The sequence below is a fragment of the Geotrypetes seraphini genome, chromosome 7 (assembly GCF_902459505.1).
Source record: "Geotrypetes seraphini chromosome 7, aGeoSer1.1, whole genome shotgun sequence".
Classification (NCBI taxonomy): Eukaryota; Metazoa; Chordata; class Amphibia; order Gymnophiona; family Dermophiidae; genus Geotrypetes; species Geotrypetes seraphini.
In genome coordinates this window covers 35681642-36258357 of record NC_047090.1, presented here as the reverse complement: position 1 = coordinate 36258357, position 576716 = coordinate 35681642, and the positions used below count along the sequence as shown (strand labels likewise).

General features: G+C 42.9%; 3 protein-coding genes across 8 annotated transcripts; 1 reads left to right on the top strand and 2 right to left on the bottom strand.

Annotated features, from left to right (window-relative positions):
• Positions 1 to 123591: 123591 nt before the first annotated feature.
• On the bottom strand, positions 123592 to 255962 carry SLC6A15 (solute carrier family 6 member 15). 2 transcript variants are annotated; one of them, XM_033951661.1, is made up of 12 exons: positions 255867 to 255962; positions 185159 to 185660; positions 173373 to 173530; positions 169304 to 169430; positions 162238 to 162419; positions 145276 to 145386; positions 143874 to 144115; positions 143586 to 143778; positions 140674 to 140866; positions 132637 to 132796; positions 129580 to 129742; positions 123592 to 126210 (listed from the first exon to the last, which is right to left on the bottom strand). In XM_033951661.1, the coding sequence occupies exons 2-12, from the start codon at positions 185445 to 185447 to the stop codon at positions 125833 to 125835; spliced, it is 2196 nt and encodes a 731-aa protein (XP_033807552.1). In that variant the 5' UTR covers positions 185448 to 185660; positions 255867 to 255962; the 3' UTR covers positions 123592 to 125832. The 2 variants fall into 2 exon arrangements, with proteins under 2 accessions (XP_033807552.1, XP_033807551.1); XM_033951660.1 differs by lacking the exon at positions 255867 to 255962 and adding an exon at positions 200454 to 200575.
• Positions 240938 to 283211, bottom strand: TSPAN19 (tetraspanin 19). Of its 2 annotated transcripts, XM_033951662.1 has the most exons (7): positions 282759 to 283211; positions 278861 to 278967; positions 278708 to 278780; positions 275437 to 275570; positions 269518 to 269592; positions 247513 to 247596; positions 240938 to 241255 (listed from the first exon to the last, which is right to left on the bottom strand). In XM_033951662.1, the coding sequence occupies exons 2-7, from the start codon at positions 278924 to 278926 to the stop codon at positions 241181 to 241183; spliced, it is 507 nt and encodes a 168-aa protein (XP_033807553.1). In that variant the 5' UTR covers positions 278927 to 278967; positions 282759 to 283211; the 3' UTR covers positions 240938 to 241180. The 2 variants fall into 2 exon arrangements, 1 of the variants encoding a protein (XP_033807553.1); XR_004540104.1 differs by lacking the exons at positions 240938 to 241255; positions 247513 to 247596; positions 269518 to 269592; positions 275437 to 275570 and adding an exon at positions 261877 to 262005.
• A 14-nt stretch (positions 283212 to 283225) lies between these two features.
• LRRIQ1 (leucine rich repeats and IQ motif containing 1) lies at positions 283226 to 572639 on the top strand. 4 transcript variants are annotated; one of them, XM_033951656.1, is made up of 26 exons: positions 283226 to 283369; positions 293983 to 294097; positions 295122 to 295216; positions 303910 to 304030; positions 308314 to 308531; positions 332142 to 332216; positions 336316 to 337605; positions 370691 to 370843; positions 373652 to 373802; positions 375496 to 375689; positions 379178 to 379305; positions 381880 to 381953; positions 388850 to 388940; positions 421688 to 421864; positions 447102 to 447566; positions 454823 to 454964; positions 467825 to 467944; positions 486246 to 486335; positions 486983 to 487116; positions 489299 to 489394; positions 491608 to 491696; positions 501301 to 501402; positions 547891 to 548023; positions 551911 to 551971; positions 565472 to 565589; positions 572082 to 572639. In XM_033951656.1, the coding sequence occupies exons 1-26, from the start codon at positions 283259 to 283261 to the stop codon at positions 572213 to 572215; spliced, it is 4677 nt and encodes a 1558-aa protein (XP_033807547.1). In that variant the 5' UTR covers positions 283226 to 283258; the 3' UTR covers positions 572216 to 572639. The 4 variants fall into 4 exon arrangements, with proteins under 4 accessions (XP_033807547.1, XP_033807549.1, XP_033807548.1 ...); XM_033951658.1 differs by lacking the exons at positions 303910 to 304030; positions 308314 to 308531; XM_033951657.1 differs by lacking the exons at positions 551911 to 551971; positions 565472 to 565589 and having other exon boundaries at positions 572082 to 572202.
• Positions 572640 to 576716: the final 4077 nt, after the last annotated feature.

Here is a 576716-nt window from a genome sequence, read left to right as displayed (position 1 = left end):
CATTTAACATATTGATATATATCACAGTAATGATGTATTTTATTATCTCTCATGTAATTTACAAACTTAAAAATGGGAGGTGAAAGGGCCTCGTAAGTGGAATAGCCTAGGGCCTCTTTTCATCTAAATCCGGCCCTGACTATATGGTCTAGCCCCTAAATACATAACTGACCTTTTCTCCTTCTCAGCCAACAGACATAAGAGAAGTTCACATTTGAACTTCGTCTCCCCTCCAGTTAGACGATGTAAACTCAAAAGACACCATCAACACCTTTTCTCACAACAGGCAGCATTATGGGGTAAAGATCAAGAACAATAACTTACGCCTACTACTTATGGGGAATTCAGGAAACGCCTAAAAACATATCTGTTCCTGAAATATCTAGGCAGCTGACCCGTACAACTCTCTCTCCTCAATAACTGATCCCTTGAGCTGTTAATCACTAGCTTCCACCCTGTTAAGCTCAATCCATTTGTACCATCTTTTAATCTTTGTAAACCGCATAGAACTTCACGGTCCTGCGGTATATAAACTGTTATTATTATTAATTGTTTAACATGCCAATCGATGCCAATAACTGGCCAGTAAAAAGCAATTATCAGCACTGATTAGAATTTGCACACACACAACTTTTCTAAGCATACTCTACGAAGTGGTGTGTGTAAATTCTAATGTGTGGATCAAAAAAAGGGGGTGTGGCCAGGGGAGGAGCATGTGCGGGTCATAGGAGTTCCTAAAAGTAACATACTGTTATATAATACTAGTCTTATAGCCCATTACATTAACGGGTGCTAGAATATATGTGTGTGTGTCTGTGTTTGTTTCTTTCTTTCTCTCTCTTCTTAGGCGCTTTCTGTATTTCTGTCTTTATTTTTCCTTGGCTGTCCACCCATTCTCCCTTCCTTTTACCTTCCCTGTGTCCACCACCACCCCTTCACTGCTCCCCTTATCCAGCAGCAGCCCTTCTCCTTTTTTTTAATCTCCCCCCTGTCCAGCAGCACCTCTTTCCTTTCCCCTTGTCCAGCAGTAGGCCTCCCTTTCTTTTTCTTCCCTCCCTCCCCCCTCCCCCGTCTCTTCCCCTGTCTATCAGCACCTCTTTCCTGTCCCCCTATCCAGCAGTAGGCCTCCAATTTGGCTTTTTATTTTTTTCTCTCTGACTGGTTGTACCTCCATGTGCTACTATTGTGAGTTGCTGTACTTTCATATGATACCCTTCCGGTAGCATGGTTCCCCCTATTAATCCCTATAATTCTTGTGTTACATTGCATATTCTTATAACTCTCCGCATATCTCATTGGAGTAGGGCTTTCTTATTATTTCTTTGCATGCAACTCACTTGCGATTTGCATGACGGCTTTGCTTGAATGAACTTTGGTACACCAATTATTTTGTAGCTTTTCCACACCCTGCTGGTACCCCGGTTGTTCTGGCATACCACAGTAACTCGTCCAGGCCTCCCTTCCCTTTTCTTCCCCTCCCCCCCCCCCCGGTCTGTTCCCCTGTCCAGCAGCATCTGGTCTGTTCCCCTGTCCCCTTCCCTCGCATCTGGCCTCTGCTGACAGCTGCCGACAGCCGCTGCGGCCTGCAGCCGCCAAGAGCTACCGCGGCTGACAGCCTCCGCCTAATCGCGCATGCGCACTCCTACCTGCGGGGCCCTACAGCGCACGGAAAATGGAACACACAGGTGGGAGTGCGCATGTGCGCTTAGGCTTTTATTATATTAGATGTCCGATCCATGCAGAATTTACACTGGGTTTTAGTTGGTGTCAATGGTCACGCCTACATTTAAGTCAGGAGGATGGCTACTACTTGTATTCTATAAACTCAACCTAACTTTAGGCATGGTTTATAGAATACTGCAAAGTGCATTTTTTTTCCATGCTGATTTTTTCAGTGCCATACATCCATTCGCACTTTAGAAATTCGTAGTTATGGAGAAAATCATAATATGTGAGGAGTTGAGGCACCAAGAGAGCTCGGAAACTTTTGAAAAACTCATTGGTAAAGCCATCCGGACCTGGGGCTTTCCCAGTGGGTAAGGAGGATATAGCAGTTTCAATCTCGGACGTGGTGATGGGAGCGTCCAGTTCTGTTTTAATAGATTCCGATACAATTGGGTGTGTTAAGGAGGCAAGAAAAGAGTCCATGTCCGATTCAGGGGCAGAGAGCTCAGATTGGTATAGAGCAGTATAAAATTTTTCAAATTGGGAAGAAATCAGAGATCTGGTTTTAGCTAATTGTCCTGATGAGTCTTGAACAGCTGAGATGCGCAAGCGTTTTGACTTAGTTTTAAGATACCTAGCTAAAGGGCGACCCATAAGATTATCTCCCATATAGTGACCGGTTTACAGATTGGATAGAAACACTGTACAGACAACCCACAGCCCGTATTCTGATTAACAATTCTCTCTCCAACAAATTCCCCCTTCATAGAGGCACCCGTCAGGGCTGTCCCCTATCACCATTGTTATTCGACTTAGCGTTGGAACCTCTCCTGTCAGCTATCCGACAATGTCCCCTAATTAAAGGTATCCCCACGTCCAGTCGAGACATTAAATTAGCAGCTTATGCTGACGATGTCCTTCTTTTCCTCAGAGATCCCCTTGCCTCCTTGCCCCATCTTATTAATATTATCTCTCAATACTCTCAACTATCTGGATATTCTGTTAATTGGGAGAAATCAGAGATCTTTCCTCTCAATGACCATATCTCCTCCTCAGATCTGGCTCAATTTCCTTTTTCATGGTCACAGGGAGCTGTGAAATATTTGGGGGTCCTAATTCATAAAGATCCAGTACATGCCCAAGAACTTAACATTTCCAAAATCAAAACATTAGTTTCAAACACTACGACTCGTTGGTCACCACTTTATTTGTCATGGTGGGGTAGAATAGCTTCTATTAAAATGACTCTAGCCCCGCAAATTAATTATACCCTTTCTATGCTTCCCCTCCTATGCCGGAAAACATTTTTTCACTGGCTTAATATGAAACTCTCTGAATTTATCTGGAACAAGAAACAACCCCGTATTGCTCTTGCCAAACTGAAGGCCTCTAGGATTAATGGCGGATTAAATCTACCAGATTTTTACTATTACTATATCGCATCTCTAGCTAAATATGGAGCTCATTGGATTGTTGATTCTAACCCTCAGGATCAACCAATATGGTTCGAAATGGAATGCTTTTTATGTGCACCATTGCACGTTTCCTGCTTTCTTACAGTGTCAATACCTAGACATTTGAGAAAGTATTCTTTGCTGAGTGCAACGCAATACGCTTTTCATCTTCTAGACACAATGGCTGAGATCTCTATTAGTGAAAGCCCACTCATGTCCCTTTGGAATAACTCTAAAATTCAGAAGAAAGGTAGATCCCTCTCATGGAAGAGGTGGCAGCGGGCGGGAGTTGAGTTTGCTCATCAATTGGTCTCCTCCACCTCATTCATTCCTTTTGATATTTTTTGTTCTACATACTCACTCCCACCCTGTATACATCCCCAATGGCTTATGCTTACTGGAATACTGTCTAAAGTGCATATGCGTCTTGACTTTATGACCTCTATCCACAGTGTTCGTCACTGGTCTACTCTGGCCTTAATGAAAGGTAGAGCGATATCTCTTTTCTATAGTATTCTAAGGGATCACTCTTTTACCTTTTCACCTCAATCAATGAACCATTGGGACTCGATTCTGCAGACTGCACTTTCTGACATAGATTGGGAACTTTTCTGGTCTTCCACAAATCGTCCTCTCCTATCTTCCAGAGTATCGCAATCAATGTTCTTCGTTATGTGGAATGCAGTATGGACCCCATTTCGTATGTGGAAAGCGAAACTAAAACAAGATTCTACCTGCTGGAACTGTTTAAAAGAATCTGGAACTCTTGATCACATGTTTTTTCATTGCACTATGGTTCACTCCTTCTGGATTCGTATTTGGGACACTATAAAATCTATAACTAAATGCTCAGAAGAGATTTCCTTGGACATTGTAATTCTTCGTTCTCAACACCCTTGTTTTGCACAAACAAACTGCCCACCTAAGCTCATTGATGCCATGTTTGTAACTGTTCTTATGCATATTCTAAAAAATTGGAAATCATCCTCGCTACTTGACTACACCTTTTGGTGGAACTCTCTAAGCATGTATCACAAATTTGAATCTTATGCATATGAGAAGAACATGATTTCTCGAATCTCCACGAACATGGTGAAAAAAAATCACCTTGGTCATTCTTAGATTCATATGTTCATTCTACCCCATAGACACTTCTGCCTCTTTATCTATTTATCTATCTCTCTCCTTATCTTTATTTCTCTCTCTCGCTCTCCTTTTCTTTTATTCACTCTTCTTGCTTCTCTGCCTTTCCTATATTTTCTATTAGCAGTTGCACATACCTTGCATTCTTTTATTAATCTGGTTGTATGCTAATGACTGTAGACATGGTCTTATTTTATACCAATGTTTCTTATTCAGATTTTATGTGTGTGAACTGCTATCTGTATATTTCTTAAAATTTTCAATAAAAAATTATTGAACTAAAAAAAAAAAAAGAAAGAAATTCGTAGTTGTATATCTTGCATAAATAAATGATGGAATATTTTTCTTCAGACTTGGGCACACAGAGGCAAATAAGTGAAGTATAAAAGTTCAAATGGCCTCCAGACTATACTGAGGTACTGTTCGTAAAGACAATTAATGAGGATGACTCGATAGGGCCGTGTTTCAGCAAGGGAGCCTACGAGGAGCCTAACTTTAGGCACCCTTTATAGAATCAGCCCCTAAATGACAAGCCCAAAGTCAAATGGTGTGCACAAGGAAGAGTTTGAGCCATGCTCTAACCACTAGGCCAGTCCTCTTCTTCCTACCTGCTTTAGCAGAGAACATGGGAATAGTCTTACTCGGTCAGACCAATGGTCCATCAAGCCCAGTAGCCTGTTCTCACGGTGGCCAATCCAGGTCACTAGTACCTGGCCAAAACCCAAACAATAACAGAATCTCAAAGAATAACAGGATTCCATAATCCCAGAGAGTAACAAGATTCTAGAACCCCCATGCTACCGATCCAGGGCAAGCAGTGGCTTCCCCATGTCTTTCTCAATAACAGACTATGGACTTTTCCTCCAGGAACTTGTCCAAACCCTTCTTAAAACCTACAACGCTATCTGCTCATACCACAACCTCTGGTAATGTGTTCCAGAGCTTAACTATTCTCTGAGTGAAAAAAAATTTCCTCCTATTGGTTTTAAAAGTTTTTCCCTGTAGTTTCATCGAGTGTCCCCCTAGTCTTTGTAATTTTTGACGGCGTGAAAAACCCCGTTCTACTCCACTCAGGTTTTGTAGACTTTAATCATATCTCCCCCTCAGCCGTCTCTTCCAAGCTTCTCTCCTGTTATGGGAATAATTTTACAAAGCACTTTCCATATGTAAAGCTTTTGTATGTCTGAAAAATGTTTCATATACTATCAAATGCACATTTATACCTACATGAGCTGATAAGGTGATATGTGCTTAAACCTGTGTTTCAAGTTTATTGAAGCTTGATATACCGCTTAAAAACTTCATAAGCGGTTCACATAATACAAAGCTAAAAGCAATCTAAAACAGGGAGGTTAGACATGAACAATTAAAATATGATACACTAGTGTTTAAGCCCGTTACATTAACGGGGTCCTAGAATATATGACTGGCTGTCTGTCTTTATTTATGTCTCTCTCCCTGCTCCTGTCTCTTTCTTCCTTTCTTTCTGTCTCTCTCCCTCCTGCAATTTTTCCCTAGCCTCCTTTGTCTGTCTGTATTTTTTTCTGTCTCTCCCCTCCCCCCCCCACTTTCCTTTGCAGAAGCAGCAGTGATATTTCCCTTCCCCTCCAAATCCCTGTGTAGTAGTAGCAGCATTTCCCACCACCACCACCCCATTCCCTTCTCTTCCCCCCCTCCCCCACTTTCCTTTGCAGAAGCAGCAGCGGTATTTCCCTTCCCCTCCAGGTCCCTGCTGAAGCAGTAGAAGCATTTTCCCCCACACCCCATTCCCTTCTCTTACCGTGAGCTGCCCTGCTCCGTTCGGCCCCTCCCACTTCCTTTCCAGCGTGCTGGCCTGCTGTGGCTGAAGGTTTTTTTTTCGGCGGCTCTTCTCACGATCCCCGTGGTGGCAGTTCCTCCTGTTCAAAGCGGCCTGCTGAGGTTCGCGGCCGGCTGTAACGAACCTCGCAGGCCGCTCTCCAACTTGGTAGCATGTTCCCTCAGACGCGATTACGTCAGAGGGAACGTGCTACCATGTGGAGAGCGGCCTGCGAGGTTCGTTACAGCCGGCCGCGAACCTCAGCAGGCCGCTTTGAACAGGAGCGGTAACGTTTTTTGCGGGAAGGGGGGAGTCTAGTAAGTACACAGGGCCGGACGCAAGAGGAGCCGCCACCGCGAAAAACCCCAGCGAGACCGCGAGTGTGGGGCCGTTGCAAAGAGCTGACTTCTGCAGCGCCGTAGTCAATTTTGTTTTGAATGTGTGAGCAAGCAGTGAGTTTTTTTTTCCTGCAGGAGTGTATGAGCGGTAGTGGTTGTTGCGGGAGAGGAGGGGGTAGTTGGAATTTGTCAGCTTCGCGTGGGGCCGTAGTAAGCGCGGGGCATGCTGCAGTCTTGGCGGCCACGGACATACGGATCACGGAAGCACGCCGATAAGACTGCGCATGCGTCGCCTACGGTTTTATTATATAGATACAATGAGGGAGGCTGCTTTGGATACAAAAAGTAGACGGTCGGAGTTTACATTGTTTCATAAAATAAAAAACGTGAACCATATGTAGGCAGACTCGGGGAATCAAGTTCAACAGAGAAGGCGTGGACATGTGAATACATGCACCTTTTATAAAATACATGAGTACATGCACATAATGATGTCTTCTTTGGAGATTGTGTACACCATGTATTTATTCAATTTTCTAAATTGGGGAGATCAGAACGGTTTACTTGTACTTATTCAGGTGCTCAAGCATTTTTTCCTGTCTGTCCCGGTGGGCTCACAGTCTATCTAATGTACCTGGACAATGGGGGGATTAAGCGACTTGCCCAGTCTCGCAAGGAGCAGCATGGATTTGAACCCACAACATCAGGGTGCTGAGGTTGTAGCTTTAAACGCTGCACCACTCTAGAAATCGAAGTATAGTAAAAGTGAGCCAAGTAAAGGGCAATCAAGCCATTATGACATCATTGATGAGGCTGACTCTTAGGCATTATGATGTCACAATACCAGCTCTGGTTATCAGAGACTGAAACTTTTCACACTATTTATTTAGTCAATTTTCTACTCTGTTCTCCCATGGGAGCTCAAAATAGTTTAATTTATTCAGCTACTCAAGCATTTTTCTTTGTCTCTCCTGGCGGTCTCACAATCTATCTAATATACCTGGGGCAATGGGGGATCAAGTGACTTGCCCAGAGTCACAAGGAGCAGTGTGGATTTGAACCCCCAACTTCAGGGTGCTGAGACTGTAGCTCTAAACCAGGGGTGCCCAAAAGGTCAATCACGATTGACTGGTAGATCGCGAAGGCAACATGAGTCGATCGCTTTGCCTTTGCGTTCTACATGCTTCCCGACTCAGAAGCACCAAGCCAACCAACTTCCCCCACCTGACATCAATTCTGACATCGGAGAGGAAGTTCCGGGCCTGCCAATCGCTGCCTGGCTGGCCCGGAACTTCCTCTCCAATTTCAGAAATGATGTTGGGGAGAGGAAATCTGATCGGCCGGACGCTTCTGTTTGGGGAAACAGGGAGAGCTTGGGGTGGCGGTGGTTTGGAGGCCTGTTCTCCGATGGCGGTGGCAGTGGCTTGGGAGCAGGCAGGAAGAGAGAAAGAAAGAAGGGAAAAGAAAGAAAGAAAGGGTGGACAGGAAGACAGAAAGAAAGGGGGCATGGAGAGAGGAAGATAGAAAGAAAGGGGGGCAGGGAGATAGGAAAAAAGAAAGGGGAGGGGGCAGGGACAGAGGAAGAAAAAGTTGGCAGAGGGAATGAGATCTGGAAGCATACAGCAGGCTGAAAGAAGGGAAGAAATATTGGATGCACAGTCAGAAGAATAAAGTGCAACTAGAGATTCATGAAATCACCAGACAACAAAGGTAGGAAAAGGGATTTTATTTTCAATTTAGTGATCAAAATGTGTCCGTTTTGAGAATTTATATCTGCTGTCTATATTTTGCACTATGGCCCCCTTTTACTAAACCGAGATCTTGTTTTTTAGCGCAGGGAGCCTATGAGCATCGAGAGCAGTGCAGGGCATTCAGCGTAGCTCCCTGCGCTAAAAAAATGCTATCATGGTTTAGTAAAAAGGGAGGGGGTATATTTGTCTATTTTTGTATAGTTGTTCCTGAGGTGACATTGTATAAAGTCATCTGCCTTGACCTCTTTGAAAACCCGCACCTGGAGTACTGTGTCCAATATTGGTCACCGTACCTTAAGAAGGACATGGCGATACTTGAGAGGGTTCAGAGAAGAGCGACAAAAATGATTAAAGGTATGGAAAACCTTTTGTACGCAGACAGGGTGGAAAGGCTGGGGCTCTTCTCCCTGGAGAAGCGGAGACTCAGGGGAGACATGATAGAGACTTTCAAGATCTTGAAAGGCATAGAGAAGGTAGATAGGGACAGATTCTTCAGCCTATTGGGAACCACAAGAACAAGGGGGCACTCAGAAAAGCTGAAAGGGGACAGGTTTAGAACCAATGCTAGGAAATTATTTTTCACCCAGAGGGTGGTGGGCACCTGGAATGCGCTTCCGGAAGATGTGATAGGACAGAGTGTTTCAAAGAAGGATTGGATAAATTCCTGAAGGACACGGGGATTGAAGGATACAGATAGAGGTAGGGATAGGATTATGAAAGGGTATAGATAGAAGGATAAAGGGGATTAAAGGGTTTTAGACAAGGATCACCATACAGGTCATGGACCTGATGGGCCGCCGCGGGAGCGGACTGCTGGGCGAGATGGACCTCTGGTCTGACCCAGCAGAGGCAACTTCTTATGTTCTTATAATTAACATTCTCTGTATAGTGTGCTTTCTATTTTTTAAAAATTTTATTGTTGGTAGATCATTTTGACTTGGTCATTTTAAAAGTAGCTTTCAAGCCCAAAAAGTGTGGGCACCCCTGCTCTAAACCCTGCGCCACGCTCCGACACAGCATGGCAGAAGAAAGCATGGCAAAAATTGTCTGACAGAGATGGCAAAACGTAGTTAACAAAGCATGGTAAAACATAATATAACAAAACACGGTATGGTGAGATATAGTATGGCGAGCATAATACGGCAAAACATAGCACGGCAAACCTGGTATTACAAAGCATGGATAACATAGTATGACATGATTTGGCAAAAATGGTAAGGCAAGCGTGCATGACGCAACATAGCATGGAACATGAAACGGCAAACGTGGCCAATGTGGCATGAGAGATTGTAGCATGGCAAACATAGTATGGTAAATATGGCAGATAGTAGGACAAAGATGGCGAACATTATGACAGAGTGTGGAAGAACATTTTACGAGAAAACATGGCATGGTCAGTCATAGCAAAACAAGGAGAGTTCACCGAATGGTTCCACCGTGAGGAGACAACCAAAACCAAAATGGAACTGTGGAAGTGATTACCTCAATAACCAGTTTATTATAAAAAGTTAAAAGTCTTCCCAAGTGAAAGCGATGCATATACTTAAAACATCCACATAATACACAGTATAAAGTCTGTGGCACAGACCCAACATGGAACGTGTTTCTAGATTCTCACTGTGTTGGCTGCGTTCTGACTTCATCACACAGTATTTTGGATGCATTTTAGCATTTCTAGCTCTTGTGGCTCAGCCGGAACGGACCCCAGAAGAAGGTTGTATGATACCAAAACACGGACCGTGTGGGGCCCGCGCCACAGACTTTATGCTGTGTATTATTTGGATGTGTCAAGTATGGTCAGTCATAGGACAAAGCACGTGCCTGGGACTTGAGACAGTGGAAGGTTGAGGATTGTTCTACCATAAGAACATAAGAATAGCTTGTTCTCACAGTGGCCAATCCAGGTCCCTAGTACCTGGCCAAAACCCAAAGAGTAACAGCATTCCAGACTCCCAAAGAGTAGCAACATTCCAGACTCCCAAAGAGTAACTAAAGATTCTAGAACCTCAAAGAGTATCAAGATTCCATGCAGAATCTCAAAGAATAGCAAGATTCTTGAACCCCAAACAGCAACAATCCATGCTGCCGATCCAGGGCAAGCAGTGGCTTCCCCCATGTCTTTCTAGGTTTAGCCCTAATAGTGTACTGGGCTGAAAACATGGGGAAAACTGGGTTTGACTCCCACTGCAGCTCCTTGAGACTCTGGACAAGTCACTTAACCCTCTACTGTCCCAGTACAAAATGAGTACCCTATTTAATATATAAACCACTTTGTAACCACAAAAAAAGCGGAATATCAAGTCCCATCCCCTTTCTCTTAAAGGCAAAGAGGTGCTTTGCTATCAAACAATTCCCTAGGAGGGCAATTTTTATAGAAGCTCATTCGTGTGAAAATAGTGGTACTTACATGTGTACATAGCAGACACATGTAAAACCCAAGCTCGGCATTTAGACATGTATATGCTATCTGCTTTTATTTTCAAAGGGGGCATAGATTGTGTGATATATGGGCAAAATTAGGGCAGGACTGAATTATTTATGTGTATCACCCAACTCAGAAGGAGAATATAATATGTGTGCTTGTACCGTAACACCTCAACTTCCAAAACGCCTTTGACAAGGTACCCCATGAATGCCTACTTCGAAAACTAAAGAACCATGGGATGGAAAGAGACGTATACAGATGGATCAGGAATTGGTTGGCGGGCAGAAAGCAGAGACTAGGAGTGAAGGGCCACTACTCGGACTGGAGGAAGGTCATGAGTGGTGTTCCGCAGGGGTCGGTGCTTGGACCGCTGCTATTCAATGTATTTATAAATGATCTAGATTTACAGTGGTTCCCAAAACTGTCCTGGAGGAACACCAGGCCAATTGGGTTTTCAGGCTAGCCCTAATGAATATGCATGAAGCAAATTTGCATGCCTATCACTTCCATCATATGCAAATCTCTCTCATGCATATTCATTAGGGCTAGCCTGAAAACCCGATTGGCCTGGTGTTCCTCCAGGACAGGGTTGGGAATCACTGATCTAGAAACGAGGACGAAGAGCGAAGTAATAAAATTTGCAGATGACACCAAGCTATTCAATGGGGCTAGGACTAAGAGAACTGCGAAGATTTACAAAGGGACCTAAACAAACTAGGGGAGTGAGCGACGAGATGGCAGATGAAGTTCAATGTAGAGAAATGCAAAAGTCTTACACGTAGGAAACAGAAACCCGAGGTACAGCTGCACAATTGGAGGGCTGTTATTGAGTGAGAGTTCCCAAGAAAGGGACTTGGGGGTAATAGTGGACATGATAATGAAGCCATCGGCACAATGCGCAGCTGCTGCTAAGAAAGCAAATAGAATGCTAGGAATAATCAAGAAGGGTATTACAAGCAGAAGGAAAGAAGTTATCCTGCCATTGTATCGGGCGATGGTGCGCCTGCATCTGGAGTACTGCGTCCAATATTGGTCGCCGTACCTAAAGAAGGATATGGCGATACTCGAGAGGGTTCAGAAGAGAGCGACGCGTTTGATAAAAGGTATGAAAAACCTTTCATACGCTGAAAGATTAGAGAGACTGGGACTTTTTCCGCTGGAGAAGCGGAGACTTAGAGGGGATATGATAGAGACTTATAAGATCACGAAGGGCATAGAGAAAGTGGAGAGGGAATAGATTCTTCAAACTTTCGACAACTACAAGAACGAGAGGGCATTCCGAAAAATTAAAAGGAGACAGATTCAGAACCAATGCTAGGAAATTATTCTTTACCCAACGGGTGGTGAACACCTGGAACACGTTTCCAGAGGGAGTGATAGGACAGGGTATGGTATTGGAGTTCAAGAAGGGACTGGACAATTTTCTGAAGGAAAAGGGGATAAGAGGGTATAGATAGAGGGCTAGTATACAGGTCCTGGACCTGAAGGGCCGCCGTGTGAACGGACGGTATTGGATTTCAAGAAAGGATTGGACAATTTTCTGAAGGAAAAGGGAATAGAAGGGTATAGATAGAGGGCTAGTATACAGGTCCTAGACCTGATGGGTCGCCGCATGAGCGGACTGCTGGGCATGATGGACCTATGGTGTGACCCAGCAGAGGCATGGCTTATGTTCTTATATACACTTCCTTTTAGTCATGTACGTATTGTAGGAAGGTGCCCTTGGAGCAGGAGAGAAGGTTACACTTACCTTCTTTCCATACCAGCACCCAGTAGTCAAACTGAACATCCTCACTCCCACATCAGATCCTCCACCCTGATCAGTCCCTCTCCTGGAACAAGACAATCCACAATTAGATTCCTTTTAGCATCAGACCCCACTCCCCAGTGTCAGAATGCCCTCGGCTAGAAAATGACATAGGGACAAATTTTTCCCCGTCCCCATGGGAACTCATTTTCCCGTTCCATCCCAGCAAGTTATTTTCCCATCCCTGCCCGATTCCTGCGAGCTCCGTCCTCATCTGCACAAGCCTCAAACACTTTAAAATCCTAGGTAGCAACATTCTAGAGCTCAGACTGTGATGTCATAATGCCTCATTCCACCAATGCCTAAGCTCCGACCTCATCTGCACAAGCCTCAAACACTTTAAAATCATAAGTGCGGTGAAGGCAGAGCTTACAGAAATTGGAACAGGGATAGTGATGGGGACGGGACGAGTTAAAATTTGTCCGCGTGTCTTTCTCTACCCTCAGCATTAAATCCCCCCTAATCAGAGCAGCCGCTATTTGTCAGACCTTTGAAATAGTCCATTATTAACCTTATTTTTAAAAAGGGAGGCATATGGGAATAAGAAGGTTATCGAAACATAGAAACATGGCGGCAGATAAAGGCCAAATGGCCCATCTAGTCTGCCCATCCTCAGTAACCATTATCTCTTTCTCTCTCTGAGAGATATCGCGTGCCTATCACAGGCCCTCTTAAATTCAGACAGGACCATTCGAGTCTTTATTTGTCATCATCTACTATGTTACTATGTTACAGTCTCTGATTCCACCACCTCTATAGAAACATGATGGCAGATAAAGGCCAAATGGCCCAGCTAGTCTGCCCATCCTCCAAGCGCATATAACCTCTGTGTCCTCTGCTATACAGATAAGTGCTTTTGATCTATGGAGAGATCTTATTCAGAAAGGCCTTGATTCTATAAAGGATGTCTAGCTCTTAGACGCCAATCCACATGGTTGTCAATTAATTGCTAGACACTGTTTATAGTTCGGATCCACCTTTTCTAAACATCCTAAAACTGGCCAGTGACCAACTATTGCAGAAGAAGGAAATGTTACATCCTAGTTAATCAGGTTTTCTCAAATTGCCATGGGGCAGAGACTATTTTTTTATTCATAATCAATTTTGTGTAGTTGGCGTTGGATTCAGGCCAGGACTCTGTTGATTCTTGAATCTTTCTACCGTCTTTGATGCTGTCCGTTGTTAGAATAACTAATCATATTAAAGATAGGAGACCCAGTTAAGGACTGGATTTGAATTCCTGGATAAGCTCGCTGATTGCTCAGGCTCATTCTTACCCTATATTTAGGAAATTCTTAAAAATTCATTTATTTGATAAACAAGAATGTTGATTTTTTTATTATAAGTTTTTTAAAAAAATTTGTTTTATTAGGTTGTGCTTGTAATCTTTTCCTCTAACTAGGTTGTATGTAATTGAGATATTAATAGCTGTATGTTTGAAATTGTATTTTAACCCTGATGTATAAATTTGCTCATAGAAGTGTATATGCGATTGTATTTATTAACTGAAATGTTTTTTAATTACACTGTTGTGAACCACCTAGAACAGGGGTAGGGAACTCCGGTCCTCGAGAGCCGTTTTCCAGTCGGGTTTTCAGGATTTCCCCAATGAATATGCATTGAAAGCAGTGCATGCACATAGATCTTATGCATATTTATTGGGGGAATCCTGAAAACCTGACTGAAATATGGCTCTTGAAGACCGGAGTTCCCTACCCCTGGCCTAGAACTACTGGCAGGGCGGTATACAAGAAATAAATTATTATTAATATTATTTTTAGCAGACAGATCCCAAAGTGGCTTTTTGGGCAGGCACATGATCTGAGTCGTTTGAATCAGTGCATGGGGGTGTCATAAAGATCAATATCATCTCTTTTATTTTAGTTTAATGTCTGTCTTAGCCTCTTTGTTTCCATTATGAACAGTATCCACTGCATGCTGTGTTTATGCTGACAATACGGAGTTATGTTTGGCAATTAACTTTGAACGCCATCCCTCTATTTTGTGGCTTGAAAAAAAAAAAAAAAAGAATGTTTTACAGGCCTAGCTAGCTGGTGAGAGATCAATCGACTGAAATTAAATCCTGAAAAAAAAAAAAATAAGGAACTGTTGTGAATTAGTTGGCCCCAAAAGAGTGTAACTGTTTTTCCAGTGCTGTGTAATTTGGGATATTTGCTGGATTCAGTATTATCCCTGGGCGCCCATATTTCAGTCTGCAGCTGTAAAGGAAATGTCACGGGTTGCCTCCAGTGGCAGCATTTGTATAAGTGTGTCATGCACTGGTTACCAGTTGCCTAGGCTGTTGCAATACTCTTTATCATGACTTCAGAAATGCCAGTTATAAAAATTACAGCTGTCTCAAAATACATCAACTGCACTATTAACTGTGAAAAAGACACGTCATCATGCAACTCTGCTTTCCAGACAACCGCATTTGTTGCCAGTGGAGTAACATATATATATTTTTGTTCAGGATTTAGGGTCCTGTGTCATCAAAAATCACAATACCTTTATGAGTTGCTCACCTCATGCGGCCTTGGTAAGGAGCTTCGATCTTTCAGGCTTTCCAACCTGGACATCTCGGTTCCAATTTCTACGTCCTTTCTAAAAATGCCACTCCATGAGAAGTGGCCTAGTTGTTAAAGCTGCTGCCTCAGGACCCTGAGATTGTGGGATCAAATCACAGCACTGCCACTTGTGACCTTGGCCAAGTAACTTAATCATCCGTTGCCCCGGATACAAAATAAATGCCTGCGTATATGTAAACCACTTTGAATGTGTAACCACAAAAAGGTAGTATACAAGTCACTTTCCCTAATAAGTCGTATCCCCTTTTCTACTCCTTCATAAGTTCCTTCACATTGAACACTTGAGAAACGTAAGAAAGAAAGAGGTCACAGCTTTGCTGGGTCAGTGGTCTCTGGAAAGAGTATGGATGAGCCATAGGGTTTCACAGGGACTCTATTATTATTTTTATTTTCCCTTTATGTAAACTAATACTACTACTGATTCTCTTTTTCCTTTTATTTAAGTGAATTTAAGATCAAACTTGTCCAAACACTCATTTTCTCAGTGGTCGGTTACGGATGCGAAAGCTGGACACTATGGGGGTAATAATAAAAAAAAAAAAGTCTAAAAAGTGTCCTAAGTGGCTACTTGGACGATCAAAAACCTGATCGTCCAAGTACCCATAACCAAAGCTGGTTTTTAGACGTATCTAAAATCAGCTTAGGCCTTTCCCCTGCCACTAAACACACAGAGAGAAAAGAGGTGTGTTTAGAGGAGGGGAAAGGGCGGGCAGTGGGCGGGAGGTGGGCCGACCTACACCTAGGTGTACAACAGGTATAACCAAAACAGTTAAAGGTTGCCTAGTCAGCACTTAGACCTTTTTGACTTAGACAAAATAAAACCAGGTCTAAGGAGTTCCGCAAGGGTCGGTGCTGGGACCGCTCTTGTTCAATATCTACATAAATGATCTAGAGGCGGGAACTAAGTGTGAAGTCATTAAATTTGCAGATGACACCAAACTATACAGCAGGGCTCAAACCAAGGAAGACTGCGAGGATCTCCAAAAGGATCTAACGCAGCTGGAAAAGTGGGCCGAAAAGTGGCAGATGAGCTTCAACGTGGGGAAATGCAAGGTCATGCACGAGGGGAAAAAGAACCCGATGTTCACATACAAAATGGGGGGAACATCACTAGGGGTCAGTAACCTGGAGAGAGACCTGAGAGTGATGGTAGACGCAACACTGAAGGCATCGGCGCAATGCACCACAGCCTCTAGGAAAGCAAACAGAATGCTGGGTATCATTAAGAAGGGTATTACGACCAGGACGAAGGAAGTCATCATGCCGCTGTATCGTGCAATGGTACGGCCGCATCTGGAGTACTGTGTCCAGTACTGGTCGCCGTACCTCAAGAAAGACATGGCGGTACTTGAGGGAGTACAAAGAAGAGCAACTAAACTGATAAAGGGAATGGAAAATCTCCCATATACCGACAGATTGAAGCAGTTGGGACTTTTCTCACTGGAAAAGCGGAGACATGATAGAAACCTTCAAGATCCTGAAGGGCATAGAAAAAGTAGACAGGGGCAGATTTTTCAAATTAAGGGGCGCCACAAGTACAAGGGGGCACTCGGAGAAATTGAAAGGGGACAGGTTTAGAACAAACGCTAGGAAGTTCTTTTTCACTCAGAGGGTGGTGGATGCATGGAACGCGCTTCCAGAGGCTGTTGTAGACAAGAAAACATTAAATGGTTTCAAAGAAGGTTTGGATAGATTCCTAGAAGAAAAAGGGATTGGGGGGTATAGATAGGTATAGACCATTGCTCAGGCAATGGGCCTGATGGGCCGCCGCGGGTGCGGACCGCTGAGCAGGATGGACCTATGGTCTGCCTCAGCGGAGGCAACTTCTTATGTTCTTATGTTCTTATATTGAAGGGAATTGACTTAATAAAGAAAGAAAGAGAGATTGTTCACCCTCTCCAAGGTGAAGAGAATGAGAAGGCACTCGCTAAAGTTAGAAGGGAAAAGATTCCATACAAACATAAGGAAGTTCTTCTTCACTCAGAGTGGAAGAAACCTGGAACGCCCTTCTGGAGGCTGTTATAGAGGAAAGCACCCTGCAGGGATTCAAGACAAGGTTGGATAAGTTCCTACTGGAACAGAACATAGCAAATAAGGCTAGACTCAAATAGGGCACTGGTCTTTGACATAATGGCCGCTGTGTGAGCGGACTGCTGGGCACGATGGACCACTGGTCTGACCCAGCAGTGGCAAATCTTATGTTCTTATGAAGTGCCGAAAAAGGGACCGCTGAGCTGATGGCCGCTGGCGCCATCAGTTCAGCGGCCCGGCAACCTAACTATCACGGCAGAACAGATGCCTCCTCTCCCCTACTGCGATGCCATCACTCCTCTACCCGAACTGCCGCAACCCTCAGCAGTTCCGGTAGAGGAGTGATGGCATCGTGGTAGGGGAGATGAGGCATCTCTCCTGCCGCGATGCATCACTCCCCCCCCACACACACACAAAATCGGGGCAAGAGGAAGCCCAAACCCTCTTGCCCCGCGGCAGCCGCGACCCCCCCCCCCCCCAACAACCTCGGGGCAAGAGGGAGCCCAAGCCCTCTTGCCCCACCGATCGTGCTCCCCCCCAACTCAATCAGGCCAGGAGGGAGCCCAAACCCTCCTGGCCCTGGCGACCTCCCCCCCCCGCCGCTACTCGATTGGGCCAGGAGGGAGCCCAAGCCCTCCTGGCCCCGGTGACCCCCTACCCCCACCCCCCACTACATTACGGGCAGGAGGAATCCCAGGCCCTCCTGTCCTCGACGAACCCCCCTCCCCCCAATGTCTGCCCCCCAGGACCCCCGATCGCCTCCCCCAGCTGACCCGCGACCCCTGGCCGACCCCATGATCCCCTTACCCCCACCCCCTTCCCCGTACCTTTTTAACGTTGGCTGGACAGACGGGTGCCAAATCCGTCCGTCCGGCAGGCAGCCCACAGCAGAATGGGGCTGGATTGGCCCAGCCGTCCCAAAGCCACGCCTACTGGTGGGGCCTAAGGTGCCTGGGCCAATCAGAATAGGCCCGGGAGCCTTAGGCCCCTTCTGTGGGCAGGGCCTTAGGCACATGGGCCCAACCCAACCCTTTTTTCCTTAAATATGAATTTTAAAAGTACTGCCCAAGAATCTGGAAAATCTGAACTGACCCAGTCCTCGCACAGTCTAGATTGTCGGGCTAGTACTGCATTGTTGAGCATGAAATTCGCTTTTGCTATCGTATTTTGTCAAACTTCAGAAATCCATCCAAATATTTGTGATCAAAATAGTAAATGTTACTAATAGCATTTGAAAACTTTTTGGATGTGTTTTAACTGAGAATTTGTAGGACTCTCCACTATGAGGTGGTCAATGGTTGTTGAAGGAAATTAAGAACATCTGTAGCTGTACATTGTTAAGAAAAGAATTATGTTTTGCTGGCATCAAATGTTCTATTACTTCCTGAAAAAAAAAAGAACTGTAGAAATTAGAATAAAAAGCATAACTCATTCCAATTGTATACTTCCTTGCCTCAAGTTAGATTCTAATATGTCAACATCTCATGACTACAGACATAGGCGTGCTGACCAAAAGTATATCAATGCCTGCAAAACCACTAACGTCTCACAATTGCCAGTGCTCATAAAACAAAATATATTTCTGTTCTAATTGGAGACACTAGGAAATTTTTTTCCTGGTAATAACCAGACAAATGAATGGTATTTGATCTTTAATATGCTATTCAGTTTGTTGATTCTCCTAAAAATAGCGTTTTGTGTTGTATTCTCGCTATAAATGTTCAAGTTAGCATTGACACAATATGGATAGGAATATGAGATATCAACACAGACTATGACAACAAATAAAGGCCACAATGTCCATCTAATGACTCCAATTTCTTTTCCTGCTGTATAAACCAAAGACTCTATTTGAACTCCAACTTCATATTTATCTTCCTGCAACTAAGCATCCTTTGCTTTCATGTTTGGCTTTCTTGAATCATGGTCACGTTTCTTTATTTCTCTAACCACTGAGAGATGATTGCATGTATCCACCATCCTTTCTCAATTGCTTATCCCTTTCCACACTCATATCATAACCATACCTTGATCTTCTCTTCTAGAAGATTCATGTATAGCCCTTGAACTATATTCATATTTTGAGGTATCTGTCCCCTCTCCTACTTTCCTAGAGTATACATTTTTAGAACCTCAAGTCTTTATGCAAGCATGTCTAGTGCAAGAATAGTAGGTGGCTTAGGTGAACCTTATCTCCCCCCTCAACTAAAAATATGCATTTGAATTTGTGTGACTGTAGTTAACTTCCTATGTCTCTAGAAGCTGCCTAATCTCTGCCTAATCTTGCCTTTCAGGGTGTGCCCAATGGTGTCCAATACCCATGGTGAAGCTTCAGTCATGTACCTCTCCCCAGCTTCACTTCTACGTCCATGGGCAGCTGAAGTCTATATTCCTCCTGGTCCAGTGTTTCCTTTTCCTCTCTCAACTCCCCAGGTGGCCAACAACCCCTTTCCCCTTCCTTTCTGGCCTAGGTCCAGCATTTCCCCTTCCATTTCCTACATCTCCCCATATCTAGCATCTCATTTCTTGTTCCTTCCCCAGTCTCCATTATTCCCTCTAACCTGAGTGGGAGTCCTGAATCAACAGTCCAGCTAGTGGGTTCTGTTTCATTGTCACCCATTTTCAAGGATGAGGGACAAGCAAGTTCTGCAGGACTCCGTTGCTCTCACCGGTTGTCCACTTCATTTTTGATCCCACAATCATCCCTTCCCATTCCACAATCTTTACATTATATTGGCCCAGCAATATCCAGTTCTCACATCAACACAGTTATTACTATAAAAACTAATAGGAGCCAGGGCCCCGGGATTGTGGGGTGAGGGAGGTTTGCCATGGAGACTCTCAGCAGTGTTACTGTCTGGGCTCTATCCAAATTGTGCCAGGATCGTACAGGATTGGAGCATGGGAGGAGCAAGAAATTATCCAGTTAGCGGTGAATTGAGTTCACAGAAAAAAAATGCTGTCCTGACTTTATCCAGATATTATAATAGTTTGTGAACTTCCCCACAAACTGGATAGCAGTAACATTCACTACTCTATCCAGATAGGTCCATCAAGCCCAGTAGCCAATTCTCATGGTGGCCAATCCAGGTCACTAGTACCTGGCCAAAATCCAAAGAGTAGCAATATGCCATGCTACCAATCCAGGGCAAACAGTGGCTTCCCCATATCTTTCTCAATAAAAGACTATGGACTTTTCCTCCAGGAAATTGTCCAAACTTTTCTTAAAACCAGCTACGCTATCCACTCTTACCACAACCTCTGGCAATATGTTCCAGAACTTAACTATTCTGTGAATGAAAAAAAATTTCCTCCTGTGCCAATCAACCCTTCCCCAACCAGTGACCCATCGTGGTCCTCAAATGTTCCCCAACAAATGTACATCTCCGAAGATGTAAATGGATGCATTAACTCCATGGTTTAGAAACTGCAAATGCATATTACAACTCGGCCTTGTTCAGGACAAACTTTGACCCTGAAAATGCTCTTGTATGGCATGGAAATAAAAGTGGAATATAACTAGGTTTAACTTTATCAATTCAATTGCACTGATAGATCACTTATGAAAGAAGGCGAAACCTCAGACCATATTGCTGCGTCACATAACAGCCAATGGCCGTTTAACAAATGCAATACGGTTTCAATCAATGGTCCGCCTCCGTCCCTTTGATATAAATGCAAGAATTCATTAATTGCTTTAATTGCCATTTTTGTATAGAAAAAATTGCTATCTTGTATAGAATTGCCATTTTGCATAGAATTTTTATATGATCTTACACAACTTTATTATTAATTTTTGACAATCGTATTAAGTTTATTCATCATAATGAAAACCACAAATCTTTATATCAATTATAGCACTTAATGAATTATTGCATTTATATCACAGGGACGGAGGCGGACCAATGATTGAAACTGTAATATTGCATTTGTTAAATGGCCATTGGCTGTTATGAGATGCAGCAATTGGTCTGAGGTTTCACCTTCTTTCATAAGTGATCTGTCAGTGCAATTGAATGGATAAATTTAAAGCTAGTTTTGTTCCACTTTTCTGCAGTATTTGACTATTTGATTGTGGAATTATTGTTTTTTATGTTTTGTTATGGAAATAAAAACACAATCCCTTATTCTGAGTCAACTTGATTATTGTAACATTGCCTACTTGGCAATCCCCCAGATATATATGCGGCGATTACAACTGGTTCAAAATACAGAGGTTAGACTACTTTGTGGATTGAAGAAGTTTGATTATGTGACACCTTCCTATCGACTTTTACACTGGCTACCAATGGAGGCACTTGTGAAATTCAAGTTTGGTTGTTTTTGCTTCAAGGTACTTTATGGATTAGCCCCTAAATACATAACAGACCTTTTCTCTTTCTCAACCAACAGACACAAGCGAAGCTCACACCTGAACTTCGTTTCTCCAACGGTTAAAGATTGTAAATTTAAAAGTCATCATCAACATCTTCTTGCACATCAAGCAGCGTTATGGGGTAAAGACCTTGAACAATTGCTTGTGCCTACTACCTATGGAGAATTCAGGAAACGTCTGAAAACACATCTATTCCTGAAATACTTAGGAGACCAACCCATTCAATCTTAGTCCTTAACAACCGAGCGCAAGAATCACCTGTCGCTAAATCTGTACTTTGTTTGTTCATTCAATCTGTTACTCTGTTTATTCACTCAATCTGTAACATTTCTAAGCATTGTAAACCGCATAGAACTTCACGGTCCTGCGGTATATAAACTGTTATTATTATTATTATCTTGTCATCAATTTCATAAAATGTTTTCTTTGTGTTTAGAGCCATGGCATGCAGTCAGGGCCTTCAGGGGCTTCGTCCCACCCCTTGAAGGCTCTGAGGACACTGCTATGAATTTGATTGGTTGAGCAGGCAACAGGCAGATGCTGTTCAGCCAATCAAATTCAGATCAGTACTGTCAGGGCCTTCAGGACGGTTTGGAGAATCCCCAGCAGAAGAGCTGGTTTACTTTTTGTTTGATGCAGTTTGACTGCTTGAGCAGGCTGAATCCCCTGAAAGCCACTTGTTTAGAGCATGCTTTACACACAGAAAATGCTTTGCAAAGCTCTCCCAATGTGGCTATGGTAGTGAATCTGCATTTCTGAATGTGCACATTAGCCGTAACACAGATTAATAGATGGATTCACAATAAAATTAATTTCATATTCTATTGCTCTGTTGATATCTGGGGTTTTATTTTCCTAACAGGCTACAGATTGCTTTCAGTGAATTCTACGTAAACAGAGGGCAGCTATTTTGCTCAATGGGCTGTTCCTTTATACTTGCTATTTACCTCATTACTGAGCCTTCAGCAGGCTTGACCAAAATTTAATCTGAAAAGAAAATAAAACTTTTATGACCAGTGGTTCATGAAATGGATTGTACAAGGATTCTCAGGGTTTTTTTCCACACTTGTCTGAATCAGCAAGAAGCGGTCAAACCTAATGAAATACTGGGCATTTGTTATTCGGTGATAGTTAACAAAAATGAAGCATTCTTTGTAGAGTTAATCCTTTAAAATGAAATCATCGACATAGGGTAGACAGGGGAAATCAAATTTCACAATGAAATTCATGTGTCTAAAAACATGTTGGGTTTTTTTTCTGTGCTAATTCGGGGCCTGATTCTATAGCATGATGCCAAAAAATGTTACTGTTTTAAATCTAGTTTAAACCAAAAAAACTCTGTGGAGTGACGATGTTCCCAAATGGACTTTATTTGAAAGTGTCAAAGTTCCAAAGGTACACTGAAATCATCCACATAAAAGTAAATCATCTACATAAGAACCTTAAAGGACCTAGTCCGCTAGGGATACAGGACCCAACACGGTCCGCGTTTCGACAAAAAGTCTTCTTCAGGGGTCCTATAAAGGTGAGTACGTGCGAAACAATTGTGTGGTGAGCCAGAAGTGAGACACTGCTTGCATTTGCAATGGAAAAAAGGTAAAACATAGGTGCTTATTTTCTTGTATACAATATGCACCTGGAACCAGCCACTTTTCTGCAAATACCATCGCACATATTCATAGCTGCTCCAAAGCTTTTTTTTTTCTAGTAAAAATAGTACTGGTACATGCAGCACAGATCAAACTCTGCCCTCCCTCACAACTAGGGTTACCAGATTTTCCTGAAGGAAAATCCAGACCCGCTCCCTTTCGCCTGTGTCAGCCCCCAGATGGCATCCGCACATGTGCGGACGTGACACCATGTCACGTGCACTCACATGTGTCGTCGCCATGTTGCATCAGCGCATGCGAGGACGCCCCTTACCAAGGTGATTTTGATGGGAAGCTTTTCAAAATCCGGACAGACCCTGAGACATGTCCTCGAAAAGGAGGACATGTCCGTTGAAATCTGGACTGATGGTAACCCTACCCACAGCTACTCTTTGCTCATACCCTGTAGGCCTTTCCCAGGCCCATCTTTAAAGCCTTCTTTCAGGTAGAAGCAATCCCCACTCACTCTTGGCTATGCTGGCTCCAGTCTCAAAATGGCTGCAGCAGGAAGTATTGGAAATCCATATGATTGGGAATCCAGGATGGACAAGAGTAGGGCTACCAGATGTCAGGATTTACCCGGACATGTCCTCTTTTAGAGGACTGTCCAGGTGTCCGGTCAAAACCCAGCAGTTTGTCCGGGTTTTGAAAAGCTCTGAGCTTGGGGCTGCGTCTGGAGGGTCTCTGGGGCAGGGCTGTGGGCGGAACAGAGTGGAGGGGCCACACAAGAAAAAAATCTGGCAACCCTAGGCAAGAGTGAGTGGGGATGGCTTCTACATTGAAGAGGCCATTACTTCTTTTTCATTTATTGGTCCAATAATACTCCTCCTTTTTCACGTTAATCAACATGTCTCTAATGAAACTGAAAGGCAATGCCGGGCTCTATGACAGCTTTGGGTATTATGGACAGGATTCTCAACACAGCGCCGGAATCAGCCGACACCTAAAAAATGGTTCCGTAACTAAAGCTGGACATTGGCGCGCAGACAATAGTGCACAGGATGTATGCAAGCTGCCGGTCTCACCACTTTAAACTGGTAACATTACCGCTGTGAGGGGGATATGGGGTGGGGGAGCCCCGCAGTAAATGTAGAAGTCCTTGCGCTCCTATTGCGGGGGTAGGGGTTTGGAGGGGTGAACCCCCATGTACACTGAAAACTTCGGTTTTCCGTTCCGTTTTTGGAGTTCGGGAGTTTTTCAGTGTAGTAGGGGGGGGATTCACAAACACCCACACCCCTCCAACGGGAGCGCGAGGACTCATACATGTAGTGGGGGTCCCTCCCCCCACACCCCTCACAGCGCTGTTACGGGTTTAAAGCGGCAGGACCGGCGGTGCGCTTATGTCCTGCACGTGATTGGTGGTGCGTCTTTGTCGGAGCGTGTTTGTTCTGCGCTCAATTGATGGGTCACCTAAAAAATTGGTGCAGTCACACAACACTCACTTTAAGAATTGCGGGTTTTACAGGCCTACATTTCCGGCACCTATTTTTGACGTAGAATCACGCTTAGCGGTGTTGAATGTCAACCCCACCCATAACCACGTCTCTTTTGACGTTCAGCGCTGGTAAACATCTGTGTAGATGCAATTCAGGCACTATTTTTTAAGGCACCTAGCGGTGCCTACTTTTTTTCTTCATTAGTTTTTCATTGTTTTTTTAATTGAGTGGACAATTAACTTAACTTAGGTGTTGTTTGGGCACCTACAGGCATCTTCTGAACAGTGCCATTTTGAGAATTCATGCCTATGAGCATTCTTAACAAAGCAGGCAGCAAGTCTGAAGAGTAGCTTAGTGGTTAGTGCATGGGATCCAGGTTCAAATCCTACTTCAGCTTTTTCAATATTTTTTTTTTTTTAATCGTGAGCTTTCCAGAAATAGAAAAATATCTACTGTATCTAAAAATATGTCACCTGCAAGCCTAAAGGCTGTAAAAGTGGTATATAGTCAGGTAGAAATTGCAATATAGGAAAAATCAATATTTTAAGTCCCATAAATTTCTTAAGTCTATTTTTGAAGAAAAGCCTAAGCAACCAGTTTTTATCTGGTGCTAAGGCTACTGTAATCAACAGTGTCGCTGGAGAAACCATTTCTATATCAGAACGCTCCAATATTGCGGTAACATCTAACGGTTGCTGGTCCTTTTCTTGTAAACGCTGCTGTTCCTCTCTTTTAATAGGTAGATAATAAGCCTGCGTAAGAGGTGGCAACATATCTTCAGAAATTTCCAATATTTCCATCATGTATCGTTTCACTATGTCTCTCGGTGATATTGTTGCAATCCTCGGAAAGTTAATTAATCTGAGGTTATTATTTCTAGAAGAATTTTCTAAGGATTCCAGCTTCCTTCTCAAATTAGTATTATCTTTTATTAGTGTTTCTCTAATTTGTTTAGAAACTTTTAACTCCTGATGAATATTTTCTATGGAGCTTTTAGACTCATCAAATTCAACTTTTAAATTCCCCATTGTAACCTCTTGAACTTTAAGTCTTTCTTCCAACTGACTCAGTTGGGGTTTCACAGATTTTGCCAAATCTGCCACCAGATCCCAAAGAGAATCCAGGGTTACCTCTCTGGGTTTTTCAATGTGAAATGTATTAGTAAAATGAGAAGTCTCACCAGTTGAAGTTGATATTCTTTCTTGAACAGCATTTCTCTGATTCCAAACCCCTTCAGTTGTTGAACTCTCAGACTCTTCCAAACTCTCCTGAAAAGAAGAGTTAGTCTCCAGTCTCCCCTCTCTGATATCTGTGGCCTTCGGGGGAGAGCACTGCTCATGCTCCAACAGCACTTCCTCTCGTGGGGAGCTGGTTACCTGAGGCGGAGGGGGAGGTACTCTGGCGTCGGGGCTTAATGTTGTTTCTAAGCCCAAGGAGTTAGCGTCCGTTCCGCTCCGGCGCAACTCCAGCGGGACTGCCTTCTTCTTGACAGACTCCATCCTTTTTATATCTTTTTGAAGGTTCGGTCTACAGAATTGTACACAATATTCTAAATGAGGTTTCACCAGAGTCTTATACAGGGATATCAATACCTCCTTTTTTTTACTGGTCATACCTCTCCCTATGCACCTTAGCATCATTCTAGCTTTCGCAGTGACTTTTTCAACCTGTATGGCCACCTTAAGATCATCACATGTAATCACACCCAAGTCCCGCTGTTCTGTCGTGCACTTAGGTTCTTCACTCCCTAAACTGCCCAACTTCTCTATGCCTTTGTCCTCTCCCGCATGGACTACTGCAACGCGCTGTTCAATGTCTCACAGCAAAGAATATAAAGTGTCTCCAATGTGTTCTGTCTCTGCCTAAAGGGCCTATTTTCTTTTATATAACAACTTAGTTTGTTTAAATTACTTTAATCATCCGCTTTCCATGACTTGGATCCATATAGTGGACTAGAGTTGAAGTTAAGCTATAATGATTTTTCTTGTAAAAAGTCTGGGAGTAGAAATGTTTATATTAGTACTTTATTGGCTTATCTTTATTTTTCTGTACAAGTGATACTTGAATTGTAAATTGAAAATATAAATAAATAAATAAAAAAAAAAAAAAAAAAAAAAAAAAAAAAGAAATTGCAATATATAGGTACAATTACAAAGGCCCTCTTTTTGCTAAGCCACAGTAGAGGTTTCTACCGTGGCCCAGGGTGCTAAATGCTTATAGAATTCTATAAGCATCAGAGCAGCATTGGAGTATTTAGCTTAGTAAAAGGGAGGGGTAGAAATAAAAGAATTAAATTGGGATTTGAATCTGAGTCCCTTAATTCACATTCCACTGCATTAACCACTGGGCTGCCAATAACCGTGTGGCCATTTTCAAAGAAACCTGCGCACAGATGTCCATATCTCTTGTTCCCCCCTTCATAATTTGGATGTTCTAGTTTATAAAAAGAATGCTTGTGCTGGATAATTCCAGAGTGTAGACATCTATTTCACGTATTTTCGAACAGAAAATTTTGACCTATTTCCTATTCAAAAATACCTGCGGGATGGGCATCCCTTTGGGACGTTCTGACATGGTATCCTTTTGAAAATGCCCCTCCATGCCACTCAACGGGTGTTAATCCCCTGTAAGAACCATAATTCATGACCTGTATTCTAAATTGAAAATAGAGGTCCAGATGGGGAAAAAAAATCACAAGTCACCAAGCTTCATGATTGTGATACGAGATCATGGAATACGAATGTTGAATGCAGTCTATCCATAACCATCGTTAACATGGATATCCATCGTGTATAAATCAGATGATCTCAACATGTGTTTCCAATTTAAATTAAGAATGTCCTCTTCTATACTGTAAAAGCAAAGTAATGCTAGACAAACTGGCAGCAGACCTACATAAGCAATGATTTAGAATCACAAAATAAGTGATTCACATGACTTGGCATTACCAACACTTATACATTCTTCCATCTAATTTTTAATATGGAAGTCTCCAAAGAGGTGAAAAATGTATACTGAAACAAAATGTGTATCTGTTTACTGTATGGTTTGTACTGGAATTAAAGCTATATACAGACAAATATACATTGTGAGGGGGTGCTGAAAAGTTCTCAGCCCCAACCAAGATGAGAATGTTGTGGATATGGTTCAATCAATGATCGGAAAGAATGTTAAAACACAGAATAAAAACAGTCATTGAGGCTTGGCTATTGTATAAGTTCATATGGTTGTTTGAAATCTGACATGAACAAATATTTCGAGTTTATAGAAGCAAAGCTTTGGAATGATCTTCCAACTGCACTAAGAAAACTTTCTTATTATATCTTTAGAAAAACTGTTTCAAACTATTTTATTTTTAATGATTATTAAATGAATAATTTTGTACGGACACAATATTTTTTAAATTGTTGTTATCCACCTACAATCTACTGTGAGAATAGTGTGGAATATAAATAAATAAGAATAGAATAGAATTTTGTTTCTGCAAATTGGCACTTAACGAAATAAGATAACACTCTTTTCAGCTACAGTGGCAAAATAACGCTCAGAATTTAGGATGTTGGTTAGTTGGGCTGAGAACTTTTCAACACCCCATCATAATAGTAGCATAACTACAACAGGGATTTTTTAAATTTGTCTTTCAGTTGTGTAACCCCCCTCCCCTCTACATTATCTGATAAGTAAGTAAAATTCTCAACATTTAATCCCCATTTTTAAGCATTAGAAATAAATAAAAAAAAAAAAATACTAAAATAAGTAATGCATGCTGTTATCATCAACACTGGCAAATGGTGGGTATTTGGTGGGCGTAACAACATTTATGAAACTGAGTCAACAGCTGTGCAGTATCACACATAGAAAAGAGCTGTCAGCAGCAGTGGAGCCTTCCCAGTATTTTGGATTTCATTCATTTTGGAAATATAACGATCATGTGGAAAAGAAGTAAAATATAATGTAAATTAGTCCTCCCAAATCTGTGTTGAAACTTGATTTCCAAAGTGTAAAATGGCAGCTCTGCAGACGGCTTGTTTCTAGAGCTAACCCCATGACGTACAGGGAACAAGGTCTTTGGCAAAGGACGACAGTATGTCACATATTTTAAAGAGGCTGCAGAATCCTCTGTCTAGAGGCTTCCCCTGAAATATAGCTTGCTTTTGTTATCATGTTTATGTAGTTATAATGAGCTTATCTAATTAAATATGAAGAGCCGCTAAAAAGTTCTCAGCCCAACCAAGAGAGGAGCCATGAAGCTTACAAGTTATTCCATACTTTTCTTGACACTTTTCGTTTCAGTGGTAAGAAACGAAACAAAAAGTGTCAATAAAAGTGAGGAATAACTTGTAAGTTTCATGGCTCCACGTCATTCTCTTCTTGGTTGGGCTGAGAACTTTTCAGCAGCCCCTTGTATTGTGATGTCATAATGTCTCATTCCACCAATGCCTAAGAGCCAATTTCATCGGTGATGTCAGAATGGCTTGGTTTCCCTATACTTGTGCCCATTTACTAGGTGCATTTGCTTCACTGAAACGAAAAGTATGGAATAACTTGTAAGTTTCATGACTCCACATCATTCTCTTCTTGGTTGGGCTGAGAACCTTTTAGGGGCCCCTTGTAATGTATTGACAATATATTGCAGATATCCATTCCAGCTTAAAATATTCTGTCTCCCTAAAGACTCTCTGACTATAAACAGTGCTTAATATCTAGGCACCAAGGAGTACAAGTGTCAATCAGAAGTTAGGTGCCATTAAAGAACCACGCTTAGTGGTGCCTAAAGTGCTCTCAGGCATGGTAGGCATTGAAACCTTAGGCGCTTTCAATTCATGCCAGCATCTTCTTGGCCTAAATGAGAGTGCCTAAGTCAAAACACACCCATAATCCACCCCTAAATGCAAAACACAGCCATGATCCAGCCCGTAACCATGCCTACTTCCTTGTGGGTGCCTTAGAGTAGACGCCTACCCCAAAGTGTTAGGCACCTACCATCTAATTAATTGTAATTTAATTGCAATTTTCGATTTAAAGGCAACAATTAACGCTAAATAATTAAGTTAGCCATGACAATAGAATTAGGGCATATATGTGTGTGTGTGTGGTGGCATAGTAAGGGGGGTGGGCGCAGTCTTCCTTGGTGTGCCGGCACTCCTCTCCACCCCCCTCTCTTCCCATTCATCCCCCTGCTGCACATGTGCAACTACGCCCATTCCTTGTAACTTTTTAACTGCGGCCCGAGCAGCGATGAACTTGCTGCCCTCGTCGGCTTCGGTGCTTTCCCCGACGTCGCTTCCGGGAGGAGGTAACATCAGAGCTCCAAAGCCAACGCGAGCAGCAAGTTTGTCGCTGTTTGCGCTAAAATTTAAAAGGTATGGGGAAGGGACGCAGGTGTGCATGCATGGGGGGGCGGGGAAGAGCGCAGGAGAGGGGCGTCACCAGCCTGGGCACCATTCACCCATGCTACACCACTGGGAGGATCTTCCCTAAGGGCCACTAAAACTCACTCCTTGGCAACAAAATCTCCTCTGTAGACCAGCCAACAGCAATCCTATTACATTTATCCAAAGTTCAAATCCCCCAATCTCCCAGCTACTATTCAGAACACAAGTAGTAACTCCACCCTAATTCTTAATTCCCATCCCATTCCCCTAAAACATATGTAGTAGTCATCACAGGCCATAGCTACTCCCCTCTCAGCTCCCTTCCATGCCAAGATTCGGGTCCTCCTTTTCCTCAGTTTCCCTTACCACTTACAAGAAATTTTCAATAGACCTCCTAGGCTGCCACCACTTCCTATACTTTGATCCATAAGTACAACCTTGCAATTCCTTTACGGCCATTTTAACACCCTCCCTCCAGACTTAGAGGTCTGCACCTGAACGGGGATCGCAGGAATCCCCCCTAACCCATGGGACTCCCACGGGGACTCCCCCTGTAACCCACGGGACTCCCACAGGGATGGAAGGCTTTGGAAGCAGGGTTCGTTCATATAATATAATGGACACGTCAGCCTTAGTAAAAGAGGGGGTTTATAAGTTAATTACCTGAACAGAAAACAAAAAAAGGGTTCCACCAAAGAGATTCCACAAGGAAAACAGCAGCGCAAACACAAAAGAAACTGTGGAATTGATGAACCTGTCAGAAGTAATTGCTGATTTATGGGGACAGGCGGGGATGGAGGTAATTCCTTGTGGGGACGGGTGGGATTTCTGTCCCCACGCAACTCTCTACTCCAGGCCCCAACTGACTCTGCAGCAAATCCCTCCACTGGAAGAAAAGAGCATAGACCTCTCCTGATACTATAGGTTGTCTCTAAAGAGTGCTTCCTACAGGCACTTCCAAAATTGGGCTTCATAGGTAACAAGGTGATAAAGGGGATGGAACTCCTCTCGTATGAGGAAAGACGAAAGAGGTTAGGGCTCTTCAGGTTGGAAAACAGACGGCTGAGGGGAGATATGATTGAGGTCTACAAAATCCTGAGTGGAGTAAAACGAGTACAAGTGGATCGATTTTTCACTCTGTCAAAAATTACAAAGACCAGGGGACACTCGATGAAGTTGCAGGGAAATACTTTTAAAACCAATAAGAGGAAATATTTTTTCACGCAGAGAATAGCAAAGCTCTGGAACGTATTGCCAGAGGTTGTGGAAAGAGCAGACAGCGTAGCATGTTTTAAGAAGGGTTTGGAAATTTCCTAGAGATTTTAGTCTTGTAGGACAGAAACTTAGAACATTTAAAAGCAAGCTGGAATTTTATTTCTTACAGAGCAGAATTAATGATAAAATCAGGTTTGTTAAGCAATAAAGGCAGTTACAATTTGAGATTTTTAAACAAGGAAAATATGCCACAAGATAAAATATTGCTGAAGCAGAATGATTAATTTAGTTGGGCTCAAAAGTTGCTCACAATGACGCAGGCCTTTGCTGGAAGAACAGTCCTTTAGTAGTAGAGGAGACCGCATGGTAGAGCTGGGCACATGGCCTGTTGATTGTATTAATGGATAATTAACCGTAATGACTAGTAATGAACTTCCAGATTCAATTTAAAGATTAGTCACAGCGCCAGAGCCACCTACAATACCGCAAATTGACACTGTTGATCGAGGCCGAACAAGTATGAAAAAATACCACAAAGTATACAATATTTTTTCAGTATTAAATAAAGTTGTGAATAATATTAATATTAACATAATATGGAGTATCAATATATTTTGAACACAATTTTAATTACCGTAATGCATTTGAAATCTATCAACACCCCTTGGGGTTGTTTTTTCAGATTCTCATTGGGAAATTAGTCCAACTGGCTCATTTCCACACAATTCTTCGGGCCGGATGAGGCCCACGGGCCGTACTTTGGAGACCCCTGATATACACGATTGATTGCATTGGTTGATCTGCCGTAGTATTTCTCTTTCTCGCCTATGGTTTTCCGTAACTCATATCGGTCTTGCTGTCACGGAATCCACAGATTGCACATTGAAATTGCTCTCTGCACAAAACACAGCTGCCTAACAAATGTCCACTGGTCTTGTTTCCATCGAGCATCTGCTACATCTCAGTCCAGAAACTTCGCTGTATTGCAGAAATATAGCAGCTGCTTTAGGAATATATCAATCGTTCTACAAGGAGAAGGAATTAAAGAACTTAGACCTGCTTGCCTCACTTATTATCTAATTTAAACACACATGACCTATTGCCATTATTGTTCTGGCCATGCCAGCTGGTTCCGATTATTTTTTTAAAAAGTTGTTCTCCGTGCATAATATGTAAAGATTTAGTTTTGTTCATCTATGTGAATGGCATACATTGGCTTCTAAGTGATACACATTTACAGTTCATAAAGCCAAGGACACCCTAACTTTAAATATATTCACGAACCTATAACCCACCATGCCTGTTAATGACATAATGTGAAACCAGCTGGCCTAGGGCTATGTTCCAGACAATACAGTAATTCAATTATCACAGTAATGTACTATATGCTTCCAGGAAGATTAAAATCCAGCAAGGTCAATATTCAGCAGCTTAGCAAGAGCATAACGTTGTACAGATATTTTCTCCATATAATTGTCTGAGAATTCACGGCTAGGCTATAGGTTCAAGCCATCTAAAGTTATTATTGTAGCATGGTAGCCATGTTAGTTCACTTTTAAAGGTAATAAATAGAAATAAAATAAAACAAACAAACAAAAAAAAGTTGATACTTTTTATTTGGCCTAAAAATCTATCTTTTATTAGCTTTTGAAGGCAATTTCTTCTTGCGCAGATCAAAGTATCAGAATATATAATTGGAACATAAAAGCATTCTAGTGACATTCTCATGGGCAAAGGTAGGGGTGGGAAGGGGAGATGAGAAATGGATGGGTGATCAGAGGGTGGGTGTTATATTTACTTATAATTCACCTTTATACAAAACGGATTACAACAGTACATTCATAATTAAAACAATAACTTAACATTCATAATGCCACATACATCACAGTAAAACACCATCATTATATTTTATATTGATTATATCTTTTTAGATTATAAATGCTATAAGAAATAATGGTGGTCTTTTACTAAGGTGCACAAGCTGATTTAGCGTGCTAAATGCTAACGCATCCATAGAATATAATGGGTGTGTTAGCATTTAGCGTGTGCTAAATCGTTAGCGTGCCTTAATAAAAGACCCCCAATATGTGCAATGTATTGTATGATGACATGTGTATGTTTTGTATGGAAACCGCTAGAAATTGTAAAAATAAATACACAACATAAAAGTTTTCTTTATAATTCCCTGAGAGAATCATTAAATCCAGTCTTTCTGACATGTACCTCAATGTACATATTTCATCTGACAAAACAGAAAACATTTTAAAAGTTTCTTGACTGTCGGAGAGGCATTGGGAGGTTGTTCCATTCTGTTGGTCCTGCACATGAAAATGGGCTTTTCCTTACACTGTCCAAATGGAGTTGCTTTTGTGTTGGAACAACCAATCCTGACTGCCGTTGACTGCAAAGATCTCATTGGTACATAGAGTTTCAAGCAAGCCTGTAAATATTGTGGCGATTGTTTATGCAAGCTCAAGTAGACCATCAATATCAGTTTATACTTCAACCGATATTCCATAGTCAACCAATACATGGAAACATGATCAAATTTACTAATCCCACATAGAACATGTATTATTGAATTTTGTGCTACTTGTAAAGTAATCATATTCGATGATGATAATCCCCAAAACACAATACTACAATAATCCAAACCTCCTAATACAACAGACTGAACGATTTGTTTAAAATCACTTCTAGACAAATACAACTAAAGTTTTGACCAACATTCATAATTTAAAGTACATCTTCCTAATAACATACTGTAAATGCTTTTGGAAAGATAACTGAGAATCTAATATTACCTGTAAATAATGCTGCATTGAGGTATTTAAGATGTCAGTTACGTCAGTAGATTCAATGTCAAAATCCCTAGAGACCAATATTATTTTTGCCTTTGAAACATTTGCGACAATCTAATTGTGGTTATCCATTCCTTAATTTCATTCATGATAGCATTCAACCTCTGTACTGCCAGAGTTAGGGTTACCAGACGTCCAGATTTCCCCAGGGGTCCGGACGACTTTTTAAAACCCTGTACTTTGGCCAGGTATTGAAAATAAATTGCGTTGGGAGGGGGCATCTGGGCATGCGTGGATGCAACGCAGTGATGTCATGTGCACACGCATGTGACGTCATCTTGCCACATGCACAAATGCCTTCCTTCCCAACGAATAGGCAGCTTGGGCGGAGCTGGGGTGTATTGGGGTGGGATGGGTAGAACTGGGCGGGCCTGGGGGGGCGAGTCTAAAGGTCTGGATTTTACCAATGTAAAATCTGGTAACCCTAGCCAGAGTTAATGATCCTGTTATTGGGAATAAAAACTGTATGTCTTCAGCATACAAATCTATAGAAACATAGAAGATGACGGCAGAAAAGGGCTACAGCCTATCAAGTCTGCCCACTCTGCTTACCCACCCCCTGTCTATGCCCTAATGACCCAATTTCCTTATCTTGACCCTCGTAGGGATCCCACATGGGTATCCCATTTATTCTTAAAGTCTGGCACGCTGTCTGCCTCGATCACCTGCACTGGAAGCTTGTTCCAATGATCAACCACTCTCTCTGTGAAGAAATACTTTCTGGTGTCTGCAGCAGCCACTCTCTCCTCCTCTCCCTATTGGCTAAGGCTCTTAACATTTGCATCTCCTCTTCCTATAGGCTAAGGCTCTTTACACCTGCATTGTGATGTCATAGAACTTTCTGATTATAGAAACATAGAAACATGATGGCAGATAAAGGCCAAATGACCCATCATAGAAACATAGAAACATAGAAGATGACGGCAGAAAAGGGCTCCAGCCCATCAAGTCTGCCCACTCTGCTTACCCACCCCCTGTCTATGCCCTAATGACCCAATTTCCTTATCTTGACCCTCGTAGAGATCCCACATGGGTATCCCATTTATTCTTAAAGTCTGGCACGCTGTCTGCCTCGATCACCTGCACTGGAAGCTTGTTCCAATGATCAACCACTCTCTCTGTGAAGAAATACTTTCTGGTGTCGCCATGAAATTTTCCGCCCCTGAGTTTGAGCGGGTGCCCTCTTGTGGCCGAGGGTCCCTTGAGAAAGAAAATATCATCTTTCACTTCGACACGTCCCGTGAGGTACTTAAATGTTTCGATCATGTCTCCTCTCTCCCTACGTTCCTCGAGAGTGTAGAGCTGCAATTTGTTCAGTCTCTCTTCGTACGAGAGACCCTTGAGCCCCGAGACATAAAGGTAGAAGATACAAATTGAACAAGACTGCAGACAATGTGGCATCTTGAGGCACCCCAGAACTCATTTCCCAACACTTTGATAATTTCCCCTTGCCAAGACCTCTTGCATCCTTCCTGTCAAAAATGACTCAAACCATGGAAAAACTGTTCCTTTAAGACCACAGTCAGAAAGTTTAATTTATTTCATTTTAACCTCCAAAGTTCTTAAATTTCCAGATTGTTTTAACATTTCATTTTAGTATTCTCACTATAAAATCACTGTTGCAATGTGCTCTCCCACAGAGGTGTCATCCTAGTTAGCTTTGTGGTGTTTAATGTGGTGCCTGTGTAAGTCCATTCTTGTCTTTAGCATCTGGTCTCATCTGGCCTGACTCTCCAACATAGCATCATAGCATTGTATTGGATGTTGGAGTTACCCATTTGGAGAGTAACAAACATCACTCTCCAAATGGGTAACTCTCTAGCAGCAGACAAGTCCTCCAAAGTTCTGGGCCGTATTTTGAACTCCACGCTATCAATGGAGCCACAAACCTTCAACCTCTGGAAGAAAACCTTCTTCTCTATAAAACGGCCGAGACTCATCAGACCATACTTTCACCAACACCACTTTGCTCTGCTCGTGCAGATGTTGATCCTGTCCCAGCTAGATTACTGTAACTCCATCTACATTGGTATCAACATCATCCTTATCCATAAAATCCAGCTAATACAAAACACAGCCATTAGTCTCAAATTGAAAAAAAATGCAACTCAATCTCTAGTTACCTCAAACTGGCTACCCATCTCATGTCGAATAAAATTCAAAAATAACCTGCATTAGACACCATTACGGAAACTCTGCTGTACCACTGATTCACCTATTCTTCTCGGCATGGTCCGCTTCACGCAGAAATCCCAACATGATACAACTGATCCTCCCCACAAAAAAAATCTCAAACACAAATGCAAATTTCACTCAATGTTCACATTCTTGAGTGTGAAAACTTGAAATGACCTCACAATAACCATCAGAACAGAACCAAACCACACCACATTTCGTAAGAAACTAAAGATCTTTCTCTTTGATTCCATATGTTCTACCAACAACTAAGTCCAACATTCGTCGATGCTGAACTCTTCATTCTGTTTCAACCCAGGAGCCAACTACTCAGCATATACCAGTTAATGACTGTAACAGACTCCAGCCACCTCATGTCAACTCTTTGTATCACTCCTCCTCTAATGTACCCCTTGCGGCTCCTCCTCGCTATTCCATTCTTCCTCCTGGAATGGCAGTTTATACCTCATGGTGTCAATAAAAATGTGGAATAACGTGTACGTTTCATGGCTCTGCATCATTCTCTTCTTGGTTGGGATGAGAACTTTTCAGCAGCCCCTCGTATTGTGATGTCATAATGCCTCATTCCACCAATGCCTAAGAGCCAACCTCATCGGTGATGTCACAATGGCTTGGTTTCCCTATACTTGGGCCCATTTGCTAGATGCATTTGCCTCATTGAAACAAAAGTGTCAAGAGAAGTGTGGAATGATTTGTAAGTTTCATGGCTCCATATCATTCTCTGCCTGGTTGGGCTGAGAACCTTTCAGCAGCCCCTCGTAATAGGTGCTGGCACTGTTTGCAGCTTGGTATATTGCAGGGATGTGTGCCATTCTCTGCTTTCTGAGCTTCTATTGGGAGTTTGCTTTTCACTAGTTTTTACATCAGTTTAGTGGCTGTCATAAGGACAGCACTGGTGGAGCTGGAAAAATCTCTTAACAGCTGGATCTGGACTGGCCCTGCTGCCCCTCCCCCCTTAGTTTACCCCTTTATAATACTAATTTGATTGTCAGAATTAATTATTGACCAGGCAGACACATTCTCGATGGGTGTAAAACCAGGCTGCAGCTTTATTGAGCAGAAACAACACAACATTGATAACCCCCCTTCCCCCCAAGCTACAACAAGAAACTACAGATTTTGATCCAAACCCACCTGGGCCCGCCCCTGACAGCTAGGGCCCGAGGTTGGCATGGACCTTCATGCCATTTTGGGTCTACTGACCCTCAAGATCTGATATAGCTTATCGTCCAATGAGCGTATAAATTATAACCCCCTCTGCTAGGGTGGGTGGGCAGGCAGCAATCTGCCTCCGATGAAACGGGAAAAACACCTGTGCCCACAGAAGCTCTTCTCCCAGCCAGCCCACCTCCCAAAATTACCTTGTCCTATTCTGCTCCTCACCTTCGGCGGGAAAGACAGATTTTAAAGTTGGTCCCTTTCATCTCCTGCCTGCCCCCCCCCCTACACAGCTTTTATCTTTGGACCTGCATCCTTCCCCCCTTTGTCCTCCCTAGACTTCCTGTCTCCTTCGTGATGGGTGATCAAATCACGGGTCATCCAGCCCAACGTTAAACGCGCCCATTGAGACTAACTCTCGGGTTTCCCCTTTCAGTAATTTATCCTCTTGGAGCAGTGGCTGTGGATCTTTTTTAAATTATTCTCAGCTATTCCAGCTCTGGATTGTATGTCACTACAATGAGGACTCTATGGGTTTTTATTTTCTTTCTACCACAACGGGTTTTCCCTGGATGTTTTAAGGGAAGAAGAAAAGGTTTTGGAGATTATTTAGAGTTTGTCGCCTTTTTTGTTAGAAGGATTCGGCCAGGATGCTGAGGTTTTCATTTCTGTCTCTTGGGTCAGAGCAGACGCCGTGGTATCGTGCGATGTGGCTGTGTTTAATGGACTGTTTTTTGGGGACGTGACGATTGGAAGCTGGAGTTGAGGATGGAGCAGGTTTCAGTCGGTGTAAATCTGTGCCAGCGGCATAGCGGGCGTGAGGCGCCCCTCCTCCCTTCTTATCCGCCCCCCACCCGCTCCGTCCCTGCCTCCTCCTGCCGTGCGCACGCCCCTCCCCTTCCCCCATACCTCTTTAACTTTCCCAGCGCAAGCAGCAACCCCAACCTGCTCGCGCCAGCATCGGCTCTTCCTCTAACGTCGCATCCCAGGCGCAGGTCCAGGAAGCGACATCGGAGGAAGAGCCACTGCGCCAGGAACATTAAAGAGGTACAGGGGAAGGGAAGGGGATTGCGCACGCCTGGTAGTGAGGGGCAGGGAAGGAGCGGGTGGGATGGAGAGAAGGACGGGTGCCGACGCTCCCATCAAGACGGCGCCAGGGGTGGGCCACCTCCCCGTACTACGCCACTGATCCTTGTACCCAGTGTTTGGCGCATAAATTGGTTCTAAGCGCCCAGCTTGGAGCGCCGTTTATAGACTAGTGCTCGGTAAAATTTTTGGGGCGCTGTTTTTTTTTTTTCACCGTCATTTACTAAATGAGTCCTTTCTGCTAAAGTTTTAAGAACATGTTTTCTGTTGGGAACTTGTAACTACCATTGTGCGAATTCTCAGAAGACTAGCATGCTTTAACAGGCCGCAACTTAACATATGCATGCTCACGCTTCCTTCCCAGCTCCTACGCAAATGCACAATCCCAAGATACAATGGCAAACCAGGGCTGTAGCTTTTTTCCAGCACGTAAGGCTCCTTTAACCAACACATGTTAAGCAGTTAAGGTACGATTTAACGTGCTGTTAACCTTGCTAATTCCCTGCGTTAACTGACAAAAAAGGACAATGGCAGGGAATGAGTGAGGATTAGGTGGGGACTGTGCCTTTCACCCTACCGTTACGCATTAACTCTTAATGCAACAAGAAATGCAGGGCGATTAACAGCACCTTCAGAATGCACCACCTTGATGTTCCCTTTTGCACTCAAAATCCATGGCCCCTCGACCTTAGATTCAAATCTTCTTTGGAGAAATTCAAATCTAAACTCAAAACTTTTTTATTGAAAGACACTTTTAGCACTTGACATTGAACGTTCCACCCTAGTGTGATTTTCCCATTTCCTTTACTCTTTTAAAATTTATCATCTCGATGCAATTGTGTTTCCCACCCTCCCCCTTTTCCTCCCGGTTTCCTTTTCCTCCCGGTGTTAGTCTCATTTAGTCTGTCTATTCTCCCTTTATGTTTAATTAGAGCTGTTTTATTTTTTATATTAGTAATCTTATTGTAAACCGTTCAGATATTTGTGATAGACGGTATATCAAGTAACTAATAAACCTGAGACTGTAAAAGTCTTGCACAAGGTAAATTGCAGCCAAAAAGTTTCCAGCTTTCTTTATCATCCTAATGATGTCATCTTCCTTGTACAAATGTCATTACCTTGTTAAAGCCGAGTCGTACAAAATTGTACAGCTAGTCCCACAGCATGCCTCTGACATCCAGCCTACAAGCTCACACCCCAAAAGTAGCCAAAACAAGATCAATATCCATCCAAGTGAGACTGCTACAGTTTTGCGAGTACAGAACGAGTGTCCGTCCATCCAAATGTTATCTCCTGGATTCACAGATGCTGCAAAGGGAGCTATCGATATAATAGATCATGCAATTTCAGCATTTATAATCTGTCTTTTCAATCAAATACAAAAAGACCCACATTCAGAAAAGGAGCATTTATGCCACAAATTAAATAACACATACACTAATTCACGTCACGTTGAAGCATATTTGAAAACCAGCATCCCAATTACTGTTCTACCGCTGTGGTATATCTCTGTGATGCACAAGTAAAATAAAAAGAATGGAAGATCTCCCAACGTAAAGTCCAATCAGGTGCAAAAAATAGAAAAGGAGCAGGAAGATGCCTCCACTCTGGGAATACAAACACCATAAGAGCAGGAGAATAGCCTTACTGGGTCAGACCAGTGGTCTTTCTAGCCCAGAATCCTATCTTCAAGGAGGCCAATCAAAGTCACACGTACCTGGCAAAACCCAAATAGTAGCAGCATTCCATGCCACTGATCCAGGGCAAACAGCGGCTTCCCTCATGTCTGTCTCAACAGTAGACTATGGACTTTTCCTCCAGGAACTTGTCTAAATCTTTTTTTAAAAAACAGCTACATTAACTGCTCTTACTATATCCTCTGACAATGCATTCCAGAGCTTAACTATTCTCTGAATGAAAAAATATTTCCTTTTATTGGTTTTAAAAGTATTTACTCTGCAACTTCATCGAGTGTCCCCTAGTCTGTGTAAATCTTGATGCATTAAAAAAATCAATCCACTTGTACCCATTCTACACCACTCAGGGTATGTAGACTTCGATCATATCTCTTCTCAGCTGTCTCTTTTCCAAGCTGAAGAGCCCTAACCTCTTTAGTCTTTCCTCATATGGGAGGAGTTCCATCCCCTTTATCATCTTGGTCACTCTTCTTTGAACCTTTTCTAGTGCAGCTATATCTTTTTTGAGATAAAAAGTCCAGAACTGAACACAATACTCAAGGTGAGGTCGCACCATTGAGCAAAAGAGAGGCATTATAACATTCTTAGTCTTGTTTACCATCCCTTTTCTAAAAATTCCTAGTATCTTGTTTGTTTTCTTGGCCGCTGCCGCACATTGGGCGGAAGGTTTCAGCGTATTGTCCATGATAACACCCAGATCTTTATCTTGAGCAATGATCCCCCCCCCCCCACACACACACACAAGGAGGACTCTTGCATCCAGTAACTATGATTTGGATTATTTTTAATTACAAGTATCGTAGGACTCAGCACAGGCAGTGTTTCAGTGACTAGGCGCCTTCATCACCACTCAGAACAAGAAGTAAATTCTGGTACTGTGGTTTGAACTTGATTAGATGCTGCAAGAAAAAGCTCTAACCCACTCCAGTCGAAAAAAGCCAGCAAAAAAATATGTACATGACCCCTGATAAAGGCGCCCTAGTCACCGAAACACTAGTTGTGTTGGGTACTTAAGAATAAAGTTGACCATATTCCGAGTGAAAGCGTTTCTCTGTCCCTTTTATTTTTTTTGCGCCTGTGAAGAAAGAAGAATCAATCTGGAATGAAAGGGTAGTAAACAACTTTGTATCAAACCCTACAATATTTGGACTGCTGCAAACTGGAACGTCATTAGAAGTGAACAATCTGCAAGAGTAAGCCAAAATACGCACCTTGACCTATAGCCAAGAAAATCTAATACATAAGACTCTGGGCATAAGTTCATATTGTGATGTACTCTATATCGGTGGTTACCTAGCATATGTGACACCCGGGGCCCATCATTTTTAGCACCCCCCCCCCATCTGTACGAAAAACATGATTTTTAGTAACAAGCCACATGTCGCACGTGAGTACCTAGGAAAAGGCAGCATCTTACATACTGCAGTGAGCAGTACAACATCAATATACCCATTGTAAAACTAAACAAGCCAGACCAGCACAGATCAATCCTACACCGTCAATCCTAACAGAAAACCATGTCTTTCGAACACACAGAACACAGAAAACACCTTCGCCTAGTATGGAATATGTCATCACAAACTAACCCCTCCCCCTTTTACAAAACTGTAGTGTGAATTTTAGCCACGGTGGTAACAGCTCTGACGCTTATAGAATTCTGAGCATCAGAGCTGCTACCACCACGGCTGGCGCTAAAAAACGCTCCACAGTTTGGTAAAAGGGGGGATAAAATAGAAATACATAGACAAAGGTTAAATTGAACCAGCAAGAAGCTGGACTCTGCATAAAATGCAACACCACAGAAACAGTGACATATGTCTCCTAAAGCAATAAATAAATAGAAAACTTTTGTCCTACCTTTGTCTTCTCTGGATTCTGCTTTCCTCATCTTCTTGTTACTGTCTTCCTTCCATCCACTGTCTGCCATCTCTCTGCCCCTCCCTATATAGCGTCTTCTCTCCTTCTATGCCCCTTCCAGAAACTGTATGCCTCCCCCTTCCATCTCTCCTCTAGACCCCCCCTTTGGTCTGGCATCCATCATCTTCCCTCTGTTCCCTCATGGTCTGGCATCTTTCTCCTTTCATCTCTCTTTCCCTATCCTTGTGGTTTTTAGCATCTCTCTCTTCTCATTTCCTCCGCTCAGATCTGATATCTCTGTCTCCTTCCCCATTCTCTGGCATCTCTCTCTCTCCTCTCTCTCTTCCCTTTCCTTCTCTGGTCTTCCTTCTTTATTTTCTGCCTCCGTTTAAATTAAATTCTTTCTTACTATGCAGTCCTCAGTGTCCTTCTTTTCACTTTCCTTTTTTTCACTAAGTCTACCCACAGCATGCCACCCCTTTCCTTCACCCCTCCACTATCTCACTAACTCTATCTTCTTCCCCCAACCAGCATATGTCTTTTTTCTTTATCCCTCCTTCCATCCAGTATCTGTTCTCTTTCTCCACTTCCATTCAGCATTTGCTCTCACTTCTCCCCACTTCCATCATCTGACCTCTTCTCTCTCCCCTTTCATCATCTGCCCCCTTCTCTCAATCTCTCCATCCACCACAGGCCCATCTTTCTCCCTTCCTCACCTTTCCGATTTGGCAACAAGATCTGCAATGCCCCCCTCCCCCCCCCCAGACAATAGGCCCGGTCCGACAAACCTCCCTGCCTATGGCCGGCGATGTCTAAACTGCCTTCTTGCAGCAGCCGGAGCATTGTAGTTGTATATGGCTACCGTAAAAGTCGTCTCTGATGCAACTTCCAGTTGTGTCAGAGATGACCTTTACAGCAGCCACACGCAGCTTCAACGCTTTAGCTCAGGGGTGCCCACACTTTTTGGGTTTGCGAGCTACTTTTAAAATGACCAAGTCAAAATGATCTACAAACAATATAATTTTAAAAAAACACAAAACACACTGTACGCTGAGAAAATGTTAATTATCATTCCTATTCTGGGGTTTTTTCAAAGAGGTCAAGGCAGATGACTCTATGCACTATCACCTCAGTAACAACCATACAAAAATAGACAAATATACCCCCTCCCTTTTTACTAAACCACAATAGCAGTTTTTAGCACAGGGAGCTTTGCTGAATGCCCCGCGCTGCTCTGGACACTCATAGGCTCCCTGCGCTAAAAACCGCTATTGCGGTTTAGTAAAAGGGGGCCATAGTGCAAAATATAGACAGCAGATATAAATTCAGACACATTTTGATCACTAAATTGAAAATAAAATAATTTTTCCTACCTTGTCTGGTGATTTCATGAGTCTCTGATTGTACTTTCTTATTCTGACTGTGCATCCAATCTTTCTTCCCTTCTTTCAGCCTGTATGCTTCCTCTCCTCCAAACCTCATTCCCTCCCCCAACTTTTTCTTCCTCTCTCCCTGCCCTTTCTTTCTCCCTGCCTCCCTTTCTTTCTTTCTCTCTTCATGCCCCCTTTCTTTTTTTCTGTTTCCCTTCTGTCTCCCTGCCTGCCCCCTTTCTTTCTCCCTGCCCTCAACCAAGCTGCTGCTGCTACCACCATCGGGGAACAGGCCCCAAAGCCGCCGCGGCAGCTGCCCCATGCTCTCTCTGCTACCCAGCGTCGGGCCGATGGAGAAGAAGTTCCGTCCAGCCAGGCAGCGATTGGCTGGCCCGAACTTCCTCTCCGACGGCAACCTTAGGGGGGTGCACAGCCGGCCAGGTCCGGAAAATGGTCGATCGCCAAGGCAAAGTGCGTCTATCAAGGAGCCCGGGACTTTGCCTTGGCGATGGACCATTTTCTGGACCTGGCCGGCTGTGCACCCCCCTAAGACTGCACTCGGGGCGGATCTCCCACCCTTGGTATGCCACTGCTCTATATATGCCCTTGTCTTGCCGATCCACCTTAGATTGCCATATCTGCAGACATACTTTGGGATACATACCCACTAGGGTTGTCCAGATTACATAAAGCTCAGTTTTTCTTAAAATTTGCTGTTGTTTTTGCTTAATGGAGCAAATTTCTTGGTACTATAGCTATAATTTTTATGTTTTCACACTCAGCAATGATACATTAATAAAAAGACATTTTATTCAACAACAAAAAAAATTTAGCAGTATTTTATTAAATGAATTATCCATATCTGTACTTTATGGTGGAAAATAACAGAAATTTAGCATACTTAACTAATAGTTAAACATGTACACTTTGGTGTAATTATCTACCAATGGTGTTCCAAACACTCAAGCATTATGGGCCAGATTCTATAAATGGCACCGTAATTGGTGGCTGCTTAAAAATTGGCCATTGATCATGTATGAATCATGCAATGGCGCTGTTAAAGAATTTTGGCTTTCCTCCAAGGTAGGCACTGGAAATGTAGGACAGAATGTAAAGGCCTAGATTTCTGGTGCCTACCTTTGATGAGAATCACTTTTATGGAGGCGCCTTAGAACACCCAAGGTCATTTCCGACGTTAACCATGCCTACTTTGACCTTAGGTGTTCAAAGGCGCCTCTGTAAATGCAATGAAGGTATCGCTTTTCTAGACGCCATTTTTCAAAACAATTTTAAAATCATTTTTAAATGGCTTTTTGCCATTTAAGGCCCTCTTTTACCAAGCTGCAATAGAGGGTTCTAACACGGCCCTTTGCACTAAATGCTCCAATTAGAGAATGACACGGGGACAAATTTTTCCCTGTCCCCGCAGGAATTCAATTTTCCTGTCCCATACCCGCAAGTTTTGTTGCTGTCCCTGTCCCTGCCCCATTCCTGTAAGCTCTGCCTTAACCGCACAAGCCTTGAACACTTATAATTTTAAAGGGTTTGAGGCTTGTACAGATGAGGACGGAGCTTAGGCATTGGCGGAGTGAGGCATTATGACATCACAATCTGAGCTCTTGAATGTTGCTACTTATGATTTTAAAGTGTGAGGCTTTTGCAGATGAGGACGGAGCTTAGGCATTGGTGAAATGAGGCATTATGACATCACAATATGAGCTCTAGAATGTTGCTACTTATGATTATAAAGTGTTTGAGGCTTGTGCAGTTGAGAACAGAGCTTGCACGAATGGGGCATGGACAGGAATAGAACTCACTGGGGTGGGAAAATAAGTTCCTGCGGGGACAGGGAAAAATTTGTCCCTGTGTCATTCTCTAGCTCCAGTGCTCTTAGGAATTCTTTGAGCATCGGCGCAGCATTGGATTATTTAGCGCTCCGGGTCAAACCTCTACTGACAGACTCCCATGCTCTACCTCCCACTTCTCCCCAGAATTGAGACAGTCTGACTGGTATAAGCTGATGAGCAGTATAGGAGTTTCTCCTATTGCACTTTTTATTTTAGAAGTGACTTGGGTTGATATCACAGTCTTATCTGGTCTAATTGATTTGCTTCTATGGCTATTTATCTTAAGTAGGATTTAAAGATAAATAACTGCAAGCACCATGCTGGTACAATGGAAGAAAGAGTTGCAAACCTGAAGCAAAGTAATATTTCTCTTTTGAAAGGAAACCTTTTTCTTTAGAATAAATTGGAAAGTTCAGAAAATGAGGTTAGGCAATGAAACTCTCCACCTGACAAATATTCCTTAAGTGACATTGTTTTCCCCTTTGGGAATGTTAAAAAATATATGTCCAAGATGTGCAGAAAATTCCTGAGGGTGCAATTTCTGTGGGGATTAAAGATTATTATTCTCCTCTTTAAAATTAAAAAAGGAAGACCACAAGAGATATTTTGCTGAAGGAAAAGAGTTTTTGATGTACATGGAGGATAAAGGGGATGGGACTTGTATATTACTTTCACAGTGTGTGGTTTACATATTTCAGAAAGGTACTTATTTTGTGCCTAGGGCAATGAAGTGTTAAGTGACTTGCCCAGAATCACAAGGAGCTGCAGTGGGAATCAAACTCAGAACTTCAGGGTGCTGAGACAGCTGCTTTAACTACTAGGCCGCTCCTCCACTCCCAGTGACCTATGATGTCACAGCTTGATTGTAAAGGGTAAAGGACTGCTTTTTCTGTGTGGTTACAATCGAAGTCCAAAGTTTTATGCACTACAGCTTCAAAGGATACCAAATCATCAAAGATAAACAAGTCTTCACTTGCATGCAGACGTCCATGAAGGTTTCTACCTGGCATTTCTTTAGGTCTTGCATCTTATCCTCTCCACTCTGCTTAGTCCACTAGTGAGGAAACAGGAACTGATGTCAGCAAAGGCAGGATGCAGCAGAGTGAAGCCAGAAAGGCTGGCACAGACATTGTGTATGATTGGCTGCTGCTGCCAGCAACAGTTTGGAAATAAAGCATGAAGAGTCAGAGAGGAAGGGAGTTGCTTGGCTGGGGGGGGGGGGGGAGGAGAAAAACAGATGCAAGATCTGGGGGGAGGGAGGTGAAGCAGCCACTACTGAGGTGCTTTGGGGGCCTTATTAGCCAATGGACTGCTATGCTGTTGTTTTGACCCTGTCTTCCGTCAATAGATTCCAGAGCTTAATTATATACTGTGCAAAAATATTCCTTTCCCAATTTATTTTAAATCTGTTTATGGTTAGTTTCCTGGATGTCCCTTTTTTAATTTTTTTGCTGCTGTTTGAAAGGTTAAACAACTGTTTGCTATTTAATCATTCCACCCTACTCATGATTCTATAAACATGCATTATATTCCCTCTCATAAGAACATAAGAATAGCCTTACTGGGTCAAACCAATGGTCCATCAAGCCCAGTAGCCTGTTCTCATGGTGTCCAATCCAGGTCACTAGTACCTGGCCAAAACCCAAGGCGTAGCAATATTCCAGAATCCCAAAGAGTAACAAAAGATTCCAGAACCTCAAAGAGTAGCAACATTCCATGTTACCGATCCAGGGCAAGCAGTGGCTTCCCCCATGTCTCTCTCAATAACAGACTATGGACTTTTCCTCTAGGAACTTGTCCAAACCTTTCTTAAAACCAGCTACGCTATCCGCTCTTACCATATCCTCTGGTAACGCGTTCCAGAGCTTAACTATTCTGTGAGTGAAAAAGTATTTCCTCTTATTGGTTTTAAAAGTATTCCCCTGTAACTTCATCGAGTCTTTTTAATTTTTGACAGAGTGAAATCTCGATCCACTTATACCCGTTCTACTCCACTCAGGATTTTGTAGACTTCAATCATATCTCCCCTCAGCCCTCTCTTTTCCAAGCTGAAGAGCCCTAACCGTCTTTCTTCATATGAGAGGAGTTCCATCCCCTTTTATCATCTTGGTCACTCTTTGAACATTTTCAAGTGCCGCTATATCTTTCTTGAGATAAGGAGACCAGAACTGAATGCGGTACTCCAAATGAGGTCGCACCATGGAGCCATATAGGAGCATTATAACATTCTTAGTCTTTTTTAACCATCCCGTTTTTAATAATTCCTATGTTTTTAATTCCCAGGTTTTAATAATTTCCAGATTGAAGAAGCCTAGCCTGTCTTGCCTTTCTTTGTCACCCTTTTCAGAACCTAGTTCTGCTATAGGGTGGCACCTTGGCCCTTTGTAGAGTCATAACGACTTGATCGGTTTTGCTCTCCATTCTTTTTTCTGGAATGATCCTTAGCACTAGGGTTACCGTATGGCTTCAGAGAAAGGAGGACAGATTGAGACATCCAAGCTTTACTTCTATTGCTTTCAATAAAAGCAGAACCCAGGTGTCTCTATCTATCCTGCTTACTTCCATTGCTTTCAGTGGAAGTAACACCCGGGTGTCTCAATCCATCCTCTTTTTTTCTGGAGCCATATGATAACCCTAATTAGCGCCCTTCTCGGCAGCTACACTCAGAGCAGGATTAAAATCTAGGCAAACTAGGCCCAAATGAGACCTAGTTACTAATAAATGGAGTTAACACAGTTTAATGGTAGCATACATGGATAATGTCTTCCCTTAATTGTGGCCCAAGTTAATAACTACACCCTTTAGGGGGGAAGTTAACCATGTAGGCTACTTTAAGATGTGTTAACCCCAGTAACTGATAATTAGATCTTACTGTATAAAACGAGACGTGTGGTGCAGTGGTTAAAGCTACAGCCTCAGCACCCTGAGGTTATGGGTTCAGATCCAATGCTACTCCTTGTGACCCTGGGCAAATCACTTAACCCCCCCCCCCCCATTGCCCCAGGTAAATTAGATTGATTGTGAGGACAGACAGGGATGGACCTTTGGTCTACTCAGTGGCGTAATATGGATGAGCGGCGCCCGTGGCAGTGGTGCCCCTCGGCCACCCTTTTCCCGTTCCCCTTGCCGCACGCGCAGCCCCTTCCCATTCCTCGTGCCTTTTTAACGTCTCTGGCATGGGCAGCACGCCCATGTTGGTGTCTGCTTGCCCTTTGACATCACTGGCTAGGTGCGGGTCCCAGAAGTGACGTCAGAGAGTGCGCCGATGTCGATGCGAGCAGCATCCTCACGCCGGGGAAGTAAAAAAAGGGAAAGGCAAGGGGCCCATGCACGCGGCACAGAGAGGCGTGGGGGGGGGGGGGTGAAGGAGAGGAGAGGTGTTGCGCCCATAGCAAGACGACGCCCGGGGCGAATCGCCCTTCCCTTACTATGCCACTGGGTCTGATCCAGTTCTGCTGTTCCTCTGTTCGTTTTTATCTAAGGCGTCATTCCATCTCTGTAATTTCAGAGCATTAAAGCAAACAGACAAAAGCGTTTCTCTTTCAGAATTGTCAAACTGCCTTGTAGGTTTTTCAGAAGTTATTTACTCTTATTCTTCTTGATCCTTAAAACTGGTTCATAGCCTTTATTTTAGTTGAATATCTTACACAGCAGACAGCAATATTATTTTTTTCCCCCCCTCTTGATGGTGCAGAAATAGACAGAGATTTATTCGATCTTTAAAACAGAAGGCATACAATGCTCTGATTGTGTGGAAATGAAATTAGATTTTATTTTATGGTTGACGCCTTTGTTACATTAAAAAGTAAATTGCTTTTACTGAGCTTTCATTTTAAAGGTAGAACAAGGAATAATATCATCCATTCTCCTGACGAACAAAATGAAGCTGATCTTCAAAATTGCCGAACTTGTTTTCAAGGCCTTAATACTATGTTGCTTGCAATGTACCCATTCATTGACTGTTTTGCGTTTCTCCTCCCCTTCCCTTCCATTTGTCTTTCACTCTCCCTCTATTGTCCTATTCTTTTCCAGGAAGTCTTATTTATTCCGATGTATTAACGTTGCCACATAAGGAGAAGCAATTTTGGAAAGGAAATGGAAAGTCTACAGAAGCTTTTGCACATAAAAAGAAAAAAAGAAGGATGTAAATCTCAGCTTTCTTTCAACAGGAATATTTAAGAGATGAGGCAAGGGTACCGAGCGTGTTGATGGCTTCTTATTTATTTCTATTTGGAAGCTCATAGATCATCAGTCGGTATACAGAACCAACTGCTTAGTGAATTTATTCTTACAGATTATTTATTTATTTAAAACTTTTTTTTATTCAATTTTCTATACTGTTCTCCCTTGGGAGCTCAGAACGGTTTACATGAATTTATTCAGGTACTGGAGTATTTTTTCCCTGTCTGTCCCGGCGGGCTCACAATTTATCTACTGTACTTGGGGCAATGGGGGGATTAAGTGACTTGCCCAGGGTCACAAGGAGCAGCGTGGGTTTGAACCCACAATCTCAAGGTGCTGAGGCTGTAGCTTTAACCACTGCATCACACTCTCAATTAAAACATACAACATAAAAACACACCATAACTTAAAATCTACATAATTACCGTATTTTCGCGGATATAACGCGCACCGTTGTAAAACGCGCACAGGGGTATAGCGCGCATAAATCACGAAGATATGTAAAAAAACTTTTCTATACCGCGCTCAGGCATATAACGCGCATGCTGCCCGACTCTCCTCTGGCCACCCCGACTCTCCTTTCGCTCTTCCCGACTCTCCTCTGGCCACCCCGACTCTCCTTTCGCCCTCCCCGACTCTCCTCTGGTTGCCCCGACTCACCCTGACTTTCGGTGCACTGCCCCGCCTCTCCGTGCGCTGTCCCGACTCTCGTTCACCTGCCCTGACTTTCCGTGCACTGCCCCGCCTCTCCGTGCGCTGTCCCGACTCTCGTTCACCTGCCCTGACTTTCCGTGCACTGCCCCGCCTCTCCGTGCGCTGTCCCGACTCTCGTTCACCTGCCTTGACTTTCGGTGCACTGCCCCGCCTCTCCGTGCCTGTCCCCCTTGAAGTCCTGTCCCCCCTTGAAGGTCTGCCTGTCCCCCCTTGAAGGTCTGCCTGTCCCCCCTTGAAGTCCTGTCCCCCTTGAAGGTCTGCCTGTCCCCCTTGAAGATCTGCCTGTCCCCCCTTGAAGTCCTGTCCCCATCCTGAAAGCCTGATGCCCCCCCTCGACGTCCGATTCTTCTCCCCCCTCGGCAGGACCACTCGCACCCCCACCCCGAAGGACCGCAGACTCCCCGACAATATTGGGCCAGGAGGGAGCCCAAACCCTCCTGGCCACGGCGACCCCCTAACCCCACCCCGCACTACATTACGGGCAGGAGGGATCCCAGGCCCTCCTGCCCTCGACGCAAACCCCCCCCCCCCCCAGCCGACCCGCGACCCCCCCTGGCCGACCCCCACGACCCCCCCCACCCCCCTTCCCCGTACCTTTGGAAGTTGGCCGGACAGACGGGAGCCAAACCCGCCTGTCCGGCAGGCAGCCAACGAAGGGATGAGGCCGGATTGGCCCATCCGTCCTAAAGCTCCGCCTACTGGTGGGGCCTAAGGCGCGTGGGCCAATCAGAATAGGCCCTGGAGCCTTAGGTCCCACCTGGGGGCGCGGCCTGAGGCACATGGGCCAAACCCGAGCATGTGTCTCAGGCCGCGCCCCCAGGTGGGACCTAAGGCTCCAGGGCCTATTCTGATTGGCCCACGCGACTTAGGCCCCACCAGTAGGCGGAGCTTTAGGACGGATGGGCCAATCCGGCCTCATTCCTTCGTTGGCTGCCTGCCGGACAGGCGGGTTTGGCTCCCGTCTGTCCGGCCAACTTCCAAAGGTACGGGGAAGGGGGGTGGGGGGGTCGTGGGGGTCGGCCAGGGGGGTCGCGGGTCGGCTGGGGGGGAGGGGGGTTTGCGTCGAGGGCAGGAGGGCCTGGGATCCCTCCTGCCCGTAATGTAGTGCGGGGTGGGGTTAGGGGGTCGCCGTGGCCAGGAGGGTTTGGGCTCCCTCCTGGCCCGATATTGTTGGGGAGTCGGCGGTCCTTCGGGGTGAGGGTGCGAGTGGTCCTGCCGGGGGGGGGATGGATCGGACGTCGGGGAGTCGGCCGGGCAAGAGGGCTTGGGCTCCCTCTTGCTCCGATCGTGGATGCGGGTGCGGGTGGGAGCGCGTGCGAGCGGTCGTTCGGGGTGGGGGTGCGAGCGGTCCTGCTGGGGGGGTGAATCGGGCGTCGGGCGGGGTGGGAACTGTTTAAAAACTTTTGTATACCGCGCTCAGGCATATAACGCGCGAGGGGTATGCGCGGTACGTAAAAACCACGTATAACGCGCGCGTTATATCCGCGAAAATACGGTAAACAATTTCTTCTCTTCAAAAGTCAACAAATAAATCGCAAGAGTACAATAGCAAACATGCCCACCCCCCTCTTTTTACAAAAACCTCGATAGCGGTTTTTAGCGCAGGCCTTAAACAACCTGGGCCAATCAGAGCCTCAGGCCCCTCCCAGGATGCACCGGGGAGGAAAAGGACCATTTTGAAGAGGCAGGCCAGCTGGCCAGAGGGAGTAGGCATCCCTCTGGTCAACCAACTAATTCAAGGTAAGGGGGGAAGGGTTGGAGGCAGGGAGGGATTGTGTTGTGGTGGGAGAGAATGGGCATCTCTCCTGATGCTGGGGGGGGGGTGTTGCTTGGTGGCGGGAAAGAGTGGGTATCTCTCCTGCTGCAGGGGGTTTGATTGTGGCGGGGGAGAATTGGCATCTCTCCTGCTCCTGGGGGAAGGGATTGCTTGGCGGCAGGAGAGAGTGGCATCTCTCCCGCTGCCAGGGTTTTAAACAGTGATGGTACTTTATTGACAACCCATGGACCAGTCGCTGATTTTGTTGCCAAAAGTCGACGCCGCTCTTAGAAAACAGCTCGGCGATTTTAAAGATTCCCCCGGAGTGCTCATTTTAATGTTGAAGAGCATGGCAGTGTCGGAGACTGCTAGAAAGCTCACTAAAGACAGAGATAAGCTGTTTTGCTAATCCGCCGCTAAAATGCGTGCAGGCTAAACAGTCGGAATCCATTTTAGCGACTGCGTTAAAAGTTTTGAGAATCTGGCCCTGAGAGGATTGTTCTCTGCGGGGCTGAGGTAAGTCACTAATATATTGAACTTGCGGACTGCGGCATTCCCTATCGGGCCATAGCTGGACTGCGCTTACCCTGTGTTTGGGGTGGGGGGCAGCTGTGAGCCAAGAACGACAAGGGTCATAACGCAGAACTCTTCCCGACACCTGTGAGGTAAACGGGCTCATGCTGAATTGCAAATAAACTTTCTGCTTGTGTTCAACTGCGCCCCAGCTGTGTGCATGCCGACCCCTCCCTAATATCCTCTGCAGCCTGTCACTTGCCCCTATTAGGGCTCTGACATTTAGGAGCACCTTATCTAGGCCTTAAATACCTGCGCATAAGTTAGTCAACCAGGGGTGTAGTGAGGGTGAGAGGCGCCCAGGCGGTGGTGCCCTTCCCAGGGCCCTCATCTCTGCCCCCATTCCTTCCTCGATCCCCCTTTCCCCCATACCTCTAGTTATTCACTGCTGCCGAGCAACCAAAACTTCAACGTGCTCCTCGGGACCCCGTCAGCTCTCCTTCTGATGTCACTTCCTATGCAGGGCACCAGGAAGTGATATCAGCAGGAGAGACAACGAGGAGCACATTGAAGTTGTTAGAGGTACGGGGGAAGGGAGTGGGTGCGTGCAAGTGGTAAGGGGAGGAGTGGGAAGAGGAGGAGAGATGCGGACCGCCCCTCCCCCCTTACTACACCACTGCGCCCAACAGCACCTAACTCAAAAACATGCCCACAATTCAACCCCCTAACCACGCCTACTTTTAAATATGCGCTTGGCAGTAGGAACCTTTATGGAAGATGGGGGATTAAACCTATAGTGCAGTGTCACTCAAACTTTCTTGAGCCGCGGCACACTAAAGGTAGCAGCCGTGGCTCGAGGCACCCCGGAAGTGCGCAAGAGGTTGCCGTGATGATGTCATGTGCATGGGTGACATCATCGCGTTGATGGCCGCGCATGCACAAAGGCCCTCCAGAAGGGCTCCGAGATGCCAGTGGAGGGGGATGCTAGCAGGGAAGAGGGCCGAAGAGGAGAGGCGCGTCTTGCAGGCAGTCAGCTGGTGCCGGTGCCTCTCCTTCTCCCCAGTGTGCCACGGCACACCTGAAATCTCAGAAGGCACACAATTTGAGATAGCCATACTGCCATAGCGGATGGTACAGCTATATTTGTAGAGCCAACTCTTCGAAATGATCGGGGGTGCTACACTCAGCACAAGTGCATGCTCCCTGGTCCCAGTATCAAAGTTTGTCCTCTTTCTTTCTTGATAAATTATAGTTCTATCCTTCTTCCCTTTTTTGTTCCTGTTTGTTTTGGTATTGTTTTTAAATGTTTTAAATAATGATTATTGTTTTAAAGGATGTAAAGTTACCCCATATATGTTTTTTAACATAATGTTCACCGCCTAGAAGGCCGATTGGGCGGTTTATAAAATTTTTGAATAAACTTGAAACTTGAATTAGGCGTGTTCAGACATGCACTGCACCTACTTTTCACTATAGGATGCAGTTTTAAAATGACTCCTAATTATTTCAGCTCAACTGAGGCAAAATTTGCATATATTCACCTTCTCTGACAGATAGTAACGATGTGCCCACTTTATATCCATGAACAGCAAATGGGTTATAGTAAAAAACCTTGAAGCAATGTAGGATTGACGGCAACGTTTAGCCGTGCTTCCTGCAAAGGCTAGTCCTTCCTTTTCACTCTGCCTTATGCTGTACACGTTTCATATCTGACAGTTCATTAGACAACTTACAGTTGACAGTATAGGACCCATAATCCTATGAGGCCTAACTACACGTTATAAGAAATGAATGGCCCTTTATTAGGTACAGTCTTTTTTCCCAGGCTGTATTCTTCTTCTGTGGATCAGGAAGACTTTTCTTTGCTAAATACAATCTTCCCATGTCCAAAGCCTATACCTATTATTGTAGGATGACTTGAGTGCCCTCTAGAGGACAACTGTTCAATGTGGTAGACTTCGTATTTTGTTTTTTGTGTGTTTGTTTAATTATTGTATTGCGCGTGCAAAACATGGGTACAATTTTTTTTTTAAATTTTTTGCATGCATCTGTGCTGAACAGGAAACGCACTCAGGTACAGTGGAACAAATCGATTTCTGCCCCTCCTCAAGTTTTCTATTTGTTAAATTTATGTGTCCAAAAACTTGATTAGATCATGGCCCCCATGTTCTGCTAAATGTAACATAAGAATATCCTTATTGGGTCAGACCAATGACTCATCTAGCCCAGTAGCCCGTCCTCACGGTGGCCAATTCAGGTCACTAGTACCTGGCAAAACCCCAAAAAGTAGCAACATTCCATGTTACTGACTCCAGTAGCCTTTCCTCACGGGATGTAAATACAGTTATCATGACCTTGACTTCTAAATAAACAAAACTGTTTAGCTCTTTTCTTATACTATGTTTGCTTATACCATGTTTCCCCGAAAATAAGCCCTACCATGATTTTCAGGGTAAGTCTTAATATAAGCCCTACCCTCAAAATTAGCCCTAGTCCTTGGACTTGCCGGCAGCAGCACTTCCCCCTTGCTACCCCATCTCCCTGCCTCCACCCCTGCCACGCAGCCGAACCCCTGCTGACTCTCCCATCTTTCCATCTCTCCCCGTCCGAACCCCGCTGACCCTCCGACCACGAGACTTACTTCCTCCCTCCACAGAGCAGCGTCGGCAGAACTCTAAACAGATTTCTCTCACCGGGACATTCCCTTTGCTGCATCACTGATGTCATCAGCAACGCAGCGCATGAAGGGCCCCGGCGGGAGAAGGCCACGAATCAGCCTGTTTAGAGTGCTGCTGACGCTACTTTGTGGCAAGAAGAATGTAGTTCTCAGGCTCGGATGGGAGGACGAGATGGAAGGATGGGATGGTCAGCGGGGGTTCGGCTGCATGGCAGGGGGGGCGGCTGCTCAAGGATTCTGCTGCACGGAAGGGAAGGATAGATGTTGGGCAAAGGATCTGCTGCACAAGGGATGGGAGGGAGGGATAGAAAAATGCTGCAGAGGGAAGGCACAGGGGGATGGGTGAGAAAGGAAAGAGGAAGAATTGGGGTGGAGGAAAGGGAGGGAGAGAAGATCATTGTAGATGAAAAAAATAAGACCAACCCTGAAATTAAGACCTAGTGCATTTTTGGGGCCCAAAATTAATATAAGACACTCTTATTTTCAGGGGAACACAGTATTTTTGGCATGAGTTACATCAGCCATAGAACTGATGTAAATGCACACACCTAGATTTTTGAAGAACATATGTAAATCAAAATATTCTATACTGTAGATGTGTAATTGTGTGCAGTGTCCAAATTCTGCCCAAGTGAATGCCCACTTGCAAAGTGCACATCATGAAAGGTCGACTTGTAGCATAGCATGCATCCAGAAAATATTAACATAGAGAGGCATTTTTTGCTTGCACTTGCCTGAAATTCAGTGTTTTGTTTCTTTTAAAAAAATAATATATAACTAAAGCAGAACTTTACAGAACATGAAGTGTTAGCTGGATTTTGCTTGCATAACTTTGGAATCTATGCAGGTAGGCTTATTATCTCAAAATTTATTCTTGCATCATGGTTAAGGTGACCATACGTCCCGTTTTGAACGTTTTCGGATCCCCTGTCCCGTTGTCCCCACACACAGCTTCGGGACGCCCAAAATGTCCCGTTTTCAGAGACAGCGTCCGGAAGCTGTGCGCGGGGACAACGGGACAGGCGATCGCTTCCTGTCCCTCCCCTGCCGCACCAAAAAAAAAAAAAAAAAAAGCCTCCCTCCAGGCCCGATTTAGGTAATAAGAACATAAGAACATAAGCAGTGCCTCCGCCGGGTCAGACCAAAGGTCCATCCTGCCCGGCAGTCCGCTCCCGCGGCGGCCCAAACAGGTCACAACCTGTCTGAATCACCAGAAGGGGCTCCCTTGCCACCTTGGTTTCTCATTGAAGTCCTATCTTCTCATCGAAGTCCTAACCCTCCGGTCTTGCACATGCACGACCTGGTTGGGTTTCTATACTTATTACCTGGTAAGCTTTCTATACTTGTGTTACATCCCAGCTCCTCCCTCAGTATCCCACCACCGCTGCTCCTCTGCTGCCACTACTCGAACCCGGAAGCCTTCTATTCGACGTCAATTCTGACGTTGGAGAGGACATTCCGGGCCAGCCAATTGCTGCCTGGCTGGCCCAGAACGTCCTCTCCGATGTCAGAATTGACGTCAGAAAGAAGGTTTCCGGGTTCCAGCAGTTTGCAGCAGAGGAGCTGCGGTGGTGGACCTAAATCGGGCCTGGAGGGAGGCTTTTGTTTTCCGCGGTGGGGGGGGGAGGAGGTAGGCAGGCAAGCAGGCTGGCTGGCTGGCTCTGGGGGAGGGAGGTAGGTAGGCAGGTTTTGGGGGAGGTAGGCAGGCAAGATGGCTGGCTGTCTCTAGGGGAGGGAGGGAGGTAGGCAGGCTTTGGGGGAGGCAGGCAGGCTGGCTAGCTCTGGGGGATGGAGGTAGGTAGGCAGGCTTTGGGGGAGGTAGGCAGGCAAGTTGGCTGGCTGTCTCTAGGGGAGGGAGGGAGGTAGGCAGGCTTTGGGGGAGGCAGGCAGGCTGGCTAGCTCTGGGGGATGGAGGTAGGTAGGCAGGCTTTGGGGGAGGTAGGCAGGCAGGCAGGCTCTGGGGGAGGCAGTTAGGCTGGCTGGCTCTGGGGGAGGTAGGCAGGCCAACTGGCTGATTTTGGGGGAGACAGGCAGGCTGGCTCTGGGGGAGACAGGAAGGCTGGCTCTGGGGTAGGTAGACAGGCAGGCTGGTTTTGGGGAGGTAAGCCGGCAGGCTTTTTGGGAGGGGGTGGGACAAAGGCTGGAAGCAGTGAGGGGACATAGGAAGGAGAGAAAACGGCAGAGAAGGGGGGGTTGTAAGTAGAAGAAAGACTAGAGATAAAGGCCTGGACCAAAGGGGAAAGACAGGAGGCAGAAGCAGGACTTTGGGAGGTGCAGACAGAGGGGGAGAGCCCCTGAGGAAGAGCAGAGAGAGGCAAGATCATAACAGAGGAGGGAGAGAGAGAAAGGGAGACCTGGAACTGAGACTGGATCTGGAGGCACTAAGGACATAGGAAGGAGGCACTGGGGGCACTAAGGACATAGGAAGGAGGGAGGGAATAGAAAGGGACAATTGTTGGACCTGAGTGCAGAAAGAAATGAAAGATAGGATGCACAGTCAGAAGGAAACGCAACCAGAGACTCATGAAATCACCAGACAGCAAAGATAGGAAAAATGATTTTATTTTCAATTTAGTGATAAAAATCTGTCAGTTTTGAGAATTTATATCTGCTGTCTATATTTTGTACTATATTTGTCTATTTTTCTATAGTTACTGAGGTGACATCGTTGAAAACCCCCCAAATATAAATAATTAGCATTTTCTCTGCGTATAGGATGCTTTGTGTTTTTTAAAAAAATTTTATGGTTACCACTATGAAATAATAAGATATTGTGTGTACATGAAAAATGAATGGAAGAAATTGGGGGTGGGGCTAGGGCTGGATTGGGGGTGGAGCTAGGGCGGAATTGGGGGTGGGACTGAATATTAATAGATGTCCCGTTTTGATGAAAAAAATAAATGGTCACGTTAATCATGGGTAATAAGTAATGGTCCTAGGTGATCAGGGGATCTCCCACTTTAGGCTCAGGCCTATCCAGGAGCAGCAAACCCTTGCTGAAGCTGGTATAGATCCTCAAGCTCCACCAGCTGAAGACATCCTCTAAAGGCATTCAGAAACTCCTCCCTGTGGAGCTCAGCAATTGGGGGCAGCAATCCCGAGCCTCTGATGCCAGCACTCTGCCTATGCTCAGCTTTTGTTCATGCTTTGTTCATCTGCAAGAAATGGCCATGTGCAAGTTGCTGGTGCGGATGGTTCAGGACATCTAATTCTAAATTGAGACATTTTGCTGAAAACATCTCAAACCAATGTCTAGCGCCCAACCATAATCCAACCAGAAAAATGTGTAAAAGTCTCTAGTTCTATTATGGTTTTGAGCTAGACTTTTTCAGGCTCAACACGTCCATCTGTAAGTACCGTTTTCAAACAAACAAAAAAAAGGTCCCAGGAAAAACATAGAAAAACAAACCCATAGGGAGGTCTGTGCAGCAGCATTCCTTGTAAACTGGCCCTCAGACAGCCCAGCGGTGCAGAGGGGCAGCCTAGTGGTCAGTGTCATGAACTTCACATAAACGTACCCAGGTACCTATTATTCATTTTTTATTTATTTGCTGTCTTTTTGAAGGAATTCACTCAAGGCAATAAATCAAACCTAAGCAACAGACCCGGGAATCTCAAATTGTGTGCCGTGAGATGCCGGGGAGGAGGAGAGGCGGCGGTGCAGGGTAACCGCCTACAGGGTGTGTCTCTCATGGCGAGAGGCCAACAAAATCCGGTGGCGGCAAGAGGCATGTCCTGTAGGTAGTCGGCTTAGCACCGGCTCCTCTCCATTTCTCTTTGCCTCTTTCCTTCCAGCACCTCTCACTGGCGGCTCAGGCCCCCATCTGGAGGGCCTTCAAGCATGCGTGTGACATCATTGCGCTGACAACCGCACACTTCCAGATGCCCTCGAGCTGCGGCCACCAAGTATAGTGTGCTGCGGCTTCGCAAACTTTACGAGACACTGCAAGAGACAGTTACAGCAATAAAAATATTAAAATAATAATACAAAGTATGACATAGCGTGCTACATTACAATGTCAACACAATACGCAATGCAGTCAAACCTCGGTTTGCGAGTGTTTTGCCAGACGAGCAAAACATTCTCGCAAAACTTGTCTCGCAAACCGAGTGTTGACTCGATTTGCGAGGAACCCCCCCCCCCCCCCGAGAACCGGCATTGCTCCCCCCTGCTCTAACCGGCACCCCCCGCCTGAACAACTTCAAGTTGTTCAGGCGGAGGGTGCCAGTTCGCACAGAGGGGGGGGGGGAGCAGCGCTGCTGGCCTCGGGGGGGGGGGGAGGGAACGTATCAAAGCGAGTTTCCATTATTTCCTATGTGGAAACTCGCTTTGATATATGAGTATTTTGGTTTACGAGCATGCTTCTGGAACGAATTATGCTTGTAAACCAAGGTTCCACTGTATAACATTTTAATAGACATCACAGTGTGTAAGCAAAGATGGAACATATACATAGATAAGAGAGTGACAGGAGTAGAAAATAAGGGGTCTAATTTAAAGGAAGTTGCACATGAGATTAGAAAGGTGCTTGAATATTATCTTAGCTAGGATAGGAGTGGATAGGGTTACTAGATTTTCCTTTTGGAAAATCTGGACCCCCCCTAGGCCCGCCCAGTTCCACCCAGCCCTGCCCCCAATCCCGTCCTAGCCCTTCTCTAGCCCCACCTCCCTGCTGCCTGCTTCTGCCTGATGGCGATTTGATAGAAGCTTTTCAAAACCCGGGCAAAGTGCCAGGACTTGTCTGGGGAAACCCGGATGACTGGTAACCTTAGGAGTAAACATGTCCTGCTATGGTATATGCAGCTGGTGTCACACTCCTTGTGTGTGTATGTGACTACTATAGGAGCCAACTTTTTAAAATGATTTAAGGGTGCTAAACCCCATAGAAATTACCCATCCCTTGACACACTCAAGCAGTTTTCTCAATATCGAGGGTGCTCATGCAGCCCCAGGGCTGGCTCCGGTGGAGACTAGAAAGAGGCTTCTTCCATTAAAGGCTCGGGTGAAGAGCCAAGCCCTTAAGCCGCTTCCTGAAGCAGAGACAGCCTTGTGTTAAGCCAGTGTCTTTCAAACCTTTTTAAGTCCAGCATACTAAACGGAGTAAGTGTTCTTCAGGGCACGTTATGGGCTCCTTATACGAAGCCGCGTTAGCGCGTGTGACTTTTAATCGCGCGCTAACCCCCGCGCTAGCTGAAAAACAACCGCCTGCTCAAGAGGAGGCGGTAGCGGCTAGCGCGGCCGGCAGTTTAGCGTGCGCTATTACGCGCGTTAAACCGCTAACGCGCCTTCGTAAAAGGAGCCCTCCCTAAAACTCCTCCATCTATCCCCCCTAGAAACAATTTACACTTATGCTGATGACATCCTCGTCCTCCTCGAGACCGACCCAAACCTTACCAACCTCTCGGAGAACATATCCTCCTGTATAACGAACCTCCAATCCTGGGCCCATACTGTGCAAATGAAACTGAATGAGTCCAAAACTAAACTACTTTGGCTCGGCCCAAAACTAGACCAACTACCCACCTACATCCCACTGTCCTCTGGCTCCACTCTGCAGTTTGAGTTCTCAAGCAATGTTTTGGGCATCATCATTGATTCTAATTTGTCCTTCAACGACCACCTCAATTCCTTGGCAAAAAAAATACTTTTTCAGCCTTCACATGCTGAGGAAAGTAAGATCCTGTTTCCATCAAAAACACTTTACCGTCCTTGTCCAATCCATCATCCTTTCCAGACTGGACTATTGCAACTCAATCTACCTAAGCCTTACCAAGAAAAAACCTTCATAGACTTCAGCGGATTCAGAATGCCGCGGCTAAGCTTATCTTCGCAAAAAGTAAATTTGACCATGTCTCACCGCTCCTGTCCAAGCTTCACTGGCTTCCAATAAACGCCAGGGTCCACTTTAAATGCGCCTGTCTAACTTTCAAAATCCTTCACGGCATCCTCCCTCCCTTTATCCCACTTTCTTGGAACTCCTCAAATCCTAATACCACCAGACCCACCCACAATCTAAAACTATCCTTCCCTTCATCAAAAGGCATCTCCTGTGCAGGAAAACTAGGGACCTCCCTCCCCTTCAGAATCGCTGAGCTCTGGAACAACCTTACCTCCCCTCTTCGGAACCTGAGCTCTCTCCAACTCTTCCGCAAACATCTGAAAACCTGGCTATTCTCAAAAATGTAATACTTACTCCTTCTCTGGCTTACTAAGCCCTCCATATATTCTTCTCACTTTATTCTTTAACCTTCATTGGAGTTCCTTTCTCTCCCAACTCTTGTAAACCGTGCCGAGCTCTACGATTGTGGAGAGGATGCGGTATACAAACCTAAGGTTTAGGTTAGTTTAGCCCTATAAAATTGCAAAATCCAACCAAAATTTAAATTTGAAAGTTATTTATTTAATTTTTTTTAAGCTTTGTGTGGGTAATAGTAACAGCAGTGAAACTAAGGGATACTTTTATTAAGGTGCGCTAACCGATTTAGCGCGTGCTAAGGCAACCATTATTTCCCTATGGGCATCTTAGCATTTAGGGCGTGCTAACTCGGTTAGCGCACCTTAATAAAAGGACCCCTAAAGTAGATAAAATAGAATTGCTAATCAACGGGATGGATGTGCTTGTTTTGGAGTGCAAATGAACTTGAAACGCGGCTCAATAGTCGACGAGCAAATACACTTTTCATCATCCACCATCTGCAGTCATTCTTCTTTTTTTTTTTTTTCCAGTTTAATTTCTGTCCGAGCTGAACATCCAAGTTCGCAAAGATAAGAAGAACCAAACGGTAACAACGGCTCGATTGCTTTGTTGCTCAAGTTAGGATAACTATTGCGTAAAAATCAGAATCAAATTGCTCGCCAATAGTTTTCAAGTACCAGTCACGTCAAAGAATGATATTCATTTGGGCGGTTTTATCCTTCCACGCACAAACGCGCATACCATCGACAGACTCCTGCGTACACGATGCCCATACCATCCTTATGAAAGGGAGTTTTTAAAAATAAAGTAAAATTCTGGAATCTCTCGTGACACATCCGCAAATCTCTTCGGGGAGCACTATTTTGCCGTGGCGCGCAGTTTGAGAGACACTATGTTCAGTAAAGCCTTTCAGGGAGTGCGTTCCCCATTGCTGTAGCACGGGAAGTCGAGAATGATTTTAAGAGGGTTAAAAAAAACATGCTAAGCAGCGGCATAGGGACAGAGTTTTTAAATAAATAAAGCCAGCCAAAGACCACTTGTTAAACCATAAGCAATGCGAAAACACTACAGTTTCTAAGTAAATAAACTATGCAGAGTAAGAGAAGCTTCAGGATGCTTACATTGCTTCAACAGCTCCTACGGTCCTTGATATACAAAGTTCTCAGCACATCATTTATCTATGATAATAAACTGTCTGCGGCAGGTCTTTCTTTTTTATTGCCAGAGAGTTTAAACACTCATCACTCTCGCATGTGCCAGCATTTATTCTAGAAACAGCAATTGAGATGTAGACGTCAGCTGCGGTTTCCGCTGGGATGCACATATAGAAAACCATATGGTGATAGTGCTTTGAACGGAGACGGGCCAGGACTGCATGATTCAGAAAACCCAAAGCTCTGACCCCATCGTCTGTGGGTGGGGTTTATCAGACCTCAGTCATAAGATCAACAAAGTTATCGAGGCTTGTCACTCAGCCTGATTTTGAGAAAACTAATGGATTGTATATATTGCTTTTAAGAAGCTTGCATTTTATAAGTTGAAAGGTTTTTTTGTGGGTTTTTTTTAAGTCTCCCGAGCTGATCCAAGGAACATGATTTAGAAATAACTCTTTTGAGAATTTGGACCGGGTATAATGACAGACTGCTTGCAATTGTCTAAAATTCAATTACGGTAGTGTTTTGTTTCTTGTTTAAAAATAATTTATAACATAAGAACATAAGAAATGCCTCCGCTGGGTCAGACCCGAGGTCCATCGCGCCCATCAGTCCGCTCACGCGGCGGCCCAACAGGTCCAGGACCTGTGCAGTAAATTTCTATCTATACCCCTCTATCCCCTTTTCCAGCAGGAATTTGTCCAAACCTTTCTTAAACCCCAGTACTGTACTCTGCCCTATAACTTCCTCTGGAATTGTATTCCAGGTGTCCACCACACGTTGTGTAAAGAAGAACTTCCTAGCATTAGTTTTGAATTTGCCTCCTTTCAACTTTTCCGAATGCCCTCTTGTTTTTTTATTTTCTGAAAGTTTGAAGAATCTGTCCCTCTCTACTCTCTCTATGCCCTTCATGATCTTGTAAGTCTCTATCATATCCCCTCTTAATCTTCTCTTTTCTAGGGAAAAGAATCCCAGTTTTTCCAGTCTCTCAGCATATGAAAGGCTTTCCATCCCCTTTATAAATAAAGCAAAACGATACAGAACATGAAGTGTTAGCTGGATTTTGCTCACATAACTTTGGAATCTATGCAGGTTGGCGGATTATCTCAAAATTTACTCTTGCTTCATGGGTAATAAGCAATGGCATAGCTATGCGTAGTCCCAGGTTATCAGGGGTTAAGAACATAAGAATAGCTTTACTGTGTCAGACCAATGGTCCATCAAGCCCAGCAGCCTGTTCTCATAGTGGCCAATCTAGGTCACTAGTACCTGGCCCAAACCCAAAGAGTAGCAACATTCCATTCAGAATCCTAAAAAAATAGCAAGATTCTGGAACCCCAAAGAGTAGCAACATTCCATGCTACCGTTCCAGAGCAAGCAGAGGCTTCCCCCCATGTCTTTCTCAATAACAGACTATGGACTTTTCCTCCAGGAACTTGGCCAAACCTTTCTTAAAACCAGCTACGCTATCCGCTTTTACCACAACCTCTGGCAATGCGTTCCAGAGCTCAACTATTCTCCCAGTGAAAAAATATTTCCTCCTATTGGTTTTTCTCCCACTTTAGGCTCAGGCCTACACAGGAGCAGTGAGCAGGGGAGCTCAGAATGGTTTACATGAATTTATTCAGATACTCAAGCATTTTTCCCTGTCCTAGTAAGCTTGCAATCTATCTAATGCACCTGAAGCAATGGGGGGATTACAGGAGCAGTGCGGGGTTTGAACCCACAACCTCAGGGTGCTGATGCTGTAGCGTTAACCACTGCATCACACTCTCTTCACTACGAATGTCACTTTATTCTGAGGCTTTTTCTCCACCTGCTACCGTTGCAGATAGATTGTTATTCGCTTTCTCTGTGGTTTTAATCTTTTTCAACAGTAAAGTAGAGTTAATGGTTTTTTATTAGCCATGCACTAATTGCAACATTAGTGCACAGACATTAATTCAAAAAAATGAAAAATCAACCATTTTACCGCTGCGGTAAAAGCAGCCTTAGGGTGCAAGAAAAACCCACGTGAGGAGGCGCTAAGAACACCTTTTCACCGCAGCCTAGTAAAAGGACCACATTTTTTCCACTATCCTGAATGAATTTTTTTTTAAATTCCTCAACGTATTCCCATCTAAAAAAAAAATAAAGACTAACCCCCTCTTTTACTAAGGTGCACTAACTGATTAGCGCACGCTAAATGCTAATGCGTCCATAAACTAACATGCACGCGTTAGCATTTAGCGCGCTAATCGGTTAGCGCACCTTTAGTAAAAGAGGGCCTAAGAGCATCTTGAGGTACCCCATGAGTTCCTGGAGTTTCTCTAGAAATGCTATCAGGGCAGTAAAACAGCCTGATCTTAATTATGGTTAATTCCCTTGGGCTTTCCTCTTTTTTTCTCTTTTTATTTTAAAGAATTACCTTGTAGCATGCCAACATCTGCAGAGAGTGCAAAAATATGAGGATGGAACATCTCTAGCAGAATTCAATTCACCGTGGCTTTTAATAATTCCAAAGATGTTTTTTTTTTTTTTTTCCATAATTGCCCGATTAGGGAGACATTTTTTTGATGATGATTTATGAGTGATCTAATTTTCCAAGTCTCTAGTTCTACATCAAAACAGTGGCGTAATTAAGATTTTATGTTAACGCTAGTATTAATGTACACATTAATTTACATGCTTCAATTTATTTTGCGTCCATTGGTAAAGTCCATGGGTAGTTTTTTTTTTTTGCTTTTTTTTTCCCCAGGGACTTTGCGCCAGTTTTCAAGGAGAAAATACATGAAAACTTTTTTTTTTTTTTAATTTACTGAGATTTTCTATTACCTGTGGATCTTTACACCTGCTTTTTCTGCAGATACTTTGTTCATCAAAATTAGTGCACGTAGATCTGAAAATTGTCCATTTTGTCTCGAGGCAGCTAAAAGTATTTTTTTTTTTTTACTAAAGCCACAGCAGACTCTCTGCATAGTCTGCCCCAGAAGTAGGCAATGGAGAGGGTGCATGGAGATGCTGCAGTCCACATGCACACAGCCATCGGATCCGCTGGCCCCACCCTCTCTGATGTCAGCTTCCTGTTCCTGGATGGTCACATGCATGCAGACCATGGATCCGTGACCACCTCACACACCCCTCCATTATCTGGAGGAGGAGGTGCTGTGGCCTGAGGAGGTGGATGCTCCGTCCAGGTGGTCACCAAGCTAGGTACGCCACTGGAGGGGAGTGCCATCAGCTCTTATATCTGCCCTTTAATTGAGCACTTTGCACACATTCTTTTATCATATTTCTTACATGAGTAATTGAATGGCATATCCTGTACGCTTATTTAGTTCAGGTTATTTTTCATTTCATATGGGATTGTATTAATTATACTCCTAAAATTAAATTGATCATCATTTTATTAACAAACAAGTAATAAACATTAACTGTTTCACTAAACCAAGCTGCGACACCCTAAAGGAAGTGGCCGCAGCTCGAGACACCTGGAAGTGTGCAGGCTTCGCCGTGATGACATCACATGCATGCATGATGTCATCACACCAACGTCCACGCTTGTGTGAAGGCCCACCAGACGGGCCCTGAGACGCCGATAGGGGGTGCCAGCAGGGAAGAGGGCCAGAAAGAAGGTGAGGCGCTGGCATCGGCAGATTGCCTACAGGATGTGCCTCTCGTCGCAAAAGGCACATCCTGTTGGCAGACAGCTGGCGCCTCTCCTCCTCCCCAGTGTGCCATGGCACACCTGAAATCTCAGGAGGCACACAGTTTGTGATATACTGCACTAAACCAAGCACACAATCAGCTTGAGAGTAAGTATATTTAACTCGTAACATCCTTCAAAGTAGTCTCCTGTTCCCAGTGCTGTAAATAACTATTCCGTATAAACCAACAATAACTAGGTTGATATATCAATATTCTAAGAGACTTAATCGAAATACCTCAGCCCCACCACTCCACCGCAATAATAATTTCTAAAGCGGGAGATTTACGTGGTGCTTCATCATTGGTAAATCGTCTCAAATCGCCGTGATTGTATTCATTTAAATATTTTTTATTTTAGTTTTTCACTTTAATTATTTACTTATCAATAAATAAAAACTAAATAAAAACTAAAATAAAAAATATTTAAATGAATACAATCACGGCGATTTGAGACGATTTACCAATGATGAAGCACCACGTAAATCTCCCGCTTTAGAAATTATTATTGCGGTGGAGTGGTGGGGCTGAGGTATTTCGATTAAGTCTCTTAGAATATTGATATATCAACCTAGTTATTGTTGGTTTATACGATCTAGCTGAGTGGGTTGGTTATACAACTACATAAATTACTGGTTCTAGATTAAAGCTTATAGTAAATAACTATTCAACACTATGAGCTGTAGCATGTAATATTATTCAATACCACTAGGAGCACATAATAAATTTTTTTTTTTTGTAAATCTTTATTGATTTTAAAACTTTGATAGTGCAATACACATGGTAAATCATAAAACAAACTATACAAAAACACACTATTAACTATACAATTATTAAAATTAAACAATCATTTTCTCCCCTTCTTATTCTAGTTGTTAAAACAATAATACATATGATATGATTTTAATATTATAATGAAATAATTTAACTCCTTAAAATACATTTCCCACCCCCACCCTCCCTTGATGTGCAAGGAATCTAATGAAAAAAAGAAAGAAAGAAACATGACCCTAATTATAATGCAATAAAATTAGTCAGTGGACTCCATACATCATTAAAGGACTTATTAGTCCCCCAACGTTCCGCCATCATCCTTTCATACAAACAGTAACCCACCAAAAAGTAAAATTAGTCCTATCATGGTTTTTCCAATTATGAGTAATCACTTGAACCCCTATTCCTGTCAAGATCAAAAAAAGACGACTTTTATACTTATCAAAAGTAGGTTTAACATGAAGTAGCATACCACATATTATCGCCTCATATTACAAGGGGATAGATGATTCAAGAATGAGATTAATTTGTCCCCATATTGACTTCCAGAAGCCAAGTATCAATGGACAAAAATATAACAAATAATAAATAAATTGATATGCTCTTCTAAATATGATCACCATAAATCAGCATATGTCCATTTCTTTAAAAAAATAAAACTTTTTTAAGGAATATATATATAATAATAGATTGATTATATAGTGAAGAATGCTCAGTGCCCTTTATCTCCTGCAAATATGGTGCCACCAAGAGAACTGACTTGGGACCATCATAATGCTCTTCCGTCCCATCTACAGCAGAGGTTCCCAACCTTGTCCTGGAGGACCACCTAGCCATTCAGGTTTTCAGGATAGCCCTAATGAATATGCATGGAGCAGATTTGCACGCCTGGCACCTCCATTATATGCAGATCTCTCTCATGCATATTCATTAGGGCTATCCTGAAAACCTGACTGGCTTGATGATCCTCCAGGACAGAGTTGGGAACCACTGATCTAGAGTGTTGATTACCACAACGGTTACTTCTGTAGTCAATATTATATCACCGCTACCTTACTTAAATGATGGGAAAAAAAGTTGTAGCACTTATCTTGTATTGAAGTAAACGGTCCTGTTGATACAGTATAACTACTGAGCGGCCCAGCAGGGAATATCTATCTTTTTTCTCTTTTTCCTTTTCTTATACTTCAAAAGTGCTTCTTGCTCATCGTATGTGCTTAACTTGACTGCTCCTCAACTTAGACCCAAGTTTCACCCAAAAGAGCTTCCTCAGGAGGAGATTATACTATAAAGAATAAAATGTGAAATATAACATAACATAAAAACTCACTTGTATATCGCAAATATCATTAAGTTCTATGCGGTTCACAGACATTAGTAATACAAATGAATAAACAACCAATATCTAACTTCCGAAAGATTCTGTAAAAATATGCATCTTTAAGGCATGTCAAAATTGTTGATACGAGTTTGAAAGTGTGAATATGTGAGTCAGATCGCCTGAAAGGACAGCAATTGTTCCTGGAATTTCTAAAATTTACATCCCTTTACAGAAGGAAGCAAAAATAATGAATGAGATTTTCTAGAATGTTTAGAATTTGTAATAATGAAAGATTCCATGAAATACTCTGGAATTAAACCAGTTAAATACCTTAAAACAAATACAGCTGAAAAATTTAATCCGTGCCTCAACCAGTGCAATCGATGATAGAAATCGGTGACATGGTCATACTTCTTTAAATCAAAAATTAGTCTAACTGCTGCATTCTGAATTTTAAAATACAATAAAACCGAACTTTGAAGCAAGATGTTCCAATTAAACTTTTTATCGAGGGCTGCCCGACACCTTCCCATCACCTGTAAAATTGTACTCTTAACTGTACCTTACAACAAGCAAAATTCCATTTTTAACTTTTCAAGTCGGCTACAAAGCCAAAGCAGGAACCTACAGGAAACCTGCACCAGGGAGCTTTCTTCAAGACTTCTTACTAACCTAGTACCGTAAGTAGTCTTGAAGACAATTAATACTAGTCTAATAAGTAGGTAAATTAGGGCAATCCCTTTTCTTCAAATTCACTGAGCTTTGGAATAACCTCCCTGCCCCGCTGCGGAACCTAGGCCCATTCCAATTATTCCGAAAGCATCTGAAAACCTGGCTTTTCTCCAAAACGTAAAGCTATCTATTTAAAATATAAAGCTAGCTATCCTCTTCATAACCTCTAATTTCTTATTATGTCCTTCCCTCATTTATTGAATTACCTGTAAACCGTGTAAAGCTCTATCTGTATGGAGATGATGCGGTATACTTAAGGTTTAGTTTAGTTTCTCTTCCTCTCTCTCTTTTTTCTCTCTCTCCTTTTTTTTCTTTCTCTCCTTTTTTTCTCTCTTTCTCATTAAAAGGCGTAATATATGCAGGTAAATTAGTGAAATCCCTTTTCTTCAAATTCACTGAGATTTGGAATAACCTTCCTGCCCCGCTGTGGAACCTATGCTCATTCCAATTATTCCGAAAGCATCTGAAAACCTGGCTTTTCTCCAAAACGTAAAGCTATCTATTTAAAATGTAAAGCTAGCTATCCTCTTCATAACCTCTAGTTTCTTATTATGTCCTTCCCTCATTTATTGAATTACCTGTAAACCATGCTGAGCTCTATCTTTATGGAGATGATGCGGTATACAAACTTAAGGTTTAGTTTAGTTTAGTCTTGAAGAAAATTCATGATTTTTGCTTCTCCCTAACCAGAGACTCCTGCACTCATCTTTCATCTGGTGGCAACATTAAGAAGTACACGTCACACACTTTCAAACGTATAGATTAGATCTCCAGCGCTGGCGCATTTTCGAGAGAATAAAAATAGTCGCCATGGCTTATGAAACAACCATCGGCAGGGTTACCAGATTTTCCTGAAGGAAAATCCGGACCCATGGCCACGCCCCCACCCCCCTTAACCTGTTTGTGCGTTGGGATGGCATCCACATGTGCGCATGATGTCACCGCATTGCCTCCGCACGTTTGTGGATGCTGTCCCGATGTCGGTAGCTTTTCAAAACCTGGACACAGTGCCTGGTTTCAAAAAGTCGTCTGGACCCCCGGACATATCCTCAAAAGGAGGACATGTCCAGGGTAATCCTAACCTTCAGTACATTCAGTTTTCTGCAATCTGAGCTCCAAAACGCACATTGCCAGTACCTGAAGCAGTTTCTCGTAGTAACATCCTTCAGTGGAGTAGTTCATTATCGGCTCAAGTGAACTCATGCCATTGCAGCCAATAACATTTGTGGCGTTCTACCGGTGCCCTTTCCCAGTTTTAAAATACCACATCTGTGAGCAAAGCTTCCAAATTGTTATGGAGGATGTGAGAAATCCATCCATAATTTTTTTTAAAACAACTCAATAAAAAATTAGCACTGCACCTAACCTAATATTACATTCTGCAACTGAACGAGACTTTTTCATCCCCTCCCCCTTTGATCCCATCTCACCTTGCATTACCCCAGAAAGGTCAACCTACAGACTGGCTGGTGGGCTCATTTGCACAGTAATGAAGTCTGTCTAGCGGCCTGAAAAGATTGATTGAGAGCGAGGCATTGCCCGATGCCACTGCTTATATGTGACTAACATACCTGTGTGTTAGATTCTTCCTTTTCTTCACTTAAAAATAACAAGGGCAGCATTCAAAGGGTTTACGCTCCTACTGTGAGAGTTAACCACTTCAGTCGGCCCATTTGGAAACTTAGCAGGGATTTCTGGCATGAAAGGCCCATCACATAATTTTTATCCATCTCAAAAAGAGAAAAAATACTAAAGGGTTCTTTTACTAAGACGGGAAGCATAAACGTGTCCTTACTGCAGCTTAAAATCCCTTATTGTGGGGTGCGCTCAGGTGTGTCCCACAGTAAGTTAGCACTGGTGAGGGTCGGGAGGTGGGGGGGGGAAAGTAAGTATGTTTTGAACTTACCCCTCCCCCTTTTTACAAAACCATGGAAGCGGCTTTTAGTGCAGCCCGGCATGCTGAATATTTGGCGCTGCTCCCGACGCTCATAGTAACTTTATGAGCATCAGGAGCAGTGCAGAGCATTTAGCGTGCCGGCAAGCACTAAAAACCGCTTTTCGCGGTTTTGTAAAAGGGAAGGTTAATCAGTTAACTTACCCCCTCTTTTACTAAGGTGCGCTAACCGATTAGTGCTTGCTAAACGCTAATGTTTGCATGTTAGTCTATGGACATGTTAGCGTTTAGCGCGTGCTAATTCGGTGAGCGTGCGCTAATCGGTTAGCGCACCTTAATAAAAGAGGGGGTTAGTTACATTGCCACGCACTAACGTGTGGTGAGCACATGAGCCCATCCTACATAATGGGTGGAGGTAGGTGCTCACAAACTAATTGCCTCATGCTAATGGGCAAATTAGTGCATGGCCATTAATAGAAAAAAAGAAAAAAAAAATACCAATTTTGCCCATGCAGACTTTACAGAGACTGGCCTTAGTAAGCAGATGCCAAAGCCACCTCTTACCACAGTTTTGTAAAAGAGCCCCCAAGTGTATTATAATAATAATAACTTTATTTTTTATAAACCGTAGTACCTCAAACAGTTCAAAGCGGTTTACAGCAAAAAAGAGACTGCATTCAAACAGTGATATTTCAAGAGGTATTCAGAAATACACCAGCGAGGTCATAGAATAGTTTTAACTGAGCTTCTAAACTTTACATTCCACTGGAATGTGCAGCCCGGATGGGGATTACTGCGTCACATTCTTGCCCGAAATGCAATCAGGCTCATGCATCTTTGAGTCACATGTTTTGGGCCTGCCCCGCAATCTAACAGTTTTGGAGACATCTGGGCCTATATACCACATCGCTTTGGGGACGGCGATGGCTCCCGCAACTGAGGGCGTTATTTGGATTTTATAATATAGCCTCGCCCAAACCCAGGGGAATGTCAGCATTTATCTCCAGAGCCCTTTTGATGGGAAAAAAGCCATCCTCACCAACTGACTCTCCCGTGATCCCCCGTCATATGCACAATGGAGATCCCTAATGATAGTGCACGCAACACTGGAGAGACGCATGGTGGGAGACTTGACTCTTGGCCCGGGTCACAAATTTTGTCAGGTGTGGGAGCACTTCTGGCAGGACCTCACACCGCGTGCTCACAGTAGACTTTTTAATCTTTAAGATTTTATTCCCACTCTCAGCTGTTAGACTGGCCATGGATTCTTGGGGAGGGGAGGGGAGGGGGGATGGGAGGGGAACTGATTATATTGTTGAAAATGTTATTTCCTGAATGGTACTACTGTTTGTATTTGCTTCTTATTGCTGGAATAATAAAAATCATTTAAACATAACTGAGCTTCTAAAAGTTTGAAAGGAGAAAGCATTTAAGATAAGTTCGCTTAAACATTCATTCCATTTACCAGCTTGAAATTATAGGGTCTTACCTAGGAACCTTGGTGACGGGACAAAAGCGAGCCGGACAAAGCCGCGCTGACATTTGAGCCCAGACAATTGTGCGCAAGACTCCAGCGCGCCGCTGTATAAGTTAATTTTAAAGTGCTCCAAACCCCCCCCACACACACACACACACATTTTAATTAATACTGTTCGTGCTGCCGTTGGGGGGGGTGCAACCCCCCACATTATGCAGAAAACTTAACTTTTTCCTAAAAAATCAGGAAAAAATTAGGTTTCCTCTATAATGGGTGTTCCAACGGCAGCGCGAACACTATTAAGTAAACTAGGGGGGTTCCCCCTCACACACCTTATCGGAGCTCTTTAAAATTAACTTTTCTGACGGCACGCTGGAGTCTTGCTGGAGTCTTGGGCTCAAATGTCGGCGCGGCTTTGTCCCTCACGCGAATGACTGTGAACCAGGAACCTCTTATAGATGCAGCCCTTCGGGGTTGGGAAGAAAACAAGTAAGCTCTACGTGTACAGCTGGTAGCGCCAGAGAGATCTGAATGGTATAGGAGATAGTTTGGAGCAGAACCAGTCAAAGTTTTAAAGCATAGACAGGCAAACTTGAAAATATTCTGGCTTCCACAGATAACCAATGTAATTTTTTATAACAGGGACTTACGTGATACGATTTTTTTTTCAGGCCAAAAATTAGATGGACTGTCGCATTCTGAATGGTGCTTAGTCTCCTGGTAGTTCTTTTAAAGTATCCCAAGTATATAATATTACAGTAATATAAGATACTTAGGATTAGAGACTGATATTTGGTTTTCCTCAATGGAAATTATTGACTTGTCCGCTCTCTTCATATCAGAAGAATGTTCAAATCAAAGGCAGTAAAGCTCCCCAATATATTTTCAAGACCTCTTTCATCGGTTCATAGTCTAAAGCGCGCGAGGACAACCGAGCGCAGACAACTGAGCGCAGGACTTCATCGCGCTGAAGAAAAACCATATTTTAAAGGTCCCCGACAGGGGGTGTTGGTGGGGAAACTCCCCCCCCCCCACTTTACTTAATAGAGATTGTGATGGCGTTGTGGGGGGTTTGGGGGGTTGTAACCCCCCTCATTATACTGGAAACTGAACTTTTTCCCTGTTTATTAGGGAAAAAGTTAAGTTTTTAGTATAATATGGGGGGTTACACCCCCCACCCCCCCACCCCCAACATGGCAGCTTGAGGCAGTGCAATCCCTATTAAGTAGAGTGGGGGGGTTCCCCCCCCACACACCCCCATCAGAGCCCTTTAAAATACGGGTTTTCTTCGGCGCGATTAAGCCCTGCGCTCAGTTGTCCGCGCTCGGTTGTCGGCGCGCCTTTGTGCTCGTGCGCTTTTGACCTGTCACCCTTTCATCTGTTATTTAGTTTCCGTTCATATAAGTTGAAATAAAATCCCTTCAAAAGTGGGTGGAAATAAGGGTGCATCTTATGGAGCGAATATACCCAGCCGCAGAGAGAATTACACCCTCCCAGGTCCCTGGGCCCTGCCCCCATGCGCCGTGGCTTTGCTGGTGTCTGGTTGATTGAGTGAGGAGGCCAAGATGGTGGACGGGATGGTGGTGCTGAGCCCTCGCTGCTGACCTCCCATCCATGAAGAGCTCAGAGGAGAGCGCAGGAACCGCCACAGCTGCAACCTCCGGCCTCTACCAATAAGTTCTGGGGCAGCGGACTGGGACCGCCGCTGTCCCGCTGCTCAGGAGGAGGCGGAGCCTGAGGACAAAGAGCTGCCGGCACCTGCAACTGAGACAGCCCCCAGCCTAGCAGCACACTAACGCCAAAGCCCCCAAAGACGACTCGGGCTCTGTCTGCAGCAGCTATACACATCAACTTTTAAAGTGGATCATTGTCATTTTTCCCAAGGTAGGGGCAGCATTTGTTTTAACTTAATTTTCAGTGTTTTTAGATTCAGTTCTCGGCTGGTCTTTGTATTGCCCCAGTTTGTCATTTCTTGCTGTGCTATATATTTTTTTTTTGTGGCTATAAATCTGGTTTATTCATCTGTTGTCTGGTTTTTAACAGGTTTCATATTTTGAGGTAGGGCAGCATTTGTTTTAACTTAATTTTCAGTGTTTTTCGTTTTTCGTTTATCCTCGGCTGATCTTTGTATTGCTCTGGTTTGTCATTTCTTGCTGTGCTATATTTACTTTTTTGTGGTTATAAATCTGGTTTTTTTTATATTGTAAACTGAATTGCAGGTAATTGCAGGATGCAGAGCCTGGCAAGGAGTGTGGAGTTGGGGCGCAGAGCCTGGCAGGGAGTGAGGGGGCCTGGGTGCAAAGCCTGGTATATATTAGTACACAATTTGGTTCAGAATGTTTTTTTCTTGTTTTCCTCCTCTAAATCTAGGGTGCGTCTTATGGTCAGGTGCGGAAAAATACAGTATATCTTATTTTATTAAGTCTGGAAGGGAATAGCCCATTGGACTGGAAACTAGGGTTCAAATCTCACCTCCCAATGATTTTCTTGTGCCTTGGACCAATTATTTTCTCCCCGGATTCTATGTATGGTGCTTTGAGTTGCACATGCAAATTTGGGCATGCATCCAATTTGCACACACAACATAATTAATAAGCTGATCAGCACCAATAATTAGCCATTAACAAGCGATTATCAGCACTAATTGCCCCTAATTAGAATTCATGTGCACACATTTTTTGGCGTATTCTACTGTATAACTCTAGTGCATGGAACCAAACAGGGGATCAGGCCATGGGAGGGGCATTCTGAAAATTTACGTGCACTTATAGAACACACCCTACATTAGTCACGGATATTTACACCAGGTTTTAGTTGGTGTAAATGGTCAGACCTAAATTTAGTCACGGGTTCCAGCACAACATGCTATTCTATAAACCACCTTTGACTTTAGGCGCAGTTTATAGCATAATGCTAAGTGTGTGTGGAGGGGGGGGGTGTCCACTTTGACTTTTTGGGCACCATATATAGAATTTCCCCCTTTGAGGATAATGTTGGCCTCCCAGTAGGACTGATGGAGAAGAAGACAATATTGGAATACCTGAAAATGAGGGATGAGCAAAGGTGATCTTTTGAGGGAGAAGATGACATTTAAAGCTGGATTTAACTTTGGGTGCGCTAAATGAAAAATACTAATGCATGCTCTATGGAGACATTAGCATTTAGCGTGCACGGCATTGTAGCGTGCGCTAAGCGTGTTCTAAAACCGCTAGCTCACCTTAGTAAAAGGAGCCCTTAGGGTTTGTACTAGAACCCTAATTTTCTAAATTCCAATTATTATTTTCCTTTTTTTTCTGTATTTCTGGAGCAAGATAATTCTTGTGTATTATGTTAAAAGCAATAAAATGAAAATGAAAAATCAAAACAAAAGCAAACCAAATATCTCTGTGAATTTTAGGCTTCTCTTTGTTTTCTTATTGCTTTCATGGGACCTGCCAGAACAGTTGACCTATCTATGATGGTATCTAATAGTTAGCCAAAGATCAAAACCGGAAGAAGAGATTGGCATACTTGTTGGCTCAATAAGAAAAGAAATGTGGATGGAAAAAAATGTAAGTATATTGAAGGATCTTCATCATCTTTTCTTAATAAACACCAGAGGAGAAGAATCATGAAAAGAGGCCCCTATGGCAAATGTGGGTAATAATTAAGTCCAGAACAATCATATATTTTCAGAATGCTGACTTTTGACCTCAGTAACCAAAAACATTTTGTGTTGAACAGCAGTTGGCTTTCCCTAGCCACTATATCATAAAGTATATGATATTATGAAGACATTTTTAAAAGTATGCAATATCAGTGAGGATTTTAGTTATATCTGCAAAAAAAAAAAGCCCAACCCATGCAACCTGCTTATAATATTTCTTTGCTATCTGTTCTGAAGCAATGAAAGAAAAGGCCCGTCCTTAACTCCATGGAACTCGGTCATCCATCTTTCTTTGGAATGTGCTCCATTGATCACACTCATATGATCTCTCTTATTCTGCAGTTGAGGTTTCCAGTTTCATGTAGGAAAATTTGTGTTAAAAATGTGAACAAAATTTTATATACACAAAACCGTACATAAAGGACACAGTATTACTCAAAAGGGTCCAGAGAAGAGCGACTAAAATAGTTAAGGGGCTGGAGGAGTTGCCATACAGTGAGAGATTAGAGAAACTGGGCTTCTTCTCCCTTGAAAAGAGGAGACTGAGAGGGGACATGATTGAAACGTTCAAAACACTGAAGGGAATAGACTTAGTAGATAAAGACAGACTGTTCACCCTCTCCAAGGTAGGGAGAACGAGAGGGCACTCTCTCTAAAGTTGAAAGGGGATAGATCCCATACAAACGTAAGGAAATTCTTCTTCACCCAGAGAGTGGTAGAAAACTGGAACGCTCTTCGGAGGCTGTTATAGGGAAAAACACCCTCCAGGGTTTCAAGACAAAGTTGGACAAGTTCCTGCTAAACTGGAATGTACGCAGGTGAGGCTGGACTCATTTAGAGCACTGGTCTTTGACCTGAGGGCTGCCGCGTGAGCGGACTGCTGGGCAAGATGGACCACTGGTCTGACCCAGCAGCGGCAAATCTTATGTTCTTATGTAAAACCTCTGCATTAATGAGCATAAAGGTGGTTTACACGCATACAATTTTTTAGAATGGGGCATGACCGTGCATCTGGAATTTTTGGACACAAAAATCATATTCACTGCTCAGGCATTATAGGGATATTCAGCCATCCACCTCAGTATTATAACTTTTGGTGGCAGAGATCCTCATTACTCCCAACCTGGCTAGTTTTCATATTCTATTGTTTTCTTTTTTACTCTTATACTTTTTTCAACTATATTTTTCTCTTGTTTTCTTATTCAATTCAATAAATAAATAATCATTTCATAATACATATGTTTTCCAGCAACATTAGTTGATATGAAGCGGGACTTAGCTTTGAATTTGTAGTTGTTCTTATCCCCTTGCCGATGTGTTTCGCAAATACTTCATCAGGACGGGAAATCTACAAAAAAGCATTAAACGATGTAACTTTAACTCCCTTTTTAAATTAATGAATTCGGGACTGCAATCTACATTTATATATAATTTTTAATTTGTATTAATTTTTTTATTTTATTTGTTAATTTGGTTGTATTAGGGTATTATGTATTAGATTTGTTAATTTTTTTCCTTTGTTCTTTCTTTCCTATTTAAATGGAGTTCTTTTATAAGTTAGATAGAGTTATATTGTAAAACCGCTTTGATCCTTTTTGGCTGTATATGCGGTATATAAAGTTTTTATTATTTAATATTTATTGAGTTTTTCAATATAATCAAGCATAAAACTTGTACAGAAAGGAAATTCAGCATGAAATTAATACAATTGAAAAGATATATAAAAGAATATCAAATATAAGCATAAATTTCTACTCAAGTCCTCAATCAGATCCAAGAGGGGTAATAGGCGAATCAAAGTAATTATATTTAAACCAAGCAATAACTAGTTGAATGAGATTAAAGCACCCTTTCTTAAACTAAGCACTTTCTTTCTCCAGAGATGCAGTTGAGAGAAAGGTTGTCAGTTGAGATGGCTCAAAGAAAACATATTTATGAGAATGATAATTAATAACACATTTACATGGATGTCGCAAGTAAAAGGTCGCCCCCAGAGATATAACACCAGGTTTCCTTAACAAAAATTCTCGTCTCCTTCTCTGTGTATCCCTAGCCAAATCTGGGAACATCTGAATTTTACAACCTAAAAATTCTTTGTGTTTATTTTTAAAGAAGAGTCTCAGCAACCAGTTTTTATCTGGTGCGAGAGCTACTGTCAAAAGTAAAGTGGCTGGGGTCACCAATTCTCTATCAGACATTTCCAAAATATTAGATATGTTCATTAAGTCAGGTCCCGTTTTCTGTTGTTGTTGGTCTTGAGTTTTATTTGGAAGGTAATAGACCTGCGTAAATGGTGGTAACAACTCTTCAGAAAGTTCCAATACTTCCGTCATATAACGTTTCAACATTTCCCTTGGGGCTATCATAGAAGCCCTAGGGAAATTTATCAGTCTGAGATTATTATTACGAGAGAAATTTTCCATTGCCTCCATCTTCCTTCTTAGGTTAGTATTGTCTTTAATTAATGTCTCAGTAATTTGTTGGGAGACTTTTAATTCTTGACAGACATTCTGTACTGAAGTTTTTGAGTCCTCAAGTCCAGTCTTTAAATTTTTTATCTCAATTTCATGGTTATTAAGTTTCTTTTCTAATTGTTGTAGTTGTGGGTTTATAGATCTTGCCAAATTGGCCACAAGATCCCACAGAGAATCTAATGTAACCTCAATTTGAAAAGGTTGTAAAGGTTGTAATTTTAATTTGGTTAGCTCACCCTCTGGCAGCGTGTCTCCTACGGCAGTCTGTCGAATTCTCTCATCCCCCACTGCTTCCTCCTCAGTCTCCTCGCTCAGACTCCTCTGCACCGGCAGGGAGTCCTGCCACACAGTTCCCCTGTTGTTCTCCTTAGCCTCCGGGAGGAGGTGAACTCCGACCTCAGGAAGTACCTCCTCTCGCGGGGAACTGGTTGACTGAGGGCGTGGGGGAGGTGCTCTTACTTCGGGGCTCAACGATGTCTCCGGCCCCATGGAGAGCGACACAGATGCGCCTCCACCATGCGTCTCCCGCGGGGAACTCCCCGAAGCTGTCGGCGTGCCCTGCATTCTCCTCATCAGTTCCTCGATGTTTCCGAAGACGGCCGTTCTGGAGCGCTGCGAGGCTCCAGCAGCGCTGCGTCCCCTCCTCTTCGGCATTATAAACCAGGTAAATAATTGCAGTAGACAAAGATATTTTAAGGAGCTTCAGGGAGAGTGAAGCTCAAACAACTCCTCGTGCGGCCATCTTGGATCTATATAAAGTTTTAATACCCTAACTTTTAATGTAAATCGTTTAGAAATTACTTATAAGCATTTTATCAAATTTTTAATAAAACTTGGAACTTGGAAGATTCCAGAATCCCAAAGAGTAGCAACATTCCATGCTACTGATCCCAGGGCAAGCAGACTACGAACTTTTATTCCAAGAACGTCCAAACCTTTTTTTTTTTTTTTAAACCCATCTATGTTAACCACTGTTACCACATCCTCTTGCAAATGTGTTCCAGAGCTTAACCATTCTTTGAGTGAAAAAAAACCATTTCCTCCTATTTGGTTTTTAAAGTATTTCCCTGCAACTTTATTGAGTGTCCCTTAGGGCCTTGTTTACAAAGCCGCGCTACCGGCTGCTGCGTGGTAACGGCCCCAAAGCCCGTAGAGATTTAAAGGGCTGTGGGGCTGTTGCTACGCGGCTTTGTAAAACAGGCTGTTAGTCTTTGTGATTTTTGGTGGAGCAAAAAAAAAAATCGATTCACATGTACCCATTCTGCACTACACAGGATTTTTAGGACTTCGGTCCTATCTCCCTGCATCCTTCTCTTTTCCAAGCTGAAGAGCCCTAACCTTTTTAGTTTTTCCTCATATGGGAGGAGTTCATCCCCTTTATCATCTTGGTCGCTCTTCTTTGAACCTTTTCTAGTGCCGCTGTACTCAATACACAATACTCAAGGTGAGATCGCACCATTGAGCGAAAGAGAGGCATTATAACATTCTTAGTTTTGTTTACCATCCCTTCTCTAAAAATTCCTAGCATCTTGTTTGTTTTCCTGGCTGCTGCACTACACTACACAGGATTTTTAGGACTTCGGTCCTATCTCCCTGCATCCTTCTCTTTTCCAAACTGAAGAGCCCTAACCTCTTTAGTCTTTCCTCATATGAGAGGAGTTCCATCCCCTTTAGTAACAGGGCTCCAGAGTAATTTTAGGGGAGACATATTTATGCAGATATATTGGCACATAAAATAACCCTCTTAGAACTTGAACCCCTGAATGAAGTCCAGACCCAGCAGGCCAAGGCCTTTATCTACAAGCAAAAGAAGCACTTGTAACAAAACCCGATGGGACACGTTTATTATAAATTTCCATCGAGAGCTGCAGGTTGTCACTTCCATTTCCAGTTTAGCCTTTTGAACTCCTGCTTCCCAGTTCTTGCACTTGCCTTTCGTAGACCCAAGCTTTACTTTTATCAGTTTTGAAATGATTGGTAAATGTAATACCTCGCTTTTAGCCACTAATCTTAGCTTAATGAAAAATTCATTCCTCCTCTCTCTAGATTCCAGGTCCAACATAATGGCAAAGGATTCATCTTGGCCGCTTATTATTATTCATCCAGATTCCACTTCCTCTGCTTATTTCAGATACCAACGCAATGAATCATTCAGCAAATGTCACGCATAGACTGCAGTCATAATTCTTCCTGGATTTGCTATTTCTCCCTTGTGTTATCTTGATCTTCTGAGTGACAGTATCACTTTCAGGGTGACTAAGTTAATTTCCTGCTATTTTTTCAGAATGATTGAAATTTAGCAGCGTGTACCGGCTGATACTCTAATAATACTTTGAAAGTAGAGAGCAAATGAAGACTGACACTGGAGCACTTCCAATTCAAGCTACTAAAACTTTTAACAATTTGCAGATATGGCATATTGGATTTGCAACAGTTTAACGATACTGGTGCAGAGCGTGAACTCTTTGATGAAATATAATTGCAATAGCAACCAGGAGGTCACCTCTGTCAGATAACACTTTGGAAAAACTGACCACTGCACCGATGATTTTATGGCGAGGTCGGGCTACTGGGCTAGATGGACCATTGGTCTGACCCAGTTAAGGCTATTCGTACGTAACGTTAGACCTTTGAAATTAACATGATGAAATATTTTGATATCTACCAGACAGGAGTTAACAAAGACTTTGGCTTCCTTTCACACTACAAAGCGAAGTTACTTACCTGTAACGGGAGTTCTCCGTGGACAGCAGGATAAGTCAGCCACACTTTTGGTGACGTCATCTACGTCCCCAATTCGGATTTGCTCTCCCAGAGCTCAGGTGAGGCTTTGGGAGCCTCATCTGAGCATGTGCAGGTAGCCCTATATATACCTGTGCTGACCCTCACTAATCCAGTTTTTAGTTCATCCGCCCTCCCAACGGCCGGATCACAGCTCTCCACAAAAAAAAAAAAAAGAAAGAAAGAAAGAAGAAGAAGACAAAGAAACCAGAAGAAAAGGGCAATGGAAGCAGAAAAACCACTGCAAAACCGGGATTCAAGAAGTGCCCGACCTGCAAAAGGAAAATGAGCTCCACGGACCCCCACGAGCTGTGTGTCCGATGCCTAGGAGAGGCTCACCTCATGGCTGCCTGCCCTCAGTGCCTCAAGATGTCCCCGAGAGCCCGCAAAAATCGCCTGCACACGCTTCAGAATCTGGGGGAAGACAAGCAGAAGGGGAAAAAATCCCCACCAGCAGCAGGGAAGACACCATCGGCACACCCAACGCCGGAAAAGCCCCCCGGGGAGCCCTTTGCTTTGTCACCTCTCTGTCTCCTACTTGCTTGCCCATCCCTCTCTCTCCCTGTGAAACTATCACTGAAATATATACTGATATTTGTCAACACTTGTTAATTTCTAATCTGAAGAAGGAATTACCTTCAAAAGTTAATCATAAAATGCATTATTAGTCTAATAAAAAAGGTATTACCTTAGTTCCTTTGTTTAAATTTCTAAATATTACCTATCCTATATAATAAAATGGTAAGCGCGCATGTGCACTCTTACCCCATGTTCCCTGATCCCTGATCTGTCGGGCTGTGGGCGATAGAATGCACATGCGTGCTAAGGCGCATGAAAGGCGGTGTGGAGCGGCGGCTGTTGGGAAGAGGGCTTCGAGGCGAGGCGGCTGTCAGCACTTGCAGGCCACGGCGGCTGTCGGCACCTGCAGGCCGAGGCGGCTGTCGGCGGAGGGCAGACACGAAAGGAGGTAATTAACATTTTTAGGATTAGGGCTGAGCATGTGGGAAACCGGCTTTATGGGTTTTTAAAGGTATTTGAGTGGTATGTGAAGAATGAGGGTGGGAGTTCACTTTTTCTCACTGGCAACTGCATTGCATCCAGTTTCAGGCAATATTATTGATCTGTTGTTTACCTTCTGCCTGTCCTAGGGAAATGCGCAAGCATGTTCCTGTGGAGCACGGTACTGGGGTTGAAAGCAGCCTTTTGACACAGCAGAGCACAAGGTGTCGCTGAAGATAGACAGCAGAGAAAGAAAAAGGAAGGGAGGCCTACTGCTGGACAGGGGGAGCAGGAAAGAGGTGCTGCTGGACAGGGGGGGAGGTAAAACAAAGGAGAAGGGCTGCTGCTGGATAAGGGGAGCAGTAAAGGGGTGGTGGTGGACACAGGGGAGGTAAAAGGAAGGGAGAATGGACAGGAGTAGCAGGCAAGGAGTGGTGGTGAACAGCCAAGGAAAAAGAAAGACAGAAAGAAATACAGAAAGTGGCTAAGGAGAGAGAGAAAGAAAGAAAGAAAGACAGACGCACACACATATATTCTAGCACCTGTTAATGTAATGGGCTATAAGACTAGTAATGAAATAAAAATAAAAGGTTAACTGGCAGTGGGTCCTATTTGCTAAAGTGCGTTAAACAGGTTAACGCACAAATCGAATTCCTATGAGCGTTGAAACTGATACCACCATGGCCAGTGCTAAAAACCACAATACGGTTTTGTAAAAGAGGGGTTTAATTTGTAAAATACCCTTAATAGGCTCAGTAATTGCTTTTAAAAAAAATTAAATTGGGTGATAGGCGCCAATCTGATTCTATTAAAGATAGACGCTTATCGCATGGTGCTTAGCGGCACCTAACGCCTAAGTGGGGCAGAGTGCGAGTTAGACGCCGCTAAACGTGATTCTCCAAAAACTTAGGCACCTGACATGTAGGCCTTTAAAACCCTCGCCTACATGTCATGTGCCTAAGGGCTCCTTTTATCAAGGTGCGGTAGGGGTTTAACGCGCGGAATACCGCACGTTAAACCGCCGGCCGCGCTAGTCGCTAATGCCTCCATTGACGAGGCATTAGTTTTTTGGCTTGCCGCGGGGGTTAGCGTGTGATGAAATGTCCGACGCGCTAACCCCGCTAGCGCACCTTGATAAAAGGAGCCCTAAGTTTTTCTTAGGCGCCGCTAGCCGCGATTCCATAAATGGCGCCTGAGTGTGTTTGGCACGTGGCCGGCGTCATTTTTGTAGTCGCTAGCCCATTTAGGCACCATTTATAGAATTAGCCCCCGAGTTTCTGGGATGGGAAATTTAAAAGTGAAGATTTGTCTGATTAGCTCCAGAAGTTAACCGTAGAAATCTTTTGAATCCTGATTCTAATACGTCAAAATTATTTTAGGATCAACTAATTATTATTTGAAACTACTGGTGCTTTCCGGAGCGGAGAAAAAGAATTTTAAAAATTCTGCTGAGTCATAGAAAGTCATTTTGATCGGTTTGGCTCTGTAGTAAAAGGCCATTGCGAAACCATTATTTTGGGGTTTAAGAAATGTTTCAAATGAATGAAAGTAACTATTATTTAAAACACAAAGAAAATAGAAATTTTTCTTTCTGTTTATTTGTGTTTGATACAAAAGAATATCAAACATGACTTGATCATAAGGAGCCACTTCTAAAGTGGTAAAGATATATTGTAATTATACGACAAAACCATGCTTTTTCATTTAAATGCCATTTTCTAGAACATGTTGTGAAATGACAACAGGTTATTTGAGGTCAAGGTTTCAAATAAGTGTGGTGAAATAACGTGGCAATCGCAGCAGCAACAAAAAGAGAATAATATTGAAAACACGCATCCATCTGTTTGAGATAAAAGAATGAGTCGTGAGTTCTAAACCGATGCAATGTGCTTTTGCTTAGCCTTGAAACGACGCGTACACCACAGCAGCAGAATAGATTCAACTGGACGGTGATGCTGACTAAACCAGGAGCCAGTTTTCAAACAAGAATTTTAGAACATAAGAAACGCCTTCACCGGATCAGACCGAGGTCCATCTAGTCCGGTGATCCGCACACCCGGAGGCCCATTTAGGTGCTCCTTTTTGGAGACCCAGATTCTCAAAAGTTTAATGCTGTCGTTAAACTGTTTCCCGACGGTTTAGCCTGCATGCATTTTAGCGGCGGATTATCAAAACGGTCTCTGACACTGACATGCACATGGGCTGTTCAACATTTTTAAAAAATCTTTATTCATTTTTAAATCTTATAAGTGTGACATCAAATAATAACATTTTAACTTAAATACACTTAATATTCTTCAATAATTCAACATAAAACTTATCTCCCCTTCCCCCCCATTCCATTACAGTTTTTAAAACATATAAACTCATATATTAATAAAGACCAAAAACTATCCCTCCCCCATCCTTGGACATATACTATTAAAGGGAAGAAAAAAAAATCCCATTTACTCAATACAATCATTTGTTACTCATTACAATACTTTGTTAATGGTTCCCAAACATCTTGAAATTTTTTTATATACCCATGTTGTGTTGCAATTATCCTTTCCATTTTATATATATGACACAAAGAATTCCACCAGAAATTATAATTTAATTTTTTCCAACTCTTCCAATTACTTGTAATCTGTTGTATGGCAACCCCTGTCATAATAAGTAAAAGCTTATTATTGTTCGAAGGTATTTGGCTCTTAGCCCTCATTGACATGCCAAATAGTACAGTATCATACGACAATGCCACCGGATTTTCTAATAAACAATTTATTTGGCCCCGTATTGATTTCCAAAAAGCCAAAATGAATGGACAATAGAATAGTAAATGATCTAAAGTCCCTGCTTTAAGATGACAATGCCAACATCTATTAGACTTAGAGCTATCCAACTTTTGTAACCAAACTGGGGTCCAGAATGCTTTATGTAATAGAAAAAAACAAGTTTGTCTCATAGATGCAGACAGGCTCTTCATCATTAAAATGAGCACTCCGGTGGAATCTTTAAAATCGTGGAGCCATTCTCCAAGAGCGGCGTCGGCTTTTGGTGACAAAATTTGGTGCCGGTACAGTGACAGCACTGTTTATAACCCCTTCATGGCGGTGTCGGACACTGCTAGAAAAGCCATTTTGATAAGTGACCCCCCCCTCCCCGCAGCAGGAGAGATGCCCACTCTCTCCTGCTGCCAAGTGAAACACACCCCCAGCAGCGGGAAAGATGCCCATTCTCTCCCATTGCCAAGCAATACCTTCCCCCCCCCCCCCCAGCAAGAGGGTGTCAGGTCAAAAGTGCGCCGGGACAAAGGCGCGCCCAGACAATTGAGCATAGCGCAGAGGCACACGCCGCTCAAAATTACTGTTTTTAGGGCTCTGACGGGGGTGTGTGTGGGGGGAACTCCCCCACTTTACTTAATAGACATTGCACTGCGTTGTGGGGGCATTGTGCGGGGTGTGGGGGTTTGTAACCCCCCACATTTTACTGAAAACTTAACTTTTTCCCTGTTTTTAGGGAAAAAGTTAAGTTTACAGTAAAATGTGGAGGGTTACAACCCCCCATAACGCCGGCGCGATGTCTAAAGTAAAGTGGGGGGGTTCCCCAACAAAACCCCCCGTCAGAGCCCCTAAAAACTGTAATTTTCTTCGGCGCACACCTCCGTCTTGCACTCAGTTGTCGGCGCGCGCCTTTGTCTTTCACGCCGTTGTCTATGAACCCAGCAAGAGAGATGCTCACTCTCTCCTGCTGCTGTTTATTTGTTTTAAATTGTAAACCTCTTAAATTTTGCCTTCTGGTTTTATATTTGCGGTATATTAAATAAATTGAACTTGAAGGAGCAGCCTGGATTTGAACCCAGAACCTCAGGGTGCTGAGGCTACAGCTCTAACCACTGCCCCACATATGAATGGTGGTCGCTTTTAAGGTGGCCACCAAGAATGGCACCATTTAGAGAATCCAGGACCAAAATCTGATGCAATGTGTACAAAATACCCTCAAGAAGCAGACTAGTCCAAGATGAAAATGTATGATTTATTAACAGCAAAAATCCGAAGTGGCCACGTTTTGCCCTCAGGCTGCATCAAGGTAAGGGCAGCAGGGGAAATATGACACACTTCCAAACCACAAAGCAAATCAATATGTCTTCCTTCAGACTGGCAGCAATTCTTGCACACAATGGAAAATAGTAAAAACTCATTATTTTCCTTTGTGTAAATGGTCATAGCTAAATTTTGGTGCAGTTTGAGGGGCGTAAGTACTATTAAGAACAGAAGAATAGCCATATTGGGTCAGACCAGTGGTCCATCTAGCCCAGTAGCCCATCTTCACGGTGAAACCCAAATAATAGCAACATTCCATGCAGAATCCCAAAGAACAGCAAGATTCCAGAATCCCAAAGAGTATCAAGATTCTGGAATCCCAAATAGTAGCAACATTCCATGCTACTGATCCCAGGGCAAGCAATGGCTTCCCCCATGTCTATCTCAATAGCAGACAAAAGGAACTTATTCAAACCTTTAAAAAAAAACCCAGCTACGTTAGTCTTTCTTTAAGTGCAGTTTATAAAATGGCGCTTTTATTTTAGCGCTGATTTATCAGGTGCCATATATAGAATTTCCCTCCAAATGGTTTCAATGAATTCAGCATTCAGCCATACAACTATCATTTACCGCATAACTTTTCTTTACAACTGTTGTGTAAGTTCTGGTCCCCGATGTTATTTTCCTAAGTTCACTTTCAAAATATTCAATATTTTGTGTCACAAATATGCATTTATGCCATCCTGATGTATTACTAAAATCAAATGGAAAAGAAATTTGCTTCTGGTAATATTGATGGTCATAAAAGCGGAACACTAGCCTGTCATGAAAATAATAAATAGGGCTAACATTTTAATTGTAACTTGATGATTAGATTTTCGTCTTCATAAGTGTCTTCCAGGTGAGGCTGAATAATGACTGATGGCTACAATTGTTGAATGGAATTCTACAGAGTTCTCATTAAATGTCTGTAAATTGCTTACAACTGTTTTCTTCTCGTTGGGATGTATATGGTTTGTTCTCTCTACCTTGGAGAGAGTGAACAACCTGTCTTTATCTACTAAGTCTATTTCCTTCATTATCGTAAATGTTTCGATCATGTCCCCTCTGATTCCTTTTTTCAAGGGAGAAGAGGCCCAGTTTCTTTAATCTCTCACTGTATGGCAACTCCTCCAGCCCCTTAACCATTTCAGTCACTCTTCTCTGGACCCTTTTGAGTAGTACTGTGTTCTTCATGTATGGCAACCAGTGCTGGACACAGTACTCCAGGTGAGGGTGTACCATGATAACCTTCTCCAATCTGTTTGTGATCCCCTTCTTAATCATTCCTAGCATTCTGTTCACCTTTTCACTGCCAGCGCACATTGTGCAGATGGCTTCATTGATTTGTCGACCAGTACTCCCAAGACTCTTTCCTGGGGAGTCTCTCCAAGTACTGCACTGGACATCATGTGTTCATGTTGTGGCCGGGCCAGACCCCCAAGTAGGTGGGAAACCCCAGCTCGGATCACAGGTAAGATTTTTAGGAGCGCCTTTTATAGGGTTGGTCAAAGGAAAACCCGGACACTGGACTTTTCACCAAACTTCACCGGGCTTATTAAAGTAATCAAAACTTCACTGAAATGAATACTTGTCTCCAGCTTAGTCCTTAATCTGGCCGTATATTGTACACAAGTCCAGGGCACGCTGGGTGCATCTCTGCCCAAGACCGACAAGCTTTGTCAACACATTGGTATCATAAAAACAAACCAAAATGCTTCTGCAGTTTCTTCACTGCTTCTGAATTGTCCCCTCTTAGGGCTAAGGGCTTCTCCTAGCCAGAGTTGGCTTGTTACTTTACAGCTGAGCACAACAGGTGTCAGCAAGCTTTCCACTATACTTTCAGTAGAAAAAAAAACGTTTTTTGGCTTTTATTATTTTCCTCTTTCTCTCCTAGTCCCTCCCTTTGAAGGACGTTCACAACCTGAACCCAGGTTGTGCGGGCAAACCTCCCTTATGCTAAAGGTCTTAATCGCCCACCCGAACATGCCTCTGACATCCAGAATTTTACTTCAAAGGGCACTTAAGAGAACTGAGGTTCAAGGAATTATTTTGGCATTACTTAATTAGGCACTGCTGCCATGCCTTTTCTAGCTCAAGACTCCATGTCCATGTCTTCCTCAAACATGTATTCTCCAGAGCCTTCCTCACTGAGCATTTCCCAGGCTGGCTCCAGGGGATTAGGGCTCTCTATGAAGTCCTGCACTTCTGCTGGTTCTTCCCATCCCCCTCTCTGAATACCTGCCAGCCCTCTCCAATCATTTTCCCCTTCAGGAACACCCTCTAGCTCCTCACCCCAAAACGTGCTAGGAAAGTTATGGTACTTCCCTGGAGGTAATCTCTCTCCCCTGGTGGGCTCGTGTCCTGAAAGCTTTCTTGGCTGGCTGGTGGAAGAAGGGAGATAGCAGCTATCTTGGTTTGCTGCTGGGCTCCTACAATCAGGAACAGGTGAGCCTCCTCCTCCTCCCTGATTACTCTGCCTTCTGCCTATTTGCGGTTTGCCTGGTTGCAAGGCACGGTGACCAGCTCCACCCCCTTCTACCTGGATTCCTCTAACCTGGGGAAAGGAGTAATAGGGACTGGCTTGTGATTTCAGTGCCCTCCCTGCCAGAATCCTGGGCTGACTCCACTCCTGCTTTTCCGCCATGTTATTTGGTTGTGCTACCCTGCTGCTTTTACCAGGAGAAATAGGCTTTATTTTAGAGCTTACAGCCTTAAGGGCAGTATTTCTGACTGGACCCACAGTCTTTTTACTTGTGACAGGGGCTTCCCTGTCACAATGTATAAGATTTTTGTAACCGACTTCATTTGCCATGTTGCGGCCCATTTCTCAAGTGTGTTTGTCATGTTGCAGGTCTTCGCAATCCTCCTGCATCTTCACTACTCCCAAGCCTCTTCAAAAATCCCAGAGAGGGTGGAAGCCAGCAGGCCTTGAGCATGCGCAGATGTTCAAGGCCCTTCACCAGCCCAGCACAGAGTGTTGGCATCAGCTTTTGAAGCTACGGGACTGTAAGTGCAATGTTGGTCTGGTGCACAGGGGAGTGGGTAGTAGAGGATATGAGTGCTGGTCATTGGGGAGGGGAAGGAAGAGATTACAATGGTCAACAGTGGATTAATTTCTTAGCAAAAACATAGTAACATAGTAGATGATGGCAGATAAAGACCCGAATGGTCCATCCAGTCTGCCCAACCTGATTCAATTTAAATTTTTTTTATTTTTTCTTCTTAGCTATTTCTGGGAAAGAATCCAAAGCTTTACCCGGTACTGTGCTTGGGTTCCAACTGCCGAAATCTCTGTTAAGACTTACTCCAGCCCATCTATACCCTCCCAGCCATTGAAGCCCTCCCCAGCCAATCCTCCACCAAATGGCCATATACAGACACAAACCGTTCAAGTCTGCCCAGTACTGGCCTTAGTTCAATATTTAATCTTATTTTTTGATTCTAGACTCTTTGTGTTCATCCCATGCTTCTTTGAACTCAGTCACAGTTTTACTCTCCACCACCTCTCTTGGGAGCGCATTCCAGGCATCCACCACCCTCTCCGTAAAGTAGAATTTCCTAACATTGTTCTTGAATCTACCACCCCTCAACCTCAAATTACGTCCTCTGGTTTTACCATTTTCCTTTCTCTGAAAAAGATTTTGTTCTACGTTAATACCCTTCAAGTATTTGAACGTCTGAATCATATCTCCCCTGTCTCTCCTTTCCTCTAGGGTATACATATTCAGGGCTTCCAGTCTCTCCTCATACGTCTTCTGGCGCAAGCCTCCTATCATTTTCGTCGCCCTCCTCTGGACCGCCTCAAGTCTTCTTACGTCCTTCGCCAGATACGGTCTCCAAAATTGAACACAATATTCCAAGTGGGGCCTTACCAATGACTGTACAGGGGCATCAACACCTTCTTCCTTCTACTGACTACGCCTCTCTTTATACAGCCCAGCATCCTTCTGGCAGCAGCCACTGCCTTGTCACACTGTTTTTTCACCTTTAGATCTTCGGACACTATCACCCCAAGGTCCCTCTTCCCGTCCGTGCATATCAGCTTCTCTCCTCCCAGCATATATGGTTCCTTCCTATTATTAATCCCCAAATGCTTTACTCTGCATTTCTTTGCATTGAATTTTAGTTGCCAGACATTAGACCATTCCTCTAACTTTTGCAGATCCTCTTTCATCTTTTCCACTCCCTCTTCGGTATCTACTCTGTTACAAATCTTGGTATCATCTGCAAAAAGGCACACTTTTCCTTCTATCCCTTCAGCAATGTCACTCACAAACATATTGAACAGGATTGGCCCTAGCACTGATCCCTGAGGGACTCCACTACTCACCTTTCCTTCCTTCGAACGACTTCCATTAACCACCACCCTTTGACGTCTGTCCGACAGCCAGTTTCTGACCCAGTTCACCACTTTGGGTCCTAACTTCAGCCCTTCAAGTTTGTTCAACAGCCTCCTATGAGGAACTGTATCAAAGGCTTTGCTGAAATCCAAGTAAATTACATCTAGCATATGTCCTCGATCCAACTCTCTGGTCACCCAATCAAAAAATTCAATCAGGTTCGTTTGGCACGATTTACCTTTTGTAAAGCCATGTTGCCTCGGATCCTGTAACCCATTAGATTCAAGGAAGTACACAATCCTTTCTTTCAGCAAAACTTCCATTATTTTTCCAACAACTGAAGTGAGGCTCACCGGCCTGTAGTTTCCTGCTTCATCCCTGTGACCACTTTTATGAATAGGGACCACATCCGCTCTCCTCCAATCCCCAGGAATCACTCCCGTCTCCAGAGATTTGTTGAACAAGTCTTTAATAGGACTCGCCAGAACCTCTCTGAGCTCCCTTAGTATCCTGGGATGGATCCCGTCTGGTTCCATCGCTTTGTCCACCTTCAGTTTTTCAAGTTGCTCATAAACACCCTCCTCCGTGAACGGCGCAGAATCTACTCCATTTTCCCGTGTAACTTTGCTAGACAATCTCGGTCCTTCTCCAGGATTTTCTTCTGTAAAACGATAATGGAAACATAAGAACATAAGAAGCGCCATCTCCGGATCAGACCTTCGGTCCATCAAGTCCGGCGATCCGCACACGCGGAGGCCCCGCCAGGTATACACCTGGTTTATTTTATAGCCACCATATCTTTATATGCCTTTCTCAAGGAGATATGCATCTAGTTTGCTTTTGAAGCCTGGGACTGTCGATTCCGCAATAATCTCCCCTGGGAGAGTATTCCAGATGTCCACCACTCTCTGTGTGAAGCAGAACTTCCTGACATTAGTCCTGAACTTGTCCCCCCTTAGCTTCATTTCATGTCCTCTTGTCCGTGTCAAATTGGACAATGTAAATAATCTTCTCTGCTCTATTTTGTCGATTCCTTTCAGTATTTTGAAAGTCTCGATCATATCCCCCCGCAGTCTCCTTTTCTCAAGGGAGAACAATCCCAGTGTTTTAAGTCGATCCTCATATACCAGTTTCTCCATACCCTTCACTAGTTTAGTTGCTCATCTCTGCACCCTCTCCAGCAGTTTTATATCCTTCTTTAGGTAGGGAGACCAATGTTGGACGCAGTATTCCAAGTGAGGTCTGACCATTGCCCTATAAAGCGGCATTATTACTTTCTCCGATCTACTCGAGATTCCTTTCTTTATCATGCCCAACATTCTATTTGCCTTCTTTGCCGCTGCCGCGCATTGTGCCGACGGCTTCAGGGTCCTATCTATCAGTACACCCAGGTCTCTTTCTTGTTCACTTTTTCCCAGAGTTGCACCTGTCATTTTGTACTCGTATTCCTTATTCTTACTGCCTAAATGCATTACCTTGCATTTCTCCACGTTGAACCTCATTTGCCATTTCTCCGCCCATTTTTCTAACCGACACAAATCGCTCTGGAGTTCCTCACTATCCTCCTGCGATCTGATTGCCCGGCAGAGTTTTGTGTCGTCTGCAAACTTGATGATCTCACTGGATGTTCCGTTTTCCAAGTCATTGATATAAATATTAAAAAGGATCGGCCCAAGTACCGAGCCCTGGGGTACACCACTAGTCACTTTCTCCCAGTCAGAGAACTTCCCATTTATGCCCACTCTCTGCTTTCGGTTTTCCAGCCATTTGCCTATCCATCTTTGTATATCTCCCTCTATGCCATGGCTTTGTAGTTTCCTGAGAAGTCTTTCGTGTGGAACTTTGTCGAACGCTTTCTGGAAATCCAAGTATATTATGTCCACCGGCTTTCCACTATCAATTTGCTCGTTCACGGTCTCAAAGAATTGGAGTAAATTCGTCAAACACAATTTCCCTTTCCTGAATCCATGTTGACTGGGTTTCATCAAGTCGTGTGTGTCCAAGTGCTGAACTATGCTATCCTTGATCAGTGATTCAATCATCTTGCCGGGGACAGACGTAAGACAATAGCACAGGAGGGCAGGATGTAAGAAAGAATGGAATTATGGGAATTCCTGAAGTTAAATCTGTGTTTGCATATGAAAAGTAATTCACATATTAAGATAAATGAGATATGGGATTTCTGCTTCTTATGAGGAAATAACAAGCTCACGGTGCATGAAAATGAAAAGGTCATTATTAAAACTATTATGGAAATCATAGAATAAGATGAAGATGACGGCAGAAAAGGGCCACAGCCCATCAAGTCTGCCCACTCTGCTTACCCACCCCCTGTCTATGCCCTAATGACCCAATTTCCTTATCTTGACCTTCGTAGGGATCCCACATGGGTATCCCATTTATTCTTAAAGTCTGGCATGCTGTCTGCCTCGATCACCTGCACTGGAAGCTTGTTCCAATGATCAACCACTCTCTCTGTGAAGAAATACTTTCTGGTGTCGCCATGAAATTTTCCGCCCCTGAGTTTGAGCGGGTGCCCTCTTGTGGCCGAGGGTCCCTTGAGAAAGAAAATATCATCTTCCACTTCGACACGTCCCGTGAGGTACTTAAATGTTTCGATCATGTCTCCTCTCTCCCTACGTTCCTCGAGAGTGTAGAGCTGCAATTTGTTCAGTCTCTCTTCGTACGAGAGACCCTTGAGCCCCATCCGCTGAACCGATTCAATTCTGCGCACATCTTTACTGTAATGTGGCCTCCAGAATTGCACACAGTACTCCAGATGAGGTCTCACCATGGCCCTGTACAACGGCATTATGACTTCAGGCTTTCGGCTGACGAAACTTCTATTGACAGATTGGATGGCATGTTGGTAAAAATAGTTTGCAGGCATTCCACATGGAAGAAAGCTCACAAACATTTTTTTTTTAATGTTTAATCATATTTATTGAAATATTTTCTCATATTACATCAATGATAATATTCATATCACAATTTAAAATAATTAATTAATAATTTAAATAGTGCTCAGACCCACAACCTTAGTGTTCTAGTGTAAAGACACAAAACACCAGTTGCCATCAGACCATCATGGCGCTATTAATGTCTGTACCACCATATAACAATCCAAAATCCATTTACTATAGAACTGTGAGTCTCACGTTGGTCCCTGGGAAGATGGTTGAGGCGCTGATCAAGGATAGCATAACCCGGCACTTAGACACACACGACCTGATGAGAGACAGCCAGCATGGATTCAGGAAGAGGAAGTCGAACCTACTCCAATTTTTGGAGACAGTCAACAGACAAATTGATAGCGGAGAACCGGTGGAAATTCCAGAAAGCGTTTGACAAGGTTCCACATGTAAGACTCCTCATGAAACTGCAAGGCCATGGAATAGAAAGAGATATACTAAAATGGATAGGCAAATGGCTGGAGAACAGAAGGCAGAGAGTGGGCATAAATGGGAAATTCTCAGACTTGGAGACTGTGACTAGCAATGTGCCCCAGGGCTCGGTACTTGGGCCCATCTTATTTAATATCTTCATAAATGACCTGGAGGATGGAACATCCAGTGAGATCATCAAGTTTGCAGATGACACAAAGCTATGCTGGGCAATCAAATCGCAGAAGGACAGTGAGGAACTCCAGAGCGACTTGAGCCGATTGGAAAATTGGGCAGATAAATGGCAGATGAAGTTTAATGTGGATAAATGCAAAGTCATGCACTTAGGCAGAAAAAATAAGGAACACAAGTACAGTATGTCAGGTGCAACTCTGGGAAAAACCGAACAGGAAAGGGACCTGGGCATATTAATCGATAGGACCCTGAAGCCGTCGGCGCAATGCGCAGCGGTAGCGAATAAAGCGAATAGAATGCTTGGCATGATAAAGAAGGGAATCACGAGTAGATCGGAGAAAGTAATAATGCTGCTTTATAGAGCGATGGTCAGACCACACTTGGAATACTGCATCCAACACTGGTCTCCATACCTAAAGAAGGATTTAAAAATACTCGAGAGGGTGCAGAGACGAGCAACGAAGCTAATAAAGGGCATGGAGAACTTGGAATATGAGGAACGACTTAAGAGACTGGGATTGTTCTCCCTTGGGAAGAGGAGACTGCGAGGGGATATGATCGAGACTTTCAAAATACTGAAAGGAATCGACCAAATAGAGCAGGATAAAAAACTATTTACAATGTCCAATGTGACAAGGACAAGAGGACATGGACTAAAGCTAAGGGGGGACAGGTTCAGGACAGATATCAGGAAGTTCTGCTTCACGCAACGAGTGGTGGAAACCTGAAATGCTCTCCCAGAAGAGGTAATTGCGGAATACACCGTTCTAGGGTTTAAGGGTAAGTTAGATGTACATCTCCTTAAGAGTGGCTTAAGGTGACATAGGTAAGGGTAAGCTAGATGTGCATCTCTTATGAGAAGCTTAGAGTGATATGGGGACTAATACTATGCCAGGGTACACATGGCGGGGCCTCCGCGTGTGCGGATCGCCGGACTTGATGGACCTAGGATCTGTTCCGGTGATGGCACTTCTTATGTTCTTATATAAAATAAACTTATCTTTGTGGTGGTTACTGCTTCTCCGATGGTCATTTAATAAGCAGCTGGTTTCATAAAGTGCTTGTATATGTGCTAATAAATAATAACTTCTGGAAGTCAAAAATTACAAATATCTTCCCTTCTACTCGAGTTTTCCTTGTGCTTCCTCAGGAAGGGATTATCTAGAAACAGCCTCCAAAGAAGGACCCATCCGACCTGCTCCATCGGAACAGCCTATTAACTGGAGAAGCAGTAACCACCACAAAGATAAGTTTATTTTATAGTAAATGGATGTTGGATTGTTATATGGTGGTACAGACATTAATAGTGCCATGATGGTCTGATGGCAACTGGTATTGTGTGTTTTTACACTAGAACACTAAAGTTGTGGGTCTGAGCACTATTTAAATTATTAATTAATTCTTTTAAATTGTGATATGAACATTGTCATTTATGTTATTATCACAATTGAAAAAAAAATATATCCCTATATTTATTTATTTAACATCATATTACATAAACATAATTAAGATATGGATTCCAAAGCTATTAATACACTGTCAAAATCAAATAAACCAATTAAGGTGAATATCCATCTAGCCCCCAACTTGAAGGAAGACAACTCTATAGTTCAGACAACAGGAAATCAAAAAAATAGGTAGTGGAAGAGGGAAAACTTTCCCCCTTTCACAGCCTATATAGATACATATAGCGCTACTCATATATGAATCCCCATTGAGAATAGCAAATAAGTCAGGTTTCTTTCTCTTTAAGAAATAATTCTAATTGAAGTGGGTCCCAAAAAACATAATCTTTATCTTGAATGTGTAATAAACATTTGCAGGGAAATTTTAAGAAAAATATAGCACCAATTTCAAGAACCTTAGGTCGTAAAGCCAAAAAGGCTTTCCTCCAATGTTGACTAGACTTTGCCACATTAAGACCTTATCTCCGCAAACATTTTTAAATCTCCATGATTAATCGGCTAGTAACATTAATTTGAAGGATTCCTTTCAATATTGCTTCCTTTCAGTTAGGAAGAGAGTATGGCGCAGTGGTTAGAGCTACAGCCTCAGCACCCACAAATAGTGGGTTCAAACCCGACACTCTTCCATGTGACACTGGGTAAGCCACTTAATCCCCAATTGCCCCAGGTACATTAGATAGATTGTGAGCCCACTGGGACAGACAGGGAAAATGCTTGAAGAACCTGTATGCAAACCGCTTTGAGTGTGGTTGTAAAACTACAAAAAGGCGGAATACAAGTCCCAATCCCTTTCCCTGATGTCATAATGTTTCATTCCACCAATGCCAAAGAGTCAACCTCCTCAGTGACATCACAATGGCTTCACTGTTCTATACTTGGCTCACTCCTGACATTATATCAGAGGAGAGTGTGGCGCAGTGGTTAGAGCTACAGCCTCAGCACCCACAAATAGTGGGTTCAAACCCGACACTGCTTCTTGTGACCCTGGGCAAATCACTTAATCCCCCCATTAGCCCAGGTACATTCAATATAGAGAATGACAGGGGAACAAATTTTCCCCAACCCCACAAGTTTTGTCACTATTCCTGTCCCTGCCCCATTCCTCTAAGCTCTGCCTTAACTGCACAAGCCTTGAACACATATGATTTTAAAGTGTTTGAGGCTTCTGCAGATGAGGACGGAGCTTAGGCATTGGTGGAATGAGGCATTATGACATCACAATCTGAGCTCTAGAATGTTGCTACTTATGATTTTAAAGGGTTTGAGGCTTGTGCAGATGAGGACGGAGCTTAGGCATTGGTGGAATGAGGCATTATGACATCACAATCTGAGCTCTAGAATGTTGCTACTTAGGATTTTAAAGCGTTTGAGGCTTGTGCAGATGAGGACGGAGCTTGCAGGGATGGGACAGGGACAGGAAAAGAACTCGCATGGATGGGAAAAATTTTGTCCCCCTGTCATTCTCTAATTCAATAGACTGTGTCCACTGGGCAGATAGGGAAAAATGCTCAAGTACCTGTACGTAAAGTGCTTTGAGTGTAACATAGTAGATGACAGCAGATAAAGACCCGAATGGTCCATCCAGTCTGCCCAACCTGATTCAATTTAAATTTTTTAATTTTTTTCTTAGCTCTTTCTGGGCAAGAATCCAAAGCTCTACCCGTGTAGTTGTAAAAAGTACAAAAAGGCAGTTTACAAATCCCAATGCCTTCATGTAAAAGTTTGAAATTTAATGGGTTAGTTATCAAGCTGTGTTAGATCATAACCAGTGGCATAGTAAGAGGGGTGTGTGTTTGGGGGGGGTGCGGCCCCCCCAGGCATGGTCTTCCTAAGGGCACGGCAATACCCCTCCTCCTCTCCACTCCCCCTGCTCCTTCACCCGCCTGCTCAGTCGCTCCCCGCTCCTCGTCTTGCCACATTCGCCCCTCACCTTTTCCCGTCCTTTTTTGGTGTTCCTTCTGATGTCACTTTCGGGATCCCACGCCTAGGAAGCAACGTCAAAGGGAGCCGACACTGATGTGGGCGGCACGCTGTTCACGCCGGAGATGTTGAAAAGGTATGGTGAAAGGGAAGGGGGCGCGTGTGCAGTAGGGGGAGTGGGGCGGGGGAGCGGCATCACCGCCCCTGCTGCTGCTTACCCACGCTAAGCCACTGGGCATAATAAATATTAGGATCCTTTTACCAAGGTGTGGTAAACGCTAATGTGTCCATTATATTCTATAATTAAATTCACCAACTGCAGGCCCTGCAGGAACAGGCCACCCGAGAACAGTGCTATGTCTCAGAACTAGCTTTAAATATTGCTTCCTCCCTTCCTGTGAACAGGAGCCCTTACAGGGCTTCCACTAGATTAGCGAGGGTGGGAGGCGCAAGAGTTGGTGGCGACCCCCTCGCCCTCTTCCCCCCCCCTCCCTCCCCCTGCCTCACACGTGTCTCTTCCCTTCCCACGTACCTGTTTAGCTTCCCCAGCACGAGCAACATCTCTAACTTGCTGCCCGTGCTGCCGTCGGCTCTCCCTCTGACGGCACTTCCTAGTCACAGGACCCAGGAGTAACGTCAGTGGGGAGTGCCGAGGCCGGTGCGAGCAGCAGGTTGGAGCTGCTGCTGACGCCAGAAAAGTTCTAGAGCAGGGCTGCCCAAGTCCGGTCCTCGAGATCTACTGGCAGGCCAGGTTTTCAGGATATCCACAGTGAATATTCATGAGAGAGATTTGCCTGCACTGCCTTCTTCGTATGCAAATCTCTCTCATGCATATTCATTGTGGATATCCTGAAAACCTGGCCTGCCAGTAGATCTCGAGGACCGGACTTGGGCAGCCCTGTTCTAGAGGGATGGTGGGAGATTGTGAAGGCATGCGTATGGCTTGGAAAGAGTGGGAAGGTGTGTGTGTTTGGGTGGGGGGGGGGGGTGGCACCTCCACCAAGACGGCACCCGGGGCGATTCTCCAATCTGCCCCTTACTGTGCCACTGTTTGCTTTCACAATAATTTGCTGAGTGAGTGTGGCCTGTCTTACCTGGCACCACAGCCCACCCTCACTCACTGCAGCAAAGTTCATATATGAAGTTATAGGAGAGTAGATCGATAATTCATAATATAAGATAACCCATTAAGATCACCTTTCAGTGGTATGGGAAAATCCTCAGAGATGCCACCAATATACCCAACACTTTCATAGTATTTTGGCTTTATGCATCAAGTCCTCATTGGGTCCAATGTTCAATAATATTTATATTAAGTTGAATCTACCATATAAATTCTTAAGATGTTTAGGTACTTAGCTTAATATAAGTGGCCAGGTTCACAGGGACTAACAACCTTTTGTTTATAGGGATAATAGCCTTGAAGAAACCCCCAGGGTGAAACATGGGCTTGTTAGTCCCTGTGAACCTGACCACTTCTATTAAGCTAAGTACCTAAACATCTTAAGAATTTATATGGTAGATTCAACTTAATATAGGGGAAAATGCTGGAATATCTGAATGTAAAACCACTTAAGCTATACGTTGTATATAAGTGGCTAAAAATAAATAAAACACCCCCACTGCTGTGCAAATTAATCCTGAAACAGCATTTGCTAACAGAATGGTATGACTTGGCTATTGCAAATGAAAATTTATCTCCTACTATCCTTGGTATGGACGTAGAATGAAAAACAAATTAGCCAGGTTTGCAGCATTAAAATGGCCGCAGGCTACCCCAGCGTTAAAATTCCCCTCCACACAGAGCAATCAAATTCCCATGCAACAATATCGCTCCCTCCAGGGCTCAAAGCACAGCCCGGGTTCAGGGAGAGATACAAGAATGAAAGAGAGGAGAAGGGTTAGAAGTGCCAGGAACCTGTCACCAAGTTGACTAATGGTTGCTACTGTTTGAACTGATTTAATTAACTATTCCAGCAAAAGCACTGCTGTAACTTCAGCAGGAGCTTAGTGCCAATTAATTTGTGCTAACAGAGGAGTGCCGGCAGATTGCTTTAAATTAACATTCTTCCGAGGATCCTGAAAAGCAGTCATAGACTATAGAAATTGTTGAGTTTCTTTTCCAGAGGTTGTTCAGTGTCTATTGCACGAAGCCACCGTGAAGCTGCCTGAAATCAGACATTTTGTACGTATGCCCTGTGGCCCATATTCTAAAATCTGCGCCTTCACTTAGGCGTCGGTAAGCGCTCGAGTTAAATCCAAAATGTTTTTTAAAAGCTGACTTAAGAGGGATTACTAGGCGCCTACCAGCACATTTTAAAAAACGGCCCCAGAATCACATGTTTTAGCGCCGAACGCCACTGTAGGCGTGGCCAACGCCAGAAATTGCGTCAGGTGCCATTAGGTGCCTCCTGAGGCACAATTCCCGTAAAACGTAGGCCGTGGAAACTCTGGCCTACATTTCCAGTGTCTGATTTTGCCGGAGGCGTAATTCTCTAGACCAGTGGTTCTCAACCCTGTCCTGGAGGACCACAAGGCCAATCGGGTTTTCAGGCTAGCCCTAATGAACATGCATGGAGCAGATTTGCATGCCTGTCACTTCCATTATATGCAAATCTCTCTCATGCATATTCATTAGGGCTAGCCTGAAAACCCGATTGGCCTGGTGGTCCTCCAGGACAGGGTTGGGGAACCACTGCTCTAGACGGTGCGTGATTGACTCACAGTTAGCGGCCGCTTTTAAGGTGGTCACCAGTAATGGCGCTGTTTAGAGAATCCGGGCCAATGTTTCTACCTGTATAATTAAGGATTTATTTATTTTATTTTTATTCAATTTTCTCTACCATTCTCCCAGGGAAGCTCAGAACGATTTACATGAACTTATTCAGGTACTCAAGCATTTTTCCCTTTCTGTCCCGATAGGCTCGCAATCTATCTAACGTACCTGGGGCATTGGGGGGATTATGTGACTTGCCCAGGGTCACAAGGAGCAGCGTGGGTTTGAACCCACAACTTCAATATGCTGAGGCTGTAGCTTTAACTACTGCACCACACTCTCTCCAAAAACAGAAGTGCTCCATCAATGCAGAAAACTTAACAATTTAAGGAGTCCTTTTACTAAGCTGTATTAAGCACTAATATATCTCTATAATAAAACCCTAAGCCACGCATGCGCACTTCTACTTGCGTGTTCCGTATGTCCGTGGCCTGAAGAAGTACGCATGTGCGACTACAACTGCCCCACACTCGCGGCCCTGTTTGCATTCCAGTGGCAGCAACTGAGTGGTGGAGAGCAGCCCCGCTCTGCCCGTTGACCCTCCACAAACCTCCCGGCTCCAGCGGCGTAGGCAGCACTATAAACACGCTACTTTGCGCCCTTCTACTGCCGATTTCCTCTGCCGTGTCTCTGACATCATCGGAGACAGACATGGGAGAGGAAATTGCTATTGCTGACTCTGAGGATTTGTTTACATATGTTTGCGCGTGTTTATTTTCTTTTACAAACTTATGTATGTAATATCATGTAAACCGTTTAGGCCTTAGATGGTATAGAAATTTTTTTAATAAATAATTTTTTTTTAATTTTAAATAAATACATTACCACGCACTAACTGGTTAGCACATGGTTAATGTGGGACCCCTCACTTCCTCCTAAAATAGCAGCGGCAAGCGTTTCCATGGCAATTTTATAAAAAGGCTACGTGCTAATGGTAACTTTAGTGCATGGCCATGAATGAAAATAACAGGAAAATAAGCCTTTATGCTGGTTGCAATAAAAACGGGCCTTAGCACGCTGGAAAGACACGCATAAGGGCACGCTAAGGCCAGTTCTTACTGCAGCTCTGAAAAAGGATCCCTCAGACTGTAATAAATGAAAACAATATTAATATCGATAATGAAAAGAAACCAAACTAAATTCACACAAGTACTTTATAAACATGAAAGGAACCAGGCTGTTTCAAGTGTATTAGGTGTTTATATACTGCCTATCTAGATTATCTAAGTGGTTTTACAATCAGGTACTCAAGCATTTTCCCTATCTGTCCCGATGGACTCACAATCTATCTAATATACATGGGGCTTTGGAGGACTGAGTGACTTGCCCAGGGTCACAGGGAGCAGTGTGGGGTTTGAACAACCACATGCCTCCTGTATCTTATGAGAGTATAGTTATCCTTGATAAGGTTTCTGTAATTTTTAAGCATCAACAATCGAGTACATTTTGCAAACAAGCAATAAGGCTTATTGTCAAGGTAATCGGATATCTAAAACACCCACACATTTTTATATCAAAGGGGAGGAGCTGAGGGTCCTGCTGGCAGACAGAAATGACATCAAGTGACAGCAGGGAAAAGGAAGCAAAAACAGTAAGGGGTAGGGGATACCAGCAGTGGCGTACCTAGGGTATGTGGCACCCGGGGCCCATCATTTTTTGACACCCCCCCCCCCCCCTCATGTAAAATTTTTTTTTTTTTTTTTTTGCAATAACCATGAAATGGAATAAATGGTCAGAATAGAAACAGGCAGTGAAAATTTTCTTTTTTTTTTTTTTTTTTTTTTCCAAAGTATTTTTATTGAGAATGGCAAAAGGTCCAGACAAGCAACCATGGTCTGTACAGAAACTTATACATTATCAAAAAGAACACAGAATGAGAGTAACAGCAACAACAAGCATGAACAAGCCTCTCCCAAGAGAAAATTGCCAATGAGAGGCATAGCAATACACAACAAAAGGCCAAAACTTGGGGCAAGCAAACAAATCCCACCCCAGAACCCACAAGAATAATAAGCCGGACTAGACCCTCAGCCATATTTTATAATGAAAAAAACCCCCACAAGCAACAACACCCAGACCGCTCACCAGACACACCAATCCGCACAACAAGCACCCAAGAAACACCCAGCCACCACCCAGACAAAACTACCAGACACACCTACCCCACCAAGCCCAGACCCAACCCCCCCTCCCCAGAGAGTGCAAGCGCAAAGTGGACCGTGAAAAGGGCAGCTGCAGAAGTGGAAAGCCCCAGATAAGTAGGTTAGCTAAAGAAAGCCCACAGATAGAAGAAATCAGGATAACAGAAGTTCCAACAAATGCTCCCACAGAAAATTTTCTTTTATTGAACCTCATTTATGTAACCATTATTCCAAACATAACATAACATAAATTATGTCTGAATTGTCATGACATCAGAAGTACATATGGAGTAGTTGCAGGTGATGCTTGGGACAGTTCTGATTATGTTAGTTTGGTTTTATGTGTTTTTTTAATAGAAGGGTTTTTATTTCTTTTTTTAAGGTTTTGTAGTTTGTGGTCGAGGTCAATAGGTTGTAGAGTTGGGGGTCAAGTGTTGCAGCTCGAATGGCTAGGAGGTTGTCGAACAGTTTTTTTCTTTTGACGTTTTTGGTTGGAGGGTGTGTGAATGGTGCGTGAGTTCTCCTATGTCTGTTTGAAGTGGATTGAATTATTTAGCTGAAGAAATTAGTTACCCCCCCCCCATTCCACACACATTAATTCTCTTCCATTTTTGTTCCCATTATAAAAAAACACTGATAAGTTCCCAGGAAAAAAATACATTAAAATAAGAAGTGAAAACAAAGGCCCCTACAGATGAGAACATAACATAAGAATAGCCTAACTGGGTCACACCAATGGTCCATCATGCCCAGTAGCCCATTCTCATGGTAGCCAATAGTGCTGCCCGATTCAGAGAAAAATATTTCATTCGATCCGATTCACCCTGTTGAATCGATTTTTCGATTAGATTCACTGTTAATGACACCGCTTTTTAAGTTTAAACAAAGTATAACAATAAATTTCACAACAACAATAAATTTCACAAAGTACTTAAAAAAAAAAAAATCACATTTTTCCATTAAAGCAGTTCTGGAGACATTTGCTTGAACAGTCTTTTTTCCCAGTCCATAAGCAAGCAATATGAAAAAGATTTCCTTAATTATCTACTCAAACATTTTTGCTATTTACTTTCATTGTACCTATACTATTATTCAGTAGAAAAAATGGACTTAACTGTGCAGGAAATGAATCTCCTCATACACCCACCATATAGTGCAAAAATGTGCAAAGGTCTGTTTTTTTCTTTCGATCACTACATAGCCTAATGCCACACAAGCAGCGCTGTTACAAACATATTCTGAAGGTCAATGCTAAGGTTGACAAAGTTTCCTTCCTTGGACCAGAAGGAGATACTGACAAACCACTGGAAGAGATTCTAAAACAACTACCCAGAAATAACACCCAAAGACCCACTCAGTGTGTGAACCAGTTGAGTGGAGTGGACTAACTGGGGGTGGAAATGGGCCCAGAGTTTGCTCAGCAGAATTTCCCAGACTACCTCTTCCTCTCAACACACTGACATGCTACCACCACCACCAACACTAGGAACACCTCACCGAGTATGCCAGTAATGCTTATAAACTTTATAAAACACATTATTATATTTTCTTATAAAGCATATATTTTAACTGAACTCAGCCTTGCCATTCACAAAAATAGAAAAGTTCCCATTTCAAGCTGTCTCATGTACACTTTTCAAATCTAACATATTGTAATCACAAAACAGAAAATAAAATTATTTTTTCTACCTTTTGTTCTCTGATCAATATTCAAATCTTGTTGGTCCCAGGCTCTTGTTGTCTTGCTTGCCAGGGTCTCCTTTCTCCGTGCTAACCATCCGTCTGCCATCTCTGTTCTCCCCTTCCGTTTCCCTTCCCTCTCCCGGAGATCTGGCATCTTTCCTTTTTTTTGTCTCCATCCACAGATTCACCTTTTCTCAACTCCCCACCACCCCAGGATCCACCATCTCTCCCTTTCTGTTCCCAACTATCCTCCTATCCAGTATCTCTATCCCCCCTCCACACCATCCCCTGTTTCCAAGTTCTCTCCCTTTCTGTTCCTTCCCTCCCTAAATCCCATTATGCACCATCTCTCTCCCACTCCTCTGTTTTTAGACCCATTATTTCTAACCCCCAAAGTCTGGCATATGCATGTATCTTTGAACCCCCCCTTCCCTCTCTCCCTCTGTGTACTTTTACACCAGGACCCCCCTCCCCCGAAGGTCTGTCCCCCCTCCGAAGGGCTACACCCCACCCCTGAAGACCTGCACCCCCCGAAGGACTTTACCTCCCACCCGAAGGTCTGTCCCCCTCTGAAGGCCTAAACCCCACCCCTGAAGGACTGCACCCCCCCCCCCCGAAGGCCTGCACTCCCTTGAAGGTCTGCACCCCCCCGAAGGCCTGTCCCCCCCCTTGAAGGCCTGTCCCACCCCCTTGTAGGCCTGTCCCCCCTTTAAGGCCTGCCTGCCTGCCTTTCCCCCCCTTGAAGGCCTGTCTCCCCCTTGAAGGCCTGCACCCCCCTTGAAGGCCTGCACCCCCCTTGAAGGCCTGTCCCCCCCCTTGTAGGCCTGTCCCCCCCCTTGTAGGCCTGTCCCCCCCCCTTGTAGGCCTGTCCCCCCCTTGAAGGCCTGCCTGCCTTTCCCCCCTTGAAGGCCTGCACCCCCTTGAAGGTCTGCACCCCCCCAAAGGCCTACACCCCCCCCGAAGGTCTGCACCCCCCTGAAGGCCTGCCTGCCCCCCTTGAAGGCCTGCACCCCTTGAATGTCTGCACCCCCCCCCCCCGAAGGCCTGTCCCCCCTTGAAGGCCTGCCTGCCTGCCTGTCACCCCCTCCCCCTTGAAAGCCTGCTTGCCTGCCCGCCCGCCCCACCCTGAAGGCCTGATGCCCCGACCCACCCCGAAGGACCGCTCGCCCCCCTGGCCTCCCCGCACCACCTATGAACAGCCGCAGCAGGATCGCGAAGTCAGCGTCGGGTACCAGCCCTAAGGGGGTGTTCCCGGCCTTGCCGTTCAGTCCCCCGCCACCCCCGAAGGACCGCTCGCCCCCCTGGCCTCCCCGCACCACCTATGAACAGCCGCAGCAGGAACGCGAAGTCAGCGTCAGCGATCCCTGCTGCTTCCTGCGCCACGGTCCCGCCCCTCCTCTGACGTCAGAGGAGGGGCGGGATCGCGTCGTAGGAAGCAGCGCAGGGATGCTGACGCTGACTTCGCGATCCTGCTGCGGCTGTTCATAGGTGGTGCGGGGAGGCCAGGGGGGCGAGCGGTCCTTCGGGGGTGGCGGGGGACTGAACGGCAAGGCCGGGAACACCCCCTTAGGGCTGGTACCCGGGGCGGCCCGCCCCCCCCCGCCCCCCCCTAGGTACGCCACTGGATACCAGATGTCCGGATTAACCCGGAAATGCCCTCTTTTTAGAGAGCATGTTCGGATGGCTTTTCAAAACCCGGCACTTTGTCCAGGTTTTGAAAAGCTTCTTTGATTGGAGGATAGCCAGGATGTGATCCAGAGTAGGTCCACTATGGTAATAACAAGCATGAGTGAGATAGATAAAATGTTAATAATGAAACTTTACTTTAAAAATAGATTGACAAAATTTTGTAGAGACTTGATTAGAATTTTTCCCGACGTCTCGAGAGCTACGCGATCCGCCGCCCCCCCTCCCCCCCCCCCGACGCAATTGGGCACCCCACCACCACGATCCGGCACCCCTCTGACTCTTCTTACAACAACAATAAAAGACATCAGCTATACCACTCCAAAAACATCTGTTCACACCATTCAAGGACCACGCTTCCCTCCCCGGTCCAACATGTCTCCCCCTCTCTCTCAAAGCCGCTTGCCCACCTCCCATCCTCCTCCTCCCGTCAAACTAATACCTGAGATCGCCCTCCACCAGCCCTGCAACTTTCCTTCTCCAGCGCACCATCCCCTCAGATTCACTGTCTCTCCATCGGATACGTCCAGCCTTGTCGGAAACAGGAAGTTGTGTCAGAGAAGGCAGGCTGAAGGAGATTTGGAAGACTTTTGCGCCAGAAGAGAGCAGGACCCTGGAGAAAGGAAGCAGCGGGATTTGTAGCGGGGATCTGAAAGACAAGGTGGAAACAGAGCATAACACGGGAACGGGGATTTGCTGGAATTGAAGTAACTGGGAGGGTACAAGCCTCTCGGTGATTAACTACCTACCTGGGGTCCTTCAAGACGTCTAAATACCGCCTCGAGGCATAAAAGCACTCTGGGCCAACTTGCTTTGCGGGTAAGAAGCGGCGGGGAGGTGCCCAATCATGTCGGGGGGGTGGGGTGCCGGATCGCAGGGGGGCCTTCGGGGGGAGCAATGCTGGTTCTCGGTGGGGGGGGGGGGGAACGCATCAAAGCGAGTTTCCATTATTTCCTATAGGGAAACTCACTTTGATAAACGAGCATTTTGGATTACGAGCATGCTCCTGGAACGGATTATGCTCGTAATCCAAGGTACCACTGTATATCATTTTGAAAAGCTTCCTGTCAAAATCGCGTCGGGAAGGGGCATCTGCACATGCGCGGCAACGTCGCACACGCGTGTGCATGACATCATTGTGTTGCATCAGTGCATGCGTGGATGCCATCTGGGGGCTGAATGGGGCATGAAATAGGCAGGACACGGCGGGGCCATGAGTCCAGATTTTCCTTCAGGAAAATCTGATAACCTTAAATGAAGCAGAGTTTTGAAACATATCAGCACATCTGGATCTTTGGGAATCTCTACTGTTTGTGTGTTTGGTACTGACTCATGGAGGTGATTCTCCTGTTTCCTATGTCAGCTAACCAGCGGTGCCATTTACAGAATTTTGGATCTTAGAGCTTTTTCGGGAATTCCCCCATTAATGACTCAGGATAAACAACACAATTTTGGGTTATTTCCATACAGCAGTCCTGAATATACTAATTGTACTAATTTACAAGCTTGTGCCACCATTTAAACTGCTTGCTGTCCCTGTTGAAAACTGATCCCTATGTGGCCATAAAAAAATATATATTAAACGTTGCTGTTGATGACCAACTGAAATATGTATTTATCTCCTCCATATCTGACTATATATAAAGCAATCTTCCTGGTGAAAATTATAAAAGGCAATTCTTTCCAAAGCAAGCTCTCTATGTGGTTTATTTTCCATGAAATGTCTGTGTTTTAAAGATGGATTTATTTACTCCAGTTGAAACATCACTTGTCCACTTGTAGTGCAAGATACAAGTCTTCAACACACTGGCACCATCTAGTGACAGCAAAGCAGAATTGCACCCATAGCAGTATACTTGGCATTTTCCTTTTCATCACCAAATAAAGATTATAGGGCTTAAAAAAAAAAAAAAGTAATCCGAGAGCCGGCATTAACCAGCACTCGGATATCCTAATTGCTAGGATGTCCAGTGCCGATTTTCAAAGTCGATTTTCTGGATGTCTTGCTAGGCTTCTTAGCCACCATGCATCCAAAGTTCAAGAGGTCATATTGGAGGTGTGTTATGGGTGGGATTTGGGTGTGTTTAACACTTGGATTTCTTGCGGCAATAAACAAACATTTCACAAAACGTCCAGGACACGATTTAGACATCCAGAGCTGGACCTGTTGTAAAAGCGTCTAAGTGCCATAAAGGTACCTAATCTGACCAGATGATCGCTGGATGCATGAAGATATGACACCCTCAACACTCCCCCAGTGGTCACTGAACCCTATCACCCCCCAAAGATCTGAATAAAACAGTACATACTTAAGAACATAAGAATTGCCATACTGGGACAGACAGAAGGTCCATCAAGCCCAGTATTCTGTTTCCAACAGTGGCCTATCCAGGTCCCAAATACCTAGTTAGATCCCAAATAGTAAAACAGATTTTATGCTGCTTAAGCAGTGGATTTCCCCAAGCCATCTCAATAATGGCCTATGGACTTTTCTTTTAGGAAATTATCCAAACCTTTTTTAAACCCCATTAAGCTAATTGATTTCACCAAGTTCTCTAGCAACAAATTCCAGAGTTTAATTACACATGTGAAGAAATATTTTCTCCAGTTTGTTTTAAATCTACTACTTGGTAGCTTTATCGCACACACCCCTAGTCCTAGTATTTTTGGAAAGAGTAAACAAAAAATTCACATCTATCCTTTCCACTCCACTCATTATTTTATAGATCTTTCATATTACCCTTGAACCATCTCTTTTCCAAGCTGAAGAGCTCCAGCCACTTTAGCCTTTCTTCATAGGGAAATCATCCCATCCCTTTTATTGTTTTCGTCGCCCTTCTCTGTACCTTTTCCAATTCCGCTATATCTTTTTTGAGATACGGCGACCAGAACTGCACGCAGTGTTCAAGGTGTGGCTGTACCATAGAGCGATACAAGGGCATTATGACAGTTTCATCTTTGTTTTCCATTCCTTTCCTAATTCCTGCCTCTAGAACAGCAGTATCTGGTATGGGGAAGCTGGAGATTGTGAATGTCTACTTGTAACCTGTTCTGAGCTTCTGGGAGAACGGAATAGGAATTGAAATAAATAATTAAATAAATAGAGCAGCAAGCAGGTGTGTAGACTTGCCTGTTGGGTAGTGAAGTGAACCATTGAGAGAGGGACCCAGGCCCATATCCCATTCTATCCAATACATTTATGGTGGAAAGTGTGAGCCCATCAAAATCCTACTATGCTGCTATATAGGTGCCACCTGGAGCCATAAGCAGTGTTCTCCCCAGACATTTTTTCCAGCCGGGTGGCATGAAAAAGTAGCCGGGTGGGGCGCAATGGGAAAATTTGGTGGTGGGGAAAATTAAGCCCCTCTTTTACTAAGGTGCGCTAACATTTTTAGCACACGCAAACTCCTGCGCTACACGGGAAAACTAATGCCAGCTCAATGCTGGCATTAGCGTCTAGCGCGTGTGGTAATTCTGTGTGCGCTAAGCACATGCTAAAACTATTTTCGCAACTTAGTAAAAGAAGCCCTAAATGTGTACTATTTTTATTAGTTAATTATTATTATTTTCCAATGCTCTATACGACTTCCTTTTTTAAGGTTTGACACTTGTGCCAGAATATTTTTACTTAATTTAAGAAGCATCCAATGCTAGAAGGGAATAATTAGATATTTGCCCTCTTTCAAATGGTATAGAGCAGGGATCTCAAAGTCCCTCCTTGAGGGCCACAATCCAGTTGGGTTTTCAGGATTTCCCCAATGAATATGCATTGAAAGCAGTGCATGCACATAGATCTCATGCATATTCATTGGGGAAATCCTGAAAACCCGACTGGATTGCAGCCCTCAAGGAGGGACTTTGAGACCCCTGGTATAGAGGTTTAAAAAATGGAAAGGCGTTAATGAAGTCATTAGGTTCAATTTAGCCATTTATTTCTGCATGAATTTAAACAACTAAAAAAAAAAGATAAATATAGCTCATCCAGTCATACAAGAATGGCTCTACAGCAGGAGAGCCAACACTTTTTGGGCTTGCGAGCTACTTTTAAAATAACCAAGTCAAAATGATCTACCAACAATAAAATTTTAAAAAACACAAAGCACACTGTACGCAGAGAAAATGTTAATTATCATTTATATTCCGCGAGTTTTCAAAGAGGTCAAGGCAGATGACTTTATGTAATGTCACCTCAGGAACAACTGTACAAAAATAAACAAATATACCCCCTCCCTTTTTACTAAACCACAATAGCGGTTTTTAGCGCAGGGAGATGTGTTGAATGCCCTGCACTGCTCTCGATGCTCATAGGCTCCCTGCGCTAAAAACCGCTATTGCGGTTTAGTATAAGTGGGCCATAGTGCAAAATATAGACAGCAGATATAAATTCTCAAAATGGACACATTTTGATCACTAAATTGAAAATAAAATCATTTTTCCTATCTTTTTGTCTGGTGATTTCATAAGTCTCTGGTTGCACTTCCTTCTTCTGACTGTAAATCCAATATTTATTTATTTCTGCCACTTCCCTTTTCTTTCTGTCTCTCTTTCTCTCTCCCCCCTGACTACCTGTTTCTCTTTCCCCCTGCCCCCTCTTTATTTCTGCCTTTCTTTCTCTCTCCCCCTGCCCCCTCTTTATTTCTGCCTTTCTTTCTCTGTCCCCCTGTCCCCCCCAAGCCATCATGCCGATTTATCCGCTTCCCCCATTCTTTCCCTACCCCCTAAGCCACCACGCCGATTTCTCCCTGCTGCTTCCCTGAGCTAGGCCAGGCATGTACAAGTGCCGGACTCACAAGACTTTACCTCTGACGTCAATTCTAACGTTGGAGAGGAAGTTCCAGGCCAGCCAGGCAGCGATTGGCTGGCCCAGAACTACCTCACTGACGTCAGAATTGACGTCAGAGGTGAAGTCTTGTGAGTCTGGCGCCTGGCCTGGCTCGGAGAGGCAGGAAGAAAAAGATTGCAAAGGCAAAGCAATCGACTCACATTGCCTTTGTGATCTACTGGTTGATCGCGATCGACCATTTGGGCACCCCTGCTGTTATGGTATCCTGTCCTGACCTGAGGAAAGGGGTTTAGTCCCAAAAAAACTGCCTTATTTCAATTTCCTATTTATAAACTTTAATTAATACAGTTACATACTTGATTCTACGTAAAGCAACAACAACAAAAAATTTTTCTACCTTTTGTTGTTTCTGCTTTAATTATCTTCTCTTCAGCGTTTATCCTCGCTCCCTTCCATGCAACATCTGTCCTCTCTTTACCCCTTCCACCCAGCCTCTGCCCTCTCTCTCTCTACCCCTTCCATCTACTGTCCACCCTCTCTCTGCCCCTTGCATTCTCTGTCCACCCTCTCTGCCCTTTCCATCCAGTGTCCTCCCTTTTTCTGTTGTATATGGCATCTTCCCTCTTTCTATGTCCCTTCAATAAACTGTATATCCTGTGCCCTTTCTCTCCTTTGTACATGATTCATTTCAGTTTCACCCCTCCCCTATGCTCTGGCATCTCTCTCTTCTCCTTTCCTTCCTTTCTTACCACTCCACCCCATGGTCTGGCATCTCTATCTCCTTCCCTTCTCTTCCCCATGCCCTAGCATCTCCCTCCTCCCCCATATGCGCTGACATCCAAGTTTCCAAGTTTTCCAAGTTTATTAAATAGTTTGATTTATCGCCTATTCAAAATTCTAGGCGATGTACAAATTGTTCTAAAATTTAGGTAACATATAATTTAGACATACAATAATTTGGGTAAAAAAGTAAACTTATTTAAACAGATATCAGTACATTTAGGTGAGATATTTATACGTATAACAATAAAACAAAAGGGAAGTTATTTAATGTTACATTCATTGTTAAATTCAATAATTCAAGGGAAGTACATTAGGAAGGGAGACACTGACGATTAACGAAGAAAATTAGATTGGCAATGCAGAAGATTTTAATCATTAAAAGCATCTGTAAATAGAAAACTTTTAATTTGGTCTTAAATTTGTCTAAGTTTTTTTCTTGTCTTAAATAGAGTGGGAGATCATTCCAGGACTGAGGGGCTGTTATAGAAAAGATTGTATTGCGCCTTGTGTTAATAACTTTTAATGAAGGGATAGCTAATAGATGTTGATCTTGTGATCTGAGAGATCTAGAGGTAGTATAAGGTATTAAGACTCTAAAAATAAAGGCAGGAGTTTTGAATTCTAAAGCTTTAAAGGTAAGTAAGCATTGTTTATATATAATGCGGTGTGCTACTGGAAGCCAGTGTGCCTTCTTGAGTAATGGTGAAACATGATCAAATTTTTTGGCTTTATAAATAATTTTAATGGAGGCGTTCTGAATTATTTGTAAACGCCTAAGCTCTTTTTGTGGCAATCCTATAAATAAGGCATTACAGTAATCAATTTTAGAGATTAAAAGAGAATGAAGTAAGATGTTCAAAGATTGTGCACATAAAAATTTTGATACAGATCGGATCTGGCGGAGTCTGTAAAAAGTAGATTTAACCACTTGGCCTATGTGATCGTGGAAAGATAATTTATTATCAAATATTACTCCTAGAATCCTAATATTTTTGGCCATCTGCAGGGAAATGCCTTTAATAGAGATAGGAAAGAAAAGTGTTTCACAATCTTTCCATGGAAAGAGCATAACGTTGGTTTTCTGAATATTTAAAGCTAGTTTATTAGTTTCGAGCCAATAATGAATTTGATCCAGTTTATTATTTATTACTGCTATTTCTTGAGGATTTTTGGTGTTGATTGGATGTAATAGTTGTATATCGTCTGCGTAGGCAAATACTGTAAATCCAATGGATTGACACAATGTCATCAGAGGGGCTAGGAAAATATTAAATAAGATAGGCGAAAGTATTGATCCTTGGGGGATTCCATAAGGCAATGAATAACTATTTGAGGTGGCATCGTTAAAAGAGACATTCGATGAACGGTTATCGAGGTAAGACTGGAACCAAAGCAGAACTTGATCAGTTAAACCGATTGATTGAAGCCTATTTATTAAAAGACTGTGATCAATAGTGTCAAAGGCAGACGATAGATCAAGAGAAATCAAAATTACGGATGTATGGTGATCTAAATGATATAATATAGATGTTGTCATACCAATTAGAGAGTGTTCTGTAGAATGATTTTGTCTGAATCCTGTTTGATTTGGATGCAATACATTGGTTTTTTCAATGTATTCAGATATTTGGTTAAAAATGATTTTTTCAGTTATTTTAGCTAAGTACGGAATATTAGCAATTGGCCTATAATTAGTTTTTATATCGGAACCTATTTTTTGATCTTTAAGAACTGGGCGTATAGTAGATTTTTTCCAGGCTGGTGGTACTTGACTTTGTTGTAGACTAATGTTGATTAAAGTATGTATGTAGGGACCAAATATTGAAAAGTATTTCTTGAGGATAGTAGGGGAAATTGATTCATTGAATGTTCCTTTATGATTGATGGTTTTAATAACCATTTCTAATTCTTTAAGACTGGGAATGTTAAAATGAGAGCATTTTGAAGTAAGTGATGAATTAGATTCATGCTCTGATGTAATTGCAGATTGTTGTTGTAATGTGAAATTATTTCTGATTTTTTTAATTTTATCAACGAAACTGTCTGCTAATTCTTGTGCGGTTGGAAGAGGTTTAATGTCATGTGAAAGGTTTTTGGATTGCTGATTAATTGATTTTAAAATATTATATAGTACGGTAGTATTCTTGGCCTGGATAATTTGCTTTGAGTAATATTTCGATTTTGCATGAATTATTTTTTCTTTGTAGTATGTTGCATGGTCTTTAAATTTTGAAAAATTTGAATGATTTTTGTCTTTTCTCCATTTTCGTTCCAACGAACGAAGTTGTTTTTTAATTAGGTCTAGTTCTGAATTAAACCATGGATTAATTTTCTGACGTGATGAGATATATTTTGTTTGAGTTGAGGCTAGTTTATCAATTAGGAGCTGGGTAGCATTCTGCCATTTATGTAAAAGGTCTTCTATAGTGGTTGATTCTAAATCTCCAAAATCTAGGCAAAGATTTGATGAGATGGATTCGACTGATAGTTTCCTAAAGTCTTTAAATTGTCTAATTTGGGAAATTTTATTTGGTTTCGATGGTACTGCTGTGAAAGTTATTGATATTAGATAGTGATCAGACCAGGGTACTGTCTGTGAGGAATGGAATTGAAAGTGAGATTTATTTGATGAAGATGTAGAAGTTAAGATCATATCGATTGTATGACCAGCTATATGTGTTGGAACTGAAAATAGTGGAGATAAATCTAACAATCTAAGATGAGAAAAAATGTCTTTAGTATAGTTATTGTTTAAATCCTCGAAATGAATATTAAAATCTCCTAAGACCAGGGGATTGGAGGTAGATGACCCAAAATCAAAAAGCAGTGATTGTAAATAGAATAAATTATTACTATTGACTGGTGGTGGGAGATAGATTAGAAAAATATCTAATTTAGGTTTAGTCCTTAGAGAAAATTGAAGAAATTCAATTGGGGTGTTTATGGGGGATGAATCTAATCTTATCACTAATGAGTCTTGAAAAATAACTGCTAAACCTCCTTCCCGTTTCTGAAGGCGATGATTAAAGATGAAGGAAAAACCTGGGGGGCAAGCGTAAGAAAGGTAAGCTTCCTCCCCCTCAGTGAGCCAAGTTTCTACCAAACATAGTATTTTATAAGATGATTGTGTAATAAGATCTTTCACCAAATGATGTTTGCTTTTTAATGAGCGTACATTTATTAACCCTATTTTTATTTGATCTGATTTTGCATGGTTTATAGTTTCAATTTTTATTAAATTTGAATCCTGGGAAGGCAGTGAAGTATTATTAGTGAACGTTGAGTAATAGGATTTGGGAGGTCTGTGACCAAATTTAACTGGAATTTCGTAAGATAACTTATCCATTTTGGGGTGGACGGAGAAGGAACTCGGAAAAGAACTACTTGGTGTGATTAAAAAGAAAATTGAAAGTATATTAATTATTAAAAAGGAAAGTAAATATACTTTTAATATGAATTTACCTAATATAGATAAGTAGTTTGGTATATATTTATTTGGTCGCGCACAAAGGAGCACAATAAGGAGCAGGACCTGCTCCTTAGGTGCACTCCTTTGGCGCGCACCAAAGGCGCGCGCCTTTGCGGCGTGCGTCGCAAGACAGCTGTGTTTAAATGCCATGTACCGGGGTTTGAAAGGGGCGGAGTCCACAACGTGCCGCCGCTGTGCGGCGGCAAAGGTCAGATGACAGACTGTAAAAGAGGTAAAATTAAAGTAAAACAAATGAAAACTTAAAAGCAAACGTTAAAACTTTTAAACAGTTATATAAAACAAAGTGCCACGTGCAGATATCCTAAGGTGCAGATATCCTAAGATATCTCTCCCCCCCCCCATGGTCTGGTAGCTCCTTTCCTTTCCCTCCCTCCCATGGTCTTGGCATCTCATGCCTCTCCTCTCCCTTCCCTAATCTTCCTTCTCCCCTCTCTCTCCCCAATTAGGTGCTGCTGCAGCAGCACTTCTCATCCCCCTCCCCCTCCCCAATTGGGTGCTGCTGCAGCACTTCTCTTCCCCTCCCCCCTCCCCAATTGGGTGCTGCTGCAGCACTTTTCTTCCCCTCCCCAATTGGGTGCAGCAGCAGCTTTTCTCTTCCCCCCCCAATTGGGTGCACCAGCTTTTCTCTTCCCCCTCCCCCCCAAAAAAAATTGGGTCAGCAGCAACATTTCTCTTCCCTTCCCCCCCAAATGGATGCAGCAGCAGAATATTTTTCTTCCCCCTCCCCTCCCCTATTCGGTGCAGCAACAGCATTTCTCTTCCCATCCTTCCCAGCTCACAAACCCGGTAGTCGCTAGGCAAGTTGTAAGCTTCCCTCCATCGCTGACCTATCTTTCATAGATCAGCGATGGAGGGAAGCTTACAACTTGCTGCTTTTACTTGCTTCGGGCCTTCCTCTTTGCCGGGTCCTGCCTACTTTCTGTTTCCGTGAAGGCAGAACCCGGCAGCGAGGAAGGCCCGAAGCAAGTAAAAGCAGTAAGTTGTAAGCTTCCCTCCGGGGCTCTGTGTGCTGCTGGCTTCCCTTCTCTCCGAAACCGTGGGGGGGGGAGGGAAGAGAAGGGAAGCCGGCATGCACACAGAGCCCCGGAGGGAAGCTTACAACTTACTGCTTTTACTTGCTTCGGGCCTTCCTCGCTGCCGGGTCCTGTCTTCACAGAAACAGAAATTAGGTAGGACCCAGCAACAGGAAGGCCCGAAGCAAGTAAAAGCATGCTGGCAAAAAAAAAAAAAAAAAAGGCAGGCGTCAAACAAAATTTTCGGCGGCGAGTCAGCCCGGGAAAGAGCATCGGTGGCAGCAGCAGCAGGATTAGCTGGGCGGTCATCTAAATCAGCCGGGCGCAGCGCCCGGCTGAAAGGCCCTGGGGAGAACACTGCATAAGGGCTATTGGAATAGTAGATTGGTGGGTATAGTGGATTTGGGGGGAGTTTTGGAGGGCTCACCATACATAATAAGGGGGTTATGGTGAAATGTGTACCTGATATCCTTTATGTGAAGTTCACAACAGTGCCCTCTTAAGTGCCCCACTGCTCTGCTGGTATGGCTGTGTGGCCAGTGTAGTGCCCCACCCCCATGCCCAAATGACTTGGGTTTGGACGTTTTGACCTTGGATGTTTTTGTGGTCAAAAAGGCCTAAAAAGTTAGACGTCCTAAGCTTGGACAGCCAAGACATCCCCCCCCTTTTACTAAACCACAATAGCAGTTATTAGCGCAGGGAGTCATGCTGAAGGCTCCGCGTTGCTCCCAACGCTCATAGGAACCCTATGAGCATCGGGAGCAGCGCATTCAGCATGGCTCTCTGCACAAATAACTGCTATCGTGGTTTAATAATAGGGGGGGTTAAGTTAGTAATTTTCACACAAAAAAAGATGGACGTCTAGTGGTTTTTAAAATGGACATTTCTCTGCACCAACTTTTGGTCATCTTGCAGGAAACGTCCAAAGTTGGACTTAGATGTTCTATCTAAAATGGCCCTCTTTGCATTTACAGTACAAGACCGAACATACTTTTTTTCCCTTTCCTAAAACAGGCATAATTGATATTTTTAGGAATAATGCATTCTTATGCAACTTGAATTTGAATAACAAGAGAAATCAAAGCAGAGAAGGTGAAAGTGAGATTTTGCTCACCTCAGCACCGTTAATGCACAAATGAATTACTAAATGCTAGAATAAATAGATGAAGGCCCCTTATTTGCACAAGTGTCAGCCACTTTACTGCTCTTAAAAGAGAGTTCAGCATAGCCCAAGTAATCAGAAGCATCTAAGTCTTCAAAATTCACTGAAACCTAAGCACCCATAAAATTCTGCACTAAGCACCACTGTTCATGCTAAGCTGAGCGGACGTCCTCCAACTTCATTGCTACCAATAAGGGGTGATATTTCAACAATGTATTTGCAATTATTGGAGACAGGCGGGTTCCCTGGAGTCCTATAGAGCATGCCTATTCCTCACAATTGAAAATGTAGGGGTGTTCATGTGGATCCAAGATGGCCGCCGCTATCTGTTTGCTGTGAGGACGCCGCCGATAGTCTCCTTTACCTGTGGGAAGAATGCTGAAAAGAAGGGGCAGAAGTGTCTGTGGAGCCTCCCGACGCTCGGTAACCCTGTTGCCTGCTGTGGATGACATCTTTCGGTGCCTTCTGAGCGAGCAGGATTCGTCGGGAAGTCGCCCGCTGGGAGCCCCGGCAGAGAGTAGTGCTGCGGGGTCTACCCAAGGGCTCGATGTCACGCTGAGCCCCGACGTAAGGACGCCTCCTCTTCAGCCACTGCCGCTGGGAGCCAGCTCACCACGAGAAGAGTGCACACCCGAAGAGGAAGTGTTCTCTCCTCGAGAGGCCAGTTTGTTGGAGGGCTCACTACAAGGAACAGCCCAGAGTGATTCTTCCCTCTGGAAAGAACCAATGACTGGGACAACATTGGCTAAAGAAGTCCAGGACCTCATAGAGGTAAATCAATCGATTGAACAACCATTAATGGCACAAGTAACTTTTATTTTTCCTGGAACAACCTTACCTCCCCTCTTCTAAACCTGAGTGCTCTTCAACCCTTCCATAAACATCTGAAAACCTGGCTCTTCTCCAAAACCTAACACTCCCCCTTCTTCTGACATCCTAGCCCTCTAACTTTCTTCTCCCCTCTGATCTTCATCTAGCCCTTCCATGGAGTTCCTTTCTCATTACAATTCCTGTAAACCGTGCCGAGCTCCACAACTATGGAGATGGTGCGGTATACAAACCCAAGGTTTAGTTTAGTTTAGTTTAGTCTAAGCCCCCTGAAGTCACTTTAGACTCTCTCTGGGATTTAGTCTCTAATTTAGGAAATTCCCTTAATCCGCAAATAAAAAATTTGGACCAAGAAATAAAAAACCAGAAAGAAGAAATTAAGTCTTTAAAGCAAGACATTGTACTGTTGAAGTCCGATATTCAAGAAGAAAATAAGGATCTTACAATAATTAAAGGTAATCAAGATTTACTTGTCAAAGACAATTTAATTATGAAAAGAAAATTAGAAGTTCTTGAAAATAAGACTTGGGCTAATAACTTGCGCTTAATTAATTTTCCAAAAATTTCATCAATTTCTCCACAAGAAATGATAAAACGCTACTTTCTGGAGATTCTAACAATACCTGAGAATTCTTTACCACCTCTTACAAGGGTATATTATTTACCTACAAGAAATCAGGATCCTCAAAAGAAAGAAGATGAAGGAAAATCTCAGGAAGTTCCCTTGGATGTTTCTACCTTATTGGAACAATCAGACAGAGAAGTGGCTACTCCAGCCACCCTCTTACTGACTGCAACTTTGGCTCCAGATAGAGACTGGATCCTTAAACTTTTCTTTAAAAATAGATCTAAGGACTTCCTGGGTTTCCATATTCAGATATTTCCCGATGTCTCGAGGGAGACTCAGAAGAGAAGAAGGGAATTTCTAATGTTGAAACCAGGCGTGACTCAGATAGGAGCTTTTTTCTTTCTTAGATTTCCATGTAAATGTGTCATTAGATACCGTTCTTTTAAATATGTGTTTGTAGAACCTGCTCACTTGATTACTTTCCTCTCTCTGAAGCATCTTGAGTGTGGAATACCATCTGTATCCAAGTGATAAATAGCTCTGCCTCTGCTTCAACAACAGATTAAGTGAATTTCTTGTAAAGTTATTCTTTAAACTTAACCAGTGGCGTACCAAGGGGGGGGGCGGGGGGGGTGCGCCCCGGGTGCCAGCCCTAAGGGGGTGCTCCCGGCCTTGCCGTTCAGTCCCCCCCACCCCCGAAGGACCGCTCGTCCCACTGACCTTCCTGCACCACCTGTGAAGCAGCCCGCAGCAGGATCGCGAAGTCAGCGTCAGCGATCCCTGCGCTGCTTAGGCGCTGCTTCCTGCGCCGCGATTCCGCCCCTCCTCTGACGTCAGAGGAGGGGCGGGACCGTGGCGCAGGAAGCAGCGCAGGGATCGCTGACGCTGACTTCGCGATCCTGCTGCGGCTGCTTCACAGGTGGTGCAGGAAGGTCAGTGGGGCGAGCGGTACTTCGGGGGTGGGGGGGACTGAACGGCAAGGCCGGGAGCACCCCCTTAGGGCTGGCACCCGGGGCGCACCGCCCCCCCCCACCCCCCCTTGGTACGCCACTGGTTAAGTTTAAAGAATAACTTTACAAGAAATTCACTTAATCTGTTGTTGAAGCAGAGGCAGAGCTATTTATCACTTGGATACAGATGGTATTCCACACTCAAGATGCTTCAGAGAGAGGAAAGTAATCAAGTGAGCAGGTTCTACAAACACATATTTAAAAGAACGGTATCTAATGACACATTTACATGGAAATGTAACCCTAACCCTAACCCTAACCCTGCCTAACTTATGGGTGCCAGACTTACACCTGGTGAAATCTGGTATAAATGCCCATGCCCAAGTTAGGCGCGGTTAGGCAGTATTCTGTAATTCTGTGTGCAACTTTTCAGAATGCCCCCAAGTCCATGGCCACACCCCTTCTGAGATATGCACCATGGGAGCTAGAACAGCACACATCCAGATGCATGCACAAATTTTAATGAGAACCAATTAATATCAATGTTTGATTATTAGCACCGAATTATTGATGGTTCAGAGCTCATTATCCAATTTATTTGCAAATGCATCACAGAAGCATGCCCAAATTTGGGCAAGCAATTTTAGGCACTGTACAGTATATCGAATCTGGAGGTAAGCTTCTACCATATAGACCAGATTCAAGCTAGAGTGACTAGACTGGATTCATGTTGTCCAAAGAAGCAGAGAGGAAAACCCCAAATTCTGCTGATAAGCCAGAAATTCCTGTTCAGGACAAAAGGATTTTCTGCTGGAGCAGTGAAAATTCTCTTCTGCAATCGCCCCGTTCTATGTGGTTTACAAAACAGAAGCTAGAACAGAACCAGGAAATACAGGCAAAGGTCAAGAAAACCAAGTTAACTTTAACAAGTATTAAAGTGTATGGTAGTACCTTTTAGTAAATCCAAGGCTTACACCTAGAGCAGTGCCTCAAAGAGATTCTGGGTGTGTCACCAGAGATTCCAGAATTTTACTTTATTTTTCATTCCCTTCATACGTATACCCTAGAATAGATGACATGTGTCGCGTACGCAAGTGTCTGTCAATGCTATGAGTATTTTGTGTGCGTAAGGATACAACTGCCCAGACAAGCATCATTCTTTGACGTGATTAGTCCTTGAAAACTAACGGCAAGTAAATTTTTTTTTTTTTCTTTAAAGCAGTAGCTATCCTATCCTAACTTGAGCAACAAAGCAATCAAGGCTTTGTTAACCGTTTGGATCTTCTGATCTTTGCGAACTTGGATTTTCAGCTATGACGGAAATTAAACTGGAAAAAAAAAAAAGAGAGAGAATGATTGCAGATAGTGCTTGTCGATTGTCGAGCCGAGTTTTGAGTTAATTTGGTCAAAAACAAGCACAGTCTTGGCATTAATTAAATTCTGTTCTCTCTACTTTAGTTTCACCGCTTTTACAATTCCTCAGACATAGCTTTAAAAACTTGAAATAATTCTCAAATTTAAATTTTTTTTTGTTGGTTTTGCAATTTTATAATTTCAGTTATAATGTGCCAGAAAAAAACATTTGCTCCGTTTAGTGTGCTAGAGCTACAAATGTTTGAGACACACGGACCTAGAGGGACAGATTTGCTAAACCAGAGGCCTCAATCAGGGTTGGAGGCAAGTTAAATCGGGTAACCCTAGGGGGAAGATTTCTACAAATTTACAGGGCAATAGTTTGTCTCATGGGATTGTTGCCCCTTACACTTAGTAGGGGAGAGAAAAGACTGGTGGACTGGGGCATTATTGGCTACACAAAGAGATCCTTTTACTGAGGTGCGCTAGCGGTTTTAGAGCTACAATGCCGCGTGCGCTAGACGCTAATGCCTCCATAGAGCTTGTGTTAGTGTGTTTCGTTTAGCGCGGAGCCCAAAGTGTTTTAGCAAGTTGCTGAAAACAAGTAGAAGTTCAAATGCTGCCTCAATGGAAGGAGCGGTTGGACTACATAGCGAGGAAGGAGCGATTGACTGATATTAGGGTGACGGGACAAAAGCGCGGGAGACATCGGCGTGCTGATATCGGAGCGCAGACAATTTGGCGCAAGACACTAGCGCGCCGCGGAAAAACTTACTTTTAAAGAACTCTGACTGTGGGGTGGGGGGCAACCCCCCACACTTTACTTCATACTCTTCACGCTGCTGTTGGGAGGGGTGTGGGGTGCAACCCCCCACATTACAGAGAAAACTGAACTTTTTCCTAAAAAATCAGAAAAAGTTCAGTTTTCTCTATAATGTGGTGGGTTGCACCCCTCATCCCCCACCCCAACAGCAGCACGAAGAGTATGAAGAAAACTGGGGGGTTCCCCACTGATACCCCGCGTCGGAGCTCTTTTAAAAGTAAGGTTTCCTGCAGCGCGCTGGTGTCTTGCGCCAAATTGTCTGCGTTCCAATGTCGGCGCGCTGATGTCTCGCGCGCGAATGACTATGAACCGATATTAGACATCAGAGACATAATCAAGAAGTGGAAAAATGGGCCAAGTTAGACGGGTATTGGAAAAGAGATATGGAGAAGCGGAGGGGGGAAGTGGATCATGAGAGGAGGAAATATTGTTTGCAATTTCAATGATAGTATTTTGTTAAAGAAAAACCTTCAATAAAGATACACATTTGAAAAAAAGAAAAGAAAATAGTTTCCATTGCAGTTGGGGTTACCAGATTTTACTTTAGTAAAATCCAGACTCCTAGACCCGCCCCCCAGGCCCGCCCTGTTGCATCCATCCCTACCCCGTTACACCCCAGCCCCACCCCCAATCCTACACAAGCCCCATTCCCCGGTGCCTGCTCTCATCGGGCAGGAGGACATCCAGGCGTGCGTGGATGCCTTCCTGCCCGACGCGATTTCAAGGAAGCTTTTCAAAACCCGGACCAAGTGCCGGTTTGGAAAAGCCGTCCAGAGCCCTGGACGTGTCCTTGAAAAGGAGGAAATGTCCAGGGAAATCCAGATGCCTGGTAACCCTAATTGCAGTATAATAATGCAGGCCAGTGGTATCAGCGCATGTTAGTAAATCTAGCTGTAACTGTAGACGCTTTTCAGCTATACGTCCTGTAGCCTCTCTTCAGTAAAGTAGCATGGTTTTTCAAAAGTGAAGGAAATCAGGCACATAAAATAAAATACATATTCACTTTTTTATTTATACATTCGGATTAAAGACATTATGAGTCTTAACCATTTATTTAAAAAAAAAAATTTGCTGGCTTTTACAAAGTCATGGTAGAGGTTTCTACCGCAGGCCGGCGAGGTAAGCGGTCCGACGCCAGTAGATTTCCTAAGAGCATCGAAGCATTTACCTTGCTGGCCCGCGGTAGAAACCTCCACCGTGGCTTTGTAAAAAAAAGGGGGCCATTCTTATTGCCTAAAATAGAAGCAGAAAAAAAAAGGTCAAGTTTAGGAAATTCTATCTTGTTTCAAGTTTTGAAATCAGTGCATACTAAATTCATCTATTTACAGTGCAAATATTTTACATAAATATTCTACATTAGAGAATGATACGGTGACAAAATTCATCACCGTTCCCGTGGATAACCGCGGGAAATAATCCCATGTCATTTTCTAGTGTCTATTTCAATCTCAGTCCTTCTACACCAGCATTCTTCAAAGCAAAGCTTGCGGGTCAGAGGTTGTGGCCATTCATACTCTGATTCTTATGGGAGCCAAGGATAATGAAGCCATTGTGACATCACTGATGTGATTGGCTCTTAGGCACTGGTGGAATGAGGCATTATGACATCACAATATCTGCTCAGGATACCAGAGACTGTCATTCTGTAGTGTCTGTTTCAACCTCAGTCCTTCTACACCAGCATTCTTCAAAGCAAAGCTTGCGGGGCAGTGGTTGTGGCCATTCATACTCTGATTCTTCCCTTTTTCCTTAAAGATTGACATGAAGATGGTTTCCCGCAGTTATCCACGGGGACGGGAACGGTAATGAATTTTGTCACCGTGTCATTCTCTATTCTACATGTAACCGTGATCACGATACAGATCAAGAGAGTCTTGGGCAACACAGCATAGAAAAAGAAATACTGAATCTGCATTTTCACCCTGAAAATCCAATTTGTCACTTTAGGGCCCTTGGGCTAAGCTGTGTTAGATGCTAACACGCGCCTAATGCAACTTAAAACGGTGTACCATGGGTAGCTCTCTGGCTTCCTGCGGTTAAGCGTCAAATGTGCACAGGCTAACTGCGCATTAATATTTTCAATATTTCTTGGAGGTGTGTGTTGGGGGGTAGAGAATGGGTGTTTCTGCACTAAGCAGATAGGGGGGAATTCGTCAATGGGTGATAAGTGATTTAGCACGCGCTACTTGCATTAGCATGCGCTAAACACGATCATTATATTCCTATGGGCATCTTAACGTTTTGTGTGCGCTAATGTGGTTAGAGCACGCTTGATTTCTTAGCGCCTGTTGTGTCCCTCCTTAGTTTGATTACATTACTGTGCTCTAACTGGTTAACACAGGACGAGCATGTGAACCCTAACCACCTCAAAAATGGGTGGCAGTGTGGAAACACTAGCACATGGCTGATAGTACAAAAAAAAATAGAAAAAGGCCATGTCCAGTTGTGGTGAAAATGGCTTTAGTGAGCAGAAAACCCTACACAAAAGCACGATAAGGAATGGCTAAAGCGGCTAGATATGATAGAGGTCTATTTTTTCCGAAGCTTAGTAAAAGGATACCCTTTGTTCCACAAAACACTTGGCTAAAACCAAAAGAAGGACTGCAGAGAAGATGTACAGGATTCAGGAATGTTACAGAAGTCTAGAAAACGTTGCTTTCCGAAGGATGATTCTCATTGGTTAGAAACCGACACGGTCCGTGTTTCGAATGACACTTCTTCCTCAGGGGTCCAAGATGTTCAGTGTTTCACAAACCAAGAACCTTATGGGGTTATATAGTTGGACATAACATTCTTTCGTTTCCTCTTTAGCATTTCTTTATACTCCTTCTCGTGCTCTTCATTCTGTGGATGTGGACCCCTTTGACAAAGCCGCAGTAGTGATTCCTGGTGTGCCAAATGCAATGGAACCTTTTTAAAACCAATGAGAACCATCCTTTGGGAAAGCGGCGTTTTACCGACTTCAATAAAATTCATGAATCCTGTACATCATCCTCAGTCCTTCTTTTGATTTTGTTGCATGGCCTTCACTGCAGACCTGTTGGATTCTTCTTTGTTTTGTCTTCACAAAACACATAGTCGCCATTTTCAGAATCCAGAATGGCCTTGGAACGGTCTAGTATTTCATCAACATGTTGGTTGTTTTTTTATCAATAGATATATTGGTTATTTGTAATATTTTATATGTGTGTGTGTGTGTGTGTGTATGTGTCAATAATTTGTAAACTCCTGAGGCAGGCCCTTTGGGCTGAAACATGTGTGTGTCATGTCACCTGTGTTTCTGGAGATCTCCACTGTTTGCCTGTAGCCATGGTTAAGCCTGGCAGGCAAGTGCCCACCCAACTGTAGCCTGTATCTTCAGTGTAACTGGTAGGGATCTCCAAGTCCCATCAGCTAAAGACTTCCTCTGCCAGAAGCTCCGGGTCTTGTCAACATGAGGGAAGTTTCCATCTGCCAACATCTGTTCATGCACATGATTTGAATATTCTCAGGGATACAAGTGTCAGCAGATGGAAGGCCGCCATTTACTTCCCCTGTGTCACATGACCTGGGGGGTGGGGTTCTGATGTCTTTGGTTGAAAGTCTTTGGTTGATGGAGCTTGGAGATCCCTATGAGCTAAGGTATTTTCAACACTAGTGGAGGGGGATGGAGAAGAAATGCACAGATCTACCCAGTCTACTCCTGGACCCACCCAGAAATTCACCTCGGGCTACACTACTAGTATAGACACAGATTGGCAAAAAGCCATAGTGAATTGGGTATCAGAAGAAAATGCTACATAATTAGGATACCTGAGAGGGCTTGATTTCTCAAGGTTATTCCTCTACAAGTTTAGAATGCACAAAGACCTTTGAATAAATTTGGTTGAAATGTTCATGTATACCCCTCAACATGAGGCCATAGCAATCTGCAAGTCTTATATTGTTTTTTTTTATATAGATTAAGAAAAAAACTGGAGTTATTGTGGAAATAGGATTCAGACCGCCAGTCAGAATACATAAATCTCTGTTCCTTGATAGACCCAACTTGGATCTGAACTTTCTCTCAATATGTAAGTGTACCCAACCCAACTAGAACTGGAAAGCAATAACTTAATTGATCATGAGATTGAAAGAAAACCAGAAAAAAGGGCATGCCATTAAATCGTATTGTTCAAAGTGCATTGCCGACACTTTCTAATAAAGAATTCTATCGGTTTTTTAATTGTTAAGAGTCTCTGGCTCCAGAGTAACACTGATCACACGCCAGACAATGTTGTTAATTGTTACCATTATCATAGTCAGTATTCAGCACTATGGACATAGGAGTTAGTTTTGCATTGTAGCTATAAGTCTGATTCGGGCATGTCTGCCATATCTGCCATGAGATATCCGATGCCATAGCGGCCGTTGGGAGCAGTATCCACTCTCAAATCTGGGGATTCAGTCTGTTTGCGGTAAATGTTGGTTCCAAGATTAGGAGAAGGCAGCTCACTGGAAATCTTCCCATGAATCAGGCTGGCATCATCTCCCTCTAAATTGGACGTTTCCTTGATGATGCGACCTCTCTTGTAGGACACAGAGGCCAAGCTTCCAGAGCCATCTTCCATGAGGTTACACAAGCGGACCACAAAGACGATGGGGACAGGCAATATTGCTAAGATGATTAAAGATATACAGACAATGATTCCCCACACAGGATAGCTCTGGAACTGTTCTGTTGCCTGTGAAACGAAGGAAAAGCATTGTCAATTTATATGTAGTCTAGAAACACCAGGGGCCTAATTCTATATATATGTCACCTAAAAAAACCCAGGGGAGAGTGTGGCGCAGTGGTTAAAGCTACAGCTGTAGCAAACTGCTCCTTGTGACCCTGGGCAAGTCACTTAATCCCCCCCATTGCCCCAGGGACATTAGATAGATTGTGAGTCCACCAGGACAGACAGGGAAAAATGCTTGAGTATCTGAATACATCCATGTAAACTGTTCTGAGTTCCCCTGAGAGAACAGAGTAGAAAATTGACTAAATAATAGTGTGAAACATTTCTGCCTCTAATAGGCAGAGCTGGGATTGTGACATCATAATGCCTCAATCCACCAATGCCAAAGAGCCAACCTCATCAGTGATGTCACAATGGCTTGATTGTCCTATACTTGGCTCACTTTCATTACATTTTGATTTCTAGAGTGGTGCAGTGGTTAAACCCACACTGCTCCTTGTGACCCTGGGCAAGTCACTTACGGCCTCTTTTACAAAGCCGCATGGCAACAGCCCCAAAGCCCTTTAAATCTCTATGGGCTTCGGGGCCGCTAGCGCAGCTTTGTAAAAGAGGCCGTTAATCCACCCAATGCCCCAGGTACATTAGACAGATTGTGAGCCCACCAGGACAGATGGAAAAATGCTAAAGTACCTGAATAAATTCATGAAAACTATTTTGAGCTCCCTGGAGAGAACAGTATAGAAAATTGAATGAAATAAATAAATTAGTGTGACGCTAAGCGTGATCTATAAAATTTAGAAGCCCATTATAGAATCATGCTTAAGCGTTGCTAGGCCTACTAACTTTAGGTGCACCCTATTAATTCCAGGGTTTTCTTGACTTAAATACCTGCGCTTAAGTTAGGCACCTAGAGAAAAATTCTATAAAAGGCACCTAAAATTGGGTGCCCAACTTACCCCCGCTTTTACAAACGCATAGCGCAGGTTTTAGTGCTGGCAGCAGCGGTAACTGCTCCAACGCTCATAGGAATTCTATGAGCGTCAGAGCAGTTTGCGCCGACGCCAGCGCTAAAACCCCACGCTATGAGTTCGTAAAAGGGGGGGGTTAATTAGTAAATTGTCTTCAATAATGAGCTTTAACAAGCTTGTAATTGTAAAGAAAAATTCTAACTGGGAGATAAGCGTCCATCTTCTTAGGCGCAATTCTACAAAAGATAGGCGTCTATCACATGGCGCCGATTGATGCCTAACACCAAAGTAGGCGTGTCTAGGAGTTGAGAAAGACTTGGGTGCCGCTAGGCGCGATTCTCTAAAGCAGTGGTTCCCAACCCTGTCCTGGCGTACCACCAGGCCAATCGGGTTTTCAGGCTAGCCCTAATGAATATGCATGAGATAAATTTGCATATAGTGGAAGTGACAGGCATGCAAATCTGCTCCATGCATATTCATTAGGGGGCCTATAATGTAGGCCTTTAAAACTCTGGTCTACGTTACAGGCGCCCAAGTTTTAAGTTAGGCGCCGCTCAGCACGATTCTGTAATGGGCGTCTAAGTGTGATTGACATGCAGTGGGTGTCTGTTTTTTTTTTAGGCGCCCATTACAGAATCTGGCCCCTAATGGCACCTACCGCGTGATTCTGTAAGTGACGCCCTAAGGTAGGCGGCGGTAGATGCCCTACCGCTGCCTAACTTAATTGGTTTAAATGGCGCGGTATTTCATCATGCCATTAAAAACCAATTAAAATCTCATTACAAAAAGTAGACATCACAATCACGTCTACGCAAATCACCGAATGTCAAAGTAGGCATGGTTAGGGGCAGAGAAGACCTTAAGCACCGTTAGAAATGATTCTGAAAAGAATTTAGACGTCTTCACAGCGTAGGCCAGTAAAACCCCGTCTGTCCTGGATGCTGTTTTGCTAAGGGCATGGCAGCTCTCCTCTCCCCCCGCTCTTCTCTTTGCTGCGCGCCCCCCCTCCCACTTGCCTTCTCCCACACCTTTTTTTTACTTCCCCGGTGGCGCGAGGTTGCTGCCCGCGTCGGCGCTCTCTCTGACCTCACTTCCGGGACCTGCGCCTAGAAAGTGGCGTCAAAGGGCGAGCCGACACCAAAGTGGGCACGCTGCTCACGCTGAAGAAACTAAAAAGGGAAGGGGGCAGGGAAGTGGAGGGGAGTTGCACCACTGCCCCGGGCGCTGCTCACCCGTACTAGGACACTGATATCAAGTGCTTAATGAAAATAAACGCTTGTAGGAGTCTTTTTTTTTCCTTCTTGCGGCAAACAAAAATATCTCCCCTCAATCCTACACAGTAGAGGGGCAGAGGCGGCCCTGAAGAAACTCAAAAGCTAAATTATTAAGGTGAATGGGAAAAGTCCTCAGCCTCGCAGCTCGCAACGGGGAATCCAGCTGCCACATTTGCAAACCCAACAGGGTACTAATTACCCGTGAAACCTCCCAGGACTGAACCCATGTGCTAAACAGCCAAGTGCCCAAAAGTAACGTGCCAGATTAATAAGTTAAAGTGAAATCATTAAAGATCAGGCCGCCTCTGCCACTGCGTGCCTTTCTTCACAATTTTGCTGGGACGTTATTACAATCTGAGCGAGCAGAGACAGCAGTGCAGGAGTTCCTGACGAAGGGGTTTTTTGGGACCTTTGAAACGGAGCCCCGTCGGACATTGCAAGCACGCAGATTTATGTGGCACGCTCTTCATTCATTCGGGGAGAGATAAGTACTACGCGGGGTTTTTTTTCCATCTATAGTGATTTTATTTTTTTTGTAGGCACGTGTGGTCGCTGTGTGCCCTCACGTAGTGGGACAGAGGCGGCCTGAACTTTAATGATTTCACTTTAACTTATCTGGCACGTTACTTTTGGGCACTTGACTGTTTATTTAGCACAGTGGTTCCCAACCCTGTCCTGGAGGAACACCAGCCAGTCGGATTTTCAGGATAGCCCTAATGAATATGTATGGGGCAGATTTGCATGCCTGTCACCTCCATTATATGCAAATCTCTCTCTTGCATATTCATTAGGGCTATCCCGAAAACCTGACTGGCTGTGGGAACCACTGGTTTAGAACACGGGTTGAGTCCTGGGAGGTTTCACGGGTAATTAATACCCTGTTGGGTTTGCAAGTGTGGCAGCTGGATTCCCCATTGCGAGCTGTGAGACTGAGGACTTTTCCCATTCACCTTAATAATTTAGCTTTTGAGCTTCTTCAGGGCCGCCTCTGCCCCTCTACTGTGTAGGATTGAGGGGAGATATTTTGTTTGCACTTACTTCTGTACTTTTTTTTTTTTGGTGGGGTGGGGGGATCGTTTAAAAATCCTTTGTTATCCAAGGGTGCATGTTTATAAAATGAAATGGCTCACCCTTTCCTCTATCCATACACTGTACCCCGGTGGACTGAATCCCATTTGGATAATGCTTGAAATAAGGAGCAACAGCAGAAACAAAGGAGAAATGTACTTCCACATGTAAAAATAGTATCTGTAAGGAGTAAAGCCAAGCATATCCTTTAATTCCTCCATAAATCTGAAATGAAAAAGAGAGAATAAGGAACGTGTCTCAGTTACAGGTTTCTATTGCTGAAAAACGAAAAAAAAAGTTAAATTATCCCTTCACGCAGCAAACGCATTACAGAGACCAAATAACAAAAACCAAGAAAGCGGCCCTGGTCACTCAAAGCTTTTCTGGGAACTGTGGGTGGGAGTGTGTGGTGCAGTGGTTAGAGCTACAGCCTTGGCACCCTGATGTTGTGGATTCAAACCTTGTGACCCTGGGATAGTCACTTAATCCCCCTCCCCTCACCATTGCCCCAGGTACATTAGAAAGATTGTGAGCCCGCTGGGACAGACAGGAAAAATGCTTGAGTACCTGAATAAATTCATGTAGACCATTCTGAGCTCCCCTGGAGAACAGTATAGAAATTGAATAGATAGTCTGAAAAGTTTCTGGTAACCAGAGCTGATATTGTGATGCCACAATGACTCATTCCACCAATAAGAGCCAACCTTATCAGTGATGTCACAATGGCTTGATTGTCCTTTTACCTGGCTCACTTCTAATACATTTTGATTCTAGAGTGGTGCAGTGGTTAAAGCTACAGCCTTAGCACCCTGGGGTTGTGGGTTTGATTCCCACATTGCTACTTGTGACCCTGGTCAAGTCACTTATTCCCCATTGCCCCAGATACATTAAATAGAGTGGGAGCCCACCGGGACAGTTAGGGAATAATGTTTGAGTACCTGAATAATTTGAAATCTGCATAGAATTGTAGGATATGCGGAATATAAATTATTAAGAAAAAAAACAAAAACCTGTCACGGAGAAGCTCCCAGGGTCGATCTTCATGTCAAGCTTCCCATTTCCCACATCGGCTGAGCCTGGGAGTGTTTTCATAGCTGAGGGGTTATACAGTGTGGGGCTCAAAATCAAAACATCCAGATGTCCAAAAGCCTGCCTAAATCGGCACTTGAAGTTCCTAATCAAAAGGATGCACAAGTGCTAATTTTCAAAACCAACTTTCTGTACATCTAGCAGGGCTTCTAAGTCATTGTGCATCCAGAGCTCAAAGGGGTGTGTTGGAAGGAATGTTATGGGAGGCATCTGGGCGGGCTCCGGGCAGGATTAGACTTAGACATCCTGCAGGGATAATCAAATGTTTTGGCAGACATCCTGGATGAAACTTATAGGTTTTGGGTTAGACCTGTTTTAAAAGGGTATAAGTGTTAAAAAGGTAAACAAAGTGACCAGTTAACCACTGCAGAGAAAAAGCAAAGACTCCACACACACTTTCCCAGTGTTCACTGACCCCCCCCTCACACCCCCACAAAGATCAAAATACAATAGTATATACCTGTTTATAGAACAGCACCTGATACAGGAAAGCCTAGTAGACCTACACACAGGTGTCTTAAGCAGCCTGGTGGGAGGGCTAGTGAGCCATAGAGAGGAGTAGCAAGTCCCATAAGCCACTCTAACCACTACATTTATGGTGGAAAGTGTGAATCCACCAGAACCCCCCCAAAACCCTACTCCACTTCTATATAGGTGGAGTAGCAGCCATAAGGGCTATTGGGGTGGTAAACATGTGGGTATAGTGGTTTTGGGGGGTGTTTTAGGGGGCTCACCATAACCTATAAAGGGTTTCTGTGTGATTTGTTTATCTGGCACCCTTTATGTAAAGTTCACAGCAGTGCCCCCTAGGGGTGTTTCACTGCCCTGTTGGGGTGTTTGTGTGGCCAGTCCATTAAGATACTGGTCCCAAATCAAACGGGCTTGATTTGGATGTTTTAAACATGGGCATTTTTGCATTCGAAAATGTCTCAAAAAGTTAGACATCCTAAGGACCAAGACGTCCAAATAGGTAATTTCCCCCCCCCCCCCCAAAAAAAAAAATTTGGACGTCTAGCAGTTTCGAAAATGGACGTTTCCCCACCCCAACTTTTGGACGACGTGCGGGAAGCGTCCAAAGTTAGACTTAGTAGTACTATCGAAAATGTCCCTCCACGTATCATGAGTGTGCGTGCATGTGTGTGGGTGCGTCAGAGGCATAGTCGGACCTCCATTTGGGGGGGAACCCAGGGGTGAACTGAAAGCCAACGCATTTCCTCCTCCATCCCCCCTCTCTTTGCTGGTGGGTTTGACAAAACCCCATCAACCAAAGAAATTCACTGCCTGAGCCGTTCCCCCCTCCTCCTCATGCTGCTGCAGTAAAGAGAAAGTGGGTGGCATGCCTCCAACTATTGGCGCCAGGACTCCTTGAGCATGCTTATTTCTTTATGTCTGCAATGCAAGAAGGAGGAGAGTTGCTCAGGAAGCGAGTCTCTTTGATTGGCAGAGCTCTGGCTTCTCTGACAGCCATTTAATAAACACTGCAGATTTGGAGGGGAGTCCAAGCCCAAAGTGGGCGAGGGCAGGCCCACAAGGCTAGGGTTACCAGATTTTACTTTAGTAAAATCCGGACCCGCCCCCAGGCCCGCCCAGTTCCACCCATCCCTGCCACTTTATGCCCCGGACCCACCCTAGCCCTGCCCCACCCCTTCCCCCACTCCCTCCCTCGCTTCCTGCTCTCGTCGGGCAGGAGGGCATCCGTGCATGCGCATGCCGAGTTTTGAAAAGTCGTCCAGACCACCGGACATGTCCTCGAAAAGGAGGACATGTCCAGGGAAATCCGGACATTTGGCAACCCTACCCAAGGCCTCCCCTGTAGCTATGCTACTAGTATGTGTTATGCATGTGAATGCGTGTGTTTATGCATCTAGAGTCTGTCCAGATGGTTTATCTTGGAATGAGCTCAGATGAAATCCAAGCATACCAAATGAGGACATATAATCTTTGGGCCCGCTTTTCTCTCATCTCTGATTGACGGTGCATCTTCTCTACCAATTAATGCTTCAAAGGTCAAAATCTTTGTTATTGCTTACTTGTCCAAACCATAGATCCAGGCAACCGCAATATTCTCTAGAATCACCACTATAAGCAGGGGGAGCGTCGCAGAATAGTCATCAAACATTGTGACAAAGTAGTTCCCGGAACGTTGTACAAAAATTAAGCCTACACTGAATGCAAGAAGACAGCATCCAACTGCAAAAAAACAAACAAACAAAGAAACGGAGAAATAGCAATCAATGAAGGGAAAAAAAATATCTTAAATTCTCACTATTAAAATAGTTTTACAAAATAATATACTGACATTTATACTAAGCATTTTTCCCCAAAGACAAAAGTGTGCCACAGTGGTTAGAGCTACAGCCTCAGCACCCTGAGGTTGTGGGTTCAAATCCCACACTGCTGCTTGTAACCCCGGGCAAGTCACTTAATCCCCCATTGCCCCAGGTACATTAGATAGAATGTAAATCACTTAGGTTATAAGTGGTATATAAATACTAAATAAATAAATTTCAGTGACCATTTATTTTTTTCCTCAAAACGAGACAGGACCACCACCCCCTCCCCCCGAACCCATTAAATATAGTGCAAAATATAGACAGCAGATATAAATTCTCAAAACTGACACATTTTGCTCACTAAATTGAAAATAAAATCATTTTTCCTGTCTGTCTGGTGATTTCATGAGTCTCTGGTTGTACTTCCTACTGACTGTGCATCCTTTCTTTCTTTGTCTTTCTTTCTCTCTCCCTGCCCCCCTTTCTTTCTTTCTGTCTTTCTTTCTCTCTCTCTCCCTACCCCTACCCCTTTTCGGTCTTTCTTTCTTTCTCTCTCCCACCACCCACTCCCACTTCCTTCTCACTGTGCATCCTTCTTTCTATCTTTCTTTCTCTCTCCCTGCTCCCCCTTTCATTCTCTCTCTCCTTGCCCCCCTTTCTCCTTGCCCCCTATTCTCTCTCCCTTGCCCCCCTTTCTTTCTTTCTTTCTCTCCTGGCCTCCCCTCCAAGCCGCTACATATTTCTCAAAGCCACCGCCAAACTAACAGATCATATTCGTGCAACGACTGCATAAGCCTTCCTCCCGACGTCAATTCTGACATCAGAGAAGAAGTTCCGGGTTAGCCAGCAGAACTTCCTCTCCGACGTCAGAAATGACGTCTGGGGCAGGGAGGGAGGAGGCTTGTGCAGTTGCTGCACAAAGATGATCTGTTAGTGCTGCGATGGCTTGGAGAAATATGTGTCGTCGGCGGCTTGGGCACAGCTTTGGGATGCTCTTTCTGAAAACGGGACATTTCAGTGTCCTGAAGCTGTGCATGGGGACAACAGGACAGGCAAGCTAAAAACGGGACGGTTCCATTTAAAACAGGACGTATGGTCAGATTATGTATAACTGATTAAGAAATCTATTAAAATAACACTGGAAATTTGGATATGTTCAGTGGTGTAGTAAGGGAGAGGCAGGGGGGGAGGGGTGTGGACTGCCCAGGGCCCTGTCTTTGCAGGGGGTACCAGCAACTTTCCTCCTCTCTGCCCACCATGTACCTCTTTAAATGCTCACCAGCACAAGCATCATCTTTCCACTTGCGGCTCGTGCCAGCCTCAGCTCCCTTCTGATGTCACTTCCAGGTTGCAGGACCAGGACACGACGTCAGAAGGAGCTGAGGCCGGCGCAATTGCATATCAGGCTGCTAGTCGGGATTCTGAACTGCGTATTTTGTTTGCTTCGATTTCACATGTGCATTTCCGAAAACTATTAAAGACATCTTTTTTAGTAAAATTCTTAGGAAAGTAAAGAAGATATTTCTCTTGTGTTTCACCGCATCGATCTGGAAGGTATTGCGGTCTAGAAATGTATTTTAGTGTAATGTAAAGCAGCAGGTGGAAGATGCTGCTTATGCTGGTGACCATTTTAAGAGAAGGAGAAGCGCTGGGGTCCCCCGCAAAGACAGGGCCCGGAGCAGTCCACAACCCCACCTCCCCGATCACTAAACATATCCAAATTTCCAGTATTCTTTTAATAGATGTCTTAATCAGTCATACACATCAGCATTTCAAGAGGCACATGGAGGATGGCGGATGTTACCGCCCCAGGCGCCAACCTCCCTCACTACGCAACTGGGTATGTTTACATTTTTCAGTAAGCTGTCACAAATTTTCCTGTTTTATTTCATTTCATTCATAAAAAGGAGCAAAAGGAAAACAATTAAATTTTGCCTGTTGTCGTCTACAGCCCAACCCTCCACTATGGCCCCCCTCTAAAAAAAAAACAAACCCCCCCAAAAAACACCATTTCAACTCTGTCCTCTAGATCATCTTCCCATCACCACTCCCCACACCTTTCAACACCCTCTTGGCTCATCCATAGCCGACACTCGGGCTTGCAGCAGGTAGCTGGGAGGGCTGAGCCGAGCACGTGGGAACCAGAGAGAGACCAGAGCAGAGAGGAGAAATATCGGGGAGTGCAGGGAGAGACCGGAGCAGAGAGGAGGAGTACAGGGGAGTGCTGAGAGAGACCGGAGAGGAGAGGAGGAGTACCGGGGAGTGCAGAGAGAGATCGGAGGAGTGCAGAGACTGCTAGGACAAGGAGAAGAGAGGGGCTAAGGCGAAACGGGCAGAGCAGAGCCCAGGGGAAGAGGCGAGAGATAGCTCCGCCTACCCCCGAAGTCATCAGCCGATCCCTCTCATAAAAGGGGAGGAGCCAACAGCGGGGATCTCACTGGAGCCGACACTCGGGCTTGCAGCAGGTAGCTGGGAGGGCTGAGCCAAGCACGTGGGAACCAGAGAGAGACCAGAGCAGAGAGGAGAAATATCGGGGAGTGCAGGGAGAGACCGGAGCAGAGAGGAGGAGTACAGGGGAGTGCTGAGAGAGACCGGAGAGGAGAGGAGGAGTACCGGGGAGTGCTGAGAGAGACCGGAGAGGAGAGGAGGCGTACCGGGGAGTGCTGAGAGAGACCGGAGAGGAGAGGAGGAGTACTGGGGAGTGCAGAGAGAGATCGGAGGAGTGCAGAGAAAGATCGGAGGAGTGCAGAGACTGCTAGGACAAGGAGAAGAGAGGGGCTAAGGCGAAACGGGCAGAGCAGAGCCCAGGGGAAGAGGTGAGAGATAGCTCCGCCTACCCCCGACGTCATCAGCCGATCCCTCCCATAAAAGGGGAGGAGCCAATGGCACGCAGCCGTTCGGCGAGCGGCAAAGGCGCTCACCTTAGCGAGAGCGCCTTTGCGAAGGAGCCTTGAGAAGGAGTCCAGGCAGCCCAGCAACAGCAAAAATCTAACTAAGCAGGAGCACACCAGGACTTCACGAGAGCGATGGAGGACCCAGGACCCCAGAGGTACTTTCCGGTATACTGCACAGAGTGCAATATGTACGACTACCTCCCCTTAGGAAGGCGGGAATACATATGCAGTCGGTGTCAGGAACTGGAAAGCCTGAGGACGGAGGTCGACAGATTGAGGGTCAGGGTCCAGGAACTGGAGGGACTGGAGGGACTGCGCACCACAGAGGAGACGAGCTGGTCAACCAAGGACACAGACGGAGCAGGCCCCATTGTGGACCAGGTGAGGGACCTCGAGAGATTCATCGAGGAGGCCTATAGGAAGGTGGAGGAACGGGACCAGCAGCTGCACAGACGGATGTCGGCAGACGAGACCCAGGATCCACAAGGCGACACCGGGGAAGGACCTAGCGGAGGAACCACGCAAGAGGAAGGGACCGTGACTCACCGGGACCCCGAGGGAGAGACACCGCACTACACCAAGGACACGGACCTGATACAGAGGAGGTTGCTGAGGAAAGGGAAGTCTGCTATTGTGGTGGGAGACTCGATCTTGAGAGAGAGCGAGATAGTCACGTAGCTGGAGGAAGGGAGGACCGGCTAGTGACTTGTCTCCCAGGGGCCAAGACACGAGACATCATTGATAGAATCGAGAGGATCCTGGACGGAGCAGAGACAGAGGAGACTGCGGTGATAATCCACGTCGGAACAAATGATGTGAGCCGGAGGAACTTCAGCATGGCCACACTGACTGATCAGTTCAGGGTCCTGGGACGAAAGCTGAAGCGGAGTACCCGGAAGATAGCATTATCAGAGATCCTGCCTGTACCGAGAGCAGATGCAAAGAGGCAGGCAGACCTCCAGGCTGTGAATGCATGGTTGAGGAGATGGTGCCAGGAGGAGGGCTTCCACTTTGTGAGGAACTGGACGTCCTTCTGGGGAAAGAGCAAGCTCTACCGGCGGGACGGCCTGCACCTAAGCACAGCGGGAACTAGACTACTGGCAGCCAATGTGAGGAAGGAGATCGAGAGGACTTTAAACTGAGGAGAGGGGGAAAGCCGACAGCTGATCTGATGTTGACGCTTCGGACAACAGTATCCAGAACAGATGCTGAACGGGCTGACTGCAAGGAGGAAGTAGAGGGACCGGTGGATCTTATGATCAGACAGCGTGGGAAACATCAGGTAAAGGGAGCTTGCTGGGAGGAGACTAAGGGGCATGGAGACACAGGGGGATTGGGTGGCACGAGGGCGAAAGCTGAGGGCAATATAGGGGTGCCACAAGGCGAGGGGGATCAAACAGAGGCTCAAGGGATGATAGCCCAGGAGGGGGCCGGTAGGGCTAGAAAACCCAGAGGAAAAGCGGGGAGGTGGGGTGGCGGGAATGTGGGGAAGCCGAAAGCTACGAGGGTAAAGGCTGAGGGCAAAGCGGAAGCACAGGGAACAGGAGAACTGCCCAAAATTCAAGGGGAGGCGGCCCAGCTAAATGCAGAGGTGGAGGAAAACCAACGGGACCTGCGGTGCTTATACGCAAATGCAAGAAGCCTCATGGCCAAGATGGGTGAACTAGAAGTCGTGGCCAAGGGGGAGGACCTGGATATCATTGGAATTACAGAAACCTGGTGGACAGAGGAAAATCAATGGGATGTGGCGCTGCCGGGGTACAAGCTCTACAGGAGGGACAGGACCCACAAGAAGGGGGGAGGCATAGCACTATATATAAAGGACTCTATCTACTCGGTCGGGATGGATATGGCAATGAAGGCAGAGGGGCTGGAATCGCTATGGGTCAAATTGCCGGGAAACAAGGGTGCAGGCATAAAACTGGGGCTGTACTATCGCCCACCTGGTACGCCAGAAGGAGTCGGACACGACTTGGAAGCTGAACTGAGACAGGAATGCAGGACTGGAAGTGTAACAGTGATGGGGGACTTCAACTACCCGGGGATAGACTGGAGTACAGGTCACTCCAACTGCACTAGGGAAACAGGATTTGTAGAAACCGTGAGAGACTGCTTCATGGAGCAACTAGTTAGGAAACCGACGCGAGGGGGTGCTACTCTTGACCTCATCCTTAACGGATTAGGGGGGCCTGCAAGAGGGGTAAAAGTGGGAGGACCACTAGGCAACAGTGACCACAACGCGATCAGATTCACATTAGAAAGGGGGACACCCATAGTAAAGAGGACCGCAACAACTGCGCTCAACTTCAGGAAAGGAAACTATGTTGCTATGAGGGAAATGGTGGGGAGGAAGCTCAGAAACATCTTTAGGATGGAGACTGTAGGAAGCGCCTGGACCCTATTCAGGGACACCCTGCAGGAAGCACAAAGAATGTACGTCCTCAGTTTCAGGAAAGGCTGCAAGAACAAGCGGTCAAAGGACCCGGTTTGGATGTCAACTGAAGTAAAAAGGGCAATAAATGACAAAAAAGTATCCTTCCGGAGATGGAAAAAGGACCCAACGGAAGAAAATCACCAGGCGCACAGGAAATGCCAAAAGGAATGCCACCGAGAGGTTAGAAAAGCAAAAGGGGAATACGAAGAGGGGCTGGCCAGGGAGGCGAAAAACTTCAAGGCATTCTTCAGTTACGTAAAGGGGAAGCGACCAGCGAGAGAGGAGGTGGGGCCGTTGGACGATGGGGATAGGAAGGGAGTGACTAAAGAGGATAAAGAGGTAGCTGAGAGGTTGAACACGTTCTTCTCGTCGGTTTTCACGAGAGAAGACACATCTAATATACCGGACTCAGAGGAGCTCATGAGTAGGGAACAGGCCGAAAAATTGGAACACATAGAGGTAAGTAAGGAGGATGTCCTCAAACAGATAGACAGGTTAAAATGCGGCAAATCACCGGGCCCGGACGGGATCCACCCAAGGGTTCTGAAGGAACTAAGACAAGAAATAGCGGGCACAATCCAGCATGTTTGCAACCTATCCTTGAAAACTGGAGAGGTACCAGAGGACTGGAAATTGGCGAATGTCACACCTATCTTCAAGAAGGGATCGAGGGGTGACCCCGGGAACTACAGGTCGGTGAGCCTGACTTCAATTATAGGGAAGATGGTGGAAGCTATGATCAAGGACGGCATTTGCGAGCACATCGAGAGAAATGGCCTACTGAGAACAAGCCAGTACGGATTCTGTAAGGGAAGGTCGTGCCTAACGAACCTTCTGTACTTCTTTGAGGGAATAAGCAGTCGGGTGGACAATGGGGAACCCATAGACATCATTTACCTCGATTTTCAAAAGGCTTTCGACAAGGTGCAACATGAAAGGCTGCTTATGAAGCTGTGGAACCACGGGGTGGGAGGGGATGTGCACAGATGGATCAAGCACTGGTTGTCGGGTAGACTGCAGAGGGTCGGAGTAAAGGGCCAATATTCTGACTGGCGGGGAGTCACGAGCGGTGTGCCACAGGTATCGGTGCTGGGGCCTTTACTCTTCAACATATTTATCAATGACCTGGAAAAGGAGGCAAAGTGCGAGGTTATAAAATTTGCAGACAATACCAAACTGTGCGGCAGAGTTAGGTCCAGGGAGGAGTGTGAGGACCTGCAAAGGGACCTGGACAAGCTGGAAGACTGGGCAAACAAATGGCAAATGCGCTTTAACGTGGAAAAATGCAAGGTCATGCATATAGGGAAAAAGAACCCGTTGTTCAACTACAAATTGGGGGGGGGGCATTGTTGGGAGACAGCAGACTTGAAAGAGACTTGGGTGTGCTGGTGGATGCATCACTGAAGCCATCTGCTCAGTGCGCAGCAGCCTCGAAAAAAGCCAACAGGATGCTGGGCATCATAAAGAGGGGCATAACAACCAGGACGCGGGAAGTCATCATGCCATTGTATCGAGCGATGGTGCGTCCGCATCTGGAATACTGCGTTCAATATTGGTCGCCGTACCTCACGAAGGACATGGCGGTACTTGAGAGAGTCCAAAGGAGAGCAACGAAACTGGTAAGAGGGCTGGAACACTGCCCATACGCCGAGAGGTTGGATAGGCTGGGGCTCTTCTCTCTAGAAAAAAAGGAGGCTCAGGGGAGATATGATAGAGACCTTCAAGATCATGAGGGGCATGGAGAGGGTGGATAGGGACAGATTCTTCAGACTGAAGAGGACAACAGGTACGAGGGGGCATTCGGAGAAACTGAAGGGAGATAGGTTCAAAACAAATGCAAGGAAGTTTTTTTTCACCCAAAGGGTCGTGGACACTTGGAATGCGCTACCAGAGGAAGTGATCAGGCAGAGTACGGTACAGGGATTGGACGGATTCCTGAGGGATAAAGGGATCGTGGGATACCGAGAGAGGTGCTGGGATGTAATACAAATATAGAAAGCAAACCAGGTAATAAGTATAGAAACCCAACCAGGTCATGAATGTGCAAGACTGGAGGGTTAGGACTTCGATGGGAAGATAAGACTTCAATGGGAAACCAAGGTGGCAAGGGGGCCCCTTCTGGTGAGTCAGACAGGTCGTGACCTGTTTGGGCCGCCGCGAGAGCGGACTGCTGGGCAGGATGGACCTATGGTCTGACCCGGCGGAGGCACTGCTTATGTTCTTATGTTCTTAAATGGGACAGGGGTGATCCCCAGTACTTCTGGTCCTCTCCTGTGGTTTCCAAAATGGTGCCATCTTAAAATCAGCTTGACTGGTCAAGAGCAAGCTGTCGAACTTTGACTCAAATATTCAATGCTGGTGGCCAGATTCGCCCTGGCATTGAATATTTGGGATTGCCATGGCCAGCAGGAAGTAGCTGGGCTGCCTCCCATGGGCCGAATATCAGGCCCAAATGATTTTACTCACTTGTAAGCAACTCTTTCCGAACTTTGAAAGTGTCGACAAGTGGTGTGATGATTCCTTCAATGGTTCCAAACATACTGCCAAGGCCCAAGTTTACCAGCATAAGGAAGAACATGACCGACCAGAAAGGAGACGCTGGGAAGTGTGTCATCGCTTCTGTAAAGGCAATAAAAGCCAAACCAGTTCCCTGTACTGACTGCCAACAAAAAAAGAGAATGACAACATAAGAATGAGTCAAATTTTATTTGGTCCAATGCAAAGGAAACTGTCTAAAAATAAGAATACTCTTATACCAGAGGATTCTATGAATACATATTTCACAAGTTTGAAATGGTATCTTTCTATTTTTGCTTACATTTTCTGTGCGTATATATGTATGGGTTGACATCCAGGCAGGGTTGTTAACGGTTGTTTTAAACACCAATAACAGTGGCAGAACCCCCCTTCCCCCCCCCCGGAATAGTCAATGTCAACATTTCAATAGTGGCTGGTGCTGAGGGGCAGCCAGGGCTGGTGTCATCTATACAGCAGTGGCGTAGCCAGTTTGGGCTCAGGCCTACCTAAAATTTCATCTCTTACAGTATAACTGGCGGGGTTTCCCAAGCCCCGTCGGCCGAACACCTTCTCCCTGCTTAAGGAATTGACATATCGGCAGCTGCCGGCACTGTCCCGGAGCCGCCACTGTTCCTAGATGCAAGTGACTCCCTCCCTCATGCATGCTCAATTTTCATAGAGGAGTGAAACTTAGAATATGTGCACGGAGGTTGGTGGCTAGCGGCAGAGACTCTAGGACAGTGTCAATGGCCGCCCAACATGTCAATTTTTTGGGCGGGAGGAGGTCTTTGGCTAGCATGGCTTGGAATTCCCCCCTCAGCCATATAGGTGCCACCTGCAGCCATAAGGGGGCACCAGGGAGCAAAAATTAAACTTGAATTTGCTTTAGGTGGGGGGAATGGGGGGGGGACAGAGATGGAATTTTGGCTCAGCCACTTTGATCACAGGCTCACCCTAAATCAGTTGCCTGGCTATATTACTGCTGTATAGCAATTACGTATATTCATAAATTTAGACAGCCCTCTGTGCTGGTCTTTTATTTTTAACTTCTTTATTAATTTTCAAAACAAGAACAAAGTGCATTAAATTTTACATACAGTTATTAGAATACAGCACTTACAGTCGATCAATAACAATACAAAATATATTTCCCCCCTCCCCCCCAGATGCATGTGAACCTCCTTTTAGAAATCAAAGGCTGTTCTAACTTTAGGGCACTTTTAATAAAGTTGAATAAAATCTGGACTTAAGCCCAAATTGAACACCAATCCTGCTTTGAATAACGTATAGCCATTTGGCGTTCTGGCTACAGAAGAATCATAATGCCACGTATTATGAGTGCAGGTGTTGCGCAACTCAAGGAGGCGGGGAAAACTTCTTAATTAGCACATTAAGGGGCAGATTCCGTAAAGGACGTCTAAAAATTAAGCGTCATTTAGACGTCCAGGGGGCAGAATGCTGAGCACGAGGCGATTCTGCAAAAGACGTCTAAACAATATAGACACGCTTAGATTCGCTCAGCCTCACTAAGCACGATTCTCTATAGTGCGTCTATAACGTAGTTGTGATGAAATGGGAATGTAATATCCGAGGTCTCTTTTTCTACACTTTTTTTGGGTGGTGTTTCAAGTTTCAAGTTTATTAGGATTTGATATACCGCTTATCAAGGTTATCTAAGCGGTTTTTACAATCAGGTACTCAAGCAGCCTTGTCATAGGGGTTTATACTGTTTAAGAATTTTGCTTAGTTTTCTGATTTATTATACAGTATAGTTCTTACGGATTTCTAGCTGAAAAGAACCACCTCATTATATCATACAACACATGCTGTACTGTCTGTTCTTGATTTCCCACATGACTGAGAAAAAAAACATTTAAAATATAATTTCTGGCATCCATACCATACCGCTGCAACTCCTAGTGACCCTGGGCTTACCCCTTCATGGCACCAGGTGCATAACTTAATATTGTGAGCCCATTAGAAACAGAAAAAAGTACCTGCATATACAATATATGTAAACCGCCTTGATTGTACCCACAGAAAAGCAGTATGGGTCGGATATTATAAATGGCACCTAACTGCTAGGCATGAGTGTCAATCAACCACTAGCCACCATTTGTAGAATCGTACCTAGTGGCGCTTAACTTGACTTAGGAATGGTAAGCGTCATAATCTTAGGCGCTGGCATATTAGGCCAGGGTTTTCTTGACCTAATTTACCGGCGCTTAAGGCAATCTTCTCCCAAACTCTTCCCTTAACCATGCCTACTTTCAGGTAGGTGCCTCAGTGTAGACCTAATCATGGCGCCTACCCATAATGTTTTTTTAATTGTTTTTCCTTGGTGTAGACCCCTTCATGGCATCTACCAATAGAGATGCCTAGCTAAAAATTTTTTTAATAATTTTGATTTTTAATGGTGCTGTTCAATTAACAGAACCTAGTACCGGGCAGAGCTTTAGATTCTTGCCCAGAAATAGCTAAGGAAAAGAAGAACCCCCCCCCAAACAAATTTTTAGATTGAATCAGGTTGGGCAGACTAGATGGAGCATTTGGGTCTTTATCTGCTGTCATCTACTATGTTAATATGTTATTTAAACCAATTTAAATTAAGTTAGGCACCTATCTTAGTAGGCATCCCAATCTAGGTGCTTACCGGTAGGCGCCATTATGAATCGAGGCCTATATCAAATCCATGATCCTAAATGGTGTAATTGTCTATGGCCCCGAGTTCTTGGGGAAAATATTCTTTTCACAATCTGAATTATGCATTCTAACCTCAACTTCACTGTAAACATCACACCACTTAAAACCTACTAAGGAAGATATTTCCATAGAATCTCTCAAGAAAACGCCAGCCTTACCTTGTTGAGTTCATCCTCCGTTAGGCAAGGTGCAAGACCAAGAGCAGCGAACTCTTCTTCTTCCACTTTCTTAATGATATCATAAACCAAATGATAGTCCTTGGCGGTAATGGCTGAAAAATTGATATGATGAGGAATCATATCACGACTGAGGTTGCCAGCTTTTAAAAGATGCACGATCTTTGCGGAATTTCTGCAAAGAGTAATCAAAACGGCTTTAGACCCTTTTGCAGGGAATTCCTGCTGGAATATAACGACACATGAAAGAAGGAAAGAAATGATTCATACTGGATAATGCAATTCTGATTTATAACATTTGCCTTGAAGCCCAAAACAGCAAACACCACCAATGTTGCAAGTATGGAGGTGAAGAAATTGATGAAGGACACCAGGACAGCATCGAAATGGCAGTTGTTGTCTCTTTTGTTGTAGCTGGAAAAAGCGATGACTCCTCCAAAGCCAAGACCAAGGGCAAAGAACACCTGAGTAGCAGCTTCTCTCCATACTTTGGGCTCCAGCATTATTTCGAGCTGTTAATAGTTAAAAAACAACACACTGTTGGTCACAAAATATCCACAAACCTATATCAACATATCAACGTTGTAAATGGAAGCAAAAATATCCAACCAGTCTTCTCAGTTGAAATCCATCCAGTTATGGTAGATGAACATGTAACTTTCTCTTTGCAACCCAGTTCCCCTCTCCCCCATGTCCTTTCCCTGCTCCCCTTGAACCTTGCACATCTTTCTAAACAGTGGCCTCTATCACTTCTGTTAGTAGATTGTTTCAAGACTTCCACCTTCAAGCTTTGCTTCTTCTATTTTACGGAAGAAATTCTATGAGGGGCTGCTGAAAAGTTCTCAACCCAACCAAAAAGAGAATGATGTGGAGCCATGAAATTTACAAGTTATTCCACACTTTTCTTGACAGTTTTCGTTTCATTGCATATCCACGTCATTCTCTTCTTGGCTGGGCTGAGAACTTTTCAGCGACCCCTTCTATGGTGATGTCATAATGCCTGAATTCACCAATGCCTAAGAGCCAACCTCATCGGTGATGTCACAATGGCTTGATTTCCCTATACTTGTGCCCATTTGCTAGATGCATTTGCCTCCTTTTGAAACAAAAAAGTGTGGAATAACTTGTAAGTTTCATGGCTCCACACCATTCTCTTCTTGGTTGGGCTGAGAACGTTTCAGGTGCCCCTCGTTTAGCAATTTAATTCTTATTTTAGAAGTTCTAGTCACAATTTATGTATGTAAATATCTGCATTTACATATGCAAAACCCAATTTTAGAGAGCCAGCATAAAATCGACGTGTTTTATCCACTTCAGAAAGGAAAGGCACACATATGCCCCTATATATCAATGTTGAGATTTGCAGCTGCACGTTTGCATATATAGGTTTGTAAAATGTGCTAGTCTGGGTCAGCTCTTAACGAGTAGGATTAATGGTGTTCTCCTTATTCCTGGTGCATATTTCCTTTTCCAGTTTGAAAATAAACATTGAGGCCTCTGTCGCTAATTAGCTTCAGATATCTGCATAGGTTTGCAAAATTGTGAGCACACAATTATAATCTGGTACCAAATTTGTTTGAGTTTAGCTAAATAATCTTCCTCTAAGAGGGAGAGTTACATCGGTCTTACTTATACGTCATAACTCTGGTTTCAAAAAGAACGTAGTACCTACCTTAGGGGTAAACATGTGACGAATCCCATCCAGTGCGCCGTTTAGCAGCAGTCCTCTAACAAGAAAGCAGATAAGTACCACATACGGGAATAGCGAACTAAAATACATTATCTGCAATAGGACAGGAAAGAAAATCAACGTTAGACCAGTTTAGTTTACACTTGTTTACTGTAGATCATTCTGAATCCTCATTTGTGTAATAAATTCTGCATTCGAGTTCTGTACAGAACAAAATGACAAGAATTTATGTTGTAAAATTAAATAAATTACGACTGAGTCAATGAAGGAAGGTAAAAAAATAATCTGTGGCAGCTTTATATCATGTTTATTTTTGAAGATTTTAGATAGCTTGGATCTAGGTTTAAAGCCTATCTTTTTTTTTTTTCCTTTTTACTTAAAAATGTTTATTTTGTGTAAGGTATTGTTATATAGTAGACTAGTATTTTAGCCCGTTACATTAACGGGTGCTAGAATATATGTCTGTCTGTCTTTCCTTATTTCTGTCTCTCTCTCCCTCTCGCTGTCTTTCTTTCTGTCTGTCTCTCTCCCTGGCCCCCTTTGTCTGTCTGTCTTTCTTTGTCTCTCCCTGCCCCTGTGTCTTTCTTCTTTTCTTTCTGTCTCCCTTCCTCCCACTGTCTGTCTGTCTTTCTTTCTATCTATCTATCTGTCTGTCTCTCTCCCTGCCTCCTATGCAGCAGCATTTCTCTCCCCCCACTTCCCTGTGCAGTAGCCACAGCAGCATTCCCTCCCCCTCCATTTCCCTCCCCCCACACTATTTCCCTGTGCAGCAGCAGCGTTTCCCCTACCCCACCTTTTCCCTTCCTGCAGTCTGGCCGGCTCCCTTAGTCCCTTTCCGCCCCCCCCCCCTTCCCTTCCCGCGGTCCCGACAAACCTGTGACTTCAGCAGCGTCTGCAGCACTCTACACACACTGCTTCGGGGCCTTCTACTGCCCTGATTTGCTCTGCCACGTCTCTGATGATGCGGCTACGGACCTACATCTCACAGATCAGGGAAAATGGAACACGCAAGTAGGAGTGCGCATGTGCGGCTAGGGTTTTATTTTATAGGACTAGTCTTTAAGCCCGTTACATTAACGGGTGCTAGAATAGATGTGTCTGTCTGTCTGTGTTTCTTTATGTCTCTCTCCTTGGCCGCTGTCTGTATCCTTCTGTCTCCCCCTCCCCCCCCCCACGAGCAAAGCTGTCTGCTCCCAGCACCCACCTCCCCCCCAAATGTCTCTCCATGGCCCTCTCTGTCTTCCCCCCCCCCAGAGCAAAGCTGTCTGTCCCTAGCACACCTCCCCCCAAAGCAGCCCCCTCTCCCTGTCTCTCCATGGCCCCTTCTATCTTCCCTCCCAGAGCAAAGCTGTTTGCCTCAAGCACACCCCTCCCCCCAAAGCAGCCCCCTTTTCCTTTTCCACTGACTCTCTCTCTGGCCCCCTTTCTCTGTCTGTCTTTCTGGCCCTTTCCCTGCCCCTGTGTCTTTCTTTCTTTATGTCTCCCTCCCTCCTGCTGTCTGTCTGTCATTTTTCCCCATTTCCCTGTGCAGCAGCATTTCCATCCCACTTCCCTATGTAGCAGCAACAGCATTTCCCTCCTATCTCCCCCCCCTTTCCTGTGCGGAAACAGTAGCAGCATTTTCCCCCATCCCCCTTTCCCTTCTCTTACCTTCTCTTCCCTGCTCCGTTCGGCCCCTCCCCCTTCTTTTAGTGCCTTGTCCTGCTGGATCTGGCCTGCTCCTGACCCTCCCACCGCCGACAAACTTCGGGGCTCCAGCGGCATAGGCAGCACTTTAAACACGCTGCTCTTCGGCCTTCTACTGCCGATTTCCTCTGCCACGTCTGTCTCCGATGATGTCATCAGAGACGCGGCAGAGGAAATCGGCAGTAGAAGGGCGAAGCAGCATGTTTATAGTGCTGCCTATGCCGCTGGAGCCGGGAGGTTTGTGGAGGGCCGCTGGAGCCACCTATGCCGCTGGAGCCAGGTTTGGAGTCGCGCGCCTCCAGCCCCCGCATGCGCCCTGAGGTTTGCCACAGAAGCACACCTCAGGGCGCCAGCGCTCACGATTTTTCAAGAGCACATGTGCGCTCTAGCATTTTATTAAAGGATATACGAGGGGGTGCTGAAAAGTTCTCAACCCCACCAACCAACTCCCTAAATTCTGAGCATTATTTTGCCACTGTAGCTGAAAAGAGTGTTATCTTATTTTGTTAAGAGCTAATTTGCAGAAATGAAATGCTATGTTTTGACATTGTTTCAGATCTTTGATTGAATCATATCCATGTCATTCTCTTCTTGGTTGGGCTGAGAACTTTTCAGCATCCCCTGAAGACTTTCAGTCTCTGGTAACCAAAGCTGAGATTGTGATGTCATAATGCCTCATTCTACCAATAAGAGCTAATCTCATCAGTGATGTCACAATGGCTTCATTGTCCTATACTTGGTTCATTTTTATTACATACTAGTGTTTAAGCCCATTACATTAACGGGTGCTAGAATAGATTAGTCTTATCCAGTATGGCTATTCTTCTTATGTCTTACCCCCTCTATTCAGGCTCCCATTTCCCCTTTTACCTTCCCTATTTCCACCAACTTAAAAATCTGTCTCCTTTCTCTGTCCTTCACCTCCATAGAACTCCCTCTTCATTCCCCCTTCACTTATTCTTCCAGCTCCTATCTTCAGCCCCTTTCTCTCACATGCCCCCTTCTCCCATCTCCTCCTCTTTTCATCCCCAGCTCCCTTCTCTCACACATTCCTTTATAGCCCCCAAACCCAACCCCCTTCTCATACCTACTCTTCCAGCCCTCAGTTCTAGGCCCAGTCTCCTTATCACACCTGTCTTCCTTTTCAGCCCCTTCTCTCACAACTCACCTTTTGCAGTCCCAAGCTCCAGCCCTCTTCTCCGAACTGTCTTCTTTTAACAGCCTCCTACATCAGGTCTCTTTACCCAAGAGCCCCCCTTTAAAGCCTCTTTCCCTCACATGTCCCCTTTTTACAGCCCCAGCTCCAAACCCCTTTTTAGCCCCCCCAGCCCCCTTCTCACATCTTTTCTCTTTCAGCCTCCAGGCCCAGCCCCCTTTTCTCACATACAGTATGTCCCTTTGCATCCTCCTTCTCACACATATCCCCTTTTCTGCCCCGTTCTCTTACACATCCCCATTGTCAGCTTCTGCGGCGGCAGCTGCTGCTGACCACCAGCCATAACTCCATTACAAAAGATCCTCAGACGGTTGGGAGTGATCTCCCCCTCCCCCTTTTCCGGGCATCCGATCTTGCTCCAGGGGAGTTTACTTGGGATGGGGGGTCACAGCCGCAGGCATCGGGAGGAGTTTTTGTTGTTGCTTGGGGGGAGGGGCGGTTCGGGAAATTGGGGGTGCCGCTGGTCTGTTACATGTAGGTGTCGTCCGGCTCCCCTGGAGCTGGTTACTGTTTCATCCGAAGGTGAACGCCAGTCCCAACTCTGAGCGATCCTCCGGCCAAACTGATTCCCCGCTTGACCTCCCTTACCCGGGTTGCATTAGCCAGCGCTAATGTGCGCGAGCGGCTCTAGCACCGGCTTCTCCACTCAGACCCTGAGCATGCGCCGCACTCCGCCCCTTAATTACCCAGAAGTACCGGGCTTCACTCGCCTGCTCAGAGGGCGGGAGGGGGGGAGTGGCTGCCGTGGTGATCTGGCCGACTCCCTGGTGACAGGAGCCGCAGCGGCATCTTTAAAGTGAAAAAATAACTCTGGCAAGGGAGCCGGCAACTGGCAGTTCAAGTTGGAGCTTTGGTCTGGCCTGCTCCCTGCTTGCCTTGCCATATTGTATTTTTTTAGTTGAAAGACGCGGCGGTGGCTCCTCTCATGATCCCCACCTGCGTCGGAAGTCCGATGCAGGCGGGGATCGTGAGAGGAGCCACCGCTGCGTCTTTCAACTAAAAAATACAATACAGCAGGGAGCATGCCAGACTGGAAAACAGCAAGGAGCAGCAGAGAGCATGCCAGACCGAAAAAGAGCAGGGAGCAGGCCAGACCGAAAAACAGAACCCTAAGCCGCGCATGCGCACTCCTACCTGCGGGTCGCTACAGCTCACGGAAAACCGGCGCATGCGTGGCCTAGCGTTTTATTATATTAGATGAGGAGGTGCTGAAAAGTTCTGAGCATTATTTTGCCTCTGTAGCTGAAAAGAGTGTTATCTTATTTTGTTAAGGGCCAATTTGCAGAAATGAAATGCTATGTTTTGACATTGTTTCAGATCTTTGATTGAACCGTATCCATGTCATTCTCTTCTTGGTTGGGCTGAGAACTTATCAGCACCCCCTCGTATTATCCCAAATGTTCTGAGATGAATGCTGTGTCAGACTAAAATATTTTCATTTGTATTAAGTATAAATACCAGGGCTCACATGAAGCGAATTAGATGCTTACTTTCTGGCATTTAACTGTATGCTAGCGCTTTTGTTCCTACACTTTAGAACTCTGACTATAGTCCAACAGTTCACTGATTTTAATCATTTCATTCAGACCTGCTATTTGGTGCATGGGACCCAACAAAGGAGGATTTGAGGCATGAAAATACCATTTAAGCAAAGGATGTACATGGAACAAACAAAGATTGAATGACTTTCGGAGTCTTTCTGCTTAAGAGCGGCCCCTAGTGGTTAGAACTACAGCCTCAGCACCCTGAGGATGTGGGTTCAAGCCCTGCGCTGCTCCTTGTGACCTTGGGCAAGTCACTCAATCCTCCCTTGCCCTGGGTATGTTAGATAGATTGTGAGCCCACCAGAACAGACAGGGAAAAATGCTTGAGTACCTGAATAAATTCATGTAAACCATTCTGAGCTCCCCTGGGAGAACAGTATAGAAAAATAAATTGTGTGAAAAGTTTCAGCCTCTGATAACCAGAGCTGGTATTGTGACATCATAATGCCTCTTTCCACCAATGCCTAAGAGCCAACCTCATCAGTGATGTCACAATGGCTTATTATGATATACTTGGCTTACTTTTGCTACATTTTGATTTCTAGAGTGGTACAGTGGTTAGAGCTACAGTCTTAGCACCCTGAGGATGTGGGTTCAAATCCTGTGCTGCCCCTTGTGACCCTGGGCAAGTCATTCTATCCTCCATTGCCCCAGGTACGTTATATAGATTATGAGCCCACCAGGACAGTTAGGGACAAAATGACTGAGGGCTAGATTCTCAAAACTTTAACGCCGTTGCTAAATTGTTTTCCGGCAGTTTAACCTGCACGCATTTTAGCAGCGGGTTATCAAAACGGATTATCTCTGTCTTTAACGAGGTTTCTAGCAGTCTCCAAAAATGGCATGCAAAAGGGCTCTTTAACATTGAACAGTCCTCCAGTGGATTCTTAAAAATTGCGAAGGCATTTTTGAAGAGCGGCGTCAGCTTTTGGTGACAAAAAGCAGTGAGTGATCCGAGGGTGCTGTTACAGTGCCAGCACTTGTGTTTTGACTGTGGCTAATGGAAAACAAAATGTGTATCTAATATATTTTAAAGTGGAGGGTAGTAAAATCACGCTTCTTTTGAATTTTGGGGAGAGACAGGCATGTTTCATGCGCGCTTGTTAAAAGCCAATGTTTCCTCTTTAGCGCTTGTATGATACCCGTCTTGTATGTTTCTGGCTGTGGGTCTTGATTAAATTTTACATAAAAAAACAAATTACAAGATTTACCTGAATTATATTAGTTTTTTGGGAGAGAAAGGCATATTTTTTGTGCGATTGATAAAAGTCTCTCCTGCTGCCAGCGGGAGAGTGTGTTATTTTTTTTTAAATGGTGTTTTTTCTGCGCATGTATCCTTCAGCGATGGGCACATGCAAATGTAGGAAATCTTTTAAGAATGTCTCAGGTTTTTATAGGTCGTCGTACCTTAAGAAGGATATGGCGATACTCGAGAGGGTTCAGAAAAGAGTGACATGATTGATAAAGGGTATGGAAAACCTTTCATATGCTGAAAGATTAGAGAAACTGAGGCTCTTTTCCCTAGAAAAGTGGAGACTTAGAGGGGACATGATAGAGACTTACAAGATCATGAAGGACGTAGAGAAAGTGGAGAGGGACAGATTCTTCAAATTTTCGAAAACTACAAAAACGAGAGGGCATTCAGAAAAGTTAAGAGGGGACAGATTCAGAACCAATGCTAGGAAGTTCTTCTTTAACCTGGAATGCGCTTCCAGAGGGTGTGATAGGACAGAGTACGGTATTGGGGTTCAAGAAGGGATTAGACAATTTTCTGAAGGAAAAGGGGATAGAAGGGTATAGATAGAGGGTTACTATACAGGTCCTGGACCTGATGGGCTGCCGCGTGAGCGGACTGCTGGGCATGATGGACCCCTGGTCTGACCCAGCAGAGGCACTGCTTATGTTCTTATGTATCAAAACAGCTGCGTTAGCAGACCGTCGCTTTTTCATGCGGGTTTCTGGGAATCCTGGCCCGAGTATCTAAACATAAACCACTTAGACAATTACACTTCTCCCTCGGTATTTCCGGGGGGATAGGGGCAGAGCTGGACTGCGAAGTGTGAAAAACTGCAAATAACTTCTCATCCGGCTCTGACCCACCCCTGCCTTCCTCCCGGCATCACAGCCTTACCTGGTGGTCTAGCGGGCTTTCAAGGCAGGAATGAACTTCCTACGCTCCTGCCCTGTGCAGATCGCCTATAGGAAATGAATGCCGTGAATTCCCATAGTCTCTCGAGACTACGACGAGAGCTCATGGCAGCCATTTCCTATTGGCGATCTACACAGGGCAGGAGCGTAGGAAGATCGCTCCTGTCCCGAAAGCCCGCTAGACCACCAGGTAAGGAGTAATCTGTGAAATGCTGAAGGCGGGAAGGTCCTAAACTATGCTTTCCCCCCAAAAAAAAATCATGGATAATCGAAACCACGAACCCTGAAACCGCGAATAGGGAGGGGGAAGTGTAATAGATGGTATATAAATAACCAAAATAAAGGTATGTTCTCATGTCCCATCATCAGGATTGCTTTGCTGTTTCTTGACCTAAACATGGGGCTGAGGACCACATGTCTTATAAACTGTGTATCCTAGTGGGGGGAGGGGAAGGGACAGCAGCCCCTCACTGCCTGACCTGCAAGGTTTTTATCAACTTCATGCCGAAAAAAAGTCCAAACTGTTGTGTGTTTTTTTTCTTTAAAATTTATCTTGATTTAGTGAAATCCTCCAAATTAAAAATGCACCTGGAAAAAGACATAATAGTGGTAACTCTGAAAGGAAAAGAACAAAAAAATGAATCTGTACTCAAAGACCTGTTTACAATCCACCCTTTATCTTTAAGGCTAGGGTTGGACTTCTCTTGACAACCCCTTGTGGCCTTGGACAAGTCACTTAACCTTTCACTCTCTCAGGTAAAACTTAGATTTAAGCTCTCTGGAGACAAGAAAATATCTATTGTCCTTGGATTGCCACCGGAAAGACATGAACTAAATAAATAAGAGTCATTTGAATAAGTTGCTTTGGCTGATGGTCCAATAACAGCTATGCAGGAAAACTGAGTAAAATTCACCAACCTGCTTCTCCTGTTTTGTACTGTATCATTAACAAACATAGTCCAAAGGAGAGAAGGAATACCAGTCAAGTATGAAGGGTGAAACTATCTGGTTTACACCGTTTCAGATAACATCTCAATCCATGTTTCATAGACTATGGGGGGGAGGGGGGGAGAGAAGTAATCTGTACAGATCAGCAGTTACAGCCTTAGTCACCTTACTGGGCAGACTAGATGGGTATTTATCTGTCAATATTTACTATGTTGCTATGATAATTTTCCTGCATAGCTGTCATTGGGTTATTTCATTGCTTATGCTCTGGATAAACAGAATAAAATCTGTTTTACTACTTGGGATCTAGCTAGGTACTTAGAACCTGGGTTGGCCACTGTTGGAAACAGGATACTGGGCTTGATGGACCTTCAGTCTGTCCCAGTACATCAATTCTTATGTTCTTATGTGAGCCAAGTATAGGACAATCAAGCCATTGCGATTGTGTAGCGCACATCTCGGATAGCTTGCAAAGGGAGCGGCATTAAAATATACGGTCCGCGTGCGCATGCTAACCGCAAATATAAACATCCCGGAAATATAAACGGTTGCGCTTAGTTTTATTATTATTATACCCTCGCTTTTCTTGCGATTGTGTAGCGCGCATCTCGGATAGCTTGCAAAGGGAGCGACATTAAAATATACGGTCACATTAAAATATATGGTCCGCGCGCGTTAACCGAAAATATAAACATACCTGTAAATAAAGAACTGTGGACGCACGTTCACTCTCACGGAGGCGAGAAAAATCCGCGCTAGACAAATATTCGTTATAGATGAAGTACTAGTAAAACCAGATCTTCACCTATAACGGACACGGTCAGGCAGCGAAAGGAAGGCGGCCTGTTCGGAGGACATATATAATGAAGAAATGTAACCATAGTTACGAAAATGCATTCACGTGACATATTGAAAACGCAAAGAGTCAAGGGAACCATATTGAAAACGCGTTGACGTGATCACGTGTTAACATGCTGGACGTGCGCGTGTCCTTCATTCGTCAGGCGCCATCTAGGGGCACGCTGAATTGTCATTGCGCTCAGTTATGTTTGCGCTTAATTGTCTCGCGCTCAGTTGTCGTTGTGCTCAATTGTCTTGTGCGGAGATATTCTTGCGCTGAATTGTGTTGCGCGCAATTGTGTTTGTGCGGTACTGTCTTAGCGCTGAGTTGTCCGCGCGTTTTTGTGTGTGCACGATTGTCTTGCGCAATTTTGACCTGTCACCCAACCTCACTGATGAGTTTGGCTCTTAGACATTGGTGGAATGAAGCATTTTGACATCATAACCCAGCTCTGGAATGTTGCTACTATTTAGGTTTCTGCCAGGTACTTGGCACCTGGGTTGGCCACTGTTGGAAACAGGAGAGTGGGCTTGATGTACCTTCGGTCTGTCCCAGTATGGCAATTCTTATGTTCTTACGTTGTTATAATGTGATTGTGCTTAGAGAGGAAGTTTTAACAATAGAGAAAACTCTAGATAGCTGTGACTGAAAGTTTGTTTGCTGTGGTCCTAGCTGGGGCAAGTTCTGAGTTACCTAGAACATAGGTGTCGGAACGGGAGAGGCCACAAGGGCCATGGCCTCCCCAAAAATTAGCGGTTGACGGTTGGTGCCCGCCCTCCCACCTGTTTCCTGGTGTTCTACTTTATATCTTCGGGGCAGCTGCCGCAAAGCGTCAACGAGCAGGCCTGCCCCAGAATCCTTCACTCTACTTCTGGGGGGTAGGCCTGCTCGTTGACGCTGCATGGCGGCTGGCCCGAAGATTTAAAGTGCAGTTCTGGGAGGAAGTAGGAGGTGGAGTCGGGAATTGGTGATAGGCCATGCCACACCCATGACCTAGAAGACCAAAGAAAGGAGGACCTGCTGAGTGAACAGTCTGGCAGAATACATCAAACAACAAAAAGATTTGTGTAATTTTTAAAAAAATATTGTTAAAGCTTCATCTTTTTTGTAAGATGAAGTATGATGACTGATCCTTTTCTATGACTTGGTAATTCTGATGTTTTTTTTTTTTACATGTTTGTTTTGTTATTTTTTTGTGTATGTTTGGCTGTAATCTGCTTTGTTCAAAGGCGGAATATCAATAATAAATTCTAAACTATGACTTCTCATAAAAATATTTGTCCATATTGCTTTGTGGAATTTTAGTAATGTCTTGTACCTTATTAGTGTAAGTAGCTGTGCCTTATGAATTTGCCTGCGAAGTAATGGAAGAATGTCTACTGATTACACGGTGTATGCAGAAACTAAATGCTCACAGTGCGAATCAAAACCGAGGAATTCTAATCTCTTTGGAAACACTAATCTTTTGATTTGTCTGGAAAGTGAGGCCCTTGCAGTGACGGGGAAACCAAAATAATACAGCGATGTACATTTCCTATTGTGTTTTCTGTGACACTCAGAACTGAAACACTGGATAAGAGACTTGAAAAAGTCACTCTAAAAAGCAATAAAATCATAACCGGATAGCGTAGCTGGTTTTAAGTAAGGTTTGGACAAATTCCTGGAGGAAAAGTCCATAGTCTGTTATTAAGACATGGGGGAAGCCTCTGCTTGCCCTGGATCGGTAGCATGGAATGTTGCTACTCTTTGGAATTCTAGAATATTGTTATTCTTTGGGATTCCGGAATGTTGCTATTCCTTGGGATTCTGTATGGAATGTTGCTACTCCTTGGGTTTTGGCCAGGTACTAGGGACCTGGATTGGCCACTGTGAGAATGGGCTACTGGGCTCGATGGACTATTGCTCTGACCCAGTAATGCTATTCTTATGTTCTTATAGTCTGTTATTGAGAAAGACATGGGGGAAGCCATTGCTTGCCCTTGATCAGTAGCATGGAATGTTGCTACTCTCTGGGATTCTAGAATCTTGCTACCCTTTGGAGATTCCGTATGGAATGTTGCTACTTTTTGGGGTTCCGGAATCTTGCTTATTATTCTGAGACAATGGAATGTTGCTACTCCTTGGGTTTTGGCCAGGTACTAGGGACCTGGATTGGTCACCGTGAGAACAGGCTACTGGGCTTGAAGGCCCATTGGTCTGACCCAGTAAGGCTATTCTTACGTTCTTATGCCAAAAATGCACAAGTGCTTGATTGAAGTTCCAATTTTTCATTTGTAGTTAGACCAAGTAGGACCCCCAAAGAAGGCTGTTTGACTGAAACATGGACTGTGTCAGGTCTACCCTATACGGGTCTACACCCTACACTGATTGTGGCTAGTGTTTCCTCATTATTTACACCATTTGGATTTTAGCTCCTTTATTGGGATTTTATCACATATATCAAGAACATTGACTCTAGAGTTTTCGCTCTTTGTTTGTTTTTCCCTTTTACCCTTGGAATCACTGGGTGCTTCTTCATTATTGTCTCCTCAGTGTAGCCATTAACAAGTCCTTTCATCAACTGTCTCTTTGTTTGTTTTTTAAATAAATATTTTAGATATTTCTTTTAAAAAGAAAGTACCGTGTGTTGACTGTCCACTTGAATATGTAGAAATAATGGTCATTAAAGAAGCTGATACCTTTTTATTGGACTAATTCAATAGATCTGAGATGAACTTTTGAGTAGAGACACGGGGGACAAATTTTCCTTGTCTCCATGGGATCTCTCTATCCACGTCCCGTCGCTGTGAGCTCTGTCTCTGTCCCTGCCCCATTCCTGCAAGCTCTGTCCTCATCTGTACAAACCTCAAACGCTTAAAATCATAAGTGTTCGAGGCTTGTGCGGTAAAGTCAGAGCTTACAGGAATGGGGAAGCTACAGGGACAGTGACAAAACTCATGGGGATGGGACGGGGAAAATTGAGTTCCTGCGGGGACATGTAAAATGTGTCCCCATATCATTCTCTACACTGCACCACTCTAGAAATCAAAATAGTAAACGTGAGCTAAAGGACAATCAAGCCATTGTGACATCACTGATGAGGCTAGCTCTTAGGCATTGGTGGAATGAGGCATTATGATGTCACAATACCAGCTCTGCTTATCAGAGGCTGAAACTTTTCACACTATTTATTTATTCAATTTTATATACTGTTCTCCCAAGCAGAGAATGACACGGAGACACATTTTTCCCCGTCCCCGCGGGTACTCATTTTCTCTCCCTGGCAAGTTATTTTCCTGTCTCTGCCCCATTCCCGCAAGCTCTGTCCTCATCTGCACAAACCACAAACACTTAAAATCATGAGTGTATGAAGCTTATGTGGTTAAGGCTGAGCTTGCAGGAATGGGACAGAGACGGGGATATTGAGGTCCCGCGGGGATGGGGACAAATTTGTGCTGGTGTCATGGTGTCATCTTTTGAGTGCCTGCCTAAATCAGAACAGAGATGATGCTAGGGCTGAAGGTTTGACTGGATGTTGGTTAGTCTTTGATGTCTGCCTCTGTGGATGGTAGAATTTGGGCCTTAAATTATGATAGCTAGTGGTTCTTCCCCCCCCTCTTTCTTCTCTTATAATGGCATTCCTTTCTGATTTTTTTATTATTATTATTATTATGCCTACAGGAAAGGTAGTATATTATTAATAAGAATAAATTATAACTCATAAACTCTAGAACAAAGTCATCAGGTTGCTTGAATATACCATTACATTTCAGTAATAAGATGGAAGCATCTCTATTAAACTCTTATTCCTTCCATCCCGTTTACTGAACTATAATGCTAATGTAACCGGCAACCTGCTCCTTCCCACGCTCCTCCTACTGTGTGTGCAACCCCTTCTTCCGCACCTCTTTAACATTCCCAGTGTGAGCAGCAATCCCCAACCTGCTGGTCGTGCCAACGTCGGCTCTTCCTGGACTGATGTCACTTCCTAAGGGTGGGTCCAGGAAGTGATGTCAGAGGAAAAGCCAACACTGGCATGAGCACTGGGAACATTAAAGAGGCACTGGGGAGGGGAAGAGGTATGCGCATCTGGTAGTGGGGGGATGGGGAAAGAGCGGGGGAATGAAGAGTAAGATGGGTGCTGGCATCCCCATCAAGACCCCCCCCCCCACACACACACACACACTTACTACGCCACTGACTGTTAAACTCTGGCCTACATTTCTGGCACCTGTGATCGACACATGACTAACGCCACTTCTAGAATCAGCACCTTAATATCTTGCACTTAACTGTAAAGAATGGAACGTGCCTTGACAGGAAATGGTTCCACTTATGGCGTGAACACATATAAAAGTCTGAAAGATAAATCATTAATTGACCGCCATGCTCCATTTTAGATCAGTGTGTCGCAAATTGTGCGCTGCACCACACTGAGATTCCAGGCAGGCCGCCAGGGATTGAGTCACTTCCTGCGCTGGCACCTCTCCTCCTCCCCCGACATGAACCTTTGCCTCGTTTTCCCTGATCTCCTGGGCTGTGTCTGGAGGGCCACCAGGCACATGCTGACGTCAACATGATGTGGGATCATTTGTTCCGTTTGTAGGACACTGGTTTGGACATTAATGCTGATCCAATAGCATGTCTATTGGTGGGAACACAAAAGCAGCTTTTTATCTGACAGATAAGACTGATTATGAGGCCGTCAAGGGAAAATTGAATAGCCTTTTCTGTGAGTAAATAGTGATCAGTCTAGATAAACCAGCTGTCTTCTTTCAAAGTCCAATAACATTGATTAACTATTCTTTGAGTGTAACTACAAGGGTGGTATACAATGATAAAAAGAACTACAACAAATATACAATTACGCCCTAACATTTGCGTGCACGGACAAATGTGTGCACTGAATAGGAGGTGACCCAACAATTAGGATTCTATTTTGTCTTTTTGAGGGGGGTTGTGGGACCGCCCACCACTATACTCAAAACATTCACTTCCTATCTAGTGTTAGGGTTAGGTTTTAATCATGATTATGGCAACCCTTTTAGTGGATATCTGGAAGGCCCTGATTTGCTCAGACTCCTCAGGCCCTGTCCCTTGGGAGGGGCTTGAGGCACCTCAAGCCCCTCCCAAGGGATGGGACCTGAGGAGTCTGAGCAAATCAGGGCCTTCCAGATGGTACACTGGTAAATCCAACGGGCCGCAATTCTCGTGCGCACAATTGTTGGGGCGCATTTGTCGGTGTACCCAAATATACACATCAAAAATAATTAACAGGCAGGACAAAAAATGAAAACTCACAATAGAAAGACCAAGCAAAGAAAAGCGTCCAGACCTCCAACCTCAAAGAGCAGATCCTAGGCATCTGTTTAATTAGGAAAGACTAAACTAAAACCCAAAAATAAAATATTTGAAGAGAACATTTGAATTTTAAAACTGAGACTTTCAATCTAAATTCTTCTAGTGTGCTCCAGAGAAGGGCTAGACAGGCAAAAGAAGTCTTCTGTTTCAGCTCTAATTTAATGCAGATTAGAAGGTTCTCCTGAAGGAACTTAAACAGCTAATAGATACCCACCTCCTTTTATAAAAGCGTAGTGTGTTGTTGTTTTTTTTTGCGTCGGCCGCAGTGATAACAGCTCTGACGCTCTGTTTATAGAAATTCAAATGACCAAACATGGCCCAGAACACTCTTAATACCAGCCACCCCCAACCATGCTTTAAACTAGAAATTCCTTCTGCTTATAAAGAGCCACTTTCTAAAGCTTAGGAAAAGAATGTCCTCCAGTGAATTAAAACAAGAGTCACAATTTATAATCTGTATATGCCAGTTTCATGACGTGCTTTTAACAGGGTGGGGTTCATAAGAACCAATCAAAATAGATTTAATTGCAAACACATATAGTACATCTAGTCCAATCCATTTAGTGTACCCCAAGGGTCACCGTTGTCCCCAATGCTGTTCAACTTGGGTAATACCCTAGACCAGGGATGTCAAAGTCCCTCCTCGAGGGCCACAATCCAGTCGGATTTTCAGGATTTCCCCAATGAATATGCATGAGATCTATTTGCATGCACTGCTTTCATGGTATGCTAATAGATCTCATGCATATTCATTGGGGAAATCCTGAAAACCCAACTGGATTGCGGCCCTCGAGGAGGGACTTTGACACCCCTGCCCTAGACAAACTAGGTATAACCTCATATAGTATGCCGAGATATCAACCTCCTTGCACCTATCAACCATTCTACTACCACCACCACAACAAAATTGCAAGAGATCTTTGAAATAATCGAAGACTAGATGATATCCCACAGGTTAAAGCCGAACACAGAAAAAAAAAACCTAGGATCTTACTGTTGGAAAAAGATAAACCAACCTCCATAACCAATATAGAGGTAAACTTAGCTATCTACTGATGCCTTTTTCTAAACTTACTAGGGGTGATAATAGGCAGATGCTGTACTTTGTACTTTGTACTTTGTACAGATCAACAAAGTTGCCCAGAAATCCTTCATTTCTAACGCGAAACTTGAGAAGTGTCTGGAAATTTTTCGAAAGGGTGCAATTCCGTCTCCTCGTTCAGTCCCTAGTTTTGGGAGTGTTAGATTACTATAACATCTTATATTTATCATGTCCCATGATAATGATAAAACAGATACAGACCATCGAAAACACAGCACTCGATCCTTAATCTGAGCAAACATGACCATATTCCTTTGCCTACCTAGAGACACACTGGCTCCCCCATGTAGACACAAATTCTATTCAGATTTTATTGTCTATTATTTGAATCCTGAATGGTCTTGCTCCAACTTACCTGAATGAACGTTTCGTTCTGGTTTTATTAAAATTTGATAAAAATGCTTACAAAATAATTTCAAAGCGATTTACAGCAGAATTAAAATAATCTTTGAGACATAAAACAAAAGACATTACTCATAACGTACTTGGGGTGGATAGAGGGGAGAACTACAATTTAGGTAGGAAAGCACAAAAAAAAAACCCAACAGGAAGGGGTCAACAATTATCTAGAAGTAGTTGCTGTTTAAAATTTACATGGACCATGAGAGATAAGAGTGACTGGGCTACCTAAGTATTCATCTTTCAAAAGGTGTACAGATAACATTTAAGCGAACCCTTGAATTTCTCAAAGGTGGATTCTTCTCTAAGGTAAAGTGGTAAATGATTCCAGATTTGAGGAGCGGTGATCGAGAAAATTTCCGTACGTCTTGTGTTTATTACCTTTAAAGAAGGGATGGATAAAAGGTGCTTATTTGTGGATCTGAGAGTCCTCAGAATTGAGTATGGAATTATGAGCTTGTCCAGAAAGGCTGGTAATTTGGATTGTTGAAATTGAAAGATTAGGAGGGCTAGTTTATAGGTAATTCTGTGAGGGATTGGTAACCAGTGAGCATTTTTGAGTAGTGGTGTGATATACTGTAGTCGAATTTCCTTGAGTTTGTAATAATTCTTATTGCAGTATTTTGAATTATCTGTAGACATCTTATTTCTTTTTGTGATATGCCTTTATATAAAGAATTGCAATAGTCGAGTTTTGAGAATACAAGGGAATGAATTAGAACGTTTATGAGCAGCTGGCTTAAGAACTTTTGAGAGAGACCTTATCATCCATAGTTTAAAGAAACAATTTTTTACAACTGAACTGATTTGATCATGGTAGGTAAGTTTTTGATCTATCACTACCCCTGAAAAACATGACTAGATTAAGGAGAGACTGAAAAGAAAGCCCAGAAAGGTCTCGATGTCGAGGGAAGCACAGTACAACGAAGAAGTCGTGAGGATGTCAATGATTCAGACACGGGTGTAAAGTTCAAAGTTTGCTTTATTAGTGGTAGCACTGCAAAGACGACCCTGACAGTGTTTTGGCATCTATGCCTTTGTCAAGAGCCTACTGAGCCATAACAAATTAAAAACAATAATATTAATATGAAACGCATAATATAAACTGATATCACATCAAACACAAAATAAATAAATTAAATTAAATAGCAAAGACAGATGGAACAGTACATGCGAATTTTAGTGTAAAACAAGATATAAAAAAAAAACACGTTAGATATTTACATCAAATAAAATGCTATTAAAGGTACACAAGTATCAGTGTCGAGTCTTTCACAGTGTTACCACTAATAAAGTGAACTTTGAACTTTACACCCATGGCTGAATTATTGACATCTCAACCTCATGACTTCTCTGTTGTGCTAGATTAAGGAGAGTCCAGAACTCATTTACTTACCCTTCAATTAAGAACATAAAATGAAAGAGAATGTTGGAGAGTCTATTGTCATTTAAATTGGACCCAGAAATTACTAGAATTCTAACTGCAGTTATCAGATTATAGGACTTTCTGAAAGGAAATAAAGACCTTGCTATTCAGGACATATGTCAGGAAGTGTTAATGCTTCTCCATAATATGTATTAATATGTGACATCGCTGGAAATGGCCAGTTTATCTCTTATCGTAATCCACCTAGAACTGCAAGGTTAAAGCAGAATAGAAGTCAATAGATGTAATGTAATATAAAATATAATACAGTAATTAATTAAACACTGTACTTACCTTTCCTGAAGACTGAATGCCTTTAATCATAGCCAGACAGATAATAATCCAGGCAGCAAGTAAGCAAAGAGTCATTTTCCAGTTCAGACCTCCACCGTCTGAGATGGAGCTGGAGATATCCAATGCTTCCCTGTACCAGTAATAAGTGGTGGCTGAGCTCTTCTCACATTCAGGCTCCACAACTGAAACAAAATCGATAAATGAAGGGTGGACACTGCACCTCGAGCGAGACTCTGAATAATGGACAGCATGCCATAGAAGGTGGCCCACGCCTAAGCTCTATCATTGGAGGCCAATGCGGTATCACCAGAAAACCAAATTTCCTGTCATCTATCTCAACACCTGCTGAAATTGTTCTAGAAATAGATTGGGTTGTAATTAGGCTATCTACTACATGAATATCAATTTACTTTTTTCTGTACATTTTTGAGTTATGGGGCTCATTTTCATAAAAGATAGATGTCTAAAAAACAGCATAAATCAGTACTTGGATGTCTTACTAGTCAAAACTTCCAAGTGGGCATTCTCGAAACGGACATTCTAAACGTCTTTCTGGTTATTTTCTCTCTGGTGCGTCTAAATGTTAAGCGGGCGTGTTGGATGGGCTTAGGTTGGGCTTAGGCCTTGGATGTTCTGCAAGGATAATCAAACTTTTAACAAAATGTCTGAGGCACCATTTAGATGTTTAGGGCTAGACCTGTTTTAAAAACAAATAAGGATCAAAAAGCCCAAACTGATCAGGATTAAGGCATGACCTCCCTTTACTTCCCACCACCCAAATATGTGAAAAAATAAACAGTACTTTCCAGCTTGTCTTACAGATTCACATGGCTCTTATGCATCTCCACAGCAGAGCAGAGGGGCACTCTAAGGGTTACTACAGTGAATGTCACATTAAAAGTCCCAGGTCAGTTGTCACTATACCTTGCTTATATTGTATGGTATGCCCTCCATAACCTACTGTACTTACATAAAGGTGACATCTGCAGGCATAAGGGCTATTCTTGTGGTGTACAGGTGGGTACAGTAAATTTTGGGTAGGGTTTGGAGGACTCACCAGAGTCACCATATAATATAAGCAGGTTATAGTGATGCGTACTTTGGACTTTTAATGTGACACTCACTACAATAGCTCTTAAGAGTGCCCCTCTGCTGTGCTCAGCTGTCTGTGAACAGTTTGCTAAGAATGATGGCTGCCTGGACGTCCAAAAAGCTTGCTTTAGTGTGTTTTTCATGTGGATGTGTATATTCGAGAATGACCAAAAAAGTTAGACATACTACGGGCCAAAATGTCTAGATAAGTCATTAAAAAAAAAAAAAGAGATGTCTTGTAGTTTTGAAAATGAACATTTTCTCAACTGGATTTCTGGATGTCTTTCTCAAAATGTCCAAACTCAGACTTAGGGCTCCTTTTACTAAGCTGCGCTAGCGTTTTTAGCACGCGCTAACCCCGCGCTACACAAAAAATACTAACGCCAGCTCTATGGAGGCCTTGGCGTGTAGCAAGCGCTAAAACCGCTAGCGCAGCTTAGTAAAAAGAGCTCTTAGACATCCTATTGAAAATGGTCCTCCATCTTTTCATCTATGAAAAATGGTTTCTCAATTTCCTGAACATTTTTCATGTTCTTGTATTTTCCAGTTGCTTAGCTGTGCTCTTTATAACTATATGCAAATTAGCAGCTAAGTAAAGGGTTTTGTAAATGCATTTCCACCAATAAGAGCCAACCTCATTAATGATGTCACAATAGCTTGATTGTAAAGGGTAAAGGAATGCTTTTTCTGTGTGGTTACAATCAAAGTGGTTTACATATTTCAGACATGTACTTATTTTGTGCCTGGGGCAATGACGTGTGAAGTGACTTGCCCAGAGTCACAAGGAGCTGCAGTGAGAATTGAACTCGCAACCTCAGGGTGCCGAGGCAGCTGCTCTAACCACTAGGCCACTCCTCCACTTCCAGTGACCTATGTTGCTAACTTCCCCCTAAACTTAGTGTGAAGAGTTTGTCTCTGGTAACCAGAGCTGAGATTGTGATGTCGTAATGCATCATTCCACCAATAAGAGCCAACCTCATTAATGATGTCACAATAGCTTGTTTGTAAAGGACTGCTTTTACTGTGTGGTTACAATCAAAGTGGTTTACATATTTCAGACAGGTACTTATTTTGTGCCTGGGGCAATGACGTGTTAAGTGACTTGCCCAGAGTCACAAGGAGCTGCAGTGGGAATTGAACTCGCAACTGCAGGGTGCTCAGCAACTCCTCTGCATAAAGGCATTCCTAGGGTGTCTTTTGGGTGGAGTGGGAGAAGAGTTGTGATGTCTGAATATGTTGGGAGGAATTCTATAAATGGCACTCAAAAACCAGAGCCGGAAAAAATTGGCGCTGAACACTATTACATAGTGTGCTTTGGATGAGATCACTTTATAGACTAGCACTTGGGCTCTAATTCTACAAACGGAAGCCTAACATTTAAGTGCCGTGAAGCGCAGGTGTCATTCATAAGTAAGGTGCTGATTTATAGAATTGCGCCTAAACTAGTCTTAAGCACCAGTAGGCGTTGAAACCTTAGGCGCACTCTATATCAGGGTTTTCTTGGCCTAAATGAGTGCACCTAAGTTAGACAAGACACACCCAAGAACCGCCCACAATATATTTGTATATTTTTAATTGTACACCACTGAATACTTATGTCAACTGCAGTAAATCATGAATATTAAATCCAATCCAATCCACTCCTAACCACGCCTGCTTTCTGGTAGGCACCTTGGGAGTAGACGTCTACTTTGAAGTGGTAGACATCTACCAAGTTAGGTGCTTACCATATAATTCATTGTGATTTTAATGGCAATTTTCAATTAACAGCGCCAATTAAGGCTCTTAAAATAATTACGGGCTCCTTTTACAAAGCTGCGGCAGAGGTTTCTTTCACGGGCTAATGAGGTAAATGCTCCGACACTCTTAAGAATTCTATGTGAATCGGAGTATTTACCTCACCGGCCTTCAATAGAAACCTCTAATGCAGCTTTGTAAAAGCCTGCGTAAGTTAGGCACCTAGATTGGCTAAGCATGCCGATCTAGGCACCTAATTTTAAGCGCCTTTTGTAGAATCAGAGCATTAGAGCCAATTCTTGCGCCCAGAGTTTAGCACTTGAATTTAAGCCAGCTGAAGCCTGGTAGAAAGACTGGTACCCAACTCAAGGCATTTTGTCACATAAATGGCGTTATTCTATAGCACCGCCCGCAAAGATTTGGAACGCCCCTTACCTGCCCATGCCCCCCTCTGATCTTTTGAAACTTGACCGCAGAGCCCCTCAAGGCTCTTTAATATCCCTAAAGCAAACAACTGGGAAAAGTTATATCAAACGGATCGTTCCAAACGTTGACAACCACAAAAAACAAAAGGGAACAAGCCTGAAGAAGTATTTAATACCTTATTTAACTCAGATGGTGCTCAGAATCCACATTTTTCAGTATTTTCTTGACTCCACTTTTAACTCTCATACATACTATCAGTCTCAATTCATATGTATAAGAGGATGACATTCAAATTGTCACTACTCTGGAACAAGAAATCATCCTGTCTAAAGAAAAACTTAGTACAGTGGTAGATTGGTTTTCTAAGGCTAAATTAAAACACAGGGCCTTTTACTCTTTCGTACAGGTTCCCATTCTCACCGCCTTCCTATTACTACGAGGATTTCCAGTATGTGTTGTTTCATCCTTAAAAATACTGGATGTTATTTTTGACTCTAAACTTACCTCTCACTCAAAAAGCTTGAACATTGTTCAATGTTGTTTCTATAAACCAGAAATGATTTTGTTCAATACATGCTGATGTTTGTAACTGGTTCATAAAATGGCTATAAAATTTATAACCGTTCCAAAAAATTTGATCATGCAACTCCTGTGATAAACACAAGGATTCTCATTAACCAGTGGATCACTTTTAAAACCTTTGTTCTAGTCCACAAAATCCTTTACTGAGGAAATCTTTTATACCTTTTCCATTATCTCATTCCCTCCACTCCTTCCAGAGCTTCACAATCCAGTTCCTTGTCATCCCCTTGTTTCAACAAATATGCTTTGATCCCATCAGATCCAAGACCTTTAATATTATTGTTCCAGCTTTATGGAATGCACTTCCCACACACCTCTTCTTTTTTATATGATTTGTTGCAATATTCATGGTATGATAATATTTTAATCATTGATTGCTTTTGTATTCTCCTGTAGATTTTACAGCTTCTTTGGATGTAAATTGCCTTGAACCTTTTTTGGTATAGTGTGATTAATAAACTGTGTATTTGATTAGATTAGAACAGTCTCTCCAAAATTTCTAGACTCATCTCAAAGCTCTCTTATCCCCTCTCACATCTTTTCAGTATATAAATGGAGTTCTCTGCCCCTTATCTCCTCTCCCTTCCCACTCTTTCTTCCTTCTTTTTTAATCTCTTATTTTAAATACTTTAATATGATTTAAACTGCCTTGATAGAACCCCTTCTCTAGGGCAGTAGGTCAAATTTTAATGAACCTGAAACAGTAGTAAATTTGTCCATTGGGACTGGCACATTATGAGGGACTGCTTCAGACAGACGGACAGCTGAGCAGAGCAGAGGGTACTGCAGTGAACATTACATAAAAAGTCCCAGGTACACATGCCACTATAATCTGCTTATTTTGTATCGTGAGTCCTCTAAAACCCACTAAAAACCTACTATACCTACATAAAAAAATGACACCTGCCGACATAAGAGCTACTGTATAGGTGGGTACAGTAAGTTTTGGGTGGATTTTGGAGGGCTAACCATACAATATAAGCGGGTTACAGTGACATGTGTACCTGGGACTTTTTGAGTTCCAAAAATTTTATTGAAAAATTTTCCATTACAAAATATCCAGCCAGGAGAACATATCTATCAAGACATTTCTTATATAATTATTAGCATAAGCAAGGGATACAAATGTATCCTAACCGGTGACGGGACTAAAGCGCACCAGACAATCGTACATGGACAAAGGAGCACAGGATGTCAGCGCGCCGGATTAAAAGTTTAATTTAAAGCACTCCGAGGGAGTGTGGGGGAGAACCCCCACACTTTACTTAGAAGTGTTGGTGCTGCCGTTGGAGGGGGGAACCCCCCTCCCCTACTTACAGAGGAAACTGTAATTTTTCCCTAAAACATGGGAAAATTACACTTTCGTCTGTAATGCCCTCAAACCCCACAACGGCAGCGCCAACACTTCTAAGTAAAGTGTGGGGGAGGGGTTCCCCCCACACCCCCTCGGATTACTTTAAATTTAACTTTTAATCCGGCGCGCTGACATCCTGCGCGCATTTTTCTGAGCTCCTCTGTCTGCGCGCAATTGTCCCAAGCGCTTTCAACTATATACCATCCTAACCAAACCCCAACCCACACTTTCCCCACATACATACAGAGAGGGCAGAATCCATACATACCAATCCATACACACTTAGTCACTCATGACATTCAAACCTTGTTACTCTCTACATACGAGTACTTTTGAATGGGCAACCATAGTTTATCAAATTTTGCTTTTTTTTTTTTTTTTACCCCTTTTTTCCATAATGGTTGCTTCATACTTTCCAAATACACATACTGAGTTCCACCAGAATTGAAAGGATAATGAGGATGAACCTTTCCATGTTTTCAAAATAGACTGAATGGCCACAGCTATTAATATAGCTAATAACCTTCTATTGTTCTTACTCATCTACAGAAGTGTCAAAAAGATTAAATATCACTCCTGTATATGTTAAGAATACATTCGTGTGTAACCTGGGACTTTTTAATGTGACGTTCACTGCAGTACCCCCAAGAGTGCCCCTCTGCTCTGCTGTACTGCGCTCAGCTGTGCTCAGCTGCCTGTGGCCAGTTTGCTAAGAATGCTGGCTGCTCGGACGTCCCAGTAGCTTGTTTTTGTGCGTTTTTCATTTGGACATTTTTGTATTTGAAAATGGAGAAAACATAGATCATTAAAAAAATAAATAAATAAATAAAAGATAGACGTCTTGCTGTTTTGAAAATGGACACTTTTCTCTATTAGATTTCTGGATGTCTTTCCCAAAATGTCCAAACTCAGACTTAGGCGTCCTATTGAGAATGCCCCTCCACCTCTAGCGCTGGCAAAAGTGTTAGCCTAAATACAGGCACTCTGTAGCAGAACTGCCCTCCACGTGCAGAACTACTGCATTCACAAGCAATGTCATTGCTTCCCGTGTCACTACTAGCGTGCACTACAGCTCAACAGGTGTCCGTTGAAGAATAGTGTACCTATAGGGCACAATTCTAGAAATTTGGTATCCTAAATATGTACAATAATTACAATAAAAACACGATAATACAAATCATACATAATTGTTGTTTAAATATTAAGAAATACAGTGCATAAAAGATCTGATTAATGACCTACTGCAAAAGCGTTTTTTGCAGTACATATGCAATGTTGTACCATACAAAGGAAAGCCAGGGAATGGAGGGAATACCTCTACGAAATATCAAACAAACCAACAAAAGTAGAGATGGAAGAGATGTATCAACTGGGACTTTATTGCAAAAAACGAACAACTGACTCAACACGGCCAGTGTTTTGGCACTTAAGTGCCTTCCTCAGGAGTCAAACTGTGGCTTTGTTTATGTTGTTTTGACAGATGATACCTCTGGTAATGGTGCAAAAATCCCAAACACTGGAATATCAATTTCTTACAACACAACAATTCAAGTGTTCTCTGAGGAAGGCACTTAAATGCCGAAACACTGGCCATGTTGAGTCAGTTGTTCGCTTTTTGTAATAAAGTCCCAGTTGATACATCTCTTCCATCTGTACTTTCATTGGTTTTATATCTTACAAAGGTTCATCCCAGCTGAGATTTTTCTTGAATCATATTGAAAATAGACAACATCCACTTACATAAACCAACATTCTACCATTTGGCCTTTATCTGCCAACGTAACGAGGGACTACACCTAGGTTTTCAAGCTGACTTTCTGCAGGAATGTTTTATCTTTCACTTCCAGAAGTTAAATTTCAATAAACATGTCTTACAGGTATGAGAAGCATTTTTTGCCAGAGGACACTGATCCCATGGAAGGGGGTGCTGGAATGACTGGGAGAAATAAAATAAACTCCATCCAATGATGACATTGTAGTAGAGAGCCACAAAGAAGCACACCTGTAAGACAAAACAGAAGAAAATAGATACAGGGCAGGATATCTGGTGAGCCATTCTCAAACCTGAGTCATTTAAGGGGGAAATTCTAGAAATGGTGCTGAAAAATGGTCACCGAAAAAAATAAGTGCTAAGGGCACGATTCTATAAATGGGTGCTGACTAGTGCAGCACTAAGGGTGATTCTATAAAAAGTTAGAATCACAGTTAGTGCCACCCAGTGGCATAGCAAGGGTGGGAGGCGCCCGGGGCAGTGGCACTCCTCCGCGCCCTCTCCTACACCTCCCCCTGGCTCCATCCACGCCTCCACGCCATACTCGAGCCCTCCCTTCCCACCCCCATACCTCTTTACATCTTCGCCAGTGCAAACAGCTTCTCCGGCTTGCTGTTTGCACTGGCATTGGCTTTCCCTCTGATGTCACTTCCTTGCCCCGTGACCTGGAAGTGATTTCAGAGGGAGCCAGGCCAGCGCTAGCAGCAGGCTAGAGTAGTTGAGGTATGGAGGGGAGCAAGGAAGGGATGGCGCGAGTGTGGGTGGAGAGGTGCCAGTGCCCCCACCATGACGACGCCAAAGGCAATCCGTTCCTCCACACACACACACTACACCACTGGCACCACCTAAGCGGGCTTAGGCATCGCTAGACGTCCTAACTTTAGGTCACCCTCTTTATGCCTAAATACTGTCACCTAAGTCCAAAACAGGCCCCTACATCTAAAACATGCCAACATTCCACCCCCTAATCATGCCTACTTTGAGGTAAGCACCTTAGACTAGGTGTCTACTTCAAAGTGGTAGGTGCCTACCAAGTTAGCTGCCTACCATCCAATTAAATGCAAAGTGCTAATTGTCAATTATTGGTGCTGATTAAGTCTATTTAGCAATTAAGTTAGACGTCAACATTAGCTAGGCGCGCCAATATAGGCAGACTTCATAGAATCAGGGCCTAAATGCTATCGTGTATGCCCTTTTTAGAATAGCACACAGGGTTGATTCCCGGCCTAACTTTCGTCACCAGATTTACTCCTGCGGAAACCTAATGTAAATGCTGGCGTCAAGTTAGGTGCGCAGAGGCAATATTCTATAACTGCCCCTGTAACATTTTGGAACACCAATGTCCACACCCCGTTTTGAGTTACATGCTAGTAGAGTTGGGCGCCATGCCTTACATAATATCAAACAGCCAGGTGCGCACGCAAATTGTAATGAGTGCCAATGAACTTCAATAGCTGGTTGTCAGTACCCAATTATTGATAAGGGCTCATTACTCAATGAATTTACATACACATCCAGAGTGCACATATCTGGACCCCATATATACAGTAGATTCCAGGGGTTAGAGGGTAATTCTATATATATATACAATAGAATGCCCTGCCATTTTGTTACAGGACTTAACTAAGTAGAAACCTGACAGCCTAAGTTAACTGCTTAAATCGGACTAGAAATAGCAAAACTGTGGAACTCACTTCCCATCGTAATCCGCACATACACTGTTTTTCAAAAATCTAAAAACATCATTTTTTAAAGAAATCCCTACCAGGGGTCCAAAGAGACTCACACTAATAATACAAGTTAGAAAATGACACGGGGACAAATTTTTCCCCGTTCCAGTGGGAACTCATTTTCCCGTCCCATCCTAGTGAGTTCTTTTCCTGTCCCTGCCCCATTCCTGCAAGCTCTGTCCTCATCTGAACAAGCCTCAAACACTTTAAAATCATAAGTAGCAACATTCTAGAGCTCAGATTGTGATGTCATAATGCCTCATTCCACCAATGCCTAAGCTCCGACCTCATCTGCACAAGCCTCAAACACTTTAAAATCATAAGTGTTCGAGGCTTGTGCAGTTAAGGCAGAGCTTACAGGAATGGGGCAGGGACAGCGACAAAGCTTGCAGGAACGGGATGAGGAAATTGAGTTCCTGCGGGGACGGGGAAAAATTTGTCCCCATGTCATTCTCTAATACAAGTCACCTGAAACAAAGACAATGCTAATGATTTTTGATATATTACCTTTGGGCTGTATGTATAATTTGAAAGCAATCTGAAGGGGACAGCAAATACGAGGGGGCATTCTGAGAAACTGAAGGGAGACAGGTTCAAAACAAATGCAAGGAAGTTTTTTTTCACCCAAAGGGTCGTGGACACTTGGAATGCGCTACCGGAGGAAGTGATCAGGCAGAGTACGGTACAGGGATTCAAGCAGGGATTGGATGGATTCCTGAGGGATAGAGGGATCGTGGGGTACTGAGTAAACCAACCTGGTCGTGCATGTGCAAGACCGGAGGGCTAGGACTTCGATAGGAGGGCAGAACTTAAATGGGAAACCAAGGTGGCAGGGGAGCCCCTTCTGATGATTCAGACAGGCCTTGACCTGTTTTTGGCCACCGCGGGAGCGGACTGCTGGGCAGGATGGACCTGTGGTCTGACCCGGCAGAGGCACTGCTTATGTTCTTATGTTCTTATGATCTTTATATAGCATGTCTAATTCTTTGTAACATGCTTAACTCTATTTTTAATTCTGTGTAACAACATGCTGCTTATAACCCACTAAGATCTCTAATGAGGATTCGGTGGGATAGAAGACTACATACGGTATAACAATTGAAATAGCAGTCCTATGTTTAACTGGTCTGAATTTTGGCTTAACCGGTTAAGTTTTTAGCGGCCACAAACCCCCCATTTATTCACTGGAAATGGCCTTGCACTGAATATCTGGGTTTAAAGCCCTGCCTGCCACTGGCTCACTATCAGGGGGAAAGATGCTAAAATATCGTCCTTCTGCAAAATCCCAACAGAGCCTAATGAACTGTATTAAGATACAGTAAGTGCACAGAAGCTGAAAAGGAAAAGAAAGGAGACATTTTAGATAGCACTTAAATTAATCGTTTTAATAAATCTACGTGACATGAAAGTACAGCAGATAAACTCTACGCACAGCTTCAAACTGTGGTCGGGAACATTTTAATGGTGAGTAATATACAAGAATACCTAACTTTAAAATGACTCATCGTATCTCTTTAAATAATGGATGAGAAGAGCTTGTTAGAACCTTAGAGGTCAATGTATCAACCCACAGGGTTTCCCATAGGTGAGTAACTTTGTTTCTGTGCAAATTTTCTACCTAATGTAAAATGGTGTGGTAGCCATATTAGTCTACTTTTAAAGGCAATATATACTAGCTAATTAAAGAAACAGGGTAGAAAACTTGAACATGAACTGGAGGTCTTGAAAGTCTCTTGGGATGTAGGTATCTTCTGGTTCATAAATCCTTTTTTCACTGATTTATATGTTAATGAACTTCTGTGCATGAAATTGCACTAAGTAGCTTTCACTGGCTGCCAGTGTTGTTTCGATTTACTGTGCGTTTAAGATCCTGGAGGTTGCCTTTCAGGTGTTGCTTACCAATTTTCTAAAGTTTGCTTGCTATATTATCAGGTAGTATAACCTCTTCTATTGATGTGCACTCTGTCTGTTAAAAGAAATCCAAAGGATGGATGCATACAGAACTTTTTTCATTCAACAGACAGTTAAGCTCTGAAGCTCTTGGCTGGACTCAGGATATGGTAAAAGCAGTTAGTATAGCTAGGTTTAAAAAAAACCCAACAGTCTAGATAAATTCCTGGAGGGAAAAAAAATCCATAAACTGTTATTAATGCAGAACTGGAGAAAGCCCTTACTTATTTCTGGGGGTACATAGCATGGAATCTCACTTTCTGGACCTGGTACTTGTGGCCTGATTGATCACCGTTGGAAGCAGGATGCCAGACTAGATGGACCTTTGGTCTGATCCAGTGTGGCAATTCTTATGTTCAGGTCCCGATTTATGGAAATATGCAGAAATAAATAGGTGTTACTACCCTAATAAATCTTAAGACCATATTTGTAAGCCTAGGCTCATGAAACAAGCTTGTTCCTTTTCACGTTAATGACTAAATTATCAACTTACGATGCAACTTGCAAATCCAATCCCTCCCATCTTAGGACTGATGAAATTCCATACACCAATACTGCCTCTTCGAATCCTCTGACCCACACAGAGCTCTAGGAAAAAGAGTGGAATTCCTATCACCAGCAGCAGGATCAAATATGGCACCAGATATGCACCTAGGAAAGAGCAAGATGAGATATATTTATGTATAGAAGCGGTCTACAGAAGAAAAATCTTCATATCATCTGGCAGCCCAAGTTGCACAATTCTGTAGTATTTCCAATCTGTAAGCAATTTAATATTTGATATTTAAACTTCTTTTAATGTTTATAAAGCAATTTATGGTAAGCTCTTTCACAAAATCTTCCAATTAAAGGAAAATGCCTAATGGTTCATAAAAAGAAGGGAGATTAGAGTTTTACAACTATTTAATGATCCATAAGGATAAATAATTTAAATTTTTAATTGCACACGCGTTCCATAGATGCCGCTCCCTTTATCCCAGTGGCAATAAAGTGAAAGAATACAATACTGTTTTAATGACTGTAATATGTATTATTTTCTTCTATTATGATAGACAGGGACAGATTTAATCCTGGATAAAATACAAGAAAAAAAATGCACAAAAAGCTTCTAAATCTGCATAATTCCAAAGCCGCACAATTTTTGCCCAAGAATTTTATTCTTTTTAACCCTTTAATTGGCAGATGGTGAAACGGCTGCTTTAAGTAACTTGATGTTGAACGAGAGCACCAGTGCCAAGTAAATAGGCATTTCGAGACGCAAATCTCCCATAAGAGCCATAGAAGATACACGTTGCTTCTGAGCAACCATGCCAAATAAAGGGTTAACTTGAAAGAAGAATTCAACAAGGATAGCTGTGCAAGAAAAATGTTTATTTCTAGTTGTTGCTTATATTAACATGAAAAAAATGCAAAAGTAAGGGTCAAACACAAAGGCCCCCAACCAATGGAAATCACAAAACTTTATTCCATCCAAACTTGAGTAAATAAGTCCCATTATAAATGCACAAGCTCAGTAAATACTGTATGTATAAGGGGCTGCTGAAAAGCTGTCAGCCCGACCAAGAACGTAGATATGGTTCAATCGATGATCTGAAACAATGTCAAAACATAGAATTTTGTTTTTGCAAATTGTTGCTTGACGAAATAAGATATCACTCTTTTCAGCTACAGTGGCAAAATAACGCTCAGAATTTGGGAAGCTGGTTGGTGGGGCTGAGAACTTTTCAGCACCCCCCTCGTTTATAATAAAAGTAAGCCAAGTATAGAGCAATCAAGGCATTGTGACATCACTGATGAGGTTGGCTCTTATTGGTGGAATGAGGCATTATGACATCACAGTATCAGCTCTGGTTACCAGAGATTGAAACTTCATACTACCAGAGGGTGCTGAAAAGTTCTCAGCCCAACCAAGAGAATGACGTAGATATGGTTCAATCAATGATCGAGGCAGACAGCGTGCCAGACTTTAAGAATAAATGGGATACCCATGTGGGATCCCTACGAGGGTCAAGATAAGGAAATTGGGTCATTAGGGCATAGACAGGGGGTGGGTAAGCAGAGTGGGCAGACTTGATGGGCTGTAGCCCTTTTCTGCCATCATCTTCTATGTTTCTAATGTCAAAAACATAGAATTTTGCAAATTGGCACTTAACGAAATAAGATATCACTCTTTTTAGCTAAACGTCACATGTTGCTTTACAGAATACAATCTGAGCACACTCAAGTTCACCATCAGCATTTACACTTGGTTTTACCAGGTGTAAGTCCAGTGCCTAAAAGTTTGGCGTGGGACTGGCACTAAGCACATTCTATAAAGAGTGTGCACATTCTGTAGACTCGTGCTTAGCGCCAATGTTTTCGGGCACTAGATTTCGAGTGCAATTTACTGAATCTAGCCCTTTGCGAATAGCGTGCACGCCTTCTGCATCATTGTAGTATGTTTTGCTTTAGCTTATCGGCATTATTAGGGAATTTGCACACGGTTCCAAAAGCGTGTACCCTATTTACTAATTAAGATACTGCAAAATTAAAATTCCTGTAAATGACATGAAACAAAATGATAATAACTTGGCTCCCCACTCTGCTGCATTCAGTCTTCTTGCTGGCGAGATCAGCAGACGTTTCTAGATTTGGCTAACGTATAACCCGTTAAGTGTAATACTTAGCAATTAACTGGCTATGAGTTAGAAACATAGAAACATAGAAGATGATGGCAGATAAGGGCTACAGCCCATCAAGTCTGCCCACTCTGCTTACCCACCCCCTGTCTATGTCCTAATGACCCAATTTCCTTATCTTGACCCTCGTAGGGATCCCACATGGGTATCCCATTTATTCTTAAAGTCTGGCACGCTGTCTGCCTCGATCACCTGCACTGGAAGCTTGTTCCAATGATCAACCACTCTCTCTGTGAAGAAATACTTTCTGGTGTCGCCATGAAATTTTCCGCCCCTGAGTTTGAGCGGGTGCCCTCTTGTGGCCGAGGGTCCCTTGAGAAAGAAAATATCATCTTCCACTTCGACACGTCCTGTGAGGTACTTAAATGTTTCGATCATGTCTCCCCTCTCCCTACGTTCCTCGAGAGTGTAGAGCTGCAATTTGTTCAGTCTCTCTTCGTACGAGAGACCCTTGAGCCCCGAGATCATCCTGGTAGCTGTCCACTGAACCGATTCAATTCTGCACACATCTTTCCTGTAATGTGGCCTCCAGAATTGCACACAGTACTCCAGATGAGGTCTCACCATGGCCTTGTACAACGGCATTATGACTTCAGGCTTTCGGCTGACGAAACTTCTATTGATACAACCCAATATCTGCCTTGCCTTAGATGAAGCCTTCTCCACTTGATTGGCAGTTTTCATGTCTGCACTGATGATTACTCCTAAATCTCATTCTGCTGAAGTCCTAGTTAAAGTATCTCCATTCAAGAAGTATGTCCTGCATGGATTTCCGCTTCCGAGGTGCATGACCTTACATTTCTTAGCATTGAAGCCTAGCTGCCAGGTTGAGGACCAACTTTCCAATGTAAGCAGGTCCTACGCCATATAATTCCTGTAAACTGCATTCACTTACTATATTACATAGTTTGGCGTCATCGGCGAATAGTGTTATTTTACCTTGAAGCCCTTGAGTCAGATCCCCTATGAATATGTTGAAAAGGAGTGGACCCAGGACCGAGCCCTGCGGCACTCCACTGGTCACCTCCGATGTTTTAGAGAGGTACCATTAACCACCACCCTCTGAAGTCTGCCACTCAGCCAATCATTGACCCATGCAGTTAGTGTCTCTCCTAACCCCATCGATTCCTGATCTTTATGCAGTCTTACTTATGTGATAAGTCTGGCTGGTTAAGTTCTGAATATCAGCACTTAAGTGGTCAAGCGCCAACTCCACACCCGGAACACCTCAAAAAGCCAGTTTTCAGTTCAGCACTAACCAGTTAAATGCTGCTGAAAGGGACCAGCTAGCCCTGAACAAGCATATTAACCAGCCAGAAGCTGTTTCTGGCCAGTTAAATTGCTCTGAATAGCGCCACCCTACTGTATGCAAATGGAATTATTCTGGAATAAATTCAATGTACACTGACGCCAGTGAGGTATTTCTATATGGAACCGCCTAGGTGACAAGAAGTTTAAATACCTATGTGGCATACAAACGCATGAGGCAAATCTCTTTCAAACTCCAGAGTGAGACGACATAGGATGACGTTGAGATGATACGCTCAGGAGTAATCTAAGGAAATGCTTTTTTACAGAAAGGGTGGTAGATGTGTGGAATAGTCTCACGGTAGAGATGGTGGAGACAAAGACTGTGTCTGAATTCAAGAAAGCATGAGACAGGTATGTAGGGTCTCTTAAGGAGGGGAGGAGATGGTGGATGCTGCAGATGGGCAGACTGAATGGGCCGTTTGGCCGTTATCTACTATCAAGTTTCTATGTTTCTATAACCATAAAGCTATATGACTTCATAATGCTGATAAAAAGAGTCTTAGCCTATAGGGAGAGGAGATGCAAATGTTAAGAGCCTTAGTCAATAGGGAGAAGAGGAGACAGTGGATGCTCTGGATGGGTCATTTGGCCTTTATCTGCCATCAAGTTTCTATGTTTCTAAAACCATAAAGCTCTATGACCTCACAATGCAGGTATAAAGAGTCTTAGCCAATAGGAAGAGGAGGAGATAATGGTTACTGCGGATGGGCAGACTGGATGGTCATTTGGCCTTTATCTACCATCATGTTTCTACATAATTTCAAAGAACAAAAAACTCCCAAGCCCCAAGGCGAAAACTGTGATCAGGGGTAGAGACCGCCCACAAAGAGAATGGAGGAACTGAAGTGTTCCACTAAAGATAACCTAAGAAAATATAACTTAGAATTATGTAGAGAGCCCTCAGTCACACAGCCACCTCCGAACGGAGGCAACGGCTGTCACTGGCTTACACCAAAAGGTGTCAACTGTGAAACATCCTTGGGCTCTCAGTGAATTTAGTGCAAAATAACACAAAAAGTGCTTAAAGTGCTTACTTAATCTTCACTCGTAGTGAGTAGTCTCTACCCCTGATCCAGGGGGGCTAACAGAAAACAAGTGTCCAAATTCGACCAGCAAGTTCAAAAGAAGATACTTAGCTTCTTCAAAAAGGCGATCAGCGTATCACCACACGTCCTACGGGACTCCGTTTCGGGGGAGTACTCCCCCTTCCTCAGGAACAGCTGACGCTAGGCAGGAGCCGGTCAATCTTACGGCTGCTGCGTGAAAGCAAGAGAAGAAAATGGCGCTTGACCAGAACAGATGCCTCCGATTTGAACCAGCAGACTAAGAGGCGTGACCCAGGTAAATGGTCACATGGTATTGCCCAGGTGCAACACCAATGCAGATTGGTATCATACAACCAGACAGATCCTTAACTCAATAGAAACAAAAACAAAAAGGAAAAAAAATTGTATTGATTGATTGGCAAAAGAAGTTTGTGAAAAACCGAAGCAAACTCAAAATGTATGATGCCACTCTATGTAATCGTTATGTCCTGCAGGGGTAAGTGTTTGGAGCTCGTAAATCCAAAATTGTTCCCTTCTTTGTAACAACGCTAATTTGTCCCCTTGGTAGTCCGGGAAGATCTGCTCGATAACAGTCCATTTTAAATCTTGAAACGTGTGATTAAATTGTAAACAATGAGGCACCATCGGGGAAGTCATAGATTGGGTATTAATCCGGCTGCGATGCTCTATGAGGCGAGTTCTAATGGTCCTTTGCGTGCGCCCCACATAGCCCATCCAACATGGACATATAATGATATATATGACCCACTTAGATGTACATGAAGTGTTCGATTTGTGAACATATTGTTTGTGTGTCACAGGATGTTCCCAATCCATGCCTTCAATTGTAAGGGCACATATGTCGCAGCTATTACTGCATTTGGTATGGTGACCTCCCTGATGGCTTTGCACACGTGTTGAAGAATATTTTGATCGGACCACCCGGTCTGCAATGTTTTTAGGGCGTGCATAAGCGATGCACGGGAAATCCCGAAACTCAGGGTGTAACTGTAAGACATGCCAATGAGTCCTGATGCTCCGAGCCACCTCAGAAGCTTGGTCAGAGAATGTTAATACACAGATCGTTTTAGTGTCTTCGTCTGGAGGGGCTTGAGAGAGCAACAGGGCTCTATTGGCATACAAGGCCCTGTTGTAAGCCTGGGAAAGAACTCTGTGAGGGTACCCCCGCTCTCTGAAGCGGGCGTACAGTACTCGTGCCTGCCTACGGAACTCGTCCAAATCAGTACAGAGTCTGCGAATACGCAGGAATTGACTGATGGGTAAAGATTTCTTCAATTTAGTGGGATGACAACTCGTGAAGTCCAGATAGTTGTTTACTTCAACGGGTTTTCTATACAAGGTGGTGACGAGTATATTGTCATTTTTTTGGACCCAAACATCCAAAAAAGAGATTTTCTTATAATCAAAAAACATGGTAAATCTGAGGTTAGGGTCTAAGGTGTTCAACCATTCCAAAAAATTACTTAATAATTCCTGGGGACCCGTCCAGACGCAAAACACGTCATCTATAAATCTAAGCCATGTTTTGATATACCGATACCAGGGCGCTGGGTACAAAAATTGTTCCTCAAAGGCGGTAACGTACAGGTTCGCGATGCTCGGGGCCGCTGCAGTGCCCATGGCGACTCCATGGGTCTGAAGAAAAAATGTATTGTCAAATTGAAAATAATTATGATAGAGAACCAGTTCAGCCAACTGTATGAGTAAATCAGCTCTGATGCGTTCGTGTTGAACCTCCTGCATAAACAGTCTCGATATCAATTCAAAAGCAGCAGATTGAGGGATATTTGAATATAAGGCTTCCAGATCCAGAGTCACTAAAATGTCCGAGTCTTTTACACTTCAGTTCCTCCATTCTCTTTGTGGGCGGTCTCTACCCCTGATCACAGTTTTCGCCTTGGGGCTTGGGAGTTTTTTGTTCTTTGAGTGTTGCAGCTCCCATCTTCTCGGGTTTTTCCAGCTTCAGTTGATCTACATAATTTCATGCATATTCTCCCTTGTTGGGTTTAAGGGTTGGAGGGGTATCCCATCTGATCTTCAGGCTGTGTCAATGTTCCAGGATTTTCCTGGGTTTTGTAGTTTATAATGTTTGTTTCCAGTTGGCCACTTTTGACCGTAGTTTTTAGTATAATACGATATTGAGCAGAAATGACTGGTAGCAGGAGTTCCCGCGCCCTCTCTTTCTTTTCTTCTGTTTCCTGTTATCATAGGTCTACATGGCTTTTCTACTAACTGAGCAACACAGGAAGCTCCCGGGCAGGTAGCCCAAAGAAGAGGGATCATCTTTTAGTTGCCACAGAATTTTGATACAAGACAAACCTAGTGTGGTTCATTTTGTAGTCCACCTTTCAAGCTTGACTGCATCATTGTAGTACGTTTTGCGGAAAGGGATTGGGACTTGTATACCGCCTTTTTGTAGTTTTACAACCACACTCAAAGCGGTTTACATACAAATACTTCAAGCATTTTCCCTATCTGTCCTGGTGGGCTCTAATGTACCTGGGGTAGTGGAGGATTAGGTGACTTACCCAGGGACACAAGGAGCAGTGCAGGATTTGAACCCACAACCTTAGTGTTGAGGCTGTAGCTCTAACCACTGCACCACACTCTCCTCCAATACAATATCAGGAGTGAGCCAAGTATAGAACAATGAAGCCATTGTGACATCAGTGCAGAGGTTGGCTCTTAGGCATTGGTGGAATGAGGCATTATGACATCACAAATATGAGCTCTGGAATGTTGCTACTATTTGAGTTTCTACCAGGATTATGACATCAGGGAAAGGGATTGGGACTTGTATACCACCTTTTTGTTGTTTTACAACCACACTCAAAGCGGTTTACACACAGGTACTTCAAGCATTTCCCCTGTCTGTCCCAGTGGGCTCACAATCTATCTAATGTACCTGGGCCAGTGGAGAATTAAGTGTCTTGACCAGTATCACATGGAGCAGCATGGGGTTTGAACCCACAACCTCAGTGTGCCACACATTTTAGATTTGACTATTGACATCTATCTTACAGTTCTGTCGATTTTGCTTCCCTGGTGGGTAGAATTCTTCAGGAGATATATGGATTTGCAGTACTTAGGAGTTTTCTATGTATTGGCTGCAAGTTGTCAGGCCAATATGACTAACCACTCCGCTAGCTTTTATTTAATATTATGTAGCCTGTCACAGTCACCAAGGAAACATTTGAATTCAATTTATTCTTGTTTAAGTAAAAGACTTTTTTTTTCTAATTGCCAACACATCATAATTTATAGTCACATCTTCTGACAAGATGCTATTGTCAAAATCATGGTTCTATCCTATTTAGAAGAAAATATAATAACAGGCAATGTTTCAATTAATTCTTATTATTTTATTTAGAATTTTGAATGCTTCTACTAGGGGCAGTGAGTGGGGCGGCAAGCAGGAGAGTTGGGGCAGAGAACGGGGCAGCCAGCAAGAGTCGGGGCAGAGAGAGCAGGGCGGCAGGCAGGAGAATCGCAGCAGAGAGCAGGATATGCTTTACTGAAGTCGGCAGAGAGAGCGGAGCGGCAAGCAGGAGAATCGGGGCAGAGAGCAGTGCGGGCAGCATTGGGCAGAGAGCGGGGCGGCCAGCATAAAAGAGTCGGGGCAGGGCGAGCAAGAGAGTTGGGGCAGAGAGCAGGGTTTTTGCTCAAGCAACTGATCACTTGTTTTTGGATCGGCCAGTCCAGTCGGTGTGCCTTCTTTAGTTTAGTGAATCGTGTCCTTCCAACTTTGCATACTGTTTCCCCTCATTTGCATGTGTGGATCAGAGGATGATCAGCACAGAGGTTAGTGAATCGGGTCAGAGGAAAATCGGGTCGTTACACGATCGTAAACATGATCGGTGGGCTTAGTGAATCTAGCCCTTAGCCATTCCTTAGGGCTGTGTGCTGAAGTGCAGAGGTTTTCAGGATATCTAGAATGAATCTACATGAAACTGATTTGCATGCAAATGTATCTCATGAATATTCAATGCTTATAATTCTATTGGCTGGATTTAAGCTCAGTGCAGTACACAAATCATATGCAAATAATGTACACATAAAAATGTGTGCAAACACATGAGAGTTTGCTGATCGCTATGGAAACATGCATACATTGGGCATGCAGAAACTGTGCCTGGCCCTGAAAGCACATGCATATGAAGGGGTGCTGAAAATTTCCCAGCCCAACCAACCAACTTCCTAAATTCTGAGTGTTATTTTGCCACTGTAGCTGAAAAGAGTGTCATCTTACTTCGTTAAGTGATAATTTGCAGAAATGAAATTGTATGTTTTTTGCATTGTTTTAGATCATTGATTGAACCATATCCATGTCATTCTCTTCTTGGCTTGGCTGAGAACTTTTCAGCACCCCCTCATAGTATGAAGAGTTTCAGTCTCTGATAACCAGAGCTGAGACTGTGATGTCATAATGCCTCATTCCACCAATAAGAGACAACCTCATCAGCGATGTCACAATGGCTTGATTGTCCTATACTTGGCTCTCTTTTATTACATACGAGGAGATGCTGAAAAGTTCTCAACCCAACCAACCAACTCCCTAAATTCTGGGCGTTACTTTGCCACTGTAGCTGAAAAGAGTGTTATCTTATCTCATTAAGTGCCAATTTTGCAGAAACATTGGCCCTCTTTTACTAAGGTGTGTTAACCAATTAGCATGTGCTAAACGCTAATGCGTGCATGTTAGTCTATGGACGCGTTAGCGTGAGCTAATTGGTTAGCGCACCTTAGTAAAAGAGGGGGATTGTTTCATATAATTGATTGAACCATATCCACGTCATTCTTTTCCCAGTTGAACTGAGAACTTTTCAGCACCCCTTCATAGGAGATTTGCATATTGAAATATATGTTCTACATATCAGCAGTATCATAAAATTCTGTAGTTGAATGTATTGGCCATCATTTCACAGTTGTGATACCTCCCTTTTAAGTGTGCATTCGGTCACACGTTCACCTTAGCCTCTCACCCTACTGTTTCTTTTTATTATTATTCATTGACTCATTAAAACAGGAAAAAAAAAAGTTGTGGGTACTTCACGAATGCAAAAAAATTGCAAAGAAACTGCTGTGAAACTCTAATTAATGCTAGCTGCGATACAACAAACATTTTGCCCCATGAACCATGCACTAAAACCACAGGAATAATAAAGCACGCACTCAGTTTTCAGTTGTTCTGCACACTTTTCTGGCAGCCAGGTTTAATAGATAATACTTTAATTGCCATTGGATTTAAATGAGCAGTGCACTTCTGTGCTAAACTCCCTCCTGCATAAGGTAGCCATCCTGGAATGTAGCTCTGTACTAAGCTTCCCACACTTTTATTACTTACTAGTCTTTAAGCCTGTTACATTAACGAATGCTAGAATAGATGTGTCTGTCTGTCTTTCTTTCTGTCTCTCTCTCTCCTTGGCCGCTGTCTGTATGTCTGTCTTTCTGTCTCCCTCTGTTGCTCTCTGTGTGTGTCTGTCTTTCTGTCTCTCTCTCCTTGGCCGCTGTCTGTCTTTCTTTCTGTCTCTCTCTCTCCTTGGCCGCTGTCTGTCTGTCTTTCTGTCTGTCTGTCTTTCTGTCTGTCTGTCCCTCTGTCGCTCTCTGTGTGTATGTGTCTTTCTGTCTCTCTCTCCTTGACCACTGTCTGTCTTTCTGTGTCTCTCCTTGACCACTGTCTGTCTGTCTTTCTCCCTCTGTTGCTCTCTGTGTGTGTGTGTCTCTCTCTCTCTCTCTCTCCTTGGCTGCTGTCTTTCTGTCTCTCTCTCTCTCCTTGGCTGCTGTCTGTGTGCCTGTCTTGTCTTTCTGTCTCTTTCTCTCTCTCCTTGGCTGCTGTCTGTGTGTCTGTCTGCCTTTTTGTCTCTTTCTCTCTCCTTAGCTGCTGTCCTTCTGTCTCTTTCTTTCTTCTTGGCCGCTGTCTGTGTGTCTGTCTGTCTCTTTCCCTCCCTCCCATTCCCTGCCTGCACCGCGCTCTCCTTCCTTTAACCGCCCCCCACCCCCTCTCTGCAGCTGCTCCACCAGCCTCCAGCCCCATGGCAGCGAATAAATAAATCCTCATCCTCGACCCGCCCAACGAACTAAAATTCAGAGGTAAGGGGTGTTGGTTTGCCGCCAGGCAGGCAGAAAGCGCAGCTCCTGTGAGCTGCAATGGTGCTCTGAGCCAGAGGGGAGAGTGGAGGCAGAGGAGAAGGCTGTGCGACCAGGGAGCGGCAGTGCTTGTGGCCTTCCCTCCCCTAGCTCCGTAGCTCGGTCACCACCCCCTCCTTCTCTCCGTGATGTCAGCTCCGAACGTGTGCACGCACTGCACCCTTTAACATTCTGCCAGCCACGGAGCTACGGATCACGCAGGTAGGAGTGCACATGTGCGATTAGGATTTTATTATTAGTGATAAGTAAAAAAGCAGGGGAAAAAGTTTGAAAAAAAAAAATGAAAATGAAAAATCAATGCCAGACAAATATAGAGAGGGAAGAAGACAGAAGAAAAGAGGAACAGAATAAGAGAAATAGGTGAAGATAATTTTTTTAATGTGAGAATTGCTATCTTTACATAAAGCGTAACTATGGGGTCCCTTTACTAAGGCGCGTTGGCCATTTTAGCTCACTCTAAATGCTAACGTACATAGTCTATAATGGACGTGTTAGCGTTTAGTGCGCACTAAAACGGCTAGCGCACCTTAGTAAAAGGACCCCTATATCTTTAAAAGTGTTTTTTGCATAGGGAACTTTAAATAATGTTTAAAACCATATATATATATATATATATATATATATATATATATATATATATATATAGGGTTTCAAAGAGGGACTAGATAAATTCCTGAAGGATAAGGGGATTGAAGGTTACAGATAGAGGAGAAAGAAAGGGTATAGATAAAAAAGAAAAGGGGTTTGAAGGATATAAAGGATTAGGGGAGAAGAGGTTCTAGACAAAAGATTACTTTACAGGTCATGGACCTGATGGGCTGCCATGGGAGCAGACCACTGGGCGCAATGGACCTGTGGTCTGACCCAGCGGAGGCAAATTCTTATGTTCTTATATCATCACTCTTATATAAACGAATCTGAAATCAAGGAGTTTGCCAAGCTTTGTTCATGACAATTGTTATTCAGAAGAATATGAAAACTTCTCTTTACTCTCCAGAGGATGAAAAAAAATGGAGCAAATAAAATAATTCATTTTTAGAAATATAAGCAAAAAAAAAAAAAAAGGTTTTTCCTACCTCCACCATTTTTCTGACACATGTACGGAAATCGCCACACATTCCCTAGTCCGACAGAAAATCCAACTTGAGCCAGGATATATTGCAGTTTGCTGTTCCAAGCGGGTCGTTCATCCTCTATATCAGACCCTTCTTCAATATCTCCGTCTTTGTCTGACTGGTCATCAACAATCAACTCACTCTTCTTAAATGCTTCATCGCCGGAATCCTCATTGGAAAGGAGGTCTTTGACTGAGTCAATGACGTCATCATCCAGCTCTCTTTTTACTGCCTTGCTGTTTTTAGGCATTTGAAATAGTTAAAAAGAGGAGTTGGGGAAATTCTAGTCCAGGCAGAATGACACTTCTTAAATCAATTTTTTTTCTAATAAATCACATAAATTGAGAAATATTTACTGTTATAGAACTCCAATGGAAAAACTAGGTTGGGTAATAGCTGGGCGTAGATGGGTGGAATGCCGGAATTCATCCGTGTCCTTAAATGATCATTGTAACAGATTCACCTGGAAAATAAAATAAATGGTTTAAGATAATGATATTTAAATAGCGTGGTGGGGCATTTTCAGAAAACTGTCCAAGCCTCCCCCCCCCCCCCCGAATAAAGTGAAAAGGGTTTTGAAAAGCCGTCTGGCCTCCTGGACATGTCCAGGGAAATCTGAACACCTGGTAACTCAAGATGCTAGTGCTGGCTAGTATTTACAGTCGCATATGGTAAAATCCAAGCGAACTGCGATGCTTACTGCAGCATTTCTTAAGCCTGTCCTGGGAGACCCCCAGCTAGTTGGGTTTTCAAGATATCTCTAATGAATATGCACGAAGCAGATTTGCATATAATAGAGGTGACAGCCATTTAAATCTGCCTCGTGCATATTCATTAGGGATATCTTGAAAACCCAACTGGCTGGGGGACCCTCGGGACAGATTTAAGAACCACTGACTTTCTTCAGGGGAGTGTGTGGCACAGTGATAAGCTCTTCAGCCTCAAAACCCTGAGGTTGTGGGTTCAAGTCCCACACCACTCCTTGTGACCCTGGGCAAGTCACTTAATCCCTCATTGCCCCAGGTGCATTAGATAGAGCACAAACCCACCAGGATAGATAGGGAATGAATGAATGATATATAAATATTAAGAATAAATAAACATGCCCCATAGTTACTCAAATGCCTGAAGGAAATAATGCATGATTTTTGCCAAATGCATTAAATGGCAAAATGTTGTTAACTTATCTTAATGCATGTTGCTTAACTACATTATACTGTAAGAATGAGAAGTCATGCAAACAATGTCATTATCATGCAAATCAAATGATAAAGCTTGCATTCAAATTTGTAAGCTGCTCTTTTCATGGAAAAAAAATGCCAGCTTTTCCAAGACAACACCAAAAAAAAAAAAGAGAGAAAATTTCCTCAAGCAAGCAAATTCATTCCAAAAAGTGAAAGAAAGTTCATATAATACAGTGTGTGTGTTACAAAAACAAGGAAAAGGACCTCGAACGCCCAAACTTCACCCTCCAACGAATGTCTTACTGGGGTATGAATTTTTTATCAACGGTCCAAAAACCTTGTTCATTTTTAAAATTTATTGATTCCAAAAATCTATGTAAATATTTTTACCCCAAAACTTAAAACCATTTCCACATATTCATGAAAAAAGACCAAAAAAAAAGCCCTTAACTTTTGAAGTCCAACGGTGGCTCAACCGTTTCACAAATTCATTGCTTCATCAGGGACAAATTAAGTGAATGATTGTAATGTGCAGGTTTCCAATTGACATTAACACTCTTCGATGATTTAAAGCATCCTTAGGGAGCAGGATCCTACGTGCTTCATTCACACTGTGTTATATAAGCTTTCAGTTCCACCTGCATGATTCGTATCTTTTTCTACCTTGCAAATGCAACCTTTCCCACCCTTTTACAAAAGCGCTAAAAACCACGCTAAGCTTTTGTAAAAGGTGTGGGGGGGGGAGGGATTATTTGGCTGAAGATCTCCCTAATGCTTTCTCTTATTATATGCTGTATTTATTAATACTGTGATTTGGATTTAACTCATAGCTTTTCATTAGCAGCTCAAGGCAAACTACATTTGGGTACAGCAGCTATTCCCCTGTCCCCAAAGGGCTCACAGTATAAGGGTAGGTTTACTAATGTTCTAACACACATTAAATAATGAAAGCCCTGTTAATCTCAATGACAGATGAGGCCTATTTAAATGCACTGCACTCAAATTAACCCAGACTAACTCAAGAGAGTAAATGAAGCACAGAGTCTGTACCTGAGACAATAGAAAATGGGGCGGGACTGTGGTGTAATGGGGCGGGGATGAGTGGAGGCCTGTGCAGATGAGGACGGAGCTTAGGCATTGGTGAAATGAGGCATTATGACATCACAGTCTGAGCTCTACAATGTTGCTACTTAGGATTTTAAAGTGTTTGAGGCTTGTGCGGATGAGGACGGAGCTTAGGCATTGGTGGAATGAGGCATTATGACATCACAGTCTGAGCTCTAGAATGTTGCTACTTAGGATTTTAAAGTGTTTGAGGCTTGTGTGGATGAGGACAGAGCTTGCAGGAATGGGGCAGAGACAGGAAAAGAAGTCGCCGGGACAGGAAAATAAGTTCATTCTCTAGTCCCAAGGACTGGATTAAGAATAATTCTGGCTCTGGGGGGCCTGACATTCAGCTGGTGGCAGTCAACGTCTTGCTGACTGCTGCTGGCATTATCCCTGGAAATTCAATGCCAAGCCAGGTCTGGGCTCCAGCTTGAATTCCGGATATATAATAATAATAATAACTTTATTTTTGTATACCGCAATACCAAAAGCAGTTCAGAGCAGTTTACAGAGGAAGAGACTGTATACAGACAGTGATGTTACAAAAAAGACTTTTGAATTACATTAGCAAGCCAAGAGTACTCAGGATTTATCCGGAAGCATTTCAAAGATACAAGAAAACAGGAAAGGAGTCAGAGAAATTTATCAAAGAGATAGGTTTTAATTGATTTCCTGAAGGTTTGGTAGGAGGGTGCATTTGAAATGAAGTTGGTTAACCATTTATTCCATTTGCCTGCTTGTAATGACAATGATCTATCAAGGAATCTCTTGTAGATACAGCCCTTCAAGGATGGAAAAGCAAACAGGTAGGCACTACGTGTGCAAGTGGTGCCTGGAAATTCAAAATGGTGTGACAGGTAGACTGGGGATGAACCTGTTGTGGTTTTGAAGCAGAGGCAGGCAAACTTGAAAATGACCCTTGCTTCCACTGGCAGCCAGTGTCGTTTTTTGTAATATGGGCTTACACGAGCCGATTTTTTGAGACCATAAATGAGATGGACGGCAGCATTCTGAATGAATCACAATCGTTTGATGGTTTTCTTAAAGGATCCCAAGAATATAATATTGCAGTAATCTAAGATGCTTAATATCAGAGATTGAACCAGCAATCGAAAAGAGAGGAAGTCAAAAAAGTGTTTAATGGTACGGAGTTTCCATAAGGTGGAAAAATATTTTTTCACCTGAGCATTAGTGTATCTGTCCAGGATGACTCCAAGGATTTTGATAGTAGAATTAATTGGGTAATCTAACCCATTTAATCTCGAGGAGGTATTCATGATCTTGTAATTAGGACTTGCCAAGAAAATCTTGGGATTTTCTGGGTTCAGTTTTAATTTAAATTGCGTAGGCCATTGTTCTACCCTAGTGAAGACAGATAAGATGAGTTGTTCTGACTCTTGCGTCAGTGGGTTATGGGAATGATAACTATAATGTCATCTGCATATATATACGATTTCAATTTTAAGTCAAAAGGTTCCTTCACTGTGAACCTGGTAGATGCGTTTTTTTAAGAAGCCTGTAAACCAATTTAGTACCTGTCCAGAAATGCCAATAGAATCGAGGCATGAATGTCATGGTCAACAAGGTCAAAGGCAGAATGTCATGGTCAACAAGGTCAAAGGCAGAATGCCATGGTTAACAAGGTCAAAGGCACTGCTCAAATCAAACTGAAGTACCTGTGCACTTTTTCCCTGGGAAAACAGATGGAAAAGGTAATCAGTCAGCGAAGCTAAGACTGTTTCCGTACTGTAATTTGTGCGAAAACCAGATTGAGAGTCGTGTAGAATGTTGAACTTCTCTAAATATTTCATGAGAACAATGTTAACCAGTCCTTCCATTAGTTTAAGAAAAAGTGGTATGTTGGCAATAGGTCTATATACAGGTGGCGAAAACATAGCCAGTAAAGCGTGATATTCAGTTCCCCCCCCCCCCCACACACCTTTTAAACTGATGTACTATGCCATGTTATTGTCTTATAACTTGACCTCAAAAGATTTATATATTTTTAATGATTGTTTTATTCAACTATGTAAACTGCTGAGAAACCTTTTCTGGCCATTGAACAGTATGTCACGTTTTAATAAAGATAAGATATGGTGAACTGCCTAAAGATAGCACTGACTTTTATGTGGTCCTATTTATGCAGTTACCCTAGTAGAGGCATGAGGTGAGGACTTTCAGGGGATTCAGTGAATCCCCAGCTCTGCAGCCCTGCTTTTTTTGTTGTTGTTTATTTTTTGCTTCATGCAGTTTGATTTGTTAAGTAGGCAGCCTGGTCAACCAGTCAAACTGCATCAAACAAAAAGTAAACCAATAAAAAATTTTAAAAAACAGGGCTCTTGGGCTTGAGATTCCCCGAATCCCCCTGAAGGCCCTGACAATACAGATCTGAATTTGATTGGCTGAGCAGCAGAAGCCTGTTGTCTGCTCAACCAATAGAATTCAGAGCAGTGCCCTCAAGGCCTTTAAGGGGTGGGGTGAATCCCCTGAAGGCCCTGACCGCACATCACTGTACCCTAGCCAGTTAAGTGCCAAACATCAGTACTTAACCAGCTAAGAGCTGACTCCACCCTGGAAATGCCCCCCAAATAGCTGGTTTTGTCTTGGGCATGAACCAGACACTTTTTTTTAATTTTTTTTTAATTTATAGATTTATTCATTTATTTATTTTATTTTATTTTTATTCAATTTTTAAACTACAGATGTGCACAATAATTAATACACTTACATAGAATATTAAAATTAAAGCACATTAAGCTTATAAAAATTTATAAAAAAAAAAAGAAAATTATTTCTCCCCACTCTTCCACTTATTAATCAATAAATACCTTCAAGACCAATCAAAACATACCCCCTAAACCAATTCCAAAACGTACCCCCTCCCCCACCCTCCCGCCTTGGATATGTATGTTTAGAGGGACATCTAAAGAGATCAATCCTTACAGTATTTAGGTAATGCACCTGGGAAAGAGAAACCCGCGTAGAACTTATGTACTAAATGGTGAAACCTTGGTTAGGACCACAGCGGAACGCGATCTAGGAGTGATCATTAGCGAGGACATGAAGGTTGCCAATCAAGTGGAGAAGGTTTCCTCCAGAGCAAGACAAATGATGGGGTGTATCCGCAGAGGTTTCGTCAGCAGGAGACCTGAAGTTATGATGCCGTTGTACAGAGCCATGGTGAGGCCTCACTTAGAGTACTGCGTTCAGTTTTGGAGACCTCACTACCGAAAGGACGTGCTGAGAATCGAGTCGGTACAGCGAACAGCCACCAGGATGGTCTTGGGGCTCAAGGATCTCACGTATGAAGAAAGACTAGAGAAATTGCGGATGTACTCACTTGAGGAAAGAAGGGAACGGGGAGATATGATTGAAACGTATAAGTATATCACGGGGCACATCGAGTCAGAAGATGATATATTCCGGCTCATGGGACCCTCAACCACCAGAGGGCATCCGCTAAAAATCAGGGGAGGGAAGTTTCATGGCGACTTCAGGAAGTATTTCTTCACCGAGAGAGTTGTGGATCATTGGAACAGACTCCCACTCCAGGTGATAAAGGCCAGCAGCGTGACGGATTTTAAGAGAAAATGGGATACTCACGTGGGATCTTTAAGGGAGTAAACTCAGGGGGGAGGATACTTGGAATGGGCAGACTTGGTGGGCTATAGCCCTTTTCTGCCGCTTTTTCTATGTTTCTATGTTTCTATTTAGTTAATGGTTCCCAAATATCCATAAATTTCTTGTAATTTGCCTGCTGAATGGCCATGAACTGCTCCATTTTAAAAATATAACAGAGGGATTCACACCAGAATGTATAATTTAATCTATCCCAATTTTTTTAAATAAGCTGCATGGCATAATTTATTCATTTATTATATCATATAACAAATACAGGTAGTAAAAAATTCAAACATAAAGTAGTCACCCATCATTTTAATGAACCAGACACTTTTAGTGGTATTAACTAGTTATATGCTGGTGAATATTCCAGTTAGCCGCAGACAGGTAATTAAAACAGTTAGGAGCCTCCCCTGGCCATTTAAAGCATTTTAATTATGCCTCCACTTATGGTGTGTCCCCCCCCCCCCCCCATATGTGCTTCCGAGCACTATTTCCTATTAACTAAGTGGGAGTCCTTCACCTACAGTCCTGCCAGTGGGGGGTGCTGTTTCACTATCACATTGTCAATATTGAGAAACAGGCAAGCTCTGCAGGACTTTAGGGAACTTGCCTGCCCCAGGCAAATGAAAACGCAATATCAAAGTAGCAACCCCCCCCCCCTCTCACACACACACACACACACACACACATGCTGTAATTGGAGGACTCCCACTCAGCTTAGAGGGAACAATGCTTCCCAGACATCAAGGCCCCCTTTTATCAAGCTGCGTAAGGTTTTTTAAAATCACAGACCACTGCGGTGAAAGCTCCGATACTCAAAGAATTCCTATGAACGTCGGAGTTTTTACCACAGCAGTCTAGAACAAAATATCCTTATGCAGCTTGATAAAAGGGGGCCCAAATTTGTTCCAGGGGCTTCGGCTCCTATACTATAAACAGCCTAAATCAGCTTTAAGCAGGTTTTCTTTCTGCTTTTTTAAAATGTTTCCTCTTTTGATTAATATTTGTAATCACCACTAGAATGCGGCAGCTGCAAACATGAAAAGCAAAACAATCGTTTGAAATTATTTTTTTTTTCCTCCCGGACTGCCACATAATTGATTACAAACTCCTCAGTAATGCTGTTGCTTTGAAAAGCCAGAAGATAATAATGTTGCCTCTGTTTGTGACAAATTGTACACGACAACAGATTGAAAAACTCATTTCAACCTTTTTTTCCCCTCATTACAAATGTAGCAGGATGTTACAATCCAGTGGCAGAAGAAATATTCTGGGTCCCTGCTGCAGAGCAGATGCCAGTCAAATTAATGAAGGGGGTGATCTATTCTAAGGTAGTAACCCGACAACGATGGATCTTCAAATATTAGGGAAGTTTAAAGCCCAGAGTCGTGGGGAGCAGCTGAGGTTTTCCTCTCCTAGAGAGGTATTCAATAGGGAGGAGGAAGTGGTCTTCCTGTTCCAGAGATGTTTAATAAGAAGCAAAAATACAGTGTGGTGTGTTGTGATGGGTTTCCCACCCTAGGCAGGGCTGGCTCAACTCATGGACCAGATGAGCACTGGCTCAGAGTGCCCAGAGATAAAATGTCAAAATTTTGGTCCAGCATTTCTCCTTCTATCCCCCCCCCCCCAGTGATCCAATCTCACCTTTACTCTCAGCCCTCCCCCTTTCTATCTTAACACCATAGAGGGTACCAGTAGGACCAACAATCCACACACCCTGACTTTGCTCAGCCCAGTTCCTGCCTGTTCTTGCAAATTCCTGTTTCTTTTCTTTTTTTTCTTTTGGGGGGGGGGGGGGTGCACAGCAGAGGGAATGTTCCACAATGAGTGCAGGCAGAGCATGTGGATCATTCCTGCTCCTGGTGCCCCCTAGAGTGTGAAGGCAGTTGGGGGGGATTGAGAGAGAAGAGGTGATATTGGATCATGGGTGGTGGAAGAAGGAGGGAGTGGAGAGTTACTTAATCATGGGTGGAGGAAAGGAAAGGATGGACGGATACAGGACTGCAAGTGGATGGGGGACAATGCAGTGGGCAAGGGTGCATTGAAGAAAAAGTTGGTTCAGGGCACTACAGTCCCTTGAGCTGGCCGTAACACTGGGGCTCATCGGGGCCTTGACCTACCCTAGAAGCTAAGGGGAAGGTAAAGGGGCAGACCAGACATGTGTCCTGTCATCCATGGAATACCTGGTGGGGCAGGAACCAGGGGCAGAGGACCCCCTCTTCTGGCCGGAGCACCCTCTTCTCCTGGTCACTGGGCTGCGGCCCACTTGTGTGTGGCCATTGGCTCTGCTGGTCTCCCGCCCTGGATCAGACGTTGATATCAGAAGGAGCAGGGGCTGTCGGAGTGAACCACAGCCCCTTGATTGCACCAACACCCCCCCACCCCCTGCACGCAGGGCAGACTGCCCCCACCTTGCCCTTGGTACACTACTGCTGTCTCCTAAGGAAAGAATAGAGGGGTTGCTGCAAAACAGGTGAACCTCGGGTACAGTGGCCTTGAGGAGCAAAAGGAAATATGATCCGGGCAATCTTGTCCTAACCTCCAGGAGAAGTGAGGAGAATGAAGCTGCAACATGTTTCATATAGGGAGATACAGCCCCAAAAGTCCATTTCCATGGTGTTTGTGGGAATTTTTGGTTTTGTTCAGGGTTTCAGGGGGGGGGTTGTTGTTTTTCTTTTCAGAAAGAGAGCAATTCTCTAATCCTGCTGGAGTAACCAGCAGGTTACTGTGTTTGGGTAGATCCATCCTTAGTAACCGTGAAACTTGCTGGTAATAGGAATTCCATGTTGTCGGTTCGGGGCCTGGTTCTATGGAATGTCTTGTCAGTTTCTATACGTCAATTGACCATGCGTTGTCAATTTAGAAAAGCAGTCAAAACTGTATTACTTGCACGTGCTTTTGGCACAAGCAGCAGAGGAATATGAGATTCTATCTTTTAGTGTTAGGCTATGGTTGGCACCAGCTTTGAACCATCTTTTGGAAGATGTAATTTTAAGATTATGTAAAGTTCAGATGTTTTATGCGTTTTGCCATTGTACTTTATTGTTTGTTAATTGCTGTTTGTGTATGTTCACATTGGTCCCCACCTCGACTTGTAGATAGGAGGGTTACAAATAATTTGAAATAAATAAATAGATATGCAAATGAGAATGTTGAGTTCCTCTGGCCCCCAAACCTGCATCTCTTTTTCTGCTGCACGGAAGGTGTGCGTAGAGCAGGGGTCTCAAAGTCCCTCCTCGAGGGCCACAATCCAGTCGGGTTTTCAGGATTTCCCCAATGAATATGCATGAGATCTATGTGCATGCACTGCTTTCAATGCATATTCATTGGGGAAATCCTGAAAACCCGACTGGATTGCGGCCCTCGAGGAGGACTTTGAGATCCCTGGCGTAGAGTTAAAAGAGGGCACACCCTTTCTTGATAGTGTGCACATGCGTGCAAGTGTTCACTTGTGCACAATGATTCACACATCTGTGCATTCTCGAGAAAGAAAGTGTCCTTTTGGCTAACAGTGTGCACTCTTTTGGAAAAGTGTGCATTATTAACACACACACAAAAATGCCCCCCCCCCCATCTTTTCCTCTTATTTCATGAAAAACTGCATGAAAAGACATGGGATATATCGTTTCAAGCAAATGCACACCCTTATTTCCATGTCTGAATTGGAGAAAGGATTGGAACCCAAAAGCCACGTGTATACTTGCTGACAGCCTACGTGATAAGAGGAGGGACCCAAACCCTGGGAAAATCCTACTCGCCTGGTCCAAAGAGGCTGAGCAGGCAAGGAGCAAAGAATGCTGAATCCCAGAGAACAGAGAAGGGATTCTTTTTCTTTTTTTTTCTTAAGCACTAAAATCACCTCATGGCCTGCAAAGGGAGAGAGAGAGGAGCCAAAAAAGTGGAGACCAGGGTACATAGATCCTACGAGGTTCATAATTGAAACGGAAATACGTCTAAAAACCCGCCTAAATCGCTACTTGGACGACCTAAAAGACAGGTCATCCAAGTGCCGATAATCGAAATGGGTTTTAGATATGTCTAAAAGCAGCTTAGGTTTTATCACTACCGCTGTGGACCCAGAGTGAAAAGGGGGCATTTCTCGAGGAGTGGTTATGGCGGGAGGTAGGCGCGATGTGGGCCAACCTAGACTTAGTCATCCTACAGCAATAATCGAAAGTTTAACGAGACTGCCTAGAGCAGAGATCTCAAAGTCCCTCCTCGAGGGCCGCAATCCAGTCGGGTTTTCAGGATTTCCCCAATGAATATGCATTGGAAGCAGTGCATGCACATAGATCTCATGCATATTCATTGGGGAAATCCTGAAAACCCGACTGGATTGCGGCCCTCGAGGAGGGACTTTGAGACCCCTGGCCTAGAGGGAACTTATACTTTGTGACTTAGGCGATCTAAAAACAGGTCTAAGTGCCCAGAAGTTATCCAAAGTGACCAGATAACCACTGCAGGGACAAAGCACAGACCACCAGTGATCACTGATCTAGAGAGTTGCGCGGGGACAGAAATCCCACCCGTCCCCGCGAGGAATCCCTCCATCCCCGCGAGGAATCCCCTCCGTCCCCGCCATCCCTATAAACTTCAGAATGTTTTTAACATTCCATCATGCTGTGTGCCACTTTACATGTTCTATAAACAAAGGAACATCTGTGATTTTCAAATACTGCTGTGTGACCTTGAGTAAGAATACCAACTCATTGCTGTTGCATTAAACAAGCTATTAGGTTTAAATTTCTTGATACACCGCCATTACTGAAAACATGTCAAAGCCAAGCACAATCAATCTATCTTTGGTTACCACTATGTGCCATTCTAAATGCTTTCTCATTTAAACCTTGCTTGTAAAGCTCTCACCTCCAAAATAGGAGTGTTTGGTGGAATTTTTCTTTTAGATGGGACCTGCCGAAAAAGTGTATTTCTGCAGGCAGGTGTTACACCATGCTGGGAAAAGCAAGTGGTTACAAATGTAACATTGCGCCTTGTAGTTGTTGCTGCTGCTGTAGGGGTACCAAGCCGTCGCTGCGAAGAATTCTCACCAGGGGCCCGTACCACAGTTTTCCGCCATTTCACATTGCTAGCACCGGACATGGTAAAATACTAGAAAAGGCCACAGCAGCACAACTGCCACACCCGCACCACTCCGCCAGCCGCGAGGCTCATCTTTTATTTCCTGCCTGCACTGCCGCAGCACATAGGTGACGGAAGTCTTCCCTGATGTCAGCGCTGACGTCGGAGGGAGGGCTTAAGCAAAACCCTCCCTCCGACGTCAGCGCTGACATCGGGGAGGACTTCCGGTGGGCTATGTCTGCTAGGGCAGGTAAGAAAAGAAGACGAGCTCGCGGCTCGAGATGCAACAAACCCCGCAGGATCCCTGCAACCCTAGGGGGTGTCCCCATGGGATCCCCGCAATCCGAAGGGGGAATCCGCAGGATCCCCGCGGGTCCCGCGGGATTCCCGTCGTCCCCGTTCCCGTGCAGCTCTCTACACTGATCCCCCCTCTCCCTCCCCCCCATCATACAAATAGGAATAAAAATGTACATACCTGCCTCCAGAACATCAGCACCTGGCATAGGAAAGCCTAGTAGAGCTGCATAGAGGTGGCTTAAGTGGTCTGGGGGTGGGCTAGTGAATCATAGAGAGGAGGACCCAGGCCCAGAAGCCACTCTAACCACTGCATTCATGGTGAAAAATGTGCACCCCCCCAACCCTACTGTACTGCCATATAGGTGGCACCTGCAGTCATAAGGGCTATTGAGGTGGTAGGCAGGTGGGTATAGTAGGTTTTTTTTGGGGGGGGCTCACCATGACCTGCAAGGGAGTTGTGGTGAGAAGTTTATATGGCACCCTTTTTGTGAAGTTCACAGCAGTGCCCTGTAAGGTGCCCCATACTCTGTTGCCATGGCTGGGTGGCCAGTCCATCACTTTGCTGACCCCTCCCACATCCAAAAGGTCTTTTTCTAAGCGTTTTGGACTTGGATGATTTTTTTTGGTATATAGATAGACAACTTAGCGGTCTGGAAAATCAAATGGCTGGATGTAGACGTAGACAATTCCTGGAAAAAAATATATATTTTGGATGTATTTTTTGAGAATGGACTTTAGACACTGCCGACTTTGGACAACTAGCACCTTAGGCCCATAATGGACTTAGACTTTTTTTTTTATTATGCCGTTCCACGGGTTCTTCAAAAAGTTTCCGCACTTTCATATTTTTGTGCTCAACCAAAAACATTCTTTTCTGACGGCATTAACAAGTTAGTAGGACGCTGGGAAAAAAGTATTGCAAAACAGGGTGATTAAGTGGTAAAGAGATATAATTTGCTTTTGAGATATTTAATAAATAGTTTATAAAAAAAAGATAAGTGTGGAAACTTTTTGAAGATCCCTCGTACTAGTCAGATCTAAGAGCAGTAAGAGAGAAATGGGACTGCTGAGGTCCTGAGTTGATAGAAAGGAGCAGAGAAGGTTCAAAACCTGGCAACCAATCAAGGAGTCCATGAGATACAGGGGACTAGAAGAGAGAACACATCTCGGAGGAGACTAAGGGGTCCTTTTTATTAAGGCGTGCTAACCGATTTAGTGCGCTCTATAGGCTAAGGCACCCATAAATTATAATGGATGCCTTTGCATATAGCACGCGCTAAATCGGTTAGCACGCCTTAATAAAAGGACCCCTAAGATCCGTAAATGTGTTGACTATCTTTGCTACCTTTTGTAGTTACAGCAATGCCTTGGTTTGCGAGCATAATTTGTCCCAGAAGCATGTTCGTAATCCACAGCGTTCGTATAATCCAAGCACATTTCCCCATAGGAAATAATGGAACCTCGGACGATTCGTTCCACATTACAAAAATGTTAATAGAAAATGTATTGCAAGACCTCACCCGTTTCGAACAGTCACTATACTGCGGGCGAATTGGGCGGGATGCTTTTATTACGTTCAGCCGCACTCAGCGCGAGATGTGCGCGCTTGAACTGCGGGTTCATGTGTTAACGCTCAGACGCGATCAGTGATGCAACGCACATATATTGTGCGCGTTTGACGTGACCCACGTATATGCGCTTGTACTGCAAGATGACGCTCGTTCATCGAGTTAAAATTACGGTATATATTGTCGTGTGTCACATGTCGTGTGTGTCACATGTCACAGGTCATGTGTGTCGCATGTCACATGTTATGAGTGTTGCATGTCATGTGACATGTGGGTTGCATGTCATTTCATATATGTCACATGTCGTGTCACATGTTGTGTGTGTCAAATGACGCATGTCATGTATGTCGCATGTTATGTGTCGCATGTCGTATGTGTCGCATGTTGTGTGTCACATGTCATATCTCATGTGTGTCTCATGTAGCATATCATGTGTGTCACATGTCATGAGTCATGTTATGTGTGTCGCATGTCATGTGTCGCATATTATGTGTTACATGTCATATCTCGTGTGTGTCGCATGTCGCATGTCACATGTGTTGCATGTCGCATGTCACATGTCATTTGTGTTACATGTCACATCTCGCATGTTGCATCACATGTGTGTCACGTGTCACATGTCATTTGTGTCGCATGTCACATGTGTGTTGCATGTCGTGTTTGTTGTGTGTGTTGTGTAAGTGTGTTGTGTGTGTTGCGTGTTGTGTGTGTGTGTAGTGTGTGTGTTGCATGTATATGTGTTGAGAAGATGAAATACATGGGAATTTTTATCACCCATCTTAGCTTGCCTTATTCATGCTCTCAGAGTGAACTTTCTGTTCCTGCACAGAAACCATATTCCAAATTTATAGCGAGCCATCAGGGGACCCGTAACTGGGGGGAAGAATTTTGAGGAGACTGTACATTTAAGCCACAATTGCCCACTAACAAAGTTGTGTACTGCCTCTGGGACCACTCTCAGCCCCACTGAATCAGGGCACTGGTTACACAAAGAAGGCAAGAAAATGCTTAGTGATGTGATGCATCAAATCACCAGGCAATATTAGCCAGTGTAAATGTGTGATTCAAGTGTTATGCGACCTTGGTTTGGAAAAAAAAAAAAAAATCAAAACAACCCATACAGCTTACATTCTCTCTCTCACCCCTCTATTCAGTGGATTTTAAAACAGAAAAGCACAAATAAGGAGCAGATGGAGGGACTTCTGTTTGCTACTCCGGTGACAGCTAAAGACTTTATTCCAGGGGAAGAAAAATAAAAAGGGGGAGGGGGAGGGGGGCCGGCACTAGCTCTGACGGGCGGCTCTACTGGCACCTTCGGTGCAGCAGAAAAAAGAGATGCAGGTTTGGGGGCTAGTGGAACTCAACGTTCTCATTTGCATATCTACCCAAACACAGTGACGTCAGCGGTTGCAGTAACCTGCTGGTTACTCCAGCAGGATTTAGAGAAGGGGAGGGGGGAAGAATAGAGAAACATCAGCCCAGTATCACTCCTCTGATACACACACACACATATATGCATGCTTCTGTAAACTCCCAAACCATGATCGTTATTCTATCCATGAGTCATTTAGGAGAGACATCAAATTTAGGATGGGAGAGGAAGCGCCATGGAGCCTGAGGATGTTCCTGCTTTCATCCTCTTTGATCTACCATCCTTGCAGCGATTATCCTTAAGAGCAGCTTCCAGCTTAGGAGCCTGGAACTAGGACGGCTGCCTAAATATATCTTCGGATTAAGCCTGGGCAGCTGCCCACGCCGCCCAGTGCCAGTCTGTTGTTTTTTTTTCTTTCCAGTTCTGAATGGGATAGCTCAGTGCAGGCTTCAAACAATAACGGAGCTGCTCCTAAGCAAAATGGCAGGGGCGATCGCGCTTCCTTCCAACGTCTCTAGACCCGATCTGTGTTTTTTCCACAATTCCGAGGGGAAAGAGCTCCATCGGCCCTTCCCCGACACTGCGTTTGGGCTTTCTGAAAGCCCCCTAGTCGGCAATCCGAGATGAGACGGAGCACAGGAAATCAGAGACAGGGAGACAAAAGCCCTTCTGCAGAGCATCCCTATCCAATTTTAAGGCAGCTTTAAGCCAGGCTCTAGGCTGAGTTTAATTTTTAGGCGTGTCCTGCGCGCCACTCGCCTGATGCATCTCCCCCTACTCTTCTTCCTCACACACTGGAAAGCAATACAGAAGCACTCCCGGCTCAAGCCACCTTGTAAGGCTTTCCCTAGAGACAAATCAGCCGGCATGGTAGAAAACGCGACCTGGGTATCTCCCAGTTCTTTCTTTAAAACGGTTTAGCAATTAAAGCCGAACGCCAGCTCAAGATGAAAAAAAAAAAAAAGCACTAGAAACCCAGGCGTCTTCACGTTTGCCATCTTCACAACAAACCCTGCCCTCCTTACCTTCCCCATGCAGTCCTGTTTTCACGGAATCATCTTTTCTTTCAGACCAGAAGTGAAGAATCGGGGAGGGGGGGGGGGATTAGCAGATCCAGCGGTTGTATTTTTTTCCCCCCCCTTTAAGTCACATGAAGGACAGAGTGTGTGTAGTCTGTGTGATGATGGCTCTGCACATGGGATCCTGCTTCCCTCTGCAGCTGCAGCTTAAGGAGGCAGGAGGAGGGTTGGGCGGGGGACGGACTGGCCTCTCCCTGATGCAGAACCACCCTGCCAGCTTTGGGCCTGCAGCATCCTCTGCCACAGGAGTAGGGTGCTCTGGGTCTCCTTTTACCGCACATAGAACCTCCCCCCCCACCCCCCCAAGTTAAGTGTGCCAGTTTCATCGCCTTCTAAGATTTATATATATATATATATATAAATGAAAAAGCAAAGTCAAGGAGATCGGCTTTTGATTTCTGCCTACCTCATCCCTTGTCACTGGCTCTCATCCCATGGATGCAATTACTCAGTTAATATCCTTAAGCTGCAAGTTCTGATGGACATATGAACAAACATCTTCCAGAGATGTCACAAGCCTGCGGACTGCTGTTGCTGCTCAAATTACAGCAGGAAAAGAAAAAAATAAATAAAAGTTGAACATGCGTCAATTAACGCCATCGCCAAACTGTTTTCTGGCGGTTTAGCCTGCACGCATTTTAGCGGTGGATTATCTCCGTCTTTAGCGAGGTTTCTAGCAGCCTCCGACGATGGCATGCAAATGGGCTCTTTAACATGGAAATGAGCCCTCCGGTGGATCCTTCAAAATCGTCGAGTCGTTTTCAAAGAGTGGCGGCGGCTTTTGGCGACAAAAAGCAGTGACCGGTCTGGGGGGAGGGGTGCCGTTACAATGCCAGCACGTGTGTTTTGATTGTGGCTAATGAAAATCAAAGAGGTCCTTTTATCAAGTTGCGGTAGGGGTTTAATGCGCGTAATACCGCGCGCTAAACCGCCTGCTGCGCTAGCCGCTAACGCCTGCATTGAGCAGGCGTTAGTTTTTTAGATGGTTGCGGGGGTTAGCGCGTGATGAAATGTCCGACGCGCTAATCCCGCTAGCGTGGCTTGTTAAAAGGAGCCCAAAATGTATATCTATATATTCTTAGTGCAGGGTAGTAAAATCACGCTTCTTTTAAGTTTTGGGGAGAGACAGGCATGTTTCCTGTGCGCTTGTTAAAAACCAACATTTTTTCTTGAGCGCATGTATGATATCCTTGACTTGTGTGTTTCTGGCTGTGGGTCTTGATTAAATTTTGCATTATATGTCAAAAATAATTGGAAGATCATTGCGCTGTTCTCCTTCTTTCTTTATTTTGGATTTGCCAGAGGCTGTTGGACATTTACCTAAAGGAAATAGGGCGTTGTGTAGGAAAATGAGTCTCTTGACTAGAAAATGTATATTACAATATTGGACGATCCCCGATCCTCCGAGGTTTTGGCATTGGCGAAACCAATTACATCAGCTGGCCATTTGGGAAGCTAGAGATGCTGGAATTATACGAAAGCGAAAGATGTTATTTATACAAATATGGGGTTCTTATTTGCAAGACTTACATCCTAAGGGCCGAAGTGTGATTTTAAGTTGGATCTCTTAATTGGGCTTTTACTTAGTTAAATGAAGAGAGTATCATTGGGTAGAGAGTACTATAGGGAGGGGTGGGAGTGAAGAGGGATGGTAAAGGTTCAAACACATAGTGGGGGTTTATTGAAATTGGAATTTGTCTTTTATTATGTATATTATATTATAATAGTTGATCCTTTATTGATGTGCTTTGATGTATTTGTTGTATTTGATGATGTTTGCATCAATAAAAATTGTTTGAATCTAAATTTTGCATTAAACACAAATTACAAGATTTACCTGAATTATAGTAGTTTGTTTTTTTTAGAGAAAGGCGTGTTTTATGCGCGATTGATAAAAGTTGACGCTTCTCCCCTCCCGTTTGTTCAATCGTTCTTGTATGCCTATGATTGACACATCGCTTACGGCTTATATGGCACCACTGATGCTTTACGGCAGGGAAGATTCACAAAGCACGCCGGGATTTGTCCTGCAATTCCAGAATTCAAATGCCAAAGGTTTAGAATTGTTTCTGAGCTGCTCGTATTTTGTGTTAAAATATGAGTGGTGCTGATTGCATTGTGTTGCTTTCCAGGGACATTCACACCTCTTTCCTTGTATATTCTACGCATGTGCCGGTCACTAGCACCAGAGACTCGAAGCATGTAAATTTAGCAAATCTTCTCTGCTGACATCATTTGCATGTGCAATTTTTGAAGAATGTATCATAAGAATATAAGAATAGCCTTACTGGGTCAAACCAATGGTCCATCAAGCCCAGTAGCTCGTTCTCACGATGGCCAATCCAGGTCACCAGTACCTGGTCAAAACCCAAGGTGTAGAAAACATTCCAAGCTACCAATACATGGCAAGCCGTGGCTTCCCCCTTGCCTTTCTCAATAACAGACTATGGACTTTTCCTCCAAGAACTTGTCCAAACCTTTCTTAAAACCAGCTACGATATCCACTCTTACCACATCCTTTGGCAATGTGTTCCAGAGCTTAACTATTCTCTGAGTGAAAAAAAATTTCCTCCTATTGGTTTTAAAAGTATTTCCGTCTAACTTCATCGAGTGTTTCCTAGTCTTTGTAATTTTTGACGGAACGAAAAATCAATCCACTTGTACCTGTTCTTCTTTACTCAGGATTTTGTAGACTTCAATCATATCTTGCTTTTTCAAATTTGCTACCAAAACGGCTGCATTAGCAGTCCCGCCACTTTTTAATGTGGTTTTCTGAGAATATTGTCCAGGGTCTCCACAGAAGTAACACCTGTGAGTGTCTGCCAGGGTTCTTACTATAGAAAAACAGAACCCCAAACTGCAAGTTTATTTACTTCAAAAATGTATATTCTGTTCTATAATACACTTCTAAGCATACAGTTTTATATATATAATCAAATCCAACACTCAAAAACCTGTACAATATAAAATAATATGACATAAAATTAACATAATAAAATTAATGCATATAACAAAATCATAATACTGTGCAACAGAGGTTTGGGAGCATGAATTGTAGTGGGTGTTTTATAGTGATTTGGGGGTCACTGAATTAAAAAACTGACCTTAATTTTTTGATTATAACCCTCTAATTTTTGGATTTTCTCTATATTTTCTAATGCTTGGAGTAAATGTTCTAACAATCTCTGAAATATTAAAACAGTTTGCCTCAAATTAGATTTTTAAGCTAAAGTGAGAAAAGTGCACGGATAGCATTGAAGTATGTAATCGAGAGCTTTCTGGGGAATAGGAAGGCACCAGACTATGTCCAAATGGTGGAGACGATGCTTAAAGCATTCTGTAATCTCAAATGCAACATGTCACTAAAACTTCATTTTCTCCACTCGCATCTGGATTTTTTTCTCCAATAATCTGACGTCAGAGAAAGGGCGGGACCGCTGGAAGAGGAAGCAGCGCAGCAGGGCTCAGAGAAGGGGCGGGACCGCCAGCAGAGGAAACAGCTGGGCTCGCTGGCATCCGGAAACAAGGTAGACAGCTTCTCCATGGGGGAGGAGGGGAGGCTGTGGGGGTGCGAGCGGTCCTTCAGGGTGGGGGTGCGAGCGGTCCTGCGGGGGGGTGAATCGGGGGGGGGCATCAGGCTTTCAGGGTAGGGACAGGACTTCAAGGGGGCAAGGAGAGTTGGGGCGGGCGAAAAGAGAGTCGGGGTCTCCAGAGGAGAGTCGGGGCGGGCGAAAGGAGAGTCGGGCAGCATGCGCGGTATACGGGTGTGCGCGGTATATAAAAATTTCTGTACATAAATTTGTGTTTTCCGCGTGCTATACCCGTGTGCGCGTTTTACACGGGTGCGCGTTATCTACGTGAAAATACGGTAATTCGAGTTGCTCCTAATCTCGTTTATAAACACACTTCAACAGCAAAACGATTGTAGAAAATAATGTTTATAGGAATTCTTAAATCGGCACAAGGCATTACATTATGACTTCTCATGCTATAAATATTTGTGATTTGCTCAAACTATATGTGATAGGAGAAAACTGAGGCTATTTTCATACACAGGAGGTCAAATTCCATAAAGTAAACCTCATTTTCTTCATGCCCCAGAAAAAAAGTTAAAATTTGTTGCGCAGTGAATCATACCCAGCAGCGCATCAATATAAAATTATTGTCTCTCGCCAATAATTCTGCTAGAAATAGCTGCAACATAGCCAGTCCATCACACACGTATCAAATTTAAAAGCCTCTCAAAACAAAACAATTTTCAATATGGTCCTAAATGCTTTTAAATCTTTGATAGCATATATCCTGCACCCCAAAGAAATCATGCAAACCCCCATGCATGATTTAACTGGGGAACATGAAACCAGAAAAAAAAATGCATACCAGAGATCAATCAACAACCACTAAATATTTTCCTTCCATCATTAAAGAGAAAGACCCCTTCTGTAATTTCCTCTGTAGGACCAGCAAACAGGTGGGGCTCCTGGGGAATGGGAGGGGGGGAGGAGATGCAGGGCCATGTGATAGGCTCATTGTGGGGCCTCATTTACATAAGTCAGTAGGGGATGAAAAGAAAAGCTGATAAGTGGGGCCATGTTTAACAACCACTTAAAGGGACCAGCCCTACCACCAAACATGGCATCGTTGCAAGACTGACCAGCCCAGGCAATTCATTGAAACATAGAAAACATAGAATATGATGGCAGAAAAGGACTGTAGCCCATCAAGTCTGCCCACGCTAATAACCCACCCCCAGACTTCATCCGGCTAGAGATCCCACATACATATCCCATTTCTTTTTGAAATCGAGCACGCTGCTGGCGTTAATCACCTGCAATGGAAGTTCATTCCAATGATCGACTACCCTTTCGGTGAAGAAATACTTCCTGGCGTCGCCATGAAATTGCCCACCTTTGATTTTCAGCGGATGACCTCTTGTGGTTGAAGGTCCTTTAAGAAAGAAGATATCGTCTTCCATCTCGATGCGGCCCGTGATATATTTAAAAGTCTCAATCATGTCCCCCCTCTCTCTACGCTCCTCGAGCGAGTATAGTTGCAGTTTATTCAGTCTTTCCTCATATGGGAGGTTCTTGAGTCCCGAGACCATCCTGGTGGTCATTCGCTGAACCGACTCGATTCTCCGCACATCTTTTTGATAATGTGGTCTCCAGAATTGAACACAATATTCAAATTCCATTGAGACCTGAGAAACAGGTATCTCTGGTGCCGATGGTTGCCTCCCCCACCCCTCACCCCCTTGAGACCTCTGCATTTGGCGGGAACCTAGGGTGGAACACCCCCTCCTGCAGGCAGTGGAAAGGTACATGAATTGGTCAAGGTCCAGGTCCTCAATCCAGAACCCACGCACAATAAAGGCCACCAACTTGACATAGCAGCTTTCACACCTCATAACCTACACTCCCCAAATATTCACATCACCAATGGTACATGGCATCCCTCTCTATGGTCAGACCACCATAAATACACCTTCACTATCAACTGGCCTCAAAATAACACAAAATCTATGCCCCCAAAAACAACCTTCAAATCTAGACAGAAAATTAAACCAGCCACATTCTGGGACAAAGTGGACCCAGCACTTCACCCCATAGACCCTTCAGACTTCGCAAAACACTGGCGCTCCCTAAGCGAAACAACCTTGAATGAGCTAGCCCCAGAAAAAACCAAACACAGAACCTGCAGACCATCAGACAAGTGGTTCGACTCAGAACTACACCTACTAAAAAGGCATTGCAGACAACTTGAAAGATCTTGGAGAAAAAAGAGAAATGACCAAACCAAATCCGCTTGGAGAACCCAAATCAAACTATATAACAACAAACTTAAGGAAAAGCGCAAAACATACTACACTAAACTAATTGGCACAAGCAACCCCAACACAAAAACACTCTTCAACTTAGTAAAAAAACTTACAGACACAAACCCATACCTTGCCACTCAAGGCAACAAAACTCCAACAGCTTCCCAACTAGCTGACCACTTCAAACTCAAGATCATCAAAATCAGAACCACCTTCAACAACTCAACTACCATACTCAACGAGTTAATAACTACCCCCACAACAGAAGAAGCCATAACAGCAGACAGAACATGGACCACCTTCCCAACTCTACAATGGCCTGAACTGAACCGACTATATAAAAAATACAGCCACACCTCATGCGACTTGAACAACTGCCCATCGTATCTACTCACAAATGCCTCCCCTAAATTCAAAACCAGCCTCATGCAGTGGATACAAAGCACTCTCATAGAAGGCCAATTCCCACAAGATCTAGGAGAGATCATAATCACACCCATACTGAAAGACCAAAAAGGTCCTGTAGACACACCTACCAACTACAGACCGATCGCTTCGATCCCACTCTATGTCAAGCTGATTGAAGGACTTGTGGCTCAATACCTCTCTAACTACCTAGCAGACCACAATATACTTCACTCATCCCAATCAGGATTTAGATCTTACCACAGCACGGAAACTCTACTAGCAACACTACTGGACATAGCCCGACAACACCTCAGTAAAGGTCACAGGATCCTAATTATCCAACTAGACCTTTCCGCAGCCTTTGATCTAGTTGATCATACCATACTACTCCAGATACTTGATGCAATAGGGATCTCAGGGGTGGTGTACAACTGGTTCCAAGGATACCTTAAAACAAGAACTTACAGAGTTAAGATAAACGATACGAAATCCAACACATGGTCTAATCCATGTGGAGTCCCTCAGGGTTCTCTACTTTCACCCATTCTATTCAACCTCTACATCTCTTCCCTTGGTACCACTCTAGACAACCTAAATGTAACATCCTTCAGTTACGCAGACGACATAACTATCCTCCTCCCCTTCGAAACCCAAGACAACACCGCTACTAGACACTTGGAAACAATACTGGACGAAGTAGAAAAATGGATGACAAACCACAAATTAAAACTAAACTCGGACAAAACCAAATTCTTAATGCTTGAAACGGACAAAATCCCATCCATAACAGACCTGGAAATCAAAACTACCAAATACCCAATCCAGACCTCCCTTAAAATCCTGGGAGTGCTGATAGATAGATGCTGCACTATGCAGACTCAAATCAACAAAACTACCCAAAAAGCATTCTTCACAATGCGCAACTTACGAAAAATAAGGAAATTCTTCAACAAAGAACACTACAGGATCATTGTTCAATCCCTGGTACTAGGACTTGTGGACTACTGCAATATCCTATATCTACCATGTCCTACAAAAATGATCAAAAAACTACAGACCATTCAGAACACGGCTCTCAGACTAATCTATTCCCTCGGAAAATATGACCACATAACTAACGCCTACCTAGACTCACATTGGCTACCGATTAGAGCCAGAATCCAATCAAACTATACTGTCTAATCTTCAAAGTACTCAACGGTACAGCACCTGCCTATCTAATCGATCGCCTACACCGTAACCTTCCACCCAGAATAAGAAGAACACTGACACCATTCTCATACCCACCACTCAACGGCACTCATCGTAAAAAGCTTTACGATAACCTCATAGCAACGCATGCAGCAAAACTCGAACCCTCCATAACCAGATTGTTAACCTCAACATCTGACTTCAAAGCATTCCGCAAAGAACTCAAAACGCTACTTTTCAAAAAGCATATTCAAAACACCTAATCTCCTCTTCCACATACACCGACCAGGTTACCCACTCCCTGACACCATATCCTCAACCGACCAATTAAAAAAAAATAAAAAAAACCTAATTCATCCTATCGATTCATATTACCTACCAACGCCTGGAAAAAGATTTGATATGTAATGTAATATAACTGCTTCATCCAATGTTACCAAATCTATACTCATTCTGTAACTATGTCTTACCCTAAATGTCACGTACCCTCCTGGAAATGTCCAGCTTCTTATGTAATCCGCTTTGAACCGCAAGGTACAAGCGGAATAGAAATCACTAATGTAATGTAATGTAATGTAATGTTGCGAGCTGTCCATGCTTGGCCGTTGACTCTGCTGGTCCCCCACCCTGGAACAGGAAGTTGACACCAGAGGGGGCATCCCATGACTGCTCCAGCACCCCCCTCCCCCCCGAGTTCCCTGTACCTGGGCGAATTGCCCCCCTGCTCCACCCTTGGTATGTCACTGTTGAAAAGATTTGTGTAGTTTTGACGTACTGAGATCTTGGGCTTTAAAAATACATACCAGCCAATATTCAGACCATGGTCGGTGCCAACCACAGGTTGTTGGGGTTTTTTTAGGGGCGAGGGGGTATTAAAAAGCTAACTAAGTCAATATTCAGTGTTGGTCGGTTAAGTTTATAGTGGCCAAAAATAAAACTGCTATTTATGCTGCTTGATTTGACTTCTAACTTGGCTAGTCAGCACTGAAAATTGCCGGTTATCATGCAATATGGCCAGTTAACTTTTAGCCGCTAACCGGGAATATTTAGCAGAAATAACTGTTTATTTTGGCTGAATATTTGCATTTAACCAGTTAAGTGCTATTTACCCAGTCAGCGCTGTTTGTGGCTGGTTAAATAGTGCCGAATATCGACCAGAGACAATCTTTGTTTATCCTCATGAAATTGCTGTGAAGACAATTACCAGAACCAAAATGGAAAGTTTAGGCTGTCAGTTTTCTCCCCATAATCAGCTGTATTTGACCCTGAATGTCCAAAGTTAACCGCACATGTACAATTCACTTAGCCCAGCGAGTAGCTCCTGAATATAGGACTCTTGGAGGGACTTTTTCGGTATGACGTTAAATTCCGAATTTAGATGTTTTGTGGAAGATGCGCAAAAATCCAGCAGTGAACATGACCATTTTCGAAACAGAAGTAGGGGCATTTTCAAAACACAAAAACATCCAAAACTCGGCACTTGGACGTTTTTCTGTGCAAAATCAAACCAAAGAACTTAGACGTTTTGGGGGATGTTCGCCCTCCAAAACGTCAAACTCATAAAGGGGCATGTTAGAGGTGAGTTTTGGGTGGGATTTAAGCAGGCTATGGGCAGGGTTAGACTTGAACATTTTGTGGCGATAATCAAACCTTGTGCAGAACATTTTAGACGGAATTTAAATGTTCCAAGCTAGGCATGTTTTAGAAGTGTCTACGTGTCAAAAAGGTACCCAAATCAACCATATAACCACTGGAGAGATTAAGTAATGATCCCCCCCCCCCCACTCAACTAGTGGTCACTAACCCACTCCCATCTCCTACCCAAAATATGAATAAAACAGTACCTATCTGTCTCTAGAACAGCAACACCTGGTATGGGAATGGCATCACACAGGTATCTTACGTAGCCTCGTGGGTGGGCTAATGTGCCATAGAGAGCAGGAGCCAAACCCATAAGACACTCTAACCACTACATTTATGGTAGAAAGTGTGAGGCCAGAGAAACACCTAAATTGAAAACATCCAAATCTAGATCATTTAGACGTGGGAGGGACTAGCGTTGTAATGGACTGGCCACATAGACATCCCAATAGAGCAGTGGGGCACCTTAGATGGCACCCCCCAAAACCTACTATACCCACCTGTCTCCCACTCCAATAGCCCTTATGGCTGCAGGTGGCACTCATACGGTAGTATAGTAGGTTTTGGGGGCGCTTTGGAGGGATCACCATACGTTAGAAGGGGATTATGGTGAGATATATATTTGGCACCCTTTATGTGAAGTTCACAGCAGTGTCATCTAAGGCTATAACAACTGAAGTTTTCATTCAGACAGGTAAGCACTCTTTCATTTACATCTTTGAGGGTTGGGAGGGGCCCAGTGACCAATGGGAGAGGGGGGGTTGTCATGCCTTCATTCCTCCAGCAGTCATCTGGTCAGTTTGGGTACCTTTTGGCACGTATTCATTGTCAAAAGAGATCTATCCCCAAACTGTGCTCTGAATATTTTCTAAAATGTTCGATTATTGCAGAACACATCTAATCATTAGCCTGCCCTAGTCCCGCCAATCCACTCTTCTAACATGCCTCCTTGAGATTTAGATGCACTGCGGACGAACAACATAGAAAACTGTATATAAGATAACATTTTGAAAATAGTGTCTTGGAAGGGTTTGGCAAGACACACATCCGTCTACTCCTTTTATGCTACATTTTGGGCATTTTTCTTTTTTGAAAATGAGCCCCAAATTCTAATTAATCTTAGCATCTGTTGATATCCTTTGTGCTTTTAAAATGTGAGCATCATTCTGAACATAGTGACTATGCAAAGTGATCGGGCCTCATAGTCAGATTTTCCAGAAACCTTATCTGTTGTGCTGCATTGTCAACAAATCACTGCTTACATAGTGGTTGAAAAAAAGGCAAGGTCATATTCTCGCTATAGGGAAATAAGATAATGATGGAGCATTTTTCTGTTTCCTAAGGAAACCAATAGAATGATGCTTTGAGCAATGAGCCTGTGTAAAAAAGAAAGGCTAGAAGTCAACAAATGGAAGGAAATGAAATCTCTATCCTCTCTTAAAAATCAGCATAACGCAGTTAAGCTAAATGGCCGTCCCGAACCACAGGATATAGTTTTCAGATGGTAGTTTTGTTTCATAAAACCAAATTGTCCAATATTCAAAATGATTTAGCCGGCCGCTAACCGGTTAAATCACCTTCGCTGGGTTTTACTAAACGGCGTTAGAGGTTTTTAGTGCAGGCCAGCGAGGTAAATGTTCCGATGCTCATAGGAATTCTACGAGCCTTGGAGCACTGACCTCGCCTGCCTGCGCTAAAAAAACTCTTAGTGCCGTTTAGTAAAAGGAGCCCTTGGTCAGAGCTAGCCACTAATATTCAGCGGTACTCTCAGACCTTATCTGGTGGTCTAGCGGTCTTTTGGGGCAGGAGTGATCTTCCTGCGCTCCTGCCCCGTGCAGATCACTCATCTAAAATGGCTTCCATGAGTTCCCGTCGTAGTCTCAAGAGACTATGGGAACTCACGGCAGCTATTTTGGATGAGTGATCTGCACAGGGCAGGAGCATAGGAAGATCGCTCCTGCCCCATAAGACCGCTAGACCACCAGGTAAGGTCTGGGGGGGGGAGGGGGAAGAGGGAGGCGGGAATGGGTCAGAGTCAACCCAAAAGTTATTTGCAAATTTTCAATATTCACAGGCTGGCTCTGCCCCTAACCCCCGTGAATATTGAGGGAGGAGTGTAATTCTAATCATTTCAAATCTAACCTTAAAACCTTTCTCTTTAAGGATGCATTTGAGATTTAGATAAAAGGGTTCATTGTGTCTTCCTTTGCCATTTATTTTAAGAATTGTAACCCTTCCCAATTTCCTCTTGTTCCATGTCTTGCCAACTGAATTTTTGGGTCTATATGTCCTGCCCCCTGTTTTTAATTATTCTCTTTTTATTTTTTTCTTTTATGTTGTAAACCGCTTTGGTATTCAGAGCGTTATATCAAGCTATAATAAACTTGAAACTTGATATTCAGCACTTAAGCAGTCAGGGTTAGCACATAAGTGGGATTTGCATAAATGTCCCTCCTTTCTTCCCCCCTCTTTTACTGACGCATAGTGCGGATTTTAATGCCGGCAGCGGTGGTAACTGCTCCGGCACTCATAGAATTCCTATGAGTGTCGGAGCAGTTACCGCCACTGCTGGCGCTAAAACCCACGCTGTGCATTAGTAAAAGAAGGGGTTTATGTAGTAACCCATGGCCGCTTATGTGATGCCTCTCGGCTTAAGTGGCTAAGTGTTAGCTAATTTAACAATAACTGGATATTCAAAGCGGAATATCACCATTGGCAGTATGGAAAACGCTTGCTACTAGCAGCTGAATATTGACCCCCAAATTGAAGAACATAAGAAGTGCCGTTGCTGGGTCAGACCAATGGTCCATCATGCCCAGCAGTCCGCTCACGTGGCGGCCCTTTTGATCAAAGACTAGCGCCCTAACTGAGATTAGCCCTACCAGTGTACATCCTTATTCAGTAGGAACTTGTCTAATCCCTGGAGGGTGTTTTCCCCATGACCGACTCTGGAAGAGCGTTCCAGTTTTCTACCACTCTCTGGGTGAAGAAGAACTTCCTTACGTTCGTCCGGAATCTATCCCCTTTCAACTTTAGAGAGTGCCCTCTCGTTCTCCCTACCTTGGAGAGGGTGAACAACCTGTCCTTATCTACTAAGTCTATCCCCTTCAGTAACTTGAATGTTTCGATCATGTCCCCTCTCAATCTCCTCTTGGAGAAGAGGCCCAGTTTCTCTAATCTTTCGCTGTACGGCAGCTCCTCCAACCCCTTAACCATCTTAGTCACTCTTCTCTGGACCCTCTCGAGTAGTACCGTGTCCTTCTTCATGTACGGCGATCAGTGTGTGTCCTTCTTCATGTACGGCGACCAGTACGACAGTGGTCTCCAACATTTTTTGTGTATAGAGCCACAATGTGAATATGAGAAAGCTCTGAAGGTCTGCCAAAAAACTTTCAAGCTTGCACATCATTGAAAATTCAATGCACTCATCTGTGTTTTGACAAAACTTTGGTGTGGATTCTACAGTTCTTTGAACGCAAGTATTTATGGTTTCTCTAGCTTTGTCATACCACTGCAGTACACTTGCATCTAAATATGAATCCTGACCTTTTGACCCTATATACTTATGGCAGAGGCATCCAGGTCCTACTTTTCCCCCATTGATGGGGATTTTGAACAGGTGCTAGGGCGTTTGCAGAGGGTGATGACAGAGATTAAAAACCTGGATGGATTGCAATAGGTTAAAATGAAGTGTCCAAAAAACAAAGGTGATGTGTTTTGTGAAGATGTTAGGGAATGCTTTTCCTGATACATTTAAACTGTTGGGAACCTCTGTTGTGGTCTCCGAGGAGATAAAGTATTTGGGGGTGTTGGTGGATTCCTGCCTGACTTTTAAGGGGCACGTGTGTGCGATGGTCCAGAAAGTATTCTTTAAATTACGCATGCTGAACAACTTACACCCGTATTTGTCAGACGCCAAGTTCAGAACTGTTTTGCAGAGGACATGTCCAGGTTTTCCCGGATGTCTGCTAACCCTAATCTTATACAGCTTCAGGAAAACATAGAAAACAGCTTTGTACTAAAATGTGGAGCTAGCAACTGAAACTAAACACAGAAAACCGCCTTATGACCTCCAAGATTTCTCTTTTTTTAAAAATTTTTTTAAAAGTCTGCCATAAATCTAATCTAATCTTCTATTTGTGTGTTGCTCATACCTATACAGGCTCAAGGCGCCTGTAAAGAGAGGTAAGATGGGAGAGAAAGAGGAGTGAGAGAGAGGAGGTGGATAGGTAAGAGGGAGAGGAAAGGGAGAGAAAAAGAGGGGAGAGATGAGGAAGGGAGAGAAGAGAGGGTAAAGGAGATTAAGCATCGAACAGATGGGTTTTCAGTTTTCTTCGGAAGATGATGTGGCAAGGTTCAGTTCTGGTCTTTTCTGTAAGGCCATTCCAAGATTGGTGAAAATCTAGTAACTTTATTTTGATTTTATATGAAATAGAAAAACTTAAAATATTTTCTTGGTTACTGACTGTACACCAACTTGGGTACAAATTATGTATTCCTTGTTCTTGGCACTGCACCCTTTCTTCTTGGCTAGCATTCAACATTAACAAGAAGCCATATGGTGGGGCTTAGATTCTTTAAACATTTTTTATTCTGAATTTTATCTAAAAGAACCACAGTGCTTGTTGGACAGTTGCAAATCTACTGCTGCATTTCATATTCTTCTTGCGTTTCTTTTACATGGAGAAGTATTCTACAGGCCTCCGTTTTCTTAAGGGTTTCTCTCACTGTGTTTTTGAAAATATGATCCACTTTACTTTACAGTGAGCTGCTTGCCACTGTCGAGCGAAAGACGTATGGCTCTATTTCCTCTTTCCAAATTCATACCGTGTTTCCCCGAAAATAAGACAGTGTGTTATATTCATTTGGGCCCAAAAAAGGCACTAGGTCTTATTTTCGGGTAGGGCTTATTTTTTTCATGTACATGATCATCTCTCCCTTCCTCTCCTTCACCCCAATTCTTCATTTTTGCTTTCCCCCACATGTGCAACTTCTTTCCTCCCCTCTCACCCATCCGCTTGTGCCATCCCTCCTATCCCCCTGTGTAGCAGAACCCTTTGCCCAGCTTCCATCCTTAGGGCAGGATTAACCAATAGGCCAAATAGGCACGTGCCTAGGGCCCGAAATGGTTAGAGGAGCCCGATGAAGGAGGGCATCAACATTGTTTTTTCCAAACGGCTATGAGCCCCTCCAGCATCGATCAGCAACGCGGGCCCCCCCCCCCCCCCCCCGATTGGCAACACGGGCCCTACCCCAATCGGCAATGCAATGCAGCCCCCCCCCCCATCGATGGAAAGTAAGACAGGCAAGCAACGCGGGTAAGAAAGGCAACAGGAACTGTAATTGTGCAAGCGAGAGACTACGGGAACTCACGGCAGTCATTTCCAATTGGCAATCTGCACGGGGCAGGAGTGTAGGAAGATCGCTCCTGCCCTGAAAACCTGCTAGACCACCAGGTAAGGCTGGGATGCCGGGGGAAGGCGGGAGGGAGGCGGGGGTGGGTCAGAGCTGAATGAGAAGATATTTGCGGTTTTTCTCCATTCGCGGTCTGGCTCTGCCCCTATCCCCCACGAATACCGAGGGAGATGTGTAGTGGATCTAATTAATAGGATCAAATATTTACGTATTTATTGATTTGGTTGGTTGGTTGGTTGGCTGGCTGATTATTTACTTTAGGGCCCTTTTACTAAGCTGTGGTGAGCGCTAGTGCATCCTTACCATAGCTTGAAATGTTGCACCATGGGAAGTGATCAGACATCTTGCAGTAACTACACTGAGGTAGTAAAGGGGTGGGGGGCGGTCTGCCCTGTCCCCTCCTTCTCAAACTCTCTGCCATGGGAACACGCCCCTTCCCTTTCCTCGTACTGTTTTAATTTTTCCTGCACGAGCAGCATTACGAACTTGCTGCCCGTGTCAGTGTCACCTCTCTCTGATGTCACTTCCGGGCCCTGGGCCTAGGAAGTGATGTCAGTGGGATGGTCGACATGATGCGAGCAGCAAGTTCGTACTGTTGCTCTTGCCTGGAAAATTAAAAAGGTACAAGGGAAGGGGGGCAAGCGCGTGGTAGGGGGGGTCGGGAAGGAGCGGTGGGCGAAGATTGTAGAATCATGCCTTGTGGCACCTAACTCAACTTAAGCGCTGGTAGGCTTCATAATGTTGGGTGGCGGTATATTAAGCCATGGTTTTCTTGGCCTAATTTACCTGTGCCTAACAATGATGCCTACCAGAGCCTAAAGCAGTCCATGCTGAAACTCCGCCCTTATCTCCGCCTACTTTCAGGTAGGTGCCTAGTGAGTTAGGCGCCTACCCGAAAATCGATATTTTAAATTTATTTTTTAAATTTATTTTAAATTGTTTATTAATCAGTTTTTAATGGCGCTTTCAATGATCAGTGCCATTTAACCAATTTAAAAAAATTAATGCTGGGGTTCACTAAATGCCGCTAGAGGTTTCTACCAATGGCTGATGAATTAAATGCTCCATCGCTCATAGAATTCCTCACCAGCCCGTGGTAGAAATTTCTACTGCCGTTTAGTAAAAGAAGCCCTAAGATAGGCACCTAACTTAGTAGGCAAGCCAATTGAGGCACCAGATACCATTTATACGGTACAATCAGGGCCTTACTGCCTACAAAATACAGGTGGGGGTACCATGTTTCCCCCCAAATATGACAGTGTCTTATATTAATTTTGGGTCTAAAAAATGCACTAGGGCTTACTTTTGGGAATGTCTTATTTTTTCATGTAAAACAATCATCTCTCCCTTCCTCTCCTCCACCCCAATTCTTCCTCTTTCCTCCCCCCCCCCCGTGCAGCATCTTTCCTCCCCTCTCACCCCTCCCTTTGTGCAGCATCTTTCTGTCCCTCCCTCCCATCTCCCTGTGCAGCAGAACCCCACCGACCCTCCCACTGTGAGACTGACATACCTCCGCGGCCTCCTAAAGCAGTAGGAGCTGAATCGACGAATCAGATTTTTTTTTCAGCAAATCAGGCAGCATTAGTGTCAAGGATGGAGTCAGGGAGTGTCAGGGACATTTGGGGGGGGGGAGGAGCTTCAGAGGTCAATCGTAACTAGGGCTTATTTTCGGGATAGGGCTTCTTTTCAGAGAAACAGAGTAGATAATTTAGTGCATAGCCATCAAGACAAAAAAAAAATGGAAAATTGACCATTTTATTGCTGCAGTAAAAATGACCTTAGCATATGGAAAAAACCTGGGCAACGGCACGCTACGGCCACTTTTTACCACAGCTTAGATAAAGAACCCCTTATTTATTTATTGTGATTCATTAACCGCCTTTATGAATAAATTCTCTCAAAGCGGTGTATATAGGGTTACCAGAAGTCCAGATTTCCCCAGAAAAGCCTCCTCAAATCGTGTCGAGCAGGTAGGAAGTCCGCGCATGCCCGGATGCCACGTGATGACATCACATGCGGCATCCGCGCATGTGCAGACTTCCTCCTGCCTGACAAGAATAGGCAGCAGGGGGCGGGACTGGGGGCGGGATTAAGGGAGGGGATGAGCGGAACTGGGCAGGCCTGGGGGGGGTGGGTCTAGTGGTCCGGATTTTCTGATTGGAAAATCTGGCAACCCTTGTGGGAAGAATTTTTGATGACTCTATTTTATGAAACAACTGTATTGGTATGATTCTTCCTAACTGGTTTCCTGTAACAGGGAACCAGACAAACCCCCTTGCAGCGAGGGTTCTGATGAACCAAATTCAGCCACTCCATTTTATGTTTATTTTCTTAAGTCATTGCATGTTTTGGTTTCCTGATGCGATCTGAGCAAGACCTACAGACTCCTCGTTCATCGGCAGAAAGGGGCATAATATGCACACCGTGAGGTGAGCATCCGAAAGCCTGCCAGTCTAATGCATAATTCATGCCAATTGTTTCATTTTACAAGGGCCTATTCTAAATTTAGCCTGCAGGTACTTTTTCAAAGGGGAGACTATTGAATTGCAGATAGCATAGTTTCCAGGGGAAACAATACACCAGTTTCATGCTCAGTGTAGATTATTTTACATTAAAAAATATGTTAATGTTGCAGAAATATAATCTTCCCTTTTACAAAGCCGCGTTAGGCTTTCATTCATATCACCGGCCGTGGCCTACATTACATTACTTATCAGACAGGACCGTAATTTCCCCCGCCCCCCTTTTTGTGTTTCCCTTTTATTGTCTTTCTCTCCTACCGAATATTGTATTTCTTCCCCCGCCCCTCCTTGTCCATGTTTGTCTGTCCTTGTCATCGTGATATCCCAAGTAATTTTATATTTTAGCCTTTTAATTATGTACACCGCTTAGACAATATACACTCCCCCCTTGGTAATAGCGGTTTCATTAACCGCCGTTTCGCTTATTCGCTGTTTTTCATTCTCCGGCTCCACCCCCCCCAATTTACGCCACAGGAAATCGCTGCTCCCGGCGTTGAACAGAGGAAATCGCTTCTCCCGGTGTTGTACGGAGAAAATCGCTGCTCCCGGAGCAAATCAGGTTAGGTTATTCGCGGTTTTTATGTTCAAATGATTTTTATTATTTCAACAATAAACAAACGAATACAGTGAGCAACTTTTCCAGGAAATAACAGAGCAAATACACACCCTCCCCCCTCCCTTCCCATCCCACCCCACCCCAAGAGTCCAGTGCTAAAACAAAGATTGAGAGATGGAGGTAAACCTATTGATTCAAGAGTCTACTGCGAGCATGCGGTGTGAGGTCCTGCCAGAAACATTCCCAGGTCTGGCAGAATCTACGACCTGGCCCATGATCCAAGTCTCCCACCAGTCTCCGCTCCAGCGTAGCGTGCATTATCATCAAGACTCTCCATTGGGCATAGGAAGGGGGATCTCGGGCCAGTTAGTGAGAATTGAAGTCCAAAATTCTCCAAAACTGTTGAATTTTGGACTTGCCCCAAAATTCAACAGTTTTGGAGACATCTAGGACATTATAGGACGATGCTTTGGGGGAGGCGTTGGCTCCCGCAACCGAGAGCATTATTTGGGTACTATAATATAGCCACGCCTAAACCCAAAGGAATGTCAGCTTTTATTACTAGAGTGCTCCTGATGGGGAAGAAAGCAATTACATTACATTACATTAATGACTTCTATTCCGCTTGTACCTTGCAGTTCTAAGTGGATTACATCAAGAAGATAACTGGTCATTTCCAGGAAGAGGAATACAATTAAAGGCGTTAGGTCTAAATCAAGTATTAAAGGGAGGATACTAAGAGGGGGAGAGAGGGGAAAAGAGAGGGGGTTAGGAAATTAGGATGAATTTCTTGAATAGTATGGTTATGATTTCTGACCTCAAAGCTTTTCGAAAAGAAATCAAAACCATACTATTCAAGAAATTCATCCTAATTTCCTAACCCCCTCTCTTTTCCCCTCTCTCCCCCTCTTAGTATCCTCCCTTTAATACTTGATTTAGACCTAATGCCTTTAATTGTATTCCTCTTCCTGAAAACGTCCAGCTATCGTTTTGATGTATTAGGCCCAACGTCTTTAATTGTATTCCTCTTCCTGGAAATGACCAGTTATCTTCTTGATGTAATCCGCTTAGAACTGCAAGGTACAAGCGGAATAGAAGTCATTAATGTAATGTAATGTAATGTAATTGCTTTCTTCCCCATCAGGAGCACTCTAGTAATAAAAGCTGACATTCCTTTGGGTTTAGGCGTGGCTATATTATAGTACCCAAATAATGCTCTCGGTTGCGGGAGCCAACGCCTCCCCCAAAGCATCGTACTATAATGTCCTAGATGTCTCCAAAACTGTTGAATTTTGGGGCAAGTCCAAAGCATATGCCCCAATGAAGCGTGAGCGTGAGCACATTTTATTCGCGGTTTTTAAAAATCTTTTTTTAGGGGTTTGTTACCGAAAAACCGGCGAATAGCATTCGAAAAGTTATTCGCGGTTTTTCAGTATTCGCTGCTATGCTTTTCCCCTATCATCGCGATAAAAAAGTCTAACGCGGCTTCGTAAAAGGGGGGGTGGAGGGGGTAGAGATCCATTTTCAAATGGACCGATCAATTTACCAGTGGCCAGTGGCGGTAATGCCCTTCCCCCCCACCACGCGCGCACCCCCTTCCCGTTCCCCATACCTTTTTAAGTTCTCCGGCGTGAGCAGCATGCCCACATTGGTATCGGCTCACCCTTTGACATCATTTCCTTGGTGCGGGTGCCGAAAGTGACGTCAGAGAGAGGCCGAAGCCAACGCGGGCAGCAACTTTACGCCGGAGAAGTAAAAAAAAGGCAAGGGGTGTGCACGTGGCAAGCAGAGGAGCGGGGGGTGTAGAGAAGAGGAGCGGGTGCTGTGCCACCCAGCACCCCACTTACTATACTACTGATCTGGGCAGCCAGATTCCACTATAACATGCTAGTGCAACCTGGTATTTGGGAGCTTAAAATTTCACAGCCCGATACTTAAAACTATTTAACTGGCCATGAACAGCTCCTCAACTAGCTATCTGACAATATTCTGCAGGAGACAGCCAGTTACCTCCCGCTGAGTATTGCCGGATAGCACTTAGGGGAAAATTTCTGCAAATGGTGTCAAAAACCTTCTAGTAATTCCATCGCTTAGTATAATAAATACAAGGCATAGATACGATCTTTGCGGTTACAGCATCCAGAATATGGAACTCCTTACCATCTTTTATTAAGAAAGAAAAATCACTAAGTAAATTTAAAGGACTGTTAAAATGATGGTTGTACAAGAATGCTTTAGAGACCTAATCATCGGAGTCTCTTTTGATCCTATTCATTGCTTAAACTCACATGTCCTCTGTCTCAAGACTATGACGGGAACTCCCCACAGACATTTCCTATTGGCGATCAACACGGGGCAGGAGCGTAGGAAGATCGCTCCTGCCCCGAAAGCCCGCTAGACCACCAGGTAAGGCCGGGACACCGGGGGGAAGGCTAAACTATGGTGGTTTTTTCTTTTTTTTCCCCCTCCCCCAAAAATCACGAATATGTGAAATTGCAATTGCCGAAACCGCGAATGGGGAGGGGGAAGTGTACTATGCTTATTGTAGTTCTCCCTACTTCCCTTATGTATTGGCATGTCATGTTCGTGTGTGTCGGTTGTAGCTAATAATTAAGACCCTGTTTTTAATTGTAAATTGCTTTGAATTAATGATATTGTGATACATCAAAATTTTAATAAAACTTAAAAAGATAGGCGCCTATAATATAATATATTGCCACCCATGTTTTAATTATATGTTTAATTGTATTGTACATCGCCTAGTAATTTAAAATAGGCGATTCATTAAGTATAAATAAACTTGAAACTTGAACTTGATCAGTGGTATAGTAATGGGGGTCCGATAAATGGTCTGCCCGGGTGCCACCTTGGTTAGGGTGCAGGTACCTGTCCTCCACTCAGCCCTCCCCCCTGCTCCTTCCCCAGCCCCCCCCATTGCAATACATGCACGCTGCTTCCCTTCCTCCGTACCTCTGTAACGTTCCTGGCATGAGCAGCAACCCCCGAGCAGCTCTTGCGCCAGTGTCAGCTCTTTCTCTGATATCACTTCCTGGACCCGCGCCTATAATGTGGACATCTTTCTCTTGTTGATTATGCTTAGGCGCCATTTACAGAATCACACCTAGTGGTAGGCCAGGGTTTTAAAGGCCTACATTATAGGCAGCTAAGTCTAGTGTTACCAGATGTTCGGATTTACTCAGATATGTCTGGTAACCCTAGACTTAGCTGCCTATAATGTAGGCCTTTAAAACCCTGGCCTATATTACATGTGCCTTAGCTTTACGTGAGGCGCCGCTAGGTGTGATTTTGTAAACAGCGCCTAAGTGTGATCGACAAGTGATAGGTGTCCACATTATAGGCGCGGGTCCAGGAAGTGATGTCAGAGGAAGAGCTGACACTGGCGCGAGAGCAGCTCGGGGGTTGCTGCTCACGCCAGGAACGTTACAGAGGTACGGGGGAAGGGAAGCAGCGTGCATGCATTGCAGTGGGGGGGCCGGGGAAGGAGGGGGGGCTGAGTGGAGGACAGGTACCTGCACCCTCACCAAGGTGGCACCCGGGCAGACCATCTCCCGGACCCCCATTACTATGCCACTGACTACATTGAAAGTATATTTATTGCACAAAACGTGCTACGATGGAAGCAATAGACTGTGCCAAGCCTAGCAGAATTTACTGCATCAGCCCTCTGTACGGTTTTGCTGTTTAGCCCACTCCTATTATCCTCTCTGGACCAAGTCCACCAGAGAGGGGCGATCTAGAAACCAAAGGTAGCACAAAGCTTGACACACTTTGCTGAAAGGCGCTGAGATGTCATTTCTAAAGCTATATCTCAAATGTCAACCCTGTGCCAGCCCAGACGTTTGTATGGAATTTCTGCCACAAATTTACTGCTCTAAATGTATGCAGTGATCCAAGCCTGCTGGGGCTCAGCTTCTATCTTACTTCAGGGACCCATAAAGTAAAAGAACATTTGGAATTAATTGTACAATAGAAGGCCACAACAGGAACAAATCCATAAAGTAACTGGCAGGTGGTCACTCTAGGTTTTATGGCAAGGAAGCTTGGCTTCTCAAAAGAACATGAGGACACGGGTCATGGGGAAATTAGCATTTTCAAGCAATCTTGTATTAGAGAAAAGAATAAATAGAAAAAGGAATTGGGAAAGAATTACGCTACTGTAGATATTTTAATAACTACATTTATATTCTTTGAGATAGTAACCAGTTGATGGTATATAAGGTATAACGATGAAAACCAGGAGATGCAAAATCTTGTAACAAGTTGGTGAAAGACCAAAACATAAGAACATAAACAGTGCCTCTGCTGGGTCAGACCAGAGGTCCATCTTGCCCAGCAGTCTGCTCACGCGGCGGCCCATCAGGTCCAGGACCTGTATAATGATCCTCTATCTATACCCTTCTATCCCTTTTTTCTTCAGGAATTCATCCAATCCCTTCTTGAACCCCGATACCGTACCCTGTTCTATCACACCCTCTGGAAGCGCATTCCAGGCATCCACCACCCTTTGGGTGAAGAAGAACTTCCTAGCATTGGTTCTGAATCTGTCCCCTCTTAATTTTTCCGAATGCCCTCTCATTCTTGTACTTTTCGAAGGTTTGAAGAACATGTTCCTCTCCACTTTATGCCCTTCATGATCTTGTAAGTCTCTATCATGTCCCATCTAAGCCTCCATTTTTCCAGGGAAAATAGCCCCAGTTTCTCTAATCTTTCATCATACGAAAGGTTTTCCATACCTTTTATCAGTCGCGTAGCTCTTTTCTGAACCCTCTCGAGAATCGCCATATCCTTCTTAATGTACGGCGACCAATATTGGACGCAGTACTCCAGATGCGGGTGCACCATCATCCGGTACAATGGCAGGATGACCTCTTTCGATCTGGTTGTAATGCCTTTCTTGATAATACCTAGCATTCTATTCACCTTCTTAGAGGCCGCTGTGCACTGTGCCGATGGCTTCATTGTGTTGTCCACTATTACCCCCAAGTCCTTTTCTTGGGTACTTTCACCCATTCCCAGCCCTCCCATTGTATAACTGTACTTCGGGTTTCTGTTCCCTACATGCAAGACTTTACATTTCTCTACATTAAACTTCATCTGCCATCTCATCGCCCACTCTTCTAGCTTGATTAGGTTTTGGGCAGACGACGTCGGAAGATCGGATGGTACAGAGCAGAAGAAGATGGGCAGAAAAGGGTTTTAGCTTCATTCTACATTAACTGAACTAAAGTTTACTTTCTTCTCTGACTGGAATAATATTTTATTTTGATTCCTTCTGAGTTTATTACATCTGTTAATTTGTGATTTGGATCCATATGATAACTTTAACCTCCAGGAAAAGTCTTGACAAATATGATGTTGTGATTCTAGGGACAATGCAGAAATCTACATTGGTCCTTCAGTCTGCTTACCTAGTAATTAAGGAGTAAACCTGATGTTAGCTGTGGTCCTGTACAATCAGTCCCTCTACTGCAGGTTTCAGAGTACTTGATTACTCTGCTAATTAGAAACATAGAAACATGATGGCAGATAAAGGCCAAATGGCCCATCCAGTCTGCCCATCCGCAGTAACCATTATATCTCTTCCTCTCTCTAAGAGATCCCTTGTGCCTATCCCAGGCCCTCTTGAATTCAGATACAGTCTCTGTTTCCACCACCTCTTCTGGGAGACTGTTCCACGCATCCACCACCCTTTCTGTAAAAAAGTATTTCCTTAGATTACTCCGGAGCCTATCACTTCTTAATTTCATCCTATGACCTCTCATTCCAGAGCTTCCTTTCAATTGAGACTCGACTCATGCGCATTTACATCACGTAGGTATTTAAACATCTCTATCATATTAAGCAACAGAACTCATGCACAAACTATCCAATACAGGGATCAACTGCAAGAAGCTGTGTTAGGGAGTGTTAAATGAGAAATTTTTAGACTATGACCTACAGAAATTCTCCCTCCCCCCATCCTCCTGGAGACAGATTGGTCCTAATGAATTTCCAGCCTTATACCTGCCAGAATTTAAAATTCAAATTTGTGAACAATGGACATTCATGCCTATGAGGGGGTAAGGGAGTCCTCCCTCATCAGTGCTGCATGTATAACACTGGACAGCAGGGGGAGCTAGTCCAAGAGTAAGTGGACTCCAGGATTCAGGAGGCACATTGGGGGAGTGATGCAATCCTGCTGAAGCAGGGGGGCAGGGCTCAGCCAGGAAGAAGGATAGATGCCCTAGTAGGGAGCTAATCATAGGAAGTCCTAGAAGGAGAGGTCTCAAAAGAAGAGGTCCCAGGGAAGAGACTTCCACAGAGAAACCTTTCCTAGTTGTGGGCTGGAAAGGAATGGAAAGTGAGAGTAGGTTTCCAGAGAGAGACAGCTGAGAAGAGGTTTCCAGAGAGAGACTGAGACTGCTATATGGATTGAAGACCTGGATGTTAAAGGCAGGGTTACCAGATCTCATCTTTGAAAAAAAAGAGGATACCTGGCCCCACCCCACTCTGCTCCCAGCACTTCCTGCTCTGCCACAGACCCTCCCCCACACAAATCTCATGTCTCCTTCCACAAGCTCGGGGACACGCCTGGAGGGCCTCTGCGTATGCATGTGACATCATCATGTCGATGTCTGCACATATGCAGAGGTCCTCCAGACGCGGTCCCAAGTTCGAGGCCTTCCAAAACTTGGACAAAGTGCCGGGTTTTGGAAACCCCTCCAAACACCCGTGCAGTCCTCTAAAAAGAGAACACATCCAGGATTTCCTGGACATCTGGTAACCCTAGTTAAAGGTGTTGGTGAAGGTAAGCCAACCTCATAATTTGAATATATTGTGCAACTTAGTTTTGGGATTGAATAAAGTCCTTTGATAAATGAAGACTAAAAGGTGGAACTGAATTAATAATGCTCTAAGAATTAAGCAGTTGTTTTGCCTTCCTTGAGCCTGTAAGGAAACAGGTTCAGATCTGGAGAAGAATAAAAGTTGATTTTTTTGCACCTTTTAAAGTGTTTTGTATGACTGTCTGGATGAATGTACACAGAGTTCCAGGAAAACCCGAACTGGACTCTGTTCCAACGCCTCAGTGTTCTTCCTTTCTTCATGAGGAAATTACCCGCCTCAAACCCCAGCCAATCAGGTTTGAGAATCCACTATATATAAAGACAAATTGCAGATCTCACATGCTGAAGAAAGCCACAGCATGATGGCTGAAACATCGGTTCTACTTACTCAGATGTGGGAAGACCCCCGACAACTGCAACAATCTCTACTGACCAATATTTGGCTTCAGTGGTCGATGTTTCTTTTTAAACAGCGCCCACAACAGACAAAATAAATCCAGATATCATGTTGACATTGTAATGGAGCACAATGGAAAAAAGTCAGAAATTACTGATATAAGCCATCACAAACTCTAAGGCTCAAGCAACAAACCATTAAATGAACCTATTTTGCTGGGGTTTTGAATTCTGATCTATTTTTTCAGTGCATAGTCATAATGGGAGGACAGGCTTTTCTTGCGCTTACTATAGAGATGAACTGTCTGCTAAAAGACACGAGTATTGTGACTGATTAATCCTGTAGAGAGCCTGGCTTCTTTGTTTGGCAGACACATTGGCACTGTCTGCTTTCTGCTTCCTATCCTTGTTTCATTTTGACACTGGCTTTGCAAAGTAGTTGGAGACAGTGTATATCATGAGACGGCATTCTTCACTGTTCATGTCCCCATGCAGTGGGGTTGAGCCAGATAGTATAATCAGACATCCTGTATTGCATCCATGCAGCTCACAAAAAATGCAGACCTTGAATAAAATCTATCAAGTGTGAGTTCTATGTTATTGCAACAGCTGGCTTTGAAGACTGATTACGAGGGGCCGTGAAACGTCCTCAGCCCAACCAAGAAGAGAATGACGTGGAGCCATGAAATGTACAAGTTATTCCACACTTTTCTTGATACTTTTTTGTTTCATTTCATATCATTTGAAATTGAAAGCTACGTCCAATGATATCAAATGATGAGCTGTGTGGCAACAGGGTTGGTTTTGTATATGATTTGTATTGTGCTGGAATCATGTTTGTCATATCTTTGTTTTATGAACATTCAAATGCCTCTTACTGACCTACAAATACATTCACTCAGCTGCCGCTCACTATCTCTCTTTGCTTATCTTCCCCTGTGTCCCCCCCTCCGTGAGCTCCGCTCAGCTGCTAAGTCCCTCCTATTGTGCCCTTCTCTTCAACAGCCAACTCCAGACTCTTTCCCTTCTGCCTTGCTGCGCTGTATGGTTGGAACAAGCTTCCTGAATCCCTAAGGTGGGCTCTGTCTCTGGCAGTGTTCAAGGCTGAGTTAAAAGCCCACCTCTTTGAGAGTGCTTTTGACACCTAACTCCTCTCACCTTGGGTTCTGCATCCCCAACCCTATATGTCTGTCCAAGTTAGACTGTAAGCTCTTCTGAGCAGGACCCATCTATAAATGCAAAAAACTATAACTCCGCAAGTCTAATTATTCAAAAAATTAAAATAAAAAACAACAAGCTCAATTGTGAATTAAATTTATGAAGTGCTCAGTCACCAACCAAACAGTGTCATATAAAATGCCAGCGATGGTTATAAAGAGGGACCATCATAGCACTCTGAGAGTCCCTCTTACTGTCCTTCGTGAGACAAATAAACAATAAATTACTTGTATGCTTATGGTTATCGTTACTTATCTGTTTTTAATGAAGTCACTTATGGGGGCAGAAGCTTAGCATGATGTTAAATAATAATCACTAAAATCCAATTCAAGTGCTGTGAATACTCTAAAACCCCATGTTCACTGAACTACTGGCCTCCCTTCGACTCGAGTTTCGCTCGAAGCGTCGTCAGGAAGGGGGCATAATGCGGCCAGAGAGTTCGCTGAAACTCGGTGGGGGGGAACATCAGCAGATGTTCCCCCCACCGAGTTATCAAAATTGTTTCATGTCATGCTATGCCTGCTGTATGGGGGGGGTACAGAAATGTTATCAGCCCAACCAAGAAGGGAATGACGCGGAGCCATGAAACTCACAAGTTACTCCATAAATTCATCCCTAGGTTTAACACAATTGGCACATCATGTCTGAAGTTCCTTCCAAAAAATACACTGACGTCTGGTCAGTGAAATACTGCTCTGCTGCTGCAGTTTCCTCCGAATCACTTGAAAATGGTTGCCCTTTCAAACTCTTTTTAAGATTTGGAAACAGAAAATAGATGGGAGCGCTAAAACCCCAACTGTGTCAAAACATCCATCGTTTTGCCAGCCTTGGGAGCAGGTGCATGGTCTTGCAAAGAGAGAACTCCTTTAATCGGCACAGTAGTATTCTGCATTAACTGGTCCCTTGGAAAATGGTCAGTCATTATAACATCTTCCTGATCCCAAAACCCTGTGGCCATGATTGTAGGGAATGGGATTTGATATACCACCTTTCTGTAGTTACAATCAAAGCAGTTTATATATTACAGTAGACTCTCGGTTAACCGGCACATATGGAGATTGATAGATGCCGGATAAATGTAGTTTCTGGTTGCTTGAGAGTTACTATAAAAACGGGCCTAACTAATACTATACCCTGTACTATGCCATACCATAAACTGTTCCAGACAAACTAGTGGACATATGGTAGGCAAAGCGTGGGCATACTCAGGTGTGGCGCACCAAGTTTACACTTAAATTTCCACCAGAAATTGATTTTATTTTCATTTAAAGTATTACATACAGTATTTCTTTGATTATTTTTTGCTGGTTGCTTGAGAGTTCTGATTGCTTGAGTTCTCACTTTGGAGAATTTGAGTGCCACCTTTGAATGGACTGTTGTTTTATCTCAGGATCATAGTGGTGCAACCATGTTTTATCAACAGGATCTAGGAGTTCCAAAAGGTTGGCACCAGCTCACTTAAAATGCTGCAAAATCAACTTGGAAGTGTCCACTTGAAATCACTTCTCATCAGCATTCACATATTTGGGCACCCACTCGGCTGACAGCTTCTGTATACAGAGCTGCTCGTGGATTATACACCCAGCACGTTCCCTGGATATCTCTAGTGTCTCAGCAATTGTTTTATCTGATATTCGCCAATATGCCCAAATTAGGTTTATGGACATGGTCAACAATTTCAGGAGTTGACACCATTTGAGGCCTCCCAGACCTTGCTGCATCTTCGGTCTCAAAATCTCCATGCTGGAAGCTTGCACACCACTTCTTCACTGTGGAGTATGATGGGCATTTGCCCCTCAATGTTTGCATCATACATTCATGGATTTCCTTTGGAGTTTTCTTCTGCAGGAATCGGAACTTCATGACGACTTAGAGTTCCATGCCTGAAAATTCCACACTTTTCGATGACACGGTTCAATCAATGACCAATATTGCAGTGCCTCTGTTGGGTCAGATCAGGGGTCCATCGTGCCCAGCAGTTCGCTCACGCAGCGGCCCATCAGGTCCAGGACCTGTATAGTAATCCTCTATCTATACCCTTCTATCCCCTTTTCCTTCAGGAAATTATCTAATCCCTTCTTGAACCCCAATACCATACTCTGTCCTATCACACCCTCTGGAAGCGCATTCCAGGTGTCCACCACTCTCTGGGTGAAGAAGAACTTCCTAGCATTGGTTCTGAATCTGTCCCCTCTTAATTTTTCCAAATGGCCTCTCGTTCTTGTAGTTTTCAAAAGTGTGAAGAATCTGTCCCTCTCCATTTTCTCTATGCCCTTCATGATCTTGTAAGTCTCTATCATGCCCCCTCTAAGCCTCCGCTTCTCCAGGGAAAAGAGCCCCAGTTTCTCAAATCTTTCAGCGTATGAAAGGTTTTCCATACAATGTCAAAACGTAGCATTACGATTCTGCAAATCGGCACTTTGCAAAATAAAATAACATTCTTCAAGCTACAGTGGCAAAATAATGTTCAGAATTTAGGAAGTTGGTTGGGCTGAGAACTTTTCAGGGTGGTTAATACATCCAAATAAATAATAATAAATGAAGCATTTTCCCCATATTGTTTCCACAGGAAAAAAAAATATCAATTAGATTAGATTTTATCTTAGACATGAGGGATATATTTATCAATGTATTTTAGCACAGGTTCTATTTTATGCAATGAGACAAGGCTCCTTTTCCTAAGTTGCGGTAGCGGTTTTAGCGCGCGCTAGACGCTAACGCCACCATTGAGCTGGTATTAGTTTTTACGAATAGCGCAGGGGGCAGTGTGCGGTAATCAGCGTGTGCTACAAATGCTAGCGCACCTTAGTAAAAGGAGCCCTTAGGGGTCCTTTTATTTAAAAAAATATTAAGCACTTGGGGGGATTATGAAGCTGTATTAGGGTTTTATTTATTATTTATTTTAAAATTTATATAACATAAAAACTATGTTATATAAATTATATAACATAGTTATATAAAAAAATTATATATTAAAAATACTAAAACATCTATCGACAGAACAAACACAATAAAACATTAACTGACAGTATCATTATTAAAACCTTTTTTCAAATTCATCCAACAAGATGGAAAGACTAAAAACCCCATAAAAACATTTACAGGACGGTAAGGCTTCAGAAGCAAATAGCATTAACACATGAAGGCATTAACAACTAATTGCGTTTTCAACATTTTCTTAAAATTCAGTCTCCCATCACGTCATGTTATTTGGCCCTAACGCAGCCCCATGCTTGCAAACCAAGGTTTTACTGTATAGCAAGTTCCATTGCCAAAAATTAGATAGATAAAAGCAACTAGTTAAGAAGCCATTTTTAAAAACATTTTAAAGACCGTTCTACATTATCAGAGTTTTAAGCACAATTGCAGTTTTAATTTTAATGGGGACAGAGGAGTACCCTAACGGCTAAAGCAGCATGTTGGGAGCCAGAAGTACCAGGCTCAAACCCCACAGCAGCCTCCCATGGCCCTAGACAGGCCACCCAACCCCTGCCCTGGGATGGCCAGGAACAGCACTGGCAATCCACCCCACCCTTGGCCTGCCATAGAAATCATCACGTCCACAGCAGCCCCCTACTTGTGTGCAGGGAGAACCATTCATTCTACACGGTAAATGCAAGCCTGAGAAGATGAGGGGTGTTCTTATGGGAGCCCTTTCCTGAGATGGTTAACTGCCAGACTTCCACTGAGGAACAAAGCTAATTAAGACCACCCAATTTAGCCTTTCATCTGCGTCTAAAGTGACCAACTTCAGCTCGTGAGAAGTCACTAATTCACTACATCACCATTCACTGTTTTTCCTGAGGAACAATTGCTATAGTACAAGGATCAGATTTGTCCAGTTCATTTTGATAAAATATGTTAAAGTCAGAACGGGGCATTTTGCTTTATTATAATAACTGCTGGAAAGAATGTACAAATCAGCCATGGCATCCCAACAAATTATGTATACAATGATGAAGAATTTCTCTGCATGTTGCAACTTGTTCAAAGCAGAATGGGGTCAAGTGCAAATAAAGCCCATGGTTTTATGGGATTGTATGGGTTGTAATGTGTGAATGACAATTAAGTATCTGAGTTTTGGTTTAATTTTTTCACAAAGATCAATTAATGAAACATTATGGCCAATTATTCACAATCACTTCCCAGCATTTGCACTGCAGATAGACGCCCTGTGTGGCGAAGATGTATAGAGGAATGTAGAGTATGCATAAGAATGGGGCAGCAGTATCTGGCAGTATGGCTTATGCATATCTTTGGTGTGTAAGGGAGAGGGGGGGTCTAAGAGAGAGAGGAATGGTGTTACGAGTACAGAGGTGTGAAATATGTTTGATTGAGTACAGGGAGATATGTGAGGCATAGTCATAACAATAAGTCATAACAGTAATCTGTGTCTGTATATGGCCGTTTGGTGGGGGATGGGCTGGGGAGGGCTTCAGTGGCTGGGAGGGTATAGATGGGCTGGAGTAGGTTTTAACGGAGATTTCAGCCCAAGCACAGTACTGGGAAGAGCTTTGGATTCTTGCCCAGAATATCTAAGAAAAAAAATAAAAAAATTTAAATTGAATCAGGTTGGGCAGACTGGATGGTCCATTCGGGTCTTTATCTGCTGTCATCTACTATGTTAATCTGAGGGGGGGGGCAGTGGTTAGAGTTTCAGCCTCAGCACTCTGAGGTTGTGGGTTCAAACCCACACTGCTCCTTGTAACCCTGGGCAAGTCACTTAATTCCCCTATTGACCCAGGTATATTAGATAGAGTATGAGCCCATCAGGACAAAGAAAAATGCTTAAGTACCTAAATAAATTCATGTAAACCACTCTGAGCTTCCCTGGGGGAACAGCATAGAAAATTGAATAAATAAATATGATATGGAGCCATGGAACTTACAAGTTATTCCAAACCTTTTGTTTCAATGAGGCAAATTCATTTAGTAAATGGGCCCAACTATTGGGAAACCAAGCCATTGTGACATCACCGATGAAGTTGGCTCTTAGGCATTGGTGGAATGAGGCATTATGACATCACAATACAAGGGCTGCTGGAAAGTTCTCAGCCCAACCAAGAAGAGAATGGGGAGAGTGTGGAACAGTGGTTAAAGCTACACCTCAGCACCCTGAGATTGTGGGTTCAAACCCACACTGCTCCCTGTGACCCTGGGTAAGTCACTTAAACCCCCCATTGCCCCAGGTACATTAGACAGAATGTGAGCAGGACAGATAGGGAAAAATGATTGAGTACTTACCCTATAAGTGGTATATAAATACTGAAAATAAATAAATAAAAACAAAATGGGCTCATGGCACAATAGACTGCTTTGGTGTGCTTGTGTCAGGGGAATTATGTATTAGGGATGTCATTGGGGAGTGTGGTGAGGTAAGTTGCGTGGGGACAGAACAAGAGTACAGGAATTCTTCGAACCCTCCAACCTAAGATCAGCTACTGGTGAGGGTATAATATTGAAATTATAAGCAAACTAGTATTTTAACCCGTTACATTAACGGGCGCTAGTAGATATATACTGATCAAATCATTTCCTCTAAAGAGGCAATTTTAGCAGTTTTGAACCGGTGGACCATAAGCTATTCCCTATTGGATGAAGATGGAAACCCGCCAGGGCGCCTGGCTGCAACTGTCCCAGTCCACCTTAAAAGCCGCTTTCACCCACCTTGGCGGCGATGACTCCCACCCGCATGCCCAGAGGTTGGCGCGCACAAGCCCCAACGGTTCCCTTCGGCCGCGCTCATGCCTCCTCCTCCTCATCGACATGGCGGGCCCGCCGCCACCTCCCCCTCTGGCCCCAGTGCCAACCCCCCACTACCAGGAAAGGATCCTAGATACCATCGACTTGCTGCGCTCGCGCAAGGCGCGGCCCAACCTGGAGTGCATCTGAACTTTGTCTGGCTGGATCCGGCAAGCCCGCTGCGAGACAGAGAGATGAGTGGTAAGCGCGCATGCGCACTCTGCAGGCCACGAAACTACAGATCAGGCAAAACGGTGGTAAGAGTGCGCATGCGCGCTTAGCGTTTTATTATAGTAGATGTTAAAGAACATAAGAACATAAGAACTTGCCACCACTGGGTCAGACCAGAGGTCCATCACGCCCAGCGGTCCGCCCCCGCGGCGGCCCATCAGGTCTGTGACCTGTGAAGTGGTTCCTGACCATTTCTGTAACCTACCTCTACATCTATCTGTACCCCTCAATCCCCTCATCCTTTAGGAACCTATCTAAACCTTCCTTGAAACCCTGTAGTTTGCTCTGGCCTATCACAACCTCCGGAAGCGCGTTCCATGTGTCCACCACCCTCTGGGAAAAAAGAACTTCCTTGCATTTGTTCTAAACCTGTCCCCTCTCAATTTCTCTGAGTGACCCCTTGTACTTGTGGTTCCCCACAGTCTGAAGAATCTGTCCCTGTCCTCCTTCTCTATGCCCCTCAGGATTTTGAAGGTTTCTATCATGTCTCCTCTAAGTCTCCCCTTTTCCAGGGAGAATAGCCCCAGCATTTTCAACCTGTCAGCGTATGAAAAGTTTTCCATACCATTTACCAGTTTAGTTGCTCTCCTCTGGACCCCCTCAAGTACTGCCCTGTCCTTCTTGAGGTACGGCGACCAGAAGGACATGGCAATACTTGAGGGGGTCCAGAGGAGAGCAACTAAACTGAATGCTAAGTGGAGCATTTAACACACTGGCCTGTGGTAGAAACCTCTACCACCATTTAGTAAAACACAGCGTTAGTTTTCTTCTGGAGGCTGTTATAGGGGAAAACACCCTCCAGTTAGACAAGTTCCTGTTGAACCGGTGCATATGCAGGTGGGGCTGGTCTCAAGACACTGGTCTTTGACCTGGAGGCCACCGCGAGAGCAGACTGTTGGGCACAATGGACCACTGGTCTGACCCAGCAGCGGCAAATTCTTATTTTCTTATGAATATGTTATAAACTAGTTGTTTAGCCCGTTACATTAACGGGTGCTAGCAGCCCTTCTCCATTACTTTTACCTCCTCCCTGTCCAGCAGCACCCCCACCCATTCCCTGCTCCCCCTATATAGCAGTAGCCCTTCTCCTTTTATCTCCCCCTGTTCAGCATCACCCCCCTCCATTTCCCGCTCCCCATATCCAGAAGTAGCTCTTCTCCTTTACTTCCTGCTCCCCCCCTGTCCAGCAGTAGCCCTTCTCCCTTACTTGTATGTTCCCCACTGTCCATTAGGAACCCTTCTCCCTTATCTGTAAACCATGCAGCCTTACATTTTAGAAGTCCCCCACCCCATTCTGCCCAGCTCCCTTGCCAAATTTCAAAACTGCAGGCAGTGGCTGCTCCTCACCCGATCCCCGCTTACAGTGGCCCCGCACTCGCGGTCTGGTTGGCTCCCTTGTTGGAGCTTTTCACGGTGTTGTCTCCGGAGACAACACCGTGAAAAGCTCCAACAAGGGAGCCAATCAGACCGCGAGTGTGGGGCCACTGTAAGCGGGAATCGGGTGAGGAGCGGCCACTGCCTGCAGTTTTGAAATTTGGCTCCCATGAAAATGTTGTGTTGCTGTTCGGGGCCATGGCGGCGGCTTCTCTCCAGAGGTGCACCGGCGTCGGAAGCCTTGTCTCTGACGTTGTGACGTCGGAGGGGTTTCCGATGCTGGTGCGGCTCTTTGGGGGGCTGCCGCCTTGGGGGAGGCTTTGGATGCGAGGCCGGATGCAGGAGGAGCAGCCACCATGGGGGGCTTTGGTGAGAGAGCCAGCCAGACGCATGGATCGAGCAGCCCGGGCCCCGACCACCCTCAGAGGTGTCCTCCGAGCCCCGAGAAGAGACGCAGCGGGGCGACTTGTCCGGTCAGTAGAAGGGGCGGATTGACATCCTACTCGGGCCGCCGCGGCCGACATCCAACTCCAGGCCAGACCGTAAGCCGCACATGCGCACTTCCTATGTGTCGCTACAGATCACGGAAAACCGGCGCACACATAGGAAGTGCGCATGCGCGGCCTAGCGTTTTATTATATTAGATATATTGCCATCTGGAAAGAAGAATATATAATGTCTTTAGCGCTGGAACAATCCATAACAATAAACCTTTATGGGTAATTATTTTCTCTGCTTGAACTTACATCTCTTTTCTTCTTTTCTCAGACAGAACTATGCGAGCCATTTTCCCTAACAATCCCCCTCTTTTACAAAGGTGCGCTAAGCGTTTTAGCGCGCGCTGAATCGGCTACCACACCTTAGTAAAAGGACCCGAATATGAGGGGCAGCTGAAAAGTTCTCGGGCCAACCAACAAAGTTGGGGCAGTCTCCACAGAGGGCTATACGCTAGAACGAAAAAAGTGGACAATCACTGGAATTAGTACTGATCATTTTATAACACTGTTGGCTAAGCTGTCTAGCCTTTGAACTTACGCCAGCTTCAACAAAAGATTAAAGCACTGGAAGATCAAAAGCAACGCTTGTTGTTAATTAGAGTAGTGCAGTAGAGAAAAGAGTCTAGGGTACCACACAAAAAAAGTCAAAACCAGAGTGTGCAGTGTTTGTGCTCGAAGGCTACTTTTAAGGAAGAATGTCAAGTAATGAGTTTACAAGCAGGGAATCTGTGTCCTACGGTTCATAAAACTGTGTCTCGGATTTCCAACACTTACCCCCTCATGCAGCCTGTCTGTGAAACATGTCGGGTCTTTGCCGTGGGCTAAGCCTATTTTTTGCGCACTCGGGATATAGGGCATTTTCAATTATTTCTTTTTAAGGTTCTGTGCTATTGTTGACACTAGCATCCTTTACCTGAAAAATATTGACGGGGCTGCACTTACTGCCTTCTATGTAGGGGCTCCCATGTTATGCATGCAAGGTAATCAGAATGCCTTGACACACTCCCTTCAGAAAATTAATACAATTAAATATATACCACGTGCTTAGCACACACAAACAAGTCACTTTTCCAGTTTTAATGTGATTTAAGGAAGCATTTTCACACACACTAATAATCAGTGGTGTCTGTTGGGGAAGGCAACCCCCACCTTGTATCTTGCATAACATAAGAACATAAGCAATGCCTCCGCTGGGTCAGACCTGAGGTCCATCATGCCCAGCAGTCCGCTCACGCAGCGGTCCAACATGTCCAGGACCTGTGCAGTAATCCTCTATCTATACCCCTCTATCCTCTTTTCCAGCAGGAAATTGTCCAATTCTTTCTTGAACCCCAGTATCGTACTCTGCCCTATTACGCCCTCTGGAAGCACATTCCAGGTATCCACCACCCTCTGGGTGAAGAAGAACTTCCTAGCATTGGTTTTGAATCTGTCCTCTTTTGGGAGGGCGGGGCTTGGAAGCGCATGACAGCGGTTGGGTGAACAGTGAGCTCCGTCCCGATAGATCTTTTAATAGATTATATAGGTTAAAAAAATTGATTTTTCTTGTTGGATACAGAAGAGTTGATTTAACCTATGGCGTCTGGAAAGAATAATAAGGCTGATTCAGCTTTCGCGGTACCGGCAAGTGCCAAAAGAGCTAAACTCGAGCCTTCGACCCCTTCGAAAAACCAAACAGTGAAGGAAAGTATTGAAAATAATGAAATCCTCCGTGAGCTCAGAGCAATTAGAGAAATTTTTTCTGATAACTCTAAAAACATTAAGGAGGTTAAAGATGAGATCGCTATTCTTAACAGAAAAATGGAACTGGTTGAGAATAAAATAGTAAATCTAAATGATAGAATGCTGACAGTTGAAACGGATTTATTTAAACTGAAGCCGGTACAGAAAAAGATGGAAGTACTTACGCAAATGCTGGAGGATTGTAGTAATAGGGAGAGGGCTTCCGGAAGGGGCAGAAAAAAATAATATCACTTCCTTTTTGGAGAACCTTCTCCCTAAAATCCTCCCTCTAAACATGAAATATCCTATTGACATCGAAAGAGCTCACAGGATACCAGCCAGGAGGAGTGATACTCAAAAGGGACCTCGTCCAATAATATTCCAGCTCTTAAGACATCAGTAAGTATTGGATATTGTTCGGCTGGCTAAAGAAAATAAGAATTTAAAGTTTCAGGACTCTCATATACACTTTGTGCCGGATTTTGCTCCTGCCACTGCAGCTAAGAGGAAAAAATTTCTGGACATGAGACCTCAGCTAAGAAGTCTTGGAGCAAAATATGGGCTGATTTATCCGGCGTTGATGAGAGTGACTTTTAAGAACAAAACAATGAATTTTAAGGAACCAGAAGAATTGCAGGATTTTTTGCAGAAGCAAGAGGAACATATGATTACATAAATGACATGTACTTTGATGTTTCTTCTTTCAGGAGTCATGTTTTAATTTTGAATTTCTTAAGAATGTGCATATCTTTGTGATATCTAATTGGAGTTTGAAATACAGTTATTATTTACAGTTTACTGGCTCAGAAAAGAAATGGTTTCATATTTGGAATGTTATCCTTTTATGGGGTTATGGAATCGTTACCATGATGATAGTTTTTGAAACTAATGCAGTTTTGATGAGTATTCTCATATTACTTATATAATATTTTGCTTTTCTGTTACAGATTTTTCTTTGTATATTTTTGCTTAATTTGATTTGCCTAAGATATTTTCTTTATTTATTCATTCAGGAGTATAGGAATGACAAAAGATTTTTGATATGAGATACTTTATTATAATTACACTGGTTGGGAATCTAAGTATAATTTTTGTCTTTGATTTTCATTTATAGATTATTAATTTAAGGGGGTTGGGTGGGTTATTTGGGATTTTGGGAAAGGGATCATTTGGTTATATATTCTTATGTAACTTATGGTTATAGATTATTTGTTTTGGATTGGTTCTATGGGGGGAATTTTCTCTACCTGATTATTTATGTGTGTTTTCAAGTTTACACATTTAATGATTTTTTGGGGGGATGGGTGGGGGAAAGGGGGGATTTGGAGGGTTAACAAGGGTTTGTGTTCAATCTCAAGTGTTTCAGTTTAAGAAGGGGATGTCTGCTTATATGATTCAATATTTTTTCTGTTGTTTGTATTCCAATATTATTATTTATATTTATCATGATGGCTTTTAAAGTTTTTTCACTTAATGTAAATGGTCTAAATCACCAGATCAAAAGGAAAAAAAAATATTAGCCTATATGAAAAAGCAGAATGCTGATGTTTATTATATTATAAGAGCCCTAGCCACTTTAGCCTTTCCTCATTGGAAAGTCATCCCATCCCTTTTTATCATTTTTGTCACCCTTCTTTGTACCTATTCTAATTCCGCTATAACTTTTTTGAGATACGGAGACCAGAACTGCACAGTATTCAAGGTGTGGTCATACCATAGAGCAATACAAGGGCATTATAACATTTTCATCTTTATTTTCAGTTCTTTTCCTGATAATTCCTATTTGCTTTCTTAGCACATTGAGCTGAGGGTTTCAATGTATCCTCAACAATGACACCTAGATCCTTTTCCTGGGCAGTGACTCCTAACACAGAACCCAGTATCGCACAGCTATAGTTCAGGTTCCTCTTTTCCAAACGCATCACTTTGCACTTGCTCACATTAAATGTCATCTGCCATTTTGACACCCACTCTTCCAGTCTCACAAGGTCCTCTTGCAATTTTTCACAATTCTCTTGCAATTTTAATCCCTAAAATGTCCAAGTGCCAATTTTTGAAGCTATTTTTTTTTAGATGTATTGCAGGGCATTCACCTTCTAGGACAGTGTTTCTCAACATGCGGTACACATATCCTTATGGGTACATGAACCGCTTGTTAGGGGTACGCAACACCACAAATATTGCCTGCCTGTCCACCTCTGCCTAAGCCACCTCTGCAGATTCCTCCTTCCTGGCCGTCCCCTTTCGTCAAAGCCAACCCAACCCCAGCCCTCACTCTTCACAGCTGGATCTGACCTCTTCCCAGTTCCTAATGTCCCCACCTACCAGCTCCCCGTTGCTGAATTTTAAAAACTTTGGACAGCCAATGGCGCAATGAAACCAGCTCTCACCATCTGCCTGCGTGCCCTGGAAGTGTTCTTTCTGCAGCCTACGCAGAATGCTGCAGAAAAACACTTCCGGGGCACTGGCAGATGAAGGAAGGCAGGCTTCGTTCCTGATCCCCCCACCTACCAGCTGCAGAATGAATACTTCCCAAGCAGGCAGGCAGATTGCAGAAGGCTGGCTTTGTTGCACCTCTGACTACCCAAAGATTTCAAAATTTAGTGGCGGGAAGCTGATATGTGGGGGAATCAGGAACTGGGGAGAGGTCGGATCCAGCTGAAAGGAATGGGGACTGATAAGGGAAGGACAGATGCTGCACGGGGTGGGGTGGGAAGGACAGATGCTGCATGGGCTGGGGGCTAGGAAGGGAGGGAAAGAGAGATGTTTTTGGTGGGTAAGGGAACAGGAAAAGAGAAATGTTGGATATAGGTGTGGAGTGAGAGGGAAATACATGGTGCACATGGGGAAAAGAAGAAAGAGGACAATTGGGCATAGAGAGAGAAAGTTGCATGGGGGAGAGAAGGATGATGGAGAAATGTTGGATATGGTGATGGAGAGGAAACAGAGGGATAGATTGAAGGGGATGCAAGGGGGAGGGATATGCAAGGGGGAGAAATGTTGGACATAGTGATGGAAGGAGAAATGGGCATAGGGCTGGTGAGCAGTGGTGAAAAATGCTGCACATGCTTCAAGAGATGAGAGAGGGAGAAATGTTGAATGTGGCAGTAGAGGGGGTGGGATAGATGTCTGGATCTCTCAAGACAGATGGACAGTGAGAGAGAGAGAGGGAGAGATGTTGCCAATAGGGGTGGAGGAGAGAGGAAGAAAAGTTGGACTCATTGAGGGACAGAGAGATATGTTGGTTGGGGAATGGAATGAGGTCTGGAGGAGATGAAGCATGCAGGAGGCAGAAAGAAAGAAATATTGGATGCACAGTCAGAAGGAAGTGTAACCAGAGACTCATGAAATCACCAGACAACAAAGGTAGGAAAAATGATTTTATTTTCAATGTAGAGATCAAAATGGGTCCGTTTTGAGAATTTATAGATATAAATTCTCAAAACGGACCCATTATTTTGAACTATTTGTCTATTTTTCTATAGTTGTTACTGAGATGACATTGCATATTTTAAAGTCATCTGCCTTGATCTCTTTGAAACCCCCCTTCCCCACAAATATAAATAATTAGGACTTTCTCTGCGTATTGTGTGCTTTGGTTTTTTTTAAGTTTATGGTTACCATTATGTATTAATAAGATTATATTGTGTGCATATGAAAAATGGATGGAAGAAATTGCATTACAATTAGTACTATTATTATAAGGGTGGGGTCTGGGGCGGACATTTGGTGGGGGTACTCTGTTGATATTTGTTAGACTTAGGGAGTACTTGGTTTGAAGTAGTTGAGAAACACTGATCTAGAATGTCTAAATATTAAAGGGACATGTAAGAGGTGTGGTTTGGGTGGGCTTAGCACTTGCCCATCTTGCAGGGATAATCAAAGCTTTTTCAAGACATCCAAGGCATCATTTAGATGTTCCAAGTTAGACCTGTTTTAAAAGTGAATAAGGGACAAAAAGGTACCCAAACTGACCCCCTTCCTATCCCCAAAAGATGTAAATGAAACAGTCATACCTGTGTCTCTAGAACAGCAGCACCTGGTATGGGAAAACCTAGTAGAGAAGTACACAGGTGTCTTAAGTAGCCTGGTGGGTGGGCCAGTGATCCATAGAGATGAGGACACTGGCCCATATCCCACTACATTTATGGTGGAAAGTGTGGATCCACAAAAACCATTCAAAACCTACTGTACTGCCATATAGGTACCACCTGCAGCCATAAGGGCTGGTAGACAGGTGGGGGGTATAGTAGGGGTGGTAGACAGGTGGGTAAAAAGGTTTTAGGGGAGTTTTGGGGGGCTTACCATACACTAAAAGGGGGTTCTGGTGAAATAAGTAACTGGCATCCTTTATGTGAAGTTCACAGCAGTGCTCTCTAAGGTGCCGCACTGCGCTTTTGGGACATCTGTGTGGCCAGTCCACTAAGATGCTGGCCCCTCCCACATCCAAATAGGCTTGATTTGGACATTTTGAACATGGACGTTTTTGTCTTCAAAAATGACCAAAACAGTTAGATGTCCTAAGGGCCAAGATGTCCAAACAGGTCATTAAAAAAACATTTTTGGAAGTCTAGCGAATTCAAAAATGGATGTTTTACCTCCCCAATATTTGGACGTCTTGCGGGATATGTCCAAAGCCGGACTTAGATGCACTATCAAAAATGCCCCTCCACCTGTATAAATTCTGAAGGTACAAGAATAATGAAGTTATATCTGGTGGATAAGTAATTATGAAAATTAGTCACAAATTTCCAAGCAAGTTTTCATGTGGAACATTTGAAAAAAGCCTTACGTTTATTTATTTATTTTTATTTATATCCCCTTTGTCAGATATAAAAAGATATCTTTTCAGGAAATGTGGTTGAAATAAACACATATTCTTATCTCATTTTAAGATATAGCTTTATCTATCTATCTATCCCCCTCTTTTACAAAGTCCGATAGTGCAGTAACTGCATCAGAGTCCACAGGGATTTAAAGAGCTTTGGGCCTTTTGCCGCACAGCAGCCTCTAGCAAAAAATTGGGGGCACATATATTCTATCCTAAAATATTCATTTGTTAACTTACAAAATGGTTCATTTTTTTATAAAACGTATTTATGTGGCTATAAAAACTGTAGTCTTCTTCTTTACAATTTTCAACAGGAACACGGTAATTAGAAGCAGAGCAATCTACAAAAAAAATTTGAGTTATTTAAAATTCATGCATTGATTCTATTTTTTAAACTATTTGTTCAATTATTTATGTGTACTTACGAAGGGCTGCCGAAAAGTTCTCAGCCCAACCAAGAAGAGAATGATGTGGAGCCATGAAACTTACAAGTTATTCCACACTTTTCTTGACATTTTTCATTTCATATCATTGAAATCAAAAGTGTCAAGAGACCAGCGTCCGCTCTTCCTCTGATGTCACTTCCTAGATGCAGGTCCAGGAAGTAACATCAGAGGAAGAGCCAACCCTGGTGCAACAGCAGGTTGGGGGTTGTTGTTCACGCCAGGAAAGTTACGGGGGAAGGGAACAGCGCGCACATGCGGCAGTGGAGGGGGGGGAGGAGCAGGGAGGTAGAGAGGACGGGTGCATGTGCCCTCACCAAGACGGTGCCCAGGGCAGGCCACCCCCCCTTGTACTATGCCACTGAGTTTAAGTACTGATACTTCAACACATAGCTGGCCACAACTTTTTTTTTTCCTTTTGTTGGCATCTATAAGAAAAAGGGAGACTCTGAAAATTAATCTTGCATGTCAAAAACCAGATGGGGAAATGTTTAGAGAAATACACATGAAGATTTTTGGCTTGCCCCAAAAAAGTCCAAGCCATGCCCTCTTGAATTCTCCCCATATAAATAGTAGCTTTCTGAAATTGGCCATTAATTTGTGCCTGTTATTTACAATTATAAATAAATGCACCTGAAATTTTTTTTAAATTAAAGTCCCAAGTGTATGACTATGAAATATTAATGAAAACATGAATTACAACTCCTAAAACAAACATCTTGTGCTGGTCATTATCGAGTTAAGAACTTACCCCCTCTTCTATGAAACTGCGCTAGCAGTTTCTAGTGCAGAGAGCTGAACTGAATGGCCCGTGCTGTTCCCGACGCTCATAGAAACTCTATAAGCATCGGGAGCAGCGCGAGCCATTCAGCGCGGCTCCCCATGCTAGACTCTGCTAGCGCAGTTTCATAGAAGAGGCTCTTAATCTTTCTATCAACTTTGCTTTAGGGGATGATGACGGATTTTACCCATTCTTGCCAAAATTAGCTGAGGATCATCTGTGCACTGCAGTTTTCAAGTCTTGTCACAGATTTTCTGTTGGATTCAGATCTGGCCTTTGGGCCACACTCAAAGATACTTATTTCTGCTTCTTGAGCCAGTCCATTGTTTCTTTTCACTTTGTACTGAAAAGTTTTTCTCTAGGATCTGCCTGTATGTTGAACTAAACTACAATGGAAAGAGGCAAATGAGATGTCGGATATGCAACCAATCAGTTACTTTATTGTACAAATAATATAAACTAAAAACAAAGTCTATATCCTAATGTCCACCTTGGATATAAAGTCACATAAAGAGATCCAAAACCTGTGATGTGAAAGTAGGCCAATTCTAGGAATGCCTAGAATGTCCCAACTAAGATCCCAGTTTCGGCATCCGTAGATGCCTTCATCAGGGGATGAATGGACACTAAACAGAAATAAAAACATAACTTAAAAATATTTATATATATAATAACAACAATCATATTCAAAAAGTATTTAAACAAAAGCATGTAATTACTGAAAAAATATTAAAATGGACTGAACATCATCCAACATGCATAATGGATGCAAATTTTACAAATGGATGCAAATATTAAAAACGGAAATAAAAAAAGACATATATTTGCATCCATTTGTAATATTTGCATCCATTATGCATGCTGGATGACGTTCAGTCCATTTCACATCACAGGTTTTGGATCTCTTTATGTGACTTTATATCCAAGATGGACATTAGGATATAGACTTTGGGCTCCTTTTACTAAGCTGTGATAGGGTTTTAACGCGTGCAGAATTGCCGCGTGTGCTAAACCCACGCTATGCGGCTAGAACTAACGCCAGCTCTGGTAGGGGAGACTGGATACTCTAAAAATGATGGTGGTACCCAAAATTACTTACATCTTCAACATGTTTCCCCTTATGCTTCCCCTTTCTCTTTACAAACAACTCGAAAGCCTCATGCTCCGCTTTCTCTGGAACGGTAAGCCACATCGCATCTCTCTCCAAAAACTAAAGGCTCCTAAACAATCCGGAGGGGTCAACTTCCCAGACCTTCGCTATTACCATACAGCTTTCATCCTGAGACAAGGTGCAATGTGGCTTTCCTCCCCGAATACCTCCGACATTCCCAACTGGCTCTCCCTAGAAATGGCACTTCTACACCCCTACCTACTTTTGAGAACCTTGGGCTCCACTCTTCTTCAACAATTCCCTCATAACCCCATCATACTGACCACTCATAAAATTCTCATTGAGCTTGACAAAAAACTAGACATCCCTTGGTGTAAATCTGCCTATTGCCCCATATGGCATAACCGCCAATTTCTAATAGATAAAAAAACCTGTTGTATGGCCTACATGGTTCACCAAACACATCTGGTGTATAGAATCCATTTGTCATTCTGACGGCTCCTGGCTAACCTTTGAAGAGCTCATGACAACCTTTTCTCTTGCAGAGTCACAATTTTACAAATGGTTACAACTACGCTCCTCCATAAAGAAATCAGGTTTCCACACCTCTGTCTCCGACTCTATCCCCACGCTGTTTACCTTTTCCAACCAATATCTAGATATTGGCCACACTGCTTCCCACTTTTATAAACTCCTTATATCCCACTCTCCTAATCCTACCCTTCCTCTTTTAAAATCCTGGGAACTGGATCTTGAACAAACCATTTCTGAAGACGACTGGTCACGTATCTTCCGATCTACCTTTCACACTTCCAGATCAGCATCTTTTCTCCAAAGCATGTTCTTTCTTTTGCATAGAGCCCAATGGACTCCAATCAAATCTCACCACATAAATCCCTCCTATTCCAAGAACTGTTGGACCTGTCATAAAGAAGTAGGTTCTTTACAACATCTTCTCTTTTCCTGCTCTGCGATACGTTCTTTTGGAATGATGTTTGGGAAACCATTTGTTCCGTTTTCCACATTAACATTGCTCTCACCTATCAAATGCTTTTACTGAAGTCTTCTGCCCTGAGATCCTTGCTTACCGAAGATGACGCCTATCTGATGGACTTTTTGCTCTCCCTAGCTCTTAAGGTCCTACTTAGTTCTTGGAAAGACCTTACTCAGGTCTCCCACTCCCAATGGTGGAACTTAGTTTGCCTTACTTATCGCACTGAAGCTTACTTGGCTAAATCCACATATAGATTCCCTCGATTTAAATCCAGATGGAACTCATTGAGGCTATTCCTTCATATATCTACTCTTTGATTTCTCTGACCCCCTTTTCACGTTGCTTTTATCTCCTCTCCCCTTTGTTTTCAATTGATTCATGCTGTTAAATTGCCTTTTTTCTCTACTAATTGTAGGATTATGGGTTATACAAATGTTATCTATATCATTCATAGTGTCACAGCTACTTTACCGTGTTGCTAGTTTACTTATATCTATATTTATGCAACTTGTATAACTCTAGTTCTTTTCTCATCCTTCTGTATGTATACCTTATTTCAAAAAATTTTTTCAATAAAAAAACCTTGACTAAAAAAAAAAAAAAAAAAAAAGAACTAACGCCAGCTCAATGCTGGCGTTAGCGTCTAGCGGGTGTGGCAATTTAGCGCGTGCTAAGTGCGCGCTAAAACTGCTATTGCAGCTTAGTAAAAGGAACCCTTTGTTTTTAGTTTTTATTATTTGTGCAATAAAGTAACTGATTGGTTGCATATCCGACATCTCATTTGCCTCTTTCCATTGTACTTTTGTGCTATTTTTGAGGCAAAATCATTATTTCCCTTTTTTGTTTGCTTGTATGTTGAACTAAACATCTTTTTCTACAATACTTCATAAGCTTCCCTGTCTCTACAATATGCTACCACCATCATGCCTTATTGTATGGACAGGGTGATAATTTTGTTTTATGCTACATATGTCGCTTATCATTGAAACCAAAAAGCTCCACTTGATCTCCTCCCACATTGAATGCAGTATCCCCTAAATGCTGACAATTCTGAGTGGTGCTTTGAGCTGCAAGCTAGATTGTGGTGTTAGGGGGGGAGAGATAGAGTGGGCGAGTGTGGCACAGTGGTTAAAGCGACAGCCTCAGCACACTGTCCCTTGTGACCCTGGACAAGTTACTTAATCCTCCTACTGCCCCAGGCACAATTATGAGCCCATCAGGATAGACAGGGAGAAATGTTCAAGTACCTAAATAAATTGTGCGAAGTTTCAGCCTCTGATAACCAGAGCTGGTATTGTGACATCATAATGCCTCATTCCACCAATGCTTAAGAGCCAACCTCATCAGTGATGTCACAATGGCTCACTTTCACTACATTTTGATTTCTAGAGTGGTGCAGTGGTTAAAGCTATGGTCTCAGCACCCTGAGGTTATGGGTTCAAATTCACACTGCTCCTTAATCTCCCCCATTGCCCCAAGTACATTAGACAGATCGTGAACCCACCAGGACAGACAGGGAAAAATGACTTGAGTACCTGTATAAATTCATGTAAGCTTTTCTGAGCTCCCCTGGGAGAATGGTATAGAAAATTGATTAAATAAAAAAATTCCTGTAACGAGACACTAGAAGATTTATGCCAGCTGAAACTTGGTGTAAATCCAGGCACACAAATTAGGCATGGATCACTCAGATTCCATAACACTGTCCACATTTTTGGAGAATGCGCACCCCTGTCCCTCCCATGGCCATGTCCACTTTTGGTGCCAATTAATGTTAATAAGTATTAGTGTCCAATTACTGTTGTTAATTGGCATAAGAACATAAGAAGTGCCTCTGCTGGGTCAGACCAGAGGTCTATCGTGCCCAGCAGTCCGCTTGCACGGTGGCCCAACAGGTCCAGGACCTGTGTAGTAGTCCTCTATCTATACCCCTCTATCCCCTTTTCCTTCAGAAATTTGTCCAATCCCTTCTTGAACCCTAATACTGTACTCTGTCCTATCACGCCCTCTGGAAGCTCATTCCAGGTGTCCATCACCTGCTGGGTGAAGAAAAACTTCCTAGCATTGGTTCTGAATCTGTCCCCTTTCAGCTTTTCTGAATGCCCTCTCGTTCTTGTAGTTTTCGAAAGTTTGAAGAATCTGCCCCTCTCTACTTTCTCTATGCCCTTCATGATCTTGTAAGTCTCTATCATATCTCCTCTAATTCTCCTCTTCTCCAGGGAAAAGAGCCCCCGTTTCTCCAGTCTCTCAGTGTATGAAAGGTTTTCCATACCCTTTATCAAACGTGTCGCTCTCCTCTGAACCCTCTCGAGTATTGCCATATCCTTCTTAAGTATTGGACGCAGTACTCCAGATGCGGACGCACCATCGCCTGATACAATGGCAGGATAACTTCTTTTGTTCTGGTTGTAATACCCTTCTTGATTATACCCAGCATTCTATTCGCTCTCTTAGCGGACGCTGTGCACTGTGCCGACGGCTTCATTTTCTTGTCCACTATTACCCCCAAGTCCCATTCTTGGGAACTCTCAATCAATAACATCCCTCCCATCGTATAGCTGTACCTCGGGTTTCTGCTTCTCACATGCAATATTTTACATTTCTCTACACTGAACTTCATCTGCCATCTCGTTGCCCATTCCCTAGCTTGTAATTCTTCGCAGTCCTCTTTAGTCTGAGCAGCACTAAATAATTTGGTGTCGTCTGCAAATTTTATTATTTCGCACTTCGTCCCTGTTTCTATATCATTTATAAATGTTAATCAATTAGGTTGTGTGCACATCTCTGGATTATGCCCAAATCTGGGCACCCTTTATAGAATACAGGGGTTTATGAATCATTTATTAAGTGTGATATGCATTTTTTATGGGCATGTTATATTGTTTATGGCAATCATAGAGATTTATGGCAATCATAGAGATTTAAAGGGTTTCGGGGCTGTTGCCACGCGGCAGCTGCTAGCATGGCTTTGTAAAACAAGCCCATATTGTTTTGTTTTATACTGGAGGGGTTTTGTTTTGTGTTTTTATCTTAAGATTATGCTTTTATTTCCTGTAATCCGCTTAAGTATAAGCAGAATATATACTTTTTAAATACAGCAAATACTGTAAATATAACAGGCATAGTTTTAAGTAAGGTCTAGATTTTTATGATATTAACAAAATAAATCATTCTTTTTCTCTTCTTTGGTGCTCTGTGAGTGAACTGAAGTAAAGCACAGCAGAAATAAAATACTGAACCCCTCCCTCCATGATAACAAAAGTTTATACCTCCAGTATAAGTAGTCCAAATTCTATACTGACCAAAACGTTCATGTTTACGAAGAACCAGATTGTAAATGCATTTTTACAACCCTGTGGCAATATAAAGAACATGGAGAAAAAGCAGCATTACTTATGGTTCAAAATTCCATACAGAATTTATCAAATTTATCGAAGAAAAAGGACCACTTAAGCTAAATAATTAATTTATGGAGCATTTATGGTTGGACAGACTGGATGGACCACTCGGGTCTTTATCTGCCGTCATTTACTATGTTACTAAGGGGTCCTTTTATGTTATGTTATTTATTTCTTATATACCGCTAAATCCGTTAAGTTCTAAGCGGTTTACAGAGAAATATACATTAAATATACAATAAAGGATACAATAAAATAAGATAAATAAATAAAGAATGGGTACTTTGAAATTCCCTTACTGTCCCAAAGGCTCACAATCTAACTAAAGTACCAAGGACAAATAAATTAGCAAGTAGTAGATAGGAAAATAAAGATAGCGGAGGCGCGCTAGCTGTTTTAGCGTACACTAAACGCTAACGCGTCCATATACTATAATGGACGTGTTAGCATTTAGAGAACCTTAGTAAAAGGACCCCTATGTTACTTGCTAAAATATCACAGGTTACGTAATGCATGTGCACAGATGATGCATGTGACACATTCACATGAACGCATGTGCAGTGACAAATCTGTGCATGTGTACAGATTTGTCACAAAAGAAAAAAAGAAAAGATGGAACTTGTAGTTTCTGAATAATCCAGAAAATGTTTATTTAAAAAAAGTAAAAATATTTAGAAAGATGATGGCAAATAAAGGTCAAATGGCCCATCTAGTCTGCCCATCTGCAGTAACCATTATCTCCTCCTCTCCCTAAGGCTCTTAACATTTGCATCTCCTCTTCCTATAGGCTAAGGCTCTGTGCACCTGCATTGTGAGGTCATAGAGCTGCCCATCTACAGTAACCATTATCTCTTTCTCTCTCTGAGAGATCCCATGTGCCTATCCCAGGCCCTCATGAATTCAGACACAGTCTCTGTTTCCACAACCTCTTCCGAGAGACTGTTCCACGCATCTACCACCCTGTCCGTAAAAAAAGTATTTCCTCAGATTCTCAGTTATCTCAAAAAGAGCTTCCTCCAAATGGAGGGATAAATACCTTATGGTTAAAACAAGTCTAATTGGAATTATCTGGTCAGTAAGAGATTTTGCAGCGTATAATGACATATATGTCTGACCTTGTGGGTACACACTTGCAGGAGACTCCGGCCCAGTTGGTGTTGGATTTACCGGCGGCCTTTGGCTGCATGGCAGTGGGGGGGAGGGGGGGGGGGGAGGACTGTCTTTTATGTAGGAAGATGTGCCTGTTGGCTAGAAAATGCATATTGCAGACCTGCATACTGCAATTATATCAACTGGCACTCCGGGAGGCATTTGATTCCAGGGGGACTCCAAAGAGGAAGCTCCAGTTTGAAAATATGGGATACCTATATTCAAGCTTTGCATCCACATCTTAAGTTAGTTCTCCAACATTGGTCCAGTAGTGCTACAGAGGCCCAGACAGAGTAGGTGGAGAGGTGGGAGGCGGGGGAGATAAGCGGGAAGGGAGGGGGGGATAGGGCAGTGTTAGGGTAATTCTGTTACCGAGTACAGTATAATTGATATAATTGATGGAGGGGGCGGGTGAAGTTTAAGTTTGATTGCTTTTGCTTCAAGACTCTGTTTGGTTTATCTCCCAAATATATAATTGAGCTCTTTTCTTTTGCAACCAATAAACATAGGAGAAATTTGCATTTGAATTTTGTTTTTCCGCCTGTTAGAGGCCGTAAATTTAAAAAACATCATCAGTATCTTCTGTCATATCAAGCAGCATTATGGGATAAGGATCTGGAACACCTGATTATGCTTTCTGATTCCTATGTGGAATTTAGGAGACATTTAAAGACATATTTGTTCATGAAACACTTAGGGCTCCTTTTACTAAACTGCGCGCGCTAACCCCGCGCTAAAAACTAACGCCAGCTCAATGGAGGCGTTAGCATCTAGCGCGCGAGGCAATTTACCAAGCGCTAAGTGCGCGCTAAAACCGCTAGCGCAGCTTAGTAAAAGGAGCCCTTAGGCAGATAACTGGCAAGGATATTGCAATGAACCATCTAGATCATTATAGTATTATTTCTAATTACTGTATTTGGTTATCTAACTTTTTCTCTTAATTGTAATTTTTTAAAAATTTTTGTAAACCGCATAGAACTTTACACACCTGCGGTATATAAATTGATTATTATTATGATATTTAGCTGCACCAAGATTATTGGAATCGTGGAGGGGCATAATAAAAAAAAACGTCTAAGTCCCCTTTTGGCCTAAGTCCTTAAACGTTCAAAGCAGAAGCAGGGAAAATGTCCATAATCAAAACAAACGTCCAAAAGGAGTTTTGTTTTGATTATGGCCTGCCTCTACTAAACGCCCAGATCACTACTACGTCTACAAGTACACCCCCACAACGTCTACACTTTTTGCCCATAATGAACCAAAAAAACGCCTAAGCCAAACGTCCAACACAAGGGTTTTTAGGCGAAGGAGGAGCCAGTTCTGCGCCTAAACGCTGGATTCTGTAACCGGTGTCTATCAAAAACAACACCGGTTACAGAATCGCCCCCCCCCCCCCACAACATAGAAACATAGAACATGATGGCAGAAAAGGGCCACGGCCCATCTAGTCTGCCCACACTAATGGCCCACCCCCTAACTACCTCCATGAAGAAATCCCACATGCCAATCCCATCTTTTCTTAAAATCTGGCACGCTGCTTGCCTCAATTACCTGTTGTGGAAGATTATTCCAGCGATCAACCACCCTTTCGGTGAAGAAATATTTTCTGGTGTCGCCGTGAAATTTCCCACCTCTGATTTTCAACGGATGCCCTCTTGTTGCCATGGGTCCTTTAAGGAAAAAGAGATCCTCTTCCACCTTGATACGGCCTGTGACATATTTGAACGTCTCGATCATGTCTCCCCTCTCTCTGTGTTCCTCGAGTGAGTACAGCTGCAACTTACCCAGTCGTTCCTCATACGGGAGATCCTTGAGTCCTGAGACCATCCTGGTGGCCATTCGCTGAACCGACTCAACTCTCCGCACATTTTTTTGATAATGCGGCCTCCAGAATTGTACACAGTATTCCAGATGGGATCTCACCATGGATCTGTACAACGGCATTATGACATCGGGCTTACAGCTGATGAAACTTCTACGGATACAGCCCATGATTTGTCTAGCCCTGGATGAAGCTTTCTCCACTTGATTGGCAGTCTTCATGTCTTCGCTAATGATCACCCCCAAGTCACGTTCTGCTACAGTCCTTGCTAGGATCTCACCTTTTAGGGTGTAAGTCCTGCATGGATTTTTGCCACCAAGGTGCACGGCCTTGCATTTTTTGGCATTGAAACTTAGTTGCCAAGTCTTTGACCAATGCTCCAGAAGGAGTAGGTCCTGCGTCATACTGTTGGGCATTGAGCTTTTGTCAGGCACTGTGCTTTCATCTGTTGTGTGGTTGCCTACCATGTTGCATAGTTTGGCGTCATCGGCGAATAATGTAATTTTACCTCGAAGCCCCTCAGCCAAGTCTCTTACGAAGATGTTAAATAGGATCGGGCCCAAGACTGAGCCCTGCGGCACTCCGCTGATCACCTCCGTTGTATCGGAGAGGGTACCGTTTACCACTACCCTCTGAAGTCTACCTCTAAGCCAGTCCCTAACCCTTGCGGTTAATGTTTCACCCAGTCCCATCGAACCCATCTTGCTCGATAACCTGCGATGTGGGACGCTATCAAACGCTTTGCTGAAGTCCAAGTACACGACGTCCAGGGACTCCCCTATATCCAGCTTTCTTGTTACCCAGTCAAAGAAGCTGATCAGATTTGATTGGCAGGACCTTCCCTTCGTAAAACCATGTTGATGGGGATCTCGTAGATTCTCCTCGTTCAGGATTGTATCCAATTGGCGTTTGATTAGTGTTTCCATAAGTTTACTCACCATCGATGTGAGACTCATCGGTCTATAATTCTCAGCCTCCGTCCTGCATCCCTTTTTGTGGAGTGGAATGACGTTAGCCATTTTCCAATCCAACGGGACTCTTCCTGTACTTAGGGAAAGATTGAAGAGCGTGGATAACGGTTCCGCCAGGACGTCACTCAACTCCTTGAGCACCCTGGGGTGTAGTTTGTCCGATCCCATAGCTTTGTTCACCATGAGTCTTGATAGCTCCTCGTAGACACTGCTGGGCGTAAACTCGAAATTTCAAAACAGGTCTTCCGAGTTTTCCCTCGTCGGCAGCTGAGGGCCGGATCCTGGTGCCTCGCAAGTGAAGACCGAGCAGAAGTATTCATTTAAAAGTTTGGCTTTGTCGGAGTCCGATTCTACATAGTTCCCGTCGGGTTTCCTAAGGCGTACTATCCCAACTGTGTTTCTTTTTCTGTCACTAATATACCGGAAGAAGGATTTATCGCCCTTCTTGATGTTCTTCGCAAGGTTCTCCTCCATTCGGAGTTTGGCCTCCCTGACTGCCATTTTGACCATTTTTGACTTGGCCAGATAGTCTTCCTTGGATTCTCGCTTCCCTGATTGTTTGTAGATGATGAATGCTCTTTTCTTCTTTTTTATGAGGTCTGAGATCTCCGCAGAGAACCACTGTGGTCTATTGTTTCTTCGCCGTTTACTTACTGATTTGACGTAGCGGTTAGTTGCTTCGTGTAAGGTTGATTTCAGAGTTGACCACATTACCTCTACATTATCTGTTTCGGCATGGTTTTGCAGTGCCCGATGGACGAAATCTCCCATGCTTTCGAAGTTTGTGCCCTTAAAGTTGAGGACCTTGGTTGATGTGCTTGACTTAGTGAAACCTTTCCTGAGGTTGAACCATATCATGTTGGTCACTGGAGGCCAACGTATCGCCTACCGAGACCTCTGTGACACTTTCTCCGTTGGTGAGTATTAGGTCTAGTATCGCCCGATCCCTAGTGGGCTCTAATACCATTTGTCTGAGTCTGGCTCCCTTTATAGAGGTTAATAGCTTCCTGCTGCCGCTGGTCGTAGTGGAAAGATTGTTCCAATCCACATCAGGCATATTGAAGTCTCCTAACAATACTGTGTCTCCACGCAAAGTGATATTCTCAATGTCTTCTACTAATTCTATATCCATGTCCTCCTGTTGTCTTGGAGGTCTGTATACTACACTAAGATAGAGGCATTTGTCCTTCCCCCTAGCCAAATTCACCAAGAGGGATTCCCCGGTATACTTGACATCTGCGATTTTGGTAACTTTGATGTCCTCTTTAGTGTATAGTGCTACCCCTCCTCCCATTTTGCCCTCTCTGTCCCGCCGAAGTAAGTTGTATCCCGGTATAGCCATATCCCACCCACGGGAGTCCGTGAACCAAGTCTCGAATATCGCCACCACATCTAGGTCGGCGTTCCTCATTTCCATCTCTAATTCCAGAATCTTATTGCCCAAACTGTGGGCATTAACGTACATAGCCCTCCATACCTTATGTTTGCTATGTCCCTGTGTAGATATTCCTGCTTGAGCTAATTGGACTCCTATAATACTGTTTGCAATGTGTGTACTTACCTCCGACTCAGAAATGCAGTGTGTACTTACCTCGGACTCAGAAATGGATTGGCAACTTACCTCGCCAAGTTGGTTACTTGCGCCAGCATGTGAGTGGGTATCCTTCCCCAACTTACCTAGTTTAAAGCCCTATGAAGTAGGCGGGCTAGTCGGTGTCCAAAGACGTTCTTTCCCCTTCTGGTCAGGTGAAGTCCGTCAGGTCCCTGTAGTCCTTGCAGCGCCTCTCCATGGTTCAGGAATCCGAAGTTCATCTCCCTGCACCATCCGTGCAGCCAGTCTTTGTCCTCTGGATACGATCCTCCCTGGCTCTCCCCTTGCCTCTCACTGGGAGGATCGAGGAGAAGACCACCTGCGCTTCCATCCTCCTCAGCTTCTCACCCAGGACTCCAAAGTCTACAGATATGTTCTCCATGGTGTTCCTGGCAGTGTCGATCGTTCCAACGTGGATGAGAAGCATGGGGAAGTGGTCATGGGGCTTGATAAGTCTGTCTAGGCAGGCGGTTACATCTCGGATCCTGGCTCCTGGCAGACAGCAAACCTCTCTTGATTGCATATCTGGTCTGCAAATTGGTCCCTCGGTGCCCCTCAGCAGGGAATCCCCAATGACTACCACTCTGCACTTCTTTGGGGGGAGCTGATCTGTTGTCTCCAGAACCGGAATTGTCTGGTGGACAACTTCCTGTACCTCATTGGCAGGTTCCTCCTGTAACAGCTGGAATCTGTTCCTCAAGGTGATTAGTGGGGTCGATGTTAAACTGCTCTGTGAACGAGAGAAAGAGACAGAAGAAGAGGAAGAGGAAGGTCTTCTACGTTTGCCGTTCTATGATCCAGGCAGGAGGGTGCCCAAGCCCTCTTGCCCGGTCGAACCGCGACCCCCCCGATGACATCAGGGCAAGAGGGAGCCCAAGCCCTCTTGCCCCGTCGAACCGCGACCCCCCGATGACATTGGGGCAAGAGGGAGCTCAAGCCCTCTTGCCGCAGCGATCATGCCCCCCCCACCCGCCGAGTACGAGCAGGCCAGGAGAGAGCCCAAGCCCTCCTGGCCCCGGCGACCTCCCCTCCGACACGAACGGGCCAGGAGAGAGCCCAAGCTCTCCTGGCCACGGCGACCCCCCCCGACTGGATTGGGCCAGGAGGGAGCCCAAGCCCTCCTGGCCCCAGTGACCCCCTACCCCCCACCCCCCACTACAATATGGGCAGAAGGGATCCCAGGCCCTCCTGCCCTCGACACAACCCCCCCGTCCCCCCCAGAACCCCCGATCGCCCCTCCAACCCGCAACCCCCCCGGCCGATCCCACAACCCCTATTCTGATTGGCCCAGGCGCCTTAGGCCCCACCTGTGGACGGGATTTCAGACGGCAGGGCCAATCCGGCCCCATTCTGGAGCTGGCTGGCCGGCCAACATTAAAGATACAGGGAAGGGGGGTGGGGGTGGGGGCGTCGGCCGGGGGGGTCACGGGTTGGTGGTCGTTGGGGGGTTTTGTTGAGGGCAGGAGGGCCTGGGATCCCTCCTGCCCGTATTGTAGTGGGGGGTGGGGGGTCACCGGGGCCAGGAGGGCTTGGGCTCCCTCCTGGCCCAATCCAGTCGGGGGGGGGGGGATCACCGGGGCCAGGAGAGCTTGGGCTCTCTCCTGGCCCATGCGTGTCAGAGGGGGGGTTGCCGGGGCCAGGAGGGCTTGGGCTCTCTCCTGGCCCGTTCCCTCTTGCCCCGATGTTGTGTGTGTGGGTAGGGGGGTGATGTATCACGGCAGGAGAGATGCCTCATCTCCCCTACCGCGATGCCATCACTCCTCTACCCAAACTGCCGTGACCCGCAGCAGGAGAGACTGGGCATCTCTCCTGCCGCGGGTCGCGGCAGTTCGGGTAGAGGAGTGATGGCATCGCGGTAGGGTGTCACCAACACTCCTCAGCGCAGAGCTATCATGTGACAAACACTGGGATTCTGGCGTGTCCCCTTTAACCAGGGGTATCTTCAGGACTTTTTTGGTTGGCACTAGGCGACTGCCTAGGCTGGGGAGAGAAAGGTAAGTATGACCTCCTAAAACACCACCACTCAGAGAAAATGCTCCAAGGCAAAAATAAGGTGTTTATTCTGACCTTAGCGGTCCAAACAGTGTAATACAAAGCACAGACACTGTAGTATTTCATCCAAAAATAAAGTCAAAGGAAAATGAGAAAATACAAAAGTCAAAAATCCCTATATGGGTTTGTTTTGTCAAGGATCTTGTACTTTGTTTCAATCCTGTATTTTCAATGATATCCCAAACATGCTTTACATTTCTTCTCAGCAATATTTGTCAGAGGCTTGAAACAGATACTTTCAGCAGTCAGGCAAAGTTCAGAACAAAACCTTGCTACAGGCAATATCATATATGTTATCAGGCAGTAAGCCTCAGCACAGCACAGCTTTGCAAACACCTCATCGTTTCTTCAGCTATCTCATGGTAGGCAAAAACAGCTGTGGGAGATTAGCTAATTAGCTTCCAAGGAACGGTAGCCACAGCAGGATTTCCACAATTCAAAAATAAACTCATTCATTACACTCTCAGGCTCTCTAGCCCAAACTTTACTTTAAGTAAATCCAGTGGCAGCATTCAGGTAAGTATTGTACTTAAACCAAAAATAATATAGCCTAAAACACATAGAAATTCTTCAGGCTTTTTCTCACACAGAAAGAAAGCATGAGAGAAAAAAAAACACCAACTGTTTCCCAGTTACTCACTCTCTCTCTTTCTCATTCAATGTCCATAGATTCTGCCTGGCTTTCTCTCACAGGACCAGTGGTTTGTACCTCCTTGCTTTCCACACCATTAGGAAACTGGAAGTTTGAGGAGGGGAGGATTTCTTCCACCTCCTGCATGGGCCAATCTGGAACTTCTGGCTCTGCTGCCTGGCTCCACGGCTCCTGCCCTGCCTTGGGCTGTGGGAGTGACTCACCCTGGTCACTCACTCCTCCCCCTGCTGCTTGCATCAGTCTGCTCTTAAGCAGCTCAGAGCCAATCCCCTTCAGCCTGTAGCGGGGGATTGGCTTTGGTTCCAAAGCAGCCTTTCTCTGCCTGGGTTTACTTGGTGCAGCTAAATTCCTTTTAGCTTCTCTAGCTGCCCTATAGTCTGCCTGCCTCTGTCCCATACCACTATTATTCTGAATATAGGGGCAAGAGGGGTCAGCCTCAAGTTGACCGCCAGAATCAACCTGGTCAGCTCTTCTGCACCGGATCTTACCAAGGGCAAAACTAGAGCTGGTGTTGGGTTTGTCACAAGGGGAGATGAGGCATCTCTCCTGCCGCGATGCTTGCGATGGAGGGGTAAGCAGGTTGCTGGGGCCGCTGAGCTGATTGCAGCAGCCACAATCAGCTCAGCGGCCCCTTTTTCGGCACTTAGACCTGGTTTGACTTCATCTAAGTCAAAAAGGTATAAGTGCCGACTAGGCAACCTGCCTACGGTTTTGGTTATACCTGTTGTACGCTTAGGTGTAGGTCGGCCCACCTCCCGCCCACTGCCCGCCCTTTCCCCTCCTCTAAACACGCCTCTTTTCTCTCTGTGCGTTTAGAGGCAGGGGAAAGGCCTAAGCTGTTTTTAGATATGTTGAAAACCCAGCTTTGGTTATGGGTACTTTGACAATCAGGCTTTTTGATCGTCCAAGTAGCCATTTAGGACACTTTTTAGATGGGTTTTTTTTTTTTTATTATGAACCCCATATTGTATAGCCGGAGTTAAGTTTTTGACCCGGTATCTTGTACTTTGTTCTGTAACTTTTAACCATTGTGGAACTATTTTTCCTATATATGGTTACTGTTGGTGGTGGGGGGGGGGAATGTAATATTATGAGGTAACTAAGTTGAATAAGATGGTTTTGTACTGTTTTCATGGAAAATCAATAAAATTGTTTCAACATAAAACAAGTTGTCTAAGAACATAAGAATAGCCTTACAGGACCAGACTAATGGTCCATCTAGCCCAGCAGCCTGTCCTCATGGTGGCCAATCCAGGTCACTAAGAGTCTGCTGTGTTGCTTGCACAAATAGCAGAATATCGGGTCTAACAAAGTTTCAATTTGTTCAGGCTTAATATACCGCGCATTGTGAAAACATTTGGGCAGCTTATAATAAATCACAGGTACTTACCGTAACAGGTGTTATCCAGGGACAGCAGGCAGATATTCTCACGTATGGGTGACGTCGCTGCCTGCTTGTCCTGGGATAATATTAATAGAGGAGGAAGGAAGAGATGAAGACAGGAAAGGAAGGCGGGAAAAGAAAGTTGGGAAGTAGAGGAACTACAAAAATGAATAGGAAAGTTGGAGGGGGAAGGGATGGTAATATGTGTCTGCACAAATTGCTCTAACTGAAAAGTTGCAAGAAAAGCCCCCTAAAAGGAATACTGTAAATGCATAAAAGACACAATGATATGGACTGGGTGTGCCCTAGGACATTACAGGCAATATGATTCCCTAGCCTCCACCCTAGGGCCCTCTTTTACTAAGGTGTGCTAACCGATTAGCGCGCGCCAAACACTAATGCGTGCATGTTAGTCTATGGACACGTTAGCATTTAGCTAATCGGTTAGCGCACCTTAGTAAAACAGGGGGTAAATAACATAACAAAGAAAAATGGGGAGGCCCGATGATCCACAGTGAAAACAATCCACCGATGAAAACAAAAACTGTGGATACAGATGTTCTGGAGATAATTTATTAAACACTGACATATAAAACCATGAAAATTCAATTAAAAAAGTACAATGTTAAAAAATACAGTGGTAAAAATCCAACCGGACCCTACACGGTCCGTGTTTCGGCGAACACGCCTTCCTCAGGGGTCCAATGGTTTGCAACCTCACATATAAAGAATTGGACTGAAAACAGTCTATTGCCTTTAAACATGTGAGCAAAGAACACCGCAGACAAGCTGAAGTAGCAAAAAAATGCCCATCTGCAGTAACCATTATCTCTCTCCTTATTGGCTGAGGCTCTTAACATTTCCATCTCCTCTTCCTATAGGCTAAGGCTCTTTACACCTGCATTGTCAGATCATAGGGCTTTATGGTTATAGAAACATTCTAACTAGAGCACAGGTGTCAAAGTCGGTCCTCGAGGGCCGGAATCCAGTCGGGTTTTCAGGATTTCCCCAATGAATATGCATGAGATCTATGTGCATGCACTGCTTTCAATGCATATTCATTGGGGAAATCCTGAAAACCCGACTGGATTACGGCCCTCTAGGAGGGACTTTGACACCCCTGAACTAGAGAATGACACAGTGACAAAATTCATCACTGTTCCCGTCCCCGCGGATAACCGCAGGAAACCATCTTCATGTCATTCTTTAAGGAGAGAGGGAAGAATCAGAGTTTAATTGGGCACAACCATTGACCCGCAACCTTTGCTTTGAAGAATGCTGGTGTAGAAGGACTGAGGTTGAAATAGACATTAGAAAATGACATGGGATTATTTCCCATGGTTATCTGCGGGGACGGGAACGGTGATGAATTTTGTCACCGTGTCATTCTCTAATTCTAACATGATGGAGATAAAGGCCAAATGGCTCATCTAGTCTGCCCAACAAAGAAAAATGGGGAGACCCAATGATCCACAGTGAAAACAATCCACCGATGAAAACAAAAACTGTGGATACAGATGTTCTGGAGATAATTTATTAAACACTGACATATAAAATCATGAAAATTCCTTAGCATTTTTTTGCTACTTCAGCTTGTCTGCGGTGTTCTTTGCTCACATGTTTAAAGACAAGACTGTTTTCAGTCCAATTCTTTATATGTGAGGTTGCAAACCATTGGACCCCTGAGGAAGGCGTGTTTGCCGAAACACGGACCATGTAGTGTCTGGTTGGATTTTTATCACAGCATTTTTTATCATTGTACTTTTTAAATTGAATTTTCATGGTTTTATATGTCAGTCTTTAATAAATTATCTCCAGAACATCTGTATCCACAGTTTTTGTTTTCATCGGTAAATAACATAATACAACCTCAAATTTAAATTTTTGAAATGAGGAACACCCTCAATGTGAGTTTGAAAGCTCTAAAGAGCAGCTCTAATGCTTAAAAAAGCAGTGCCGGCAAACACCGGGCAGAAAATACTACTCCCGCCAGCCACACACCATCATCTGGGTGCTCCTGTGTGCTCTAAAGTGCAAATTCAGTGCAAACAATGTGCAATAAGTAAGTAAATATTGGTGGAAAGGCAGGAAATCAAATGTCCTGTAATGCCCCGAACGCCTCAGCCCACTGACCCAAAGACAGACAGTATAAAAGTCAATCACTTGTCCCTCCAGGTACTTAGCTGACTGTAAATGCTGTAATCAAATGGTATCAAAGGAAGCCCAAGTCCTTTTCCATCAAAGGCAGAAATTAAAATGCAATCCTATTTCAATGCGGCTCAACCCAGCAGGGATTCTGGGCCATAGTCCCTTCCTCAGGAAGCGAGCAGGCAAACACCACTGTAGGTCAGAGTAATTCTGGGCAGCAGGTACACCACAGAAAGTATGTGCAGTGGAATCTGTAGTTTCCTTCTCCTGACCTACCCTATTCCAGAATCACTCTTTTGACTTGCATGGCACTTTTAACAACAGATGGGGTAGGAGCATTTTCACTAGGGAGATTTACAGAGATAATTCCTGCTTATCTATGTGAAATCTTTGAATAATTCCCCTCATTATTTTTAAATTAGAGTTCTTTAGTTTTTTTTCCAAATCTGTTCTTTTTGACCCATTCATAGTTTGTGGGGTATATATTTATTGTTTACTGAGAGCTTCTATGCCGCTACTAATGACTGGGGAGTCGATTCAGAGCGCTTTACATGAGCTTCAGTAATGGTGATACAATGCATGAGCTATGATTTATGAACTTTTATAATGTATGTACTGTATATATAGGTATTTTAATTTTTACTTTATTCGATCTTTCCATCATGGAGTTCAACATTTAAATACAAATGTTCTGAACAGTCATACTATTTCCTTGTGGAAAAAGGTCACCAACACAATAAATCATTCACGGTCTGACCTCATTACCAATTTCTTTTGAGAATGCAGTGCCAACTAATTAGTTGCAGATTCTACTAAACTCCTTTATTTTAAATGGCACTCTCAAATCCTACTTGATTTCTTACGGACTATAAATTAATCCAGCTACATATGTGTTTTAGTGGTTGTTCTGTTACATGTATGTGCCTGATTTCAAGAGAGCCTGGGATAGTCACGTGGGATCTCTTAGAGAGAGGAAGAAATAATGGTTACTGTGGATGGGCAGACTGGATGGGCCATTTGGCCTTTATCTGCCATTGTGTTGCTCTGTTTCTATAACATCACAATGCAGATGTAAGGAGCCTTAGCTAATAGGGAGAGGAGGAGATAGTGGATGCTGCAGATGAGAAGAATGGATGGGCCATTTGGCCTTTATTTGCCATTGTGCTTCTATGTTTCTATAACCATAAAGCTCTATAACATCACAATGCAGGTGTAAAGAGCCTTAGCCAATAGGGAGAGGAAATGCAAATGTTAAGAGCCTTAGCCAATAGGGAGAGGAGGAGATAGTGGATGCTGCAGGTGAGAAGACTGGATGGGCCATTTGGCCTTTATCTGCCATTGTGTTTCTCTGTTTCTATAACATCACAATGCAGGTGTAAGGAGCCTTAGCCAATAGGGAGAGGAGGAGATGGTGGATGCTGCAGATGAGAAGAATGGATGGGCCATTTGGTCTTTATCTGCCATTGTGCTTCTATGTTTCTATAACCATAAAGCTCTATAACATCACAATGCAAATGTTAAGAGCCTTAGCCAATAGGGAGAGGAGGAGATAGTGGATGCTGCAGGTGAGAAGACTGGATGGGCCATTTGGCCTTTATCTGCCATTGTGTTTCTCTGTTTCTATAACATCACTATGCAGGTGTAAGGAGCCTTAGCCAATAGGGCAAGAAGGACACAGTGGATGTTGTGGTTGATCATTTGATCTTTATCTGCCATCATGTTTCTATTTACACTGACTTTGCAGGATACTAGAGAAGCCAGACAGATAAATTAGTACAAGGAGAAAATGAATGATTAACAAAATGTGCAATGCTTTAATACAGGTATGGACAATCACAATCCTCGAGGGCCAAAACCCAATCAGATTTTCAAGATTTCCACAATGAATATGCACGAGATTGATTTGCATGTACTACCTCCATTGTATGCAAACAGATCTCATGTATATTCATTGTGGAAATTAAAAAACCCAACTGAGTTATGGCCCTTGAGGTTTGTGGTTGCCCAGCTCCGCTCTAAAGATAAGGATGTCCATTGCCAAAGACTTTACAGTCTAAGACCCTTTTTTACAAAGCTGCACAGCTGAGTGCTGGGCGGCAAATGCTCCAACGCTCATTCAATTCCTATGGGCATTGGAGCATTAACCATGCTGGCCCATGCTGCTGGCTTTAGTAAAAGAGGGGGCAACTGGGAAGAAAAGAAATCAAGAAATATGTATAAGAACTAGGATAGCTTCAAAAAATAGTGCAGTGTTGAAATACAGAGGCATTGGTGGGCTTTATAGAGGAATGATAATATTTCTGGGAATTACAGGTTGTAAAAAGTGCCGACATACCTAAAAATTACTCTTGCTCCATTCAGAATGAATTATTTATATAGAGCCACTATAAGTGATGGACTCGAGCAACCAGATTGACCGCAACTACATTTTTATTTAATCTTGTAGCTTACCTTAATATTTATCTCATTTAGTGATGGCTCACAGAACCATTTTTTTAAAGAAGTATTGGTACATGAACATGGCATCTTCTGGCTTTCTGCAACATATGCATTCATTTCCCAGTCACTTGAATTGCTTATTCCACAGCAATAATTCTAGGAAAAACAAAAATCCTCAGCTCGTTCATCTTGCTATTGGCCCAAAATATAATACACAGAACACTATAATTTTCAGGCTGACCAAAATAAACCATAGAATTGCTGAAAGGACCAAGGGTCACCAACCATGTAATAGTTGTGGTTAACATAATAGCATTACCTCAAAATAGACAGTATTTATTGCACTGTGTTTACAATATATTGAAATAAGTACATAAGGCCAATCCAAGTCACTAGTACCTGGCAAAAACCCAAATAGTTGCAACATTCCAGAACTCCAAAAACTATCAAGATTCCATGTAGAATCCCAAAGAATAACAAGATTTTGGAATCCCAAAGAGTAAGAAGATTCCATGCTACCAATCCAGGGAAAGTAGTGGCTTCCCCCATGGCTGTCTCAATAACAGACTATGGACTTTTCCTCCAGGAAATTGTCCAAACCTTTCATAAAACCAGAAGAAAATTCTGAAAGCCCAGGTGGTCAGATAATTCAATTTTGAGCAGATATTTAATGCAAGTCCAATCAGTGTTGAGTTTTTTTCCATACTGTGTTACATCTGTGGCGTAAGAAATTTAATACATATTCTAGTAAGATTTCTTGCAATTTACTGTTTCTTAAATATTAATATGTCAGGTAGTGATTCTATAATGAGTATAGAAGCATTTGCTAAGGCAGATTTTTGCATAGTATGTGGAGAGAAAAATTCATGTCCAAGATGAGACGAAGGAGATTCCTAGAGCCTTTTACAAGATGCTCTGCCGAATGTAACATAGTAAATGACTTGTGGCATATGTATGAAAATATTGCACATGAATGACTAAAAGTGAAATATAATTGTACGGAGTTTTTTTTACAAACCTGTGATGATGCAAGCGGCTTAGGGCACTTGTGTAGTCCCGGCTGCTCGCAATTGAGGCTTGTTTTTCTCCGTTTTTTTCTGTATTTATGATTTGTTTCACATAAGTTTGTGTTACATCCATTTATCGGCTTTTTTCTATGTGGTATGAATGAATGAGACCCTTCTACTAAATCTACGGTAATTTACAATATGTTTTGAATCTTATTATTATTATTTTATATGATTGTATCCCTTGATACATTTAGTTGTTTCCAACATAGTAAATGATGGCAGATAAAAAGACCGGTGTAGTCCATCCAGCCTGCCCAACAGTCACATTCATTCTTAAGCCAACAAACCAGCAATTATTCATTTTACTTGCTAAGTTTCAGTACAAGATGTCTACCCCCCCCCTCCCCAAGATAGGTAAGATCTGTACTCGGTCAATTTGAAAGTGGTATAAAATAATTATAATTGCTCTTGATCCTTTTTGCCGCACCGTAGAGGTCTATCCGGCATCAGCTACACTGCCCCATGGCTGGTTGCTGAAACAACTAACTCCAGCCCACTCCCCCCAAATCCGTCTTGCGATATACAGGACACAGACCACAGAAGTCTGTCCAACATCATCTTCCTTTCCCGCTGCTAGGCTTCCATTTAATCACCACTCCTGCACATCATAAATGAAGATATCGTTTTTGACCTGTCGAATTTTGTGTCAAAACTCTCCTCTTTCTATTTAGGGATCCTTTGTGTTTATCCCCTGCATATTTGAACTCTGACACTATTTTTGCCTCCACCACTTCCAGAGGGAGGGCATCTCAGGCATCTACCACCTTCCCCATGAAAAAGTATTTCCTGACATTACTCCTAAGTCTAGGACCCCGCCAGCCTCTTATGTCCTCTAGTTTGATTGCTTCTCCATCTCTGAAATAGATTTGTTTGTATCATATCTCCTCTATCTTTTTTTACTTCCAGATATTCCAGACATATGCAGATATTCAAGCCTCTTCTCACAAGGAGCAGCTTGAGTTTGAACCCACAACCTCAGGTTGCTGAGGCTGTAGCTTTAACCACTAATCTAATCTTCTAATTGTGCGTTGCGCATACCTATGCAGGCTCAAGGCGACCTACAGAAAGAAGGTAGAAAAAAAGAGAAGGGCGGTGTCAGGGAGAAAGGGGAACTTAAAGGACGGTAACTGACTTGCAGGGAGAGTGTTTGAGAGATTCATGTAGATTCAGGTATCAAAGAGAAGAGAAGAGTTTTCAGTTTCTTCCGGAATAAGGTGTAGCTAGTTTCTTTTTTTTTAAATTCTTTATTCAGCTTTAAGTCTTGCAACAAGTGTACAAAATTCAATCAAATAATTTGTACAAATCACTTGACATTCTAACAGTTATTGTCAAATGCATATAAAAAAGACCCCTCCCCCACCCATCCCATTCATCAGGAATAAACCCATTAAATCACATAACATACCTCCCCATCCCCACATTAAATATAGTCCTATGTAAATAAAAGGTGTCTAATCATTAGAATATGCAATCAAATCTTTTTGAAACTATTATAATTTCCTTGCTGTATAGCTAGTTTCTAATTCTGATTGTTTCTGGGAGGTTGTTCCAAGTTTTTACGCCCAGGAAGGTTAGCATAGAATGAAAAATACGCCTGTATTGGAGATTTTTTTTGTAGTTGGGAGAGTTAGTTGTATTCTGTTAAGGATTCTACTAGAGGTAGACCATGCCATTGAGAAGAGTTGGATAAGGGGGGCTGCTGAATTTCCATGCAGTATGTGATGTATGTTGCATGATATTTTGAAGATACCTTCCTTAGTCCTTCTGTAAAAGGCTGCCTAAAACAAGCACTTTTAGAAGACCTACAGGTGCCCATCAGCAGCTGTAAATCCTGACGTTCGTAAATTAAGGCATGGGCTTGCACTCCCTTTGCCCTGCCCGAGTCCCATCCCCTTGATATCTGCATAAAGTGCAGCTTGACATATGTACACATTAGCTTTTAAAACATTTATCCCCTTTCAACTCTAGAGAGTGTCCTCTCGTTCTCCCTACCTTGGAGAGGGTGCCAATGTCCCGCCCATGCCCCTCTCATGGCCACACCACCTTTTGTGTTTTCCATAAGACATTTTGAGTCTTCAGTGTAATTGATTAGGGGTCCTATTACTAAGGAGCGCTAGCCATTTTAGCGCACACCAAATATTAGCACGCACTAAACACTAACATGTCCATTATATTCTATGGATGCATTAGCATTTAGCGCACTCTAATATTTAATGCGTGCTAAATCAGCTAGCACGCCTTAGTAAAAGAGGGGGGTTAGTGTATAGGCAGAAGCATACACAAATCCAAATTTGTGCCAATCAACTCCAATTAACATTAAGGTTGGCAGCACCTAATTGACTAGTTTGCACATAACTGACATGTGTAAATACCGGTTTCTGTATATGTAGCACCTCTCCCGGGCGTCCTATACAGAATCAGGGCCTTAAAGCATTTGCTACATATACAGAAACCGGTATTTACACATGTCAGTTATGAATAGGGCTTCTAAAATAACCACCATAATTCTATTATCCATGGATTTTCAGGCTGTATATGAGTAGTTTCCAGCTAAAATATTATCACCGAGAACATGCTTTCATATCATAATCTCCCTGACAATAAATTATATTCAATTTTGAAAATCATTCTTACAGAGGACTGTACAATATTCAGAAGTTCCCAGGAATGCTTTTTTTCTTCATAAAGACTGTAATCCCCATACTCAAAGATAAGTAGCTCAAAGTTTGATATCATTTTGTTCATGATCTGTAAATAATAAATCTTATTTAAATAAATACTGTTGTGTTACAATAGTTCTAATCACAACACAAAACTCATCTGCATTTGTCTTTTTAAGTATTTTTAAATAGACTTTGCTTTAGGGGTCCTTTTATCAAGCCGCGCTAGCGGGGTTAGCGCGTTGGACATTTCATCAGGCGCTAACCCCCGTGGCAGGCTAAAAAACTAACGCCTGCTCAATGCAGGCATTAGCGGCTAGCGCGGCAGGCAGTTTAACGCGTGTTAAACCCCTATCGCAGCTTGATAAAAGGACCCCTTAATTATCAATGGTATTGATATTAAGAAAAAAACCCAACAAAGAAAAATGGGGAGACCCAATGATCCACAGTGAAAACAATCCACCGATGAAAACAAAAACAAAAACTGTGGATACAGATGTTCTGGAGATAATTTATTAAAGACTGACATATAAAACCATGAAAATTCAATTTTAAAGTACAATGATAAAAAATACAGTGATAAAAATCCAACCAGACACTACACGGTCCGTGTTTCGGCAAACACGCCTTCCTCAGGGGTCCAATGTTTTGCAACCTCACATATAAAGAATTGGACTGAAAACAGTCTATTGTCTTTAAACATGTGAACAAAGAACACCGCAGACAAGCTGAAGTAGCAAAAAAATGCTAAGGAATTTTCATGGTTTTATATGTCAGTGTTTAATAAATTATCTCCAGAACATCTGTAACCAGTTTTTGTTTTTGTTTTCATCAGTGGATTGTTTTCACTGTGGATCATTGGGTCTCCCCATTTTTCTTTGTTGGGCAGACTAGATGAGCCATTTGGCCTTTATCTGCCATCATGTTACAATGTTTCTATAACCATAAAGCCCTATGATCTCACAATGCAGGTGTAAAGAGCCTTAGCTTATAGGAAGAGGAGATGCAAATGTTAAGAGCCTCAGCCAATAAGGAGAGAGATAATGGTTAATGCAGATGGGCATTTTTTGCTACTTCAGCTTGTCTGTGGTGTTCTTTGCTCACATGTTTAAAGACAATAGACTGTTTTCAGTCCAATTCTTTATATGTGAGGTTGCAAACCATTGGACCCCTGAGGAAGGCGTGTTCGTCGAAACACGGACCGTGTAGGGTCCGGTTGGATTTTTATCACAGTATTTTTTATCATTGTACTTTTTAAATTGAATTTTCATAGTTTTATATGTCAGTGTTTAATAAATTATCTCCAGAACATCCACAGTTTTTGTTTTCATTAAGAAAAAACCTACATCCACATGCCCAGATGAGGTCCTAAATATATGTCTATCTTTTGGTAATATAAGGAATATTTAAAGCTTTTTCATAGTATTTCTGAAAACAGAATTGCTTGCCTAACTGATATTCTCTGAGGAGAGCAGAATATAAGTCCTCATAGATGGGTGAGATCAATGCAATTGATAAAGTAACTAGATTCTATAACGCTATAGAACTATCTATAATATCCTAGTATGCATATATTGATTCCTATATCATCTTCATCACATGAGACCACATTAGTTCTAAACCAAGCTTGAAAACGTGTGGCGCTAAACACCCAAAGTCAGCAGTGGGAAAATGGCCATTTTCGAAAAATACATTTAAAATATTTTGGGGGGGAAAATCATCTATCTGGACATCCAGGCCATTGGGTCGCCCAGACCGCCAGGATATCTATCTTTATGCCACATTTTTGACCAAAAATTTGTCCAAGTCTCAAATGCCCAGAACAAGACCATTTGGACATGGGAGGGGCCAATCTTATAATGGACAGGCCACCCAGACATGGCAACAGAGCAGAGGGGCACCTTATGGGGCACTGTTGTAAACTTCACATAAAGGATGCCACACAAACATCTCACCAGTACTCCCTTATAGGTTATGGTGAGCCCCCCCAAACATCCACAAAAACCACTATACCCACTTGCCTACAACTCCAATAGCCCTTATGGCTGCAGGTGGCACCTATATGGCAGTAGAATAGAGTTTAGGGTTTTTTTGATGGGCTCTCATTTTCTACCATAAATGTAACAGTTAGTTTGGTTTATGGGACTTGCTACTCTTCTCTATGGTTCACTAGCCCACACTTCAGGCTATTTAAGGCACTTGTGTGCAGCTCTACTAGGCTTTCATATACCAGGTACTGATGTTCTGGAGACAGGTATGTACTTTTTTATTCTGATCTTTCTGGGGGTGTGAGGGGGTTAGTGAACACTGGGGGAGTGTGTGTGGGGTCTTTACTTTGTCTCTGCAGTGGTTATCTGGTCACTTTGAATACCTTTTTGGAACTTATACATCATCTAACTCAGAACGTCCAAGTTTCGTTCAGGATGTCTAGTAAAACATTTGATTATCCCTGCAGCACCCACAGTCACCTACTTTCCAAAATCTTCCCCCCTCCCTCAGCTGTTATCCCTTTTTCTAAAGTGGCACCCCATACTGATGTTCCTTTCCAATATAAGCTCCCCCAGAGTTGTCTCTAACCTGTAAGTCTCCCTTTAGAAGTGACCCCCACCCAGAAATGACCTCATATGCCAAGTCTCCTCCCCATCTGGATCTGATCTCCAAAACTTAAGGCCCTTCTCTTGGCATGTCCCTCCATCCAATGGAAGTCCTCCCACCCACAGATAGTTGTTATTTCCCAGGCCTACCTGGACCTTTCTTTGGTGTCTCTTTGGTTCTGGGTAGGAACAATCTACTGTCATTTTTGCCAGCGCCAATTCTAAAATGGCATTGGTGAGGTCTAGCTTAGTCTCATAGTTTTACCACCAGGGATCAGATTTCCATATCAGTTTGGGGCTTAGCCTAAGAGTTCACTTTGAGTGTATGGTCACCCACTTCAGGGTGGGGGAGCAACTCTAAGGGAGGGTCACTGAACTGGGGAGGGGCAGTAACAGCTAGGTAAATTTATTTGGAAGGGAAGTATGTGACTGGGGAGAGAGTATTCAGAGGGCATCTTACATTCACTATGGTGGCCCCTTTAAGATGCGACCTGAGAGCATCATACCACTGAAACCACACACCATGTTATAGGATTTTCATAGTAATGACCAGCTTTATAAACATGCATTTGTATATTTTGCATCTCATTACTATGTACCATGGGGTAACCTACAAATCACTGTGCTAAGGCAATTAATGCAAAGTAGTACCCAACACAGTTTGATAACTACCCTCCTTACATTCTTTTCAAAAATATCTTTTCGCTTATGCCAACTTTGTAAGTGACCCTTTAAGTATGCAAGCCATAATTTTATACCATAAAGGTACTTTCATCATGCACTTCTCCCTCCGTATTCGCTGTGATAGGGGATTAACAGAACCGCAAATACAAAAAAACCGCGAATAACTTTTTCATATGTTATTCGCTGTTTTCTATTAAAAACCATCGTGAATATAGTTAAACCATGAATAACATGGTGGGAGACCTGGCATGTTCCTGAAGGAGAGGCAAAACATGGTGAAGAAAGTGCTGGGAATCAACGATTTTCTCTGTAAACGCTTGGAATCAGCAATTTCTCTATGCAAGCTGATGTCATTTGGGGGAAGGAGCCAGCAAACTAAAAACCGTGAATAATCAAAACCGCGATTGCTGAAACCGTGATTACGGAGGGAGAAGTGTAATCTTATTATGCAGGCCTCTTTGTTGCACATGCATCAATACCTGGCCCCATGCATAAATTGCTCAAAATCCTCCCATTGAAAATACAGGCAAAATGTTCATTATTATATAGAAAAACAAATGTTTGCACCAGAGCAGAACTTTGGTTCATCTTCCTCTTATATATTTAATACACCAGCAGATACAAAATAATATGAAAAATAAAATACACTATTTTACATACGTTATTTTTTTGTAAGAGTATTAGAATAATCATTGAAAACTGCAAGATGGCCATCTGAGCAATTATTACAATGTACTAGAAAAAAAAAAGACAAGCAAAGGCAAGAGATTACAGATCAGGCAAGTTTGTTTGAAAACGTTGCTATATAACTTACACTATTATAAAGGAATATCAAGTTGCTTATCTGAAACAGGTGCTATCTTAAAAGAATAACTCAAGAGTCACAGACATAGTATGTGTGGTTACGCACGAGCATTGTGGCCGCTTTGCAGCTTTGAACAGTTCTTGTTCAGCAAAGACATACAGGGAGTAATTCTCAAAAGGTCACCCAAAGCTGGACACTGGAATGATATGCACTAAGGCCTGGATTAAGGCATGCACTAAGTGTGACCCACATTGTGCATGCAACATAATTAACCAGAAATAGTACAGTACTTGACAATTAACACCTAATAACTGATGCTAATAGGCACTCACGCTCAAATTCTATAAACGGCACTTTAACTTAGCTGCCGGTAGGCGCCCTACCAATGCCTAAGTATAAAACACCATTTAAAAGACCTTTTAAAACAAGTTTCAGGGCGCCTACCGGTGCCTAAAAAAATGGCGCCAGAATCGCACCGACATAGACGCTTTACAGAGCCTAATGCCACTGTAGGCATTGCTAACGTCGGAAGTAGCGTTAGGTGCTGTAAAATGCACAATTCATGTCACAGGTAGGTGCCAGAAATGTAGGCCTTGAAAACCCTGGCCTAAATTTCTGGTGCCTACCTTTGCCGGAGGTGCAATTCTCTAAACGGCACTGTTGTGTGATTGACACGCGATCGGTGGCTGCTTTTAAGGCAGCTGCTGACAACAGCACCGTTTAGAGCAGTGTTTTTCAACCGCTGTTCCGCGGCACACTAGTGTGCCTCGAGATGTTGCCTGGTGTGCCGTACGGTCAGGGCCGCCATCAGGGCAGTACCACCAGTCTAGGGAGAGGGGCGGTCCGCCCCACTTGGACAGGAGAGAGCTGGACGGGGGACCCTCGGAGTTCAATACATCTCGAGCCGCGAGACTCGTCTTCTGTTCCTGCCTGCCCTGCAGCTAACATATAGCCGATCGCAAGCGTTCCCCGATGTCAGCGCTGACGTCGGAGGGAGGGCTTAAGCAATGCCTGCCCTCCGACGTCAGCGCTGACATCGGAGAATACTTCCGTTCGGCTATTTGTGTGCGGCAGGGCGGACAGGAAGCAGAAGACAAGCCTCGCGGCTTGAGCTTCGTTTTGCTGAGAAAGTTGCAAAGATGGGCTGGGAGGCAAACACGGAACACAAAAGGGGGGAGGGAGTGCGTTTTGGACACAAGGCATGAACTTGGGAGAGAGGAAGGGAGGGAAAGAGATGCTGAGGTGGGGGAGGGAATGGGTTTTTGGACACAGAAGGCATGGACTTGGGAGAGAGGAAGGGGGGAAAGAGATGCTGAGGTGGGGGAGGGAATGCGTTTTTGGACACAGAAGAAATGGACTTGGGAGAGAGGAAGGGAGGGAAAGAGATGCTGAGGTGGGGGAGGGAATGCGTTTTTGGACACAGAAGAAATGGACTTGGGAGAGAGGAAGGGAGGGAGAGAGGAAGGGAGGGAAAGAGATGCTGAGGTGGGGGAGGGAATGCGTTTTTGGACACAGAAGAAATGGACTTGGGAGAGAGGAAGGGAGGGAAAGAGATGCTGAGGTGGGGGAGGGAATGCGTTTTTGGACACAGAAGAAATGGACTTGGGAGAGAGGAAGGGAGGGAAAGAGATGCTGAGGTGGGGGAGGGAATGAGTGTTTGGACACAGAAGGCATGGACTTTGGAGAGAGGAAGGGAGGGAAAGAGATGGTTGTGTACACGGGGAATAGAAGAAAGGAGAATTTTTGGTCATAGGGAGGGAGTGAGGTACAGATAGTGGCATACCAGGGTGGGGGGGGCGGTCTGCCCCACCCCGGGTTTACGTCCCAAGGGGGTGCACAGCTGGCCACCCTCCATGTTGTCCCTAGGCCGGCAAACTGCGGCTCTTTAGCCACTTGAGTGCCACCGCCGCCAACGGTGTTGTTGGCGGTGGCAGCATTATAAAATACTTTCTTTGTGTTTATTTGATTCCTATTCAAGAGAATTACTTTATATATAGTCAATATAGGCACAGAGTTAAATTTTTTAACATTTTCTAATGGTGGTGTGCCTCGTGATTTTTTTCATGAAACAAGTGTGCCTTTGCCCAAAAAAGGTTGAAAAACACTGGTTTAGAGAACCTAGGCCTTATTAGAAGTTACATGCAACATGTTACATGTATCAGCACATAATAACAAACTATTATTAATCTTGACTGGGGTTGCTATTCAGCATATCACCAATAACTGGAAAAATTATACTAATCTTAATTATACATTTTGGTGGAATTCGGTATGCCATATTTTTAAAATGGAAAAAGCAATTGCAATACAGAAAGGGAACTATAATAATTTTATAAAGATCTGGGGGCCATTGCAATGATATTGTAAGGAGTAAACATCATTTTCCTTGGATGAATATATGTACACATTGGGGGGTGGGAGGGAGTTTTTCTGGAAATTTCACTATATTATGTGTTTATATTATATTCATGATATAATTGATTATAATATTTGAAAGAAGGTGGGTGGGACGGGATATAATTTTTATGTTTGTAGAATTATATGAGAATTACAAGTGTTATTGTTGTTACTAATGATATATTCCTGTACGTTTGCTGTAAGTTTTCAAAATGAATAAAGAATATTAAAAAAAAAGAAGTTACATGCAACTTTCTAAGTGTATTCTATAAAGTGGTGGATGTCACTTCTACTGCGTGATTCTCGAAAGGAGGCATGGCCAGGGGAGGATCATGGGCATTCTTAAAAGTTATTTGCCCAGTTATAGAATACACCCAATCTGCGCACAACTTAGATGCAGATATTTAAGCCTGGTTTTCATTGGCCTAAATGGGTGTGCTTACGTGGTAGTTAAGCACAAGGGCACTAAGTGTGATTCTATAAACTGTGCAGAACTTCAGAGGCGTTTATGGGATCGCGCTAAGCACTGTCCTTTTCGGTGCCAAGTTTTTAGGTATCATATACAGAATATGGCCCCAAATGTAAATTCTATATTGGCAGTTGCATGTTTTCTTTGCCATTAGAGAATACTAGCGTTAAGTCTGATGTTACACATCTAAATTCTAGCAGGTGTAAGTCCTCGTCAGTGGCCCCGTGCGCCATCTTGGTCGGGGCGCCAGCACCTCTCCGTTCCCCCACGCCATGCTCACGACCTCCTTTCCCTGCCCCTCTTATTTCTTTAAATTTTCACTAGTGCAAGCAACTACTCTGGCCAGCTGTCTGCACCAGTCTGGCTCCTTCTGAAGTCGCTTCCGGGTCATGAGGTCAGGAAGTGACATCAGAGGAACAGCCAATGCCAGCGTGAGCAGTAGGCTGGAGAAGCTGCTCGCACTAGCACAGGGGTGGGAAGGGAGGGCACAAGTGTGGCATGCAGGGCACAGAAAAAGCAGGGGTGCGAGAGGAGTACATGGGGGGGCACTGCCCCAGGCCTTGTGCCCGTATTTGGGCATGGGAATCCAAGCTAAGTGCTATTCTATAAAGGTTCTGTGTATACAGTTATAGGAAGACACATGATAGAGTTATTGTCATTAGTTTGCACCAGATTAAAAATCTCTTCCATTTGAAAACATATGTTCAGTTGGTGGAAGACTTCCTAGCAGCTATCAGGTTACTTGGATGGGCTATTGAACACAGAAGCCCTGATTCTACAGTATAAATGACGGATAAAGGCCAAATGACCTATCCACTCTGCTCATCCGCAGCATCCACTATCTTCTCCTCTCCCTATTGGCTAAGGCTCTTACCATTTGCATCTCTTCTTCCTATAGGCTAAGATGTTATAGAAACATAGTAACATGATGGCAGATAAAGGCCAAATAGCCCATCTAGTCTGCCTATACACAGTAACCATTATCTCTTCCTTTCTCTAAGAGATCCCATGTGCCTACCCAGGCTTTCTTAAATTCAGACAGTCTCTGTCTCCACCACCTTTTCCGGGAGTCTGTTCCATGCATCTACCACCCTTTCTGTATAAAAGTATTTTCTTAGATTACTCCTGAGCCTATCACCTCTTAACTTCATCCTATGCCTTCTCATTCCAGAACTTCCTTTCAAAGATGCTATTTTGTTCAGTTGTCTATCAACAGTTAAGTGTCTTTTATAGAATCATGCCTAGCAAAGCCAAACTCGACTTAGGCACCAGTAGACATCATAATGTTAGGCACCAGTATATTAGATCAGGGTTTTCCTGGCTTAATTTACCAGTGCCTAACACAGATACAAACGCCTAAGTCATTCCATGCCCATTCTTCGCTCCTAACCATGCCTATTTTTCTGGTAGGCACCAGTAGGTGCCTCGATATAAGCATCGCAAAGGGCCTCGCTGATTTCCTCTTGGAACTTACATTAATTGTTTTTTAATTGGCTTTTAATGGTGTTTTCAGTTACCATGAAAATTAACAAATTTTGAGTTCTGCGTGGAACCCAGCTAGGTGCTGCCAATCTAGCAATGCCTAGCCAAGGCGCCATTTACAGAATCAGGGTCGGAGAGTATAAATCTGAGATTTCTCAATCTCCAGTCTCTGAGAGCAAGAGACTTCAGGTCTTGGTGAAGAAGGTGGTCCTCCTGTTAAGATACTAATGATGGGAGGTGAATCAGCTTATGAAGAGATAGAAAAGCCAGTTTGTAGAGAAGTCAGTTCTGTTGAGACCAATAGGGCACTATAAGAATCTTGATGCTTTGGTTTTGATGGAACTCCCGGCATGAGAGAAATTGTATAAATACATTATAAAGGAACAAGCAAGTTTGTGGAATTACCAAGGCATTCAGAGCTACATGTAAGAGAGAAGGAAGAATAAACAAAAGGAAAGAAGCTTTGCATTTTCTTCACTGGCAAAAAAAAGGCTAATGTGAGAAAATTTGGATCCAAGAACCATTTGTGAAAACATCAGACTTTTCTTTGTTAGCTAATTGCTTCTATGAGCCCCTACATGAAAGTAGGCTGTGTCTCGATGCAATTGCTTTAAGCGAAGTCTCAGATTCTAGCTGCTTCACAGCAAAGGCACAGAGGTCCATATTCTATAAACTGTGCCTTAAGTTAAGTGTCGGTAGGCGCCCTACCAGCACTTAACTTAATAGGTAAAGTCATTTAAAAGCGAATTAAAAATCCTTTAAATACAAAAATGTAGGCGCCTACCAGCACTGAGAAAAACGGTGCCTTCATCGAGTCTACAGAGGTACCTTAGAATGCCTAAGGTCATTTCTGGCGTTAACCACGCCTACTTCGACCTTAGGTGTTCTAATGTGCTTCCATAGATGTGATTCTCATCAAAGGTAGGTGCCGGAAATCTAGGCCTTTAGAACCCTGGCCTACCTTTGACAAAAGCCACAATTCTGTAAATGGCACCATTGCATGACTGATATGCGATCGGCAACCGTTTTTTAGACAGCCACTGATCATGGCGCTGTTTACAGAATCCGTTCCAGAAAGCCTGTGCTTGTTGATTTGTACACACAAAAAATTGCTCTGAGTGATAAGTGGTTGATATGAGGAGTTGTCTGAGCATACATGTGGGTGGAGCCTGGGCAGGACTCACACTATAGAGTACTAGCTAGGCTCCATGACTGGTGTAAGCGGTCACGCCTAAATACCACACATAAATATTACCTGTTATGCTAATAGTCTATAAAGGAAAGTTGATGCCTTCTTTCATTTATAGAATAAGCTCCTACCAGGTGCTCTCTAGGCCACAGAATTGCTCTCTTAATGATGACCACAGGGTTTATGATGAATTCAGTCTAGCATACTCAAAACTGATAAACAGGACACCAAACTTACTAGAATAAGTAAACATCTGGATTCCTTTATGATACCGAGGTATCCCACGGCAAAAGGTACAATAATGAAAACTCCAGTGCACAGCAAAGTGTAAGCTATATCCATCATTATGTTATTTTGGGGGTCTGCATACACTAAAACAAAATGGCAAAAGATTCAGAATAAACGTTCTGTTGTGAGACTAAGAGACACGTCTACTAAGCTGCTTAAAGAAGCTAAAGTGGGTTTTGCCATGTGTTAACTATTAGTACTAGTATTATTGGTTAAATCAATGTTTTTCAATTTATTATATGTGAGATATGTTTGTTTTATAATATTTGTGGAAAGGATGGGTGGGAAAGGGACTTAATTTATATATTGAAGATGATATTAGAAAAGAATTTCAAGTGATGTATATGTTTCAATTGATGTATTGTACACTTGATGTAAGATGAAAAAATGAATAAAGAATTGGAAAAAAAAACCCTATTAGTACGACCATGTGCTAATGGCTAGTGCATGTTAAAACAGCCAGAGTGGTAAAAATCCTGTGTTAGCTGATTGACACTCGTAGGGGTGGAGAGTAGGTGTGACGGGGCAGAATAGAGAAGTGATCATTAGTGACATCTAGCGCATGGGTCCTAGCCGAGCACTAGCTGTCATGAATGCCTATAGCACGGAGGAAGTAGGTAGGTGCAGCAGAGCTATTGGCAGTTCAATAGCACAGCTGCCTAGGCCTGATCCTCTGTGACTCCCCCATCCACCCTTCCCACAATCAAGATCTACCCAACCCGATCTCCTTCCAAAAGTCAAGCCCTCCTCATTTTCCTTCCAAAAAGCAAGTTCCCTCCCCTGATGCCCTTTCTCAAAGTCAAGTTTCCCCTCCTGATCCCCTTTCCAAAAATCTAGACCCCCCCGACTGGAACAGTACAAAAACAACATAGTCTCTGTGTATAAAGCAGTATAATATGTGCCTTAAAAAATTGTTCTCACAAACCATGTATATATTGCAACAACACATTATTTTTAAACAGATTCCAGAATTTTGTAGTTGGTGGGCAGAGATTTAAAGTGATTATAGTCCCTCAAAAATCAATGATCTTGAATTTGTATCGCATGCTAAACCTACTCAATAAATGTAGTTTTGGGGATTTTTAGTCTAGTTTTCCAAATGACACTCAAGGTAGCTTAATTCATAAAAAGGAATCAGTCACATTAAATTCCTTACGTCAAAGAGCTTAGTAGAAGTGGACACTTTTTTCGAGATTGCTTTTAACTCCTAGCCCCCACTTGCCTGAGAAACTCCCTGACCCCCTACTTTTTCTGTTTGATTAGATTGTAAGCTCTACTGATAAGGGACTGCGTCTTGAATGTTTTAATGCACAGCGCTGCATACGACTAGCAGTGCTACAGAAATGATTGGTAATAGAGTGGTAGTAATGTCAGCAGCTGCCATTTTGAACTTGAAATCGACTGAACTAAGCAGACGGGTACTGCTCCTGCGAGGCCCCACTATCCCACCATGGATGGCCGCCGTGGGATTTCTTAGGAGTTCCAAGAAATAGAGTCAGGTAGGGATCGGGTGGTGGGTTTAGATTGGGGGGAGGGGGAGTTCCCAGGTTGGGGTGTCTGAACTTCTGGAAAGGGATCAGGAAGGAAGACCTGCTTTTTTGGAAGGGGATCAATGGGGGAGGGGGCTTGACTTTTGAAAGGGGATCTGGAGGGGGTTCTAGACTTAGAAGGGGACAAAGGTTGCTTGACTGTCAGGGGGAGGGGGAGGGGAATTGGCTATTTGTCCCGCTACAGCATGGAGTTTCTACTTGCCAGCATTGACTACTTTAACTAATAAAGCAACACAGAGAAGATAGTCGGCTTGTCCCCATTAGGAACACAATATAGAACACGATACAGGTATAATGTGTGCAAATAAGTAGGATTTAATATGAATATAGTACACAATAGTAGTATTATATGTGTATATACGTAAGATGATTGACTATGGTATAAATGTGTCTGTATTGAAAACCATCTCAAAAAATGCTAACTCTGTATTGTAACACATTTAGAGAAGCTCATGTATTGTAACACCATTACAGAAGCTCATGTAAACCACTCTGAATTGATTCCCCAGTCATTAGTAGCAGTTTAGAAGCTTTCAATAAACATAAACTGTGTTTAGCACTCTGGCTTGGCACTTACTGTACCTTAACATTCATAATTAGGATCAGTACGTGCACAAACTTATCACATTTTCGTAAACACACTTCTTTATGCTTTTAAACTTTATAGCATACTAATCTTGTAAAAACGGAATTTCAACTTTTTCCTTCATTCACGATATTTTCAGGTTTTAAAAATAAATCTATTAATAAGACCGGAAAATGGGCTCTATCTGCTCTGTTTTATCTGTCCCTAAAATGAGATTTAAGAGCAATCCACTTAAGCTTCAAATACCACCTTAATTGTGCTTGCAATGCAAATGGAAAGTATTTGAATCCCACTTGAGGGATAAAATAAAGGAAAACTACAGTGCAAGGTCACCCTGATTTTAGTAGCTTGTTAAAAAATTCAGAGGAAATCTTTAACTGAATTCAATATGAATCTGATATTGAAAACACAGTTTCACAAAGAGGCTATAAGTAGCTCACTATCTGACAATAACCCCCTCCTTTACTAATGCGTGGAGCGGGTTTTAGCACCGGCAGCAACCGCTCTGACGCTCATAGAATTCCTATGAGCGTCGGAGCAGTTACTGCCGCTGCTGGCGTTAAAACCCGCGCTACGCGTTAGTAAAAAAGGGGGTTACTTTAAGTTATAGTTCAATAAAAATATTTGCTTTTTTAAATCTAATACACCCCCTCTTTTACTAAGGTGCGCTAACTGATTAGCACGCGCTAATTGAATTAGTGCGCAATAAACGCTAACGTGTCCTTAGACTAACATGCACACGTTAGCATTTAGCACGCACTAATCGGTTAGCGCACCTTAGTAAAAGACGGCCTAAGTGTATTACTGACAGCTGTTGTAAATATATGAAAATAAACTATCTGAAACAACTGTTACTGAAATAATCTAATATATATACATGTATATATCTAGCATGAAGAACTGTTAAATACACCGATGCACTTCTCTTTAAAATAAGGAAATATCTGACAACAATTGTTTGTCTTGTATTATCTGAATATTCAGTTTATGTCACATTTTAAACATGCACTGCCACCTACTGAATAAACTATATATTTGAAAATTTTTGCAGTCCTGCATATCAAAAACATATAAAGTTGCTCACCTAAAGCAGTGAAAAAACTGTTCTTGTCATATAAAATCCACATGCCAAATCCCATTTGTAAGAAACCTATGATCTGGAAGAAGGAAAATAACCCGTTTGTGGCCAAAAGATTACACAGTGTCATCCGTCTACAAATCAAGTATTGGTTCTTACCAGGAAAAGGCCATTGAGGATGCAAAAAAAGTAGGCCAGTACAGAGAGTTGATCCTTCATGTTCATTTTGTTTACAGTTGCTTTCCAGTATTAACTCTTAATGGTTTCTGAAAATGTGATTAAGAAAATGATCATTTATTGAAAACAAAAATATAATCAATTCTCGAAAATGAATTATGGACCTGTGAACAAAATGAAAATTCTCGATCATTAAAATGAAGAATACTCCATATATCAACTAAATCACATGACTGTATTAAATTATCTAACCCTAATGATTTCATAATTCTACTTGGCCTTTTATCAATAATTGGATCCATTACAGCATTGAAATCTCCAGCCACCACTAAATTAGTAGCAGCCAGTGGTAGTAACAACTGTTGAATATTTTTTAAAAACTCCATTTGATTCGAATTCGAATACTTTTTGGTGGAATTCAGTATGCCATATTTATAAAATGGAAAGGGTGCTTGCTATACAACACGGTAATTATAATAAGTTTAAAAAGATTTGGGGGCCATTGATTATTTATTCTAATAATCAGACATCTTAAACACCTCAGTATTGGAAAAGATAGAGGGAGGGTGGGAGTATGAATGATAAGAATTGATAATTGTTAATTATTAGTATATGGGAGGGAGGGGTGGGATTCTTTTATATTTATGTATTGGAAGATTACAAATAAGATTATCAAGTGATTAATTAATATATTTCTGATGGATTATTGTACACTTGTTGTAATTTTTGAAAATGAATAAAGATTTATTAAAAAAAAAAAGTAAATGATCATTAGGTCAATTTGTTGAAAATCATAACGCACAGCTATAGTAGATAGATTGGGCCAAGAGAGAGTCTGATTCTTCGTAGACTATGATATCTTTTATTGGACTTTCTGTTAATGGGGACCCTGGTGTAAAAGTTCAGGTTCTAGATATTAGGATGACTACATTGATCTAAGACAAAGTATCATATGCAACAAGACACCTCTCTGATCCTCTCAATTGTTTTCTTGTTTAAAGTTGCATAGTAACCAGGGCGGCCATGACTGAGAAGGGGTCAACAATGCCCTTATGTGGACATACACTCAATGAAGACCCCTAAAAGAAAAAAAAATAAGTGAAATAAATGCATTTATTAACAATATCGTAAACAACCGTCTCTCCCAAGCTGTACTCATATGTTTAACCCAGCCCCAGTTCTACCTCCAAGTGCCATGTGGAGGTACATGAGGAGATATGGAGAGAGGAATTGTCCTATTAGAGACAGCTTTCCTTCCAGACCAACTGTCCAACCATGAGCAAACAAAGCCATGATCCTTTGTGGAGGAAGTTATGGTGATAGGCCAATTTTCAAAGGGTTTGAAGGTGACTTGAGAAATCAGGCTCCTAAACTGGCCTCTTTGAAAATGAACTAGGGATCCTGGTTCCTAAGTGGAGGAGTCTTTAAAAAGTTGTGCATGGGTCTCCCTGGGAAGAGCTGCCAGATGTGAGATGGTCTGCTAGATCAAAGAGGAGTGGTAATGGATCATTTGTAGGGCTCTGATTCTAAACTGAGTACTGAAAGGTTGGAAGGCTTTTTCTCTGACCACATCAAGGATCCTTTGATCATAGGCAGAATTAGGGCAGGGGACAAAGTTACAGTACATGTTTAGCATTGATTCCCAGCACTATGCACATAACCTGGGAGGCTACAGAGTCAATTTCAGAAGGTTTTCCACCATTTACATGTATAAGTAGCAATTTTAAAGAACTGCTATTTAATGACTAGACCGTTGGTATGCACATATGGTTAGGGTATAAGCTTCAAGATAGATATATACATATTTATAGATATTTAGAGTGGTGATACACATATTGCTTACTTTTCCTAATCCAAAAAACTGTCACTATAAGAAGATTTTTGAAAGAACTTTAGCCTTTCAAGCAGGTAAATTGCAATCTTGGTTAGGCGATATGATCTGTCAAGCTGTATCCTATTGTTCTTTTAGGAAACTAGTTAAAACCTATCTGTTTAACAAATTTATTACTTGATTGATGATGATGCTACTGTATTTGTGCTTTTTATTCATTTGTATCTTATCACTGATTGTCCAGTTCTCTTATTTGTTAACTGCCTAGAACTTTTTTGGGTGTTGGTGGTATAGAAAAATTAAGTTGTTGTTATTATTATTATATTTTTCCAACCATATCTCTCAGGTGGTATCGTCCTCATTCTCCTACCTGCGACAACTCCAAAAAATAAGGAACTACTTTCCCGAGTCTGACTTTACCCAACTACTCTATGCCCTCGTACTCTCATGCATGGACTACTGCAACGCGCTATTCATCGGACTCAAAGCAAAGAACATACGTCTCTTTGCAGATACCAAAATGTGCAATAGAGTAGACATCCAAGATAGTGTGAATAACATGAAGAAAGACCTAGCAAAGCTTGAAGAATGGTCTGAAATTCAGCAGCTAAAATTTAATGCTAAGAAATGCAAAGTCATGCATTTGGGCTGCAAAAAAACCAAAGGAACAGTACAGTTTAGACTTTAGAGGGTGAAGAACTTATGTGCATGACAGAAGAGCAGGACTTGAGTGTGATTGTATGTGATGATCTTAAGGTATCCAAACAGGTTGAAACAGCAATGGCAAAAGCTAGAAAGATGCTTGAGTGCATAGGCAGAGTAGGAAAAAGGAGGTATTGATGCCCCTGTATAAAACTTTGGTGAGACCTCATTTAGAATATTGTGAACAATTCTGGAGGCCACACCTTCAAAAAGAAATAAAAAGGATGGAGTCGATCCAGAGGAAGGCTACTAAAATGGTGTGTAGTCTTTGTTATAAGTCATATGGGGACAGATGTATATTTCAATCTTTCCTCTTACACTGCATGCAGAATCTAGTTCCTTGGGATTTACTGTTTTTTTCTTTACATATTTCTATTTCTTATTCTATATTTGGTGAAGGTGTGTTTAAGTTAAGTGTATGTTTGATGTATAGTATTCTACAATACATCAAACATCCGGGCACCCAGCAGTCCTCTAAAATTAGGACATCTCCGGGTTTTCCTGGATGTCTGGTAACCCTACACTCGGGCATCCTATGGTAACTGACAAATTGGCGTGTCTTAAAAATTTTCTTTTATCTTTCTTGGTACGGGGTGGAGAGTGGGCGTGCCAGTGTTAATCAGCACAGCTACATTTCCACACTACGTATTTCATTCGTTTTCTATCCCGCTCTCCCCAACGAGCTCAGAACGAGTAATAGGTTAATAGGATTACTACGTGAGCCCTTACCATCAACAAAATAAGTACATCAGTAAGTGCTCACACAGTAATTTTTGAAAATAGCAATGCGTGAATGCTAGGGTTACCAGATTTTTCTGAAGGACCCATGCCCCCAGGCCCGCCCACTTCACACCCCATCCCCCCCCTTAACCTGTTTGTGCACCTGGATGGCATCCGCGCATGTGTGAATGCATCTGCGCATTTGCGTCCGGTCAGAAGCTTTTCCAAACCCAAAGTGTTGGGTTTTGAAAACTGTTCCCTCTAAGCTGAGCAGGAGTCCTCCACCCACAGTCTCACCAATAGAGGGTGCTGTTTTACTGTCACATTTTTCAATTGTGAGGGACAGGCAAGTTCTGCAGGACTCCAGGGAGCATACCTGTCCTTAGCGACTGAAAATATTCCACCCCCTAGTGGTAGCAATGCAGCTGGAGGACACCTGCTCAGCTTAGAGGGAACAGTTGGTAACCCTAGTGAATGCCAACATTAGTGTATGGCCATTCTTAAAAAAAAAAGGAAAATCAGCAACTTTAATGCTGGGATAAAAATGGATTTTGTTTTTTTGTGCAATGAGGCCATATTTTCCATTAAGATTAATAAAAGGCCTCGTTCATTGGGTGACCTTCTCACCTGAGTTTTCTCGGTAGATCTCGAGGGCTTTCAGAAAGGAGAAATGGGGCTCTGAATTATTAGTTTGGAAGGTTAATAGTTTACTGTAACTTATTGTCCAACTGATCTAAATATTTGGAGCAGCCTGCAATATTTAAAACCTGTGTTTGTTTGCTTTTTTAAAAAATATCCTATCTCATTCCCAACAAGTCTTCAGCAATCCGCTTAAATGGCCAGCCCGCGCTCACTTAACCATGCGCTTCCCCCCAACCCCAAACAAACCACCATAAATTGAATTTGCCAGCGACCGAACAACGGCTTTACGCGCCCACATCAAAGATGGCGTCGGAGGCGTCGGCTTCCCAGCGCCCTATGGAGCATCCCATTCATTCTCCCCGTCCACGCTTCATGCTATAAAAGAGGCACGCACGCACACGCGCGTTTCTGCACATGCTCAGGAAGAAGCCCTTTTGAGACTTCAGGCTGTTGCCAGCCTAACCCAACCCGGCGGCTGACTCGCTATGGAGGGCGATCTGGCTCTTGAAGAAGAGATTGAACTGGAGTTAAGCAAAGTGATCGTGAAAGGGGAGGATACGGAGAGCGAGGAGGAGGGCTGGAGCGCTGCCGAGGCGGTAAGGCAAAGCGCTAGCCAGGGGGAGGCAGAGCGGCGGCGCGCGCGTGTGTTGACGGTTGCTAGGTTACCTCAAATGACGGAACGCGCTTTGCCACTTCCTGGGTAAGGGGCTCGTTTTTGCAGATGCTGCTGCTCCTGAGAGTTTAAAGGGAAACTTGCTCTTTGGTGGGGGGAAAATATGCACAGTTCAAATTCTAATGTCAAGAGTTCTTTTGCAGAAATGTCTGAGAATGAGCTCAAACCGTATTTGACTTTTTGGCCGGTAGTGTAGCAAGGGTGAGAGGCGCTTGGGGCGTGGCATCCCTCCTCCGCTCTTTCCCCATCCCCCCGGCCGCGTGCCCCCCTTCCCCCCTTAATTTTTTTTTTCTGGCGCGAGTAGCTTCACCAACTCGGCTCTTCCTCTGATGTCACTTCCTAGGCGCGGGGCCCAGAAGTGATGTCAGATGGAGAGCCAGTGCGAGCACAGGTTGAAGTTGCTGCTCTGGGGGCGAACAGTTAAAGATGGTTGGGGGGGTGGGGGAAGTGAAGTCCCGCGTGCAGCCAGGGGAGGGGGGGTGTTGGCGCCCCCACCAAGATGCCACCTGGGGTGGACCTCCCCCCCCACACCTTATTATGCCACTTTTTTGGCATTGTTCTGCCTCACTTATTACATCTATGCTTTTTATTTTCCCAAAGATACACAAAATAGGGACAACATTTGATAAATTAGATCCCTCTATTTACTAATTGTATTATTACTGAAAAGCTGTACTAGAGGTTTTTCAGTTCAAAAACGTATATATGAATAAACTCTTTAATTTCTTTGTATCAGAGTCTCTTATCGATTTATATGCATATGTGGAGGGGCATAATCGAAAGAAACATCTAAGTCAGTTTTCGCCTAAGTCGACTATGGCGGTATAGAAGAATAAAGTTTATTATTATTATAAGTCGTCCAAAGTCAAGCACAGTTTAGGACACATTTTCAAAAAATGTACCCAAAATATTTTTTTTCCTGAAAATCGTCTAAGTATACGTCCAGCCGTCTGATCGTCCAAGCTGCTAAATCGTCCCTCTTTATGCCACATTTTCATTCAAATATTCATCCAAGTCAAAAACGCCTAGAATAAGCCCTGTTTGGCGTGGAAGGGGTCAGCAAAGTGATGGACTGGACACCCAGACATGGCACTGCTTTGAACTTCACAAAAAGGGTGCCCCATAAACATCTCTGTTATAGGTCATTGTGAGCCCCCCCAAAACACCCTATACCCACCTGTCTACAACCTCAATAGCCCTTATGGCTGCAGGAGCCACTTATATGGCAGTACAAAAGGGTTTTGGGGTTTTTTAGGGAGTGCACATGTTTCACCATGAATGCAGTGATTACAGTGGCTTATGGGCCTGGGTCCTCCTCTCCATAGGTCCCTAACCCACCCCCAAAATGACTTAAGCCGCCTCTTTGCAGCTCTACTAGGCTTTCCTATGGCTGCCAGGTGCTGATGTTCTGGAGGCAGATATTTAAAGTTGTGATTATGATTTTTATGTGTGTGTGTGGGAGGGGGGGGGAGGGTCTGTACTATGTGTTTGCAGTGTTTATCTGGTCACTTTATATAGGTTTTTGAGACTTAGACCATGTTTTAAATGGCCTAAGTCACGACGTCCAAGTTCCGTCTAGGTTGTGTTGTAAAACTTTCGGTTATACATTCAGTACGACTAAGTCTAGCACAGACTATGTCCCGCCCAAATCCCGCCCTCCACACTCCTGAAATGCCCCGTTTAGCTATGGTCATTCAGCGGCACTGGGAAGGCCTAGGTCGTTTGTAAACGCATCCAAAACCCATTTCGATTATCGTCTTTCGTTTATGATTGTCCAAGTGCCGACTTAGGCCGGTTTTTGGACGTTTTTCTCTTTCGATTATGAGACCCATAGAGTACATACACACCCACACATATACAGAATTTCTGAAGTTCTGCTTTTGCCCCTGCCATCAGTAGTGAGTTAGAATGGCAAGGGGGAGGCAGGTACCCTGGGAGTCCTGCAGGACTTGCTCTGTGTGATTGACTTTGCAATATTACTATAGGTAGGACATTCAGCAGCAGATTGAGGCAAACATTAAGGAGAATATTATTTTGTGCAGAGAAGTTTATGTTTATTAAAATTTGATATCCCCCAAATCTTACAACAGTTCTCAGCGGTTTTACATAACAATAAAATTCAATAAAAACGAAAGAAAGGAACAGTCCTTAAAGCAAATGCATTCATACAAGAGAATAAGAATAACATACAAACAATTGCAACCTGATGTAAAATTCTCAGTTAGTGAATATGGTCCATGGGAAAGGAGTCGGACCCAAAAGCTAGTTGAAAAAACTAGCCCCCTCTTTTACAAAACTGCACTAGCAGTTTCTAGCGCGGGAAGCTGCACTGAATGGCCTGCGCTGCTCCCGACGCTCATAGAGTTCCTGTGAGTGTTGGGAGCAGTGCGGCTCCCCGCACTAGAAACAGCGCAGTTTCGTAAAAGAGGGGGGTAGGTCTTTAGCAAAGTCTTAAAGGCCTTGAAGTTTGTTTCAGACCAAATACTATTTGGAAGTTGTTTCTAGATACTGGGTGCCAGATTAAAAAAAAAAAAAAAAGCCTTATGATGAGTAAACGCCCATCTGGTTTTGCCAGCAGTCTCAAGAACTAATCTATTATCTTGCCATGATCTTAATGTACGTCCTGGAGTATAAGGAATAGTCAATGAGTTCAGATAACTGGGTTCCATGGCTTTGAGTAAGTACTAATATTTTAAATTGAATCCTAAAACTAACCAGTGAGAATATATATATATAAAAAAAGGGGTTACGTGGTCAATTTTGCTCTTAAACCCTAGTAACTTAATGGCAGTATTCTGCAATGCTTGAAGCCAGCTGATATTACATTTTGTGAGTCCGGCATAAACGATGTTACAGTAATCAAGTTTTGACATGAAAAATGCATGAATCAGAGTATGAAAAGATCTAACTGCTCATAAAGATCTAAGGGGTCCTTTTACTGAGGCATGCTAAATGCTAAGGCGCCCCTAGAATATAATGGGCACCTTAGCATTTAGGGTGCGCTAAACCTTTAGTGCGCACTATGGTCCTCTTTTACAAAGGCTCGCTAAGTGTTTTAGAGCGGATTTAGCGCACGCTAAATCAATGCGTGCTCTAACCGCTAACACGTCCATAGGATAACATGCACACGTTAGCGTTTAGCACGTGCTAAAAAGCTTAGCGCACCTTTGTAAGAGAGGGGGTAAATCGGTTAGCGCACCTTAGTAAAAGGACCCCTTAATGCATAAAAAACATTTTTTTTACAACATTTGAAAGGTGGAACCTCTTAATAAGAACATAAGAATTGCCGCTGCTGGGTCAGACCAGTGGTCCATCGTGCCCAGCAGTCCACTTCCGCAGCGGCCCTTAGGTCAAAGACCAGTGCCCTAATTGAGTCTAGCCTTACCTGCGTACGTTCTGGTTCAGCAGGAACTTGTCTAACTTTGGGCTAGATTCACTAAGCAAATCGATCATTATAGGCCAATCAGGGACTTCTTAGACTCCTCCCTAAGGAAGTCCCTGATTGGCTGAGGTGTCCCAGGCCCTTCCAAAGGGAGGAGCCTGAGGCACATCAGCCAATCAGAGCCTTAGGCCTCTCCCCATGCATCAGGAGCACCCCTCCTGCTCCAGAAGATGGGAGCCTGGAAGGAGCAGGAGGGACCGGGCACCCCTCCTGCTCCCAACTATTTTAAAGGTACCGGAGTGGATGGGCCGGGCCCGACTGCCTGGGCTGACCAGGGGTGGGCTGGGGGTGGGAGGACTAGGAGCAGGAGGGACTGAGCACCCCTCCTGCTCCCAACTTGTTGGTGCTGCGAGGGCCGTGCCAGGAGGGGGTGAGGGAGAGATCGGAGCAGAGCAGGCATTCGAGATCGGGGCATGGGGGTGGGGTGTCGGGCAGATTTCTCTTGCCTGCTCCCAGACTCCTGTTCTCTGCTGCCGTTTTCCGCAGTGCAGATCTGCTTTAAAACCACGGGCTTGCACTGCAGGGAACGGCGGTAGAGAGCAGGAGAGTCCAGGAGCAGGCAAGAGAGATCTGGGCAGAGCAGGGCAGGCAGGAGAGATTGAGGATGGGCCTTGACAGCAGTGACAGGAGGCTGCTTCTGTCACTACTGTCAGGGTGTGCGCATGAGCGGGGATCGCTCTGGCCGTGGGTAGGGGGCGTGTTAACGATCGTCCCCATTTGCATGCAGGCCTTTACTGAATTTGTCGGCCGGCATGCAAACGGAAACGGATCGCACACAGTTTGGAGGTTTAGGGAATCTAGGCCTTTGTCTTGAATCCCTGGAGGGTGTTTTCCCCTATAACAGCCTCTGGGGCATAAAAACATTTTTTTACAACATTTGAAACATGAGGTATGAAGCAACAGTCACACCTTAAATTTATTGACTAGGGGAATGTAGTACTGTATCTGGAGCAGGTAGATGTCCTGTAAGCCAGCATGTATAACCTTTATTATCCCAGGACAAGCAGGCAGCATATTCTTGACTGATGGGTGACGGCACCGACAATTTTAGAGTGATTGCACTCTAAGTACTCGGAAAGTTCTAGCAGGCCGCACCGCGCACGTGCGAGTGCCTTCCTGCCCGACGGAGGCGCGCGGTCCCCAGTTTCTTAGTTTCCGCGGAGCTAAGAAGTCGCACTTTTCAACGGCTGTTGAAAAGATTTTTTCCTGACGCCTTCCCGCTCGTGAAATCTGTTAGGAAATTGTATTTCCTTTTTTTCTTTTATTATTTTCTTATTAAAAAAAAAAAAATTATTACTTTCTTTTTTCTTTACTTTAGTCGGTTTTGCCCCGGCGGGGCCTGCTGCCACCATCGAGGCCTCGGCCTTCGATTTGGCAGAAGCCGTTTTTACTTTCATGCCCCCCCAGCCAGGGTTTAAGAAGTGCCAGCGGTGTGCACGGCCTATCTCTCTTACGGACCCGCACAACTGGTGCTTACAGTGCCTAGGTCCAGAGCATCAGGCTTCCACCTGCACCCGCTGTGCCACTTTGAAAAAACGTACATTAAAAAACTGACAAATCCAGCAACGGTTGCTTTTCGGTGCCGATATGTCTGACCCGGCGGCATCGACACCGGCATCGGCCCCAACTCAGTCGGCACCCACTTCGTCGACGCCGCGTGACACAGCGCCGGTGTCGCAACACCCAGGTAAGCCGGCTAAGAAGCCATCCCCGCTGGAGCGTCCTCCGGTCTCGATAGCAGCGAGCCCAGTCCTGCCGACCGCGAGGCGCCCGCGGAAGTGCTCCGCCCCAATTGAGGTGAGTCCCTCGACCTCGGGCTCGTCATCCTCGGGACGTCGAGCGGCACCGCAGGTACCGCAGAAGAAAAAGGCGGTACCGGTGCCTTCTCTGGATGAGCGCATTGCAGCCGTCCTGCAGGTGCAGCTAAAGGAGCAGTTACAACAGCTCCTTCCTGCTCTCTTGACACCGAGCCTTCCAGTCTCGGTCCGGTGTGAGCCACCGGTACCGGCAGTGGAGCAGCCTCTTTTGTCTGCATCCACTTTGTCGTTACCGGTCCACTCCGCTTCATCGGTCTCGATGCCAGTCCTCGCACCGGAACCGAGAGCGCAACACCAGGCTGTTCAGACTTCGGTACCCATGCAGCCTGTAACATCTCCCGGTACCGTGTCTATGAGGTCAGGTAAGTCGGCACGCAAATCCCGACACCTGGAACCCTTCACTCCGGAGTCTCGAGACCGTAGCTCCCATATTAGGGACCCTGATCTGGGGGTGACTCCGAAGAGCCTTTTCTTTCTGAGGGTGAGTGTTCCTCGGATGAGGATGATCCTGCTGCCCCTGATCCATCCTCCAAACAAGATTCTACATCTTTCACTTCCTTCCTGAAAGATATGTGTGAATCTCTGTCTATTCCTTTGGAGGCTGAGTCTAAAAAATCCAAAGCCTTCCTTGATGCATTGGATTTTGACCAGCCTCCAAAGGAATTTCTCAAACTACCCCTCCATGATATCTTGAGGGAAACCTTTTATAAAAACCTGGAAACTCCTTTGACCATCCCAGTAGCTCCTCGTAAATTGGATTCTTTATACAAAGTGATTCCTATCCCTGGATTTGATAAGCCGCAGCTTCCACATGAATCCCTTCTTGTGGAATCTACGCTCAAAAAGTCTGCCGGAGCTAGTGTATACGCTTCTGTCCCTCCTGGCAGGGAAGGTAAAGCCATGGACAAGTTTGGTAAATGGTTATACCAGAATGCAATGCTAGCTAACAGATCTGGTAATTATGCTTTCCATTTTTCTTTCTATCTTAAGCATCTTCTTACCACCATGGCTTCCTTTGAAAAGTACCTTCCTGAACGAAAACGACAGGCTTTTCACCACTGCTCAACATCTCTCTTCCAACTCCGTAAGTTTATGGTTCGCTCAATATATGGCACATTCGAACTTACTACCAGAGCAACGGCCTGTGGCTATGCGCCGCCTTGCTTGGCTCAGAGTGTCGGAGCTTGATGTCAACCATCAAGATCGGTTGGCCAATGCACCATGCCTGGGGGATGAACTCTTTGGGGAATCCATGGACTCTACCACCCAAAAGCTCTCCGCCCATGAGACTAGATGGGATACTCTGCTAAAAACAAAAAAGAAGACTCCACCAGCGCGGCCTTTCAGACAGCAGTCGGCCTTTCAACGCCGTTATGTGGCTCGTCCCTTGCCATCAGCTGCCCAACAACCTAGGCGCCAACGTCAGCAACAACGACAGACCCCTAGGCCACCACAGCAGCAACCTGCGAAGCCACCTCCACAGCAAAAGTCCACACAGCCCTTTTGACTTAGTTCTCCAGGGCATAGCCAGCTACCTACCATCTGCCCACCTACCTCAACCTATAGGTGGCCGTCTTACTTCTTTCCTCAGCCGTTGGGAGATCATCACCTCGGATCAATGGGTCCTCAACATCATCCGCCACGGCTACTCTCTCAACTTTCAGACACTTCCTGCCCTAAGTCTGCCAAGAGAGTCTGCTTTGAACACTCCTCAGTCTTCCCTCCTTCTTCAGGAGGTTCAATCCCTCCTCCTTCTGAACGCCATAGAGGAAGTTCCTCTAGATCAAAAGGGGCAGGGATTCTACTCCCGTTACTTTCTAGTCCCCAAAAAAACAGGAGATCTCAGACCCATTTTAGATCTTCGCGATCTCAACAAATGCTTGGTCAAAGAAAAATTCAGGATGCTTTCTCTGGCCACTCTCTACCCTCTTCTCAATCAAGGCGACTGGCTATGCTCCCTCGATCTCAAAGAGGCATACCCTCACATACCGGTAAATTTGTCCTCCAGACAGTACCTCCGCTTCATGATCAATCATTGTCATTACCAATACAAGGTGCTGCCCTTCAGTCTTGCCTCCTCTCCAAGAGTGTTCACCAAATGTCTGATTGTGGTGGCTGCCTTTCTACGCTCTCACCACCTTCAGGTCTTTCCTTACCTGGACGATTGGTTAATCAAGGCCAATTCTTCTCAGACAGTACTCCTGGCCACCAACCAAACCATCCTGTTTCTACAACTTCTGGGGTTCGAGATCAATCTACCCAAATCTCATCTCATCCCCACTCAGAAACTTCAATTCATTGGAGCGGTGCTGGACACAGTCCTCATGAGAGCATTCCTGCCGTCCAACCGTCTCCAAACTCTTCAATCTCTATGTCAGCAGCTACTTCTGCAAAGTTCCATCTCTGCCAAGCAAATGATGATACTCTTGGGTCACATGGCCTCCACAGTTCATGTCACACCCTTCGCACATCTTCACCTGCGCACTCCTCAATGGACCCTAGCTACCCAGTGGTCCCAAGCGACGGATCCGTGCTCATGACAACCTACCCCAGCTTTAGAAAACTACTCAAAACACACCTCTTCCAAAGCCACGACACTTAATGGCCCCCCCTCCCCCTCTATCTCGCCCCTCCTCCCCCCCCGACCCACCTTTTCCTTCTCCCCAATTTTATCTTCTCCCCTGCCTGCATCCCTGCTCCTTTCAACACCTAACTCCACGCAACTCTGTTCAACTATTACTTAACTGCATGTAACTATGTTTAATTTATGTGAACCGCACGTAACGATGCACGTAACTATACTTAATTTATGTAAATCTGTTCAACTCTTAACTGCATGTAATCCATGTTTAACCTATGTGAACCGCCTAGAACTCTCTGGGTATGGCGGTATACAAGAATAAAGTTATTATTATTATTATTATATCTGTGACATCATCTCTTCGTCAGTCTCTACAATGGTGGTTAATATCCTCAAATCTCTCCAGAGGTCTTCTGTTCCATCTACCTCCTCATCAACTTGTCATCACCACCGACGCCTCCCCTTATGCCTGGGGAGCTCATTTGAACGAATTCCAAACTCAAGGTCTTTGGACAGCCCAGGAAATGAAGCATCACATCAATTTCCTGGAACTCAGAGCGATGTTTTATGCCCTCAAGGCCTTCCAACATCTTCTCTTTCTTCAGGTCCTCCTGCTGTGCACAGACAATCAAGTTGCGATGTACTACATCAACAAGCAGGGTGGGACAGGCTCTCGCCTCTTGTGCCAGGAAGCCCAGAAGATTTGGGCTTGGGCCACAGATCACCAACTATTCCTGAAAGCTATCTACATTCAGGGGGAACAGAATTCCTTAGCGGACAAGCTCAGCAGAATTCTCCAGCCTCATGAGTGGACACTCGATCCTTTAACTCTACAGTCCATCTTCGCTCGATGGGGCACTCCTCAGATAGACCTCTTTGCAGCTCCTCACAATCACCAGCTGCCCCTCTTCTGCTCCAGACTCTACTCTCCTCACCGTCTGGCAGCGGATGCTTTTCTCCTGGATTGGTCCAATCTGTTCCTGTATGCTTTCCCTCCGCTACCTCTTATGTTGCGAACCTTGTTCAAGCTCAAGAGGGAACAAGCCACCATGATTCTCATCGCTCCACGGTGGCCCAGGCAACATTGGTTCTCCCTTCTACTTCAACTCAGTTCCAGGGAGCCTATTCTTCTTCCATTGTTTCCTTCTCTACTTACACAGCATCAGGAGACCCTTCTGCATCCCAACCTCCAGTCTCTACACCTGACAGCTTGGTATCTCTCGGGCTGACTTCGAGTGATACTCTGTTGTCTCAGCCCGTTCGTTCTATTCTGGATGCCTCCAGGAAACCTGCCACTCTGCAATGTTACTATCAGAAGTGGACACGATTTTCTTCCTGGTGTCTTCTTCATCATCATAATCCTACGTCCCTGGCAGTGGAGACCTTGTTGGATTACCTTCTTTCTTTGTCTGACTCTGGTCTCAAGTCTACTTCCATCAGAGTCCACCTCAGTGCTATTGCTGCTTTTCATGAGCCAGTTCATGGGAAACTTCTCTCAGCTCATCCTTTGGTTTCCAGATTCATGCGGGGTCTTTTCAATGTGAAACCACCTCTTAGGGCTCCTCCTGTAGTCTGGGATCTCAATGTGGTTCTCTCCGCCTTAATGAAGCCTCCGTTTGAACCTTTGGCTACAGCTCCTTTCAAGTTCCTTACTTGGAAAGTGCTCTTCCTTATTGCTCTTACCTCTGCCAGGAGGGTCAGTGAGCTACATGCACTAGTTGCGGATCCACCTTTTACAGTCTTTCATCATGATAAGGTGGTTCTGCGTACACATCCAAAGTTTCTCCCTAAGGTTGTCTCTGAATTCCATCTCAACCAATCCATTGTTCTGCCTGTCTTCTTTCTGAAACCTCACTCTCATTCTGGAGAACAGGCTCTGCATACTTTGGACTGTAAGCGGGCTCTAGCTTACTATTTAGAGCGTATTAAGCCCCACAGATCATCTCCCCAACTCTTTCTATCCTTTGATCCGAATAAATTGGGGCGTCCTGTTTCTAAACGTACATTGTCTAATTGGCTGGCAGCGTGCATTTCATTCTGTTATGCTCAGACCGGACTATCACTGGAAGGTTCTGTCACGGCCCATAAAGTTCGAGCTATGGCAGCTTCTGTAGCTTTCCTCCGTTCCACTCCTATTGAGGAAATCTGCAAGGCTGCTACTTGGTCCTCAGTTCATACTTTTACATCTCATTATTGTCTGGATGAATTCTCCAGACGGGATGGACACTTCGGCCAATCTGTTTTGCAAAATTTGTTTTCCTAATGGCCAACCTTCCCACCATCCCTCTTTTTGTTAGCTTGGAGGTCACCCATCAGTCAAGAATATGCTGCCTGCTTGTCCTGCTTACCGTAACAGGTGTTATCCAGGGACAGCAGGCAGATATTCTTGCGTCCCACCCACCTCCCCGGGTTGGCTTCTTAGCTGACTTATCCTAACTGGGGACCGTGTGCCTCCGTCGGGCGGGAAGGCACTTGCGCGTGTGCGGTGCGGCCTGCTAGAACTTTCCAAGTTCTTAGAGTGCAATCACTCTAAAATTGTCCGTACCGGGGCTCCGTCGGTGCCGTCACCCATCAGTCAAGAATATCTGCCTGCTGTCCCTGGATAACACCTGTTACGGTAAGTAACTGTGCTTTAAAGTGTTTGTAGTTTGGAATACATTCGTGATATACTGTGCTTGACTTCCTGTGATTTTTAGGTTCCAGATGAGTTACCTGAATCCATTCTCTGCTGTTTGCAATTTATAAAAAGCAGAACTGAACATGTGGAAAAGTTTATTGTGCAAGACTTGGATGATTCAGAAACCTGGTTAAGTAAGAGCTATAGATAAACATATATAGAATTGTATTCCACTTTGTTTGTTTGTTTACAAAGATATAATCTATAAATCACTCTCACCATTGAAGATTATTGCAGTTGGTCTTTCACTGCTCATATATTTTATGGTAGTTTAGGATGGCTGACAACAAATTAGGAATCCATATTTATATATCTTATATCGTAGAGGTTATCAGCAGAAATGATATGTATGTTTACAAACTGTCAAAGCTTTTCAGTTGTGTCCATAGACGGTAATACCTTACATACTCGAGTGATTTTGAAAATTAAAATAGATCAACAAAACATTAAAACCCTCAAAACATAAAGACCATGCGTATCTCTTATCTAGTATTGAGAAAACAATGAACAAATCTAACTGAAAAAACAACCAAATTAAAGCTGAAACTAAGACAGTATTAAATGTCTTAACTGAATTTATTGAATAAATCTAACTGCACCTTTATCGTAAATAGTGCGAGAAAAATTGAAATATGTGAAATGACATGGTGAATCTTCAAAAACGATCCCCCGTTTAAAATCAAACTGTTATGGACCATGCTTTAGTTTAAAGGACGTTTTATGGGTACAGACATGTGGAAGGAAGAAATAACATTTTTGAAACATAAATTTTAAAACCAACTAGAAAACTGAGAATATACCCATGAAATGAGTAGATTGTCCCTAGTATTGAGTAGTGCAGTGTGTGGTTTTTTGGGGTTTTTTTCCCATCCTTCTCATTTCAGTGATTTACTTATTGGGAAAGGGAATTCTGATAGACTCTCTTGTTAATTTCAATGCATTCGTGAAGATCTAAGGCCCTCTTTTACTAAGGTGCGTTAACTGATTAGTGCACGCTAATCGATTTAGTGCATGCATGAACGCGTTAAGCATTTAGCGTGTGCTAATTCGATTAGTGCACCTTAGTAAAAGAGGGGGTAAATGTCTCTAATTTGAGTAAGATTGAGGAGGATGGATCCAGAACATCTAGTTCTTTTTTTTTTTTTTCCTCTTACTCAGATAATAGCTATGGCAAAGATTCTTACCGCAGAACAGATTCGCTGGATAACCTGGCAGCAGAAAATAATGAAGATCCAGAAATATTCAAGAAGAGGGTATGCTAAATTTGTTAGTATGTAATTGAACACTGAAATTTTGTTCAGGCTTAAAACTATTTTCCTACATTGCTTCATGAAAGTGACAGTTCAAAAATGAAAACCACATAGAGCTAGATTCACATGATGCAATGGGGCGGGGGCCTAAAGCCCGCATTCTTATCGGAGGAGGACTTTGCGATTCCTCCTGTTCCCACCGCTGTAGGCCTACGGAGCAGGAAGGACTGAGTACCCCTCCTGCTTCCAACTTTTAGGTAAGGGGGAGTGTCTGGTCGGGGGTGCGCCATGCCGTGGGGCATGCTGTGTCCTGTGCCGGTCGGGGGGGGGGGTGTGCCGTGCCGGTTGGCTGTGCGTGTGCAGGGCCGGGTGCACATATTGGGGGGGGGGGTGTTCGGCATGGGGAGGCTGCTTTTTTTTTTTTTCCTTTTTTTATGTATAGGCCTGACATTTTGCAGCCTATTAAAAAAAAAAATCCGGCAGAGCCCTGACAGCAGTGGCAGGAGGCTGCTTCTCCTGTCACTACTGTCAGGGCTCTCCCCGACTCAATCCGATCCGTGCAGTCAGTTGGGGGTGTGCCTCCGATCACCCCCATTTGCATGAAGATGGTTGGTGAATCGGTCTGCCTGCTTCCAATTGTATACGGTTCGGACACATATCGGAAGGTTAGTGAATCTAGCTCATAGTGATTGTAACAGAAAACACCTCCATTCCATATTAAGTATGCTGTTCCCTTAGGTTCTGTTGGTGTGATACTTCTTTTGTTGATGTAATTAAGGTCTATTCAGTAATACTTTGCTTGCATGGAAAGCTTTGTGTATAAGCTGGAAATAAGAGATGTATGCAGGAAAACCTTACCTTGCATGTTGCAGAAGTCAGGAAAAAATGTTAAGTTTGATTAGGAAAAATTTGCAAGTTGATCTTGCAGATGAAGGAACATCTTATGCAGATGAGGAACTTATAAGCATTGTTTAAGGTTTTGATATACTGCCATTCAATGGGAATAATCAAAGCAATATTCTTAACCTTACTAAACAGAGCTATTTAATATCTGTTAACTCCAAGTCTTAACTTACTAACACAAGCATGTTACTTAATGAAGACAATCTAAATAGCATGAGCATGATAAACTGAGCATGCTCGTGATGAGACTTAATTAACCGTAAACAGCCTGAAAAAGTAAGGCTTTGGACAAATGATCCCATTATGACTTTACCCAGCAGCCCTGGAAAATGAGTGTATTTGACCACACTTATGTTTACCAAAGCAAAATGCAGCTAAGGTATACTACTTCTAGAGCAGGCGTGTCCATCCTTTTTCTTTTAGGGACCACATTTTATACTTTGTAATATTCGCAGGGCAAAAGTACATGCATGTGCGCAGTTGTCCTCTCTTTCACATAGGATTGTGGGATGCTGTGGTTAATACATTTTTAAATAAAAAAATTCCTGCTTCCTTGGCTGTAGATGGGCTGGAGTAGGTTTTAACAGAGATTTCGGCAGTAGGAACCCAAGCACAGTACCGGGTAGAGCTTTGGATTCTTGCCCAGAAATAGCTAAGAAGAAAAAATTAAATTTAAATTGAATCAAGTTGGGCAGACTGGATGGACCATTCGGGTCTTTATCTGTCGTCATCTACTATGTTACTATGTTATATATTCATGTATTGCACTTTTGAAGTATCAAAAATTAATAAAGAATTATAAAAAAAAAAAAAAAGACTTGAAACAATGAGACCAACCCAAACTTCCAGCATCCTGCAGCTGAAGCTTGCAGACAGCTGAGTCATGGGGAGGGAAGCAGGAGCTTCTGAGGGCCAGATACAAGCTCTTGGTGGGCCAGGTTTTGGCCTGCGAGCCATAGGTTGGACAAGCTTGTTGTAGAGGGAAGACACATAGACCAGACAGATACGCACACACATCTTCTCAAACAAAACTGACACCTTATAGAGACTTTTTAAAATATTATTCTGAAAAAAAAATCACTTATCTTGTGACATGCATATATGGTATCACTAATGGTGGTCAGTGTTTTCTTAGAGAAGCTGTTTGTTGGCCAGAGCCCTTGATATAGCTTTTTTGCAAAATGGCCACTGTCGGGTCTGGCTGAATATTTGATTTGCCTATATCTTTCTATGGAGTGGATATAGCAGCAATAGAATTTTCTTTCCGCCTGTGATTGACTGTCCCTGGCAACTATGAGGATAAGTACCTGACTGTATATTTACTATTATTGAAGAAAGTGAGAAGAGTTGATATATACAGTGGTACCTCGGTTTACGAGTGCACTGGTTTGCGAGTGTTTTGCAAGATGAGCAAAACATTCGCAAAATCGGCGCCTCGGAAACCGAGCATGGCTCGATTTACAAGTGCCCCCCCCCCCCGTGATCCGGCGCCCCCCCCCCCCCCCGACGCGATACGACACCCCCCTGCCACGATTGGGCACCCCCCCGGCAAGATTGGGCACTCTCCCGCTGCTTCTTACCGTCATCTGGGCCTGGGCACCGGAACCGGCATGTCCTGTGCGTTGGTGCCGGTGCCCGAAGATCGGCCTCCTTTTCTTGCTGGGCCTTGAGCATCTGCGCATGCTCAAGGCCTACGAGTTCATGTTCTCTCTAATGGCCGGACTGCAGCCCTCCTCTGTCGGCTCTCCCCTGCTGGAATGGGGGAGGAGCGAAGACAGTGTCGAATATGGAGTGAGAAGTGTATATACCTACTTAAAGAATTGTCCTTTAATAGTCTGAAATCTCACAGTTTTCTTCTAATAATATATTGCTTTTATCCCAGGACAAACAGGCAGGTATTCTCACTAGTGGGTGATGTCATCTGACAGAGCCCCGATGTGGACGTCTCACAAGCATACTTGCTTGTAGAAACTTTAGAAGTTTTAGAAACTTTAGAAGTTTCGAGTCGCCCACACCGCGCATGCGCGAGTGCCTTTCCGCCCGATGTACCTGGCTTGTCTCCTCAGTTCTTCGTTTTCCGTTGAGCCGAGAAGTCCGTCTTCAACTCTCTGCGCAAAGTTTCTTCACTTGTGCCTTCTGAGTCCGCGGTTTTGGGTTCTTTTACTCATTATCGTTGATTCGCGTTGCGTTTTCTTGTTTTAAAAAAAAAAAAAAAATTTCTTCCGACAATTCGACCGGGCAGGCCACGTGGCCGCGGCCCCACGGCTTCGATCTTGCGGCGGAGCTTTTTCGGCCTATGTCCCGGCCGGTCACCGGTTTTAAAAAGTGTGTCAAGTGCCAGCACGGGATTTCATTGACGGACCCTCATCGACGCTGTCTCCAGTGTCTCGGGCCTCAACATTTCCCGAAATTGTGCCAGCCTTGCTCCACACTTACTGCACGTGCTTTCAAGCATCGTTGCATCTTGTGGGAGTCACTGTTCAGCATGGAGGTGTCACCGGAGCCTTCCTTCTTGCAGAGCGCCGCGCCTTCGACTTCCGCTTCGACTGCATCGGCGTCGAGTCTTCTCAAGCCTGCCTCGTTCGTGCCAGCTTCGACTCCGACGCCTGCTGCGGTGCCTTCCACTGTCTCCTCAGGTCAGGCCCCGCAGCCTCCTATTCCTCCAGTGGTGCTCAAGGTGCCCAAGGCTTCTAAGCCCAAGCCCCTTGGTGGCCGAGACCGCGAAGTCCGTGCAGGATGTCCCTTTGATGCGGATCCCTTTTTGCCGGCTTCGTTCCATGCCATGATGGAGAAGCAATTCGTCGAGCTCTTTACTAAGATTGGGCCGAAGCTTCTCTCCCAAATCCAGCCTGGGCACGCGGAGGCCTCCCGCGAGGTCGAGCTGCCTCTAGTGCCTCCTCGACGTACACTCTCTTTGCTGGGAGCCGAGTCTCGGCGAGTGTCTGGTCTGGCTTCGAGGCATGCATCGCAAGGAGCAGAGTCTTTGCCCATGCCGCTTCTGGAACTGATCCCTTCGATGCATGGAGCTGAGTCTTCGCCTCTCCCTCCGTTGGAGCTGATCCCCTCCGTACATAGAGCGGGTCCTTTACCCCGATGCCGAGCCTCGATCCATGGCCTGTGCCTCGTGGTGCTCCTTCTCAGCCTCCTCTGCTTCGATCCACTGCCTCCAGCCCCATCTACTCGCTGGACGCCTCGTCTGGACATCGTTCGCCTCAATGTTCGAGACCTGCTTCTAGACACAGCTCTGGTCGTCACTCGAGGCATTCATCGAGGCATGACTCGCCTCGTTGTAAGCAGCCCTTCAGGGAATATTCTCCACCAGCTTACTCACCTCCTCCTATGCCGGAGTTCGAGGACACCATGGGGTCGTTTTTTCCCTGTCGATCTCCGGCCTCTGCTGATCAGGACACTTCGACTTCATCGAGTCCTTCTCGGGGCCCGGCGCTGGCTGACCAGCTGTCTTTCTCTTCTTTCCTTCGTCAGATGGCGGAGGATCTCGACATCACCCTGGACTCGGGTTCCAAGTTTTCTAAGGAGTACTTGGAGATGATGCATCTTCCCCAGCCTCCGGCGGAGTCCCTCCGTTTGCCTCTGCATAAACTGCTGGACCAGACATTCATGCGCTGTCTCAAGACGCCTTACTCCATCCCCGCTGTTCCAGGGAAGTTGGATGCCCGGTACCACATGGTGCATCACAAAGGCTTCGACGGTGCCCAGCTCTCGCACCAGTCTCTCTTGGTGGAATCTTCCTTGAAGTGGTCTCATCCCTCACAGGTCTATGCCTCTGTTTCACCTGGCCGGGAGGGTAGGACCATGGACAGGTTTGGCAGGCACATCTATCAGAACTCGATGGCCTCGAGTCCTGAATTATAGTTTTTATTTTGCTACCTACTTTGAGTTCTTCCCCTCTGTTCTCAGGAAGTTTCTGCCATACCTGGACTCCCAGGCTCGCTTCGAGTACCAGGAAGTCCTGGCCTCGTTGTCCCAGCTTCGTATGCAGATGATGCAATCTTCCTACGACGCCTTTGAACTCGCTGCGAGAGCTGCTGCTTGTTCGGTGGCCATGTGGCGCCTGGCATGGTTTCGGACAATTGATATGGACCCGAATCTCCAGGACAGGCTTGCGAACGTTCCATGTGCGGGTGCAGACCTCTTTGATGAATCCATCGAGGCGGCGACTAAAAAGCTGTCGGAGCATGAGAAGTCGTTTCAATTTATTCTCCGCCCGAAGCCCAAGCCCGCTCCTGCTCGTACATTGCGCCCGCCTTTGATCTATCAGCGGCGCTACCCACCTAAGCAGGCTCCTACAATCCGTCTGCCTGTGAAGAGGCAGCATCAGCAGAAGCCCCAACAAAAGCCTCAACCTTCTGCTGTCCCCAAGGCTCCCCAGCCTTTTTGACTGTCTCGTAGGGAGCATAACTTCCGTCGTTCTGCCCTCCCCTGTTTTTCCCATCGGAGGTCGTCTCCATTATTTTTATCATCGATGGGTGACTATACCACCGACCTCTGGGTCCTTTCCATCGTTCGGGAGGGATACTCTCTTCAGTTCCATCAGGTTCCTCCAGAACATCCTCCAAGAGAGTATCCTTCCAACTTAACCCAGACCGCCCTTCTTCTTCAAGAAGTTCAGGCTTTGCTCCGGCTTTGTGCCGTCGAGCCGGTCCCTTTGGACCAACAGAACAAGGGTTTTTACTCCTGGTACTTCCTTGTTCTGAAGAAGACGGGCGATCTGCGTTCTATTTTGGACCTCAGGGTGCTCAACAAGTTTCTGGTCAAGGAGAAGTTTCACATGTTGATCCTGGCTTCTCGCTATCCCCTCCTCGAGCAGAATGACTGGTTATGCTCTCTGGATCTCATATTCCCATCCATCCGGCCTCCCGTCAATTCCTCAGATTTCGGGTGGGACATCTTCATCTTCAATACCGAATGCTTCCTTTCGGCCTGGCTTCGTCTCCCAGAGTCTTCATCAAGTGCCTGGTGGTGGTGGCCGCAGCACTCAGGAACCATGGTCTCCAGGTGTTTCCCTACCTTGACGATTGGCTCATCAAGGATTCCACAGCTCAGGGAGTCGTCCAGGCGACCCACCGGACGATTTGCTTCTTGCAGAGTCTGGGGTTCGAGATCAACTTCCCAAAATCCCATCTGCAACCTACCCAGACTCTTCCCTTCATAGGAGCTGTTCTGGATACCATTCGACTCACAGCGTTCCTGCCTCCGCAGTGCCTGGAAACTCTTCTTCGTCTTTGTCATTCAGTATCTTCTCGCCCGTCCATCTCAGTGAGACATATGATGGTTCTTCTGGGCCATATGGCCTCTACCTTACACGTGACTCCTTTTGCCAGACTTCACCTCAGGATTCCTCAGTGGACACTGGCTACTCAATGGACGCAGGTGTCCGACCCTCTGACTCGTCACATCCAGGTCACTCCTGCTCTGACACAGTCTCTTCGCTGGTGGATGCTCTCTTCCAATCTCTCCAGAGGTTTGCTGTTTCACACGCCTCCCTATCAGAAGGTTCTCACAATCGACTCCTCGACCTATGCTTGGGGGGCTCATCTGGATGGTCTCTGCACTCAAGGCTTTTAGACCAGTGCGGACCGCCTGTGTCAAATCAATCTACTGGAACTCAGGGCGATCTTCAATGCTCTCACTGATTTTCAGCATCTCCTTCACGACTTGGTGGTTCTCATTCGCACGGACAACCAGGTCGCCATGTATTATGTCAACAAACAAGGGGGCACGGGCTCGGCCTCCCTCTGTCAGGAAGTTCTGAAAGTTTGGGATTGGGCGGTTCGCCACAACACCTTCCTCAAAGCTGTCTACATTCAGGGGGTGGGCAATGCCTTGGCAGACAACTTGAGTCGTCTTCTCCAGCCTCACGAATGGACTCTCCCTTCCTTGCCCCTTCATCACATCTTCTCTCTGTGGGGGATGCCTCAGATAGACCTCTTTGCAGCCCACCACAACTTCAAGCTGCCTCAATTTTGCTCCAGGATTTACACTCCTCACCGCCTCGAGGCAGATGCTTTTCTTCTGGACTGGAGGAATCTCTTTCTGTATGTATTTCCTCCGTTCCCATTGATTCAAAGGACTCTAGTCAAGCTCAAGTCCGATCATGCCACCATGATTCTGATCGCTCCTCGGTGGCCCAGGCAACCTTGGTTCTCTCTTCTACTTCAACTCAGCAGCAGGGAGCCCTTCCTTCTACCTGTGTTTCCATCGCTGCTTACTCAGCATCAGGGATCGCTACTTCATCCCAACCTGCAGTCTCTACACCTGACAGCTTGGTTCCTCTCAACATGACTCCCCTTCAGTTTGCACAAGCTGTGCAGGACGTTTTGGAAGCTTCCCGGAAGCCTGCTAGTAGACAATGCTATTCCCAAAAATGGACTAGATTTTCCACTTGGTGTGTTTCCTGTCATAAGGAGCCTCAACATGCCTCCTTGTCCTCAGTCTTGGACTATCTATTGCACCTGTCTCATTCTGGCCTCAAGTCTACATCGATCCGAGTCCATCTGAGTGCAATTGCTGCTTTCCATCAGCCTCTTCAAGGGAAACCTCTTTCTGCTCATCCTGTGGTTTCCAAATTTATGAAATGACTTTTCCATGTCAATCCTCCCCTCAAACCGCCTTCTGTGGTTTGGGACCTCAGTGTTGTTCTTTCTCAGGTTATGAAGCCTCTATTTGAGCCTCTTAACAAAGCTCCTCTGAAGTACCTCACTTGGAAAGTGGTGTTTCTCATTGGCCTCACTTCTGGTCGTCGAATGAGTGAGCTTCAAGCGTTGGTTGCGGACCCAACTTTCACAGTTTTCCACCAGGTGGTCCTTCGCACTCATCCTAAATTCCTCCCCAAGGTGGTCTCGGAATTTCATCTGAATCAATCCATTGTTCTTCCAGTGTTCTTTCCAAAGCCTCATTCTCATCCTGGAGAATCAGCTCTTCATACTCTGGACTGTAAACGTGCTTTGGCTTTCTACCTGGAGCGCACCAAGCCACACAGAACTGCTCCTCAACTTTTCATCTCCTTTGACCAGAACAAGTTGGGGCGACCTATCTCTAAGTGGACCATCTCCAACTGGATGGCGGCTTGTATCTCTTTCTGCTATGCCCAGGCTGGATTATCCCTTTACCGTAAAGTCACAGCCCATAAGGTCAGAGCAATGGCAGCCTCTGTAGCCTTCCTCAGATCGACACCGATTGAGGAGCTTTGTAAGGCTGCTACTTGGTCCTCAGTTCATACCTTCACTTCTTACTATTGTCTAGATACTTTCTCCAGATGGGATGGACAGTTTGGCCAAACAGTATTGCAAAATTTGTTCTCCTAAGTTGCCAACGCTCCCACCATCCCATTGTGGTTAGCTTGGAGGTCACCCACTAGTGAGAATACCTGCCTGCTTGTCCTGGGATAAAGCAATGTTACTTACCATAACAGTTGTTATCCAGGGACAGCAGGCAGCTATTCTCACGTCCCACCCACCTCCCCTGGATTGGCTTCTCTGCTAGCTATCTGAACTGAGGAGACACGCCCGGTACATCGGGCGGGAAGGCACTCGCGCATGCGCGGTGTGGGCGACTCGAAACTTCTAAAGTTTCTACAAGCAAGTATGCTTGTGAGACGTCAGCATCGGGGCTCTGTCGGATGACATCACCCACTAGTGAGAATAGCTGCCTGCTGTCCCTGGATAACAACTGATATGGTAAGTAACATTGCTATATTGTCTCATTCAGAGAGATATGAAACAGGAATTTAATAATTTTATGACCACCTTCTCATCCTAAATTTATATGAATAGATATTGGCAGAAATAGAACAAGATGACAAAGATCAAGCAATAGATTTTGCTTCTGATGGTGATGTTAAGAACTTCCAGCCTGACGATCCTATCAGGGCAGTATTTGAACAGAATTTATCAGGTATGGGTAATTGTTTGATAAGTTTTTAAAGAAGTTGTCAGCCTTATTTAATCCTTAGGCATAGTACCCTATATACACGAATATAAATCAAGATTTTTGGGCCCAAAAAATTGCTCAAAATGGGGGTCTTGGTTTATATTCAGATCCACCTTAAATCCTGGTGGTCCAGTGGTGGGTGAACCAAGCTGGGATGGAAGTGATCACTCTCTCTCCCGAGGTGAAGTGTCTGATATTGTCCCAGCTGTAGAATTACCGCATGCCCCTTCCTTCCTTCCCTCACTTCCTGCTTTAGAATCACAATGCGCCCCCTCCCTCCTTCCCTCGGAAAAGTAGTGTAGGACTTGCCCCCCCTCCCCCCACCTACCTTAGTCACTTGTGGTCCAACGGGGTGAATTGGAGCAGGAGTGATGCCGCACAGTCTCGCTGAAAAAATGGATGCTACAAGTTCCTACGGAAATTCACGAAACTGCTTCAAGTCTCATGAATTTCCATGGGAACTTGTGGCAGCCATTTTATCAGCGAGACTGCATGGGCAGGAGTGTAAGAGGATGTCTCCTACCCCGACTCACCCTGCTGAGCCACGAATGATTAAGGTAGGCCTGGGGGGGAGGTCTACACTGCTTCTCTGAGGGAAGGAGGGAGGGGGAGCTTGGTGATTCTACAACAGGAAAGGAAGGGGCAAGCAGTGATACTACAGCTGGGACAGGACCTGACACCTCACCTCAGAGGAGGGAGGGATCGCTCCTGTCCTGGTTTGGCTTACCACACCACTGGATTACCAGGATTTAAGGTGGACCATAATTAGAAGAAGGAAGGAAGAAAACATCCCCTCCTCAAGATAGGACCATCCTGACCCAGTTGAGACTGCAGAGGTTCACCATGTCCTCCACCTGCTGGAGATTGAGAAATACTGGTTCTCTAATAGATGGCTCAAGGTAGTTAAAAGCTCACTCAGGAATTGGGAATTCTGTTTCTACCTGCTGGTAGGAATGCATTACCCATAAGTTTTCTGGGCCTCACTAGAAGGATACCTTTGCTTGTTACAGTGGTCGAGTGGAGTGACATTTTAGAAAGGATATCCAACTCAGAATATGAGCGGCCAAGTCAGAAAGACACAAATGGATGTCCATCTCGCAAGCATTTTAGAACAGAATATAGCCTGATCTAAAGTATATGTGGGATGGATAGCCATATACTGGAGACATCCAGCATTAACATCTATTTTACAAACTGAAATGTCCAAATTATGAACAGGGAAAACAAAGGACATATTCATCTTGTGGCAACATAGGAATGGCCATCATATAAAACAGCCACACAGATGTATACACAGAGCAGAGAGTAATCAGGGGATCCAGGTTCAAATTCCACATCAACTGTTTTTGTATTTTTTTTTTTTTTAATTGTGAGCCCTCCAGAGATAGAAAAATTTGAAGTTTCATAATTTGAGCTACCCCAGCAACAGTGGTCCTCTTTTAAAGTCTGCCTCACTGAATACCATTTGCCAAGCAGCTACACCAGGGGTGCCCACACTTTTTGGGCTTGTGAGCTACTTTTAAAATGACCAAGTCAAAATGATAGTCTTCCACTTCAGGTTATTGAGGCCAGCAGCGTGCCAGATTTTAAGGCCAGATGGGACAGACATGTGGGATCTATCCACAAAGATAGATAGGGAGGGTCATTGGAGTGGGCAGACTTGATGGGCCGTGGCCCTTATCTGCTGTCTATTTCTATGTTTCTATGTTTACCAACAATAAAATTTTTTTAAAAAAACACAAAGCACACTGTACGCTGAGAAAATGTTAATTATCATTCCTATTCCGGGGTTTTTTCAAAGAGCTCAAGGCAGATGACTCTATGCACTGTCACCTCAGTAACAACCATACAAAAATAGACAAATATACCCCCCACCCTTTTTACTAAACCACAATAGCAGTTTTTAGCGCAGGGAGCTGCACTGAATGCCCAGCGCTGCTCTCAACACTCATAGGCTCCCTGCGCTAAAAACCGCTATTGCGGTTTAGTAATAGGGGGCCATATTGCAAAATATAGACAGCAGATATAAATTCAGACACATTTTGATCACTAAATTTAAAATAAAATAATTTTTCCTACCTTGTTGTCTGGTGTTCATGAGTCTCTGGTTGCACTTTCTTCTTCTGACTGTGCATCCAATCTTTCTTCCCTTCTTTCAGCCTGTATGCTTCCTCTCCTCCAGACCTCGTTCCCTCCCCCAACTTTTTCTTAACTCTCTCCCTTCCCTTTCTTTCTCCCTGCCGCCCTTTCTTTTTTTCTCTCTTCATGCCCCCTTTCTTTTTTCTGTTTCCCTTCTTTCCTTCTGTCTCCCTGCCCTCCCCCAAACCACTGCCGCTAGGCAGGCACAGGGCAGGCAGGCAGGCCTAGTGACAGGCAGGCCCCATACCCCTCTCGTACCCTAAACCATCCCCCATGCCCCCAGTACCTTAAATCATCTCCCTACGTACCCCCAGTACCTTTTTTAATCATACCCCCTGTACTTTTTAAAATCCCTCCTTCCCTCCCTAGACGGCTTACCTGGTATTTTAAACATCTCCCCACCCTCAGTACCTTTTAAAATCCCTCCCTCCCTAGATGGCTATCCTGATATTTTAAACATCCCCTCACCCCCCGGTACCTTGATGCAATCCTGGCGGTCCAGCACTGCATCAGCAGCCTTCCCTGCTGGACAGCCACCCAAGTCCCCATCTGCCGCGGCGGTAATAGGCAGGTGTGAGCCCTGAGCGCGCCTGCCTGGTCTTGTGCTGCCCGAATGGTGTCAGCTCGGCTGGCTCCCCCTCTTCCTTGCCTCCTCCTCTGATCTCGACTCACCCCCAGACTCATCAACGCCGTATGTAACACTGCTATTTGTAACACCGCTGTACGTAACCTACAGCAAATGTAACTACTCTGTATATGTATCCTAGCTGCAAAAATAACTTCAATTTATCGTCTAAAATATAAATGTAACATTACTGAAAATGTAACTTCGCTGTAAATGTACAGTCTCTTCATCTGTTAACCGCATAGAACTTCCATGGTGATGCGGTATACAAGAATAAAGTTATTATTATTATTCTGCGCCGGAAGTAAAATCCAGACGCGAGTCCGGAGCGTGTCTGTCTGGTCCCGCACTGCTGCTCGAATGGTGCAGTCAACTCCTGCGAGTCTCACGAGAACCAACAGCACCATTTGGGCGGCGGCACAGGACCAGGCAGGTGCGAGCCACGAGCGCGGACTGGGAGAAAGGAAGGGCAGGAGGACCTGGACCTGACCGGCTGTGCACCCGGGGCGGATCGCCCCCCATTGGTATGCCACCGACGTTCACCCCGCCCTGCCAGCACTCTGATTGGCTGGCGTTCTTCAAGAGGCAGGCCAGTCAGGAGGGGAAAAAAGAGAAGGGGAAAAGAGAACCCGCTCTGCGATCGACTGGGGTCGCCTGAGCGAGCGACCTGTCGATCGCGATCGACGTATTGGGCACCCCTGAGCTACACAATCTTCTCTTCATACTTTCATTGAAACATTATTGTTTTCACCAGGATTCAGCACAGGGCAGTGCTTTGGTCAAGTGATGCTGGCCAATCTGTCCTGATCTGACAACTCTTGCAAATTAACTATAGGGGCTGGTTTCATGGACAGTATGCAATTGGAGGAGCCTGACTGCATGTCAGCAGAAAGAACAATTCTTCTCACTTGCAACAGATGTTTTCATAGATTGCAGGATTGATAAGACACACCTCCTTCCTACCTCTCTGAGATTGCTTGGTTGGCTTCATCGGCTTCAACATGGTGACTTCACCTTGTTCTGTAAGATCATCTGTCTAAGGAGAACTACCATTACAGGTACCATTACTTCTATTTCAACTTGCTCCATGCAACCTCGTTGGATCTCCCTCTGATGTCACTTCTATGCGTGGCACCCGGAAGTGACATCAGCGGGAGAGCCGACATGGTTGCAAGGAGCTCGTTGAATTTCTTGCTCGCGGCAGTGAACAACTAGAGGTGTGGGAGAAGGGAAGAAGAGCGTGTGGTGAGGGGAGGAGTGGGAAGAGGTGGGGAGGCGGAGGAGGAGGGGTGCTAACGCCCCCCACCAAAATGGTGCCTGGGGCAGACTAAACCACTGGTTCTGTCCCAGTGCCATAAGATGACCTCACCCACTTGTGTGCTTTAGCAGTCCTGCCATCTATGGAAAACATGCGTGCAACGTTGCCTTGTGCGAGTAATGCTCAAAATGTGTAAAAGTCTTTCGTTGGTTAAATTTCCTTTAGAAAGAGGCAGTGTTCCCTTGAACTTGGATTATTTGGAATTAGAAGAATTATGTCTACATCAGCTTCAGTTATGGGAGAAGAAACAAAAGAAGTTGGATGATGAGGAAATATCTAAGCTCAAAATCGAGCAGGGCAAGCAGGAAAAAGAAGAGGAAAAGAGACAACTTTGGCACACAGAATTTGAGAGTGAAAAGAAGAGGCTAGAACTCACTCATTTGGTATAACAAAAATGCACAATATTGAAAAGTATATCTTTAAGAATTGCTTATCCTTCTGTTTTAGTCAGTTTTTTTTTTGTTCATTACTTTTTCCTTTTTCTTTAGTCTTTTTTTTTTTTAATTCTGGAAGCCAGCTTGCCTCCCCTCCCACCCCGGAGAATTAGTAGTGTTATGTAAAATAGTATCCACCTTATTTTCTTCTGCTTATTACTTATGGATCTGCTTATTACTTATGGAAAATGTGAAAACTCATCAGTATGTGGCAAGCTATTGACTAACTATTTGAGGTTTTATTTTAAATTCACAGCTTTGTGGATTTTTAAAGAAGAGGGTTTTGTTTTTTTTGGTTGTTTTTTTTTAAATAATTTTTTCAACAGCTGATAGGATTGTACTGAATGCTTAGGGGCAGATTTTCAGTGGAATTTAACTGCTTAACTAGAGATTAGGAGTCTAGATCCTTTGAGGGAAAATATCCCTTCTCTCTTACTTGTGCTACTGAAAGATTTGATGACCTTCGCCTAGGCACTCAAGCCTAGCATTTCTATAGGAGGCATAAATAGGGTTGCCTTGATTTTATAAGAATTTTCAGCTGTGAGTCTAACCATGTTCCTAAACCTAGGTAGCCAAAATTGGGTTATTTTAAATTAGCTGTTCAGTGCTTTCACAGATCTATCCTGAAGCTGCCTTTGAAACTACTGCTGGTATGTCTGCTTTGTGGACTTATTTGCTGAGCTAATAACATGCTAAATTATACAAAGCAAAGCTCATTTACAGTAATTGAGATCACATTAATGCATACAGTTGCATTAATACCCTGCATTAATACCCGTGTTAACTCAAAATTGTAACCACCCTCTAGTCTCTATTTATAGAATTTATTTACTGCCTTTCTGAAATAATATATAGAAATAAAACAAAAGGAACAAAGATGATAAACTTTTTTTATTGGACTAACTTGGGGGTCCTTTTACTAAGGTGCCCTAGTCGTTTTAGCCCGTGCTGAATGCTAACGCATCCATAGACTTTAATGGATGCCTTAACGTTTAGTGCACGCTAAAACAGCCTTATTAATAAGGACCCCTTCGTGCATTGTTTGATTAGCTTTCAAAAGTAACCCTTCAGAAAATACAGTACATGTATAAAGTGATTAGTACATAGGTGTTCCTGGAAGTATAGTTTTGGTATAGTTGTGATATACATATGTTATTTTATAAAATACCTGTTTACACAATTAGAGTGTACACAACCTCAGCGGTGGTGTAAGTGCTTGTTGAGCGTGTGGCGTGGTGGTTGGAGCTACAGCCTCGGCACCCTGGGGTTGTGGATTCAAACCCCAAACTGTTCTTTTTTTTTAATTGAAATTTATTAATGTATCCAAACAAGTATACAGGATATGGGAATTTACACAAAAAATATAGAAATATTATTTCTTAATACAACTTAAATCAGTCATAGAAAATCAGAAATCCCATCAAGCCCACATCATTGAGGAGAAAGAATTACATTACATAATAACATAAAATTTAGTAATCAATAAGGGATAACACCCTTAATTTTATAGAGGCATTTAACTATTTAAACTCCTATTTTCATTGAAATTATCATAACCAAGAAAGGAAAATTCTACCCCAACTTACAAAAAGGGGGGTTACTAAGAATGAGAGGAGCCCGATCCTGCAGGGGAGCGCGAGGCAGTCCGCCCCTCCCCCGAAACCAGCGGGGTCTCCTTGAATTTAGAGCCCCACACCAGCGATCTGCCTTGCCTGCACTTTAAACAGCAGGAAGGCAGGAAAAAGCAGAGAGGAGCCCGATCCTGCAGGGGAGCGCGAGGCAGTCCGCCCCTCCCCCGAAACCAGCGGGGTCTCCTTGAATTTAGAGCCCCACACCAGCGATCTGCCTTGCCTGCACTTTAAACAGCAGGAAGGCAGGAAAAAGCAGAGAGGAGCCCGATCCTGCAGGGGAGCGCGAGGCAGTCCGCCCCTCCCCCGAAACCAGCGGGGTCTCCTTGAATTTAGAGCCCCACACCAGCGATCTGCCTTGCCTGCACTTTAAACAGCAGGAAGGCAGGAAAAAGCAGAGAGGAGCCCGATCCTGCAGGGGAGCGCGAGGCAGTCCGCCCCTCCCCCGAAACCAGCGGGGTCTCCTTGAATTTAGAGCTATTTATTTTTATTTTTATTTATTTTTTACTTTTTTACTTTCTTGATTTAGCTTCGGGAACTCCAGCAGCGGGAGCCAGCCCACCCCGCCAGAGAAGGAGAGCATCGAACCTGCAAACAGGCCACTCAAGCCCCGATCCACTCCACAAACAAAATGGAAAATTACATATACAAAACCACACTTGCCATCCTAATACTTTCACTACTCATTTCCAACTGGCAAACCACAGGATATCACCTATCACCCATCCCAATTCTGACAACAACCTATAGACAACCACATCCGCCCAGAAAAATCCACACCACGAGAACCCTAACATCCTGCCCACTGACCAGCCAAGACCACATTCCTACCACCTGGGGAAAAAGACCTCCACCAAAGCACAAGACTACTACTCAAAAACAACTCACTCCACCAAAAAATATCCTCTACCTTAATTGCAATCCTAATTCCAACACAAAATATACCTCATTAACCTGTGCCTACATGAATATAAGATCAATTAGCCCAAAAGCAAACCTAATTAAAGACTGGCTGACTGAAGAACAACTAAGCTGTCTCTTCCTAGCCGAAACCTGGCTAACATCCAATTCGGACCCTTGCATAACCGAATTCTGCCCCAAAGGGTATAAATTAGAGCTGGTTTGTCGAGAAAACAAACGAGGGGGAGGACTAGCTATCCTAGTACAAAACAACCTCAACCTAAAAGTTCTACACAAACACTCAACCCCTCACTTAGACCTTCTTGCATGCCAACTCTCCGACAATACACTCACAGACACCTTGAACTGTCTATTATGCTACATCACTCCAGGAAAATGGAACACTTCAAAACTTGAACTCGAAGAATTCATATTCCAGAACTCCCTAACCTCCACATACAATCTGCTCCTAGGAGACATCAATCTCCACCTCGAGGACCACACATCCAAACAAGTAGACGATATACTTTCATACCTCGACGCCCTATCCTACCAGATCCTCAATCCTGAACCCACGCACGAAAAAGGCCACCAACTTGATATAGCAGCATTCACGTCTCATAACATCCACACCCCAAAAATTCATATCAACAATGGTACCTGGCATCCCTCTCTTTGGTCAGACCACTACAAATACACTTTCACCATCAACTGGCCTCAAAATAACACAAAACCCAAACCACAAAAAACAACCTTCAAATCCAGACAGAAAATTGAGCCTGCCACATTCTGGGATAAAGTGGACCCTATAATCGCCCCCATCGACCCAACTGACTTCGTAAATCACTGGCGCATCCTAAGTGAAACAACCTTGAACGAGCTAGCCCCTGAAAAAACCAAACATAGAACCTGCAGATCCTCAGACAAGTGGTTCGACTCCGAACTCCTCCTACAAAAAAGGCTTTGCAGACAACTTGAAAGATCTTGGAGAAAAAAGAAAAATGATCAAACCAAATCCGCTTGGAGAACCCAAATCAAACTATACAACATCAAACTTAAAGAAAAACGCAAAACATACTATTCTAAACTAATTGGCACAAACACCTCTGATACAAAAACACTCTTCAACTTAGTAAAAAAACTTACGGACACAAACCCATTCCTTGCCACCCAAGGCAATAAACCACCAACAGCTTCTCAACTAGCAGACCACTTCAAACACAAGATCACTACAATCAGAAATACCTTCAACAACTCAACCACCAAACTCTACGAGATAACAACCCCCACAACGGAAGAAGCCATACCTGCAGACAGAACATGGACCACATTCCCAACCCTACAATGGTCTGATTTGAACCGACTATACAAAAAATACAGCCACACCTCATGCGACATGAACTACTGCCCATCGTATTTGCTTACAAATGCCTCCCTTAAATTCAAAACCAACCTCATGCAATGGATTCAAAGCACTCTCACAGAAGGTCAATTCCCACAAGATCTTGGAGAGATCATAATCACACCCCTACTGAAAGATCAAAAAGGTCCTATAGACGCTCCCACCAACTACAGACCTATCGCTTCGATCCCATTATATGTCAAACTGATTGAAGGACTAGTGACTCAATACCTCACCAACTACCTATTTGAACATAATATACTTCACTCCTCTCAATCAGGATTCAGATCCCACCACAGCACGGAAACACTACTAGCAACACTACTAGACATAGCCCGACAACACCTCAGTAAAGGACACAGGATTCTAATCATCCAACTAGATCTTTCCGCCGCCTTCGATCTAGTCGATCACACCATATTACTCCAGATACTTGATGCAATCGGGATCTCAGGGGTGGTTTACAATTGGTTCCAAGGATTCCTTAAAACAAGAACGTACAGAGTTAAGACAAACAACACGAAATCTAACCCATGGTCAAATCCATGCGGAGTCCCGCAGGGGTCACCACTGTCGCCCATTCTATTCAATCTCTTCATCTCCTCCCTCGGCACCACTTTAGACGACCTAGGTGTAACATCATTCAGCTACGCAGATGACATAACTATTCTCCTCCCCTTTGAAACCAAAGACCACACCTCAACAGGACACCTGGAAATAATTCTGGACGAAGTAGAAAAATGGATGACAAACCACAAACTGAAACTAAACTCGGACAAAACCAAATTCCTAATGCTTGAAACGGACAAAAACCCATCCATAACAGACCTAGAAATTAAAGCAACCAAATACCCAATCCAGACCTCACTCAGAATCTTGGGAGTGCTGATAGACAGATGCTGCACTATGCAGACCCAAATCAACAAAACTACCCAAAAAGCATTCTTCACAATGCGCAACTTAAGAAAAATAAGGAAATTCTTTGACAAAGAACACTACAGGATAATTGTACAATCCCTGGTACTAGGTCTCGTGGACTATTGCAATATCCTTTATCTACCATGCCCCACAAACATGATCAAAAAACTTCAAACTGTTCAGAACACAGCCCTTAGACTAATTTACTCACTCGGAAAATTTGACCACATCACCAATGCCTACCTAGACTCACACTGGCTACCGATTCGAGCCAGAATTCAATTCAAACTATACTGTCTACTCTTCAAAGTAATTAACGGTACTGCACCCACCTACCTAGATGACCGCTTAAACCGTAACCTTCCAACCAGAACAAGAAGAACACTGACATCATTCACATACCCACCACTCAAGGGTACACACCGCAAAAAGCTTTACGATAGCCTCCTGGCAACACATGCTGCAAAACTCGAACCCTCCATCACCAGATTGTTAACCACAACATCAGACCTCAAGACATTCCGTAAAGAAATCAAAACACTGCTGTTCAAAAAGCATATACAATCTACCTAACCTCCCTCACCCCATCCCCCAAGAAACCAAAACACTGCCGTCCAAAACATCTTCCGATGTTACTAAGTCTTTACTATCATTCTGTCATTAAGTCTCTATCCTCAAACTGTATTCTCTATTGTCATGTACCATCCTGGAAATGTCCAGTTCTCTTCTTATGTAATCCGCTTTGAACCGCAAGGTACAAGCGGAATAAAAATCACTAATGTAATGTAATGTAATGTAATGTTCAAGAAAATACTCTTAATTGAATAGGATCAAAAAATCCGTAATCCTTATCATGAAAGTTATCAAACACTTACACACTGCTCCTCCATAGCCCCGGGTACGTTGGATGGTTTGTGAACCCACCAGGACAGATAAGGAAAATGCTTGAGTACCTGATTGTAAAACCGCTTAGATAACCTTGATAGGCGGTATATAAAACACCTAATAAACTTGAAACTTAAATATGTAAATTATCTGTACAGTGTTTATAAGTTTAACGGCCTCTGTTATAAAGCCGCGCCGAAGCCCATAGAGATTTAAAGGGCTTCGGGGCTGTTGCCGCACGGCTTTGTGAAAGAGGCCGTAATATTCAGTTACTGCTCTCACTTTTCCTTCCCTTTGCATTGGTACCATCTGTATAGCTTTTGTCTAGTTATGGATAACAGACTGATATAGTGTGGCCCGGATTCTCTATAGGGTGCCGAATCGGCAGCTGCCTAAAAAGCGACTGCCAATTGCGTGTCAAATCAATCATACGATGACGCCCTATAGAGAATTGTGCCTCCGGGAAAGATAGGTGCCAGAAATGTAGGCCCAGAAAACCCTGGCCTTCCTTTCCATCACCTATCTATGCCATAAATCGTGTCTACGTAGGCCCATTATGATGCCTAACGCCACTTCTGGCGTTAGCCATGCCCATAGTGGCGTTAAGCACCGTAAAGCGTCTATGTTGGCACAATTCTGGCGCCTTTTATTTAGGCGCTGGTAGGTGCTTTTATCTTTACTGTTTTTCACCATTTTTAAACTGCATTTCTCAATTTACCTAGGTGCTGGGAAGGTGCAAATCAGCGCCGTTTATAGAATATCCCCCTATGGGGGCGTGGCTTAGCGCGAGCACGGATGGAGGTGTGATCCTGAAGCTCCTCACCATCCAGGCAATGAAATAAAGAAAAAATTATTTTTCCTTCAAAATAATAATATAAAAATATATATACGGAAAGCTGAATAAAAGATACAAAACAAAATCCTAAACTGCGGTATTTGAAGAAGGGTATGTGCAGACAGGAGACGGAAAAGCGGAGAGCCGTTTGAGCTGACGGTTACATAGAATTGAATACAGCGCTGAAGTATATGTTTATATTCTGATCAGATATAACAAAGAAGCTGAGGGGAATCGGGAAAGTAGTCTGTGTTTTCGGAGGTTTGGAGAGACTTGAAAGCAGTGCTGAGACGGAGAGACGAACGTAAACTGAAAAAAAAAAAAGCTGAAGGGAGTCGGTAAGCAGAGAGCTGTCAGTGTCGGCGATTTTAAGAGACTATGAGATATATGTTAGATTGAGAAAAAGTAAAGAATGGATATGTTCTGACAAAATATAACTAAAGAAAAAAAAAAAAGCCGAATTGCTATATTTAAAGCGGGATTTGTGCTGATGAAAGTCGGGAAGACATAGAACCGTTTGTGCTGGCGGTTTATTGAAGTTTGAATGCAACGCTGTAACCGCGTGGTATATGTGATTGAACAGTTTGGCGAAATAGAAAAAAAGAGGAGAAAAGTTTATTTTCTGAACAATATATACTGAAACAGAAAAAAAGGAAGCTGTTAAAAGTCAGGAAAGTTGAGAACTGTCTGTATTTCAACTGATTCGAGAGACTTTGCAGCAGTACTGATGCTGATGAATGTGAAAGACCAGATTGAGATCTGATCAAATATAACCAAAAAAAAAAAAAAATATAACCTGAATTGCGGCAGTTGAAGTGAGATAAGTGCAGACAAGAAACGGGAAGGCAGAGAACCATTTGTGATTTTGGCGGTTTCATTGAAATTGAATGCAGCGTTGAAACCGCGAAGTACAAGTGAAAGATCAATATTGACTGGAAAAATTATAAAAAAGGAATTTGTGTTCTGACCAGTTATATTGGAAAAAAAAAGATTATTCTTTGATAAAAAAGGGGATTAAAAAAAAAAAATTGAGAGAGAGGAGGACTTGCATTTTCTCTTAGAAATTGGGTGCTGAAGCACTGAAGACAAATAAATATCAGCTTACTAATAAAAAACAAATACTGAAATGAATATCAATTTCCTCTGACAAAGCTGCGATTGGGCTTGTGAGAGAGGAGACAGAAAAAAAGGTTCAACGGAACTTTAAAAAACTGAAATAGCAAGATATTGAGGAATTTGAGAGACGCTGAGAAAAAACAGAAGAAAATTGCTTAAAGTTGGTCAAAATAGAAAAAATAACTCTAAAAAAGTGTTGCTCTCCTTAATCAGAGCTGCGATTGGGCTTGTAAGAGGAGAGAAAAAAAAAAAAAAAAAGAGTTCCCCTACATCATTGAAAAAGTGAAAGTGAGAAAAGAATTTTCAAACTAATATTGGTAAAGGAAAAAGAAAAGAGCTTAAAAAGAAAAATTTCTAATTCAAAGAGATAACAAAATCTTGGAAGAAAAGAGATTAAAAACCTAAGAATACCAAATCTAAAAGATTTAAATACAAGAAATAATAATAACCAAGGAAAAGAGAACAATAACATGGCAAGTACCAGACAAAACAAAAATGAGACAGGTACATCTGCAAAAAGACAGAAACAAGAACAAATAACACCAAGCAAGATACCACTTCCTATCGAAGAATCAGACACATTAAGCAAAGCTGAAGTCATGGAAGAATTAAAACAAATCAAACAAATGCTGAAAGAAACTATTACTAATATGTCTGAAATGAAAGAAGAAATTTTAAATATACATAGACAAATGGAAGTTAACAACAAAAGAACAACTGAACTAGAATCAAAAATGGAAATTATAGAATGTGAATCAAAAAGATGTAAAAACGACAACCTGGAATTAAATAAATTAAAAGATCAACTGGAGGATTACGAGAATAGAGGAAGAAGAAAGAACATCAAACTCTTTGGAATACAAGAAAATTTAGAGGGAAAAAATACTATCCTTTTCCTTGAAAATTTAATTCCAAAAATTCTACAATTAGACTTGAAACAAACAATTGAAATTGAAAGGGCGCATAGAATCCCAATAAAAAATTTAGAAAATAAAAACAGACCAAGACCAATCATTTTCAAAATGTTGAGATACCAACAAGCACTAGAGATACTAAATGCTGCAAAAAAAGATAAAAACTTAAATTATAAAGGATCAAGATTATGGTTTTTACCAGATTTCGCCAAAAACACAGCAACTAAAAGGAAAAGACTACTAGATATGAGACCTCTACTCAAAGAAAAAGGATTTAAATATGGTCTATACTATCCAGCGAAAATGAGAGTGTCATCTGGAGACAAGTCTTTATATTTTGAGGATCCCGAAAAACTAAAAGAGTTTCTTTCTAAACCAGAACCTATGATATATTAACAAAATATATTAAAAAGGTTTTGAAGACTCTATGAAAAATTAGGAAATACAACATATCGAAATATTTGAAGAAATGGAGGAAAACAACACAAAGAAAAGACAATAATAATTATATGAAAGAAAGAACAGAATATATGAAAATTATTAAATAATACACTGCATATAAGTTTAAAATAATTATATGTTGAAATCATAATACTAAGGAAATACAAATTAACATATTGTTAAATGGAAAATGATACATTAATAAAATGTTATGGAAAATGATTAAATAAATATAAAAGATCAATATAGATAGATAGAAGGGAAATTTATTTAAACAATTGAATATTGATTGCCTGGAATGGGGAGAATGTTAGGATTATAGTTCCAATGTGTATCCTTAAGCAGCCAATGTATTGGGTGGGAAAGGGAGGGATAAGAAGAATATTTATTAGAATAATTAAGGGAGATACATTAGGGTTAAATATGTGTGTCATGAAGAAAATTTTTTGGTTATTAAATATGAAAGAGGAGAGGAGGAATAAGATAATGAAAAGTATTAAAATATATAATGTCTTTTAAAATATATTCTATTAATGTCAATGGCCTGAATCACGTAATTAAAAGGGAAAAAATATTAACATATTTAAAAAAACAAAATGCAGATATTTATTGTCTGCAAGAGACCCATCTTAATATGAAGGAATCACAGAAATTATCAGGTGGATGGATAAAAGAATGTTTTTTTGCTCCAGCAGTGGGTAAAAAAGCAGGGGTTGCAATCCTTATAAATAAAAAATGTATGGCCAATATAAAGGTAAAAAATTCAGATCCACATGGAAGATGGATACATATCGATATAGGTATGGGAAATGATACCCTGACGTTATTTAATATATATGCCCCTAATTCGAATCAATCAGAATTTTTCAAAAAGCTACAAAATATGTTATTACCACTGGCTGCCTCTAATTTAGTGGTGGCTGGAGATTTTAATGCTGTAATGGATCCATTATTGGATAAAAAACCAGGTAAAAATATTAAATCTTTAGGTCTAGATAATTTAGTTCGATCATGTGATTTGAAAGATATATGGCGTATTCTTCATTTTAATGATCAGGAGTATTCATTTTGTTCACAGGTTCATAAATCATTTTCAAGAATAGATTATATTTTTGTTTCAACAAATAAAGTGCAACAAGTGAGTAAAGCCTCCATTGATCCTATTATCATTTCGGATCATGCAGGAATATGGATAGAATTACAATTAGATCAATTAGAAAATAATAGACCTCTTTGGAGATTTGATAATGCATTGCTTGTAGATGACAAATTTTTGGAAAATTTTAAAACACAAATTAATGAATTTTTTCAAATAAATTTAGTGGAAGATACATCTATAGAGAATGTATGGGATGCATTTAAAGCAACTATGAGGGGTAATATCATATCATATTCAGCTTTTATTAGGAAACAAATTAAAAAACAACATATAGAATTAGAAAAAGAAATAAAAATATTAGAAGCTAAATTGATAAGCAAATGGGAATATGAAGTTTTGCAAACTCTTTTGAAAGTAAAAGGTAAATATAATGAATTAACTTCAAAAATGATAAGAAAAGATTTGTTTTCCAAACAAACGATGTATTATGGAAATTCTAATAAGGCGGGAAAATTATTAGCAAATTATCTTAAGGCAAAAAAAAGGAGAACTAATATTAATGGAATAAAAGATGATAATGGTATAATAACAAATCAAACAAATATAATATTAAAACAATTTTTAAATTTTTATAAGGATCTATATTCCTCCGAACCTTATTTGGAGAAACAAAAAGATGGAAAAAAATTTTTAGATTTAATAAATGGACCTAAGATTCCTGATCATATAAAACGAAGTTTAGAAGAACCTATATCATTAAAAGAATTAGAAACAGCATTGAGATCTCTTAAAGTTGGATCCGCTCCAGGTGGTGATGGTTACACAGTAGAATTTTATAAAACATTTCAAAATATCCTCTCCCCACATTTATTAAAATTATATCAGACACAACTTATAAAAGGTAATATAAAAGGTACTATGGCTGAATCAATAATAATTGTTTTACCTAAGCCAAATAAAGATCCTACTTTGGTTTCGAACTACAGGCCTATATCTCTGATAAATGTTGATAATAAACTTTTTGCTAAAATTTTGGCTTTGAGATTAGCCAAAGCTCTCCCACATATTATAGATATGCATCAAACGGGTTTCGTTGCTAAAAGACATTCCTCCAATAACTCTAGACTATTATTTCACATGCTAAACTTGTCAAAAAAAATGGATGAACCGGCATTTACAGTTTCATTAGATGCTGAGAAAGCATTTGATAGGGTAGAATGGAATTTTATGTATCAGGCGTTAGAATGGTTTGGTATAGGTTCTGGATTTATACAAATGGTAAAAACATTGTATAGCTTCCCGATTGCAAGATTAAATATTAATAATAAGATATCTGATGGTTTTCAATTGCAGAGGGGAGTTAGACAAGGTTGTCCTTTGTCTCCTTTGTTATTTGATATTGTATTAGAACCCTTATTGTTAGCAATACAGCAAACGAGGGAGATACAAGGAATTCCATATTCAGATATGGAATATAAAATTTCGGCTTATGCTGATGATATTTTGCTTTATTTGAGAAATCCAGAGTCTACCTTATCTTCTTTATTGGAATTAATTGATAAGTTTGGCAAATTTTCAGGTTATAAAATTAATTGGAATAAATCTGAAATTATACCCTTGAATGTTTACTGTGTAAAAGGATTATTTGATATTTTTCCATTCATATGGAAAGAAGAAGGATTTAAATATCTAGGCATTCAAGTTAAAAAAACAATTGAAGATACGGTAAAAGAAAATGAAAAATATGTATTAAAAAAAGTAACGGAGTTATGTGAACAATGGAACCCATTACATATATCTTGGTGGGGGAGAGTTCAAACTATTAAAATGATGATCTTGCCTGTGGTTTGCTACCAAATGAGTATGATACCTATTTATTTTCAGGGGTCCTTTTATAAGAAGCTTAATAGAATTTTAACAAAATTTCTTTGGCTTGGTAAAACACCTAGAATAGCTTTAGTAACCTTACAAAAATCAATTAAGGAGGGAGGGGTAAATTTTCCAAATTTCTATAGGTACCATCAAGCCTATATTCTACGTCAGGGTATGTATTGGATCCTCCCAGAACTTATAGATAATGCACCAGATTGGTTATATTTGGAATGGCGCCTTATGTTTCCCCTAAATTTAGTACATTTACCAAGTATTAATATACCTAAAAGATACAGAGAAAATAAAATAATAATGGATACTTGGAAAACATTGAGATTTATTGATAAATTAACACCCATCCCAATATATAAATCAACTAATCAATCCATATGGATAAACTCCAAGATCAAAGTAGGCGGAACCCAAATCCTTTGGAAGAACTGGATTATTGCAGGAATTAGATCTCTAGATGATATTATTTCAGAAGGTAAACTGCTGGATTTTTCACAATTGCAACATAGATTTGGTCTTAATAAAACACAAAGTTTTAAATGGTTGCAATTGAAGCAGGCCATTCAGGTTGGGTTCCCTGAATGGAAATCATTAAACAATCAATATAGTTTAAAGTTCTTATGCTTTAAAGCAGACTTCCTGGGACATCAAGCCGCATTGTGGTATAAATTAATATCTGGATATTTGAATAAAAAACCAAAAAATGGTCTAAGAGACATTTGGAGCATTGAGATTGGACATCAAATTAATGCATCTCAATGGCCACTGATTTGGTCTTGGAGAATGGGATGTACAGTGTCAGCATCTATGAGACAAACATGGTTCTTTTTATTACATAGAGCTTTTTGGACCCCTACTCGTTTACAAAAACTAGACAGTTCTAAGTCTAATAGATGCTGGCACTGTAATCTAGAACCAGGGACATTAGATCATTTATTATATTACTGTCCTTATATTAAAATATTTTGGAATTCAATTTGGCCACAAATTAATAAATTAATGGAAAATCATATTGCAATATCATATGATACAATTTTATTTGGAACAATGATGAGAAAAAAAAGTCAAATTTCACCAGAAAATAATAAACTTTTATTAATTATGACAGGGGTTGCCATTCAACATATAACTAACAATTGGAAAAATTACAACAACCTAAACTATACATTTTGGTGGAATACAATATGCCATGTTTTTAAAATGGAAAGAACAATATCAATACAAAAAGGGACATATAATAAATTTATAAAAATATGGGGGCCATTGACAAAATACTGTAATGATTAAATAATAGAATACTTTTTCTTCCTTTCTTCTTTTAGAGATCTTCTTATGACACACATATAGGGGGGGGTAAGGAAAACAATTTAGATATAATATATTATAATATATGATACAAAATGTAACAAATGATTAAGGGATAATAGAAGGGTGGGGGGAGGGAAAATGAATAAAATTTATCCAGAATATATTGCATTAGATATAAATATATTATTGAATAATTATCAATTGTATTCTAATATGTTATATACTTTTATAAAATTTGAAAATATTATATTAAAGTGGTGAAGGGGTGGGGGGAGGGTGAAGGGGAAAATCAAATTCAGATATACATTGTGATAGATATAAAAGTGATAACATACATGTATCAAATATATTTTATTATTATGTACACTTTTTATGAAATTTGAAAATAAAAATATAATGAAAAAAAAAAAAAAAAAAGAATATCCCCCTATGTTTCCCTGCTGTAGCAAATATATAACTCAGGGACCAACTGAATTGGTCAGGCTGTACTAGTATAATGATAGAATTTGAAATGATTTCCACTTTTATTCCTTAGAAACATAGAAACGTGACGGCAGATAAAGGCCAAATGGCCCATCCATTCTGCCCATCCGCAGTAACCATGATCTTTCTCTCTCTGAGAGATCCCATGTGCGTATCCCAGGCCCTTTTGAATTCAGACAGTCTGTTTCCACTACCTCTTCTGGGAGACTTTTCCTCAGATTACTCCAGAGCCTAACACCTCTTAACTTCATCCTTTGTCCTCTCATTGCAGTTTCCTTTCAAATGAAAGAGACTCGACTCGCGCACATTTATATTACGTAGGTATTTAAACATGTCTATCATATCTCCCCTCTCTCGCCTTTTCTCCAAAGTATACAGATTGAGATCTTTAAGTCTGTCCCCATACGCCTTATCATGAAGACCACACACCATTTTAGTAGCCTTCCTCTAGACCAGTGGTCTCAAACTCAAACCCTTTGCGGGGCCACATTTTGGATTTGTAGGTACTTGGAGGGCTGCAGAAAAAATAGTTAATGCCTTATTAAAGAAATGACAATTTTGCATGAGGTAAAACTCTTTATAGTTTATAAAACTTTCCTTTAACAGTTAAAGAAAGATATATAAACTATAAAGAGTTTTACCTCATGCAAAATTGTCATTTCTTTAATAAGACATTAACTATTTTTTCTGCGGCCCTCCAAGTACTCTATTTTTTTCTGCAGTACTCACATTTAAAGTTCAATATCTTTTCTTTCTCAAAACTGGCACATTTCAATCACTAAATTGAAAATAAAATCATTTATCCCAGGACAAGCAGGCAGCATATTCTTAACACATGGGTGACGTCACCGACGGAGCCCTCGGTACGGACCTTTTTAACTAGAAGTTTCTAGTTGGCCGCACCGCGCGTGCGCGAGTGCCTTCCCGCCCGACGGAGGAGTGCGTGGTCCCCAGTTTCTTCATTTCCGCGGAGCGAAGAAGACGCGTGTGTTTTTTCAACGGCCGTTGAAACCACTTTTTTGCCTTCCCGCTCGCGCTTTTTTCCTTAATTTTTCTCTCTTTACCTTCGGGTTTATTTTTCTTTGATTTGCAAAAAAAAAAAAAAAAAAACTTTGCTTTTTCCCTTTTTTCTTTCATTTTTGCCCCGGCGGGGCCTGTTGCCAGTATACAGGCCTCGGGCTTCGATTTTGCGGAGGCTATCTTCCCCTTCATGCCCCCGCAGGTCGGTTTTAAGAAGTGCCAGCGGTGTGCACGCCCGATCTCCATAACTGACCCACACAATTGGTGTTTGCAGTGTCTGGGTCCGGAGCATCGGGCGGACTCCTGCACCCGCTGTGCCACTCTTCAAAAGAGAACTCTTAAAAACCGAAGAATTCAACAAACTCTTCTCTTCGGCACCGAGTCGGCAATGGACTCCTCACCTTCAACGGCGGTACCTCAAAAATCGGCACCGTCGACCTCGACACCGACCGACCCCACATCGGCGTCGCTGGCGCCAGGTAAGCCGGCTAAGAAGCCTTCCTCTTCCCTCGAGCGCCCTCCAGCTACGGTGGCGACACCGTCCCTACCGGCATCGCACCGGTCCCGCAAACGCTCCGCCCCGATCTCGGTGAGTGCCTCGTCATCGGCCTCCTCATCGCCGGGGCGTGGAGCGGCATCCAAGGAACCGAAGAAAAAGAAAGCGGTTCCGATGCCACCCCTAGATGACCGTATCTTGGCCATCTTAAAGGCTCAACTCCAGGAGCAGTTGAAGAAACAACTTGAACAACTGTTGCCCACTATCCTGGCACCGCTCCTTCCGGTACCAGACCGGCCCGAGCCCCGTACCGAGCCCCCGGTGTCCACCCCTTCGGTACCGGTGAACACCTCCATGCCGATCCTTTCGGCCCAACAACTTCATGGCGATCCGGTGGTTCATTCTCAGGCCACATTGGATCCTCCTCGGCACCAGGCGGTACGGCATTCTTCTTGGGACCGAGATCGACGCCGGTCGTCCTCCCCTGGTACCGTTTCGGTGCGCTCTGGAAAGTCTTTGTCCAAGACTCGCCATACCGCGCCCTCCACCCCGGTGTCTCGACATGCACCGGAGGTCAGGGACCCTGACTTATGGGAGGAAACTCCTCTCGGTACCGAGGAGGATCCCTCCTCATCTGATGAGGAACCATCGGCACCCGATGCCACCTCTAAACCAGAGCAGTCCTCATTTTCTAAATTTCTGAGAGAAATGTCTGCTGCCCTGTCCCTTCCTCTGGAATCTGACTCAAAAAAGTCTCAAGCCTTTCTAGAGGCTTTAGACTTTGAGCAACCTCCTAAGGAGTTCCTCAAGCTTCCCGTGCATGACATCCTACGGGAAACGTTCTACAAAAACTTGGAAAATCCCCTCACGGTACCGGGAGCCCCCCGTAAACTGGACAACCTTTACCGTGTCATTCCCATTCCTGGATTCGACAAATCTCAATTGCCCCATGAGTCCCTTCTGGTGGAATCCACCTTAAAAAAGACTCAGGGCTCCAGTGTCTATGCCTCTACCCCTCCTGGCAGAGAAGGTAAGACTATGGACAAGTTTGGCAAGAGGCTTTACCAGAATGCCATGCTTGCCAACAGGGCAAACAACTATTCCTTCCATTTTTCTTTCTATCTGAAACACTTGGTCCAACAACTGTCTGCCCTCCAGAAGTACCTTCCTGAGCGCAAGGTCCCGCTATTCCAACAACACATCTCTGGTCTTCTCCAGATGCGAAAATATATGGTCCGCTCGATATACGACTCCTTCGAGCTCACCTCTCGGGCCTCTGCCATGGCTGTAGCCATGCGTCGCTTAGCCTGGCTCAGAGTCTCCGACCTGGACATCAACCACCAGGATCGTTTGGCCAACGCCCCCTGTCTCGGGGATGAACTCTTTGGAGAGTCCCTGGATTCCACCACCCAGAAACTCTCGGCCCATGAGACCAGGTGGGACACCCTAATCAAGCCGAAAAAGAAGGCTCCGCCTGCTCGACCCTATCGGCCTCAATCATCTTACCAGGTTCTCAGCCAGGCCACTCAATCCGCCTCCCCAACAATCTCGGCGACCCCGTCAACAGCAGCACCATGCCCAGGCTCGATCTCAGGCCACTCAACCCTCCAAGCCTTCTCAGCCTGCTAAACAATCTCAGCCCTTTTGACTCTTCTCTCCAGGGCATAGCCAGTCATCCACCCTCGCTGCCTCTTCCACAGCCTATCGGGGGTCGTCTCACCATTTTCTCAAGCCGTTGGGAAGTCATCACGTCAGACCAGTGGGTCCTCAACATCATTCGCCACGGCTACTCTCTCAACTTCCAGACTCTTCCACCGGACAACCCGTAGAGTCTGCTTCACACTCCTCTCAAACCCCCCTCCTTCTGAGGGAGGTTCAATCCCTCCTCCTTCTCAATGCCATCGAAGAAGTACCTCCAGATCAAAGGGGTCAGGGATTCTACTCCCGCTACTTCCTAGTACCCAAAAAGACGGGAGACCTCCGTCCCATTCTCGATCTCAGGGACCTCAACAAGTGTCTGGTCAGGGAAAAGTTCAGAATGCTCTCCCTTGCCACACTTTACCCTCTACTTTCTCAACACGACTGGCTATGTTCCCTGGACCTCAAAGAGGCCTACACTCACATCTCCATCCATCAGAACTCTCGCCGCTACCTGCGGTTCCAGGTGCTACACCACCACTATCAGTACAAAGTGCTACCGTTTGGCCTCGCTTCCTCCCCCAGAGTCTTCACCAAATGCCTGATAGTGGTGGCGGCCTTCCTCAGGTCTCACAACCTCCAGGTGTTCCCCTACTTGGACGATTGGTTGGTGAAAGCACCCTCATCTCAACTCGTGCTACAAGCTACTCATCACACCATCTCTCTCCTCCACCTCCTGGGGTTCGAGATCAACTACCCCAAGTCGCATCTGCTTCCCACCCAGCGACTTCAATTCATTGGAGCAGTTCTGGACACCACGCTGATGAGGGCCTTTCTCCCCTCCGATCGCCAGCAGACCCTGCTCCACCTCTGCCGTCAGGTACTCAGGCATCCCTCCATTCCTGCCCGACAGATGATGGTCCTCCTGGGTCACATGGCCTCGACGGTGCATGTCCTTCCTCTGGCACGTCTCCACCTTCGTACACCTCAGTGGACTCTCGCCAACCAATGGTCACAGACTACAGATCTTCTTTCTCATCCCATCTCTGTGACATCATCTCTTCAGCAATCTCTCCAATGGTGGTTGAACTCCTCAAATCTTTCCAGGGGTCTTCTTTTTCATCTGCCCCCCCACTCTATGATCATCACCACCGATGCGTCCCCCTACGCATGGGGAGCTCACCTAGGAGATCTACGCACCCAGGGACTTTGGACCCCACAGGAGCGTCGTCATCACATAAATTTCCTGGAACTCAGAGCCATGTTCTACGCCCTCAAGGCTTTCCAACATCTTCTCTGCCCTCAAGTCCTCCTCCTGTGCACAGACAATCAAGTCGCCATGTACTACATAAACAAGCAAGGCGGCACCGGATCTCGCCCCCTTTGCTTGGAGGCTCTGCGCATCTGGACCTGGGCCACGGACCGCAATCTCTTTCTCAGGGCGGTCTATATCCAGGGCGAACAGAACTCTCTGGCCGACAATCTCAGCCGCATCCTTCAACCTCACGAGTGGACGTTGGACCCTCCGACTCTGCTCTCCATCTTTGCTCGATGGGGCACTCCGCAGGTGGACCTCTTTGCAGCACCTCACAACCATCAGCTGCCCCAATTCTGTTCCAGACTCTTCTCTCCGCACCGTCTGGCTCCGGATGCATTCCTGCTCGACTGGAGGGATCGGTTCCTCTATGCCTTCCCTCCACTTCCTCTGATGTTGCGGACCTTGTCCAAACTCCGCAAGGACAACGCCACCATGATTCTCATCGCCCCTCGGTGGCCTCGTCAACACTGGTTCTCCCTCCTGCTTCAACTCAGCTCCAGGGAGCCCATTCCTCTTCCTGTGTTTCCTACTCTGCTTACACAGCAGCATCAGTCTCTACTGCATCCCAATCTGTCTTCCCTCCACCTGACAGCTTGGTTTCTCTCGGGCTGACCTCTCCGGAGAATCTATCTCAACCGGTCCGCCTCATTTTGGACGCCTCCAGGAAACCGGCCACTCTCCAATGTTACCATCAGAAGTGGACCAGATTCTCCTCGTGGTGTCTCCGGCATCATCAGGAACCCACCTCCTTAGCGGTGGAAACTATCTTGGAATATTTGCTCTCACTGTCCAATGCTGGCCTCAAAACCACCTCAATCAGAGTCCACCTCAGTGCCATCACTGCGTTTCATGAGCCTATTCTCGGAAAACCCCTCACGGCTCATCCTCTGGTTTCCAGATTTATGAGAGGGCTCTTCAATATCAAGCCGCCTCTCAAGCCTCCTCCTGTCGTCTGGGACCTGAATGTGGTTCTCTCAGCACTCATGAAGCCTCCGTTTGAGCCTCTTGCCACAACTTCGCTCAGGCTTCTTACCTGGAAGGTGCTTTTCCTAATTGCCATCACCTCTGCCAGGAGGGTTAGCGAACTGCATGCACTGGTTGCCGACCCACCTTTCACTGTTTTTCACCATGACAAGGTTGTTCTGCGTACCCACCCTAAATTCCTTCCCAAGGTGGTCTCAGCTTTTCACCTTAACCAGTCCATTGTGCTACCCGTCTTCTTCCCTAAGCCTCACTCGCATCCTGGGGAACAGGCGTTGCACACACTGGATTGTAAGCGTGCCCTTGCTTACTATCTTGATCGTACCAGAGCTCACCGAACATCCCCTCAGCTATTTGTATCTTTCGATCCCAACCGTTTGGGTCGTCCTGTCTCCAAACGGACACTTTCAAATTGGCTTGCTGCCTGTATTGCCTTCTGTTATGCTCGGGCCGGTCTCTCACTGGAAGGAACTGTCACGGCCCACAGAGTCCGAGCTATGGCTGCTTCTGTAGCTTTCCTCCGTTCCACGCCCATCGAGGAAATCTGCAAGGCGGCCACTTGGTCCTCAGTTCACACGTTCACTACTCACTACTGTCTGGATGCGTTCTCCAGACGGGATGGACACTTCGGCCAATCTGTGTTACAAAATTTATTTTCCTAATGGCCAACCATCCCACCTCCCTCTTTGTTAGCTTGGAGGTCACCCATGTGTTAAGAATATGCTGCCTGCTTGTCCTGGGATAAAGCACAGTTACTTACCGTAACAGGTGTTATCCAGGGACAGCAGGCAGATATTCTTACGTCCCACCCACCTCCCCGGGTTGGCTTCTTAGCTGGCTTATCCTAACTGGGGACCACGCACTCCTCCGTCGGGCGGGAAGGCACTCGCGCACGCGCGGTGCGGCCAACTAGAAACTTCTAGTTAAAAAGGTCCGTACCGAGGGCTCCGTCGGTGACGTCACCCATGTGTTAAGAATATCTGCCTGCTGTCCCTGGATAACACCTGTTACGGTAAGTAACTGTGCTTTTCCTACCTTTGTTTGGTAATTTCATCAGTCTCTGGTTGCACTTTATTCTTCTGACTGTGCATCCAATATTCAGCCTCCTGTATGCTTCCTCTCCTCCAGACCTCATTCCCTCCCCCAACTTTTTCTTTCTTTCTCTGTCTGTCTTTCTCTGATTCCGTGCCCCATTTTTTGCTTTGTTTCTGGTTCCCTGTCCCCCCTCTAACTTTCTTCCTTCTTCCGTGCCCCTTTTCTTGCTTTTTTTTTCTGGCTCCCTGTCCCCACCCCACCTTCTTTCTTTCTTCCTTCCTTCCTTCCTGCCACCGCCACCACGGAATAGGCTGCTGCTGCTGCCGCTAACGGGAACAGGCCATCTCCCTGCTTCTCTTCTGCACGGGGCCGACCAACTCTCGCTGCCCGATGTCAATTCTAACGTCGGAAAGGACGTTCCGGGGAGCCAGGCAGCGATTGGCTAGCCAGAACGTCCTCTCGACGTCAGAATTGACATCAGGCCGCCAGAGTTGGTCGGCCCTGCAGGGAAGAGAACAGTGGACCGCCCCCCCCCCCCATTGGTATGCCACTGGAGCAGCAGCGTGTCTGACCGGCTCGTTCGTTCAAAGCCGCGGGTGGCGGCTCCTTGCGAGATCCGCACCTGCGTCTGAAGCCTCTCTGATGTTGTGACATCAGAGAGGCTTCAGACGCAGGCGCGGATAGCGCAAGGAGCCGCCAACCCGTGGCTTTGAGCGAACAAGCTGGCTGCTGCTCCAAAAGGAAGAGAATGATGGCCTCCAGACCGCGGGCCGCAAATAAAACCTGGAGAGCCACATGTGGCCCGCGGGCCGCGTGTTTGAGACCGCTGCTCTAGACCGACTCCATCCTTTTTATATCGTTTTGAAGGTGCGGCCTCCAGAATTGTACACAATATTCTAAATGAGGTCTCACCAGAGTCTTATTTAGGGGCATCAATACCTCCTTTTTCCTACTGGCCATACCTCTCCCTATGCAACCTAGCATCCTTCTAGCTTTCACCATCACCTTTTCAGCCTGTTTGGCCACCTTAAGATCATCACTTACAATCGCATCCAAGTCCCGCTCTTCCATTGTGCACATTTCTTCACCTCCTAAACTGTACCGTTCCCTCTGGTTTTTGTAACCCAAATGCATGACCTTGCATTTCTTAGCATTAAATTTTAGCTGCCAAATTTCAGACCATTCTTCAAGCTTTGCCAGGTCTTTCCTGTTTAAGTTCGCTTGTCTATGTTATAAATCAATATTTGGTCTGGCTCCCACTTACCTGGTTTCCCACTTCAATCTGGCAAATTATCTTAGGCCCACACGAAGAATTCATCTGTTCACCTATCCGACAATAAAAGCCTGCCACTGCAAAAGATTCTTGGACAGAACTGTTGCCTTCCAGGCAGCCAAATGCAACGACTAGCTTAGTAACGTTTCCGCACACCCTTCATCCTACTTCAATTTTAGAAAACTATTAAAAACAAGTCTGTTCAATCGATTTGTTAACTAAGAATCTACTCACCACTTCTTATTCAATCCTGTAACCCTATAAATCTTTTAGCTTTCATATTCTTTATTATGTAAGATTGTATTATTGACTTTGATTGTAACCTCTTCGCTGATTGTCCAGCGCCTCTTGCTGTAAACTGCCTCAAACTTATATGGCTTTGGCGATATATAAGAATAAAATTATTATTATTATTCATGTTATTCACACTATCCGGCATGTCTACTCTATTGCAGATTTTGTTATCATCCACAAAGAGGCAAATCTTACCCGACAACCCTTCAGCAATATCATTTATAAAAATGTTAAAAGAACAGGCCCCAGAACAGAACCTTAAGGCATATCATTGGAAATATCCCTTTCCTCAGAGCAGTCTCCATTGATCACTACCCTCTGTCGCCTTCCACTCAAACCAGTTCTTGACCCAGCCTGTCACTTTGGGACCCATCCCAAGGGCACTCAGTTTATTTATTAGACATCTGTGTGGAACACTGACAAAGGCTTTGCTAAAATCTAAATACACAACATCTAGTGCACATCTTCTATCCAAATCTCTGGTCACCCAGTCAAAGAAATTGATCAGGTTTGTTTGACAAGACCTACCTCTACTGAATCCATGTTGCCTCAGTCCTGTAATCCACAGGATTCCAGAACCTTGACCATTTAAATGCCTTTCCATTAATTTGCTTACCACAGAAGTCAGACTACCGGCCTGTAATTCCCTACTTCGTCCTTACTTCCACTTTTGTGGAGAGGGGCCACTCCTGACTCTAGAGACTCGTTGAAAAGGTCAGTCAGCGGAGCTACCAGAACCCAGAATTTCTCTAAGTTCCTTCAGCACCTTCGGATGTACACCATCTGGCCCCATCGCTTCCTTTATTTTAGCTCATGATCACAACCCTCTGAAAATCGATCAGGGTCTATTAGTCCTCCATCCCTATTCATGTATGTCTTCGGCGGTCACGCTCCCGGCGTTTCAGCTGTGAACACAGAACAAAAATATTTGTTAAGCAATTTGGCCTTTTCTTTATCAGCTTCTACATATTCCTCCCCTTCACCTTTTGAGTCTCACAATGCCACTTTTGCAGTTCTTCCTATCACTAATATATCTAAAAAAAAATGTCTTTGTCTCCCCGTTTTACCATGTCAGATATTTTTTCTTCCATTTGCATTTTTGCTTTCCTGACTACACAACCAGCCTCTCTTAACTTTTCCAGATATTTTTGCCTGTCTTCCTCTTTCTGCGATCTTTTGTAGTTTATGAAAGCTAACCTCTTATTCCTTACCTTCTCAGCTACAAGGTACTGATCTAGATTTGAGATAAGTCTGAGTTTTTCACTTTGACTGCTTCAAAATTTTCACTGCATCGCACAGAGCTGTATATTTTCCCAAGGGAGGTTTTTTATACCTATGAGGTTTTGCCTGAATACCTTAAGCCACTTTTGTGGCAGTGGGAGGGCCCTGTTTGAGGCCTTTTCCTCCCTTTTTGGGTTTATCTCTAGCCTGTGCGGCAGTTTTGTTCCTTTCTTTGCTTTGTTTCTTTCTTTGCTTTGTTTTGCCTATGTGAACGTGTAAGTTGTTGTATTGGTGGCTTTTCACTTTATCCGTGTTATTCACACTTGTTATATTTAAACGTTAACATGCCTTGAGTGCCTTAATTTTACTAGTCATGACGTAAGTATTTTAGTTTTACATATATGATAGACTTTGTTTGGAACTATTTTGTGACCTCTAAAACACATTAAAATAGGTATTTGTTTTTATAGCAACAACAAGTTTCCTTGGAGGAAGAACTGAAAAAAGAACAAGAAGGTTTTGAAAAAGAATTAAAAGAACACGAGGTAAGACATTTGTGGTGCTGACTTGCTACCTAGCTGCGGTTTTGAAAATAAGATCAGAGTGGCATTTAAAACTTGCTTATTAGCCCAAGGTTGTTTTTAGAAGCCCTATTTCCATTTTGGATTCATAAACCAACATTTAGATTGTGCAGTTAACTATGACCACTCAAATAGCTGTCCTATAGTTATCTGGGTAACTTTGCCTGGCTTCTGCTGAGCAACCAAAGTTTAACCATATGCATGAAAGCTGTCAGCACTGCTTTTTTTTATTGAGTTGAATTTTGTCTCCAGCACAAAATTTTCAGTATGTGTGTGTGTGTGTGTTGGTGGGGAGAGGAGGATTTATCTGGCTAGTTCCAAAAGATAGATGCAAAAACCTTCTCTAGGCAAAAGACATTCTAGTCAAAAGTGGTCCATGGCACCTTCTCAATCCTTCAAACATTCTTTCCTTCCACCCTCATATTCCCAAGCATTTTCTTTTTTCTTGCTCCATTCCACCAGTCATTCTTTTCTCTCCTTCACCTCTCTCTAGGCCAGTGAATCGCAAACTGTGTGCTGTGGCAGATTCCAGGTATGCCCCAACGAGACGCCAGTAAGGAGGAGAGGTACTGGCGTGGGCGAGAGGCAGTAAGGAGGAGAGGTGCCTCGCGGCGAGCAGCCAATGACTCTTCTCCTTGCTGGCATCTCTCCTCTTCTCTTTCAGGATCTCCCACCAAAGTGACGAGTTCAGGGTCACAGCCAGATGGGCCTTTGTGAACATCTGGGTGCTTTCCAACTGCTTCTGTTCCATATAGCTCTTCCTCTCCTTGCTCTCCTCTGTAGGTCTTATTCTTACTATCTTCCTTCCAATGCATGCGTCTACCTCATGTGCCAGCTCGCCCTGTCCTCCCTCCAAATAAAAGTGTTTTTATTTCCTCTTCCTTCATACTCATCCCCTGGCAGCCTAACTCCTCTGTGGTCATTTAGGAGAAACAGATGGTTTCCTAGTCTTTAAATAAGATAAGCACTCAGCACTATTATTGCATAACGTGGACAAAGAAGATGATAAAGTTTTGGAAAAGGTGAAGAAAATGTCTATTAAAAAAAATCAACCTATGATGAAGGTTGGTGAATCATAATGGTTCTAAAAAAAACCCAGCAAAAATTTTGCATTCATTGATTATACAGCATAGCATAAGACAGTATTTTAGATTTTTATACATTAAGATTATGGTGTATATGTTTTGGAGGGACAGCATATCTGCTTCCTCTGCTGTGTAGGGACTCATGATGAGCTATTGCAAGAGGCATCTTGTGCAGTAGAGGACGCTGATGACCTTTTCCTCCTGCCAATCATAAGGCAGTGGTCTCCAATGTGCAGCCCCTGAAATCTTCCATTATGGTCCTTAAACGGTTGGCTGAAATTCTCTTCAAATTCTGTAAATGCATTAATTTCACTTGATACAGTAACTGCAAACAGTCTCTAAAGTACGGTTAACTCGGGTGTCTGATTTATGGAATTTTCTACTGTTGACAATTCAAAAGAAAGTGAGTTTTTAAAATATATCCATTGAATCAATATTAGTGTTAATTTTTAATGTTTTAATACCCGGTCTGAATAAGCAGTTCAAGGCGGTTTAAAAAATTAGTAGCATGTATAAGCTTGAAATCTTTTGGTGACCTTCGGAGCTTTCTCACGTTCACATGAAAAAGGTTGGAGGCCACTGCCTTAAAGGAATACAACAGGGGATGGGTATAAAGGAAGAAAAAATGGTGATGTAATGTAATTTGTAATGTAATGTAATTTATTTCTTATATACCGCTAAACTCCGTTAGGATTCTAAGCGGTTTACAGAAAAATAGACAATAGGGTGCATTAAAATTATAAGTAAAATAGGTACTTAGAAATTCCCTTACTGTCCCGAAGGCTCACAATCTAACTAAAGTACCTGGAAAAATGACAATTAGTAGAGTAATGAAGAAATAAAATAGAGAATAGATGAGAAAAATAAGAAAATAAACATTCTAATAAGATTACAATAATCTAAAGGACTTTGAAAGGTTGAAAAAAGAGGGGAGATAAGAATAGATGCAGAGGGAGAACCGTTGAAGCAATAGAATTCTGGGGAAATTTAAATGAAATTTGAATGATAAAATAAAACAAAATAAGTGGTAAAACAATAAGTGAGATTAAAAAATATATGATAAACTAAAAAGAATTGAAAATAAAATCAAAACAGTCAAAACTGAAGTCCAACTTGAACGGGCCCCCGAGCCAACCGTTGGTCCGATGGCCGGACTGCAGCCCTCCTCCGTCGGCTCTCCCCTGCTGGAATGGCATTGCAGGGGGAGGAGGGCATTGCAGCACTGGTGTATTCTTGTTTATTTATTGATGTCGGTCTCTGTTCATGTATTCAAAAGGATGGAGTCGATTCAGAGGAAGGCTACTAAAATGGTGCATGGTCTTCGTCATAAGGTGTATATGGAAAGACTTAAATCTCAATATGTATACTTTGGAGGAAAAGTGGGAGAGGAGAGATATAAAGATGTTTAAATAACTACGTAATTATACTCTTATACTGAAGTTCCTCCTCACCAGAACTTTAAATATCGGTGCTTAATCTTTTTGAAAATTTTATATACAGTGGTACCTTGGATTACGAGCATAATCCGTTCCAGGAGCATGCTCGTAATCCAAAATGCTCGTATATCAAAGCAAGTTTCCCCATAGGAAGTAAGGGAAACTTGCTTTGATATGTTTCCACCCCCCACCTTCCCCCCCTCCCAAGGCCAGCAGCGCTGCTCTCCTCCCACGAGAACCGGCATTGCTCCCCCCCCGAAGGCCCCCCCGCAAACCGGCACCCCCCCCTGCCATCAGGCACCCCCCCCCGCCGCCATCGTGCACCCCCCCGCCACGACCTGAGGTCCCCCCAACCCACCCGAACCCTCTTCTTACTTTTCTGTAGCCTCCGCAGCGTGAACTCTCAGGCCTTGCACAGGAAGCAGATCTTCAGGCACTGGCACCACGCACAGGACATGCTGGTGTCAGTGTCGCTGCAGAGGCTACAGAAAAGTAAGAAGAGGGTTCGGGTGGGTTGGGGGGACCTCAGGTCGCGGCGCGGGGGTGCCCGATGGCGGCGGTGGGGGGGTGCCGGATCGCGGGGGGGAGGGTGCCAGTTCGCAGGGGGGGGGCTCGCAAATCGAAGTGCGCTCGGTTTCCGAGGCGCCGATTTTGCGAATGTTTTGCTCGTCTTGCAAAACACTCGCAAACCGGTGCACTCGTAAACCGAGGTACCACTGTATATCTTTTGTAACTTTTTTGTGCTTATTTCAATTTAAAGTGCCAGTGCTTACACCTAAAATGTTAGTAATAACTTAGATAACTTAGTTTAAAGTGAGACTTAGCTTGAAAACATTATTGCCTCATTTCCCTCCGATGCATTTCATTCTTCCTCAGGGTCGGGGATGATAAATATGCAAAAATGTTAAAGCATTTAGCTTGCTCCATAGATAGATTCTGCCAAGAGTTAGGGTTAAGGACTGGTGACTAAAGAAATATTTATTTGGTTATTTGAATTTTTTTTTCTGTGCCTCTATATGTTTAAATAACTACGTGACATAAATGTGCATGAGTTGAGTCTTTCATTTGAAAGGAAGTTTTGTAATGAAAGGGCATAGGATGAAGTTAGGTGATAAGCTCCGGAGTAATCTAAGAAAATACTTTCTTACAGAAAGGGTGGTAGATGCATGGAATAGTCTCCTGGAAGAGATGGTGGTGGTGTCTGAATGCAAGAAAGACTGGGATAGGCACTTGGGATCTTTTAGAGAGAGGAAGAGAAAATGGTTACTGCGGATGGACAGACTGGTTGGGCCATTTGGCCTTTATCTGCCATCATGTTTCTATGTTTAATGGTGCAGAGGCAGATCAGGCAGACTAGATAGTTTATATAGATGTATGAAAATAATTTTTTAAACAAATGTGTAACTCACTCTGAAATTTGTACCAGATTTAATTAGTAAAGGCCTAGTATTTGTATAGCTGTCTTAATTATGTGGCTTATCCTGTAGTATTCATATCTTAATAAACATTTCCGTCACAATTTTATTCTTTATTTTCAATAAGGAGCTGATTAAAAGACTGCAGTTAACAATGCAAGAGGAAAGGAAAGTTTTTGAAGAACAGAAGAAAAGAGAAAAGGAAATCTTGGAAGAACAGCAATGGAAAGCAGCAATCAAAATCCAGACAAAACTTAGAGCCTTCATAGTGTTTAGAAAATATGCTCCCATCTTGAAAATGAGGATAGAGGAAATGAAGAAGAAGCGGGAGATGAAGCGTAAACTGGAAAGCGAGAGGAAAGAGATGGAGGAAAAAATTAAACGAAAGCTGGTGGAAAATAAGCAGCGAGCAAAGGAGAAAAAGCTTAAAGATGAGGAGGTGAAAAAGAGAGGGGAAGAGCAAGAAAGGCAGGAATGTCTAAAGCAAGAGATGAGGCATAAGGAGTATGAAAAGAAGAAAGAGGAAGAAAGGGTTCGACTTGAAAGAGAAAAACAACTTAAACTGAATGAACTGAAAAAGCTAAAAGAAATGGAGAGGAATTTACAGGAGGAGTATCGCAACAAGTTCAAAAAAGTATCGGAAAAAAACAACCTCGAGGAAGAAGGCAAAGTTGATGAGGAGCAGAAGCAAATGGAGGAAATAAATGATGAGGATATTCAAAATGAAGGAAAACAATTGGACAGAATCACTCAAGAAATACTTGACATAAAGAATGAAGAAAAGATAGAATTGCCCCAAGCAAGTAATGAAGAGGAAATCAATGTTAATACAGTGAAAAATGAAAAAATGTGCAGCGGTTCACAAGCCACACCTAAAATATATTTGCAAAACATAACCATTAATAGTAAAATCAATGAGAATGTCCTGAAAAGCAGTGAAACAAGCGGCAACCTTGGCACTGATGATCAGATACCAACAAAGGAAGACAGAATACACAACAGTTGTGCTATTGTGGATTTTCAGCCAAACCATCTGGATATTTTGAGAGAGAAAATGCAATCAGTAAAGCAAGAAACTATAGAAGATAAGAGTGAGAATGTAGATCTGCTACTCTTAAGTCAAACAAATGCTGAGTTTCTAATCAATAAAGATCAGGAACCAATTAACAAGAGCTGGGAAAATGCTGATGATGCACGTCAACTTTCTGCAAGGCAACTTGCGTTTCCAGATCACATTGAAACAAAGAGACTGGCTTGGATGAAAAACTGCAATCCGTGGTCTAAAACTTTTAAGGAACACCAAAGGAAGAAAGTGGTTAACCGAAGCAAGCCACGGAAAAGCTCAGCAGCCAGCAGGATGCCTCAAATAAGTGCGGAAATAATTCTTCAGACTGGCCATTGGAAAGCACTTAAACAGGTAACTACTTAAAAACTTGTAGGTACTGTGGGCCTGATTCGGTAAAAGGACGCTGGTATCGGCGGCTGCCTAAGAAGCGGCCGCTGATCGCATGTCAAATCACACACTGGCGTCCCTGTGCAGAATCGAGCCTACACTCCCGGACAGATGCCTGAAATATAGGCCAGCATTTTGAAGGCCTGCATTTCAGGGGTCTGTCTCCCATCTACGGAGACGTGTAACGACACCTAAGCCCACCCAAGGCCACTTATGGGTGAAGCCACACCCATGCCCCCACCTTGGGCACACTTAAGCGTCACTACACGTCCTTGTAGGCGCGCTCCAGAGGCCTACAATGTGGACGTGCTGCCTCTGGGTGTTGTTTTTAACGTGCATCCTGATCAGCTGCCAGAAAGCGGTAGAACATCTTCTGCTGCCTGCCATTGGGGCGCACGTTTTGGAGAATCAGACCCCTGTATATGTATAAGAATGAAATTTAGCTCGGATTCTTAGTTCAATCTTATCTTCCTTTACCTAGCTGATATTGATACTCCTATTGCATTAGCACTAGTTATGACCTATATGAGGTTAGACTAATTATTGCTTTTATTTTGATTTGTAGACTTCATCTACAAAGTAGCAATGGAAGTAAAAATACAGCAGATTCCTACAGTCAGTTGAGTCTTATTCTGTGTATTTATGAGAGATCACCTTCTGGTTTACCACAGTTGGAACCTGCACCTTTTTTAGCAATTTCCAATGTAATTGTCCATCTTCCTTTTCTGATCACATTTGACTGCATAGAAAAAAAGAGTATGAAAGGAAAATGGGGAAAAAATACCGGTACATATTGATAACCTTAGCAATGACAAAGACTTAGAGTGGTGGTTATGCAAACAGTAAGAAGTGAATGATTTAGAAAAGTGCCACTGATCCTGACACTGCAGGCATGCTCAGTTGTCGCACACAAAGTGAGCATGTGCGAGAACTGACTATGCCTGTGCTTCCAACATTGGTGACTCAGCATGCTGCTGCTGACCTCAGCACTTTCTGACAGCAGGTGGCATTCTCTGGATGTTTGCATCTGGCAGGGCGTGGGGATCCACAATAGTTACACCAGTGTTTATATTGCTATCGGGTAGCCCTGAGATGAATATGGATGGACCAAGGCCTGTCTGTGGCTATGCTCCTGGCATTATGTTGTGCCATATGCGAACAACATAACACAATATTCCTTGAAAACTGTGATGATGAAGACTTGATAACCGGCAGGAAGCAGACTGCTTGTCATTATGAGGGTCGCAGCAGTAGCTTTAATCTTTATTATTCTCATGGCTATTGAAAGAGAGGTACTGGCCACCTGTGACCAGATACCTTAGCTGGGTTGAGCCAACACAATCTAAACTAAATTAAACCTTAAGTTTATATACCGCATCCTCTCCACAGAATACACAGAAGACCCAGCATCCACTATCAGCAATGGCACAGGGAAACACACACTCTCAAATATACAGTCACACTCACTCACTCATTAAAGGCATATATATACTACTTTTTTAGCCCGTTACATTAACGGGTGCTAGAATAGATGTGTAGACTTAGGCCTTTCTTTCTTTCTTTTTTTTCTGTCTTTCTTTCTTTCTGTCTTTCTCCCTGCCCCCTGTCTGTCTTTCTTTTTTTTTTTTCTGTTTCTCTCTCTCCCCCTCTCTCTCTCCCCATCTGTCTTCCCTTCCCTGCTTCCCCTGTCCAGCAGTAGCCCTTCTCCCTTACCTGCTCACTGTCCAACATCTGCTAGGCCGGCCCGCCTCGCATTATCGAAGTGGGCTGGCCTAACAAATGCCCCGCGGCTGCTGCTGCTGCTGGTCTGCAGGTGAGAAGGAAGGAGAGGCGTTATCAGAAGTCAGCCGGCATTGGAGATCGGGGCAGGAACGTTGCTGGGGAAACCGCCGCACACGTCGGAAACCGCCGGAGGCACCTACTGCGCATGCAGGAGCATGGAGCCACGGATCATGGTCACGGCCTCATGGAGATTGAAGTGTGTATGCGTGCTAAGGGTTTTATTATAGCAGACACACACAGACACACACACCTGCACTGAGACATCAAAGCTCCAGGTTGAAAGAGACATCTCTTTTCCATTCTACTAGCAGTTCTAAATATGAGCGTGCACTTATCGTGACATAAACATGCCCAGTGTTTATAGAATGTCATACCAGCATGCTTTACAATCTTGCCTCAGATACATCTCTTTTGATGGTAATGCATCCTCCTTTATAGGATTGCACTTAGCGTGATTCCTGCTGTTTGGGAGCTTGGCTGCTCTTCTAGGCATTCGCTTGGTGCCTGTCTTTTATATAGAATTACCTCCTCTATATAAAATTTATACAGTAGAATCTAAGTTAACTGGCACTCTCATTCAACCAGCAAAATAATTGCTAGGGGGAAAAAAAAGTCCCCCAAAACACTAGCGGCAGCAGTCCTGAGCCGCAACCCCTCCTCCTCCCTTAAGCCCTGAAGCACTACAAACAGTGGCAGGCCTTAGCCTTGAACCCCACCTCCCTCCCGACCCAAAGCACCAGCGTGGCAGCAGTCCTGAGCCACAAACCCCCCCTCCCTCAAGCCCCGAAGAAGCAGAAGGCAGTCCTGAGCTGCAAACCCCTTTGATCCCTCCCTTCCTTACCCAAAGCAGCAACCGGTCAGCTGGAGGCAGTGCTCAAAACAGGCTGCTCGCAGCCAGCCCTGGCAGGGCCTTTTCCTCTGATACATCATTCCTCTGTTGCTTTTTTTTTTTTTTTTTTTTTGGGGGGGTGAATTGAGATGTGTTAGATCAACCAGAAAAACAGTTATTCGGCATCCACCAATCCCCATGGGTGCCAGATAACTGAGATTCTACTGTACACGTAAGTTAGGTCAGCAAAACAGCTGACCTTACCTATTCATATGAGAAGTGACAGAGTTGCCATTTTTAAGTATATTTAACGTTGTTGTTTAAAGTGACCAGCCCTTCTGAACATACACGTAAAGTTATACATCGGCACATAACTCATGTGTGGGCTGGCTCTAGATAGGCCATTTCTATAAAATGAGGAAATAGTGCAAGAAAAGAAGTACCATATTCTTTTAATATAAGCCCATGTGATTATAAGAAGCATTTTTTTTTGGGGGGGGAGGGGTTTAGTCTAAGGTGGGATATTAATAGGGGTGTTTGTCCACCTTTTCTCCTGTGATAACACATTTCTTCCCTCCATCCTCCCCCAGATTTCCACTCCATCCCCCTCCCCCAGCTTTCTCTTCTTACCTCTTCCCATCTGGCACAAACACCGATGTTATGGTGCTAGGCTGGTGCGGTGCATGTGTGCATGCTCAAAGCCCTGCACCAGTCCAGCATCACAAACTTGGTGTCACTGTCAGGTGGGAGAAGGGGTAAGAAAAGAAATTCTGTCATTGGAGGGTGGGATTGGGAGACGGGGAGGAGTGGAAGAGAGCAATGCTAGTTACCATGGGGAAGAGTGATGGAAGAGAGAAATTTTCCAGCAATGGCTGAATTCTGGGATGGGTGATTATTAGGTGAAACCAGATTTGAATTTTAGACTTAGTTGAGTTTTTCAGACCTGGCGTAAGGGTGAGGGCAAGCTTTTATTATAGATGTGCTATTATTAGAAAGAAAATGGTATTTACATCAAAGACAGGGTGTGGGAGACTAGAACAAAGGCTGAAACTGTGGGTACTATTAAATTTTAAGTCTTCTGAAAGACAATTCTGCTTATAAAAATAACTCTTGCCATCTAAATTATTGACAGTAGAAGAGAAATGGAATCCAGTTGTAGACCCAGTTCAAGGGGATACACACAAGAATTTGTTTAACTGAGTAATTGGGTCCTGATGAACGGGGGGAGGCAAAGTGCCCCAAGGCCTTGGCTATTTGACTTTGTTTTTCAGCGGAGTGAAATTGAAGGTATTTTGCCAAATGTCCCATCCAATGTGCTCTTTTGAATAAAAAGTTCACCTTTATTGTGGTGAAATCCCCATTTTAAAAGTGCACACAACAAAAGTTAACCATGCAAGAGGAAAGGAAAATTTTTGGAGAAAAGGAAATCTTAGAACAGCAATATAAAGCAGCAACCGAAACTAAACAAAACTCGGGGCTTTCTGAGTGTTTACGCTTCCATCTTGAAAATGAGGATAGAAGAAGTGAAGAAGAGGAAGATACAGCAGAACTGGAAAGAGATGGAAGAAAAATGGACCGAAAGCTGGTAAAGAATCAGCAAAATAAAAAGAGAAATTGCTTAAAGCTGAGGAGGGAAAAAGAGATGGGAAGAGCAAGAAAGGAAAGAAATGTCTAAAGTAGAGAATGACACGGGGCCAATTTTTTCCCTGTCCCCGCAGGAACTCAATTTCCCCATCCCCGTGAGTTTTGTTGCTGTCCCTGCCCCATTCATGCAAGCTCTGCCTTAACTGCACAAGCCTTGAACACGTATGATTTTTAAAGGGTTTGAGGCTTGTGCAGATGAGGACGGAGCTTGCAGGGATGGGGCAGGGACAAGAAAAAATTTGTCCCCCCGTGTCATTCTCTAGTCTAAAGTAAGAAATGAGGTGTATGAATTATGAAAAGGAGAGAGAAGAAATGACAAGACTTGAAAGAGAAAACTTAAGCTGAATGAATAAAAAAAGCAAAAAGAAGAAATGGAGAGGAATTTACAGGAGGAATAGCGCAATGTGTTAAAGGCGTATTGGGAAAAAAGATAACCTCAAGAAAAAGAATGAAGAAGAAGGCAAAGTTGACAAGGAGCAGAAAGTATATGATAGAAAGAAACGAGCAGAGGAAATGGATGTTGAGAATATTCATAGTGAAGGAAAACAGCTAGGTTTCAATATGATGTCCAAATCCAGCTTTAGTTGTTTTGCAAAAAAAGTCCAAAAGTTCAATTCCAAACATGGTCATTTTTGATCCAAGACAATGTCTTATCTTTTTGGTTCAAAAATTGCCCTATATTAGACCATTTTGTACTCGTGTCTTTAAGGGCTATAGAGATGAGTAGCAAGTCCTATAAGCCACTCTAACCACTACATTTATGGTGGAAAATGTGAGTCCTCAAAAAAAAAAAAACCCAAAACCCTACTCTACTGCCATGTAGGTGCCACCTGCAGCCATAAGGGCTATTGGGGTTGTAGACAGGTGGGTATAGTGGGTTTGGGAGGCTCATAAGGGAGTTCTGGTGAGATGTTTTATCTAGCACCCTTTTTGTGAAGTTCACAGCAGTACCCTGTAAGATGCCCCACTGCTGTTTTGCCATGTCTGAAGGGCCAGTCCATTACAAGATTTGCCCCTCCCACGTCCAAATGATCTTGTTCTGGACATTTGGGACTTGGATGAAATTTTGGTCGAAAATGTGGTATAAAGATATGTTCTGGCAGTCTGGGTGACCCAACGGCTTGGATAGACAGTGTTTGGAACGGCTTGGATAGACAGTGTTTGGAAAAAAAAAAAAATTCTAGACATATGGTGATTTGCCTTTTGAAAATGGGCATTTTCTCACTGCTAACTTTGGGCGTCTAGTGCCATATGTCAAAATGGACTTAGGCACATGTTTTAATTATGCCCCTCTTGGTGGTTTGCATTCAGGTACTCAAACATTTTTCCCTTTCTGTCCTGGTGGGCTCACACTCTATCTAATGTACCAGGGTCACAAGGAGCAGCATGGGATTTGAACCTACAGCCTCAGGGTGCTGAGGCTGTAGCTCTAACCACTATGCCACACACTTCCCTGGTGAGCTTCCAGGAATAACAAAAAATGTACTTGACTGTACACCACTACATTAGTTTTTTTGCCTGCTGGGATTACCTATTTGTGGGTTCAGTAGGTATTCTGTGGTTTTTGAGGTGCTCACACTTTCTACCACAAGTTTAGAGTGGGATAAGGGTTTGGGTTCCCTTCTCTATAGTCCACTGCACCGACCACAAGGCTACTCCAGGGGCTTGCTTGCTGCTGTAAGAGGAATGGCCATTATATTTGCAGCTATCATAGAGCCTAGTATGTATTTACTGTCACTTATCTGTTAGGGGGGAGGGATGGGAGTCAGTAACCACTGGGGAATTAAGGGGGGAGTCGTGCTTTTATCCCTCTAGTAGTTATCCTATCAGTTTGGGTACCTTTTTGATACTTAATCATTATTGAAAAAGGACTAACCAAAAACATCCTATTTTTTATGCCCAGGAGGTTATTACAGTGTTATATCAGAAAAACTTCCAAATGATAAGTCTGCCCTAGTCCCATCCAATACACATCTCCAAAACTCCCCTGGGATTTAGATGAACTGCAGAGAAAAAGTTTAAAAAATGAGTTACAAAAAATAGTAAAAGGGGGGGATAATGTATACGTTTGGGGGAAAAAAGGAACTTTTAAGTTTTCTTCTAAATTGTTTATAGCAAGCTTTATACTATACTAGTGTCTGCTGATACATGGTAGATGCTATTGAATTTGAGGCATAGAGTGCTAACCTAGAAAGGGACCCTTTATCGCTTCCCTGCTTAGTACAGGATTTTTATGATCCTCTTAAACCACAGAATGAGACCATCCTTATGCCATGACACACACCAGGCCAACTCACCATTACATTTTCTTAAGTATACAAGGAGGTTAGTAGCAACTTACAGATTTTTCCTTACAAAAAACTTGTCCTATTGCACAAAAAAAGTAAAAAAACCAAAAACCCCCCAAACAGTGGCGTACCAAGGGCGGGGGGGGGGTGGCAGTCCGCCCCGGGTGCATGACCCAAGGGGGTGCACAGCTGGCCACTTACCGGGGAATAGGCTGCCGCCGGGGAAAGGCTGCCATTGCCATCATCAGAAACAAGCCGGCGCTGAGTTCTCCCTCCCTGCTTTTCTTCCCTGCGAGCCAACCAACTCTAGTCATCCAGTGTCAATTCTGACATCGGAGATGACGTTCTGGGCCATCCAATCGCTGCCTGGCTGGCCCAGAACGTCCTCTCCGACGTTAGAATTGATGTCGGGCAGCGAGAGTTGGTTGGCCCGTGGGGAAGAGAAGCAGGGCGAATTCGGCGTCTGCTTGTTTCTGATGGCCAGTGGCAGCCTTTTCTCGGCGGCGGTGGCAGCAGCATGTTTCCCAATGGCAGTGGCATGGGGGAGGGCAGGGAGAAAGAAAGAAAGGGGGGGAGACAGGGAACCAGAAAGAAAGAAAGGGGGCAGGGTGAAAGAAATTGGGAACAGAGAGAGAAAGAAAGGGGGCATGGGGAGAGAAAAAGAAAGAAGGGGGTAGGGTGAAAGAAAGAAAGAAATGGGGCACGGAGAGAGAGAGAGAGAGAAAGAAAGAAGGGGACAGGATGAAACAAAGAAAAAGTTGAGAGAGGGATGAGGTCTGGAGGAGAGGAAGCATACAGGAGGCTGAAAGAAGGGAAGAAATATTGGATGCACAGTCTGAAGAATAAAGTGCAACCAGAGATTGATGAAATTACCAAACAAAGGTAGGAAAAATGATTTTATTTTCAATTTAGTGATCAAAATGTGTCCGTTTTGAGAATTTATATATGCTGTCTATATTTTGCACTATGGCCCCCTTTTTTACTAAACCGCAATAGCAGTTTTTAGTGCAGGGAGTCTATGAGTGTCAAGAGCAGCATGGGGCATTCAGCGCAGCTCCCTGCGCTAAAAAACGCTATCACGGTTTAGTAAAAAGGGAGGGGGTATATTTGTCTTTTTGTATAGTTGTTACTGAGGTGACATTGCATAAAGTCATCTGTCTTGACCTCTTTGAAAACCCGCGGAATATAAATAATTAACATTTTCTCTGCGTACAATGTGCTTTGTGTTTTTAAAATTTTATTGTTGGTAGATCATTTTGACTTGGCCATGAAGGTAAGGGGAAGGGAGGGAGGGGAGCTGCTGAAAGACATCTAGTAATCCTTGCAGGCTTGACTGCAGGGAATTATTTTTGTAAAATCATGTTTTGTTATGTGACTGGCATTATTTAGACTTTAATTTCTATGAATGAATAGAATGAAAATGATATAAAATTACTTGCTTGTTTTTATGTGCATGCACTGAAGGAAAGTGGATAGAGTGGGCTGAGGACGCTGAAGGGAAATGGGGAAGAGAGAGTGGGGAGAAGACGCTGATTTATAAATTGACAATTGTACAGAATATTATTTCTTTTTATACTTTTAATAAGTTCAATATAAAACAATTCAAAGCTTGTGTGGATGGAATCAGGTGGTTTTTGGGGATGAGGACCCAGCTTACAGGGATTAGTCTAATAAAATAGTATTTTCTTATTTCTCATTATTTGTTTTATTTTTATTTGTTAATTTGTAAAGTGGTGATTGTTATGTATCAGTTTTTCCAAATTTATATCTACTGTTTTTATATTTTGCACAGTATTAGAGGACATGTATTACTATTTTTGTGGTGTTGTGGTGTTGCATTGTATGCAGAGTCTGGTTTCTTGGCAGTTCAGTTTAACTTTTGTCTACATATTTCTATTTTTAGTTTGTGATTATTCCATAATGGGCGAGGGTGTATCTGTGTATGAAAGGGACATGGCTTTCTGACTCTGCAGGATCTGGTTTGTTTAGTTTTACAATGTATGTGTTGGTGTTCTAGTGCTCACTGTGGTGTTTAAGATGCTGCCTTTTCCTAGGTACACTCTTGTGCGATATGTAGATTACATTACATTACATTAGGGATTTCTATTTCACCATTACCTTGCAGTTCAAGGCGGATTACAAAAGAATTATCCAAGATGTATTACAACAAGAACTTACAAAAAAAAAAAAAAAATTGGTCATTTTCAAAAAGAGTGAGAAATGGGTAAGGTTATTTGTTTGGGGTAGTTGGCTTTAGTGAGAGGTGGAGTTTGAGACTTGCGGTATTTCTTTTTTCTGAGTTTTCTTGAAGAGTATGGTCTTTATTTCTTTTCTAAAAATCTTGTAGTCGAGTGATGCCGTCAGTAGATTGGCGATTTGGTTGTCTAGTTTGGCTGCTTGAGTGGCCAGGAGATCATCATATAGTTTTTTCCATTTGACCTCCTTAATTGGGGGATATGCGAATGGGGTGTGAGTTTTCCTATGTCTGGTTGCGATGTTGTGGATGAGGCGGTTATTCAGGTAGTTTGGACTGTCTCCGTATAAAGTCTTAAATAGTAGGCAGTAGAATCTAAATTGTATTCTTGCTGGGATCGGAAGCCAGTGCGATTGGAGATATGCTTTTGTAATGTGATCATGTTTCTTTAATGAGTAGATGAGTCTTAGTGCTGTGTTTTGGATAGTTTGTAGTTGTTTTGTTATGGTTGTAGGGCATAGGAGGTAGAGGATATTACAGTAGTCAAGTAGGCCTAGTATTAAGGACTGAACTATGAGCTGGAATTGAGTTTTCTCGAAGAATTTCTGAACTTGTCTTAAGTTTCTCATGACTAAGAATGACTTTTGTATTGTTTTATTGATTTGCGGTTGCATGGTGCAGCATCTGTCGATAGTTATTCCTAGCAGTTTTAGGGTGGTTTGTATGGGGTAGTTGGTTGCGTTGATTTCAATGTTGGTTATGGTTGGTATTTTGTTGTTTTCTAGGAGGATGAATTTCGTTTTATCTGGATTCCATTTCAGTTTGTGATCTTTCATCCAGGTTTCTATTGATTTTAGTGTTTGGTATATTGTGTTCGTCATGGAGAGTTCAGATTGATCGAAGGGTATGAGAATGGTAATGTCATCGGCATAGCTGTAGGAGGTTATGCCTTGTATGTCCAGGTGAGAGCTGAGGGAGGCTGTATAGAGATTGAAGAGTCAGGGATAGAGGGGATCCTTGGGGAACTCCGCAGGGGTTTGACCAAGGTTCAGATTTTTGTTTGTATGATTTTACTCTATAGGTTCTTGATTTAAGGAATCCTTCAAACCATGTGTATACTTTATCTGTGATACCTATTGTGTCCAGGATTTGTAGTAGAATGTTATGGTCCACCAAGTCGAATGCAGTGGTAAGGTCTAGTTGTATGAGCATCATTTTTTTCCTGTGCTGAGATGTTGTCTGGCTGTGTCCAAAAGAGATCCTAGTAGTGTTTCCGTGCTGAAGTTGTTTCTGAAGCCGGATTGTGTGGGATGGAGTATGTTATGGTTTTCTAGGTAATTGGAGAGGAATTTGGCAACTAGTCCTTCTATTATTTTGACGTAGAGTGGAATAGAGGCAATGGGTCTGTAGTTGGCTGTTTGGTCTATCGGTCCTTTGGGGTCTTTGAGGATCGGGGTGATGATGATTTCGCTGAGGTTGGTAGGGTAGTGGCTGTTTGTTAGTGAGATTTGTATCCAGTTTAGAAGAAGAGCGTGGAATTTTGTGCTGGATGTTTTTAGGAGATATGGTGGACAGTTGTTGAGGTCACAGGATGCATGGCTGTAGTTTTTGTAGTATTTGTTGAATTCGGGCCATTGTATGTTGGGGAATTGAGTCCATATTCTATCTGCTGCAGTAGAATCTCTATCTATGGGAGAATTGTGAATTCGTTAGGATGGGTAGAGATGTCATTGAGGGTAGCTCTTGCATTGGTAATTTTATTTTGGAAGTGTTCTGCTAATAGAGTGGCTGAGGGGGGGGGGGTAGTATTGTTAGTGGTCAGGTAGGTTTGGTGTCCGTTAGGGTTTTTAGAATTTGGAATAGTTTTTTGGTGTCTTGGGTTTCAGTGCCTATTAGGTTGGTGTAGTGTGCTTTTCTCTTGTCCTTTAATTGTGATTTGTATTGTTTGTTGAATTTTTTCCAGGCGGATTTTGTATGATCAGAGTTTTTGATTTTCTCCATTTTCTCTCTAGTCGTCTATATTGTCTTTTGAGTTGTAGCAGTTCGGAGTCGAACCATTTATCTGATCTCCTGCTGGGTCTGGATTTGGTTTGCAGTGGGGCTAAATCATCAAGGGTGTTGGAGCAAAGTCTTTCCCAATGTAAGATGAAGTCCTCGGGGTTGTTTTCTAGAATAGTTTCATCTATTTTAGACCAGAATATGGAGGGTTCGATGTGTTTGCGTGAGATGTATGTTACTTTATTGAGTTTTGGTGTAGTTTTTTTTGTTGTTTTTGGTCCAGTTGATGTTAAAAGTGTAGGTGTAGTAGTCTGACCAGATGGATCTGGATCATGTTCCGTTAAATGTATGAATTTCTGTTAAGGATGGTTGGTGGGTCATGAAGGCTGCAATATCAAGTTGGTGGCCTTTTTCATGAGTTGTTTGTGGATTTAGCATTTTGAAGGATAAGGCTTTGAGAAATGAGAGAAAGTTGTCTACTTGTTTGGATGATTGATCATCTAGGTGTAGATTTAGGTCTCCTAGTAGGTTGTAGGTTGCTTTTAGTGAGTTATGGTATATGAAGTCTTCCACTTCGGTTCTTGCTAAAGATCAGTTTCCCGGCGCTATGTAGCAGAGCATGCAGTTTAGTGTGTCTTTTAGTGTGGTGCTTGAGAGTTGGCAAGCTAAAAGGTCCATGTACGGGTTAGATGTTTTCTCAATTATATTAAAGGTTAGATCTTGTTTGATTAAAATTGCTAGGCCTCCGCCTCTTTTTTTTTTTTTTCTCTGCAGACCACTGTAATTTTGTATCCTTGTGGGCAGACTTCAGTTATTCTGGGGTCTGAGTTGGAGGTTAGCCAGGTTTCTGTGAGGAAATGACAGTCCAGGTTTTCTTGTTGTTATCCAGGTTTTTATAAGCTCTGTTTTTGGACCTAGCACTCTGATATTTAAGTAGGCGCATTTGAGTGTGGATATCTCTGTGTGATAGTTGTGGGTTGTGTTTGGATATATAAGTGATTTGGTGTGCCGGTGTGGTTTAGTCTTAGTGTGTGTTGGTCTTCTTCCCCATGCTGTGGTAATGGAGTGTAGAGTGTTAGATTGTAGGTTTGAGTTTCTGTCACTTGATGTTCTCCTATTTTGAGATTTATTTATATCTGTAGCGGGTGTAGGAAGGAGGTTATTTGCTGCTGTCTTCCCGCTGGTTAAAAGAAGGATTAACAGTATGAAGTGCTGGGCTCATGAGGTTAGCTTTCATTTTGAGTTTTTTTTTATTTTTTATTTTTTTTGTTTGGTGGTTGGTGAAAGGTGGTAGAAGGGTCTTTGGTGGTTTGGCTGCTGTTTTTCGGTTGGTTTTACGTTTGGTAGTGTTGTGGGGTGGATCGCTTCTTGGTCGCTACGCAAAGGTGCTATGAGCGTCTTAGACAGCGTGCTGTTAGGCGCTGAATCTTTTATTGGTTCAGCGTAGTCCCTTCGGGTGGGGAGGAGGGGCGGAGTGCGCTCCCACGCTGGCAAGCCTCCCTGCCTGCAACTGGGTCCAGCGATGTCGGCCAAAGTGAGATTCAAATAAAGCAAAAAGAAAGAGACAAACTAAAAACAGGTGCTGGGAGACTCCCTGAGCCTTCCAACTGGCTCAGTGTAGTCCTGTCAGGTGGGGGGAGGGGCGGTGTTACTAAAAATCATATTTTTCATATAGATGGGGGGGTGTCAAAAAATGATGGGTCCCGGGTGTCACATATGCTAGGTATGCCATTGCCCCCAATTAAACATAATCATGGCTGTATAATAGAGAATGACAAGGGGGGAAATTTTTCCCTGTCCCATCCCCGTGAGTTTTGTCCCTCTCCCAATCCTGTAAGCTCTGCCTTAACCACACAAGCCTCGAACATTTATGATTTTAAAGTGTTTGAGGCTTGTGCAGATGAGGACAGAACTTGCAGGAATGGAGCTGGGACAAGAAAAGAACTTGCCGGGATGGGAAAATAAGTTCCCGCGGGGACGGGGAAAAATTTGTCCCCGTTTCATTCTCAACTATATAACCCTGGTACATCTTTGCTGTGATTTAAAATACTGCAGAGCACTAGATTTAATACATTTTTCTATAGTTTACTTGGAAATATTTAGTGATATAATATTACCGCAATTGCTTTGCTTCGTTCCTCATGGACATGGTTGATTGAAGTAAATGGTTTAAGCAAATTTGAAGTGTATTTCTGTAGGATTATTTTTCTTGTTGAAAATCTTTATTCAATCATATTTAGCTCAAGTTTTAATCCAGTTCTATTTAACTCAGATTTTATGTGGTGGGAGAGAATGCTAAATGCTCATTTTTAAGTCTGATATTAATTTAGAAATGTATGGCTTTGGAATTTATTCACAAAGAGGGCAGGAAATTGAATGATTTATGGCTTTGTAATAAGTTCTCTAAAATGCTTATAGCAGTAATTTTTGGAACTTTATGTAGTAGAAACACATGATATACTATTAAGACAGAAGACGTCTTACAAGGGGAATATTGACATTGGTTTGGTGATAGAAAAGAGTGTACTTGTAGTTCTCTGTGTGCATTTTGTTTAGCTACATGACCTGGTAGAACAAAAAATTCTAGTGCAACAGACACTTTATTTTTGAACCTGTGGGTATTCAATCCCTTCTCATGAGAATTCTTGTAGAGAGCCTCATTAGCATTCTTTTGCTCCGCCTCCCATCTCTCTGGGTTGTCTTCCAGTTCCTCAGTTGTCTCTCTATAAACGAGATAGTAGGAGCTCTTTTCTGCTCATGTTTATTTTTCAGTTAAATTAGGGTTTTGTGGGTTTTTTTTTTTTTTTTTTTTTGAGGGGGGGACCATTTGCAAGGCTTTTTGGTGCTGCAGAGAGAATGCAGACTCTGATGTTGAGGGTCTGCTTCCAAGGGATAGATTGCTTTGCAGTGCACTCACTTGGACAGCCTGGATAGTTTCTTGAATATTAGGTGGGAGGATGGGGAAAAATATAATTGTACATTAATGTCTGAAAAGTTTATTGTAATATTATGTATATGAATTAATTTTTGCACAATTGTAGTTTGAAATTTCAATAAAGATATACAAAACTGTGTTTTTGGTGGTGATTATTTCAGCACAAAGAGTGTCGGATCTGCAGGCTTTTTCATTCAGAGATCCCTTCCTTAGAATTTTGGATTCAGGCGTGGTCTTGCACACAGGGATTGAGAAAGAGTGATCAGGTGTTGAAATTGTTGGAGGTTACGAATGAATCTCGACTGTTGGATCATCTTTTTGCACTGGCAGGAGCTGCCCGTAAAGGTCAATCAGCCTCAAAAATGACTATTTCAAGATGGATCTGTATGGCCATTTCTTTCCCTACACTGTAAGTGGAAAGTGTCTACCTATAGCCGTCAAGTTGCACTCTACTAGAAATGTGGCTTCTTCATGGGTGGAATTTTTAGTGGTGTCCCCGGAAGAAATTTGTAGAGCAGCCTCATGGTCTTCTCTCCATAAGTGCACAAAGTTGTTTTTGTTTTTGTTTTTTTTTTTACAGGGTGGATGTGGCTGCCAAAGAGGATTCTGCATCCGCAGGCTCATTTGTCCTGCCCTAAACTCAGGGGACTGTTTTGATATGTTCCACAGGTTCAGGAATGAAGTGTCTTGTCACACTAGAAGGAAAGATTAGGTTCTTACCTCGGTAATCTTCTTTCTAGTAGACAGACACTTTATTCCTGAAACCCGCCCTGACTTTCCTTCTTACTGCCTTGAATGTGCCAGGGAATCCAAACTTCTTGTTTCTTTCCTTTACTCATCCTTGACAAGGATAGAGGATGTGACTGCTATGTTGAAGAATCTAAGGGGTATCTGTAGAATCTCCCACACTCTTAAGTGCAGGTTGCACTCTGGTTGGTGACTTGTTTGTTTTCACCTTGGTTTGTATTGAAAATAACAGTATAGAAATGTTTATAAATAAATTTAAATGACAGAGGAGGTGATATTTTTTTATTCTCTGGGTATACAGTCTAGTCCAGCTAAGTCTTTCATGTTTGTCAGATTTAACAGAGAATACTATTGAGACTAGCATGTTGTTCCAAACTAAGTATGGATTTTAGTACGAGTTCTTATTTATTGAACAAGGAATGAAAAGGAGAGAAGCACTGGTGTGACATGCTGCAGGATAAGGCCATAGCAGAGAGACTAAGGCCCTCAATTTACAAACCCTGTTCTTATTTGATGCATGTATTAACCAGCACTTAAATGTTTATCTTGCATAAACAACTAAGTCCCCTTTCTACAAAGCCATGAAATGCGCTTTCCAAACCCAAATATATGCAGGTCTAGATTAAAATGTTTTTTTCAAACATGGACGTTTCTTCCCATTTGAAAATCCCTGTTGGACCTTTGGACCTTCCTTAGTCCTGCTCCAAACCCGCTCCCTTGCTATTTGGAAGAACTGCAGTATGAAATGTCCATCTTCTAATTTTCCAAAATCATGATTTTATTTTTTTTTTTTTTTGGCAGTTTAACCCTTTAATTAGCAGATGGTGAAATGACTGCTTTAAGTAACTTGATGTTGAATGGGAGCAACAGTGCCAAGTACAGGCATTTGGAGATGCAGATCTCCTATAAGAGCCATAGAGGACACATGTTGCTTCTGAACAACAATTCCAAATAAAGGGTTAAGATGTTCATCTATTTGAAAATGAGCACCATAGTTTGAGTTTATTCGACAATTTGATATACCACTTGGGAGAGAATCTTTCAAAGCTGTTTAAAATAGCCAGAAATTATATATTTCAAGAAAAGAACTGCAATAAAAATATAAGTAAGAACAACCCAAAGTGGAGCTACATAATGCAAAGTTTCGCATTAGAAGTCACCGCCCAAGAAAAGGGGTGCCCTGAAATCCTCTATTTAGTTTGCAGTGGGGGTCAAGAAAGCAAATAAAATGGTAGGAATCATTAGGAAAGGATTGGAGAATAACCCCCAACTCGCTTTTAAAGCACCAGTGCCTGAGAAACTCCTTAACCCCCTACTATCCTGTTTGTTTGATTAGATTGTATACTCTCTACTGAGCAAAGACTGTTTCTTGTATGTTTTAATGTATAGCTCTGCATATTCTAGCTTGCTTTAGCAATAAGTACATTGGAACCTTGGTTTACGAGCATAATTCGTTCCAGAAGCATGCTCATAAACCAAATTGCTCGTATATCAAAGCAAGTTTCCCCATAGGAAGTAAGGGAAACTCACTTTGATTGGTTCCACCTCCTCCCACCCCCACCGAGGCTACCAGCGCTGCTCCATTCCCCCCTCTTGAGACCACCGACGCTGCTCCATACCCCTCCACCGCGATCCTACATCCCCCCCCCCAGCACCGTAATGACATCCCTTTATCCCGACTGGGCACCAGTGCCGTTGCCCGAAGATCCTTCCTCTTCTGGCGCGGCTGGGCGGTGCGTCGGAGATCCTCCCTCTTCTGGGCTGGGCTGGGCTGGACTGGCTTTGAGCATTTGCGCATGTTCAAAGCCTTCTGGTCTCGCTCTCTCCGAGATTCTGAATCTGAAAATCTCGGAGAGAGCGAGACCAGAAGGCTTTGAGCATGCGCAAATACTCAAAGCCAGTCCAGCCCAGGCCGCGCCAGAAGAGGGAGGATCTTCGGGCACCGGTACTGGTGCCCAGTCGGGATAAAGGGATGTCATTACAGTGCTCGGGGGGGGGGGGGGGCAGATGCGAGAGGGAGGATGCCGGATCGCTGGGGGGGGATGCCGGATCGCAGGGGGGGGGGCGCTCGTAGAGTGAGGCAAGCTCGGTTTACGAGGCACCAAGTTTGCAAATGTTTTGCTCGTCTTGCAAAACACTCGCAAACTGGTGCACTCATAAACCAAGGTACCACCGTACTACTATGTTTCCCCAAAAATAAGACCTATCCTGAAAATAAGCCCTACCATGATTTTTAAAGATGCCCCTAATATAAGCCCTACCTCAAAAATAAGGCCTAGTTAAGATTGACCCCCCCGAAGCCCCCCCCCGAATGTCCCCGACATTCCCTTACTCCATCCTTGACACTAGTGCTGCCTAATTTGCCAAAAAGAAAAATCAGACTTGTCAATTTAGCAAGCCCCAACCCCAGTTCTTTAGGGGGCCTCAAAGCAGAGATATGTCAGTGTCATGGTGGGAGGGTCGGTGGGGTTCTGCTGCACAGGGGGATGGGAAGGAGGGAGGGATAGAAATATGCACAAAGGGATGGGTGAGAGGGGAGGAATGATGCTGCACATGGAGGGGGGGGAGAAAGGAAAGAAGAAGAATTGGGGTGGAGGAGAGATGATTGTTGTACAGTGTTCCCCCAGTCATTCGCAGTGCGTGGTCCTAGTCATTCGCGGTATTCTCTGACCAGGACTTCCTGTGCTAAAGTCGGGCTTCACCAATCAGGAGCTGCATGTCAAACAACTCCTGATTGGTGAAGCCTGACTTTAGTGCAAGAAGATGTGGTTGGAGCATACCGCGAGTGATTGCCTTCACTCGATGAAGCTCCAGCTGCCGTATCCTGCCTCCCCAGACAAAAACACCTAAATCAGGCCTCCATGCCCTCCTCCTCCTGCACCTGGCCACGGCCCCTGAAGCCCAGCTGCAGCAGGTAGTTGTTCTGGATCTGCAGCGGCCACTTGTACAGCTCCAGCCGGTGGGCTTTTCCATGTGCAGCTGCACGTAGAGCACGGGCAGGCGGGGGCCTGCAGCGGGTCGCTCTCGGGCACCAGCGGGTAAGCGATGACCGGCGAGTGCTCCAGATCTGAAGGGCAGCCCAGAGTGACAGAATCCAGCCCGTCCAGGATAAAGCTGAAGCGCTCAGAGTCCATGTCTGGGAGCCTCAGGGTGCAGGGCAGCGGCACCAGGCAGGGAGCATTCTCCGGCTCTTTGTCGTCCCGTAGTCGCTGTTTTTTGATATTCGCAGGGGTTCCTGGATTGGAACCTCTGCAAATATCAGGGGAGTTCTATACATGAAAAAAATAAGACATCCCTGTAAGTAAGCCCTAGTGTGTTTTTTGGACCCAAAATTAATATGACACTGTCTTATTTTCGGGGAAACATATGTGATGGAGATCTATTAAATAATGAGTGGAGTTGTGCAGGTAGTCTTGATTTACTTATTTACTTTTTACAAAAAGATAGGGACTATGGGGCTTGCAATGAAGTTACTAAGTAATACATGTCATTGTTAGAAATGGTGATGAAAGCAGTTAGCGTGGTAGGGTTTAAAAAAGTTTTGGGAAAGTTCCTAGAAGAAAAGTCCATAAACCGCCACTGATTGTTCCTGTGATAAGCAGCATGTGATGCATGTGGGAAAGAGGTACCCGAACTAGAACTAGAGGTTCTGTGTTAGGAGTCACTGCCCAGGAAAAGAATCTAGGTATCATTGTTGAGGATACATTGAAACCCTCAGCTCAATGTGTAGTGGCTGCTAAGAAAACAAATAGAATGTTGGGAATTATCAGGAAAGGAAAAGAAAACAAAGATGAACATGCTATAATGCCCTTGTATCGCTCTATGGTATGGCTGCATCTTGAATACTGTGTGCAGTTCTGCTCACCATATCTCAAAAAAGATATAGTGGAATTAGAAAAGGTACAGAGAGGGGTAACAAAAATGATAAAAGGGATGGGACAACTTCCCTATGAGGAAAGGCTAAAGCGGCTAGGGCTCTTCAGCTTGGAGAAAAGACGACTCGGGAGATATCATAGAGGTCTATACCACAGTTCGTCAACCGCCAGTCCGCAGACCGGTGTCGGTCCGCAAAAAAATCTTGCTGGTCCGTGAAGGATTCGGGTCCCCGCCACAACGAAAGGTGCCGGCATCAGCTGACTTGCAACTTCCTGTTGCCGTCGCTGTGCCCGGACTCCTGCCGCATATGCTTCCTGCCTTCTCTCCGCACCTCCAGACCAGCAGCGGCAGCTCTGTGTGCTTTTAACTTCGGCACAGAGCTGCCCCTAAGCAGTAGTTTAGCGTGGTTTCAAGAGGCAGCCTCGGGGCCTTTGCTAGGCCGGCCCGCTTCGATGATGCAATGTGGTCACCGTACATGAAGAAGGACACGATACTACTCGAAAGGGTCCAGAGAAGAGCAACTAAGATGGTTAAGGGGTTGGAGGAGATGCCGTACTGCGAAAGATTAGAGAAACTGGGCCTCTTCTCCCTCGAACAGAGGAGATTAAGAGGGGACATGATCGAAACATTCAAGATACTGAAGGGAATAAATTTAGTAAAGAAAGACACTATTCACCCTCTCCAAGGTAGGAAGAACAAGAGGGCACTCTCTAAAGTTGAAAGGGGATAGATTCCGTACAAACGTAAGGAAGTTCTTCTTCACCCAGAGAGTGGTAGAAAGCTGGAATGCTCTTCTAGAGGCTGTTATAGGGGAAAACACCCTCCAAGGATTCAAGACAGTTAGACAAGTTTCTGCTGAACAAGAACGTGCGCTGGTAGGGCTAGTCTCAGTTACGGTGCTAGTCTTAGACCAGAGGGACGCCGCGTGAGTGGACTGCTGGGCATGATGGACCACTGGTCTGACCCAGCAGTGGCAATTCTTATGTTCTTAGGGCAGACGCTGGATGGAAGAGAGTGAAAAGGCAATGAAAGCAGAAACCAGAGACGACAAAAGGTAGAAAAAAATAATTTTATTTCTATCTTGTGATCCAAATATATCAGATTTGAAAATATGTATCTTGCTAGACATAACTGGGGAGTGCAAAGCCCAGGCAGTGCTTCTTTAGCTTCCAGCTGGCTTAGGGCTCTCTCTGACCAGGGGGCAGTTGCCCTAGTTCCACTCCCCTAACACCATTCCTGTCATGTGTGACTGTGGTATTCTGTTACATGATATTTGTGTAGCATTCTGTAATAATTTGGCTTATTCAGTTTTCTTGATAGTAGAGGGGGTAAATGTGAAAGGGGGGAGACAGTGGTTTTGTTGATCTTTGCCCTGTATTATTTGTATTTATAAAATGACAATTGTATAGAATATTGTTTCTTTTTATACTTTAATAAAATATGTTCAATTTAAAATCATAACTATTTGAGGCTTGTGCGGATGGGATCAGATGGTTTGTGGGACAGAGCTCGCGGGGACGGGCAGCGATGGTTTTTTAAAAAAATTTCAGTCTGAGGGGGCGTGGCTTAGCACGCACACAAAATGGATGTGTGATCACGACGCTCCTCTCAACTAGGCAACGGTTGTTAAAAAAAGTTTTCCCCTTCAAGCCGATTTCGGCGAAAATATCGAAAAGAAGTGCGGGAGCATGGCAAGCACCCGACAAAATAAAAACGAAACTGGTGGGTCGGCGAAAAGGCAGAAGCAGGATCAAATTACCCCGAGTAAGGTTCCGCTTCCTGCTGAAGAGTCAGAGGAGTTAAGCAAAGCCGAAGTTATGGAGGAACTAAGACAAATTAAACAAATGCTGAAAGACTGAGTACTATGGCTGAAATGAAGGAAGAAATACTGAATATCCACAGACAAATGGAAATAACTAATAAAAGAACAACAGAGTTAGAAGCTAAAATGGAGGGTTTAGAATGTGAAGGAAAAAGATGTAAAAATGACAGTTTGGAACTTATTCAATTGAAAAGTCAGCTGGAAGATTATGAAAACCAAGGAAGAAGAAAGAATATAAAACTTTTTGGAATGCAGGAAAATTTGGAAGGGAAAAATGCTATACAGTTCTTAGAAAATCTAATTCCTAAAATACTGCAGTTGGATTTCAAACAGCCTTTGGAAATAGAAAGGGCTCACAGGATTCCAATAAAAAATATGGAAAATCAAGGGAGACCAAGACCATTAATATTCAAGATGTTAAGATACCAGCAAGCAATAGAAATTTTAAATGCTGCCAAGAAAGATAAAAATTTAAATTATAAAGGATCCAAAATATGGTTTTTGCCTGATTTTGCTAAAAATACAGCAAATATTAGGAAGAAATTCCTGGATCTGAGACCTCAATTAAAGGAAAAAGGATATAAATATGGGTTATATTACCCAGCAAAAATGAGGGTATTTTGTGGGGATAAATCTCTGTATTTTGTAGACCCGGAAAAGCTAAAGACCTTTCTTTCAAAATCAGAACCTATGTCATTTTAGCACAATGGATGTTGAAATAAAAAGAAAAATATTAAGACTGGATTGATGATATTGAGCAAAAAAGTTTAATGTAAAGAAATATGAGACTTTGGAATGTTGAAGAAAGAAGAATATGAAATAAAGAACAGGAAATAAAATGGACAAGGGAAAAAGACAATAAAAGAAAATAAAGAAGAAAAAGCAAGAAGGATGGACTGGGAAGTCATGAGACTGAACTTTAAGAGATTGAGGAATGGATGGCAGGAGTAAAGAGTGAACAGAAAAGGATAAAGAACTTGAATATTTAACAAAAGGAGGAAACTGAAGAATGGACAAGATAATATTACAAATGGGAAGAAGAAGAAAGCAGAATGGATAGACTAAAAGGATATTAAATAAAAAGACAATTGGCAGTCAAGAGACTTAAGGGAAGATGGATATAGCTAAGAAATAAATATGAAAGTTAATTTAATAAGTCAGTAAATGTAAAATAAAGAATGAAAAGACAACAAAAAGAAAAATGTAGAATGGATTAATTATAGACGGAAAAATATATGACATTTAGGTACAAGTAAAGTAAAAGAAAATAAATAATATATAAGAAAGATACATAATATAAATTTAATGGTAATTCAAGGTAATGACTAAAAGATCAAATGTAAAATTTGATTTTGTAATTTTATAGTATTAAAATAATTGGATTTTAATTGGAAAAAAGGGAAAAAAAATTAATTATTAAATGAAAAATTTATTTTTCAGAAGGAAATGAAATTATATATATATATATATATATGTATATGATAAAAATTATAAAATTGTAAACAATTAAAAAAAAAAAAGTATATGAAGATATGGATATTTGTTTTTAGATATTAAAAAGAAGATAGGGAATGTTAGATTAGAATGTATGAGATATAGAAAAATGATAATAATTTATTAAATATATGTTTATGATAACAATTTGTTATATGAAGTAAAATATGGGAGAAATGAATTTAAAGATTGGTGAGAAGATAAAGATACATTATTGGAATGTTAGGAGTTAAATATGGGTATGTGACCAAAGATTAACAGATAGTGAAAGTAAAAGATTAAAAAAACAAAACTTTTTTGTATGATTAGAAGAGAGATATACTAAGATACATTGTGGAAGGTTAATGAGTTTGTCTTAAGAAATGATAAAGGGGTTATTAATAAATATTGGTTGCCTAGGGGGGAGGGGGAAGTTGGGGTTGCTGTTCCAATGTGTGTCCTTAAGCAGTCATTATATTGGGGGGGAAAGGGGGGGAAAAAGATGGGCTTTAAAGGTATTACTAGAATGATTAAGGAAAAGATTAATAAGGGGTTGGGTATTTTAGGGATAAAAATGTGTGTTATTGAGAGTAGTTCTTTAGATCTTAACTATGAAAGAAGAGGGGAAGAAGATTATGATGAGAAGTTTAAAATATATTATGTCTTAAGATATTTTCTATTAATGTTAATGGCCTGAATCATGCAATCAAAAGGAAAAAGATATTAGCATTTTTAAAAAAGCAAAATGCGGATGTTTATTGTCTGCAGGAGACTCATCTGAATATAAAGGAATCACAGAAACTAATGGGTGGGTGGGTGAAGGAATGTTTTTTTGCTCCAGCAGTAGGTAAAAAAGCAGGGGTAGCAGTGCTTATAAATAAAAAGTGTATGGCCAACTTTAAGGTAGTAAATTCAGATCCACACGGAAGATGGTTACATATTAATATAAGTATGGGAAATAATACCCTGACGTTGTTCAATATTTATGCCCCTAATTCGAATCAATCAGAATTTTTAAAAAAATTGCAGAATATGTTGTTACCACTGGCTGCTTCTAATTTAGTGGTGGCTGGAGATTTTAATGCTGTAATGGATCCATTATTGGATAAAAAAAACAGGTAAAAATATAAAATCTTTAGGTTTAGATAATTTGGCTCAATCTTGTGATTTGAAAGATATATGGCGTATTCTTCATTTTAATGATCAGGAATTTTCATTTTGTTCACAGGTTCATAAATCATTTTCAAGAATAGATTATATTTTTAATTCATCACATAAGGTGCAACAAGTGATTAAGGCTTCCATAGATCCTATTATTATTTCGGATCATGTGGGAATATGGATAGAATTACAATTAGATCAATTAGAGAATAGAACACCTCTTTGGAGATTTGATAATGCATTGCTTGTGGATGACAAATTTTTGGAAAATTTTAAAACACAAATTAATGATTTTTTTCCAAATAAATTTAGTGGAGGATACATCTATTGAAAATGTATGGGACGCATTTAAAGCGACCATGAGAGGTCATATTATCTTATTCGGCTTTTATTAGGAAACAGATTAAAATGCAGTATATAGAATTAGAAAAAAAAATTAAAATATTAGAAACTAAATTGGTAAGTAAATGGGAACATGAGGTATTGCAAGCTCTTTTGAAAGCAAAAGGTAAATATAATGAATTAGCTTCAAAAATGATAAGAAGAGATTTGTTTTCCAAGCAGACAATGTATTATGGAAACTCTAATAAGGCAGGAAGATTATTAGCAAATTATCTTAAAGCAAAAAAAAGAAGAACTAATATTAATGGGATAAAAGATGATAATGGTATAATAACAAATCAAACGGATATAATTTTAAAACAATTTTAAAAATTTTATAAGGACTTGTATTCTTCCGAGCCTTATTTGGAGAGGGAAAAAGATGGGAAAATTTTTTTAGATTTAATTAATGGACCTAAGGTTCCTGATCATATAAAACGGAGTTTAGATGAACCTATATCATTAAAAGAATTAGAAACAGCATTGAGATCTCTTAGAGTTGGATCCGCTCCAGGTGGTGATGGTTATACAGTAGAATTTTATAAAACATTTCAAAATGTCCTCTCCCCATATTTACTAAAGTTATATCAGACACAACTTATAAAAGGTGATATTACAGGTACTATGGCTGAATCAGTAGTAATTGTTTTGCCTAAGCCAAATAAAGATCCTACTTTGGTTTCGAACTACAGGCCTATATCTTTAATAAATGTGGATAATAAACTTTTGGCGAAAATTTTGGCTTTGAGATTAGCCAAAGCTCTCCTACATATTATAGACACGCATCAGACTGGTTTTGTTGCTAAAAGGCATTCCTCTAATAACTCTAGATTATTGTTTCATATGTTAAATTTATCAAAAAAAATGGATGAACCGGCTTTTACAGTTTCATTGGATGCAGAAAAAGCGTTTGATAGGGTATAATGGAATTTTATGTATCAAGCTTTAGAATGGTTTGGTATAGGTTCTGGATTTATACAAATGGTAAAAACATTGTATAGCTTCCCGATTGCAAGATTAAATATTAATAATAGGTTATCTGAAGGTTTTAAATTGCAGAGGGGAGTTAGACAAGGTTGTCCTTTATCTCCTTTGTTATTTGATGTTGTATTAGAACCCTTATTGTTAGCAATACAACAAGCAAGAGGGATACAGGGTATTCCATATTCTGATATGGAATATAAAATCTCGGCATATGCAGATGATATTTTACTTTATTTGAGAAATCCAGAGTCTACCTTATCTTGTCTATTAGAATTAATTGATATGTTTGGTAAATTTTCAGGTTATAAAATTAACTGGAGTAAGTCGGAAATTATACCCTTAAATGTTCATTGTGTAAAAGGACTATTTGATGATTTTCCGTTCATATGGAAGGAAGAAGAATTTAAATATCTTGGCATTCAAGTTAAAAATACAATTGAAGATACTGTAAAAGAAAATGAAAAATTTGTATTAAAAAGAGTTACGGAGTTGTGTGAGCAATGGAATCCATTACATATTTCTTGGTGGGGGAGAGTTCAAACTATCAAAATGATGATGTTGCCTGTAGTTTGTTACCAAATGAGTATGATACCTATTTATTTTCAGGGGTCCTTTTATAAAAAGCTTAATAGCATTTTAACGAAATTTCTTTGGCTTGGTAAAATACCTAGAATAGCTTTAGTAACTTTGCAAAAATCAATTAAGGAGGGAGGGGTAAATTTTCCAAATTTTTATAGGTACCATCAAGCCTATATTTTACGTCAGGGTATGTATTGGATCCTCCCAGAACTTATAGATAATGCACCGGATTGGTTGTATTTGGAATGGCGCCTTATGTTTCCCCTAAATTTAGTTCATCTTCCAAGTATCAACATGCCTAGAAGATACAGAGAAAATAGGATATTAATGGATACTTGGAAAACGTTGAGGTTTATTAGTAAATTAACACCTATCCCAATAAACAAGTCAACTAATCAGTCTTTATGGATAAACTCCAAGATCAAAATTGGCGGAGCTCAAATCCTTTGGAAGAACTGGATAATTGCAGGCATTCGGTCTCTAAATGATGTTATTTCAGAAGGTAAACTGCTGGAATTTTCACAATTGCAACATAGATTTGGTCTTAGTAAAACACAAAGTTTTAAATGGTTGCAATTGAAGCAGGCCATTCAGGTTGGGTTCCCTGAGAGGAAAACATTGAATAATCAATATAGTTTAGAGTTCTTATGTTTCCAAGCAGACTTCCTAGGGCTTCAAGCCGCATTGTGGTATAAATTAATATCTGGAAATTTGAATAAAAAACCAAAAAATGGTCTAAGAGACATTTGAAGCATTGAGATTAAGCATCAAATTACTGCATCTCAATGGCCACTAATTTGGTCTTGGAGAATGAGATGTACAGTGTCAGCATCTATGAGACAAACTTGGTTCTTTTTATTACATAGAGCATTTTGGACCCCTACACGTTTGCAAAAATTAGATAGTTCTAAGTCCAATAAATGCTGGCACTGTAATCTGGAACCTGGGACATTGGATCATTTACTGTATCATTGTCCATACATTAAAAGTTTTTGGAATACAATTTGGCCACAAATTAATAAATTGATGGAAAATCATGTAGCAATATCATATGATACAGTGTTATTTGGAATGATGATGAGGAAAAAAAGTCAAATTTCACCAGAAAATAACAAGCTTTTATTAGTCATGACAGGGGTTGCCATTCAGCATATAACCAATAACTGGAAGAATCATAGAAACCTTAATTATACATTTTGGTGGAATACAATTTGTCATATATTCAAAATGGAAAGAGCAATAGCAATACAAAGAGGGACATATCCTAAATTTATAAAAATATGGGGGCCATTGACAAAATATTGTAGTGAATGAATAGTAAGATTTCTCTTCTTCTTTTCTTCTTTTCTTCTATTCGATGTCTTCTTTATGGCACATATAGAGGGGGGTAGTGAAAATAATTTTACACAACATTTTATAATATGGTATACAATAGGTATAAAGGGATTGAAAAGTACTTGAAGGGTGGGGGGTGGGGGAGGGGATAAAAATATGTTTAGAATATTATATACTAGATATAAAAGTAATATTGTGTATTCTTTAATTGTAATTCAATATTTTGTACACTTCATGTAAAATATGAAAATGAATAAAGAATTATAAAAAAAAATAAAAAAATTTCAGTCTTAGTAGTTTGCCGGTCCACAAAATAATTATTTTATTTCCACCGGTCCATAGGTGTAAAAAGGTTGAAGAACACTGGTCTATACAATACTGAGTGGAGCGGAAAGGGTAGATGTGAATTGCTTGTTCACTCTTTGCAAAAATACTAGGACTAGGGGGCAACGGATGAAACTACTAAGTAGTAGATTTAAAATAAACTGGAGAAAATATTTCTTCACACACTGTAATTAAACTCTGGAATTTGTTGCCAGAGAACATGGTGGAAGCAGTTAGTTTAGCAAAGTTTAATTTCCTAAAAGAGAAGTCCATAGGCCGTTATTGAAATGGCTTGGGAAAATCCACTGCTTATTCTAGGATAAGTAGCATAGGATCTGTTTTACTACTTGGCATCTAGCTAGGTACTCGGGATATGGGTTGACCACTGTTGAAAACAGGATACTGGGCTTGATTGACATGGTCTGTCCCAGTACGGCAATGCTTATGTATTTACGGATGGTATATCACTAATATGGCACTAGAGGGTGCGTGAGAGGGCATAGGAAACCTCTGCAAGTAAGTGAGCTCAAAGGAATGCTTAGAGTTATAGGCCCTGGGGGTCCTGACCTGACAGGAAATGATCTCCAAGAGGCATACAGTTTGGGAAATATAGTACAGTGGTGCCTCGCATAACGAACGCCTCGCACAGCGAACGCTGCGCACAACGAACTTTGTCTTGCTCCCTACAACGAACTTCGTTTCACACAACGAAGTCGCCCGAGCTGCATCCTTCCGCGCAGGCACTGCGCTTAACTGCCCTCTCTCCGCCTGGCTCCCTCTTGCCCCCCCGACTCCCCGACACGATCGGGGCAAAAAGGAGCCCAAGCCCTCTTGCCCCGCCGATTCCCCGACAATATCGGGCCAGGAGGGAGCCCAAGTCCTCCTGGCCACGGCGACCCCCTAACCCCACCCTGCACTACATTACGGGCAGGAGGGATCCCAGGCCCTCCTGCCCTCGACGCAAACCCCCCCTCCCCCCAACGACCGCCCCCCCCCCCAAGAACCTCCGACCGCCCCCCCAGCCAACCCGCGACCCCCCTGGCCGACCCCCACGACACCCCCAACCCCCTTCCCCGTACCTTTCTGTAGTTGGCCGGACAGACGGGAGCCAAACCCGCCTGTCCGGCAGGCAGCCAACGACGGAATGAGGCCGGATTGGCCCATCCGTCCCAAAGCTCCGCCTACTGGTGGGGCCTAAGGCGCCTGGGCCAATCAGAATAGGCCCGGGAGCCTTAGGTCCCTCCTGGGGGCAGGGCCTGAGGCACATGGGCCCAACCCGACCATGTGCCTCAGGCCCTGCCCCCAGGAGGGACCTAAGGCTCCCGGGCCTATTCTGATTGGCCCAGGCGCCTTAGGCCCCACCAGTAGGCGGAGCTTTGGGACGGATGGGCCAATCCGGCCTCATTCCGTCGTTGGCTGCCTGCCGGACAGGCGGGTTTGGCTCCCGTCTGTCTGGCCAACTACAGAAAGGTACGGGGAAGGGGGTTGGGGGTGTCGTGGGGGTCGGCCAGGGGGGTCGCGGGTCGGCTGGGGGGGCGGTCGGAGGTTCTTGGGGGGGGCTGTCGTTGGGGGGAGGGGGGGTTTGCGTCGAGGACAGGAGGGCCTGGGATCCCTCCTGCCCGTAATGTAGTGCAGGGTGGGGTTAGGGGGTCGCCGTGGCCAGGAGGACTTGGGCTCCCTCCTGGCCCGATATTGTCGGGGAGTTGGGGAATCGGCGGGGCAAGAGGGCTTGGGCTCCCTTTTGCCCCGATCGTGTCGGGGAGTCGGGAGGGCAAGAGGGCTTGAGCTCCCTCTTGCCCCGATCGTGTCGGGGGTGCCAGGGACCACACGGAGTCACCCACCGTACCACCCGATTCGGGTAAGCGCAGGTATCGGTGGGTGGCTTATTTGCGGGGGGGGGTGCCTTATTTTACATTTTTTTCTAAAAAGGGGGGGCTGTCTTATTTGATGGCCCTGCCTTATCATCGGGGAAACACGGTAGAAAAAAAAAAAAAAATGAACAGTTAAGTCCCAGTTTTTGCCGCTGAGACTCTGCCCTCTCTCACTGTAAAATTAGACTCTACTTAGTCTGTCTTTAAATTTAAAAAATGTGTGTTGTTTTAAAAAACAATTATGTTTTTAGATGTATCTAAATAAAAATAGTAACCAAAAATTTATCTTTTTTTATGTCACCTTAGCATATTTTATGCTACAGAACGAATTATTTTGTTTTACATGTATTCTTATGGGAAAACGCGTTTCACACAACGAACGTTTCACATAACAAACTTGCTCCTGGAACGGATTAAGTTCGTTGTGTGAGGCACCACTGTATATCAAATCCAAGACCCTTTAGTAAGAAAGTAGCAAACTCTCGGAGCTCATGTGAAAATTACTTAAGCACTTGGGGCTAGTTAAACAGTTCACTTGTAAAGGAAGAAAAAGCCCAGGCTTCTTACACAGAAGGGAGAGTATCAAGAGAGCTGCAAAGCCACAAGACAGGTAAAGGAGGGCATCACAGAGGTAGGAGATGCTGTCTTAGTTGTCAGACCTTGAAATGAGGTAGGAACATTAATGCGATTAAAGATCTGTCAAAGATTTTGAGGGCGTGGGCAGTGCCGGAATAGTGTTGTGCTGTTTGTGTGATATGTTCGGAAGGCGTAGGGTTACCAGATTATCCCAAAGGAAAATCTGGACCCATGGCCACGCCTCCAGGCCCACCCAGTTTCACCCCATTCTGCCTGTGTCTCGCCCAGTTCTGCTCCGCAGCCCCGCCCCCAGACAGCATCCGCGGATGTGAGACAATGACATCACGCTTACGTGCGCTGGGTTTTGAAAAGTCGTCCAGACCCCCAGACATGTCCTCAAAGGAGGATATGTCCTGGAAAATTTGGACGTTTGGTAACCCTGTGAAAGGGCATCCAGACAAGTTGTGGGAGTAACTATAAGGTTCATAGACAAAATTGCGCAAAACAACGGCACGCAGACAACTGAGCGCAGGGTTGATGGCGCGCCTAAGAAAAGCACTATTTTAAAGGGTTCCGACGGGGGGTGTTGGTGGGGAACCCCCCTATTTTACTTAACAGACATAGCGCTGGCGTTGTGGGGGGTTTGGGGGGTTGTAACCCCCCTCATTATACTTGAAACCGAACTTTTTGCCTGTTTTTTAGGGAAAAAGTTCAGTTTTAAGTATAATGTGGGGGGTTCCATCCCCCCAAACCCCCTACAACGCCAGCGCAATGTCTGTTAAGTAAAGTGGGGGGGTTCCCCGTCGAAGCCCTTTAAAATAGTGGTTTTCTTCGGCGCGCCGTCAACCTTGCGCTCAGTTGTCTGCGCTCAGTTGTCGGCACGCCGTTGTCTCGCGCGATTTAGTCCCATCACCAACTATAATACTATTTGAACATAAAAGTTGCCACACTAGGACAGACCGAAGGTCCATCAAGCCCAGTATCCTGTTTCCAACAATGGCCAACCCAGGTCACAAGTACCTGGTAAGAGCCCAAGGAGTAAAACGGATTTTATGCTGTTTATCCTAGGAATAAGAAATGGATTTCCCCAAGTCCATCTTAATAATGCTTATGGACTTTTCTTTTACGAAATTATCCAAATCTTTTTTTTTTTTTTTTTTTAAACCTGCTAAGCTCGCTGCTTTCTCTACATTCCTGGCAACGAATTCCAGAGTTTAATTACCCATTGAGTGAAGAAATATTTTTTCCAGTTTGTTTTAAATCTACTACTTAGTTGTCTCATTGAATGCCCCCTAGGCCTTGTAATTTTGGAAAGAGTAAACAAGTGATTCACATTTACCCTTTCCATACTACTCAGTATTTTATAGATCTCTATCATATCACCCCTGAGCTGTCTCTTCTCCAGGCTGAAGAGTCTTAGCCGCTTTAACCTTTCCTCATAGGGAAGTAGTCCCATCTCTTTGATCATTTTTGTTGAAATACACCCTGGTTTATGGTGTTGCCCGAGAGCGATATATATGGCCTGGGATTGTAACTTGCCAGGGTACCAGAGGAATTGTTTCTTAATTGGAATAATGTTAAGGTTGAAGGTCTCTGATATATTGACATTCAAGACAAATTGGGGTTTACTATTTAAAATCTGTAGGCTGTATCTAGTTCAGATACACTTTTGATTTGATTTATTTAGAGCAACCCCAGTTCAAATCCTGCTCTGTTTTGTGGTCTTTAGCAAATCCTCTTCCCCCCCCCCCCCCCGGTTGCCTCACGTTCAAAATTTAATTATGAGCCTTCTAGGGATATGGAAGTTTTTTGACAGAATTTTTTCTTTCCAGGCCGCAAACTGAATATGTGGCTAGGAAAACCAATATTAGAGGCCACTTCTTATTTTGATTTTAGGAAAACATTTAAAGACCCGTCTGTTTGACATGTATATCCTAGTACTACAACTGTTTAACTCACTTTTGTTTCTTAACTGATGCATTTCAATTTTAACTGATTCTTAATTGATGTATTCCATTTTAATTTTATTGATTGTATGTATTTTAACTTGTTGTGAACCGCTTTGAACCTTTTCTGGTATAGTGGTATACAAAAATAAATTATTATTATTAGTGTACCTGAATGTAACTCATTTTGAACTATTACTGAAATAGTGTGAGCTAAATCCAAATAAATAAATAAAAAAGTTCACTTACAGAATATTCCAAGGCTTGATTTATATTATCATTCACTGATCTGGTGCCCTTAATTTAAAATAAGCCCTTTAGCAATTTTTTATTGGTTATCCACACTGTGGCAGTATTGCTCCATCAGATAATAGGAGGCCTAGATTTTGGTTGAGAAAATGTTGGATGCTACCAGCCAGCTGCTGTATTAAAGACTTTTTAAAAAAGACTTTGTTATATTGTAAAATGAATACATAATTGTTCACGGACAACAATTCAAGTCATACAAGTATAGGTTGATTACTTGTGATTACTGACCAGCATTACATTCTAAACCCAGGAGCTGAATACTTTTAATAGGGAGGAAAAAAGCCTCATCCTAACGTAACAGCATCTAGCACTCACTTTTGTTTCTTAACTGATGCATTTCAATTTTAACTGATTCTTAATTGATGTATTCCATTTTAATTTTATTGATTGTATGTATTTTAACTTGTTGTGAACCGCTTTGAACCTTTTCTGGTATAGTGGTATACAAAAATAAATTATTATTATTAGTGTACCTGAATGTAACTCATTTTGAACTATTACTGAAATAGTGTGAGCTAAATCCAAATAAATAAATAAAAAAGTTCACTTACAGAATATTCCAAGGCTTGATTTATATTATCATTCACTGATCTGGTGCCCTTAATTTAAAATAAGCCCTTTAGCAATTTTTTATTGGTTATCCACACTGTGGCAGTATTGCTCCATCAGATAATAGGAGGCCTAGATTTTGGTTGAGAAAATGTTGGATGCTACCAGCCAGCTGCTGTATTAAAGACTTTTTAAAAAAGACTTTGTTATATTGTAAAATGAATACATAATTGTTCACGGACAACAATTCAAGTCATACAAGTATAGGTTGATTACTTGTGATTACTGACCAGCATTACATTCTAAACCCAGGAGCTGAATACTTTTAATAGGGAGGAAAAAAGCCTCATCCTAACGTAACAGCATCTAGCACTCACTTTTGTTTCTTAACTGATGCATTTCAATTTTAACTGATTCTTAATTGATGTATTCCATTTTAATTTTATTGATTGTATGTATTTTAACTTGTTGTGAACCGCTTTGAACCTTTTCTGGTATAGTGGTATACAAAAATAAATTATTATTATTAGTGTACCTGAATGTAACTCATTTTGAACTATTACTGAAATAGTGTGAGCTAAATCCAAATAAATAAATAAAAAAGTTCACTTACAGAATATTCCAAGGCTTGATTTATATTATCATTCACTGATCTGGTGCCCTTAATTTAAAATAAGCCCTTTAGCAATTTTTTATTGGTTATCCACACTGTGGCAGTATTGCTCCATCAGATAATAGGAGGCCTAGATTTTGGTTGAGAAAATGTTGGATGCTACCAGCCAGCTGCTGTATTAAAGACTTTTTAAAAAAGACTTTGTTATATTGTAAAATGAATACATAATTGTTCACGGACAACAATTCAAGTCATACAAGTATAGGTTGATTACTTGTGATTACTGACCAGCATTACATTCTAAACCCAGGAGCTGAATACTTTTAATAGGGAGGAAAAAAGCCTCATCCTAACGTAACAGCATCTAGCAAAGTAGAAATCCAAGCTGTTTTTAGTATTATCACTGGCAAAAAAATTTCCTTAACTACAGCCCCAGGTTTAAAAATGCAAACTGCTAATCAGGTGCACAATTAAGGACTTGTCTCAAAATCGGGACTTTTCTTATCCTCAGTGTCTCCGTCATCAGCTTCTTACTCCCAACAAAAGACTTTGTTTCGCTACTTTTTTGCAAAAAAAATTATCATTATCAGGGGAGAAAATTATCATTCTTATGTGCACATCACCATCACTGCCAGCAGTCTTGGGCAGTGGGACACCTTGCTCGCAGACTTAAATACCATACATCCGTTTAGATGACGTTATCTCTGACGTCATATCCTCTTTCTCCCGCAAATTTTATGTTCATCCAGCTCATTATAAAAAGCGTGCCATTCAGTTAATACATGCAATAATTGTTTCTTTTTTTATTCATCTGTTTGACTGAATATCTTAAGGTTACAACAGTTACCCTTGTGGATTTGCCAGGCTGTAGCCTCGCAAATTTATCAGAATGTACAAGACTTCAGTCACTGAGCCTCAGACGATGTGGATTGACTGTACTGGAAGGCCTGGGAAACTGCAATGAGCTAAAGTACATTGATGTGCAGGTAGCTAAAATTTCTTTTTTATACTGATTGTCAAGTTTGGCATTGCAATAAATACAATTTGTTTCAGGATCTAAAAAGAATTTTAAATATTGCTCATTACATATGTATTAAATTCTTTAACAAATTTTGAGTAGCAAAAATAAACCCCTCTTTTACAAAACTAGTGCAGATTTTAGAGACGGCCGCGGTGGTAATAGTTTTGATGCTCGTAGAATTCCTAGGAGCACTGGAGCTGTGGCCGGCTCTAAAAACTGCGCTTTGGTTTTGTAAAAGTGGGGGTTAATTCGTTATCTTAAATCATGGATTCGTTGCAATGAAATTTAGCCCCCCCCCCCTTTTTTTTTTTTTACAAAGCTACGCAGCAAAAGCCCTGAAGCTCTTTAAATCTCTATGTGCTTCGTGATAGTTACCTTAATGGCAGCCCCTAGTGTGTCTTTGTAAAAAGGGGAATTAATTAGATACGCATTAGGCTACATTTTGTAACGTATGACCCTACCAAAAGAGATAGATAGGTTTCCTGATTGAGGCCCTCCTGTACTAAGGTGCGCTAACCGCTAACGCGTGCATGTTAGTGTATGGACATGTTAACGTTTAGCGCGCGCTATTCAGTTAGCGCACTTTAGTAAAAGAGGGGGTAAATGCTTGTCAAACAGAAATATTAAATACTAGTCTTTAAGCCTGTTACATTAACGGGTTCTAGAATATGTCTGTCTGTCTTTCTTTCTGTCTCTCTCCCTCCCGCTGTCTGTCTTTCTATCTGTGTCTCTCCCTGCCCCCTATGCAACAGCATTTCTATACCCCCCACTTCCCTGTGCAGTAGCCAAGCAAAATTTGATAGAATATGGTTGCCAGTTATGATTCGGCCTGGTCAGTCTGGTCACTCCGGTCCACTGTCGCCCATTATCTCTCTTCCCATTCATGGGTACTGTATTTATCTAGCTCCTTCCCTTCAGGCCCGTTATCCTCCTTCCAAATGGCAAAGTCTCCCTTCCCTTCCGTAGCTGCTGTATCACCTCTCTAGCCCCCCCCCCACACGGGCCCGTTATCTCGCCAACTTCCTCTTCCCTCCCGCATCGCTTACATTGTGTCCGTCCACCTGTGCCGGGTGCGAGTCGGTGGCACCCAGCCCGCGCAGAAATAGGAAGTTGCGTCGGCGAAGGCGGGCCCTGATGGGACTGAAGGAAGGCCCTGGGGCCAGCCGAAGGTGTTCATCGATGCGGCCCCCATGGCAAGTCTGGAGGGCAGGAAAGAGCCGGAGCTGTGGCGGCACCGAGCGCGCATGCGCGCGAAAGTGGAACTGGGGTTGGGAGTTGGGGTTGGGGTTGCGGCACGTGATCTTCTTAGCAGCTCTGTTGTCTGTGGTGACGTAGTAAGCGCGCATGCGCACACTTGCAGGCACATCCCGATAGATCAGATCTCAGGGAACACGCGGTGAGAGTGCGCATGCGTGCTTAGCATTTATTATTATAGATTGTGTACTTAGGTTTGAGATGGATTGTATGGGATTTTTAATACATTGTAATATAAAAGATGTTTTTTATGAAAAGAAAAGATTTCCTCTTTTACCGTGCAAAGGTAATTGCCTTGGGGGCATCATTTATTTTGAAATTTCCTGTTAAATGCTGTGTTTCATTTCAAGGGGAAAAAATTTCCATTTTATGAACCAAAGCAATTGCTAGAATTTATTGTAGCTAGAGAAGGGGGAGGGATGACTATTGGTTCAATGGCTATGTCTGCAGTATAACGAACCGACTGAGGTAGAGATCATGCCTTCTAATCTGTCTAATTGAGATTTATAATATTCCGTATTTATTTTTTGTGTTCCTTGTTCTTGGATCTTATTTGTGGACTAAATAGTTTGATTTTTCTTATTTCCTTTAATATGTTTTAACTTGGAATAGTCATTGTGACTTAGGGCTCCTTTTACGCAGCTTTTACGGCTTTATCGCACGCACCTTTTCAGCGCGTGCTAACCCTCGTGCTAGCCGAAAAACTACACCTGCTCAAGAAAAGAACATTAGACCATCTACTGTTTTACTGCCCTAGAATTCTGATATTTTTGGAAATCAATTTGGGGAAAAATTAATAATATTTTAAATTCCGAGATTCCTTTAACTTATGAAATAATAATTTGAGGTACTATTTTGCATATTAAAGATCCCCTAGATAAACATAAAAGATGTCTCTCTTTAATTATGACAAGTGCAGCTATACAACTGATTACATGAAACTGGAAAAATTGGGATCACCTCAACTTTACATTTTGGTGGGCAAGTTTTTTTCTAATATATAAATATGAGAAAATGAATGCTTCCATATTAGGGAATAATGAAAATTTTAAATTAATTTGGGGCCTATTCACGTCCTTTGTAGAATCTCTATAGTTATGGTTTGTCATAAGATAATAGGCACATCCGGGGTGGGGGGAGGGATGGGAGGTAAATAAGGTTGGAAAATGGTTGGAAAAGTTTTGCTGGGTGAGGGGAGGGTATTAATAAGTATGAATTTTTGAGAATTTTAAGTAATGTCTATATTGTAAAATGATTAATTTACTCTATATTTCACTTATTGTATATGTTAAAAAAAATATTACATATGTTATGGTAAGAGTGGGAGGGAAGGAGTTAAATTTTATGTATTACTGTTAAATATGAAAGAAATTCAAGTGATGTACTTAATTTCAATTGTCAATTTATTGATACACTTGTTGTAAAATGTAAAAATGAATAAAGATTAGGGAGAAAAGAAAAGATGATGTTAGAATTGATTAATATGTGGTGGGGTTTTTTTTTTTTGTTTTTTTTTAAGGAAAATAATATCCAGATTGTAAACTGTGAGGATCTGGAAAATCTTTGCATTCTACTATTGGGCAGCAATCAATTGTCATCTATTCGTGGCTTAAGTGGATGCTATAATTTAAGGAATCTGCAGTTATCTTACAATAAAATAACGCGAATTGGTAAGAATTCCATATTTGATGAATGAATTCCACTTTTGATGCATACCTATGGGGAGAGTGTTTCTGATGTCATAGTGGGTGATTATCTGGAATCCAGCGATCACTGGATGTTGGTCTGAAACTTCTTAACTGTTAGTGTAGGTTGCACCCAAGTAGGTGGCTAATGTTATTCTACCTTGTTTTGCATTTAAATGTTTATGCATGTTACTTATAGAGCAGAACAGAGTTATAACTATTATGTAGGGAGTTTCCCCGTGCCCTCCTTTCTGTGTGTTACTTGTTCGTTATCTCTATTGCTTTGGGACAAACTGAGGGGCTACAGCACAGCCCTCTGGGAGGAGAGGTGGAGTCATGCAAGGAGATGATTGGTAGCTTCTGCATGAAAACTCAGTTTCGGGGTGACTACCCATTAGTTCAGGATTTCTGTTCAGGATTGTTTCAGTATTAGACCACAAGTGAAGATGATTCATTCAAAGGTGAGAGTCCTAAACTGTAGGATAGTAGATGATGACGGCAGATAAAGACCCAAATGGTCCATCCAGTCTGTCCAAACTGATTCAATTTAAATTTTTTTAAATTTTTTCTCTATTTCTGGGCAAGAATCCAAAGCTCTACCTGGTACTGTGCTTGGGTTCCAGCTGCCGAAATCTCTGTTAAAACCTACTCCAGCCCATCTACACCCTCCCAGCCACTGAAGCCCTCCCCCAAAAGGCCATATACAAACACAGACCGTGCAAGTCTGCCCAGTACTGGCCTTAGTTCAATATTTAATATTATTTTCTGATTCTAGATCCTCTGTGTTCATCCCACGCTTCTTTGAACTCAATCACCGTCTTCCTCTCCAACACCTCTCTCGGGAGCGCATTCCAGGCATCCACTACCCTCTCCGTAAAGTAGAATTTCTTAACATTGCTCTTGAATCTACCACTCCTCAACCTCAAATTATGTCCTCTGGTTTTACCATTTTTCTACCTAAGAGTCCCTTCTATTAAAAGACATTAAGCACTGAGGCACAGATTCTCTAACCATTGCCAAATTTTTAGACGCTAGTAGACATCCAAGCCCAGTTAACCCCCTCCCAAACACAGTTTAAACAACATTTTTAGTTTCAAGTTTACTTACTGGCACCTAAAGAATCGGCACCAGAATCCGTGCCTCTGTAAATGCTTTAGGCTGTGGGTGCGGCTGATGCCGGAAGTGTTGTAAGGCAGCCAAAACTTCTGGAGGCACAATTCACATCAAAGGTAAGTGCTGGAAATGTAGACCATCCAGTCTACCCAATAAGGTGACCAGAGCCTTGGCCAACAGGTCACCCATGTTGGTTGTGAAGTCGCCACCATGCCAAGAGATTCTTGATACTCTTTTACTGTAACTCATCTTGAGTGTTTTTTTGGTAAGGCATGCAGTCAAAAGGAAATATATGGATACATTTTTGGCGATATCTCTGTGCATGAACAGTGATTGTAAAACTTTGTGGACTGGCACACTTAGGGCTCCTTTTCTGAAGGTGCGTTAGGGCCTTAACGCGCGGAATAGCGCACGCTAGCCGCTACCGCCTCCTCTTGAGCAGGCGGTAGTTTTTCAGCTAGCGCTCGCTAAAAACGCTAGCGCATCTTTGTAAAAGGAGCCCTTATTTTGGAGGTTTTTAGGTCTTTTCCTGTGTTTACAGAATAAAATGTTATATTTTTTTTAGGTGGTTTGGAATCTCTGAAAAGTCTTCAGCAGTTAGTTGTGGATCACAATCAGTTAATAAATACCAAAGGGCTTGAGGCTACACCTACTCTCATGTACCTGGACTGCTCTTATAATCATCTGACGGAAGTGGAAGGCATTAGGAACTGTGGGTTGCTTCAGACTCTAAAGCTACAGGGAAATAACCTGAGTAAGGTGAATACTATCAGGCTACTTTTAAATGAACTGCACAGTAATTTATTTTTTTTTCCCCCCTAAACTGTTTATTCAGTGCAAAAGAAACTTACAAGTCAAAAATGCAAATAACTGGAAATTTTACAAATATAATAGCCAAGGCAAACAAATAGATGGATGTTAAGTGCCATCGACTCATGCTCGAGTCCTAGCAACTTCATAAATTGCGGATCTGAAAATAAATTGGTTTTATGGTAGTCTGGAAAGGTCCTCTAGCATCATCCCCATGGTTGTTTTCAACGTGTTCAGCCATCAAAAAAGCAAACAGACAATGAAAAAGATAAAGGTAGAACCCAGGTCTTGGTTCTTATGACCTGGATTTGGATTTGCAAGATATTATCCCTGTAAAGAACCCCCAAGGCCCCCCCCTTAACTTTATTATTTTATTTATGTAATTTTCAAATAGTTAACCTTAACATAAAGCAAATTAGGTAAAAAAACCAAATCGTAACTATTTAAACCCCAATTCAAGGAAAATTCCTTAACTTTATTCTTAATGCAACATGATATGAAGTAGAACACTCTAGCACTCTAGGAGAAGGAAAATTTTAGACAGACTTAAATTGTACATCAAATCTTAAAAAGAATGATATAATTTATTTGATAAAGGAAGTCTTACAGGATCTGTATATTATTACCTCCATTAATTTCATTTCTGTTGTGCTACTAAGAGGGTTGTTTTAGATTCATGTTTAAATGGCATTTACACATGAATGTTCAAATGTATGTAGTAAGTGGGTCAAAATTTTACACTCGAATTTCCCATTTCATAAAGTATGTGCGCGTGTATGATCTAATATTTCCACATGGGAATTTACAGCTGCTTTCTGGCATGCTTAGGTTCTTTTAAAAAAAAGCGCTCCTTTCAGCCAGACCTATACAAAAGAGATTAAGGGTATTATCCTCTCTTAATCCCCCCTTGTTTATTTTCTATTCCAATTGAAAATAAATAAAGATTGTAACCTCTGTAGTTAATTAGAAGCATTCTCACACATTCAGGTTTGCAAATTGGCTCATAGACATGTGTGCTAGCATTTACACATGTATGTTGCCAAATACTAACTTTCACATGTAGTTGTTGGCTCTCGCAGGTCTAAGTTTCTGTCTTGTCTTATTTATTTTTAGTATTTATATAACACTTAAGGCCTAAGTGATTTACAGTCAGGTATTTTCCCTATCTGTCCTGGTGGGCTCATACTCTGTCTAACGTAACTGGGGCAATGGGGGATTAAGTGACTTGCCCAAGGTCGCATGGGGTAGCGCGGGATTCGAACTCGCAACCTCAGGGTGTTGAGGATGTAGCTCTAATCACTGTGCTACACACTCTTGCTTTTTCCCACGTATAGACTTGTAAAATGACTGCTCCTACTGAAAGTGCTGGTAATTACATGTACATCCCTGCAGATATTTTTAGGAAAAGCTCTACGTTGGCATATCCATGTTTTTTTTAAAGTGCTGCCAGAATTGAGCATGTTTCAACCTGGACATTTATCTATTCTGATCTGTGTAAAATGGGGTTGCACATCTATACAACACAATTAATCTTGTTTTAACAAATGCAAAAGTGGCATGTGTCTGAACCTCCTTTATTTTCCTCTTTGAGTTTTTGCTGTCTGAAGCATTTATGGGACAAGTTTTAGAAGGTTTGCTAAATGCCTTTTGAAAATTGCTTTTTCTCCACCCTCCCCAGGGAGAAGCATGCATGGTGTTCACATCACACCTACCTCTCACCACAGGGAAAAGGAGCATTGGTGATGCGGGATCGCAGTGAGCCAGCCTAAAGTACACATATGGATTTAATTTTGAAATCTGTGCATGTGCTTTACTCTGTGCGCTGTACCACTATAGCACCAGTACATTTTAAACCTTGCAGGTGTATAAACTGAAGGATGACCAAGGAAATTGAAAATGAATCTTTTAATGTACAAGGCTTAAGGATCTATATACTAAAGTGTGTTAACAGTGGCCATCAATGAGTCATCTCAGCTTTTTATGCACTTATTAACAACTAATGTTAATGAGATACCAATAAAGCAAGCATTGTCACAGATAGTATAGGATATGCTCATAAGTACCTGGTATAAATATGGAGGGGCCTTATACAACCTGGGCCAATCAGAGCCTCAGGCCCCTCCCCGGTGCATCTTGGGATGCACCAGGGAAGGGAAGGCCCATTTTAGACGACGCAGGCAGCTGGGAGAAGGGATTCTGTGTCCTTCTGGGTCATATATTTGAGGTAAGGGGGCAGGGGCGGTGGAGACGGGGAGGGGTGTCACTTGCCAGAAGGGGAGAGTGGGCATCTCTCCTGCTGCAGAGGGAGGGGGGGGGGTCAGGTCCTATCACGATGGGAATTTTAGTACAGCAAGAGAGTGTGGGCATCTCTCCCACTGCAGAGGGAGGGAGTCGGGTCGCTGTGGGGATTTTAGGGCAGCTGGGAGAGTGTTGGTATCTCTCCTGCTGCAGGAGGGTCGTGGTGGGGATTTTAGGGCAGCAGGAGAGTGTTGGCATCTTTCCTGCTGTAGGGGGGGGGGTCGCGGCCGGGATTTTAGGGCAGTGGGAGAGTATGGGCATCTCTCCTGCTGCAGGAGGGCCGTGGCGGGGATTCTAGGGCAGTGGGAGAGTGTGGGCATCTCTCCTGCTGCATTGCAGGGGGTGTGGTTGTTGGTTGACAGCGGAAGAGATTGTGCTTTTGTGGGGGGGTTTTCTTGACACACTTTTTCTGTGCATGTGCCCATTGCTAATATCAGTGATGGGCACATGCAAATTTAGCGAATCTTCGCTGCTGTCCGCTGACCTCATTTGCATGCACAATTTTTTGAGAATGTCTTGCTTTTTTAGATTCACTATCAAAATGGCTGCGTTAGCAGACCGTCACTTTTTAACACGGGTTTTTGAGAATCCTGGCCTAAATGGGGTAGGTTAGAGTTCCTGCTGAACCAGAACACATGCAGGTAAAGCTAGTCTCAGTTAGGACACTGGTTTTGATCAGAGGGCTGCCGCGTGAGCGGACTGCTGGGCACAATGGACCACTGGTCTGACCCTGTATCGGCAATTCTTATGTTCTTATGTACATCTTACTGAGACACAGAGATTGTAAATTTCTATATATTTCTTTAATCTGACCTTAATTAAGATTGTTGATCTGTTACTATTGATTTGAGCTAAATAAAACCAATTTTAAATCTCAAGCACCTCTCGTATATACATATAAGCATAACACTGAGAAGATATAAGAGATTCCTTTACAGTGCTCCATCTTCTCACTGCTCCTCTCATTCAGTTGCATCCCAATCAGTTCGCCAGCAGTCCACTCACTGTGCCTCTGCATGGATGGATTTAATTGGTCATTAACTTCTTTCCTGCTTTTTTGTTGAAAATTACCAAAGCAAGACAATTATGTGACTCATTAATATGAAATAGTTAATATTACTGTTGCTATTTATATGCAGCCCCCCAACTTGGAGAATCAGGTTCTGCTTAGAGAGTTGCATCTGGATGATAACAGTGTCTCATCACTGGAAATATTTTCTTCGTGCTGGCTGCCTTTATTACAGGTTCTTTCTATATCTCAAAACAGGTATGTTCCAAAATATTTTGCAGTGAAGCATCATCGCACATTGGCTGAGGCAAGTGCAGGAGAGGGGAGATATAATAGAGACGTTTAAATATCTATGTGATGTAAATTCACATAGTTGAATCATTCATTTGAAAGGAAGCTCTGGAATGAGAGGGCATAGGATGAAGTTAAGAGACTTAGGAGTAATCTAAGGAAATACTTTTTTTACAGAAAGGGTGGTAGATGCATGAAACAGTTTGATGGTACAGATGGTTGAGGCAGAGACAGTGTCTGAATTCAAGAAAGCCTGGGATAGATGGTTGAGGCAGAGACAGTGCCTGAATTCAAGAAAGCCTGGGATAGACATGTGGTATCTTTTTGAGAGAGGAAGAGATAATGGTTACTGCGGATGGGCAGACTGGATGGGCCATTTGGCCTTTATCTGCAATCTTGTTACAATGGTTCTATGGCATCATAATGCAAGTGTAAAGAGCCTTAGCCAATAGGGAGAGGAGGAGATAGTGGATGCTGCAGATGGGTAGACTGAATGGGCCATTTGGCTTTGTCTGTCCTCATGTTTCTACGTTTCTTCTTCTGAAACTTTCCAGAAGAAAACTTATAAAACTAGAAATTTATGATTGGATAACGACAGACTTTAGTTCATTTGATTTACTTATATAGCTAAGGCGGTGTTTAAATTGCAGTGGAGGCATCATATGGGGATTTACAATTTCTACACAATTGATAATTTAAAGAGGGTCTTTCCAATCACTACATATTTCCTATTGGCAGGCTGGCAATCAACTGCTTCTCACAATTTGTGTCTTTCCTGCTACTCAGCCACAGAGGAATTTAAATGTCTCTATCATATCTCCCCTTTCCCGCCTGTCTTTCAAAATAAACATATTGAGATTTTAAGTCTGCCTCAAAAGCTAATTTGACACACAACAAATTAGCCTTGGATATCTTCTTCCTAGCTTGTGAAAAGGATTTCCTATACGCATACCCCTCATGGCGAGAACTCTGCTGAAACTCGGATAACACTGGGGAACATGATTCGCCTTGCCCCTCATTGGCCAAGGCAAGTGTGGTTTTCTCCTCTTCTGGAACTTTCCAGAAGAAGACATAAAATTGGGAAATTCCCTGTCGCTGATTACACAAGCTCAAAGAACTCATTGGCATCGAGTCCCTCACCATCACAGCCCCCTACTGTTTGGAGAAAGACTCCTGACGTGACAGTAGATTTTCCACTCATAAGCAAATTCTATAAAGCCTGCCTAAAGTTAGATACTTAAATTGGTGCACCTAGCTGATGTAGGAGCCTTTCTATAATTTATTTAAAATATTTATATCTCGCAAATCCAACAATGCTAACCCTATGGCTTTTTCAAGGTAGTCCCTTCAGCATTTCACATTCTGCCATCCCAATTACTGCTCTGTTTCAAGATCTCTATTTTTTTTTTTGAAATGGAGCAGTAATCGGGATGGCAGTGTGCGAAATGTTGGAGGGACTACCATGAAAAAGCCGAAGGGTGAAATATGTTGGAAAAGACTTGTCCCCACCTGACACTGTGTAAAAGAACAAATGAGATAAGTGGTTTAAATCAATCTGAACATTTAAGTATTGAAAGAAACGGTGCTAAGTTATTTAAAAAATTGCATGATCAAATGTGCGCAAAACTTTGGGGAGCACGATACATAGCTCATGATAAGCGCATCTGAAGATCTTGTAAAGGGACATTAGAAGTACAGTAAAACCTTGGTTTGCAAGCATAATTCGTTCCAGAAGCATATTTGTAATCCAAAGTACTCGTATATCAAAGCGAATTTCCCCATAGGAAATAATGGAAACTCAGACGATTCGTTCCACAATTCAAAAACTTTAATACATACTTGTATTGCAAGACCTCGCTCATTTAGAACAGTCACTACACTCCTGCAGTGTCAGAGAGAGAAGAACCATCGGCTCAGTTGTGATGTGATGTGTGTATACTGTATGTACTTGTATTGCAATACATTGCTTGTATATCAAGTTAAAATTTCATAAAATGATTTGCTTGTCTTGCAAAACACTTGCAAACCAAGTTACTTGCAATCCAAGGTTTTACTGTATTTGAAAGGATATTACTGTTTTTGTTCCTGTTAAGTATGCATGCACCAGCACTGAATTTAGTTATTTCTCACATAATCTGCTGGTTCCGTCCAGACTCCACCTAAAGACAGCCCTAGTATTAACCGGACAGTACTGCAGCGGTTGGAGGAGATAATTCAGTGACATTACTTGGTTAAGCACTTCTGAATATCCCTTTGGGTCCACTGAGCCTTTCCTGCTTAAACCTCTTTGAATATCTAATCTAATCCAATCTAATCTTCTATTTGTGTGTCGCTCATGCCTATGCAGGCTCAATATCTACTACTTCAGTGTATGTCTGTATCTTATTGCCTTCTTCCTTTGAATGGGTAATGAATTTATAATTACAGCAGCCAATAATGCACTTTCTATTATAACTTCTGCCACTGCATAGTTTTACTTTGCAGTGGTGCAATATGTTGCACTATTTCCCTACCAACGGTGTCATGTGTTTTTACTTTCAGACTGATTCAGCTTGCATCCTTATGTGCATTTGTGTCTCTGGAAAAAGTTGATGTGAGTAACAACTGCTTGTCAGGTGAGGTTTGAGGAAAAAAAAATCTCTGCAGTATGTTGAAACATGTTTGGAGATAGATTTTAAAATGAAAATAGGGCTTTGCCTGGTGACTCAGTGTAGAGCTGTGCAGTGGTGTGCTGAAGAATGCTGGTTTGATTCCTGTGTTGAGTCTTATCCATACTGGATTACTGCAATATTGTTTATTTGGGAGCTCCAAAGAAAATCCTGAGAAAATTGAGAATAGTACAGAATACGGCTGTCCGATTTGATATTTAGGTTGAAGAAAAATGACCATATTAGTCCTTACATTGGCTCCCGGTGGAGGCACGAGTACTATTCTAATTCTCTAGCATCTGTTTTAAGCTGCTTTGGGGATTTGCCCCAACTTACCTTTTATCTCATTTCATGTTATACAGCCCAACAAAGATAACTAGGAATTCCAATCTATTTGCTTATCCAAAAAGTACTGGCTGCAGATACAACATAACATAATATAACATAACTTTATTTTTCTATACCGCCTTAATGAAAAGAATTTTAGGCGGTTTCCACAAAAGAGAAAAACTGGTCAATCTGTGAAATACAAAATAGTAAAAAAAATGAATATAACCTGTTATATTAAAAAGACATTAAAAATTTAAAATTGATAGGATAAGATTAATTATGTTTAAAAAATAAAGATAAAAGCACGGATTAAGAGATGACTTTATCAAATAATATTGTCTTGATTTCTTTTCTAAAAGCGCCATAGGACAACATGGCTCCCACTGATATAGTTACCCAACCAGGATTGTTGTTTGCTTGCTTGAAAAGCAAGCATCCTATCTAAATAAGACCTGAGTTTACAGCCTAAAATCTTCAGGTAAGCAAATAGGTTGCAGTTTTTGGATAGGACTCTTGCATTTCAAGCAAGTAAGCAGCAGTCCTGGTGGGGTAATTGTATTGGTGGAGTTATGCTGTGCATTTCGAAAAGTAATTAAGTCAGAGTTGTTTGATAAATTCATTTCCTTAATGTGGATATTACTGTTAACGTAATTTTACATTGAACATATTTAAGAAACTTGTTGTATTTTAATTATTTTATTGTATTTCGCTGATTGTCCAGCCTTCTTTTTTAATTCTTTATTCATTTTTAACCTTTCATCAAGTGTACAACAATCATAAAAACAACAATTAGTTAATCACTTGAAAATAATAATAATAATAATTTTATTCTTCTATACCGCCACAATCTTACGACTTCTAGGCGGTTTACAATCAAGAGTGCTGGACATTCAGCGAAATACAATAAGTAGATATTCAGAGGAAATACAGAGATCAGAGACCTCAGGAGGCAATAGTATAGAAATACAATTTGCTGAGCGAAAATGTAATAGCTTATCATTATACTATATAAACATTGAAGAAACCCTTACCCTCCCCTCCCTCCAACCCTACTAATAATTCTATTTCATCACTTCATCATTACAAACCCTCCCCCCTCCCTACCTTAAATGGTGTATCCTCAAAAGAAAAATGGTATCTATTCATGACAAAACGATGTCCAACCTTCTTTTGTGTAAACCGCCTAGAAATTGTTTGATTATGGGGGTATAGAAGAATAAAGTTGTGCTATGTTGTGTTCCTTTGTTTGGCTGGAATTGGGGAAGCTGTAAAAGCAGCATTCACATCCTCATCATATTTTTAAGGATGCTTTTAACTGATTTATTTAAATTTTATGGTTTTACAGTAGACTAGGAATACCTCCAAGTGAAAAATTAAGTGGGTAACCTTCCCCAACCTCTTGTTTCATTACCCTATCCCTTTTTATTTATTTTTGAATTGTATTTAATCCTCTTGTTTTTCGCCTCCCTTTTTCAAACGTATTATTTTATTAAAATTAGTACTAATTGTCATATTTTTAAAAATTTTTTTATTTTAACCTAATTTTTAACAAAATGTAAATCGCATTGGATTTGGATTTTGCGATCAAATCAAATATTTTAAATAAAGTTGAAACTTCCTTCACCCTCCTCTCAATTTTCTTTCCCTTTTCCCATGTCCCTTCCCCCACCTCCATCCACTCCTTCCCAGCCCCCTCCTGCCGCGGGCACTCCTTCCCTTCTCCCTGTATCTCTAACATTCACGATGTGAGCAGCAACCCCAATCTGCTGCTCGCGCCGGCGTCGGCTCTTCCTCTGATATCACTTCCTAGGCGCGATTTCCAGGAAATGAAGTCGGAGGAAGAACCGATGCTGGCGCAAACAGCAGGTTGGGGTTGCTGCTCACGCCGTGAACATTAAAAGAGGTTTGAGGGAAGGAAAGGAGCACAAACATTAGGAGTGGGGAGGTAGTGGGGGTGGTGGAGAGGAGGACGAATGCCAGTACCCCATCAAGACAGTGCCCAGGGTGGACCGCCTCCCCCCCTTATGATGCCATTGCCAACACACATTTAAAATATTTGTAAATGCAGAACAGAAACTGAATCCTACAACTTGCTAAAATTTAACACAAAACAATAGGCATTACTGTGTTAAATAAGCAAGAAAAACATATTTTTGAAATTGCATTTCCCGTAATCACACCAGCAGGATGAATTGGTTGGAGAAGGTCCTTTGGGTAGTGTTAATTTAACAGCCTTCCTGGAGGTTTCAACTGATACTATTTTGACTAGATCTACCCTACAAGTCGCCTTCTTAACAAAGCAGATAAGTCAGTACTATTGAGATTGTATTTCATGAGATCATATTTCAAGAGCAAATAGATGGTGTTCTGTGGTAAGACAATTCAGGTATTCCCAGATGTTTTTTATTTATTAAAAAATTTATATACCGCATACAACTATGCGGTTTCCATATCACATACATAAAATCTTGTTTCCCTGCGATTACCACATATAACATAGACATGTCTAAACAACATCTTTAATGGTTCCTGTTATAAACAGGGATAGAGCACAAATTCAATCAATTCAGAAATACAAGCAAGCTTTAAATCATATATTGCTGTCATTAAAAAAAAAAAAAAAAAAAAAAGTTCTAAACTTCTAAAGGGCTACCCAGCTGCAAAGGAAAGTCATTTCGGCTTTAAAAACAGAGTGATAACTAAAGGCGTGACTTTCTTTCTTCTCTTTCCTTGTAAATGTATGGTTACATATCAAGGTAAGCAATATACATTTTAAAAAAATTCTTTTACAGTTGGAGATATTTTTACAAGTGCAAGGTTCTTGAAATACAGTTGCGGATTTGAGTCGGAGTCATAATTAATAGAAGCCCATAAATATAAGGTCTTGTTGGTTTTTCCTGAAATGGAGTAATTACTCTCTTTTTCCTTTTATCTATTGTCTTTGGCCTTGATTTGGATTAATTATGTGGTTTTGTTTCTTTATTATTAGTTTTCTTGATAGCTGTGTTCTAGCAGATAACAAAAATTTGTTTTCTTAAATATCAAAGTCTATAACATTCTTGCAGTCCAATATTTTGATGATTTTCTGGTGGTAGGAATCCCAAGTAGAGGTGTGCATGGGGGCCATAATGTGGTCAAACCAAAAACATCTCAATAAGGTCAGATCCAAGAAGAAAACACATTAATCTTTCAGTCTGAGGAAGGAAAAAACCTCAGAACCCTGTCGGGCTATCTGGCTGGAAAAGGTAATTACTTCATGGGCTTAAAAACACCTCCTCATATTGCAAGTGAACGAACACTCTCAACCAACTGAATTAACATCTTCAAGTTCACATCTTCCAAAACATTGGGGTCCTTTATATTAAGGCTCGCTAAAGATCAGTGCGCGCTAAATGCTGAGGTGTCCATTATATTTTATGGGCATCTTAACATTTAGCGCACATTAAATCAGTTAGTGCACCTTAATAAAAGGACCCCATTATGCTCTGAAACAAAATTATTAAAAGAACTTAAAGCATTTATCTTGATTGTAAAAACTGATCAACTCAATCCCACTGATGATGGCCAATGTTTCGCTAACTCAGATATGGGCAACTCCGGTCCTCGAGAGCCAGAATCCAATCGGGTTTTCAGGATTTCCCCAATGAATATGCATTAAAAGCAGTGCATGCAAATAGATCTTGTGCATATTCATTGGGAAAATCCTGAAAACCCAATTGGATTCTGGCTCTCAAGGACCGAAGTTGCCCATGTCTGTGCTAACTGCTGCATCAGGGAAAAAGAACCGCACTCAACATTGGCCTCAGCTCAGAATACTTGGCAAAGCTTTTTATTGAAAGATTGTTAATGTGTTTTCTTCCTGGATCTTTCCGTATTGAATGGTGAAGTTGGTTTTTGGTTTGATTGCATTATTTGCTTCACAGCTTCTTTGGTGAGTTGGAAATAGACCTAATGTGGTCTCCATCCCCACCACGTCCCCAGTCACTTATTTTTCCATCCCAACCCTATCCCCATCGTATTGCTACTGTCCCTTCACCACCCGTGAAGGCTTTTCATTCTCCCTGTCCCTTTGCACACCGCTAATTTACAGCTCCTGAGGATGGAGTTGTCCTCACCTAAGGGTGACACCTAGTGTCAAAATTCAGAGCCTATGATTGATCATTTCTGGAATAAGCGCCAGTGCTTAGCCCCTGACCAGGACAGCGCCTGTAATAGGTATTTTGATGACATACGGTGACATAAAATAGGGAAAAAGTCCACTGTAAATAAAGGCTCATGCTGCTAGATCTCAGCACCAATGGAAGTAAAACAAACAAACAGGTAAACTGCTAGATCAAAATAAAAAATCTGAGCAAATATTGTAGGAAATTATATGCTTAATTCTATTCTACTATTGTAATAAATTGTTCATAATGATGTAATTGTTGGCTATTAACAGGACATTCAGTTATTGCTTAAATAAGAACATAAGAATTGCCACTGCTGGGTCAGACCAGTGGTCCATCGTACCCAGCAGTCCGCTCATGCGGCGGCCCTCTGATCAAAGACCAGTGCCTTAACTGAGTCTAGCCTTACCTGTGTACATTCTGGTTCAGCAGGAACTTGTCTTTGTTTTGAATCCCTGGAGGGTGTTTCAAGACATTTTTGTTACCAGAAAAAGAATTATGCGATTTGTCAATACATAAACCTATATCTCAATATATATCTCATTTTATAAATTTTGGATGAAATTTGCCACATCCAATGGAATGGGATCAGAGATCCTGAACTAATGGGTAGTTGCCCTAAAACTGCGAGTTTTCCTTGAAGAAGCTGCCCATCATCTTCTGGCATGACCCGCCTCTCCTCCCAGAAGGCGGTGCTGTAGCCCCTCAGTTTTTACTTCTGCAAGTGAGTTGAGAATTTGTCTTCTAATTTGCTTATTTATTGTTGTTTTGTTTCGGGTACTTTTCTTCCCAGATTGCGAGGCTTTTGGCTGCAGAGATTCCCAGTGTTCCTGGGACAGCTCTGACTGCGAGAAGATACAGACTCCTCGGTGAAGAAGTCTGTTGCTAGCAGGCATCTAACAGTACCTACCTAACCCATCCCTCTTTACCAGTTAAGAAGGCTCAGGGCCCATTCCCCTGGGAGCATGGCTTGTTCCAGACTGTGTCTGAATCTTGAGCGCAGGCTGTGTGAGCCCTGGGTGAGACCGGAGGGCTAGAGTGGGGCTGGCTGCCTTTCTCCCCCTGGTTAAGTAGATCGGTGGGTAGTGGGGTCTCAGCCCACCTTGTTAAGGTCCAGCTAGCAGCACAAAGAAGCAAGCAGCTGGAATCCTTGCTTACTTGATGCAGAAGGTCTTCTTTTATTCATAGCTGCACTGGTAGCTTAAGCAGAAAAAAGCATTTCCCAGCACAGCAGGCACATATGAGTACTGGCTATTGCAGGCTAAGGGGAAATTTGGGGGAGTCAAATAATTGCAATTTTGAAGATTTCTGGAGCCAGATTGGGGGTCTCCAAATTTTTGCCCTCCAATTTTTTGGTTTCTTTTTGGCTCTCATATGCTGTTAATGCCAAAATCACTATTGCAGTGGCCATCTTGGATTTCCAAATTTGTTTTAAAAAGCCTCTCTCTCGCTGCCTTAATATACCTTGAAATTTCAGTTCTTCACCACAGATGCATTCCTCAGGCTCTGATGCACTGGATTCATGCCAGATTTGCACTGGATGGCCAGCTGAGGAATGTCCATGTTTCACATGCCATGGGGCACATGAGGGAGGGATATGTGCCTCAGGCTCAGCCTCTTCAGATCCTTGAGTCCTAGGAATATAGATTGGTTGCTCTAGAGAGTTTAGGTCATTTTCAGAAGCAGCAAAAGCCGAATCTGCATCCTCTGCGAAACAGTGCCGCAAGAGGGCACTAGACCCTCAAGGAAGCACAATGAGCACACAAAAGGCTTATGTGGCCCTTCTGTTCATGTCTTTACACCTGATTTTGTAAGCTTGCTGTACAATGCCTATTAGAAATATAAAAGTCAGTTCGCCAGTCCTGTTTGAATTCCCCTTTCAAGCAGGACCACAGAATGCTGAGGCTTCTGAAGTCTAAGAGCCTGTCCAGAGTTGGTATGAAACTTCTTAACTGTTAGTGTAGGTTGCACCCAAGTAGGTGGCTAATCTTATTCTACCTTGTTTTGCATTTAAATGTTTATGCATGTTACTTATAGAGCAGAACAGAGTTATAACTATTATGTAGGGAGTTTCCCCGTGTCCTCCTTTCTGTGTGTTACTTGTTCGTTATCTCTATTGCTTTGGGACAAACTGAGGGGCTACAGCACAGCCCTCTGGGAGGAGAGGTGGAGTCATGCAAGGAGATGATTGGTAGCTTCTGCATGGAAACTCAGTTTCGGGGTGACTACCCATTAGTTCAGGATTTCTGCTCCTGTTTATAGGTAAGAAGATTATTGAGATAAGAGCCTAAATCTTTCTTTCTTATGATATTTTAATGATTAAAAAAATCTGATTTTTACTTTAATATTTATTGCCATCCAACATAGATTTTAAGAATGCTGCCATGTGTCTTAATGGCTGCTGGAGTCTGAACGAATTATCACTGATTGGAAATCCAGTTCTACAAGAAGACTGGCGGTAAGTAATCATTTTGTAAAAGAAAGCCAAAAGTAAGTGTTAATGATATATTTAAATTGATAGAATATGAGATAAACTAAACAAAAACTTAAGTTTATAGACTGGGTCATCTCTGTGGAAATGGAGCTCGACTCAGTTAACAATCATGAACTAATAAAAGCAACAATAATAATGATTAAATAAAAAGAGAAGAAGAAAATAAACTTAAAGGCATAGGGAAGGCAATAAGAGAAATTAATAGGAACAAGAGATTAAATACTTAGAGAATAGTAATGTTTTCAGTGTTCTAGGAATGATTGTAATGAATTTAAGGCCGTCTTTTACAAAGGCGCGCTAAGCGTTTTAGCACGGATTTAGCGCGTGCAAAATAAATTCATTCGTTAACCACTAATCCATCCATAGAATAACATGCATGCATTAGCGTTTAGCATGTGTTTAGCGCATGCTAATATTTAGCACGCGCTAAAAAGCTTAGCGCACCTTTGTAAAATAAAGGGTAAGTCTCTTATAAGTGGAATAGCATTCCAAATTTCCATTAGTTTAAACATATAGGAATTCACCAATTTTCCTTTAAATGTAATTCCCTTAAAAGAAGGGAAGGAAAGTTTTAATCCTTGTGTATTTTGTGAGAATGTAGATCTTTCGGCATTCCAAGTTAATGGAACCAGAGGTATAAAAATACCAAACAAAAGTTTGGGTATTTGAAAGGTATTTACGGTGATAGGTTGCAATAGAAAATCCTATTAAGGTTCAGCAATAGGAAACGGGGGTATTTCATATATGGTACCTAACATTCCTTGCTACTCCAGTGCGGAAAAGCATTCCGACTGGTTTCCTCTAAAACAGGGATCTCAAAGTCCCTCCTTGAGGGCCGCAATCCAGCCAGGTTTTCAGGATTTCCCCAATGAATATGCATTGAAAGCAGTGCATGCACATAGATCTCATGCATATTCATTGGGGAAATCCTGAAAACCCGACTGGATTGCGGCCCTCAAGGAGGGACTTTGAGACCCCTGCTCTAAAACAAAGAGTACAATATAAGGTAACGTCTGTGTTCCACCAAGTTTTGTACAGATTAGCCCCTGTACAACTTTATGGGAGATCTGTCAACCAGGAAGGGTGTTGGGGACAGAGGAGGCATGAAATTGACGGCGACCGGGGAACGAGGCGTGTGTTATGCTGCAATGAAGACTAAAATGTGTTCCTGTACCCAGGAACCTGAGACTTTGTATTGATCGAGTAAATTTTAAGAGATTACTAAAAACACAGCTATTTGTTGATACCTACATGTGATATGTTGGAGGTAGACAATAAAATACCACAGTTAGTAACAATGCAATATGCTATGGGTGGATAGTTAGGAAGAGCAAAAACTGATATTGCCTGTGTATTGTGTGTAAATATCTATCTTATAGTATATATGTTTTTTTGGAACCGCTTAGATTTAGGTGGTATACAAATTTTTAAAATAATAAATATGGATGCAAAGTACCGCACAGGACAGATATAGCAGATCCACATGCATGAAAACACACTTGCCTAACTGTTTCCATGGCGTCTGAAAAGGAAACATAACGATGGGAGGGACATGGGCGGGTTGGGATCATTTCCTTAAGATGTGTGTAATGTTACAGAATACAAATCCACATCCAGCTTGCATGCCAGAATGTTCACCTGATGTAAATCCTTGCGCCCAAAGTTGAGTGCAGATCCCGGCGCTACACACTATCCTTGAATGCCCTTTATAGAATACTCGGTGCCAAATTCTTGAATCCTGCCTGTAGTGTTTAGTGTTGCCAAAATAATCCAGTGATCCTTAAGGACCCTAGTGGTCATTGAATATGTCGTGCAGGGAGACGCGAGTCCCAGTTTGAAGGTTCGATCGGGTTGGCTATGCCCTGAGGCAGCAGATTTGTGAAACCCTGGCAACCGTTGGTGTACCGTTTTCTATCTGAATTTTGCACAGAGCCCATAATATTCCAAGGGTGTTTTTTTAATGCCAAAGAGGTTTTTGTCCGACCATCTTAAGCCACCATTGTGTGGTGGGAGGGTTTGTTTCTGAGGCTTTTTCCTCCCTTGAGTATGATAACCTGTGCTTGCATCGTTGTTGTCTTTTTTTACTTTATTTACCTCCCATGCCCTACAACCATAACAAAACAACTACAAACTATCCAAAACACAGCACTAAGACTCATCTACTCATTAAAGAAACATGATCACATTACAGAAGCATATCTCTAATCGCACTGGCTTCCGATCCCAGCAAGAATACAATTTAAATTCTACTCCCTACTATTTAAGACTTTATACGGAGACAGTCCAAACTACCTGAATAACCGCCTCATCCACAACACAGCAACCAGACATAGGAAAACTCACATCCCATTCTCATACCCCCCAATTAAGGAGGGCAAACGGAAAAGACTCAAGCAGCCAAACTAGACAACCAAATCGCCAATCTATTGACGGCATCCCTTGACTACAAGACTTTTAGAAAAGAAATAAAGACCATACTCTTCAAGAAAACTCTGGAAAAAAAAATACCGCAAATCTCAAACTCCACCTCTCACTAAAGCCAACTACCCCAAACAAATAACCTTACCCATTTCTTACTCTTTTTGAAAATGATCAATTTTTTTTTTTTTAAGTTCTTGTTGTAATACATCTTGGATAATTATTTTGTAATCCGACTTGAACTGCAAGGTAATGGCGGAATAGAAATTCCTAATGTAATGCAATGTAATTGTCCATGTGAAAGTGTTATATGCTATGGTCATTGAGTATCATACAGTGGAAAGGAACTGGAATCTTGAGAGTTTTTTATTTATTTATTTAAAAAATTTATTGATTAAAAAAAATTCGATACAGTCTAATTCCTAGGCGGTTTACAATATATCCACATACATAATAGCTAAAACAGTACAAAGAGGGACAAATCATCAAGAATTTAAATGCACAGTGATTCCTCGAACAGGACAAGTCAGACCCTATAAAAAAGCATTAACAAACAATTGTGTCATGAAGAGTTTTGTAAAAGTTCTCTTATCAGCACAACGGAAGGTCATTGCACAAGTTTCGACATATTTCGGATTAACATTGGCCTTTAACAAAGCAGAATTTTGAGAACGCAGCAGTCTTTTAAGCTGATAAGTAATCATCTTACTCTTAAAATACTCTGGAATTGTACCATGCAAAAACTGATGACAAATCATTGCAGTCTTATACTGTATTCTAAATGCTACTGGCAGCCAGTGCAACTTCTGAAGCCAAGGTAGGTAATATGAGCGTATTTTGATGTTCCTGTAATCAATTTGGCTGCTGCATTTTGCACTATTTACAATTTGAATGATAGGCACCTACCTGATTCTATAAAAGGTAGTCACCTACCGCATGGCGCCCACACATAAATGGGCATATTTGGGGGTGGAGACAAACATAGGCAGTGCGATTCTCTAAAGAATTTAGGTGCCTGCAATTTAGGCCAATAAAATGCTGGCCTACATTGCTGGCGACTAAGATTTTTGATAGGTGCCGTTAGGTGCGATTCTGTAAATGGCGCCTAAGCGTGATTGACCTGTGACTGGCTCTTTTTTTCCAGGCGTCATTAACAGAATCCAGCCCTTCGTGCTTTTCCTGGTTTGTACACTGAAAACTAGGAAGGAGACATTAAAACACTCCAGAAGGCCGGGGCCTCGGTGGTTGCCACATATGTAGTGGTTTCAGTTAATAGATTGTTAAGTAAAGCAATTACTGCAGGTCAATAAGCCACGCACTATAAGTACACAAAAAAGTTTTCCTTGTTCAGTGTGATTTCTTGTCCTTAAGCCTGATCTACAGCATTTATTACCACAAGAGGGCATGTTGGTAGCATGAAACAGGCGATTCACCTCGTCCTATTTTTGTCTTAACCTTTTCCTATCGTGTGTCTCATGGGTGGGATATAACCATACCAGGATACAACCTGATTAGACAAGATAGAGAGGGTAGGTTAGGTGGTGGGGTAGCACTTTATATCAAAGAGAACATTAAGACAACCAGGATCACAGATATCAAGAATACTGGGGAATCCATCTGGGTAAACTTGGCCAGAGGTGGAGAAAAATGCCTGTACCTTGGTGTTGTATACAGACCTCCGAGACAATCGGAGGAAAAGGACGCAGAATTAATTGAAGACATTGAGAATATCACCTTACGGGGGGAGGCTGTTCTATTAGGAGACTTCAACATGCCTGATGTAGACTGGAACACACTATCAGCGACAACTTGTGATAGCTGGAGGATATTAACGTCCATGAAGGGAGTACGGCTCAAACAAATGGTACTAGAGCCCACTAGGGCCCAGGCCATCCTGGACCTGGTACTTACGAATGGGGAAAGCGTCTCGGACGTCTCGGTGGGAGAGACGCTAGCCACTAGTGACCATAACATGGTATGGTTTAACCTTAAGAAGGGCTTCCCTAGATCACAAACAAAAACAAGGGTACTCAATTTCAGAGGCACTGACTTCGCACGCATGGGAGATTTCGTCTACCAGACGCTGCAGGTTCAAAAAGTAACTGATAATGTGGAAGATATGTGGACAACCTTGAAATCGATCCTTCATGAGGCAACTATCCGCTACATAAAATCGGTAACCAAACAACAAAGAAAAAGGAAACCCCAATGGTTCACAGATGAGGTATCATACCTCGTCAAGGAGAAGAAAAGAGCATTTCTATCATACAAACTCATGGGGGAAAAAGAAGCAAACGTTGAATACAAGACAAAGTCTGCAGCGGTCAAAACGGCAGTCAGGGAGGCCAAACTTAGTTTGGAAGAAACTCTAGCGAAGAACATCAAGAAAGGGGACAAATCCTTCTTCAGATACATTAGCGACAGGAAAAAGAACACAAACGGGATAGTGCGCCTTAGAACGCCAGACGGGAATTATGTGGAAACTGACTCTGATAAAGCCAAACTACTGAATGATTACTTCTGTTCAGTCTTTACCTGCGAGGCACCAGGGCACGGGCCTCGGCTGGATGCAAAGCAAGGCATGGATGACCCATTTCAGAAGTTTGAGTTCACACCAGCTGATGTTTACAAAGAACTGTCAAGACTCAAGGTGAACAAAGCCATGGGACAGGACAATCTGCACCCAAGAGTGCTCAGAGAGCTATGCGATGTTTTGGCGGAACCGTTAGCCATGCTCTTCAATCTCTCCCTAAGTACGGGGAGAGTCCCCCTGGACTGGAAAACTGCCAATGTTGTTCCTCTGCACAAAAAGGGTTGCAGAGCGGAGGCTGCGAATTACAGACCAGTAAGTCTCACATCAATAGTGTGTAAACTCATGGAAACTCTACTTATCTACCGTCATCTTTCTATGTTTTCTATGTTTCTATTTGTCCTGACTGAAGGGACATTCCAAAAATGTCGTTGCCATCGTATGTCCCATGGCATGGGACGTACAGTACACGACAGGAACACAAAATATTTGAATTTACAGACTTATGACTTATTTACATTATGTTTACAATAGCCGTAAATGATAATGGTGAATAACACAAAACTTTGCTAAAATAATTACGATTGGAACCAGCGTAATGTAAGATTTATTATGATAGGAAAAGGTTAAGCAGTAGAGAAAGTCAGTGTAAAACAGAAATGGAGAAAAGATCTCAGTTGTGTATGCAATTACCATTTGTAGAATTGGAATTAGCGCGCATCATCCTGGTGCCTAATTTTAGGCAAACTGTAGAGAATTCTCCCATAATGGTTCTATGACACAAGTCTTTTCTCCATTTTTTGATTATACTGTACGTCATTCTTTTTCTGTATACAGTGCTGGGGATATTATATTATAATATTATATTAGAGTGAGTTTTTGAGCATCCATACTTGGGTTTTTTTTTTTTTTTTTTAATGAGTTAATAGACATTATGCCAGATTGTAAAACCCACACTAAGCCAGGATGCCCGGCCTCATCCCAGCTTCCAAAATCAAACAGCTGCACCATCATGCAGAATCCCAATTATCTGCAAACCAAGTGCCAGAAATGATGTAAACTGCAGTTCAGTATCAAACACATGAGGAAGAAGATCTCAAATGCTCAGACCCGTAATGACTTAGGGCTCCTTTTACAAAGGTGCGCTAGCGTTTTTAGTGCATGCACAGGCGCCTGCTCAAGAGGAGGTGGTAGCGGCTAGAACAAGCAGCATTTTAGCGCACGCTAAAACCACTAGCGTGCCTTTGTAAAAGGAGCTGTTAGGGGTCCTTTTACAAAGGCACGGTAGTGGTTTAACGCGCGGAATACCGTGCGTTAAACCGCCTGCCGCGCTAGTACCTAACGCCTCCATTGATGAGGCGTTAGGATTTTAGGCTGCCGCGGGGGTTAGCACATGATGAAATGTCCACGCTAACTCCCTTAGCATGCCTTGATAAAAGGAGCCCTTAGTGTCATGTATGAGGCTCTCAGTTCTGTCATTGGTCAAAAAACCTTGCTGTAATTACAAAATCCTGTAGAACGTAGAACGGGTGCAAGTGGATCGATATTTTACTTTGTCAAAAATTACAAACACTAGAGGACACTCAATGAAGTTACAAGGAAATAACCTTTAAAACCAGTAGGAGGAAATTTTTTTTTTTCACTCAATTCCAAATAGTACAATCTTTATTTGTATACCGCCAATACCTCTAAGAAGTTCCTACTGTTTACAGGAGTAATTATGGTGATACAAATTAAAAACAAGTATTAGAATATTTAGGAATCATTCGTAACAAATTCTTGAAGAAAAAAAATAGGTCTTTAGGTCTCTTTGGAAACTGAAAACTCATCTATTTGACACTTAATCACCTGTATCCTCTCCTCCCTCCTCCCCCCCTCTCCCTCCCCCCTCCTACTCTCCTCTTCTCTTCTCCCACCCCTCCTCCCCCTTCTCTTTCCTCACCCCCCTCTTTAAGTCGCCTTGAGCCTACCTAGGTATGAGCGACGCAAAAATAGAAGATTAGATTAGATTTAAAATTAGATTGCTGGTTAATATCAGTTGGTAATGCTTGCCACAGTTTTGCTGCTTGATATGCCCTTGTGGAGGTAAATGTTCTATTGTATCTAATGTTCCTAATAACTGGATACTGAAAAGTATCATTGTTTCTTAGGTTCAAAGAATAGATTAGATTAGATTAGTTAAACTCTAGAATGCGTTGCCATAGGTTGTGGTAAGAGCAGATAGAGTAGCTGGTTTTAAGAAAGGTTTGGACAATTTCCGGGAGGCAAAGTCCATAGTCTGTTATTGAGACAGATATGGGGGAACCCATTGTTTGCCTTGGATTGGTAGTATGGAAGTTGCTACTCTTTGGGATTCCAGAATCTTGATATTCTTTGGAGTTCTGGAATGTTTCTACTATTTGGGTTTTTGCCAGGTACTAGTGACCTGGATTGGCCACCGTGAGGACAGCTATTGGGCTAGATGGAGCATTGGTCTGGCCCAGTAAAGCTATTCTTATATGCTTATGTTTTTACTAGTATTTTAGCCCGTTACATTAACGGGTGCTAGAATATATGTCTGTCTGTCTTTCTTTATTTCTGTCTCTCTCTCCCTCCCGCTGTCTTTGTTTCTGTCCGTCTCTCTCACTTGCCCCCTTTGTCTGTCTTTCTGTGTCTCTCCCTGCCTCTGTGTCTTTCTTCTTTTCTTTCTGTCTGCCTTCCTCCCGCTGTCTGTCTTTCTTTCCCCCCCACTTCCCTGTGCAGTAGCCACAGCAGCATTCCCTCCCCCTCCATGTCCCTGTGCATCAGTATTTCCCCCCACCCTACTTCCCTGTACAGCAGCATTTCGTTCCCCCCCACTTCCTGTGCAGCAGCAACAGCACCAGCATTCCCTCCACCAACACCACTTCCCTGTGCAGCAGTAGTGTTTCCCTTCCCCCCCCTTTCCCTTCCCGCGGTCCCGACAAACCTGCTGATTTCCAGCAGCGTGTGCAGCACTCTACACACGCTGCTTCGGGGCCTTCTACTGCCCTGATTTACTCTTGCACGTCCCTGATGACATCATCAGAGACACGGCAGAGCAAATCATGGCAGTAGAAGGCCCCGAAGCAGCGTGTGTAGAGTGCTGCACACGCTGCTGGAATCGGCAGGTTTGGAGTTGGGACCGCGAAGAACATAGCGGCTAGAGTGTTTTGTCGGCGCTTCCCTTCCCGCGAGGTGTTGCTGCGTCTCCTCTCGATCCCCGCCAGCGTCGGAAGCCTTCTCAGACGCTGGTGAGAGGAGCCGAATATTGTGGGGAGCAGGGAGTCCAGCACTGGCGGCCAGTCCTGTCGGCGAGTGTAGGTAGGTGCTGGGAAGAAGTAAGGCTGGGGACTCGCGCATGCGCACTCCTACGGCCACAGACCTATGGATCATGGAAGCACGCAGTTAAGAGTGCGCATGCGCGGCTAGGGTTTTATTATATAGGATGTACATTAACTTTTTCTGTTCAATTTCTCACAAAAATGTTGACTGTTTTAATGCTTAAGCCATTTATTGTGAAAGTTAAATTAATGTAAATGAAGAAGTAGACTGGGTCATGACATCTTTTGACAGAAAGATGTTTTATTTTGCTTCTGTCATCCAAACGGGAATCGTGAAACCCAACCCCTGAGAAAAGTCACATTAGTGAAACGGCTGGGCCAACGTCAAGTGCACACTAAGGGCTCCTTTTACTAAGGTGCGCTAGCGTTTTTAGCGCGTGCTAATCCCGCACTACGCGCCAAGATCTAACACCAGCTCTAGCATGCGCGCTTAAACCGCTAGTGCAGCTTAGTAAAATGAGCCCTAAGCGTTTCATCTATTTTAATTTTCACAGTAGATGGCTTCAGCATTAAAATGATCGATATTTTGATGCACAAGCTATAGAATAGTGTCAACTGCGTGCATAATTTAATAATTGCTCTAAAGTGAGTCCAGACTCGCCTGTGTACATCCCAGTTTAGCAGGAACTTGTCCAGCTTAGTCTTGAAAACCTGGAGGGCGTTTTCCCCAACAACAGACTCCGGAAGAACTTCCTTAAACCTTTGTACGGAATCTATCCCCTTTCAGCTTTAGAGATTATCATGCCAATTAAGCCAATTAAAAAAAAAAATTGTAAATCCTATGCGGAAATTGGCTAGGCACCATTTAGAGAATCAGGCCCAAAATCCATCATGCACATCTGCAGTGGGGGAGTGAATGTGGGAGGGGCATGAGGGAGTCAGGGACTTGCCCAGCAGCTAAGCCAGCAGTTGTGCATGCAATTGATGTTTGTGAAATTGGAATTAGTGCGCATCATCCTGATGCTTAACTTTAGGCACACTGTAGAGAATTATCCCCTAGTGGTTCATTTTCTTATTATCATAGGGAAAAGGGAAAAAGCACTGATTTAAAAAAAAGTTATTGAAAACTATATATGATATATTACGGAAATACATTTCCTCAGGTATATATTTCTCACATTTAAAGCCCGATTCAAGTCTTATAAATTCAAAATGAGAGAGAAGATTTGGTGTATTACGCTCTTGCTCCTTCTGGATTTGCTCAGATGCAAGAACATTGTGTTGGTCATGGTGATAACATGAACCATAATGTAAACTATAATTTTATATTTATTGTATGAAAATCCATCTGTTTTGTAGTGCATTTTAATAGTCTCAAATGACCTTTTAATTATGGTTAAGGACCACATGACATTTGCAGTCCATGTTCAAGTTATTTTCGAGAGACTCTGTCGTCTGTGATTTGTAAGCAAGTTTCCACTAATTTATTTGTCACTCTGTAGGCTCACACATTTGGGACAAATCAAAGCTGTTCATGTTGACTTGTTTAGTGTAGACTTACAAATCTAATCTTCTTATGGCCTTGGTTTGCCGCACAAATGAAAACTTTGGCCAAAATAAATAGTTGTTCAGCAAAACATTTCAGCTGAGTATCATGCATTTTGAAATAAATATATGTCGTCAAAGCAATTGCAGACTGAAATGTATCTCATTTTAAAAACATTTTCCATGGTTAATTAGGACTGGTGTCTCTCAGTTCATGAAATTTGCAGAGTGCAATAAAGCAATCAAGCAAAATACTGGTGCCAACGTATTTTGGGATTTTATTCTTGATTTTAAAGTTTTGGTCATGGTTGAAAGCGTAACACTATAACAAAATTCTTATTTATTTTTTGTTCTTTCTTAATTGCCTAAATCACAAAAGTATAGAAAATGGCTATCATTCCCTTCAAACTTTGCTTTTGTGACCAGGACATTGATATTTTGAAATCTACCTTTTTTGCAGAACATTCCAGATTGATTCCAAGCTGAGTAAACTTAGGGGGCCCTTTTGATGTCTAGGCTCAAGCAGTGGAACTTGTTGGATGAAAGTGTGCAAGTCACACATCAGAGAAATCGTCACCAAACTTTTTCCATATTCTTCACCCATCAAGATGGGCTCTGCTTCTGCCAGAATGTGACCAATCTGTTTGAGGCAATTGGAACCACTTGTAACCCGGAAGAATGGCACGTCTTCATTGACAGCTCTTCCAAGAGCATCAAAGCTGTCCTGCTCCACAATGGGAACCAGTACCCGTCTCTTCTACTGGCTCACTCAGTACACCTGAAAGAGGATTACAACAGCATTAAGACTATTAGGTGCCTTGAAGTTTGATGAGTACGGCTGGGAGATCTTTGGAGACTTCAAAATGGTGACATTCTAATGGGTCTCCAAGGCGTTTTTACCAAGTTTTCCTGCTATTTCTGCTTTTGGGACAGCAGGGACAAAAAGGCACACTACTAAAGGAATGATTGGCCACAGTGGACCAAGTTCTTTGTGGGGAGAAACAATGTCAAATGGGAACCACTGGTAGACCTCCAGAAGGTGCTGATACCACCACTGCATATCAAATTGGGCCTAATGAAACAATTTGTCAGAGCTCTAGATAAGGAGCTGACAGTCTTCAAGTACCTTCAAGACTTCTTCCCTAATCTGTCTGAGGCAAAGGTCAAAGCTAGTGTCTTTGTCGGACCACAGGGATTCAAGACAAAGTTAGACAAGTTCCTGCTGAATTGGAACATACACAATGTACATAAGAACATAATAATTACCACTGCTGGGTCAGACCAATGGTCCACCCTGCCCAGCAGTCCGCTCACGCGGCGGCCCCAAGGTCAAGACCAGTGCTCCAAATGAATCCAGTCTCACCAAGTTAGTATGAACTTGTCCAACTTTGTCTTGAAATCCTAGAGGGTGTTTTCCCCTATAACAGACTCTGGAAGAGCGTTCCAGTTTTCCGCCACTCTCTGGGCTAGTCTCAGGGCGCTGGTCTTTGACCAGAGGACCGCAGTGTGAGCGGACTGCTGGGCACGATGGACCACTGGTCTGACCCAGCAGCGGCAATTCTTATGTTCTTACAGATAAAGAAGATTCTGGAGTGCGAGGGATGTCCCAAGAAGCTAACTAGGAAGGAGAAAGCAGCTTGGAACAGATTTGTCACAGTGGTTCAGGGATGTCTGAGCAATCACATAGCCAAAAACTATATGGATTTGGTTGAGAATCTGGTGAAGAATTACAGGAAAATGAACAGTAGGATTTCTCTCAAAGTCCACGTCCTTGATGCTCATCTTGTGACATTAAAGGTGAGCCATGGAGTGTACTCTGAGGAAGAAAGTGGGCGCTTCCAACAGGATATACTGGACTTCGAATGCTGCTACCAAGGACAATATAATAGGAACATGATGGGAGACTACATCTGGGGGCTGATTTATGAAAGAGATTTACAAAATCCGGAAAAACTACTCGTTTCTAAATCTTCTGTTGCCATCTTTCTATATTTGCAATATAAATAGCATGTTAATTGTGATTCATATGTTGCTTTTTATGACTTTGCCAAATTTTCTGTCATATATTCTTGCTTTTAAAATTTGACTCCTGGTTACAAAAGCAAAGTTTTATGAAAATAACATTTTATTTAATTATTTACTTTTCTATATCGTTCTCCCGGAGGAGCTCAGAATGGTATACATGAAATTATTCAGCTACACGGGCATTTTTTTTCTTGTCTATCCCCGGTGGGCTCGCAATCTATCTAAAATATGCCTAGATCAATGGAGGATTAAATGACTTGCCCAGGGTCACAAGGAGCAGCTTGGGTTTGAACCCACAACCTCAAGGTGCTGAGGCTGTAGTTTTAACCATTGTACCACACAGTTTCTATACTTTTTAAGTAATGAGCAATTAGGAAATTCCACTTACTGCCCAGGAACAGAAATCATGTTATTCAGTGAAGTCACATGACATATTGAGGGTAATTTTATAAGGGGTCATCCATTTTAAAACAGCATTTAAGTCATCTACTTGAAGCCTATTTTATAAATTCAAATATAAAATACTAGCTTAAGAGGCAGGCATCAGTGCTAGAGCCAATGTAAATGTTTGTGCCAATATTTGTCAATATATGTACCATATTTTTCGGTCCATAAGACACACTTTTTCCACCCACAAAAAGGGAGTGCATCTTATGGAGCGAAGATAACAACCCCCTCCCCACGGTACCTTTTTAAAACACCACCTGCCCTTCCTTTTAAAACACCCCCACCCTGCAATACCTTTTTAAGCGCCCCCTAAGCCTGGTGGTCCAGCGGTGTATGGGCTGGCAGGAGCGTGCTGTTTGCGCTGCTGCCTGGGCTTGCCCCACTTTCAGAATGGCTGCAGTCAGTTCTCACATGTCCCATGAGAACTGACATTGGGTGCAGAGCCTGGCGGGGAATGAGGGAGGCTGGGTGCACAATTTGGTTCAGAATAGTTTTTTTTTTTTCTTGTTTTCCTTCTCAAAATCTGGGGTGCGTCTTATGGAGCGAAAAATACAATAAGTAACAGAATTTACTTGCACACTCTATCCAGTCTCCACCCCTGTGCAAAGCGTGTGCCAGCATTTCAAAGTCGGTATTTTCTGAGGTCATTTATGTACATATTTGACCACATCCACATGTAAATCACTAATAGCCCTTTTTATCAACTGTACTTTTTAGCACTTACCTTATCGGCCCAAGCTAAGATCTTCTAGTGCAGCTTGTTAAAAAGGAGGGTATAATACCAGAGAGTATGTGCTTTATTGCTCATGCCCCTTATAAAAATTATCCTCATTTTGTGCAAGTATTTTATTTTTATGTCGCCCCCCCTTCCAGATTTTTTTGCTTCCTAAATTAGAAGGACAAGACTGCGCAGTTTCAAAATTTTACCTTGCAAATAAAATCTCTCTCTCAAAATCTACCTCTCGTAATCTGCTTTCCAGTTGGAGTGTGGGGAGAACTTCCTGAAAGTCCCATCATTGCAAATCTTGCAGTGTGCTTGATGGGGATCTAGAACAGTCTCAACAGTGGCACCAGTGCTGTGGAGCAAAATGCCTGTGGCGTTATGCTTGCTGGACCATTTTGGGTCTTTTTGTAAAGTACTAAAAGCTTAGCATTATCTATGTCAGAAGAGTGCAGTGTCCGGCAAACTTTCTCGGGCTGCGTCTCGAGGCACCCGGAAGTGTGCGGATGTCGCCATCGTGTCGATGTCTGCGCATGAGTGAAGGCCCTTCAGACGGGCCCTGAGATGCCTGGGAGGGGGAGTGCCAGCAGGGAAGAGAGCCAGAGAGAAGCGCTGTGACCGGCCGATTGCCTACAGGATGTGCCTCGCCGCAAGAGGCACTTTCTGTAGGCAGTCAGCCAGTGCCGGCACCTCTCTTCCTCCCCAGTGTGCCGTGGCACACCTGAAATCTCAGGAGGCGCACTAGTGTGTCGCCACATAGTTTGCGATACACTGGAATAGTGGATATACTGGAGTGGGGGTGGGAGTTTTCATTTAGGGGCTAAGTTGTGCTAAGAAATGAGATTAGCATGCTCTTACGTAGGTATTCCTTGTACCTTAAGCCTATTTCTTGTATGAGAACCCCTTTATTTCATTGCATTTGTTTCATTTATTGCAATTCGCTAATGTTTGCCTATTTCGGAGGCAGTATGGACTCCTACTTTAACCCAGTGGTAACCAGTTAGCATGCACTAATATGCATGTGCTAACTGGTTACTGTTTCCACGCTCACTCTTTGCCCTTTCTCTACATCTGACACGCTCCCTCGAAAAAATTGACAACAAATAAATATGCGCTTAGGACTTGATTCTCTATAGCGTGCCTTAGTGCGCCTACATTGTAGGCGTGCAGGCACGTGGTTGTCAATGAACTGCTAGGCGTGCGTTGTAGAATCGCGCCTACAGTTTTCTGTAGGCATGTGAAATGTAGGCCAGCAATTTTCAGGCTTACATTTTAGACACCTACCCCGGATGTCCAGGTGGGCATAGTGACTCCTAAGCACACGTAAGGCAACTTCTGGCACAAACCAGGCCTCCGCCTGCCTTACACGTGCTTAGGCATCGCTATGTGCCTTCGTATGCCCGAGGTAGGCATATTAGTAAAGTGTTCCTAATTTTTTTTTTTTTTTTAAACGTGCACTGCCATAGGTGGCAGTAGCGTGCACTATAGAGAATCAAGCCCTTATTGTGCACAAATGCCAAAACTAATGCAGGATGCTTTATTGCATCTGCATTAGACCACGTTTGCTGTGATAGGCATGCGTCGGCACCTTACGCAGTTTAGTCAAAGGGCCCCTTAGTTTTGTATTTTATTATAACTAGGGGTTAGAAATGAGGGAAATTGTTTCTAACCGGGAAATGTTTAAAAGTTTTATTGAGAAATGTGGGGAAGGGAGGAATTTGAATAATGATTTCATTTGTGAAGCACTTTGATTGTTTCATTAATAGGTGCTGAAACTGGTGTCCATGACTAAATTTATTTATTTATACAAGTCGCAAGCTAGTGTATAATGCTTGCAAGTGTCGCATTCTGAATGGCCCGCATTGCTCCAGACGCTCGAAGGAACTTAATGAGTGACAGGTGCAGCGTGGGCCATTCAGTGCGGTCCCCGCGCTAGAAACTGCTATCATAGTTTCGTAAAAGAGGGGGTAAGTCTCTTGGACTATCGCAATATCATTTATCTGGCTTTGCCCAAGAAGAATTTGAAAAGATTGCAGCTCGTCCAGAACATGTTAGTGCGATTGATCTATAATCTGGGAAAAATTTGATCATATGACAGAGTACTATCAAATACTGTACTGGCTCCCATTTGAATCAAGGATACTTTTCAAAATGGCTTGTTCCTGTTATAATATACTTCAACCCAATCTGATTAATGTGAAACACACCAAAAAATACCTAAATAAAGGCAAAAGCCAAAAATGATATTGTCACAATAGCTATCTCTTAGAGACTAAAGGGTGTGGAAGCGGCGAGTAAGCCCGGAGCATTGCCATTAGCACTAGATTGCGCATCTTCACCTATGCCATGAAGAAGCCCCTGTTATCGTGGGAGCGAAACTGGAGATCTTCCGTCGCTGGTTGAGAAGCCGGGTATACAATTACACCCAAGCTAAGTAGTCTACACTAATTAAGATTATAGTTCTAATAAGGACTCATAGTTGAGTGATTACAACATAAGTAATAAAATATATAAAGTAAAAAACCTTTTAATAGAAATCAAGTAGCCCTCAATAGAGATATTTTGGACTGATGATAGCTCGCATACTAGCTAGTAAGCCCCTGACCTAATTAGAAACATAGAAATAGATGGCAGATAAGGGCCACGGCCCATCAAGTCTGCCCACTCTAATGACCCTCCCTATTTATCTTTGCGGATAGATCCCACATGTCTATCCCATCTGGCCTTAAAATCTGGCACGCTGTTGGCCTCAATAACCTGGAGTGGAAGACTATTCCAGCGATCAACCACCCTTTCAGTGAAGAAGAACTTCCTAGTGTCACCGTGCAGTTTCCTGTCCTTGATTTTCCACAGATGTCCCCTTGTTGCCGCGGGACCCTTGAAAAAGAAGATATCTTCCTCCACTTTGATGCGGCCTGTGAGATACTTGAATGTCTCGATCATATCTCCCCTCTCTCTACGTTCCTCGAGTGAGTAGAGCTGCAACTTCCCTAACCGCTCCTCGTATGGGAGCTCCTTGAGTCCCGAGACCATCCTGGTGGCCATTCTCTGGGCCGATTCCAGTCTCAGCACATCCTTGCGGTAATGCGGCCTCCAGAATTGCACACAGTACTCCAGGTGCGGTCTCACCATGGATCTATACAGTGGCATAATGACTTCCGGTTTACGGCTGATGAAACTCCTGCGTATGCAACCTATGATTTGCCTTGCTTTGGATGAAGCTTGCTCCACTTGGTTTGCAGATTTCATGTCTTCCCTGACAATCACCCCTAAGTCTCTTTCTGCTTCAGTTCTTGCCAGGATCTCGCCATTTAAGGTGTAAACCTTGCATGGATTTCGGCTCCCCAGGTGCATGACTTTGCATTTTTTGGCATTGAAACTGAGTTGCCAGGACCTAGACCAGCGCTCCAGTAGAAGTAGGTCATGCATCATATCGTCCACCATTGAATTTTTGTCTGTTGTGCTTTTGCTCACTACATTGCTTAGTTTGGCATCATCGGCGAATAATGTTATTCTACCTCGGAGCCCTTCTGTCAAGTCTCTTATATAGATGTTGAACAAGATTGGGCCCAGGACGGAGCCCTGTGGCACTCCACTTATCACCTCTGACATTTCGGAGGGGGTGCCATTTACCACTAAACTTTGAAGCCTACCTCCAAGCCAGTTCCCAACCCATTTGGTCAATGTGTCGCCCAATCCTAAAGAACTTATCTTGCTCAGCAACCTACGGTGTGGTACGCTGTCAAATGCTTTGCTGAAATCCAGGTAGACGACGTCCAGGGACTCATCAGCATCCAGCTTCCTCGTCACCCAGTCAAAGAAGCTGATCAGGTTGGATTGGCAGGATCTCTCTTTAGTAAATCCATGTTGGCGGGGATCCTGTAGATTCTCCTCATCCATGATCCTATCCAATTGGCGTTTGATTAGGGTTTCCATTAGTTTGCTCACTATTGATGTGAGGCTCACTGGTCTGTAATTGTGAGCACTTGAGATCCATAGTCTCTAACAGATAGCTATTGTGACAATATCATTTTTGGCTTTTGCCTTTATATAGGTATTTTTGGGTTGTTTCTGTTATAAAACATTGTACGGGTTGGTGCCAACTTATCTTTCAAATTCGCAGATAGAAAACAATCTTTGTATAAGAATATCATATTTTTGTTTCCCACAGTGAAAGGTTGTATTTTTTTTTTGCAAATAATTTTTATTGAAAAAGCAGTCAATACAAACAAACTCCAGTCAGGAAACAAAAGAACTGGTACAGCAAAAGAATAGAACAGAGTCATGAACAAATGCTATGCAACAGAGGAAGTGCCCACCGGAGAAAAATACAGAAACAGTCTAGAAGAAAGGGAAAACCTCTCCAAAAACGGGTCCTAGAAGGTGTATCGGAAAATTAAGCTCCGAAATTTAACGAAGACTGCAAGAACATTTTCAGAAAATTATAAACCCCACTTGCATCATTCACCCACCCTTCCTCAGAACATTCCAGCCCATGCAGCACACGAACCACAACATCCATACACCAAGCACACCACAATCGGATATCAAGCACCCTAGCTCGAGAGCAATTGGCTGTGCCAGTAAGGTGAGGGCCCAGAAAATTAACCTCCGAAATATAACGAAGACTGCAAAACATTTTCAGAAAACTATAAACCCCACTTGCATCATTCACCCACCCTTCCTCTCCTCAGAACATTCCAGCCCATGCAACACACACGAACCACAACATCCATACACCAAGCACACCACAATCAGACATCAAGCACCCTAGCTTGAGAGCAATCGGCTGTGCCAGTATGAGGGCCCAGAAGGTAGACCTCCCAAATACGGAAAAACAAAATTAAGGCGAGGCAGCAAATACAATGGAGTCGGCCGCAACATGAAACGCCCTCCACAGTGAAACATAAAGCTTTTTATCGCTACTCGAGGGAGCTGTGTAGGTCTGTAGTTCAAATGTTGCAATCTCCCGAAAGGTTGTACTTATAAGCTTTCAGAGAGTCTTAGCCTACCAAGCGGCATGCTGGAATAAGAGTTTTCAGTAAGTTAGAATCGGGTTCTAGTTCTTATCAGGTGTTTAGAAAGATGTTGAAGACCCATTTATTTGATAAATTTTAATGTGTGTGCTGTATTCACTGTGTATGTACAGTTCCTTGACCCTTGAAAACCACTTAGAACTGAAAGGTATAACGCAGGGGTAGGAAACTCTGATCCTCGAGAGCCGTATTCCAGTCGGGTTTTCAGGATTTCCCCAATGAATATGCATGAGATCTATTTGCATGCACTGCTTTCAATGTATATTCATTGGGGAAATCCTGAAAACCCGACTGGAATATAGCTCTCGAGGACCGGAGTTCCCTACCCCTGGTATAGCGGTATATAAGTTGATTGTTATGTTATGTTTAGGCCACTGAACACCAAAGTAGGCATGGCCAATGCCAGAAGTGGCATTAGGTGGCCTAAGGCGCCTACTTAGGCGTGATTCATATGACATTATGCACCGGAAATGTAGGCCTGGGAAACCCTGGGCTACATTTACAGCACCTGGCTTTCCCATAGGCGCAATTCTGAAACCGCCACTGATGCGTAATTGGCACGTGATCAGCACCAGTTACAGAATCTGGTCCTATATGCATTAACACTGTGTAAGCAGACTCGGGAACGTGTGAATCAATGCTGCCATTTGTTTGATTGAACGACGAATGGTGCTTTGTAAATGAAAGGATTATTTCCAAATCCAACTACCAGTAAGTTTCAAGTTTAATAAATTCTTTGATTAGATCGCAAAATCTCATTTCAATGCGATTTACATCGGATAAAAATCAGATAAAATAATAAAATCCACCTATAACACATATACTGCTAATTGACATTAAAACATTAGGGAAAAGGGCAACTTAAATTACAATATTAAAAAAAATAAAACCAAAAATAAAATCGGGTATAGGTTTAGTACACACAGGATGGGAGATACATACCCACATATTTTAGTAACCTCCTCATCCTACCCTAAAATATAGTAAGACTGATCTATTAAAAAGCGCTTTAAAAAGCCAGCTCTTTAGGAGATTTTTAAATTTGTTCAATAGCTTTTCTTCTCTTAGATTAAGTGGAAGTAAGTTCCTTATTTGGGGGGCTGAAACAGAAAAAATCATGTCTCTCCTCGAGTATATAACTTTTAAAGAAGGGACTGTTAATAGGGCTTTGTCTTCTGATCTTAAAGATTTTAATGGGGAGTATGGTATTAAATATCTTTCTAGAAATGCCGGAGCTTTATTTGAGTATTTTATGAGTAAGTAGAGCTATCTTATAAGTGATTCTATGGATTACTGGTAGCCAGTGTTTTTCCTTTAAAAGTGGTGTTACGTGATCAAATTTTTTCTTTTTCATAATTATTTTTATTGCAGTATTTTGAATGATCTGGATTCTACGTATTTCTTTTAAAGAGGCTCCTTTATATAACTCCATATTAGTTGTATGGAGCTTAGAAGGTTTTAGAAATGAGTCCTTAAAATATAGTGAGAGAGTTCTTAATCTTGCTGTGCAGAAACCCTATCAACGCATATAACATCTAGGATTCTTTTGGGGATCCGATTCAGCTTATCTGTGAGCACAGATTGTGGCAGTTCCTGATTGAGTAGTAGGTACATGGAATATTGCTACACCTTAGGTTTTGGCCAGGTAATAGTGACCTGGATTGGCCACCATGAGAATGGGCTACTGGGCTTGATGGACCATTGGTCTGACCCAGTAAGGCTAGTCTTATGTTCTTATACATCTAAAGATCAAAAGAGAGAGACTGATTGAACTGGCATGTCAGTAGTTGATGTAGATACCTTACCAGTTCAAGCCAGCAGATGCCGCTGTACTCTTCTTAACAGCGCTAAGACACAACCTTGCTTTGACTTTTTTTTTCTGGCATTGGAAATAATGGTGTAATTTAGCTGTATGTATAAGTGTTACACTATGTTAGTTGTGGCACATTAATATTTTCTTCTTCCTTTCCTGCTTTGGCTATAGTTAATTGCAATTTTAAATATAACACAGGAAGTATAATATTATAACTGGTCACATAAATTGATGCAGCCAGAATAAGTAGGAAAAAAATTACAGTTTTATAAAAGAAAAGTGCCCATTTACTTCCCTTAGAAAATTGCTGCTTTTAGGGATATATTTATAAAGGCTTTGCACATATATTTGCCAGTTTCTATGCGTAAAAAATCTTCATATAAAATTGCCCAGCACAAACAAATATGCATGATAACAAAAATACAGTATTAGGGAACCAAGGCCAATGCTGGACAGACTTCTACAGTCTACGTCTCGCAAAAGGCACAAGACGGATGAAGATTTGCAACTCCAGTATTGTAAACCACTTTATCATATGCTCCAAGTGAGGGTGCGGCGGTACAACTCATAGAGAAGGGAAGAACATCTCAAATAGCAATTTAAATATTGTTAGCGATATTTTGATTGTAACATATATTGTCCCAAGACTCCATCATATTTAACTGCTTATATATGATTAGCTAGATGGCAAATTGCCAGCCAGTGTTTAAGCATGAATGACTACAAAATGCACAGAATGGCGCTTGTAGCTCTGGACGGACTGTGCAAATCTTTATCTGTTGTCATTTGCTGTGTTAACAATTCTGGTCATCGTATCTCCAAAAATAGAATTTGCAGCTTTAGAAAAAGGTTCAAAGAAGAGTGACCGAGATGACGATAAAGGGGATGGAGCTCTTCTCTTATGAGCAAAGGCTAAAGAGGTTAGGGATCTTCAGCTTGGAAAAGAGACGGCTGAGGGGGAAAAATGATTGAGGTCTACCGAATCCTGAGTGGTGTAGAACGGGTAAAAGTTTGCAACTCTGGTATAGGCATGCTTATTAGTAGAGTTTGGGTGGAGCATAGTTGGAGTTGTGGTTTCCATGTATAATTTATAAAATACACTCAAACAATTATATTTGCCCAATTCTATAAAGGTGCCTATGTGTCTTCATAAAATAGGCCAAAATTAGGTTGACCTTCAAACCTAGGTGAACTTTTATAAAATTAGATTAGTGCCTGTGCATTTCCATTCTGATTTGATCACAGTGTTTTCATTTCTCTTTGATTTTAGCATTTTGCATTAATAACATTAGTTTTGGACATAATTAGAGCAATACAGTTACTAAACTTATGGTAATTATTCAGTTATGTTGGGCATTAGTTTCTTGTTACGAATGGCAGACCAACGATGTCTCTTTGTGCTTGATAGCACCAGTAATGTGGAGTTTTCCACTTATCCAGTGGCAATTAAGTAATTTATAACTCTGCTTATTGATTGTACTTTACTCCCATTCTTCACATTTTATATATAAAAAAAAGAATTAAAAGAATTATTCATTAGTTCAACTATATTAATAGTGCTGCTGTGTGTTGACGAGTTTTTCTGATATCATGTTTTCCTCCTCTTGGGAATCCACAAATTTCAGAGTGGAGTTTGGGCAGAACTGGGACATAATTATAATTTATATGTGTCTTTAATAAAATAGTGCTGATCAGAAGTATTGAATGTGCTAAGAAAAAGGAAAGTTTAAATTAAATCAGTAATTTAAAGAGAGAGTAAGGTTGGGCATACTGGATGGACCATTCAGGTTTTTATCTGCCGTCATTTACTATATATATATTTACATCTGTTCTCGAGTATGCAAAATGCCTGCATTTTCAATCCAGTGTGAATTCTGTAGGATTTATGCAAGCATTTTATAGAGCATGCAAAAGCAAGGTGCCTTCTTGTTCTATTAAACTAGGTACTCTGTTACAAAATTACCCTAACGAAGAATTATTTTATAACTGGGCGTCTTACTAAAAGCACTATTTAAGACACTGATTTGTAAGTTTTCTTTTCTTTATAAAATGCTTGAAAATACTTGCTTCAATGGCATAGGGATCAATGCAGAAAGCTACCTTGAGCCTATCGACAGTTATTTTGGGTGGTACGTGCATGTTATTGGCAGCACAATGCAGAGAGATTGAGTGCAGGAGTAAACTCATGTGGTACATACGGCCTCAAACTATTTTAAAATAAATGATAATGAGGCCATTTAATGTTCCTCTGCAAAGCACAGAAGCAAACAGTGTTTTTCGCCAGGGCAGCACAGAGTTTGGTTGAGAAGATTTTATCCCCTTATGTGTGATTTAAATACCTTACTTTTTTTTTTCTTTTTCTTCTGCAGCTATCGACTCTCTTATTAGATATGTACGTGGTTCGATATTTATTAGTTTTCTTCTTCCTCTCTTTTAGTAATTTATTTTCTAGTTTATATACTTTGAATTGAATCTACATCGCCAAGCACTGCTTTATAATTTCTCAGATTTTTGTAATACTGATCAATTAAGTTGGGATTAAACAGGAAGTCTATGGTGTAAAAATAGTTTTAGGAAAATTTAGTGAAATTTGTTTATGTAAACAGCTACATAAATGACACAATTGAATTGAGATGTTTTTTGAACTGAGCAGCTTATTTTTTTGTATCCGAAAGTGTTATTCATACCAGCAAAATGCTGAAGGCTGAAAGGGTTAAATATCATTTTAAATCAAAACCCTCCCTTGGACTTTTCAAAGCAGACTTGTTTCTTCATAAAGCAATATTTATTTTAATCAAACCTAATATAAAATGTCACCCTAACAAAGAGACAGTATAATCCCAAATTTTTTGCTCTTGTTGCTAACTAAAATCCTTTAGTGGAAGGGGCTTTTGTGTGACTAAGTACCAAATGGCTTTTTTTTTCCCTGAGCTTCCTGAAGAATTATTTTAATTGTCACCATATTCACGTTCTCTTTCCTTTTTCTTTTAGTGGATTACAAAAATATTCTGCCACTCCATAAATGTAGTTGTGGTTCACTGTTATAGCTCAGGAGTTAAGGTGAATTCTCTAAAGTGGAATGTACTACGGTTTGGTTTCAGTAGCTTTTACTAAAAGAGCTTGCTGGGTCTGAGTAGACGTCTCTCACCAGTTTTTATAGCTTTGTCTTTTGCCTTTCATCTTTTACCCATCTGCAGTAATTCATGGCAACTGTCCAACAGCATTTTCATTGCAGTCCCCTCTCCAGAAACGTTGCGTCTTGCCATTGGCACCCAATAGAATTAGCAGCTTGCCCTATAATATATCTTTGATTTTTGTACTTAAGGCAAAAAGCCTTATTAAAAGTGACTCTTGATCCACTATGTTGTTCTTCATCATAGTGCATTTTGTGCCTATGGAGGGATAGAAAGTGCTTAATACATACAGGTATGGTTATAATGCTTATATATATATATGTATGTATTTATGTATATAATATAATATAAAATGTATATAATGTATATAATATATATATATATATATATATATATATATATATATATTATGTATATAATATATAAGCATTATAACCATACTTGTATGTATTAAACATTTTCTATATACTGTATATTTATTTATTTGCACACACACAAAAGGCTCCTTTTACTAAGATGCGCTAGCGTTTTTAGCGCACATGGGAAATTACTGTGCGCTATACTGCACGCTACGCTTCTAGAATTAACGCCAGCTCAATGTATTAAGGTCTAGCGCGCGTGGCAATGTAGCGCCCGCTATTCCGTGCGTTAAAGCCCTAGCGCACCTTAGTAAAAGGAGCCCATAGTAGGGAATTTTAATGGCTATATATTCACCTAAACGTATTTAGTCAATTTTCTATACTGTTCTCCCAGGGGAGCTCAGAACAGTTTACATTAATTTATTCAGGCACTCGAGCATTTTCCTGTCTGTCCCGGCAGGCTCACAATCTATCTAATATATTTGGGGCAAGGGGGTGGGGATGCTGAGGTTGTAATTTTAACCACTATGCCATACTCTGCCCTGGATGATGGATGAATAAATGCTCATAATTCTCTATGCAAATATTGAGTGAGATACTATTTATTTATTACTTCCACTAAAAATATACAGATAAAGATATACAGTATGGATAACTTAGCTGTATATCTTTGTCTCTGCTATTTCTGTGGTTAAGATATCTAGATAAATTTATTTGCATAGCAGCTGAATATTATGACTGTATGGATAAACTTAGCCCCCACTCTTGGTATAATCCTATCCTCTCCTCAAGATATTTGGATTGGTTTTGATTTATATGGCTACATTTTTCCTTATATTGGTCTGTGTTTGTAGTTTTTTTAAACAAACGCACGAGGCTCACTGTATAAGTTCTTTTCAATATTAACCGGCCTATGTTTCTAAATAAAACCCCAAACATTCGAGTGCTATACCCAATGGGATGACGGAGCAATTAGCTGAGCCTAATTGGCTTCTTTATAGATGTAGCCTAAGTTCAAATCAAACTACAAGACTATAACAAAATGTTTATGAATGCTTTTCTTATGTATATGTAATTTGAGGCACTGGGCAGCTTATTAAGATGTGTCAAAATGGGTTCAGTTGTGTGTGATCTGTATTGCTAATAATTTTTCTGCAAAGGCATTTACGTGGTATCATATGGAAATAACTTTTCTGTGTACTCCATTGGACATGTCTGTGTTTTCTTTTCAGGAATACAATTCCAAATACCATGTAAGACAAAAAGCTGTAAATTTACCTCATTCTGGTTCCTGTTTATTTTGAAGACAGCATTTAGAACATTTACCCTCCTCTTGTACTAAGGTGCCCGAGCCGATATAGCACGCGCTAATCGATTCAGTGTACGCTAACAAGCCCATTATATTCTGTTGACACGTTAGCATTTAGCATGTGCTAATCGTTAGCGCGTGCTAAATCGGTTAGCGCACCTTAAATTTATAACCCCCTCTTTCCCAGAGCGGTGAAGGAGGAAACGCATACAATAAAGAACACTATACTGTGCAAACTAACTACCCAGAAAGGCTTTGCTGCAAATAAAAACTCGGGAAAAGTGCAGATTGGAATCGAGATATCTAGGTCAGGAAGTGTCACTGTCTGCTACTATTTTAGATGAAGGTCTTCTGACACAGAACCTTTTTTTCTTTAAAATACATGCAGGAGAGGACAGGTATGGAGTGACTGAATGCATTTGTCAGCATCTGAAATATCAATAGTCTGCACATGGCAACATTCATCTGAATTGCCAGCACATATACACGTATGTTGATATTTCAGAACACCCTAACAAAGGTAAAGTCAAAAAAAATGACAAAAGCACAGCAAAATATATGGCTGACCGTTGAATTGAACTTTCCTTCTGCCAGACATTCAAAGGGAGAAAAAGACTTCAAGGGTGCTGGACTTTAGAGCATTCTTGTCCAGCCACCCGGTTTTCAGCTATCATTAGTCATAGAAAAAAAATTCCCTTGAAATAAAGCTGCCTCTATAGCTACTTTACATTTTAACAGCAATACGATCTGTTAGTGAATATTTTATAAATAGAGGGGAGATCAACCACTTGTACAATATTCTCTAGAGAAGAGGTACACGTTTGAGCAGTTACGTTGCTTTGTCATTGATAGAGCTATGGAGTCTATGAGGGGTGTGGTGATAAGAGAAAAATTTTTTTACAGATAGAGCAACGCTGGATTCATCGCTTAAACTGCTTACATCCACAAGAGTTAAACCTGACCATTAATTGGCAGTTTTTTTTTTTTTTTTTTTTAACCTGGATAGATTATTCCTGTGTGAATTTTTTCAGTAAAGTAGGCTGGCTGTTTTGAAAGGTGATTTAAAGCAGCTGGCCTTATCTAGTCATTTCCCGGGAGACTGCTTTGTTACATAGCTGCACAAAGGACAATAAAGTTTATTGAAAGTACAACTACGGTAAGTATGTTTATTAAGAATGTTTGTGCACTGCATTTATTAAGACTGTCGAAGAATAAAGTTTATTGAAACTAACATCATCACGCCTGTGCACAACACTCATAAAGAACGCTGAAGCGCCTTTTTTTAAGGCATTGTGCAGGCTAGCGGTGCATATGGAACAAAGTTTTTCATTGGACATTAACGTAAAAATTTGTAAATCTTTTCTCTGGCTAAACAATAAGATAGTACAAATATACAGCCACGTGTTTTTATTGGCTATTTATGAATTTAAACCATATCCTCATAAAATAGCATTTAAACTTTATCAAATACTACACGCTGATTTTGCCCAAAATTTTTGTTAAGCCTTCAGAATGTGCCATCTACCAGCCAATTGATTCCTGGCTTTGATATTTCATGGCAAGTTCATTCTCATCAGACTTGTTTTAATAAAACATTTTCTTTGCTTTGTGCTTGTAAAGTGCAATAAATAATCTTTTCAAATTCTAAAACCTTAATACTTAATATTCAAAGAGATTTGATGATCAAAAATTTTTTTTACTTAGCTTCATATAAAAAAACTTTATTGATCCTAAAGCGTTGGGTAGGGACCTGTCTGCTCCGACATGCGGGATGCAGCAGAGCAATACTGAAGGGGGGATGCAGTGGAGCAATACTGAAGGGGGGACTTCTTGATAAAGCCTTTGGCAAAACATGTCGGAGCTACCCGATGCTTTAGGATCAATAAAGTTTTTTTTGTATGAAGCTAAGTAAAAAAAAATTTTATCATCAAATCTCTTTGAATATTAAGTATTGAGGTTTTAGAATTTGAAAAGATTATTTATTGCACTTTACAAGCACAAAGCAAAGAAAATGTTTTATTAAAACAAGTCTGATGAGGATGAACTTGCCATGAAATATCACAGCCAGGAATCAATTGGCTGGTGGATGGCACATTCTGAAGGTCTTAACAAAAATTTTGGGCAAAATCAGCCTGTAGTAAGTATTTGATAAAGTTTAAATGCTATTTTATGAGGATATGGTTTAAACAATAAGATAAACATGTTAGTTTATGCTAGAATAATCTGGCAGTTCACCATAATCCAGTATTCCGTTGAATTTTACTTTCTGGATCCTTACCTGCAGGGCACGTGAAGCGTCTAAAGACATTCAGTCTACTGCTCCTGAAGAAGCTTTGCTAAGTGAAACGGGGGAGCTCCGTTGAACTGAGGACAGGGTTTTTTGCCCAAGCTAAGTGGTTGATCTCCCCTCTATTTATAAAATATTCACTAGCATCGTATTGCTGTTAAAATGTAAAGTACGTATAGGGGCAGCTTTATTTCAAGGGAGATTTTTTTCTGTGACTAATGATAGCTGAAAACCGGGTGGCTGGACAAGAATGCTCTAAAGTCCAGCACCCTTGAGCCCTTGAAGTCTTTTTCTCCCTTTGAAGGTAGAAATGAGGGTCTGGCAGAAGGGAATTAGCTGGTTACAAAAGTTCAATTCAACGGTCAGACATATATTTTGTTGTGTTTTGGTATTTCAGAACACACATGTACACTTCTCCCTCTGTATTCACGGTTTCAGCAATTGCAGTTTTGATTATTCACGGTTTTTAGTTTGCTGGCTCCTCCTCCCAAATTATGTCAGTTTGCATAGAAAATTGCCGATTCCCGGCACTTTCTTCACCATGTTTTGCCTCTCTTTCAAGAACAGGCCAGGTCTCCCGCCATGTTATTTGCGGTTTCACCATATTACGATGGTTTTTAATAGAAAACAGCTAAAAACATATGAAAAAGTTATTCACGGGTCTGTTAAACCCCTATCACAGCGAATACGGAGGGAGAAGTGTATGTGTGCTGGAGCATACATAATGCATAACAGTCAATTTAGAATCATGTATCTGTTTTACCAAGCTGGCATGGAGCATGATATCAGTTGCCTGTATCGCTTTCCGGGTAGACAAAAACAATGGGGGATTAAAGGAGCAACCATCTAATTCCCTCAGTAGAGCACTGCATACAATGAGCACCTTTATAAACTGTTCATGTTATGCGCATATGGCACATGTGTTGAAACAATTATCTGTTATGCAGAAGATAATATTGATTTTGAGGCTTTGAGCAATGTCATTTGTTATTATTGTTGCTAGTTTAAAAACATACCAACCGATCAGAAAGCTAAGATCTGCAAATATGGCCAAATGGGATATCCCTTCCTTCCATGCAGTGAGGTTGGAGCAATATTGGTCATCTGTTCTTTTATAGTCAGTCCAAAGCTGTGGGATGCATTACCCTTCCTGCACAGAACACTTCAAAATGCGAATGTGTTCAAGAAAGACTTTCCTTCTTCAGCAGGTATATGGAGCAACGTAGGATATTGAGAGACCTTGTTTTAGAATACGAGAAATTTAGCTTGCAGGGCTATGTTTTAACTGTTTTCATTGTGCTTTTTGTGTTGACTAATATGAAATTGCATCAGGGGCTGCGTTCTCTGTATAAGTGAATACTACATATGTATGAATACTAACCCCCTCTTTTACGAAGGTGCGCTAACCGATTAGACTAACATGCACGCATTAGCGTTTAGCGTGTGCTAATTCGATTAGCGCGCGCTAATCGGTTAGCGCACCTTCGTAAAAGAGGGCCTAAGTGAATACTACATATGTATGAATACTAACCCCCTCTTTTACAAAGGTGCGCTAACCGATTAGACTAACATGCACGCATTAGCGTTTAGCGTGTGCTAATTCGATTAGCGCGCGCTAATCGGTTAGCACACCTTTAGTAAAAGAGGGCCTAAGTGAATACTACATATGTGTGTATTTTTGTGATTCACCTAGAAGGTTTGATGGACTTAATAAAAGTATTTTAAATAAATAAATAGACCTCCCTGAGATCAGGCATAAATCCCCCATGTTGATCTCAGAAATGAGGAAAGCACATGCATAGTTTAGCTCTGCCATAGCCCTGTGCAAAACGCACCCAGACCTCGTCCCCTTGCTACATGCACCTATCCACAATTGGCTTTCTGAAATTGGGATTTAAATATGCATGCAATGTACCTGTCTAAAAGCCAGTTTATGCACATCCGAAATGTTGAGAGCATTTCTAGAATAATTGCACAAATGTGTTCAAGTTGTACAGTTCAAATTTTTTTTTCCAAATGGTAACTTCAAAACCTCTGCTTTAAGCGTTGGACGCATTCGCAGTATTTTTGGGAGGTCGGCCTTAATCTAGAGAAAAAGTCACTACCACATGCTAACTGTTTGGCTGTTTTGCATCATGCAGTTAGCTCTATAGCACCTGTTTACCATTAACACACTGCTATTAGTGTGCGATACTTCCCACTTTAAACCGATAACAGTTTAGTGTATAATTCTGGTATCTTTAATTGGTTCATAGATTAAAAACAAACAAACAGCCTGAATACCAGAGCAGTTGTTTGAGTTATAATTAACTTTTTTGACTAGACAAAAGATGAATTAACTTAAATGATTTAAAAGTGTTGAAATATAATAAAGTAAGATTTTTTGGCTCTAATATTGACTGAAAGTTCAGGCGATGATCTCCCATGAACTTTATGTAACCTCTCAATACCGGCAAAAGAATTAGCTATAAAACTTTTCCCTTCAGCTTCCTACTTTCATGTGCAGCCAGCGATAACACCGTCAAATAAAGCACCAAGAAATCACTTTTTACCAATTTAAACCCCAGGATCAGTTTGAGCGCTCGCAGGGGAATAATGTGTTTCATTGCTGCAGTGATTAATAGAGGCTCTTAAGTGACAAAATATTCACCAGGAAGTTTTCACTAAATGAAATATTGATTCAGTCCTTCTCCAGGAGAAACCCAGCTGGAAAAACTGCACTGAGATCACATAACTCCAAGATACTTTTCTTCCAACATTAATCAACTGGATATGACATCTTTTTATTTATTGCTGTTCAACACTCTCTCTTGCAATTCTTTGCAACCCACTAATATCTTTGATTTTGAGCTCGGCTGTTCTCTGAACTGTGCTAAAGAGATGCAGATCCTAATATTGTGAAGAAATTCATGGCCTCTTTTATCAGGCTGCGCTAGAGGTTTTTAGTGCGAGCCGACGCGGTAAATGCTCCAACACTCATAAAATTCCTATGAGCATCCGAGCACTTACTTCACTGGCCAATGCTAAAAACCTCTAGTGCAGCTTGATAAAAGAGGGGGGGGGGCTTGATAAAAGGGGGGTGTTGGTTAACGTAAGCATTGGTTTAATTTACTAATCGGCGTTTGTGATTAACTGCCCCAGTGCACCTGTTTGTTTTTTTTTGGGGGGGGGGGATCCTTTTACTAAGGCGCGCTAACCAATTTAGTGCACGCTAAATGCTAATGTGCCCTTAGAATATAATGGGCGCCTTAGCATTTAATGCATACTAATCTTTAGCGTGTGCGCTAAATTGGTTAGCACGCCTTAGTAAAAGGATCCCTCTGTTAACTAATTAAGGGCTGGCGAGGTAAATGCTCTGATGCTCGTTCAATTCCGGTGAGCATCGGAACATTTACCTCGCCAGCCCATGGTAAAAGTCTCTACCGCTTCTTGATAAAAGGAGCCATAAAATATCTTTAGAGCAGTGATTCTTAACCTTTTTCTGATGAAAGCTATGGACCCCCCCTTCCCTAGAAATATTCACATAAACACAACTTTGCATGCAATAAATATAGTGTACTTTATCGAGACTTGATTGTTTTATATATACATGACATACACAAAAGTATTATTAAACTTTAAACAATAAAAATTTAAAAAACAATAAAAAAAGTATTGTTAAACATCAAAGTAAACAAAAAAAAAACAACTATATGTACTTTACAAAATGTACTTTCTCAAGATTTAATTCTCATATATACATGATATACACAAACCCCCTCGTCTATTAAACTGCATTAGCAGTTTGTAGCGCAGAGAGCCGCGCTGCTCTTGATGCTCATAGGAACTCTGAGTGTCGGGAGTAGTGCGGGCCATTCAGCGCGGCTCACCACACTAAAAACTGCTGCCGCAGTTTCGTAGAAGAGGAGGAAAGTATTATTAAACTTCAAAGTAAACAATTTAAAAAAAGTACTCTTTATGCAAAAAGTAATGGCCACTCGTAATTATGAAAATCCAAAAATATCACTCCTAGACAAAAGCACCACACAAGCCAAGGAAGCTAGATTACTTAAACGAAAGACAAGCCTCAAATGAACGGAGAGGTGGACCCACACTCTTCCACCCAAGCATCATAGGCAAAAAACGTTCGCACATGTTTAAAGTTAGCAGGTGGGAGCAAAAAAATAGCTGAGCAATGATCAATGGTAAAAAACACTGAACACAAACAGGCCAGGCCGACGATCGTTTTGTGGTTGGTAACTACTGCTTCATGGCCTTTGCACCAAATCCAGGCTATCAGTATGCAGATCCTAACTGCTGCTTTCAACCATCATTCTCTGCTATTTTTTAGCTCCCACCTGCTAACTTTAAACCTGTGCAAAAGGTTTTTGCCTATTTTATCTGGGATCATATAAAATAACTACTAGCCGACTAAAAATCATACAAAATACAGCTATTCGTTTGATTTTTAATCTGAAAAAACACAATCATATCAGTGTATTATCAAAAGCTTCACAGGCTACCGTTTGAGTCTACAGTGCTATTTAAATTTGAATGCATTTGTTTAAAAAATTTATCGGCTTAGCGCCGGCTTACCTTGTTTCTCATTTTAGTTTCTTTATTTCTAAGAAAAATATTCATAGATCTGGTTGGTTTTATTTTCCTTCAGCAAATGCATGTCGTTACAAAAAATTTTTGGATAGGACCTTAGCATTCCAAGCAGGATTAATGAATTCATGTTTGAATCTTCTCGTTTCTCCATTTCTTACTTACTATCAGTTTCGAAAAGATTTTAAAACCCACTTATTTTAAACAATATAATATACATTACTGATTTTCATATTATCATTTAGTTATAATGTACTTTTAATCTTTTTATCTATACTTATTTAAGTTTATATTGTGTTTTTTTTTATTCGTTAGCTTTTTAATGCTTGTATTGTTACTTAGAATTTTATAATGTATGATGTTATTATTATATTGTATGCTGAGTACCTATTGTGTAAACCGCTATGAATTGCTGGTTAGGCGGTATATAAAAATAAATTATTATTATTATTATTATGATGATGCCTGGGTTGAAGAGTGTGGATCCACCTCTCCGTTTGTCTGAGGCTTTTCTTTCGCTTAAGTAACAAGCTAGCTTTCTTGGCTTGTGTGTTGCTTTTGTCTTGGAGTGATATTTTTTGATTAACACTTCCCTCCATTCCTCCCTGTTTTTTGCACTCGTAATTATGAACACAGTCCTCTTGTGCAAATTAATACAGATCTACTATGACTACATTTTCTACTGGAAGGATGGGTTTTGATGTTGGGGAATCGGGGGATAGGAGTGATTGTGTTCGGGAACAGTGTGGATATTGGGAAAGGAATCGGAATTGGAGATGGCATTGGGGAAATGATTGGAAGATTTATTTCAGCTGGGGATGGGTCCTGCTGTAGTCAATTCTGTTTATCCTGCACTGCATTACATTCAATGCCTGATAGTACATGTGCTCCTGCTTTATAAGGTACTGTATATACCACAGCTCCTTTGCTGCATTAACTAACAGCCGTGTGTGGTAAATGAAGGGCAGATGCAGGAAATGCCCCCTGCATTTACTGCACCGACTCTGCACTTACTGCACGTTACTGTTTGTGTTAAGTGTGAGGTAAGTGCAAAATGTACGACAGCTTATAGCAAAAGGGCCCCAAGCTTTTGAAAGGTAGAATTTCATTCACTTCCTCCAGGGTTACCGAAAGTTGCAGTTTTAATTTGTTTATAAAGACTAATGTGGTATTTATTTAGTAAAATAATTTTCTTTGTTTCTGCTAATTTTCCTTTTAGTTGTTCTCTATGTGAACTGTTACCCAATTTAAAAATCCTTAATGGTGAAAACTTACGCTCAGAAGAATACTCTAAAGCAAGAATTCAGTATACAGGACCAGTAGATTTCCTGGCGTTCTGTCAAGCTCAGCTTAAAGATCTTGACTTGTTACTCAAAAGACGCGACAGTGAACTCAAGTAGGTATCTTTAAGCATATTAAGTACTGGAGAGAGGACTAATATATATTTCAAACATGAGCTATTTCATCCTAGATTGTAGTATTTTCTATAGGTGAAATTGGTCCTCCTGTGGTGACTGAACACATTATGGGGCTCATAATCGAAAGAGAAAAACATCCAAAAACCGGCCTAAGTCGGCACTTAGACGAACATTTCTCAAAAACGTCCAAATGCCAATAATAAAACTGGGTTTTGGACGTATTTCTAAACGACCTAGGCCTTCATAGTGCCGCTCAATGTCCAAAGCTAAACGGGGCGTTTCAGGAGGCGTGTTGAGGATGGGAGTTGGGCGGGAAGTGGGCCGGCTTAGACTTAGTCGTACAGCATGTATAACCAAAAATTTAACAACAGAGCCTAGATGGAACTTGGACGTTGTGACTTAGACCATGTAAAACATGGTCTAAGTCACAAAAAAACACCTAAACTCACCAGATAAGCACTTCAAACACATAACACAGACCCCCCACATACTACCCCAGTGATCACCAACCCCTCCCCTGCCCCCATAAAAATTTTATTCACAACTTTAAATTTCAGCCTCCAGACCATCATCACCTGGCCGCCTGGCATAGGAAAGCCTAGTCGTCCAGCCCAGAGGCAGCTTAAATCATCTTGAGGGTGGGTTAGGGACCCATAGAGAAGAGGACCCATGCCCATAAGCCTCTAATCACTGCATTGATTCTTAAAGATGTGCACTCCCCTATACACCCCCAAAACCCTTTTTGACTTGCATATAAGTGGCTCCTGAAGCCATAAAGGCTATTGGGGTGGTAGATAAGTGGGTCTAGGGGATTCTGGAGGTGGTTTGGGGGGACTCACCGTCACCTATAAGGGAGCTGTAGTGAGGAGAAGCTATGGCACCCTTTTTGTGAAGTTCATAGCAGTGCCTTGTAAGGTACCCCACTATTTAGGTAGCATGTCTAGGTGTTCAATCCATCACTTTGCAGACCCCTCCCACCTCCAACAGGTTTGTTCTAGGCGTTTTGGACTTGGACGGAAATGTGGTATAAAAAAGATGGACGATTTAGCGGCTTGGACGATCAGATCGGCAGGACGTATAATTAGACAATTTTTGAAAGTAAAAAAAGTTGGACGTCTCTTTCGAAAATGTGTCTTAGGCTCTTTTTAACTTTGGACGACTTGCGAGATGGACGTAAATGGACTTAGACGTCCCTTTCGATTATGCCCCTCCAAGTGTATAGGATAGCTGGGGGTTTTGCAACTATGTAGTATGTGTCACAATTTCCAATGATTGGGATGGTGTGGAGCTAAAGCAAAAGGGGGGACTTTTTCTTGATACTGCCTTATGGCGAAACATGTCGGAATGACAGGTCCCTTCCCAATAACTATTGACAAAGGGAAAACTCCAGAAAATGCAGAAAAAAAGATAAGTTGAAAGATTATTTATTTATTTACTCAAGCACTGAAATATAGAAGCACTAATGCACTAAAGCACTTTATATAAAACATAACGGTCTGATGAGGAGGCTAGTACTGCATAGTATTTGGCCACTCAAACCAATTGGCTAATATTGGCACTTCTGAAGACCGATGAATAAGTAAAAATTATAAATGAATATGTTAGAAAGTACTGTTTGTGGAGAACACGTATGAATACAGCATATCATAGACATATCACTTCTGAGTTTAATCTGGCCATATGGGTAGCATCACTTTTGGCCATTTGTAGAATCATAGCTGTTTTGTAAAACAGGCGCCTTAAATGTAGGCCAGCATTTTAAAGGCGCTGCTCTTGTGCCTCTGTAGGCCAGCATTTAAGGCACTGGTCTTGCGCCTGTGGAGAAGCATAGGGACGCCTATGAACACTTAAGACCACTTCCAGCACTAATCACACTCATGCCTTAGGTGTCTGTAGGCGCCCCTGTGTGCCTCCATAGGCCTGAGACCGGTGCCTTAGAATGACACCTCAATTTTTTTTTTTTACGTGCCTCCTGATTGGCCAGTAAGGCAGCAGTAGGGTGCCTGCTGCCGCCTAACTTCAGCACATCATGTACAGAATTTGGCTGTTAAAGCCTAGTGTCCTGGCCTTGATCCTGCACTCTTAAGGCAGACCTGAGTTATAATTTCCAGAGAGTAATAACCTTAGCACACCAGCATGCACAAAAGTCTTTGTTCTTTTTTTGAAATTTATTTTTTTGAATAAATGTAGTTAATTCACTCACAGCTGATAGAGTCTCGGAAATCGGAAGCTTGTTGCCCTAAGGTGAAGATGAGAATTTTGAAGAGAAAGAGGTTTTATGGCAGAGATTGGAGGGTCACCAGGTAGATTAAAGTAGTTCGAGAGGTGAAATGCTGAGTGGTGCCATATGTATGGTAAAAAGACAAGTTCAGTTCCAGGGGATGTAGAGAAGCCCATGTGCTTCTAAGATAAGGTGAAGTGTGTCTTATCTCTGTCAGGCACAAAGGTCCAAACAGAATGTCCACAAGGGTGGTGAGATGACCAATAGGGGATAGAACCTGACACCAGGTTCCAGAAGAGGTCATAGAAGATAGTCTTTGATTGGAGAGAGAGGTCAAACTCTGCTGACCCATCAGAGCAAAGAGTAGTAGAGGTAATCAGGAGCTAGCAGCAGGTAGACAAAGGAATCAAGCTCAGCTGAGAAAAAAGTCTTCGCAAGAAAAAGGACCACTAGTAGCAAGGCTTATACAGATAAGCAGGCGTGGTTGCAGCATGTAAGAAACTACATTACACACAATTCATTACTCGCATATCATGGCAGGATAATACATGTTAGAACTATATCATAAAAAAAACTTAGACCTTTATCAGTCACATCCAGGATACAAAAAGGTGTTCTGCTTGAGCAGCTGATCATTGGCGGGATTAAGTCATGACTAGTGCTGCCTGAGTTAGTGAAAAATATTTCAATTCGATTCATTTTCAGTTACACAGCTTTTTAAGTTTAAACATTTTATTTGAACAAGGCAATATCAAGGAAATTGGGAAGCACTAACATATTCCCCCTCCCCAGCCCCCCTGCCCAATTTTCAGCTTCCCCAGGCCATCCCCAAAGAAAGGACCCCATGCTTCCCCAGAGCATCCCCAACGAAAGGACCCCATATTCCCCCTCCCCAGCTGTCCCGATTCTCAACTTCCCCAGGCCCAGAGCATCCCCAACGAAAGGACCCCATATTCCCCCTCCCCAGCTGTCCCGATTCTCAACTTCCCCAGGCCCAGAGCATCCCCAAAGAAATAGGCCCCATATTCCTCCTCCCTTGCCCCTTCCCCGCTTCTCAGCTTCCCTAAAGAAAGATCCTCAGCTTCCCCCTAACCCCCCCAGTTCCATGGCCTCAGGAAAAGAAGAGAGCACTGCAGCAGAGAGATCCTTTACTTACGCTGGAAGTTAGATGCGGGGACTCGAGAGGAGAAATGCTTTTGGGAACAAGCCAGCCAAGAGCCAACAACTACAAAAAAATCAACGTGCTTGCAAGTTGCCGTCGCCACCACCACCGTCACGGATCGCACAGGCGCATGCCAACGTCCTTTCTTCTGATGTAACTTCTGGTTTCGCAAAACTGGAAGTTACATTAGATGAAGGACTCCAGCGGCTGTGGCAGAGGGAAAGCCCGAATGCGAGCGGGTCTCAAGGGAGACGACCTTTGAATCGGTGAGTTCAATTTTTTTTGTGCGCATGAATCGATTCGAACCGATTCACCCGAAGTGAATCGATTCGAATCGGGCAGCACTAGTCATAACCCTTTATGAAATCCCCCAGTGGTTGCTGTCCCTTCCCAATCCCTTGAAATTGAAACCCGGCTCTATGACAGCATCAGGTATTATGGGCATTTTTAGCAATGCAGGTCTGAGGAGTAACTTGCCCCCTGTTTTACTAAGGTGCGCTATGCTAAATATATGCGTGCGCTAACTGCTAACACATCCATAGACTAACATGCATTTGTTAGTGTTTAGCGCATGGTTAACATGTGCTAATGCTTAGCGCACCTTTGTAAAAGGAGCCCTTAGTGGTCAGTACAGTGGACTGTAAACTAGAGGTCTACATGGGAACGGGGATCGCGGGAATCCTCCCTAACCCATGGGACTCCCACGGGGATCCCCCTCGGGCCCACGGGGATGGAAGGCTTTAGAAGCCAGGTTCGTCCATATACTATAATGGACACGTCAGCCTTAGTAAAAGAGGGGGTTTATAAGTTAATTACCTGAACAGAAAACAAAAAAAGGGTTCCACCAAAGAGATTCCACAAGGAAAACAGCAGCGCAAAACAAAAGAAACTGTGGAATTGATGATACTGTCAGAAGTAATTGCTACTTTATATGGGGACGGGCAGGGATGGAGGTAATTCCTTGCGGGGACGGAGAGGAGACGGGTGGGATTTCTGTCCCCGTGTAACTCTCTACTGTAAACAGGAGACCCATAGTCAAGTTTCTACTTCAGCTCTCATTTCAAACAGGAAACCCCAAAGTACGAGTATTTCCTATTCAAAAATGGATCTGAGATGGACTTTTTTTTATCCCAGGACAAGCAGGCAGCATATTCTTGACTGATGGGTGACGGCACCGACGGAGCCCCGGTACGGACAATTTTAGAGTGATTGCACTCTAAGAACTTAGAAAGTTCTAGTTAGGCCGCACCGCGCGTGCGCGAGTGCTTTCCCGCCCGATGAAGGCGCGCGGTCCCCAGTTTCTTAGTTTCCGCGGAGCTAAGAAGACGCGTATTTCCAACGGCTGTTGGAAAATTTTTTCTCGCCTTCCCGCTCGCGCGTTTTTTCTTGTCGTGAAGTGTTCACGTTCTTGTTTTCTTTCTTTTCTTAAAAAAATTAAAATATAATTTTTTCCGATTTTTTTCCGGTCGGCCCCGGCGGGGCCTGTTGGCACCATCGAAGCCTCGGGCTTCGATTTTGCTACGGCCGTTTTTCCCTTCATGCCCCCTTCACCGGGTTTTAAGAAGTGTCAGCGGTGTGCACGTCCTATTTCCCTTTCCGACCCACACAAGTGGTGCCTTCAGTGTCTGGGTCTGGACCATAGGGCTGAAACGTGCACCCGCTGCAGTTCTCTCCAAAAGAGAACTCTAAAGAACCGCCAAATTCAACAGCGGATTCTTTTCGGGGCCGCCATGGAAGTTTCCCCGACATCGACACCGACAACTTCCTCCAAATCGGCACCGGTGACTTCGACACTGCAAGATCCATCCTCGGTGTCGCACCCTGTAGGTAAGCCAGCTAAGAAGCCATCCCCTACTGTCCTTGGCCTGCCAGTCGAACAAGCAGTGAGTCAAGTCCTGCAGACTGCGCGCCGGCCCCGCAAACGCTCCGCTCCCATTGAAGTCACTGCCTCTTCATCGGCATCGACTTCGCCTGAGCGTCGAGTTGCACCGCAGGTACCGAGCAAAAAAAAACTGGTACCGGTGCCATCGGGCCCGTCTTTGGATGAGAGAATAGCATCCATCCTTCAGACCCAACTTAAGGAGCAATTATAACACTTGCTCCCGGCTCTCTTAACTCCACACCTTCCAGTGTCGGTACCTACTGAGCCTTCGGTGCCGATGGTCGAACAGCCTATTCTGTCGGCATCGACGTTATCGGCACCGCAAAAATTTGTCTCTATGCCGGTTCTCTCGGCAGAACCAAAGTCTCTTCGATGCACCGCTTACTCAACTTCTGAGCCGGTGCCGTTCTCTGACACCCGTACCGCTGTACAGTCACCCGGTACGGTGTCCATGCGATCAGGTAAGTCGGTGCGCAAGACCAAGCATACCGAGCCTTCTACTCCCCTTTCTCAGGGCCGTCTTTCATCGGTACGGGACCCTGATTTGTGGGATGATTCTGACGACCCTCTCGGTACCGAGGCAGATTATTCTTCAGATGAGGATTATCCATCGGTGCAGGATCCTGCTAGCAAGCCAGAGCACTCGTCCTTCACCAAATTTCTTAAGGAAATGTCAGACACCCTTTCCATCCCTCTAGAGTCTGACTCTAAAAAATCCAAGGCATTTCTTGATGCTTTGGATTTCGACCAGCCTCCTAAAGAATTTTTGAAGTTACCCCTCCATGACATCTTGAGGGAAACTTTTTATAAAAATTTGGAAACCCCTCTAACCGTTCCAGGAGCCCCTAGGAAGCTGGAATCTCTTTATAAAGTGATTCCCATACTAGGGTTTGACAAACCCCAGCTGCCCCATGAATCTCTGCTGGTGGAGTCAACCCTCAAAAAATCGGCAGGCTCTAGTGTGTACGCCTCTGTCCCTCCTGGTAGAGAGGGCAAGGCCATGGATAAATTTGGAAAAAGGCTTTACCAAAATGCAATGTTGGCCAACCGTTCAGGTAATTATGCATTTCACTTCTCTTTTTACCTGAAACATCTGATTCAACAAGCGGCCTCTTTTCAAAAGTATCTTCCTGACCGTAAACTTCCTGCATTTCAGCAATGCACTTCCAGTCTTCTGCAACTCAGGAAGTTTATGGTCCGTTCCATCTATGATACTTTTGAACTTACATCCCGTGCCACGGCTATGTCTGTGGCGATGAGACGATTAGCATGGCTACGAGTCTCAGACCTTGATGTGAACCACCAGGACCACCTTGCCAATGCCCCCTGCCTGGGTGACGAACTGTTTGGAGAGTCTATGGATACCACCACTCAAAAACTCTCTGCCCATGAGACGAGGTGGGATACCTTGTTGAAAAATAAAAAGAAGCCTCCTCCTCCTCGTCCTTTTAGACAACAACCTTCATATCAGAGGCGGTTTTCTGCTCGGCTGGTTCAGCCTCATCCTCCTCAACCTCGGAGGCAACGGAAACAACATCAACAGGCTCGTCAGCAACAGCAGCCTGCTATCAAGCCTGTCACTCAGACTAAGCCGACTCAGCCCTTTTGACTCCCTTCTCCAGGGCATTGCCAGTCTTCCTCCCTCCCGTCCTCTTCCACAGTCCATAGGAGGTCGACTAAACATTTTTCACTCTCAATGGGAAGTAATCACCACCGACCAGTGGGTGCTCTCGATCATAGCCCACGGCTACTCCCTCAATTTTCAGACTCCTCCGCCGTTAGGCCTGCCAAAAGAGTCTGCTTCCAACAAGTCTCAGTCCCTCCTTCTCGCTCAAGAGGTTCAATCCCTCCTTCTTCTCAATGCCATCGAAGAAGTTCCTCCAGATCAGAGAGGTCAGGGATTTTACTCCAGGTACTTTCTAGTTCCCAAAAAGACCGGAGACCTCCGACCTATCTTAGATCTCAGAGATCTCAACAAATTTTTGGTCAAGGAGAAGTTCAAAATGCTCTCTCTTGCCACCCTCTACCCTCTTCTCTCTCAGGACGACTGGCTATGCTCCCTCGATCTCAAAGAGGCTTACACACACTTTCCTATCCATCTGACGTCCAGGCAATTCCTACGATTTCTTATCAACCAACATCATTATCAGTACAAGGTGTTAACCTTCGGTTTGGCCTCCTCTCCCAGGGTGTTCACCAAATGCCTAATTGTGGTAGCGGCCTATCTTCGCTCTCACAACTTTCAAGTCTTCCCTTATCTGGACGACTGGCTGATCAAAGCTCATACACCTCAGGCTGTTCTGCTTGCCACCAATCAGACCATTCACTTCCTTCGCCTGTTGGGGTTCGAAATCAATCTGCCCAAGTCGCACCTCATTCCAACTCAGCGACTTCAGTTCATTGGAGCCATTCTGGACACTGTTCTGATGAGGGCGTTTCTTCCATCAAACCGCCTTCAAACCATCCTTCATCTCTGTCAGCAGGTGTTTCAGCAGACTACCATCTCTGCAAATCACATGATGGTGCTCTTGGGGCACATGGCCTCCACAGTACATGTCACCCCCTTCGCACGTCTCCACCTGCGTACTCCTCAATGGACCCTAGCGACTCAGTGGTCACAAGCGACAGATCCTTGTTCACAACACATATCTGTGACCTCGTCTCTTCGACAGTTGCTTCTTTGGTGGTTGACATCTTCAAATCTTTCCAGAGGTCTACTGTTCCATCTACCTCCTCATCATTTTGTGATCACCACAGACGCATCCCCTTATGCCTGGGGAGCTCACCTGAACGAATTCCAAATTCAGGGGTTTTGGACTGCCCAGGAAAAGAAACACCACATCAATTTCCTGGAACTCCGAGCAATGTTTTATGCCCTCAAGGCTTTTCAACATCTTCTCTCTCCTCAAGTACTTCTCATTTGCACAGACAATCAAGTTGCAATGTACTACATCAACAAACAGGGAGGGATGGGCTCTCGCCTGTTGTGTCAGGAACCCAAAGGATCTGGTCTTGGGCAACAGCTCGTCACTTATTCCTGAAGGCTGTCTACATTCAAGGAGAAAAGAATTCCTTAGCAGACAATCTCAGCAGAATTCTCCAACCTCACGAATGGACTCTCGACCCTTTGACTCTCCAGTCCATTTTCGCTCAATGGGGCACTCCTCAAGTGGACCTTTTTGCAGCTCCTTGCAATCATCAGCTGCCCCTGTTTTGCTCCAGACTCTACTCTCCTCACCGTCTGGCAGCGGATGCATTTCTCCTAGATTGGACCAATCTCTTCCTATATGCATTTCCTCCTCTACCGCTCATGCTGCGGACATTGTTCAAGCTCAGGAGGGAACGAGCCACCATGATTCTCATCGCTCCACGGTGGCCCAGGCAGCATTGGTTCTCCCTTCTACTTCAACTCAGTTCCAGGGAACCCATACTTCTTCCACTGTTTCCTTCTCTGCTTACTCAGCATCAGCAGACACTACTGCATCTCAACTTACAGTCTCTGCACCTGACAGCTTGGTATCTCTCGGGCTGACTTCGGCTTACTCACTCCTTTCCCAACCTGTCCGTTCTATCATTGATGCTTCCAGGAAACCGACCACGCTTCAGTGTTAATCAACAGAAGTGGTCTCGGTTTTCCTCCTGGTGCCTCTGCCATCACCATAATCCCTTGTCTCTGGCAGTGGAAATGGTGTTGGACTATCTTCTTTCCTTGTCTGACTCTGGTCTCAAATCTACTTCCATCAGAGTTCTTCTTAGTGCCATTTCTGCCTTTCATGAGCCAATTCATGGAAAACCCCTCTCGGCTCATCCTTTGGTTTCTAGGTTCATGAGGGGCCTTTTCAATGTGAAACCACCTCTTAAGCCCCCTCCTGTAGTCTGGGATCTCAATGTGGTTCTTTCTGCTTTAATGAAGCCTCCTTTTGAACCTTTGGCCACAGCGCATTTCAAATTTCTTACTTGGAAAGTGGTCTTCCTTATAGCTCTCACTTCTGCCAGGAGGGTCAGTGAGCTGCATGCACTAGTGGCCGATCCACCTTTCACTGTTTTTCACCATGATAAGGTGGTCCTCCGTACACATCCAAAGTTTCTCCCTAAGGTTGTGTCTGACTTTCATCTTAATCAGTCCATTGTCCTACCTGTATTTTTTCCAAAGCCTCATACTCATCCAGGTGAACAGGCTTTGCATACCTTGGACTGTAAACGTGCTCTGGCTTACTATCTTGAACGCACCAAACCTCACAGATCATCTCCTCAACTGTTTTTGTCCTTTGATCCTAACAAGTTGGGTCATCCTGTATCTAAACGCACCCTATCCAATTGGCTTGCTGCTTGCGTTTCATTCTGTTATGCTCAGTCGGGCCTGACACTGGAAGGTTCTGTCACGGGCCACAAGGTTAGAGCTATGGCAGCGTCTGTAGCTTTCCTCCGTTCCACTTCCATTGAGGAAATCTGCAAGGCTGCTACTTGGTCCTCAGTTCATACTTTTACATCTCACTATTGTCTGGATGCATTCTCCAGACGGGATGGACACTTCGAACAATCTGTTTTACAACATTTGTTTTCCTAATGGCCAACCTTCCCTCATCCCTCTTTTTGTTAGCTTGGAGGTCACCCATCAGTCAAGAATATGCTGCCTGCCTGTCCTGGGATAAAGCACAGTTACTTACCGTAACAGGTGTTATCCAGGGACTGCAGGCAGATATTCTTGCGTCCCTCCCACCTCCCCGGGTTGGCTTCTTAGCTGGCTTATCCTAACTGGGGACCGCGCGCCTTCGTCGGGCGGGAAGGCACTCGCGCACGCGCGGTGCGGCCTAACTAGAACTTTCTAAGTTCTTAGAGTGCAATCACTCTAAAATTGTCCGTACCGGGGCTCCGTCGGTGCCGTCACCCATTAGTCAAGAATATCTGCCTGCTGTCCCTGTATAACACCTGTTACGGTAAGTAACTGTGCTTTTTGGTTCTGTGCAGGACATCCCAATTCTGACTTTAGATGTCCTTTTGAAAATGCTGCTCCACATATGCTATCTTAAGTCCATTTTGCAAATACTTTCTTAGCTTCACAAGATGGATATATACATGGGTGGGGCTCCCAATTAAACATGCATAATGCCAGTTTATACTAGTCTCCTAGGTTCTGTTATAGAAGAGGCCCCAATTGTGTGTCCTCAGGGTGCTTAAATGAAGGCATCCTGCGACAGAGAGATTTGGTAAAATATATATTTCATCTTGGCCAAATATGTTTATTCTTCAGCTCTGGAATGTCAGTTCACTTACATACGTTGAACAGTTTTATTGTTTGCTGTGTATTTTATTTCATTATGGCAACATGGAATTAGATAATTGAAAACCAATTCAGATTTTCAGAAGCATTATTTGTCGTAATGCTGAGCTAAGTGGTAGAGCTGTCGAGTTCATCTTGATGTCTGTGCAATATTAGATAAATTGTAATCTGCATTATTTTCCAAAGAGGCTTAAGTAGCCAGTTGGCAAACTGTGGCGCTTCAGATCTATGAGCTCATGTTCTAAATGTATATTACCAACTCATCCTGCCAAATTTCTATGATAAGTCTAATGCTAAAATATATATTAATGTGGGCTTTACCCAAACACGCTTTTTCCCTAAGCAGGTCTTAACCAGCTATTTTGCAGCTAACAGGATAACTAGATTTTCATTTCTCTGACTTTGTTCTATTAGCCCATATAATATATTTTTTGGCTTGCAAGCTTTTTAGGTATTAAATAATATATTGCCAAAGATAAAAATCAGACTGCTTTAAAAGATTTTATTAAGATTGTAAAGCCCTCAGGAAACTTTCTATATTAAATGCTTTGTTGATTTTTATAGAAACAGACTTGCATGAATTCTGTTTGGTGCATAACCAAAATATTCCATTTTACAAATAACTGCAGTGTTCATTTTAACCTTTTTCAGTGTTACAAAACCATCTATGAAGGTGTACTCTCGGGATACTAAAAAAGGAAGGTTGTTTTCTACAGAGAGTAGAGCTTAATAAGAAAATTTTTAAAGCCAGTCCCATGCACAGATCACTGTTTTATAGGCAGAAATGACTTGTAATATTGCCCAGGCCCTTTTTACATGCAGACATCCAGTGCTGAATTTCAGCACTGTTTCACAGAGGCTCTGGCAATTATGGAACCTTCTGTAAAATACATATAAGAATGCCATATAAAGGCGTGCACATGTATTTGCCTGTATATGGAGCGGAAGCATCCGATTTTACACATTGAATATCTGAATCCTATAAACTTGGCACGTGGAGTGTGAGTACTTTCACAACATTCTCTTAGGCTTCTGCAGCTGGCATCATGATTGATGCTGTTTTCTGGGTCTCGCCCCGTCTGGGTTGGAAGAACTGACATTTCAGCCTTCATGCTGTGCCTTTCTTCAGGGTATGCATACTCTGTTTGCCAAGGGTAAAAGTATGTCTACCCTGAAGAAAGCCACAGCATGATGGCTGAAACGTTGGTTCCACTTACCCAGACATGGCAAGACCCAGAAAATAGCAACAATCACTTTCACATATAGTTGTCGCATTTTACAAACCTACGTAATTGAGTTCCACCAGTGAAGTAATGGGTCCAAAAATTTGTATTTTTCTTCATTTTTTTGTAGCGGAATTTAAAAAAAATGAAAAGGAGAAGGAGAATGACTCCCTTAATCTCTCTTGTAAATCCTGGCCAAAGCAAGCACATCTTACATAAGAACATAAGAATCACCATACTGGGACAGACTGAAGGTCCATCAAGCCCAGTATCTTGTTTCCAACAGTGGCCAACCCAGGTCCCAAATAGCTAGAACCCAAGTAGTAAAACAGATTTTATGCTGCTTATCCTAGGAATAAGCAGTGGATTTCCCTAAGCCATCTCAATAATGTTCTATGGACTTTTCTTTTAGGAAATTATCCTAGCCTTTTTTAAACCCTGCTAAGCTAACTGATTTTACCACATTCTCTGGCAACAAATTCCAGAGTTTAATTACACATTATTATGAGAAGAAATATTTTCTCTGGGACAATAAAGGGAACTATTGGTTCCAGCACATATTTGTATATGCTGACCAGCCTGGCTGAATATTAGAACTAGTGTTCATATAGCAAGGTATTTATGCATGCTATACAGCTATAGTATAGTGGCTTCATAGGCTGCTACAAATTGCACCTAAGGGGATCTACTCAGCATCTCTATTTAGGCAACCCATGGTGCAGTCAGCTACAGCCCCTCCAGCATATGTTTAAGTTTATTGACCACTTGATAACCCGCTAATGCAATAGGTCATAGCGACTTACAATTTATACATACATGCAAAGTAAGGAACGCCAGAAACCAAAAGTAAAGATTCCAACCAAACAAGTAACCAATCACACAATATATCTAAAAATGTGCCTGCTAATCTATTCAATCATCCCCAAGGGAACATTTAAAAGCCATTAAAAAAAATGTTTTCAAAAAATTTAAACTTTAAAAATGATTTTTCTGCTCAAATAAAAGGTGGCATCTCGTGTGGCTAAATGCCACTTGTCTCTCTAAGAACTTGGACGCTGACCAAATTTTTCCATAAGAAAAGAGAAATAAAAAAGTAGGCTGATTTTTGAGTGGATTCATAATGGGCAAATTTGGGAGAGGGAAGGACAAGTCTATTAGAGTCAAGTGACCTCAAAGCATGAGATGGGGTATATGGTATCGTAACTGATGCTAGATAAACCGGCTGAGAGAAGAGAAGTGATTTAAATGTTAGACATAAAATTTTAAATTGGCATCTGTACTGACAGGCAGCTAATTTAGGTGAATCCGTAAAGGAGTGACATATAATCATATAGTTTGGCTTTTTCAAAGAAAACAAGCAGCTGAATTCTGAACTGTCTGCAGGCGACGTAAGTTTGCTGATGAAATGCCACAATAAACTATATTACAGTAATCAGTTTTTCAAAGAACAAAGGCATGGCCAAAAGTATGTAATGCCCAAAAATCTAAAGCAGAACTAACTGATCTGATTCACCAAAGCCAATAATCTTTTTTAATTACTTGTGAGATCTGGGAATCAAAAGAACGTGCAGGGTCAAAATGAACTCCCAGATAGTGAAAGGATTTTACAGGATTCAAGTCGGTTTCAAACAAATGAATGTCAATCTTTGGTAATGGCAACAGTCCGCTAACCCAACAAGCAGTCGTTTTAGATGGATTCATAATCATACCATGAGCCTTAAGCCATTTTGAAATTACAAAAGTACAGTGCTGAATCGGTGTTAAGTCTTAAGGTAGATGAATAAACAGGAAAAACCAAAAGAATATCATCGTCATGAATAAATGCCTCAATGTAACTTGAAGAGATTACAGCTTATTCAGAACACGGCTGCCAAATTGATTTTTGGTAAAAATAAATACGATCATGTTACTCCATTGTTGAGGGCATTGCATTGGCTCCCGATGTATTGGAGGGTTCAGTTTAAATGTGCCAATGTTATATTTAAGTGTTTATATGGGATTTTTTCCCCCCATTATTTCCCCTTTCTTTTAACTCTCATCGACCCCTTTCCACTAGGAGTATACATAAATTCAAATTAATATTCCCTTCTATTAGAGGGATTCAAACTTTAGGTAGGTTCTCACAGTCTATGGCATTTACTATGTTGGAAATCTGGAATGATCTCCCTTCAGATATTAGAATTCTTTCTTATAGAAACATAGAAGATGACAGCAGATAAGGGCCATAGCCCATCAGGTCTGCCCACTCTACTGACCCACCCCCAAGTCTACTATCCTAGGGATCCTACTCCTGGTGACAAGTTCCCTTGGCTTAACCCTCTAAGGCAGGGGTGTCCAATGTCGGCCCTCGAGGGCCGCAATCCAGTCGGGTTTTCAGGATTTCCCCAATGAATATGCATGAGATCTATTAGCATACAATGAAAGCAGTGCATGCAAATAGACCTCATGTATATTCATTGGGGAAATCCTGAAAATCCGACTGGACTGCGGCCCTCGAGGACCGACATTGGACACCCCTGCTCTAAGGGATCCCACATGAGCATTCCATTTGCTCTTAAATTCTTGCACGCTGTTTGCCTCGATCACCTGCACCGGGAGCTCGTTCCAAGGATCAACCACTCTCTCGGTGAAGAAATATTTCCTGGTGTCGCCATGAAATTTCCCGCCCCTGAGTTTGAGCAGATGCTCTCTTGTGGCTGAGGGTCCTTTGAGAAAGAGAATCTCTTCTTCCATCTCGATACGGCCGGTAATATACTTAAACGTCTCGATCATGTTTCCTCTCTCCCTACGTTCCTCGAGTGAGTACAGCCGCAAATTTTTCAGCCTTTCCTCGTACGATAGATCCTTGAGCCCCGAGACCATCCTGGTGGCCATCCGTTGCACCGACTCTATTCTCAGCACATCTTTTCGGTAGTGTGGCCTCCAGAATTGCACACAGTATTCCAAATGAGGTCTCACCATGGTTCTGTATAATGGCATTATGACTTCAGGCTTCCGGCTGACGAAACTCCTGCGGATGCAACCTAATAACTGTCTTGCCTTAGATGAAGCCTTCTCCACATGATCAGCAGTTTTCATGTCTGCGCTGATGATCACTCCCAAGTCTCGTTCTGTTGAAATTCTAGCTAAGGTCTCACCATTCAAGGTGTAAGTTCTGCACGGATTTCTGTTGCCGAGGTACATGATCTTGTATTTCTTAGCATTGAAGCCCAGCTGCCAGGTCGAGGACCAAAGCTCCAACAAATGTAGGTCCTGTGTCATACTATCGGGTGAATTGATGTCTCTCACTATATTGCATAGTTTGGCGGCGTCAGCAAATAACGTTATCTTACCTTGAAGCCCCTGAGTTAGGTCCCCTATGAATATGTTGAAAAGGAGTGGGCCCAAGACTGAGCCCTGCGGTACTCCACTGGTCACCTCCGATGTTTTAGAGAGGATGCCGTTAACTACCACCCTCTGAAGTCTGCCACTCAGCCAGTCATTGACCCATGTAGTTAGTGTTTCTCCCTGCCCCATTGATTTCATCTTGCTCAACAGCCTGTGATGCGGGACACTTATCGAAAGCTTTGCTGAAGTCTAGGTATACGACGTCCACGGATTCTCCCAAGTCTAGCTGTTTTGTTACCCAGTCAAAGAAGCTGATGAGATTGGATTGGCAGGACCTACCCTTGGTGAATCCGTGTTGACTGGGATCCCGTAGATTCTCCTCATCCAAGATTGCGTCTAATTTACGTTTGATTAGTGTTTCCATGAGTTTGCATACTATTGATGTGAGACTCACCGGTCTATAGTTTGCAGCCTCTGCCCTGCAACCCTTTTTGTGCAGTGGAACGACATTAGCTGTTTTCCAGTCTATGGGGACTCTCCCCAAACTTAGGGAGAGATTGAAGAGTCCTGATAGCGGTTCTTTGTTGACATGCTTTAGAAAAACTCTGAAAACGTATCTGTTTAAGAAATTCTTAGCCGATAATTGAAAGATAATTGAAAGATGTTTTAAGAAAATTTTAGTTGATAACTGAATGTTGGCATTAGTTGAATTTCCCCTGCCCTATTACTATTATTTAATGTTTCCTTGAGTTAACTTTTCTTTTTTAAAGTCAAACGTTTTATTGAGAAAAGAACACCAAAACATAAACAATAGAAACAATAGAGCAAAGCAGCTATAGTGTTGTACATGCAATCATGGGATAATGAGTGCCATATAGAGTCGCAATAAAGAAAAAAAAGAAAAATAAGAAGATGCATGAGGATACAGATAGAAACAGTGAATGGTAGATATGGATATACGCTATCAAGATGTACAGTTACAGTAATGCATCAAAGGAGACCATATAAGTCCGAGGGTTTTTTGCGACCCTCTGCATTCAGCCAATCGAAGTTCATATTTGTAGCACATGAGGACCATGTTCCACCACTGAGATGTGGGCACTGAAGATTTCTGTTTCTAGTGAAGTAACACAGTTTTGATCGCCAGACCCATGAGTATGTCAAAAAGAGCAGAGTGCTGTCGAGAAAGTGGAGGATCCAGTACGACTGAACGCAGTATGATCTGGCAATAAGACAAGGACGCTGGAGTGGGGAGAATCTGGCTCACTATGTCTCCAATCTCTGACCAAAAAGTTGAGACGAGGGAGCAGTCAAATAGCATGTGCTGAAAAGTACCAAGATGAGTCTCGCACCGCCAACAATTATTGGAGGAGGATGGAGACACACGTTGTTGTTTAATAGGAGTCCAGAGTGATTTATGAAGGACAAAAAACAAAGATTGTCTCAATGAAGCTGAGTGTAGAGGACGGTTGCAAAAGCACCAGACTTGAGTCCATTGCTGTTCAGTTATTACACATTGAAGGTCGTGAGCCCACATTTGTTGAATAGGAAGAAAATCATCTGGACCCGAATTTTGTATAACATCATAAATTTTAGACATCACATGAGGTTTAGTACTCCAAGAAGTCAACAGGACAGATAGAGAAAGTGAACCCCGTTGTAATTTTTCTAATGAGGGCCCATAGGCCGCATGAATACTATGGCATAGCTGAAGATATCTATAGGCCTGATGGGAGGGTATATTATATTTTAGTTGCAGTTGGGCAAAAGTCAAGAAAGCATGATCTATCAAAAGATCTCGGATAAACCATATTCCTCTGTCTATCCATGTAGGCCAATGCACCATACGAGAGCCTATGGTAATGTTTGGGTTACCCCATATAGAGGAGTGGATGGTCATAAAGAGGGGATACTGCATAGTATAGCCTAAACTGAGTATCGCCCGTTGAGTGGCGTGCATCACCTCCCAATCCTTAAAGCAGGGAACAGTCCGGGAATAGCAAGCAGTTGCTAGAGTATAAGGTAATGCTAAATTACTCTCCAATATACCCCAATAAGGCATAGCAGTACTTGTTTGGGGTAAAAACCACTTACTAGCCCCTCTCAATAAGGCTGCGGTGGCATAACGTATATAGTGAGGAAAATTGACCCCACCCTGGCTCCATGGTTTCTTAAGAGTAGATAAAGCAATTCGAGAGGGCTTCCCCTTCCATAAAAATGTGGTTAAAGTTCGATCTATTTGCTTAAATAGCATAGGAGGGAGGGGCAGGGGCAACATCTGGAGAACGTAGAGAATTTGTGGAGTCAACATCATGCGGATGGTTTCTAGTCTGCCCCACCAAGTTAAATAGAGTGGGGACCACTGATTACATAATGTTTGTAATTTGGAAAGTAATAATTTGACATTAAGGGCCACTGTATCTTGCCAGGTGTTACAAAAATGGATCCCCAAATATTTGATGGAGGTGGAGCACCAGGTAAGTCCGAAGGGTGCAACCATAGCTTGTGTACAATAGATGTTCAAGGGTAGGACCTTAGTCTTGTCCCAATTGATGGTATAGCCGACCAAAACTAGTAAGAAGATTGAGAATCACCGGGAGGGTATCTCTAGGATTGGAAACATAAAGAAGCACATCATCTGCAAAAGCAGAAAGACGCACCTCGGTCATACCTACTCGTATACCTGTAATTGTAGGCTCATTATCAAGTTTATGCAATAAAGGTTCCAGGGCCAGATTAAATAGGAGCGGTGACAGAGGGCAACCCTGCCTCGTTCCCCGAGAAAGAGAGAAGTATGGGGATAAATATCCCTCCACATTCAATCTGGCCCTGGGACTGGCATATAAAAGATGCACCATATCAATGAAAGCATCTCCCAACTGATACCACCGTAGTGTGTAAAATAAATATTTCCACTCCACATAGTCAAAGGCTTTTTCTGCATCTAATGACATCACACACGCTGGAGTGGAAATATTGCGGGCTGCCTGCAACACATGACAAAATACTCTCGAATTATCCGCCGTCAGGCGGCCCTTCACAAAACCACATTGAGTAGGATGAATAAGCAATGGGAGAGCCCTAGCTAGTCGTTCTGCAAGAAGTTTCGCATAGATTTTACAATCATAATTGAGTAGGGAAATCGGTCTATAATTTTTTGGAAGTAGGGGATCACGTCCAGGTTTGGGAAAAACTACAATATCCGCTTCAACGAAAGTTCCAGCACTAGTTCCTTTTCCCAAAAAATCAGTATAAAGTCGGAACAAATGGGGGAAGAAGAGACGTCTGAAAGGTTTTATAGAATCCCAAGGGAAGGCCATCTCCTCCCGGAGCTTTGCCAGACTTCAGCCCAGCTATAGCAACTTCAATTTCTGAGACTGTAAGAGGTTTATTCAGATTTTCAATTAGTTGAGGCGGAAGTGTATGGGGGGTCAAACCTTGAAAGAAATCATCAAAATCCTCTTTAGAGGGGTCTATCCCTGATGTATATAAGCGCTCATAGAAGGATTTAAAGTGATCAGCTATGGCATTAGGATCTGTAATGAGAGAGCCTGCAGGTTTAAGGGCCTTAATATGTCCAGCTCTCTTTTTGTGCTTAAGATAATTGGCCAATAGCGTTCCTGCTTTATTACGATGCTCATAATACATAGCCCCTTCATGTAACAATAGGACTCCTGCCCTCTCAGATAGTATGGAGTTGTATTGGAATTTGAGCTTGCGAATCTGCGCCAAGTCTGGCATAGTGGGAGAAATATGATACACCACCTCCAGTGATTTAATTTGATTCTCCAAAGTAATGAGTGCCCGTTTTCGTTCTTTATTCAAGTGGGCTGAGTACGCAATAATTCTACCTCGCAAGTATGCTTTATAAGCGTCCCATATAGTTTGAAAGGCTATCTCCGGGGTATCATTATGTGCAAAATATTCTTCAGTCCAGGTCGCAACCTGTGTGAGAAAATCTTTATTTTCCAGGAGGGCCATATTCAGACGCCAGGTAGGTGTAGGAGAGGATGGTGCAGACAGATTAAAGGAGACTGAGACAGCGGAATGATCAGACAGAGGGCAAGAAAGAATAGAGGATGAGCGTACAGTTTGTAAAAGGGAATGAGACAGAAGAAAGTAATCCAGTCTCATGGCGGAAGCATGGGGTGCAGACCAGAAGGTGTATTCTAGATCCCTAGGGTGAAAGAGACGCCAGACATCAGCCAGTCCATAGGACTGGATGATATGCTTCAATTGCGGAAGTGTAGAAGGGGAACGGTAAGAGGAGTGGGATCTTCGGTCAAGGTGGGCATCCAAGACCAGATTCCAGTCTCCACCCATTACAAAGTAACCAGTGGATATAGATGTTAGTTCTTTAGCTAAGTCTCTAAAGAAATCAGTGTTAGGCATATTTGGGCCATAAAGCGTAAAGAAAGTGTATCTACGAGAGTTTATGTCAAGGATGACTGTGACCCACCTCCCCTGAGAATCATGAGAAGTATGCACTATAGTGTAGTTAAGTTGTTTAGAGAGTAAGATGGCCACCCCTCCCTTAGATGACACTGCAGGTGAGAAAAAACATTGAGAGACCCAATCCCGTTTCAATTTAGCAGATTCAATCGAATTTAGCTTGGTTTCTTGCAGAAAAACTATATGTGCAGAATGATGCTTACAATACAGAAGTGCCCGCTTCCTTTTGATGGGGTGGTTTAAACCTCTAATATTCAAAGATAACACATTACAAAAAGCCATAAAGAGTAGTATACAGAGAAACTGAGTGTCGCTTGTCCACCGCCCATGCTATCCTGATGGCATTCAACCAGTCAGTAACTGCTCTGCTCTGAACGGAAAAAAAAAACAGAAATAAACCCCATTCACACATTCTTGTGGTCCGACACCGTGAGTTCCGGGTCGACATGTGGCCGAGGCGCATCGCCTTTGATAGGGGATGGCGGGTCCTGTTTCTGCCGTTTAGCGCCGGACGTGCCTACAAAGGCAGCCTCAATTTTTCCCTGTTTAGGGGCAGGCATGTTTACCGAAGTAATTAGCGCGATTAAATGCGGTGGTGCACGAGGGGAGTAAAATTAGCGGAGCCGTGGACGAGAGCTCTAGCCCTAAGCCTCCATCTTGTTCGGGCTCTCTAGCGCCCCCCCCCCCTCCCGAGTTAACTTTTCTTAACTGGTTTGAGTCCCTCAGGGGAATGACCCGGTATATAAGACTAACGGCCTCTTTTACAAAGCTGTGTTAATGGCCCCGAAGCCCATAGAGATTTAAAGGGCTTTGGGGCTGTTGCAGCGCGGCAGCTGCTAGCTCGGCTTTGTAAAAGAGGCCCTAAGGATTGGATTGGATTGGAATGTAGCAAGAGGACTGAGAAGTATATTAAACAACAATGGTGACAAGATTGACATCACAATCCAAATCAAAAAGTGAAGAAGAATTAATATGTGAGCAGCAGCTGGGTAATAAGAATCTAACAGGCAGGACTTGTAAGGGATAAGGCCAGCAACGGGAGGAAAATGAAAGGGTTGCTGCTTTTCCCCTGATCACTCACCAGGATTAATGATTGTACAGGATTGATTCTAAATCTCCCTTCCACAAAAAATCTGCAATACAAACGTGTTTTCCACTCCATGCTCACCTTTCTAGGCGTAAAAACTTGGGATGACCTTACTGAAATGACCAGGATGGAACCTACCTACACCATATTCCGGAAGAAACGGAAAAATCATCTATTTGACACTTAATCACCTGTATCCTCTCTGTACCCCCTGCTTCCTTCCTCTTCTCTTCTGTCACCCCTCCTCCCCCTTCTCCTTCCTCACTCCCCTCTTTAAGTCGCCTTGAGCCTACCTAGGTATGAGCGACGCAGAAATAGAAGATTAGATTAGCTCAGTCTTGCAAGCCTTTGTCTTCTATTGCCGCACTGTATGCAGATAGATCTCGTGCATATTCATTGGGTCCTGACTGGGTTTTGACCCTCGAGGGTCTAAAACTATCAGTATAGATTAATATCATTCAGCGTACTTACGGGTGGCATCACCGATTGAATCTGGCATGGATATCAGTGCCCCAGAAACCTTTTCCAGAAGCTTTTGGCACACTCGCCACATATGCGCACCTATTCCTACTTCCTGTTGTCATGTGGAACCTCCTCAGCCTGTTTCTGTGGAGCCAATCGGACCTCTTCATCACCTAATTTGTATTTTTCACCCTTCACTCTGTAAGTTCTGTAGCAAAGTGTGTTCAGATCCTTGATGTCCAGTGCATATCCTATAGCTTTAGTTCAGTTTTAACTTATTCTTGTCCACAATCCCCTTGATTTGTATCATAAGCAAATCCACCTTTTTATTTGATACTACTTCATATAACTTGTGTTTAACATTCTTCAGAGACCTCAGCGATGCATCGGCTCATAATTTCAGTGCCAGTAGGGATTTAAGCATCCAATCGTTACTGGTCTGACACAATTATATTACACGATTTAAATTTCATTTAACTCCCCCCCTTCCATACAAAACTTCATTAGGCTTATTTAACGCTGGTATTAGCTCCGACATTCATAGGAATTCCATGAGCATTGGAGCTAATTCTGCCGCGGCCGGCGATAAACCAAAAGCCTAACACAACTTTGTAAAAGAAAGGGGGGGATTTGAATATCATTATCATTTTTTTTAAATAATCTAAACTAAACCTTAAATAGATATATAAAGTCTTCTTTCACTTATATTATGATGTAGAAAAACCTCAAAAAAATCATACTTTGATTGAGGACATATCAACCTGATCAGAGTATGATTCACTGAAGTTTTTCTACAACATAATTTAAGATAGGTGAGAGAAGGCTTTCTATATGTATATACAATAATAATTAATTCAATTTAAATTGTGTAATATAATTGCACGAGACTGGTAATGACTGGATGACTAAATCCCTACTGGCAGTGAAATTTTGAGCCGATAAGGGTAGCATTGCTGAAGTCTCTGAAGAATGTTAAACACAAGTTATATGAAGTAATATCAAATAAGTTTGGATTTAATTAGGAACACTACTTCTAAATATATTACAGTATTTGAATAGCCTATTGAGTGGATATACCTTTATTATTGGAACATTATTTATTTGTTTCGACTTCTATCCTTTGTCCCCGGAAACTCAGAATGGTTTACAAAGAAAAGACATTCACAGTAAATAGGAGGAGATATATTTTTCACTCGGAGAATAGTTAAGCTCTGGAACACATTGCCAGAGGATGTGGTAAGAGCAGTTAATGTAGCTGGTTTAAAAAAAAGGTTTGGACAAATTCCTGGAGGAAAAGTCCATAGTCTTCTGTTGAGACATACATGGGACGTTAGCATGGAATACTACTACTATTTGGGTTTTTTCCATGTACTTGTGACTTGGCTTGGCCTACATGAAGACGGGATACTGGGCTAGATGTACCATTGGTTTGACTTAGTACGGCTATTCTTATGTTCTTATGACATGACAGGTTGCAAAAGAAGGGCTGCATAGTGGGGAAGATATATAAAGGAGTCTGTCTGCTGGTATCAGTTTTAGCTGAAGAGGAGGGTCTTCACTGCTTTTCGGAAGACCATTAGTGAGTTCAGTGATCTTATCTGTGCAGCAGCTGGTTCCATATTCGTGGGAGAAAGTGACTGTAGGAGCGTTTACGTGCCTTCTGGAGAGATCTTCCTTGGGGATACATAGTCTCTTCGCTTTGGAGCGGAGGAGGCGGTTGGGGGTGTACTGATGCAGTTTGCAAGCAATGTAGGTGGGGGTTGTGTTGTGGAATCTTTTGTAAGCTATTATAAGCTATATATCCCTATAGTATATATTCATCCTCTATAATAATCTACTTAAAGGTCATATGTAGATCTTAAAAATATAAACCCTTGGTGTACCCCATCCCTAATTGAGTACAGACAGTGAGTGTGTTCTCTTAACAACACAAATTGGCATGTGTGTTTTGTTAAAAACAATGTATCCCATTCTAACACGTTCCTGGCAGTATCCAACCAGCCTACCTATTCTTTCAGGATCTAATATTGAAAACTGATGAGATGTTCAATGAAATAACCCAGTTTTCTCGCTTCCCGTATCTATGTGCACTCTATGCATGCTGCTAGCATTGTCTTCGTCCTATACCCTGTTTAAAATCCAGACTGGAATGGATGTAAATGTTCCTGCTCTTCCAAATATTTTTACAGTTGTATACCACAGCTTTTTTCTCTTAATTTACTTAAATAAACTGGATAAAAAGTTCCCACAGTTATCAGAATCTCACCTTAGGGCTTTTCAACAGCCGATTTCTGGTAGCTTGTCTTCCTTCAATGAGGTATTTATATAATAGGGCATAAGAATTGCCATACTGGGACAGACCGAAGGTTCATCAAGGCCAGTATCCTGTTTCCAACGGTGGCCAACCCAGGTCCCAAGTACCTAGCTAGATCCCAAGTAGTAAAACAGATTTTATACTGCTGCTCCTAGAAATAAGCAGTGGATTTCCCCAAGCCATCTCAATAATGGCCTATGGAGTATGGACTTCTCCTTTAGGAAATTATCCAAACCTTTTTTAAACCCTGCTAAGCTAACTGATTTCACTACGTTCTCCAGCGACAAATTCCAGAGTTTATTTTGTGTGAAGAAATATTTTCTCCAGTCTGTTTTAAATCTAAATCTACTACTTAGTAGTTTCATTGCATGCCCTCTGGTTCTAGTATTTTTTGAAAAAGTGAACAAGCGATTCACATCTACCCTTTCCACTCCATCTATATATGCATCTAGGTGCCTATATTACATCTATTTTATAAAGGTAACATTTTTGCTATTCACTTTTATAAAATTGTCCCTGTCCACCCTCTAAAACTGCTGCACTAAGTTAAAGTTGCTCTGAGACAGGAGTGAACCTATACATGTATGTATGATTTACATACAGGTACTTCAAGCATTTCCCCTGTCTGTCCTGGTGGGTTCACAATCTATCTAATGTACATGGGGCAGTGGAGAATTAAGTGATTTACCCAAAGTCACAAGGAACAGCATGAGGTTTGAACCCACAACCTCAGAGTGCTGAGGCCGTAGCTCTAACCACTGCACCACACTGTCCCCCAATACAATATCAGAAGTGAGCCAAGTGTAGAACAATGAAGCCATTGTGACATCACTAAGGAAGATGGCTCTTAGGCACTGGTGGAATAAGGCATTATGACATCACAATATGAGCTCTGGAATGTTGCTACTAATTGGGTTTCTGCCAGGCATTATGACATCTGGGAAAGGGATTGGGACTTGTATACCACCTTTTTGTATAAAATGGTTTACATACAGACACTTCAAACAATTTCCCGTCTGTCCCGATGGGTTCACAATCTATCTAATGTACCTGGGGCAGTGGAGGATTAAGTGAGCTTACCTATGCATGTAAAATGTTGCTCAATGCCTTCATGCCACTTATAAAGGTACCCCTTATATTCTTAAGCTCCCCCTTCACTCCTAGTTTCATACCCCTCACTAAACACCCGTCGTCCCTTTCTATGCTCTATAATTGAGTTTAATTCTTATTCGTTTTGGGTGTTCCTATTTTTCTCTCATCTTCTCTGTTTGTCTTGTTTTATTATTTCTAGTCCTTTAAAAAAAATATTTATATGATTTGCAGAATATCAAAAATAAACTGAAACTTGAAATTTGCTGCATCTGAGTCCAGTGGTGTAGTTTCTGCACTGACCAGAGCTATAGCTAATATTTTTCTCATCCAAATCTCTAAATTACGGCGCTGCATGCATCTATTAGCTAGAAATGACAGGTGGGAGTAGTTCTAGCAGCACCTGAAGCGATGGAAATAAACTGTCACAAATCTAATAATATTATAACGTTTATTTTGCTGTCTAGTTTTATGCATTCAAAGAATTGCGTTGCCATTAAAATTGTTTATTTTTTCCGAGTGACATGGGACATAGCCATGCTGTTCCCTTCTTATTATCAAACTTAAAATAAGATTTTGCAAGGAAGAAATCAGGAATCAGAGATAAGTGTAAGGGAAAAAAAAGCACGCTAGCTTGCTTTGTCATGATCTAGAAAAGAAAACCATTCTTAAAAGTAATTTGTAGTATTACTCACACTGTCACTTTTTCCTCCAGAAAGGCCTGCTCCTTGGTAGATGCTTCACAGATCCACTGTTTGTATTTTGCGGCGTTGATGAAACTTGGTCATGAACATAGATACGCACACGAGTACGGAGACGTAAGCATCAGTGACAGAGATGAAGCAGAAGCTCGGAGGGATGATTTGAAGCCAGCACTCACTGACAGCCTTCAGCATAATAACCTCCTTATCACTGGTGCAAATGAAAATAAGCAGGATACTTCTGAAAGACGGATTACTGTTAGTCCAGTGCAGTCTGCGGTCGTTAACTCTTGCGTTGATCCTGAAGAAAAGGAGCAACCATGCACAAAAGACCAAGCGAGTGTTAAATGCAACATCAGTCACACCAGGGAAACTGAAAATAAGATAACACCGAGGAACTGGCAGAAAACCAAATGTGCAGAAGCAAACAGTGCAAGGATTGCGGAGTTGTGTCGGCTTGCTGAGAGCAAACCAGAAAAGTAAGCTCTAAATACACAAATACATATGCAGATTTTATCCAGTGAGCTATTATGTTTGTGAAACATTATTGTTTTGAGAAACAAATTGTTTATTTTTGATTTTATTTTTTATTTTTTCAAGAGAATAATGTGTTAACTTGCTACTGCTTATAATATTTATTTATTTAAAAAATTTATCAACCGCCTATATCTAGGCGGTGTTACAATAATAACATGCACAGGATATAACAAACAAGACTTGAATGCTTTCTTTTTGTCTTACCCTAAACAACAAACAATGGCTTAGCGAAGGGTGACCGGTGCCTGGAGCGGTGGTGCCTTTCTCCCGCCCTCTTCCACTCCACTGCGCAAGCACCTTACCAGTACCTTTTTAACTTCAGTGTGAGCAACGATGAGCGTGCTGCCTGTGTCGGCTTCAGAGCTCTCTCTGACATCACTTCCCCCTGGAAGTAGCGTCGGAGAAAGCGCCGAGACCGACATGGGCAGCACATTCGTCATTGCTCGCGCCGAAGTTTAAAAAAAAAAGTATGGGGAAGGGGCATGCACGCGCGACAGAGGGAGGAGTGGGAAGGGGGTGAAGAGGAAGGAGGGATGCCAGCTAGAGAATGACACGGTGACAAAATTCATCACCGTTCCCGTCCCCGCGGATAACCGTGGGAAATAATCCCATGTCATTTTATGTGTCTATTTCAACTTCAGTCCTTCTACACCAGCATTCTTCAATGCAAGGCTTGAGGGTCAGTGGTTGTGGCCATTCATACTCTGATTCTTATGTGAGCCAAGGATAATGAAGCCATTGTGACATCACTGATGTGATTGGCTCTTAGGCACTGGTGGAATGAGGTATTATGACATCACAATATCTGCTCTGGATACCAGAGACTGTCATTCTGTAGTGTCTGTTTCAACCTCAGTCCTTCTACACCAGCGTTCTTCAAAGCAAAGCTTGCGGGTCAGTGGTTGTGGCCATTCATACTCTGATTCTTATGTGAGCCAAGGATAATGAAGCCATTGTGACATCACTGATGTGATTGGCTCTTAGGCACTGGTGGAATGAGGCATTATGACATCACAATATCTGCTCTGGATACCAGAGACTGTCATTCTGTAGTGTCTGTTTCAACCTCAGTCCTTCTACACCAGCATTCTTCAAAGCAAAGCTTGCGGGTCAGTGGTTGTGCCCAATTATACTCTGATTCTTTCCTCTCTCCTTAAAGAATGGCATGAAGATGGTTCCCCGCGGTTATCCGCGGCGACGGGAATGGTGATGAATTTTGTCACCGTGTCATTCTCTAATGCCAGCGCCACGCAGAAGACCTCCCCCCCTTAATATACCACTGACAACAAACAAGCAGTTCTTCACTCAGTGGTGTAAAGGAAGTCACAGTTTCTATTTTATCTGTTTTTGGAGGGCTCGAAATTTAAAAAGAGAAAAGAAATAATAGCTACAGTGGGACTTGAAGGGTGTAAATGTGAAACATACAAGGGTCATTTCATAAATAATGCGCACTTTTTTTTTTTTTTAATTTACGTTTGTTTATTTTTTTCAAGTATTTCTTTTCAATCCTTCAATATAGTCTCCCTGCTTTGCAATGACCAAGTCCCAACGTCCGGGAAGCTTTATTATTCCATCCAAGACACCGTTTTTGTTCAGTTGCTGAATGGCTCAGGTAATGGCAGTTGAAAACTCTTCCAGCAATGCAAAACAATGTCCACGCATAGGTTGTTTTAACTTTGGAAAAAGGTCGAAGTCTGGACTCATGTCTGGACTGAAGGGAGCATGAGGTAACGCCTCCCAGCCATATTCACGTAGTTTTTCAATGATGACATTCCCTGTGTGCGGGCGAGCATTGTGAAGAATGAGTGGCCCAACCAAGAGCTGAGGTCGGGTTTTGTGCATTTTCTGCACATTTTTTTGCAAAAAAATCCCGAAAATACACTGCTGTGACACTTCTTCCACATGGAACTTTGTCTGTGATGATGATGCCTTCGTGATCATAAGCAAAAATCATCATTTGTTTGACTTTTGATTGAGCTTTTCAAATGTTTTGGTTGTGGGGAAGATGGAACTCTCTACTCGTTGGACTGTGATTTCAGTTCTGGCTCAAAGTCTCTGTCTCACGATTCATCAACAGTGCGATTCAAGAATGCCTGACCTTTTTCCAAAGTTGAAACAACCTATGCATGGACATTGTTTTGCATCTCTGGAATAGCTTCCTTCTGCCGTTACCTGAGCCATTCGGCACCTGAACAAAAACGGTGTCTTGGACGGAATAATGAAGCTCCCTGGACGTTGGGACTCGGTCATTGCAAAGCAGGGAGACTTTGGGCTCCTTTTACAAAGGCGCGCATGCTGCACGCACTAGCCGCAACCGCCTCCTTTTAAGCAGGCGGTAATTTTTTGGCTAGCGTGCGCTAATCCTGTGCGCTAAAAACGCTAGCACACTTTTGTAAAAGAAGCCCTATATTGAACTATTGTAAAGAAATACTTGAAAAAAAAACACAAAACATATAAATAAAAAAATAGTGTGCATTATTTATGAAATGATCCTCGTAGATGTGTATTCCTTCTAATAGTGGAATCTAAAAGGTTAGGAGATAGTTTGGTTATTAATGCATTTTACACATTTTTAAAAAATGTTTTTTGGGAAGGGGTTCGGCATGGATGGGGAATGGGCATGGAAACATTATCCAGCTCACTGGCTCTGATTAGCAAGCATTAAGTGGAAAATGTGGACTTCATGCAGGAGCACTTGGCACCTCCTAAATAGAAGGTGGGAAGTGCTCCTGCAGGTTTTGCAAGCCCCAGGGGCTAACGGAGAAATTAATGCGGGACCTGTGCATACTGCCAAGGTCAATCTGGGCTTAGGCATGCAGGATTCAGGAAAGTCCCGAGTTATCATGCACTAAACCCACATTTTGTGGCAGCTTAGTAAAAGAACTCTTTAGTTAGCTAGACAAACCTTTTGCATACAAAATTGAGAATGCTTTGCAAATAGCAAAACGCAGACTGGCTGAAATTCAAAGTGATTTAAAGGGAAAGGGATTGGGACTTGTACAGGATACAGCCTTTCTGTAGATTCTCTTATACAACCACACAAAGTGGTTTACATATGTACAGTTACTTATTTTGTACCTGGGGCAAGGGAGGACAAAGTGATTTGCCCAGGGTCACAAGGAGCAGGCCTGGAATTTGATACCACAACCTCTGGATGCAGAGGCAGCGACTCTACTGCTAGGCCACTCCTCACCTTGGGCTTGAAGAGTCTCCTGCCTCCTTAAATCACCTGGGGCCACCTAACCGCCAGTATTCGGTGGCATTTAACTGGGTAGTGCTGCTGAATATTAGCAGGTCAGGGGCAATACAGGGAGCAGCACTGGGGAGGAGCCAGGGGTTACGTGGATGCCAAAATATATTCAGTGCTGGGACCTGCTTAGCTATGTGGGCCCAGCATTGAATACCGTCTGGGACTCGCATAACTGTTTAAAGGTTCTATGGAACCCTGGGTGCCCCCTCCCCACTCCTTCAAAAGCCCTCCTCCTTCCCTTCCCCCTCCCTCCAGACCATCGCTATGTAGAAGCTGGTTTTAAGAAAGGCTTGGTCAGTTTCCTGGAGGAAAAGTCCATAGTCTATTATTGAGACAGACATGAGGGAAGCCACTGCTTGCCCTGGATCGGCAACATGGAATGTTTCTACTATTTGTGATTTTTGCCAGGTATTAGTGACCTGAATTGGCCACCATGAGGACGGACTCTTGGGGTCTGTAGAATGGACTGTTGCTACTTTGTGGGTTTTTGTCAGGTGCTAGTGACCTGGATTGGCCAATGTGAGGGCTAGCTACTAGACCCAGTAAGGCAGGGGTAGAGAACTCCGGTCCTCGAGAGCTGTATTCCAGTCGGGTTTTCAGGATTTCCCCAATGAATATGCATAAGATCTATTTGCATGCACTACTTTCAATGTATACGGCTCTCGAGGACCGGAGTTCTCTACCCCTGCAGTAAGGCTATTCTTATGTTCTTATGTGACTCTTTACAAACTTCCACGAGATGGCTTTCATGATTCCCTTGAACCCTTGGGACTAGACACTTCACTGCAAGTCACAAATAATCACAATATAGATCTCAATGATCCATATTTAGTACAATGTGATAAATGACATCATACACATCATAACATCCTAGGCCAGGGGTCTCAAAGTCCCTCCTTGAGGGCCACAATCCAGTTGGATTTTCAGGATTTCCCCAATGAATATGCATGAGATCTATGTACATGCACTGCTTTCAATGCATATTCATTGGGGAAATCCTGAAAACCCGACTGGTTTGCGGCCCTCAAGGAGGGACTTTGAGATCCCTGTCCTAGGCTGTTCTAGGTAATGTGTGACACTACTGCAAACATGACTGTTCAAAAGAATTTTGAAGAAATGAAGATGGAGCAGTTTGAAACATTTAAAAAAAAAGGCTTAGCAGTAAAAGTTGTATTTTCTGCTGCATGTGCTATGATTAGATATATGAGGGGGATGCTGAAAAGTTCTCAGCCCAACTAAGACGAGAATAACATAGATATGTTTCAATCAGTGATTTGAAAGAATGTCGAAACATAGAATTTTGTTTCTTCAAATTGGCACTTAATGAAATAAGATAACACTCTTTTTAGATACAGTGGCAAAATATTGCTCAGAATTTAGGAAGTTGGTTGGGCTGAGAACTTTTTAGCCTCCCCTCATATAAAATTCATATTTGAAAACCCCCTTGAGCAGTTAAGAAAACAGAAGAATTTTATCTGGATAATCATTGGAACGTATCTGGATACGTTTGCCACTGAATGTCCAGATAAAGTACATGAAGAAGGACACGGTACTACTCGAAAGATTCCAGAGAAGAGCAACTAAGATGGTTAAGGGGTTGGAGGAGCTGCCGTACAGCAAAAGATTAGAGAAACTGGGCCTCCTCTCCCTCGAACAGAGGAGATTGAGAGGGGACATGATCGAAACATTCAAGATAATGAAGGGAATAGACTTAGTAGATAAGGACAGGTTGTTCACCCTCTCCAAGGTAGGGAGAACGAGAGGGCACTCTCTAAAGTTTAAAAGGGGATCGATTCCGTACAAACATAAGGAAGTTCTTCTTCATCCAGAGAGTGGTGGGAAAACTGGAACGCTCTTCCGGAGTCTGTCTTAGGGGAAAACACCCTCCAGGGATTCAAGACAAAGTTGGACAAGTTCCTGGTGAACAAGAGCGTACGCTGGTAAGGCTAGTCTCACTTAAGGCGCTGGTCTTTGACCAGAGGGCCGCCGCGTGAGCGAACTGCTGGGCATGATGGACCACTGGTCTGACCCAGCAGCGGCAGTTCTTATGTTCTTATCTGGATACGTATAAACCTGCTATTCCAGTAAACTGACTTATCTGCATAAATTTAGCAAAACATTATGGAAAGAGGATGAGACTTGCTATGCTGCCTTTCTGTGGTTACAATGAAAGCAGCATACATATTACCTGTATATATGAGGGTAAATCAAAAAGCAAAGGCAAAATACATTTAGGGGCAAATTCTATAAGAAGTGCGATCTTGCAATGGAGTGTCCATGTTTCTGACCTCGTGGCCACCATACGACTAAAGGCTGAGCGCTGCACTGTGCATGGGCGAACTATCCAACAGACAATGCACAAATACATATACATTTCACTAGCTCTGTTCTGGTTATCACATAATTTAACAATTGCCTTTAATTTTTGATTCCCCCTCAGACAAGTATTTTGCTTGTACCTGGGGCAATGGAGGATTAAGTGGTAATCGAACCCAGTTCCCCCAGGTTCTCAAGCCGCTGCACTAACCACTAGGCAATTCCTTCAGAGGATAGCAATATGATACTATCCAGCTAAATATGTCACCACCCTGACCCTTTTTTTGTTCTTGCATATTTGCACAAACATTTTGGTCCCGATTCTGCAAAGTGCGTCCCGATTGTAGGCAGCTGTAGGTGACCTACAGCTGTCTAATCAGCCAATCGGGAGGCGGGCCCGCCTCATTTGGACGGAGGCGCTCAACCCTTCCTGCCGGGAGACTCCACCCCACCCCCGACGATCGTGGCAGGAGGGTGCCCAACCCCTCCTGCCCACAGAACCCACGATCGCCGGCTCAACCCTTCCTGCTGGTAGGCCCCATCCTCCAAAGATTGCCGGCAGGAGGGTACCCAACCCCTCCTGCCGGACCCTCCCCCCAAGCCCCCTCATCAAAACACCCCAACCCCTCCCCCCTTGGACTTACCCGCAAGTTGGCCGGACGGGTCCTTGCACCGTCTGGCCAGCAGGCCCGCCTCCGTCCAAATGAGGTGGGCCTGCCTCTCCCCTGCCCAACCAATCGGTTAGTGCACCTTAGTAAAAGAGGGCCTTAAAGGAAGTGGTATCATAGCATATACAATGAAAAACCAATGAATTATAGTTAGTCCTCTATTTTTATTTATTTAAGAATTTATATACTTCATGGAATCTCAGTGGTTTTCATACTGTACATAAATTAGGCGGTCTTTTCCACGCCCATTATATTCTATGGACACATTACCATTTAGCATGCATTATATCGGCTAGCGCTCCTTAGGAAAAGACCCCCACCCCTTAGTTCTTTTTCTTTTCCATTCCCGAGACAGCATGACCTTGCCTCTTCATGTTTACAAAGTTTAAACCAAATTGCTGCAGTAGATCCTGAGATATAATAACTTGAATATACGTTCTACTTGTGGAACGTTTGCGGCTAAAATGTTAACTGTGCATTAACATGATTTAGTTGGACAGCAATGAAAATATTCCCCACTGAATGGATCAGAGCAGACCGACTGCTTGCACAAAATTTTAGTCAGATAATGAAGTGGGAAGGGAGGTGTTTATGGCTGCACGGCTATATTATAGTCGGACAGTGCTGGTATTCAGTGCTGCTCAGCCAAAGTTTACTAGGCAAATCTGATCAGGCGGAAAGCCTGTCTCTGATTTTTCTGGATAATTTCAGTGCTCACTGCCCCATGGAATATTAACCTCTTTGAGAGAAGAGCAAAGATACAAATTCAAATTACCTAGTGCTATCCTTTAGGGGGGGTTCTTTTCTTTTTTATTTATATGTATCCTGTCTTTTTGAAAATCTTTTTGTGATGCTTCTCAAAATATTTTAACACTAGGATTGACGGTGTATTTTTAAGGTGTTGCCAGTTTTGCAGCTGTAGTTATTTTGTCTTCAGAGATCAGAATATCGCTTTCTTTACCAGGCTTCATAAGGCTGCTACAATGATACAGTCAGCTTGGAGAAACCACTGCCTCACAAGGAAACAGACTCCGCCTGCAAAAAAAGCAAAGGATCCATATTTTGAAACTCTAAAATGTAAAGAGCAAGCTGCCACCCTCATTCAGGTTAGTATATTGATCAGCAGTTATCAGTTACTTGTAACTTCACAGAATTGTTGGATATTTGCGAGTAATAAAAATTTTTCAGTAAATAAATTTATAGAGATAAAGTCATCACAATTTTGATATTTCACCATAGAATTGTACTAGTGAAAGTCAGCAATGTCTGTGTTTGGTATATTTTGGGGACTTTATTGTGTAGAGTGTATTTTTGTTTTGTTTTTTGGCATGTCTTTTAATAAGTCACACTGAAATATGAGACCATTGAAGGATTGTTATGATGTAATAATAAAAGTATAAATTCTGAACGTCACGATAGTATCTATTCCTGGGATGTGTTTAATTAATACTCAGTTTATTGAGGCCTTGTTCTTCTTTTTCCCTTAGAAAACACCTTGACCTAAACTCTAGATTAGTGTCTAAAACAGTCTCTCAAACATTTTTTTAGCTCCGGCACACCAAACGGAGCAAATGTTTTTCGTGGCACATTATAATTGAAATTATAAAATTGCAAAGCCAACAAAAAATTATCCCCCTGTTTTACTAAGGTGCGCTATGAGTTTTAGCGCGCGTTTAGCGTGCGCTAAATATACGCGCACGCTAACCGCTAACGTGTCCATAGACTAACATGCACGCGTTAGCATTTAGCGCGTGCTAAAACGCTTAGCGCATCTTAGTAAAAGGAGCCCTAAATTTGAGCGTTATTTAAGCTATGTATGGGTAATTGTAACAATGGTGAAACTACAGTAGATAGAATAGAATTGCTAATCAATGCAATGGATGTGTTTGCTTTTGAGTTCAAATTAACTCAAAACACAGCTCGATAATTGACAAGCAAACACATTTCAACATCCACCATCTGCAGTCGTTCTCTTTTTTTCTATTTAATTTGTCAGAGCTGAAAATCCAAGTTTGCAAAGATAAGAAGATCCAAATGGTAAGAAAGCCTTGATTGCTTTGTTGCTCAATTTAGGATAACTACTGCATAAAAAAATAAAATTACTGTACTTGCCATTAGTTTTCAAGGACCAATCACGTCAAAGAATGATACTCGTCTGGGCGGTTGTATCCTTACGCACACAAACACTCATAACATTGACAGACTCATGCGAGCACAACGTATTTGTCATCTATTATAGTGTATACTTATGAAGGAAATTTTTAAAAATAAAATTCTAGAATCTCTTTGGGGCACACCACTGTGCCGTGGGACACAGTTTGAGAGACACTGCTGTAAAACATTAGTGCTGTTTACAAGCAAAAGTACCTGTTTCCCAAGTTTGCAATTTAAGTCCCTCTTTTCCCAAACCATGGTAGAGGTTTTTTTACTAGAGAATAACACGGGGACAAATTTTTCCCCGTTCCACAGGAACTCAATTTCCCCGTCCTGTCCCCGCAAGTTTTGTCGCTGATGCTGTCCCTGCCCCATTCCTGTAAGCTCTGCCTTAACCACACAAGCCTCCAACACCTATGATTTTAAAGTGTTTGAGGCTTGTGCAGATGAGGACGGAGCTTAGGTATTGGTGGAATGAGGCATTATGACATCACAATCTGAGCTCTAGAATATTGCTACTTATGATTTGCAAGTGTTTGAGGCTTGTGCAGATGAGATGGAGCTTAGGCATTGGTGGAATAAGACATTATGACATCACAATCTGAGCTCTAGAATATTGCTACTTATGATTTGCAAGTGTTTGAGGCTTGTGCAGATGAGGACGGAGCTTAGGCATTGGTGGAATGAGGCATTATGACATCATAATCTGAGTTCTAGAATGTTGCTACTTATGATTTGCAAGTGTTTGAGGCTTGTGCAGATGAGGACAGAGCTTGCAGGAATGGGGCAGGGACAGGAAAAGAACTTGCTGGGACGAGAAAATGAGTTTTAACGGGGACGGAGAAAAATTTGTCCCTGTGTCATTCTTGAGTTTTTACCAAGGCCCAATACACTAAATGCTCCGACACTCATAGGAATTCTAGAAACCTCTACTGCGGCTTAGTAAAAAGGGGGTTAATGTCAAAATATAATGGGTTGTCATTTTGGGCTAGATTCTGTATATGGTGCCTAAAAATATTGGTGCTGAAAGAAATATTCTGATCACACTATTCTGTAAGCAGCACTTAATCCTCCCCCCCCCCTTTTTTTTTTTTTTTTTACAAAACCATAGCACTGTTTTTAGCGCCAAAAGCTCCGATGCTAATGGAATTCCTATGAGTGTCAAAGTTGTGGCCGGTGCTAAAATCCGAGTTATGGTTTTATAAAAGGGGGGAAAGTTAGACATGGTTTATAGAGTAGTGTTTATACCCAGGAATTTCACCTAACTTTAGGTACATCTGTTTGCACTAACTAAGACCTGGTCTAAACCTTGTGCCTAAAGTTAGATGCGGATCCCTCTTATTCTATAATTACATGAGTAACTTGCAGGAATGCTTGTGATCTGCTCATGACTCTCCTATTTACACACACCCTTTTTGGATCCCATGCCTAAATTTATAAGTATGTCTTTTAATTAAAGCTAATTAGTGCCAATAATTGCTTGTTCCAATTATTCCAATTAATGGCACCAGTTCATTTGTTATTCGATTAAAATTGCACACCAAATATGCTTGCGCAGTTTTATAGTGAACTGGTGTAGTGGCCGTGTTCATCCACTTTTCAAGGTAAAATGTAGAAAGAAAACAAAAAGGAAAAAAATACTTTTTTTTATTGGACTAACTGAGGCCCCCTTGTATCCAAGTCACATTTGGGTTTTTTATTGCTGGATGCTGTGGTAAAAAGCTCAGATGCTCATAGAATTCCTATGAGTGTTGGAGCTTTTACCGCCGTGGCCAGCAATAAAACCACCTAATGTGGCTTGATAAAAGGTGGCCTTAATGTAGTTTATAATTAGCTTTCGAAGATAACCTCTGTGGAAGGAGTCACCTTTGCAAGCTGATCATAAATTACATTGTTAGTCCAATAAAAAGATATTATTTTTTTCCTTTATGCTTTTTTTTGTACATATTACCTAGCAGTTTTAGAGAATTGTGGGGTTTATGCGCACCAGTGGAAGACGATTTAGAGCATATAAGGCAGTTTTCCTAATAAAAGTTTGTCTAATCTCCTGAATCCAGTAATTACCAAATCCAGAAACCTTAAAGAAAATTATAATTTTAAAATGTGAATCAGGATCATTATTGAACCTCTTAATTGCTGTTAAAATATTCCACTGTTGCAGGCTACTCGAATAGTTTTCCTTTGGACTTTGTAGGTAGCAGTATATTTCTAGAACTTAAAATCTCCATATGCAAGGGATTTTTATTTTACCTTATTGTGATAAAACTTCTTTTGTATTTAGGTAAAATGGCCAAGTGATTATAATTTGCAAGATGCAAACTAATTAATAAAAAAATGTTATGAATTATACAAACAACATTGATGGGACTTTGACAATAATATTTCTGCAATAAGTTGAAAATGGTATATTTTTAAAAGAATTCTTTAAAAAGAAAAAAAAGAATTCTTACAGAAGGCAGATAACGCTTCTTGCAGCAATTTTGTGTATGGTGGCCTTTCATACATTTTTAAAAGTTAAGACTATAATAAATAATGTTTATGTTTGTAAAAATGGCCGAGTGATCTGTATGACAACAGCAAGAAGACAAAGCCAACAAAAAATAAATTTATCATATACTGTCAAAAAATTGCAATAGGGCTGTGGAACATGTATAGGGTAAAAGTAAGTTTGGGATGGGATATTTTGGATGTATAATAAGAAGCAGACTGTTGAAAGGGGATATGGTAAGAGAATTTGGTATGGTAGAGGTCAAAGGGAAGGGCTGGACAATATTAAGAAGTCTTTGGACCACACAGTAGACAAAAGGTTGTATGGCAAGCCATACAAGGTTCTGAATGATTGAGGATTAGATACAAAGGGTATGTGCCCTTTTGGGTGCAGAAATCCAAAGAAGTGAATCTCATTTTAACTTACGCAAGAGGGCTTTTTGTGTAAAATAGATGCTTAAAAAAATCTATCTGCTTCCTGTAAAATACAACAGGTACCTGAGCTTTGCTACCAGTTATTGTTAATCCATTTGTTTGCATTAATGTCTTAACACTTTTTAGAGTATGACTTAGCGATTTTGTCGCATGCAAATTAAGCCCCCCTTTTAAAAAGCTGTGTTAGGCTTTTTTATCACCGGCCACGGGGTTATATGCTCTTAGAATTCCTATAAACGACTGTCCTGTTTGTAGGCAGCAATAGGTGTCCTACCGCTGTCTAGCAGCCAATCAGGATGCACGTTTAATTAAAAAAAAAACCAAAAAACGAGGCAGGGTGCCTACACTGTAGGTGTTTCTTGCAGTTGAGGGACACGCATGGCCCCAGATTGACTGCAAAGGTCATGATACAGGAACCTGATATAACTCCTGGTGGAGGAGTCACTTTGCCTGCCTGCAACAAGACGATTTCCTGTCTCAGGGGCCAGTAGTGCGCATGGAGGTTCTGGCTCGGTTCTCACTTACGACCTGTATCTTGATAGGACATGTTTGAGAAAGAAGAGTTATTCTATTCAGATCATTAATACTCTTTTGTGCTCTAAGAAATGTTCTACTTCCCTAGCTCATATGTGCAAGTTTAGAGTATTTTTGAAGCTTGGTACGAGGACCTACCCTTTCAGGCTGAGTTGCCTCACATTCTAGATCTTTTGCAGTTCAGGTTGGACAAAGGCCTGGCCTTTTTTTCTGTGAAGGTGCAAGTGGCAACTTTAGCCTGTTTTTGAGGATTCCTCCATGGTCATTCTCTAGTGACTTTTCTGACGTTGTGTGGTTTTTCCAGAGGGTGCATCTGATTCATCTCCCAATCTATCTGCTCCTTCCACCTTGGAGCCTCAATCTGGTTTTATCAGTGCTGGTGTTGATGCCCTTTGAGCCTATTGTACGCTGAAAGATCTTACCTCTTGAAGGTGATTTTTCTGGTGGCCTTGTCCTTGGTGCAATGCAGCACATTTCAGAATTGCAGGCCCTATCATAGTGAGCCTTTCTTGCTGGCATTTACAGATAAGGTGATGCTTTGGATGGTCCCTTTCTTTCTACTTAAGGTGGTGTCATTATTTCATGTAAATCATGTGACTTCCCTACCAGTTTTGGGTGATTGTTTTGGGTCAGAGGAGCAACAGTGTTTGCATTGATTGGATGTGTGGAGAGTTCTCAGTTGGTATTTGCAAGTGACTAAGGACTTTTGGCACACAGATTGCCTGTTTATAGCAATAGGAGGTCCAAGGAAAGGTGAAGCCGCATCCAAAGCTACTATATAGCTTGTTGAATTAAGGAGACAGTGTTATTAGCTTATTTGCTTAATGGTAGGCTGATTCCATCTTTATTGAAGGCTCATTCAACCAGGGCTCATGTGGCGGTTTGGTCCTTGATTCATTCCTTTAAGCATCACTATCAAGATTCTGTGTTCAGGGCTCAAGTTTTAGAGGCAGAGCTTCAAGGCTTCTGCCTATGATGGTCACTGTTTTGGTACTTCCCATCTGTGCCAGTTTAGAAGGACACTATGGAAGGAGAAATTAGAGCTTACCTGCTAATTTGCTTTTCTTTAGTTCTTCTAGACCAGCACAGAGACCTCCCAGTTCATATTGTTTCACTTTGGGTTAGTCTTTTCATCTGGCTCCCTTGTATGTATCGTTTGGACATGCGAGTGGTCTATTTCACGCGAGTGGTCTATTTCATGCGAGTGGTCTAGGGATTTTTCATATATGCCAGTATCAGACAAGACTATACATATGTAATATCACAACAAGAACAAAGACAAAAAGAGAGAGGGAAAGGAGATTTGTATACTGTCTTTTTGTCACTTTGTCATTTCAAAACTGACATTCAAAGTGGTAGGCACTGGAAGATTGAGTGACTTGCTCAGGATCACAAGGAGCAACACCGGGATTTGATCTCACAACTTCTGGGTGCAGAGGCAGCAGTTCAACTAGTGAGCCACACCTTGGTCTGTCCCAGTATGGCAATTCTTATGTGAACTGAGTATAGGACAATCAAGCCATTGTGACCGATGAGGTTGGCTCTTAGGCATTGGTGGAATGAGGCATTATGACATCACAATCTCAGCTCTGGAATGTTGCTACTCTGGGTTTCTTGTCAAAGCTGACATTCAAAGTGGTGGGCACTGGAGGATTGAGTGACTTGCTCAGGATCACAAGGAGCAGCACCGAGATTTGATCTCGCACCCTCTGGGTGCAGAGGCAGCAGCTCAACCAGTGAGACACAAAGACTGGTTCAGGTGTTTTTCGTCAGCACTCTGAAGGTTGTCTAAGCTACGCTGGTCTTTACCAGTGCAAGACAGCAGCAGCACAGAAACCTTGAACAGGGGTCAGGGATACATTTCTGTGAGGAAAATGTTCATTTGCGTTGTTTTTTTTCTCTTTCATTGTGGAAATCTGCTTTAACTATTCATAGACTGCATTTCAAGGGACTGCATAGCCTACTTAGAGTTACTTGAAACTTAGTGGTTCTCAGTCTTCATCTGCTGGTAGGAATGCATAAACCATCTGTAGCCATCTAGCGGAATTAAAGGAAAGCAAATTAGTAGGTAAGGTAAGCCCTTATGTCTCCTTAACTTACATCACAAGGGGGATGTACACGGGGCAAAGCATGGGTGGAGATATAGACGCATCTCCCAGTTATGCAGATAACTTATAGAATGCTCTAAGTTACACAGGTCCTGCCACATTTAGGTGCCCACACTTATGCCAGCTATAATTGGTGTGTGCCTAAATATTAGGTACCAATTCCGGTTTATGCTAGAATTCTATAATGGTACCTAGACACCTGCCCTTGGGGTACCTAAAAGGAGATTTCCAGTTATAGAGTTGTCTTGTCCCTTACTTAAGGTTACCAGATTTTCCATTTGGAAAATCCGGCCCCCTAGACCCGCCCCAGGGCCCACCCAGTTGCACCCATCCCCGCCTTAGCCGTGCCCCAGCCTGTGCTCCCACTGCCTGCTCTCGTCAGGCCGGAGGGCATCTGCGCATGTGTGAATGATGCGATGACTATTGCATTACCTGGAGGTGATCAATGAATTTTTTTTAATTGGTAGGTTTATTTATAAACCAAATGCAATGGTCGTACAAGCTTAACAAAACTTCAAAATGCACAACAGGAAAATAGGATTTCTTCAATGCTCTCTACCTACCAATATAAAGCTAATATATTAGTAGTCCCTCCCCACCTTCACCCTGATATATCATTTACTTGTTTTCAATGATCAAAACGCTGGCAGACAGCAAGCTGGCAGATAGCAAACCTGGCTAGGCAACTTCACTGACAAAGCCAGGCAGACCTACGGCGCCTTTCGGAAAGAAATCAAGACCACTGTTCAATAGATTTATTTCCTAGCCAAACAGCGCCCCCCCCTTTATTTAAAGCTTTTCTCTTCATGCTGACATTATGCTTCTTCTCTAAAGGTATTCTGCTCTTCACTCAACTGTTCAGTGTCTTCCTCACCAATTGTATTCTGTAAATTGCTGATCATCCAGCCATTTCGATGTAACATGTTAAGATTATACTGTAACCCTGTAACTACTCAGTGACATCCTACCGATTCTTATCCTGTAATTCGCTGATTGTACAGCTCTCTTCACTGTAAACCGCCTAGAAGTCGCAAGATTATGGCAGTATAGAAAAAATAAAGTTATTATTATTATGACAGCATGCACATGTGCGTGTGACGTCATTGCGTGGTATCTGCACATGTGTGGATGACCTCCTGCCCGATGGTGATTTGTTCCAAGCTTTTCAAAACCCGGACAAAGTGCAGGGTTTTGGAAAAGCTGTCCGGATCCCTGGACATGTCCTCAAAAGGAGGACATGTCCGGGAAAATCTGGCTATCTGGTAACCCTACCCTTACTACACATTTTAATTTTGTACATAAGGTAATGGAGGATAAAATTACTTACTCAAAGTTGCAAGTAGCATCGGTGGATAAGGCAACACCTCCATTCACTAGCCAAATACTAAATAAGCAACAGTAGAATATCTATGTCGAATAGGATTGGCATCACCCTTGGCTATGTGAGAAAAAACCCCCAACTACACCATCAAGTAATATCTTTAAGTATAACAGATCATTAATTTCCACAACAGTCTTAGGGCTCCTTTAATGAAGCTGTGTTATGCTTTTTTTATTGCTGGCCATGGCGGTATTAGCTCCGGCGGAGCTAATACCGCCGCAGCTGGCGATAAGCCTAGCACGGCTTCATAAAAGGGGGGAGAGTTAGTTCCTAGTAAGCAATACCTATTAGGAACAGAGATCTGTTCAGATTTATAATTAGGTTATAAGTTCAATTTCAATTTATTTGATATAATGCCAATATAAAACCAAGTTAAAATCTAAGCGGTTTACAATAAAAATTGGGTAAGGGGATCAAAGACCCAAACTAAAAAAAAAAAAAAAAACCAGGATAAAAATAAACAAGACTGGAAACATAAGGGTAAAATTACAAAATTTTTTAAAGGAAAAATGGGATGACAAAAACAAAGGTCACACTAAAATTCCCCCAAAATGGGAAAAAACATGAACTTATACAAAAAGCAGCAAATGTCTTTCACTGTTCATCTCCAGCGGCTCAAAGAGCAAAAGCAACTTTTAAACAAATGGCCTCAAAAGTCCACAGCCCAATATACTGTATGTCTCCAGGTGCAATCGGCTCCTATAAGGGATTGTAAAATGGGCCCCTTATAGGAGCCGATTGCACCTGGGGACATAATGGTCTGTGGACTTTTGAGGCCGTTTGTTTAAACGTTGCTTTTGCTCTTTGAGCTGCTGGAGATGGAACTGTGAAAGACGTTTTGCAAGTTTGCTGCTTTTGGTATAAAAACAAAGGTTACAGGATAATAAATAATCTCAATAATAATAATAATGTATTAAAGGCCTGTAAGAAATTGTAGGCTTTTAGTTGAGCTTTAAAAATTGAAAAAGATCTTTCTGTATGAAGGGAATTCCAAAGAGTAGGAGCCAATACTGAAAAACAGAGTTTCTATGAACATTCAGGAATAACAGCCTAAACGAAGGAACAGTCAATGATGAATGAGATGAAGTGAAGGGTTCTCTGGGGAAAATATTGAACTAAGTAACCGAATAAAAAAGAGGGAAGACCGCTGAAAAAAATGTGAAAAGTAAGACTATTGTATTTAAATGGAATCTGATAAGAAATAGGAAGAATGTGTTCAAGTTTCAAGTTTTATTTTAGTTTGATGAATTGCTTATTTAGAGCTCCTTTTACAAAGGTGCGTTGGGGCCTTAACGCGTGGAATATCGTGCGCTAAAATGCCACGCGCGCTAGCCGCTCCCGCCTCCTTTTAAGCAGGCGGTAATTTTTCAGCTAGCGCACGCTAATCTTGTGTGCGCGCTAAAAACGCTAGCGCACCTTAGTAAAAGGAGCCCTTAGTTTTACTAAGCGGGGTACAAAATTGATAAAAATATAAACATATATTTAGACATACAATTTAAAATTTAGAATAGTGGGTTAGACAAATAGACTTACAGACCGACTAATACACAAGGTAAGGGGAACAGAACTACAATTCAGTGTTTTAAAGTACAGCGGAGAACCATATATGGAGAGAACAATAGGGAGGGAAAAGTGCAATCAAAGAAGGAAACTAATATAGCTTAAACATAATTTAAAGATTAAAAGCATCTTTTAAAAGAAAACTTTTTAAATTACTTTTAAAATGGCTCAAGTCTTTTTCATAAGAACATAAGAAGTACCATCTCCGGATCAGACCTTCGGTCCATCAAGTCCGGCGATCCACACACGCGGAGGCCCTCCCAGGTGTACACCTGGCATAATTTGTAGTCATATACTTAAACCACTGTAATGGACAAAGTCCTCTTAGTGTACAAAACCAAACGACAAAATTGAGGACTTGTACGAATGAAAATTCTTGCTTTTTCAAAATGCACTACTACGCTCTCAGAGACCTGTGTTTTTCAAGCCCATGAGTGTTAGAAATAACGTATACAGGTGAATGGTTTCTTTCATCTTGCAGTAGTTTTTAGATATATGTGCAAAAGTGAAACGGTACAACAAGTCCTCTCAAAGTGCTAAATGCAATAAATAGTTAATAAATAGATAAATATTAAAACTTTCACACTTATCTTTTTAGAAGAAACTTTAGAGGTAACTTGTGACCAAAAATTGTTGTAGCTGAATGGCTAGAACGCCCTACGGGACCCGTTTCACCACAATAAAGGGCAAAGTTACACACTAATAATTTCAAGACCCCTGAAGAAGCCCTTTATTGTGGTGAAACGGGTCCCGTAGGGCGTTCTAGCCATTCAGCTACAACAATTTTTGGTCACAAGTTACCTCTAAAGTTTCTTCTAAAAAGATAAGTGTGAAAGTTTTAATACTTATTTATTTATTAACTATTTATTGCATTTAGCACTTTGAGAGGACTTGTTGTACCGTTTCACTTTTGTACATATATCTAAAAACTACTGCTCAATGAAAGAAACCATTCACCTGTATACGTTATTTCTAACACTCATGTGCTTGAAAAACACAGGTCTCTGAGAGCGTAGTAGTGCATTTTGAACAAGCAAGAATTTTCATTCTTACAAGTCCTCAATTTTGTCTGATAATTTGTAGTCACCCATATCCTTCTATGCCTCTCATAAGGAGATGTGCATCTAGTTTGCTTTTAAATCCTAGGACGGTTGATTCCGCAATAACCTCGTCGGGGAGAGCATTCCATGTGTCCACCACTATCTGCGTGAAGCAGAACTTCCTGATATTCGTCCTGAACTTGTCCCACCTCAGCTTCATTCCATGTCCCCTTGTCTGTGTAAATAGTTTTTTCTGCTCTATTTTGTCGATTCCTTTCAGTATTTTGAAGATCTTGGTCATATCCCTTCGCAGTCTCCTCTTCTTAAGGGAGAACAATCCCAGTCTCATAAGTCGATCCTCGTATTCCAGTTTCTCCATACCCATTACTAGCTTTGTTGCTCGCCTCTGCACCCTCTCCAGCAGTTTTATATCCTTCTTTAGGATGGGAGACCAATGTTGGACGCAGTATTCCAAGTGGGGTCTGACCATTGCTCTATAAAACGGCACTATGACCCTCTCCGATCTACTCGTGATTCCTTTCTTTACTCTTAAATGCTGAGGCATGGCATTCCAAAGCTGCAGTGCCATCACTGAAAACATATCATGTCATCGTGTTCCAATAACTTTCAAAGAGGGGACTATTATAAGCTTTTGATTAGTATACCAGAGAGAACGCAAAGTGCTATAAGGGATAAGTAATTTATCAATAAATTGAGGTTCGTTAATAGAAAGGGTTTTGAATACTAAAAGTAAGATTTTAAAGGTAATACGATGGTTAATTGGAAGTCAATGAGATTTAATCAGAAAAGGTGTTACATGATCATATTTTTTACCGTTGTGGATGAGTTTAACGGCAGAATTCTGAATTATCTGAAGATGCTTTTTTTTGTTTTTGTGTAATACTTATTAATAGAGAATTACAGTAGTCGAGTTTTGCAATAATTAAAGAATGGATTAATATATTTAACGATTTTGGCTCCAGAAACTTGGAAATTGAGCGAATCATTCAGCCTTTGAGAGGGAGTAACACGATCGCCATTTTGTTAACTAATGCAACCCATTTTCATACCATATTCATATTTCTGTCCCCCACCTAGAACTGTGGATCTTTTCAGGTTAAAAATAGTTTACGTGCATAAAGAAACTAAGGGGTCGATTTACTAAGGCGTGCTAACTGCTAACATGCCCACAGAATATAAAGGACAGATCCATGATGAGGCCTCATCTGGAATATTGTGTACAATTCTGGAGGCCACATTACCAAAATGATGTGCTGAGAGTTGAGTCGGTTCAATGAATGGCCACCAGGATGGTCTCGGGACTCAAAGACCTCCCGTATGAGGAAAGGCTCAATAAATTGCAGCTATACTCACTCGAGGAACGTAGAGAGAGAGGAAACATGATAGAGATGTTTAAATATATCATGGGCCGTATTGAGGTGGAGGATGATATCTTCTTTCTTAAAGGTCCCTCGGCCACAAGAGGGCATCCGCTGAAAATCAGGGGTGGGAAATTTCATGGCGACACCAGGAAGTTCTTCACCGAAAAGGGTGGTCGATCGTTGGAATGAACTTCCACTTCAGGTGATTCAGGTCAGCAGCGTGCCCGATTTTAAAAGGAAATGGGATACACGTGTGGTATCTCTAGGGGGTAAATTCAAGGGGGTGGGGTCGTTAGAGTGGGCAGACTTGATGGGCTATGGCCCTTTTCTGCTGTCATCTTCTATGTTTCTATATTAGCATTTAGCGCGTGCTAAATCGGTTAGCACGCCTTAGTAAAAGGACCCCTAAGCTTGCTAAATCATTTCAGGGACTGAGGATATTTAAAGAGTTCTTTTTACCTGAGAATTAAATGAACTATTGAATGACTCTGCTTGTAAGCACAGGAAATGGTACACCAGTATTTTCTTGATTCACGGCCTTTTCAATGTTACTTTCTGTCTGTATCTTCTTTTCCCCCAAGCTGTAATAGTCCCTGAAGGACTTGTCAAATAATTAATTAGTTGACCCAGGCTTGTAGTGGAGGGAGTTTCAAGATTCCATTCTGGTTTCTTGAAGAGAGCCTCCTGGGTATTGCAAGCCTTAGACACATGCAGGCATTTAATTTGTCTTGTAGTTTTAAATGTCACATAAAGTTCAAAAAACAGATCATTGATCTATTAAACTGGGGTCTAGGATGTTTTATCTTCCTAATGGGATAACATAGAGAATCTGGATTTGGGTTTGATCTATGGCCTTGTATAACATGCTTTGCATTTTTTGTTTAGGCAGTTTGGAAGGGTTTCATCTTGCGGCAAAAATTGGCCAGTGCTCTTGCTGCAGTAGAAAAGGATGAGTTTGAAGAGGAGCTGGAAGAAGCAGATTTGGAAGATCTTAAATTTGATGAGGTAATTAAAATGAATAACACAAAAGCCTAATCTAAAAGAAAATTTATTCTAAGTTTCTATACTTTCCTTTTGATCCCCTCCATTAATTTTTATATTTTTATAGGTCATATTTCAAATTGCAGCATAATATCTGGTAAATGCAGTTGCCATGAGCAGCACTGATAGATCATATGACCTCCATCACATGTCACCTCAAAGAACAGTTTTAGTGTTTTCCTGGAAAGTTTTTGAACATGTGCAGAGATTTTCATTTGTGTCAAGGGAAGGACTAACCCTTTAGTTTGCACTAAGCAAACCAGCAGTTTGAGTCTCCCACTGTAATATAAAGAGATTTCAAAACTCTTAATAAATGGGGCTCCCTGTGGTTTCAGCTGAAGACAAAAACTGGCAGAAGAAGTTGCAGCAAGCACTAAATGCTGCTCACTCCCAGTGGCATAGTAAGAAGGGAGGGGGGGATGATATGCCCCGGACGTCATCTTGGTGGGGACACTGGCACCCGTACTCCTCTCTGCCCGTCCGCACCTTCCTGACTCCCCCCCCTGCCATATGCGAGTCGGCTCTCTCTGATGTCACTTCCAGATTCGACGCCTAGGAAGTGATGTCAGAGGGAGAGCAGACATGATGCAGGCAGCAAGTTCATGATGCTGGCTCGTGCCAGGAAAATTAAAGAGGTATGGAGGAAGGGAAGAGGGCTGCGTGCATGGTAGGGGGGTGGGAAGGGGCGGGGGAGGGATGCCACCACCCCAGGTGCCACTCGCTCTCTCCTTCGCCACTGCTCACTCCACCTGCCAGTTGGAGGGCAGTGTACAGGGGGGTGGGGAAAACGGACAGACCACTGCATACAATGATAGCTGTGGTCTCTCCTTCCTACTCTTTATTTTAAAATTTCTAATCCACATAAATCCTAAACATAGTGCAATTTATTTAGAAACATATAATCATGATGACAGATAAAGACCAAATGGCCCATCCAGAGCATCCACTATCTCCTCCTCTCCCTATTGGCTAAGGCTCTTAACATTTGCATCTCCTCTCCCTATAGGCTAAGACTTTTTATACCTGCATTGTGAGGTCATAGAGCTTTATGGTTATAGAAACATAGAAATTTGATGGCAGATAAAGGCCAAACAGCCCATCCAGTCTGCCCATCTGCAGCATCCACTATCTCCTCCCCTCCTTAAGAGATCCCAAATACCTGTCTCATGCTTTCTTGAAATCAGATACAGTCTCTGTCTCCACCACCACTACTGGGAGACTATTCCATGCATCTACCATCCTTTCTGTAAAAAAGTATTTCCTTAGATTACTCCGGAGCCTATCATCTCTTAACCTCATTCTAGGCCCTCTCTCACTCTGGATTTTCCTTTCAATTGAAAGAGACTTGCCTCATGCATATTTATGCCACGTAGGTATTAAACATCTCTATCCTATCTCTTCTCTCCCGCCTTTCCTCCAAAGTATACATGTTGAGATCTTTTGGTCTGTCCCCATACCCCTTATGATGACTACTGACCGTTTTTGTAGCCTTCCCCCAGACTGACTCTATACTCTTTATATCTTTTTGAAGGTGCAGTCTCCAGAATTGTACACAATATTTTAAATGAAGTTTCACCAGAGTCTTATACGAGCAGGGGCATCAGTATTTCCCTTTCCGTACTCGCCAATCCTCTCCCTAAGCACCCAAGCATCCTTCTGGCTTTTCACTGAATAATTCTTATAGTTATGGGATAGATATTCAGCTGGTAGCAGTGTTGTTTACAGCAATTCAATGTTGGGCCAAATCTGGGTAACCCGTATTGATTATTCAGGTTAAGTATGATATTCAGTACTTAACTGCCTAAATGGCATCGCATAAAAGATAGGACTGTGTTTTATGCAGTCCAATATGGCCACTGAAGTTAAGCAGTTAATGTAATGTAATGTAATGTAATTTATTTCTTATATACCGCTACATCCGTTAGGTTCTAAGTGGTTTGAAGAAAATATACATTAAGATTATAAATGAGAAGTAAGAAGGTACTTAAAAAATTCCCTTACTGTCCCGAAGGCTCACAATCTAACTAAAGTACCTGGAAATTAATAAAGAAGAGAAAATAAAGATGGATATAATAAGTGCTAAATATTGGCCCTTAATAAGACCAATGAAAACAAACTTAATAAAAATGTAGCAATAGATCAAAACAGACTAAAATACATCATGGAGCACTTTTTCAAACCATGTACTGTATATACATAAAGTACCTTATTAACCTATGATATTTTGTATATCTCTGCTTTAAAAAATGAAGTCCCATATCAACTATATATCATCAGACTCTTTTTTTTTTTAACTTTATTTAGTTTTTAATGCCAACAAAGTACAATACAATTTATATACAAATAATGATAATCAACCAAGCACTTATAATCAATCAGTATCTATACAAAAGATAAAAATTCCCTTCCCCATCCATCATTACCATCAGGAATAATACCAAAACAAAAGATATACCCCCCTCCCGCTCTCACCCCCTTGGATGTGTGGGTAAAAAAACAATGAAAGATAAAGGACAACTATAGCAAATCTACAAAAGACGTCAATGGACCCCAAACTAATTTGAATATCATCAGACTCTTAATACAATGTACAGTTAGAAACCTACATAAACAATGCACCGTCTTTTCCTTTTACCTTGGGAGCCATCGAATTAGCACATTTGAGGGTCTTTTAAGCCCTAAGCATGTATCTAGTTTAATTCTACTCAGGATCCATCAAAAAAAGGGGAATATCTTGATGGATAACTGGTTAAGCCATTTTAGGCCTTTAGCCTTATTTTGGACTTCTGTCTCTTTCTCAGCTAGCTGAAGACATTTTTCTCATTGAACTTCTGTTGTTTTATTTCTCTTAGTCTTAGTAGTTTTAAGTTTCAGCAGTACATATGGCTGGTGGCATTTTATTTTTCCTGCCTGTATTTTTATTTGTTTAAAAAATGTCACCTTTGACTTTGCTTTGAATATTTTTGGACCATGGCCAGGAAGCAAGCCAGCATTTTTTCATGTGATATCCAAAGGGTCAAAGGAAGCACTATGGTGTTTGAGTGAAAGCTACAAAATGTCTTGATATGCATTTTTTTTGTGCAAGAATGATGGCATAAACTTGTCAAACCCAACAGAAGAGACTCGATGCTTTTTAATAAGGAGAAAGACCTTTGAAAATTGCCTTTTATAATGAGCTCTCAACCTACACATCTCCCTATTTAGTGGAAAACAGCAGATCTGGAAGTTCTTGGGAACCACACTGCCTGCTCCGATTTCCTGGACAGCTCAGGAAGAATCGTACAACTCTGCACTTAACACAGATCATGTGACCCATCAGTGTGGCTTTTTGTAAAGTAGCCATTATAGAAGTGCTTTTTTCAAGTACCCTAAAGGTTGTAATGCAGCAGGGTTTGTGTTTTTTGTGGGGTTTAAAAATTTTTTTTCCCTAGATATGTTATTGTACATACACAAATATTTCTCTAGCAAACTTTTTTTTTTTTAACAAAAAGATATGCTTACTGGGTTCTGTTTCTGACATCAGATAAGCACCCCTTGATGCAGAAAATCAGCCATGACTTTACTTGCACCCCTTGTTCTCTCTCTTTCTTTCTCTACCTGTTCCACAGATCTCCTCAATTCACCCATTCTGTCCTCTGTGATCTCTCTTTCTCTCTCATCCCTCAACCCTTTTTCCAGTCTCAATATCTTTCTTTAACTCCAGCCTGTCTCCCTCTTTAAGCCCCAACTCCTACACCATGACGGCAGCAGCCTCTTATTTCCTCCTATCCACCTTCCCCACATCAATAGTCTCTCAGCTTCCTCAACCACCCTAGAGCACCAGCTTATAAATTGCCCCAACACTGCACTCTCAACCCTATCTCCATTTCACAGCAGAAGCCTTTTCACCCCTTCTACCCTATCCACCCTCATTAGAAGTAGGGTTATCAGATGTCTGGATTTCCCCAGGCACACCCTCCTTTTTGAGAACATGTCCGGGGGTCCAGACAGCTTTTCAAAACCTGGCATTTTGTCCAGATTTTGAAAAGCTTCCTGTCAAAATCACGTCGGGAGGAGGCATCTGTGTGGACGCAATGAGGTGATGTCATCACATCGCATGCAAGAATGCCATCTGGGGACAGGGGTGGAGCTGGGTGGGATGCACAAGGCGGGCATGTGGGCATGGCAATGGGTCCGGATTTTCCTTTGGGGGAATCTGGTAATTCTAATTAGAAGCCTCTGTTTCTTTGAACTAAATTCCAACTAGGCAGCAGCTGATCTATTCTGTTAGCTTTTCCTGGTCCATTTGGCCCCTTTAGTATTTCCTCAACAGCAGTACAGGATGTCTCCTTTCCTCATGGCATCCCATTGACTTGCCCACTGATCCAATTCAGCCAGGTAGGCCTGTTAACTCCACTTCTTTTCCATCATTGGCCTTCACCAGCTTACAAGCCTCCTTCCTTTCTCATCTTAGTCATTGGCCCACACAGAAACTTCCCTACTTTTCAGCCATGTGGGCCACTGATGGTTTTACTTGGCATGAAAAGAATCCCACATTATAAATAATGAGCTGTCTATAAAAGGCAACGAGGGGTGAGGCTGCCACTGGACTATGGGCCTTACATTCAAAAGCATTGATCTGATGAAATTGAGGAGCTAAATTTAGCTGGTTAGTCCAGTTCGTTTTCAAAGTTGAATCTAAATGGATTAATCCTTAGTTGGCCGGCCGGTTCTCTGTGAATATTGTCCTCTAAAGACTTTATACCCTTTAGTGATTGCATATTAAGCATGCAGCAGTCTTGGATGTTTTTGTAAACTGGCTTATTTATGAGCACAAACGAAGGCAATTACAAATCAACCCGTAGACCTGCAGCTCATTTTCAAAGGGAGACTTCTCATGGAATTTCTGCCAGCAGACATTTATGCAGGTTCTAAAATATTCACATATTTTGTACAAGTGCAAAATGCATGCATTAAAATATCGAAGTTGGTTTCAAAATGAAATCTTCATGTGTAACTTCCCTGAGCTGGAATAATTAAAACGAGAGATAAGCAAAACATGCATCTACCTACATAACCCCCCCCCCCAAAAAAAAAAAAAAATCCCCCCCCCCAAAAAAAACAAACAACTTTGATTATTGCCCTCTAGGTTTACACAATTAGGGTAGCATTTGTGAATAGTTATAATAGTATATTTTAGGTAGATGAAGGGGTTAATTTATGGGGATATCTACAGTGAGATAAGAGAGATCTACCGGGCTAATACCCTAAGGATATTCTAACTACATTCTGAACTTTTTTTATATTCATTTGATGTCAGTTAATTCCCGAAGTCACTCAGGATTTGTTTTACTCCTCATCCATTTTCATTTTGGTCTGCTCTTTTAATGGTATTATGACATTCAAAGTATATTCTTGACATAGTAGGATGTAATGGGGGCCCTGGTTAATCATTTCCAGCATATGTCCTGGGGCTTTTGATATCATCTTTATTTAATGAACCAAGAACACTTGATTACTGTGCGACTAGAATACTCCGTTCACCCATGTGCCAATTCTATCAACTTCAGCTTCTGTGCACTGCAAAGAGGGGCCGTTAGTTTGAGTCTGAATTAATATAAATATTTTAGGGAACTTTGAGGTTAGTATTATTTATTAAGGCAATGTCCTTTGTTTATTTATCCAGATTCTTCTAGCAACTTTGAAAGGGTCAATAAGTTGTTTAGGAAAGAGCAATACCATGGGAGAAAACAAAATTTAAGTAAAATGTGTTTTAAAAAGAATTTTCATGGTTTTTTATTATTTGTTTTTATTTGTTTTCCATTTTGTATACTCCACTCAAAACGGCTATGGAGCAGGGAACAAAAAATTTTTTGAAACAACTATGTCAACACAATTAATCTAAGGCTTGGCTTTATATATCGAGACATCATTCCAAGAAAGCTCGACTCGGTTTACAATAGTTAACTTAAATAAAATCCATAAAGAATAAGACTAAGGACTCCTTTTACAAAGGCGCGTTAGGGACTTAATGTGTGGAATAGCGCGCGCTAAATTGCTGCGCGCTAGCCATTACCGCCTCCTTTTGAGCAGGTGGTAGATTTTCGGCTAGCGCGCTAATCCGGTGCGTGCGCTAAACGCTTAGCATACCTTCGTAAAAGGAGCCCTAAGTTTCAGAAGATTAATTTTCAAAGTGTTTAGCAAATAAAATGGTTTTTAAAGATTTATGAAAAAGTTGAAATGAACCAGAACTCCTTAAAATGAGTGAAAGATCATTCCAAAGTTGAGAAAACTTAAAAATCAGAGATTGACTAAAAATCTTGACTCCTGTAATCCCTTTCTTGGAAGGAAGAGATAATTTAAATTGTTGATTACCTCTTGCAAAGGAGAATCTGTAAACGTTCCAAGATAAAGGAAGGAGAGGAGTAAAGATACCATATAGGATTTTAAAGACAACACAAGCACATTTGAATTGAACTCTAAAATAAACCGGGAGCCGATGGAGACTCTGGAGCAAAAATAAAATAAAGACTTGATATTCAAATATACTTATCCACAGGTTTTCAACAACATTATCCTTATAATGCCAATGAAAAGCACTATAGACCCCCAGCACTGTTCCCTCTAAGCTGAGCAGGAGTCCTCCAGCTTTATTGCTGCTAGTGTGTGTGTTGGGGGGGAGGGTTGCTTCAGTACTGTGTTTTCAATCACTTGGAGTCCTGCAGAGCTTGCTTGTCCCTCACTATTGAAAATGTGATTGCAAAACAGCACCCCCTACTGGCAGCAATGCTGTTGGAGGACTCCCACCCTGCATAGAGGGAGCAGTGCCCTCCCCCCATAACATTATCTGGATGCAGAGCTGGGAATTATTCAGACAGGAGAGCCTTTTGCCTGTTTTGTTGGAGACCTCTATACAAAGTACAAATATGGTAAAACAGGGTTATAAAATTAACAATGAGAGACATCCCAAGGGATTGTTAGTACAACAAGCAACTTTATCCACAAGACAAACACAAACAAAAGGGAAGTGGGTAAGAACTACAATATTCAGAGAAAAAAAGAGACAGAAAAGGGAAAGATTGCCGTGGAAAAAGGTCTTTAGTCCTTATAATAGTATCTCAAACTTTCTCGAGCCGGTGCACACTAAAGGTAGTGGCCACGGCTTGAGGCACTCAGAAGTGTGCGGACGTCGCCGTGATGACATCATGCATATGCTTGACATTATCACGTCGACATCCGTGCACATGCAGAGGCCCTGCAGATGGGTCCTGAGACGCCAGTAGGGGATTCCAGCAGGGAAGAAGGCTGGAGAGAAGGAGAGGCACTGGCGCCAGCTGTTTCTCAATTACTTCAAGCTAAGTACCCCCTAAGTCTAACAAATACCAACTGAGTACCCCAACCACAGACCTCCCTAGGCCCACTCAAGTTCTGCCCAAGATCCCATCCCCTTAATAATTGTAATACAGTTTTTTCCATTCATTTTTCATATACACAGCACATATACTCTGCAGGCTGCTGTAATTAGCTTTAAAGGTGAGACGGGGAGTTCAGAGGGGAAGCCGGAGGACGCTAGAGAGAAGGGGGAAACATGCAGGCCTTCGGCAAATCGGGCAGCGCTGGCGCCGTACCGCATGGGGAAGTCAGCTGGCAGACACCTCTCTTCCTCCTTCGCGGCACACTTGGAATCTCAGGAGGCACACTTGGAATCTCGGCACACAGTTTGAGATACACTGCCTTATAAGGACAGTTACGGTCCAAAGGCACCGTGAACAGCATGATGGCTGAAACGTCGGTTCTGCCTACCCAGATGCGGCGAGACCGGACAACTGCAACAATCTTGAGTGAGTTTCATTCTGAGCAAATTGGATGGGCCTGCTGGTCTTTCCATGTCGTCATTTACTACATTACCATTGAGACAGACACTTTTATAAGAGCAATTCTACTCTTAAATCCAAGCCCTAACAAACACACCTCTTAACCCTTTAATTGGCAGATGGTGAAACAACTACTTTACGTAACTTGATGTCAAGTAACAGGCATTTGGAGATGCAGATCTTCCATAATGCCAAATAAAGGGTTAAACAGTTTGCTCTTCCACTTTACTCCTACTCCCGTCTCTCCTCTCCCAACGCTCACTTGGGCATTTACCCAGGGTGCTACAATCCCACAGTGGGTCCCTTCAACCACCCAGGTTTCATGAGCCCTGTTCACTCCTCTTCATCCAAACTAGGGAACCAGCCCTCCCAGACATGCTCCAGCTGTGAATTCCAGCGGCTTAAGCAGCTCTCCTGCCCCCAAAGCCAACAATCTCTTTGCTGTAACCCCTGCTTTCCTCATATAACCGCCCTCCACACCTCATCCTTATAAAAACATTTCCAATAAAATGGTGTCAGATTTACTGCCTGAACTAGCAGTGACAAAGAATGATGACACCATTTCTGGCAAGAAAAAACAGGAAGGAGGGTGGGATTGCACAGAGAAGAAAGATATGATGAGCCTGAGGAGGAATCAGAGAAATATATCCAGGAGAGATGAGCCATGCGGCTCACTGCCCAACTGTCTAGAAACAGAGAGATGCAGGATTTGAAAAAAGCCATCAGTAGGGTTACCAGATGTCCGGATTTTACCCGAACATGCCCTCTTTTTAGAGGACATGTCCGGGCGTCCAGATGGCTTTTCAAAACCCAGCACATTGTCCGGGTTTTGAAAAAACCTCCAGCTAGGGACCGCATTGGGAGGGCATCTGCGCATGGGGGTTTGCAACACGATGACATTACGCACATGCGCACATGCGGGTGACATTGCATCACACATGCACAGATGCCCTCTCAACATGACTCTGAGCACGACAACAGGTTGAGGGGGTGGGCTGGGTGGGGCTGGGTAGAACTGAGCAAGCTTAGGGGGCCTCCCTCTCACTGGCCATAGTATCTATGGAGGTGCTAGAAATGAAGAAGGAGAGGCATGAACCATGGTAACAGGTAAGCCGTTCTTAGCTTTACTTTTCTCCTCTCCTGCCAATTCCAGCCTTCGTTCCTTTCATCTAGCTGCCCCCTATGCCAGGAATAAATTACCCGAGTTTGTCCGTCAAGCCCCTTCTCTTCCCTTGTTTAAGAGCAGACTGAAAACCCACCTTTTTGAAATAGCCTTCAATCCTTAACCCTACTCCTCTGCTCTCCAACCCAGCCAGCTGATTAACCGTTCCCCTTAACCAGACATGGGCAACTCCAGTCCTCGAGGGCTGGAATCCAATCGGGTTTTCAGGATTTCCCCAATGAATATGCATTGAAAGCATTGCATGCAAATAGATTTCATGCATATTCATTGGGGAAATCCTGAAAACCCGCTTGGATTCCGGCCCTCGAAGACTGGAGTTGCCCATGTCTTCCCTTAACTGTATCCATGACATCCTGTTTGTCTGTCTTGCCTATTTAGATTGTAAGCTTTTTCGAGCAGGGACTGTCTTCTTCTCTGTGACTCTGTGCAGCGCTGCATGCATCTGGTAGTGCTATAGAATAATTAATAGAGGCACTGGTAGTAGTAGTAATCCAAATTACAAGTCCTCCTCCATCCCTCCCCCATACAACATAAAGGACCATAGATGCAGGTAGAATGCACCTTTGTTCCCCCTCCCCCCCACAGACTGGAAGTGACCTACCACATTGTTAATCATTCTGGTATTACTCTATATTTAACCAAAAGAAACTCTGTGGAATGACGATGTTCCTCAATGGACTTTATTTGAAAATGTCAAAGTTCCAAAGGTACACTAATATCATCCACATAAAATAAAATCATCCACATAAAAGTAAAGTAATCCACATAAAAACCTAGGTCCTAGGACCTAGTCCGCTAGGGATGCAGGACCCAACGGGATCCGGAAGGTTCGCCCCCCACATTTCGCCCCCCACATTTCGCCCCCCACATTTCGCCCCCCGACACATTTCGCCCCCACACATTTCGCCCCCACACATTTCGCCCCCCGGATGTTTCGCCCCCACACATTTGGCCCCCACACATTTGGCCCCCACATTTCGCCCCCACACATTTCGCCCCCGACTCGGAGCGCAAATCCTTACCTCGGAGCGCTTACTGTTGTGAGTGCGAGAGAGGCTTGGCCAAAGTGAGACAGCATCCTGCGTCCTGCGAGAGCTGTGCGCGAGCGAAGCCAAGGGGGGGAGGGAGTTGTGTGGGGGCGTAGGGAGTCGGAAGGGACTCCCGCGAGACAGCGGAAAGGGATGAAGGGGCATCGGGGCTTGGGTGCGAAGGCGAAGGCGAAGGGTGCGAAGCCAAGGGGGGGAGGGAGTTGTGAGCGCGAGAGAAGCCTGGTGATGAAGGTGGATCGGGCCCAAGCTCAGAGAGAGAAAGCGGAAAGGGATGAAGGGGGATCGGGGATTGGGAGAGACAGCGGAAAGAGATGAAGGGGGATCGAGGGGGGGTAGGGAGTCGAAGCCTGGTGATGAAGGGGGATCGGGCCCAAGCTCAGAGAGAGAAAGCGGAAAGGGATGAAGGGGGATCGGGGCTTGGGCCGAAAGGGAACATGAGCTGAGCGAAGCCAAGGGGGGGTGCGAAGCCAAGGGGGGGAGGGAGTTGTGAGCGCGAGAGAAGCCTGGTGATGAAGGGGGATCGGGCCCAAGCTCAGAGAGAGAAAGCGGAAAGGGATGAAGGGGGATCGGGGATTGGGAGAGACAGCGCAAAGAGATGAAGGGGGATCGAGGGGGGGTAGGGAGTCGAAGCCTGGGGATGAAGGGGGATCGGGCCCAAGGCCAGAGCGAGACAGCGGAAAGGGATGAAGGGGGATCGGGGCTTGGGCCGAAAGGGAACATGAGCTGAGCGAAGCCAAGGGGGGGTAGGGAGTCGAAGCCTGGGGATGAAGGGGGATCGGGCCCAAGGCCAGAGCGAGACAGCGGAAAGGGATGAAGGGGGATCGGGGATTGGGAGAGACAGCGCAAAGAGATGAAGGGGGATCGAGGGGGGGGAGGGAGTCGAAGCCTGGGGATGAAGGGGGATCGGGCCCAAGGCCAGAGCGAGACAGCGGAAAGGGATGAAGGGGGATCGGGGCTTGGGCCGAAAGGGAACATGAGCTGAGCGAAGCCAAGGGGGGGTAGGGAGTCGAAGCCTGGGGATGAAGGGGGATCGGGCCCAAGGCCAGAGCGAGACAGCGGAAAGGGATGAAGGGGGATCGGGGCTTGGGCCGAAAGGGAACATGAGCTGAGCGAAGCCAAGGGGGGGTGCGAAGCCAAGGGGGGGAGGGAGTTGTGAGCGCGAGAGAAGCCTGGTGATGAAGGGGGATCGGGCCCAAGCTCAGAGAGAGAAAGCGGAAAGGGATGAAGGGGGATCGGGGATTGGGAGAGACAGCGCAAAGAGATGAAGGGGGATCGAGGGGGGGTAGGGAGTCGAAGCCTGGGGATGAAGGGGGATCGGGCCCAAGGCCAGAGCGAGACAGCGGAAAGGGATGAAGGGGGATCGGGGCTTGGGCCGAAAGGGAACAGGAGCTGAGCGAAGCCAAGGGGGGGTAGGGAGGCGAAGCCTGGGGATGAAGGGGGATCGGGCCCAAGGCCAGAGCGAGACAGCGGAAAGGGATGAAGGGGGATCGGGGATTGGGAGAGACAGCGCAAAGAGATGAAGGGGGATCGAGGGGGGGTAGGGAGTCGAAGCCTGGGGATGAAGGGGGATCGGGCCCAAGGCCAGAGCGAGACAGCGGAAAGGGATGAAGGGGGATCGGGGCTTGGGCCGAAAGGGAACATGAGCTGAGCGAAGCCAAGGGGGGGTAGGGAGTCGAAGCCTGGGGATGAAGGGGGATCGGGCCCAAGGCCAGAGCGAGACAGCGGAAAGGGATGAAGGGGGATCGGGGCTTGGGCCGAAAGGGAACATGAGCTGAGCGAAGCCAAGGGGGGGTAGGGAGTCGAAGCATGGGAATGAAGGGGGATCGGGCCCAACGCCAGAGCAAGACATCGGAAAGGGATGAAGGGGGATCGGGGCTTGGGCCGAAAGGGAACATGAGCTGAGCGAAGCCAAGGGGGGGTAGGGAGTCGAAGCATGGGAATGAAGGGGGATCGGGCCCAAGGCCAGAGCAAGACATCGGAAAGGGATGAAGGGGGATCGGGGCTTGGGCCGAAAGGGAACATGAGCTGAGCGAAGCCAAGGGGGGGTAGGGAGTCGAAGCATGGGAATGAAGGGGGATCGGGCCCAAGGCCAGAGCCAGACAGCGTCCCGCGAGCGTACGCCGCCTCCGACGAGCCGCAGGTCTGCCGAAAGGGAACATGATATTATCCCGCTGGAGCGCGCTGATAAGTGCAGCAAGGCCTGAAGTAGGGGAAAATGCTCAGGGGCGAAAGGTGCGTGGGCGAAATGTATGTATAGTCGCCAGAGCTAAATTCGGCCAATCTGGCGCCAATGACTTTGCAAAATTCACCAGAGCTTCTATAAATATGACATGTTCTTGCCTCTTGGTCATTTAGTCCTTTCGATTTCCTGATTAACTGATCTGTGTAGTGATTTATTTTGTTATGGAATCAGTTCTTTCAAAGCGTGGCAAGAAGAAGCTAGTTTACGAAAATCATATTTATGTATTCTCTAAACGAACAGCAGATGACAGACATGCTATTTGGGTATGCGAAAAGCGGTCAAGGTGTAAAGGACGCGTTTGGACTGAAGGAATTGATGGCGAAGTTGTGAAAATCGTAAATATACATAATCATGCAGCACAGGCAGCAAGGCCTGAAGTAGTTCGATTAATCAATGAAGTTACTTCCAGGGCAAGGTCGACACAGGAGACGCCACAGCAGATTCTTAGTGAGGTCATTTCAGGCAGCCATGCAAACGTTGGAGCGCTTCTGCCTAGAAAAGATTCGCTAAAGAGATCAATTCGATCGTCAAGACAAGCCAAGGGTATGCCGCGGCTGCCTCAAACCGTTGATCAACTCGTCATCCCGCCAGAATTTCAGGAGATCATTATCAATGGCGTCCAACAGCAATTTCTTTTGTGGGACTCGGGTAAACTTTTCTTTTCAAGCTATTAGCATTATGTACTCGTACATGTAGGCGTTATTTGCTCGCATTTTATATCACTTTGTGGCACATAAAATGGCCCAAAATTTCTTAATTTATTAGAATTGATCAAACAAGTATGTCTTAGTTTTCTAAGCCGTTTTAAGCTTTATCTTGAATTATTGTTGCTATATAATATTCCACATGTAATTTTACTAAATTACTTGGTACAATTTTAGTAGAATTTGTGAAACATTCCATTAACGTAATAGCTCCAAAAAATGAAGAAAAATTTTTTTTTTTTGTATTTTGGAATTTTTTGATGCCAGCGAATAGAGCTCGTCGAAAAATGTTGTTTTTTCTGCACCCCTGACTATTTCTGACCCTTTTTTGGACTTTGAAAAGCCCATGTATGTACCGTCCCAACTGAGGGGTTTCCTCCATCCACCGCCTAAATTTATGCCTAAATTATTTTTATTTTTATTCAGGGGCTGGAACCAGCCGAATATTGATATTTGGAACGAGGGATAATCTCCACTTGTTGGCACAGAGCAGTGAATGGTTCGCTGATGGCACGTTTTCTACTGCACCAGCTTTGTTCGAGCAGCTTTATACGATCCATGCAGTTCACGGTGGTGTCATCATTCCAGCATTGTACGCGCTGTTGCCGAACAAGACCCGAACAACCTATCGACAGATGCTGCAGCAGCTTAAGAATATGCAGCCAGGTCTCCAACCGAAGCAGTTGATGACCGATTTTGAACAAGCTGCAATTCAAGCGTTTGAAATCGAGTTTCCTAACATGGAGAAAACAGGCTGCTTCTTCCACTTGTCGCAGTCAATATGGCGAAGAGTTCAGAATGAAGGATTGAAAGTGCGCTACCAAAATGACCACGAATTTGCACAGTGGATCCGCATGATACCAGCTCTTGCTTTTCTGCCTCCGGCCAGTGTTGTGCAATCATTTGAAGAGCTGCTGGAAGATCCCAAATTTCCAGAAGAAGCACTACCCATTGCCAACTATTTCGAGGACACCTACATTGGTCGAATGAACCGAAGAGGACGCCAGAATCCATTGTTTCCAGTTGTGTTTTGGAATGTTCATCAACGAACGTTGAAAGGCCAACATCGGACGAATAATGACGTCGAGGGCTGGCATCGCAGCTTTCAAGAAACCTGCGGCTCACTTTTCCCCAATATATACCGCTTCATCAACTGCTTGAAAAGACAGCAAGGACTTCACAATTTTGAAATCACGCAGATTATAGCAGGCAATCCTGTCAATGCGCGAAACAAGAAATACGCGGCTATTTCTGCAAGAATTCTGCGTATTGTGGAGGACTTGGACAATCGAAATTTGATCGACTATCTCAGAGGAATAGCATACAATTTTGAATTTTGATTGACGTTCACTGTATTTCATTTTACTTGTTATTTGACTGTGTTGTGTTTGGACTGTTATTTCATTTGACAGGTTAGTTTTTGTTCACTTTATCACTGTATTTCATTTTACTTGTTATTTGAATGTTATTTGACTGTTTTGTTTAGCACAGTAAAAAATTAAAAAAATAAATCCTGTTTTAGCCCAGCCTCTTGTTTCCAACAGTGGCCAATCCAGGTCATGCCCAATATATGCTCTCTGCAAATGGTGTGCACTCTTCACAGGGAGCGCATATTCTTCATGGTGCATAAAAGATTACCCAGCCTGCAGAGAGGATCACCGGTGCTGTAGCGTTCCTTGCAGGTTGCCATCAGCCTCCGCAGCACGTTTTCTCTGCTGCGGTCCCACCCCTCCTTTGACATCAGGGGCGGGAACGTGCTGCTGAGGACGATGGCACCCTTTAAGGATCGCTACAGCACTGGCAATCATCTCTGCAGGCTGCAGTAATTATCTGAAGGTAAGAGCAGAAGGCCAGGGGGGAAGCCGGAGGATGCTGCAAAGAGCGGGCAGCACTAGTACAGACTGCGGCCTCAAAATAGTACCTGGTGGGCCGCATGTGGCCTCCAAGCCGTGAGTTTGAGACCACTGGGTTAGAGCCTTCAAGAAAGCAGTCCGCAGTTTCCCGTGATAGATGCTAATCCAGAAGGATTGGCTCTTATCAGACTGTTGCTCTTTAGTTTCTGGTGGTGGGTTGTGGGTGTGATATGGCTACTTACTACTGCTGAACTTGTTAGCTAGTCACATCCCTTACTGATAAGCAGACTAGATAGACTTTATCTGCCTTCATTTTTTTTGTTTCTATGTTGTAACCAAATAATTTACACTTTCCAAGCTTTTAATGGCGCACTCCAGATATTAAGCGTAGAAGTACAGCTCTACAGTTGTTGAGATGATGCGGTATACAAACTTAAGGTTTGGTTTAGTTTAGTTTAGGATATAGAAATAGGTGTGTTCCCTATTCCCACATTATCTGTTGCTTAAGAATTGTTCAAAAATATTTTGACCTGCCAGTGTTAATTTACTTGTTCAATCTTTAGTGTTATCACAGCTAGACTGTTGTAATCCAGTTTATGTAATCATTGGTTGCTTGAAATTTTTGAAACACAGGCTGCAGTTAGTACAGAATGCAGCTGTCAAACTGATTTATTTTATATTTAAACATGATAACCACTTTTTTGAGCTTTGCTGGCTTTCTGTTTATGATAAGAGTTTATTTTGAAGGATCTTCATTTGAGCTCACAAGGCATTGTAGGGTAATTTACCAGAATATATGCAAATTTATTTTCAGTGATTAAATGGAAACATTATGCATGGTCTTGGAAACCAGGTATTATTAACTTTTCCATCAGCTAGACATTTGTAGTCTAGGAAGCAGTTTAATTTGTATAGTTCTTCTTTTGTTACCCACATTGAACTGTATGGGCATATATGGGCTAGAAGATTTGGATGTAATGTACTAGAGAGCTGAATGAGGTGGGAAATCAATTGGTAGGGTGATAACCCAACAAAAAAATCAATAAGGGAAATGGAGGAGCATGAACAGCTTGGCCCTCCAAAGCAAACCTACCCCCCCTTGGCTTCGCTCATGTTCCCTTTCGGCCCAAGCCCCGATCCCCCTTCATCCCCAGACTTCGTCTCCCTACCCCCCCCCCTTGGCTTCTCTCGCGCTCACAACAGTAGCTGGACTGACCTACCCCCCCTAGGCTTCGCTCGCGAACAGCTCTCGCGGGACGCTGTCTCGCTTTTGGCCAGGTGCTCCTGCTTGGATAATCACTGGCGTGTATGGGGGGAGGGGAAAGTAGCCGTGTTCAGCACACACATCCCACCCTTCTCTAATACAGCTGTCTAATGCTGCAGTTGATTGCATCTCTCCAGAAGCCTCGATCCCACCTTGGCTTCTCTCGCGCTCACAACAGTAGCTGGACTGATTTGCGCTCCGAGGTAAGGATTTGCGCTCCGAGATGGGGGCGAAATGTGGGGGGGCGAAATGTGGGGGCGAAATGTGGGGGGGGCGAAATGTGGGGGCGAAATGTGGGGGGGCGAAATGTGTGGGGGCGAAACATCCGGGGGGCGAAATGTGCGGGGGCGAAATGTGGGGGGGCGAAACATCCGGGGGGCGAAATGTGCGGGGGCGAAATGTGGGGGGCGAAATGTGGGGGGCGAAACTTCCGTGAACCGGACCCAACACGGTCCGCGTTTCGATAAAAAGTCTTCTTCAGGGGTCCCTGGGGGTCCTATAATGATGAATACATGGGAAAGCTAATATGTGGTGAGCCGGAAGTGAGACACTGCTTGCATTTGCTCTATATGTATCTTGTGTAAAAATGTAGTTTTTGCAGTCCCAGCCATGCATCTTGATAGTTAGATAGACTTTCTTTAAGGGTCTTAGTACCTGTTTTCTGATATATTGGCCATTGTTGGAAACAATATACTGGGCTTGGTGGACCTTTTGGTCTGCCCCAGAGTATCATAAGAACGGGGTCTACCCCAAGGGTATCATAAGAACGTAAGCACTGCCATACTGGGGCAGTATGGCAGTGCTTACGTTCTTATGATACCTTTGAATATTGATGGCATAGTCTGAAATGGCAGAATGTTTTCATTTTAAACTGAAATCTTTTTATTGACGAATAATACGCATAAATAAAGCTGTATAAGATTATCATATACCCTATGTTCAGCACAACAGCTACTGAAAAAGCCGTTCATCTTATAAGAAAAGGTGCCCCAAAAATAAATCCAACGGTTAAACATCATAGCTTTTGCAAACTGAAAGCAGAAAGCCTAGTTTCTTATAGCCTCCTACCCTATTTCATATAAACTCCATTATCCAACCCCCCTCCTGGCTAATCTCTCCCTTCCACCCCTCTTTACTCAACTAAACCCACCCATACACTTTAGCATTAAGGAAATTATACTGAAAAGAACCAAAACAGTTACGTATATTCCACAGGAGTCCCTTCACTTCTTCTCCCCCAGCTCCCTGCAGGTGGTACTGTTATAGATAAGGAAATTAACAAAAAAGAAATTACATTGTAGAACCAGTACTAGAACTGGTTATTAAATATCCAACAACATATAATCTTCCACACCGCCCCTCAAAAAAATAAACCCTCCTCTTTCACCCTCCCTCCCACAAGCTATCCCACCTAACTATTGACCCCTGATTTTGTGACATTCCTAAATTAATCCTAAAAGCTATTCAAGACTAAACTATGCACCCTCGGCGATAGCACAGAGAGGTATCCATTCCAAACCAAAAGACAGGCTCTTGTTGTCTTTAATGTCCACTTAGCGCTCTGGGACTCCCAAATCATTAAAGTATGAATTTTGTTTTGCCAGTACCAGAACACGGTGGCAACCTCCTTTAACCAATGAGTAAGGATACACTTTTTGGCCACTAATAAAGCTTTGCCCCCTTCCCTGTACAAGTGGTTGGTAAGACCACATTTGGAGAATTATGTTACATAGTAAATGATGGTAGATAAAGACCTGAATGGCCCATCCACTCTGCCCAACCATACATCCTATATAAATTAATTTAATTTAATTTAAATAGTCCTTTTTCTTAGATATTCCAGGCCAGAAACCCAGAGCCCTGCCCGGTAGTTCAGTTTAGGATGCCAATAAAAGTTTTGACCCATAAGCCTCTGTTTTTATGAAGTAGGACTTCCTTCCAAGTGAGCGGAATGTGGCATTTTAATAGTGTCCTTAAAAATCTAGAATGATTGCATTTTAAGTAGTGATTGTGATGTTTGACAAGCTAATATTAGAAGCAGTCTCGTATACAGTTTGGATGAGACTTGATCAAAGTTAGCAATCCCCTCTTCCTTTGGAATCTATTCTTTCTTTCAGGCTGCATTAGATCAAGACTGGCTCACTTTGGATTCTTTCAGCTTCCCTTCAAAAACATTGCTTCTTCCAAACCAGCTGCAACGGTCAAAGGTAAGACGTCAAAGACACTTCATAGCCCTGAGTCTTTCTTCTTTCGGGATATGTTACAGCAATTTGATTAATAATGTAGTTTATTGACTTGAAAAACACAATTACTTTTAGAAGCCTCTGGCTTCCTCCTCAACCCCAGCTGTAATTTTTCATGCTCATTTGTTTCATATGCTCAAATTTTTTGTCTTTTATTTTGGTTTTCTTTCAACGCTATACTTCACAGTAGCAAAAGAAAAAAAAAAAAGATGATCCGTCTCAGCTGTAATTTTGTCATTGGATTAAAAATTGCTAGTTGCTCCAGTACTTAAAATATTGACATCTACATCATATGTCAACAGCTGAGGATTCTCAGGCGAGCTAAAGGTCACTGAATTGTAATGTATATTGTTCGTTTATAGGCTTTGAACTTTAGGTTTTTGTACCCTATTCAGTTTTGAAGCAAATTATTTTGATATTCACGTTTGCTCCTGATTGAACTACATGTAGTGTTTACTTATTAAAATACTCTTTCATAGAATGGCCAAACATCCACATTGGCAGTTCTCTGTAGAAATACTTACTTGCTGAAATAGAGGTGAGATCTTACTTGTGTCATTTTAAAAATAGTAAACTTAGTGGTAAAGTTCCTTTTCATTTCTTTTGATCAGGATCCAAAGCAAGCTCCGACTTCTGATGTTGACACCCTTTCTTTACCATGGAATCCACGTCATGCATGGCAGTATAGTGAAACTGCCGAAACAGGAAATACAGTTTCCCCTGATATGGCCCAATCTAGCAGCTGGTATGTCAGAATAAATGTATATATTACATGAACACAACTAAAATGCTTATGAATTTATTTATTCATTCAATTTTTTAGCCCGTCCTCACAAAAGTGCTCAGAATGGGTTACAAATCATGTACTCAAGCATTTTTCCCTATCTGTTCCAGCGGGCTTACAGTCTTTCTAATGTACCTCAAGCAGTGGAAGATTAGCTGACTTGTCCAGGGTAACAAAGAACAGTGCAGGGTTTGAGCCCACAACTTCAGGGCGCTGAGGCTCTAGCTCTAACCACTACGCCACACACTATGAGTGGGTATTTAGACAGTTTAGTCACTGGCTTAAGTGAAACACTAACACTTAATCTCTATATAAGGTATTACTATCCGCATATGTGGTAGCATTGAATTACTACTACTACTACTATTTATTACTTATATAGTGCTGAAAGGTGTAAGCAGCACTGTACATTTTGACATTTAATGGACTCCCTGCTTGGAAGAGCTTACAATATAACTTGGACAGACCACACATATAGGGTTAGGGATGGAGAACCCAAGGCGAGAGGAGTTAGGAGTTGAAAGCAGTCTTGAAGAGGTGAGCTTTTAACTTGGCCTTGAATAGGGATTTGGGTAGCTTGTTCCGAGCATACGACGCAGCAAGGGAGAAGGGATGGAGTCTGGAATTGACAGAAGAAGAAAAGGACACAGATATCCCATAATCTCTTCCCTCCCCATGCATCCATCATTCTTCATCACGCAGCCTCTATTCCAATCATCCCCCCCCCCACCCATTGAAATCAAATAAAATCCAGTGGAGAATCAGGCACTAATTCAACTATGGAGATATGCCGTAGTCTCAAAGTTCATCCTCCAGCGTTCCCTCCTCAGGGTTCAGCTGTGCCCATAGCAGACCGTCTTGTAGCAGATTGGGCTCCCCGCTCCACCTTTTGCCAGTAATGACCATTCAAGTGCTGTTGTACAATCTGAGCCAACAAACTAGAGCTTGCTCCCTCTGTTATCTCAATTCCTTCTTTCTGGTGTAGAGCTCTTGCCTCCCGCAGAAAAGAAAGTCTTGTATGCACACCATTTATTGTAACAAGTAGGCTGAATGGAAAAATCCACCTGAAGCGCATGTTCACATGAGTCAGGGCACGGGTCACCTTTTGGAAGGCTCGCCTCTTCTGCAATGTACTAGCAGCCAGATCTTGAGGGTAATTCCAATCTATGTCCCTCCCAAATGACCATCCTTAACTCTCCGGCCCTCCTGAGCAGGCTTTCCTTGAAGACAAAGCTCTGCAGACAAACCACCACATCCTGAGGCCTGTCAGCCAGGTGAGGGCCCAGAGCCCGATGTGCCTGCTCTATACCCAGCTCCAAAGCGTCATTCTGAAGAAGCCATCTCATTAGCCTGGTTATTACTTCACAGGCATCTTTATAGGTACTTATATCCGGTGTTCCCCATACCCGCAAATTGTTGCTACGGGCGCAGTTTTCTAGGTCCTTCATCTTATCCAGAATGATCTGAAATTTTCTGTGCACTAGATATACCTTCCACCCAAATGTCCATTCAGGTTTCTACATTATCTAGGTGGATGCCCGTTTCCGCCAAGTTTGTTTTCAGATCTCCCAGGACCTCGTACTTGAATAGCTACCGCTGAGATCTCAGATTTCACCTCCGCAATCCATATCTTAGTGAGCATCTCTGTCTCTTCACCAAGCCCCCTCATGAGCTTTGGAGACTCCAATTTCAGGGCTCCCGGCATTGGTCATTTACTTTGCCACCTGGGCATCACATGGCACTTGACTGGACTACTTCTCTCCAGCGCGGAGCACTATTGTATTGGCATCTGTCTTTTTCTGGAAAAAGTTGCAATTCCATTTCTTCCACTGTATTAGTGACCAAATTCGCCCACCTTTAACTAATATTCAGGGAATTTCTGTTTGGATTGGAGCTCCAAGTTCAAGCTCCTCTCTGAAGCGTCACTTCCTCTCCGTGCATGCAATTTATAGCGCATTTTATACAATTTGGGAGTTAATTATGTAGGTCCTCAAATTAGGGTATCTTGATTTCCTGAACAGTAGCATGTGCTTTTAGTAACTGATTTCCTACATGTATATGGGTCACTGATATTTTGTATGGTTTATTTACAGAACTTTTTTTTTTCCAATATTTTACTAACTGAAATGCATTTTCTTCCTAGGTCCGGAAAAAGAACGCTTTCACAGCTATCTGACATGAAGCCCATTAGTGAGTGCTCAGTCAGAACTGAGAAGGAGGAACAAATTTCAATAGAATGGTATAAAGTTACATTTCTAGAAAATTAGTTGAATGTTAGTTGAATTTTCTAACAGCAGTTTTATATAGTTTTATATAGCAGCGATTCTCAACCCATTCCTCAGATCACACTCAGCCAGTTGGATTTTCAGGACATCCACAATGAATATGCATGAGGAAATCTGCATCCCACGGAGACAGTACATGCATATTTACCTCATGCATATTCAGTGTGCATATCCTGAAAGCCTGACTGACTAGGTGTGACCTGAGCTGAGGGCTGGGTTGAGATGTACTGATGTATGAGATCAAATATCTGGAGATTTTGTCTGCATTATTCTGTAGTTATTGAAGCTGATAATGGATATTTGGCTCTCTCACAGATTTTCCCCTATAGAGAGGTAATCATCTATACAGGGGGGAAATACCTATGCCTTTAAAGCCACCTGTGCCCATTTTTCCTTTTTGCAAAACAGCCTTGCAAAAGTAGTTAATTTAAATAGTTTGTGAGGATACAGACCTCTAAAGTAGAGAATGACACGGGGAAAAAATTTGTCCCCATCCCCGCAACCACCACCCCTGTCTCCGCCCCGTTCCCACGACCAGTGTCCCCACCCCGTCCCCGTAACCACTGTTCCTGCCCCGTCCCCGCAACCACTGCCCCGCAGCATCCATACAAGCCTCAGTACTGCAATATTTAGCTTATTCCTTCCTTATAAATCAAAGTTCTGGCTGCTGAACTAGAGGAGATGTTCAGCTGGCAGGGCTTTGTTTATAAATTTTTATCAACATAACTAAAATACTACTTTATCTTAAAGCAAAAAAAAAAAAAAAGAGAAAATAAATATAAATTTTTTTTCTACCTTTGTTGTCTGGTTTCTGCTTTCCTCATCTTCACCTCATTCATTTCCTTCCATCCACTGTCTGCCTTCTCTGTCTCCTCCATATGCTCTGTTACTGTGCCTCTCCCTTCCATCTCTCCCTTCCCCCCCCCTCAATTGGTATGGTACCTATCTTCTTCCCTCCGCTCCCCCCATAGTCTGGAATCTCTCTATTCCCTATTTCCCTTCAGCGTCTGTTCCTCTCCATCCCACCTTCCTCAGTTCCCTTCCGCTTGCGTCAGAGATAACCTTTACGGCAGCTACATACGATTTCAACGTTCCAGCTGCTCATAGAAAGGAAATTTAGAAATTGCCTGCCACGAAGGTAAGGGGTAGGGAGGGAGAAAGGAAGATGCTTAGATGGGGCGGCGATCGGGCGGCAGCAATCAGTAAGGGAGGGAGATGCTTGGATGGGGCAGTGAGGGAGTGCGATCGGTGACCACGCGCATTCCTCCCATAACTGCAGAGGCAATGCCATTCACCGCTGCACGGGGCAGTGAATGGCCTTGCCCCGTAGCTGCAATGAACACTGTTTTTTCCCCACCTTTTTGGCGGGTTACCTGCAGTCACCCGTGGCTTACCGTGGGTAACAGCCACCATGTCATTCTCTACTCTATAGCAATGTTTGTTTGTTTGGTCCTGATAGACTGTAGGAGGCAATCTGGCTGCCCCTTGCAGCCTGTGGAGAGCCTGGATTTCTGGCTATCAGCATTGAATATTCAGATTTGCTACCTCGGATTTAGCTGGCAAAGCCGATATGTTTGTTTATTCAAATTTGATATACCGCTGAATCTTACTCAGAGTTCTCAGCGGTTTACATAAACACTAACCCCCTATTTTACTTAGGTGCGTTAAGCATTTTTAGCGTGTGTTAAATCTGCGCGCACACTAAACGCTGACGCGTCCATAGACTAATATGCACATGTTAGCGTTTAGCACGTGGTCAGTACGTGCTAATATGCTTAGCACACCTTTGTAAAAGGAGCCCTAAGTAACTAAATTAAAAATAAAAAAGGAACGCTATTTAGAATAGGAAAGCGCACAGAGAACAACTAAAAAAATACAGTAAAAGATATGCTTGCTTTCTAGGCGTATCTATCTAGCCACTAGCCTTAGCTGGCCAGCTGCTCAATATTGGAAGTGATTGGCTATGTCACTTGACACAACTGGCCTCTAGCCAATCCGGTGAGCTGGATATTCAGCGGGAGATAGCCATCCGAGAGCCGTTTCCAGGCGGCTAATTACTACTGAATATTTGGGGAACTGTTTGTTTCTAAAACTACTTCGTTAACCCAACATTTGGATAGGCCTGATAACATTTGTGACAGCTTAATTATCTATTATCTTCCTTTAGGGGTTTCAAAGACGTTTCTACTGCACAACTAATGCTGAAGAGAGCCCAAAAAATGAAATCTAAAACAACAAAGAAGAGAATGCTGTTGGGTAAATAATTTGTGCTTTAGTAATATAAGCTAAATAAGGGACCTACATATTAAACTGTATTATGGACTAGATTCTATAAATTGTACATAAAAAACTGATGCAGAAAAAATGAACTTAGGGCCTGATTCTGTATAGGACGCCTGGTCTCAGCAGCCACTTAGGAAGCTTTTGAGAATCGCACATGGACGTCCTATACAGAATTGCCTAGCCATCCCCAGTTCTCTAACCGGTGTCTATATCACAGGTGCCATTTAGAGAATCTCGTTGCCGCTGAGTTGATCGTAGAAAGGGAATCTCCCTGCCGCAATCAGCTGAGTGACAGTGGCAGGGAACCCCTGAACCCCAACCACAAGTTGGCCAGCAGGAGGGCTGCCCACTCCCTCTCACCGCCACCCCTGATCACCCCCACACTGTCCACCGTAGGAGGGATGTCCACTCCATCTTACCGGCACCCCCATGAAACCCTCACACCCCGAAACCCCTCAAAGCTCACTCGGACCCCCCCCCTTCCGGTGCCTATATCAGCCAGGCCGGCCAGAGGGATACCTACTCCCTCTGGCCAGGAAGCCATCCTCTTCAGAATAATGGGCCTGGGATGCATCAGAGGGGGGGCCAAGGCCCTAATTGGCCCAGGCACCTAAAGCCCCCCTCCTTGGGCGAGCTTAAGCGTCCCTAAGCACCTACCTGAACCTGCAACAAATACCTACAGTGTAGGCGGCCTGTCTAGAAAACGTGCATCCTGATTGGCTAGTTAGACAACGGTAGGACGCCTACTGTCGCCTACAATCGGGAAGCTGTTTAGAGAATTTGGCCCTTAATGCTATTCCATAAATAGTGTTCAAGGTTAGGTGCCATTTATAGAACAGTGCTTGGTACCGCGAACCATGCCTAACTTTATGCACAGCCGTTTACCCCAACTGAAATGTGGTTAGAGTTGGATTTTTAGCACCAATTAGTATTTTATTTGCCCCTGAATCAGCCCCAGGCAGAACATGGTCATGTTGGGATCTGTGTTTAACAACCCGGAGCAAGATTAGTGAATAAAGACAAGTATTGGGTTGCTGTTATCATTATTTTCACGTTGGATCTTGTTAGCTGATTGCCTTGTTGGTTTCTGTATCTGCATGTGTAGATTGTAAGAACACCCCTGATCTGCCTATGACCCTCCCATGATCATGCTCCCTTTTTGAAGCCACGTGTAAAGTATACATGCATATAATGCATCTAAATATATGCACACATAAATTTTAATTAATTTCAGTTAGCGCTGATTGCTTGTTAAGATCCCAATTTTTCGTTGATAATTGGCTCATTATTCAATTAAATTAAATGCACAAATTGGGCGCACGTCCAAATTTGCATGCACAAGTTTTAGCACCTTGTGTAGAATTAGGCTGTATGGCCCCAATATTCACACCTCGGGAGGAAGTTCGGCTACCTCCCGTGGTCTGTGGTGATCCCGGATATTCAATGCCAGGGCCATATTTGGTCAAAGTTTACCTCTGAGGATTTAGCTGGATAAGCCGATATTCAGTGGCTGGCCGGTTTTGGCAAAACAGCAAAAGATAGACCTGCTTTTTAGACGGGTCTATCTAGCCATTATATGTCTCTAGAAATAATTAATAGCAGTAGTAGTAGTAGCCTTAGCGAGCCAGCCACTGAATTTTGGTGGTGATTGGCTATGGCACACAACAGAGCTGGTCACCGGCCATACCCTGTGTCTTCGGAGTTGTCGGCAGATGCGGCATCTAAGTGTAAGCTCAGTAAATTTCCCTTTTGGGGCTCCTTCCTCTTTGGGGAGAAATTGGATAAGCTTGTTCAGGCCTTGAGTGACTCTTAGGTGCCTCAGCTACCAGAGGACCGACCTCGCCAGGCATCTCGGGGTGGCACCACCTGTGGGCGTTTGCCTGATTTTCATCAGTACCACCCCAGCCATGGCTTGGCTCCTTTCCATTCTAGAGAACACTTCTTTTAGCGCATGCAGTCCTTTTGGGAAGCCTGTGGGGGAGGGGGCGTGGCGTGGGGCTCCTCCGCCCGCCCGGCCCAGTGACTCGCTGCGGATCCTTCCCCTGATTCTGGTGGGAGCCTGGTTGCGGGAGTTTTACCGGGGGTGAGCCGAGATCACAACAGATCAGTGTGTCTTAGAGGTGATTCAGGACTGCTATGCTCTCGCGTTTTCCCAGCCCTTATCAGATCGTTTCCTCTCTTCTCCTTGTCAGGCAACTTGGAAGAATCAGGCGTTTCGTCAGATGCTGCAAAGGTTGCTGGACCTCAAAGTGGTAGTTCCAGTACCTCCTCAGGAGGTTCGCACCAGCAGGTACTCTATTTACTTTGTGGTGCCCAAGAAAGAGGGGTCTTTTCAACCCATCTTGGACCTGAAAGGCATCAACAGGGCACTTTGGGTTCCGTCTTTTCACATGGAAACCCTGAAATTTGTAATTCTTGCCGTTCAGTCATGGGGAATTTCTGACATCTCTTGATCTGATGGAGACCTACCTGCATGTTCCGATTCCGGTCTCCCATCAGAGATTCTTTCGCTTTGTGATTTGGGAAAGCACCATCAGTTTTGTGCACTTCCATTTGGTCTGGCCACGGCGCCGCAGACTTTCTCAAAGATTATGGTAGTGGTGATGGTTGCCGTTCGCAAGGAGGGCATTCTGGTTCATCCTTATCTAGACGACTGGTTGATTTTGAACAAAGACTTTTCAAGAGAGTTCTCGGGTCACGACTCGGGTTGTGGAGTTCCTGCAATTGACTCCGTCTCAGTTCTTGGAGTTCTCTTCGATACCAGCTTGGGGAGAGTCTTCCTTCCCGAGGCCTGGGCGTTCAAATTGCAGTCACAGATTCGCTTCTTGATGGATTGTCGTTGCTCTCATAATGCAAGTGTTAAGAGCCTTAGCCTATAACCATAAAGCTCTGTGACCTCACAATGCAGTTTTTAAAGAGCCTTAGCCTATAGGGAGAGGAGGAGATAGTTGGTGCTGTGGATGGGCAGACTGGATGGGTCATTCGGCCTTTGCCTGCTGTCATGTTTCTCTGTTTCTAGGCAGCAGTTGTTTTTAGGAAAGGAAAAAGTGCTGGGTTGTTTCATTCAGGTTTCTAGAATAGAGAATTAGCTATTATTTTTCTGCTTTGGTTTAAATGTTGAATTCTCCACAACATAGTGCTTGCCAAATGAAGCAATATTGTGGTTAACTGAAACGGAGATTCCCAGATAGGACCATGTTCCCTCTTTACCACAATAATGTCCTTTTTTGCATGCTCAGGAAAAGAAACTATTGTGACTATACTTCCTTTAAATATAATTGTTTGTGGTTAACTTGCTTTCATGCCTTTTCAGTGCTTCTACAGTATGTGCTGTAAGCAACTGAAATCTATTTTGGCAAACATAATAAGATTTTGCTTGTATAAATTCACTTGACATTGGCTGTTGGAAAATAATTGGAGTTCAAAATGCTAGAAATGCATGTTGCAGTTAGTATTCTCATAACACTGAAGTGAAATGGGTGGAATTTGATCATCTCGATTCTGGAACATAGTGATACCTGCCGATAAATATCTTTTTATAACGTTCTATCAAATATTTGGCAGTCCCTTTTTTTTTTTAAATACAGCTTAATTTCTTTAAAGTGGATGAAATTCAAAGTCTAAAAGCTGCTGATAATTTGATTGAATATTTTAAATAGAGATTATTTTTCAAAGCCCATTTACATGGGTAAAAAGCAATTTACAAATTTGAAAGTTGTCCTTCTGAACCCAACTAAAATTATGTATGAGTTTCTCCAGTACACTTGTAGCCAGGTTAAAAAGACACTCCTAGGAAAGAAAGAGTTTGCATAATTTTCATTTTCAATTGCATTTATTGCGTGGGATGAACACAGAGGATCTCTAATTAGGAAACATATGGTATAAATTAAAGAACTAAGGCCAGTTTTGAACAGACTTGTACAGTTTGGGCTCCTTTTACTAAGGTGCATTAGGGCCTTAACATGCGGAATAGCGCAAGCGCTAGACCTTAACGCCAGCATTGAGCTGGCGTTATTCTAGAAGCGTACCGCGTGGTTTAGTGCATGGTAATTTCATGCGTGCGCTAAAAATGCTAGCGCACCTTAGTAAAAGGAGCCCTTTGTGTCCCATATATGGTGATTCAGTGTAGGATGGGCTGGGGAGGGCATCAATGGGAACTCCACTAACTTGGAACATGAGGATGTTACTGGCCAGACTTTACGGTAGATATCCTGCAAACAACGGGATGGTTGGATAGGCTGGAGTGAGCTTGGATGGCCTTTATCTGCCATCATTGGCAACCAGTTGTATTTAGAATCTAATATAAAGCAATTATGCTATGTCATCAATTTTTATATGATATAATATCTCAAGGGAGTCAATAATTATAAATCTGTGATGTTAACTAAACACTTATACCTATATATCACAGTCTCGAAATGCTATATAAAAATATTAAATTAATTAATTAAATTAGTTAGTGCTCAGACCCACAACTTATTTCATGTTCAAGTGAGGTAACCCGAATATAGGGTGCCATCAGACCATCATAGCACCAACGATGTCTGTACCACCTCAAGATGTTAAATAGCAGAAAAATAATAATATGTACTTATCTGCTTTCTTAGTGGTAGTTGGACAAGTCACGAGACAGGCAGTCCTATGAATTAAAGTGCCATTGCAATATAAAACGTAAAAAAACTCCTGCAGTCATAAAACACAAGTCCTTCCCCTCAACTCGAGTTTCGCGACTGATGCTTCCTCAGGAGGGGAAACTCTTGGTACTGGACTTATCATCCACAATTGCAGCCTTTTATAACATCAGGTCCACTGTAGTTTTGAACCATACTGCAGTCATTCACAGGGTCAAGGGTACCCCGAACAGCATTAAACAGAGGCAAATTACCTTACCCACTCTGCCTTTAGCACACAAAAGAACCAAAACTAATATCAACAAAAGAGGAAAGAAACTCCATATACAAGATAGAAAAGACAAAAGCAACATATATCTTTTAATAAGAAAGAAAACAAATTACAGTAAAGAACTCCCAGGGGTAAATATTCAGCTGGTAGCAAGTGAGCGTTTTGCTGACCACCGCCAGCGTTATTCCCAGATGTTCATTGTCAGGCCATGTCCAAGCTTCAGCATTGAATATCCAGTTTATGCAACGCCAGTTAACGCATGGCCACTTAAGTGAATATTCGGAACTTAAGCAAGCCTGGGTTGCCGCATAAAGATTTTTATATGGTCTCATTTGTATGGTTGCCCTGGCCAGTTAAGTGCTGAATATTGGCATTTAATTGGCTAAGTGCCGATTTCGCCCCCAAAATAACCAGCTTTCACTTAGATGCTAACTGTTAATTTTCAACAGCTATAATTGGTTAAGTACCACTGAAAATAGTAGATAGCCGTGAACAAGCAATTTAACCAATCATCAGCTGTTTCTGACTAGTTAAATAGTTTTGAATATTGACCAGCAAAAGGCTACTGTATATACTCAAATATAAACCGAGGTGACCTTTCTCCATCCCACCCCCAAAAGGAGGAAAAAAGGTTGACTTGATTATAAACTGGGAGGGGAGGGGGTGTTTATATTCAAGTGCCCTGCCTTGCACCAAGCCCTTCTTTCCTCCCTCCTTTGTTCCCTCCTTCCCTTCTTACCAGTCCCTGAAGCCCACTACAGGCCTGCCTGAAGCCCTGGTGGTCCTGTGGTGTACTGGGATAGAAGTGATCCTTCCTGCATCCTGTCCTGGCTAACTCTAAACCACCTTGCCTCCCTCATGCCTCTTTGACCTCTGCAGACCTTACCTTTAAAACCCTGGTGGTCTAGCAGTGAAGCAGGGTGGAGCGATCTTCCTATGTTTCTGCCTTGTGAGAGCCATAATCCAAAATGTCTGTTACAGTCTTGTGAGTTCCCATGGCCTCACAAGACTGCAGTGGGAACTTGTAGTAGACATTTTTGATCATGGCTCTCATGGGACACGAGTGTAGGAAGATCGCTCCTGCCCCGCATCACCGCCATACCACCAGGGCTTTAAAGGTAAGGTCTATGGGGGTCACGGAGGCGGGGTGGTTTAGAGTTGGCTGAGACAGGATGCGGGAAGGATCGCTTCTGTCCCGGCTCACCGCTGGACCTCCATGGCTTCAGAATGAAGGACTCAGGAGGCCTGCAACAGGTCTGGGGGGGAGCATAGACCAGAATACCCGAATATAAACTAAAGCCCCCATTTTTGGGCCATATTCATGACCCCAAAATCTCAGTTTATATTTGTAGATACTATCAGTCTAAATCTCCAGGTAAAACAGCTCATAAGTGTTTGTTCTTATCTGAAAGCCCTATCAGTGAGGGTGAGTTTAAAATCCATGTGTGTATGCTTTTCTTTTTATGAAACCTTGATGAATTAGTAGGGAAAGATTGTCTCCTGAGAAACAGACTCTTATGTACTTTTCTGCCGGCTTGACTATGAAGGGAGCCTTTCGGCCAGTACTATTTTGTTTTGGAAAACTAAGCAGCAACTGTTCCTTTGGGAGAAGAGAGGAAGTGCAAAAGTGCCAGGGATGCCATTGAGGGCTCTGCAGGAACTTTGGAGACTTACAAATACAATTGTGGCACTTGCCTATAACCTCTAAGTAAATGATATTCTTTATTTTGGGGAATTTCATACTTTTTGTGTATTTTGTGGAGAACCAGAAATACCAGACTGGATTGGGATCCAGATTTTTTTTTTTTTTTGGGGGGGGAGAGGTTTGACCCTGTCTGTGCCATACCCTGGCACCTCATCATAATATATATGAGACACATTTGTATGCCTACTACCTCCCTTTTATGCAAATCGATCTCAAGCATATTCATTAAGATAATCCTGAAAATCTGATTGGTTTGCAGCCTTGAAAAACTGAACTTGTGCGCCCCGGCTTTATAGCAAAATTTCCCAAATCTGTCCTGGGAAGTGAGCAGCCAGTCAGGTTTTAGGAATTCTAGAGTGAATATGGATGAAATACATTTGAAGGCATTTTCAGACACAGACCATGCAAATGTATTTCATGCATATTAATTGTTGTTTGTGGTTCTGAGCTGTTAATCAGTTTTTCACAGACAAAAATGTTGTGGCTATCCTGAAAGCCTTTCTGGCTGTAGCGTCCTCAGGACAGGTTTGGGGAACCCCACTCAAATTATATCAACAAGAGATCAGTTTGAGCCAGATCATCGCATACTGGAAGAACCATGTTGGAGGGGCCTCATCCATTTCTGTACCTTGTAAATCATTTGTTGCATTCTGTTTTACTCTTTGCAGCTAATAACTTAAAAATGTTCACATATGACCATTTTGCTAACTTCTCAACATTTTTAGCACTCCTTACCACAAATTCATAATAGCAGTCAGCTGTGAGAGCCCGAGGCTCTCCAATTTAAGGAGGCATTGCCTGCCGGAATCACTCAATGAAAAGCTGTCGGAATAAGCAATAGATAATTTACTGAAATAGAACTTTGAGCTTCACTTACACCATTCTTATGCTTTTTTCTTTTGTTCATTGTTGGATGATGCATTGAGAACCTCCTTAACCTTGCCAATGAACTCTGTTAGTAGCAACACCACCAACACTCATCAACATTTGGAGGAATGATGCATGATGCTGCCTATGAGACTGAAGTTAATAAGCTTTGCATTAGGGAGCTATGCACTGAGTTTCAGCACATAGCTCTAACATGTAAGAAAGAAAAAAACATTTAGGCCCGATGCAGTAAAAAAAACATATGCAAAAAATTTAAATGCAAAATATGTACAAACATGGAAGAACATGACAATCACTATGGAAACCTATATAAATCTAACATGAATTTCAGTAGAATTAATATTTTATACAGAAATTGTGCTGGGATCTGGAAGATCATGAGCATACTTGGAATGCTAAATATATAGGGCCGGATTCTGTAACTGGCGCCCAAGTTCATTCCAGGGCGCCGGTTACAGAATCATTCTTACTTAGTCGATAGGTGACTGACTGAAATGTAGGCCCGAATAAACCGTGGCCTACATTTCAGCTGCCTATCTTTGCCGCTAGACCGCAGCAGCCGATCGTGGCAGAAGAATTCTCCCCTTCCCAATCAGCTGAGTAGCAGGGACTCCACAAATCTGCAATTCTATAATCAGTGCCCAAGTCGGATTGCCTTCGAGGGCGCCGGTTACAGAATTGCAGCTTTGGGGAGTACCTGCCGCTTAGCTAATGGGGGAGGGGGGGCAATTCCCCTGCCGTGATCAGCTGAGCAGTCACAGCAGAGAACCCCCGAACCCCAAAGCAAGTCGGCCAGCAGGAGGGATGCCCACTCCCTCCTGCTGGCACCCCCTTAAAACATGACCCTCCAAACACCACCTGGGCCCCCACCCCCATACCTTTATCTGTTAGGCTGGTAGGAAGGATTCTCACTTCCTTCTGATGGTTATAGAATCGCGGCTTTGGGGAGTCCCTGCCGCAATCAACTGCTGCAGTCTAGTGGCTGATAGGTTTTCCAGGCCTACATTTCAGCTGCCTATCTTGGAGTGAATCATGGCTGGGTAGCTGCTTTAGCCCACCTAACGCCACATCTGGCGTTGGTCATGCCTACTTTGGCATTCTGTGGCCTAATGTGGCTACCTAGCCACGATTCTAGCGGCCATTTCAGCCGCTTTTTATTTAGGCGTCGGTAGGTGCTTCAACACTGCCGTTTCTGACTGTATTTTTCAATTATTTAGGCATCGACAGGGCACCTACAGATGCCTAAGTTTAGGCACTGGTTATAGAATTTCCCCCATATTCCGCACATTAATCAATTTTTTACTCAAACTTTTATTTTCGCTCTAGATCTCTAATCCAATTTTGGAACACTGAGCAAAAATGGGTTGGGCTGCCCAAAATCCATAAAGAAGATTTAAATAAAAAGTGGTTCTGCTACACTTGTATCACAGGGTTAGTGATTTCATCTCTAGTGCATCAGAACTAGAGAGGCCTTGCCTGAGATAACCCTCTGCAATTCCTGATACTGGAATGGACCAATCACATTTGGAGGCACTGTTTGGAGCCTGTGCCTTCCCAGTTGCACCGAAGGGTCCTTTCTATGTTTGGTCTTGTACATCTATACATGATGATTGGATTGAGGGACATGGAGTGGAAGCCAATTTGGATTGGGCCTTGCATGTGGTTTGTCTTGATTGCAGATTGGTCAGTAAAACTAGATAGAATTATTGTAAGAGCGATCAGGAATTTGTGAATGCATCTGGCAGGTGTAGCATGGCCTGGCTGCAACTACATCTACTTATAGTTATCTTAACAAACTTAATTTCCCCCCCAGTTTGGCAATGGTGGGTGCTTCGAAAAGGATGATGGAATGAGCCATACAGTCCCAAGACAAGAACAATTAGTAACCAAAAGGAGAAGGGCTATGAGATGATGAAGCTGCAACCATCAGCCTCGTTTCTTCCTTGAATTGCATTGTTTCAGTTGGAGAAACTATTTTTTTTTTTCTTAGAATTCCCAAATTTCTTATCTAAAGATGTCTGCTTTGAAGGTGTCAATGAGCAAGTAGTGCCCTTTGATTTTTAACTTACTCTTTTGGTCTAGACCCAGCTGTGCGCTTGGCGTTGTTCAAAAACAATGAAAATAAACACCCCCCTTTGAAGCCGTCAAAGAAGAAAGAGCCAAACAAAGTTGAATATTTTAAAGGTAAGAGCAGGAATTTTATTTATTTTTTCAAGTTGTACATGCCTGAAATTTACCTCATATGTATTTTAACAATGTTAAACTTTTCGTGGCAGTTCTATTTACTAGATTGAATCAGTGCATTTGCAATGACAAACATCTACCAGTTTAATGTAGTAAGTATGTTTGCAATATAAATTCTGTCTACGCTAAAATCATGTATGCTTTACCAAAAAAGAATGGGATGCAGATTTCTGGCAGTCAGTTCTCCTTTACATTCTTTTTTTTTTCCTCAAGATTATACATTACCATTGCACATTTCTTTTTCTGCTCTGTCGAAAGTAAAAGCCTTGGAATGCTTAGCTTAAAAGTTTGTTGCACAGCATTACAGGACCATCACATGGCCATTGCTTTGTGGTAACTTCTAGTTAGCTCCCTTCTTCCCTGCTGCCTTCTCCTTAGGCAGCTCAAACTGACAGTTGATTGAAAGATGATGGGGGGCAAGAGCTGGGTAAACTGGTTAAGAGAGAGACATCATCTGATAGTCAGTGGGTTTTCTTCCCAGTGAGTCAGCCATAGCATCTTAGTTTTCCCTCCCTTGATCTTCGGCCAGAGTATAGGGGATCGTTATCACATTTACAATTGTTTACGACAAAGAGATGCACAGCAGGCCTACGCTAAGGGCTCCTTTTACTAAGTTGCGTTAGGGCTTTAACGCGCGCTACATTGCAGCTGCAGAAATGTATGCAGATACAGTTCATACAACTGCAAGTCTTTCAAACATCTCTGCAGCTATTCACAACTCCTTGGTTCAGGTATCCAAACAATGTAAGGGATAAGCACTTGACCAACCCCTCCAAATCCAGTGATGCCTCAGATGACCCCTGGAGATAGACCTGACTAAATTTTGTTGAATTTTGAATGGACTGCTCATCTGGCCGGGTATCAGAGATATCCTGACCTAGGAAACCTGTTAACTGGAAGTAACTAAGCTAGTTTCCAGGTTGCAACTGAGACAGGATAGCCTCACATGCAGAGGTTAAGTCCACCATCCTAGAGTGGGATGGGAGCACCAAAGAGTGTCCCCAATGGTTCTTTTTATTTGTTGTTGTTTTAAATACATTTTTTTTATTAACCATTTTAAATGAAGGCGAGAATACACACAAGAGCCCCACACTGGGGCGAGTACAGCACTGATTCAGGAGAACCACAAAAATCATATACAAATCCAAAATTTACAGTGCAAAACTTATACACATTTGCCTAGTTCCCATTCCCCCATCCCTCCCCCCCTATCAATACATATAAAGTTCAACAGTGTAAGTCAGCGAGTTATAAAACAGAAATTGTGGAACAGAAAGAAAATAAAGCATCAGTGTAACCCTATCAAACTCCAACTGAGTCATGCATAATCGCGTCCAAATGTATCCAAAGTTCATGAGTGGGATCAAAACATCCATGATGTTTATCAGTCAATTGCTCCAGAGCTATTAAAGAGGTCAGCTTCAAGTGCCGGTCCAACAATCTTGGACCACTTGATTATTTTCATTTTAATGCAATAATACACTTAGCAGATGCAAAGCACAGTCTCTCTTAAATCGGACTTGCTACCTGCGTCCTCTCTTGGTATGAAGACCTAATAAACACACCCGAGGGTCCAGTAAAATAGAAAAGCCTAAGCCCTTCTTCATAACTTGGGTAACAGAGGACCAGAAATGCATTTTCTTACAAGTCCACCATATGTGGAAAAAAGCACCCTTGTCTAGTAAGCATTGCCAGCAGACATCAGTAGCAGATTGTGGAAACATAGCCTGAATACCACTGGGTAAGGATCTTGTAAGCATTTTCCTTAATCGGCACACATTTAGAAGATGTAGAAACTTCAAGAAACACTCTTTTCCATTCAGTCCTAGAAAGTTCAACACCCATTTTCCCAAGAGGTCATAAATTTATATTTCCTAAATGTATGGTTATTCAAAAACCTATGCAACAGGGAAATAGGACCATTCAGTTTACCTAATGCCATACATAAATTTTCTAATTTATCGGTATCAGGGTCTTCCTGGAGCCACCCTTGGCTGGAGATAAAATGCTTGACTTGCAGGTATGGGAAAACATCCCTCAGGAGCAACTGATAGAGATCTCATAACTCTTCAAATGGGATCATCTCCCTAACATCCAGAAATTGGTGAAAGTGAATGAGACCCCTTTGTTGCTATCGGGCGAATACCCTCCCTACCCACCCAAAAAGTAGGTTTAAATCTAATAGAGGAATGTGAAGATATTCCATGAGTTTCTCCAAATTTCCGTTGCACCTTGTGCCATATTCCCAACAGATGACAAACATAAGGATTAGTCAAAGAGCCCCTCCTCAGAAGAGTCCCAAGGTGTGAGGCCCAGATAAGATAGCATAAGGGAAACACAGGGGTGCTAGCCTGTTATAACTGGATACTGAGTTTATCCAGAGAAAACTCCCAGTCAAATAACTGCCTAAGTTGGGCCGCCCAGTAGTACCACGCCAAGTTTGGCATTCCCCTGCCTCCCCCCCCCCCCCCACTCAGGACCCTGCCATAGAAGAGATTTAGGCAATCTTGGATGTCCATTACCCTACACAAACCAAGAAAATTCCCTTTGGAGTACATCTAGGACGCCCCTAGAAACTGAGATAGGGAGGGATTGAAAAAGAAAAGGCAAACCAAGCAAGACATTCATCTTAAGCACTGCAATCCTCCCCCACCAGGACAACCACAGGGAGCACCAAGTGTTCAAATCATTTCTGATATGACCCAGCAAGACCTCACAGTTGCGAGAGTATAACTGGATGGGATCTCTAATTATTTGGATCCCAAGATATTTAATCTGACTGGGAACCCATTTAAACAGAAAAGCTTGCCAAAGACTATCCTCTTCAAGTTGTGAAGTGATAATGCTCCAAGATTTCAGATTTGTCATAGTTCACTTTAAACCCCGCTTCTTGGCCATACAATTCTAATTCCTGTATAATCGCAGTTAAAGACTGCTGGGGTTGGCTTATGTAAAATAAGATATCATCTGTGACCAAAGCCAGCTTGTGATACTGAGTCCCCAATTGGAAGCCCTTTACATCTGGATTATCTTAAATGCTCTGAGCCAAAGGCTCGATAGACAGGTAGTGTATTGTTAGGTGCCTCTGCTTGCCCTGTATCGGTAGCATGGAATGTTGCTACTCTTTGGGTTTTGGCCAGGTATTAGTGACCCGGATTGGCCACCATGAAAACGAGCTACTGGGCTTGATGGACCTTTGATCTAACCCAGTAAGGCTATTCTTATGTTCATCAACTCGCCCTTGAGTCCTAGCAACTTGATGAATTGCGGATCTAAAAAGAAATCGGTTTTGTGCTAGTCCAGAAAGGTCCTCCAGTGTCGTCCCCATGATTGTTTTCATTGTGTCTAGCCATCTGATTGTAGGTCGCCCTCTTCGCCTGGGTCTTTCGATCTTGCCAAACATGATGTCCTCCTTCAGTGTGTTCTTGTCTATGGCTATTAAAATGCACTCATAATTGCAGAAAATTTTGTATGCACTGGTATAACTATTACTCTAAATTATTAGAAAGAACTGGAGTACAAGAATACATACAAACAAGTAAAAAGTCCAGTGAAAACTGAGTATAATGCCTTAGAGGGGCATAATCGAAAGGGACGTCTAAGTCCGTTTATGTCCATCTCGCAAGTCGTCCAAAGTTAAAAAGAGCTTAAGACACATTTTCGAAAGATATGTCCAATTTTTTTTTTTCATTTCGAAAATCGTCTAATTTTACGTCCTGCCGATCTGATCATCCAAGCCACTAAATCGTCCATCTTTATACCACCTTTTCGTCCAACTTTCCGTCCAAGTCCAAAACGCCTAGAACAAGCTCTGTTGGAGGGGAGGGGTCGGGAGGGTCTGCAAAGTGGGAGGAGTCTGCAAAGTGATGGACTGCACACCCAGACATGCCACCTAAACAGTGGGGTACCTTACAGGGCACTGCTGTGAACTTCACAAAAAGGGTGCCATGGCTTCTCCTCACATAAGTTACGGTGAGCCCCCCAAACCACCTCAAGAATCCCCTAGACCCACTATCTAACACCCCAATAGCCCTTATGGCTGCAGGAGCCACTTATATGCCAGTACAAAAGGGTTTTGGGGGTGTTTAGGGATGCAGTGATTACAGGGGCATGGGGCATCCTCTCTATGGGTCTCTAACCCACCCCCAAGTCGACTTAAGCTGCCTCTGTGCTGGACGACTAGGCTTTCCTATGCCAGGCGGCCAGGTGATGATGGTCTGGAGGCTGAATTTTAAAATTAGAATTAAAATTTTTATGGGGATGGGGGGGGTTGGTGATCACTGGGGTAGTGTGTGGGGGTCTGTTTTATGTGTTTGCAGTGCTTATCTGGTGACTTTAGATAGGTTTTTGTGACTTAAACCAAGTTCCGTCTAGGCTCTGTTGTAAAACTTTTGGTTATACATGCTGTACGACTAAGTCTAAGCCGGCCCATGTCCCGCCCAACTCCCGCCCTTGACACGCCTCCCGAAATGCCCCATTTAGCTTTGGTCGTTCAGCAGCACTATGAAGGCCTAGGTCGTTTAGAAATGCTTCCAAAACCCGTTTTTATTATCGGCACTTGGACGTTTTTGAGAAATGTTCGTCCAAATTCCCATTTAGGCCGGTTTTTGGACGTTTTTCTCTTTCAATTATGAGCCCCTTAGTGTTTCCTTTGATGAGGAAAAGGCTTCAGAAGCCGCAGGAAGCAACGCTGTCCCGGAGCTGTGAAGGAGAGAGCTGTCAAAAGTACAAACTCCCCTGCATACTTCTATCATTGGCTAGGGAAAAACCTCTTTACACGTTTCAAATGTATATTGCAACTGCACTAGCTTTTAGTAAAATAGATATTATTCTACCTTTATCTGCTCCTGTTTGTTTCAAGTTTCAAGTTTAATACAGATTTGATTAATCGCTTCATCTAAATTCGAAGCGATGTACATTATGATAAAATTACAATGTAAAAACAAAATCATAGAAGATAATATTAACAAGGTTAATGACAAATTTGACAAAACTAGAAACAAAAGGAAAATATAGGGAAGAAGTTACAATTTAAATAAGGTAAAGTAAACATATAGGGAAAGCACATAAGGGGAGGGTAATGATAATAATTTTAATAAGATAAAATTTAAAAGGAAGATAAAAATTGAAAGTGAGACTTGAAAGAATAACTTTAAGAGTTTCTCATGATTATTAAAAAGTCACTTAGGAGCTAGTTAGTTTACGAATGCATCACTAAACAGGAAAGTTTTTAGTTTACATTTAAATTTATCTGGATCCAGGAGGGATCCATGATGACTTATGACACACCAAAGAACCATCCATCCCATCTGTTTTATCCTGTGGGGGGGGGGGAATTTATAGAATTCTCACAAAATATTTCACATCTGCTCCAAATTGGAAACTTGTCATATGACACAGAAAGTACAAATTAGAGAATGACATGGGGACAAATTTTTCCCCGTCCTGTCCCCGTGAGTTTTGTTGCTATCCCTGCCCCATTCCTGTAAGCTCTGCCTTAACTACACAAGCCTCGGTTTTGTTGCTGTCCCTGCCCCATTCCTGTAAGCTCTGCCTTAACTACACAAGCCTCGAACACTTATGATTTTAAAGTGTTTGAGGCTTGTGCAGATGAGGACGGAGCTTAGGCATTGGTGGAATGAGGCATTATGACTTCACAGTCTGAGCTCTAGAATGTTGCTACTTATGATTTTAAAGTGTTTGAGGCTTGTGCAGATGAGGACAGAACTTGCAGGAAATGGGGCAGGGACAGGAAAAGAACTCTCTGAGACGGGAAAATGAGTTCCTGCGGGGTCGGGGAAAAATTTGTCCCCAAAGGATTTAAGTCCCAGTCAGACGAATGATCACTAATGATTCTGAGACCTCTAATACTGTCTTACAGACCATACGGAAATTTACCTCAATGGACATTTCTCCTGTTTCCTCTAATTCATTTGCTAACATAGGCCTCCTTTTACAAAGCAGCACTAGCAATTCCCACGCAGCAAATTGGAGGCAATTCATTCAGTTTCTGTGGCCTTCATTACATTTGTCACATGAGTATCACTTGCAAGGCTTTGTAAGAGGAGCCCATAGATCTAAAAAACATGAGGAGAGCAAATTATTCTTAAAGTACTCAGAGCCAGAAGAACTTTCCAAAGTAGTATCAAAAGTTTCTTGCTCAATGACGCTTTTGGAATATAACTGTCCTTCTAAGGACAACCGGATGATCTTATATACTCTCTTCCCCCCCTTCCTCCTATTTTTCCCTTTTTTGTTCTTTTCTTTCAAAATTGTAGTTCTACCCCTCCTCCTTTTGTATATGTTCATCCAAACTATTTTGTCCATTGTACAACAAGCCCCCAGTAATATGTCTCTACTTATTAATTTCACGTTCTATTATGTTTTTTAAACTTTATTTTTTAAATGATGTACACTGTCTAGAAATTTATAATAAACTTGGAAACTTCTTCCATTAGCTTTTTTTCTTTTTTTTTTTTGGGGGGGGGTGAGGGGTGTTTGACAGTATTCATCCATGGATAAAGAAAACTTAGAATAAAAATAATCATTGATAATTTTGTTTTTTTAGTGCAAAAATTAGCCATAGTTATCCTGCTTATAGATTTTATCTTTATTTTTTTGTGCGTTTTAAGTTGATTTTGAATAGTTTGGGGTGAAGGTGTGTTTGATCTGAATATCCTTACCTGTATTGTTTCCCTAAAGTAGAAGCAGACAATAAAAATACAAGAGATTTTATTATTTTCATGCTATAAAATGCATGCCTAATCTTCTGAAATCTCCACGTACTACTGAACAAAGTGCTCTCGAAACTAAGTTAAACATGTTTACTCTTAATAAGGACCATGATTGCAGTAAACTGAAGTGGTTATGTACTGCGATGTGTAATGACTTGAGGGGTGGTTGATGTCAAAGCGCTTCCCTCATCAAGTTCCTGCTGGTGTTTGTCTGCATTTTATTATCCGTTGAGCAGTTCTTGCAGAGTAAGTGAACTGTGTCCAAAAATGTTGAATTGCTTCTCTGAGGTACTCTGATATTTTTAAGACACTCTGTAAAAGTGAAGTCTCCAGGACCGTCAACCATAACACAGCCTTGAACATTTATAGCTTCTGTTTAACTTCTAGGTCAGGGGTGTCAAATGTCATTCCTCGAGGGCCGCAATCCAATCGGGTTTTCAGGATTTCCCCAATGAGTATGCATGAGATCTACTAGCATACAATGAAAGCAGTGCACGCAAATAGATCTCATGCATATTCATTGGGGAAATCCTGAAAACCCAACTGGATTGCGGCCCTCGTTCCTTGAGGGCCACAATCCAGTTGAGTTTTCAAGATTTCCCGAATTAATATGCATGAGATTCATTAGCTTATAATGAAAGCAGTGTGTGCAAATAGATCTCATGCATATTCATTGGGGAATTCCAGAAAACCCAAATGGATTGCGGCCCTCGAGGAATGAACATTTGACACCCCTGTTCTAGGTCTTGTCTGCTGAGCTTATGTCTTTTTAAAAAATTTTTTATTGCATGTATTAATTTAGATCAAAGGCTCTCAACCCTGTCCTCGAAACACCTAGCTCATCAGATTTTCAGGATATCTGCAATGAATTTTAATGAGCTATAAAATTGCATGCACTACCTCTATTCTATGAAAATCTCTCATGAATATTCATTGTAGGTTTCATGAAGACCTGATTGCCTAGGTGTGTCCCAAGGGCTGGGCTGAGAATGCTTTATGGTTTATTTGTGCTTGATATACTGCATCTTCCATCGAGTGGGTCAATGTGGTTTATAATAATAAAATCCTCTAAAGAAGAATGGCAATTGTTGTTACAGGACATCCCGTTAAATATTGCTGATTTACAATCTTTATATAATATTTCGCCTTTGCTGCAATATGTCTATGATAAACTACGTGATTTGATTGTGAGAGCTGTGCCGTCTCTAGATGGGAATATGCTAAATTTTTCTGATTTTGTTTGCCTCCTTCTTTTAAATAGAAAGGAAGCTTCTAAAATATATAAGAACTGCAGGAATATTCTATTGATCATAATTCCTTAATTGAAATCTCCTGGTCCTCTGAATTTAATCTGGATGATATAATACTATTAATTGGTCTGAGTTCTGGGTGTACTCTGCCCGTCCTACTATGTATGCTTCACTTTGTCAGTCCACGTTTTTCAATGTACATAGATCTTACTGGACACTGATTAAACTTGTCAGAATTACATCTCAATCCTCTTCAAATTTATGCTGGTCTTATAAAAGAGTGAACCTGGTACACTTTCTCATCTCTTGGGGCTCCTTTTACTAAGGTGTGTTAGGGCCTTAACGCGCGGAATAGCGTGCGCTAAATTGCCCCGTGCGCTAGACCTTAACGCCAGCATTATAACAGTTTATGAGAACTTATCTTTATGTATCAGCTTGACTAGGGGCTCCTCTTACGAAGCTGCGTTAGCGGTTTAACGTGCGTAATAGCGCACGCTAATTTGCCGGCTGTGCTAGCAGCTACCGCCTCCTTTTGAGCAGGTGGTAGCTTTGCGGCTAGTGCAGGGGTTAGCGCGCGCTAAAAAGATGCGTGCGATAAAGCCGCTAACGTGGCTTCGTAAAAGGATCCCTATATATTTCAGAATACATTATTATGGTTTGTAATTGTTAAATATTGCTTTGTTTATATTTGATGTACTTTTGTTATTAACTTTTTTAAATACAATAAAATTTATTGACCCCCCCCAAAAGTGTAGAGGATGACCAAGGATGATAGATAAGGAGGTTGAAATGTCTTTTGGGTTAAACAGAGGATCCTGAAAGGGAGACGATAGCAGGCAGGAAGAGTGGGGTAAGATGATCAAATCGGCAAGCAAAGCAAAGAAATAACAGTATTCTGTAGGGTCTGTAAGTGTTTGAAACGTGTGGCAGTGATACAGGCATAAATTGAATTGCAGTAATCAAGCTTGGAAATAATCAGAGCATGAATGAGTGTATGGAAAGAATTGAAGTCCATAAGCCTTTAAGATGGGCTTAATTAGACGACAGTAAAATATATAAGGAAGTTTGAGATGACTTTTTTTCCAAAGCAGGTGATTCTAGCAGTGGCCTCTTGTTTGATCGTAGAATTTCCTAAAATCATCCTGTTGAAAGTATTTTTATTTTAAGGGTTTATTTAGACCAAAATCTATCGCTCGATGTTCAAATTAATGCACTAGTTAGCAAGGCTATGGAAATTGCAATCAATTAGGGCATATTTTGATCCTTCATCATTTAGACTACTGGTATAATCTTTGATTTTGAGTTCCATGGATTATTGTAACATCATTTATCTAGCTTCCGGTAAAAAGAATACGAAAAGGTTACAGATCATCTGGTACCCCATCCGAAGCATCGGACGTGATCAGTGGAGTGCCGCAGGGCTCGGTCCTGGGCCCGATTCTATTTAACTTATTCATAAGAGATATGGCGCAAGGACTTAGAGGAAGGGTATCACTGTTCGCCGACGACGCCAAACTTTGCAACATAGTAGGCAAAAGCTTATTACCTGATAATATGACACACGACCTACTGTTGCTGGAACAATGGTCAACTACTTGGCAGCTAGGCTTCAATGCTAAAAAATGCAAGATAATGCATCTGGGTAAGAGAAACCCGCGTAGAACTTATGTACTAAATGGTGAGACCTTGGTTAGGACCACGGCGGAACGCGACCTAGGGGTGATCATTAGTGAGGACATGAAGGTTGCCAATCAAGTGGAGAAGGTTTCCTCCAGGGCAAGACAAATGATGGGGTGTATCCGCAGAGGTTTCGTCAGCAGGAGACCTGAAGTTATGATGCCGTTGTACAGAGCCATGGTGAGGCCTCACTTGGAGTACTGTGTTCAGTTTTGGAGACCACACTACCGAAAGGACGTGCTGAGGATCGAGTCGGTTCAGCGAACGGCCACCAGGATGGTCTTGGGGCTCAAGGATCTCACGTATGAAGAAAGATTTAAAAAATTGCGGCTGTACTCACTTGAGGAAAGAAGAGAACGGGGAGATATGATTGAAACATATAAGTACATCACGGGACACATCGAGTCAGAAGATGATATCTTCTGGCTCATGGGACCCTCGACCACCAGAGGGCATCCGCTGAAAATCAGGGGAGGGAAGTTTCATGGCAACTCCAGGAAGTACTTCTTCACCGAAAGAGTAGTGGATCATTGGAACAGACTCCCACTCCAGGTGATAAAGGCCAGCAGCGTGACGGATTTTAAGAGAAAATGGGATACTCACGTGGGATTGTTAAGGGAATAAGTTCAGGGGAGGGGATACTTGGAATGGGCAGACTTGGTGGGCTATAGCCCTTTTCTGCTGCTTTTTTCTATGTTTCTATCATTCACAACACGGCTGTTCGGTTGATTTTCAACTTGAAAAAATTTGATCATGTAACTAAATTCTATCGGAACTAGCTACATTGGCTCCCAGTTGAGGCAAGAATATTATTCAAATTAGATTGTACCTGTTACAAGACATTGTTTGGCCTTATACCTGATTATATTATTGATCACTTTAAATTTACTGACAGAAAACACTTTTCTCAGCATTTTAGATTATTTATATTTCATACTGTGAAATGTTGCGTTCACAAAAGATTTTTCCATAGAATTTTATCTTTTCAAGCTGGATCATGGGATAAATCCTTTTCTGTCCTGATAGCAAATGCCAACTCCTATCTTTCCTTTAGAAAAATGCTAAAGACCTACTTATTTGACAAATTCTTCTGAATGTGATTATAATACACTGTGCTTGTACAGTTTCTTGATTGTTGTTAATTGTGCTGAACTGAGAGGTTACTGAGGTATATAAGTGAATTTATGTTATGCTTTTAGTACCTGGGGACCATTGTAAATACTTATTCACTTCACAATCCATATCTATAGACTGTTGAGAATTCATCAACTCTGATGCCCTCAGATGAACACTTTTTTGTTTTCCAAAAATAATTTAGCAACAGGCATCTCTGTCCTCTTGAACATAATCACTGCTCCTTCTGTTTGAGGAGATCACCTACACAGATGGCTACTCTCTTGCATTTATGTGCTTGATTTAAGTAGATATCTATTCATGATATCAATAAAAAGTCAGAGGACGGCAGTGATAATACATTTTGTAGAAATGGCTGTGCAAATAGACAAATATAGTACTTGGATAATTTACTTTAATAGCCCATAGCTATTTCTAAGATAATATTTTTAATAACTTGTTTTAATCCTAAAATGTAAATATGGCATTTCAGGTGTGCAGCTTCAAAAGCATTAAACCTATCGGGGAAACTCCAATTACTGAATGATTGAAATGCCATCGGTGTTCAGTTTTTTCAAATTTGAACATTATCAACCAAGTTATTTTCTGCTAGGAAATGCCCAATTAGATATGGGTTATTGCTAAAATATCATTCTTAATGCACATTTAGTAGTTTTAGAGGTGCTGATAAGTATTTATGTTATGAATTGTGAAGGATAGCCATATGGCTTTAGTGAATATATTATGTATTTTATGAAAGGGAATCTGAGCTGCTTAAAGCAGAGTTATGTAGCTTTGTTTCTTATTATTTAGTGTGAGCTCACACAACAATACATCCTTGCATACTGAAATATTTCTCATTTCAAGGCATTAATGGCTCTCCACCAGCCTCTTAACATGTAAAATGAGTAGGTTACTTATGTCCAGTACATCCAAAAGAGAGCCAGGATAAAATAAACACAAGGAGTTGGATATCTTGGAAAAAATCTGTCATGGGTTTGGGTTAATCATCTCCAGAAGAGGTTCGGCTTGATGCCTGAAATGTAAGACCTCTTGGAGAAAGCAGCAGAGCCCGAGGCGGTGTTGATCTGAAGGAGTGCTCTCCATGGGTCAGAGCTGCTCTGCTGGCAAAGTGCAAGCCCAGTTCACAACAGTGGCACGCCGAGAACTTGTAAAAGACTGCAGGGGCCTTCCACTGCACGCAGCCAAACTTCAGTTACATACTTTTAATGGCACGGTTTTGTTCTGAAATTAAAAGTCAAAATAAAACCTGCGCCTCATTTCCCTACCTTCTGTCCATCAACCATGGCACGGCCTTACTTATTTGTGGGGTGAGGCACCCTGATAATTTCTATATAAAAACGCATTAGTGTGAGTCTTGATCTTCACAGCATGTTAAAAGGGATAGTTTTGTATGAATGGTCTTGCCCTGTCTTCATACAATTAGCCGTTCTCTTTTAAGCAGTAAGTAGGAAAGTGTTTAAGGTCCTTTCTCATCTGACCATGCAGTGACCTGATAAGCATTTCCTGTCCCAAAGTAAGGTTGTGACCTGGGTCTTGGAGTAATACAAGAGAGATAATTTTAGCAACAAGTTAGATCAGTATGGATTCCAGGAAGGGGGTGGGGGGAGGATAAAAGCTAGGTATAGATGAATTCTTTAAAAAAAAAAAAAAGCCACAGCACTTGGTCTTAAGACTTGTTAAAAACAATCATGGGCCTTGTTACAATGCATTTAAATGCCACAAGTGCATTTATATATACAAATATATATATATATATTTTTTTTTTTTTTGGGGGGGGGAGAGTCTCTAACATCAAAATGCCACTGTTTGTTCTAACTTGGTAAAAAAAAAAAAAAAAAAAAAGCCAGAACAATGCAGAATATTGCCTTCATTTGAAATAATACATGGGGTACTGTTTATATAAATCTTGAAAGTGGGAATCCTTTATTTTCAAATTCCCATCCTAGGGAGCTAATTACAAAGCTACAATTAAGATGTGCTAAAGGTTAACAAAGGTGCCACACTAGTGGTAAGTGCTGAATTAATAGGTAACACTGACCAGGGCAGAGAATGAGCCAGGACTGCACCTTATAATTAACTGTTATCAAGACAGATAATGAGGCACAGTTTCATTGCCTGAAAAGATATATCAGTTAGCACGTGATAAAGAGCTTTCAGAAACTCTCAGGAATTTAAACTGTCCTTTCCACCTTTAAAAGGAATAAAATCTATTGGTAATATCACTCAATCTTTCCCATATACTTTTACAATGATTTGGAACAGGATTCCCTCTTCTCTCCTTCTAGATTTTCCATAAATCTATGAAAACACTTATTTCAACAGTTCTTAGAAAATTGTTCTAAGGAAAATTAGGGGTTTTTTTCTCTTTAGGATGTCGGATGAGGGTTTTCTCTCTAATGTAACTACTTTCACTTAAATTATCGATTTTGATGTGAACTGAGTCATGTTCCTTTTGGGGAGATGACACGGTATATAAATCCAAGATTTAGATTAGATTAGATTCGCTTTCCTTTGTATTAACCGAATGGCAAAATGTTAGAAACACTCCTAGCAGTTCCCATAGAAGCTTTGCAGTTGCAGTACCTTAAAGCTCTTAATTCATAGTAACTACCAAATTTTTACCATACATTAATAAATAGGTTCCTTAATGGCTTTGGTGTTTTAATCTGTGTCATTGAAATGACCTACAAAAAGTAGAAATAAGAAAAGATAGCTAAAACTTCAGTGACCCCGTGTTTCCTGACTTTGCTGTAGTCAAAAGAGAATTTCAGTGTTCAAAAGGGTGAAGTTTTCTAATGGAATGCAATGAGCATTGCTTCCCTTTGGTTTAATTTTCTAAAGTTTGTCAAATCAATTTTCAATATTAAACATTTTAGTGTTTTATTCCAATTAAAACACTTTTTGGGTAGCATCTGTTTTATTATCTTTATTGTTTCTGAAGGTGTCAATTTAGAGTATCAGATATTTAGGATATCAATACTGGGCTTATAAAATTGTGGGTAATTTAGGCAGAGAGCAGTGTTTACATATATCCTTTAACTTAACTTTTAATAAAATATATCTGTATCAATAGGGTTAAATTAAATCTTATTAGGAAAGATTAGGTACATACCTCGATAATCCTCTTTTGTGTAGAACAGCATATGATTCCTTGTGGATGGGTTCTATATCCCAACTCCTGAGTTGGATTGCAGAAGATGTCAATCATTTTTATCAGCTCTGCCTCCTTGTCTCCCTGTATACTCAAAATGATTCTTTCTTACAGAACCCATAGGTAGATAGCAAAATTCACTTTATAATTCTCTTGAGTGAATGTGCCAGAAATATAAAGATGTGAAGGTGGGCCTCAGTATTCACAACTCATATCGGCCAAATTTGCTATTTTCAGAGTTGAGAGCTCATCATAACCCAGCAGCACATAATAATAAGGTCCAAGGATGTATCACGCTTAAATGTACCCTGCTGGGTTATGATGAGCTCTCAACTCTGAAAATAAGAAATTTGTCCGATATGAGTTGTGAATACTGAGGACAACCTTCACATCTTTATATTTCTGGCACATTCACTCAAGAGAATTATAAAGTGAATTTTGCTATCTTCCTATGAGTTTTGTCAGAAATAATCCTTTTTAGTATACAGTTTTTGTCATTCTTTCTATATTGGGTTCTACATTTGTGAAAGTCCTTGTCTCCCTGGCCAGTACCTTCTCTCTTCAGTCCATACCAAACAAAGTGATAACTCTTAAAAGAGAGAAATTACAACAAGGAGGGGTTCGAGGAACTCCCCACTAAGGTTAATTGCAATCTGCTCAAGAAAACAGAAAGAAAGTAAACATTCAATGAGAATTGACAGCATAAAGGTGGAACCAACCTCTCCACATACCTGTGTGCAACTGGCACTAACACTTGTATAGCTCTTCGCAAATAGCGTAGTTTAATCGGAGTGACTCCAATATTCTGCCATCCAAAAATACCATATTTTTCGCTCCATAAGAAGTACCCTAAATTTACAGGAGGAAAATGAAAAAAAAAACATTCTGAACCAAATTCTCCCTGCCAGGCTCTGCACTCAACTTCACACCTTGCCAGGCTCTGCACTCTGTCCCCCCTCCCTGCCTTTCTTTGTACCCTGTCTCCCCTCTGGTGGTCTAGTGGTATGCAGGGACAGGGCACAGATGTCAAGGCAGATGACTTTTTAAAATATGCAATGTCACCTCAGTAACAATTATAGAAAATAGACAAATATAGTACAAAATATAGACATCAGATATAAATTTTCGAAACTGACATTTTGATCACTAAATTGAAAATAAAATCATTTCTCCTACCTTTGGTTGTCTGGTGATTTCTTTCTTTCCTTCCTCAGGCCCAACAATTGTCCCTTCCTTACTTACTCCTATGTTCCTCTCACTGTCTTCCAGTTTTTGTTCTCTTCCCTCCCGCTCAGGCCCAACAATTGTCCCTTCCTTCCTCCTTAGTTCCCCTCACTGTCTTCCAGCCTTTGTTCTCTTCCCCCCACCCCTCCACTCAGGTCCAACAATTGTCCCTTCCTCTCTCCCTCCTATGTTTCCCTCACTGCCTTCCAGCCTTTGTCCTCTTCTGCCCCCCCCCCCCAAGCCCACCCGCTGAATTCAATTACCTCCCGCTGCTGCCCCTGTGAGGATACATCAGCAAAGCAGCAGCGGCGAGGGGTTTGGACTCCTGGCTCAGCAGCGGGTCGAGGGAGCTAACACTGAGCGAATTGCTGGGAAAAGACAGGTGGGTGCAGCGACTGCACGCCACCGGTCCAGAAGTCTTACCCCCGACGTCTATTCTTACTTCAGACTGAAGGTCCAGTCCAGACCTTCAGTCCAAAGTCAGAATTGACATCGGGGATAAGGCTTCTCGGTTGGCGGCGCACAATCGCTGCACCCGCCTGGCCTTTCCTTTCCTCTACTTTCTCGGGCAGGAGCAGAACCCAGGAGCAGCGGGCAGCGGTCGAAATAAGGTAATGGCCGTGGGGAGGGAGCAGGGGTTGTATTCGCTCCATAGGACACATCCTTTTTTCCACCCACTTTTTTTTGGGGGGGGAAAAAGTGCGTCCTAAGGAGCGAAAAATACTGTCCTCTTCTCATCTTTTTGGCTGCCACGAAGCAAGCCGCTGGAAATTCAAACTCGAGTGTACTCCAATACAGGCATTCATGCGAATGTATTGTTAGTTTGAACAGAAGGGCAGGACATAAGGCAACTGTTAATATATGTATTATGTATTGTTTGTTTTTATTATCTTAGGTACTTTTGGAAACCACCTAGGTTTTAGGCGATGTATACATTTTAAAATAAATCTGATGGGTCAGGGCATAAAGAATCATATGCTATTCTACATGAAAGAGGATTAAGGATTAAATACCTAATCCTTCCTTCATGTGCAAACAGTAGTGCTGCCCGATTCAGGAAAAAAAAATTCGATTTGATTCAGCCTATTGAATCGATTTTTCGATTCGATTTTCCTGCCCAATTGGGTGGTTTTTTCCAAACATCCTGGTGGGTTTATTACCCTTTGCCCTTTCCTACCCACACTGGTCCTGTGGTGTAAACAAAATAAACAAACAAAAAATACTTTTCCTCTCTCTTAAATCCTAGCTCAAGTTTGCGGTCCAACACCAGCTCTGGAAGAATACACATTTCAAATCTGACATATTGTAATCACAAAACAGAAAATAAAATTTATTTTTCCTACCTTTTCTTGTCTGGTTATTTTTCAAAACATGTTGATCTGGTTGTCTTCTGATCAGGCTCTCCTTCTTTCTTCTTTCTCCGTGCTAACCATCCATCTTCCATCTCTGTGCTCCCCTTCTGTTTCCCTTTCCTCCCCCAGAGGTCTGGCATCTTTCTTTTTTTCCATCTCCATCCCCCCGCAGCTGCAGCGATGGACCTCACCATCCCCAGATCCACCATCTCTCCTTTTCTCAACTACCCTTTCATCCAGCATCTCTCTTCTGTGTCCCTGTCCCTATTCTCCTCTCCAGTACTGTCCCCATTCCTAAGCTCCCTCCATGTCCAGCATCTTATCTCTCCCCATATCCAGCTTGTTCTTTCTCTCTTTCCTTACCTGTTGTATCCCCTTCCCCAGGTAGAGGCTTTCTCCTACTATCTCTCACGGAACCTTAGATCAGCATCAAAAAATTTGTTAACAGTTCCATCTTTAAAAATTATTGGTACTAGAAGACTAGACATGTTTTCAATTATCGCCCCTACCTTATGGAACTCTATACCTCAGTACATTAGAGACATAAAGGACTTCATTTCTTTTAAAAGAGCTTTAAAAACCTATTTTTTTAAGGAAGCTTTTAACATATGAATCTTAGATTTATAAATTTTGTTTTATTAACGATAGGCTTAATATCCCTTAATTTCGCTTTTTTCCCTTCCCTGAGTTATTTTTTCCCTTAAATGTACATTTTCCTCTACAAATATATTGTAACTTTTCCCCTCTACCCGCTTGTTTCATGTGTGTTAACCCAGTATGTTTTTTTGTTTTTTGTTTTTTTTTAATTTAAAGGTCAATGTATTTGTATTTATATTTTACCTGAATTGTACATCGCTTAGGTATTTAATAAGCGATTTATCAAGCACTAATAAAACTTGGAAACTTGGAAACTCCTGCCATCCTGCACCCTGCCCACCTACTTTGGAGCAGTATCTGTCCCTCTTGTACCATTCCCCTTGTGGTCTTGCATTTCTTCTCCCTCTCTCCTTTAGTCCAGCACCTCTCCTTTGCTTTCCTCCCCCTCTTTTTTGTTTGGTCTCTCTCTTCCCTTCACCCCAGGTCTGGCATCTCTCCTCCCCTCTCTTACACCTTCCTCTGCACAGGCCTGCCTCCCCACCGCGAAGGAACTCTTCCTCCTCTTCCCTCTGCACAAGCCTGCCCCCCTGCTGTGAAGACACTGTTCGGCCTGCTCCACGCTGCGAAGACCTGCCCCCCTCCCCCCCCGCAATGGTCTGCCCTCCTGCCATGAAGGTACTCTTCGGACTGTTCCCCCTGCAATGGCCTGCCCTCCTGCCATGAAGCACTCTTCGGCCTGCTCCCCCCACAAGCTTGTATCCTCCCCCAGCTTCCCCGCTCTTTTAGGTTAACACGGCAGCTTGCAGGCTCGTTGGTGTTATAGCGATCCCTGCAGCTGCCCATCGTCCTCAGCGGCACGTTCTCTCTGCCGCAATCCTGTCCCTGACGTCAGAGCAGGGGCAGGACGTAGCAGAGAGAATGTGCCACTGAGGATGACGGGTAGCTGCAGGGATCACTATAACACCAATGGGCCTGCAAGCTGCCATGTTAACCTTAAGGAGGTAAGAGCAGGGAAGCTGGGGGAGGCCTTTCTGACTGACTCTTCCCCCTTAAGCAGGAGTGGCAGCGGATGGCCAGCAAGAGGCAGCGCTGCAGCTCCTGCTTTTGAAAGGCACGGGGGAAGGGTCAATCATTGAATCGGGAGGCCAATTTTGGGAGGATTCGAATCGTGAATCAGGCAGCACTAGCAAACAGTATACGATTCCTTATGGATGGGATGTACCAGAGAATTCCCTTGAATCTAGGATGGGACAGATGAGCCTGCAACTAGCATCGATGACCCTTAATCCATTTGTGCTGTCACGCCCACTCTAAAATTTCATAAAGGTATGGAGAGTGGACTATGTGGCTGCCCTACAAATTTCATCAGGCGGCACGGCCCTGGACTTGGCCCAAGACAAAGCCACCTTTCTGGTGGAGTGAGCTTTCAAAGCCACTGGTAGGTGCTTACTGTAGCCAATATACAATACAAAGAAAGCCATGCGTATCCATCATGTTATAGAAGTCTTAAAGGCTGGTGTTCCCTTACGATTAAAGCTGGATAAGACGAACAGGTGATATGAAAGTCGTTTGGCAGTTCCAGGTAGCAGAGAAGTACTTTCCAAAATCCACAATTGCAAAATCTTGTGCTGCTGCTGCTTGTCCATGGACCAAAATGCAGGAAGTCAAACTTACTGATTGTCATGAAACGCCAAAACCACTTCTGGCAGAAAAGGCACAGTGCACAAGGACACCCCTGCTTCCATTATTCTGAGTAAAGGCTTTCTACATGATAGAACCTGTAACTCGGACACCCTCCTTGCTGAGGTGATCACTACTAAGAAGATTGTCTTCACAGTAAGATCCATGAGAGATGCTTCTGTTAAAGGCTCAAATGGGCCTTAGAGAGAGCTCATAAGACAATATTAAGATTCCACTTAGGAAACAACTGTCGTTTCAGAGGGCAGAGCCTCCACGCTCCCTTAAAGAATCTGGAGACAACTGGATGAGAAGTAGTGAACGCTTTGCCTGCTCTAGCCCTGAAGCAGGAAAGGCTGGCCACCTGAACTTTAAGAGATCCAACCACCAAGCCTTTTCCCAGGCTTTCCTGCAGGATGAATAGTACTTCACAAATGGAAGCCCGGCCTGGGTCTAATTGTCTGACCTTATGCCACTGCTGGACCAGTTTCCATTCCTTAACATAGATAAGAACATAAGCATTGCCTCTGCTGGGTCAGACCAGGGGTCCATCATACCCAGCAGTCCGCTTACGTGGCGGCCCCCCAGGTCCATGACCTGCAAGTGATCCTTCATCTAAATTGTTTATTCCCTATTCATTTACTATCCTGTATCTGTACTCTTCAATCTCCTTCTCCTTCAGGAAGTCATCCAATCCCTTTTTGAAACCCAATATTGTACTCTGTCCTATCACCACTTTTGGGAGCACATTCCAGGTGTCCACCACCTCTGAGTAAAGAAGAACTTCCTAGCATTCGTTTTGAATCTGTCTCCTTTCAATTTTTTCTGAATGCCCTCTTGTTTTTGTTGTCCCCACTAGTCTGAAGAATCTGTCCCTGTCCACCTTCTCTATGCCTTTCATGATTTTATAAGTCTCTATCATGTCACCTCTAAGTCTCCGCATTTCCAAGGTGAAGAGCCCCAGCTTCTCCAGCCTTTCAGCATATGAAAGGTTTTCCATGCCCTTTATCATTCTTGTCGCTCTTCTCTGGACCCTCTCGAGTATCGCCATATCCTTCTTAAGGTTCGGCGACCAGTATTGGATGCAGTACTCCAGATGAGGGTGCACCATCGCTCGATACAGTGGTAGAATAACTTCCTTCGTTCTGGTAGTGATACCCTTTTTGATAATGCCCAACATTTTGTTTGCTTTCTTTGAGGCCGCTGCACATTGCGCCGCTGGCTTCATTGTTTCATCCACCAATACCCCCAAGACTTTTTCTAGGTTGCCTTCCCCCAGTACCCTCCTTCCCATCATATAGCTGTACATCGGGTTCCCTTTCCCTATATGCAAGACTTTACATTTCTCTACATTGAAGCTCATCTTCCATCTTTTTGCCCACTCACTCAGTTTGTTCAGGTCTCTTTGTAATTATAAAACGATACCCTAGCTGTATTAATGCACACTATTAATGTTTGCTAATGTTTTTAGCACACGCTAAAATAAAACTACACACAAATGTTCATTCCTAATAGCAAATGAAAGCTAATTTTGAAAGTATATGTGTATACTTGTTATGTCTTTGCTTTGCAATATAAACTTTTGATTTTGTAACTTTTTACTTTCAGTAAATTGCGATTCATCTTTACAGAGTCAAAATTCAGAACATTGAGCATTTCAGAAGTTTAATTTGAACATAAATATCTATCCCAACTCTTGAGAATCTATCCACCAAGAGTAAATATGCAGCATGAATCTATTCCATATATTGGACCCTAAACCAGATGTTGTTAATCAGATCCTTTAAAACATGCATGCATTTATTTAAAAGCCTATATGGATTTATATTACAAAGAGCTCCTAGAGATATAGAAGGTAACAGAAGACATGTATCAGATATAAATGTATTTTTAATGATTTTTTTTAGTCTGGATGTCTCCAATACCGGGAATGTTGGGGAAAATATGAATTACAAAATCATGGTAAAATTTGCAGTTATTGTGGCTTAAGAGAATTTTACCATGAAATAGCTGCAGGTTTAATATTATTTTGTAATGGATGTTTATATTTATAAACATCCATTTATATTAATGTGTGGTACTTGCTCCCAGTTAACACAAAAGCAGTTATTGCCTCCTAGTTAGGAGGCGTTAAGTGGTCCCGTGTTGACTCTTCTTTAGGCAGTTAGCATGTGGTAAGTTCAGCTCGTTAACTGCCAAACGCTTTCCATACCAACTCTCTGCCCATGTCATGCCTCCCTGACATATAAAATGCTTAAGGTCCAGTTTATTGCATGCTAACTGAGAAAGTGCTACAAAGCCTCTTAATTCTGTACTAGCACTTAATGTGGGGTAAACTGCACATTAAACCCCAGATAGTCATTCAATCTTCTGTACCGTCCTCTCAGGGGAGCTCAGAATGGTTAATATGAATTTATTCAGGTACTCCCTGCAGGCTTACAATCTATCTAATGTACTTGGGGCAATGTGGGGGGGATTAAGTAACTTGCCCAAGGTCATAAAGGACAGCGTGGGTTTGAACCTCCAACCTCAGGGTGCTGAGTCTGTAGCTTTAACCACTGCGCCACACTCTCCCCCCTATACATGGCACTCAGATTTCTGCGTACTCAAGATGCGCATGCAAATTAATTGAATAATAGGCTCTGAACCATCAATAATTGGGCGCTAACAACTAATTAATTATATTAATTGTCACTTATTAAAATTTCCATATGCATCTGACTGCGTTTTATTATGTAAGTCAGAGTGCCCAACTCCCATAGCATGTTTCTCAAAAGGGGGTGTTGCCATGAGAGTGTCAGGAGCATTCCAAAACGTTATGCATGTACTTATGCTGAAGACGTTAACTTGTCTTATTATGATTTATGGAGTGTTCTGTGTGCTATCCTGTTGAATGATGGTGCTCCTTTCTTTATGTGTGTAGATCACAGTTATGGGACCAATTACCTGAGCAACCGCGAGGGCTTGGTGATGTTGACTGCTTCAAGATTTTGTTGAAAACGTTTTTGTTTAGGGAGGTATATCAATACTGATTTTTCTTTTTTCTCTCTTTCCAGTGTTTTGAAGTTTATTAAGAAATTGCTGTTTTAATTTATTGCTTGTTTTAAATTATGTATGTCTGTTGGAATCCGCCTAGAAATGTTGATAGAGCGGAATATGGTTTTTTTAAATAAATAAAATACAGTATTTTAAGCTACTTTTTAAAAATTATTTGTAAACCTTTGATAATGAGCAGCGTTATCAAGTTTAAATAGACTGTAAATTGTTATGGAATACTGGGTCAGTGCGTCCTGCTCGGGCACCAGCACTTACACCGGGTCATAGTAGTCATAAGTCTGGTGCCCAACGATAAGGCATAGGAATCAGCGCTAGCCCCTGAATTCTATAAATGGTGATTTGAATTGTATGCGCAAATTAGGGCACATGCCCAGTTTTTACACAGAACTTAAGGGAATATTGAGGCAATTACTGCTAATTGGCTTCTTAAAGCAATTTTTAGCAATTATACCTGTTTGTCTGTCTTGTCTGTTTAGATTGTAAGCTCTTTTGAGCAGGGACTGTTTACTTACTCTTTGTGACTCTGTGCAGCACTGCGTGCATCTGGTAGCGCTATAGAAATAATTAATAGTAGTAGTGGTGGTTTGTTTTATTTTGCATTTGTGTGCAATCCATGCCTAAAATTTACAGCGGCATCAAAATGGGGGCACGGAAACGTAAAGTTCATCAGCAAATTGGGGGGCATTCCTCAGAGTTATGCGGATAATGATAGAACAAGGGGCATCTGCATCCAATATTGGTCGCCGTACCTTAAGAAGGAAATGGCGATACTCGAGAGGGTTCAGAAAAGAGTGACGTGATTGATAAGCGGTATGGAAAACCTTTCATATGCTGAAAGATTAGAGAAACTGGGGCTTTTTTCCCTGGAAAAGCGGAGACTTGGAGGGGACATGATAGAGACTTACAAGATCATGAAGGACATAGAGAAAGTAGAGAGGGACAGATTCTTCAAACTTTCGAAAACAAGAACGAGAGGGCATTCGGAAAAATTAAGAGGGGACAGATTCAGAACCAATGCTAGGAAGTTCTTCTTTACCCAGAGGGTGGTGGACACCTGGAATGCGCTTCCAGAGGGTGTGATAGGACAGAGTACGGTATTGGGGTTCAAGATGATTTACTGAAGGAAAAAGGGGATAGAGGGGTATAGATATACAGGTCCTGGACCTGATGGGCCGCCGTGTGAGTGGACTGCTGGGCATGATGGACCCCTGGTCTGACCCAGCAGAGGCACTGCTTATGTTCTTATGCATCTAAATTTAGGCTTGTGGTTTTGCACCACATTTTGCTGGCGCAAATGGCCTCACTTAAAGTTAGATGTGGCTACTGGGTTTAAGCACTATTCTATAAATGGCACATAACTTTAGGTGCTGTTTGGCGCTTAAGTATGTTTTTTCGGTGCCAGATTTTTAGACACAATATATAAAGTGCACTCCTAGAAGCTATTCTATCCAGGTTGATTTTGTGGGGTGGGGTGGGGGACATTTTTGAGTGCTATTTATAGAATCCAGCCTTAAATGCTTAATGCAATTCAGTAAAAGGGACCCTAAGTTCTTTCAATCTAAATAAACATTAGTCTTTTATTATTATTATTTCTCTGTTTGGGCTCATTTAATATATTGAGTAGCTGAAAAACATATGAAAATAAAAGAAAATTTTCATTCAGATATAGTGGACATCTATGGGCATCAAATTTCAAATTAAAGTTTAAGTTGGACAGCTTTAATATGTTTAGGGGACGCTTTTATAAAATCTTTTCCAGAGAAAGGAAAATGGTAAAACCAGAGGACATAATTTGAGGTTGAGGAGTGGTAGATTCAAGAGCAATGTAAGGAAATTCTTCTTTACGGAAAAGGTGGTGGATGCCTGGAATGCGCTCCCGAGAGAGGTGGTGGAGAGGAAAACGGTGATCGAGTTCAAAAAAGCGTGGGATGAACACAAAGGATCTCTAATCAGAAAATAATTATATATAATGAAGAACTAAGGCCAGTACTGGGCAGACTTGCAGGGTCTGTGTCTATATAGGGCCGATTGTAGATTTTAAACAATAGATGACATAAAAAAGAAAAAGAAATAATCAATAACAGTGGCATAGTAAGGATGCCCCTCCTCATTCTCTTCCTCACCCCTGCCGGACGTGCGCCCTCTTCCCTTTGCCCATGTCGGTATCGGCTTGCACTTTGATGCCATTTCCTAGGTGTGGGACCAGGAAGTGATGTCAGAAGGAGAGCGCTGATGCCGATGTGGGCAGCAATATCAAGCTGGGAAAGTAAAAAAGGTAAGGGGCGTGCGGCAAAGTCGTAGAGCAAGCAGGGGTGGAGGGGTGCCATGCCCTTAGGAAGACCGCTCCCCCGCACTCCCATTACTAGGCCGATGAACACTGGAAAAGCACGACTAACCCCCCATTGCTTGATCACTCCTCCCCTAGCCTGTCTTGTATCCTCCACTCAGTTGTCTTTTCTGCTTTGACAATTCCTAGTGAAATAAAAATATATTTTTGATTCTACTGAAATATAAACTATGCAATAGTGCCTTTTGGTGTGAAATCCCTGTTAACTCCAATCTTTTTTTTTTTTTCTGTCCTCAAGGACACCTGTTTAGCTGGAAACTAAGCAACACCTAAGAATAGAAGCGCTGGATATAAAAGTAGTCAAATCAATATTTTGTTCAATTAAAAAAAATGTAATTAAATTTTCTTTAAACTTGCACATTTAGAATTGATTGTGACTTAAGTAGCAAAGTTTCATATACAAATTACTAATTATGAGTATATGTGTGCATGTGTAAATTTGGTGCCAACAAGGGCAGGAGCGACTGGGGATCAATCCTGCTTGGACCCTACTAGACCCCATAGAAAAGGAAAAGTAAGCCCAGAGTGGGGAGGCCTACTTAGCAGAGGGACTTCTGGGTGGTGGGTTTTGACTTGGAGAAGTATCAGATGGAGGGGGCTTATATATGTGGGAGTTATAGAGTTTATATAGGTATTTTGGATGCATTTGCATTAGAGAATGACACGGTAACAGAGTTTTTCCCCCATCCCTGTGGATAACAATGGGAAACAATCCCCATGTAATTCTATAAAGAGAGAGGGAAGAATCAGAGTATGAATGGGCACAATCACTGACCCTCAAGCCTTGCATTGAAGAATACTGGTGTAGAACTGAAGTTGAAATAGACACTAAAGAATGACACTGGATGGTTAGAACATAAGACCATAAGTGTTGCCATACTGGGACAGACTGAAGGTCCATCAAGCCCAGTATCCTGTTTCCAGCAGTGGCCAACCCAGGTCATAAGTACCTGGTTGAAACCCAAAGAGTAGCAACATTCCAGAGCTGAGATTGTGATGTCATAATGCCTCATTCCATCAATGTCTAAGAGCCAACCTCTTCTGTGATGTCACAATGGGTTCATTATCCTTTATTTAGTTCACTTAAGAATCAGAGTATGAATGGGCTCGGTAACGGGACAAAAGCGCGTGAGACTTCGGCGTGCTGACATTGCAGCACCGACAATTCGGCGCAAGACCCAAGCATGCCATGCGCGCTTGGGTCTTGCGCCGAATTTTCGGCGCTGCAATGTCGGCGTGCCAAAGTCCCGCGCGCCAATGACTGAACACGTGCATGTTAGTCTATGGACATGTTAGCGGTTAGCGTGTGCCAAATGCGCGCTAAAACGCTTAGCGCATCTTGGTAAAACGGGGTTAGTATTGTTATTCTGTTGAAACCCTTATTGCTTGCAGTTAACCAGTGACCAACCATTCTCGGCTGGTTAAATCCCACTGAATATCGGCTGGACGGTAACTACCTCCTTTTAAATGCAGGACATAGTCTCCATCCTGTCTTTGCCCATTCTTCACCCTGCTTTAACTGTTAACGTGGCATGCTAATCATCCCCTTAACAGTGGATGAAGTGGGTTATAAATTTTTTTAAATTAATAAATAAAATAACAGCTAACTTGCTCAGGCATCCCTTAAGCTTGTTAGCTGTGAACTAATGAAGGAATGCTAGCTTTTAAAACCAGTATTAAGATAGTCCAATAGAAAGGTGCAGTGGTTAGAGCTTCAGCCTCCTGAGATTGTGGGTTCAAATTCCATGCTGCTCCTTGCGACCTTGGGCAAATCACTTAATCCCCCATTGTCCCAGGTGCATTAGATAGTGTGAGCCCACCAGGACAGATAAGGCAAAGTGCTTGACTATCTGAATGTAAACCACTTAGGTTATAAGTGGTATATAAATACTAAAAATAAATAAATAAATTATTTTTGCTTATTTAGGTGGCCTAATACAGCAGTCACATGCCTGGAATCCATTAAAGTACAGTAACAGTGCCTTCAGTCTTAAACAAATTAACAGACTGTATTACCATATTGTAATGAAGTGTAAAAAGGGTATCTTTTTTTTCTCTTTTTGTTTAAAACCTGCCTTTATTTGTTTCCAGTATTTTTGGAACAACTGTTCTCATTTTGTGACAGTCACAGCTCATTGATACTAACTGAAGATGAGAATAAACAAGCACTGCCACTATTTAAATAGCAGTAAAATTCTGTTCTTCTTCTCATGTGGTTTATTTCACTTTTTTTATTTTTTTTTTTTAGTAAGTTCTGGTTCTTAAGATATTTTTTTACTTTATTATAGCCTTTAGCTCAGGGACTGAGTTATTCTAATAAAATGTGATTCAGAGAAGGTAATCATAAGAGCCATCATTTGTGGCAGATTTGTTCAAATCTGACAGCATTTGTTTTAGAATTAAGCAAAGGTTTGCAAAGTCAGTGATTTGTCTTGGTTTCAGCTCCAGCGTGGCAGCTTTAGCCTGAAGGAATAGCCATAAAGAGCAAGGCCGGAGCAGCGCCGAGCATCCGCTTTCACATTCATCATGACTTAAGTGGATTGGGCTAAGGTTAAGTTGTTTAGCGGGGCTTCCAGAAGCAGTTTTAATAACTGAGTAATTTAGATGGTCGCTGTGCTCAAGCATTCCGCTTAAATAGAGTTGCATATGTTTTGTGTCAGTTGCTTCACCATTCAGTATGGTAAAAGAAATATATTTTCATCTTTTTGCTCACATTGGTTTCAATTTTGCAAAATTCCTGAGTCGGCTGTATAAATGAGAGCGTGAAGTTATGTCCTTCGCGGCATTTTCTGTCCTGCTACAAAAAGGCTATTTGGCACTTTGCCACAGAGCTTGCTCGTCTGCATAATTTTTGTATAATTTCACTTTGCAACTATACGTTTAACTGATTAATCCTTTTGAAATAGACTGCTAACAGAAGGCAAAAGATTCTACAGTAGCAATTCATTTTTTTCTTCAGCCTAATATAGGGGTAGTTTTATTAAAGTGCGCTAACCAATTTACCATGCGCTAAAGATTAGCCGTGCTCAATTGATTAGCGCACCTTAATAAAAGGACCCCATATTGAACTGCATTTTTACATTGTTTAAATGAATATTTTTTGTGGAAAGAAGGTCTTGCTGACACGTTATCGGTGATACCTTTTTATTGAACTATGGGGGGGAATTCATCAACAGGCACTAAAGGGCAAATTCTATAAGAAGCGCCCAAATGTTAGGCGCCAATATAGGCACTGTTCAGCGCGATTCAAGTAAAATTGGGTGCTGTTTCATGAATCACACTGAGCGCCACCTATTTTTGGAGGCGCCCAAGAAATAGGCCAGCTCTAGGCGCAACTAAAAGTTAGGCACCTATGTGAGCGCTTAAGCACGCTTAAGAGCAGCGACTCTGCAACAAGGCGCCTAACACGTAGCCACGCCCACACCTAACGTGCAGAGCGCCTATTTTTTTTGAAGGCCACCTAAATTTTTTGAGGCGCCTTATTGCAGAATCGCCCTTTCATGATAGGCGCTTAAGTTTCAATTTTTGCTGATTAAAAAGCTTAATTGAGCTTCTTAATCAATTTAGATAGGCGCCTCCGAAATAGGTGCCTGACCTTAGGCGCTGGTTACAGAAGTTGGGCCTCAGCGATTTAGCATGTGTTAAGTGCTAAGAAATGTGTTAGACTTAAACTAGCCACCAAAGTAATAAGTTTAAATAGAAAGCTCTAAAGAAACTACACACAAGTTCCTCAGTTTGCCACACAGTTTTAGCGTATGGTAGCTGTCTTCATAGGAACCAATTAGTGTGTAATTTTTTTCTTTTTTTCTTTGTTTTCTTTTATATATTATTCAATAAATTATAAAGTGCTTATGCTTAATTTTTTATAGTATAATTGCGATAGTAGCGAAAGTAGCAATTACTTAGCTTTTTTTTATAAAAGAAACTGGGTCTGGCTCAATCCCCACCGACGCGTTTCATTATTTCATCAGGGTCGGGGAAGGAGAACGCAGAGCAGTTCAATGTCTTAGCAAAATGCTAAATCCATGATTAATGAGCCGGAATCATGGATTTAGCATTTTGCTAAGACATTGAACTGCTCTGCGTTCTCCTTCCCCGACCCTGATGAAATAATGAAACGCGTCGGTGGGGATTGAGCCAGACCCAGTTTCTTTTATAAAAAAAAGCTAAGTAATTGCTACTTTCGCTACTATCGCAATTATACTATAAAAAATTAAGCATAAGCACTTTATAATTTATTGAATAATATATAAAAGAAAACAAAGAAAAAAAGAAAAAAATTACACACTAATTGGTTCCTATGAAGACAGCTACCATACGCTAAAACTGTGTGGCAAACTGAGGAACTTGTGTGTAGTTTCTTTAGAGCTTTCTATTTAAACTTATTACTTTGGTGGCTAGTTTAAGTCTAACACATTTGTAAGTGAATTTTTGTGCACAATTTTGTTATTAAGTGCTAAGAGGCACATGGTCACTGAGTGCCTGTTGATGGATCCTCCCCTAAGCCTAAGTTCTCGCCTACAGCTTATTCTTGATCCCTATTTCCACATAGCTGAGCGGCAACCACAAGTTTCTGCTCAAAGAAAATTCTTAATAGGTTTTTATTTCCCTTCCATGTAAGGATCTTTAGATTTAATTGCTCTCCTTCCAAATTTAAGCTGAAGCTAACTTATATACCAAGTGGGTATTTCCCTGCCCAATCTTAAGGGGAATTTTATTGAAGTGTGTTAAGCAGTTTATCTATTAATTTATTCAATTTTCTGTACCATTCTCCCAGGGGAACTTAGAACGGTTTACATGAATTTATTCAGGTACTCGAGCATTTTTCCCTGTAAGTGGCGTTCAGAAGGGCCCTTTTACTAAAGCCGCAGCAAAGGTGGCCTTGCAGCACTTATCGCAGGTGTTTATTGCGCATCAAGGCCACGCTTGCCATGGCCGGAAATAGGCAGATTTTCCTATTTCCAGAATTAATGGCCATGCGCCAATTGAACCATTAGTGCGCAGTCATTAAAAATACTACCACCTGGACTGTTTTGTAGGGGGGAAGGGCTGCCGCGCTAATCGGTGTACAGCAATGCACCACATGTGTTAAGTTATTAGCACTGTCACGCTTGCTCTCCACTTCTTAACGTTCCCCCAGCCCAGAAAACTAGAAATATTTTTTAGTACACAGTGTGCGCATGCGCAATTGGCCGTTTTACCATGGCACGCCCCACGGTAAGCCTTTTTAATGTGTGGTAACACACGTTAGCGCTTACTACATTTTAGTAAAGGAACCCTAAAGTTAGGTGCACAGTTGGTCATAAAAGTTATAGAATGGGATCAGTTATGTAATTTAATCTAATTAAAGCTAAATTGGTAATTAGCAATAAGTACCAATAATTGGCCTTAAGCACTAATTGGTACTAATATACAGTTACACACACCAACTGACTTACACCACTATACTGTAAACTGAGCGTCTAATTTATACAACGTGCAACTCCAAAAGGGGGAAATTGACCAGAGGGGGGTATGAGGCGGGTGAGGGGCATGCAAAGCAACTAAGCACCTATTATAGCAGCAATAACTAATTTAAAGGGTATCTTGACAGGGGGCAATTCTGTAATTGGGTTCCCCAATGCCATACAGGAGGTTTGATCACCTATAGGGCTTGCAAGGCAATGTAAATTAATGGTGCAGTGGTTTAAGCTACAGCCTTGGCACCCTAAGGTTGTGGGTTCAAACCCAAGCTGCTCCTTGAGACCCTGGGCAAGTCACTTAATTCCGCATTTCCCGCTAGGACAGACGGAAAAACGCTTGAGTACCTGAATAAATTCGTATAAACTGTTCTGAGCTCCCCTGGGAGAACAGTATAGAAAATGGAATAAATAAATATGATGTGGAGCTATAGAACTTACAAGGTATTCCAAACCTTTCGTTTCAATAAGGTAAATGCATCTAGTAAATGGGCACAATTATAGGGAAACCAAGCCATTGTGACATCACCGATGAGGTTGGCTCTTAGGCATTGGTGGAATGAGGCATTATGATGTCACAATAGAAGGAGCTGCTGAAAAGTTTGCAGCCCAACCAAAAAGAGAATGGGGAGAGTGTGGTGCGGCGATTAAAGCTACAGCCTCAGCACCCCTGAGGTTGTGGATTCAGGCCCACGCTGCTCCTTGTGACCCTAGGCAAGTCGCTCAATCTCCCCATTGCTCCAGGTACATTAGATAGATTATGAGCCCGCCAAGACAGTGGGGAAAAGTGTTTGAGAACCTGAATAAACTCATGTAAACCGTTCTGAGCTCCCCTGGGAGAACGGCATAGAAATATGAATGCATGAATATATAAATGTAGATTAAGGTATTTTATAATCCACAAACGAGGGAACTGTGACCTCGCAGCACCCAAATTCCACCCCACACACCTCTACCAGCAAAGTATACCCAATTATGTCAGAACATGAACTTTTTATGCCAGTTAGTCGTTTAAGCAAGTATGTGGCTAATATGCACGGAATCACTTTCTAACGAGAGGGCACTCTCTAAAGTTGAAAGGGGACAGATTCCGTACAAACGTAAGGAAGTTCTTCTTCACCCAGAGAGTGGTAGAAAACTGGAACTCTCTTCCAGAGGCTGTTATAGGGGAAAACACCCTCCAAGGATTCAAGACAAAGTTAGACAAGTTCCTGCTGAACAAGAACGTGCGCTGGTAGGGCTAGTCTCAGTTAGGGTGCTGGTCTTAGACCAGAGGACCGCCGCGTGAGCGGACTGCTGGGCATGAAGGACCACTGGTCTGACTCAGCAGCGGCAATTCTTATGTTCTTATATTTTTGAGGCAAGTGTAAATTTGTGTGTAAACTTCTGTTGAAGATATTACTGGGAGCCAGTGTTATTAATTTTGGGCTCCTTTTATCAAACCGCTGGCTGCGCTAGCCCTAATGCCTGCCTTGAGCAGGCGGTAGTTTTTTGGCCAGCGCGTGATTAAAAGTCACGTGCGCTAACCCCGCTAGTGCGGCTTGATAAAAGGAGCCCTTTATGTTTTGTTGTGTTGAAGATGTTTTAATGTTTGCTGTGGTCTGCTGATTATTGTTATTATTTATTTGTATTCCACCAAGGATTTCCATTAGACGGGCAAATTACAAGCATTTGCAAATCATTAAAAAGAAATTGAAACAGACAATTAAAATCTTGTATAAAAATACTTCAGGACTTAGTGAAAATCAGAAAACATTTTTAGTTTAATCCTCTTTTTCGTAACCTAGATCTTTTTTATGGGAGTAATATTTTCAAAGACAAATAGATTCTCGCCCCAATATATCTCTAAGAAACTGTTGAGAAATAAAAGCTTCTTGGATCTGATTTAACCTGCAGATGACCTCGCCTTGTTTTTTCAGATGATAGCGTGCATAGAGTGTTCCTTTATAACACAATTATGTGCCACTAGCCCTGACCTCGCTGACTGTCCGGGAGCATTTCTGAATTGACCTATTCTCTGATTCTGTGACGTTGCCTCGATTGTGACCTCTGATTACATGGTACCCTTGAGAGATGCAGATAATGAGCGTAACTCCTGGTTCATAGTTAGGTTTGCTGCCTGTTTAGCTATTGGCGAATCCTTTCTTTTCTATATATTCAGTAACTTTGCAAAATCTGTTCTTCTTCCATGTCATGAAAATTAAAACAACACTTCTTCATTTTTAGAATCCTGTTTTTATATCTATTCATTAATAAGAATTTCTAAATGTTCTTTCAATTGAATGGTAAAAGTAATTCATACCATAGTACGAGCAATTGAATATACAGATATATATAGATCATATAGATTAATTGATTTGTTTAATCAAGCACATTGGCAAACATTGGAGAGAGAGCAGTGCAGCAGAATTCCAAAAACTTAAATTTGCATTCAGCAAAAGTGGGAGTAGATCCCTTTGTATTATGGGTATGTTTCACTAAAAAAACCAAATTCATCACATTGGTGCTTTTACTAAACTGCGGCAAAATGTGGTCATAGTGTGCCCTTACGTGGGTCTTTCCTTTTCCCGTGGCCAGAAAACGGCAGATTTTCCAAATTAATAGCCACATGTTAATTTTGCCATTAATACACAGAATCTAACCACATCTTATTCCGGACGAAGCTGACAAAACTCTTCCCCCCTTAGACAACGGATTTTACGCGCTCCCCTCTTCTACTCCCTCTATTGAGGCCCTCTGGACCACTTCTAACCCTCTGTAAGTCACCTAGAGCTGGAATAGGTATGAGCGACACAAATGGAAGATTAGATTAATGGTAAAATATTTAGCAGGTGAGCCTCTACCACCTCCTGTTTTGTAGGCAGTAAAGAGCGCCTATTTAGTACGTATTGCTCTGTGCGGTTGTCAGTCAGTCGCTAAACGCTGCTTGTAGAATCATGCCTGGTGGCACCTAAATGGATGGCATCACTGAGGTAGGCGCCGGTACATTAGGCCAGGTTTTAACCAGGCCTAATTTACCGGAACCTATCTCGCATGTCTAGGGACGCCTAAGTTTATCACGTCTATTGCTTCGCTCCTAGCCACACCTACTTTTCATGTAGGCATCGGAGGGCATTTGACATAGGTGTTGCTAGGCGCCACTCTGAGTTCCACGGTCAAGTACCACGTCATTTAATCTAATTAACAAAATTTGGGTTGCGTGTGGATTTTAGGTAGGCGTCACTAGGCATCTGCGATTAGGGCGCCTAGCGGTGCCTAACATAGGCGCCATTTATAGAATCTGGCCCTAAAGGTCTCAGCACGAACCCCATGTTATTCAATTCGAGCATGACAATACCCATTTGCTAACTGATTAACAGTGTCACTCCCGCTCTACACCCCCAGACATGCACTCTTGCAGAAAAAAAAATCATTTTTTCCCTTGCAGTGTGTGTGTGTGTGTGTGTGTGTGTGCAAAAGTACAGATTTACCACAGGACACCAGAGCACTTTCAGCTTGTGGTAAGCACACGCTAGTGCTTACTGCAGTTTGGTAAAAGGACCCCATAGTTTCTTAACATGTATAAAAATAATTATGCACTCAGCGAAGTAACCAAATAATATGCAAATAAGCTGTGGACGAAACTGGGTGCTATCATGAGAGAGCACATCAGATGCACATGCAGATGGGTCGGTGCAAGCATGCAACTAACCCTCTGTTTTACTAAGGTGCGCTATGCATTTTAGTGCGCGTTTAGCATGCGCTAAATATATGCGTGCGCTAAAGCATCCATAGCCTAACATTCACACGTTAACATTTAGCGCATGCTACAATTCTTAGCGCACCTTAGTAAAAGGAGCCCTATATTTTGCATATATTAAAAAAAATGTTTCAGTTCTCAGTTGCAAGCACATATTTATGCACATATGATGCAATGCTATTTATTTAAAAAAATTATGAATCGCTTAAATCTAAGCAATGTACAAAAACATTACATGCACAGTTTTGAAACACAGACAAATATAATAAAATACAACAAATTTCTCTTAATACCAAAGTATCAGAAAATCAGAGAACTAATAGCCACAGCATTTAGAGAAAAGCTTCTACAAATAATTGCGTTTCCAATAATACGATCTTTGCATACTCTCATTGTACCTGAGATTTTTTACAAACAGTGGAAAAAATAGACTTTTTAGATTTTGCATAACGAATCCCATTTTCTTTTGGACTGATTAGTGACATCCCTTCCTCAATATTATCTGCATAAATGTTGTGGGTATTGGGAACACTATAGCCCTTCACAGGTTTTGAAAGTGCACATGTGCTGGAAAGTTATTTCACACGTGACATCAACATCCTGCGCAGAAATGTTATTCTGTATGATATACCTCTTGTTCATGAGCATTAAGCGGTTTCCAAAACTAAGGGCCCTTTTACTAAGGTGCGCTAGCGTTTTTAGCGCACGCAGGAAATTACCGCGCGCTATGCTTCTAGAACTAACACCAGCTCAATGCTGGCGTTAAGGTGTAGTGCACGCTATTCCACGCGTTAAAGCCCTAATGCACCTTAGTAAAAGGAGCCCTAAATACATTAAGCACTGTGGACTTTATTCTCTGTCCCAAACGGATTCATGATGTAATGTTTGCAGTCTTGCACTCTTTGTTCCAGGACACCTTCCATTCAGCTCCTTATCCTCTGCTAGTTTTATTTTCTTACCCATGCCCTTTAACAAAGCCAGAAGAAAGTCCTTCGTGCTTGCAGAAAAGAGAAGAAACAGGCATGTGAACCTCTAATGCTGACTGCAGAAGTACAAGCTGACATTTTACTCCTCCTTAGATCTGGTGTTAATGTTCCAGCACTGGCAAAAAAAAGAATAAACCTTACGGGTAGACTTTGGTTCTTTTGCACACTTCTTTGCATCTGGGTTTAATAGCTAATGCCATGGCATTTAAATCAGCTGTGCCGTCAAAAATTACAAAGACTAGGGGACACTCGATGAAGTTACAGGGAAATACTTTTAAAACCAATAGGAGGAATTTGTTTTTTACTCGGAGAATAGTTAAGCTCCTGAACATGTTGCCAGAGGATGTGGTAAGAGCGGATGGCGTAGTTGGTTTTAAGAAAGGTTTGGACAAGTTCCTGGAGGAAAAGTCCATAGTCTGTTATTGAGAAAGACATGGGGGAAGCCACTGTTTGCCCTGGATCGGTAGCATGGAATGTTGCTTCTTGTTACTCTCTGGAATCTTGCTATTCTTTGGGATTCTGTATGGAATGTTGCTACTCTTTGGGTTTTGGCCAGGTACTAGTGACCTGGATTGGCCACTGTGAGAACGGGCTACTGGGCATGATGGACCTTTGGTCTGACCCAGTAAGGCTATTCTTATGATGTCAACATGAGTCTTTGTGCACTGTTAGCTCATCTGCAAAGCTTGCTTGAGTACTCATTGTTGCATACAATATTGTGCAAAAAGCCTAGCACACTTTATCACATCAGCCCCCTAGTCTGCTAGTCCTAAAACCATGCTTTTTTAGCAGGTAATTATAAGGAATGTTTTTCACATGAAAGACCTGATTCTTTTAACGGCGCCTAGCGGTGGCTAACTCCTATGACGTGATTATCAATCAATCTCTTGGCAGTGTTTATAGAATTGCACCTAGCGACACCTAACTTGACTCACCGTATATACTCGAATATAAACCAATCCAAATATAAACTGAGAACATTCCACCCCCTTTTTTTTTTAAGGGGAAAAAAGTTTACCGAAATATAAACTGAGTACAGTCAAACCTCGGTTTACGAGTGCCGTGGTTTGCAAGTGTTGAGCTGGACTCGATTTATGAGCGCCCTCCCCCCCCCCTACGATCCAGCATCCCCACCGCTCGTGTCACCCCTCCCCCCGCTGCGATCTGGCATCTCCCACTCACCCACACACATTCTCTTACCCTTATCAGGCACCGGCACCAGCACCAACGCACAGGACATGCCAGTGCCGGTGCCTGAATATCTTCCCTCTTCCTTGTGCTGGGCCTTGAGCATCTGCGTATGCTCAAGGCCTTCTAGTTCTCGGAGAGAGCGAGAACTAGAAGGCCTTGAGCATGCGCAGATGCTCAAGGCCCAGCACAAGGAAGAGGGAAGATCTTCGGGCACTGGCTTGTTCTGTGTGTTGGTGCCTTTGCCGGTGCCAGATAGGGGTAAGAGAATGTGTTTGGGTTAGTGGGGGATGCCAGATTGCGGTGGGGGGGAATGTGAGGGGGGAGATGCCGGATCGCTGGGGGGGGTGTGGAGCAGCACCGGTGGCCTGGGGGGGGGGGTATACGGTAGAGCAGCGCTGGTGGCCACGGGAAGGGGGGGAGGAGGTGGAACGAATCAAGCGAGTTTCCCATACAACCTATGGAGAAACTCGCTTTGATATACGAGTAAATTGGTTTACGAGCATGCTTCTGGAACGAATTATGCTCGTAAACCAAGGTTCCACTGTATTTATATTCAAGTGCTGCCCAGCTGTACACCCACCCGCCCCTCCTGAACCTATCGCTGGCCTCTCCCCAGGTCCACCTACAATCCCCAGGTTGTCCAATGGTGTGGTGAGTCACGGAGACAGGGTTTGAATGATGAAGCGGGCTGGAAACAGCAAAGAAATATAACTTAGCTAACGACACACCTAGGTGGATTCAGACTACCATTAGGCAATCCAAACACTCTTGAGATCTCCTCTAGTGACTACCAGTGTAATTAATTACCATGTCCAAAAGACAAGTGAGGTCAACATTTGTGCATAATTTGTAGCAGGTGCAGATGCTAATATTTAGATTTTCTGCCTTTTAACATCAATGGTCTTTCTAAAATAAGTCTTAGATGGGTGCACCTTAGTGCTGCTCCTGTCATGCCACAACATTCATGTGTACAGTAGATCACAGCTTTGCACACTGGAACATAGAATACTGCTTCATTTTGGATTTTTAATAGAATCTTTAGTCATGGAGAAAAGAAAGGGCAGGTTGTGGTAACTTAGATTCTTTAAATTCTTTATGTTGACATAAATAAACTAGGGACGACTGTGCTTTCAGGCAGTGTTTGTATCCACTGTGCCAGCGGAAATGCTAATTGGGCACTTAACCCCGGAGTTGTTTTACAGTCAATCTTTTGATGGAATACATTTATCCTAGAATTTATATTGAGCTTGACACATCAAAGCAAGTTCTGTTAGTTTTCCCTCTCAGAAAAAGAAAACCATGTCCAATGAAATAATTTTTTTATTTCTTTAAATTGTATTTCAGTATTGTGCAAGTCATCAACTTAACAGTACAAAGGGAGTGTGCATTCAGTATAGCATCATGAACAGCAAAACCTAACTAAAATGGGGGAAAAGTTTTATAGTCCTCCAGCAAGTACACATTTAAGGGGAAAAATTGAAGGGACCAAGAAAAGAAACTATCTTTTGAAGCAAGAGTGCACACTCTTGATATTTTTAAGTTTGAAGAGAAATACAGCAATTCTAATATCAAGGTCACGTCCTTGTCACGGTTTCTTTGAACATCATCAAGCAGGAATACATGAACTGTCTCCATTACATACTCAGGTTGACATGGGTCTAGTCAAGCTATGTCAAAGTTATGACTAATGAGGGTCCATTGCAGCAAAGAAGAAACATATTTCTCACTTGTTTCTTCTCTGATCTGCATCTTCCTTGAGGTGCACCCTGAGGTTGTGGGTTCTAATCCCGCACTGCTCCTTGTAACCCTAGGCAAGTCACTTAATCCTCCCATTGCCCCAGGTACATTACATAGAGTGGGAGCCCACAGGACAGTTAGGGAAAAATTATTGAATACCTGAATAATTTGTAATCTGCATAGAATTGTAGGATATGCAGAATATAAGTTATTTAAAAAAAAACATCGTGTTGCTTTGTGTGCTTCCATTTTGGGCCATTATAGCACCCACACATTTACTTAGGGTTACCAGACGTCCGGACATGCCCTTCTTTTGAGGACATGTCCGGGAGGGTCCAGACGGCATTTCAAAACCAAAAGCTTTCCTTCACATTGCGTTGGGCAGGAGGGCATGCATGCGTGGATGCCATGCGAACATATCACACATGCGTGCGCGTGATGTCATCAAGTCACATCTGCGCATGCGCGGTTGTCCTGCCAGACAAGAGCAGGGAGCGGGTTTGGGGCAGGATTGAGGGCATGATGAGGTGGGGATGGGTGAAACTGGGTGGAACTGGGCGCGGGTCTAGAGGATTCAGATTTTCCAAATGGAAAATCTGGTAACCCTACATTTGCTGATAGGCTGTGTTAAAATATTTGCCCTCCCTATTCTCCCCATTAAAATTTATTTTTATTATTATTTATTTATCATATTTTCATTAACATATCAAGTATCCACTTGTACAGAAAGATAAAGTTAAACAGAAAAAGGAAAAAAAAAAAACCATTACCAATAATAATGATCTAACCAATAAAATAGGAATTTAGTAGCTTAACTTTAACTCAAGTCCTCAATATAGAATCCAAGGCTTAGAATCAGCGAGCAATTAATAGCAAATAAGAAATATGATACCGTATTGTTTGGCATGTCAATGAGGGCAAAAAGCCAAATATCCTCTAATAATAAAGCTTCTACTCATTATGACAGGGGTTGCCATACAACAGATTACAAATAATTGGAAAAATTGGGATAGGCTGAATTATAGCTTTTGGTGGAACTCTTTGTGTCGCATTTTCAAAATGGAAAGGAAAATTGCCGTGCAGCAGGGAAATTTTAAGAAATTTCAGGATATTTGGGAGCCATTAACAAAGATACTGTAAAGATTGAAAGTATTGCATAGAATAAACATTAATTCCCTTTTGTTCATACACATCTAGGGTGGGGTGGGAATATTTTATGATTTCTTCGGCTTATGATTAATTGTGGGATATAAGGGATGGGAGACATTTGAATGAAGCTATAATTTGATGATATAATAAGTAATGTTAAAGTATAAAATGATTGTATTTTGTGTTATACTTGTAGTGAGTTTAAAAAATGAATAAAGATTTATTAAAAATAAAAAGAAACATAAGAAAGATCCATTAGTTAGGGAAGTACCATATTTTCACCCATATACTGCGCACCCGTGTAAAACGCGCACACAGGTATAGCGTGCAGGGAACAGAAATTTATGTTAAAAAAATTTAATATAGCGCGCACACGCGTATACCGCGCATGCCGCCCCGATTCTCCTCTCACCGCCCCGTCTCTCCGTTCGCCGCCCCGACTCTCCTCTCGCCGCCCCGAGTCTCCGTTCGCCGCCCCGACTCACCTCTCGCCGCCCCGACTCTCCTGTCCAAAGGACCGCTCGCACCCCCACCTGAAGGACCGCTCGCACCCCCACAGCCTCCCCCCCCTCCCCTGACGTCAGAGAAAGGGTGGGACCGCCGGAAGAGGAAGCAGCGCAGCGCAGGGCTCAGAGAAGGGGCAAGACTGCCGGCAGAGGAAGCAGCTGGGCTCACTAGCATCCGGAAACAATGGTAGGCAGCTTCTCCATGCGGGAGGGGGAGGGGGGGAGGCTGTGGGGGTGCGAGCGGTCCTTCGGGGTGGGGGTGCGAGCAGTCCTTCGGGGTGATGAATCGGACATCGGGGGGGGGGGGGAACTATGTTAAAAAAAATTTGTACAACGTATGCGTGAAAATACAGTATATCAAACTTCAATAAGTACTCATGTTGTCCCTGCTTTCAGTCGAGCCTCGGACAAGAAGGTTGTCAGTTGGACAGGGTCAAAAAAGACATTTTTGCATTTAAAATTTCTTAAGAAACAAATTGACATTATGTAATTAACCAGATGATAAATTTTAGAATGAGCATGAGATACTGTGACATGGGCTGCAAAGAACTTCCCCATGGACCACATATTTGACACACCTAATCTAGCCAGTCAAGTTGAATGCAGTTTGTTCCATAAGTTTTCCCTGGAAAAGGATGTTGGAAAGTGTTTTTTTAATCTCTCTTGGTCAAGAGAGCTCTTTTTCAGTAGGGTACAGCCTTTCTTAGTGTTGTTGGCAGGTGCCCATCCACAAGAGAGTCATTAACAATTTTAGTGACCTCTTCAATGAGGCCTTTGCTTGCTAGTTGTACTATATTTGTCGGGTAGGGATCAAGAGGGCAGAATGTTGACTATAGGCCTTTCAAGATTTTTTGGGAGCGTTTCCTCTGACCTGGTTGAATGATTCCCAGATGGCTGTGTATAGGGAAGGGGTTGGGGGGGGGGAGTATTCTCATCACCTGGTGGGGATCTCAATGGAACGACCTGTAGGACCTGATCATGATTTTGCTGACAAAGTATATGGCAAAATCACTGCTGGTTGGTTGTGACGCTGTTTTTATTTTTTTTTTTTTTGGGGGGGGGGGTTGCTGCAGACTGTGTACTACTCACTTGGTTGAATTAGCAAACCTGTTCAGTATGCTGAGAGAAATATGGTCTTTTGGCCTGGATAAGGGGTGGCTGGGCCCCAGTGTTCCCTCTGAACTGAGCAGGAGTCCTCCAACTGCATTTCTGCCAATAGTCAAGTTCTGCAGGATTCTAGAGACATGCTTGTCCCTAGCCATTGAAAATACACTATTGAAGCAGCACCCTCTGCTGGCAGCAATATGGTTGGAGGACTCCCACTCAGAGGGAACAGTACTATGCACCGTACTGAGGGTCTTTGAAGGGCTACAGCAGGCCACCCATTTTATTATCACTATTGATTTCTAATTATTTTACTTCTCTTTTCTTTGAGTGATTGTTATTGTTGTTTTTTAATTACTATGTCTTACAAGAAAATTGTTAAATTCCATGATCAGCACCTGCCTACCTAGGTAATATGAATCAGACTATACATGCATATTTATTTTGTCTACATTGTATCTTGGCACCATACCAGAAGCATGTTTATCTGTTTATGACTGTATCACAGAAGACTTTTTCTCTACATATCAGTACCTATTTCCCATTCCATATGTAAAGAAACATCTTTGGATGTGTATTGATAGTTAAAGTTATATTGTTTAACCAAATACTGTACTGACTAGATTATAAATTAAAATGTGTTCTTGTGTACTGCTACTACTACAGAAAGAGAAAGATAGAGGTCGCACCTTCAAAAAGATATAAAAAGGATGGAGTCGGTCCAGAGGAAGGCTACTAAAATGGTGTGTTGTCTTCGTCATAAGGCATATGGGGACAGAGTTAAAGATCTCAATCTGTATACTTTGGAGGAAAGGCGGAAGAGGGGAAATATGATAGAAATGTTTAAATGCCTATGTGATGTAAATGTGCATGAGTCAAGTCTCTTTCATTTGAAAGGAATCTCTGGAATAAGAGGGCATAGGATGAAGTTAAGAAGTGATAGGCTCAGGAGTAATCTAAGGAAATACTTTTTTACAGAAAGGGTGGTAGATGCGTGGAACAGTCTCCCGGAAGAGGTGGTGGAGACAAGAGACTGTGTCTGATTTCAAGAAAGCCTGGAATAGGCACATGGAATCTCTTAGAGAGAGGAAGAGATAACGGTTACTGTGGATGGGCAGACTGGATGGGCCATTTGGCCTTTATCTGCCATTAATTATTTCTATAGCGCTACCAGATGTACACAGCACTGCACAGAGTCACAAAGGAGAAGAAAACTGTCCCTGCTCAAAAGAGCTTACGATCTAGACAGACAAACAGGATGTCATGGATACAGTTTAGGGAAACAGTTAATCAGCTAGCTGGGCTGGTGGGCAGAGGAGTAGGGTTAAGGATTGAAGGCTATATCAGAAAGGTGGGTTTTCAGTCGGTTTTTAAACAAGGTAAGGGAAGTAGCTTGGCAGACAAAATCAGGTCATTTATTCCAGGCATAGGGGGCAGCTAAATGAAAGGAACGAAGTCTGGAATTGGCAGTGGAGGAGAAGGGTAACGTTAAGAGTGATTTATCTGAGGTACGGAGTTCTCTAGGAGGTGTTTAAGGAGAGAGAAGTGAGGAGAGATATTGAGGGGCTGCAGAATGAACACACTTGTAGGTCAGCAGTAGGACCTTGAACTGTCTGCGATGGATAGGGAGCCGGTGAGGTGACTTAAGGAGACGGGTGACATGAGCGTAGCGAGGTTGGTAGAAGATGAGTCGTGCAGCAGAGTTTTGCACAGATTGCAAGGGGGAGAGGCGGCACTGCAGGAGACCAGTTAGAAGTAGATTGCTGTAATCTAAGTGTGAGGTTATGAGCGTGTGGACAAGGGGTCTGGGTAGTGTGCTCAGAAAGGAAGGGGTGAATTTTGGTGATATTAAAGAAATAGAAGCGACAGGTCTTAGCAGCTTGTTGGATGTGTGTAGACAATGAGAGGTCTATTATTTATTTAAGTATTGAGATTATATGTGCTGATCTGTCATTGAAACAATTAGAAAGATCAGCCCCTTTCTTAGTGCAGTCACAGAACTACTATGGTCAATTTGATTGCAATGTTTTGAAGTGCGTAACTAACTTAAGAAAACAGATATTACTACTTCAGTGTTTTGTTTTGTTTATTGTTTTTCCTTAAAATTAAGCTTCATTATTGAACTGAAGAGTATCCATTGCTCTCTATCTCTTGATCAATCTGTAAACAGTCTCCAATTTCCTACCCTGGACAAGAGGACTTAATGTGGTTTTGAGTAGCTCTTTGCCTATGAGATAAACACATTTACATAATTCTAAAATCTACCTTTTTATACAGCTAAGGCTTGTCTTTTCTAGTCTTTATAGTTTTCCTTTAGGTTTAATAACATCAGGCCAATTTTCAGAGAAAATTGGGAACTTAATTTTGAAATGCCTAACTTTGAGGACCTTTTACTAAGCTGTTTAAAATGGCGTACCACAGGATGTTCTCAGGCATCTTGCACTAATTGCCAAATGTGAACATACAAACCGTGTGCTAAAAAATATATGAGGGGGATGTGTCAGAGGGTGGAGAGTGGACCTTCCTGCGCTTAACCAGTTAGTACAGTTACATTACCACACACTAATTGGTTAACACACAGATAGCACGTGAGCCCTTAGGGGGAAATTCTGTATAGGACGCCAGTCTCAGCAGCCGCCTAAGAAGCATCCCTCTAGCTGAATTTTCACCTACAAAGGTACGGTTGGGGAGGTGTCGGGGGACCTAGGGGTGCCAGGGGGTGGGGCTTAGAGGTTGGCGGGGTGGGGGGTCTGGAAGAGGGTGTCGCTGGATGGAGTGGTTGAGAAGTTCCAGGGGAGTGGTGGCAGGAGGAAGTGGGCATTCCTCTTGCTGAGGTACTTCGGAGGGGTGTGTTCAAGGATTCCGGCAGGAGGGAGTGGCCATCCTTCCTTCCGTCCAACTGTGCAGGCGGTATTCGGGGATTCTAGCAGGAGGGAGTGGGCATCCTTCCTTCCGTCCAACTATGCGGGGGGGTGTTCGGGGATTCCTTGCCGCAGCCGCACAGCTGATCGCAGCAATGGGGGATTCCTTTGCTGCGATCAGCTCGGCAGCTGCGTCTATTTGAAATGTAGGCCAGCATTTTGTTGGCCTACATTTCAGGCATCTGTTGAAGCCCTAGGGAGATGCCCAGGGCCGCTTCTGGGCGAAACCACGCCCAGCTTTGGGCAAGCTTAAGTGTCCCAACACATCTCCCTCGACTGCAAGAAATGCATACAGTGTTGACAACCTGCCTCTGGGTTTTTGTTTTATAAACGTGCATCCCGATTGCTGCCATTAAAAATCATTTACCATGTGAGCACTTGCCACCACTGATTTTGAAGGCGAAAGGGGCTCTTGTTCAACCTATGTGCCATCTATTTAAGAGAAAATTCTATAAACGGCACCTACATTAAGCGCTGCTAGGTGCCCTAATCATGGACACCTAGCAACACCAAACTAAAATTTGCTTGCAACTTAATTGGTTTTTAATGGGTTAAATGGTATGATAGTTGACCATGTCATTAAAATCCTATTAAAAACAAAATTTTTAATTGATAATTTATGTTGCACATGGATATCCACATGACGCCTAAATCAAGGCGCCTTCCAGCTTCTAATGACACTAGACATCTGAGGTAGGTTTAGATAAATTATGCCGGGTACAGTTTAGGGGGTGAAGAACTTATGCGCATGACAGAAGAGCAGGACTTGGGTGTGATTGTATGTGATGATCTTAAGGTGGCCAAACAGGTTGAAAAGGTGATGGCGAAAGCTAGAAGGATGCTAAGGTGTATATGGAGAGGTATGGCCAGTAGGAAAAAGGAGGTATTGATGCCCCTGTATGACTCCGGTGAGACCTCATTTAGAATATTGTGTACAATTCTGGAGGTCGCACTTTCAAAAAGATATAAAAAGGATAGAGTTGGTCCAGAGGAAGGTTACTAAAATGGTGTGTCGTCTTCATCATAAGGCGTATGGGGACAGACTTAAAGATCTCAATCTGTATACTTTGGAGGAAAGGCGGGAGAGGGGAGATATGATAGAGATGTTTAAATACCTGCGCATGAGTCGAGTCTCATTCATTTGAAACGAGAGGGCATAGGATGAAGTTATCTAAGGAAATACTTTCTTACAGAAAGGGTGGTAGATGCATGGAACAATCTCCCGGAGGAAGTGGTGGAGACAAGACTGTGTCTGAATTCAAGAAAGTGGGGGATAGACACGTTGGGATCTCTTAGAGATAATGGTTACTGTGGATGGGCAGACTGGATGGACCATTTGGCCTTTATCTGCCATCATGTTTCTATATACCGGCATCTACCTCTAGGACACCTAGCAGGCTAAGTAAGCTTAGTTGCCTCTAAGTGTGATTCTACGAGGGTTGATACATAAGTCAGAGCAACTATTTTTTTTTTCTCTCAAAAATGCACTAACACTGGAAATCTAATATATACGTATGAAAATGTGTGACATATTACATCTTAATCTTGTCATCAGATGAGAGATGATTGCAGTGATCTCTGGTAGGGGAGAATCAACAAACATGACATTCAAAATCATTGTTTTATTAACAAACAAGTAATAAATGTTTCATTAAACCAAGCACACAGTCAGCTTGAGAGTATGTATGTTTAATTGCTAACATCCTTCAAATCATTGTCATGGAGGATATTGGACAACAGTTCTGGATGTTTCTCCCGTACTGCATGACGCAGGTGGTACTGCAAAAATAACTTTTAATACTGTGCGTTCACAGTATGTCCCTCACAAACTGGATGACACACAAGACAACTTAAGAGACTACTTTGAAGGATGTTAACAAACGGTTTGCACTTTGTAGTTCATGTTGCACAAGGTATGCCATAATAAAACAATGATTACTGTATATACTCAAATATAAAACGGGATTTTGGGGCCAAACCCAAAAATGGGGGTCCTGGTTTATATTCGGGCCAGCGCCTCCCTCCCAGAATTATTGCAGGCTGCCGTCAGGCTCTGCCTGCTGTCCCCCTCCCTGCCCTGTCCTCCTACCTCCGCAGCCGATCCCTGGTGGTCCAGAGGTGCAGAGGGCAGGAGTGGGCAGGAAAAAGGAGGTATTGATGCCCCTGTATAAGACTCTGGTGAGACCTCATGTAGAATATTGTGTACAATTCTGGAGGCCGCACCTTCAAAAAGATATAAAAAGGATGGAGTTGGTCCAGAGGAAGGCTACTAAAATGGTGCGTGGTCTTCGTCATAAAGTGTTTGGGGACAGACTTAAAGATCTCAATATGTATACTTTAGAGGAAAGGCAGAAGAAGGGAGATATGATAAAGACGTTTAAATAACTACGTGGCGTAAATGCGCATGGGTCGAGTTTCTTTCATTTGAAAGGAAGCTCTGGAATGAGGGGGGAAAGGATGAAGTTAAGAGGTGATTGCCTCAGGAGAAATCTAAGGGAAAGAACAAGCTCCGATCCCGTATAGGGAGGAGCGCGGCCAAATCGGCCGAAGCCGGAGCGAAAAGGATGGGAGGGGGAAGGGGGAAGGGAGGAGAAGGAAAGGCCAATCAACAGAGGAAGCGGGGGGGGGGGGGGTTAGGAGAAGAGGGGCGAGCGGAAAGGAGGTCACCCTTTCCGAGATGGCGATCGAGGGAGACAGACGCGATCATCAGTTGGTTATATGTTGCCTGGTGATGTACATTGCGTGTTATGCCATTTTCTTTTTTTTTTTTGTAATTGTTTATTTATGAGGATTTTCCTGATGTTATGCCATTTTCTGAAGTTCGGTTACAGTGTACAGTTCATCACCGTTCATGATTGATTATTATGTTCAGTTGATAACAGTTTGATGTAATTGTGCTGTTATGGCTGCGGCCAAATTCCGCATGAGTTGATAAACGCCTGAGTGTCATCATTGTTCCACGATAGACAATGAGTGGTAAGAGCAACAGTGCTGAGTGCACGATTTGATACATTTTTACAGAAAGGGTGGTAGATTAATGGTACAGAGGTGGTGGAGACAGACTATGTCTGAATTCAAGAAAAAGTGGGATAGGCACGTGGGATCTCTTAGGGAGAGGAAGAGATAATGGTTACTGCAGATGGGCCATTTGGCCTTTATCTGCCATCATGTTTCAATGTTTCTATCCTTAATTTAGGTCAATCAGCTAGTGAGACAGCCTTAACTATCATATTGGGCAGATTGGCAAGGCCATATCAGTCTTTCTCTGTCATCTACTGTAGACCTGCTGCAGTCTCAATATTTTGGAGGCTCCTTTATTTAAAGGGGGAGCAGCCTAGATGCAGCCTAAGACCTAAGTCCACCACTACCTTTACTCATGCATGATATCATTTTTCAAAGCCATTCTAATCTGATACTTCATATTTAACGTCAGGTAAAGAAGAAGAATTTTCATGCTTCGATAATGTTAAAGAGGAGAAATTAGAAAGGAGCAGAGAACTTACTTACCAATGGCTTCACACACAGGTTGGCGATTACGAAACCTCCAGCTCCAGAGTCATGAAATGGTGAGGTCATTGCCTTTAAATTAGATTTTTAAATTGTAAGTAAGTCTTGTAAAATGAAACCTGTTTAAATGGACTATGAAAACATGGCTTCAGAGATGTCGGCCAGCAGACGGCATTGTCAGGTTCTAATCAAACCCCTGCAGAGATCTGATTTAATAATGCCATACATATCAGCCTTCTGTCAGTCGTCAAGTTTGTATTGTTTCTCAAATAATTGAAAGTGCAATGGTAATCCATGCAGTGAGCTCTGTTTGAAAGCACTAAAGACTATGAGAGACGTAAAGAGCTTAAATTACTTCAGCAAAGATCATTTCTTCTTTTAATCAAATCTGCCTGTATTTCCCTCAGATAATAAGCAGAAAGAAATGGTATGTAGCCATAAACATTCGCTGTAAAAAAAAAAATCAGAAAAGTATATTCGGACTGAAATTAAAAATTACTTTATTTTCACAAGCTAACTATTGGTCAGTATTTGGAGACAGACATATTTATATAATCACTGTAGAGCCCTTTTACTAAACTGCGTTAAGCTCTAAAGTACGCTTAATATGAAAAAAAAGGGCTTATGACAAAACGCATTAAAGCATTTTATGGTAAATTGCCTGTCAGGGTGTGTGAATTACAGACTTTTTTTTTCATTTTTTTGCGGGTGAGGGCATCATGGATGGGAAATGGACATAAGAATAGCCTTACTGGGTCAGACCAATAATCCATCTAGCTCAGTATCCCATCTTCATGATGGTCAATCCAGATCACAAGTACCTGGCAAAAACCCAAATAGTAGCAACATTTCATGCTACCAATCTAGGAAGAGCTGTGGCTTCTCCCATGTCTCTGTCAATAGCAGACTATGGGCTTTTCCTCCAGGAACTTGCCCAAGCCTTTATTTAAACCAGCTATATTAACCACTCTTACCACATCCTCTGGGAATGCGTTCCACAACGTGCTTATTCTCTGAATGAAAAAATATTTCCTCCCTGTATCTTTATCAAGTGTCCCCTAGTCTTTGTAATTTTTGATAGAGTAAAAAATCGAGCCACTTGTTCTGCACCACCTATGGGAATCCTCCCAGTGCATGCCATTTTGATGAGGAAGGCCTACTGGCAGGAGGGAGTGGGCATCCCTCCTGCAAGTTTTCCATCTAAAGGTACAAGGGGTGTGTGGGGTATTAGGCTCAGCAGAAGGGGGGCTCTCTTTAAAGGAGTGTTGGGGGGGATCATGGGTGGGTGGGTAGATAGGTGGATGGGAGGGAGAGAGGAATCGGGGATCTCCCTGCTGGTTCAGCTAATCGCAGCAGAGGAATCCTCAATCAGCTGAGCTGGCTCACAATCTTGGGTTAAGCTCCCAAAAGCAGCAGTTTTGGGGAGTCCTGCTGGCTCAGCTGATCAGGGATTCCCCTGCCAATAGAAAGCAGTAAGCACTCTTTCATTAATATTTTTTGCAGATCTTTCTCACTAATGGAAAAATTAGCATGGGATCTTTAACAAGAAAAAAAAAAAATAAGGCTGTAGATATATATATTTTTTATAAAAGGGCTCCTATATAAGACTGAGCACCACAATGCAGAACTGATCCCTATAAAAGTAAAGGAGCTTACCTCGTATACCCCCTCCTTTACAAAGCCGCACTGTGGTGTTTCAGGTACCTATGTTTTCACATAGGTGCCGTTATCTGTGATTCTGTAAGTGGCATCTAAATATGATTGACGCACAGCCAGTGCCATTTTTCTAGGCCCTGGCCAATTTAGGCGCTGCTTATATAGTCAGCCCATGAGTGCCTCCATGAAATGTCCCAAAAAGCAATATTGGTTCCTATTTCCCTTTGTAAAATAGGTCTCAGAACTGTCCTTAATAGTGACAAATCCTTTCACCTTAATTTATACCTGTTCTATGTACAACGCATGTTTATTGCTAGTTGGTTGTATATATGTGAAATTTGTTTTACTTTATTGTATTGTACTTTCCTGTATACTTTTCCTCTGATTGAAAGAGTGGATTATAAAAGCTGATACTAAATTAAGTTCAATTAAATTTCATGTGCATTTTATAAAATGCCCACATTTACTTGCATGCTATTCCCTGGATCCTATACATGGCGTGCAAAATTTCACTCTATCCTGAGATTCACGCCCAACTAAATTAGCAAATGAGCCAATAAGCACCAATAATTGGATGCTGACTTTCATTGCCATTAATTGGCAACAATTTGGATGTATGCACAAATCTTGCTAAGCACTATAAAGATCTATGCACATATCTGGAGAAGAGGAGACTTAGAGGGGATATGATAGAGACTTACAAGATCATGAAGGGCATAGAGAGAGTGGAGAGGGACAGATTCTTCAAACTCTCGAAAAATAAAAGAACAAGAGGGCATTCGGAAAAGTTGAAAGGGGACAGATTCAAAACAAATGCTAGGAAGTTCTTCTTTACCCAACGTGTGGTGGACACCTGGAATGTGCTTCCAGAGAGCGTAATAGGGCAGAGTATGGTACTGGGGTTCAAGAAAGATGGGACAATTTCCTGCTGGAAAAGGGAATAGAGCGGTATAGATAGAGGATTACTGCACAGGTCCTGGACCTGTTGGGCCGCCACGTGAGCGGACTGCTGGGCGCGATGGACCTCAGGTCTGACCCAGTAGTCAGCTTATGTTCTTAGTGTGCAACTCAGAACATGGGCGGGTTAGGGGCTTTCCCTAAAATGGCACGCAGTATTACTGAAGACGTGGGATATGCACCTAACTTATGTGCCTATGTTATGTGCCAGGATTTACACCAGGTTTCAGTTGAAGTAAATCCTCGTGCCCAAAGTATGGTGTGGAAATCAGCTCTAAGTGCTATACTATAAACGGTGCACAATTTGGAGCCCTGTTTATAGAATAACGCTCTGTGCGGAAATTTTTCATCACTATTTTTTGATTGCTCCTTACTGAATCTAGTCCATAACTGTTTAGAACACTAGTACCTAAATGGGTATGTGAGCACATACCCATGTAAGCAGTGGCATGGCGAGGGTAAGAGGTGCCTAAGCCGGGGGTTGACCCCCCACCTCCTCTTGGCCCTCCCCCACTCTTTCTGCACCCCCAATGATCTCACTGCCACTCCCTCCTCCCTCGCTCCTTCTGTGCCCCTCGCCACACTCACGCCCTTCCTTTCCACTCCCGTACCTCTTCAAATCCTCGCCAACATGAGCAGCTTCTCTGGCCTGCTGCTCATGCTGGCTTTTCCTGTGACGTCACTTCCTGGACCCGCGACCTGGAAGTAATTTCAGAGAGAGGCCGGCCGGCACGAGTAACAGGCTAGAGTATTTGCTCATGCTGGTGAAGATTTTAAAAAGATACAGGAGTTGGGGAAGGTGCGAGCAGGGCATGGGAGGGGCAGAGAGGTGCTGGCACCCCCACCAAGATGGCGGTCCACCCCCACTTACTATGCCACTGCATGTAAATGCTACTAGGGTATCTACATTCTATTCTGCAATACTTAAAACTTACAGAGCAGGTATTTGCATGCTCTAGGACTGGTGTAATTTTGGGCATCTAAATGTTAAGTGTGCTGATATTGGGTTAAGCTTATTTTCTCAACAGAACTTAGCTGCCTAGGTTCCATTATGGAATGGGCACCTACCACATGACTACGGTGGACCTAAGTGGGGCATGCTTTTAAAAAAGTGCCCCATTTATTGCATCTCTACTAAAGTTCCTTTCACAGTATACCAGCTGCAACCCCAACACACTTGCGTTGGTCCTGCACTTTTGTGGGTACATTTTGCGAGAGCCCTTTTCTGCGTGTAAAATATGCTGTACAGATGAAAATGCTTAATAAAGTCACACACACACACCCTTAAATTACTATCATCAGTCTTCAAAGAAATTTCTTCTCTTATCTGTAGCAAACATTTTTTACCTGAATTGAATCCTGAAGTACTGAATGGAGGACGAGTTCAATTGGTGGTAAGAACTACTACTATTTAACATTTCTATAGCATTGAAAGGTGTACACAGCACTGTACATTTGATATGTAATAGACGGTCCCTTCTCTGAAGAGCTTACAGTCTAGTCTGGACAGACAAACAGGACATTTAGGGGTAGGAGAGTTCCTCACAGAGAGAATTATAGGAAGGACATAGGTAATTTTACAGTGAGTGGGAGTTAGGGGTTGAAAGTAAGCCTCAAAAATGTGGGCTTTTAGTTTGGATTTGAATATTGTAAGAGATGGAGGCTGATGTAATGACTCAAGTAGTCTGTTACATGCATACGATGCAGCAAGACAGAAGGAGTCTGGAGTTGGCAGTGGAGGAGAAGGGTATGGTTAGGAGGGACTTTCCTAATGTACGGAGTTCATGGAGAGGAGCATAGGGGGAGATAAGTGAGGAGAGATATTGAGGTGCTGCAGAGTGAGTGCATTTTGTAAGTCAGTAAGTAGTATGAATTGTATTTGGAAATGGATGGGGAACCAGTGAAGTGACTTGAGGAGAGGGGTAATGTGAGTATGGAGGCTCTCGCGGAATATAAATCATGCAGCAGAATTTTGCATGGATTGGAGGGGAGAGATGGTTGAGCAGAAGATCTGAGAGAAGCAAGTTGTAGTAAACTAAGCAAAAGATGAAGAAAATGAGGATAAAGGTTTTGGTAGGGTACTCGGAAAGAAGAGGTTGGATTTTGGTAATCTAGAGTAAGAAGCAGCAGACTTTAGCAGTTTGTTGGATCTAAGCGGTGAAGGATAGAGAGCAGTCAAAGATGACCCCAAGATTGTGAGCTGATGAGACAGGGAAGACGAGAATGTTCACAAAAATAGAGAATGGGGGAGGGGGTTTAGGTGGAAAGATAAGGAGCTCGGTCATAGCCTTATTCAGTTTTAGATGGCGGTGAGTCATCCAGGCAGCAATGTCAGACAGGCAGGCTTGGAGTCCTGTAGAGATATCTGGTGTGGAGAGGTAGATCTGGGAGTCATCAGCATAGAGGTGATATTGAAAACCAGGGGCGGAGATCTATGTACCAAGGGAGTGGTATATATGGAGAAAAGGAGAGGTCCCAAGACAGAACTCTGAGGTACACCGGTTGACAGTGAGATAGCAGTGGAGGAGGATCCACCATTGCATACACTGAAAGTGTGATGGGAATGATAGGAAGAAAATCAGGAGAGAACAGAACCCTGGAATCACAGCGAGGAGTAGGTGGTGATCAACAGGATTGAAAGCAGCAGATAGATCCAGAAGGATGAGGATGGAGTAGAGGCCATTGGATCTGGCCAGGAAAAGGTCAATGCAGACTTTAGTAAGGGCAGTTTCCATGAACTGGAGTGGGCAAAAGCCCAATTGAAATGGGTCAAGAATATCTTGAGATGAAAGGAACTCCAGCCAACAGCACTTTCAAGTAGCTTGGATAAGAAGGGGAGGAGGGCGAGGGGGGGCATAAAAGATCTAGTAAGGGTTTGTTTAGGAGAGGTGTAACTACTAGTGCTTCCCGATTCAGGAAAAAATATTTCGATTCAATTCAGCCTATTGAATTGATTTTTCGATTTGATTTTCTTGCCCAATTAGGTGTTTTTTTCCAAACATCCTGGTGGGTTTATTTTAAAGCCTCTTCACCCCCTTTGCCCTCTCCTACTCACACTGGTGCGGTGGTGTAAACAAAAAAGACTTTTCCTCTCTCTGTTAAATCCTAGCTCACGTTCGCGGTCTAATACCAGCTCTGACAGGTACAAATTTCAAATCTGACATATTGTAATCACAAACAGAAAATAAAATTATTTTTTCTACCTTTTGTTGTCTGGTCATTATTCAAATTATGTTGGTCCCAGGCTCTGCAACAAATGTCTTCTGATAACTCACTTACCAGGGGCTCTTGCCCATTTGTTGTTTTCTTCTTTCTCCGTGGTAACCATCCATCTTCCATCTCTGTCTTACCCTTCCATTTCCCTTACCTCCTCAGGAGGTCTGGCATCTTTCCTTTTTTTCATCTCTATTCCCGTAGCTGCAGCGATGGACCCCACCATCCCCGGATCCACCATCTCTCCTTTTCTCAACTACCCTTTCATCCAGCATCTCTTCCTCCTTCCCCCTTCCCCACCAGTTCTCTCTTTCTGTTTCTAACTATCCTCCTATCCAGTATCTCTAGCCTCCCCCACACACACACACCATCCCTTTTGTCCAACTTCTCTTCCTTCTGTTGCTTCCCTCCCTAAATCCCATTGTCCACCATCTCTCTCCCTCTCCTGTTTTTAGATCCATTATTTCTTCTATCCCTCCCCCTATCTCCCCTCTTCATGATCTCCCCCTCCATCATCCATCTTTCCCCTTCCACCAAGTTCATTTCTCCCATCCATCTTCTGTCCATCTCTTCCTCTGCAGTCCACTAACTCCTCCAAGTCCATCTCTTCCTCTCCCCCAAGTCCATCTCCATGATCTCCCAGAAGTCCATCTCCCCCTCCACCAAGTTCATCTCTCCCATCCATCTCTTCCTCTCCAGTCCCCCAACTTCCCCAAGTCCATCTCTCCCTCTCCCTGTCGATCTCTCCAAGTCTGTCTACCCCCTCCACCATCCATCTTCCCCCCTCCACCAAGTTCATCTCTACCATCCATCTTCTCCCCATCTCTCCTTCTCCAGTCTACGAACTCCCCAAGTTCATCTCCCCTCTCTCCCCATCTACCTTTATTTTGATGTTACAACTTGTTGCCGGTGGCGGTAGTGATTTAGCGATCCACTCCTTGTGTCTTCTCTCCACTGCGGCCCGCCCTCAGTGAAAACTCCAGGGAGGAGAGGAGAAATACTTCCAGCCGGGAAGGAGAGAGCCTTGCTGTCACTAATCTACACACAGAGGTTCGTTCAGGCTTTCCCTCTTCCACCGGAGTCCTTGCTTCTGATGTAACTTCTGGTTTTGCAAAACTGGAAGTTACATTTGATGGAAGGACTCCGGTGGCAGAAGGAAAGCCTGAAAGGGTTTCTAGCAAGGGGGCTGACAAATTGTCAAGTTTGATTTTTTGCGAAAACAAATTGATTTGAATCGATTCACCCGAAGTGAATTGATGAATCGATTCGAATCGTGAATCGGGCAGCACTAGTAACTACAGCATGTTTGAAGACATCGGGAACAGTTTCAGTGGAGAGTGATAGGTTGAGGATATGACAGAAAAGGGGACAATGGGAGAGAGCACCAAGTAGGTGGATGAGAATTGGATTAGAGGAGCAGGTGGTGGTTTTGGAGGAGGAGAGAAGGTGTGCAGTTTCTCTTCAGTGATTTCGGAAAAGGTGGCAGGGGGTGAAGAGAGGCTGGCAGAAGGGACAGCTGGTAGGTGGGGAGGTAACCTGGTTGAGAACTCAAGCTGAACCTTGTCATAGAAGAACTCTGTCATCGTCTGGAGGGAAGGGGAAAGTGAAGGGGGATTGGATGTGAGGGCACTATGCCATGCTTTACTTAGGCAAATCTGAGCCTTCAGACAGTACAAGACTGGTATATAGATGCATATCACAACCCAATCCGTCACAAATGAGTTACCTTGGCATCTGATCTGGATAATAAGAAAAGAAAAAAGAAACAAATTTCCCACATTATTCAGGTCAGACATCAAGGTAACTCCTTTGTGACGGATTATGTTGTGGCATGAAACTATGCACCATTATTGATGTGTTACTGTGACAGTCTTGAACTGTCTGAAAGCTCAGTATTGCCCAAGTAGGGAGTGGGGTTTAGTTTTCTTTTTTTGTCAATGACCCTTTTATGAAGTTCCCCGGTGGCATTGGTCCATGTATTCTAGTGACCCAATTCTCCTAGGAAGGAAAACTAATTCCAGCTCAAAGCTACTGTTGTCTTTTCACAAATAATGTACCTTGAACGAATAAATGCAAGCTGCATGATTCAGTTTGCATAATAATGAGATACTTGCCATGTCTTGCATGCTTAGCATGTTATTCTTATTTTGCTTGCTTTGCAATACTGAAATGTGTTAAGTGAAAATATTGCAGAAGAGCAATGGAGATGACCAAAGAACTAGTGGGCAGCCAGGGGTATCTATGAAAACAATCCTTTATTAACAACATACCAATAGGACCTTTTTCAAATATATGTCTGGCTGCCCACTGGTTCTTTGGTCATTTCCACTGTTCTGTTGCTGTGCTTTGAGTTGTGGAGACTGGTCCCTCTTCTTTATTCCTTTGATAAAGGAAAATATATTGTTATTTAGCAAAAGTCGTTTAATTCTCAGTGTATATTTATAATTACCCCTCATATTCAGGTAGATGTCAGAACAGTTTGTCAGTCTACAGACCAGTACAGGAAGTATAACCTGTACCTTATTGTGCAGATAGGAATACAGTAAATACCAAAAAATAAAGAACAAAATGGCAAATCCTATGTTACAATCCAAGGCCCCAATTCTGTATATGGCATAGCGCCAAAAACATCCCTGCCAATCAGCACTGTGCTTAACACGATTCTATAAAAGGGTCCTGCCACATATGGAATCACATTTAGTGGCCATATGCAGTATAACATTTACGCACGCTCATTTAGGCCAAAGAAAGCCAGGCCTAAATGCTTGTGCCTAAGTTGTCCACAGATTGGGTGTAACTTTTAGACATGTCGATGATCTGCCCTTGCTCCTCCCCTGCCCATGCCCCCCTTTTGAGATTCACGCACTGGAAATGATCACCACTTTAAAGAATGTGCCTACCAAGTTGTGCACACAATTTCTAATTAGTATCAATTAGTGTCAATTAGGTGTTACTTGCCAATTATCAGCACCAAATGGTCTTGTTAATTAAGTTGTGCGTGCAAATTGGCTGTGCACCAATTTGAATATGCAACTTATGGCGCTATATACCGAATTTGAGGGTAAGGATATAATGGAATAAATTAGAATAGGCATTTAAATTGCTATTTACCCACATACATGCAGAACATGTCATGCTGGTAGTGTTTTTGAATTTACATGCTCTGATTAAGCATCTAACACCCAGATGGGCTTTTAATAGTCTTATGTTGGTTCAACATTTATTTATATTTAATTCTGAGCTCTGGCAGAGCTGTTTCATTCTTAGAATGTGCGGTGTCGCCCAGTTGTGTGACTGACTCAATCCTTCTTCTTGACAAAAAAACACTACTTTCAAAAGCCATTTAACTCCATAATTGACTATTTTCACAGGCAAAAGAGCTATCTAAAAATAGTGTGGTTTCACAACATGCGTACTTTTACCGGTATTCAGCAGAGGCGTTCCTGCGGGTGAGGTTAGGACATATTTTCACTTTAAAAATTGCCAAAGAAAAAAGTGCTCGCACACACTTCCGCTTCATTTTTCTTCAGGCAACTTTTTCCAATCAAAACAGCATGTGCCTTTTGGAAAATAAAAAAGTAAGCTCATTGTTCCAGTCCTTGCCCTAATCCCACCACCAGGATTGCCTCCACTATGGTAGCATAATGCCTTACCGACAGGCAGGGCAATTTTCCAGTAGCCCCATTTCCACAGATAAAACAGAGATGGCTTTGAAAATTGTCTTCTCTAAATTGTAAAAAAGCTTTGATTTCTTGACGGCTTACAGAAATTCACTTTCTATGAGAAAATGTTTTAGTCTAAAATGATCCCTAGTTAGATGGTTTTGGAGCAGAATAATACTGCCTAACTACTGTACTTCTGTTCCTCTATTCCAATGTTTCTCAAACTTTTTTTTAGCTCTGGCACACTAAATGGTGCAAATGTTTTTTGCGGCACATTATAATTGAAATTATAAAATTGCACAAAACCAACAAAAAGTTAACCTTCCCCCTTTTATCAAGCCACATTAGGGGTTTTTTTTATTGCCCGCCACTACGGTAAAAGCTCCGACATTTACCGCAGCAGCCGGCGATAAAAATTCCTAACGTGGCTTTATAAAAGGGGGTCTAAATTTGAGAGTTATTTAAAGCTATGTATGGGTGATTGTAAGAACGGTGAAATTAAAGTAGATAGAACTGCTAATCGATGCGATGAATGAGCTTGTTTTTGAGTGCAAATTAACTCAAAACATGGCTTGATAGTCGACAAGCAAACACACATTTCATCATGCTGTATGACAACCTACTGGCCACCAGAGCAGCAAAACTGGACAGACAACTCACCAATCTGCTGTCTTCGACCACAGATTACAAAACCTTCAAAAGAGAAACAAAAACCCTACTCTTCAAAAAATACATAAAACCTATATAACACATCCAGATCCGTTCCCAAGCTTCACCTACAATACTATCTACTCCTTAGCAAATCTAAAATGTTCAAACTAACCCTTGTATTTCCTAATACCACGACAATTCTTATGCAATCCGCCTTGAACCGCAAGGTAATGGCGGAATAGAAATCACGAATGTAATGTAATGTAATCATTCACCATCTGCAGTCATTCTCTTTTTTTCGATGTCTGTCAGAGCTGAAAATCCAGGTTCACAAAGATGAGAAGATCCAAACAGTATCAAAGCCTTGATTGCTTTGTTGCTCAAGTTAATATAACTACTGCATAAAAAAAATAAAACTAAAATTACTTGCCGTTAGTTTTCAAGGACCAATTACCTCAAAGAATGATGCTTGTCTGGGCGGTTGTAGCTTTATGCACATAACATTGACAGACTTTTACGTACGCAACGTACATTTCATCTATTCTAGTGTATACTTATGAAGGGAATTTATTTAAATAAAGTAAAATTCTGGAATCTCTCATGGCACGCCAATAGCGATCACAACATGATCCAGTACAAACTAGAGGTAGGAACATCAAAAGTGAAGAGAACCACAGCAACAACGTTCAACTTTAGAAAAGGGAACTACAGTGCTATGAGAACAATGGTGATAAAGAAACTCAGAAACAGCTCAAGGAAGATGGAGACCGTAGAGAAAGCCTGGTCCCTACTCAAGGACACGGTGCAAAGAGCACAAAACCTGTACATCCTCAGGTTTAGAAAAGGGTGAAAAAAAAAAAAAAAACAACAACAATCGAACAAAAAACCCGGTGTGGATAACAAATGAAGTGAAGAAAGCAATAGGTAACAAGAAAGTATCGTTCCGAAAGTGGAAAAAGGACCAAACTGAGGAAAACCGGAAGGAACACAAAAAACACCAAAAAGAATGTCACAGGGTGGTCAGGAAAGCAAAAAGAGAATGCGAAAAGAGGCTGGCTGGGGAAGCAAGAAACTTCAAAATGTTCTTCAAATACGTGAAAGGGAAGCAAACGGCGAGAGAGGAAGTGGGACCGTTGGATGATGGAGACAGAAAGGGAGTGATAAAGGAGGAAAAAGACGTAGCTGATAGGTTAAACAAGTTCTTCTCGTCGGTCTTCACGAGCGAGGACACATCCAATGTACCAGAACCCGAGGAGATCATAAGTGGGGATCAAGATGAAAAACTGGAACAAATAGAGGTAAGCCATGAGGATGTCTTCCGGCAAATAGATAGATTGAAATGCGATAAGTCACCTGGCCCGGACAGAATCCACCCAAGGGTACTAAAAGAACTAAGAAATGAAATAGCGGAAACACTCCGACAAATTTATAATCTATCCTTGAAAACTGGGGAGATCCCGGAGGCCTGGAAAATAGCAAATGTCACACCTATCTTTAAGAAGGGATCGAGGGGTGACCCGGGGAACTACAGGCCGGTAAGCTTAACTTCGGTTCCGGGTAAGATAATGGAAGCACTGATAAAGGACAGCATCTATGAACACATAGAAAAGAATGGACAACTGAAAGCGAGCCAGCATGGCTTCTGCAAGGGAAGGTCGTGCCTAACAAACTTACTACACTTCTTTGAAGGGATAAACAGCCAGATGGACAAAGGGGAATCCATAGACATCATTTACCTCGACTTCCAAAAAGCCTTCGACAAGGTACCCCATGAGCGGCTACTTAGAAAGCTGTGGAACCACGGGGTAGAAGGGGATGTTTACCGATGGATTAAACACTGGTTGGCAGAAAGAAAGCAAAGGGTTGGAGTAAAAGGCCAATACTCAGACTGGCAGTGGGTCACGAGCGGTGTTCCACAGGGGTCGGTGCTGGGACCGCTGCTGTTCAATATATTCATAAACGACCTAGAAACGGGGACGAAGTGTGAAGTTATTAAATTTGCGGATGACACCAAACTCTGCAGCAGGGTCAGAATCGTGGAAGAATGTGAAGACCTGCAAAGGGACCTAAAGAAACTGGAAGAGTGGGCAAAAAAGTAGCAAATACGCTTTAATATAGAGAAATGCAAGGTCATGCATATAGGGAAAAAGAACCCGATGTTCAGCTACACAATGGGGGGATCATTGCTAGGGGAAAGTAACCTTCAGAAGGACTTGGGTGTGCTGGTGGATACAACAATGAAATCATCGGCACAGTGTGCAACAGCTTCAAAGAAAGCAAACAGAATGTTGGGTATCATTAAGAAGGGTATCACGACTAGGACAGAGGAAGTCATCATGCCGCTGTATCGTACAATGGTGCGCCCGCACCTGGAGTACTGTGACCAGTATTGGTCGTCGTACCTCAAGAAGGACATGGCTTGATACTTGAGAGGGTCCAGAGAAGAGCGACGAAAATGATAAGAGGTATGGAAAACCTTTCATACGCTGATAGGTTAGAAAGGCTGGGGCTCTTCTCCCTGAAAAAGCGGAGACTTAAAGGAGACATGATAGAAACCTTCAAAATCATGAAAGGCATAGAGAAGGTAGACAGGGACAGATTCTTCAGACTATGGGGAACCACAAGTACAAGGGGGCACTCAGAGAAACTGAAAGGGGACAAGTTTAGAGCCAATGCCAGGAAGTTCTTCTTCACCCAGAGAGTGGTGGACACATGGAACGCGCTCCCGGAGGTTGTGATAGGGCAGAGCACGCTATGGGGATTCAAAGAAGGATAAATTCCTGAACGATAGGGGGATTGAGGGGTACAGATAAAAGTAGAGATAGGGGGATTGAGGGGTACAGATAAAAGTAGAGATAGGTTAGGAAGAGTATAGATAGAAGAAAAAGGGGGATTATAGGGCTAAGTCAAGGAACATTTGACAGGTCATAGACCTGATGGGCCGCCGTGGGTGCGGGCTGCTGGGTGCGATGGACCTCTGGTCTGACCCAGCGGAGGCAACTTCTTATGTTCTTATGTTTCAAGGATTCCTACAATCCAGGACCTACAGAGTAAAGACAAACAAAGAAAAATCAGAACCTTGGTCCAACCCCTTTGGCGTACCCCAAGGATTGCCATTATCCCCAACACTCTTCAATCTCTACATTGCATCCCTCAGCACCTGCCTAGACAAAATAGGCTTAACCTCCTATAGCTATGCAGACGACATCACCATTCTCCTTCCTTTTGATCAGCCAACACTCACAATGACAGACACACTACACAGAACTCTAGAAACAGTGGCAACATAGATGAAAGACCAAAGACTAAAACTGAACTCGGATAAAACAAAATTCATACTTCTTGAAAAAATAAAATCCCAACCATAACAAACCTAGTAATAAACTCAATCACATACCTCATTCAACCCGCTCTAAAACTTCTGGGAATGACGAAAGACAGATACTGCACCATGCAACCACAAATCAACAAAAAAAAAACAGAAATCATTCGTGGTCATGAGAAACCTAAGGCAAGTTTGAAAATTTTTCGACAGAAAACAATTCTAGCTCATGGTCCAGTCCTTAGTCCTAGGTCTCCTTGACTACTGCAACATCCTCTATCTCCCCTGCCCCACAACAATGATAAAACAACTACAAACAGTACAAAACATAGCCCTGAGACTAATCTATTCACTAAGAAAACACGACCACATCACCGAGGCATACCTCGACTCACACTGGCTCCCAATTCAAGCAAGAATACTATTTAAATTCTACTGTCTACTATTTAAAACCATAAATGGTGACAGCCCAGCCTACTTGAACAACCGCCTAATCCAAACTACCACAACCAGACACAGGAGAACCCAGACACCATTCACACACCCTCCAATCAGAGACATCAAATGAAAAAAAAACTGTACGATGGCCTTCTAGCCACACAGGCAGCAAAACTAGACCACCAACTCTCCAATCTACTAATCGCAACCCCAGACTACAAAACATTCAGAAAAGAAATAAAAACTCTGCTATTCAAGAAATCCATGAAGACTAACTAACACCGTATGAAACATTTCAATCCTCTGAAGCAACCCTCTCTACTCTAACACCTCTGGACATGTCCAGAAATCCTCTTCTGTAATCCGCCTTGAACTGCAAGTTAATGGTGGAATAAAAATCACTAATGTAATGTAAGATTAATTGAAACCAACTGCTTACAAGAATACTATGCCCATGTAACTAACTCTCTTAGCTCTAACCCTCACCATCTCTTTGCCATACTCTACTTAGGCTAATCGAAGTGTTGGGTTGTGACATGCATCTATATATCAGTCTTGTACTGTTGGAAGGTTCAGATTTGCCTAAGTACTAACAGACTGATTGACTCGTGAAGCTGGCGGTGACTCTGCCAAAACATGGCTTCATGTCAGCTTGAGTCTTTCTCTTGGGCTTTTATTAATAAACTATTTTTTATTATATAAAAATAAAGGGATGCGCTGTTGGCAACACCTACTCCTTGTTTTTTGACTGACCTAACAAATATGTCAGGATTTATGCCTTTTGCCAATCATGTTGATGTTTTGGCATAAACTGCTCTGAGTGAGTAGCGCGCCAGTGGAGGGATTAGAATATGTTGCTCTCTTAATCCCCCAAACTACTAGTGCTGATCATTTCTAAATCGCTACTAGACATGCAGTTCTGTACACATTATATGCTTGTATTTTCTCTGTCCCTAGTGGACTCACAATCTAAGTTTTTACACCTTCAGCAACGGAAGGTTAAGTGACTTGTCCAGAGTCACAAGGAACTGCAGTGCAAATTGAATCCAATTCCCCAGAATCACAGTCCATTGTCCTAGAGAATGACACGGGGTTAGATTTTTCTCTGTCCCTGCGGGAACTCATTTTCCCGTCCCATCCTGGCAAGTTCTTTTCCTGTCCCTGCCCCATTCCTGCAAGCTCTGTCCTCATCTGCACAAGCCTCAAACCCTTTAAAATCATAGCGTGGCAACATTCTAGAGTTCAGATTATGATGTCATAATGCCTCATTCCACCAATGCCTAAGCTCCATCCTCATCTGCATAAGCCTCAAACACTTTAAAATCATACGTGTTTGAGGCTTGTGCACTAAAGGCAGAGCTTATAGGAATAGGACAGCAACAGCTACAAATCTCATGGGGACGGGACTGGGAAATTACGTTTCCACGGGGAAGAGGACAAATTGTTCCCATGTCATTATATACATTGCACTAACCATTAGGTGGCTATGCCTCTCCTAATTGTACAAAGACAAAGAGGGCAAGACCATTCATACAAAACATGCAGTGAAGATCAACTCGCACTAATAAGCTTTTTATATAGAAATTGTCTGCTTCACCCCCACAAATGAGTAAGACGGTGCCATGGTTGATGGATAGAAGGTAGGGCAAGACCAAACGTGTTTTATTTTTAATTTCAGAAGGTTAAAGCTCTCCACAAGCCAAACTGGCAAGGGGTACCAGTCTCTGTAACAGCATCAGGAAAATACAGGTTTATATTTCTGAAATGTATATGTGCTTATGTTTCTATTTTGCAACATGGGCTGGGTATGCTCCAGTACATTCACATTTATGTGCTGGTTTTCAACCCGTTGCAATGTTCTACACACTCGGACCCTGATTCTGTACGCAGAATCTATACATGGAACCAATAGCAGCAGATATATTCAATAATAGAAACACAACCTAAGGAACAATTGAGTGTAAAACGGAGGGCCCTCGGTTATCACAACTCGCACCTGAGGTAAATCACAAAAAAAACCCTAACATAGAGTTGTCACTAAATAACCCCAAAAGGATAACTTCTGATACATCCCCGGGCCCTTACCGTCATTCAAAGCGATAGTGCAAAAATGTGCAAAATAAGGTCAGTGACTAAACAATAATATATCGCTGCTGCTATAGGTAACGCACATCAGCGTCCCAAGTAAAGGTCACCGCACTAGCAGCGTAACCGCAACATTGCTGGACAAAAAAGGTGCAAAACACAGTACTTATCTTCAGGATTGGAGAAAATTCAAAAACCCAAGACCGCTCCAATGGGGCTCCGTTTCGAAGGAAGAACCTTCATCGGGCACCGCTTCCAGAATTGCGGCTCTCGAAAACTCTAGGCGCCGGAAATGTACAAGTTTTACAGGCCAAGGCAAAGCAGGGAGTTGTCAGAAACAGTTCAAAATACACTTTATTGATAGTATTACTGCATAGACTCATTTCATGTCCTAGCATATTCCAATGTTCTACCAACAGGGCTGATAGAATATTTCTATTAATACAGCTCCAATGTTCCATGATACGCGTACGGATCAAGCGTTTGGTCTTGTCCACGTGTAGTAGACCAGAAGGACATGTGATGATATATATCACGTTGATTGTATGACAGTCAGAATAGTGTTTGAGGGTATATTCTTTCATGGTCTTAGGATAAATGAATTTGGAGGTATGTATGCTGTTTTTGCAGACACTATATTTGCCGCATTGGAAATGACCTTTTTAATATAGATGATGAAGGGATTGGAGGTAATGCAGAAGGAACTGGTTCCTCCTTCAGATTCAGATAGTTGTTTGTCCTTGAAACAGAATCGCGGCTCTCGAGGACTCTAGGCACTGGAAATGGTCAGGTTTTACAAGCCTACACTTCCAGTCCCCAGGGTCCTTCCTGAATCGCGGCTAGCGGTGCTTAGTGACGCTGAAGTCTAGCGCTTCTCCCTAACCACGCTTCAGCGTCACTATGCACCACTAGCTGCCAAGGACCTAGGCGCCGGTCCCGGCCCTTTTTTTTTTAATGATGATTTAATTGGGTTTTAATGGCACGACCAATTATCATGCCAGTTAAACCCAATTAAAATAGGCATCGGTAAGGCGACTATTGCTGCTTAACTTTCGGTGGCTTTTGTAGAATCTGGCCCTCGGTGCATTAACGTCCATTTCTCCTGTTTCTTAGGACAGCCTCTTATGTCAGCGGATTCTGTTTTAAAAATACTAGTAAAGTTTGAGACGTCCTGAATTAGATGTCTAAATTCCAGCTTCTACATTGTTTCAAAAATAGGGCTGTTAATATTTTATCAGCTACTAGCAAGATATATTTTTTTCCAAATTGCATTACTAAAAAGGTTTGCTTTTGCTGCAATACCGACTCAAATCATAAACCTCTATTTTAAAATTCATTCTAATGTACAGAACTGCTTTGACATAGCGCATTTGTTCTGGCTGACTACAATACCGTTATGTGATGTTATATTGACGGAGCGTGTTTGACAGACCCTGTTTGTTTATTTGGGGTAGCATGAGCTGCATGAAGAAAATGTCATATTTTGTTTCATGATTGTGTATATTTCTCTCCTGACATCTCAGACAAGCCTTATTGGCAGAGAAGCAATGGATGTTGAACTTCTTTCTTTGGCCAGCAGTAGCGCTTCAACTCAGGGCAAAGAAAAAGTTGAGGCACAAAAGAACTTGGCAGGATGTTCACGTAAGTTGTGGTTTCATTCAATATTACTAAAAAAAAAAAATTCACCAAATATTTGTAGATGTATAATATCGAAAATAAGGCCAGATTTATGTATAAATTAGACAGGTTGTTCACCCTCTCCAAGGTGGAGAGAACGAGAGGGCAGTCTCTAAAGTCAAAAGGAGATTGATTCCGTACAAACATAAGGAAGTTCTTCTTCACCCAGAGAGTGGTAGAAAACTGGAACGCTCTTCAGGGGAGGCTGTTATAGTGGGGAAACACCCTCCAGGGATTCAAGACAAAGTTGGATAAGATCCTGCTATACCAGAACGTATGCAGGTGAGGCTGGACTCATTTAGAACACTGGTCTTTGACCAAAGGGCAGCCATGTGAGCGGACTGCTGGGCATGATGGACCACTGGTCTGACCCAGCAGCAGCAATTCTTATGTTCTTAAGCTACATCTTAGGACAGGGGTTGGCAACCAAGGTCTTCATGGGCCACCGCCTAGTAGGGTTTACAAGGCTGTCACAAGGAATACGAGGTCTGACAATTAAGTTCATAAACTTACCACCGTGCGCTCACGTTGGCAGCACTGTACAAACAGCTTGTCAATGTCTCGTAGCTGTCTTCATGTCGACGTGTGGCGGTGTCTTTCTGAGTGGTGTTCATTATTGTTGTACACTTCTCCCTCTGTATTCGCTGTGATAGGGGATTAACAGAACCGCAAATACAGAAAAAATGCAAATAACTTTTTCATATGTTATTCGCTGTTTTCTATTAAAAACCATTGTGAATATGGTGAAACCGCGAATAACATGGTGGGAGACCTGGCCTGTTCCTGAAGGAGAGGCAAAACATGGTGAAGAAATTGCTGGGAATCAGCGATTTTCTCTGTAAATGCTTGGAATCAGCAATTTCTCTATGTAAACTGATGTAATTGGGGGGAGGAGCCAGCAAGCTAAAAACCGTGAATAATCAAAACCGCGATTGCTGAAACCGCGAATACGGAGGGAGAAGTGTACTACAAAACAAACTCCCCTACTAACAATCAACACACTCACTATAAAGTATGCAAAATAATTGCAGTCTAAAAGGTTATCGAGTCATAGTGACTTAAGCTTCAAGCATCAAAGGCTTCAAAATTGGTAAAAAAAAAATCCAAGAGGTAGGAAAAAGCCTCAGAACCCCTTCCACACCATATAATTTCAACGTGGAAAGACTTTTATGGGGTAGGTGAACCTCATCGGCATAAAAATACCTCCTCAATTGAATTTAGTACCAAACGCCTGATACTCATCTGTTAGAAAATTCCACAATAATAGCTTAAGTGGTGATTTATGAGAAAATTCCACCATGCCAACTATGGCCAGCGTTTTGCCTATGTCGGCTGCTTCAGGATGTGAAGGCATCGATCATCTCCTAGAGGGCAAAAATCTACATGAAACATTCTTTTCTTCACGTTTGCACTTATGAAAAAAGATAAAACCTTTCTTCATATGGCGTACCTTTTGATAAATACGACTTGCCTAGCATCTTGACGGCTGTGCAAAAATGGCCATTATAAAGCCCCCACCCCTGACTTTTAAAGCTCCAGTTAAATAATCAAGCTAACGTCACGGGGAAATAAAAAGAGCCAATCATGGGGCAAATAAGCTGAAAAAAAACCTTTGGAAAAAATGTTTGGTTTAAATCAGGCGCTTCACTGCAATAAAACAAAACACTCCCAGGTTGGTCATAAATCAATATTTCACTAAGGTTGTTTAACTGAAAAGAGGCTCCTAATGATACAACTTTTTCCCGGTATGTAAGGAATTCTTTCCTTCTGGTCTGAGTCCATTTTGAAACATCCGGGTATATATATATTCTTTCTCCCAAAAAAGAAACTTGTTTTAAACCATAATACAATCTCAAAATCATTTCTTTATCCTGATGGAATACAAGGGATACTATCAATGTAGCTCGTCCGGACAATTCAAGATTTGATGATTCCAAAAGAGTTGATAAGTCTTGTTCGGTAGTTGTCTCAGTCTCTTTTATTGTCCTTTTTAGATAATAAATCTTCTGCAAAGGGGGTATATTCACTTCCGTAATTTTTAATATAGAAACCAAGAAATCCTTAAATAATTCCCTAGGAGTTTTAAATTTAGACATAGGAAAATTTAAAATCCTCAAATTTAAACTCCTATTTTGATTTTCCAAATTTTCAATTTTACGAAGAAAAAAAACTTTATCCTTTGCATGCTGGTTTCACTAAGGTTGTTTAAAGGTGTAATGACGATGCTGAATACAAAACAAAGCTAGCTCAGGGTCCCATTTTATGCTCAGCAAGATGCACGTGCAACTCTAAATTGTTGCCAATTAACACTAATTGATAGCACTCAATTGTTGGCGCTAATTGGCTTGTTAGCCGATTTATGCCAGGATTCACTAACCTCCAGGCAGGTCCGATCAATTCAGAAACCAAAAATATGCAGATGGGGGCGATCGGAGGAACGCCCCCCATCTGCCTGTATGGATCGCGGATGCGTGATACGCGCGCATGCACAGACCATAGGAGCAGCGATTTTTTTTTTTTTTTACTTTTTTGTACTTGCGGCAGGACATCAGGAAGACTGAACCACCGCCGCCACTGCCACTGACCCCAACCTGCGTAGCTCCCAGAAAGCTGGTCCCGCTCTTGCCAGCTGCCTCACTAATAATAAAAAGATAAATGGAGCCCATGGTTTTAACCCGCTCAGAGCCCGCGGGCAGGCAGGCAGGAAATCATGGCAGTTCAGGGCAGGCAGCAGTTTGGGCAGGCAGGAGAAGAGCATCGGAAAGACGAGCAGCAGGAGATAAGAAGCAGGGCTGAGCAGGGCAGCATTCAGGGCGAGCAGGCAGGAGAGATTGCAGGGCTTCCAGTCGGAAAGTTGTTTTTGGCTGGTCCCCAGCAGTCGCTTCTTCAGGTGATCGGGCAGCCCAGTCAGATCAGAAATTTGGTGTAGTGAATTGGGTCGCTGTCCAATTTGCATGCATTTCACCTCATTTGCTTGCAGGGGATCGCTGGAGAGGTAAGTGAATCAGGCTGGATGGTAATTTGATAGTAAAGGGGTCGCAAACCGATCGGTACACGATCGGTTTGCTTTGTGAATTTAGCCCTTAGTTGCACTGTGCATCTCAGAATAGCGCAGTTTTTTTGTGTGAAAATTTGTATGCCATTTATAGAATCTGGGGGGTAAATGTACAAGCGACAGCATGTGGTAAGTACACGAATACGCTAACCCTCCATGTTCCTACTGTATAACATAGTGCAGTTCCATAAAGGATGCTAAAAATTAGGCACACAAAATCTGTATTCTACAAAAGCATTCGGGTGCCCAGATTCTGTTATAGAATAGCACCTAGGTTGACATTTACACAATGTAAAAGGTAGGTGTAATTGTTAATGCCTAAATGTTGGCACGTAGAAACACAACTTACATTAGTACGAGACCATTAGGGTTACTGTAGAGAAAATAACATAGTAATATAGGTAAACAAGGTCTCATCTGGGACCTAGTTGAGCCTCCGCGTGTGCGGGTCACCGGACTAGATGGACCAAGGGTCTGATTCGGTGAAGGCATTTCTTATGTTCTTAATATAGTAAATGACATCAGAGAAAGACCAATCTGCCCTGTAAACCCATGCATTACAATTTCATGATTAAATTAAAATGTCTTTTTTCTTTGTTATTTCTGGGCCGTAGACCCAGTGGCGTACCAAGGGCGGGAGGGGGGGAGCGGCTTGCCCCGGGTGCATGCCCTATGGGAATGCACAGCCGGCCGGGTACGGAACCTCCTGGGACCTGCACTTCAGCATGGCTGCTGGTCCACTCCTGCGGCCAAGAAAAAGGCTAAGAAGCCGGCAGGAGCAGCGAAAGCGTCCTTTAAGGAACACCCTCCCAATCTGGCTCTATCCCACCCCCTTCGTGATGCCACCAGACAGCGTTTTCAGCCATTGGTCGACCTTGCTTCAGTCGCAACGCCCAGGCAAGGTTGACCAATGGCTGACAACGCTGTCCGGTGGCATCACGAAGAGGGCAGGATAAAGCCAGACCGGGAGGGTATTCCTTAAAGGACGCTTTTGCCACTCCCGCCAGCTTCTTAGCCTTTTTCGAACCGTAGCAGTGGCGTACCAAGGGCAGGGGTGTGTGCCCAAAAAAATGATGGGCCGGGGGGGGGTGTCAAAAAAATGATGGGCTGGGGTGTGTGAAAAATGATGGGCCCCGGGTGTCACATACCCTAGGTATGCCACTGCGTAGACCTTAGGAAGTCCACCAAGTACTGTCCTTATTTTCCAACTACTAGAGTTGCTGTTGAAGCTCGCTCCAGCCTCTCCAAACCATCTCCTTTGTGGGATTCAGACTGTGAAATTCTCTGTGCTCATCCCATACTTTTTTGAATTCCAGAACCGTTTTCCTTTCCACCATTTCCCTCAGGAGGGTATTCCAGGCATCCATCACCCTCTCCGTGAGAAATAATTTCCTGACATATTTAAGTGTACCACCCCTCAATGTCAACTTTCAGGGAAGCCTGATATATGTAGGCTTTCAACTGTAACTATAGTATTAAACTCCCCTTCAGCCTTGAGTACTAATCACCCTTTTTTAGGATTATAGTAATAATTTGAAATCAGAATCTCATTGTGTTTAGGGACATTCACTATCTCCTCACAGTACTAAAACAGAAGTATCTTCAGCAGTTTTTTTTTTTAATTATTTATTTATAATTTTTCACATACGTTCACAAGAGTATATCTTGTTACATGAAATACAGGGAAAGCAATAAGTTTTAATAGATAAAGACGAACGGAAATCAGAACCTTCCATTCAGGTACATTTTCACCCCCTTCTTTGACCACAATAAAAAGAGGAGCTCATACAAGTTAATTGAAGATAATTAAAGAAACATTCCCATTAAAAAAAACACCTAGTATGCTCCTTCGCCGGTTGCCGTCATCAATGCGGCCTTAGGCCCCGCCCCAGTGCATTATGTGATGCATGGGGAGGGGTCTAAGGCCCTGATTGGCTCAGGCACCTCGGGCTCCTCCCTTGGCCAATCAGGGACTTCCTTAGGCTCCTCCCTAATGAAATTCCTGATAAGCTCAGGCGCCTCGGGCTTCTCATAAGGGAGGCGTCCGAGGCGCCTGAGCCAATCAGAGCCTTAAGCCCCTCCCCGTACATCGCAAGATGCATTGGGGCGGGGCCTAAGGCCTGCATTGCTTACGGCAGCGGAGCAGGAAGGACTAAGCATCGCTCCTGCTCCCAACTTAAAGGTACAGGGGGGGATGCAAAATATCATAAGAACATAAGAAGTGCCTCTGCTGGTTCAGACCAGAGGTCCATCGTGCCCAGCAGTTCGCTCGCGTGGTGGCCCACTGCGCACTGTGCTGATGGCTTCATTGCCTTATCCACTATTACCCCCAAGTCCCGTTCTTGGGTACTCTCAATCAATATCATCCCTCCCATCGTATAGCTGTACCTCGGGTTTCTGCTTCCCACATACAATATTTTATATTTCTCTACATTGAACTTCATCTGCCATCTCGTCGTCCATTCCCCTAGCTTGTTCAGTTCCCCTTGTAATTCTTCGCAGTCCTCCTTAGTCCAAGCAGCACTAAATAGTTTGGTGTCATCTGCAAATTTTATTATTTCGCACTTCGTCCCTGTTTCTAGATCTTTTATAAATACATTGAACAGCAGCAGTCCAAGCATCGACCCCTGCGGAACACCACTCATGACCCTCCTCCAGTCCGAGTAGTGGCCTTTCACTCCTACCCTCTGCTTCCTCCCCGCAAACTAATTTCTGATCCATCTGTGTACGTCTCCTTCCACCCCATCAGTACCATTAAAAAAAACAAAGGAAAAAAAAAAACAGGCCTACAGCAGTTGGGCTTTAGGATCGTAAAACCGAATGCTAAATAGCCAAGAAAAAGTTAGTGAATCAATCGCTTGGCTATTTTGCATGGGGTTTTACAAATTTGCATGGCCGGATCAGAAAATGGGCGATCGAGGGGGAAACACGCGGTGGACCATTTTGTGAATTGGGTCGGTTAGCAGCGATCGTGGCTGAGCCTATGAAAACAGGTTTAGCCACGATCGCTAACTTTAGTGAATCGGGGCCCTAGTCCACTGGCAGCCCTTGAGGACTGGGAGTAAAGACCAAGAGCATCTTCTTTTTTTAAATATGGACCTCACAGTTTTCAAATTACTCTTATAGTGCAATTAAATTTTCAAAAGCTCAGACGTTTCAAATTAGATCTTAGCATCATACAGTATATTTAATTTATATATATTTCCTATAGCATGTATATAAATACAACACTGATTTTTTTCATTAAAATTTACATTGAAGAGTATTATGCTTGAAATTTACAACCAATCATCAAACATTTGGCTATGTTTGTATTCAAGTGCTTTAATTGAACAGTTCTTTTTTAGGGGGGGTTAAGACTAGTTTTGGATAATTAATAATACCTCCTTTTGTTTGTTTAGATAAGGATACGCCGGTCCCAATGAAAACAAATTCAAAACCTTTGCAAAAGGAACGTATTTCATTTCGTGACAATCCTGTGCAATTCAGTGGCGGATGGGGAGGCGGCAAGAGGAGGACAAAACCTTTCAAATAGTGTTTCTGCTTTGAAAGCGTTGAAAGAATAGTTGTAAAAAGGTTGATGATGTAAAAAGGTTGTCTGAAAACCCTGTGTTGTTGTTTATTAGCAGTTCTGTAGAATAGGGGTGCTCAGTGTTGGTCCTCGAGATTTGCAACCTAGTCGGGTTTTCAGGATTTCCACAATGAATATGCACGAGATCTATTTGCATACACTTTCTTCATTGCATACAAATAAGTATCATCCATATTCATTGTGGAAATCCCTGAAAATCCAACTCGGTTGCAGCCCTTGAGGCCCGACATTGAGCTCCCCTGCTATAGAATGTTTAAAAGGACTGCTTAATTTAATTTCCCATTGTGGTGATGAGCTTGTATCCTTGTTCACTGTGTTCAGATGCAATGTACATTACTGTTCTGAGGCATTAAACCAGTTAATCTGAGGAGGTTATTTCAGAAGGTTTGCTTAGCTTCTACACATATAAATAGCATTTACACTTGGAAACGACCAAAGCATGTAAACAGATATTTTAGAACAACCCTATTTACTTATGTAAATCTGTGGCATGTATAGTTTCCAAGGGTTGCTTGGACCATCCAGAAATGCCTGCATGCATATCCAAGTTTAGATTAGATATTTGGGCTTGGATCATTCCTTTTCAATGGTGTTTCAAGGCAACTTTTATTCAGGTACATTATTCCTTACAATATAAGTTTGTACCTGAAGCAGTGGAGAGTTAGGAGCTCCTTTTAAGAAACCACGGTAGAAGGTTTTACCGTGGGCCGGTGAGGTAAATGCTCCGACGCTCAAGAATTGAATGAGCATCGGAGCATTTACCTCACCGTAAAATCCTCTACCGTAGTTTCGTTCAAGCCAGCGTCAACACAATACAATACAATCTTTGTATACCACCATTACCTCTCTGACGTTCAAAGTAGTTCACATAATAATCAGAAAGATACAAATAAAAACTTTACATTCAAAATTAGAGCTTTTAAAGAGCATAATCCCTAAAAAGATAGGTTTTCAGATATTTCCTAAAACTGTTGTAATTGCGTTGCTGACTAATCTGACCCGATAAAAGTTTCCAGGGTTTAGCAGCTTGATAAGCCCATGTTGAATTAAACATTCTAGCATATCTTATAAGCTTGATATCAGGGAAACGAAAGAACAAATCTTGTCTCAAATTAAATATTTCATTTTTTGCATAGTTTAACAATGGAGGCGTGTACTCAGGTATAGCCCCTTGACATAACCAGATTGTTTTGTGGATTAAGTTCACACCTTATCAGTAGTAACTCAAGGTGAGTTAAATTAGGTTCAATGGGCCTACAATCAAAGTGATGAATTCTATAACATGTTGCCTATATCTGAAGGTGAAATAGACATAAGAACATAAGAATAGCCTTACTGGGTCAGACCAATGGTCCATCAAGCCCAGTAGCACGTTCTCACGGTGGCCAGTCTAGATCACTAGTACCTGGCCAAAACTCAAGGTGTAGCAATATTCCATGCTACCAATACAGGGCATTCTTAAGATGCTCCTCAGTGTATCCCTCGAACTCTACTGTTTCTTGAGCCATATATTTGTTTCACTTAAAGCTCACTAGAAATATGGCAATGGTTTGTATAGTCCTTATTCCAGTATGTGTCCAAAATTAATAATGAAAAAATATACTGGATAGGAATCTTAACCTCCCAGACTCGTGAGTGAATAAATGAAAAAGCCTCAGCCCCACCACTCCACCGCTGTATTGTCTTGTTACTGCAGGAAGAAATTACGTGGTGCAATCATCACAGGCTATTTCATTCTTCTATTATTTAATTAATAATTTTGCATAAATAGTGTAATTAAATAAATAATTTACTGGTAATAAGAAGTACTTAGATTCAGTGTACTTACCTTATGCCAGCTGAACCCTGGGAACATAACCCGACATGTTTCGCACCGTCTGTGCTGTATCAAGGGTCCCCCTAAATAGTAACAGGAAGGTGACGTTAGTGTATATACTATAGCATCGCCCCATCCGTTAAGTTATATAAATAATTACCACTCAGCCATAAAATCAAGTTTCTTACCGGGTCGCCTATGTCATCTGACTCTGCCTATTTTTGCAAAGGTGTCAGCGTGTATCCCGGCATTTATATAGAATCCTCCCATTCAAACCTGTAACTCCTCCCCCTAAGCCCTATTGGTCAAAATCTGTCAAAACAATGAAGCCCACTCCAACTCGCTGTTAAGTCCATAAGGTTCAACTGTATTAAGAAAAAAGATGTTTCTCTGTTCACGTTCATTCAGTTTAGTTAAATCTTTCCCACCATCCCTCCCCACAACCTTCTCGATGATACGCTATCTCATGTCTTCAACTTTGTGATTATGAACCAGCCAGTGGTCAACCAAAGGAGCTTTTATGACCTTATTCAGAATCCGAGATTTATGTTCGGTCAATCTAACCTGTACTGACCTAGAAGTGCGTCCCACATATATTAGATCGCACGGACAGATAATCGTGTATATAACATCGCTGTCACTCAAAGATTCCAAAAAAATGTCTCTCCCTGGGACCTTCCACGACCTCCCCTCAATCGTAAAGGGACATCATTGGCATCTCCCACAACCTGTATGTTGACCCCCGATCTTTCCTTTCCTACATCCGTATTTCTGAAAATTGCATTTTTGGCCCAGCGTCGTACCCCTCGAATATGCAATCCTCAGAAAGTTGTACAAGGATATATGTCCCTGTACTATATGCCAATGTCTCCTCATGGCATGTACTAAAGAATTAACAGCTTTTGAAAAAGGAAGGATGCATGTGAGGGTCTCACTCTCCTCCTCCTGGGTAGTATCTGGTTCATTAAGAAGGAGTTCACGTTGGGCAAATCTTGCCCTTGTGTAAGCCTGCTTAATGGCTCTGTTAGGATAGCCTCTCACCTGTAGCCGATCAGACAGTAAGTTGGCCTGCCTCCGAAATTCTTCCACGGATGAGCATATCCGCCGAATCCGTAAAAATTGCCCCACTGGTAGATTAAAACGTAGTTTATAAGGGTGAAAACTGTTAAAGTGTAAAAGTGTGTTACGTGTGTCCGGCTTCCTAAAGAGGGAGGTGTGGACCTCATCTCCAATAATGGAGATGGCAATATCTAAGAATTGGATGTGTGTTTGATGGCATGACATTGTAAAAGTGATGTTGGGGGTCAACAGTATTTAAGTGTGTCAAAAATTCATCTAGACGTTCTCTGGTGCCCTCCCAGATTAAGAAAATGTCGTCAAGAAAACGTCCCCAAAAAGATACATATGCATATCATATAAATTTATATACGAGGATAGATTTGTATATAAATCTATATGGTATGCGTATGTATCTTTTTGGGGACGTTTTCTTGACGACATTTTCTTAATCTGGGAGGGCACCAGAGAACGTCTAGATGAATTTTTGACACACTTAAATTCTGTTGACCCCAACATCACTTTTACAATGTCATGCCATCAAACACACATCCAATTCTTAGATATTGCCATCTCCATTATTGGAGATGAGGTCCACATCTCCCTCTTTAGGAAGCCGGACACACGTAACACACTTTTACACTTTAACAGTTTTCACCCTTATAAACTACGTTTTAATCTACCAGTGGGGCAATTTTTACGGATACGGCGGATATGCTCATCCGTGGAAGAATTTCGGAGGCAGGCCGACTTACTGTCCGATTGACTATGGGTGAGAGGCTATCCTAACAGAGCCATTAAGCAGGCTTATACGAGGGCAAGATTTTCCCAACGTGAACTCCTTAATGAACCAGATACCACCCAGGAGGAGGAGAGTGAGGCCCTCACATGCATCCTTCCTTTTTCAAAAGCTGTTAATTCTTTAGTACATGCCATGAGGAGACATTGGCATATAGTACAGGGACATATATCCTTGTACAACTTTCCGAGGATTGCATATTCGAGGGGTACGACGCTGGGCCAAAAATGCAATTTTCAGAAATACGGATGTAGGAAAGGAAAGATCGGGGGTCAATATACAGGTTGTGGGAGATGCTAATGGTGTCCCTTTACGATTGAGGGGAGGTCGTGGAAGGTCCCAGGGAGAGACATTTTTTTGGAATCTTTGAGTGACACTGATTGTAATACCAGCGATGTTATATACACGATTATCTGTCCGTGCAATCTAATATATGTGGGACGCACTTCTAGGTCAGTACAGGTTAGATCAGGGGGTCTCAAAGTCCCTCCTTGAGGGCCGCAATCCAGTCAGGTTTTCCGGATTTCCCCAATGAATATGCATGAGATCTATGTGCATGAACTGCTTTCAATGCATATTCATTGGGGAAATCCTGAAAACCCGACTGGATTGCGGCCCTCAAGGAGGGACTTTGAGATCCCTGGGTTAGATTGACCGAACATAAATCTCAGATTCTGAATAAGGTCGTAAAAGCTCCTTTGGTTGACCACTGGCTGGTTCATAATCACAAAGTTGAAGACATGAGATGGCGTATCATTGAGAAGGTTGTGGGG

Excerpts from the sequence above, each read along its gene's own strand:
- SLC6A15 (XM_033951661.1), bottom strand. The coding sequence starts at position 185,447 with ATGCCTAAAAACAGCAAGGCAGTAAAAAGAGAGCTGGATGATGACGTC. Across the intron at positions 143,779-143,873 it reads AATCAGAATTGCATTATCCA|AAATTCCGCAAAGATCGTGC; the intron begins GTATGAATCATT and ends TACTCTTTGCAG. Across the intron at positions 126,211-129,579 it reads GTGTATGGATAGAGGAAAGG|GCAACAGAACAGTTCCAGAG; the intron begins GTGAGCCATTTC and ends TTCGTTTCACAG.
- TSPAN19 (XM_033951662.1), bottom strand. The coding sequence starts at position 278,926 with ATGAACATGAAGGATCAACTCTCTGTACTGGCCTACTTTTTTTGCATC. Across the intron at positions 269,593-275,436 it reads CCAGATGTTTACTTATTCTA|TACATTGTAATAATTGCTCA; the intron begins GTAAGTTTGGTG and ends TTTTTTTTCTAG. Across the intron at positions 247,597-269,517 it reads TACTCTTACAAAAAAATAAC|GGTTGTAAAAATGCATTTAC; the intron begins GTATGTAAAATA and ends ATATTGCCACAG.
- LRRIQ1 (XM_033951656.1), top strand. The coding sequence starts at position 283,259 with ATGGAGGGCGATCTGGCTCTTGAAGAAGAGATTGAACTGGAGTTAAGC. Across the intron at positions 421,865-447,101 it reads AGACGCGACAGTGAACTCAA|AAAGGCCTGCTCCTTGGTAG; the intron begins GTAGGTATCTTT and ends TTTTTCCTCCAG. Across the intron at positions 486,336-486,982 it reads ACCAGCTGCAACGGTCAAAG|GATCCAAAGCAAGCTCCGAC; the intron begins GTAAGACGTCAA and ends TCTTTTGATCAG.